Here is a 558524-nt window from a genome sequence, read left to right on the forward strand (position 1 = left end):
ATAATACTTTACATGTAACTACCTTTTGGGCTTTGCTTGAAATGTAATGCTTAAAGTAAATGGAAATAAAACAAGGAAACAATTTTTTAAACAAATGTTTGTGTTAGTGCAAACAAACAAACAACAAAAGGTAAGAAACAAAACCATGGAGTGGCAATAGAGGGCAGAGAGGCAACAGGGCAACAGAAGGTAGTGGGGTAACAGAGGATTGTGGGGCTAGAGATGATAGTAGTGCTGGAGATGACAGTGGGGCTGGAAATGACAGTGGGGTTGCAAGGTTAACTTTGGGAGGATAATGAGGGTAATCTCGGAGAGGTTATTGAGGGTAAACCTGGGTAGGATAAGAATGGTAAACATGGAGAGGATTAAAAGGGTGAAGTTGGGGAGGATACCGATGAAAAACTTGGAGCATAGGGGCCTGGGAAGAGAAATTTGCAGAGTGGCAACAGTGAGGAAAGGAGTGCTAGCTTGTGGCAAAGGAGCAGGAGAGGAAATATGTAGCATTGGGGCAGGAGGGTTGGTGGTGACATATTGTGCAACAAGGCCATTGAGACAGGTCAGGTTAATGTCAATATGTAGGAAAGTGTGAAGGAGATTGCTTAGGGTTGTGCTGATGTCATGGGTGGTGTTTTCTAGGAACTGATTTGATCAGAACATTTTATGGAAGAAATCTTGTATGTTGAAAGGATGGCCATTGCCCCCTGCTCCATTTGTTTCTCTTCCACATCACCTCTCCACTGGGTCCTGCTCTTCTTCCACTGTATTGCATTTTCAGCTAACATAGTGGATGAAAAAAAAACTACGTTTGACTCAATAACATTCACATTTTTGCACAAATTTAGCAGATTTAGTAGATAACATTTTTTTTTTAAATTAAATTCTGTGTGTATATGTGGGGTCATCTTTTATAAAAATTGTTTAAAATTATTGTATCATATAAATTTAACAACCAGCATCTATGTCTTCAGTGGAATTTTACCTAGGCATCCGTTGAAATCTCTAAGTGATCTTCGCTGAAAATACTCAGTTATCTTGAAGACCATGGCTAGATTGCTAGATTCTACAATAGCCTGGCTAGGTTGCAGTATTAGTTCCAATGATTTAGGAATTGTATTTACATTCAAACTGTCAAGTGCTAAACTCTGATTTGTATATTTTTGTTGAAAAAGCAACTATTGTTGTTGGGTGTGTTTACATTTATATAAACAAAACATTAGTCATTGGTATTGTTTATGCAATTATTGTGGTGTGATTAGGTAGGGGGGGCTATCTCCGATGACAATCATGCCCACCCCTTGCACCAACTGATCATCTATGCAGGAAAATGCTGTGGTCCCCAGGGAACTACTGAGGTCCAGCAGAGCTGGGGGACCACCTCCTGTCCCCCTAGCATGCCTGCGGTGGTCACAAATTTTGTCTTTGCGTCGACACATAAAGCCCTGTCACCTGTTTCAAAGATGAAAATGTTGCAATGTATACTATCCAAAATATTTTCAAAAGACTTGTGCAGACATACATATAGATAGAAATATATTGGACCTAAAGGTCACATACTAATAACTTAAAGCTATCCAGCACTAAAACATATTTTGAAGACTTAAAAATAGAAGGCAAAGTTGGAATGATAATGTAAAAATTGTCAAATTTATTAAAGATGTTGGTCTGCCATACCTTGGACAAAGATTTTAAGGTTTGTCATATTTACAAACAACTTTACTAGGTATGCACAATTTAATAATTTTGAACTAAAAAAAAAAGTTTTTTTCACTTCAGTCATTGTTCTTTTAATTTGAGCTGTGACATTGACCTGCATAGTGATATATTCCCATATCCTATTTTTTACTGGGGCAGAGAGCTGTTTGTTCATAGTGCGCAGACTCTCCTCCACTAGCTGTGCCAGCACTTCCACCACTCTTATATTGTGTCACATATGCTAAGGCAGAACCTAGGATACTATCAATCAGAGTTGGCACCGGGTGTAACAAGGCGCAAAGTTTAACAAACCCCTCGGTCTTCACCAAGAAGGGCAGTATGGACTTTGCTGCCGAAGGTTCAAAGATCACGGCCCCCAGAACGGAGCTCTCATGTGATAAAGAAATTATCAGCAGGGGCCACAAATGTAGTCAGCAATCCAGGTCTGGTACACAAACAGACAAAGCAGTACAGGGGAAGTCGAATGTCATAGTTAGCAATCCGGGTCTGGTACACCAACAGGCAATTGGTAAAGTGGGAACACCAAAAGCAGAAGTCAGGACACAAGCCGGGATCATGCACAGTAAAACAGCCCGATAACACAGGAATAGGATAAGAGCACTGTGAGTCTGAAGCTGAGGAAGAAATCCTGTTTCTCTGACACTGATTCAGTGGCATAGCCAGTTTAAGTAGAAGCACATTCAAATTCTCCGGCCAGAGGTCACATGATCGTGATGTCACCCGGAAGCTGCTTGATCAGAGAACAGCTGATGCAAGCAGGGAAGAAGGCGTCGAGACAGAGGTCGGAGCAGGAAGCAAGTAGATGAATCCTTACAGTACTCCCACTCCTAGGGGTGAACACTGGACATTCTAAAAGGTTTATCCAGATTTTTTCATGAAAGCATGTTAGGTGACCGGGAGCATGTGCATCACAAACTTTCAAGAGCGTTCATTGGGTCCATAACCTTTCCAATCAATGAAAAAACAGGAGACCACCTCTTGAAATACAGGTGTCAGGAATTTAATTCAGTTCATAGTCCTGATGACTTTGTACAGAAATAGGCAACAGAGGGTTACTCGGGGTGGAAAATGTATTAATTTAAGTGGTTTTAAGAGAGTGATGTGAAAACATTAGGTAACTTCAAAGAGGGAGGCAATTGTAACCTATATGCTACGGGGTTGATAACTTCTAGAATTTTAAAAGGACCAATAAAGTGGGGTGAAAATTTCCTGGAAGGAACATGAAGATGAAGGCTGCGGGTGCATAACCAAACCTTGTCTCCGGGAGATAAGAGAGGAGCTGAACGTCTGTTCATGTCAAAGAATCTTTTATCCTGAGAGAAAGTGTGAATGAGCTTTCTCATGATTTAGGACCATTGTGAAGAAAAGTCTTGAAACAAAAAAAACAGAATCAAGATGCATGGGCCCACCTGAGGAATTTAGTTTGAAGATGGGATGAAAGATTTTCTAAGAGAAAATTTCTTATTAGAAGAAATGGTTTTTGTCAGAATACATTTAGGGTTCAGGATGAATTTTTCCTTACATGGGGATTCCAAATCGGATGGGTCAAACGATTGAGACAGGACGCCAGTCTTCTTGTTCTTAGAACCAGGTCGGAAGGTGATAATAGCAAATGAATTGAGAGAAGAATATTGGACACCTATCCCGGTGAAGATTCAGACATAAAGCGGATTGTAAGTAAAGAAGATTCTTATGGTCAGTGTAGATCGTTTCAGGAAACTGCGCTCCTTCCAGTTTGTGTTTCCATTCTTCCAAAGCTAGTTTAATAGCTAAAAGTTCTTTATCACTGATGCCATAATTTTTCTATGCAGATGTAAGTTTCCAGGAAAACAATCTGCATGGATTAAGTTTTCCTAAAGCCGTTATTTGGTAAAGAACAGCTCCAAACCCATAGGAGGATGCATCCACCTCCAAATAGAAAGGATAAGTGGTGATGGGCTGTTGCAACACCGAAGCAGAAGAGAAGGCAATCATAAGCTGCAAAAAGCCCCCCCACTGGTTTGGGTGGCCAGTGTTGGACACTGGCCACCAAAATTTAAGGCAGTAATGGGAATAGCTAAAGATGAAAACCTTCTGATGAATTGCCGATAGTAATTGACAAAGCTCAAAAACCGCTTGGATGGCTTTACATCCAGTGGGCTGAGGCCAGTTGGTAATGGTCCTGAGTTTCTCGGGATCCATTTGAAGTCTTGAACCTGAGACAATATAGCTGAGAAAAGGAAGATAACATTTTTAGAAGATACACTTCTCTAACTTGCAATACAGTTGTTGGTGTCGCAAATAAGTGAGAACTTGAGCTACATGTTCCCGGTGTGTGCAATGTTCCCGGGAGAAAATGAGGATGTCATCCAAGTATACTAGTAAGTACTGGTAGAGAACATCTCAAAAATTTTCATTGATGAAATTTTGAAAGACAGCAGGTGCATTGCATAACCCAAGGGGCATCAACAAATGGTCAAAGTGACATCTTGGGAATTGAAGGCGGTCTCCCTTGCATCAACCTCCTTAATACGATTCAGGTTGTAAGCCCCTTGAAGGTTAAATTTCGAAAAGACTGATTCTCCTTTTATCCGATCAAATAACTCGGAGATTAAAGATATGGGATACCTATTTTGTACGGTAATTGCATTGAGATCCCAATAGTCAATGCATGGGTGGAGGTTGCTGTCTTTCTTCTTGATGAAGATGAATCTCACTCCGTCAGGTGAAGAAGATTTCCATACGAGGTCTTAGCCTGCGTCTTAGCTATATAATGCAGCTATATAGAGTGTAGGATTCTTAATAGAGGAAAAAAAAGCATTAGTGAAAAACCAACATATGTCCTTGTACTTACCAATAGAACAGAATGGAGGGCAGACTGCAGACAAAAGGCAAAGAGACAAAGAGATATCTCACAAATCATACTAAGATATTACAGTAATTGAGAAAATCTAAACTCTGCTGACATCCTAAATCACAAAATGCCAGTGCTGAATGATTGCCTCTCCAGCTGTTATATAGGGTATTCAGGTGCGTTCTCCTGTGATTGCCTGTGTATTAATGACTAGGCATTTTTACGTCCCTAATTGCCTGGAAACGGATGATTACAGAGATTGAATGACAGAATTGAATCGATAGAAAGTCAGCTATTATATGATATGAAGGAATCCACGACTGACGTAACTAACCCACACGTGGCCTGAGAACCAGACAATCAGTAATGAGAACGTTGAAAAGTTTCAATCACTTGCAAACATGAGTGTAGCAATGTTCTCCCGTGCTGAGCTGTGGGTGCTCATTGCTACAAAAACTAATGTGTCATATTTCTTCAAACAGAACACCTATGCCTATGCCTGCACCAGCAAAATCTACAGGTGTGGGAGGAGGCCCTGGAAGACGACAGAGAGAAGGCTTAGGAGGATGACAGGGAGGAGGCCCAGGAGGAGGTGGTCCTTTCCCAACTGCCCTACAAAGCCCTTCCCCCATTCCTGGAGGAAGGCTCTAGAGCTGAATCCTGGGAGGAATCCTTGGTGATAGCAGAGGAGACCCAGGAGGAAGGTCCATGGAGGAAATCCTTGTGGAGGAGGCAGGGCCATCCCAGGCACATGCAGAAGAATTTAAGTATCTTAATATTATAAAGTAATCTAATATGAATTATTTTGTTTTGCAGCATAAATGTGTATTCCTCAGAAAGGCCTTTCTTTCCTAAATGTGACTTTCCCTAGGCCTAGGCAAAGGTTGCCATTCCACAAGTGTCAGACAACATAGGCCTAATAAGTATTTGTTTCCAAGCTCCTCCTCTGGCTTCTACTGTGTTCAGCATAACATGAACCTGTGCAGAGAGTTTCACTCTGTGTACCACTTCTACTCTACTGAGCTTGGAAAATGTGTGAAAAAAGTACACTCATAGAGCTAAGATATGGTTTAAAATATCCAAAAAATTGCTGATTGCAAAGTGATTTTTTTAAAATGTTTTTTTAATTTCAGCTGATGAAGGGTTTCTGTCCCCCATGCCGAAGAAGTCCCCTATTAGTATGAGAAACAAGATATATAGCAGCACAACTATTCTCCCATTATGTCCATGCAGTATATGGTAGCACAGCCATTCTCCCACAATAATTATGTATGTTATTTTCATATTAGGCAGTATCATACGAACAGCATACACACTGCATCATACAAAGGTTCATGAGCAGGGTTAGTATGAAATTATGATAATAACTATGATATTAAAGCATGAGTGTTTAGAAGGAATTGTACTTGTGACCATTCCACTGTCAATCGGCAATACAAATACACTGCTATGTGGCCAATTTTTACGTCATGTAATTGACTTAGTATCAAATTCATCAAGGAACATTTCTTTAGATTCGCTCCTTGTTGAATGCGGTGGTGCGTATACCTGATTTTCTTTTTTTTTTTTAAAAAAAGCACCTTACATTCGCTTTATGTTTCTTAATGAATGAGGCCACCTGTGTTTTACGGTATTTTCACAATTATGAATTGCTGCTTACTATGTTTGTTTCAAGATATTTAATAACATAACTTTAGAAAATATAGTTTGGCTGTGATCTTAACTTTTTGGAAGCTTCAATACATGTTTTTCCCATTGAAAATACACAAGTAAAACACAATTAATGCTCATATCACAAATAATACCAAATCAATGTAAAATTGATGCCTAGTAAGCACAGTTTCCCCACCTATATCTAATAATTAAATTCCCAAAAAATCATAGAGGTCAGAAGTTATATAGTAACAACAATAATGTAATAATGCATAGGTATATATATATATATATATATATATATATATATACACACACACACAAGTTAACCCGTGCATGATACTTATGCATTCTAGTCAAATCAAGCTACTTAAGGTGTTAAAAAGGTTCTTGTCATGCATTTGGGCCTAGCCCAGGCCTCCTCAGGAGAAGAACGTTACTTCCCGACGCAAACGCCCTTTTTTAACGTGGTTTTTTCGCCCTTCGCCTCTCTTGTTCATTTGCGTATTTTTTTGATCTCCCCATTTAAATAAGAATAAAAATATAAAAATAAGATAATGAATTTGTTTGCTATTGTTTGATAGTGAGGGCTATTTAAGTTGGATTGCGGTTTATATTTCGCGGACTTATTAGTACAGCGCTGAGTAGTAATTTTTGCTGACTTGTTAGGAATGTGTCAGTAGTAGTTTTTTGCTGACTTGTCAGTAGAACGTGAGTAGTAATTTTTGGCGACTTGTTAGGAAGGCGTGAGTACTAATAGTAGGTGTTTGCCAAGTTGTTAGGAAGGCGGGTAGCACAGTAATATACTACACATGTGTGTTCATGAGGTAGAATTACCTCACAAAAAACATTTTGAGCCCTCAACTCGTAAATTTAGCCTTTACTACCCCTCCCACGGGGGGAAGGGGGATGATGGAAGTTAACTGACTTCACTATTCAAATTTTTTGGTCAATAATGTCAGTATACCAAATTTCAGCCCTTTCTGAGTTTTTTTTTCCACACACACACTAAGAATTTAGTAGGTCAGTGTATAACACCGCCCAGCAGGTGGCACTGCAGCTTTTTTTTTTTTTACACACAGACTAACACACGCTGCTAGGCTTTTATATTATAGATATATATATATATATATATATATATATATATATATATATATATATATATATATCAATTTGTGTTTCATATGCCTGCTATAATAAATAGTATTAATATATAAATGCACAAAACAACTTTCAAAACTTATTAAAACCATCACAATAAAAAGCATCACAATGCATGTAACAAGTATCTTTAATTGTTCATTTGAGACTATATAAGTCTGAATACAAGTGAGTTCTGTGTCCTTGGCACAGAGGAGATCTGGTTCAAACTTCCTTTCACTTGCAAACTCCTGTGCTTTTCATTGGTGTTAAGTTGCATAACGTTATTTGAAGCTAACTGAGAGGTCCAGGTGGCCTAAAATGACAATACCTCCTTTATGTAGTCTTATTGTGGCTGGTTTTCCATTTGTTAATCTGTCAATTTTCTAATACTACTCAGAAAAATAAAGAAAGGAATTTCTATAAAAAAAAACACTGTGTTACTAACACACTCTACAAATAATACAACCCTACCAGGTCTCCAGTTTTTTATTTGACAATTGTGATCTACAAACAGACTTTTCTGAAGAATGTGCAGTGGAGTGGGAGTTTGAAGCACCAGTACGATTAACACCCAGGTGCTGGAGAGACTGCCTTGCCGGCCGGCTTAACATCTTTGTCTAATAGACACTGTTTTGTGCTTTATGTTTCTTTTTCCTCATGTTCTCATGGGAGGAATAAAGAATACACGATAGAAGAAGAAAACACACGCTTCTTTTAGTAAAACAAACATTTATTCACTGTTATATGTATTTCACCAGGGCAATATTGCACTATAATTATATTGTACTGAGTGGACACTGTTTTTGCCAGACCTGGGCTTGTTGCCCCATCAGTTTAGCTTATATCTCTTAATGTGTCTCCACAGGTATTTTCTTGCAAACACAGCAGGCAACACAGTGCGCGAAGCCTTCGGTATCCATCTCTTTATCTGGAAGTTTACATTCGACCAGAACGCCATGCCCTGTCCTCAGTGCATCAGAGTTATGTGCAAAGTTGCCCCTATTGTGAAGATGTGCCAATTGCATTGCCTTTCTTTCGAGTGCTTAGGGAATTTCATGAACCAGATCAATTCAATCCTATTGCGGTGAACATGCTCCATATGCTGTGCTATTTTTGAGAGAGGCTTCTCACCGTACAGGGAGTACTGCTTTTTTTTGTATGCCCTGGAGCCATAGATGTTTCTGCATAGTGCTTGGAAAGATACCACGTCGTCTCTCTGACCCTCTGTTTTAAAACATTACTACCAGAAGGTCCAGAATGGTGGTACAATGAACTCTTCTCTGGGTACCTGCACTTTGCTCCACTGACAGGCAATGCGGCCTTACTGCTGGTGTCTGAATTACTCTCAGGGCAATTCAGACAATTCAGGGGCATACTCAACTCCACTGCTCTCCGGGCTATGGTTGGAGTCTCCGGTGCACTCTATAGAAGCGTTACTAAAACACATTGTACAGGCGGCACCACTTGGCATTACCCATTACACCAGAAATGCTACTGTCGCCCTTGAAAGTGATTTAATTTAGGCGTCCTGGCGTGTTCATTCATTGGATTGGATAAAGTTCTACTTTTTCAACAGTCGGATTTAGCGCTCTGTCGGTGTTGAGAAGTTCGGGTAATCCATGGGGGGATAAGTGGTGTCGGGTTTGTGGCAGTCGCTGCAATGACTACCACGGGTCCTGACTCAAGTTGCTTTTTAAATAGGAGCATGAAACTTGTGTGTCGTTCAGATCGTATTTACATTGAAAAGGATCTCAAGACGTGTTTTAATGTGAATCTGGGTGTAAGTTCACTCTGCCTAAACAGTACTTACTTTACATAGACAGATAGAACAGAGAGCAGTATAAGCAGAAGCTTATTTGAACTATAAGGTCACATCAGAACGCATAAAAAAAATTATATTTTAAAGTAAATGAACAACTATTAACATTACAATCATTATTATAAATATGAATTTTTACATGCAACACATAAATCAAGACGCTTTAAAAAAAAACCTCACATGCAACACCCTTTTTTATTCACGTAAAATAGATGTAACTGAATGACCCTTAGCAACTTGACAAGTATTGAAAAATACAAAAAAGTTTAGAATATAGTCGTTTTTTGGAGGGGTTCTGCTGCTTTCACACTCAAACATCCAGTTTTTGCCCCACGCAAGATTACTTTCACTAGAAAAACTTAAAATTTTAAAATAAGTAAATCTAATTGTTTTATGGGTTCTGCTGTTCAAAGTCATACATCAAAAGGACACGGGTTTTCTCCACTAAATATACTAGTTAGTTCAGAATGATGTCTAACTCAATCTATGTATTAGAACTATATATGCATTAATAACAACCAGTAGCCACTACTCCGTTAAAAATTTGTGACAGATTTAAATTAAAACCAATTGCAAACTGTTCCAGCTAACAGATCCCTACAGTATTACTTTTAGAATAATCACAACTATTTTATTGTTTTCTCTGTCCATCTCTTACCCTGTCTAACACTGTATTCTGTAGATTAACTTATATTTTCAGAGCAGAGCACTGCAGCTAACATCCTCCCTACACGCTGTCTGTTCTAAAATGGCACATGAGAGAATGAGGGAGGGCTATAAATAGAAGATATCGATCCTAAACTCTTGTAAGATTTGTATTGATATTTTCCCAGAAATTATGTTTTGCCCAGTTTTGAGAATGAAATTGGCGCGCAATACCGAGTCATGTTTCACTCGGAACACCAAATCTCAGATCTGTCGGATTAGATAGAATCCCAACCGCTCATCTCTATTTTTAAATTCCACTTTCACATGTGAACATCCATTAAAGTATGAGGGCACATTAAAAGCTGCAAGCACAACAAGTTGATAGAGGAAAACTTATCTGTAGAATTGCATTGTGCCTGTTGCAGCCTTACACCCAACTATCAAATGCTGGTGGAAAATTTGCCCATCCAAAATCACATTAATTTGTCATATTTGTTTCTTATAACTTGTGAAACTTTTATTTACCTTACACTAAAATGCCTGTTGCTCTGTTGTGAAAGGTTTCTCTTTATTTAATTTAATGTAGTTTTAACTTATTACCAAGATAAAAGGGAATGCGCTGCCTTTTTTAAGGTTAAATGGTCATATACAGCTATGTATCAGGTTTCCCACTCTCACTTTTCTGCAGCAGATTTTCATGTTAGAGGGATCCTTCTCTAGCTAAACTAATTAACTAACTAACTAAATAAGTAACTAACTAGCTAACTGTGGAGGTAATACATTTTAACAGAACTGCAGTGTAAAGTTATAATAACACTGAACAATGTTCACAGTTTATATCTGAATATTTACATAACACCCAATATGCAGTATATTAAATATGATGTATTTTTAGTACCGGCGAAATGCCAACCTTGTAGATATATTGTAAGTTTGGATTGCTGTGTTTACATCATGTGGCTTCAATGAATAAATTATAATCAGAATTTCTACAGCACTCTTCCTTTTGAAGCAGCTCAATGAATTTCTAAATAAACCATACTTCAGTTTTTCATAATTAGAAATCAAATGGAAAGAAGAAGTATTTGAGCACTAAAAGGACTCTTTCATATTAACCCTAAAAAGTCATGTATATATACTAGAGATGGGCGGGCTCGGTTCCCCAAGATCCGAATCCATCCGAATTTCGCCTGAGTACCGAGCCGAGCACGCTCGATACTCTCCCGCCCATTCGGAATCTAAATTGAGGCAAAACGTCATCGTGACGTATTCGTATTTCTGAGCTCGGTTCTCGTGAGATTTGAAAAGCATAAATACCCGCCTCCACAGCAATCCATCGATATTTGACAGAGGGAGAGAGCAGGGTTATGTCACAGGCTATATCAGCGCAGGGACAGAGCAATAATTGGATACATTATTGTTTCTATTCTATACAATTCTAATATTAATACCAATTGTTACAGCAGTAAGAGGAGGATAGAGGAGGGGTTTTTTTTTCATTTCTGACACTCCAAGTGCTTTTGGGGTGTACCTCATTCCCCATTCTTTTGCAGTAATTTTTCCACCAGTGGTATGTCTAATCGTGAGCATTCTGATAATGTACCCATAAAGAAGGGTCCTTTCAGCAGTTCTGCTGATGTGTGCCTGAACAGCCCGACTGTAACCGGTGATACACCAAGTGAGGATGACACTTTGGATTTAGATTTAGAAAAGGATGAGGGGGAGATTTCGGTAGCCGATGAGGGCTCTGATGAGGATGCGATTGATTGTGTAAGTCCTGCACCAGTGCCAGCAGGGTGGCACCAGTGTTAGCAGTTCTGGCACGTGAGGTTCTGGCACCAATTTGCACTTTCCAAACACAAGCAGGGATGACGCAGGTGGCAGACCACAACAGTTTGACATCTGGTCTGTTTTGAAGGAAAAAAATGTGTGACCTTGCCCATAACTGCAACCAATCCTACTCTTAATTTATATTATGGATAAGCGCTCAAATTTAGTAATCACAAACACTCTGGCATGAGCAGCTTATAGAAAGACTCCCCCAAGTCTTCAATAATGCATCTAAATATCAAATACTACAGCTCTCTAATGCCAAGGTATGACGTAAAACACACATCACAACTGGAACTACTGTCTGTATAGGAAAAAAAGACCAGCGGTATCTTATTAAGCTATATCAGCATGGTGAATAAACATGGCCACAGATTCCTTGTTTTCTAAGCTTCTCACGGCCACTAATAATTACAAATAAATTGGCTAAGCAATGTTACATAGATAAAAGTACCGTTACAGGTTCAGTCTTGTGGGTGGCGCTGTTATCCAAATAGATGTATTCCTCCAGTAATTGCAGGCTTGTGCACATGTATTGGATGCCAGATGATCAGACCTTCCCTCCCGGGATTCAGATGTAACGCCCGGGACTCAAAACCAACACCATGCAGCATTTAAGGGCTTAAAGACTGTGTCTCCCGTGGCTCTGCATATGTCCAATTCTCAGCTAGATGTTGATAGCTCCACTCATCAAGAGGAGGCAATTGAGAACATTTTCATATTCACTGAAGTGTAAGTACCGATGTATTGTTGTATGGTACAATAAAGTTGTTGATATTTATCCATTATTCTGGTCTTCTTTCGGTGTTGACACGTGGGCTGGAGCGGACCGCCGATGAGTGGCGCTATCAACATCTAGCTGAGAGTTGGACATATGCAGCGCCACGGGAGACACAGTCTTTAAGCCCCAATATTAAATAATGAGTATTCCCATTAAATATTTAAACCTATTTCCCCCAAAATAATTGATATTCACCCTAGTCACCCTAGCATTAATTAAATAATGCCATCACGCCAGCTAAAATTAATACTCATTACAACAACCCACTATTAAATGAAAAGTCCCATTAGTAAAATAAATTGCCAACCACAAATAAATTAATATTTTCCACTTGCTATTAAATGATTTTCACATACCCTCACCAGTAAATTAATGGTCAGCCTCCACCCCAATTACAGTAACCCCCCTCCACCCACACGCACACTTACCTTCTACCACCTGGCTCTGTAGATTTCAGATCTCTTTATTTCCTTGCTGTCAGCAAATAATTCTAGCAGACTGATCTCTAAACAAACTGCAGTAAAATCACAGCTATTGAAATATAAATAGCCTATTTCCCCTTGTCCAACCATCTCCAAACCATTTTCTTTTCTTCTCTTTTGCAGCCTGCATCCTATGCACATGCTAAAGTGGCAGACAAGAACAGGCGGGAGGGCTATATATTTTTTGACACTTCTCTAGATCGAATTAGCACCTACGGGTGTATTGAGAGCCCGAGCGGCTTCAAGATTTATACCAGCAGCGCTTATCTTACATTGATATTTTGAGTCCATGAGATTCTATCAGACATCAATATATCCAATTTGCGAGAAGCCCCTGCTTACACGATCGGGATTCTTGTTACTTCTCTAGATTGAACTAGCACCTACGGGTGTATTGAGAGCCCGGCCGGCTTCAAGATTTATTCCAGCAGCACTTATCTCTCATTGATATTTAAGTTTAGGAGATCTTACCAAACATAAATCATATCCAAATTGTCAGAAGCTCCGTGATACATTATCACTCAAAAGCTCATGTGTAGAGTTTTTATTAGATATTTGTGCCAAATTATATTATCTCAAGGGGATGTCCTTTGGTCATAATTATTTATTATACCCCTATGAGATGAGCACTCATTATCTATTGTATCTATAGATATGTGTCTTGTATATTAATATGATCAGCTGGTCATCTATATAATATGTTTTTTATCCATTGTTGCATTGCCCAATAAATTGTTTTTATTTGTATTTGAGCCCATGTTATCATTAGAGGCAACACCTATCCGCACTCAGCGCTGTTAATTGTTTTTGGTATATATACAAGATATCGATCTGTGCGATCTGACAAATTATTGGAAATTAAGTTTTGCCTTGTTTTCAGATCCGATTTTGTTGCGCGAAACCAAATCCTGTTCCGATGCGAATCGGATCCCCAACATAAAATCTTGTCGGATTTCTCAGAATCCAAATAACTTATCTCTAACTGAAACCCTGTTTAGAATGAGGCCCTAAAGTTGTGTTTAGAAGATCCGAAAATGCCGCGCAAAACCAAATCCTGTTCTGGTGCGCATCGGATCCCCAACATCAAATCTTAATGGATTTCTCAGAATCTGAGCCTCTTGTCTTAAACTGAAACCCTGTTTAGAAAGAGGTCCCGAAGGTTGTGTTTAGAAGAGGTCAGTCTTAAAAATAAACTAGTGCCAAGTTTCTTTAGAAATACTAAGTTAGAATCTGGATTGACATCTAAATCTATATGTATACCTTCCATACCAGCCAAACCTGAAGGTTTTTTTAGTTGTAACATGGATAGGTGCATTACTATAAGTGAACTGAAATTTGTTCATTGTCAACTAATCAGAGCTGTAAGTTTTGTCATGTGCGTGATTAAATGAGCCCGTGGCTCGCAATATGTAGGGAAAGCCACAAGGTCACTTGATATCAGGTTCTTAGAAAACAGAATAAATAATTTCAAACTAGAAAAAAAACATAGCTTATCAAGACTTATCAATAACTGTCAGAATGTAATATGAAAATTACTGGGACTGAAAAGATTAAACTAACTAAAAGAGGAGGTGACAGATATGGACCCCCTCTCCCACCAAAGAGAAGACTTTTGGATCTTTCGCTAAAAACACTCTTTCCTCTAGGCCTCAATGAATCGATTGAGCTTAATGGAATTTGATGTATGTCAATTACTTTAGACACATTATTATGCTTTTAAGAGAGATATGTGTGTCATATTTTTCTTATAATTTATTTGGTTCAGATATCCTTAGGCTTAATCCTTATTATGTAATTTGATGATATTTGTGAAGATTATTTCCCCCTATTTTTCCTTGGGCAAAATATGCTAGTGTTATACTTACAGTTTATTGTTTAGAAATATTAGTATAATTTAGTATCAATTACTATGGTCTCTGACATTCCCTAAGATGCATTGTGGCTCACAGAATAATACCATTCTTGCAGTTTATAGAAATGGGAGTTTGAATACTGCATTGGGTTGTAGCAAATAAAATTTTCGATTTGATGACTAGATTGTTTATTATTGGTTATACTGTATATTAATTTCAAATATTGACTGGTTAAATTGTGTGAAGTTGTTGATGCTAACTGTGGCTAAGGACACTGTCAGCAATGTGATCTGCTATACTTATCTTTGATATTTTACCCACTGGAATACTGGTAAACAGGATGCTGCACCATCTACTGGAGCTTTAATTTTCTCCCAGGCTGATAGACAGATTGTTGATTTGCACCTTGATTGTTTGGGAAACAACGAGGTTTAACATTAATAGGGATCTTTCATATTGGTTTCCATCTGCATGATTTAATACCCTTAATATTGGAATACTGCTATATCTTTTATTATTTCTTTTGGTACAATATTATGGGTAGTTACAAGTCCACTGATATACTTTTATTTATTTTTATTATTTATAATTTTGTGATTGTTGTATTGTAATATATGTTTGCATTATTTAAAACATATTTTTTAATATATTAATGTGTACATAAATTGGGGTGATCCGAGTGTGAGTGATTGAGCGCTCTATTTTATGGTGTTTTTTCTTAAGTAAGTGGATTTGGCAATTTAATCCTTACTGGGGCTGTCTCCCTCTTCCTAGCTCACATAACCATAACAATATTTCCAGCACTGCAGCTATTGAGGTGTATTGTCCTAGTATTTTTATTTTTTGTTAAGTGAAAAAATCTTTAGCACCTAAAAGAACGATTCTTTAAGTAGGACAGATGCATCTTTTTTTCATACATTTTTTATACATTCAAAGCATATTAAAGCTATATTAAAGATGCACTGATTAGATGTCATTTACAAAAAATTAAAACATGATTATAGCATAGTCAGGAGTTAGGAAAATAAAATATAAATGTGGTCATAATTATTCACAAAAATATGAGGTGCTTTTTACCCTGTGACAGACCTTTTGGCAAGTAAGCCAGGCGTTAAGTATCATGATGTCTCCTCTAACAGTCTTAGCTCTTTATGCTGTCACATAGCTGGTACCCAGTTACAGGATCAACAGATAACATCAGCAGGTCAGTTAAGGATTTATGGCACCATCCAAATGCTGTGTCTACAGAGAACCATGTGGTCATCCCAGTGCTTTATAATATTTCTGGTAGGGAAGGTACATCAAAACACATTTTTTATAATCCATATTTACATATTAATGATCAGTGCAACGAGCTACATCCAAGGTGTCAACTATAACTACCAGATATGAAATCTAATGAAATAACATATCTTCCTAAGGAATTTATATCTCATAATAATGTATTATTATATTTCTAAGATTTTCCAGAGAAAGCTTTTCTCATTTATAAGAATGTCTGAATATAAATAAAGCCATATAAAAGGGTCATGAAAAACAATTAGCATACAGCACGGGGGCTTAGTGGTTAGCACTTCTGCCTTACAGCACTGGGGTCATGAGTTCAATTCCCAACCATGGCCTTATCTGTGTGGAGTTTGTATGTTCTCCCCATGTTTGCATGGGATTCCTCCGGGTGCTTCGGTTTCCTCCCACACTCCAAAAACATACTAGTAGGTTAATTGGCTGCTATCAAAATTGACCTTAGTCTCTCTCTGTCTGTCTGTCTGTCTGTGTCTGTGTGTATGTTAGGGAATTTAGATTGTAAGCTCCAATGGGGCAGGGACTGATGTGAATGAGTTCTCTGTACAGCGCTGTGGAATCAGTGGTGCTATATAAATAAATGGTGATGATGATGATGATACCCCCAGATCGTAATTGAAAACAATATCTTAGGCTGGGCGCACACTACAGAATTTTGCCACCAATGTGTTATCTACAACAATTTTAGTAACGACTGGGAAAAAAAGTCCTTATCATCAAACCGATTCATACGTACAAACTATACATGATCAGCTGAAAATGTAATGACTTTGTAAACTCTATGGAGATCCTGATCATGAATGAATACACACTTCAGGATTGGAAGGCTGTCATTCCATAGCTGAACGAGATTTATTGTTCTGCTGAGCAATCAAAACAAACAGTGGTTGGTGCTTTGTAATGACTAACGTTCATCGTACACACTAATGCGATATCCAACTGAACCCGATAAATGGCTGAAAACACTGTAGTGCAGTGGTTCCCAAACTTTTGCAGTCCGTGGCACCCTTAGAGTCTCCACATTTTTTCAAGGCACCCCTCCAAAATAATTACTGAGCAGTCCTGTTTTAGAAGTAGTTGGGTCAAAAAATTGTAATAAGTATTTAGGTCACGACAGAAATACTTATTTAGTTGTATGCAAAAATGCCCCCTCTGCATCCAGGCACTCTGCCCCCTCTGCATCCAGACACTCTGCCCCCTCTGCATCCAGGCACACTGCCATCCTCTGCAACCAGGCACACTGCCCCTTTCCTCTGCAACCAGGCCCACTGCCCCTTTCCTCTGCAACCAGGCACACTGCCCCTTTCCTCTGCAACCAGGCACACTGCCCCTTTCCTCTGCAACCAGGCACACTGCCCCTTTCCTCTGCAACCAGGCACACTGCCCCCCTCCTCTGCAACCAGGCAAACTGCCCCCTCCTTTGCAACCAGGCACACTGCCCCCCTCCCCTGCAACCAGGCACACTGCCCCCCTCCCCTGCAACCATGCACACTGCCCCCCTCCTCTGCAACCAGGCACACTGCCCCCCTCCTCTGCAACCAGGCAAACTGCCCCCTCCTTTGCAACCAGGCACACTGCCCCCCTCCCCTTCAACCAGGCACACTGCCCCCCTCCCCTGCAACCATGCACACTGCCCCCCTCCTCTGCAACCAGGCACACTGCCCCCCTCCTCTGCCCTCGGGTCCTCCCTCCTCTGCCCTCGGGTCCCCCCCTTCCTCTGCCATTGGGTCCCCCCTTCCTCTGCCATCGGGTCCCCCTTTCCTCTGCCATCGGGTCCCCCCTTCCTCTGCCCCGCGCCAGCCCTAGAAAAAAAGCAAGAAAACAGAAACTTACCAATCCGCCGGGCGCCGGGACGCAGCAGCCTCCTCACTCCCGCAGCTGTCACTGAATATCGACGTCAGTAACAAGCTGCTGCAGGAGAGAGGAGTCTGCTGGGTCCCGGCGCCCGGCGGATTGGTAAGTTTCTGTTTTCTTGCTTTTTTCTAGGGCTGGCCCGCGGCACCCCAGTGACTGCCCCCCTCCTCTGCAACCAGGCAAACTGCCCCCTCCTTTGCAACCAGGCACACTGCCCCCCTCCCCTGCAACCAGGCACACTGCCCCCCTCCCCTGCAACCATGCACACTGCCCCCCTCCTCTGCAACCAGGCACACTGCCCCCCTCCTCTGCCCTCGGGTCCCCCCTCCTCTGCCCTCGGGTCCCCCCCTTCCTCTGCCATCGGGTCCCCCCTTCCTCTGCCATCGGGTCCCCCTTTCCTCTGCCATCGGGTCCCCCCTTCCTCTGCCCCGCGCCAGCCCTAGAAAAAAAGCAAGAAAACAGAAACTTACCAATCCGCCGGGCGCGGGGACGCAGCAGCCTCCTCACTCCCGCAGCTGTCACTGAATATCGACGTCAGTAACAAGCTGCTGCAGGAGAGAGGAGTCTGCTGGGTCCCGGCGCCCGGCGGATTGGTAAGTTTCTGTTTTCTTGCTTTTTTCTAGGGCTGGCCCGCGGCACCCCAGTGACAGCGCCGCGGCACCCCTGGGAGCCGCGGCGCACAGTTTGGGAACCGCCGCTGTAGTGTATACCCAGCCTTAGTGGTGGCAGAACTGAGTAGTTAATAATGAGTGTAATAATTCATAATACTATGTCAAGGATCGACTATATTCTAGTGTTTAATCCCATTTTTTCAAGTGTTGTTGAGCCACAGCTCCATGATATTGTAATTTCGTACCACACCCCAATTTCCAACCAAGTTAATTTCGACATTTCTTATGTCTCACATAGACTATGAAGGTTCCCCTCATATCTCAGTCAGTCGGAACAGTTTACTGAATATTTATATAGTAAATGGGCAGAATATACATAAAAAAAATTAGAACACTGGGAAGATTCAATTCTCTTTTGGGAGACCTCAAAGGTAGTCATGCAAGGACATATTATTGCTTATTTGGCTAATAAAAGAAAAGTACCCAAAATCATATATAATTCTTTAAATCAGTCTATGAAACAAGCATTTGATAGCTATACTTCATGTCCCACTACATTCAATTTAGATATATATGATTCAGCTTAACAATTGTTAGAAAAGGTTTTGCTATCTAATGCTCAAACTAGTGTTGAATACACGCTCAGCGGACCCAAAATTACATCATAAACTTAATGGAGAGGCTAATTTACCTAAACTTAATAGTGCCCAGTGGGAAAAGTTCAACTCAGATATCACAGAACAAGAGATGGAATAAAAAATCTGGCCTGTTATAAATCCCCTAATCCTGATGGCTACAATCGGGATTATTATAAATTGTTACGTCACAGTCTGGTTCCTGCCCTGACTCTCTCTATCATAAAATATTTAAGTATCATTTAACTTATTCAAGCTTAAATGAGGCTCATACCATCTTTATTCTGAAGACAAGCAAGATCCAAGTCTTTGGGGTATATTTACTAAACAGCGGATTTGAAAAAGTGGAGATGTTGCCTATAGCAACCAATCAGATTCTAGCTGTCATTTATTTAGTGCATTCTACAAAATGAAAGCTATAATCTGATTGGTTGCTATAGGCAACATCTCCACTTCTTCAAACCCGCAGTTTAGCAAATCTAGCCCTTTGTCTCTTTGAATAGGCCCATTACCTTGTTAAAACTAGATTTTAAAATCCTGGCTAGGATGCTAGCAAAGAGATTACAATATATTTACCGGATTTGCTCATCAGTCATCAGATGGGTTTCACCCACAATACATATTCAGTAAAAAGGGGTAGAGACTGCAATAGGGGCCATTGTGGCTGGGGCTGCTAAAGTAAAGAAAAATTCAGATATTATCTTAAGCCTCGATGCCGAAAAGGCCTTTGACACGGTCTCTTGGCAATAATTTCTTTTAGTTTTGGAAAAAAGGGCTTTGTGACAAGAATTTTTACAGGTTATTAGATTTCTTAATACTAATTCAAAAACTTTTCACTTTATTAATGTGCAACTTAGCTCTCCTATAACAATGACACGGGCACTAGACAAGGTTGCCACTTTTGTTTAATTTGGCACTCAACCCTCTACTTCGCATTATATAAATCCATGTATCTGGCTTTCTGATTAACCAATTAGATGGGATGTCATTGGGTTTAGAGAATAGTCCAATAGGCAGGTCTAATTCTCTGACCTGGGCTAATATGTCTATTACATAGCTCGGCATTCAATTGCCAAAGAATATTCATGAGCTGTATAGTCTTAATATGAGAAGGGTGGTTAAAGCAGCTGTGGAAAGAATTGGCCAGCTGGAAACATTTAATGCTTTCTTACCTGGGTCGAGCCAATTTAATGAAAATGATAGGGCTTCCTAAAATATTGTATCCATTTCAAATGTTGCCTATAAGAATTTCACCATCAGATGAAAAGAGAATTTAGAAATTGTATATAGAAATTTATGCGGCCTAGAAAAAGCCTCATTAAACTTCAACAAAGTTTGTCAAATAGTGGCATTAATATTCTCAATTTAAAATTATATAGTTATGCAGGAACTTTAATGTTCATTAAAGAATGGTTGCAAGCTGGCAATATTACCCTTTACACTGCATATCTGTGTGTATCAAGCAAAATGAAAACATGAGGTATTAGTTCATATTTTGATTTGGTTTTTTTCTTTATATTTATTAAAGTCTTATAAAGCTTTTAAGTTTTCTAGTATTTATGATATTGTAAATGTTTGTTTGATTGTTTTGTTGCTTTCCCCCCCCCAACCTTTTGTTTTGTTTAATATTGTATTTGTAATTTTGTATCTTTGCCTCTGCAAATAAAAGAATTATTAAAAAAAAAAGAGTGTAAGATAAAATTTTGGAGGAGTTTAATAATTTTACACTGACCAGGTGGCTGTTTAATTAATCCTTTTACACCCGTTGTGAGAGTAAAATGGCTTACGGTGTAGATAGGATGATTGAAAACATAAAATGTAATTGTTCTTGGTAAATATTTTTACTTGCTTGCATAAAACTGGGTCTGCACTGCATCAGTACATTTGTTTACTTAAGATGATGAATTTTCTGTAAACTATCTGACCAGAGAAGGTTCCAGGAAACCGGTTGGCATCCCAAGGGCCTAGGGGACATAAATGCTTGTGGCCAGTGTTATGATGAATTTTAAACCATTTGTGATTTTTTTATTATTTATTTTACTTACTTACTTATTATTATACAATTTATTAAAACAATTGATAAACTTATCTAATAATATAAAAAATCTAATTCTGCATAACAAAAAGAGATATTCTTATGTATTTCAGAGAAATTATTGTCCTTAGGGAGCAATGTCCATAGATGTAGTATGTATAGACTCTCATATTCCCAATATGTGTGGGGTAAATTAGGGATGAGCGGACTCGGATTCTCGCAATCCGAGCCCACCCGAACAGTGCGGATCCGAGGCCGATCCGAGCACTGTTCGGAAACTTCCGGGCGGCAAACGGAGCCTAACCGAAGCTATGACATCCAAGTCTCGCGTCGGATCTCGCGAGACTTGGATGTCATAAATACTCACCTTGCGGGCGCCATCTTCATTCTGGCTGTGATCACTCGTGAGGGAGGTTGTAGTTAGGGAGCTCCTGATTAGTTTAGTTGTTCTTTGTGCTTTGTTCAGTGCTCTGTCCTGCTGAGTCAAGTGGTGCTTTGTCCAGTGCTCTGTTCTGCTGAGTCCAGTGGTGCTTTTGTCCTGTGCTCTGTCCTGCTGAATCCAGTGGTGCTGCCTGTGTCATGTGCTCTGTTCTGCTAAGGGCATAGTTATTTAAAATTTATTCAAAAGTTATAAAAAATTTAAAAAATAATTATAAAAAACTTATACAAAAAAAATGTCAAAAAAATATAAAAAAAAAATAAAAAAAATTATACAAAAATAATTGAAAAAAAACATAAAAAATTAGTTTAAAAATACTAGATACTGCTATTTAAAAGTCAAACTACGTTCACTGTTGCTGCTGTACCAAAAAATAATAGGTACTGCTATTTAAAAGTCAATCTACGTTCTCTGTTGCTGCTGTACCAAAAAATAATAGGTACTGCTATATAACTCCAGTCCAGTGGTACTCTCTTGTGCCGCAGATAATTTGTAAAGGCTTTGCCGAGTGTGTGTGGTTTCGGGGTACGCTCTCTTGTGCTGCATATAATGGAGTACCAAAATTTGGAGGATAAAGTAGGGAAAGATCAAGAACCACTTCCTCCTAATGCTGAAGCTGCTGCCACTAGTCATGACATAGACGATGAAATACCATCAACGTCGTCTGCCAAGGCCGATGCCCAATCTCCTAGTAGAGGGCATGTAAAATCCAAAAACCCAAAGTTGACTAAAATTACCAAAAAAAGAAAATTAAAAACATCTGAGGAGAAACGAAAACTTGTCAATATGCCATTTACGACACGGAGTGGCAAGGAACGGCTTAGGCCCTGGCCCGTGTTCAGGACTAGTGGTTCAGCTTCACCCAAGGATCTAAGCCCCCCTCCTCCCCCCCTCTCCAAATAATTTAAGAGAGTTATGCTGTCAGCAACAACAACAAAACAGCAAACAACTCTGCCTTCTAAACAGATGACATCACAAATCCCCAAGGCGAGTCCAAGGGTGTTGGTGGTTGCGAAGCCTGACCTTCCCATCACTGTACGGGAAGAGGTGACTCCATCCACCATTTGCAGCACACCCTCTGCATATGCTGGAAGGATCACCCACAGTGTAGATCCAGATTTGGATAATCAAGGTGTCAATGTTGTACACCGGGAGGAGGCTATTGATGTAGCTGGCGCTGTGGAGGAACTTGATGATGAGGATGCTGATGTGGTTATTTTAAATGAGGCACCAGGAGGGGAAACAGTTGATGTCCATGGGATGAAAAAGCCCATCGTCATGCCTGGTCAGAAGACCAAAAATTGCACCTCTTCGGTCTGGAGTTATTTTTATCCCAATCCGGACAACAAATGTATGGCCATATGTAGCTTATGTAAAGCTCAAATAAGCAGGGGTAAGGATCTTGGCCACCTAGGGACATCCTCCCTTATACGTCACCTGAATAACCTTCATAATTCAGTGGTTAGTTCAGGAACTGGGGCTAGGACCATCATCAGTCCAGGGACACCTAAATCCCTTGGTCCTGTTGGATACACACCACCAACACCCTCCTCGTCAACTTCCTCCACGATCTCCATCAGATTTAGTCCTGCAGGCCCTGTCACCAGCCAGACTAAGTCCACTTCAATACGGGATTCATTCGAGGAATCCTGCAGCGGTACTCCTACTACTGCCACTGCTGCTGTTGCTGCTGGTAGTCGGTCATCTTCCCAGAGGGGAAGTCGTAAGACCGCTACGTCTTTCACCAAACAGTTGACCGTCCAACAGTCGTTTGCCCTGAGCACAAAGTACGACAGTAGTCACCCTATAGCAAAGTGTATAACTGCAGCTGTAACAGCTATGTTGGTGTTAGACATGCGTCCGGTGTCCGCCATCAGTGGAGTGGGATTTAGACGGTTGATGGAGGTATTGTGTCCCCGGTACCAAATCCCGTCGAGATTCCACTTCACTAGGCAGGCGATACCAAAGATGTACAGAGAAGTACGAACAAGTGTCCTCAGTGCTCTGAAAAATGCGGTTGTTCCCACTGTACACTTAACCATGGACATGTTGACAAGTGGTTCAGGGCAAACGAAGGACTATATGACTGTGACAGCCCACTGGGTAGATGCATCGCCTTCCGCAGCAACAGCAGCAGCTGCATCAGTAGCAGCATCTCCACAACGGCTGCTCGTGGCAAGGCAGGCAACGTTATGTATCACAGGTTTTAATAAGAGGCACAACGCTGACAACCTCTTAGAGAAAGTGAGGGAAATAATCTCGCAGTGGCTTACCCCACTTAGACTCTCCTGGGGATTTGTGGTGTCAGACAACGCCAGTAACATTGTGCGGGCATTACATATGGGCAATTTCCAGCACGTCCCATGTTTTACCCACACCGTTAATTTGGTGGTGCAGCATTACCTCACGAGTGACAGGTGTGTGCAGGAGATGCTTGCGGTGGCTCGCAAAATTGCTGGACACTTTCTGCCTTCTGCCAGTGCCTACCGCAGACTCGAGCAACATCAGAAAAGCCTGAACCTGCCCTGCCATCACCTCAAACAAGAGGTTGTGACGCGCTGGAACTCCACCCTCTATATGCTGCAGAGGATGGAGGAGCAGCAAAAGGCCATTCAAGCCTACACAGCCACCTACAACATAAGAAAAGAAGTGGGGATGCACCTGAGTCAAGCGCAGTGGAGACTGATTTCCATGTTGTGCAAGGTTCTCCAGCCGTTTGAACTTGCCACACGAGAAGTCAGTTCCGACACTGCCAGCTTGAGTCAGGTCATTCCCCTGATCAGGCTGTTGCAGAAGCAGCTGGAGAAAGTGAGGGAGGAGCTGTTAAAGCATTGCGATCCAACTAAGCATGTAGCTCTTGTGGATGAAGCCCTTCGTATGCTTTGCCAGGATCCGAGGGTGGTCACTCTTTTAAAGTTAGAGGAATACACTCTGGCCACCGTGCTTGATCCTCGGTTTAAAGCGTATGTTGTGTCTCTGTTTCCGGCGGACACAAGTCTACAGCGGTGCAAAGACCTGCTGGTCAGGAGATTGTCCTCTAAAGAGGACCGTGACATACCAACAACTCCACCTTCATTTTCTTCCACACCTTTGGCTGCTAGGAAAAAGCTCAGTTTTCCTAAAAGACCCGCTGGCGGGGATGCTGAGAACATCTGGTCCGGACTGAAGGACCTGCCAACCATTGCAGTCATGTCTACTGTTGCTGAATTGGATGCTGTCACAATTGAAAAAATGGTAGAGGATTATTTTGCTGACACCATCCAAATAGACATGTCAGACAGTCCATATTGTTACTGGCAGGAAAAAAAGGCAGTTTGGAAGCCCCTGTACAAACTGGCTCTATTTTACCTGAGTTGTCCCCCCTCCAGTGTGTACTCGGAAAGAGTTTTTAGTGCAGCGGGGAACCTGGTCAGTGAGCGGCGAAGGAGGTTGCTTCCTCAGAACGTTGAAAAAATGATGTTCATAAAAATGAATTATCAATTCCTCAATCAAGTACAGCACTGCCCTCCAGATAGTACAGAGGGACCTTTGGTTGTGGAGTCCAGCGGGGACGAATTGATAATGTGTGTGGATGAGGAAGTACACACTGAAGGGGGAGAGGAATCAGAGGATGAGGATGAGGACGACATCTTGCCTCAGTACAGCCTGGATAGTTTGTACAGGGAGAGATGAATAGCTTTTTTGGTATGGGGGCCCAAACAAACCAATCATTTCAGCCACAGTTTTTTGGTAGGCCCTGTCGCTGAAATGATTGGTTTGTTAAAGTGTGCATGTCCTATTTCAACAACATAAGAGTGGGTGGGAGGGCCCAAGTACAATTCCATTTTGCACCTTTTTTTTTGGCATTATGTGACCGTTCAACAGTCGTTTGCCATGAGCACAAAGTACGACAGTAGTCATCGTATGGTAGAGGGGATAACTGCGGCCTTAACAGCTATGTTGGTGTTAGACGTGCATCCGGTGTCCACCATCTGTGCAGTGGAATTCAGACCATTTGAAGGCGGAGATATTGTGGCCCCAGTACCAAATTGGGTACCGGGGCCACTCCACTACGCAGTCCAGATAGATGCGTATCAGATATAAAAAAACGTTGACTGTTGCTGCCAAATCCAAAATTAATTAAAATGAGCTGTCATCGTCAAAAACAAGAGGTATTGACGCGCTCGAACTACACCCTGTATATGCTGCAGCGGATGTAGGAGCAGCCATATGTGCAGTGGAATTGAGATCATTTTGAGGAGGTATTGTGGCCCCGGTACCAAATTGGGTACAAGGGCCACTCCACTACGCAGTCCAGATAGATGCGTATCAGATATTAAAAAACGTTGACTGTTGCTGCCAAATACAAAATTAATTAAAATGACCTGTCATCGTCAAAAACAAGAGGTATTGACGCGCTCGAACTACACCCTGTATATGCTGCAGTGGATGTAGGAGCAGACATATGTGCAGTGGAATTGAGTACATTTGGAGGAGGTATTGTGGCCCCGGTACCAAATTGGGTACCGGGCCCACTCTACTACGTAGTCCAGAAAGCTACCTCGGTGCAACCTTTTGGACTAAAAACAATATTGTGAGGTGTGAGGTGTTCAGAATAGACTGGAAATTAGTGGAAATTATTGTTATTGAATGTTATTGAGGTTAATAATAGCGTAGGAGTGAAAAGAAACCAAAAAACTGGATTTTAGCACTTTTTATGCTTTTTTAAAAATAAATCAGAACCCAAAACCCTAAATCAGAACCAAAACCTTTCGTCAGGTGTTTTGGCAAAACAAATCAGAACCCAAAACCTCAAGCTAATCAGAACCCAAAACCCAAAACACTAAAAGTGGCCGGTGCACACCCCTAGGGTAAATTGTTTCTCTAATCTAACACAGAACAGTCTTAGTAGAGACTTGATACAATATTGTCAGTTCACAAATGTAGTCGGCTCCTGAATAAGAGCCTCAGGTGGTCCTTTATAGTAGATATAAAATGGCAATGTCTCCATTTAAAGAGGCTTGCAATCTTTGTCCACATTGTATGGCCTTACTTGCTGTACCTTGAAAAGTACGATCCATATTTGAAAATCCTGCCGTGAATTGGAACTTATCAAGTCACAATGTCTCCGTACAAATGCTCCCACGGATAGCATTGCAAATTGATAGTCCCACTGTTATGCTGATATTTTATGATGCGTTTCTCCACCTGTGACTGGGCGGTTTCATTAGAGGCAAGTAATGTTCCATAGAAGCACCTTTAAATACCTTAACTTGAATATCTAAACCAATTGGGTATTAGCAATCACATTACGTTATTACAACAGGATGACACTTGTGAACTGCCAATATTGTATCAACTCTCTACTAAGACTGTGAACGATTTAACCCCATACATATTGGGAATATTAGAGTCTATACAAACTACATCTAAGGACATTGCTCCCTAAGGACAATAATTTCTCTGAAATACATAAGAATATCTTTCTGTTATGCAGAAATTTATTTTTTTATATATATAATTAAATAATTTTATCAATTGTCTTAATAAATTATATAATAACTTTATTATCAAGGCTCTTATATTTTGTTTTTCAATTGTGATTTTTCTTATTTTTTGTGTGATGTAAAACTGTGCATAAAACATTGTGTATTGAGTTAAGGCACCCTTGAATATGCTTGCTCTATGAAATAAACAAATTAACTTGAATTCATCTGATTTGAGTTTGCAAGTTCCTAGCAAATATTTTAATAGTTTGGACTTGTCTCAAGTTACAGCTTTCTCGCAAACACACTCTCCTAGAAAACTGTGAGATAAAGGCATTTATTCGATGTCAAAGTAAATAAGGTGTATGTCACCTGGAGACAAAACATTTTAAAAAAGCAAACACTAAATTGTTGAAAATTGTTGAAAATTAAAATAGCCCTGAAACCACATTTTAAAGAGACATAAACTGGTTGTTTAACTAGATATTATATTGTGAAATAGAAAAAATAACATATAATTATGGAGGAGAACAATATTGTTTCAGCCTTTATTTCAATTACTGAGCACAGCATGGGTATTTTGTCTATCTGCAGCAATAAAATAATGAGGAGTTCTCTCCAGTACCTGCCTGCAGCACAGAACCCCTTTTCTTGAATAGTGTTAATCTGGTATATCATCTAGAAGCAATTACGGCACCTTGCACAGTTGTTACTCTATGGCTATTTACTTCTGATGTTAAAAGATAAGTGTTAAGAAAGGATAAGAAAATGATGGTAATTGATATTTATGACAACAGTGGTGTTGTTAAAATATCTGGCTATTAAAGCAAGTTAACCTCCACTTAATTAAAATTCTTAGAAAACATACCTGTGAGTGAAAAGCATGACGTTCTTATAAAAATTATTAACAATTCTACACCATAGTTGCCATCCTTTAACGATTGACCTCCGGGAGTCTTGGTGAAGAAGGGGCTCCGCGAATCGTGTAATTATGGCCCTTGCAAATGCGACATTTTAGCACAGGGGCGGGCCAATATGATGCGGTTCCCAGAGAATTGCATCATGGAGGCTTCAAATCAATTGTTAGCTCTCTCGGGAGTCCAGGAGACCTACCCGGAATTCGGGAGTCTCTCGGGCATTCCGGGAGAGTTGGCAAGTATGTTCTACACACTTTCTGGGTATTGTTTATTTCTCAACAGCAATGGTCACATTTATTGGATGACTGGACAAGGAAGGTATCTGTCAATAAATCCTGCTCTCTGGTACAAATACTGTCAAGTCCTTCTAATGTCTAGCGACAAGCCTACATTTTAAGATTTTGATCTGCAACTTCTTATGTTCTGTATGCGTTCTTCATATATATATATATATATATATATATATATATATATATATATATGTATGTATGTATATATAAATTATATAAGCTAATGTTTAGTAAAAAGGAAGTTTCAAAAAACAAAATCATTTTATAATGATCGTCTTCAGTGGTTGGAATATGTTTTGGGTTTGTTCAGCCCAGTAATTGCAGTAAGCGAGTCATTTTATTTGTTCCATGGTTGCCACATGGAGCTGGTGATTGGTCTGAGACTCAGAGAAACTCAGATGACCAGATAGTTCTCTGAGTCTAACCAAAGTTATTGAAGCATAGCCTCAGGGCCTGATTAAGTGCTCTGGCTGCCCTAAGCTAATAAGCCTGTAGAAAATACACATACACACACACACACACACACACACATTCTTTCCCCCTTCAAAACACACACACATTCTGTCCCTCTGCATAACACACACACCTGTGTTCTTCTCTTCCATCGGCAGTCAACTCCTCTCACTGCAACTCCTCACTGACACAGTCGGGACATGGTGATGACATCAAGCCCGACAGCAAGTGAGGATGGAGGAGGGAGGAGAAGGGAGAGGGTGATGAGAGGGGAGGAGGGAGCGCCAGTGTGGAGGAGGGGAAGGGCAGCTCCGTGTGCACATAATCAATAGTAAAAATAAAAAAAAATTAAATGCTGCTGGCGTTGCATCCCCCCAGGTCCCAGCTCCCCAGGTGGCAGCCTGACCACCCTATTGGTTGATCAGGCACTGCATAGCCTGTTGAAGAAACTCATTAATAGTTAAAGATGCAATAAAAACTATTGTCTCATAGTCATATAGTCTGGCATGAACATTTGGACCTCATTTATGAAGTGCACTAGATGTGCAGCACAGAACACATTGGTTTTGCAAGCCTGCATGGTCCACCCAGCGCACATCAAGGTTAGATGTCTCTGGCAACTTCAAAGTATAACTAAGTGTGCTGATAGGTTGGAAAAGCTAATTTACACTGTGCAAAAGAAGAATCATCACTTTAAAAGCCCAAACTCTTACCACTTTAGAACCTTATTTATTTCATTAAAACAAACTTAAATGTTTCCCAAAAAAAATTATGCTTGATTTAGGCAAAAATAAATGATGAGCGTAAGAGAACATTGGAACCTCTTTATTACATGTGCCACTTTTGTGTGTTAAAAGCTTTGTTTTACATTGGTGAATTGCACATGGAATTGTGCTTCTCCAATGAAGTGCAATATGGAGATATAAAGGGTGTGGGTACAAAATCCAGATGGAAGAAATACCAACATGGACCTTGCGTATAGGAAAATACTGACAAGGTTAAAAAAATGCCGACATTAAATGAGCAATGCCCTCGGGTCAATCACAGCCTGTGCTTACTGGGACCAGTAGTCACCAAGTCAAAATAGTGTCTTATAATATCTATACAGCTACCGGACCCACCGGCAGAAATCGGTGTTAAAAAACCATGAAAATAGTAATGAAAGTTAAAACTACACCCCTACCCCCCTGTTGCTCTCAAAACATATCAACCCTAGTGCTGCTGGGGTCCCCCCCATTTTACTAGAACAAGTATCAGCTATTCAGCACGGGGGTGGATTCCCGAGGGTGGAGGAGTCCGCAAAAGAGATGCTGAAAGCACTAGGGCTCTCCCCATGGGCGGTAGGTGGTGGGTGTGGGGTAATAAAAGTGTTAAATGTTATGGTTATGGTACACTATTTTGAGTTTGTGCACTACAGGTCCCAGTATTGAACACATTAAGGGGTAACTGTATCAAGCTCCGATTTTGAAAATCCAGCAATTTTTCTCGGGAGAGTTGAAACTTGCTGATGTATGAACCTGAGATTTCATATAAAATTGCTAGAGATGTGTTTCTATCAAAATCGCTATTTCCAAAATCGATAGAGAACAAAGTCTCAACTGTTTTCCACTGTAGCCATACAAGTTTCAAGTGTATGAAGCTGCGCTTAAGCAAACTCTCCTGAGTTTGCTTTAAAAATCGCCAGATACATCACGCTGCATCCTAGCAGCATGATTAGTAAACACATCGCTGTTACACTGTCTTGTCTATAGAGCTGAAGGTCCGGCAGCTGTCAAAGTTTAAAAATAGCTAAATGTTCTAAAAAAATGCGTGGGGTCCCCCGGCCCGAGCACTATTTACCCTATTGCTGCCAGCCTACTGCTGGCTATGTGAAAATCGGGTGGAAATATGGTGGGGTTCCCCAGATTTTCACATAACCAGCCCTAGGCAAACTAGCCTGGGGTGGGTGGCACTATAGCACCGGGACACGCGGCAGGGGTCTCCCTGCCATAATGACAACCAGACTGTTCAGCGCTGGACTGGATTCTCTAGGGAGTGGGGTCCGCAGAAAAAAATGAGCACCCCCCCCCTCTAGGGACACCCAGCCCAATGCTGAAAGCACTAGGGCTCTTCCTACACCACTGAGCGGTGGGTGTAGGGTAATAACTGTGAATTAGTAGTTAAAAAAGCAAACATACACCCTTTTGTTTCATGGAGCTACAAATCCCAGCCAGCCCGGGCACCATCAACAGTGTGAGCATGCTGATGCTTGTATAACTACAAGCACCAGCATACCCTTGGCAGCCAGGGCATGCTGGCACTTGGAGAACCACAGGTGCCAACATGCCCTGACACACATGGCTGGCTGAAACCTGTAGTTCCACAAGACGTTTACAAAACTACAACACCCTCTTTAAAACTACATACATGTAATAAAAATAATAAAACCCTAATAAATACAGTAAACACCCTCATTCATACCATATATTTATTAAAAATAAGAAAAATACTCACCAATCAGATTTCTTCTTCTATCAGCATATTTTAACCCAAAAATGCTTGTAAGCCATGTGCCAATTTGTAATTACAAAGTCCCTGCTTGACAACCATGTCCATAAATAAATTTGCAATTCCAAAGTCACGGCTTGTAAAAATCTTCAGTTCTTCTTGGCCAGGAGGGCCCCCTTGTTGCTTGCAATTTTCTTATCTGATAACAGAGCGGCAAGCTCTATTTATAGTCTAAGGAATTTTCCCACGCTGACTTTTGACAGCTGCAGGACCTCTGGCTTTATAGGCAGACAGTGTAACAGTGATGTGTGTCTCGCGGCTAGGAAACAGAGGAGAGTTAGTTAAACACCAGAGTGTTTGGCATCGCAGCAAATCCCCAGAGATGACCAGCGATTTTTAAGATCAGAGTAAAAATCGCAGTTTAATACATCTGGCGACTTGGGGTCTAAAATCGCGGGTTATCATGCGCAATTTGCAGCGATTTTAAACGCTGAAAAAAAATCGGACCTTGATAGATTAACTCCTAGGTCTTGATGTACATGTTAAGGAAAAAGTCACGTTCATGTATCATCTGTACCTTCTCATGCACCACCTTCTAAGTGTAGGATTGTCACCTCCAAAACAGCCACATCAATGGAGGAAAGGAACACTGAGGCTGAGGAACAAATTGGACATTCACAGAATCATTGGGTGTCCAAGAGTGCCTTTCTGTAAGATTATGACATTGTAATATAGAGCAGCCTCCTTCCATAATGTATTAACCTTTTGGAACTGTGAGGATGAGTAATAAATGATGATTTAGACACAGAAACTGAGGATGCTACTTTGGAATTTACTAATGTGAAACAAAATGAGGGGGATAATCGTGAATCTGACAATAATGAATGTGTTGTACTTGATCAAAATAATGCAGATGGTGTTGATTGTATCCAAGTAAATCAGCCACCAGTGGTACCACCTCATGCACATGACAAGCACATTGCAATGTTTGAGGAAAATACAAACAAAAGCCACCTCTTGCATGTGGAAATATTTTTATCCTAACCCAGACAACATTTGTTAGGGCATTTATAACCTTTGTGATGACACAAAAAGTAAAGGTAGGTGTTACGAGCCGGAATATAAGACTCCGTCAGCCTTGCAAGAAACTAGGACCTACATTTATTGGTTCATTTACCATTCTAAGACAAGTTAACGCAGTGGGCTTCAAACTGAAGCCTCCTGAATCTCTAGAAATCCCCAGTATCTTCCACTGCTCTTTGTTGAAACCTGCCCGGTCTCCCAGACAATTCAAACCTCGACGGCCCTCTAGACCTCAGCCAGTTTCGGTGGATGGACATCAAGAATTCGTAGTCGAGAAGATCCTTGATTCAAAAAAGGTCCAGGGTCAGTTCCACTACTTGGTTCATTGGAAAGGATACGGCCCGGAGGAAAGGTCCTGGGTACCACGAAGAAATCTTCACTCAGATGAGTTACTTGCTGATTTCTTTAAAAAGTTTCACGGAAAACCTGGGTGTCGGGGTTCCTTGACCCCTCCTCAAGGGGGGGTACTGTTACGAGCCGCGGTGGCTCTGGGCACAGCCGCGACTCATTTCCAGTTCTGGGTCAGCGTCCCGGCCGTCGTCATGATGACCGGGACGTCATTTCCTCCTGGTCCCGGCCGTTGCCTAGGCAACGGTCGGGACGCTCTTTTCCTCAAGCGCCGCGTCCCGGCATCTAGGACAGCCGGGCGATTGCGCACATTATACATAGTTATAGTCCAGCTGGGCTAAATAGTACCTGCTGTGCAGGACAGGTTTTCATTGCTGTTCATCTGTTTATAAGGCAGGAAGGGACTAGCCCTCCCTGCCGGTTATAGTTCCTGCTCCAGTGCTGTAGCCTGCTCCCTCTCTGTACCTGCTTATCCTTGATCCTGTTTACCGTTGCCGACCCTTGCTTGAATATTTGACTATGCTTGTCTGCCTGTGCCCCTTGATTTATTGCCTGCACTCTGACACTGCCGTTTCGCCTGTGACCTCTGACCTCGGCTTGTCTACTGGACACTCTGTTTGCTGCCGGCCCTCGACCCTTGCTTGGACTTCACTCTGCTGGTTACTCCTATACTCTATCGCTGGGTTCTCCCCAGTCAGTGCACAACTCACGACCCTCTGTTGTCTGCGACCAAGTCTGTCCCCACCACTAGGGGCTCCAGCTAACACCAGACTTCAGAGCAGACTCCGGGTTTTGATGTACTGGCTGGAGGGGTTCCTAACAGTAGGGACGTTGACCATCTAGGAACCTCCTCGCTTTTATGTCATTTGCAGAGAGTTCATTCAAGTAGTTTATCAAAAGCAGGAATATCATGCAAAGTAACAAGCAGTCCAGCATCAGCTACCAGCAGAATTGATAGAAACATCATGCAATCTGCATTGTTAACACCTTAATCATCAACCTCCTCATTATTAATACATAGTCCAACATCTAATTTGCAAATGCTAACTGACTCCATTAATGCAATCTTTGATTCTCATACAGAATCTTTGTACCTGCACCACAATTTCTTCCTATTACCTAATATTTTTTTAACAAATCAATTGTATTCATTTAAAGGATAATGTTGAACAGTCACTGAATTGCAAGGTAACAGTTTGTCCTCTCCCTAACAATTGTTGCTAGGAATTGTCTGTGAAGCAATCATTTGCAAGATGAACCAAGTATAACAACTAGCATCCCGTTGTACAACATATCACTTAAGCCATAACATGTTAGTATTGGATGTTAGTGAAATTTCCTCAATCAATGCATCACATTTTAGCAAATTTGTTAAAGTCATGTGTCTACCAAATTCCATCTCCATTCCATTTCTCCCAAACAGCAATTTCTTAGCTATACTGGAAGGTTAAACAAAAAGCAATTCAGTCCCTAGAAAATGCCATGGTACCAACTATCCATTTAACTACGGACAAGTGGATAAGTGGTAATGGTCAAATAAAAGGCTTCATGAAAGCTACAGCCCACTGGGCAGGTGTGTCGCATTCAGCAGCAGCACCTGTAGAATCCACTTTCAACATAGTAGTGCTAACACACAATGCCAGGTCATTCACAGGCAAGCTACTCTCTTATTGCTGGTTTCAATAAGAAACATACTGGTGTCAATCAGTTGGAAAAACTTTGGATTGTCATAGAAAAATGGGCCACTCCCCCCCCTCCCCACCGCTAAGACACTCCTCAGGATTCCTCATTGCTGATAACAGAGTGATCAATCAACTTGGTGGTTTGGCGCTAGCTATCTAAAAATTATTCAATATTGGTGAAAATATTGACAGTTGTGAGGTGGTCATTAAAAAATAGACTGTAAATGAGTGCAAATGAATGTTAATAATATAAATACTAATGTAGGAACAAAAATCACACTATTTTACCTGTTTTTCCCCATTTTTAATAAAATCCAAATCCAAAACACAAAGATGGTTTTAGAACCAAAACCAGAACTCAGGAGTCTGCTGTACACATCTTTAACAAAAATAGGTCACTGCTAGAGAGAATAGAAACTACAGCTGTTTGGTTTACAAGTCAATAGATGATATTGGAACAATAGTTCCATTTTCAGTGTAGCTTTTATAAAACATTTTTTTAAATTTTATTAATAATTGAATCTTTTTTATTACTAGTTCAAACAACAACAGAAAACTTAATCTACATTTATTTTTATATAAAGAATAACTTCTAATGTACCTTTATTGATTTTTTGACAACATAATTTATTTCAACTGACTCTGCGTTTTAAAAAACATTCAAATTCATAGAATCTCAAAATTAAGCAGATGCATAGGCTGTATGTGGCTTCAACAACTCGTTCACGATATTTATGAAATTAACATTTGTCCTTGAGACTGTAGTCCCCAAATTACTTGTCAAAATACAGGACACCAACAACTGCCCACTGAATAAACCCAAAATATTTAAATACCTACTACCAGCTAGCTTCGCTACAATTTTGCCAAGCTGAGACATCGGACCAACACTGCCCTGATAGTCTTCAACTAACTGTTCAAATTCATTATTAACAAACAATCCTGTATTCTATCAATGGAGTTAAAACCTCAGATTCACTTAAAGCATTGCGCTCCGGAATGGAAGCAAAAAAATTCCTATTCCAGGATTTTAATTTTGTTCACCTGATGTTTTGAGGCCCGAGACAAGGAAAGTTCTATTGCCATTTTGAATGTCCTCACATCCACGCCTACTAGCGCATGAACAAGGACCTAATCTTGACAATTGAGAACACTTTTTTTAAACTTTGTCTGCATTCATTCTCAAATCATGTCTTCCTATTTTCACAAAAGGAACTTTGAGCCCTTTTAAACTGGCTGTATTGTAACAGTGGGACATGTTTTCTGGCATACAGAACAAAACCTCCAGAACCTTTTTATGGCTAGGTAGACAGGGGCGCACACAGGGGGGGGGTTCTGGTTCTCCAGAAACCCCTCCCCTCCGCGAACTAACGGTCACTAAACATTGCCCTGTACTGTACAGCAGCCGCGGCGCTGTCACAGAAGCGTCCACGGCGGTGCTGTATTGTAGTACAATACAGCACTGCCGTGTACGCTTCTTTGACAGCGCCGCGGCTGCTGTACAGTACAGCTTTCTCTCTCTCTTTTTATTATAAAAACTTGTTCCCTAGTTCTATCTCCCCCTATGTGTCTGCAACCCATCTGAGTGTGCACAGTTTTTAACACTAAGGGGGGTATTCAATTGTTCCTCCGGGCGCCGCCGGAACGAGCGCGTTAAAACTATTACCGTTTATACGGTAATTACTCGCTGAATTTCATCTTGCAGCTCCCTGAGCTGCGAGATGAAATTCAGCGAGTAAACTACCGTATTAACGGTTTTTACGCGCAAGTTTACCATATAAACGGTAATAGTTTTAACGCGCTCGTTCTGGCGGCGCCCGGAGGAACAATTGAATACCCCCCTAAGGGCACATTAATCTGTGAAACTACTATTTGTTCTACCTTTCTCCCTTTACAATAGCAAGTTGAAACAACTTATCATTTTTTATAACATACAATGGCATACAGCCTGCCAAGATGACAGGATTTGCAATATCACCTACATTATAAGCCAATTTAAAGACATGTTGTAAAGTCACATCATTTAACTGGTCATGTGAAAAGTTCTGCAAATGTAATAGTTCTGGAAACTCAGATCAGTCTATACCAGTGGTTCCCAAACTTTTGCAGTTCGCGGCACCCTTAGAGACTCCATAATTTTTTCAAGGCACCCCTCCAAAATAATTACTGAGCAGTCCTGTTTTAGAAGTAGTTGTGTAAAAAATTTGTAATAAGTATTTAGGGCAGAACAGAAATACTTATTTAGTTGTATGAAAAAATTACCCCTCTGCATTCAGACACTCTGCCCCCTCTGCATTCAGACACTCTGCCCCCTCTGCATCCAGACACTCTGCCCCCAGACACTCTGCCCCCTCTGCCCCAGACACTCTGCCCCCTCTGCATCCAGACACTCTGCCCCCTCTGCATCCAGACACTCTGCCCCCTCTGCATCCAGTCCCTCTGCCCTCTCTCACGCTGCCCCCTCTGCCCTCTCTCATGCTGTCCCCTCTGCCCTCTCTCACGCTGTCCCCTCTGCCCTCTCACGCTGCCCCCTCTCATGCTGTCCCCCTCCTCTGCCCTCTCTCACGCTGTCCCACTCCTCTGCCCTCTGTCACGCTGTCCCCCTTCCTCTGCCCTCTATCATGCTGTCCCCCTCCTATGTCACACTGTCCCCCTTCCTCTGCCCTCTGTCACGCTGTCCCCCCTCCTCTGCCCTCTGTCATGCTGTCCCCTCCCTGCCCTCTCTCATGCTGTCCCCCTCCTCTGTTAAGCTGTCCCCCTCCTCTGCCCTCTCTCATGCTGTCCCCCTCCTCTGTCACGCTGTCCCCCTCCACTGCCCCTCTCACGCTGTCCCCCTCCTCTCTCACGCTGTCCCCCTCCACTGCCCCTCTCATGCTGTCTCCCTCCTCTCTCACACTGTCCCCCTCCGCCATCTGTCATGCTCCCTCTCTCTGCCTCCTCTGTCAAGCACCATCCATAGAAAAAACAAACACAATAACTTACCAATCCGTGCGGCGCCAGGACCCAGCATCCTCCTCTCTCACGCAGCTTGTCTCTGAATGTCGATATTCAGTGACAAGCTGCGTGAGAGAGGTGGGTGCTGGGTTCTGGCACCGGAAGGATTGGTAAGTTTTTGTGTTGTTTGTTTTTTCTATGGCTGGCCCGCGGCACCCCTGTGACAGCGCCGTGGCACCCCTGGGAGCCGTGGCACACACTTTGGGAACCGCAGGTCTATACTCTCTCCTGAAGGCAAAGTAGTTTTCTCTACACAGTCACCAGCTATTGTGACAATTGGGTGATCCGGTCTGGGCAACCCATGACACCTCTGCAATGACTTCACCTTTCTCCCCATCCTTTTAGATGGCAGAGCTTTATTCTCCTGGACTGCACTCAGGTCCAGGTTTTGTAGCAGAGCATGACACTTCTTCTTTCCCTTATCCTCAATCTTGTCCATCATAGCTGGACCTTCGGACGTGAATCAATTGCTAAGGTATTCAGCTAGACTCGCTTATGGAACATCTGTTTAAACAGTGGAAAGTTTCAGGCGGGTTTGAAAAGTGAAGATGTTGTCTATAGCAAAAATCAGATTCTAGTAATTATTTATTTAGTGCATTCTACAAAATGATAGCTAGAATCTGATTGGTTGCTACAGGCAACATATCCACTTTCCAAACCCGCCGGAAACTCACAGCTTGATAAATTTACCCCCCAGAGTCAATAACTGCCAGGACACTTATTCTGTTCACCCATACATTCACTTGAATTAAAGAGGAACCACTCATTGCAGAACCTCTGGATAAATAACTTGGATGAACAGGCCTAGCAAGTGAACAGTCCATAGGTTTTTGGAGTCTAGTGTACTCGGTTCTAAAGTGGAATTTCCCTGCACTTGAAACATGGCTGGTCGGACACCCTTTCAACTGGACCACGATTGGCAGCAGTGTGATCTTTGAAGACTTGGGGTTCATACATTAGGACGCTCTTAACCTCAGTGTTTACTAAGCTCTTTATCTCACTGTCCAGCTGTTTTTTTCAGTTTTTCTAACTCCACATTAGTTTTCAATGAGTCTTTTAGAGAGGATGATAAGTCCACAGCTTTCACCTCTTTATCTGCTTCAGCTCAGTCCCGTTCCTTGGTATATCTACAAGAAAGAGTCTTTTTCTCATTGAGATCATCGTTCAACCTTTTCATGCTTTACAGCCAGATAAAGCCTCTCTAACTCCACAAGTTTCTGTTTAAAAACATTCAAAACAGCAATTTCTTGGTCTTTCTGTGCTGCAATCTATTGCTGAACTATTACAAGTTTTTGTTTCAAAACAACAAATTCTTGGTCTTTCTCGGCTGCAATCTTTTTTTTTTTTATCTCTTTAATAACTTTCATTTATTTTCCTCTTTTCTCATATGACTACTGCAATTCATATAATTCATCTTTCAAGGATTCAAAAACAACAATTTCTTTCTCTCTCTCTGCTGCAATTTCTTTGCCGTCTCTTTAAGAGCTTCCTTTTTTTTTCCTTTTTCCTGATATGACTTTTGCAATTCCTGGAATTAATTTTTCAAGGATTCAGAAATAACTTCATAAATTTTATATTTTCAAAACACTGTTGCCTTAAGTTCAACATTTCTTCTTCAAGGCAGAGGTTTTCTTAAAAAAAACTTTTCCTTCATGCAATCAAGCTCTTCCCTGGCCACATACTCTGCTTCAGGTAAGAACAGGTTTTTACACAGAGCAAGTTTTTCAACTTTATCGCCCATCTGGAACCTCTGATGCAGGTTTTCCAAATCTTCCTGCTAGGACTGAGCTTCAGAAACATCCGTGTGCAAACTTTATTTTTGCCACACTTTATTCTTCTTAACATCTTAGCTGAAGTAAAGACAATTTGTACTGGGAACAATTTACTCTTTGTTTTATTGAAACCTTTAAACAACAAGCATGATTTTTACATAAATTCAGCACAAAATAGTGAAATTTCTTTGCACAGGTTTTCTTTTATTTGTGGGACCACACCCAACTCACAGCTCAATGAAACAGCAGGTGTGGCACTACAATAAACAGCAGTTTTTAAAAATTTTGCTTTCTTTGCAAAACAAGCAGTTGTTTTTAGTATCGCAAACAGGCATAAAGAAAACTTTTTGGATCACATCTATCATACAACTTAGTGAATCACCAGGTGTGGCACTACAAAAGCCAGCAGTTTTTTAAAACTTTTGCTTTCCATGCAAAACAAACAGCTGCTCAACAGTTTGCTTTCTCTGCAACACAGCAATGTTTTCCTGCTGCAACCGACAGCTTTATAACAGTTTGTTACTTGATAGTGGTGAGTGAAACATTTTCAATACCATTATTTGTTGACTGGGTGGACAGCAGGATCTGGCTGTCCTTTGTAATCCCACAATGACACCACAATGATACTGACATCCGGCAGCTACAGGCACAAAAAACTTCTTGCAGGAATAAACAGTGTTTTTATTGTTCACATGACCAATAGGACAGCTCACTTTTATCAGGATGACACCAGGTGACCCTAACTCTGGCTGGCCATAGTCTTTCTGTCTAGTCACAAGTGAACTAGCTGGTATAATTTGCCCTTGACAATAGAGCAAAACAGGTTTAAATACAATATACCCTTCATTTGAGTCTAATTTTTTCATTAGGCACTGCTCTCAACCTGTGAATGTTCCACATGGGAGTCTTACACTACAGCAATTTAACCCTAAGAGACACAAAAAAATGGCACTGTGGGAATTGACTGCTTTATACATTAATCAATATCAGAGATTGGTTCTTTTTAAAAACAACATATATTTGTTATGATTACTAGTGAATGCAGGAAGAGGCAACAGAAGTAGAAGAACCAAGTGTTTTTATTTAGGCAAAATATGTGAAGAAGGATTGAGTTCATGGAATATGCAGATTTCAGGTAGTAGAATAAACAGGTACACTCCAATATGAACAAATATGAACAGGTGTGATGAATGGCAGGAATAGTCCACAGAAGGAACAGATTCCAAGCAATGAAAAATACAGTTTAAATGTAGGAACAAATGTATTCAATATGAACAGGTGTGATGAATAGCAGGAATAGTTCACAGAAGCAACAGGTTCCAAGCAATGACAAATACTGTTTAAATGCAGGAACAAGTGTATTGAATATGAACAGGTGTGATGAATAGCAGGAATAGTCCACAGAAGCAACAGGTTCCAAGCAATGACAAATACAATTTAAATGCAAGCACAAGTATATTGAGTCACCCAATTGCCAGGAGGCATGGGGCTTCAGCCTAAGGAGGCAGGATTCCAGATTGCCAGAGGCACGAGGCAGTCCAGGGAAGCAGACAGACTAGCTGAGTTCAGTGACCAGGCAGAGGTTAGGGCAACGAGAGTTCAAGCAGAATCCAATAGCCAGGCAGAGGTCAGGTTTACAAGCAAACAAGAATAGTCCAGTAATCAGACAGCGGTCAGGGAAAAAGGCAAACAAGCAGGGTCCAGTAATCAGGCAGAGGGTCACAACAGGAGATCAGACAGCAGCAAAGCAAAACTGGAACAAGTATAATCAAGAGACAAGCAGCAGCCAGGTATTAACGATGAACTGCACAAAACACAGATTTAGGCAGGTACATGAAGCTGTGAGACAGGTGCTGGTACTAATCAGGTAAGGAGATTAATTCCTACAGGCAAGGTATAAAGTTCAGATGCAGATTCCAGATGTTGCTCACAAGTTGCACTCAGACTTTTTTCTTCTGTTTTTTCTTTTTACAGGATCTCCTTGGAGAGACATTTGGGCTCTTCCCCAATGGAGTACAGAGAAGACCCAATTCTTCAAGAGCAACAGAAGAATTGGCAACTTCGTCCACTAAGTCTCTAGAATCATCAATAAATTCAATCTCAGAGTCCCAGCCTAGGGTCGGGATAGAACCTTTTATTTTATCGCAAGAGAGTGATATGCCCATAGAGCCAGCCACCAAGGTTGATGTTTCTTGTGACTGAAGTGGAATAGCGAGGGTTTTTTCCTTCTTGTTCTTTTTGCTATTTTTCTCTCCAGGTGACAGAGACTGCTTAATGGAAGATACATTCATCGAGGACTTTTGGACAAGTGCAGGAACTGGCACACATACTGGAATGGGCGGGCACAGAGAAACCGTGATCAGATGACTTGACTGTAGATGGAAAATATTTCTGGCAGACTGTATTAACAAAGTACATGGTGTTGTGGGTAATGGGATCGTCAGAATCAAGAAAGGAGAAGGCCCAAGTCTGTGGATCCCCTCTGAAACTCCTACAGGCAAGGTATAAAACTCAGGGGCAAAACAGCACCACCTCTGGTGGAATTGAGGTACTGCAGCCACATACAAAATACAGAGTCCTAACAATATTTAATATACAAAAACCATAAATACATACATAAAAATTACTGTACAGTTTAAAATTACATATCAAGTAATGTGGCTTTCATATTTATAACTCCCCCACTTGAATTCACATAACGCATGGAACCTATAAACCTAGAGTCCAATAAAATCTCTCCAGGGATTCTCCATTGAATAAATTAGAGAACAAAATATCCTCAATTAGTTTCACACAAATGGAGCCAGTTTAGGAGAATGGAGCTAGGTTTAAAGAAATCATCCACAGATAGAGGAGATTATACCTGTGTATATGCTCACCACAGCGGAACACTGTGTATCCACATCCTGGTTCCCGAGAACAGCAAAAATAGTCTCATCCTATCGGTAAGTGTCAGAAATATACCCTTTGGAGGGAATAGAAGTGGAGTTCAAGGCTGTATGGGATAACGCCTATACAGCCTCTATGTGGATATTCAAACTCCCACAGTTTCAGCCGCACAGAGTGTAACTCATAAAAACATCTATTCGGGAACTGATGGTGTGGAAATAAAGTTCCTGCTTAAAGGTTCCTATCATTGTAGGGAAGCAAAAGAGACCACCGACTTAAGAGGTATAGTAATCAGTAATCACTTACGCGTTTCGTTCTGCAACGTCAACCCTACCTTTTTAACCCTACCTGCAGCCTGTGCTTGCACACTCCTAAAGACCACACTGTCCTCGACCTGTGAATGTTCCACGTCGGATTCTCACACTGCAAGGATTTAATCCTCCCTGCAGCCTGTACTTGCAGACTCCCCAATATATATATATATATATATATATATATATATATATATATATATATATATATATATATTTATTTTTCTTTATAGTCTAATAGTATATAGTAATAATTAACAATCCCTGATCCAAACTGACATCCCATTTGTTCCTAAAGTTTTTCTTTTGCCCCTCGGATTTCAGGCTGCGACCCTTTATTGGAAAAAACTAACGTAAACTCACGTAATCTCAGCCGCCACCTGTCAAACGACCCAGACTGAAGGCAAACTGCTTCTCTGACCCTGCCAACTATCATAAATTGAGCATGGAAGGTCCACCGCATGGAATTTATTACAAGTATTATTAATAACTACTCTAAATTCTTCAATAAAGTATGGGACCAAGGTTGTCCTGTTTTCAATACTGTTCTTCTTCCCCTGACATAGTCAATGCCTTTGTTCCCTACAAACACCTAACCCGCCTCCCCTCTTCTCATGTCTATGAGGCCCTAGCCACGCCACCTACTTTACTCCCTCACTTTTCCCTCTTTTTTCTTCTCTTTCTCTCCTGCCATTATCTCTTCTCCTCTCCTCCTTTGCTTCTTCTCTCCTGTCCTCTCTCTTCTTTCACCTTATTCACAAAACCTATAAACCTGATGGTCTATTCAATTGGATTTACTCTGCGTACCCTTCAGACAGAAATGTATGAAATTGTTGGTCTCATTATACTCAGTTGTTTTCTTGATCTTGTATGACTTTAGCTTTTGTGTAACTGAATTTCAATAAACAAATTTAAACATAAATATTAATAATAGTCTAACACTGATTACAGTTTGTTCTCTTGATAAGTGATCTAACAAGACAACACTTGATATGCCATATAATGTAAATAGTTTCTTGACCTAACTTTGCATCTCTGGCTCCCGGAGTACACCAACTACATCATAAAATTCTCAAAACAGAAGCACATTTACCTTAATGTTGACTTTTATGTGTAAGCATATTATAAATTATATTATGCAAAATGCATCATTTAATCCTGTTGCATCTTACAACATATGCACTGTGAACCAATGTGCTTATAGGAACTAATGTAATATTCATCTAACAATCTGTTTTAAAACGCTAAATACTGGGTTTTTCTGGTTACCATTGCATTGATGATAGAGCACAAAATCAAGCTCTCTGAATTGAGCAAGAGTCACACAAAATATGCATTGTGGGCAATTGCTCTTGTACAGTAATTATTCATATAGTAGATCCCTTGCAGCCTACTAGTTTTATGCGAGAGGTTATACAACACAAGGAGACTGTGATGATACCGGGCTTAGTGTATTGCTCTGTGCTGCATAGCTGACTTATCCAGTACCTATCAAAGGTTCAAAAATCACCCAGGCAAATATTCAAAATAAAATAAACAGGTTTATTTAACCCAACAGTAGTACAATGCTGTCCATCCAAGCTTCTCCTGGGAAGCAGACACTCTCCCCTTTAAGCCTACCAGAAGGCAGTGGTCCTTAGTCACTGTCATTCCGCTTTTGGCAGACACACAGCTCCCCAAGCCCTGGAGAATTAAATGAAGACAAAGGCAGTACTCCAGGGACCAATTGCCCCTTCCTTGTCTCCTGGCAGAGACCTAGAACTCAACACCAGTCTGACTACAGCTATTACTTGGTAGTGAATGTCACACTTTGCTTCAGCTACTTCTCATTCTGGTCACTTTTCTTCCCTGCTTCACTTGGTTCTTACTCCCTGCATTCACTTGCTGGTCTAAACTGAGCATGCGCACACCTGGTCTTTTTGAAACTTCCTCCATTCTCTTAATTGGCTAATTGCTTGTCAGCTCTGTCTATTTAAAGCACCTGCTTCTCTACTAATGTGCCGTATATGCAGGTCTCGTTATCTGTTAGGACACTTTATCTGTTAGGACTCCTTATCTGTTAGGACGCTGTTCTCTCTGGCTCCTATCTGCACATCGGTATTCTGTGTTATCTGTTCCACGTTCAAGACCTGTGGTATTATAGCAAGAACCTCGTTCCTCATCATTGGTCCCATTCTCAAGCTATTCGCATTCCAGGGATCTCAGTGCATCAGATTTCTGCAGTTCATCACCTCTTAGCTGGTATCCTGTGTTACCTGTTCTACGATCAAGACCTGTGGTATTATTGCAAAAACCTCATTCTTTATCATTGGTCCAGTTCTCAAGCTATTCACTTCCAGGGATCTCAGTGCATCAGTTTTCTGCAGTTCACCACTTCTCAGTTGGTATCCTGTGTTACCTGTTCCACGATCAAGACCTGCATCATTGTTGCAGGAAGCGCGTGCTTCATAATCAGATTTGTTCTCAGCTATTCGCTTTCTAAAGACATCAGTGCTTCGGTTCACTGCCTTTAACCTGAACCTCTGCATGTATCGTCATGTAGTCCTGCTCCACTAAACGGTTCCATCTCACCCTGCTCTAACCCCCCTTAGAGGACCTCGGCCTGCGGCTAGAGAGCAGCTAAGTCCATATTCCCTTGTAGGGATCCCAGGTGAATACCTCTCTACCATTAGACTCCGCACTTCTCTGGAGGTAAGTCTATCTAGAGCGGGACTTAGAGGTCAACTCCAAACTCAGGCTCCGTGACAGTGAATGCCAATTTTCTGTTCTCTGAAGCTTGTTTTTAAAGGCAGGCTTCTCAGGAGTTTCAGGATCTGCCTGATTGCTTCTTTTCTGTGTTTTCCATTTCACAGATAGCTGATGATTTGCTCTTGATACAATTAGGGAGAGATATTGTTCAATGTAGGGTGTGACTGGATCAATTATAAGTAACTGATGGTATAAATTTATTTAAAGGAAATAGAGCAGGGTGCTTATTTATATAATTGCAAATGTGCTTATTTTTGATATTATGTGTATTTTGGAAAATAAATATCTTCATTTCTGAGACCAGGAGAGAAAATTATATTTTTGTTTTTAATGTTGCTAGAGGAAATCTCCAATTAGGCAAATGTGGGGAGGGAGTCTGATAGCAGCAAATGCTAGCTAAGTCTTTTGAGTTGAAGTGTCAAATGCCTGCTCTGGCAGAAGGCCCAGCAAAGGGTCATACTTCAAAGGGGGCTGGCTTAACCCATAAAATTTGTGTCGAAATCTGTATAAAAAGCACTGATTTGTATTGAAAATTGTTCTTCTATTTCCATCTGACCTGATCACTGGTACCTTCAACCAGTGTGACTGCAAATAAACATCACTTGCTTCAAAGACCTGCTTGAAACCATCTTTCATGCTAAAAATCCTGTAACCTACAGATTAGACCCAAAATCGAATCCATTCCCGGCTGTTTCTGAGGTTAGGACCCAGCATCCAGTATCGCCTCTCTGCCTGCTACCCAGCAGCTCTGGCCAGTGTGATAGGCTAGGGGGGATCCATTTACAGCAACGCTGATCCATAGGAAGAGGTCAGGAGTACCAGCCCAGGTATACCAGTAACGGGGTACACTCGCAGCTTCAGTTATCCAGAAGAAACCCGGTTCTGGATGCCGGTAAAGGAGTCCAGTGATGGCAGCATTTGTAAGCCCCTCCTACGGTGGTGAGAGGACACATTTGGACTAACGAAAGGGAACGGTGGCAAAGTAAGCCCAGCCAGTTCCCAGCAACAACAGACAGGGTGGCATAACATATAGTTAAAAAATTATTATTATTTTTTAAACTACCCTTTTTCTGCTCGCAGGTATCAGCGGGAGCAGGGGGGGCTTGGGCTGTGTGCAGATTCGGAACGGAGACTATCAGAGCAGCGGTCACATGATAGAGTGCGCGGGCTGGCTGATGGAAATCTTCTTGGGATGCGCAGTGGAGAAAAAGGTAAGAAGATGTGATGAGGAGGGGGCATGTGTGACTAAAGGTGCTGGCAGAGAGGGGCACGTGTGATTAAAGCTGCTCGGCAGAGGGAGCATGTATTAGTAGTGCATTTTTATGTAGGAGATTGGTTTTTTCACCTGCTAAACATGCCCACAATGATGCACAACCATGCCCTCAATGGTATGGTCACCCCCCTTTTACATGATAATCACCTTTAGGGGGCCCCATAAAGTTGGTGTACATGGGCCCAAAATTCCTCTTGACGGCCCTGGTTCTAAGGCTACACAGCAGAGTCTGTTTAAACAGGAGAGATCAAAATCCAGACACATGACATTTAAATACAAAATGGAGTAGTCTGTAATTAAACATAGAGCTCTATCTGTGGACTGTTTTGGGCAAAAATGCGTCCAGCTGTGCATGAGGCTTTAGGTGTCAAATAGCTGCAATTGTTTGGGGAGTACTTGCCTTTAAAATCTGTGTGCAGCCAAAATGCATAACAATGATCAAATTAAAATTTAGATTGAATTTATATTTTTCTTTATTGATGGGCTGACCAGAATCGGAAGACTCTGGGGTGAGTTGGTCATCTTAACCAGTATTGTACATTTTGAATATACATTTACATAGCATAAAGCTTGAAATACAGAATAGCATGAATAATGTGTTTGGTGAGTACAAATGATCAATGTCTTTACATATATATAGTAGGTTATGTACCCAGCGTTGCCAAGATTTAAGGTTTCAAGTTATCAATTAGTTGGATGTAACTGTCATCACTTTAAAAATAATTAGCAGCTTAGCATCTCTTCCAACACACCCATGAGGTGGCTGCCCAATGTCGATTTTTGTTTTTATATTAAATGTTATCCAGTGGAAGGCCCAGAACAGGCTCCCCGGGTCAAAATTCTGCTCAGCATACACCAACAGGATGTTTGACCGGAATCCGAATCCTCCTAAAACCTGGCCAGGATCCAACAGGACACCTTGCGCTGGTTTCATTCTAATCGGTGCAGGGCTGTCTGAATGCATAACCAGACAGACAAATATCCAAATCTATCCAGTGTAAGGCCCCAAACAGGCTCTTTTGGTCAAAGTTCTGGCCAGTGTACACCAACGGGAGGTCCTATCGAGACCTCAACCCATTTAGTGTGTCTTGTGGGATCCAATGTTACCAGTCTTTGACGTTTTTGCCCAAATCCATTCAGTGGAAGGCTCAGAACAGGCTCCCTGTGTCAAAGCTCTGCCCAGTGTACATCAATGGGAGGTCCGACCAGGACCCTAACTACCTTAAAACCTGGCCAGGATCCAACTGGACGAATTCGCGTTGGTTTCATCACAATTTGTGCAGACGTGTCGAAGATATTTACCTACAAACAAACAAACTTATTATTTTGTATATATAGATTGTGACACAGGCACACTTCAGGTGATGCACAACACAAACACCTTCTTGCTTTTACTTTGTTTTTTATTGTCAGGATGGCAAAGTAACTCATAACATAAAGTTGCACACACTTTTCTTTTGACCCTAACGCTAAAGTAACAGAGACTAGCTTCCTAGATGCCGGCCACTGTTTGACATCGGTCACGCAGCACAAGTGCCCAATACAGGTTTAAATACTTGACACTTCTCCCACGTGCTAGCTTTATGGACAAGAGACTCTCCCACCTTGCCTTTAAAAGGAAGTTCTCTACAGGTGTTCTGTAATTACTCTTCACTGTAGACAAACCCTGACAGGATTGCTGTGGAAAAGACACTTTCAAACCATCGTCAAAGCATGTGAATTAAATCACACTTTATACTGTGTCATACATGTCTTACACCTGTATTCCTTAACCTAGGTGCACTGCTATACATGTGTGTAGCAATGTCTGCAGCCATATATATGTATTAGAGATGTTCACTGACCCCCGTGAAGTGATTTTGGTTTTGGTTTTGCATCTGGACTTTTTTTTAGAAAAATTGCAAAAATATGCTAAAATCACATAATTTTGTTCTTTTTTTGATCCTACATTATTATTAACCTCACTAACACTAATTTAAAGTCATTTGCAGTCAAGCAGTCAATTTTAACCACCTCACAGGTCACAATATTATTTTCATACACTTTTAAACAAAGATTGCAGCAGTTCTTGCCAGTGTCATGCCTGGGCATAAGACCAAAAATCCACCTCTTATGTGTGCAATTATTTTTACACAAATACTGATAACAGTTGTCCAGCCATTTGTAGCGCTCGAAAAGCCACATTCAGTAGAGGTAGAGACCTTAACCATCTAGGATCTTCATCCATGTTACAGCATTTGAAGCAAGTTCATGGAAAGCTGTTGGAAAAATCAGAAACTTATATTAAAAAAAACAACAACAAGCAGTCCAGGATCATCTACCTCCCTTATCTCATCTAGATCCCAGCACCTGCAATCTACACCCCCAACACCTTCATCATCAATATCCTCACAAGTAATGGGAGTTAGTCCTGCATCCAAGTTGATAAGGCTAGATGACTCCTCCACTAATCATGATTCCTGTGAAGAATTATTGAGCATTAGTAACGCTGCTGCTGCTGGGGTTGGATCTTCAAGCCAGAAGAATACTACTAGTAGTTTACAACAATTGACTGTTAAGCAATCCTTTGCAAGAGGAAGAAAGTAAGAAAGCTGTCACCCAGTCACAAAGCGGATCACAGACGCCATGGGGACTATGCTAGTATTAGATTTGCATCCAATATCCACTATTAATGCAGCTGGTGTTAGACAATTACTTGAGGTCTTGGGTCCCCATTACCAAATTCCATCACAACACCATTTTACTAGAAAAGCTATTCCTCACCTCTGCCAGAAGGTTCGTAAAAATGTAATAATTGGGCTACAAAATGCCATTCTACCCAATGTACACCTAACCACAGACAAGCGGAATTGGGCAAACTAAAGATTATATGACTGTGACAGCCCACTGGGTTGGTGATTCGCCTTCACCAGCAGGAACAGCAGCAGCATGTACCCAAGTACGTCACATTTTTCTGAGGCAGGTTACTCTGTGTATTATTTGCTTCACTAAGACGCATATTATTGTTATTATATCTATTATTATTAGTGTCAATAGTGCTATTGAGGATAAGATCACCTCTAAAAAAGAGATGGGTTTTCAAAGAGCATCTAAAGATTTGAAGGCTGTGGGAAAGTCTGATTGAGCGTGGTAGGGAATTCCATAAGTGGGGAGCAGCACTGGAGAAGTCTTGAAGGCGGGAGTGAGAGGTGGTTATCAGACATGAGACAAGGTGCAGGTCAGAGGTAATACCGCTGACAAACTGTTTTAAAAACTAAGGGATGTCATTGCAACATGTCTTATCCTGCTTGGACTCTCCTGAGGGTATGTGATTTCTGAAAATGCTACCAATATTGTTAGAGCATTAAAGTGGTGGGAATTCTATCACATTTCCTGACACAATCAACTTGGTGGTAAAGAATTTTTAAAACATTACAATGACATGCAGGAGATCATCATCGTCATTACTGAGACTGGAGAGTGACAACAGCAATGTTACCCCTCCTGTTTCTTTATGAGCTATGGCACAGTAAAATGTCACTGGAGACTTTTAAGAACACTGACAGCCCTATTATTACAATTTCTGTTTCAGAACTGAACCCTGCTACCTCTCCTGTTTCTGAGTGAGCTATGGTACAGTAAAATGTAACTGCAGGTATAGACCAAGCCAGCCATCCCTATAATTTATATTTCAGCACTGACTCTTTTTTTGAATTTTTTGAATTTGCCTGCAAATTCAGAAGACAAGCCTGCTAGCCCTCCTACGTGTATTTCAGCACTGACTCTTAGCAATGGAGCACTTCTCTTTGTCTGTTACCTATATAGCACAGTAGAATTTGCCTGCAAATTCAGAAGACAAGCCTGCTAGCCCTCCTACGTGTATTTCAGCACTGACTCTTAGCAATGGAGCACTCCTCTTTGTCTGTTACCTATATAGCACAGTAGAATTTGCCTGCAAATTCAGAAGACAAGCCTGCTAGCCCTCCTATTTGAATTTCAGCAATGACTCTTAGCAATGGAGCACTCCTCTTTGTCTGTTACCTATATAACACAGTAGAATTTGCCTGCAAATTCAGAAGACAAGCCTGCTAGCCCTCCTATTTGTATTTCAGCAATGACTCTTAGCAATGGAGCTCTTCTCTTTGGGTGTATATAACACTGTACACTTTTTGGTGCAAATTCAGAAGAAAAGCCTGCAAGCACTAGTATTTGTATTTCAGCAATGACAATTGGCAGCACAGCTCTCTTTTTGTGTTACCTATATAACACAGTAGAATTTGACTGCAGAATTACACCAACCCTGACAGCACTAGGATTTGTATTTTTTTGAAATGAGAATTACCAGCGCAGCTCTCCTTTTTGTGTGTTACCTATATAACACAGTAGAATTTAACTGCAGAATTACACCAACCTTGACAGCAGTAGGATTTGTATTTTTATGAAATGAGAATTACCAGCACAGCTCTCCTTTTTGTGTGTTACCTGTATAACACTGTAGAATTGGACTACAGAATAACATCAAGCCTCTAAGCACTATTATTTGTATTTTTTCTGCAATGAGAATTAGCAATGGAGCAATGGAGCTCTCCTGAATGTCACTGATTACTTTGTTAAACACTGCTATCACCCTCCTCTTTCAATTCTATAACTTTGCCTGGCCAACTGCTCTACACTCTGTACTACCCCTTCTGTGTCTCTCTCAAATGGCACTAGATTGCAGTGAAGGGCGGTATTTATAGATTCCAAAACGTGCGAGATCCGACGACGTAACCATGACGTTTTGACTCGGCTTGGTACTCGGATCCCTTAAGTTCGGGTGTGTTCCTGAGCATCTCTAATATGTATATATGAGATATATGTATATAGTCAGGTCCATAAATATTGGGACATCGACACAATTCTCATATTTTGGGCTCTATACACCACCACAATGGATTTGTAATGAAACTAACAAGATGTGCTTTAATTGCAGACTTTCAGCTTTAATTTGAGGGAATTTACATCCAAATCAGGTGAATGGTGTAGGAATTACAATGGTTTCTATATGTGCCTCCCACTTTTTAAGGGACCAAAAGTAATGGGACAAACTAAACAATCCTACATCAAACTTTCACTTTTTAATACTTTGTTGCAAATCCTTTGCAGTCAATTACAGCCTGAAGTCTGGAACGCATAGACATCACCAGACGCTGGGTTTCATCCCTGGTGATGCTCTGCAAGGCCTTTACTGCAAATGTCTTCAGTTCCTGCTTGTTCTTGGGGCATTTTCCCTTCAGTTTTGTCTTCATCAAGTGAAATGCATGCTCAATCGGATTCAGGTCAGGTGATTGACTTGGCTATTGAATAACATTCCATTTGTGAGCCTTAAAAAACTCTTGTTGCTTTTCAAATATGCTTCGGGTCATTGTCCATCTGCACTATGAAGCGCCGTCCAATGAGTTCTAAAACATTTGACTGAATATGAGCAGATAATATTGCCCAAAACACTTCAGAATTCATCCTGCTGCTTTTGTCAGCAGTCACATCATCAACAAATACAAGGGAACCAGTTCCATTGGCAGCCATACATGCCCACGCCATGACACTAACACCACCATGCTTCACTGATGAGATGGTATGCTTTGGATCATGAGCAGTTCCTTTGCTTCTCCATACTCTTCGCTTCCCATCACTCTGGTACAAGTTGATCTTTGTCTCATCTGTCCATAGGATGTTATTCCAGAACTGTAATGGCTTTTTTAGATGTTGTTTAACAAACTCTAATCTGACCTTCCTGTTTTTGTGGCTCAAAAATGGTATACATTTTGTGGTGAACCCTCTATATTCACTCTTGTGAAGTCTTCTCTTGATTGTTAACTTTGACATATATACACCTACCTCCTGGAGAGTGTTCTTGATTTGGCCAACTGTTGTGAAGGGGCTTTTCTTCACCAGGGATAAAATTCTTCTGTCATCCACCACAGTTGTTTTCCGTGGTCTTCCGGGTCTTTTGGTGTTGCTGAGCTCTCTGGTGCGTTCTTTCTTTTTAAGAATATTCCAAACAGTTGATTTGGCCACACCTAATGTTTTTGCTATCTCTCTGATGGGTTTGTTTTGATTTTTCAGCCTAATGATGGCTTGCTTCATTGATAGTTACAGCTCTTTGGATCGCATATTGAGAGTCGACAGCAACAGATTCCAAATGCAAATGTCACACATAGAATCAACTCCAGACATTTTACCTGCTTAATTGATGATGAAATAATGAGGGAACAGCTCACACATGTCCATGAAATAGCTTTGCAGTCGATTGTCCCATTACTTTTGGTCGATTAAAAAGTGGGATCCACATATAGAAACCGTTGTAATTCCTACACCGCTCACCTGATTTGGATGTAAATACCCTCAAATTAAACCTGAAAGTCTGCAGTTAAAGCACATCTTGTTAGTTTCATTTCAAATCTATTGTGGTGGTGTATAGAGCCCAAAATATGAGAATTGTGTTGATGTCCCAATATTTATGGACCTGACTGTATATATATATATATATATATATATATATATATATATATATATACAAGATAACCCGTGCATGATACTCATGCGTTCTAGTCAAATCAAGCTACTTAAGGTGTTAAAAAGGTTCTTGTCATGCATTTGGGCCTAGCCCAGGCCTCCTCAGGGGAAGAGCGTTACTTCCCGACGCAAGCGCCCTTTTTTAACGTGGTTTTGTCCACATGTCACCACCTCATCATTTTTCTCCATCACCTCATCCTTCATCTTCATCGCCACATCCTTCATCAAGCTACTTAAGGTGTTAAAAACTCCCCACTGTCACCCCCGGCAACCACCAACCACTCTCAACTGTCACTTCTCCTTCAAGAAATATATAGATCAGTGTATAACTCTGCCCAGCAGGTGGTGCTGCAGCTTGGGGTTTTTTTTCCCACACACGCCACTAGGCATTTATATAGTATATATATATATATTTATATATATATATATATATATATATATATATATATAGATAGATAGATATATATACACACACAGCTTATTTAATTAAAAACTACATTAGCATGTCTGTCAAGTCTATTTTAAATTATAAATTGAAATCTACCTTTCACTAACTAGCATGAGAGGCAGCAAATTTGTGGACTGCACCAATATTGAGCCTACCAATTTGCTAGGAACTAATAATATCTATAATTATTTGGTAGGCTCTAATTTCATGACTAATTTTGGCCCATAAAGTTGCTGCCCTTTCAAAGGATGGGTGTAAAATAAATAATACCACATATGTTTAATGCTGCTGTGTGAATACTGTAGATAATAGATAGTTTGATATACACTGTACTTGAAACATTTGACAGCCATTAATCAATTATAGCAGCTGTATTAAAGGATGCATTTCCCATTATTACTTACCAAGGTGTAACATTTGCAGCATTAGCTTGTAGCCCCGCCTCCCATGACAATGGCGAGGTAATGGGGGGGAGGGGGGTTTCTAACATGAATGGCAAGGTGAGCACTGATGACTTGGGCATTCACGTCACTGGATAGGCAACCTCTGGTGGACGTAAAACCCTTAATTTTTTGGAGGGTGGAAATACAGTCTAATTTACCCATACCCACCAGCCAGCCAGGACATCAAGGATAGCAAGTGTTTGCTGATTAAGCCACCAGGGAGTCACTTTACAAAGGAATTAGGCAACTCTACCAGAACCAACTAGCTTTTTTTCGGACGCATCTCTAGAAGAGTAGAAAAAATAGGAGAATAAGTTTGGGTTTACTTATTAAAGTAGAAGTATAAGGAACAAAACATGGTCATTCTGGCATTGAATTTTGTTTGATTGATTAAGTGGAACTATCCTAAATTAATTTATTTTTTTCTTCTTTCTGAGAATTTGTAGGAAGAAGGTAACTTGCAAGCGATGGTAAACTTAAAGGTAATCTTAACCTTGAAGACTGTCATACTTGGAGAATTGCTGACAGACTGATAATGATGACATTATCTAAGGGTGCATTCCCAGATCTCATTTTGGTTTAAAATCTATTGATCTGTGATGAGGGCTGGCAAGTTTTAGCCCAGGGGTCAGACTCAACTCCACAGTGCATTAGAAACATTTTAAAGGAAAAGAATTCAGGTGGCCCTGTGAGCCAGCCCAAGGTAGCCCACTATGGGACTGGCAAAGGGGGCAGATGACCCCTGCCACCCAGCTCAGTCTGCCCCTGTCTATAATCACACACTGGATTCCTCTAACTGTCAACGAGTTTAAGTTTAAGGAATTTGAATGTTTTCTTGTTTGCTTTTTTGTTTTGCAAAATGAAATCAATGGCATACAGAGGTGAATGTGCCAGAATTAAGGAAATGGGCTACTAAGGATGACATAATTGAGACTAAATGCATTATAGTGGAACATTACAATGACAGGGTACAAAAAAGACTTCATATGACAAAGACAAAAACATAGTGGGCCTGATTCATTAAGGCACAGATAACTAACTAAATGTGTTTTTTTAACAAATATGGGTGTATGTTTGCTCTGCTCTACTTGAGAACACTGCAGGATACAGAGAACACATATAAGGAATATAAACCCACAAAAAACGCACAGAATTTTTTTTTCCAATTAATGACCTTTTAATAATATTGTCATTAATGACAAAACATTAAAGAAAATGTAAAAAGTAGTTGTTGTTTTTTTTGGGGGGGGAAAGGGGGTCCATGAAAAACATTTATTAGGACGTAATTAATGTCTAATGTGCATAAAATACACCTGTACCTTAATGAAGCTCAGAGCTTGAATCGGCTGCTGCGTGCGATCGAGCTTGACACGCCATTACCGTACATTTACTACAAGCATTCATCCCTTCCCAATGCCGTTCCCTCCCTGAAATCATAGGCTTTCGTAACTGTTTTTTGCGCTCAAAGGTGAATTGAACGCTACATTCTATAGCGTATGGTCTGGTTCTGGGCATGTTCAGAGTAATTGTGCGCACTATATGCAAAAGCAAGACAGTAACGCTCTTAAATGAATCAGGACCAATGTGTTTTCCAGGAGCATTGAAAATTCTTGCCTAGTGAGGGGCAAAACAGACTACAGCACTTGCGACATGTTGACATTTCTATAATTTATGGCTGTGGGTGAATAAGGTTGAATCTCTAAGGATTTGCTGCAAAGACAAGCTGCAATATTTTATGAGGTTATTTTCCTGAACAAATAGATCACGAAACCGAAACCTCATGAATGTTTTAAAGATCTGATAGAAATCTATGAGAACCAAAATAAATAGATGCAATAAGAATGAAGCAGGAGCAGACAGTATCTGCTGTGTCTCTACTTCCTCTTTAATCCCTTAATCCTCTTGCTTTCCAGCTTTAATCCACATGCTTTTTCATGCCCTCACTCCAAGTTATAATGAGTACAATACCATAACACAAAATACTTATGATTATTCAAAGGACATTTCATTAGAGGCAGAGCAGACACGTAGTACTTTAGCTCCATTTAAAGAAAATACATTTGTCTGCTCTATATAATTTTTGTACAGGTCAACAGGTCAATAATAACTTTAAAATGTATTTGTCGTTTCTGCATGAAATAATATTGATGCATTTTAAATGTACCATTGTTACACCTGAGGGCCCATAAGACACCCTGCACACAATACATCCCATACGTAAAAAGTAATTTTTCTACTCAACAGGCTTCCACTTGGACTACGGAAAACCTTTGATACTGGCTTAGGTGATGACAATGCCATGCTGGGCTTAGTTGGTTAACAGTGGTGGAAACTCTTGAGCATAACAAATACTTAAGAAAAATACTTATGTTAAAAACTTTTTAACATGAACAGCAGTGATAGCAACACAAATGCAAAACAGCCATAGACAAGTAGAGGAGAATAACACCAACAGGTATGTCATTTTCTTCAGGCAAACATTACTGCTCTATGCACTCTAATAAAGTGTGGCTCATGTTAAGTTGTGCATTCACTATTTGATTTCTGGGCCTACTTGTCTATCCAGACAGCCAAAATATATGCCTGATCTGCTTTAGAGCGAAAAAAAATCTCACCATGCTACATGCATACCTCCCAACATTTGAGTAGGTTGCTTCAAAAATGGGGGCATGAGTATTGCACGATGTGGACATGACCACACCCCAGGGGGGTGCCCAGCACCGCAGGACAAAGCTGTCCTGATCAGGATGGTGGGACAGAGCCCTTAAATTGGAACTGTCTCACCTAAATCGGGACTGTTGGGAGGTATGTACACAGGAGATGTTTATGTTTTTCCGACATGTCCAACTGAGACTTGTCAGAGGTTTGCCTAGCGTTTTGAAAGCAGTAACAATATTTTCAGCTGAATCTGTTCCTTCTCTTCTTCTCTTTATTGTGCATCATTAGAGGGAAGATGTTAGAATATGGGCCAGAAAAGAAGTGAGTAAAGATACGCAAAAAGGCAAACAATTAAATAGTAACTAGTAAATAGTAATAGTAAATAGTAATAGTACCTAGTAACTGAACCTAATGAAACCATAATATATAGTTTGATATGATGCATTAACACACACACACATTATATATATATATATATATATATATATATATATATGCGTACGTACGTACGTACGTACGTACGTACGTACGTACACACACACACACACACATATACAGTGATCAGCCACTACATTAAAACCATCTGCCTAATATTGTGTAGGTCCCCCTTGTGCAGCCGAAACAGCTCTGGCCTGTTGAAGCATGGACTCCACTAAACCTCAGAGGACAACCTAAGGTGTTTGACATCAAGATGTTAGCTGCATATCCTCATTGTGCTGTAAGCTGCAAGATGGGGCCTCCATGGCTCAGACTTATTTTTTGAGCACATCCCACAGATGCTCCATCATATTTAATTTCTAGGGGATTTGAAGTCAACACCTTGAACTCTCTGTCAATTTCCTCAAACCATTCCTGAGCAATGTTAGCAGTGTGGCAGGGTGCATTATCCCCCTGAAAGAGGACACTGCCATCAGGGAATACTGTTGCTATGAGGGGTGTACTTGGTCTGCAACACTGTTTCGGTAGGTGGTAACTGTCAAAGCAACATCCACATGAATACCAGGCCCCAAGGTTTCCCAGCAGAACATTGCCCAGAGCATCAAACTGCCTCCTCCAGCTTGCCTTATTTCTGTAGTGCATCCTGATGCCATCTCTTCCCCAGTCAAACGACACACATGATGAAAAAGAAAATGCGATTTATCAGACCAGGCCTCCTTCTTTCATTTCTCCATGGTCCAGTTCTGGAGCTCATGTGACCATTGTAGGTGCATTTGGTGGTGAACAGAGGTTAGCATGGGCACTCTGATCAGTCTGCAGCTATGCAGACCCATAAGCAACAAGCTGCAATTCACTGTGTGTTCTGACACCTTTTCTATCACAGCTAGCATTAACTTTTTCAGCAATTTGTGTTACAATAGTTCTTCTGTGGGATTGGAAGAATTTGGTTAGCCTTCGTTCCACCATTTGCATCAATAAGCCTTGGGCGCCCATGACCTTGCCACTGGTTTACCGGTTGTCCTTCCTTGGACCCCGTTTGGTATGTACTAAGCACTACATACCGGGATCACTCCCCAAGACCTGCTGTTTTGGAGATGCTCTGACCCAGTCATCTAGCCATCACAATTTGGCCCTTATCAAAGTCACTCAGATCCTTACACTTGCCCATTTTTCCTGTATCCAACACATCAACTTCAAAAACTGACTGTTCACCTGTGCCTGATATAAACCACCCCTTGACAGGTGCCATTGTAATGAGATAATCAATGTTATTAACTTCACTTGTCAGTGGTTTTAATGTTGTGATTGATTGGTGTCTCGCCCAAGGAAATAAAGGGACCAATTGTTGCAATCCTTTGTCGGTGACACTGTTCTGGAGACTTTGATGCCACCAGAGGAAGCTGAGGACTGTTCACTAATTCTAAGACTCATTTCGCTACAAGACATTTCTAGGGATCAGCATAATGATGCTACCCTAGAAAATGCATTTAAAACTGTTAAAACTGCCCGGCCAGCAGAAGTTGTACCTTATTTCTTTGTTAAAGGGGATTTGTTGTATAGAATGGGGGTTGTTCAGGAGAAAAATATTGAACAACTGTTAATTCCGCAGGTATAAATACCTTTACTTTTGAAAACCGTGCACACACATCTTTATGGGGTCATTTAGGAAAGGATAAGACTTGAGAAAGAATACTACTGCAGTTTTACTGGCCGGGAATACATATGGCAGTAAAAAAGTATTGCTTATCCTGACCAGTATGTCAGAAAACCTTCTCAAAACCTGATTACAGTGCCCCATTTATTCCTATTCTGGTCATTCAAGTCCCCTTTGAATGGATAGGAATTGATCTGGTGGTCCTGTTGAAGAAATCGCCTCACGAGCACCAGTATGTTTTGGTGATTCTGGACTTTGACATGCACTTTCTGGAAGTCATTCCCCTACATATTATTAAGTCAAGTACTATAGCCAAGCAGTTGTAACTTCTTTATATGAGGTTAAGGATTTCGAAAGAAATCATAATTGACCTGGGCACCCCTTTCATGTCAAAATTGATGAAGGAGTTAAGGCAGTTACTTGGAAGCCCACTGCACCTTGGTCTATCACCCGCTAATGGATGGGCTGGTGGAGCACTATAACCGTACTTTAAAACAAATTATTAGAAGGTTGATGGCACAAGAAAAGAAAGGGTATAGTCTATTTGAGCTCTTGTATGGCCAACAACAACCATGGGGCATTTTGGACATTCTCAAAGTGGATCAGGTTGTTGCACAATTGTATAGAAGGATGAAACAAATAGGATCTCTGGTGAAAAAACACTTAGAGGATGTGCAGGAGCATCACAAAAGGCAATATGACACACGAGCAGTAGTTCGTTCTTTTGACCCTGGCGACAAAGTTTTAGTTCTTGTCCCCACCCAGGAAAGCAAGATCTGTGCACAAGGACAGGGACCTTATGAGATCATAGAGGTGGTAGGCAGGGTGAACTATAGAGTCTGCCAGTTGGGTAGAAGCTGAAAAGAATAAATTTACCATGTAAGTTTACTAAATCCCTTGCATGAAGGCATGCTAGCTGCTAAAACAGAAGATTGTGAGGTACATATTGAGACCTTCTCAACATCGCCTTGAAGGCAACAGGTGGGAGGTGGCAGAAATGGTGGCTTAAAACAAAGATGTTCTTTCTCCTATCCCTGGGTGTATCCTCTGACAGAGCATTATACAATCAGACCCACCAGGTGTTAGTTAAGCAATGGTCCTAACCCTAGATGAGCTTCAGTGAAGTGGGAAGTTGAAAATATGGTTCAACTGGGCCTTGTGGAAGAATTAAACAGCAAATGGAATAATTTGATTCTGTTGGTTCCGAAGCCCAATGAATATGCTTTTGCAATTACTTTAGACAGTTAAATTAGGTCTCCCAGTTTCACACTTATCCCATACCATGAATAGATGAACTGGTAGAGAACTTAGCCAGAAGTGTGTATCTATCTACTTTAGACCTCAAAAAGAGTTATTGGCAACTACTCATAACAGCCTCTGCAAAGACTAAAACTACATTTTCTATGCCTTAGGGATTATTCCAGTATAAAGTATTGCCTGTTGGGCTGCATGGAGCACTAACCACATTCCAGAGGGCTATGGACAAGCTCTTGAAACCACATAGAGCTTATGCCATTGCATATCTAGATGATATAGTCAGCTATACCCGGGATTGGGAGTCACATCTTCCCAAAGTGGAGGCTGTGATGGAATCTTTGAGGGCACATGACCTTACGGTCAATCCCATAAAATGTGCATTGGCCATGCCAGAGACAAAATACCTGGGATATATAGATGGACAGGTAATGGACAAACCTCAGGCAATCAAGGTAGAAGCTGTAAAAAACTGGACCAAGCCAGAGATGAGAACCCAGTTGAGGACATTTTTCATCTTGGTAGGATATTACCTCCCACTCATAGAGAACTTTGCCACTCAGGCTATCCTACTGACAGAGCATCGCAAGAAAGCCTGTCCAGACAAGCTAAACTTGTCTGAGTCAGCAGAAAATGCCTGAGAGTTAACCTAAGGATGGTGCGGTATACAGCGCTAGTGCCACAAACACCTGATTTCACTAAGAAATTTTATCTGCAGACCGATGCCTCAGGAATAGGTCTGCATGCGGTACTGTTACAAGAGGTGAATGGAGAGAAGAAATCAAATGGGCAGTGCAAGCCCTGCGCTACTACCTCTTGGGTAGGGAGTGCACCCTAGTGATCGAATGTTCTCCATTGAAATGGATGCAGATAAGTAAAGAAGTCAATGCCAGAGTGACCTGGTGGTTCTTGGCATTGCAGTCCTTCCATTTCAGCATAGAGCATAGGATGCTTTCTCCCATAAACATGTGCTCCCCACAGTATTTACTACACTTAGGTTGACAAAGCTAAGGGGAGGGGTATGTGGCAAAAAGGGCAGTTTTAAAGGAGAAGCTAAGCGTTTCCCTGGAAATCTGCAGGCTCATGTTGCAAACAGGGTTAACATTTTCACACTTTTTCACACAGAGAGCACAGGAACACAGGTGGAGGACCTTGGTGTGATTAATTAAGGGGTCAGCTAGCTAGTGCTTGGGAAGAAGAATAAATAGTTGCTTTGTGCTGTGGGTGATGTGACTGATATGATTTGTTCAACTGATGTTGAGCATGTCGGCCAGTGGCTAGAGGGCTGGAATGTGTTAGATTAGCAATTGGAGGTGTTGCAACTTTATATCATTTATTGGTGTCATCCTGAAGAAAGTATGCTGTTTCTATTGTAAAAGAACAATAAAAGTCCTGTTTTCAGCAAGAAGTTGTCTGTGACTGATGTCTGTGTGTGCCTCACCTAAGGGAACTAGAGATGCTCACTGACCCCCGTGAAGTGGTTTCGGTTTTGGTTTTGGTTTTGGATGTGGATTAGCTTCGTGTTTTGGTTTTGGCTCTGGATCTGTATTTATTAGACAAATTACTAAAATATGCTAAAATCACATAATGTTGTTCTTTTATTGATCCTACATTATTATTATTAACCTCACTAACACTAATTTAAAGTCATTTGCAGTCAATTTTGACCACCTCGCAAATCACAATATTCTTTTCATACACTTTCAAGCAAAGATTGCAGCAGTTCTTGCCAGTGATAAGAAAAAGGCCATTGTCATGCCTGGGAATAAGACCAAAAATCCACCTCTTATGTGTGGAATTATTTTTACACAAATCCTGACAACAGTTCTCTAACCATTTGTAGCATTTTTAAAGCCACACTCAGTAGAGGTAGGGATCTTAACCATCTAGGATCCTCATCCATGTTACGGCATTTGAAGCGAGTTCATGGAAAGCTGTTGGGAAAATCAGAAACTTATGTTAAAAAAATAACAAGCAGTCCAGCATCATCTACCTCCCTTCTCTCATCTACATCACAGTACCTGCAATCTACACCCCAACACCTTCATCATCAATATCCTCACAAGTGATGATAGTTAGTCCTGCATCCAAGTTGCTAAGACTAGATGACTCCTCCATTAACCATGATTCCTCTGAAGAATTATTGAGCGTTAGTAACGCTGCTGCTGCTGGGGTTGGATCTTCAACCCAGAAGAATACTACTAGTAGTTTACAACAATTGACTGTTAAGCAGTCCTTTGCTAGAGGAAGAAAGTAAGAAAGCTGTCACCCAGTCGCAAAGCGGATCACAGACGCCATGGGGACTATGCTAGTATTTAGATCTGCGTCCAATGTTCACTATTAATGCAGCTGGTTTTAGATAGTTATTTGAGGTCTTCTGTCCCTATTATCAAATTCCATCACGACACCATTTTACTAGAAAAGCTATTCCTCACCTCTTCCAGAAGGCTCGTAAAAATGTAATTATTGGGCGACAGAATGCTGTTCTACCCACTGTACACTTAACCACAGATATGGGGACAAGTGGAACTGGGCAAACTAAAGATTATATGACTGTGACAACCCACTGGGTTGGTGATTCACCTTCACCAGCAGGAACAGCAGCAGAATGTAACCAAGTACACTACATTTTTCAGGAGTAGGCTACTCTGTGTATCAGCAGCTTCACTAAGAGGCATACAGCTGACAATCTGTTACAAAAAGTAAAGGATGTCATTGCAACATGGGTCATCCTGCTTGGAATCTCCTGATGATATGTGATTTCTGATAACAACACCAATATTGTTAGAGCATTACAGCAGGGGGGGAAATTCCATCACATTTCCTGTTTTGCTCACATAATCAACTTGGTGTTACAGAACTTTTAAAAAATGACAATAACATGCAGGAGATAGCGTCCCGAAAATTTTAGGGTCATTTTCGGGATTCTGCAGCAGCGTGTAGGAGAATGCAGCAGCTGCAAGAAGACTAGAATTTGAGGGGAATGTACTTTTGTCCAGCAAAGTAGTCCTCTGTGAAGAGAGTGCACACACGGTTAGCTTGAGTCACGTGATTGCCTTAATTATACTTTTTGAGAATCAGCTAGAGAAATTGAAGGATGAAATAAAACTAAACAAATACACTAACTATATTGTAATTGTAGATCTAGGACTTAATTTGCTTCACCAGGAGCAAGAGCTATCAACATCTTGCAATGACGTCTCCTTCTTCAGTTTCTCTACAACTGCTTCTCGGAAAAAACTTAGCTTTTTTCCAAGACACCCAGTGGTGATGCAGGTGAGTCAGCACAACATTTTGATATTTGCTCTGCTCTAAAAGAATTGCCCAAAAATCGTGACAGCTCTGCCATAAAATGAATCACAAATTCCATGAGGAAGGCTATTATCGGCAATTACATCAAAGTAAACAGACTTCTGTGATGGTGGATTCTTTTTTTTTAAAACAAGGAATATGGCTTACTCCTTCCCCCAGGACCAGCCACCTTCTTTCTAGTGGTTGCGGACCTGTCCCTCCCTCCCCTCTCTGTGTGGACTATCCCGTAAGAGCTAAATATCCCATGGGACGTGCACCATGTGACAGGTGCCTTCCCATGTGAGCAGAGCAGAAAGCGGATGACAAGTAAGTGTGAAGGGGGGGCGCTGATGACAGTACTGTGTGTGTGAAGGGGGGCACTGATGATAGTACTGTGCGTGTAAAGGGGGGCGCTGATGACAGTGCTGTGTGTGTGTGAAGGGGGGAAATAATGGCAGTACTGTGTATGTGAAGAGGGGGGGCGGATGTCAGTGCTGTGTATGTGAAAATGGGGGCTGATTTCAGTGCTGTGTGTGAAGATGGGGGAGCTGATGTCATTGCTGTGTGTGTGTGGGATGACGAGGAGACTGATGTCAGTGTTGCATGTGTGATGACGAGGGGGCTGATGTCAGTGCTGTGTGTGTGTGTGTGTAAAGACCAGGGGGCGTGTGGCAATGTAATGTGTGTGTATGTGTCACACGCTGTTCCCATAGATAGGTGCCGGCACTGTGACTTGCCTCTGGGAACTGTGATTGAACCTATTCCTGTTTCTAAGATACTACCTTTGCACACATGTTCCTGATTGCTTTGCTTGGACCTCCTTTCGATTCTCATTGGTTCTGGAGTATTACTTAAACTACCCATGGTCCTTGGCTCATTGCCTGTTCTTCGTGTTACTCAGTCTGTCTTGGTCCTGGCTGCTACTACTGAACCTCTCGTTGTTGTTACCTGTTTGCTGGACTCCTGCAATCTACTATCATCATACCGGTACCTGTAGTTCCACGCTGGTCTGCTGAACTCCTCGGTTGCTATCAAGCTTCATGTTGAACGTTCTCTGTGAGTTGATTACTGCACCTGTGGTTAAGCCTGCACACCTGCTGTTGTATTTTCAATGTTGAGTTCCATTGAGACTTTCCATGTGTTTAAATCTACCCGCTGAATTACTACGGCCTGTAGCTAGTTCTATGGTTCAAGTTCCTGCTTCTGCCCGGCTGATCAAACAGTGCTGTTTTCTTCATTCATATGTTTATTGAAAGACATCAGTTATCTGCAGTCCTATACTCGGATAGGATACTCCTTGTTCTTGCTACTTCTAGGTAATGAACTGTTTGAAGTTTCTTCTGTTCAACTATATCTTTGGGACTGTTATTAGTAGAACATCAGCTCAACGAATATTGCCGTTCTATTCTGAGAATTATCGTGATACCTGTAACCCACCTGCTATGTAGAATCATCTTTATCTTCGGATCAACAGTTCTACATTCTCATTCTCTCAGAACTGTTATTGATCAGTGATTTACATCAATCTGCCGTGTGTTAATTTATTGGATCCACGTATTCTCCATTTGTCATCCTATGTTTGAACTATTGTTTTCTCATCCCATGCAGTTGTCAAGAGTTACCAATTATGAAGTGGCATAACGTCATTTGCATCCTGTCTGTGTCCTAATTGCAGTGTATTTAATATCTGCCGTTATATATATATATATATTCTTACATTTCCATTGTACCATCAATCAATATACTGCTTTACAGCATTGCTACCATCTCCAGTGTTTTATTACTACTATTGCTGAAGCCTGTGAATCCTGAACTCGTTACTCTGTATCTCTTCATCCACCGTGTCATTGTGTGTTGCCTCCACTATCCTCTGTCAGTCCTTGCCTGGGAGACCGCGACCTGCGGAATAGGAGCAGCGGAGTCCATATCCCCTTGCGGAGATGCCTGGTGAATACCTCCTATCCGTTAGACTCCGCACTCCTGGGCAAGTCCTACTGACAGAGGCAAGGGATCTATAAAACCACTCGGAGTCGTGATAGTATGTGTGTGATGGCAAGGAGTTGTGTAATGTGTGTGTGTGATGACAAGAAGGCTTGTGGCAATGTAATGTCTGTGAGGGCAATGGGGTTTGTGGCAATATAATGTCTGTGAGGGCAAGGGGGTTTGTGGTAATGTAATGCGGGTGTGATGGCAAGGGGGCTTGTGGCAATGTAATGTGTGTGTAAGGTAGGTGGCGGCTGAAACAGTATTCCTCACTTGTGGTGACGGCAGCTGATAAGGGTGGAGGGGTGGTGGTTCAAGATTATTTGAAAGAGGCCTATAGACAGGTCACAAATACTGAGTTCTATATCAACCTTAACTCAAATCCCGCCCTGCAATTTTAGAGGGAGCTCAAACTAATACTAGATAGAGCATTGGATCAAGGAGTTTTGAGGATGAGTTTAGATTTCTCTTTCCACTACATCCCGTAACAGCAATTTACTATTACTTGCCCAAACCACATAAAAATCCAACTACACCCCCAGGAAGACGAATAATATCGGAAATAGGGTCTCTCACTTCAGCACTTTCTTTTTATGTGTATTCTTTTCTCCGACCTCGGGTAGTGAAGTTAAAATCATATATTCGTGACTCTGTACATTTATTAAATTTATTAAAGGACTTGGAATGGAGGGAAGGTTATGCTTTTCTTACTTTGGATGTTGAAGCCCTTTATAGCAATATACCCCATGATAAGGGCACTAAAGTGATAGAACAATTGTTGTTAGGAGATGCCTCTGTGACTGAGGACTTGGGTAGATTTATTGTTAAATCGATTCAATTTATTTTGTCACATAACAGTTTTTTATTTGACTCTCAGTACTGTCTACAGACCATGGGTATGGCCATGGGGACAAGGTTTGCGCCAAGCTATGCCAACCTATACATGGGGGCCTTTGATGATGCCCATGTGTTGGGGATGGGTTCGGCACGGACCTCGTCCTCCTTGGCCATTATAGTGACGATTTATTTATTATATGGAGTGGAGGGGAGTCACAAGCTTTGTCCTTTGTCTCTGCACTTAACAAAAACAAATTAAATTTCAAGTTTGTAAGTAAATACCATACATCAACTATGGATTTTTTTGGACTTGCAGATTACAGCCAAAAATGGGAGATTACACTTTTAAAAAGAAGGTGGATGTGGCCAAATATCTCCATTATAGAAGTTCGCATTATATAAAGTGGAAACAAAATATCTCTAAAGGACAACTAATGCATCTCAAAAGGAATTGCACCTAGCAAGCAGTGTTTAATACGCAAGCACTAGATATGTTGAGTGACTTTAGAGATAAGGGATATTCAGACCAGATTCTTGAGAAGGCTTTGGAAGAGGTTGAGAAAATGGATGGAAATGGAGATATATTATTAAAGGGGAAAGGTTCTACAGTTCAAGACTGTCATGAGAACGAACAGGGTGATATGACAACTTTTATTGCTTTCATCTCAAAGTATAATAATAAATCTGGAGAATTTAGAAGAATTATTGAAAAAAACTATCCTATTCTCCAACAAGATCATTTCCTTAGAAGGCTTTTACCTAATGACCCTAAAATCATCTTTAGAAGAAACATTAATTTGAAGAACATACTTGCCCCTAGTCTCGTTCAGGGCCATCCTAAAGAAACATCAGGGTCTGCAACAACTTTGTGTTGGTTACCTAAGCGATCAGAAGGTTGCTATAGATGTGGATTGAATAGATGTACCACCTGTTCATATATAGACAATAAAAGGGTGGAATTCATCCACATGGATAAAAAATATAGAGTCAGGGGACTCATTAACTGTAACACATCTTATGTTATATACATCCTTAGGTGTAGCTGCAATTTCATCCATGTAGGCAGAACCTCAAGGGCTATGAAATTGAGATTCATGGAACAAAGAAGAAATATTCTGAATAGGAAAGATAATCATAGTGTTCCACGTCATTTTAGTCTGGTCCATAATGGTAGAGTTGAAAATTTAACTATTTGTGGTATTTAACACATTCCTCAAACTGTTAGAGGGGACAACCGATTTAAAATATTGTGTACTCAGGAGATATTCTGGATACACCAATTGAATGCCCTAAGTCCAGCTGGACTAAATTAAGCTTTAGAGTTAAATGATATTGTGTCTTGATGATTTTGATGTTCTGTAACTCTGCTCGTATTCCATGCGAGAGAGAGATAAATATGTGTATGTGTCCATATGTGCATGTACATTGTTCATATGGTGATTCTTGGAACCACTTGGGTTATTTTGATATTGATATTATTATTATATATTTATTATTATTATTTAGGGATTGAATTTAGATCTCTCATTGCCAGTGCGAGAAAATTAGATATGAAAAGTGTTCTTTTCATTTTCTGTGACGGTTTTTATATTAAAGGCTGAAAATAGAGACAGCGGTGACACTTAAGATGTTTTTACTGTTGTTTTTATTTTTTATTTATTTTTTATTTTTATATTTATTTTTATTGTTATTTTATTCATTTATTGTTTATTTATATTATTTGACTGAATTATGATAGTTGTATATCCAACTAAATATTATGATGTAGGTTTCAATATTATTTATTATTGTGAAGTCATATATGAACATATAAGATTAAATGATGAAAGAGATCACGGTTTCTAACCAACTGATGGCAAATTAATCAGACTGAATGTATATAAGAGAAACCCTCATTGAAACAACTTACTTCCTCTGATGAAATCACCTACAGGTGATAAAACGCATCAGGACTTTTGACCAGTAGACTCACTCTCTTTTTTCAAGCCATCGGTTGAATACAGTGCCTACTCCGTGAATCACTGGCTCCGTTATAACGTATGTTTAACAATAATGACTCATGAAGCGGGCATTCAGCAAGCAGTTTCATTTGGAAATGTGACCCCTGTCTTTGTGATACTTCACCTATTTATCCCCTCTATGGAGTCCACTCAATACTCCCGGATTGCGGTTCCTGTATTCATTGCAGACTAGGATCGCTACCACCGCTGGGTAAAGACTCATCTGTCCACGTTCTATCTTGGAAGTAGTAGTTTCTACGAGGTCTGCCTATTTTTCCCGGATTGCGGTCTCAATATACTGTGTGGATCAGGTCCGTCACTACTGCCAGGTAAAGATTCATTCATCCACAGTAACTATTTGCAACACAGTTTGCTTAAACACTGGGATCTATTCATCATCATTTTTGTGGACAGTAATTTATATGCTAACTCAAAGGGGAACTACCATCCTGTGTGGGGTCATTCACATTGTTTATTTAAGTGAGGATTCATTGTCACAGCATTACGAAAATTTATTTCTTTATTCCTTGATTGGTGATTGGACATATCGCTGTGCACTATTTATTAGGAGGATCGTCAGAGCTTGCTTATTTACCTACGACTACAAATTGCTTTGACTTTATTGCCATGCTCTTTTAGACAGACCTCTTATTTCCACAATTATACTATCAGTGTTTGTCATCATTCATCTGTGTACTTTTACCTTAAGCTTGATTCGGAGTGTGTCGTTTGTTATACATTTGATTCAGATTTTTATTTGATGTTTTTTAACAATAAATTTATTGCGTATTATACACAACCTTACAGTTCTATTATTGGGGGTTTGTGTTTTCAATTTCCAGCGCTGCTTTTAATTTTTGTTTTATATTTCTATTGAGATCCTACAGGTCTATACAGCTGCAGGTACTGATTCATTTATCCCCTTTTTGAAATCATATATCCCAGTGCGCCAGGATTTTTTTGGCTTATATAATTTTATGTATTAAGCTCAACTGATTTATCAAAGAGCAAAAATTTTTTTACTGGAGACAATGGATGTTATTGCTGGTGTAAGAGCTTGTTTTCACTTTCTATATATTAATGGGGCAATAAACCCCATTTGGGGATCCTCAGATGGTCTTATCAGGACAGTAGCATTAAAAAGGCTTTAATCTTAAAATAAAGCATTATTTTTAATGTATTACTATTTAAATTATTTATTTATAAAATGGAAATGAAATTGTTAATTATATGGGTGCAATGTAGCTCATCAAAGCAGCAGACAAACTGTAAACAGCAGTTCAATTGGAAACAGTGGTACAGCACTGCTGAGCAATAGTGGTGTCCATATAACAAACAAGCACGGAAAAGAAAATTTAAACTTAATTAATTTAAATAAGTTTAATTTGAGTTAAAAAAAAATATTTTATATAAGTTTATAAATTATCAATATTTGAATTATTATGCACCTGAAATACATTTTTCAGCAGTGGAACATTACATTTCCTGGCTACAGAGCAATTTGTGTGGAGGATCTTGGCAATGTAATTCTCATACAACCCACGCTCTGCTCTTCTGAGCATCTGAGTGGTCCCGTTCTTGCACAATGAAGCCCTTTCTTGCCTTTACTGCTCCTGCTGTTTGATTTTAATATATAACAGACAGCAGTGGAACTAATGCAATTGCAGGGTATGCAGGGGCTACAGTCCTCCCTCAACGCCGGACCCTGTAGCCACTACCTATGATTTAGTAATATATTTCTAATAAAAGTAATATATACTAATGCTGTTCATGTACTTACCTAGATCAGAGAGCAGTTTGGGATAGAGTGAGTGTGCAGACTTATAACTTCCTATAGGTCCACATTGTCACTCTGCCCTAGACCTGCTTTTGACAAATGTGCACACAGCCTAGGAGTGGGGCTTAAAAATCAATGGCACTTGTTGGCAGCCCTCTTCCTTTCTCAGACTGTGCTCTTTCTCTGTTACGCTTTCTTCTTTTTAGTATCTCTTTTTCTGTCATACCTATCCTTAGGGCTTATTACTCAATCACCCTAATCATTTTCTCCCCTATCTGTGCTCTCTGATAATGTTAACTTTATTTTTTCTTTTCAAGAAATATCTCTTTATAATTTCCTCTGGAATAAAAATATTTTCACTCTGTCCCCTTCTTGTCTCTGCCCTTCACTCCCTTGCAATATTTTACTGTCATGTGTCTCCTCTTTTTTGCCTCCATTGCTGTGTTCTCTCACTTCACTTGGCCTTCTATCTCACATACACTTCTGCTTAGTCCCTTCTCTTTTATATTCATTACTGTAATGTTCACTGTAGATGACCGTTGCAGTTAATGATGGTCCCCCACGGCTGGTGGCAATACTGGGTCCTAAAGTAGGGGCGATATACTAAAATATATAAGGTCTAAAGGTCACTAAAGTTAAATGTCCATAATAAAGTTAGTGCTATCTGTTCAGTGCTGAAAGTGGGAGTAAAACCCTCCAGTAAATTGTATGGTATAAGAATCAGAGTAGTGTCAAGGGTAAATGTCTGGAAGCATATTGTGATTAAGTCATGAGCCAAGGGTCTGGTATGCCAGGTAGTCAAAATTGCAGGAAGAACTACTTTACTGGTCTCAGTGTTGACAATTACTGAGAACAATGTCACTTGGCTCAGCACCTATAGTGGTAGATTCAATTCCTTGTGTTGTTCTGTAGAACAACGTGGGCCGTACATTATTAACGTTACTATGGTAATAGCTATGCATTATAACCATTACTACGGTAATAGCTGTATACTATTACGGTTACTAAAGTAATTTCAACGCTGATTTTTGCTCGCAGCTCTGTGTATAATAATGTGCGCCATGTGCCGCAAGATGTGTGTTCTTTGAATTTAAATCTACCCCATAGAGTTAATTGTTGCAGAGATGGTAAGTACAAGGGAGAACCAATACTCGTAGTCAGAACTGATCCATGTGTCTGGCACGCTGCATGATGTCAGGAACCAGTTAGTAATGCTTGAAGAGTTACATAGGTGCACCTAGGAGTTACTTATGCAATCGCCCTTAACTTATTTTTCAAAAGCAGGCAATTATGATAATACTAAAGGACAGGATACATTCCAGTGAGCTGATGGACCCAATTCCATCAGTGCCACTTTCCTTTATCGCCTAATACTGTGAGAAATTCTATACCTATGCACAGAAAGGAGTTTATGGACTTCTGCACATAACAATTGTGTGTTTTAGAAAAAAAAAAGAATGTAGAGATGAACCAGTACACATTAACCAGTAAAGGTCATTTAGGTCACATGTGGTTGTTCATGTACTCTAGTAAATTAATCATTTCTTTCATGTTTTGTAATGCCCTACTTGTAGGAAGGACAGAGAAAAACACAGTTCTTAATACTGTACAATTCTGATTCATTGTATAAAAGCAAGATGCAAAGGCCAGAGCATATTCTAGGAAGGATACAGCTGTTAAACATATGAGCAGATGGGTCTGTGCTTTATTGACATTTAATTAACATTAGTATGGGTCATCTGGATTATGAGTGATGGTCATTTTTTAAAAAGCCTGTCAACCTGGCAGGACACCACAATTATGGTGACATACGAGTTAAATAATAATTATGTTGTGACCAGTAAGCACAGCTAAATGTTGTCAAGGAAAGATTTTCACAAAAATGTATTAAATGAAATAACTCACTTGAAATTATTATATGAAATGTTGCATGACTTCTTAGATTGTACAACAGAATTGTGTTTTCTGTTTTCAAACAAATCCTTAAATTTACTCCTCACTTGATGGAGCCATTTCTACTTCTGTATGAAGAACCTCCATGGTTCATTTTATGAACTACATCTATTTCAAACATAATGGCTTTGGCCATGGCATTGTTATGTTGTATTCCTCAAACTACATGTGAGTGAGTTTTCGAAAGAATTTCACATGGAATTTCTAGTCCCAGTGCACATGCATGATCGGCTAGCTGGGTCAAGCATGTGCTGATGGACCCAAGTATCCCTCATCTGCCAAAGCAAGAATTGTATGGTAAATTCATAGAATGAATAGAAAACTAGTCCTATAGCTGCATATTCATGAAAAAGGCCTCTAAATCTTCTATTCTTGAGATCTTACACAAATTTTGTTTTTAAAACACAATCAGATTTTAAAAAAACATTTAAATTAGGAATGAAGGATTGCTTCACACATTATAGTATTGTGTTTGTGATTAAAATACACAGGTATCAAACAACTTAAATTTGACTACTTCAGGTTAAAATTGTCACCATTCCCAATCATATTATGGATCAATTTACACATTTACATCTGATTATATGTAATATAATGTGAACTACACACATTAAGGCAGATCGGGATTCTACCTTCTCCAAACCTTTCACCTCGACTTCTTCCCCCACTATTGTGAACCCTCACAGTGATTTTGTTACAGTTTGCTTAAAAATAGATTCCTCACTTCCTGTCACTCCTGTCAGACTTGATGTGTCACCAGACACCTGCCAACATAGTAGATTTATCCACCAACACCAAGCTGCCAGTGCAGGAACCGTAAGAGGATGAAGTTCCTCTCCTGCATTGATAATTCATTACTAAACGGTGGGTGGAGCTATTGTTTTTTTGATTGGGTCTGACAGAGGAACCAGGACATAACGAGTAGCACTACCCCTGGCAGGAAAATAAAATAATTCTGCAAACCTTATAAAACTAAGCTGGGGTATAAAACTGTCAGTGCATATTAGGGTATATTACTGTAAGTGAAGTCCAGCCAGGAATCCAGGAGGGCAGCAAAGCAGTTTCATAAAACAAATTGGATTGAAAATGTTGATTTTCTTGACACTCAATAGGAAGGTACCTCCTACCCCAGGGCTTCGCCCACATCTAGCCCTGGTGAGCATGAGACCAAGGCAGCAGAAGCATCCCCTGTTGTTTTGCTCCTGCTGTCCCCACCTCGAGTCACATGGAGACAGATGCAGACATCACATATAATATCAGCCCTGGAGGCAAACAATTAAAAAATTAATTGATAAATTAGTAGCAGATGTTTTGTCAATTTCTACATTGTTTGCAAACTGTTATTTGTAAATATATATATTTTTAAAGTTTTTCAATCAATCATTCATATGTAATAAATTAAAGAAATGTATATATTGTTCATAGCAAAGATGGCCAATGCATTTGGTTGACTCTAAAAAATATATGCTACATGGTAAAATCTTTGTTGAGTATCAGCAATTCTAAATATGTTTTTGGGAAGTAACATGTCAAAATTATTTACAAACACATCTCAGCAAAGTTTTAACACAGCATGTATATTATGCCCATGTACACATAATTTATCCAAAATAATAAAAAGAATTACCATGGTATAGGTAATCAGTTGATAGATGTTTTAGTTACAAATATAACATGGAAAAATATGTAATAGTTGTGTACCACAATATTTATTTTTAGTTTGCACTTGAATAACATAATTTCACAAGTTGGGGTTATCTTCCTTTGGTGAAAGCTCCAGACCATGATCTTCTGGTTCCTGCAACACAATCCCCACTTCTTCAATAGGTAACCCATTCTTAATGGCAATGTTATGGAAAATGGCATACAACACAAAAATTGTGCACATAATATTCAATGTATACATGAGAGTTGCCCCAGACCAATCAAGGCAACGAATATGGGCTTTGAGAAGGTCAACTGTTTATTCAGTAATGACCTGATTGATGCATGTGCCGAAATGTATGCAACTTGCTGCTCTGTGACTGGATGTAAAATAGGAGTAAGGGGCCATGGTCGGAAAGGTTAGGTGCTGTCTACAACAAATAGAACAAGTACATTTTAGAAAGCATCACCTATGTGTGGTTCTATTTTATTTTGTTACAGACACTTTAAAGTCTCTGAAATGTGTAGCTTTAGAACATATTAAAATGATCTACATTATTCTGTAAAATTAACATGATTAGAATAATCATGGCATCCCAAGATGCCACCAAATGTCTTATTCACTCTCTGATCATCTCCCGCTTGGACTACTGTAACCTCCTCCTCACTGGCCTCCTCCAATCTCATCTTGCTCCCCTTCGATCTGTTCTTAACGCAGCCGCTAGGCTCATCTTCCTTTCTCGCCGCTCCTCGTCGGTCTCCCCCCCTCCCCCCTCTACCAATCCCTTCACTGGTTCCCCTTCCCCTTCAGAATCCTCTTCAAGCTCCTCACTCTTACATACAAGGCCCTCGCCAACTCCCCTGCACCTTACATCTCCTCCCTCCTCTCTATTCATGCTCCTTCCCGCCCTCTCCGATCTGTCAATGACCGTCGCCTCTCTTCTCCCCTGATCACCTCCTCCCATGCGCGTATCCAAGACTTCGCCCGCGCTGCCCCCCTCCACTGGAACAAGCTCCCTCCCTCCATCAGAACTTCCCCTAATCTGTCCAGTTTCAAACGGGCTTTAAAAACCCACCTTTTTCGTAAAGCCTTCCAGTCTCCCACCTAATTACCTTCCTTTTCTTCTGCCTCTTCCCCTTCATTCCCCTTCCCCTATCCTCCATTCCTCCCTCTCTCCCCCGTGTCTTTCTGTCTGTCTACCTTACCCCTTAGATTGTACGCTCCTTTGAGCAGGGTCACCCCTCCTCCTGTCTCACCACTGTTAACTCTGCTCTCCAGCAACCTGGTCGTCCTCCTCGAGGACCCTCTCCCCCCCCCGGGCGTCTCCCTATTATCCGTGCCCTCCCTCTTGGGCGCCGTCGTACGAAGACCTTCCCCTCTCCCCTCCCCCGCCCTTGCTGTGCTTTGAGCTCACTGAGTTACTGTGCTTATTGTTTACTGTACTGTGCTGTCTCTCCTTGTATTGTAATTTCGTTTATCCCTGTACGGCCCTACGGTCACCTAGTGGCGCCTTATAAATAAAAATTAATAATAATAATAATAATAATGTTAGCTGCATTGTGAAAATTAGCTTAAAACACATGGATCATTGTGGAAAGTATAGCCACACGTGTTCATCTTGCCTGTCTGATAATCTACACCAGAGGTGCCCAAATGCAGTCCTCAAAAGCTATCAATAATTCATGTTTTCAGCATTTCTTTAATCATGCACAGGTAAGGTAATCTATTTTCTTAGTTCAGTAATTATCCCATCTGTTTCACCAGACAGAAATCTTGAAACCATGACCTGTTGGTAGCTTTTGAGGACTGGGTTTGAGCAGCTCTGATCTATACAATATTGCTGATTGCCTCATTATGAAGAAGTCATGTGCACTCCCTTCAATTTTGGCAACAATGTGAATGAAGAGAAAATACTTATACCCTGGACATTGACTGAAAGAAAATATTTCTTGTTCACAAAACATGGATTGATTTCTTCCTGATTAGCATCCATGGCCCTTATGAAATGCTGAATTGGAGCAATGCTGTAAAATTAGTTCCTTATCATCCAATGGCAATTTTATAAACATAGCTACTGTAGTCTGGAATGAGCCAACAATATAGTACGCTGTGGTATTGCTATGAGGATGCCACTTATAGGCTTATAGGATCACTCTGCACAATCCTAGAGTTTCCAGGATGAGGAGAGAGCCTCTCTGTCAGGACTCCTAATGAAGCTTATATGTGACCTGTACGCATCCTCAATATGCCTTCTTTGTTGTTTCTGTTGCTGGCAGTGGAGGCAACAGCGTGGGAGTAAAATATACTATCCCATTGGACCAAGAATATTCTATATGGCGGAAAAGGGGTACAATGTAGATTAAAAAGTTACCAATAAGTAAGGCAGAATATAATTTAAGAACAGACATATTTAATATTGTTTAATGTTAGGTAAAAATTCTAAACATATTTACATAGGTATGTCATCCAAAAATTACATATGTTCCATTTACAATAGAAATAAAGTTGCATGGTAATTAGAAGCAGATAAAATTACTTGTAGCCATCCTGTTAAGTTTTATTTCCAAAGCACAAAAGGTCTGCGGGAGAAAGCATACTAAAAAAATACGTCAATAATGTGTAAGTTGTATAACGTGCCATCTCTGCCATTCATAAGCTAAGCATTTCCACAAATACAGTCCTGAAAATATTTTTTCTTCAAAAAACATTTCTAAAACATGTTCCCTATGCTGAATTACACAAACCGGTACGGACATGCTATTATAAACGAACTGGCTCCCTTTAGAGCCCAGAAATACCCTGAGCCTCCCTAGTTTATCATCCAAACACATCATCAGGGCCGGATTAATCCTAGGGCTAACTGGGCTACAGCCCAGGGGTCTCGGGCATCCAGGGGGCCCTTGAAAGTGCTCAACAACATTATTGATCGGTCGGGGGCGGGGGCGCCCCCGGCGCGATTAATGCTGCTGAGCACTTTCACTGCAGTCCTTCCCCAGCCCGCTGTAGTCTCCTTACTGAGGAGATCTCGTGAGTCTCACTCTCACGAGATCTCCTCAGTAAAGAGCGTACAGTGCGCCGGGGAAGGACTGCAATGCCAGCCGAAGGCGGTAAGTGCCTTGGGGGCGGCTCGGCTCACCGGGGTGGGGCCCTCACAGGGGAATGGAGGCCTCCTTAGCCCATGGGTCTCCATTCCCTTAATCCGGCCCTGCACATCATTGACACATTTCCCTGTTATCTGAAAGCCATATTGATGCATAACACCATCAGGAAAGCACCAACAAAAATTCAGCCTTTTACAAACAACTCATGATTAAAATCGAAAAAATAACAGTTAAAAGGGAATTCCATTTCCCAATGCACATTTTGGTTGCCCGTAGAAAAGTAACCCGAAGGGTATATGAATATTGCAAAATTTTGGGCAACTAATTTCACAAAAAAATATCTGGTTGCAGAGTACACTTTAATAGTTCAAACTTTAAATACTATCGTGAAAAAATATTTATGGATTTTATTGCTAAATTGTTATTCTTATTATTATTTCTATGTACCATAAATATTTCTTTGCTCATTTTTAAGCTCTGCATGTAGCATATAAAACTTAGCTCTTTCGATTGAATTATGAAACATAAGATAAACCATAGGATACTAGGTCCAGAAATCATTCTTGAAATATTATATGCAACAATATCAACTGAAAATTGTCTCCGAAAGATAACTTTAATATTATTCCAGTAAGATATAGATATGTAATTAAAGCTGTATATTAATGATGATACATGATGAAAGGAATAGCTAAGACATGTATGTAATTAAGCATTTTAAAGGAATTACAAAAATGAGGAACGGAACACTGAGGATGATTTTAATGCAGTGATGTTGTGTTTCCCTTTGAGAACATTTACATATTTGGATTGGTTCTATCTTATCCTCTCACACAGGAGAGAGTGAACCGGCTGCCACATCCCCCAGGAGGCACATAAAGTGCCATATTTCACGTTTGCAATGAAGGTTTCCCCTCTGGGTTGCACCTTGTGTGTCCTAATTTCCCTAATTAATTCAACTGATAAACCTGAAATAGCGGTGTAAGACCTTAGGGATATCCTATTTCATGTGATACAGACAACTAGAGCCACTGACAAACAGAACAGTCTCTTTCAACTGCAATTTTTCCAACCTGTTCTCATTTTGCTGCTATTTATTTACTGTCACATGCACATGGTATGGTTGCAGTGCCCTTTATTTTATGGTTGCATCAAGGAAACTTCTTCCCTCACAAATACTTTCATTAACGCCACATACTTCAATTCTTTTCACAGGCAGTTCAGAGTCTCTGACTCTCCCCATGTATTAGGCATTTTGGGAAGATGATGAGAGACACAGCACAGTAAACTCTTTTCTCCTTTCGGTCTGTGCAGTTTTTTTTTTTTTCGTTTTTTTCCCCTTGCCTCTCACTTTGTTCCTTGCAGTGGTGAGCTGTCAGATACCATTGTTGTTTTCCTAGATTCCGAAGATGTTCCAATTTGCAGCTATAATGCCTGTGCCAATGTGTCTGAAAAATAACTTTAAAATTGATAATGTCACGGACACAGCATTCAGAATGCAGATGAGCTCTGAGACATATAGCTTGGTGAATCACTTTGTGTCAAGATCTTTCTGACCCAGAATGCTTAGTTCTGGCAAGTCAGGTCAATGTGGGGCCAGTCCACTGGCATGTAAGTCATATATTCACACTGTACAAATGTAAGAACCTGCTTAACTTCTTAGAAAATAAACTATAGAATTGGGTAATTCTAGGACAAGGTAGGTTTTAAAAAAATAACATGACAGGTTTCTGGGAAGAAAATCAAACATTTTGAATTAATCTGTAATTATGAGAGTACAACCAGGATTGGAACTAGACAAAATGGGAATGGGGAGTTGCTTTGGGTGCACAGTGGCTTGAAGGACACAGATCCAGCCCTATTCATCCAGGGGCTGATTTAGAATTTTGTTAAAAATTTTGCAAGGAATGCAAACTTTTTTTTTATATGCACAGAAATAATTGCACTCTTGCTGCACACCAGGTGCGGACTGGGAGAGGGAAGCCCGGGGGACACACAGGCGGCCGCATCGCATGAAACGGGATGCGGCCGCGTCATTTCATGGGATGCGGTCGCCTGCGCGCTGACGCGGCCGCATCTGATGTCATCATGTGCTATATTGCACCCAGGGGGCGGCCGGCCGGCCTACCCCCCGGCCCTAATAGCGGTCTGACCGAGCTGCCCGGGGGGGCCGCTGCCCCCCTGCCCCCCGGGCCAGCCCACCCCTGCTGCACACGCATATCAGCTCTATCTTTACACTGCATCTGCTGGTAGAGGGGGGAATGAGAATTGCAAAAAGCAGAATCTGATATTATGTATAATTACATGTATGCCTTTTTTGTGTGTAAAACATGCAATTCTGTAGTGCACCAAAAAATATGTATGCATACGCCTGCATCCAGATTTTAGCATATTTCAAAATGATTTCACACTTAAGTAAGATCGAGGCGGCCTTGGCTTCTTTATGGTCGGCAGGATTAAAATCTAATCCAGAGAAAGGTGTGTTGGCAATGAAAGAAGCCAAACAGATTGGCTATGTCATTAGAAAGAGTTTTAGTCAAACAACAGTTAGATAAAGTGGAAGCAACCAGGAATTAACAGAGGCAGGAAAAAGAAATCACAGCTACAATCCTTCTTAGGCTAAGTGGGCAATTATAGAAAGTTCATCAGTAATTTTGCAATTAGAGCAGCTGTGCTCACTGATTTTTTTAAAAAGCATTGTCCAAGCAAGTTAGTGTGGTCTAGAGAGCAGAAATATCCTACTGTGGAAAAGGAGTGCATTGCAAGCAAGTTGACTATGAAAGCATTCCGATACTATCGGTTGGGAACAGAATTTTCACCGGTAAAAGGCCATGCATCATTGTGACTGATGCAAAATAACAGAGAAGTGAACGCCAAAGTTACTTGTTGGGTTTTAGCATTGCAGCCTTTGAAACACAGATATCCTGTCTAGGACATTTGTACTCATCGCAAGGTTCATGACACAAAGGTTGGTGATGTTAGGGGGAGGGATATGTGGCAAAGAGAGGGGCAGGCTGAAGTTTTTCACGTGGTATTGTAAGGGTTTGACTGACAATCTGCAGTATAAAGTGAAAGATAGGATTACGGGCCTGATTCATTAAGGATCTTATATAAAGAGGTATCTTATTTCAGTCTCCTGGACAAAACCATGTTACAATGCAAGGGGTGCAAATTAGTATTCTGTTTTGCACATAAGTTTAAGGCTGACTGTTTTCTCATGTAGCACACAAATATCAACTTTAAATTTCACTATACAAATAGGCTATCAAGTATTTGTGTGCTACATGATACTCCTAGTTTGAACATATACAGGTCAAAGACAGGGTCTAATGAGGAAATTGGGGAGGGGTTGATTGTATTTAAACTTCATCATCATTCATTAGAGCAAAGCAAAAAAATAGGAGTAATTTTGCACCTTGGCAAAACCATGTTGCATTGGAGGGGGAGATACATTTAAAATGTGGGTACAGATAGTGGGAACATTATAGTTGGTAGGGGGCATCTAGTTTAATTTTCAGTGTAAAAATAAAGCTATCAAGTATTTGTATGTTACATGAAAAATCAGCTAGTATTTTCCTTACATGCAAAATAATAAGCTAATTTGTACCCTTGCATTGTAATATGGTATGTCCAGGATCAAATTTACTACTTTTTTGCTTTCCTCTCCTTAATGACTCAGGCCCAATATCTCTAGTTGAGACATTCTAGAGTTAAACATTGTAACCAAGGCAATATATCCATGTTTATTAAGAAGAACTTTGTTGCCTGGTCCAGCACAAAACAAGAAATAAAAATTGTAAGTTTGCAAAATAATATTTCAAGCAACAGGGTGATTATTTTCCATGCAGTGCTGCCTACATTATCTTCACTGTACGAGATAAAACACATAACTGTTATTATTAGACACTTGACTAAGTGTTCCACTGCTAATGCTTTCCACAGGGACATAAGGTAAGAGGTGGCCAACATTTTGCTGGTTACTTGCACACTCCTGCTGTGCTAGGCAACAATAAAATGTAAGACTTAGGAGCTTTGGAGCATGACTATGATACTGAACAAGGGAAAATCAGATAGATACCCACAAGAGAATATAATGAAACATGAGTGATCAATTTCACCAGCAGTGCATACTTTGGGGACTACTGAAGCAGGAAGGTCATTTACACAATAGTTAAATATAAGAAGAGAAAGAACAAAGAAGTGTTGTTATGAGACACATTTTCCTATGGAACATTAAAATAAATTAAAAAATGAATCATACCATTCCCATTAGATAAGTGTAAAGATAACAAAATATGACATTTAAATGTAATACAATTTTAACTTCACACAGTGTGATTAGTGAATATAGGAATTAGGGGATTGGCTAGTCATTCGATTGCTGATTTGTTCTCTGCAGTGAAGAAAGTCAGAGCAGTGACTAATTAATTAAAACCTTGTTAGTACTAGACTTGATTTCTCATTAGAAAATCTGCTGACTGGGTGTCTGAGATTTTAGTGCACTAGTAAGCAATGAGGACAAATATTCAGATTTTCTGCAGTAAGAGGTACTATTGGGGATAGGTTGATATGATGCATTGGTTGTCAGTGGTACAAAGACAACCAACAGAGACAGGTTAACATGTTTACAACCACATCCTTATGCAACACATTATATATCATCGGTTTTCATGCAAAATGCAATACTTCGATTTTTCATGAAGGGGATATCAGCATAATTTTGCAAGGAGAGATCAGCGAATCACCAGATTTCTGACTAACAAAAAATAAGTAAGTGCAGAGCAAATGCGCTAGGTTAAGATATAGTGTGGTTCCAGGGCAAGTGCAAGTACACAGGACATGCAACAGACGATGAACCACAGCTATTACCACTTGGAGGTGGAACGGATCTGCAGAGACCAGCGGTGCATGCAGGATAGGTAGCGGGTGTTGATCACAGCAATTACCACTAACGAGTGGAACAGGTAAACAGAGATCAGTGGTACACAGGATATGCAGCAGACAATGAAACACAGCTATTACCACTTGGAGGTGGAACGTATCAGCGGAGGTCAGTGGTGCATGCAGGGTAGGTAGCGGGCGTTGATCACAGCAATTACCACTAACGAGTGGAACAGGTAAACAGAGATCAGTGGTACACAGGATATGCAGCAGACAATGAAACACAGCTATTACCACTTGGAGGTGGAACGGATCAGCGGAGGTCAGCGGTGCATGCAGGGTAGGTAGCGGGCGTTGGTCACAATGAGGAGAAGGGAGCTGCTTCCAGGCCAGGTGAACACTCAAAGAACCAGCACTGAAAGGTGAGGGGAGGAGCCTTATAAAGGAGTACTGACCAATGGCCAGATAGGCCAGGTAACACAGGTGAGGCAGTTGCACAGGCGCAGAATGTTGCTGACAGGACAGCATGCACAAAGAGGAGAATCAGGATGAGGGCAGGCGTTCCGATCCTCGAGTGGAGATACCAGGAGACCGGTGTGTGACAGTTAGGCTGCATCAAAACTGTATTGTGTCACATTTGCACAGGTTATGTTCTTTTTGGCGTTTTCTTTTATAAAAGTGTGCTATCTTAATGTGCTTTAATGGTGCAAAAGATGTCCACTGAAAGAAATGACAGTCCGTTTGCACATCCAGAGAGGCACTCTGCTACACTAGGAATGCCTTCCTAAATGTGCATCCCTTTAATTTATTAGAACAATTTGTCCCTCTAAACAAAATCTCATTTTGCATTTGGCAATAGAATCAGACACATTCCTGTGACAAGCATTCAGTAAGAAACGACCCCATCTGTTCTGCTCATCCCATCAGAAGCCTATCATTTGCTCCCTCTCAGTTGCCAAAATTGTGTAACCCTTAAAATTGGTACAATACAAAAAGAGACACATGACATCACATAAAGAAAAAGAAAAACATAATTTTCACATTGAGCATTAATATTTATTAAAGGAAATTAGCCACTTTTTGTGTTGCTTTCATTGTAGTGAGCACTACTAATGTTTTTTTTTCTTTTTTGTGAAAGCTCTAGTATTTTGTATGCAGATTGATAATTTCTGTATATGTTCTAATTACCTAAACAGGTCTATCAAGATGGTATTGCTGCTGGTTTCTCCTGTCAACTATTCAGCACAAGAGTTTTCTTGTGCATAGCTCTAGAGACAAACTCATAAAAATATTTCCTTGAGCTTTAACTGCATCTTTCAAATGTGGACATTTCTCTGTGCTAAAATTATAGCTGTATAACTGACAAATGTGGTCACAAAGTGTAAGATGCAGGCAATCTGTTAGAATCTGTTAGAAGTGTTAGAATCATATTTTTAATATTTATTAATATGTTTAATGTGATTATTACTTTACTATATGTGTTTCGAAGGGTTTTAAAGATATAGAAGACATGAAACTTGAAACTGACAGTTGACATGAATGTGTGTTGGTGCAGATTAAGAAGCTGTGCTATTTAATACAAATATCTTATTTAACACAACGTAATTGACCTCCTTCTTGGGCCCCATCGTTTGTGGATCCTCCCTCCCCCTTCCCCGCCCTCTCTAGCTGTGCATTGAGCTTATTGAGTTACTGTGCTTACCGTTTACTGTACTGTGCTGTCTCCCATTGTATTGTAATTTGTTTGTCCCTGTACGGCGCTACGGACACCTTGTGGTACCTTATAAATAAAAATTAATAATAATAACACACCTGGACAATGTCCTGAGTTATCCGCTGCCATGAACCCAGAACAACAATGAAAGGCTGAAGCTTGAGAAAAATGACTGTTAACAGCAACTCATAGAAGTTCTAGTAACCAATTTGACACATAAGTCATGGATGTTTAATGTGAAGATTCTGCTAATAAGGGAAAATGTGGCAATATGCATAAAATGCAAGACCTATTATGCTTACTTACGATTGGATTGAGACAGATCAAAAAGCCCAAAGTACCATATCTATTAGCATAGATGAGCATCAAATTGTGCACATATGCAAATGTGAAACTGCAAAATAAGTATTGGAGGAGCCGCAGAGAATGTACGAAAGCAAATTTCAGCAACAATTTTATTTGATCAGATAAATGTGAAATTAAGAGGATTTAACACTAGCATATGTAGAACTACATAAAAAGTACATTAGAAATGGTATTGGATAATAAACATAAAATACTTCCATGTAGTGGTGTTGCTACTCAGCAGTCTCACAGAGATCTATGAAATGCTTGTGACTGCACTTGATTCTTGACCAGATGTTCTCATTAGAACAAGTTCACATTAGAATATGTCAAAAACAAGCGAAAAACAAAGAGCTCTAGCAATGACAATGTGCCAAGAGCAGAATCAACATTAAAGCTTGGGGAAGATCTATAGTCAGCAATGTGAAGATATGTGAATGTTGCATATGCAAGAAACCTGGCCCCCGAAAGGTTGCCAAGTTTGGAAAGCTAGAATGAATCAGCTGAAGAAGCAAAGAAATCATCATAAAGCCAATGCTGTAAAAACGGATAACAGCACTTCAGGTACTAAAGCTGCTTTAACACCGGTGTTGGTGCGTCATCAAAGCATGCACTGCATGGTATATTAACTCTGGAGCCACAAGCCATATGAGTAACAATAAAAACTACTTTTCTCACCTTAACCAAAATATGATGGAGTTACTATTATTAATGAACAGTACATGACCTCAGAAAGAAAAGTGGAAGTAATAAGTAAACTAGCTAAAGAACAGCTTGGTAATAATATCAAGAATGACAAGTTGACCAATCCAAATGCAAAGCTGCTTAAAAGGGAAAATGATAACGGAATATTTTTAAAATGTGCAGTAGCAGAGTTAAGCAACTTCTCTACTTAAAACATTTTGATACACAGACACACTTTGTCCAATGAGCATTGAGAAACATTAAGTATTTTCTAACGTTCATCAGTGATCAGTCGACAGTCTGTGTTGTTTGCTGTTGTTAGCTCACTGGGTGGACTTTATAGGTCTCATTTAGACTAGGTACACTCTTCAGAAATTTTCTCCTGATGTGTTATCTATAACAAAGTCCCAATCAGCATGCCGATTCATGTATACACACTATGCACCATGGCCTTATCTGTGTGGAGTTTGTATGTTCTCCCCGTGTTTGCGTGGGTTTCCTCCGGGTGCTCCGGTTTCCTCCCACACTCCAAAAACATAGTGGTAGGTTAATTGGCTGCTATCAAAATTGACTCTAGTCTCTCTCTGCCTGTGTGTGTGTGTGTGTGTGTGTGTGTGTGTGTGTGTGTGTGTGTGTGTGTGTGTATATTAGGGACTTTAGACTGTAAGCTCCAATGTGGCAGGGACAGATGTGAATAAGTTCTCTGTACAGCACTGCGGAATCAGTGGTGCTATATAAATAAATGGTGATGATGATGATGAAGATATGCACGGTTTACAAGATTTGCCTTCAAATCTGTGCTCTTCATCTGTCATCGGCTAAAAAGATCATGACTCTGTAAACTCTGTGGAGATCCTGATTGTGAGTGCACACACACTACATGATTGGAACAACATTGTTTCATTACTGAACGGGACTTTCAAGTCACTTTGAAAATCTCGATCAATAATTTTATGTACTTTCATCATTTCAGTGTACACACTAATGCAATATCGGGCTGAATGGTCGTTTATCGTCTGATTGACCCAATAATCGTCTGAAAACACTGTAGTGTGTACCTAGCCTTAGAGTTAGAAGTAAATACAAGTATAGAGTGCAAATTTGCAAACCATGTTGCAATGCAAGGGTTTGCATGTAGCACACAAATACTGGACAGCTTTAATTTTAGACTGCGATTTTGAGATAATATGTCATTCATCACCCACCCAATTATATATTTGTCTGCACATCCTAAATTTTCCCACCACACATCTCTGCAGTACAACATGGTTTTGTCAATTTGCAAAATTGTACCTTCTACCTGCATTTACTTCTAACTCTAAATCAGGCCCTATGTGTGGAGCTATGTGGAGTCATGTGGCGTCATGTAGCCTTGGATTTCGTTGAGCTGGATGTCCAGAATGATGTTGTATAAAACTTATACCAAAGTTGAGACTTCCTCAATAGGTTAGTTCTGATCCCTTACAGTGTTTTTTTAATCTCTAATTTAAGAACCCATTGAATAAGTCAAAAACATGTTTGGAAGGAAGAAAAAAAACTTTCACAGCAGACTACCACTGCAAGAGTTGGAACACCATATTAAACCTATTTAATTATCTTGTTTTCATGAAGTCTTAGTACCTTAAATTTCTACTTAGCAATTTGTTAAATCGATTTCTTTGTTTGTTTTTAATTATATCATTGTACCATTAATTATCAATTTCATATATATTCATTATTTTCCCTCACTACATTACATTTTTCCACTATGCACTATTCCACTTTACATTCATGCAATCTTATTTACTAATATTTATTTACCACCATCAGCTCCTTTAAACTATTTTGAAATTTATTAGACTTGCAGATTGTCATTGAAAAAGTATATCCCACCATGCTCAATTATATTCAAGAGCATAACAAGCAAGCGCTGGGCCCCTACCAAAGTTTGGAGCCCTGTAACATGCTTTGATCCTTCCCTGTAGGACCCTGCTCTTCTCTTCTAATCATACGCAGGGGCCAGTGCATGTCTCTGCCCCTTAATCAATAAATAATAATTGCCCCAATAATTTAAATGTCAAAGGTGAATCCTCTTATGTTCTAAATGGCAAAATAGCTCAAACTGCATGTTTGAGCCATCAAGCCATTCAGAGGCAGGTATTAGATAACCTGTCTTTTGGATGGCGGTTTTGACAAAACCACTGTTGGTTTAGCTGTTTTCAATCTGCCACACATCGCCAACCATTTTACATTGCAGTCCCAGACTGCCCTATAGTAAATACAGCGGTTTGGGGCACTAAACCACTAGAAATTCAAATATACAAAGAAATGGTCAAAGGCAGTTTGGTATCTGTCTGCATCAGATCCCCTCTCCACTAGGAGTAAAACAGAAAACTATTCAGCCGTTATATAATCTAGAATATAAATAGAAATTGAGAAAGACAATTTGGTATCTGTCTGCATCATAATCATCAACATCCTCCTCAGCGCCAGCTACATCAATATCCTCCTCCCGGTGTACAACATTCACACCTTCATTAGCCAAATCTGGATCTACACTGTGGGTGATCCTTCCAACATATGCAGAGGGTGTGCTGCAAATGCTGGATGGAGTCACCTCTTCCCGTACAGTGATGGGAAGGTCAGGCTTCACAACCACCAACACCCTTGGACTCGCCTTGTGGATTTGTGATGTCATCTGTTTAGAAGGCAGAGTTCTTTGCTGTTTTGTTGTTGTTGCTGACAGCTTATCTCTCTTAATTTTTTTGTAGGGGGGGGAGGAGGGGGGCTTAGATCCTTGGGTGAAGCTGGACCACTAGTCATGAACACCGGCCAGGGCCTAAGCCGTTCCTTGCCACTACGTGTCGTAAATGGCATATTGCCAACTTTACGTTTCTCCTCAGATGATTTTAAGTTTCTCTTTTCTGCGATTTTTTTGAGAACTTGGGCTTTTTGGATTTTACATGCCCTGTACTAGGAGATTGGGCATCGGGCATGCCAGACGACGTTGATGGCATTTCATCGTCTATGTCATGACTAGTGGCAGCAGCTTCAGCATTAGGAGGAAGTGGGTCTTGATCTTTTCCTACTTTATCCTCCAAATTTTGGTTTTCCATTATATGTAGCACAAGAGAGCGTACCCCTAAGCCACACACACTCGGCAAAGCCTTTAAAATTTATATGCGGCACAGGAGAGTAGCACTGGACTTATACTGCTGAATCAGTGAACCTTGTAAAAGCAGTACCACTGGACTTATACTGCTGAATCAGTGAACTTTGTAATAGCAGTACCACTGGACTTATATACACTGCTAAATCAGTGAACTTTGTAATAGCAGTACCACTGGACTTATACACTGCTGAATCAGTGAACTTTGTAATAGCAGTACCACTGGACTTATACTGCTGAATCAGTGAACTTTGTAATAGCAGTACCACTGGACTTATACACTGCTGAATCAGTGAACTTTGTAATAGCAGTACCACTGGACTTATACTGCTGAATCAGGGAACTTTGTAATATCAGTACCACTGGACTTATACTGCTGAATCAGTAAACTTTGTAATAGCAGTACCACTGGACTTATACACTGCTGAATCAGTGAACTTTGTAATAGCAGTACCACTGGACTTATACTGCTGAATCAGGGAACTTTGTAATATCAGTACCACTGGACTTATACTGCTGAATCAGTAAACTTTGTAATAGCAGTACCAATGGACTTATACTGCTGAATCAGTGAACTTGGTAATATAATATTGCAGTACCAATGGGCTTATACTGCTGGATTGGTTTTGCAAATTTTGTTGTAATTAATTTTTTTTTAAATTATTTTTTTGTATTTTTTTTATAACTTTTTTTTATTTTTTAAAACACTTGGGAATAATGGGGAAATAACTATGCCCTTAGAAGCACAGAGCACAGAACACAGCACCACTGGACTGAACAGGACACAGCACAGGACCCAGCAGCACCACTGAACTCAAAATTGACAGAGCACAGCACACAGCACCACTGGACTGATACTGCAGAACACAGCACAGCACAGCACAGAACTAAACAGCACAGCACGAGATCTACCAGGACAGAGGACACCCTAACACACCCTCCCTCTACCCTGATCAATGCCCGAGTGAAGATGGCGGCGACTAGCGGGGAATTTATAGGATCCGAGTATCGCGAGATCCGACAGCGAGATTATGACTCAGAGCCTCGGTTTCAAGTTTTCATTTGGCGCCAATACCCGGATCTGTCTCGGATCCGACTCGGATCAGAAAGGTTCGGGTGGGCTCGGATTCACAAAATCCGAGTGCGCTCATCTCTACTAGGAACTCACCAAGTTACAACCAAACAAGCATGCAATGGGATGCAAATGGGTTTTTAAGATAAAGTGCCCCTCTGAAGACAAAGAGGCAAAGGATATGGCTCCCAACAGGTGGGTATGTGTCTCTGTGCTGACACGCTGCATTTCAATGGACATTTCTTTACTGTATTTGGCCTATATTAGACCGCCCCTTTTCTCCCCCTGGCTGCCTCACTAGATATAAGGAGGTGCACGTGTAGATGTGAATATGCATGTGGCTTGTTTTCTGGGCATGTCCAATACAAATTTGGTGATATAATGCCATGCAAACAGACACACGTCCAACAGACCATTTGGCCAAAACTGACAGATTCAAGTCAAGGAGATATTTGTAATAATATGGTGAAGATCAAGATGAAACTTTTGCTCCGGTTGCAAATCACATCAAAGACCCCAATGACATAGCAAGTGTGTGGAAAATGAAAGTAAGAAACGATAACATCAAAACTTCCTCATTGGCAAGTTGTAAATGTCAAATCATGAAAAGGGGGTGTGATACAAATGTTCAACAGTTACATGATCAACATTTATATGGCTGACACCATAATGTAGACAAGGCTGGAAAGTCAATAATAATGACAGTATTATTTGGTTGACAATCCCAATATAGATTGTATTATTAGGTCAGCAATTCAAATTTTTAAATGTATACAGTATTATTAGGTTGACAATTCAAATGTAGACAGTATTATTAGGTCAACAAAAATATTCCCAACTATAACCCTAACTTTATCTGTAAGCCTAACTCTATTGCAAGCCCTATCGCTAACCCTAACCATATAATACTGTCTATATGTAAATTGTCAACCTAATAATATTGTTTACATTTGAATTCTCGACCTAATGATAATGTCGACATTTCCATTATCGACCTAATGTTGTCAAATTCTGATGGTCGACCAAATGAATGTCTAGAAGTCGACTGCATACCTGAAAAGGAATGCTTCCAACATTTCACACTAAAATAGATTCCATAATTTAGAGATGCTGAATGACACCTAGCAGTTAAAATAATGTAAAATTCAGTCCATAACACTTGCAAATGATAGTGAAATATGATTTCTTAAAATTCAAGATTGAAGTGAACATTTGGTTTAAAATCATAAACTATGTGATAGTGAGAGGGGCCAATTAACCACTTTTGAAATGGAAGTCCCCCAGAGGAGTTTCTGTTTTTCTCTCCATATTAGGAATAAAGAGGTGGACAACTGCAGATTTTTAGAACTTTACAAGTGAACCTAATGAAGAAGATGAAAGTTGGGTGGGAGAAAGTAAAGAATTCAAAAGTACCTATTTCTTTTGATTCCTTGCTATATGCTGATAACAGGAGGATGTGCAGCTATATAGTATACCTGGCATAGGACAGAATTGATCCTAATATGATCAGAAAGAATACAGAATGGCAAGACTTGAATACAGTACCTCACATCTTATTTTGCCAAGAGGTTGAGATCATGAATCCACACCAAAGGAGCCATCTAAATAAAGACAAGCTAAAGAATTCTCGGACTTTAGGTTCAAGTGTTGAGGGATAAGTTAGGATACTATAGGACAAGTAGATACTTGCTTAACAGTGTGGAGGATTTTTTCTGTTGTCAGTCAAAAGGGCAAAAGGTGTTTTTCAACTTTGCTTGGTGACACATGTGAGAAAGAGAAAACCCCTTTTCTTCTCCTTAATAGTTTATTAGTTTGGACTGTAAATATTGCATTGCCATAATTAATTCCAAACTAAATGAACCCTACTGACCATCTGTTCTAACACATTTATACATTTGTATAGAATCATTGGTACCACAGATATGGGGATTCATATCTGTCAGTTTAACTATAATATCAGACAACCACCTGGGGGGCTTGTTAAAGGATTGTTAAAGGACAAACATCCCATCTCCCTTTCAGTGGTCTGAGAGGGGTTGGTGGACTGAGAGCTCTCACATGACAATTAATTGTTTAAATTAGTTGTGTATTCTTTGTTCAGACACTCAGGGTTGATTCCAAATTACACATTAATTGATTGGCTACCACTTCCTGCATAGTGCCCCCCCCCCCCATCCCCACCCACACACAGCAAGACAAATCACCACATAGCCTATTGTGCTTCTGGATTGCTTTTGCCACAAGAAGACACACAGGACACTGGAGCTCCTCATCAGCCATTACAAGTAGGGCCAAGTAAGACTCCTTGGGCCTGTAAGCTCATTGTCATTGTATAATCTTTGTAGTAACTTTGTGGTGTAAGTAAACCATACAGCCGTATGGAATGGGACAGTCTATATGGGGCCATGATGGACATATATGGATCTCACAGTATACGAGGATACTCTGGGAACTTATGTCGCTAATACTGGGACTTGGGACACATGTTGTGTGACATATTGCAGCCCATATAATGAGTTGGACGCATCTCAAGATGCATTCAGCTCTGCATATGTAGCATATGTGCATAGTTTATGGCAGCCATACTTGCATCCACAAACATATACACAGAACCAGCTTGGAAGAATAATACTTTGTAACCATTTGTATTCATAGGCTTCATATAATACAGCAGATATAACCATCTTTCACATGTACACATGAAAGTAACAAAATTTCTTTTTGTAAATACACACACAAAATCCTATAATATATGTAAAATCATTCAAGAAGGCACCCAGAAGTTTCAGCGGTGAAATCAGCCAATCAGAATCGATTAGCTAGTGCTGGCGATCATCATCATCATGCATTTGCACCAGCCCCCAGGCTGGTGCAAATAATACTACAGTAAAAGGTATATATTTGCTTGTGTTCAGGTCTGCATCAGCTTGTAATTCCACAAACACACCCTTACTGTACTCCCCCGTCACACCTCTTCAGACACAAGTAGACGTAAATGTGGAAGCATTTTACTCTGTATATGCATAGATACTTGCAAGATTTTATGGACATGCACAGAGTGAAGTCATGCAATTTATGATACGCAAATGGCCATATGTTCAAATCTGCATCAGGTCCATAGTCTGTAGGGGTTTGAGATTGATACATTGTAATGTGCAGTTTGGTAGTATATAATATGTGCATGAGAATATGGCAACTGAGATGCAAGATGCTGCACAGGGGGTTAAAGCTGTTATGGGAACATTGCTGCTGATACTTATATAGACTTGGGATATATAAAGATTTGTGAGAGCATATGGTATATGTGGTACTTAATACTTGTGAGTAATACTGTGCTGAGAAATACCTGGTAATAATATTAAGATTTTGAGATTATGTTGCAGTTAGTATTCCTGAGTAATAATGTGCTGACATTTACAGTACATGATGGTAATATTAAGAGTATGTTGTGTATGTTGTAGTTAGTACCTGTGAGTCATACTTAGATATACTGCTGAGATATACATGTAAAATGCATAGTAGGCAATATGGTGACTGAATTGTTTCTTATGGCATTTGATAGTGGATTTGAGTATTTACAGTATACTTGGAGTATGAACTTGTATTGTGATGAGCTGAGTTAATGCTGTTAACATGGGAATATATTCTTAAAATTTACAATAAAACGATATATTAACCTCTATGTAAAAAGCATACAGGAAATGTTTTCAAATTATATTTTTATATATAAAAAACACCTATATCAATGGCATTGTACTTTAATGAATTATAAAACTCATACTATGGTCTAATGAATTGAAAACACAAACTATAGAACTACAAGATATACCAAGGTAATATATTAAAATAACACATAAAACAATAGAACAGGTAAACAATAATAAGAGGGAAGTTATGGGAAGACAAGATTACGCTGTACTTTATGAAAGTACAAATTTGATAACCAAAATGCAAGCAAAGTGGCGGGGGGCATGGCATGACTTCAGACCTGTGAAAATGTTACATGTGTTCTACAAACAATGCCGTTTAAACCCTATTACATTGGCCGTAAAACAAAAAAAAGATTTCAGAAGATGTTGAGCCTACCTTCACCATCATCAAAGGGTGACCAAGTCTGCCAAAGAAGCCAGCCTAGTCTACATAAAAGAGACCCAGCAGGTGAGCAACGTCTGGTTTTCCTGGTGGGTTCCAGGTAAAATTGCTGAGGTGTCTCTACATACAGAGCCCAGGAGAGGACTAGCAAATTTTAGCCAGTGTGGCAAGACGATTCAGCAGCCTATTAATAACAATTTAAAGGAAAATATGCAGGTGGCCCAGTGACCCAGCTGAAGATAGCCCCCTATGGGACCAGTCCAGGGGGCAGATGCTTCCCTGCTCCCCAGCCATGCCTTCCCCTGACAGAACCGCACACCAATTCACTGCAACTGCTCCCTGAACTGAGAGTCTTACAGCCTTCCTGCCTGTCAGCAGTTCTGGAGCTCCATCAGGCATCTGGGCCTGTAATTATAAACAAATCTACTCTGATCTATCCCAAAATATAAAGAAAGAGAAGGGGCCACAATTTACCCGTAAACATTATTTGAAGCAAAAATCAGAACTCCTGACCAGGATTCGGAAGTTTAGTTTGGCTGCCAGACTTTACCACTTATGATTACCTTCTAGCTAGTTATATCTAATTAAAGCAACAGAATCCAGTTTCACCAAGCAGTCAAGGTGCTGTTACAAATTCAGGTGGCAAATTAGACCTACCCACCAGTATCAAGAGTTTTCTCAAACCATGGTCTAAATTAAATACACCCTGGTTGCTTGCAGGGAGGTGCAATCAATCGGTGGCAGTCATTAATTAGGCTTTCATTATGCCGATGTAAGTTTAAGTGACGTAGAAATTGTGAATACTAGAAGAGCGACAACCAGTAAATACGGGTACGGGTCCACCCATTGCTGTTTTAAAACTGGCAATCTCACTTTTGCCATTGTAAGTGATGTCATTTGTGGACGCAGACATTTTAGAAAGTAGTATTTTACTACTGGTGACATGGGGGAATGTTGGCGGTCACTTATATAGTAAGTCTGTATTTACTGGTTGTCGCTCTTCTAGTATTCACAATTTTTGCGTTATTGAAACTAATGTCGACATTGTGAAAGCCAGAAGAACCTAACCCAATCAGTGGCTTAATTTAGCTACACCACCTTGACAGCTGGAACAGTCTAGCTGATAGGGTTTTAATACTTATTTAGCACGAGGACTGGGACTACACACACTGTTTGCGTGTTGGCCCAATCTACTGCCTAAATTAACAAAAGCACCCTGCTACTGGGACAGTGAATTATTCTCAAATAGACACATTCTGTGGAAATCTCTTGGGAGGAAGGAGGCCTTATCCATTTCCCTATTAATGGACTGGGACATACATTTGTGTTACTAGAGATGCTTGAACTGGCTGCCTATTCTTTCTCTAACTGGTTTGTCGAATCGGTAAAAACAAAATAAAAAAAAAACAAAACACACAGCAAACAGTGACCTGCAAATGGTGAATGTAAGCTGTAAATTTCAAACCACAAATACGATTTAGGATCAACACAAATTTGCAGTGCAGACAGGAAGTTGTCATGTTCTCTATTTTAAATACAAGAAATGAACTTTAACATCTGTAAAATAAGAACTTATACTGAAGATTACATCCATTATAGAGATCTGTGACACTATGCTGTCCATAAACACAGGAAAATGACAGCACTATTAGAATTAAACCCAGAATATAGCAACAGAAAAATGTTACCTGTAGTTATCCAGAAAACACTGAGTAACAGATACTGACCACATAACATCCAACCATAGCATCCAACATTCAGAACAAAAGAGGAGATGGGATATCACATTCCTTTTCTTTCTACATTCATTACTTATGGAAGCAATGGTGCCAATGTAAGGAGCAGTGAAGAAGAGGCAGCTGGCACTTAGTGCGTGGAGTGCCTCATGCAACATATGGGACTATAGAGCAGGAAGCTCTTTAAACGATATAAATAACTAATAAGAGTACCAAAAGGTTGTTTTCCAAATAAACAATAATCATGTTTTGGCTTCACAACAAGAGCTATTCATACTATTTGTATTATATTTTTAGATATTATATGATATATTTCCATATTTTAGAATTTTTTACATTCACTTTTATGTGATAAAGGGAAAACAGAATAGCAAGAACATAGGTATAAACACAGTTCTGAGCTGACTTCAGTTTTATAACCATTGCTTGCAACAATATGCTTTTTAGTGCAGAGGGTTACATTTACAAAGAGTACTGGATGTGTACGGCAAAGCCCTTTGGTTTTGTAAGAATTCTCTGGATCCATTCTCTTGGAAGATCTTGGAAGATGCCTCTGCAAAGTAGGGGCCTGAGTCATTAAGGAACGTACTGTATCTGCTGGCTTTGTGTGTATTGTTCGCAAAATACACACTGCACATGCTCAGAACAGGACGATACGCAACAGAACACAGTCACGTCCAAGTCAGCTTCGAGCACAATAGACACTTACTACAGCCTATGATTTAGGGTAGGAAACAGGGTGGGGAATGGGCGGATTCACAAAGGCAAAATATAGTAAGGGCGTTCCCGTGCAGTCACGGTCCAAGACAAACTCAGATGCACACAGGAGTACGCTGGTTTTCTGCTGTATCTTTTGCACCAGCTAGAGGTCTAGTCTAATTTCTGAATACTAGTTATGACGGCTGAGTACGCATGATAAAACATGTGTTTGTAATCAGGAGCAAATGTAAAAATTTATTTTATGTACAGTAGACATTAAGGACAACCTAAAACACGTTTTTCCAAGGGGAAAATAAATAATAGAAAATCATTTTTAAAAAATTCCATTTAAAACCATAAATGATAATATTAACGATAGGTAACATTAATTGCTTAATATTTTTTTTTCTGTGTGTTCTTTTGAGGTTTTATATTCCACATAGGTATTGTATATATCCTGCAGTGTCTGGTCTAGGAGAGCAGAGTAAACTTACACCTGTAGTCACCACCACCACGCGTATCTTTAGATCCGTCCATGTTGACTTCGGGAGTATGCAGAGCCAATTTACATGCAGTCTAAAACAAACGCATAGGTCCTGAGTCATTAAGGAGAGCAAAGCATAAAAAAGGAGTAACCTTGACCCTGGGCAAAACCATTTTGCATTGGAAGGGGAGGTATATTTAAAATATGATGGCAGATTTATAGTTGGTGTAGGTCATGTCCTAGATCAACTTTAAATTTCAGTTTAAAAATAAAGCTATCCTGTATTTGTGTGCTAGATGAAAAACAGCCAGTAATTAACTTATGTGCAAAATAATAAACTAATTTGCCCTCTTTCCATTGTAACATGGTTTCTCCCGGAGACAATTTACTCCTTTTTTAATTACTTTCCTTAGTGACTCAGGCCCATAATGCGCTCAGTATACTTGCCTTAATGACTCAGGCCCTTGGTGTGCAGTGAGGCAGAAAAAGTGGACGAACAGCAGTGCAAAAGTATAAATGTCACATCAAAGTTCAGCCTCCAACCACTTTTGAAGCACCCCTGTTGAAAATAAAACATTTCTGTTTTTATCCTAAAAATTATTGATTTAACCTCATAAATAGCTTAGATTATCATGAGAATGAGAGCACATTCTCATGTATTTTACATATGTTTTTATTAAATTGCTTGGAATGCTCCTAGAAATGTATTTCTTAGGTAATGTGTACCATGATTGCATCAGATGGATCCCAGTAAAAGTATAGGTGGAGACCTGAAGACTGCCAGCTATTGGCTAGAGAAAAAATCAAGCCCTTTCTCAGTGACGAAGGCTGTGTGCCCCTTCACATAGCAAAGAAAGCCCATAAAAGATTTACAGTCTCCAGGCCTTTATCTTTTCAATAATCTTGCACTGCAAAATTAAATCTTTTTTTGCACTGATCAGCAAAATTAGGCACTGAATATACCTACTATGTATTTAGCAATTAGTTACCTAATTTTGTCCAACTCCTCCCATTCACCTGTGCAAACCTCTGCTCCTCCTCAAATGTCCCTATCTTGCTCCATTATCTTATGCACTAGGGAGGAATTGCAGTTGCACAAATTGAGGCACACAGGCTGGGCTGGTGCTGTTAAATAAACAAATATAATATCTGAATATAAGGAAATGAAACGTCAGTTGTCATTACTATATCTGTGAACTAATTATGTAAAGAGGCCCTTATAATAAAAAAACTGTCTCAAATTAATGACAATAGAACAATACAGAACAATCTGCTCATAATTTCATGTAGAAATTAGTTGACAAAGCAAATGGATTGTGCTTAAACCTGCCTAAAGTTATGGTGGCAATCTAATTTAGCCTGTCACTATTCAGTGCAGGTATATTCTGTATTAAACTTGTGGATTCAATGTCAAATAATAACATAAACATTCAATACAATGGCCACACATTGAAATGTAGAACTTATGTCAGTCACATTTTTGTCTACACTGCCATTTATAGACATACAATACACTGTACTGTGTTACTTATACATGTATAACATGTAGCATCTTAAGTGTCTGTTGTAACAAAACAGATCTGAGGGTATTTTCAGCCCTTGCCATTTTTCTCCAAGAATCCTTACTCACTGGTATAATGGTGAGGTCCTTGCTTTGGCACCGCCAAGGATCCCATTGTACAGAATATAAAGGTCTATAGGCTGTAGATTTCCTAAGACATCCTCCTGGCTTTCTGAATTATCCAGACAGCAATGCCTGGAAATTACAAACTTTGATGGTCCGCTTATTGATAGTTGTTTTTAGTCATTATCTACCTAGAGGGTCTTGTATGTTTTCCATAGAAATTAAATATCTTATAATATTAAAAAAATTCTTTGATACAGAAAAAAAATATTTAAAACTGACCATCAACACAACTGGATGGTTAGAAAATTCCATACACAAAATCATCAGAGGAAATGATTACTCATGATACAGAGAACAGAAAACCATAAGGAGTTCTTTTTAAATTAATGATGGTTCATACATAAAGGCATTGATAACTGATTGGATGCCCTTGGCTGCACTATTCCAAATTCTTAATTAATTAGGGCCTGTGGAAAGGAAGATCAAATTTCTTCATTTCTGATTACCTTTCCATTCAGTCGCCAACAGTCAAACAATGCAAAATGTAAATCAAACAGACTCCTGCCAAAACAAACTCATTAGCTTTCCACTTCTGTTGTCTTTCCATTCCAATTTTTATATTTCCCTAACAAGCCTTTAAGGACATAAGGTTAGAGCACAACATGATTAAGAAGAAATGCAGGTTTGCCTGGAGATTAAAATTGCTTTGGGCAAAGGCATACCTTTTTTTTATGTAAAAAAACATTATTTTGTAACATTCTATTATGCATGTAAAGATGGTTATACCCCTGACTGATCATAAGATACATACAATTACACATGATGTATCTTGACCTAATGGTAAATGATATTAATATCACTTCTTAAAAAGGATCTGATTTAAGGGGGGTATTACTCCTTTTTGGTAGGTTCTGTCTGAACTCTTAGTCAAGTTACCATTAGGTAGATTGTGGATCCCACTGTGTGTCTAAAGAATTTCTTTGGCTATCCAGGTTAATGGAGTCTAATGAGTACTCTTCATTTACCAGGATCCTCTGCAAGAAAGCTTGGACTTCACAACAAGTTGCAGATGTGTCAGGACACCCAGGGTAGTTCCAATAGACAACTGCTGACTTAACTTTCCACAGATGGACTTGAAGTCAGGTACCAGAAAAGGGCCTGGGCAGTTCTTACAGAAAAATACTAGTCAATGTTGGGGCAACTGATGTTGCAGCATAGCTAAAAGTAGCCAGCTCATTACCAGTAAAGCAGTCAGAAAAATAGTAAAAAGAAGAATACTTGCTCAGGCAAGTGAAAGTAAAGATATTAAGAAGGGAAGACAGTGATATGAGTACATGCGTATGTGCTCAGACATGCAAGTCTTTTAAGAAGCAAAGCAAGATGCAAGTGAGTAGTTAAAAATAGAAATGCTCAGGCTCAGTTCCTCGAGAACCGAGCACACACGAACTTCGACGATCCGAGTACCAAGCCAGCCAGCTCGGTAGTTTTGCACGCCCTCGGAATTGAAAATGAGGCAAAACGTCATCATTACGTCGTCGGATCACGTGAGTTTTGGATTCTATAAGTATTGTCCTCCACAGCGATCCAGCACCACTTCACAGAGGGACATAGAAGGGGTAGCACGGTTCTTGGCAGCCTCTAGTGCAGAGGAGGGGAAGCAGTGTTCTTCAAAGTCTCCAGTGACAGTCTTGGTCTAAATCTGCAGTCACATTGTACTGTGTTATCAAAATGGATTCACAGCAGTACACAGAAGACCAGGAGCACCAAGCAGCTACTGGCACCAGTAATTATGATAGTAATCCCTCTACATCATCTACTAAAGCCTATGTTAAACTGCATAGTGTTTTTAAGTCAGGGAAACAAAAATGTAAAAAAACACCTTTTACCCTGGTAAATAAAAAAGTTATCTGCATAAAAAAATAAAAAATTGCCAACATGCCATTCTACACACGTGTCAAGGAAAGAATGAGGCCTTCGCCTTTCTCTATGAGTGCTATTTCTGCAACTGTCACTGTAAGGTCAGTCATGACCAAGCAAGACCTTATCATTCTAACTCAAAAAGTGGTGCCCAATTACTTTTATGTGTAAAAGCCGAGCTGGAAGAAAACAGTAAGGCATTAGAAGAAAATGTAAGTTCAGAAATGACACAAATCCCTGAGGAGAGTCTATCCACGAGTGCTATGTCTAAGCTTGACCATTCTGATAGTGAACCCATAAAGAAGGCCCCTTTCAACATTTTTGCAGATGTGTGCATGAACAGCCCAAGTGTAGCCGGTGATACACAAATTGAGGTTGCCACTTTGGAATTGCAACAGGATGAGGGGGATATTTGTATAGCTTACGAGGGCGCTAATGAGGATGCTGACAAGGATGATGTTGTTTGTGTAAGTCCTGCACCAGTGGACGCAGTATATATGTGATAAGAAGAAGGCCATTGTCATGTCTGGGCATAAGACGAAAAAATCCACCTCTTATGTGTGGAATTATTTTTACCCAAATCCTGACAACAGTTGTCTAGCCATTTGTAGCGTTTGTAAAGTCACAGTCAGTAGAGGTAGGGACCGTAACCATCTAGGAAGCTCATCCATGTTACGCCATTTGAAGCAAGTTCATGGCAAGCTGTTGGGAAAATCGCAAATTTATGCTAAAAAAATAACAAGAGATGGAGATATCCACAGAGGAGAAGGAGATTAAAGATGTAGCACAAGCAGACATGGTTTAATAATGTAGAGTTCATTGACAGCACTGTTAGGCTTAAGGCAGCTAAGCTATTGGTAGCTTGTTTTGTGGGGGCCCAAACAAACCAAGCACTTCAGCCACAAAAGTGGCACTGCTTGTCTCTGGAGTGCTTGCTTTGTTAAACTGTACATATCCTTTTCAATATCTTACATAAGGACGGGTTGGAGGGCCCAAGGACAATTCCATCTTGCACAACTTTTCTTTACTGCCACTGCTGTATGACAATGTTTCCTAGATGTGCTATCAACTGCCATGTGTTTGTGTCATTGCTCTGTTGCTTAGCATCCAGCAAGGTCGCTGCAGTCTTCGTTTGAAAGTGTATGAAAATAATATTGTGACCTGTGAGGTGGTCAAAATTTACTGCAAATGACTTGAAATTAGCGTTATTGAGGTTAATAATAATGTAGGGGAAAAATGCAAAATTATGTGATTTTAGAAAAAAAAAATAGGGATTTTAGAAAAAAAAAGGGATCCAAAACCAAAACATGCAAGGGCGATTTAGCAAAAACCAAAACATGAAGTTAATCCAGATCCAAAATCAGAACACGGGGGTCAGTGAACATCTCTAGTTAATAAGGATCTCCTCCACCAGCCATGGTGTATCCACCATAGGTGCATGGTTTGTAGTTCACATAGCCCCATGAGTCAAGTGGTCCAACATTGTACTTTTGACTGTTATAGTTCTATCCTGCACCCAGTGTTGTACTGGTATGGGGAGATGGGATCTGAAATCCTGATCTGCTCAGCCATGCCATTTGTGTCTATCCTAGTGGCTGGCCCTGTACAAATGTCCTGTGGCTGACATCAGGGATCAGCTGCCTGCCCTGACTGAGCTTCCTGTCAACCTAGGTCATGATGCCTAATCTCACAGACAAGAAACACTGCCATTCAGGGCCGAGGTCTGATTTTCTCCACACTCATAGTCTGACTACTTTCCCCCAGTTACTCCTTTCCCCTTTCCCAGTAATAATAACCATACTTTCCTCTCTTATTCTCCATTCCCTTACCTCTGCCCTTCTTGCATCTCTGTGTAAGACAGAGTTCTATCCTTTCCTCAGTGAATATAATTGCCAGATCCCTATGTGCACAGAGATCATCCAGGAACCAGGCAGATAATTTGACTTCCACAGCAATAGTCTGCAGAGCAGTCTAGCAGGTACATTTGGTGTTAGGTATTAATGTAATGTGGCAGTCGGGGGGATGACATAATGTAATTGGGGTTATTAATGTAATGTAATGGGGCTATTAAGGTTATATAATGGAGCTAATAATATAATATAGGGGTTGGTAGGGGCTATTAATATACTCTGGGGGCTATTAATGGAATTTGGAAGTTGGTAAGGGCAATTATTGCAATGTGTGATCATTAATGTAATGCAGTGGGTGTAAATATGTAATGTTTGAGCTGGTGGAGGCGGTTCATTTAATGTGAGAGATATTCATGTAAAATAGTAACACAGTGGTTTCCAAACAGTGCGCTGCGGCTTCCTGGGGTGGCGTGGCGATCTCCCAGGGGTGCCGCAACCAGGGCCTTTGGTAGCTGGTTAAGCAAAGCAGGGGATTACTTGGTAATTATTTTGGCTGAAGGGTGCCTTGAAAGAATTATGGAGACCCGAAAAGTGCCTCAAACCTTTGTCAATCATCATTTGAAAACCACAGTAGTAGCAGTTTAATTCATTTAATATGTTGGGGCTATTAATATAATGTAGTGTTGATGGGGCTATTCATATATTTCAAATACTAATAATGAAATGTAGGGATCTCTTTATTAAATAGGGGACTAATAATTTAATGATGGGGCTGGTAGGGCTAGGGTGGCTATAGAGTTTACTCGTTGCTCGGTTTTCCAGGAGGTAAATAATAACTATCATTTTTCCAAACAGGGCCCCATCATTCCAGGATCTAACCAAGCAGCAAAAACATTTAAGACACCAGCATCAGTGTTAGGATTTGGATATGATTTACATCTGATTGCTTTCATCCTTTTCCCAGTTTGGTTCGTTCATATGCATGTTGCCATGGTGTGCTGATTCATCTTAGTTGCTTTATTGACATCTGAGAGCGATAAGAGGATTAGTCACTATTGGAGGTGTGCCTCCTCCCTAATCCTTCTAGTGGTCTTTCTGAGGTAGGTCCTCACCTGTCCAGCTTCACATTACCAGTGATATCTGGTAATTATTGTGACTTCTGGCTCCTGATCTCTGTCTCTGCATTACAATTAAAATCTCCAAAATCCTCAAGAATGTATCAATTTTAGCTTGAAAGTTTGGAAACAACCTCGAATGCACATTGGCACAAAAATGGACAGACAGGCACGAACTTGATCTAAATGGCTAGACCACCAATTAATCAATTTAAAATTTCAAGAATTATGTCACATTTACAAATTTTAGAACTGGTTTGTTGTACTAGTTTGAGAATCAAATGTGGCCGGTGTGAGCATCTTTATGCACATGTTCAGATAAACCCTGGGAGTGTGCATTATAACTGTATGGATCTAGTGTAACTTAGATCAGACATAGCTACTATTTAAATTGAATATATTGATAGTGACACCATATAATATTTACAGATTAGACAGGGAATCTTCAGGCTGATCAGGATCCATATATCCTGCTAAAATTCCAGATCTGTTAATAAGGGCACACACAAAAAAAATTTAGTCCTGTCATTCACCAAGGGGTTAAAAACAGTATGTTGACAAAATGATTAAGTAATTAGCCACATAAAGTTCCTGGCATCTGCAGAATCATTAAATCATAATACAGCCATCGTTCTGAATCTGCAAGGCTTGATCCAGCTGTGATCACTGCTAGTGACCATCTTGCTTCTCAGTGCCAAGGCTTAACATTTCGTCCAGAACTGAATATGACTTGTGACACTTTTTGTAAGCTACAATAAGGAAAACATTGGATCTATGTGCAAAAATAGCACAGACAAGAGAAATCAAGAGATGAACACATAATATAAAGAATGGAAAATTGAAATTGTATTGACATTGAGAGGAAAGAGAACTGCTTGTCACATAAGGGAATACAGGAAAAGGTTTGAATAGGAAATACTGAAGGTGCTGGTGCTATGACTATAGGGTTTTAATGTGTTCTATATGTGTTCAGACAGACAGAACACACAGCAAAACTACAATGACCAGAATACTAACAAAGTAGAATATAGAACAGAGATTAACATATGGGCTAAATAAAATAATGAAACTAAAACAGAGAAAAAATAAGTCTGTGCTCAGCTAATCCCATATTATACACGGTACCAGCTGCATGACAATATAAATGTCCTATATGAATACACAACAAAGACAGTTGTCAGAGCTTGCCCTACCATTGAAAATCTATACAAATGCATGAGGTATTAGTTCGTATTTTGATAAAAACATGTAACATTGCATCCCAGTGTCAAGGATCTTCATTTTCTTCAAATCCTACACTGACATCTATGCTTCAAACACCATTAAATTGTACTTTAAAAAAATGCACTCACCTATAAGGTAGGGGTGTGCACCGGCCACCTTTCGTGTTTTGGGTTCTGATTAGCTTCAGGTTTTGGGTTCTAATTGGTTTTGCCAAAACACCCCACTCAAGGTTTTGGTTCTGATTTAGGGTTTTGGGTTCTGATTTTTTTTTTTTTTTTAAAAAAGCATAAAAAGTGCTAAAATCCATATTTTTGGTTTTTTTTCACTCCTACATTATTATTAACCTCAATAACATTCATTTCCACTCATTTCCAGTCTATTCTGAACACCTCACACCTCACAATATTGTTTTTAGGCCAAAAGGTTTTGTTTTTTTGCAAATTTTAGTGAACTTTGGCTTTTTGGATTTCACATGCCCTCTACTAGGAGATTGGGCATCGACCTTGGCAGACGACGTTGATGGCATTTCATCGTCTATGTCATGACTTGTGGCAGCAGCTTCAGCATAAGGAGGAAGTGGTTCTTGATCTTTCCCTACTTTATCCTCCAAATTTTTGTACTCCATTATATCAAGCACAAGAGAGCGTACCCCTAAACCACACAAACCCGGCAAAGGCTTTAAAAATTATATACGGCACAGGACAGTACCACTGGACTGGAGTTATACAGTAGTACAAATTCCTTTATACTGCAGGAACAGTGAACGTAGTTAAATATTGCAGTACTAATTTTTCTGGACTGCAGGAATAGTGAACGTAATTATATATTGCAGTAGTATTTTTTTTATACTGCAGGAACAGTGAACATAGTTAGATATTGCAGTAGAAATTCCTTTTTACTGCAGGAACAGTCAACGTAGTTAGATATTGTAGTACTAATTTTTTTATACTTTTTTTTATAATTTTTTTATAATTTTTTTATAATTTTTCGTATAATTTTTTTATACCAATGGACTTAGCAGGACAGAGCACAGGACACAGCACCACTGGACTCAGCAGGACAGAGCACTGGACAAAGCACCACTGGACTCAGCAGGACAGAGCACAGGACACAGCACCACTGGACTGAGCAGGACACAGCACAGGACACAGCACCACTGAACTCAGCAGGACAGAGCACAGAACACAGCACCACTGGACTGAGCAGGACACACCACAGCACAGCACAGCACGAGAAAGAGCAGGACAGAGGACCACCTAACACACCCTCCCTCTTCCCTGATCAATGCCCGAGTGAAGATAGCGGCGGCAAACGGGGAATTTATAGAATCCGAGTATCGCGAGATCCGACAGCGGGATTTGGACTCATAGCCTCGTTTTCAGTTTTTCTCAGCGCCGGAAATACCCGAACAGTGCTCGGATCGCCCTCGGATCCGCACTGTTCGGGTGGGCTCGGATTGCGATAATCCGAGTCCACTCAACCCTGCTATAAGGTATACAGATTTGCAGTGGTAAGGACAAGCGCTGACAACAACTGTCTTTTTGCTTTGTTGAGTTAATAATGAGTGCAAATGTGTGCAACTGAGAATTCTGCATTTTTATATACAAGTAGAAATAGCAGCTTATTTGCTGGTTATAGCAGTGTGCTGAGGGATTTTTTTTTGTGTTTGGACAAGAAACAAAAAAAACATGAGAGACAACGCAAACCACTCAACTGCCAATTGGCCGGGTGACTGATCACTTATATACGTAGGGGGAATATTATAGAATGATTGCAAAGTGAACACCTAGAATATTCACTTGTCTCACCTTCTAGAATGTTCTGGTAGATTCCCATATGCAAGTGTTATGACAAAGTTCACTATTAATTGAGGGTATCTTTTATCTCAAGAACTAGAGCCAATTTGAAAAAACTACTTTCATTTTTGAATTCAGCAACCACAAAATGCCATCTCGGGATCCAAACACCACCGACCTTCCAGGCATCAGACCACGGAGACTTATCCATTCAGGACATCCCAAACCAACCATACTAGGTCAAAAGCTACACTTGAGCTTATCCAAAAGGACGAATTGAGAATGACATTTTAATCTCAAACTGGACATTAGTATGTAGATACAAGTTAACTGTATGTAGATATACTTGCCAACTGGCATACATATCAAAGTCACCTTGTTCAATTCATAAGGCAGCATTACGGCCCACATCTACCTTACTTGTAGTATAAACAACCACTTGGGTAAAACAAGGTAATTGGATGCTCCATTCTTGGCCTATATTGAATGCTTTGCCCATCGAGAAGAGCATAGTACTAGTCTTTGAATTTTTTTAGTATGGTGCAGGCTACCTTTGTCTACTTACTTTTATAAATGTCTAACTCTACTCAGTCATACCACTGTCCATCCAATGACCTCTGCCTGCTTCTGTTGTATCAGTGTATATGATGGATGCCCTATTATGTTCCAAATTTATTGTGTTCGTAGTCTTTCAAGTTTTTTAGGATGAGTGCAGGCCACCTCCAACTAGCATCATCTACATTTAATTATATAGTGGCAGCAAATTACGTAGCGCTTTACAATTTGGTATCCACTTGTCTAAATAGCTACTGATGTCTCTGTCTATCTAATGACATCTGATTGTTACTGCCTCTTCACCATCCATGCTGTCTAATGTTTTTAGTGTGTGCGTAGTCTTTTTATCTTACACTATTTATTTTTTTTAAGTTATCTAATAGGCTTGCTTCAGTTGGTGGCATGGCAGATGACATTTTTTGCAACCACTGCAATGTTCTGCATGTGGTCGATGAATGTGAAAAATGCCCAGAAAAATCCCACTTAATGTTGATGCCACTGAATGACAACTTGACAAGTATTGGAAAGTACAAAAAACTTTAGAATATAGTAATTTTTTGGAGAGGTTCTGCTGCTGCCCCTTACACACATACACCAAGTTTTTCCCCCACTTAATACAGATGTCACTGCCCCACACAAGATTACTTTCGCTAGAATAATGTAAAATTTTAAAAGAAAAAATCTAATTATTTTTTGGGTTCTGCTAATAGTCAAAAGTACACTGTTTTTATCCATTAAATATACTAATTAGTTCCAAATGATATCTAACTCTGTCTATACACTAGTACTATATATATTCATTAATAATATACAATATATATGCATTAATAACAACCAGTAGCCACTACTCCATCTAAACTCTCTGACAGATTGAAATTAAAATCAATTGATCAGCAAACTATTCTAGTTGACTGATCCCTACAGAACTACTTTACAGTAATCAGGGCTGCCAAGAGGAATTCAGGGCCCGAGTACAGCAAATTAATGGGGCCCCCCCTCATAGTCGAGTAAGCACCAAAAAGTTTTTGCGCTGCCTTGCGGGGGAGCAAAAAATGTTAGGGTTGTCGTCATACATTAAGGGGCGTGGCAATGTGCCGTTGGGGCGTGGCTAGCCTAACGGCGGTGCAAAAATTTTCGGGGGTGTGGTCTTACTTTTGGGGGCATGGCAATGCGCCGTTGTGGCGTGGCTAGCACATCAAAATCACCAGGTCCTGAATTCACCAGAGTGTCACATATGTCCCAGCACTCCTGACTTTTAAGACATCTAGCACCACAGTGTGTACACAAAGAGTTCAGTCTTTGCCTGCACCTTACATTGGGCACAACACTCACTAAAAAGTGACATTGTCCCTACTAGAATCACAACATTTCACACACTCTGCTGCTCTCTCCTACCTGTTCTTCTCACTTTCACCACCTGTGACTGCTTCTTTCTTTAGTTGCGGCTTGTCCAGATCCTGGAATGTTGGAGGACCTATTTGGAAAAAAAAATGGCTACATTTAGAAAATTACAGCCAGCCCCGGCGTTAAATCAATAGCACCCACAATTAATAATTAAGCCTTACTCCAGCCCCAACATTAAAATAATAGTATTCGCATTTAATAAATAAACCTATTCCCTTCCTGCAAACAGCAATACCTATTTCCTGCAATCATTATTACTGCCATTAAATAACTCATAGTCACATTTAATAAATAGACCTCATTCTCCCTAAACTCACCCCCATATTCAATAGATCCCAAACCACCACATCTTAAATTAATAGTCCCCACTATTAAATTGCCCCACCATCACCCTACAAACAAAATAGCGCCCATTAATTAGTGCTTCTCTCCCCTTTTTTAAAAAAAATTAGTGTTTCTCTCCCCTTTTTTTTAATTAGTGCTTCTCTCCCCTTTTTTTTTTTAGTTTTCTCTCCCCTTTTTTTTTTTAGTGTCTCTCTCCCCCCTTTTTTTTTTAGTGTTTCTCTCCCCTTTTTTTTTACTCTCTGCCTCTCTCCCCTGTTTTTATTACTTGCTCTTCTTTGAAGCACTGTCCCTTTCTGTTTCCCTCCCCTTGCCTCTCCGCTTCTTTACTTACCTTCTTTCTTTTCTTTTCTTCTCTTCTTTCTTCTGTCTTCTCTGCTTTCTTCTGGTCTTGTCTGGTGCTCCTCACTGACTGCCGGGCATGACTTGATGACGTCACGCCCGGCAGTCAGTGTGAATGAAGAACAGAGGAAGGAGGGACGCAGCGCCGATCACGTGAGTATGAATCATTATTTTTTTTTCTCTCCAGCTCCCCCACCAATGACAGACCCCCCCTCCCCCCCCCCCACGGAAAAATATAATAAAAAAAATTCACCAAATAGAAAAAATAAATAAATTACAAATTAGGACGCGAGGACCCGGCCCGGGCCCCCTGGCAAGACCGGGCCCGGGTAAAATGTACCCGCTCCCCCCCCCTCTCGGCGGCCCTGACAGTAATCACAACTTTACTATTATTTTCTCTGTCCCTCTTTCACCCTGTCTAAAGCTGTATACTGTAGTTTAACTTTAAACGCTATTTTCAGAACAGAGCACTGCAGCTAACATCCTCCCTACATGCTGTCTGTTCTAAAATGGCACATAAGAAAACGAGTGAGGGCTATATATAGAAGACATAAACTCTTGCAAGCTATTTATTTATTTATTTGTATCAATATTTTTCTGGAAATTAAGTTTTCTCTCGTTTTGAGATCTGAAATTGGAGCGCGAAACCGAGTTATGACTCAGTTTCATTCAGATTCCAATATCTCAGATCTGTCAAATTTTCAGGAAACAGAGAATACACTTCAATAAAACTGCTAGGTCATTGTCAGAATTTTACACAAGATAAGATGTGATAAGCAAATGGAAAACAATGCCTATTGGCAACAGTGGGTACAAAAAACTGATACGTAAAAACCAGATCACCTGAGACCCAGAGAGGCAGATGTGTCGACCAATGCTGTTCAAAGCATTGAAACCAGGAATTACAAGAGAACACTCCTTTTGCAAGTGAAACCAATCAGGATCAGGATAGTGCATACTTGCCAACTCTCCCGAAATATCCGGGAGACTTCCGCATTTTGCGAGAGTCTCCCGGGCTCCCGGGCGAGTGTGGCAATCCCCCGCATCTGGATAATTCTGCCCACTTCCTAGTGAAGTGGGCAGAATTAAGTCCCAAATGCCGCGATTCCCGGTGAAATGACGCCATTTGGAACCCCGCCCCCCGTTACGCCCACCTCCTCTGCAGGCTCCCGGATTTCACCAACAGAAAGTTGGTAAGTATGGGATAGTGTCTAAGAGAGCATTAAAGTCATTTTCATATTTTCCATGGTGAACCATAAGCGGAACATTGTTGCTACCCAGGAGCCTGCAAATCATTCCCATGTAGAAAGATTCTGAAATACAGAAAATTAGAAAAGTACATAAACTACTAAAAGAGCGCAAAAAACAGAATAATAAACATAACAGAAGCACTATTTCAAAAGAGGGAGGGGTTTTATATTTGAACATAACCTTCTATTATTACGTTTTATGTCTAGCTTTATCATTCTAGGGCTTTTGCATCCTGCTTACTATAGTTTGGTGTTTGAGCCTCTATGGCTCCCTTAGTTTGATGTAGTATAAATATAGACACATTTTCTTGATCACTAGTTGATATATTATGGATGTCTGACAAAGAAATACTCATGTAATACAGGTAGAATAAAAATTGTTTTGTGCAGAAACAAACTATAGTCTATTGGTGTTCACAAAACAATACACCTACATAAACTAATAACTATTAAAGTCTTCAGATGTCCCTATATTTATATAGCACTTGGAAATCCAGGTTGGGCTATACTGTTTCTCAAGTAAAGCAATTCGATCTAGCTATGCTTGTGCTGTTTAATTTGATCTTAAACTGGACTGTAACCCTTTATTCTGAAATTGCGCATGTAAAAACTCTTTAAAAACTTTACACTTTTAAGAATAAAGTAAGCAATGGCTGTCTGCCTAAACTTCACACTGAGCGATTAACACAGATGATACAAGATCGCAATTCTTTAATGCCCTTCTCAGCCTCTCAGAATGGAAAGTAGGATAGTTCACAATGAGTCACAGGTGATGGTAATTGCATTAGGCAATTGGATGCACCTGAGAGGCTTAGGCACAGCAAGAGGGATGTGCAGAAAATTGGATCTTTCAGCTACAAATACTGTTCTATAAAAATGCAAAGGATAAGAATACCTTCAAGCATTTTACAAGTAAATAAAAAGCTGCCCTATATTTAACCTAGTGTGGGCAAAATTGTTTAGCAAGAAATAACAGCATCTGCATCATCAGGTTTTCTAGTCATCAGGAAGTACAGTGAAATATTCACCAAACTAGGTTACTGAGAATGTACACCATCATCCAATTTATATAAAGTTTATTTTCACTTTTGAAATATTATATAGCATATAGAATATGACATAGCATATGACAAACATGTTTGATATAGGAACTTTATTTCATGTAGAGGTGTATTTAATCCCACATCTGCACTGTCTGCACTGGTTTAATAGAGGCCTCAAATTATTACTCTGCACTGTTAGGCACTGTGATGTTATCCACTATATAATACTCAAACTCTCATCCTGGTTTTTTTACCTCTCCTCCCATCACATCAAATCATAAAACTGACATTGTCCTCACTATCATAATCTTAGTAGTGGACAGGTCACCAATTCCCTAAAGATGACCATCTGAAATAATCTATACTACTGTGAATATGATCTGTTTGGCTGCATGTTGTTCTAAGCCCTGCCCACTTAAATATTCGGGTGGAATAGAGGAAAGGGAAAAAAACTAAATTATCCTCTGTCGTGAATCGGGGTCTTAGTCCTGTTTACACCATTCGGCGGTACCATATCACCGTACATCTCCCTCCTGGTCGAATGCAGCATTCTATCATGGGACAAGCGTTACTTCTGTCTGCAGTACTGGAGGCTGCCATTTTGGGTGAGACATTTGCTACACATCCTGCTGAGTCTGAACATCTGCTCTCATCCACCAATTGGCTTCCTTTGCAGACTATAAGAGTCTCCTCATACACTGAGAAAATTGCCAGTACAACACTTTCCTAGTTCCAGACTCCCACAGTTGCTGTTGGTTGCTGCTTCAATCCTATCCGCTGTATACAGATCTCAACCATCATCCTTTGTGGGAATTCAGCTTCACTCTGTTTGCTTTTCTATGGATTTCTACCATTAACTTTCTGATTGAGTTCAGCTTCATTATATGGATTTTTATCTTTAACCCTCTGAGTGAGTTCAGATTCATCCTGTGGCTGTTATGAATTGCAACCATTAACCCTTTGTGTGAAGTCAGCTTCATCTTGTTGCTGTTATATGAACTGCAAACCATTAACCCTTCATGTGAATTCAGCTTCATTCTGCCTGCTGAAATAAATACTTTGGCTATTTATTCCTTGTGTGGATTCACCTTCATTCTATCAGCTTGTGTACAGATTCCAGCTGTTATCTTCTGTGTGGATCCTCCTCTCATCAATCTATTTCTGTCTCTTCTACTGGCTATCTGGGGTAGTAGGTTGTTGTTCTGAGTCATCCACCTACTGGAGCCATTTCTGTCTCTCGGGGTATCAACTTCCAGTTCCAGGCCTAAACCAGGTTCTGAGTTCTGAGTTGTCCAGGGCCAGTTCCAGGCTTAGTCTGTTCAGGAGGTTGCCACCCCTGTATATCCTCTGCCTGAGTTCTGAGTCTTTTCAGTCCCAGTTGTGGTACTATATTTGCCTGAGTCTTTGAGTTCTTGGAGGTACTGAGTCTCTGGTCGTGGGCTCAGGTCCCCCCTGTTTCTTCATCCAGGTTCCAGTCCATCAGCTCCAGATTCCAGGCATTTATTTCAGTATGAAGCCCAGTCCAGCATTCCTCCTCCAACTTCCACTATACGGGATTAGAGCAAGCTCTATGAGCAAGACATTCATCCGGCCTCCCAGATTCCACAAACCCTATTGCCGTGACATCCTCTAGCCATACATATCAAAAGCTTTAGGGAGTATTAATGTGTAGAAATATTCAGTCTAATAAATGGATGTTAAAATATTATCACAAGTGGAAACTTGAACCAGAGATTTCTGCAATGTCAATGCGCTGAACAGAAAAATACCTGGCAGCCATCTTCAGTTCTCAGTATATACCAGTGGTAGTCTTAAACCTGATGACTGTAACCCCGACAACAGATAACATGACAGAAATACACCGGAGGTGTATTCCCCGACAGACATAGCCGGATTAAGGGGGGGGGCACGTGCCCCGGGCCCCCCTCTCTCCGAGGGCCCCCCGCGCGAGTAACTTCTACTGATTTTTTTTTTCTTTATTTTTTTTACTCTTTTCTTTTTAATGGCGGCAGCGGCGGCGGGAGGGGGGGTTAGGGCCTCCCTTCGTTGGTGGGGGTAGCCGGGTAGTAAAAAAAAAAAAAAGATACACTACTCACCTAACCGCGGCGCTGGCGTCCCTCCTCCTCCCTCCTCTCTGCACTGTTGATACTGAATGACAGGCGTGACATCATCAAGTCACGCCTGTCCTTCAGTGAGGAGCAGCGCGGAGAGGACCAGGAAAGAAAAAAGAAGACAGAAGAGAGGAGAAGAAAGAAGCTAACAGAAAGGTAAGTAAAAAAAAAAGGGAATAACGCAGAAAGGCACTATGGAGGAAATAGGAAAGAAGAGAGGCACAGTATGGAGGTAATAGGAAAGAAGAGAGGCACAGTATGGAGGAAATAGGAAAGAAGAGAGGCACAGTATGGAGGAAATAGGAAAGAAGAGAGTCACAGTATGGAGGTAAAAGGAAAGAAGAGAGGCACAGTATGGAGGAAATAGGAAAGAAGAGAGGCACAGTATGGAGGTAAAAGGAAAGAAGAGAGGCACAGTATGGAGAAAATAGGAAAAAAGAGAGTCACAGTATGGATGTAAAAGGAAAGAGGAGAGTCACAGTATGGAGATAAAAGGGGGAGAGGAGAGGCACAGTATGGAGGTAAAAGGAAAGAAAAGAGGCACAGTATGGAGGAAAAAAGAAAGAAGAGAGGCACAGTATGGAGGAAATAGGAAAGAAGAGAGTCACAGTATGAAGGTAAAAGGAAAGAAGAGAGGCACAGTATGGAGGAAATAGGAAAGAAGAGAGGCACAGTATGGAGGAAAAAAGAAAGAAGAGAGGCACAGTATGGAGGAAAAAGGGGGAGAAGAGAGGCACAGTATGGAGGTAAAAGGGGGAGAAGAGAGGCACAGTATGGAGGTAAAAGGAAAGAAGAGAGGCACAGTATGGAGGAAAAAGGGGGAGAATAGGCACAGTATGGAGGAAAAAGGGGGAGAAGAAAGGCACACTATGGAGGAAAAAGGGGGAGAGGAGAGGCACACTATGGGGGGGAAAAAGGTGGAGAAGAGAGGCACAGTAAGGAAAAAGGGGGAGAGGCACAGCATGAGAAAAAAGGGGGGAGAAACGCACAGTATAAGAAAAAAGGGTGAGAGACACAGCATGAGGAAAAAGGGGGGGGAGACACAATAGTGGGGACAATTAATTTAAGATAGGGTGGTTTGGGGAGAATGAGGTCCCTTTATTAAATGTGCCTATGAATTATTTAATGGCAGTGACGGTTGTGGGAAATAGGTATATTTCTGAAATGTAAATACTATTAATTTATTGCTGGGGCTGTTTGTAGGGAGGGAAATAGGTTTATTTATTAAATGTAAATAGTATTATTTTAATCCTGGGGCTGGAGGAAGGCCTAATTATCAATCATGGGTGGTACTGATTTAACGCCGGGGGTGGCTGTAATTTTCTAAATGTACCCATTTTTTCTCCAAATAGGGCCCCTAACATTCCAGGATCCAGACAAGCCGCAACTAAAGAAACCTGCAGCACAGGTGGTGAAAGTGAGAAGAACAGGTAGGAGAGAGCAGCAAAGTCTGTGAAATGTTGTGATTCTAGTAGGACAATCCCAATTTTTGGTGACCGTGGTGTACACAACAATGCAGTTTTTTTGTCTGTAGGAGGGTGGCCTGGCCATGCCCAGTGATGCATTATCAATAGTATTTTAATTTGCGATATAACTGCTAGTTTTAATGTGCATTATAAATTTTATTTTTAAAGTGCGGTATCATTGCTAGTTTTAGCGTGCGGTATCATTGCTAGTTTTAGTGTACATTATCAATGGTATTTTTAATGTGTGATATCATTGCTAGTTTTAATGTGTGGTGTCAATACCCATTTTAATGTGGTGTTTTGATGATTGTTTTAATGTACAGTATTTTAGTTTGTGGAAGCAATGATTTTTCTTATGCAGACAACCTAAGCGAGCCCTCTGGGAGAGCTGTAAGTGTCATACTGTGGGCTGTACGTGATGTAATGCAGGATGTGTCACTATGCCCTTAATTTTAGATCTTAGGGGCCCCCCTGTCTTAAGTGCCCCGGGCCCCCCGAAGCCTTAATCCAGCTCTGCCGACAGAGTTGCTAATACTGACAGGTTGGAGGACAGACCCTAAACAGTGGCGACGAACGAAGAATCCGGCAGCCAGTGATTACGTCAACTTTAAGGTGCACAGTTTGTTTCCTGCTGTTCACCCGGTAATTTAAGGACGCACCTTCTCTACAATGTACTAGGCCTTTTTAAGAACATTGTAGAGGAGGTGGGTCCATAAATTACCAGGATAAAAGCAGGAAACAAAGTGTGCACCTCAAAGGTGACGTCCTCGCTGGCTGCTGGCTTCTTCATTTGTCACCACTATTTGAGGTCTTTCTTCTAACCTGTCAGTATTACCAGTGTGTCGAGGAATACACCTTGTCACTCACCGGACCGTGAGTGCCTCTACGCTGGTGCGTGGCTCCCTAGCCTTCCTGCCGGCACCTATCTTGAACCATGGTTGTCCGCCATCCTGATGGACTGCGCATGCGCAGCACCCAAGAACTCTTGTGACTGTTGCTTTTAATCTAATTGGTTGATCAGGCAACTCTCCCTATTTAAGGCACCTGTGCTCATTACCTCATTGCCTGATCTTGAGTCTCATTCCCTGTGAGTCTCTGAAGGTGTCTCCTGTGTTCTACTAGTTTCTTCAGTTTCCTGCTGATTCCTGTTCTACTCATCACTGGTCTCCATACCCGCTACTGTCTCCTGTGTACTACTAGTGTCTTCAGTTCCTGTAGATTCCCTGTGCTACTCATCGCTGGTTTCCATACCTGCTACAGTCTCCTGTTTCCTGCCTGTGTCCTCAGCTGGACTCTGATTACCGGTTCTACTCACCTGTGGTTCCTACACTCGTCTCTGCCGTTCAGCGTCTCTGCAGTCCCTGCATCTTCCTGTGGACAGACTGTTCTACTGAATAGCGGTATGCCTATCTGTTATTGACTTTCTACGTTTATTCTGCATATCCGCTAGGACAAGTTTCCACTCTCAGCAGCGGTGTCCATACCCGCTATAGACTGTTATTGTTACGCTGCATATCTGTTTGGAACAAACAGTACTACTCAGTCGTTATATGCATAATTGTGATTGACTATCCGTTATTGCCCTGCATATCTGTGTTGAGCAAGTCTCTACCAAGCAGCGCCACACATACCGTTATAGACTTTGCTGGATACGCTGCATATCTGTTGGGATCAAGTTCCTCTGTGCTCTCAGTGTCTGCATCATATTATCCTTTGTATGCCTCCACTCATCGACACCTGTACACATCCTAACCTATTAAGCAGTGGTACAACTTGCTGTACGCAGACCACTGACTTCCCCGCTACCTACCTGCACCTGGACAAGTCTTCTCACCATAAGCAGTGGTACAACTTGCTGTACGCAGACCACTGACTTCCCCGCTACCTACCTGCACCTGGACAAGTCTTCTCACCATAAGCAGTGGTACAACTTGCTGTACGCAGACCACTGACTTCCCTGCTACCTCCCTGCATCTGCTCACGTCCATCCTGATCTCCGTGTTCAAATCTGCCTTTCCACAATATCAGCTAGTCGCTGACTCATTGACCAAGATAGCTGCAAGTCACTGACTTTCCTATTCTTTATTGGCATTCTCTCTCCATCTTCTGTGATATATGTTCCGCTAGTCACCCTGCTACCAGAGGACGGTTGTGTTAACTTCACCACTCTGGTAAGCCCAGTCATCTGGTGAATTCCTGGGCAAGACTCCTAGTGCCCGTGACACACCTCCAGTGTATTCCTGCCATGTTATCTGTTGTCGGGGTTACGGTCATTGTTAATATGTACCCAACCAATATACCACACAGTAAAGACATGTTCTCACAGTTCTCCAGCCTCTTCTTCTTGATTTGAACTCAGACACATCTACAGTGTTGGTTTTGGGGCCACTCATGCTCCACCATTTGCACAATATTACCTACAATATTGAGTTAATAGCCAGTATAAATTACAAACTATAGCCAAACTTCTGCTGAATTCTATTGCGTTTCATTCTGCTCTACTCCATGATGGAAACATTAGGGATCAATTTTCATTACAAAGGTCAAACTGGAAAAAATAAATTGTATTTTAAGTTGTCATTTTTGATGAAAATAGTAATTTATAATGTAAAAAAAAACAGCAAATTTAAAAAATTTACATTAGAAATGCCTTTTTTACCCTTGAAATATGTTTTACTCTCTTTATTTGAGCTAATAAAAGATTTGTGAAACAATTTGCTGAAAAACAGAACTGGCCCAAAATCCAAAATTGTTTTGTGAACAGAACTGTGGAAACCTCTCCCCCACCCAAACAACTACTTTATGCTTGCCAACTCTCCCGGAATGTCCGGGAGACTCCCGCATTTTGTGAGAGTCTCCCGGACTCCCGGGTGAGTGTGGCAATCTCTCGAATTCTGCCCACTTCACTAGGAAGTGCCCCACTTCCTAGTGAAGTGGGCAGAATTAGGTTCCAAACGCCGCGATTCCCGATGAATCGCAGCATTTGGCCCCGCCCCCGCTGTCAAATGACGCTTTTGTGTTATGACGTCACACGATTTTGGCCACCCCGCCCCCCTCACGCCCCCACCTCTACTGGCAGGCTCCCGGAAGAGAGCTGCTGAAGGTTGGCAAGTATGAACTACTTAGCACAGCAGTGTACTTTTATATTTATTGCTCATATGCATATGTTTAACAGTCATTGCTACACTTTTTAAAACAGGTTTTCTGTGGTAATGACAACATTGTAGCAAGATTTCAGTTGCTATTGGCTGTATTCTTGTTTGCTTAAAAAAGCTGATAGAAAACAAATTTGATAATGGCATCTTTATGCAATTTGCTTACAGTGTCTGCATCACCTGTTCCATTTTCTTTTCATGCCCACACACAGAAAGGTCTCTGAAAGGCACATCATATAAAAAAACTGAACCAGTGCACAGTGAGGTATTTGAATAGCTGTAATGTAATGTAACTTTTTCTTTTCGGTTTGAGGACATAGTGAAAAAAAGACTGTCTGAAAAAGACAATGTTAAATAAAAGAAGCACAAGTTATAATAAAATGCTTCACATTCACAGTTCATAGTAGGGTGTGATCACTTTGGGCCTAATTTAGAGTTGGACATAGGTCCAACTTTGGCCCACAACAATGCACTTTGTCATAGGGACATGCATAGCCCCTGGAGATATACCCATGTGAAACTCGGCCACATATTCACATATGTTGATTTTAGCAGTGGTCGAAGTAGAAATTTAAAAGTGGCGGTGTGCTAAATTTAAGTGAATAGTTGTAATAGTTGTACAAGGCAGGCAGTAGGAGAAGTGGCAGTATGGAATACCTCTGTATATCAGCCCACTTCATTCACTGATTGTTAGGAGGTCTATCTGTTGCGACTCCTGAAGGCATGATGTAAAAAGAAGTGTTAATGCTGGTGACACCATCAGTCCATCATGTTGATATTGATGATTAAAAAAAGAATTAAATAAATTAATGATATTCCTCCACCCCATAATGAGCATCAATGTTATAACCTGGGCTGGTTACCGCTAAAGTAGGGGAAAATCGAGAGTGGGGTCCTCCTGCAAAGTAGCAGTCTATGCCAGGCATGGATGGTCATACTATTACAGCAAGATGAGTAGTGAGAGTTTCCTTGTCATAATGGGAGCCAGCAAAGGATGGAATTCCCTAGGAAAAATGGTCGTGCAAGAAACATGTGGGAGTATGACTTCAAATCAGTAACGATACAGCAGACATTATCCAGTTAATGAGGATGACTGCCGTATCTTCACACTGGCAAGGTATGTTCAGAGTGTATCTTTTGATAAATGTTTACACTGTATTTTGATTTGCAAATATCCTTATGCCCATAGATTTATGCCTATATTTGGACCTCAAATTGGGCCTCAAAGTTCAGTTTAACTCTAAAGCAGGGCCTCTATGTCCAATTAAGCAAAAATGATAAAACCACAAGCCAAGACTAAAAGGTCAAGATAGCCCAACAGGCAGGGGCGGATTGGGAACATAAAGTGGCCCTGGAAAAAAATTTGGAAGTGGCCTCATGTGGGTGGGACCATATAAAGTGTAGACAGGGCAAACACAAAAAGAGGCCGGATTAGTACAAATTTCATTATGCCATCAGAGGGCTGAATATTGCTCGACTGCCCATTATATACCACCATTACACCAACATTCCCACTCATGGGACAGAGCCCTAAATCAGGACTGTCCCGCTGAAATTGGGACACAGATGGGAGGTATGTTTATTGGTTCACCCATATAATGGCTGCCTCCTCTGTGTACAACTGATGGGTACACTAATACATAAGAAGTAGTACAAAATGAGCAACTAAATTTAGCAGTAGCAACCTAGTAACAGAAATTGTCACCACAATATACATATTCATGTTTATTTAATAACATGGTGCAGAGAAACTGCTGATATAGAAAAATACAATTGGCAGACTGTTCTGCTCTCTCCTACCTGTTCTTGTTGCTTTCCCTACCTGTGGTTGCTGGTGTCTCTTGATCAGTTGCCGCTTGTCTGGTTCCTGGAATGCTGGGGGCCCTATTTGGGAAAACAAATGGGTACATGAAATTTAGAAAACTCCATCGAACTCCGGTGTTATATCAAAAGCAGCCATATTTCATAAATAGGCTTCCCTTAAGCCCCAGCTTTAGAATACTAGTATAAACATTTAATAAATAATCCTACTTCCCTCCCTCCAAACAGCCCCAGCAATAAATTAATAGCATTTACATTTAGTAATTATAACCATTTCCCACAACCATGCCAGCATTAAATAATTCATATTCATATTTAATAAATAGGCCTCTTCCCAAACTCAGCCCCACATTCAATTAATATCCCAAAACCACCCCAGCATTAAATTACAGGTCCCATCACCTCACCTTAAATCAATACGCCCCACTATAAAATTAAATAGCACCACCATAACCCCACAAATAAATTAAAAGTACCCATCATTAAATAATTAGCTCCAACCTGCAGTCTACCATTACATTAATAGCCCATCTCCCACCCAAATTATAGTAGAGAACGTCAACATCCCCAGCAATAAATTAATAGCATTTATGTTTAATAAATATACTTATTTCTTGCAATTATCACTGCCATTAAATAATTCATATTCACGTATAATAAATAGACATAATTCTTCGCAAACTGACCCCCACATTCAATTAATAGCCCCCAAATCACCCCATCTTAAATTAATAGGCCCCGCTATTAAATTAAATTGCCCCACAAACAAAATTGCACACATTAATAAGCCACCACGTACCTCACACCCATATATTATTTCCACAAGCCTCCTTTGCAAACACAAACACTACATTGCAACAAGCCCCCTTTGCCAGCACAAACACTACATTGCTACAAGCCCCCTTCGCCAACACATACCACTGCCACAAGCCCCCTTTGCCAACACACCATTGCCACAAACCCCCTTTGCCAACACACACCATTGTCACAAGCCTCCATTGCCAACACACACCATTGCCATCAGCCTGCCCCCCCTGTTGCCCTCACACACACACACACACACACACACACACACACACAACATTGCCATCAGCCCCCCGCTGTGCTTACACACACTGCCATTAGCCCCCCCACTGCCTTCACACTGCACATTGCCATCAGCCACCCCCCCGCTGCCTTTACACACACACATTGCCATCAGCCCCCCTGCTGCCTTCACACACACACATTGCCATCAGCCCCCCACTGCTGCCTTCACACACACGTATTGCCATCAGCCCCCCCTGCTGCCTTCACACACACACATTGCCATCAGCCCCCCTGCTGCCTTCACACACACACATTGCCATCAGCCCCCCTTGCTGCCTTCACACACACACACACATTGCCATCAGCCCCCCCTGCTGCCTTCACACACACACATTGCTATCATCCCCCTTTTGCCTACACACACACACATTGCCATCAGCCCCCCTTGCTGCCTTCACACACACACACATGCCATCAGCCCCCCGCCTGCTGCCTTCACACACACACATTGCCATCAGCCCCCCCCTGCTGCCTTCACACACACATTGCCATCAGCCCCCCCTGCTGCCTTCACACACACATTGCCATCCGCCCCCCCTGCTGCCTTCACACACACACACACATTGCCATCAGCCCCCCTGCTGCTCTCACACACACACATTGCTATCAGCCCCCCTTGCTGCCTTCACACACACGCATTGCCATCCACCCCCACTGCTGCCTTCACACACACGTATTGCCATCAGCCCTCCCTGCTGCCCTCACACACACACGCATTGCCATCAGCCCCGCCCCCACTGCGCTCACACACTTCCATCAGCCCCCCTCGGCCTGCTGCGCTCACACACCTCCATCAGCCCCCCCATCGCTGCACTCACACATATCCATCAGCCTTCCCGCCGCTGGGCTCATACACTTCCATCAGCCCCCTCTCCGCTGTGTTCACACACTTCCATCAGTCCCCCGCCGCTGTGCTCACATTTACCTTCCAGCCAAGCTTCTTTGCTCACATAGGACGACACCTGTTGCATGGTGTGCATCCCATGTGATATCTAAATCTTGTGAGATAGGCCGAACACAGAGGGGAGGGACAGCAGATCCGCAGCCACTTCATTGCCTTGTTTAAAAAAAAGTTAAAAAAATAATGCAACAAAAAACAACAGAGTGTCAGGCGGCCACATTAGGTCACTGGCCTACCGGGAAAATTCCTGGTAAGGTCTATGACCAATCCGCGCTTGCCAACAGGTAACCGCATCACAAGAAACTATAAAATCCTACTGAGGCTTCCAAGCTATATATTGCGTTCAATCAATGTGTACAGTTTGAAGCCATGTAAAGGTTAAACTGAATGACTCCTTTAGATATTCTGCAATTTATTATAAAACATTTGCTGAAATTTTGCTCCCCATTGTCACAATCTGCCTCCAGCTGCTCTGCAACATCTTTCATGGGGATGCTTCTTCGCTACTACAGCTCCTGTCTGTTAAAAACTATGTTTTACATTGCCATTATGTGAATCTGGCCTGCAGTAGCTCTCTACCACCAGAGGTGCTGCTGTCCTACCATTGTACATTTCACATCTCTAGCAAGAGTTAACCCCTTTCCCTAATCAACACCCACACCTATTCCACTACTTTATAAGACTGCCTCTCCCATTAATCTGTTGCAGTTCATTGTTGTCTTTCTTGCTGTTACTGATTCTTCAGAGTATTCTGTATCCTGTTCCAGTCTGACCTCCTAGTATTGACCCCTACTTGTTCCTCGGCCTCGCTGATTTTCTTCTGACCCAGACCCAGGCTCTGTACTTGACTATGCTCCAGCTCATTACCTGGTACCATCGTGGCTCTCCTGGCTTTTGACACTTTGCCTTATTTGACCCCCCTCTATTCTGACACCCACGGATCAATCCAGTTCCTCGTGCCTCCTGGCAAGACCTCGAGTCCTGTCTACCATGGGTCATCCAGTACCTTATGCCTCCTGGCAAGACCTCAAGTCCTGCCAACTGTGGTTCATCCAGCACCTTGTGCCTCGTGCCTCCTGAGTATTTCAGGTATACTGACACAGTGGTACATCGTGTATCTTCAGTCTTCTCTGCTTCTCCAGCCTCTGAGCTAGGTCTGGTATCCGGCTATTCTCCACACCATACGGTCTAGCAAACAGATTACTGGAAAGGAAACAGATTACTGGGAGGCAGGGAAGGAAGAGAGGGTGTATGAGGTGAAGGCCAGGAGCAGAGACTCTTCACTCTACTCCTCTTGCCAACATCTCGATTTCCTATAGGCCTGGACGCGGGGCTACAGATATTCGGGAGAGGGAAAAATCATGCCAGAATAACCCTACTGTGGTTAATGGACCTACCAAGAAAGAGACGCAACCGGAATGTTGCCCACTGGGGAAAATGGCCACCTCCTCTTGATAGCCATCTGCACACTGCCAATTGGAACCTAGAGATAGGGGTGACAACCATACCCACAGAGCTATCTCCCTAGCTTTAATGTGCCTCCCACTCCAGCATTGTTTTACAACTTAATAACAGCAAACAAGCAGCACTTGATTCTATCAACAGTCTAAGTGATTGGCCGTTGCACAACTCTAATGCTAAACTTCTACTGGGTGAAGTGCACTCCTCTGACGTACTCCACAGTTCCAAGGCACACAACTCACAGAATGCAAACATTACCGGATATCAAAAGCCTTCCTTTAATGGGGGCCTGATTTCTGGAACCTAAAATTGAATATACTAAAGCAAATAGACAGGTTGCATACAAAACAACAACATACAATACAGTATATTACTTGCCAGCGAACACTTCGCAAATTTTCATAGGTCTACTACACCTTTAAATACAGAATATGCACACAAAAAAAGACTGCATATACATACAATGGGGACAGACCGGGCGTGGTCTCCCTACAGTGAATTACTACCTAGTCATTGTCATAGTGCCTATCACGCGCTGGGTGTTCAGGCAGCGCACCTGACACCCGGCAAAACTCACCTCTCATCGGCGCTCCGCTCCCCGCTGGGCGCCGCCATCTTGGATTCGGGTCTGCGTATGCGCAGACCCGGCGATGACTCCAATTCTCATGCTCCCTGCTGATTGGTATTTCTCACTGGCGGCAAGTTTAAAAGGCACCTCCTCTCTATCTTCAGTGCCTGTTCTTTGTGTTACCTCCTGGTGATTGAAGTGGCTTCCTGTTACTTTCCAGTTATCTACCTCCTTTCTGGACTGCAGAGCTGACGCTCATCTTCGGACATCTTCACTACGTTTGTCTTCAGAGCTGACGCTCATCCTCCTGAACTTTTACCACATAGTGGTCTGCAGAGCTGACGCTCACTCTACGGAACTCTCCGCCACATAGTGGCCTGCAGAGCTGACGCTCATCTTCGGACATCTTTACTACATTTGTCTTCAGAGCTGACGCTCATTCTCCTGAACTTTTACCACATAGTGGTCTGCAGAGCTGACGCTCATCTTTGGACATCTCCCCTACAGTTGTCTTCAGAGCTGACGCTCATTCTCCTGAACTTTACACCACACAGTGGGTTACAGAGTTACACCGATCTGCATTATCTTCATTACCATTACTTAGTGTATCGATCATCCTTCCTACGGTACTACTGCCTGTAGTCTTCCCAGGGACTTCCGTACAGTACTCTAGTAGGGACCGCGACCTGCGAGGTGACGCCGCTAAGCCCATACCGCTTTGCGGCGGTTCCTGGTGAACACCGTCTCCTCGTTAGACTCCGCGCCCTGTTGGAGTAGTGCCAAACTGTTCGAATCTCCTGGTTTCGCTACATCTACCGAGTCTCCTCGTAAGAACCGTGACAGTGCCACTTCCAACCCACAGGCCTCACACCTGAACTTGCCCACAGGCCTATAGCCTGGTGCTGTGCCCTTCTAGCCTTAGTACCTGCCCTCTCTGGTGTCTCAGGCCTCTCTATCATCCTGATATCTCTCTGGTGCTTCAGGCCTCTATCAGCCTGCTCACTCTGGTGCCTCGGGCCCTATGCCTGACTGAGGGCATCCATTGCATGCAAGGGTCTTGTGCTCATCCTAATGCTGCCAAGGGACCTTACTCCCTTAATGTTGGTACTAAGGGCCATGTCCCCTGCTAAAGTAAGGGACATGTGCCCTACCAAACTAAGGGCCTTGTGCCTTACTAAACTAAGTTGTGTGTGGGGGGGGGTGCATCACTTTAGGCTCTGGACCTTAATTATCAACGCATGCCCTACTTTTGCCTACCTTGTGCCCACTATTTGTCTATGGATCTAGTGCTGTGGCAGAGTAGCTCTTTAACCCTGACAAGGGCTCTCTACCTCTGGCGTCTTCTTTCTCTTGCACGTGGCATCTTCTTTATTCTTCTCTTGAGCGTGATGTCTCTCCTCTTCTTTCTGGCATCTCCTCTCTTTTTCCAGCGCTGACTTCCCCCAACATCTGATTGGCTCATCGATCCAGCTAACAGAGGACCAGCCACGGCACATGTGAGGGAGTTTCCGGGCTCTGGACTCCTAAGTGAGTCCCTCACAAATCAATAGAGCAAACATAGTAATTTTCCATAAGCCAGGAAGAGACCCATATTCTGTTATAGTTATAGATCTAAAATCTTTGCAAAGACTATTGCTACCCAATTAAACTCCATCTTACCATCACTAATCCACCAGCATAAAGTTGGTTTTGTTACGTATCTATAACAAAATTTCACATCTGAAGGCTAAAAACTTTTATTTCATCATAAAATACCAACTCTTAACAGTATAATCATTTATATACGTTTTTTTTTAAAAAAATGTTATTTATATATATATATATATATATATATATATATATATATATATATAAAACAAAATGTAAATAAATTTACATAACAAAGATGAATTTATTGCGGGTTGGACATACAATGCAATTTATTTATTTTATTATTCAATTTTACTTGCATACAGTTGTTCTGTGATAGCCACTGACACACATATGTGTACTTTTTATTTCAAAGACTAAGCCGTGTCGATCATCACTATCAGCCAGCATTTAAACCCGGCCTGGGTGCAAAAGATGCAATTGAAAATATGCATTCTTACGATAAACACAAGACTTAAATCAGCCGCATCTGCATCAGATCACCCTTACATTACATAGGTTACGTTACTCCGCCCCATCACCCCCAAAATTCCGCCTCTCAAGTCGTAAGTGTCAGTTACATGTGTTCATTGGTGTAATGTCCATTTATGGGCATGCACAGAGCTATTTCATGCAAGATATGCTAAGCAAATGGACGGACATACAAAACATAATTAAGACCCACAGTGTCTAATTATGTTGACAAACTCTCCATTCCGGTTGCGTCTCTTTCTTGGTATACGGCTACAAAGCAGGAGTGTCATATTCATGTCTCTAGAACAAGAGTAAATCAGCTTGTCCAAGCCTCAAATGGTGGCTTCAATGGACTAAAGCTGTGATCAAGTCAAGTCCCAATGAGCCACACAATGAATTTATTACATCAAAGAAATATTATATTCAAGTCATATTTGCGTTGCAATTGATCTCAAGTGGCAACCGAGCTTGAATAGTGGTTAGAATTGGTGCCACACAGTGCTGAGGTCCTGAATTTCACCAGGGCCCTATCTGTTTGAATATGTATGTTCTCTCCTTGTTTTCATGGGTATCCACCAGTTGCTCCAGTATCCTCACACAGTCTCAAAAAACAGATAGGTTAACTGGCTTCTGACAAAATTAACCCTAATCTTTGTGTATGAGTGTGGTAAGGAATTTAGATTGTAAGCTCCAATGGTAGGGATTGATGTGAATGACTACATAACCTCTGTATGGCGTCCCACCTATTATATCAGTTATCAATAATAGCTTGACCTCATGTAATAAACATATTATCTCATGGATGGTCCTTATTCATTCAATTAAGGAATATTTTATCCAGTTTGCTTTATCTCTTCCTATTATTATTATTATTATTGTTAATTTTTATTTATAGGGCGCCACAAAGTATCCTTAGCGCCGTACAAGGACAAACAATGGCATTACATTACAAGGACAAACCTATGCGCATTACCCCTTCAAGCCTTCAAACTTCTCTAACAATACTTGTCTTGAATCATTTGGGTCTAGAAGTACCCAAGAATCAGACTAAATCTTCAGCAAAGAACCTCATTCAGTGGGAAGATTAGTCATACCAGATCAGATTTCAAGAAATACAATTTAGCATTGCAGCTTGTCCTGTCCAATGGCATTCTTGCCCAGTCTGACTTTATCCTCGCTTCTCTGGTGCCTCAGATATCATTGGTCTCATTTAGCTAAAAACTACCTTGTATTGTCATTTATGCTAATAAACTCTGTACTTTTTCCCCAGAAATTAAGATTTGGGGTAACCCTAACTCTTCCTGGGAAACAACCACCTTTTGGTTCCTGACTAACTGGTGAAAAATGCTTCCTAAATGACATAGCTCTATTGCAGTGCTTCACTGCTTTAATTGACACTCAAATCTGATTTCCTACCCACACTTAGAGATTTTAGCAATATCTCTTATCATCATACTCTCTTATCTACTTATCATCAGAACAAGGCATTCACCCTTAACTTGTCCTCCCCCCTCTCTCTATTTTCCTCCTGAACATTTTTACTTGTACCTAAAAATTAATTTACCTTCCCCTTCCTTACCTAGTATAGTTTGAAAAAGAGGTTCCACGATTTCACTTCACATTTTATGGTTATACAGGAAGATGGATTGTTACCCACGTAAAATGTGTTGTTAATGCCGTCTTGCAGTTTGTCTGTTTGAATACCCTTGAATAAAGAAAATTTTAAAAAAAGATGTATTTGTTCATCTAACCTATTTAACAATATGTCGAGTTTCATCCTTTGAATGTTATAGTAACTAATCTATGTCTTTTATAAATACTTTACTATTAGTTCATATCTTGTCAGCTGGCAGATTGTTTCGTCTATAGATGAACAAATCATTGTTCTGCGTTTATCATTCAAGGAATACTCATGTTCAGTTTATTAAAAGAAATTCATAATACAGTTTTCTTAGAATATTATGTCCCAGACATATGAATATTGCATCAATTGTACATGTTATAGTATTTTGCTGAAAAATCTAGGGCCTGATTCATTAAGGATCTTAAATGAAGAGGTATCTTATTTCAGTCTCCTGGACAAAACTATGTTACAATGCAAGGGCTGCAAACTAGTTTTCTGTTTTGCACATAAGTTAAATACTGACTGTTTTTTCATGTAGCACACAAATACTTGATAACTTATTTGTACACTGAAATTTAAAGTTTATATTTGTGTGCTACATGAAAAAACAGTTAAAAAATATTAAAAAATATATGTTACAGTGTAATGTCTATGGAGGTTGTTATCAGTATGTGGATCACAAAAACCTTTGGAGGGCAACATACAGACCCCTAATGTACTGACGTGTATTAATAAATTGCTAGATGCTAATTACTGATGTTTTTTGTTACATGTGTAGTGGTGTGGTACAGTGCTATACAAATATATCATAAATATCACACATTTTACTGGCGGAAGAACTATTTTATGTTGAATGTATGAAATTCATTTAATTAACATTTATCAGTTGGATTTTTTTTTTTTAATTGCAAAGTAAAAAAAGATCTGTTGTAACATACATTGCTGCAAGTAGGGCAAGTTATTGCACTTATCATACCCAAGTCAGTGGCTTTGGATATACAATGGTCAGCATCTATTGGGGGTCATTTCTGTCTGCAGTTAAAGGCAGAAGCCTTCCCATTATATTTTAGGTTCCTGCATGTTGCATCTTTAACAGACAACTGCATATACTGACATGGTAAAATTATGTTGATTATGGGAGGAGAATTTTTTTTCTCATAATGGACTATACATGGATGGATCAGGGAATTCCAACTACAATTAATGATTCCAGATTTCCTTTCTGCGGGAACGAGGTATTCTAATGACCTTCAAGCAGTAGAACCTGTGCTCTGTTGGTGACCCTCCCTATTTCTTTGAACTACTTAGCAATGTAAAATGACCAGATTTGTAGGTCAACTCCAAGGTGACAGTTATCAGACCTTGGATATTACTTTCAGTTAGAGATGGGCGGGCTCGGTTCCCCGAGAACCGAACCCGCCCGAACTTGAGGTATCCGAGACCGAGCCGAGTAGGCTCGGTACTCTGGCGCCTATTCTGAATCGAGGCAAAACATCATCGTGACGTCGTTGTATCTCGGAGCTCGGTTCTCGCGATGTTTGAAATGCATAAATATCCGCCTCCACAGCAATCCAGCGTCATTTGACAGAGGGAGAAAGAAGGGTTAGGTCGCAGGTAGCATTAGAGCAGGGAGAGAGCACATCTTACAGCACTTCTTATAGCACTTCTTATAGCACTTCTTATAGCACTTCTTACATCACTTCTTAAAGCAGGAAAAGAGGAGGATAGAGGAGGCATTTTTGAAAACATTACCAACTGTTTGGGGTGTCATATTCCCTCCTCCAGAAATGATTTTCTGCCTGCAGAAATAGTAATATACCATATAATATATATATTTCTGCATTTGCACTACAAGTGCTTGGGGTGTGACATATTCCCCACTTCTAAAAAAGCCATTTTCTGTTGTTGAAAATACTATATACCAGCAGTATATATTTCTGAATTTGCACTACAAGTGTTTGGGGTGTCAGATATTACCCTCTTAGAAAAAAAACAATTTTTCTGGTGCTGAAATTATTATCTAGCAGCACTATATTTTTCAGAATTTGTACTACAAGTGTTTGGAGGTGTCAGATATTCCCCTCTGTGAAAAAACATTTTTTCTGGTGCTGAAAGTATTGTCTAGCAGCACTATATATTTCTGAATTTGCACTACAAGTGCTTTGGGTCTCATTAAAATGGATTCACAGCAGTCCACATATGAGCAGGATCAGCAAGCAGCTGCTGGCACCAGTCCTGACGGTAGTCTTCCCTGTACGTCATCTGGTTAAGCCTATGTAAAGGTACATAGTCTTTTTAAGTCAGGGAAAAAAACACCCACCAAATTTTTTTTTACCGGGTTGAAGAGAAAAAGAGCTGTAACTGATGAAAAGTTAACTGCAGAGAAAAAAAAATTGCCAACATGCCATTCTACACACGCAGTGGCAAAGAAAGAATGAGGCCTTCGCCTTTCTCTATTAGTGCCAGATTGAAAAATGTTACTGAGTCTTCTTCTTGTACGGTCACTCGTGACCGAGCAAGACCAAGTAATTTGGAGTCCAAAAGTGGTGCACTACTACTGTTACGTGTGAAAGCCGAGCTGCAAGAAAACAGTAAGGCATTAGAGGAAAATATATGCACAGAACCAGAAATGACACCAATCCCTGTGGAGAGTCCATCCACCAGTGGTATGTGTAAATGTGAGCATTCTGATAGTGTACCCATAAAGAAGGGCCTTTTAAGCATTTCTGCTGATGTGTGCCTGAACAGCCCGAGTGTAGCCGGTGATACACCAATTGAGGATGCCACTATGGAATTGGAAGAGAATGAGGGGGAGATTTGTGTAGCCGACAAGGGCGCTAATGAGGATGTTGCTGAGGATGAGGTTGTTTCTGTAAGTCCTGCACCAGTGGCAGCAGTTCTGGCACGTGACAAGAAAAAGGCAATTGTCATGCCTGGGCATAAAAAAAAAAATCCACTTCTTATGTGTGGATTTATTTCTACCCAAATCCTGACAACAGTTGTGTAGCCGTTTGTAGTGTATGTCAAGCCACAGTCAGTCGAGGGAGGGACCTTAACCATCTTGGAACCTCATCCATGTTATGCCATTTGACGACAGTTCATGGCAAGGTTTTGGGAAAAGCTGAAAGTTATAGCAAAAAAATAACAAGTACTCCATCATCAGCTAGGACCCTTTTGTCACCTACATCCCGACATCTGCAATCTACACCCACAACACCGTCCTCATCAATATCCTCAGTAGCGCTCGGAGTTAGCCCTGCATCCCACTTAGTAAGACTGGATGACCCCTGCACTATAATTGATTCCTCTGAAGAATGTTTAAGCATTAGTCCCACTGCTACTGCTGTTGCTGCTGCTGGGGGTGAATCTCCATCCCATAAGAAGGCCAAGAAAAAGAGCAGTACTACATTACAACAATTAACTGTGAAACTATTTTTTGCTAGAGGAAGCAAATATGACAGCAGTCACCCAGTCGCCAAGCGGATCACAGATGCTATGGCTACTATGCTAGTGTTAGATCTTCGCCCAAAATCCACAATAAACGCAGTTGGCTTTTCACAGTTAATTGATGTGTTGTGTTCCCGTTACAAAATTCCATCGCTACACTATTTTTCCCTTAAAGCTGTTCCGCAACTTTACCAAAAGGTTTGTAAAAATGTAGTAATTGCCCTCAAAAATGCCATTATGCCCACTGTACACTTAACCACAGACATTTGGACAAGTGGAAGTGGGCAAACCAAAGACTATATGACTGTGACAGCCCACTGGGTTGGTCATTCGCCTTCCCCAGCAGGAACAGCAGCAGCATGTACACCACTATGTAACATTTATCACAGGCAGACTACTCTTTGTGTCACCGGCTTCACTAACAGGTATACAGCTCATAATTTGTTACGAAAACTAAGGGATATCATTGATACATGGCTTATACCACTTGGACTCTCCCCAGGATAAGTTATTTCTGATAACGTCAACAATATTGTGCGAGCATTACAGCTGGGTGAATTCCATCACATTCCCTGTTTTGCTCACACAATAAACTTGGTGGTGCAGAGCCTACTAATAAATAACCGTGAGGTGCAGGAGATGCTTTCGGTGGCCCGTAAAAGTTCGGGACATGTCCGGCATTCTGCCACAGCGTGTAGGAGATTGCAGAAGCTCCAAGAACAATTTAATTTGCCCTGCTACCAACTTAAGCAAGAGGTGTTAACAAGGTGGAATTCCACCCTGTAAATGCTTCAGAGAATGGAGGAACAGCGCAAAGCCATCCAAGCGTATTGCACAAGCCATGACATTGGGAAAGGAGGGGGGATGTATTTCACTCTTGCACAGTGGGGAATCCTTTCTGTGTTGTGCAAGGTGCTGAAATCATTTGAAGTTGTGATGTGTGAAGTGAGTTCAGACTCTGCTAGCTTGAGCCAAGTCATTCCCTTAATTCGACTTTTGGAAAAGCAGCTTGACAAACTGAAGGAGGAAATGAAAGAAAGCAATTCCACAGAGTATGTTAGCCTTGTAAATCAAGTACTTAATTCGCTTTGCAATGATCCAAGAGTAATTAAAATCTTGAACTCGGATCACTACGCTTTGGCGACTGTGCTTGATCCATGGTTTAAGACCTACATTGAGTCTTTACTTGTAAATGAGCGAGATGTGAACTTTTGCAAAAAACTATTGCTCAGCAAGTTGGCCGCTGAACTAGTCCTTGGCTTGATGACATCTCCTCCTTCAGTTTTTCAGGCAGCTGCTGCTCGGAAAAAATAAACTTTGCAAAGCAGGGATGACGCAGGGGGCAGACCACAACAGTTTGACATCTGGGCTGGTTTGGAAGATTTTAGCAAAAAATGTGTGACCTTGCCCATAACTCCATTCAATCCGACTACTAACATGCAAAGGATGGTGGAGGATTATTTTCAAGAGGTAATTGATATGGAAATATCAGACAATCCCTTTCCTTACTGGGAAGAAAAGCAAGCCATTTGGAAATCCATGTACAAACTTGCATTACAATAACTAAGCTGCCCACCCTCCAGTGTGTACTCTGAAAGAGTATTCAGCACAGCCGGGAACCTTGTCAGTGATCAATATAGGAGGTTCCCTCCGAAAAATGTGGAAAAGATGATGTTCATCAAAATGAACTACATCTTCCATGAGAAAGGCCTTTAGCATCAAAGACATCCAAGCACTGACAGTTCTCTAATGGCGGATTCCAGCGGAGATGAATTAATAGTCTGTGATGATGATGTACACACTGATGAGGGTGAGGATGATGCTGAAGATGAAGACGACAACATCTTTTTAAAACTTTCACTCTAAGTGTAGGGTGTAATCTACCCCCAAACAGGAAAGGGACTTGGCGCATTTCTTTTTCACGTACAGTCTTTAAAGGCTGCTGTTTTGTCAATTTCACTATAAGTGTAGGGTGTCCTACACAGACAGACACCACACTGCCTTTGTCCATTTCTATTTTTATTGTACAGTCTATGCAGGCTGTTTTTTTTTCTGTTTAACTATAAATGTAGGGTGTAATATACACCCAAAGACGATGGCTACATTGCCAATAGTCAAAGATGGAGAGGAAGACAACCAGGCTTGTCTGTATAATTTGCAGGCAAGTGTTAGTATTAAGGACGGCCTACCAGGGATTAAACTGTTTTTTTCTTAATTTGCACTAAGAAGGTTTGGGTGTACACTAGAGCCAAACAGAAAATATGCTTTGGGCATTTCTATTGACTCACTTATCCAACAAACAAGTGGAGCACTAAATTAGGTTATTTTGGACCAAAAAAAATGGTATTTTTAAAACAAATTGCAAAACAAAACCAAAACGAAAACCAAAACACGCAATGGCAGTTTTGGCAAAACCAAATCACGAAGGTAATCCAGATCCAAAACCAAAATTAAAACACGGGGGTCAGTGACCATCTCTACTTTCAATAGAAAGGGTTTTTTCTCCATCTAACAGCATGTTATAGGGGAAGTGCATAAATATAGACCTATGTTTAACAAGAACAGACCTGATATCGACTTTCATACATCAGTTATATAAGACATGATTGTGGGGGAAACACAAATTAGTTATAGGTGCTAGTAAATTACATTTTATACTTTTGCAGTTATGTGTATTTCAGTTTCAGACTGTGCAAAAACAGTTGATCACAGTAACAATAACATTAGCAGTCCCTACACCCAACTATCCACCATGCCTCTCTATGCGTCGTTCAGCTTCGGTTGTCCCTACCATACCAACCAAGCTTCTTTTAAATCCTAAACATCTCCTTTACGACTGACATGTCCTGCATCTAAGACTCATAATTACCTCTAATCTCCACCCATCTATCCTCTGACTGGCTCCATCTCCATACCAGCCTCATTTCTACCGCTGCCCGTGACTTGTCTGTCTTCTAGCCTTGGGGTAATCCTTCTGACACAAATTTCACACAATATGACAAAAGAATATAAAAGAAGTAGAATTAGATAAGCTACAATTCATATGCAAAGTCTGTAAATTACTGAGCAGAAAACTTCAATTGAAAATTTTGTATTTTTCATTATATAGTTAGTGATTTATAGTTTAACTAAATATGCACAGATTTTGTTCCACTCATCTGCAACAGATTGCCATGTAAGCAGAGAGGCGTTTTTCCAAACAGGTAGTTATTACTTTGCAGAAAGGCAAATGGGAGAATTGGTTGATTCATAAGCAGGTGCAGGTCCAGTGATGTTGCAGCAATTTAGGGGTAAATTTACTAACCAGCTATTTTTTGTTGATTTTCAAACCACCATACATTGCTGGCAGTTTTCACCTCCAAACAGCAGGATTTGCTATCCACTGGTTTGGAAATTTTGTGAAAAAAATCCCACCCATGCTAGTAAAAGGTGGGGGGGTTGGTAAGTGAATTGGCTAAACGAAGCATGAAGAGGCAGTCAAGTTTGAATGGGGTGGGGTAGGCAAACATGAAGAGGGGAGGTTTAAGAAAGTGTTTGAAAGATTGAGGTTGGGGTAGGGTCTGGTCAGGCAGAACAAGAAGTTCCAATGCTGGGATGCGCAGGTTAAGTGTGAGGTTTTGATACTAGGGTAGGAGAGGCGTTAATTGTCAGCTGCATGGAGTGGACAAGTTAGTATTTATTGATAACTTGTAGTGCCACAAGCAGGGGAGCAATACTCAACTCAGCAGCCTACTTTAAAGTAAAAAAATGCAGGTGGCCCATTGACCCAGCCAATGGTAGCCCATTATGGGACCGGCCCAGGGGGCAGCTGCCCCCCAGGCCAGCCTGCCCCTGGCCACAAGTTTGCACTATAAATGGTGCTCACGTCATGAAATAATAAAGGTTGCCCCGTCATAAATAAATTATTATTGTCCCTGTTAGCAATAAAATAATATTGCCACTATAACAATTATAAAATAATATTTTCCCCTTAATATCATATTAATAAAGTATTGCCATTTTAATATAATCATACATTAATTTAACTCCAATTATAAATTCAGTAAAAAATATTTGACCCTATAAGATCATTATTAATTATTGATGCCCCTTTAATTATTGAATGATGATTGCCAAACCAAGCAGTTTTGAGTGATTTGGCCTTTACTAAATCACTCTTTACTAACTTCCCCCTCAGTCTCAGTATGTCTTCACCTGTGTGAGGTCACATCAGGACAGTATCCTAAAGGTGTGGGAGGATTTGCAACTGTTTGTAATGGAGTGAGGAGGTAATATTTTACTTAATATTAATAATAATAGTAAATAATAATAATATAACATTTTATGTTGTTTTTTTCTAATTTAACAATTATGAAAAATTGTGTTTTAACATAAATCTCCCCTACTCTTGAATAGCAGAATGACAAGAGTCACACCCCAAGATTTCTTCTGCCCTTCAGCTACAGTCTACTGAAGGTTTTGTATTCCAGACATCATTTTCTTCATAACTTTGAAAGGTCAGAGAGTGCTCTAGTTGCAAGATGAAATCACCAAATGTGATGACTTTGTCATTCATCCAACTTGCATCTGTAGATACATTTCAGTACATTTTTGTGTGTATGTGTTGTCAGTTGGATATTGGAAGGAAAGAATTTAAGAACATTTGAGGATATATTTACTAAACTGAGGGTTTGAAAAAGTGGAGATGTTGGCTATAGCAACCAATCAGATTCTAACTGTCATTTTCTAGAATGTACTAAACAAATAATAACTAGAATCTGATTGGTTGCTATAGGCAACATCTCCACTTTTTCAAACCCGCAGTTTAGTAAATATACCCCTTGGGGTTGTCGTGTCATTGATGCATGAAATTTGATGCATTTAACGTTCATTTTTACATTGCTGAATATGGTCAGTTCCAAACTTAGCTCCAAGCTGTAGAATTGAGCTGGTTTAAAAGCTTCTAAATGATACAATCAAAGATTCGCCAGCCAATGTTTTCCTGAAACAGCATCAGCCTTCGCATGGGCTGATTTATCTTGTACACACTGATTCAAACCATTGTTCCTGTGTATCTTCTCTAGATTGCATTCCTCGTGGATATTTGTCGAAACAATCTGTTCTTTTTTGTAAGGACAAAAATAAAATGCTGGAGTTAAATTCCCATTTCAGATTTTACAACAAACACAAATTGGTTTCATGTTGGGTTTTTTAGATAACTGTACTCAAGAGAAACATACATTGAGCCGTGCAACTAACTTTTAGAAGTAATATTGCCGGGAAGTGTAACATTTTAGAGCTGGTGGATCAAACATAGGGGCTCATATATAGACGCTGGCAGGTACACAGTGCAAACTCGTTCTGGTGAAATAAAATAATAAAATAACAAAATGGATTGTGCTGTGTTCCTGCAATCCACAGACTTTATCTATAAAAAGAGTTGCTATGAATTGGCTGGTTCCCAGGAGTGTTTCTACTGCAGTCACAGAACATATTGTAATAAAGACTTCCCATTTGTTCCTTTGAGTCTCCTTTCATCTAAGGGCATTCCTCGCGTCTTCAAATTTTATGACATTATAGAATTTCCCCTTAACACAATGGCAGCATCAGCTTGACCCATGTTAAAAAAAAAAGTGTATTTCAGCCATACCATACCATTTAAAGTTATACAGAAGTGCCAAGGCTGCTTTTATATTGGGGGCTGATAATGCATCTCCCTTACAGTGGCCAACAACAGCTACAATTGTCAATCTGATACCTTATGTATCAAGTGTTCTCCACAAATTTTAGATTGTAAGCATCCTTTACCATATGTTTCATGTCACTATTTGTAATTTATTTGTATTCAGAACCCTTCGTTGTACAGTACAGCACTGTGGAATCTGTACACGCTTTAGAAATAAAGGATACTAATAATGTATAAGTGGTTTTCCACATGGGTGTCATCAATTTGCTTTGCTGTGATTTGTTGTAGTGCTGGGGTAGAGGATACTGTCTGTATGTGTGGGTCGTACCACCGATGCCAGTAAGTGGCCGGCTTGCAGACAGGGAAGTTATGTCTAGCCAGATCTAGTAGGTGGTGGGGATTTTTGTGTTACTGTTTCTGGATGACTGCTGCACCATTGCTGGAGCTGTTTACTATCCTGACAACTGCTAATAAACAGTTAAATGGTTCAGCATACCTGCGTCCGATTCCTGTGAATGCTGAACCTCACAATATATATATATATATATATATATATATATATATATATACATATATGCGAATAGATAAACAAGTAGGGCGCCCCAATGTGTGATATCAAATATAAATAGGGAAGATGTAATAAACTGCGTACCGTAAGGATGAAGTCAAAGGTCATGTGGTATAGTAGAGGTTCCTCTTCAGAGGTTACTACCTCCCACTCTCCAACAAATGGCAACAATGCAGAAAATAGAAAAAACACATATAGTGTAATATAGTTATATGATATAACACCAATTGTGATAAGTCCTCCACCAGGATCAATGGTTGAAGCCCAAAACCAAGTAGGTTAACATTAAGGGTGCACCTCCAGATAAAAGCAAAAATATCTGCGTACCAGAAAATCAGGTTAAGCAAACACTAAGGAGTGTACTCAGAACCAGCAGTTCCTCAGTCAAAATTCATCCAAGGCAGTATTGTATGAAATGGACAAAGACAGGAATGCAGTGTAAAAGCATGAAATGACGATTTAATAAAAAGAGTAGTAAAAACTATTAAAGTAATTTTATCGTTTTCAAATAAGCATTGCCCAATCAATTGTATGTGTTTCCAAAGCACAAAGTGATTTATTTTAGCAGATGTAAATAGTCAACAATTCAATACATTATTATATTATGATACAGTACAGTACAGCCAATACCAAAAGATAAATACATACCGATGCTATCGCATGCGCTCGCTGCGCTAACCACGGGACCCGGTGGACAGTATATCTGTTAGAATACTGTGATCAGTGAAGACTGAGAGCCATGGGGAGTGCAGCGATGATTATATACAGTACAGTGTTACACAGTGAACAATAGAGATGACGTAGATTGCTTCTATAGGTCCAGACAAAGGGTGGCTCCAGGGTAAACAGGTCATAGACTGATTCAATCTAAGGAATCCAAAGGTGGGGGTCGTCTCTCCAGGGGGTCTGCTCCTTTCATAGCCAGCATCATACAAAGGTTTATTCCCTAATATCAATAACTAAAGTATGCAATGTGCGATCTCTTCGCCGACTGCACCGGACAGCTGCTGATGAATAGGGGATCAATATGATATCAGGCATGACACCTTTCCTATAACCTAAACCTTTAATAACACTAAAATGTACATATAATCATATTATATAAACTAATAATAAACCAAATACTATCTGCTCATAAATTACAGTGTAACGGAACCAATATGAATATGAATTACATAAATAACTAAATGTTGTCATGCGAGTGTGTGCGTGCGTATTTTACCGAGCGATCGCAATATGCCACGTGTAGCGTGGCATACTGAGTGCAATCGACCAATAAGACAATATCAACCAATATACTTTTGTTCATCCAATTATATGACTTAGACAGTTCCACCCTTTGATAGTACAATAAACTATCACCTTAAAGATGTTATATGCAGGATCTCAGTACCACGTTTCATTGTTATGTAATACAAGTCCCCCTTGGTGTATGACCACGCTGTTTGTAGATCTAAACAAGTTATCATAAGAGAGAGTCTTAATCCTCTAAACGACTTCTTCTTTTACTATAGACCGTACACTTCTGGAGCTTGGAGATAACCTTTTGTATGCCCTTCAAGGGTGCAATAAAACACTTAATACATTATTTGGAAAGGTACAAGGTACAATAGAACATGTATCAGCTATACAGAATACTCTACTACAGTTCTTCAAGTTTAACAGTTTCATCTGTCCAACGCATGTCTTTAAGCTCAGAATACATTTAAACACTTCATGTTCATCAATAGCATCATCTCTGTCTATCAATAATGTTATATACAATCTCCTTTAGCTTGCGTTAATATACACACTTCTAATAATGTCATCAGTTCTTTTCATCAACACTTGTGGGCGGGCTATTGTCTGTTCGTTCTTCCCAGTCTCCCAATACTCAGATTTAACAGTGATCAGTTTGCAAAGCATTGGGAGACTTCAGACTAAGGGCCCTAGGTGTCGTACTTTTTCTCCTAGTGACCTCCCTAGTGACCTCCCTATAGTTCGGGTACCTCAAGAATATTTAGTGGAAAGAGAACTAATCCTACTTGATATAATCACTGAGGCACGTGTGAGCATGCCCAGCACTTTGTTTGGTCTAAAACCTTACCCTCCCAAGAATGATAATCTCTCTCAAGGATGCCTGCTCAAGTCCGAATATTACTGGACTGGCATCGCTGGGTGTACCTCTTTTTTAACCATGGGGTCGCCGTACTTACAGATGTAATGCTACTCAGACAATAGCCCCTCGCACTTTCTCCAAGCTCCAGGGTTTCCAAATTTTCCTTTACCTCTGAATTTAATAATATGCTGGACCGATTATGCTACTAACTTCTCCTTCATCCCCAATTCCTCAACATCATTACCTGAACCAGTCTCTGTCACCTGCTAATAATTAAATGAATTGGCCGTCCCGAGAAGAGAATGAAATGAAAGAACACAAAACCGGAAAAACTACAACTTCATGCTGGACAACTGTCTTAGCCTTTGGCTCAGGTGCTATTAACTGCATTCAAGGCCTTCCAGAACAGACTCATGAGTGCCCTTGGACCCTTTTCTGAATGTTGGCCCCTCTGCAGTGGGTGGAATGGGCACCAGTGTGTCTCTGCTACCCTTGAAGCCGTGATGCTGGTAGCCTACACCTGGTACCAGTCTATCAAATAACCTGAGCCTAAGAAATTACTGCTCCACAACTTACTCTCCCGATCCAACATCCTGACAGTTAGTGTGACTTTTCAGGGAACAGTGTTTTGGACGTTCTCGGTTGCTGTCTCACTATTTACCTTCTCTGAAGGTGTAACCTAGCCTCCCAGTTACAATCTCATCTCACGAGGGGTCAAGAACATTTCAAAATCATCAGGTTAAGAGGCTACCCAGGAGTGATCTTTTGGTGGCGGGTAAGGACTAATGGCCGAAGCTATCAGTCACTTCCATCAAGTTCCAACTCTTATTCTATTCAATTCGTTCTACCTAGTACCACTACTTTATGTTCACACTGGTTTATTACTAATTGAAAGTATGTGATTTGTTACCACTACTCATACATTATACCTCTATTATCAACAACATGAATACCCCTATCATCTATTATAACTCTAGGACTATCACATTGAATAACAAAAGCTTTGAGTATGATACAGTAATACATTAGACACATTTCAATACACCTTTACCCAGACATATTTCATTAGTACACCACTGTATACTTGAGGATCCTGCATGGTGGTAATTGGATGACGTGGATTTGTTTTACCTGGAGGAAAACCCATCTGCAGGAGGGATATTGGATGGCTCTATTGGTATCATTTTCCTGACATTCTCTTAATCAAGATAGGACGTTGCCGTCCTTCTTGCTTGAGACTAAGTGTCTGGTGCACCCCAATATACTCTTACCAGCTTGCACATACCTTCTGTACCCAGCTGAGCCAGACCATTTTCTGCCTCCTCAGGGTCTGGGAGATACACTCTGGAAGCTACTGGTTTACCTTGTCCATCTCTCCAGGGTCCGCCAGACTCCTCACCACAACTCTTCACCTTCCAGACAGTTTATCCCTCAGGTAACACAAATCTTCCTATATTAACCAATATGTGTATGCGTGCATGTGTGTGTGTGTGTGTGTGTGTGTGTGTGTGTGTGTGTGTGTGTGTTCACATTTTAAAACTAAAACAATACAACAAAAAACAAAACAAAACATAGATTTGTTAGCTGTCACATAAAACCCTGCTGTCTATTTGACAGCTGTGTTCGCCCTGGTGTAACAGCTATGTCTGGTCGTGTGTGTAAGTGTGGACTTTACTAGCAGCTACTTCAGTTGGTAACTGTGTCACTGTATAAAGTCCTCTATGTAGTGTCCTACTCATGTGCTGATTTTGCTATAAAACGATTTTTCAGTTAACTCAACATCGCCCCCTAGACTAGAAAAATGCTGAAGACCAATGTATATCAATCGATTTTCCCTCTGCCAACTCGCATTTCATTCTCAGTACCTCACATTCAGTTACTTGACTAAGTGGGAAAGGCAAAGGGGTCTATTTCTATAACACTTTCTTCAAATATAGCAGTATCCAGTACATGTCTGTCTAACAGTGAAAAATATAAAACACGAAAATTCTACATTCTCTAGGATTTCACATTATGCCGTATCTTGTGGTAAAAGTCCTACTCCAATGTTCTACACAGAGATGCATATCTGTATGCCTAACCTCCAGCAATCTCCTATCCACCCTTTATGCATCCATATAAAGGCATATTTTTGTACAGGAGGCACGAACCACAAAAACAAAAAAAAACAAAAAAACAGATATGCAATCTATAAAACATGAATTGTATTTCCACGACAGAACCTTTCTGCTTAAAATCAGCAGTTTCTATACGCATGAAAACAAAACCCCTGACTGTTTCTGTGACTCATGTCAATCTAGTGTGTGTATCCCTGAACTTGTCTTATGTAAAAAAATAAAAATAAAAATATGTCTTAGCCCCGTTGATGAGACTGTGTCTGTTTTTTTTTATCTCTACCAGAGCAGAGAAAGAGAGAGAGAGAGAGAGAGATAGAGAGACTAGCATGGATGTAAAGAATGAGGAATAAGAAAGCAATGAATAATAAGAATACCAAGATTTGAATACAAAGGTTTGAAAACAAACATACATGCAGAAAGGGAGATCTTTATAGCAAAGAATGACAGATGGATTGGACTCTATGGGAAAATGGCTGTATTCCTTTAACTATGATCCCTCCCCCTACTTGACTAGGGGGTCTTAACCGTGCAATCCAGTGTCGTCCGTCATTTGTTCATTAAGAACTCGGTATAACATCAACTATGTACCTTTTCAACGGACTTTCCTAACTTATGATAGAGAAATGAAAAATGTACTCTTAGTGACTCATATTTTCTCTGAAATACATAAAACGATATTTTGGAGCAAAGTATGTACATACTTCATTTTTGGATAATGATTCTCAGCCAAACAAATTATCATGAGTCACTGCAGCCTAAAACAAAGAGTGTTCCAATTGTCTATTGTTAATTTGTCTTTCAAGAGTGTTTTTTTTCTATTTCTCTATGCCACCCCTCTGATCACTAAGTCTATACTCCTCTTGTGTCCCCTTTATCTGTGAGAAGAAAAACAAGATAGTTATCTTAAAACAGCACACAAAACAAACATTTCCATTCTTTACCATCGGCCAAACAAACAAAATCAATAAAGATTACCTTTTAAACTCCGTTTCTTTCTTCTAAAAGTACACATTAATACTTACCACAGATTATTATTTGCCTTGCCTGGTCCTAATTTCCTAGCCTTGGCTCTAATATTTTCTTTACAATCTTTCCTCAAATGTCCCTTCTTAAGACAGTTAAAACACTTCAAAGATTTCTGTTTCTTTTGTCCCTTATAGTGGTTTTTATAATTTTGAGGTTGTGGATGTAGTTTTTCTAACGCCTGGATACTCAACATCATTAACCTATCACTCTGTGCTTTTTCCTTTTTACATATATTTTTATCATGTTCTATAGCATGCTCTCTAATATCATTTACCGTGAGACCTCTCCAATTAGGAAAAGAGGTTTGTATCCAGGTCCTTAGATCCTCCCGGAGGTCGTTCATTAGTACTGCAACAGCTACCTCCCTATGATGTGGATCTTCCCTTATATCTGATATCCCTGTGTACTTAATCAAGGCCGCTATAGCCCTAGAAAAATAATCAGTTGTTATCTCATTACCTTTTTGTTTGATGGTTACTATTTTGTCCCATTCCATTGTCACTGGAAAATATATGGCTAACTTGTGATTATACGTCCAATATTATCCTGATTGTCATCCTCAGTTAAGGGTTTATCCTTCTCCAACCTACAATCCTTAATGAACTTCTGTATATCAGTATCGAGAGGAAGACAAGCTCTAAACAACACTCGCCAATCTTTATTAGTAGGCTCATGTGCATTACCTAAATGTCTAATAAATTTCTGACACTTGGCCAAATCTTTTCTAGGATCAGGGAAATCAGACATAATTGTAAATAGTTCCGCCTTAGTCCATGGAAAATACATTGCTACCTGTTTCACGGGAACTACACCATCTCTGTCCGCTTTCCCATTGGGAACTGCTGTTGTGTGGACAGGATATAAGCCTACCAAATCACTATGTTCTGAACTAATTGCTGGAATCGCTTTTGCAGTACAATGAATGTCTCCCCCTTTGATAACCTTTACATTATTCTCACCAATTTCAGCTACTGCCCCTGCTGGTGGAACCATTCCCTTTCCTTGTCTGTGTATGTTACTGGCATGGGCAATGGCTGAAATGACTGTGGGTACATCTTCTTCCTTTAAAACATTACTTAAGACATCATACAACTTACTAGTTACAGTTTTTAAATTTTTGGTATTGGCTGTACTATCCGCCCCGACCGAATTTGTTGGGTGGCGTGTTTGCGCTCAGTTCGCCACGCTTTGCAACGCACACTTCCGGAATGCTTGTTTCCCGTACGCTTACTTCCGCTGAGCACACGCTTCCTTGTCACGTGTACCCTTCTTGTTGCCACAATTTTAAACAGTCATCATGTTCAATTCTCGTTTTTGTTGATTTGATCAACCTTACTTTATCTCTAACATTATTTAACACCTATGAGTCAAGACTACCTATGTTTGGGAAAGGTTTCACACACTCCCGGGTCATCTTGACCCATTTGTCGCAGTATGCCGTCGCTTACGCACCGTATTTATTATACATAACATACTTCGCCGAACCAACCGGCCATTCATTAGGCAGCACAACATGAACTATCTCTAGCGTTTGCTTCGTATCCATTGTAAAAAAAACAACCTATTTCTCAACGCTACGCAAAACAGAACCTACTAGAGATTTTTATCCGTGGACGGTTTCAACAGGTACGTCCCCTTAAAAATATCAATGCCTTTCCTAGTTTGAGTACTTTACCACTGTTAGCAACCGATATCAATCAAGAATATCAATGGTTGCAGCGTATTTCCTCCCACATCTCCCAAGTCGCAATCACAGCTGTACTAAATCAACCATGCGGTCCGATCGCACTGCCTACGGATACTATCAGTAAGCTTTGCGATTAATATTTGGGAATGCCGCGAAAACCTGTTATTTTCGCTTCGAGTATGCCATGCATACTCTGTGGTGTCTCTTTATCACCTGCTCTTATTAGAACAGAACACCACTCACACAAAGGTTTCTTTATATCCTGCTCAGCCCTAGAACAGAACCTTTGTTGTCAGGTCACCTTTTTTACCATGCCCCGTCAGACACACCTGAACCAAAGCGCTATCAATTTTAAATAGTTCCACACTGCCCTCCCAATATTCAATCACGGCCTTACCATGTGGTTGAATTGCACCACTCAAACTAGTTATCAGTAAACATCGTGATTAGTATTAGGCACACGTGTAAAAACCTATAGTTGCCTATAGTTACCAGTATACTTTTGCCTTTATGTATAAATAACATTCACATACACACACATAACCTTTGTTTTCTGTACAGAAAATAAATTTCCCAAACAATGGCACTATCCTTTCAGAGATTTTACCAAGTGATTACACTATGCATAGATAACAGACTATGATTATGACTGTTTACACACGTGGCAACAATACCGGAAGTACACATACTCTATGCAGGAAGTACACAGACCTTATGCAATGCTATACCCTTTAAAACGCAAAACGACAACAAAAAGAAACATTTTTCTTTCTTGTCCCTAGATTCAAATTAGCGTTCCTTCAGTCTATGCAACAACGGACATTCGGTTTTGCAACACAAAGTAAACCACAGGTCTTAAACACATTGCGTTCTTTCCTGTTATGCGACGCGTCCGCCAATCCACCCTTTGTTGAGGAACCGAATACCGTAAGCGTTGCATACCTGCCGGTAACGTAACTCACCTTCGAGCCCCCAAATTATTAAAGTAATTTTATCATTTTCAAATAAGCATTGCCCAATCAATTGTATGTGTTTCCAAAGCACAAAGTGATTTATTCTAGCAGATGTAAATAGTCAACAATTCAATACATTATTATATTATGATACAGTACAGTACAGCCAATACCAAAAGATAAATACATACCGATGCTATCGCATGCGCTCGCTGCGCTAACCACGGGACCCGGTGGACAGTATATCTGTTAGAATACTGTGATCAGTGAAGACTGAGAGCCATGGGGAGTGCAGTGATGATTATACACAGTACAGTGTTACACAGTGAACAATAGAGATGACGTAGATTGCTTCTATAGGTCCAGACAAAGGGTGGCTCCAGGGTAAACAGGTCATAGACTGATTCAATCTAAGGAATCCAAAGGTGGGGGTCGTCTCTCCAGGGGGTCTGCTCCTTTCATAGCCAGCATCATTCAAAGGTTTATTCCCTGATATCAATAACTAAAGTATGCAATGTGCGATCTCTTCGCTGACTGCACCGGACAGCTGCTGATGAATAGGGGATCAATATGATATCAGGCATGACACCTTTCCTATAACCTAAACCTTTAATAACACTAAAATGTACATATAATCATATTATATAAACTAATAATAAACCAAATACTATCTGCTCATAAATTACAGTGTAACGGAACCAATATGAATATGAATTACATAAATAACTAAATGTTGTCATGCGAGTGCGTGCGTGCATATTTTACTGAGCGATCACAATATGCCACGTGTAGCGTGGCATACTGAGTGCAATCGACCAATAAGACAATATCAACCAATATACTTTCGTTCATCCAATTATACGACTTCGACAAAACTCACATGAAGTACAAATAATGATGCCAATAAGATCCAAAGCTCAACGTGTTTCGTCCCAACACCGTGGGACTTCCTTAGGAGCAAACGTGTAGTGAAAAAACACGTTTGCTCCTGAGGAAGTCCCAAGGTGTTGGGACGAAACGCGCTGAGCTTTGGATCTTATTGGCATCATTATTTGTACTTCATGTGAGTTTTTACTACTCTTTTTATTAAATCGTCATTTCATGCTTTTACACTGCATTCCTGTCTTTGTCCATTTCATACAATACCTCCTTGGATGAATTTTGACTGAGGAACTGCTGGTTCTGAGTACACTCCTTAGTGTTTGCTTAACCTGATTTTCTGGTACGCAGATATTTTTGCTTTTATCTGGAGGTGCACCCTTAATGTTAACCTACTTGGTTTTGGGCTTCAACCATTGATCCTGGTGGAGGACTTATCACAATTGGTGTTATATCATATAACTATATTACACTATATGTGTTTTTTTCTATTTTCTGCATTGTTGCCATTTGTTGGAGAGTGGGAGGTAGTAACCTCTGAAGAGGAACCTCTACTATACCACATGACCTTTGACTTCATCCTTATGGTACGCAGTTTATTACATCTTCCCTATTTATATTTGATATCACACATTGGGGCACCCTACTTGTTTATCTATTCGCAGCTACTACATCTATCCGGACCAACCATCTGGATACAAGTCATCTGAGGCTGCCGCTCTTAACTGGGCTATGTGTCATTTTCGGGACTGATTAGTTGGTACATCATTTATACCAGTAATTTATTTACTGGTGGTTACGGTGTGGTTGTTAGTGCCATTGTTCATCTATTTGTGTTTTTATATATATATATATATATATATATATATATATATATATATATATATTTAGATGTGTGTGTATATATATATATATATATATATATATATATATATGTGTGCGTTCTAGATGAGTGCATTGTATACTGTCTCACCTTTCTCTCAGTTTCCAAATAGTTATGTTTAGTCAGAAAGTTATGTAGGGGTCTTTCAATGTAAAATGCAATATTTATGTTAAAGTCCAACTCAGGAATCAAGTCGCTGACTTGGATCAATAAACAAGCAGCAGTGTATGCTGCAGAACACTTCCCCCTCCTTTATATGTTTATACATATCACATTTTGTAAAGAGCAAAGCATTTCTGTCATAGAATTCTCTTTGATCTAATTATATACCATCCAATTTGAGAGTTATCGCCATGGCCAGTCAGCACAGATAAAACTGTAGAAGCAATATAAATCAGTTTGGATTACCCATTTATAATTTTTACAGGTATTGATAAGGTGTTAAATTAGGTGCTCCCATTCTTTGAGCTTAGCTCCATTTTAATTATGTTCTATGAATTTGGAAAAAAGATAAGTTTTGAATATCTGTTAATTTTATAAACATACATATGGCATATTTATTTTATTTATTTATTTTTTATTTCAACAAATGCAGTGATACTTCAAGCAAATATATCAAAGTATGTATTAGCTGGTTGTAACGCATTTGATGAATTAACCAAAATAAGTTGTATTGACAGCAAAAACTGGAGGACCATTCACACCTTCTTAAATATGCCCTTATGTTTTATTTGCTGTTTTTCCATGTAGCTACATTAATAAACAAAGCAATTATACACTGTTGTATACCATTGGGGATGAGAAATATCATTGTACCTGCTAAAACATTAACTAAACTATTACATATCCTTTATGTCTTTTAAATCTTAAAGAGATCTTGGAATACTATTCACTGTGTTGCACTATAAAGGTGGAATAGGTTCAGGTTTATTTACAATACAGGGGCCTAGTGGTTAGCACTTCTGCCTCACAGCACTGGGGTCAAGAGTTCGATTCCCAAACATGGCCTTATCTGTGCGGAATTTGTATGTTCTCCCTGTGTTTGCGTGGGTTTCCTCCGGGTGCTCCGGTTTCCTCCCACACTCCAAAAACATACAGTTAGGTTATTTGGCTGCTATCAAAATGGACCCTAGTCTCTTCCTCGCTGTCTGTCTGCCTGTGTGTGTGTCTATATTAGGGAATTTAGACTGTAAGCTCCAATGAGGCAGGGACTGATGTGAACGAGTTCTCTGTACAGTGCTGCAGAATTGGTGGCGCTATATAAATAAATGGTGATGATGATGATGATGATGATTAATACGAGTCAGTAAGGTGTTCCTTAACTACATAAAGGTCTCTCTGCTGACTTGAAAAATCCATGTAGATTACAGAAGTGGATATTTATTCAGTACACTACTGCAAGGAATGCTAGTGTGATGACATCACTAAACAGTATTTACAGAGATATTATTTTACAGGTATTTATTGTAGTACAATATAGTATAGGCTGATACCTGCTAATAAAAAAAATCCACTTGCACCGAATCCTATTGTAAACAGAGTTTTTTTGTCTGGGTGGATATCACTTTGACACAAAAAAATTGTGTTGCTGCTTCAGTATCTTACATAAGACACAGAGACACAGTACTCAATAGTAATAGAACTTGGAGCACAGCAACAATTTCATCAGCAGTAAAACTTATTGGAGGCAGTTACAATACCAAGATCTGCCAACAATTTAATGTAGCTGTTTCTGTTAAAATTCTGCCAAAACACTATTGTACTATATAGAGATCCAAAACTACAAACAAGACTACAAAAAAACGAAATATATGGATCTACCTGCACAGACACTTGCATGTAGAATGCAGAATATATTTTGGGTAAAAATACAATAGATTGCTTATTCCAGTCTCCAGATTTCTTTTTATATTACATTGTATATTTATGTGATATGTGTTGTAATGTATATTGTGTTTTCCTAGCATGTATTAAATGGAATTGTACTCAGAATGTAAATGTACATAATAATATTATGTACAGAAAGAGAACCACGGACAGTGATAGCATTCTCTCCAGCACAAATGGCAATTAAGGAGTTAAGCAGTAGGCAGTGCTGTGGGCCTTTGAATATAGTGCAGCTGAGTGGAGCTGCAGCAAGGAGAGATCTGGATAGAGATGTTAACTAAAGGAGATCAGAGAGCCTTACAGCACTGCAAGAGCACATCACTGGCTACTATTTCAGAGACTGAGGGAGACCTCTAACATATCCACCTATGGATGTTGTCAGATGAGGTGAATCCCCTTTTCAGCAATGCAGAGTGTTAACAATGTCCAGGACAGCTATTCCCTGAAACCCAAACCTGGTGATTTCTAGGAGAGGTTTCTGCAGACTTGCTGCTTTCATATCCTCCTGTGAGCTTAGACTTACTCTGAAACACAAACTGCTGAAGCTGCTGTATATTCCTCGTCTTACCCCAGAACAAGATATGAATAAGCGAGAGCCGTGCATTGGAAAGCCCTTGACATATACCTCTAGTATAATGCAGCAATTCACAGGCTAAAGGTCGGGGATGCCTCTGGAGCTGGGAGCAAGAAACTGCTAGTTGGGAAGCAGCCTGTGTGGAGTTGGGCAAGAAACCCTTGCAGGTAAGGGTAGATAATGTTACTTTACATGCTGTGCTAATTAAAGCTGTTTAATGATTCATCAACATATTGTGGAAATCAATAAGCTGAAAGATGGTTATCAATGTCAAGTTTAAGCTAAAATACATTACAGGGAACTCTGGTAATTAAGCTTACTGGGTAAACTTTGTCACCCATATAATTAAATGTATAGCGGAATATCAGCATTGTTCTTTTATAGAATAGATTCTCGTAGTATGTGTTATTTTGATTCTCTAGTGTATAGATGGTGAAAATGATCCTCTGTAGTTTTCATTCACTGCTATAAGACTGTTATATTAATATATAGATCTAAAGAATGCTAGGATTTACAATCGCTTGAGTTCGGTACCTGTCAGTGGATGTGATGCTGTAACATGGTTTACAACTTAAAGTAGATATATGAGTATCAGACTGTTTGTTATAAGTATTGATATGACGGGAGAAATTAAACTGGATATTGTATTGTCCATGTAGGGATATGCTGAAAGGGTCATTAGATGTATACACAAAATTATTAACGGAAGTATATGAGATGAACTATTTTTAATGGCTTTAGATTGGGGCAGACACGTTTCAGGCTAGTTAGCTTCATGGCAACTGAACAGTGTCACAGATTGAGGCAGATGGCTGAACGACAGGTGAGCAAGGCAAGTGCTGCGACCAGTTAAATCCTTACAACCAAGAGTTTGTCTTCTACACTTCAGCATGCATCAGTGTGCAGATTGCTACTTAAAGCACCATTGCTTTTCAGAAACCTGTACTCCCTGCTTCTAGCTGATTCTTGCAAGAAAATGTCGGTTTTAACAAGGAGAGTTTTTTATGTATTCATGCAGCCTGAAAATTTCATTTCAAGTGACAAATCTTTTGCATTCACGGAACGGTAGTGATCTAAGATCCATGATTAACTGAGCATGTAGGAATTATCTGACTTTAAGGATGATTTTAAATACAAAAATAATAACCTAATGCAGTATATTTATAGTCTAGTTGGTTTTTTTTGTTTTTTTTGCATTTAATAAATGAAATAAAATGGCATCTCAAAGCCTTTCATGTAATGATCTACTCTAGTTTACCTAGGAATCACAGTATAATTCAGAATGTAGAACTCTATTGTAATTCTAACTGTGCAATTCTATGCACAGTTAGAATTCAGAAGAAACAACTGCCAGAATGAACTGCTGCTTTAGCGTCTGCCGTGTAACTGATAATATAGCTAAATACGAATATGTAGATTATGAATCCTTGATACACCCTAGTCCACAAGTATTGGATTCTTCACCGCCCTGATTAGTCACCACTTGTATAGTAACTGTTTCCGAAGAACTCCCTGTATGCTGTATGCTTTTTCCAATGATAATTAGTGTCGGTGACAACCTCCACCCTGTAACAAAACTTCACCACGGACTCACTACTCTGTCAGATAGGGTGTCACATCTTTGCTTAACCACAACCAGCAAGAGTTGAGTAGCTGAATTGATGGCTTATCTGACAACGAAAGGGTTACAGTGCCAAATTCCACAAATTTGAGCTGCTGCGGTGGTCAGACACTAAGTGGATTATTGGCATAATATGACATGGATTACGGGTTATATACCATAATATGACAGGGTTTAGCTAGTGGTGCATGCTCATCAATAATGTCTGTCACTTTGAGATTTTTACTCCCTCATTATGTATGGAAGTAAGTCTATCCTGGCAGAGTTAATCTTTATCTGCTGTTGTATAAGATGATCCGTGACATAAAGTACTGCTGTGTGTCTATGCACATCAATAAATTAAAATATATTTTCAGTTGTCTTTTTTTTAATGCAAACAATGTAGCCCATTGTCTGGAAGCACAAACTATAGTTTAATATTTTTCTTTTGTCAGGGAAATGGTTAAAAGAACGGTACAGATTGTTATTTCTCTATTTCTACTTCTGCAGCTTTTTCAAGGTTTGTCATTAATCACTGCACTGATTGGATAGGACCATTATCATCACAGATCAAACCCAAATCATTAAAATACTCTGGTTACTGACAGCTGTCACACTGTCATATTAATAGAGCTTTTCTCTTCATTCATTACCTTTCAGCATTACTTAATCTCATGATACTAAAACAGAACAAGCTAGACAATACAGCAGCTATTACTAGACCTCTATACTGTCTATAGGTGAACCACTTCTGGAAACTGTAATGTAGATTTTGCAGGTTAAGCTAACTTTTGCAGAATCCAGTTTCCAGTCATCCTTACTGCATTAATTATTGAGGGTACTGACCAATGGATCTGACACACATAGAATTTCCTTTATTTATTCCACTGGTTTTATTAGACTCTGGATGTCTGCATTTCTAAGTCAAACAAATTTCACTCTATGTTGTTAAACCCATTTTGGCCAATGTGCCAGCTCAGCTAAATTTTACACAGCGTCTAATGCATGAATACCATTTGCTGTTAGTAGTAGCTGTGATTAAACAGCATGTTGTGTTTGTTTACAGTTGGCTTTGATTGTAAGGTATTGTGGTGCTCAACTGACCTTTTTTGTGCTGAAATTCTCTGAATGTGATCTTCTTCAAGATCTTTCATGATTTTTTTTTTTTTTTTTTTTTTACTTTTACCACTTTAGATGAGATCTGCAGATTACTGATTTTTCTCCTTTCTTCAATTTGAAAGGCCTACACATTTCTATGTTCTGCAACTTTCCTTACATTTAATAATCTTGTGAAAGCTGAATTTGTAAACCGTTGCTTCTTGTAAGCCTGCTTTTGTTAACGCTAACTGGCAATGTCAATTTAACCATGGTCAGAGAGCCTTCTTGTTATCCATCCTCGAATACTATTTGTCCATTATTTACACCAATCAGATCACCAGAATTCTCACAGTAGCTCAGCATTTCAGAAAACGAATGTGCTCATCTGTGGTCCACTCATGTAAGTGAGTAGGGGCATGGAGATAAGCAGGAAGCCACAGAATAAGTTTGTGAAAGAAGACAGGTCCCTGAACATCAAGGGCATATCAAATTAATATAGGATGAAGGTGGTGACAATTACAGTTCATAATTTCTATGTGTATGTACTGTTGTGTACATGCTTGATGGCTGCACTGTAGAGCAGTATAGTGCAAGGTTCCCTTGACCATTCCATGTTGTTGAATTGTCCGTCACCTTTGGAGGATTGTAAGCTTTAGATTTGTCATTGCAATTTACCAAAAATGGCATGAAGCACCTATGATTTGCCTTTCATGTTCCAAGCCACTGTAGCAAAATGATAAGTGCTCCATGTGACATAATGGGCTTATTCTGCTACCCTGTCTTGCTACTGCCACAAGAATACTTCACTGGCACCTGGAATCGCTTCCTTATGGGTGTTTTGTGTAGCTGTTGTCGCATCTCTTTGCTGGCGACTGTGACACAGGGTGCTAGGTTCAACACAAGACCACCAGGGGATGGATTAGATTGGTGGCTCTTATCTGTACATCACAGGATTTTAGCAGATATAGGTGTCTTCCTAGAATAGCAGGGTACAATGCTAACATCTACAATTGGGATTTAAACACAATTTACATTAATCTGTGATCCCTAAATAATTTAATGGTTCATCATTGAAACAGTTTCCACAGTAAGACTCCCCGATGTGCACTCCATCAAAGTAATGCAGTTGTCAAGGTGATGCCTTCTCCCTTCGTGGACTAATACCAAATACTTCATTGACATGCAATACCCTATGTTACAGCATTACACAAGCATGCTGTGGGCATCCTGCCTCAGCAATGTCAGTGTCTTAATACACTTTCTGCATTTACAATAAAAAATAAAAGTTGAGATATGCCAAAAATATAAATAAATGTATGGATTATTTCTTCTCATTTTCATGTGGGGGAAAATGGTTTCCGCTGCACTACACCTAAATACTAAATTTACACAGTTGATTTTTTTAAACTGTTAGGAGAGTATTTAACTTCAATAGAAATTAATTTGTATCTAGATGTGATATCATTTATGAACTCTTAGGGGTATATTTACTAAACTGCGGGTTTGAAAAAGTGGAGATGTTGCTTATAGCAACCAATCAGATTCTAGCTGTCATTTTGTAGAATGCACTAATTAAATGAAAGATAGTATCTGATTGCTATAGGCAACATCTCCACATTTTCTAACCTGGAGTTTAGTAAATATACCACTTTAGTGTTAAAAAACTCTAGGGGGCAAAAGTATCAAATATCAATTTTTGCAAATCGACGATATCTGGAGACTTTGCATGGTAATTTCTTTAAAGGCAAATTTGCTTTTAAAACCATTGCCACTTTAAATTTACTATGCAAAGTTGCCGGATATCGGGGACTTGCAAAAATTGGTATTTGATACATTTGCCCCCAGGAGTAATTTCAATAGACAAGTACAAGTTCATCCCTTTTTATAAGTTCATGACTATAAAGTGATGGAGAACTGCCCTACACAGCTTCCTAAAACCTTGCCATTTACTTTTTATTATAGTTTTTTATCGCGTTTCTTCTGATGTCATACTTTATCAAAGCTATTGCTTTCATAAAATCTGACACTAAATTTCTCCTAACCGGGAACTGGAGATTAGAACTGGAGTGACTCTGGATTTAATACAACCATCTTTGTCAGAAAGAGACTTCTGAACCTGGGTGTAAAGGTGGCCATTGATGTACACTGAATGTAGTAAATAACACTCAATTGGAACTGAACACCGAAACAGTAGACTTGTTTCCTCTGAAAATACAGTTCACTTGTTTAGAGCTGGGAGCTGTAAAAAGATATGGGAATAAGTTTGTTTCTAGCTCTATTTAATCAGGTACTGGTCAGCGCTCTGCAGAGTGATCAGACTATAATAAAGATATGTCAACAGGACTACTTGGTTTATAAATGGCTTGAGGGTTTATTTATCAAGCTGCGAGTTTCAGTCGGGATTAAAAAGTGGAGATGTTGCCTATAGCAACCATTCAGATTCTAGTTATTTATTTAGTGTATTCTACAAAATGATAGCTAGAATCTGACTGGTTTCTATAGGCAACATCTCCACTTTTCAAACACGCCTGAAATACGCAGCTTGATAAATTTACCCCTTAGACTCTGTGGGAAGGGGGGGGGGGGTTAAATTTATCAAGCTGCTGGTTTGAAAAAGTGGAGATGTTGCCTATAGCAACCAGCCAGATTATGCTAGCTGTCATTTTGTACAATGTACTAAATTATAAATAGATTGGTTGCTATAGGCAACATCTCCACTTTTTCAATCCACCAGGTTGATAAATTTAACCCTGGGAGTGTCCTGTGAGATATATTTAAAATCTAGCAATTTTTTGCTTCCTATATGAACTGTTAACGTAAAACTCTTTGATTGGATTTCATCCCCCATAATTAAAAAAGCTCCATGTATACATGGTTATGAATATTGATATAATATAATAAGTTTTTAAATATTATGCTGTTTTCAATTTTATCTGTGATTTTTTTTAAAAGTGTTAATATCTATTAACAAGCCAATTCTATGTGATATTAATTGTGCCCTATTTCACTGTATTCATTACCATTTGTGTGCTGAACTAATAGTTGCAACTGCAGCAAATAAATTCACCAGGAATTAGTGGCATATCTGTGGCATTATTTGAGTCTTATAAGTGAGTCACTAATTCCATGTGAGCTGGTAAGTCATAAATTTTGGTTTGGCCTGTGATTGAGTATAGATGCTAGGTACATCTTAATATCTGAAAGAAGCAGAAGCAAGAATGTTCAGTAATAAGCACCCTCCATGCAGGTTCACTGACTTTGTATATGTACCATGTAGTGGAAGGATCAGTACTCACCTACTGTCAGTTTCCATGTTCACCTTCTTCTTGCTCCAATCCATGTGGAGTAAAAGAGAACATTTTAAGATGGTTATACCTTTTTCCTTCATATGTTTCACATATTTTAGTATAACATAATTTCATCTATTTGCACATTTCCATTATATCAGTGGTCAACTGAGAACATTTATTCAATGAATTGATCTCTTCCTGAACATGTTGGTACAGTCCTACTATAGCGCATGAGATCCATAAATGTCTTCCTTTGTCACTGACCATCCATTCTTATTTTCCTCTGAGCATATAATTCAAAAAATCTGAATTCAGGTCTGTCTGTCTACCTGTTTATAACTGGACACTATGGGGGTATTCAATTGTTAGCGTTAACGGAAAAAAACGAGCGCTCAAAAAATCTTAGCGTTAATACGGTAATTACTCGCGGAATTTCAGCTCGCCGCTCCGCGAGCTGAAATTCCGCGAGTAAACTACCGTATTAACGCTTTTCTCGCACAATATTACCGTATAAACGGTAATATTTTTTGAGCGCTCGTTTTTTTCCGTTAACGCTAACAATTGAATACCCCCCTATATGTTTTTATTTGTTTCCAGCTGAAACTGATACATTTGAGATGTTTGTATTTCTAACACACGATATGCATTTCAGTCCTGACACCTTTTTGGATTTTTTTTTCTATGCACATAAATACTGACAATGCGCTGAATGGCAGTTATAAGGCCCAACATATTCATCCCCATACCTAGAGAATTATAAAAGTGTATATAAACATTATCATTAATAAGAATATAAATAATCATGTGTGGTCAAGTTAATCTAAATTACTTCTTTTTCTACTTACACACAATGGCCGAAGTGGGCTGGTGTACAGCAGTGGCGGATCCAGGGGGGGGGCGATCGCCCCGATTGCCCCTCTCTAGCAGACACTTGCTGCCGACGGCTGCACAGTATGTGCAGGTCCGTCCAGCCGTGACAGGCAGGGACAGTGTGCTGCCCGGCTGCTCTGACTGTGTTTAAAACACAATCAGAGCAGCCGGGCAGCACACTGTCCCTGCCTGTCACGGCTGGACGGACCTGCACATAGTGTGCAGCCATTGGCAGCCTAAGATGTTAGAAAGGGGCGGGGCCTAAATAGCCCCCCCTAAATCGCCCCGGGTACAGCATTTTTCTAGATCCGCCCCTGGTGTACAGTGGTATGCCATACGCTCACTTGTCCTTCTGCATTCATTGTAAAGCCATCAAATTCTATTCACTGACATTTTCCGGATCAGCACTTCTAAATTTCCACTTCTCACATGTGTATGCAGTGGTCGATCTTCAAATGAACTGTTGGAGATATGAGTTGGTTGGAAAACTCTACTCCAGTGAATTCACACTATTTTAGCCATTTGTAGCTAACACTTCCACAATCCTTACTCTATATTGTGATTTCATTATCTGGCCGACTGGAAGACTGTTAGTCAAAATATTTTGGGCATGCCTATAGTATTTCTATCACTATGGGATCAGTGAACAGAGAAGTCTTAATTCAAAAAAGCTCTTGTTAGAGAGCTTGAAAATACATGTCCTAGTGTTCAGTGGAAAAGAAAGTATCACAAGTGCTATTGTCCAGAGTGTGCTTCTGAATGTTCTTCTTTATATCCATGGCAGTTTTGTAGTTGGCCAAAATATTCTTTAAACTCAGACCCGTTCTCTTTGGTCCGAAAATAAAACTAGTAACTTCTGACTCATTAAAGCTCCAGCTGCGACACTTCAGGAAACATCTGCTTTGGTTCAGGTTATTGTATTGTCTGCTGTATATTTGCAGTATTCTCTAGCAATTTCATTTCAAACACATTTTAACAGATGTAACGCTTAAAGAGCATATTTGTCAAGCGCCGAAGTAAGCAAGGTACATTTTTATATCCACTTCACCAAATATCCATCTTGGCCTTTATATAGAGCTGCAAAAAGTTATTTTCTAAAAACGAAGACAACATAAAACTTGGCAAGTTTAAAAAGAAACGCCAAAATGTAATGGGAAATCAGGTGAAATCTAAATTCTACATGGTTGATTAAAAATAATGAAGCTCTAATAAAGAAGAAACAATAAACATTATAAAAATGTATCACATTTTATTTATATCACCCAATAGATAAAATAAATGTTATTAAAAATAAGTACTTAACAAGATGTTACTACAAGCATTTATGTGTGCGCATCAATATAAACACTAAGGGCCTCAGATGAAATTTACACTTACAGAGTAAGTGTAAGTAAGTGAGTCTAGCAAAGTAAGGGAGTGTTAACACTCTTAGGTGCTATGCCAAGGAGGAAGAGGGCTCTGTTCCTTCCCTGTTTGTTCAACTATGTCGTATAACTGTGCATTTCCTAACACTTTGTGATAAAAACACTTAGGCATACATTTATTAAACCTTGAATAAAGAAAAAAAATGGAGGTGTAGCCCATAGCAACCAATCAGACTCTAGCTAACAATCATCCAGTATATTCTAGAAAATTATTGTCAAAATCTGACTAGTTGCTATGGGCAACACCTCCACTTTTCCTTTCTAGAGGCAAAGAAGAAAGTATAGAAAAGTCTAAACACATATACACTACAACACATCCAACCCCTTAGAGCAGTAGTCGAAGTCAGTTAATATATTGTGGTATGCTAAACCGCCACTTCAGAGCTGCTCAGTTACATTCGTAGAAGTCTGTAATGTCAATTACATCTCAAAAAACTTGACTGTGCATGGGAGTGATATTGCCACAAATACCTTATTATAAGCAACCATTGCTTTTTATTGCTAAGAGTTTATATTTATTTACCTAGATTGCAATATCAATATGAGACCATAGATGTTGTAAGAGGTTTCACCAACACATAAAGGAATAATGTTAATATTTTACCCTCTAAGAAAACTATTTTATATGTTCATTTACTTATAAAGGTAATAAGAATGAAGGGTGTAAATTCAGGGCATCTCAATGTCCATGTGATACATTGTTTCTAATGGCGTAAACAATTCTTCCATTACCTATAAACCTACATAAAACTATGCACCACACACATGTTCACAAGACAATATATCATTAGCAAAGTCATTAGAATACAAATATTCCTGTTCTACATGAGCAGCAATGAGCAAGTGTATCCTTGGAAAAATATCTCTCTGCAGACAATTTGTGTCAGGAACAGATCTATCACACATCGAGGAAAAAATCAATTCAGGAAATAAATGAAAATCTGCACACTGGAAATAGAAGGACAGAATGCATACAGATAATTTAAGCTGTCCAGACACAGAATATATTCAGCAATGAAAAAGTACAGCTGGGAGGCTGCATACAGCATATGGTAGAGTAAGTTTGCAAAGACCAATCTTAAAGTTCAATAATACACGGTATGTGTAGGTAGGAGCTATAGAATAGTGCTCGACTACATAAGAATATAATCAGTATTTTAGATATCAATAGCTATATGCCCAGCATGAATATCGTTGCACTTCTGCACATAAAAGGATGCAACTGATTTTGTACAAGCCAAATGTGCCTTTCATTTTGAACATCAGATTTCTTTATAATTGTCCCTGTGTTTACCTAGGAGCAGAAAAGTAAATCTAACAAAAACATTAGAGGGTTGGATAGCCCTAAATACCCCAGTGTTAGGCTAGGTACACATTGAGCTTTTTCATCCAATCATCGCGCAAAACATCCGACATGCGTTCGGTCGGAAGTTGGGTTATTGTGTATACTACACGATGGTCGAAAGTCTCTCCAAAGTGCAGATTGTCGTTTCATTTGGTTGGTCGTACTGTTTAATAATTTTGCTCCAATCCCCTTACAATGAAATGTGTATAAATTTCTGATCCACGACCAAATGTTGATAGTTCCTCGAGCTGCGACTCCTTTGGGGGCATGTGTATGAAAATCGCTGATGCCTGTACGTCTCCCACGTAGTGCTGTGTTTCCATATCAGTTGATTGGTAATTAGGTGCTTCTAATGGTAAAGCAATAGTAGCCGTCTACTGCATTAATGTGTATAGCAGGTCTGCTTGTTTAATTATACACCTTTGTCAGTACAGTCTACAAGAAAAGCATAGCTTTATTTTTTATATATGTGTATTGCATATATTTGCCTCTATAATTATGCCCCTTTACTGTCCATAATAGTCAAAGAATTTGCTGCTGTGCGGTTGTGAATGAACGTGCACAGTAGACAAGTATGTGTTAGAGAATGAGTGAAGAAGACGTGATTCCTTCTCCTTTTAAGAGTTATTGGGTGGTTCTTAATGAACATGCTCGGCCCATTATTTACATTTCTTGTCGATATCGCTAAAGGGACCACATATGTCATTTTGGTGTGTATGAAAACCAAATCTTTTAACACAACAATATCGCTGTTAAAAGTCGCTGCCCAGCTGTTCGGTCTTTCATTAATCGCTTAAAACGTGTCTAGTGTGTGCGCATGATTCACCCGAGTGATCGGACCTTCAGTTGTTAATAAAATTGCTGTAGATAACAGGTTGGAAAATTCTTTGGAGTGTACTAAGCCTTACGTCCAAATGTTTCCCTAATGTCTCTTATTAAATAATTTTATTTTGAAGCAAGAAGAGTAATTCATCTGAACACCTGAGGGGTTTACATTACACTTTCTAGGGAACATGGGATGACAACTTATACTGTGGCCAAGTGAGTATCTCTATAGCACTCTAGTAGCTGCCTCAGAAAATAGAATGTGTAACAATTGCTTCTTGTGTTGTTTGAAGACACGAAAAAAATCTGTTTGTAAGGATTAAAAAAAAGTCAACTAAATCTTCTGCTTCATTTGTCAGGATCTCAGCTCTGATTCGCCCCTTCCAATTCCTATCTGCCGTTTACAATCTCTGTGGGAGCAGCAGACAGCCCAATACATTGAGTGGCAGCTATGAAGGGTGCTTAAAAGTGAAAATTGTGTTCATTTGTGTGTCTGCTTATAAAGCAGGTATAGCTTAGATTAAAAAATAATAGCAACTAGGTTCAAGCCCTTGGTACTGCACAAATTACGCAGGTTTTGCTAAGAGCACATCTAGAGAGAGTGCTGTGTCCTGCTTTACTTTTTCTGTCTGTCTAATGATTACAGCAGTGATGGCAGTGATATGACTGGTGGTCATAGAAGTGCCTGTTTTGGAATTTTCCTGTGGATTTATCACAAATATTAAATGACTTATAGTTTGTACTTCTCAATTGTCATCAGCTTCATTACCACCTGCAAGGACAACAATGGTAGATGTAAAATGTACACGTTTATTTGTATTTTTGGAACTGCCAGGTGGTTTGTCAAATTAGATGTTTCTCCCAAAGGGGATTATGAAGCCTTTCCATATGTTGCATCTGGGCTGAAATTGTGAGCTTTGTTTCATGGTGACCTTGAGTGATCCATTCCGTACATGCTAAACACTTAAACACTGCAATTTTATCCATGTAACTGTGAAACAAAAAATCCGCAATGACGACAATTTTTGTCTTGCAATGGCAACTTGCCTTACATAATCTATGGCTTTTATTTCTTGACTTAGGAACTCGTGGAACAAGCAGCTTTGGCACTGTTTGGTATTTTGTTATTGATTTCACATAACCGGTGATAAATTACAATTTACTTCAATATATTTATTTTTTTTGAGCAATAAGATGGTAGAAGTTGTGCTTCACAGATGCGGTGTTGGGGCAGGAATTTCCTTTTACGTATGCATCAAGTTGTTTGACTGTTTCCTCTTCACTATCATTGTTTGAAAGTTAAATGTAATTTAATTTTTTTAGAAAAGGATCAATCTTTTGGAATGGCAAGTATTTTTATGTCCATATCATGGAATGCTTTGACAAGATCTTAAAAGACCTGTACATAAACATAATGTCTTCAAACATCAGTGAACTAAAGTGTTGATATTAGGAGAAATGGTCTAAAATTTTCAAATACAATATAAAAAACTTGCTGAATACAATTACTTCAAGTTATTGCTGCTAAATGTGGTTCTACGTGTTATAGAATCATGGGGTGTAATAACTTTTCACACATGGTTTTTTCATGAAGAATCAGTTTTTCTTGGCTAAATGGTGGCATAATAAATGTTATTACAAGAGATGAGATATAGCTTATCTAATTTTTAGGCCTTGGTGAGGACTAGATTATTGTTGATTTGAAAGAGAAGTGTTCTTTGTTTTTTACATGAACCTGCAAAGACATATTGATTTCCATTGCCTTCCATTAAATTTTTTTCCTATTCAAAAAAAGTTGGATGCAATTTTTTTTTTTTTTTTTTTTATTTGCTTCACTGCCACTTGCACTAGCATTGCTTTTTTTTTCTTTTACAATGTAATTGTGATGCAATGTGTGGTTTTCTGAGCACATTTGCCCTACCGGGGTTAGGCTTGTTGCTTTAACTTTCCATCTTCATCCCTCTTCATTGCAGTACTATTGTTTCATGTTGCTAATCTTCAACCTGCTGGAAATAGTTATTGGCACTTAATTGTATTTTCATGTGTGGTTTTTCATCACTGCTAGGATCTGACATATTGTCCTCAAGGTCCACAAAGGTGTGATTAAATAAAGAATGCTCGGTGTTCTCTATTTGATCAAGAGGATGATGGAGATTATCATTTGAACTGCCAGCATGGGTTAGGTATTCCATGATTTAAAGTGGTTGACTCATAGCCATAAAACTGGTTCAGCTGTAATTTTGTTTTCTTAAAGCTAATTACAATTCTCTATAAGGAAACATACAATTTATCTTGATGTGATTTTTGTATATATGTTAAATATGTATTGTATAATATCAGTTTTCAAAGATGAATGTGGCACAGAATAAATACAAATAAGGAGTTAACATGAACATTGCCTCAAGAGTGTCTGTAGCCACTAATGGAGGGGAAAAATATTATTGAAAACCACTTTACAGTGCTCAGTATTTTTTAAGAAGAAAGTGAATTGAAACTTATAAATATTGGTACATTTAATAATCATAACATAATATGGCTAAAAATCATATATAAAATTAATTCAATACACAGTATATGAGGTTGAAGAATTGCAATCCCAAGCTATGTATAATATCCCATTACAATTACTTAACCTATTTCAGGGATACGTTTCATTGCGTTAAAATACAGTACCGCTATATTCTTTTTAATACGCTGTTTAGAATGACAGATGATTGTTTCTGAATACTGGGTATACTGGGATGCATCCTCTTAGAGGATTATAATTAAAACTTTTTTGGGCTTATTTTCTGTTAGTGAATACATTTTGTACATGATTTTTAAGTTCTGATTTATTATTAATAAATGCACTGATTTCTAAGCATCTTCCGGAATGCTTTTATCACTAAAATCATTTGAGCACTGGAGAGTGGTTTGTTCCATAAATTCTGTTTTTAAAGATTTCCCCTCAGTTTTCACTTGAGTAAAAAGTTGTATTCTCTAATTATCTAATTATCTTCACTCTATGTATATAATTGCTAATTTTTAAATTTTGTTTCACTCTGTACTAGTTATCTTCAGATTCAAGCAGTTTTATTTAAAATATATCCCAGTTGTAGAAGGATTATGGCTCTTATACTTTCACTTCCTGATATATCTGTTTTCATGTGACAATAAAAAATAATTACTTAATGTAGGTGTCACAGCACTCACATGAGCTTGCTTGATGCCTGTGTCACAAAGGGTTAATCATGACAAACCCAACTGGTCTGACTAAAAATGATGATGTTTTTAATTTTTTATTTATATAGTGCTGCCATATTATGCAGCGCTTTACAGAGATTATTTGTCATTCACATCAGTTCCTGCCCCATTGGAGCTTACAGTCTAAATTCCCTAACACTAGAGATGCTCACTGACCCCCGTGAAGTGGTTTTGGTTTTGGATCTGGATTAGCTTTGTGTTTTGGCAAAACCACCCTGGTGCGTTTTGGTTTTCGATCTGTTTTTTTTTTTTTTTTTTTTACAAAAATATGCTAAAAACACATAATTTTGCACTTTTGATCCTACATTATTATTAACCTCAATAACACTAATTTCAAGTCATTTGCAGTCAATTTTGACCACCTCACAGGTCACAATATTATTTTCAAACACTTTCAAACAAAGACTGCAGCAGTTCTTGCCAGTGATAAGGAAAAGGCCATTGTCATGCCTGGGTATAAGACCAAAATCCACCTCTTATGTGTGCAATTATTTTTACACAAATCCTGACAACAGTTGTCTAGCCATTTGTAGCGTTTGTAAAGCCACACATGGTTAAGGACCTTAACCATCTAGGATCCTTATTCATGTTACGGCATTTGTAGCGAGTTCATGGAAATCTGTTGGGAAAATCAGAAACGTATATTAAAAAAATAACAAGCAGTCCAGTATCGGCTAGCTCCCTTCTCTCATCTAGATCACAGCACCTGCAATCTACATCATCATCATCATCATCATCATCCATCATCATCCATCATCATCATCATCCATCATCCATCATCATCCATCATCCATCATCCATCATCCATCATCCATCATCCATCATCCATCATCCATCATCCATCATCCATCATCCATCATCGCCTCACAAGTGATCGGAGTTATTCCTGCTTCCAAGTTGCTAAGGTTAGATGACTCCTCCATTAACCATGATTCCTTTGAAGAATTATTGAGCGTTAGTCCCGCTGCTGCTGCTGGGGGTGGATCTTCAACCCAGAAGAAGACTATTCTTAGTTTACAACAATTGACTGTTAAACAATCCTTTGCTAGAGGAAGAAAGTAAGAAAGCTGTCACCCAGTCGCAAAGCGGATCACAGACGCCATGGGGACTATGCTAGTATTAGATCTGCGTCCAATATCCACTATTAATGCAGCTGGTGTTAGACAATTACTTAAAGTCTTGTGTTCCCGTTACCAAATTCCATCACCACACCATTTTTTACTAGAAAAGCTATTCCTCCCCTCTACCAGAAGGTTCATAAAAATGTTATTATTGTATCATCTGCTTCACTAAGAGGCATAATACTGTTATTATATATATATATTATTATTTGTGTCAATAGTGTTATCGAGGATAAGGTCACCTCTATAAAAAAAAAGAGATGAGTTTGCAAAGAGCATTTAAAGATTTGAAGGCTGTGGGAAAGTCTGATTGAGCGTGGTAGGGAATTCCATAAGTGCGGAGCAGCACGGGAGAAGTCTTGAAGGTGGGAGTAAGAGGTGGTTATCGGACACAAGACAAGGAGTAGGTAATACTGCTGACAACCTGTTTGAAAAACTAAGGGATGTCATTGCAGCATGGCTTATCCTGCTTTGACTCTCCTGAGGATATGTGATTTCTGATAATGCCACCAATATTGTTAGAGCATTACAGCGGGGGAAATTCCATCACATCACATTTCCTTTTTTGCTCACACAATCAACTTGGTGGTTCAGAACTTTTTAAAAAATTACAATGACATGCAGTATGTGTCCCGAAAAATGTAGGGTCATTTTCGGGATTGTGCAACAGCATGTAGGAGAATGCAACAGCTGCAAGAAGATTAGAAATTGAGGGGGAATGTACTTTAGTCCAGCAATGTAGTCACCTGTGAAGAGAGTGCAGACACGGTTAGCTTGAGTCAAGTGATTGCCTTAATTATACTTTTTAAGAAGCCGCTAGAGAAATTGTAGGAGGAAATTAAACTAAGCAAATCCACTAGATTGTATTGTAGATTAAGTACTTAATTCGCTTTGCCAGGATCAAAGAGCTATCAACGTCTTTTAATGACGTCTCCTCCTTCAGTTTCTCTGGCAAATGCTTCTAGGAAAAATCTTGGCTTTCCCCAGACACCAGTGGTGATGCAGATGAGTCAGCAAAAAATTTGACATTTGGTCTGCTCTACAAGAATTGCCCAAAAATCATAACAGCTCTGTCATAAAATGAACTACAAATTCCATGAGGAAGGCCATTATTGTCAATTACATCAAAGTACACAGACTTCTGTGATGGTGGTTTCCAGCGGGGATGAATTAGTATTGTTTGAGGAACATGTACACAATGATGAGTGTGAATATGATGACAGCTAGATTTCAGCACCTGCAAACTACACTAAGAGAAGGGAGCTACCTGATGCTGGTATGCTTGGTAAGATTTTGGGTAGAATGGTATCTTGGTAATATTATGTTTTTCTACAGTAAACTTTCACCTTTTTTTATAGAGGTTTTTTTTTTCTTTAAAAAGGTACAAGCTTTTTATTTACATTTTTGTTTCCCTGACTTAAAACCACTATGCACTTGAACATAGGCTTTAGCACATGAGGTAGAGGGATTAGTATCAACATGACTGAAACAACAACAATGTCACCACTCCTGTTTCTGTATGAGCTGTAGCACAGTAGAATATCACTGGAGACTTTTAAGAACACTGACAGCCCCATTATTACAATTTCTGTTTCAACACTGAACCCTGAGCTTTGGTGCAGTGAAATGTAACTGCAGATTTAGACCAATACAGCCAGCCCTATCATTTCTATTTCAACAATGACTCTTAGCAATGGAACACTTCTCTTTGTCTGTTACCTATATAACACAGTAGAATATGACTGCAGAATTACACCACACCCTGACAGCACTAGTATTTGTATTTTTCTGCAATGAGAATTAGCAATGGAGCTCTCCTGAATGTCACTGTAGACTTTCTTGAACACTGCTCCCCCCTCCTCTTTCAATTCTATCTACTTGGCTGACCAACTGCTCTACACAGTGTGCTACCCCTTCTGTGTCTCTCTTTCAAATGGCGCTAGATCGCCGTGGAGGGCGGTATTTACAGATTTCAAAACTCGCGAGAACCGAAATCCAATGATGTAATGATGACATTTTGCCTGGTTTTCGATTCCGAAAAAGCGCGAAAGTACCGAGCCGACTCTGCTCGGTACTCTGATCCCCTAAGTTCGGGTGTGTTTGGTTCTCGAGGAACTGAGCCTAAGCATCTCTACCTAACACACAAGCACACACATTACGGTCCACTTTAATCAGCAGCCAATTAACCTATAATGTATGTCTGTGTGAGGAAACCGGAGCACCTGGAGGAAACCCATGCAAACACTGGAAGAACAAAGAAACTCCACACAGTCGGGACTCTGATCGGGAATCAAACTTGAACACTGCTATCACTGGCAAGAACCCTAGCTGACAAGATTGTTAATGAAGTGTGTATGTAATGTATGTTTGTATGTGTATATATATCTCTATCTCAGATGTGCACACCTACACTGTCCCAGCGAAGTAGTCAGTTCACCCTTACTATTCTGGGATAGTATCGCCACGGAAGCTATTTTGTTAAATTGTGTAGATAAGTGTTTTGAGTTTTTTTAGTGGTGAGATAATGTGTGTGCGTAGGCAGCGTGACAGCATGATATGAATCATCATGAACCCGCCGCCCACTGTGCAATGACGAGATTGTGTCATTGCTCAGTAGGGAGAGAGACCATGACAACATGGAACATGTCAATAAATCCCTAGAAATGTAGGAGTCTGCTGGACGAACCTGGAGTGTAGGCAGGTATAATTTCAGAGTAAGACTATCTTTCATAGTTGCTTAACGTGAGTGAAACAATGAAATAAAAAATAGAGCAGGGTCTGTAACATGACCGTTCCACATTAATATCCTGAAGGACTGTTAGAATGATGAACTTCTGTGCACTACTATATTTTTTCCTGTTCTTGTACATATAATTCTAAGCATGTGTAGAGAATCTGCTCCAACTACTCCCTGGAAATCGAAAGGAAACTGAATAGAACATTACAAATATAAGCACACACTATATAATTCTTTCTTGAGTGAAAGGTTTGTTAATTGATGCACTTTCCCATCATAGAACTATTCTTAAGGGATCACAAGTGACAGAAATGCACTATAAAATGCTGAAATGGTTTTCTTTTAATTTAATTGAAAGTAATGGTGCAGTGGCTAGGAAATGGGGAGCATCTACAGAAACAGAGCCCCCCCCCCCTCACACACACACACACACACACACACACACACACACACACACACACACACACACACACACACACACACACACACACACACACACACACTAAATCAGAGTTCATGCATATCATATAATCACACAAGAGTATTGTTATTGAAAGCTTCATGTACACGGTTTATGGTGCAATTTGTCACCAGTTTGAATTTTGCCATGGTAAATAAGGGTTATATTAGTTTACGCAAATGTTTAAATGAGTGTACTTTCTATAGCACAATGTGCCATTGCAAAGTGTACATACATCATGATACTGACACAAGTTTGGTGCAGTTAATAAAATTCTATATCGGAAATGCATGTTATTGTGAAATAGTATATACTGTGCAAATCAAACTAAACTGCATATGCAGCCAAATGTCCAGCATGTAGAATTATATTCACATGTCCAAATCGGTCTCAATGAGCTTTCAATGTGGCCTCCTCAGACCATTGTAGCAGTATTTCCCAAACCCAGTCCTCAGGTATCCCTAACAGTGCTTGTTTACCATTTCTATCTGCTGGAGCACAGGTGTATTCATTACTGACTGACACATTATGAAAGATCCACAGGTGGTATAGTTATTTCACTTGTGACCTGGAAGACCTGCACTGTTAGGGGTCCCTGAGAACTGGGTTTGGGAAACACTGCATTATAGCGTCAGGCACAGCGACAGGCTGGGCTGGGAGGCAGGGGGGTACCTGCCTTCTGGGCCGGTCCCATAGTGGGCTACCTTGGGCGGGCTCACTTGGTCATCTGTATTTTTTTCCCTTTAAAATCTTCCTAAAAAGCTGCTGAGTCGAGTCTTGCCTAAAATTTGCTGCCTCACAGCTCTGGGGCCTTAGGTTCCATGACAACATACACTTACAACTATGTTTATTATAACCATTTGTTTTGTTTGCAAAAATGTATTCGGTATTAAGCATCTTAATAAAACTCCAAAAGTCTCTCAAATACAGGAGAAAGAATCCCCCCCCATCTTGCATACATGGAAAAAAATGGCTTAAACAATCGCACAAAAGTTTAATATATGCACAAAGAAGAAAGCACATATTGGTGTCAGTGGAGCAGACAGCCAATCACAAGCTGTTTGATAATACTGGCGACCATCATCATCCTAATCATTCACTGTCTGCACCTGCCCTTGACCATGTGAGAGGCTGAGGACAGAGGCTGATGTTCATAATTAAACATTCTTTCTATAGCTCAAATGCCACCACATAGTTCCATAATGTCACCCTAGTGCTTCATAATGCCATCATTATAGCCCTCCCACCTTATAATGCCTCTATATAGCTCTGTGCCAATTCTATGGCCAGAGTACTTACCACCTGCTCATATTGCTGCTACTCTTCCCTGCAGTCAGGCACCGTGCTGAAAGAAGAACCTTTTCACTATTTGTATGATTGGTTTCACAACAATCTGATTTTACAACGTTAATGCCATATAAGCAGTCACAGAGCTAAAGTTACTTCCTAATTTAGACCAGCATGTATTTTATTTTTATTGTTTTTTATCGCAGCTATCAGTTCACTAAGTGCTGCTGTCCACTACATTAGCTTGTTTTTAACCAGAAGCGTATGAAGGCTTTACTGTGTCCTGATTTTCCTTAACAGGCTGTATATTTAGTGCTAAATATCCCTAAATTTAAATGAGCTATTTACCCGAAATGTAGGTTTCTAGCTTTTCTTACTTTGAGCGAAAATAGAAACATGGAGGGTCTTTATGTCCTCATTAACCTTGTCAGTCTTTATAACATTACTAATGCCAGTGGCGGACATATGGAATTAAGGTTCCAGGTGCGTAAGTATATTTTGGGCCTCCTCCAGCCTGGATATATCACTCTTATCCTTTACCTAACAATTTTCACTGCTAAAAATAGAGCAATGATTGTTTATGGTAAGATTTTTGAAAATCCATAAGTGCGTGGGTATTGATAATAGAGATGTTCAATGACCCCCGTGTTCTGGTTTTGGTTCTGGATTTACTACGTGTTTTGGTTGTTTGCAAAACCGTCCTTGCGTGTTTTTTGTTTTGGTTTTGGATCCTGATTTTTTTTTATTTTTTTTTCTCCTAAAAGCCCTGGTTTTTTTTGGGTGGGGGGTTTCTAAAATCAAATTTTTGCTTTTTTTTTTTTTTTCCCCCTACATTATTATTAACCTCAATGACACTAATTTTGCAGTCAATTTTGACCACCTGAATGAAATCCGCTCCAAGGTCCGGACAAACCTTAATTAAATATGTTTAATTATAATACATAATCTGAGGGGGTGCTCTCATAACTAGGATTATCTAGGAAATATCAAATACAGATGATAATAGATATCAACTGAACAAGGTAGTATGTGAGGCACTCCTGTCCGAAAGGGTATATCAATATAAAATCAACTTTATTGATGGTTACTTAAAAATGCGACATAGACAAATAACTAAATCCCACCTGTATCAGTGAATTTAAAATATACAAGTGGATAGAATTGAAATAAAGTGTAAAGAGAATTAAAAAATGACCCAAAAAGGGGAGCCGGTCAATGTTATCAAATGGAAAACTCGTATTGTACCGTAGTTGTTAGTGGTAATTCTGGTCTGGTCCTCTGATTATATAATTATGGTATAACAATTCATAGGACCATTAAGAACTAATATAAGGTGTCTCTCCAGAAAGAGCCTTTAGGCATAGGCAATTCACTCTATGGCTAACATAGAATAATATAAATCTCACACAGATTGAGATATGGGCGTTTATATGTAAAACGCTTCCATATAGTATTTATATATCACTCATCATGTGTAGAAAAAAGGGGGCAATACCAGATATATTATAAAGAATATATACATAATATTGGTAGCAAGCAGTTCCGTGTTTGATTAATGCACCATCAGAGGGGCATTACATGTAATGGAGTGCCTATAAGTGTAGATGGTTACTTCACATATATACCCAGTCTAGATGTAAATGACCGGACAATTTAATTTTATGTCCTATATTGATACACATGCCACAGTATAATACACCTTTATTGTGAAGATAAAATCGATCTAGTCTATTATACCATTGTTGCTAGATTGCATTATGGGGTCATTATCTGCCAGAATACTATCGATATATTGGCTCTCAAATGTATCCCGTCATGCATTAGTATTACAAAGTGTGTGACCAATATTGGAAAATTCCAAATGGTTCTTACTAGATTGCATTGCAGGGTGATTCTTAACCTGAGTGCTATCGATATATCCTCAGATATGTCCCTTCATATAATAGTATTGTCAAATGTATGGCTGGGTTATAATTCCCAATAAACTCTCTGGTATTGGGAGAGATTCTTCCCTACAAACTAGCAACAACAAAAGTTTATAGTATAAAGGGTATAACATACAGTGCACTTTCTGGGCATGTGTAAATGTACAGGGATATATGTGAGCTGCCTGTTAAAGGTCCCACTCGTGGTGTGTACCTCTTAATGAGACAGCCTGCGCTACCGGTTATAAATATCGGTGATGCCCGATAAAACTGGTATTACCCTTGATATGAAACCTGAAGAAGGTCTTGTATAGAGGTATTGCCTACTATTTAACATTGAGGTATTAATCTGGATTTACGAGACACAATCGCGGGAGTCCCACTGATCGGCTCCCTATTTCCTAAAGTGCAGATTATAAACACTTTGTGCAATACTAATGAAACAGCAGCAAAGTGGAAGGTAATACATATACACGTCTATTTAGACATCCATGCTGACTTCTGCAAGCATTGTTGTTCTTTGTTAATAAAACTGTTTTTTTTATACCATTTAATAAAATTTAAAATAATCCTCCCCCATTCTTTGGATGTTGATAGTGGAAAGTAGGATCAGGTGGAGCTACAGCAGAGGTGTCACTAATTCTGGTCAATTATTTTACAGTAGACAAGACCAGATGTCAAAATGTTGTGCGGAGTCATCAGCGGTAGCCGAAGAAAAAGTGGTGCCAGATGGAATTGTCCTTGGGCCCTCCCACCCACCATTATGTTGGATCTTAAAAAGATCATGCACACTTTAACAAACCAAGCACTTCAGCGACAAAGAGTGCCACTTTTGAGGCTGATGTGCTTGGTTTATTTGGGCCCCCACAAAACAAGCTAAAAATGGGCTTAAGGCACCTAATGTAACAGTGCTGTTAATGAACTCTACTGTGGCAAGGTGGTGTTGTCATTAACCTCACCCTCATCAGTTTGTACATCATCCTCACACATTATTAATTCATCACCACTGGAATCCACCATTACAGAAGTCTCAGTATTTTGATGTAATTGGCGGGAAAGGCCTTCCTCGTGGAACTTGAAGTTCATTTTTATGAACATCATCTCTTCCACATTTTGAGGAAGCAGCCTCCTACGCCGATTGCTGACAAGGTTCCCGGCTGTGCTGAAAACTCTTTCCGAATACACATTGGAGGGTGGGCAGTTTAGGCAGTGCAAAGAAAGTTGGTATATGGGTCTCTGAATTCCCTTTTTTTCCTCCCAGTATGTAAAGGGACTGTCTGATGTGTCTATTTCTATGCTGTTGTGAAAATAATCTTCCACCATCCTTTGGATGTTCATAGTAGGATCCGGTGGAGCTACGCAGAGGTGTCATGTTTTTTGGTCAATTCTTTTAGACCAGACCAGGTGTCAAAATGTTGTGCTGAGTCATCTGCATCATCCCTGGGTCTCTTGGGAAAGCTTAGCATTTTCCTACCAGTAGTTGAGTGAGAAACTGAAGGAGGAGATGCTGTCATGTCATGTAACACTTGAGCTGTCATCTTGCTCACCAGGAGCTCCTTGCATCTCTTCAGATCTGGGTCAGTTGGAAACAAAGAGAAGACAAAGCCCTTAAACCCGAGGATCAAGCACAGTCGCCAAAATGTAGTGATCCGATTTCAAGATTTTGATAACTTTTGGATCCTGGCGAAGCGAATAAAGTACTTGATCTATGAGTCCCAATATACTTAGCGTAATTGCTTTGTTTAGTTTTCTCCCTCAGTTTCTTAAGCTGCTTTTCCAAAAGTATGATTAAGGGAATCACTTGACTCAACCTAGCAGTGTCTGAACTCACTTCACAGGTGATTACTTCGAATGGTTTCAGCACCTTGCACAACACGGAAAGTATTCTCCACTGCACTTATGGAAAATACACCCCCACTTTCCAATGTCATGGCTTGTGGAGAAAACGTGGATAGCTTTTCGCTGTTCCTCCATCCGCAGAAGCATATACAGGGTGGAATTCCACCTTGACACCACCTTTTACTTCAGTTGGTGGCAGGGCAAATTAAATTGCTCTTGTAGCTGTTGCAATCTCCTACATGCTGTTGCCGAATGCTGGAAATGTCCAGATATTTTATGGGCCACAGACCGCATCTCCTGCACGTCCCTGTCATTTTATAAAAAGCTTTGCACCACCAAGTTTATTATGTGAGCAAACAGGGGAATGTGATGGAATTCACCCAACTGTAATGCTCTTACAATATTGGTGGTGTTATCAGAAATGACATATCCTGAGGAGAGTCCATAAGCCATTTTGCAATGACATCCCTTAGTTTTTGTAACAGATTGTCAGCTGAATGCCTCTTAGTGAAGCCGGTGATACACAGAGTAGCCTGCCTCTGAAAAATGTGACGTACTTTGGTACATGCTGCTGCTGTTCCTGCTGGTGAAGGCGAATCACCAACCCAGTAGGCTGTCAGTCATATTATCTTTAGTTTGCCCAGTTCAGCCCCATATCTGTGGTTAAGTGTACAGTGTGTAGAATGGCATTTAGTAGCCCAATAATTAAATTTTTATAAACCTTCTGGTAGAGGTGAGGAATAGCTTTTTAAGTAAAATGGTGAAGTGATGGAATTTGCTAACAGGGACACAAGAACTCAAATAATTGTCTAAAACCAGCTGTATTAATAGTGAATATTGAATGCAGATCTAATACTAGCATAGTCACCATGGCATCTGTAATCCGCTTTGTGACTGGGTGACAGCTTTCATACTTGCTTCCTCTTGCAAAGGATTGTTTAACAGTCAGTTGTTGTAAACTACTAGTAGTCTTCTTGGTCTGCTTCTGGGATGAAGAGTCACCCCCAGCAGCAGCAGTGGGATTAACATTCAAGAATTCTTCTGAGAAATCCAGGATAGTGGAGGAGTCATCTAGCATTAGAAACTTGGATGCAGGACTAACTACGATGGCTACTGAGGATATTGATGAGGATGTAGATATTGTTGTGGGTGTAGATTGCAGGTGTAGGGGTGTACAGATGAGAGAAGGGACCTAGCTGATGGTGGACTGCTTGAAGTTATTTTTTTAGCATAAGTTTCTGATTTTCCCAACAGCTTGCCATGAACTCTCTTCAAATGGCGTAACATTGTTGAGGTTCCTAAATGGTTAAGGTCCCTACCTCTACTGACTCTGGCTTTACAAACGCTACAAATGGCTATACAACTGTTGTCAGAATTTGGGTAAAAAAAAACTCCACACATAAGAGGTGGATTTTTTGGTCTTCTGCCCCGACATGATCTTGTGCAAGAACTGCTTCTACTGGTGCAGGACTTACACAAACAACAACATCCTCATCAAAATCCTCATTAGCGCACTCGTCAGCTACACAAATATCCCCCTCATTCTGTTGCAAATCCAAAGTGACATCCTCAATTTGTGTATCACCAGCTACACTTGGGCTGTTCATGCACACATCTGCAGAAATGCTGAAAGGGGACTTCTTTATGGGTACATTATCAGACAGGTCAGGATTACACATAGCACTTGTGGATAGACTCTCCTCAGGGATTTGTCATTTCTGAATCTGAACATACATTTTCATCTAATGCCTTACTGTTTTCTTCCAGCTCGGCTTTTATAAGTAAAAGTATTTGGGGTCTAAATAACAAGGTCTTGCTTGGTCATGACCTTACAAGATGATGCCTCAGTGACCGTTGCAGAACAAGCACTCGTAGAGAAAGTCTAAGGCCTCATTTGTTCCTTGCCACTGCGTGTGTAGAATGGAATGTTGGCAATTTTATTTTTTTCTGCAGATAACTTTACCTGGATTACAGGTCTTTTTTTTTTCTTGACCAAGGTAAAAGGTGTTTTTTTTACATTTTTGTTTCCCTGACTTAAAAACATTACAAAGGCTTTAGCAGATGACGTCAGAGGGATTACTATCATCATGACTGGTACCAGCAGCTGCTTGGTGCTCCTGGTCTTCTGTGTACTGCTGTGAATTCATTTTGATAACACAGTACAATGTGACTGCAGATTAGGAACAACACTACCAGCCCTATTATTTCTATTTTAGCAATGACAATTAGCAATTGTGCAATGGAGCTCTCCTGAATGTCACTGGAGACTTTGAAGAACACTGCTACCTCTCCTCTTTCTTTTCTACCTATGACGCTGCCCAACTGCACTAGAGACTACCAAGAACTGTGCTACTTCTTCTGTGTCTCTCTGAAATGGCGCTGGATCGCCGTGGAGGGCGGTACTTGCAAAATCCACAACTCACGGGATCCGAGATCTGACGACGCAAGGATGACATTTTGCCTCGTTTTCAGTTCCGAGGGCGCGCGAAAGCCGGCGCGGTACTCGGATCTGCTAAGTTCGGGTGTGGTCTCGGGGAACCGAGCCTGAGCATCTCTAACGGACATCAAGGTTACTATAATGTTCAATCATATTTATTTAACTGGTATCAAAACATGTGGTGAACACAGCAAATAGGACATGATAGGCTGAACTCTAGTGTGTACTTACTTAACTGTAGCCCATGTGCTTCTGGCTAGGTCAAAACAGAGGGACAATAAATCTTTACGGTTAGGGTGATCTCACGTCTTTCTCACTTTCTCAAACATAGTGCCTCCATCTGAGTTGTGTTCTTTCTTCGTAGTTACAGACTCCCACCCAACTCTCTAGAAAGGACTTGTGAAAATCTATTTGCACATATACAACAGGAAAAGGGGATAAGTCACTTGTTTATAAATGACAGTGTAATTTTGAGGCCTATAACCTGATAGTTAGTGGGTAATGCATTGATGAGCAACAGGCAGTTCTAAGACCGTTCGCAGCCCTTCAAGCCTTCACCTGAGGCCCTCCAAGTCTTTGAAGTGTATCAGGTTGACTATCACTAGGGTAGCATATAACAAGTATTATCTCTGATACAGATGTAGTGGATGACAGCAATGTAACCATAAAATAGAAAGTATACAATATCGATGATATATGATAGCAAAAAAAAAGCAGTAGCAGTTATGAGTTAGCAGGCTCACAATCGCAATACAATTGTCTAGACTTGTATAATGAAGCTGTGTATCAATACCATGTAAAAAGTTACACTTACTGACTGGTTGTAGACTTAAGAGGGCATTATTCTTAATCAGACCTATGGGTGTACAATCCTGAAATGCATATGGCACAATACAGGTGACAAAGATAAAATGGAAAAGCTAACACCTACTGAGTTTGAACCATGGGTATAAACTCTCTGACATTGCAAAAGATGAGGTAGCAACATGGATTGTTGGAAATCTTTGCAACAATTATGATAAAGAAGATAATAACAATGAAAAATAACAACACGTTTCTATTTTAATGAGAACAAATAAGTATATAACTCACTCTGAAGAACATAATTATAATGGAAGTTGTAGCCCAATTAATGATTAGTATAAGAATGAACACAAAGATGTGGATAGTATTCCTAGCAGGTGTAGTATTTGGTAAAAGAATACTGACCCTTGAATAATGATAAAAAGCGTAATGGATAAGGGGAGGTTTAGTCCTGGCAGCGAGGGACAGTTCAAGGCTAAGACCAAGGGGTATATTTACTAAACTGCGGGTTTCAAGAAGTGGAGATGTTGCCTATAGCAACCAATCAGATTCTTGATTTCATTTATTTAGTACATTCTACAAAATGACAGCTAGAATCTGATTGGTTGCTATAGGCAATATCTCACTTTTTTCAAACCCGCAGTTTAGTAAATATACCCCCAAGGCTCAAATAGGCCGCAGTACTGGCAATTGGCCCCCTGTATGTCACGCATGCCAAGGGCGCTGACCTGTTCTGGAAACTTGGAGGTCTCTTTAAACATGGACAAAAGGCTTTGTTGATTTTCCAGTGACTTTCCTCTATAGATGGTAGTGTTGTAATAGTAATATTGGCAATGGCAGCAACAGAAGCCTGGAACAATGGAAATTAAACGGAATACTTTGCAATAACTTAAACAATTCCAGACTCTCCCTGGACTTCCGTACTGTTCATCTGGTCTAGACTTGGAATCTTCATAGATCTTCAGGTTGTTTGTGGACTCCCTTGGTTCCTATGGCAGCTTGTACAGGATTCCTGGCAGCTTGCTTTCCGGCAATGACAAAATCTTTTCTGCAATAGAGAGTTCCCTTTGTTAGTCTGACAGCTTTCTCTAGAAGCTGCAGTTTATACTGATGGATTGGTGAGACTAGCATGTCTTTCTATCAACCATGCGACTTTCTCTGTGACACTTGCGGATCTCTTTAAGGGATTGGTAGTTGTTCTTATCACCTATAGTACTATATACTATATATACTTCTATATACTGTTGTTACCTTCTCTGCTTTTGTCTGGCTCTGCAGCTCTTATACCCACTGTGCTCACTCTCACAGTGACTTTTCCTCTCACTTTCAAGTTCAGTGGATGTGGCTGCACTGCTTTCACTGTCTCATCAGCTCCTCAGGGTGACAGTCCCAGAAATAGTCATGCCTATGTCCTTTATGACAGCACTCCCACACTTCTTCCTCTATTTTCTCCTTGGTGCCAAGTTCTTCTCATTTGGCGGGCTCTGATGTCTTTTCCTCTATTCTTACTCCTCTGCATTATGGGAGGAGTAGTTTATAGCTCATTCCTTGTCACTCAATTTCTGGACAGGTAAGCGTTGTGTCTGGGGATTGTATACATCTACTATAGGGAAAAGTAAAACAGTTGACAATGTCATATTGTGTAAAATACAATATTCCTGCAACCATAAACTTTATTTTTCTGATATTTTTTATAAATTAAACTACTGTTTCGAAGTGGGCATGTGATCTTTGTAATCTGTATAATGTACTGCTGCGATACACAGAAAAGCTTTTGGGAATGAAACACATTAGATCAGGCCTGTCCAACCTGCGGCCCTCCAGGTGTTGTGAAACTTCAAGCCCCAGCATGCTTTGCCAGTAGACAACCTGTTGATAAAGAAGATGATAATAGTTTCACTACAGCACTGTTCTGAGAACTGGCAGCGTACTGACATTGTTTTATGCGCTGTTTTCAATATGCAATACCTACTTTTATTTATTCTATTTTATGTTTTTATATAAACCTTAAAGACTTGCTGATGGGTCAGTGTTGTTCATGTCCTTTTTAAATGTTTCTGCATAGCAGTAAAGTTGATGATTGTTTATGCACATTTAATTTAGCAGTTCTAATGAATAAACATGGCACTGTTTTGGTGTAGTCATCATCATATAAACCTCTCTCTTGCTATAACCTGTAGTGCCTAAGTGACAGTTTGACAGTACCTTACCTAAAGACAGCAGGTAATAGAATCTTAATGTGTTTAACCTGCTTCTAAGGCCACCACTGAGACACTTCAGAAACCCATTTCAAGGAACATTACATTTTTTTTAGACACTGAAACATCCATAGCCAGTATGTCCGCTAAGCTTTGTTGTATATTGTACAATGAAAGGCTTTTGACATTTTTTTTTTATATACCATAATAATACCATTATGCTTGAAAATAACTGTCCTCTCTAATAATTGATAGGCTGCTGAAAGACTGCATTCATTTTCATGGGGCCTGTGTTTTAACTTGATTATTAACAATTCAAAGAAGACTCTGTGGGAAACACTAATAGGATAAGTACTCAGCAAGCTGCTTCCTGATTTTTCAGCTTCACTCTCTTCTAGACATAATAGGGGTACTAATGTATTCCAAAATATTCTTAGAAAAAAAAGATGTGCTTGTTAAATATATTTCCACTTCTAATTTTTTTTTTTACTTCTGCAGTTTAATGAGCTTTGTACAGTAATGACTCTGTACGATGTTTGTCATCAGTTTTTTTTTTTTTTGTCCCAATTATATTGATTGGGCTTTCAGTTCCACAGCACATGCGTGAAAGGGCTATCTGTGTCACGCATGCACACATTTCCTCAGGCTGGTCTAGTGAATCAGTAAGTTAACTCTTACTGCTCTGTGCCAGTATCACCGAGTGTTACTCATTATTGCTATTAATACATTTTTATGGCCACAATAAGCGTTGATGAGAAAACAACCGTATTGCTGCATAATAAAAAATAGACCCCATAATTCTCATTGCATGTGATGTTTACACCTACCAGTATACAATATTTTTCTTTTCTTTTTTTTGAAAGCTTGATGCAACTTTTTTGTTTTCCTTTTATAAAGAATGGATGGTTACATAGTGTTTTTTTTAATTTATTTTATTTTGATATGATGCAAGCTGTTCCACTCTCAGGCTAATGTAACTCTGTACCCACGTATTGTTGCCTTGGGAACTTGGTGCTTATTCACTATTTGCACATAACAATCAGTATAAATTCCTATATAGTGGGAAGGTTGGGGGAGATCCTGTCCAGTTCTGTTCTGTGTGCAGAGCAGCGTTAAACGGGTGCCATGCGCGCTGGTGTCCATGGCAATGAATGGTTTTGGAGGGGAAGAGGAGGACGGAACAGGGCAGTCTAGCTCTGCAAAAGCATTAGGCACGCATCTGATGGTTTGGTCGCACCCACATAAGGCATGGTCCTGCACCCATCCCACTGTCAGAGGGACAAACGTTGGGAGGTATTCTTATGGTGTGGTTTCATGATCTTTATGGACCTCCCCTTTATCTCCTACCAGAAGTGTTTTTCTGACATGTCTGTTAAATACAATCACACCAATCTTGCCTTAAATTAATGTGAGTAATAATCTGTTTTGGATTCAATATATAGTCCTTATTACTTGTCTTTTACATACTGGTCAACAATCCGTCCACGACCTAAATCTGCCCAAACTACACTGCAGACAGACCACATCAATCTGACAAAGCCACACCCATTTCACCCAATAGGCAAGGCCCCTTTTCAGTGCCAAAACTCTGTTGGTAGATGTGCTTTTCTGCTGATGAGTGGCTGAAAATCTGTTAAAAAATGCTGGTGTAAAGGTGGTGTGTGAGTAAAAATGTATTTGTGTAATCAACCTTAATGTGTAGCCATGAGAATTGTTGAGAAGAGTACCATAGAGGACTTCACCTTAGTCCTTATGTATTGTACATGTATTTGCTTCTTATAGCTTAAAATTGTTTTTAAATGTTACATTTCCATTATTATTGACTGGTTCATGTTTTGTGTCTCTACTGTCTGCTGTGTCGCCGGTAGCTGCACAGAAATGCTTGTCGACAATGACTGCTTTATTATTGGTGCAGCCTATCAATAGCCACCAGCACTTTCCCCACCAGTACATGCAATTGTCATTCTTTACCATGTGTTCTTCACACTTCTTAGATTATAAGCTCATTGCTGCAGGGGCGTCTTTACCTTCTGTCTTATGTCACTGTGTGTAATGTGCTTGTCATGATTCCCTCAATGTATAACATTGAGTGATATGCCATTGCTTTATAAATAAAATATTTTTATGATGATAATATAATAACTAATAATAATAACTGTTATTACTATTGGCTTTTTAAATATATGGGCGTTTGCTTTTCATTTGTTGCTTAAATAATTTCAGCTTAATCTAGAGAGATAAAGAAGCTGCAAAGTCTATGGAAATGTAGTTTTTATATAATCACAGGATATATACTGCATGTGGAAAGACAGTCTTTCCTTTTTAAAAGACATGCTGTTCTTTTCCTGATGATGAGTTAACTGTAAACCCAATTTACAGCCACAAAAGAACAAGAAATCCTTGTGCCTACGTGAACTTATGATTTGACAAATTGAGTAATGTGTGTATACAGCAGTAGAAAACCTGAGAACTGTATTGGTGTTCAGTTTACATTTCCATTAAAGCTCCTGGAGAGAGCACCTGGCGTTCTGAAGAGCCAGCCCACCCACCACTGCACTACTAATGTTGTACAGTTACTTAGTTAATCTAGACATGATAATGCAGAGTTCTAGCTAGATATGAAGCATAATAAAATGTAATAGATTGAAATGCATAGGGAATGACCATGAAAAAAAAATGGACAAAAATTCTGTGTATGATTTATAATCTCTGGATGTCATTTATGGAACACAAAGTGGCCGAGGTGCAGTGCTAAACCTATTTTGGTCCTGCTGTGAGTTTTTGTTTGTGCAAATGTGCCTAAATGTCTGCTAAACCATTTTGGTGCGGATGTGGGAATTTGTGGAGGAGCACCAGTTGCACAGGTCAGGTGGAGGATGGTCAGGTGGAGGAGTTGGGTGAATAAGGTCATTTCCTTGTTACGTATGTTGTACAATAGTTCGTACAGATTTTCAGTGAAAAGACAAGATTTGCTTTTGCAGAGTGTGATTGCTGAAATGAGATAAAGTGGGGGAAGAGAGCACATGTTTAGGGGCTTTCCTTGCTGAGCGGAGGGACAGAAGGGTATTTCATTGTGCAAAAAGTCTTGAATTTTGCACTAACTCAGTTACTTTTCAGGTCTTGTCCTATACTTCTAAAGTGCCCTCATATTGTACTTTGGCAGAGAAGCATAACTCAAGTTACACAAGAATATGTTTTATGACTCCTCATTCTGTATTTATAAATGTATGCGGTACAGTACAGGCTAGAAAATGTTGAATAATTAAGCCTATATTGACTTGATGTTGCCATAATGATCGCTCTCAAAATAGGCGATGTAGTATTATGTTTCTGGAACGTGGCCCCTTCTTGTTAGTATCTGATGAAAGGGCCACACCCCCAAAGCTTCAGTTTACCATCCAAATAAAGCTTTTTAAAGTGTATTTTAATAATGCATTTAAATGTATTTTAATATTTTAATAAAATGCTCAGTATTTTCCTACATTGACAGATGAAGGAATAAATTCCCTGGAACAATCACCATTGTAACCTTTCCTGCTAATTATACCTAGAGATATCATTTCTTGTAAGAAATTATATCCAAAACTACTTTTTAATTATTTAAGTGAATGTGCCATCACCACCATATATATTAAGGAATTCCAAAGTGAGTGATGGTCACCCACTGATGTTACGTTTGTACTAAAAAAGTGCATTTACATGCATTTGATACACAGTTCACATGTGGTACACATGCTGTTGATATACACGGGACGGTTTTGCATGTGTCACAAATGTGTCCAGAAGCAAGCAGTAAAATGTTTCTTTCTATTATTTTCAATGAGGTTTCCAGTGTTTAGGAAATGCATTAAAAAAAAGGGGCTATTAAAATGAAGATGCACTGCTAGTAAAAATTGGCCAGTGTACTGCCACCTCCCCCCCTCAAATGTCTCAATCTGTTCCAACGCTAGACAGCCTATACTGAATCTTACTACAGCAGGGTGAAATACGCATGGGGTCCTCCTGCTAGAGTGGAACCAAGCCCCAGACATGAAAACCTGGAAGAGTCCTCACTTTTAATTGGGAAAACCATAGTGGAGGGTTCTCCTTGTCATAGCTGAACCATATTCAGGCCGGTCCGACAAAGGCCTTGGAGAGGCTGTAGAAGCAACATATTAGCCTTAAATGGCTTAAAACCAATGCCCTATGTAAAAGAATATTAGGTAATATGGCATAGTTTGTTACATTATGTCATCTATAATGTCCATGCCAACATTTGCAATTATGAATCATGAGCTAAATTAGAGGATTGATAACAACATTTAATGGAAAACAATATTCAGGAACTAACCTACAAAGTTAGTTACTTACAAGGATTGACCGAACGGTCTGCAAGAAAAATAGATTATGAATTTTCTTCTATACCTTGGATTAGATTGTAAGGAAAAGATGTTTATCAGTGAAGCAGAATGCAAGACAATTAATGCATCATTCAGACATTACTACATTGGAAATGACAAAATGTCGATCATAAAAGTAAGGGAAAAATTATCATTACAGAAAGAATATAGATTTTACTCCTGCAATAGATATTCTATCAGAGATACTAAAAGGACTTTTAAGTGTATTTAGTAATAGGCTTGATCAATACAGTAAGATTATCGATTCAGCACTATAATCTATTGTTGCCTATTGTAGATCTTTAGCACATTTTCTCAAATTGATCTAAATGCTGTCTTCTGTCTTAAATATGTGTATGCCAGAAGTGTTCCAATTAACTTTTTTTGATAAGGCATAAAACATCCATGGCACATTTTTATAGGAGTACTTTACAAAACAGGAATTACTGATTTGCTCATTTATAATTCATTACAGTCAGTAAGGGCAAAACACTTGTGCACAAGCACAAATTTATATTTCATCCAATCCATTATTCTTTTAAACCTAAAGTTGGATGTTGAATAATAACTCAAACTAAAATTGAAAATTCAGTTTTAGTTGGAGTTCCACAAATGAAATGTTAATCCAAAATATTTCTATAAAGAAGTGGGCCCACTTGACCCAAACACCTCACCACTTGTGTAAAGAGTGCAACCACATCCCTGCGATGATGTCGTTGTGAAGGGGTGTGTTCTTGTACATGCACAGTTCATTGCAGGGGCCTGAGTCATGCATGGCAGATGTAGGTATGGTCACATTCTCCTCATGACAATGTGCAAGTGTATTCCCCCCTTTCTTGCCCTTCCCTCTTCCACTCCACACTGCTATCAGTAAATGGTATGTAGGACTCATGAGGGAGCCTTGATATGGCTGGAAATACTACATCTGACAGATATCTTCATGGAAAGGCTACACATGGAAAAGTTATATTTGACACATGAGGATAGGAAGGCATATAGGCCACATGAGGATTGGAACACATGGAGCACATGAAGATTGGAAGCCTACATATAATACTTAAGTTGAGATGGGTACATAGGACACCTGAGGATGGGGGAAAGAAACATGGCAGGCATAGAAAAACAAAGTAGGAAAGGCATGAAAGTGGTAACAAAGGAAGAAAACAAAGAAGAGCTAGAGATGGGTAACAAAGATTATTAAAAAGAGAAAATGCCTACAAACAGATTAGCGCACTTATATAAACAATAGTGAACTGGAATCTAGCATCTGTGAGTGGTCCATTGATGTTGCATTTTAGCATATACAGTCATGGCCAAAAGTTTTGACAATAAATATTACACAAATATTATTCTTCACAAGGTCTGCTGCCTCAGTTTTTATGATGGCAATTTGCATATACTCCAGAATGTCATGAAGAGTGATCAGATGAATTGCAATTAGTTTCAAAGTCCCTCTTTGCCATGACAATGAATTTTATCCCAAAATCAACATTTTCACTGGATTTTAGCCCTGACACAAAAGGACCAGCTGACATCAGGTTAGTGATTCTCTCGTTAACACAGGTGACAGTACTGTGCTAAGAGGACAAGGCTGGAGATCACTCTGTCATGCTGATTGACTTAGAATAACAGACTGAAAGCTTTAAAAGGAGGGTGGTGCTTGAAATCATTATTCTTCCTCTGTTAACCATGGTTATCTGCAAGAAAACGTGTGCAGTCATCATTGCTTTGCACAAAAAGGGCTTCACAGGCAAGGATATTGCTGCTAGTAAGATTGCACCTAAATCAACCATGTATCGGATCATCAAGAACTTCAAGGAGAGAGGTTCAATAGTTGTGAAGAAGGCTCCAGGGCACCCAAGAATGTCCAGCAAGCGCCAGGACCATCTCCTAAAGTTGATTCAGCTGTGGGATTGAAGCACCAACAGTGCAGGCAGGTATGAGTGCATCTGCACGCAGGGCCGCCGAGAGGGGGGGCGGGTACTAATAACCCGGGCCTGAACCTGCCGTGGGGCCCGGCCTGGGTCCCTCACTGCCGACCTTTTTTTCTTCTTGAAACCTAAACTGTTGCGCATATATATATATATATATATATATATATATATATATATATATATATATATATATAATTATAATGTTTTATTTACCTTTTATTTTATTTATTTTATTTATCCAGCCCTCCCATCAGCAAATGGGGCTCCGTCCACTTTGTTAGTGGGGGGGGGCTGCGTATTTAAAAAACAAAAACTGACGTGATCGCGATTGTTTTTTTTTTTTTTTTCTTGCACACATTATTGCCCTTCATTGCAAGAAAACTTCCTGTGCACCAAAAGTCATTCCAATTATTCATTAAGAGCCCTTTCATATATACAAAAATTACTTTTGTTTGTTTTAAAATATGCATATTATAAATGATACACATGTTATAACGGGTGAATATTGCCACATTATGCCTAATGCGCATCTGACAATGCAATGCAAAACATGGGTTGAAGGCCCCATAGCACTCAGCTCTGTAGCATTACTATGCACTTCATTTTGTGGAAAGAGGAAAAAGGTAACACAAGTGTTCCATTCCCCTAAGCAGAATTTTATTTTATAGAATGCTGGCTTGTGTGCACTTTATTCTGGGACATCAAGGGAGCGATCCCCATGGCAGCACAGGTGCAAAAACAAAGCTGCTACAGCCCAAGATTCTATCTACGAATGGGCAAAGAACCCGCTTACTGGCGAAAACATATTTAGACAGGGCTTGTTATCACATTGCCATGTACATCAAAGGGGATACATCCTAAGACTTCCCTATCTGAGGATTATGTTAACAGAACAAGATCTGTGCCGTAAAGTTTTAATAATATGTATTAAATTAATAACATATTATATATAAAAGTATGATGCTGGGAACACAGCTCACCCATGCGCACAACTATGGAGACTAAGTAGGGCATACTTACCTACTTTTGACACCAGCTGTCCGGGAGGGGGCCTGTCGAGGGGGCGTGGCCATGTGCGATGCACCATTAGGCCCCGCCCCTGTCAATCTTAGGAGATTCTGGCCAATCGTAGCAGGGGGCGGGGCCACTATGCCACAGTTAGCCCCGCCCCTACCATTTACAACAACAGGGAGATGATGGTTCCGGGATTTTTGCCTACTCTCTCGGGAGTCCGGGAGAACTCCCAAAAATTCGGGAGTCTCCCGGACATTCCGGGAGAGTAGGCAACTATGGTATAGGGGATGGGGGGATCAGATGTAACACTTGTCTGGTTCTGCAATATTTTTTGCATAAAATGTTACTTTTTTTTTCCTCACCACAATAGGAGGTATTAAAAAAAATATTAACACTGAGATGATGAAATCAATCATACATATATTTGTAAATCTGCTTTAATTGTCGCTCATCCTCTGACTGTGTCCATGGCTATATCCTAAAAGTATTTCTTAAATTAAAATCAGAAAGCAAATAGTTTAATTTTGCCCATAGCATAACTCAACTTCTGAAGCTTTTACAAAGGGGGAATTCACTCATTACATTTTAATTGAATTGTAATATTTCTGTTAACCTATCTTAACTTTCCAGCTATACTATAGTTTATGAAATGCTAAATTCTCCCTGCTCTACTACCTTGAGACAGCCTGATCTTTCTTTGCTGTTCATGACATGCAAATTAGTTAGTTTGGTATGCCGGGGAAGTAAGTACCCTTAGCACATCTACTTTCCTATATTTGATTTACAGTCTTAATCACAACAGCCTTCCGCATTCCCAAATCAGTGTCTCCATATATTTTTGTCACAGTGGTATCCTTCTACAGGCAGCTGTTCCTGATTTGTCACATCACTCTTTGTATCTGTTCTGCAAATTAAACTATGCATCTCTAATTGAATTATTTATATGCTTAGTTTTTTTTGCAACTGGTTGGATATGTATACATACATCACACAGACATTTGTGTATACTGAGAGGAAAAATATGTCACTATAATTTTCATGTAGCTGACAGACATTGCTGGTTTTATTTAAAGATTCATTTATTCTAAATGTTCATTCTGCAGAATCAAGGTCTCATTTTACCATACTGTACAGATAATCCTTTAAATAAAATAAAAAATGCAGAGATAATTTGCCCTTTTAATGTGGTCTCTCAGCTATTTGAAAATAAATGTTATATGTATGTATGTATATATATATATATATGTGTGTGTATATGTATATATGTATATGTGTGTGTGTATATATATATATATATATATATATATATATATATATATATATATATATATATATATATATATATATATATATATATATATATATATGTGTAGACAACAAGATATAAACACTGGCGCTCAATGCAGTATTGTATAAATGAAGTGATAAAATTAAACCCACATATACACCTCTTCCATGTGAGGAGGCAGCCTTCCTTCAAAACTCTGGCTGGTAAGGCCGAAAATAGATGTGGTAGGTGCAACAGAAGGAGGGCGCAATAGTGATGTTAACAGATTATACTGAACAAGGTGGGTACAGAATAGGTTGGCATAAGGATGTGATACAAATCTCTGGGTTGGTATCCAACAATAATGTAGTTGAACCAGTTCACAAATCCAAATGCTAGACAGAATGTTCAAGCATGACAGTCACTGATGTAAAGATAGTCAATTTCTAATGCCACAGTATGAGGTGTGCTAGCTAACCATATGGAGCTCGTTGAACAGAAGTAATACTGTTTGCGATTCAACAGATAGACAGGAATAAGTGGAATTGCGTGTAATGATACAGTTCACCAGATAACAAATCAAATAGGTGGGAGCGTACCAGAAAGTAAGTAAGAAAGAAGTTTGTTAAAACTTCTTTCATGTACTCTGCAACTGTAATAGGCCCCGTTGATTTTATTTTCATAGTAAGGTGTTTGAGCAATGGGTTGCAGTCTAGTGGTTGTTCAATTTTGCTACTTTGGTATCTGGCAACATGACTTGCAGCAAATGCCGAACACATAGAAATCACACCTCTTCCACCTTTTTGTAACGTTATCAGTCCGCTTATACGTCTTGCCTGTTCCTGACACACCAGACGGAGCTGAGATTTCCTGTCGGAGACCCTGATACAGATAAGCTGGTTTTATTTTACTTTCTGGTATGCTCCCACCTATTTGATTTGTTATCTGGTGAACTGTATCATTACACGCAATTCCACTTATTCCTGTCTATCTGTTGAATCGCAAACAGTATTACTTCTGTTCAACGAGCTCCATATGGTTAGCTAGCACACCTCATACTGTGGCATTAGAAATTGACTATCTTTACATCAGTGACTGTCATGCTTGAACATTCTGTCTAGCATTTGGATTTGTGAACTGGTTCAACTACATTATTGTTGGATACCAACCCAGAGATTTGTATCACATCCTTATGCCAACCTATTCTGTACCCACCTTGTTCAGTATAATCTGTTAACATCACTATTGCGCCCTCCTTCTGTTGCACCTACCATATATATATATATATATATATATATATATATATATATATATATATATATATATATATATATATATATTTATTGCATTTCTGGTTTTATATTTTTGTATTGCTCTTTAGTGGAAATAAATGATACTGCAGCATTCTTTAATCATCACCATTTATTTATATAGCTTTTTCCAAGCTAACAGCCAGATGCCAGGATGTGTCTGAAGGGGAATTAAACAGAACACCTGCAGAGTGCTCCTTTATAAAGGCAAGTTGGGAGTGCCACCCGCCAATCAACCTAGGACTGTGGGAGGAGTGTAAAGTATAAAAGACTGCTTTCATTAGCCACACGTCTTCACATTTATATTTACTGCACATGTTATTCGTATATTACTCATTTTATTGGATATCTCATTGGCGCCATTTCCACCCTATTATTGTATTTTGCATTCTGTCGTTGGGTTTTATCTGGATGAGATCCTTGGTGTGGAGGGCTGCAATTTGAGTTTTCCTCTGTACTTCCTATATTTATTTTTTTGTTGTCTTTTCATTGTTCATTGCGACCAATGCCTGATAGTGGCCAATGTCTAGACAGACAAACTGTGTTTAGTCAGTGTTGGGTTGACAGGTGTCGTCTTGATGGAAAGTGTACTGTTTATTTGTGAAGTGAACGATAAAAGCACAGTTTATTCAGCGATTTTTCTCGGGAGATTTGAAACTCGTTGATGTATGAACCTGAGATTTCATGTAATCTCACCAGAGATCTTTCTGTCAAAATCGCCATTTCCAAAATCGATAGAGATCAAAGTCCTGACTGTTTGCCACTCTAGCTATACAAGTCTCAAATGTATGAAGCTGCGATTAAGCAAACTCCCGAGTTTGCTGTAAAAATCGCTGGATGCAACACGCAGTTTCCTAGCTGCGTGATTAGTAAACACATCACTGTTACACTGCCTATAGAGCTGGAGGTCCCCGCGACTGTCAAAAGTTTAAAAATGGTTAAATGTTCAAAAAAAAAAAGCGTGAGGTCCCTCCGCCCGAGCACTATTAACCCTAGTGCTGCCAGCCTACTGCTGGTTTCGGGAAAGTCGGGGGACTTCACGTAAATTTTCCCCCAATTTTCACGAAACCAGCAGTAGGCTGGCAGCACTAGGGTTAATAGTGCTCGGGTGGGGGGACCTCACGCTAGGCAAACCAGTCTGGGGTGGGTAACACTATAGCATAGGGACACTCGGCAGGGGTTTCCCCTGCCATAATGACAACTCCCTAGGGAGTAAGCACCACTGAAATAAAACGAGTGCCCCCCCCCCTCTAGGAATACCCAGCCCAGGGCTGAAAGCACTAGGACTCTTGCAACACCCCTGAATGGTGGGTGTAGAGTAATATTGGCGCTAATAAAGCAAAAAACAAACTGAGGCCATTTTGTTTTGAGGAACAATATGTAAATCACTATGTGTCAGCATATACTATATATATATATATATATATATATATATATATATATATATATATATATATATATATATATATATATATATATATATATATATATATATATATATATATATATATATATATATATATATATTGATAAATAATATTTTTGAGCGCCGGAAAACAAATTTCTTTTGTTTGCAGGTGCAATGAAATACTTGGTGCTGCAAGGTATAAGTAAAAATACACAAGTGTGTATGTATGTATGTATGTAAGTATGTGTGTGTGTATAACTGTAAAACTGCCTGAAAGGGTTTATATCTGGTACGCTTAATCAGTATTAGTGGTGATCACACCCGGGATCCTAGTGTATTGGCACAAGTGTTTTTTTTTTATGTCCTGTTTCTAATAAATTACAAATGCTTTTAACTACTTTTTAAAGTAACCTATTTTTATTGTATCTTTGTAAACATTGGCGTTGGCTGTTTCTGTTGACCAAATATAGACCTGGTGGTTAATAGGTAGTGTTAAAAAATGAAAACCAAATAGAGCAATATACAAAGTGTCTAGCAATGGCTGAGTGTGCAAAAATAGTGTCCAATGTGGTAATGAATTTAAAACAATAGGTCTGGGTGGAAATGTATTATTATTCATGACTTATTATGTGCCTCTAGTTGTGAATGTTAAAATGTGGGAGCGAAGGTGCCAATAGGAAAAAGTGTGTCAATATATATTAAGTTAAGTATGTGGAATCAATAATGTCCACCTATTTTTAAGTCATATGCTCCTGATGTATTGTGTGTTATGCGTTGTCCAGTATGCTAGGGGAGGTGCCACCAGTAGTTGAAGTTCCAAGTGTGCTGTATGGAATCCTGCTTTACAGTGCCAGATTGTGTGTTTATATAATGATTATTATTATTTATTATTATTATTATTATTATTTGTATTTATTAATTTTTAAAGGTAATACATGAATTAATAGCCTGTAGATAGTACATAGTACATCAGATTGCTGTTCTCTCCCACATCCATCAATGTTCTCCTCCCTTGTGTTCTTTCTGGATATCTCTCTTTTGAAGCGAACACAGTATAGCACAGTTTGATCCACAATTTGTCATTCTACAACTCAATAATCAATTTAAATTCAATTAATTGATCACCCACATTTATAAATATGTGGCTAAGAAAGAGGGTTAGCATGTAGCCATCATAACTGTTAATTTGTTATGCAATGTGCCTAATATCTAGTAACTATTTATTTTGACAATTTTGTACATTCCCTTTTACTAACCAATGTAGACATTACCGCAGTCTTTCAAAAATGATTCTACTTCACATCTAAATAGATATTCACCTTAATATCCTGAGTTACTGCTATATAAGGACCATGACTGGGCCACTCTTAAAATGTAATTTAAATTATGCAGTCTGTGTGTCATAAGCTTATGAATTCAGCTTTACAGGCTCCCTAAATATAAGCAAGTAAGCTTCAAATGTGTGAAATAGGCTCTTATTTTTTCCTCTGCATCCTCTAAAACACAAGCTCCCATGGGAATTCTTGCAAGTATATATTCCTAGCTGTGCTGAAGTCTACTTCTGTAGGATTATGTAACACTATTTTATGAGATTTACAACAGACGGATAGCTCAGATAATGGAGGACACTGGACTTTAATATACATTTGCAGTGGAAGCCATTTGGGCAGGCTCATTTTCAATGTCAGGATCAAGGTCTATGAGGCTCTTATGAGTTAAAGTAATCTTTGTGATTTTAAATAGCAAAGGATGTTCTGTTGTTTTTACAAATAAGTCAACATTTTTAGGATTTTCACGGCAATAAAAATGTAGGTGTTACACACTTTGCATATTACGGTTTGTTTGTTTGCTTTTAAACTTATGCTTATTTGTAAAGAAAATCCAGCATAATTAAATGACTTAAATGAAAAAAAATAAATAAGTGGGGTTAAATTTATCAAGCTGCAGCTTTGAAAAAGTGGAGATGTTGCCTATAGCAACCACTCAGATTCTAGCTGTCATTTTGTAGAATATACTATATATTTCATAAATAAATGATAACTAGAATCTGATTGGTTGCTATAGGCAATGTTTCCACTTTTTCAAACCCCCAGTTTGATTAATTTACCCCTTGCTATTCATAAAAGACATGCACCTTTCTTACTTTTTTATCATTTATAAAAAAAATTACCCTTATTAATGATAATGCCTTTAAGGTAATTGGAAATAAAATATTTTAAAATAGAAAATGCTATCATTATTTTAAAGGCCACCTGTTACCATGTGTTGACCTTTTCTGATTAAGTAGCAAATTGCTATGAAAATTCACATAGGTTTGAGCCTCATATCAACTTAAATCCAGTCTATTTTGCTTCAAACTTTTGATATTAAAGGAATAGAGATCCTTTGTATCCGCTGGACAGGTAATAGCTAGGGGGTATAAGATGGTGAATAAAATATTCACTTACTCTTTGTATTCAGAGTCTCTGCATTGCACAGTCTTCATTCTCTTTCTCTTCAAAGCTTGATGCTACTATTTTTCTCTCACACACTCAGAGGCTCCTATAATCCAACTACCAATCAACAAGAACCCGCTGTTGGACACTTTTTAGGCCTATAGAGAACAATAATACAGAAAGTGGTAGTAGTAATTTGTACATCTGTCCAAGTTCGGGGTGCTAGTTAGACTATGTAACATTGGTGAACCAAGTACCTGTCCTTTACGAGGGGTTCCTGGGACCTTCCAAAATGGGCTACAGCTTATGTTGTTCAATATCACCAGCTTTGTAAGTATGCTGTGATTTTGTCTTCACCTGTTACTTGCAGAGCTCACTTTCAGACTCTCTTTATGCTATAGCTGTTTCAACCAAAAGAACAAAATGGCCACTCTACATGCGCTTTTATATTCTCTCCCATTAGCTCTTGGTGCTCAGAGCTGATGGTACATGCAGTTTTTCACTCCGCAGCCAATCTCAGGAATGTCTTGTCAAGTCCCAAAGGGCAGCCCACAGTTCTGCCTGTATAAAAAAAAATGTTCATAAGCAAATTAAGGATTCAATATGTGTCACCATGAGTGATCCTTTCCCATGACATTTTACCAAATGACATATGCCAAAATTCCAGCATTCCACTATTTAATACTATAGATGGTAAATTCCTTGGATCAGACATTGAGGCAAAACGTCATTGTCGCATTTTTTTATTTTACGGGTTTGCATTCCATAAGTTTCTCCCTCACCAGCATATCCGGCACTATTTCTCACACAGACACAAGAGTGGCAGTAGTATCATTCTTGTCGCTCTCCAGTGCCATGGTCAGATGTCATTGTCCTGCAACACAACACATAAATCAATGGCTCACGGTGTGTATTCTGCTCAGTTGTGTAAGTAATTTTCATTTGCCTATGCTAAAGGGAATAGTGGGTTTAAGTCACGGAAACTGAAAACCAAGAAAAACAAGCTTTTGCACTGGTAAAGAAAAAAAACACCTAATAATGGGAAAGTTTACTGTAGAAAAATATAAAATTGCCAACATGTCATTCTACACAAAATAACAACAAGCAGTTCAGCATCGGCTAGCTCCCTTCTTTCAGCTAGATCCCACCACATGAAATCTACACTGTTATCACCCTCATGAGAGTGTACATCATGCTCACACAATATTAATTCATTCCCGCTGGAATCCACCATTACAGAAGTCTCTGTACTTTGATGTAATTGCCGTTAAATGCTTCCTCGTGGAAGTTGTAGTTAATTTTGATGAGCATTGCCTTTTTCACATTTTTAGGAAGTAGACTCCTATGCCAATCGCTGACAAGGTTCCCAGCTGTGCTGAAAACTATTTCTGAGTACACACTGGAGGGGTTAGCAGCTTAGTATTACAAAATGAGTTTGTACATGGGTCTCCAAATTGCCTTTTTTTCCTCCCAGTATGTAAAGGAACTGTCTGATGTGTCTATTTGTACGCTGTCATTAAAATAATCCTCCACCACTATTTGGATGTTGATAGTAGTATCAGGTAGAGTTATGGCAGAGGTGTCACAAATGTTGGGCTATTCTTTTAGACCAAAGCAGATGTTAAAATGTTGTGCTCACTCCTTTGCATTACCACTGGATCTCTCTGGAAAGATTATTTTTTTCCTAGCAGCAGTTGCCTGAGAAACTGAAAAAGGAGACCTCATCGTCATGTCATGAACCACTTCAGCTGTCAACTTGCTCACCAGGAGCTCATTGCATCTCTTGAGATCTGGGTCACCAAAATTAGGCATGACTTGAGAAAGACCCGGGACTGTGGGTTGAAACGCGTCGGCTGGTGACCCGGTGATCGAGTGTACAGGTGACAGTGCTGTTTAAATTGGAACTGAGCTGCAGCAGTGTTTATTTGCATACATGCGTTTCATGTTTTACACTTGGTACGGGGCCACACCATTGACTCTAACTATTTAGATTGTTTTTATGGATAATAAATGTGTTTTGAGATAATGCACCATTGTGGTTGCTTTGCCTTTTTTTTCTTTTTATGTCTACGTGTTGGAGTGGAGTGAGAGAGACTACATACTGCATAACTGTTAAGGGAACAGAGAATAACCCTACAGGCGTATATTGATCTCCTTTAATGTAAGCATATACCCTAAGGGGGAGAGAATTGAAGAAAGAATCACGGGTGCTTATTGAAAGTTTTTTTATTGACATCACCTACCTTTGAGGATCAACATATACCCCATAGTGGTGGTGGACTTTATTTGGTGTTGTGCGTTACTATGCCATGTTTTCTCTTTGTTTCTTTCTTTAATATGTACCTCGTATGACGAGAGGATTGAGGAGACACATTCCTCTGTTGTAGAGGTTCTCTGTGAGTCAAAGACGGGAGCGCCAGTGTACGTACCATTCTGTGTATTACTGTGTATTGATTGTGGAGTTTTTGGTGGAAACTCTGGGGTGTGTACACGGCTGCATACTTGAGTGAAGCGCCCTATAAGATCTGTTTCAATTATACCTAGGGAGTGTGATAGAACTCACTCAGCTGCAATGCTCTCACAATATTGGTGGCATTATCAGAAATCCTATATCTTGAGTAGCGTCCAAGCAGGATAAGCCATGCTGCAATGACATCCCTTAGTTTTTCTAACAGGTTGCCAGCGGTATGCCTCTTAGTGAAGCCGGTGATGCACTGAGTAACCGAGTAAATGTATCAAGCTGAGAGTTTTCCGGCAGGTTTGAAAAGTGGAGATGTTGCCTATAGCAACAAATCAGATTATAGCCATCATTTTGTAGGATGTACTGAATAAATGATAGCTAGAATCTGATTGGTTTTTCAAACCCACCGGAAAACTCTCAGCTTGATACATTTACCCCCTGGTTTTGTTTGTAAGATGCTGCTGCTGTTCCTACTGCTGAAGGTGATTCACCAACCCAGTGGGCTGTTAGTCATCTAATCTTTAGTTTGCCCAGTTCCCCTTGAACCCATATCTGTTGATAAGTGTACTGTGAATAGAATGGCATTTTCTAGCCCAATAAAAAAGTTTTTTTCTAACCTCCTAGTACAGGTGAGGAATTGCTTGTCTAGTAAAATGGTGTTGAGATGGAATTTCGTAATGGGGAGACACAGGACCTGAATTAACTATCTAAAACCTGCTGCATTAATGGTGGATATAGGACGCATATCTAATACTAGCCTAGTCGCCATGGTGCCTGTGATCCACTGGGTGACAGCTGTCATAGTTTCTTCCTCTTGCAAAGGATTGTTTAGTAGTGAATTGTTGCTTTAAACTACTAATAGTCTTCTTCTTGGTCTGCTTCTGTGATGAAGATCCACCCCCAGCAGCAGGAGCAGCAGCAGCGGGCCTAACACTCAAGGATTCTTCTGAGGAATCCTGAATATTGGAGGAGTCATCTAGCCTTATCAACTTGGATGTAAGTTTAACTCAATTCACTAGTGAGGCTATTGATGATGAAGGGGTTGGCGGTATAAATTGGAGATGCTGGGATCTAGCTGAGAGAAGGGAGCAAGCTGATGCTGGACTGCTTGTTATTTTTTTAGCATAAGTTTCTAATTTTCCCAAAAGCTTGCCATGAACTCGCTTCAAATGGCGTAACATGGATGAGGTTCCCAAAGGGTTAAGGTCCCTACCGCTACTTACTATGGCTTTGCAAATGGCTAGACAACTGTTATCAGGATGTGGGTAAAAATAATTCCACACATAAGAGGTAGATTTTTTGATCTTATTCCCAGGCATGACAATGACCTTCTTCTTATCACTGCCAAGAACTGCTTCCACTTTTAGCTTAGCGGCCTTAAGCCCATTGGTAGCTTGTTTTGTGGGGGTCCAAACAAACAAACCAAGCACTTCAGTCACAAAAGTGGCAGTTTTTGTTGCTGAAGTGCTTGGTTTGTTAAACTGTACATGTCCTTTTTAAGATCCAACAAGGGTGGGTAGACTCAAGGACAATTCCATCTTGCACTGTTTTACATTTTGGCTTTGGTCTATTGACTTGTTTAAAAGTTGCCACTTCAGGTGTCAACAATATGATTAGGTCTGAAACCTTCCTTCTGCTTCACAGGAGGTTTCTGTCCTCCCTGAGCTCGCCTTAGGACAGTATGATTAGGTAGACTATTCAAATGTGGAAAATATTATTATAGGGCTAGGTCTAGATATGGTTAAGGACTGGTATAGGGATTGGTCTAGGGACTGGGATAGGGACAGGTCTAGAGATAAGGACACGGTTAGAATTAGGGATAATACTGTCTACATTTGAATTGTCAACCTAATAAATGCTGACTACATTTCAATTGTTGTCCTAATAATACTGTCGATGTCAATATATTTTCGACTTTATAACCTTTTCTAGTCTGCTACCCATCAATCCTATTATGTCAGCCTAATATATGGATGGGTGAGAAGGCTGAAGGACAATTCCATATTGCCAATACTGGAGAGAGAAAAAGAAGGCGACTAAAATAATTCCATCTTGCGCCACTTTTCTTTTCTGCCACTGCTGTGTGGCAATATTTCCTAGATATGTCAGTCCTTGTCGTTAAGTGCTTGGTATATTAAACTGTGCATGTTCTTTTTAATATTCAACATAAGGGTGAGCGGGATGGCCGATGGACAATTTCATTTAGTAACCAGCCAGCTTGCTGCAGTCTTTGGCCTAAACTGGATGAAAATAATATTGTTACCTGTCAGGTGGTCAAAATTGACTGGAAACGACTGGAAATTAATGATATTGAGGTTAAAAATAATGAAGAAACAAAAATGAGCCAAATTATGTGATTTTAGCATTTTCTTTACAGATGTTTGCAAAAGGATACAGATCCAACACCAAATCCAAAATACGTGAGAGTGGTTTTGCCAAAACCAAAACACGGAGGCCTGTGAACATCCCTATTTAATACTTTGAATTGAGTGCACACTAATAGACATTTTCTCTCCCAAAATTACCACTCGCCACACTATTCACCCTGAAGACTATTTGGCAAAAAGCATGGTTAGCATGCTACTTGCTTAATTAGACAGTGCTTTGTCTCTCTAGAGCAGAAATACATCTCAATCTAAAACATGCCTACAGATGACTATTTGTGAACCAAGTACTCATGTTATATTGAAGTCATGAGAATAAGATAATGCACCATTTTCTATTGATTTACATTTTATGTGACTGATAATAGGTAAGAATTTTCAAAATACATTCTACTTGTCTGTTGAAGGCTACACACAAAACTCTGAGCTATAGGGGGTGTGTCTTTATGGGCATCACGGTGGCGTAGTGGTTGGCACTTTTGCCTTTCAGCACTGGGGTCATGAGTTCAATTCCCGACCATGGCCTTATCTGTAAGGAGTTTGTATGTTCTCCCCGTGTTTGCGTGGGTTTCCTCCGGGTGCTCCGGTTTCCTCCCACACTACAAAAAAAAACCATACTGCTAACAAATTGACCCTAGTCTGTGTCTGTCTGTGTGTTAGGGAATTTAGACTGTAAGCCCCAATGGGGCAGGGACTGATGTAAGTGGGTTCTCTGTACAGCGCTGCGGAATTAGTGGCGCTATATAAATAAATGATGATGATGATCATTCTAATCATCATCATTTATTTATATAGCACCACCAATTCTGCAGCACTGTACAAAATACTACTGCTCTAATGCTCAGTGTTTCTTTTATAATTAACATTTCATATATATGAAATCAAGGGACTTTTAAATATGCGTGGTAAATTAGCTTGCTCAGTTTGTTCTTGATTTCTGATGTAAATAGCTTTGGAATGGTTAAAAAAACATTCAATATTTCTCAATACTGTATATTCAATTTTAAATTAATATTATGGGTTGGAAAAAAAAAAAATTCGATTTTATAAACTCAAACAAAATCTAATAACTGTTATGTATTTTAATTAGATTCATTTGTAATCTAGAAAAATATCCTTAGGGCATGGTACAAGATAATCATATTTGGGCATTTTGAAACCTGATTATGAACGTAAAGTGTGAAAGCTTGCGGAACAGCCTTTCAAAAAATGTGTAGTATTCTAAAATGGGACTAAACTTTACATGTGCACTTAACAAAGTGAAAGCTATAATGAATTGCTTGTACTGATGAGATCTCGCATGCATATACTGGGATGTTGTTTATGGCAATTACAGCTGCCGAACTTACCTGCCAATTGTGATAAATAAGACACTGAGGAAAGTGTGTTTGCATTGTTTACAGAACTAAAACATATATATGGTGAAAAATGGTAAATAAATGGTGTGTTTTGTCTTGGAGCAGATCTTTATTTCTGTATTCATCTTTGTCTGTGCTAGTGTACTAAATGGGGACACGCTTTACAAATGTTCTTAATTGTATTTTATTAGACTGATTTGAACATCTTTCTTCCCACAACACCATTAACACCTGGCTTCTAGTAACCCTGAACTGGCTACGGATTTTCCTTAATAGCCAGGGCATTCCACAATACCATATTCTATTGTTTGTCATGAATGCAAGATACTTCTATGTATTACTGTAATCCAAGAATACTTAATTTACAGAATGACTCCTTGCACAGTTTGCATTGTATGAGTTTAATCATTTAATGTGCTCCAGTTTCCTCCCACAGTCCAAAAAACATACTAGTAGGTTAATTGACTTCTATCAAATTGACCCTAGTCTGTGTGTATATGTGTGTGTTAGGGATTTTAGACTGTAAGCTCCAATGGGGCAGGTGCTGATGTGAGTGACACATCTTCTCTGTATGCTCTGCATGCTGCAGAATTGGTGGCTCTATATAAATAAATGATGATGATGATGATGATGGAGGAAAACATCTAATAGAAATTTGCACACCTCCTTAAAAATTCCTACTTGGTTTGCTGATTCCAGGTCTAGGTAAAAAGAGAGATACTAGTCTTTCAAAATCTTAATGCAGCTACATGTATGAATATACATTTTATGATGTGGCAAGTATGGGTTAAAGCCCCTCTGAGCTACATAGGAAAGTCCATAATTTTCATCAGCTTTTTTTTATTGCTTTTTATTAGAGATGGTCACTGACCCCCGTGTTTTGGTTTTGTATTCGGTTTTGTTGGAAATTCAATGTTTTCGGGCCTAAAATAACCAAATTTAGTGATCCACCTGTTTCTTGGATAAGTAATGTAATTGTAAAGCTAATAAACTATCAAAAAAACAGTTTAATTCCTGGTAGGTAGGTCTTCATTAATTCTACACACAAAACAGATTGTCCTCCTCTCCATCTATGCATATTGGCAATGCAGCCATAGTCTTTGGATGTATGTTACACCCTACACTTATAGTTAAATATGTAAAGAAATGGACAAAGGCAATTTGGTTTCTGTCTCTATAGGCCCCCCTCCACTTGTCGAAAATACCAAAAAATTCAGCCGTTATAGACTGTACAATATTAATTGAAATGGAGAAAGCCATTTTGTGGTCACTGTGTGTATGACACCCTACCCTTAAATTGCCCAAACAGCAGCCTTTCAAAACGGTACGTGATATGGAAATGCCACAAGTCCCTTTCCTCTTTGGGGGTAGATTGCACCCTAGACTTAAATAGAAAGTTTTAAAAAGATGTTATCGTCATCATCTGGATTTTTATCCTCGCCCTCATCAGTGTGTGCGTCATCATCACAGACTATCAATTCATCGCCGCTTGAATCCGCCATTAGAGAACAGTCAGTGCTTGGATGTATTGGATGGTGAAGGTCTTCCTCGTGGAAGATGTAGTTCATTTTTACAAACATCATTTTCTCCACATTTTTGGGAAGTAACCTTCTACGGCGATCACTGACTAAGTTCCCTGCTGTGCTGAACACTCGTTCAGAGTACACACTGGAGGGTGGGCAGCTTAGGTATTGCAAAGCAAGTTTGTACATGGATTTCCAAATGGCCTGCTTTTCCTCCCAGTAAGGAAAGGGAATGTCTGACATTTCCATATCAATTACCTCTTGAAAATAATACTCCACCATCCTTTGCATGTTTATACTCGTATTGGATGGAGTTATGGGCAAGGTCACACATTTTTTTGAAAAATCCTTCAAACCAGCCCAGATGTTAAATTGTTCTGGTCTGTCCCCTGCGTCTTCCCTGCTTCTTTTTGTGAAATTTAATTTTTTACGAGCAGCAGCAGCTTGAGAAAGTGAAGGAGGACACGTCGTCAAGCCGAGGCCCAGTTCAGCGGCCAACTTGCTGAACAATAGCTCCTTGCAAAAGTTCACATCTCGCTCATTTACAAGTAAAGACTCAATGTAGGTCTTAAACCTTGGATCAAGCACAGTGGCCAAAACGTACTGATCCAAGTTCAAGATCTTAATAACTTGAGGATCATTGTGAAGCGAATGAAGTACTTGATCGACAATGCCAACATACTTTCCTGAATTGCTTGCTTTCAGCTCCTCCTTCATTTTCTCAAGCTGCTTTTTCTAATAGTCTAATTAAAGGAATGACTTGGCTCAAACTAGCAGAGTCTGCACTCAGCTCACACGTCACAACTTCAAATGGTTTCAGCACCTTGCACAGCACTGAAAGGATTTCCTACTGTGCAAGAGTGAAATACATCCCCTCTCCTTTCCCAATGTCATGGCTTGTGCAATATGCTTGGATTACTTTGCGCTGTTCCTCCATCCTCTGAAGCATGTACAGGGTGGAATTCCACCTAGTTACCACCTCTTGCTTAAGTTGGTGGCAGGGCAAGTTAAACTGCTCTTGGAGCTGCTGTAATCTCCTACATGCTGTGGCTGAATGCCTGAAATGGCCTGAAATTTTACGGGCCACCGAAAGCATCTCCTGCACCTCACGGTTATTTCGTAGGAAGCTCTGCACCACCAAGTTGATGGTGTAAGCAAAACAGGGAATGTGCTGGAAATCACCCAGCTGTAATGCTCGCACTATATTGTTGGCGTTATCAGAAATGACATATCCTGGGGAGAGTCCAAGTGGTATAAGCCATGTATCAATCACATCTCTCAGTTTGCGTAACAAACTGTCAGCTGTTTGCCTGTTAGTGAAGCCGGTGATACAAAGAGTGGCCTGCCTGTGACAAATGCTACATAGTGGTGTACATGCTGCTGCTGATCCTGCTGGTTAAGGTGAATGACCAACCCATATCACAGTCATATAGTCTTTGGTTTGCCCACTTCCACTTGTTCACATATCTGTGGTTAAGTGGACAGTGGAATGGCATTTTTCAGCACAATCTCTACATTTTTACACACCTTTTGGTATAGTTGTGGAATTGCTTTACGGGAGAAATGGTGTCGCGATAGAATTCTGTAACACGGACACAAAACCTCAATTAACTGTGAAAAACCAGCTGCGTTTATTGTGGAGATTGGACACAGATTTAACACTAACATTGCAGCCATGGCGTATGTGATTCGCTTGTCGACTGGGTGACTGCTGTCATATTTGCTTCCCCTAGCAAATGAGTGTTTCACAGTTAATTGTTGAAATGTAGGACTGCTCTTTTTCTTGGCCTTCCTCTGGGCTGATGATTCACCCCCAGCAGCAGCAGTGGGACTAACGCTTTCTTCAGAGGTATCAATAATGGTGCAGGAGTCATCCAGCCTTAATAATTAGGATGCAGGGCTAACTCCAGGCGCTACTGAGGATATTGATGAGGATGGTGTGGTGGGTGTAGTTTGTAGCCATTGGGATGTCGGTGACCGGAGGGTCCTAGATGATGATGGAGTGCTTGTAATTTTTTTGGAAGAATTTTCAGCTTTTTCCAACACTTTGCCATGAACTCTCCTTAAATGGCGTAACATAGACGAGGTTCCAAGATGGTTAAGGTCCCTCCCTCGACTGACTGTGGCTTGACATACACTACAAATGGCTATACAATTGTTGTCTGGATTTGGGTAGAAATAATTCCACACATAAGAAGTGGATCTTTTCGTTTTATGGCCAGGCATGACAATGGCCTTTTTCTTGTCACGTGCCAGAACTGCTGCCACTGGTGCAGGACTTACACAAACAACCTCATCCTCATCAACATCCTCATTAGCGCCCTCATCGCCTACACAAATCTCCCCCTCATCCTCTTCTAATTCTAAAGTGGCATCCTCAATTTGTGTATCACCGGCTACACTCTGGCTGTTAAGGCACACATCAGCAGAACTGCTGAAAGGGCCCTTCTTTATGGGTATACTAACAGAATGCTCACGATTAGACATACCACTGTTGGATGGACTCTCCACAGGGATTGGTGTCATTTGTGAATCAGAGCAAACATTATCCTCTAATGCCTTACTGTTATCTTGCAGCTCGGCTTTGACGCGTAACAGTAGTTGTGCACCAATTGTAGGCTTGGTAACTTTTTTGGATCTGCCACTAATAGAGAAAGGTGAAGGCCTCATTCTCTCTTTGCCACTGCGTGTGTAGAATGGCATGTTGGCAATTTTTTTTTTTATCGGCACTTAACTTTTCCTCAGTTACACTTTTTTTTCGCCTTAACACAGTAAAAAAAATTTGGGTGTGTGTTTTTTGGACTGATTTCAAAAGACTGTGTAGTTTGACATCGCCTTGCCCAGATGACGTACTGGGAACACTACCATCAGGACTGGTGACAGAACCTGGTTGCTCATATGTGGACTGCTTTGAATCCATTCTGAGCCCAAAGCACTTGTAGTGCTACAAATTATTTGGTAGATACTGCTGAGAAATATGACTTTGGACAGCCAGAAATATTTAGGCAAAATAAGGGGGGACACCCAAAAAGCACTTTGAGTGCCAAATATTGAAAAAAAAAAAAGACTCCTCTATCGTCCTCTCTTCTCTATCAATTGTTCTTAGCACAATTGGAATCAGAATATTGTATTGTCTGTCCCTGCTCTAATCAGCCTGTGACTACACCCTGCTCTCTCCCTCTGTCAAATGGTGATGGATTGCTGTGGAGGCGTGTATTTATAATCTTCAAGTATCGCGAGAACCGATCCCCGAGATCCGATGACGTCACAATGACGTTCGGCCTCGATTTGGATTCAGAGCAGGCGGGAGAGTACCGAGCCTACTCGGCTCGGTACTCGGATAGCCAAAGTTCGGGTGGGTTCGGTTCTTGGGGAACCGAGCCCGCCCATCTCTACTTTTTATATAACTGTCAATGTCTCCATCTTCTCCTTCATGATTAAGACACAATTAAGCCCTTGCATCTTTCTAAACCTTACATTTTACTTAACCTTTTAGTTATAGAACCAACTAACTTCCACACCCAGGCGCAGAGACTGGTCTGGGCCTGTGTCCCAGGGGATCTCCCCCCTTGATTCTACCTCACCCCCTTACCATATTTCTTCCCCTCTACCCTCTCTCTTTTATCCTGTTATTTATAAATACAAAATATCGTAGAGTTCTGCTCACCACAAATTGTAAACTCGTGCTTACCGCTTCTGTATATTAAAAAAAACAATTTTTTAAATAATTTATATTGTATAGTCACTTATAGTATAGTATTTTTCCAGCCTCCAAATGTCAATTGCTTTCCTCCCAACGTTTATGATTTATTATATTCTGCAACTGGCCTCATGAATCCAATAAACATTCTTAAGGACAACATTGCCGTACACTCATTAAATTAGGTGTAGACAGGAATTCATTATTATTGGAGTTATCTATTCAACCTTATATTTGCAAACATTGCCATCAGCCTCACAAGTGTCAAAATACACAGTTCCAGTTGGCGTTCACTCAGATTTATTCACTGTTTTAATGATTTCAGTTTAATTTATGCACAATGTAGAATGAATATGGGACCTTGAAATGAAATGTTTATTTCTAAACATTCAGCACGGGAAAAAGATTACGCTATACTACGTCTTTTTTTATTTTTGTGATTTATGAAGCAGTTATTCCAAACAGTTACTCTGAAACACAGGACAAGTATTTGACTTTTTCTTAGGCAGTAGAGCAGAAATTAATTCTGAAGCCAGAACATTCCCATACTGACACTGTATGCAAGGAATGTTCTGTAGAGGTGTCGCCTAACTAAAACCAGATTACCTTAGATAGTACAGTAGTAACTGATGTCATTTGTGGCTCTCTGGACTGTGCTGACTGCATATTGACATTTGTTCGGGAGCTGATTGACATAATGACTTTTAAACCAATTCATGCATGAAATGCTTCTTGAATAGATGCATAAGATGTGCAGCATGCTGTAAATGGAAACAGAACTGTAGCCAGAGCAAATTGTTTTATTTTAAATAACTCACGTGTTTTAGAAAATTTGAAACATGGTAACAGGAATAAGAATCCTGGTTTCTACAGTCTGCCTACGTAATCATTCTGGGTTTTTATGATCAGTAGTCAAGAGCATCTCTATAGAATTAACAAGTAACATTTTAATGTAATTGTAGCTAAATGTTGGGTATTGCAACCTATATTTAACTTTATTGTAAGGATTTAGCTGATGTTTTCTGATCTGTAGGATAAGAGTGTCAGGCGCTAACTCAGGATTTCTAGACGGGGTTCCCAAATACTTGATTTTGGAACAAAACATAAAAAAATTGCCACATGAAGCCAACAACTGACACTTTTTTGAGTAGTGAAAACTGGTTTACATTAAATAACAAATACAGCTGGATCACAAATTGTTGCTTATTCACATCATGTAAAATGTTATTTAATAACAAGATTGAGATATTTGACATTAAAAAATGTTTTCTGCGACTTTCTAGTGATTAGCCATTTAAAATACATGTATGTGGCAGGCTCTTTTTTAAGATATTGCAAAGAGAATACATAGCACAGGCTACTTTGCTAGAGACACAACTCCATTAACATAACTTTCAACTAACACATTGCTGTGTTGGATCTTGTGTAACGTATACAGACAGTAAATACATTACACATCTAGGATATAAGTAAATAATACTATAATACACTTTCTGCTACTTCAAGAGACACCTATCTTACCTCTCTTGCTGCCAATTGTCAGAGTGAAAAGAAACTCACCAATAGCAAAGAGACTCTTGGCTAATTGCTATGTTAGTTTTAGTCTCACTGTTCTTGTTACAAGAGGGGAAGTGTTTTTCTAAAATCTTATTTAAGAAAGGTCTAGTATACCAGTACGGCAACCATGTTTCTGAAGACTGAAATTATATGATTCCTAGACACAGAGTTGTGCCTTAATCGAAGTACTAGTTGTTACTGGATCACTATTAAATAACTTTTGGTAAAAATTTATTTAAAGCAAATAGCGCAGGGCACTTATTTATGTAATTGCACGTGCACTTATTATTTTTATATTGTGTATATTGTGAGATAGTAAATCGTTATCTCTGAGACCAGGGTAGACAAGTTGATTTTTCTGTTTACCCTTGCTAAATGAAATACCTTATTTCTGATGTATACCTGATACAATAAATCTTTGTTTTGAAAACCTTTTGCAAATCTTAGTGTGAGGAAATGCATTCATGTCTAAGGTATATGTTTGATTTCTGATAAGCATTCGTAAGTCTGTTGTGTAGTGTAGAGGATGTGTTCTCATTAAGGCTAATTAAGTCTATTCAATGTGAGTGACCAACACTTGAATGCACAACAGTGGGGCCTGTTACCTGAGTGCAGGTCCTGTTAGACAGGCAGGAACTCTAAACAGTGGAGACAGAACATCTGAAGGGCATGTGGAAGTTAAATTGTGTTGGATGCAAAACTAGATTACATCCTGAGATCTGATGGAAATCATGTTGATATGGAAGTTCAATTATTAGATGCAAAATTACATTACATCCTGAGATCTGAGGGAATATTCTAGACGGGTTGGAGCCAGGGGCTGGCTTACTTCTGCTAGGAGTTATGTCAGAACTGTATAAAAGGTGAGCTGTGTGAGCATGTAATGTATCATTCTGATGTTCCATCTGACCTGACCACTGATACCTTTAATCAGTGGAACTGTCCTTGTCAGGACACTTGAGCAATAAACATTACTGTGCTTCAAAGACCTGTTTGACAACTTCTTCAATATTGCTGTAATCTTGTGACCTGCTGATTAGACCCTAAATCTAATCCGTCCTCCTGCTGTCTGAGGTTTGGACCCAAGCTTTTCCAGTACCACCGCTCTGCCTGCTACCTGCAACTCTGGTCAGTGTGATAGGCCAGGGAGGATCCATCCACAGCAACCCGGATCCACAGTAAAAGGTCTGGAGTTACCAGTCCAAATGTACCAGCACAGGAGTACACTAGCAGTGACAGTTACCCAGAAGGAACGCAGTGATGGCAGCATTATGAGCCCCTCCTACTGCGGCAAGAGGGCGCATTTGGAATAATGAAAGGGAATGGCAAAGTAAGCCCAGCCAGTTCCCAGCAACAATAGACAGGGTGGCATAGGCAGTCCATCCTGTCACACTAGTGTTTAGGGGCAGATCACATGATTCAAGCGTGGGGGGGTTTCCAGGCAATGGAACCCCCCTCCCCCCGCAAGTACCCACCTGTTTTCTTCAAATCTTTCAATTTGTTCAAAGGTTACTGTATGATAAAGCTCAAAATTTGTACCTGGGAACTTGGGTCTGTAGTTACACTTCTGGGATCTTGCATGCTTTGCTCCACCATTGTCCTTTACTATACTACTTTGGGGAATTATTAATTCTAACAACATTTTTATATTAGTTTACACTCAAATGGGTCTAAATGGAATGATTGAGCTTTTATTTTGGGCCTAATTTAGAGCTAGGAGTTAAAACATCTAAGAGTTGTGAACTCAAGAAAAATATGTTTAGGGAGGCGAGTAAACATTTTTTTGTGAGGGGTGTGTCCTAGTTTAACAGTAAGTTGCAGTGTAAAAAAAATGTCTGTGCTACATGCAAAAGTAGGCAGTATTTCCCTGCATGGATAAAATTGCATTTGCATCGCTACATGGGTTGTCCAGGTGCAAATTTGCCCCCTTTAGCTGGATTTGCTCCTAACACAATATGATGCCCTGTATGTCCTCATCCTTATAAAGATATCTTGAAGTGTATTAAGCCACCTAGAAGCCTTTGTCTAGTTTTATTTTACTGTCTATTTGAAATGACAAATTTGCATTGATCTATAGGAGCTAACAAAAAATTACTTATAGACCATAATTATGGTATTATGCCAAAGCAGACCCGTTCTAGTCCCTATTGCTCAGGGGATTTTAAGTATTGTTGGAGCAGGTCTTTATTAGAGTCCTTCCATAAAATACAAGACAATGTCTTTCTACTCCTGCCATTGTAATAATCAAAGGAACAAATCATGCTCAGGTTCTTCTGTTACAGTGCAGCCCAAAAGAATATGTGATGTCCTTTGTTAGAGCTTGGTCTTTTGACGGCTTGAACAGGGGAACTGACACTAAATATAGCTGCTAATTGCTGCAGCACAGGCTTTTTTTCTAAATCTAAAATATTTAACAGATTCATTAAGTCTTGGGCCTTGAATATACCATTTTATTCACATTCTGAATAGGTGGGGAACATTTTCAGTTGCCTGTTATTTGTCGGTCAGATATACCATAATGCATTATGTATGAACAGATGTTCATTCAAAATTCATAGCAAAGTTTTGGTGGTAAATAATCTATTACATAATGTCTAAGCGATTTTTCGGTGTGTTCACCTTGTTGCTTATTCTATATGGGGCTCATTAGTAGTATAAGTGTACCATTCCTGAATGTAGTCATTCTTTTTATATTTAACTTGTATGTGTACAACCACAAAGTAGCTCAGGTGTGAGTCCACAGACGTCTCAAGTGATGTCCGAGTTCATTTATCATTTGTCTAGATGACCTTTGAGAGCAATAGTTTACAATATTGTTTTACTGATATTTGCCCAAGAAACCACAATAGCAAAGTATAACCTTCTCCGGTGAATGTATCACTAAAATGTATTAAAATGTAGGTATATGTACATATTGGGGACCATATCTAATGTCACAGAGCCAATAGACTAAATTTTTGGGATCAATAGAGTACTTGATTGTAATAATGTATACTGTTCATACAGAGTCGTAACTAGGGCTGTGCGACAGGGGCGACCGCCCAGGGCGCAACGCTGAAGGGGGTGCAATTTAGGAATATTTTAGGTTAAAATTGAGGACTAGGGGGGCGGCATTTGTCTTTCTCGGCCAGGGCGCTAGAATTCTAAGTTACGACTCTGTGTTCATAGGTAGTGACACCAACTCAATGCCTTGTATGAGCATTATTTTAGAGACCTTATTATAAGTAAGGAAGCACAAGTTTGAGGCTTGGCAGTTTTCGGTTTGGCATGAATGCATAGGATTCAGGAAATCGAATTCTAACCCTGCTGTCTTTGCAATTTACGGTTATTGCTTCCAGAGGCTACATTTATACATGTATAATATAGATCTTCCCTAATTCATTTTAATATGCAAAGTAGGGTTCGGAATAAGTGTAATATTCTGGCAAAAATTAAAATATATTTGGTATGCAGATGAATCTAAAGTATGGGTTTACTAAAATATGGGCTTGGATATGGATTCATTGCAAAGTGAATATTTATCCCTGTAAAATCATAACATTTTACAGATTAGTCAACGATGCTAAAACAAGATAAATTCAGGTTAGTCATAATTGGCGTTTAAACAACCTGAGTGCATTAATGGATACCCCCAGACATTATTTATTATTAATAATAATATAATATTATTGTTCTGTGATTATTATTAGTTCATATTTTAAACACCTTTTTGTAGCCCAATATTTTTACCTTTTTTTTTTTCCAGGCTTTACTGTTCCTCAAAGTTTGTACCCCATTCATTTATTTAAACTTAGCTTTTTAGGTGTTAACGTACTTAAAGTTTGGGGACATCAGGACTGTCTTTTTACGTGGGTCACTTGAAGTACACCTATAAATGCCCTTGTGTGCTGAACTGCAATTAGAAGGTGCAAACTGTGTCCCATTGCAAGTATACGGATAAGATTCGATTTCTATCACATCTGACCAGTTGAAGAATTGAGTTACCTGTGTGCCGGGGATGGTGGTCGTTGGGAGGATATCAAGAGGGTATCTCCCTAAATAAATCTTCTTGCCTGCCGATTCATTTATGTAATCTTGTTGCGTAAAGTTAAATCATATAACTCCACTCCAGTAAAATGCCGATTTATTAAGGAACACTTTGATCTGCCCTACTCCTCTAATCAGACTGTACAAACTTCCTCACCTCTATGCATTAACCTATAAAAATGGGTCATATGTTCAGACTTGGGTGTATTACATCACAAAACGTAGGTGAGACTTTCTGGTTGTGCAGAAACACTAAGTACATGAGCAAGACACGATGAGACAGGTAGCTCTTTCAGTGAGAGCACCTTACAGATTGGTGTGATGATAGCAATTTGAAACTCCACATTTAAATAAAATACCAAGTGGTACAAGACCAAGATACATGGAATACAGATTGCTAAGCAAACGTAAGTGGAAAAATATTTCATGTAATATGAAAGATAATTATTTCTTCAGTAAAAACAGAAGTAGTTATCAAGTCATTCACAACGTAGCATGACTCCCTTCTGTTGTACAGGCTGCAGTTAGTCATATGCTGTGTCATAGTCTACAGACCTCACCAATCATAGCAAAAAATTTGAATGAATGAATGCAGCTCTTCCTTAAAGTTAGCTTATATTATAGTAACAACGAATTACTAAAATTTAAGTTTAAGTTTTTGAGTAGGGCATCCATGAGCCAGTATTTATTTAGAATAGTTCCATATGTTCCTTATTGTTAAACACCTGATAATAAATATCATTTTACCATACTGTACAGATAATCCTTTAAATAAAATAAAAAATGCAGAGATAATTTGCCCTCGTAATGTGGTCTCTCAGCTATTTTAAAATAAATGTTTTGTATGTGTGTGTGTGTGTATATATGTGTGTATATGTGTATGTGTATGTATGTATGTATAAGTTAACCCGTGCATGATACTCATGCATTCTAGTCAAATCGAGCTACTTAAGGTGTTAAAAAGGTTCTTGTCATGCATTTGGGCCATAGCCCAGGCCTCAACCACCAACCACTCTCCACTGTCACCCCCGGCAACCACCAACCACTCCCAACTTTCACTTCTCCTTCAAGAAATATATATATATATATATATTTTTTTTTTTATTTTTTTTTAAATCTTTATAAACACTTTTAACAATTAAATTAAATTAACAAATTAAAAACATCTTAGTATACCAAATTTCAGCCCTTTCTGAATTGTTTTTTCCACACACACTAAGAATTTAGTAGGTCAGTGTATAACTCCGCCCAGCAGGTGGCGCTGCAGCTTGGTTTTATTTTTTCCACACACAGACAGACTAACACACGCCACTAGACATTTATAATATATATATATATATATATATATATATATATATATATATATATATATATATATATATATTTATATATATCACTGTCTCCTTCTTACCCATCCTTTCATCTTACAGCAATGTCATTTCAATTGCCAAGCAAACATTCTTCAAATCTCTAATATCCACCCAATCTTCTAACCCACGTCGCCTCTTTGCCACCTTCAACTCACTTCTCTGCCTGCCTGCACCTCCTCCACCTTCCTCCCTCACTGCCCATGATTTTTCCACCTATTTCAAAGACAAAATTGTCACCATATGACAAGATATTTCCTCATGCCAAATTCCATTCACTTCAATCCCTCTACCCAACTTTACGTATACTCTCCAATCCACCCTTAATTCATTCTTTCCAGTGACTGAAGACGAAGTCTCTGCACTCATCTTATAATCTCATAGAATATAGAGTGACTATGCTCTTATTTGGCAAAAAACAATAATGCCTTCTTGTTTTTGCTGTGGCGCAACCTGGGGAGAGAAAAGAAAAAGAGAAAAGAAGAGAGTGAGAGAGAGGGGGGGGGAGGTTGGGGTGGTGTGTTGAGAACACAGTAGAGGTGGTACCACCAATATACTTATGGGGCTTTAAATGTTATAGCTCTTTTGTTGGTGTTTTTTTATAGCCTTTTTGCCCTGTTTATAGCCCCAAATGCAATGTATATTGGGGTGGATTGGTACCAGTATCTGTATGGGGTGTGGCTAGTGTATCTGTAGGGGTGTTAAAAGCTAGAGCTGTTAATAGAGGCAGTTAGTGTTGTGATTGCCTCTAAATGGTCCCTGACGAAGTCTAAGGACGAAACGCGATGGATCACAACTACACCCCGCATAAAACTCTCTGCACACTCTCCTCTGCGCCTGGAAAGCATCACTCGCAAACTCTCCAGGATCGGAAGCTGAAACAAAAGAAGCAGAATCGACACAACCCGCAGTGGAATACAGAGTGCGCTCCAGCAACACCGGAAGTCCGGCGGAAGCGCCTCAGGTGAACTAGCAGCACCCGCTCGGCACCAGTCAAGCCACCGCTCGGTACACGCTACAAATCCGGTCTTACTGCAGCGCCAAACGGAGAATCAGAGAGACCGCTTGACGACCACCTAACTGCTCTTATAAGAGCTACCGAAGCAAAAAGTTTAATACCTGCATATTCTCGCTACACACCCATATTACATTACTCAGTATAATCACCTCGCACACAAAACCTTCCCAACACTTTAAAAAGCACACCTCAGCACATATTAACTACCATTTAGAGGCAATCACAACACTAACTGCCTCTATTAACAGCTCTAGCCAACTAAGAGCTTTTAACACCCCTACATATACACTAGCCGCACCCCATACAGATACTGGTACCAATCCACCCCAATATACATTGCATTTAGGGCTATAAATAGGGCAAAAGGCTATAAAAAAAAACACCAGCAAAAGAGCTATAACATTTAAAGCCCCATAAGTATATTGGTGGTACCACCTCTACTGTGTTCTCAACACACCACCCCAACCTCCCCCCCCCCCCCCCCCTCTCTCTCTCTTCTTTTCTCTTTTTCTTTTCTCTCCCCAGGTTGCGCCACGGCAAAAACAAGAAGGCAAACAACAAATTCGGAAACCGGAACATCCGAAGAATCCATAACGGCAGCACCGATCCCAAAGACACTCCCGTCAAGCGCAGACGCCCAAGGTAAGCTCACCGAAAAGAGACCCTACCACCTGATCCCAAAAAACAATAATGGTTGCATTCCTTGTACATAAAACAAGTAGAAAGTTTATTCATGTGAACTATTATAAAAAAAAACTAAATTTATGACCACAATATACAACATGTTAAAACCAATAGGAGAGAGAGCCTGTAAAAACAAATGTTGTAATAAAAAAGATACAATAGTCTCTAAGGAGAGGTCCTCCTTGTGCGCAGAATGCAGCAATGTCCACACATAAAAACTTTAATTTGATAGTATTAGGAACAGTGTAAATGATTCACAGGTGTTGGTAACTATGTATATCGTTACTCACGAATATTGTAGTGTTCATTAGAAGAACTAACTTCCGATAAATCCTCAGTACTAATAAATATTAAATGCATCCCGCGCAGATGTATTATGCAATTCCAATCATGTGATCTCCTATATGAGTGAAAATACAGCTGGTAGTTCTTTAGCAAGTGGCAGATAGATTAAGCCTTAGAGGTCCCACAAGGCTCTCTTTTTGGCTCTTTACTTTTTTCATTGTACACATCTTCTCTTGGTGCACTAATTCGCTCATTTGGCCTCCAATACCACCTCTACGCTGTTGACACCCAAATCTCTCCTTTTATGCGATCTCATGTTACCAACTGTTTTTCTGCTATCTCCACATGGATGTCCCAATGCTGCTTAAAGCTCAACATGTCCAAAACAGAACTTAATATCTTCCCTCCTGCCAGAGTCACCACCTGCCCTCAAATCTCCCTCACTGTCAATGACACCACAATTTCCTCAGTCTCCTAAGCTCGCTGCCTTGGTGTCACTCTTGACTCCACCCTCTGCTTTTTTTACTCACATACAGACTCTTTCCCAGTCCTGTCTACTCCACCTTAAAAACATTGCCTTTCTCAACATGCTACCAAAACTCTTATCCATTCTCTCATCTCCCATCTGGCATCCCTGACACCCATATATCCACAAATCGCTACACTGGCTCCCTGTGTACTCCAGAATCAAATTCAAATTACTCACCCTTACCTACAAAGCCCTCAACAACAACACCCCTGCATACATCTCAAATCTCATATCAAAATACTCTCCCTCCCACCCTCTTAAATCTACCCCTGACCTGCGCCTTGTCTCATCTCTGATAACTACCTCTAACTCCCGCCTACCAGACTTCTCCCATGCTGCTCCCCACTTATGGAATTCCCTACCACGTTCAATCAGACTTTCCCAAAGCCTTCTATTCTTTAGATGCTCTTTGAAAACCCATCTCTTTTTTTTAAAGGTTACCTTATCCTCGATAACATTACTCACACTAATGCACCCTCACAACTATCCCAATCTCCACTCTGAGCCACACTCGCTCCTCTTGTTTTGGCTGTGCCCTCTTCCCTTTAGAATGTAAATTCTCTAATGAGCAGGGTCCTCTATAGCCTTTGTTTTAATGTCTCCATTCATTTTGTTTGCCTTGTCAGTCCTTGTTTTACATATGTCCTGTTTTATGAATGCCCTTGTCTTCCCTACTGTACGGTGCTGCGGAGCACTGTGGCGCATAACAAATCTACGATATTAATAATACTGCATCAGTTAAGATCCATGCAGGAGGAGAAAGGGAGCTGTGTGTATTTAATTTATTATTGCAACATTTTAATAATGTGTTAGAGTGTAAATAAATATATATTTTGCCATATAGAGAGAGTCTGGCACTCAAATTATCGAAACATCTGATTGCACTCTAACACCAAATTACATCACCTCGGACCCACCAACTACAAAGAGACTTTGTTTTAAAATAGCTTCTAGCTATCAAGGGGTCCTCTGTGCGGGGACCCCTTGATAGCTAGAGAAGTAGGTGCACTGCGCTGTTTTACTTTGTTTGGGAGTGATAAGGAAGTGGTCTGCAGTGGATTTTATGACTGTATGGCTTTTTTATTTTCAATTTATGGGAGTTCTAAGTTATAATAGATCTACTTGCTCATGGGCCCCAAAGCCTCCATCCCACATTATAGAACATTAACGGCCAAGGATTTGCAAGGTGGACATCAGAGGACATCAATGGTACAGCAAAGCTCTTGTTGTGTTCATTTGAAACACACAGCAATGTTACTGACACTCTTTCCTCTTGAACTTCATTCACTTGAATGGGAAGTATTTGGAGAGGGTACATCAATGACACTGCTGCCTGTTTTGAAACCAGTAAATGGCAGTAGGAGAGTGTAATGTATCCCTTGATCATTCAAGCTTTCGGTGGACCCATGAAAGGACAAGGATGCTGAACCCTAGGAAATTAAAACTGTGTTCTAAGATTCTCAAAACAACATTGTACATTCTGGCTGGAAGAATTATTTCATTTGTTTAAATGCTGTTACGTTAAGTGCCATAATCTGAGCAGAATTAATTGAATTTACTGTTTGAACTTTAAAGTATGTGCAATGCTGTGTTTTTAATTTTGATCACCGTTGAACGTTTGAATAAAAAAAAGTCATAATCTACATTTGTACTATTAGATCTATGTTTGTGAAGATTTTACATTTTGGGTAAATATCTTAATTAGCTGTAATAATTAAAGACTTTTGGAATGAAGCATGTAAGTGGACATTCTAAGTATGGGTAATGGTATTCTGTCTAAGATAAGCCACATACAATTCCATTTGCATTAGCCACATGACAAATTGTGATTGACGGCTTCTCAGTTGTGCTACTTAGTAAGTGCAGAGTAATTTGAAGATCCTTTTTGATTTATTGTAAGTTAGTCATTGAAGTTGCAGTTTGTTCCTGTAACAAAAAAAAAAGAATACATATTTAACTCCTAGATCTTAGCTACAAAATATATTTTTATATTAAAGATGAGTATTTTTCTAGAGTATTTTATAATACACACTTACCCAACACACAGCAGGTTGGGAGCATGTTTCATGTACTCAGTGCCAGGTTGTGCAGCCGTCATTATTGCTACGTAACTTACAAGTCAGTTCCATCAGCATTATCCTCCACAAGCATGTATACAATGCAATACAAACAGGAGACCTACTGAATAGTTGCAGAAAAAAAAAATCTGCTATAAATATATATTGTACTTGAATCTCTTCACAGGGGTCATGCAATATCTCAGGGCTGTACCAAGGTTTGAAGCAAATCTATTTAGGGTGGATATTGGGAATACTTTTAATTTGTGCATATTGCACTGAAATTTAAGGTGTAGATCAGTCCAGAAGCGTAACAGTGCATCGCTTGGCACTTATCCAAAAATGTTGCTATTGAGCCCAACGATTTATTATTATTACCATTTATTTATATAGCGACCCTAATTCCGCAGAACTCACTCACATCAGCCCCTGCCCCATTGGGGCTTACAGTCTAAATTCCCTAACACACACAGGCTAGCGGCCAAATAACCTACCAGTATGTTTTTGGAGTGTGGGAGGAAACTAGAGCACCTGGAGAAAACCCACTCAAACACGGGGATAACATACAAACTCCTCACAGATAAGGCCATGGTCGGGAATTGAACTCATGACCCCAGTGCTGTAAGGCAGAAGTGCTAACCACTTGGTCACCGTGCTGCCCCAAACAATGTAATGTTCCGACTCTGGACTGTTCTTGACCTTCAATTTAATACTGTTCTCATCTTTGCTCTGTTAAAAGGCCAGAGCAGGGCCTTTTCTGAGCTTGTGTGTATCCGGCACATGTGTAGTAAAGTTCCAAGTGCGTGCTGAGTAGAAAGCTCCACTCTGCTCTTTTGCCTTTGATAAACTAGCGGGCAGTTTCAATTAGTCACGAGGTGCCGCCGGATATCACCTTAATGTCCAGCTGCACATATTATCAGCTAATACAGTACAGAAATCTCTGCTTACTTTCAGCAGAGACTTTAGTAAAAACTCTGATGCGAACTGTCTCCGTGGACTGTTCCGGAGACACATTGCGTCACCTTGCGCCAAATTGAATCCACCCCTTAGGCTTCTAAGGTAGCAAGGCTTGTATACCCAGTAGAAAACATTGTGGTAGGAAGACTTAATGATGTCCAATCGCAGGTTTGTATTAATTAGCAGTAAAGCTATTTTGGTGGCACATTTAAATCAATCTTTAATCCATATTCACGCTTAGATTTTCCCTCACAGTGTGAATGCATCCACTCAGCTTTGGTGCTACAATGTCTTTCCCCTGCTTTTCCTCTGTTCTATTTTTTGTATAAGTTGTTTACAGAATATATAAAGGTGTGCACATAAAAAAGAAACATCTGTGTAAATGACGGGCACCAAACATATTGAAAGCAAAGTATTCCACACAGGTGGTGTTCAAACATTATTTAAGCAAATAAAATCCCAGTATTGTCAGGGTTTGGTATAAAAATACAAGATTTCCGTTGTTGCTTAGAATTTATAGCTAGATTAGCTATAGGGGGTGATTGTTGGGGTACGTTTGTTAGGGGTTCAGTGACCAAGACAACTCACTGGCTCCCCATCCCCTACAGAATCCTTTTCAAACTCCTGACCACCACGTACAAAGCTCTTTCCCAGTCCACTGCCCCGTATATCTCTAACCTCCTCTCCATTCACACTCCTGCCCGCTCCCTGCGCTCGGACAATGACCGTCGCCTCTCCTGTACCCTGGTCACCTCTTCCCACTCCAGAATCCAGGACTCCTCCCGTGCAGCCCCCCTTCACTGGAATGACCTCCCTTGCTCCATCCGTCTCTCTCCCAATCTAAGCTTCTTCAAACGAGCACTTAAAACTCACCTCTTCCTTAAAGCCTACCATCCTTCCACCTAACCCATTATCCCCTCTCTCCTCCTGGTCCCTTCTCCCTCCCATATACTTCAACTGACTCCCTTTGTGCCCGAGTCTTGTTCACCCTCCCTTAGGATGTAAGCTCATTTGAGCAGGGCCCTCTTCCCTCCTGTATCCATACCTGTTCTTCTGCTCAGTACTTACTGCATTATCCTGCCTGGAGCCTCTGATGTTTGTTATTTATTGTTCATTGTTCAGTAATCTCTTACCCTGTATAGTCTACTGTTTGTACAATGTACGGCGCTGCAGAACCCTTGTGGCGCCAAACAAATAAAGGATAATAATAATAAATTGTTAATATTTTACCGGCAATGGTGCCAAAAGTGATGTTAGCATGGAACTAGCCATGTTAATGTGCTTGTGATGTCTGTGTATTAATTGAAGGTGCAAGGAAATAATTGGCAAATAACCGCAGATTGAATCATAGCAAATTTTAACCTGTGGCAAAAGCAGCTGGTTCAATTTTTTTTTTTTTTAAAAGTTCAACGAGAATTCCACAGAGCAGTGTATCCTAGTCAGGTTGTAGTACATAAACCAGTCTTCTTTCCTTGAACATTTGCAAGTTGAAAGGTGCAAAGAGCACAGGCTATGGAGTGCCGAACAGTGGAATGTGATGAATCATCCTTCACCATGTTTTCGAATAAAGGAAAATTGAACGTCCATTGCCAACCTAAGGAACTCCATAGACCTGAGTGACTTTTTCCCCACAAAAGTAAAGTGTTCTGTGGTATCCTTACTATTGTGGGGTGCCTTTTCCTGGCATGATTTGGGTGCAGACATTCCATTAGTAGGCAGTGTCAATGCTTATTGACATTGAGTGGTTGTCCAAGATGTCTCCATCCATGCAGGAAGTGTGGCCACCCAATGGTTTGATGAGCATAACACTTATGTTATCCATATAGTCTTCACAGTCATCAGATCTGAACTCAATTGAGCATTGATTGTATATTCTGGGATGACCATTTAAATATATTTTCCCACCAGCATCAAACACACGTCTACTTTCTTGTTGAAGAATGGTGCTGCATCCCTCCTGTATAGTGCCTTATTAATGGACTTTTTATTGGTGGATCCATTTTTTTTGTCCATTAACAAAATGGACCTAATGCCGTGGGTATCTGCTACAAAGTGCAGTATACAGTATGCACAAGTGCATACAGTAAACTTACATGTTTACCTTTTTTAAAAACTCATTTCAGCAGTTTGGTTCTAATTGAGGTTTGAGTAAATTGTAATGTTTTACAGTGGTCAGAATAGGATTTTGGAGGGGAATTTGCAAATGTAAAAGGTATGGTAAAATTGTACTTGCCAAAAACACAACATCTTCTTGAACACGATTCTACCCATTTTATCAAAATGCATAACAAATTGTGTTAATGCATATTGCATGAATTATACAGTACAAGAATGGTATTTATAAATTGTCATAATATAAAATCAGTATCCCCAGTGCTTATATAATTAATGAAAAAGCAGAGTTGATTAAAAATTGATTACATTTACATATGTAATATAAACTCTGTTCTGGAATATTCATTGTATTATAATTTTACATGTCACAATAAGATACTATAGAAAATTGTGAGGAGGGTGCATACAATGTATAATTTATAATACTATCTCACTTCTATTTTAAAAAAACAAGAAACATAGGGCCTGATTCATTAAGGATCTTAAATGAAGAGGATTCTTATTTCAGTCTCCTGGACAAAACCATGTTACATTGCAAGGGGTGCAAATGAGTGTTCTGTTTTGCACATAAGTTAAATACTGACTGTTTTTTCATGTAGCACACACATATCAACTTTAAATTTCAGTGTACAAATAAGCTATCAAGTATTTGTGTGCTACATGAAAAAACAGTCAGTATTTAACTTATGTGCAAAACAGAACACTCATTTGCACCCCTTGCAATGTAACATGGTTTTGTCCAGGAAACTGAAATAAGAATCCTCTTCATTTAAGATCCTTAATGAATCAGCCCCATAGTTCTTAATAATTAATAGGATCTTCCTACCTCAAACAAGATAATTTACCAGCAAAAGCATTCCAAAAAACAGTTATTCAGTTTTAAAAAATAAAAAATAAATAAAAAATAAAATTTAAATCAGTATAACTGTACGGTTCCAATGTCTTCCAGTGATTCCCATTACCAGACAAGAACCAGATTGTAACGTCTGGATATTCTAAAGACTGGAGAATTGTCTTCTGTCCTTGATATTCTATTACCAGAAAATTAGCATATATATATTATATTATACACTCGCACACAGTAGTGAAAATGGGCTGGTATATGGTGGTATGTCATGTCGCCACATTTCTTACTGCCTTCACTTTAAAGTGTATTGCATTTATGGTTTTATATTTTTGTATTGCTATTTATTGGAAATAAATGGTACTGCAGCATCTTTCATCATCATTGCCATTTATTTATATAGCGCCACTGATTCCGCAGTGCTCTACAGAGAACTCATTCATGTCAGTCCCTGCCCCATTGGAGCGAACAGTCTAGATTCCCTAACATACACACAAACAGACAGACAGAGAGAGACTAGGGTCAATTTGATATCAGCCAATTAACCTATCAGTATGTTTTTGTAGTGTGGGAGGAAACCGGAGCACCCGGAGGAAACCCACGCAAACACAGGGAGAACATACAAACTCCACACAGATAAGGCCATGCATCTTTTCTTTTTTAAATGTAAATCTGGTGTGTTTAGCTGACACTAAAAATATGCATTGTTAGCATGATGTTACAGTTTTAGTTTCATGAACAATTAGTCATATCAAACCACTATGATTTGTGGAGGTGTGTTGAAAACCAAATCTTGGTAGTGAAGCGTATGTGATATATTTAGTGTCTTGTGAAAGCCGTAAGTACTATCACACATAGAATAACAGTCTGGCATATAAGATGAGAATACTAGGTCTAGGTAAAAAGAATAGACATGGTTGGAGAACTAGGAACAAGGTAGTTATAAATAAATAAATATGCTCAGACTCGGTTTTCTGAAAACAGAACCCACCCGAACTTAGGGGATCCGAGTAGGCTCACGAGCCGTCTCATTATTTTTGCACTTCCTCAGATCTGAATCAAGGCAAAATGTAATTGTCGCGTTTTCGGATCTTTCAGTTTTTGGATTCCATAAGTACCTCCCTCCCCAGGAGATCCAGCACCATTGCTCACCCAGGAACAGGGGTAGCAGTGTTCTTGTCACTTTCCAGTCTCCAGTGCCATTGCTCAGTCCATTGCTCATACAGAAACAGGAGGGGTAGCAGTGTTCTTGTCACTTGACAAAAATGGACTGGAAATATTTGGAAAGTAATGTTGTTGAGGTTAATAATAATGTAGGGATAAAAATGAGCCAAATTATGTGAGTTTAGTAAACAAAATTAAGGATCCAAAACCAAAACACGCGAGGGAGGTTTTACCAAAACTAAAATACAAAATTAATCCAGATCCAAAAACACGGGGGTTAGTGAACATCTCTAGTTATAAACAAGGCAGATTCTAGGGATTTGAGCTGTTAGAGAAAAACATAAAAGTAAAAAGTGTGACCCTTTAACACCACCTCCTTCCGTGGAATGCAACCCAAAAAGATTTTACAAAAGGTTATCCATCAGAAAATGAGCTACAATTAAAAGAACAAAATAATTGAAAAATAGGTACAATTTAGTATGCTAACAAACATAGACACAGGGCCATCTTTCCGACTGGACACGATGGGCAGGTACCTGGGGGGCCAGCGCAAAGGGGCCCTAGGTAGGACGAAAATAAAAAATCCTGTTTAAAATAATTTAAAAAAAAACAAAACTTTTTTTGGTCACCAGGTGGTCAGGTCATGTGGCGATCTGGCTCCCTCCCTGGTCCCCTCTACCGTGCTGCACTGGCAGTGAATGTTGGGCATTATGATTTCATCATACCGACTATTACTGCGTGCACTGCTTTGCTCGGGGGCCCACAATGTTGTTAAGATGGCTCTGCATAGACATAGTCATTGTCACGGGCACTAGGAGTCTTTGCCCAGGATATCACCAGATGATGGACTTACCAGAGTAATATAGCTGGTACTATGGTTCTCTGGTAGCAGGGTGACAACGGAACAGGAGAAACAGCAGATGGTGAGAGAATGCTTGAGGAAAGTCTATGACTAGCAGCAACTGGTAATGAGTAGATGAATGTACACGAGGAACCAGATGGACAAGGAAACGTGAGGAGAGTCAGTGGTCTGCGTATAGTAAGTTGTACCGCTGTCTATAGTGAAGGAATGGAATCCAGGTGAGGGTAGGTAACGGGGAAGTCAGTGGTCTGTGTGTAGCAAGTTGTACCACTGCTATGTGAGGAGGGGCACGAGGAGATGAATGTAAAGCAGAGTATACACGGGGCACACAGAACTTGATCCCACGATGATATCCACAATACAACAATAACTGATCAGCGCTGCTTGAAGTATACAAGGTCACAATAGCAATCCAGGCAATAGAAAACAAAGTCAATGGTAACAATAGCTTCAGTGGATAGGAGGCTCCGGAGAAGAACACAACTCAGTCCAGATGGATATGCAATACAAAAGCAAAGTCAATGGAAAGTATGCATACCGCAGTTCAGGAGAGCAGGCTGTCAGAGCGACGTGCAGGGATACCTGAAGGCTGAAGGCCGGCAGGAGGAGAGACCACTGGAGGGTGGAAGCGGTAATCAGGTTGGTGCAGTGCACGGCAGGTAATCCAGAATCAAAGAAGCAATACTCAGGAAGCAGTAGTAAGTGAAACTGGAAACATGATGAACACGGGAGAGTTGAGGCGGTCTGGTATCCAGTAGTAGTGGTAACCGAGGCAGCGGGGAGCTGACACGATAAACACAGGAGAGTTGAGACAATCAGGAACTCTGTAGTAGTAACGGAGGCAGCGGATAGGAATCAGCTGAGTGCAGGCACGATGAACACAGGAGAGTTGAGACAATCAGGAACTCTGAAGTAGTAACGGAGGCAGCGGATAGGAATCAGCTGAGTGCAGGCACGATGAACACAGGAGAGTTGAAGTGAGCAGGAACTCTGTAGTAGTAACGGAGGCAGCGGATAGGAATCAGCTGAGTGCAGGCACGATGAACACAGGAGAGTTGAAGTGAGCAGGAACTCTGTAGTAGTAACGGAGGCAGCGGATAGGAATCAGCTGAGTGCAGGCACGATGAACACAGGAGAGTTAAAGTGAGCAGGAACTCTGTAGTAGTAACGGAGGCAGTGGATAGGAATCAGCTGAGTGCAGGCACGATGAACACAGGAGAGTTGAAGTGAGCAGGAACTCTGTAGTAGTAACGGAGGCAGCGGATAGGAATCAGCTGAGTGCAGGAACGATGAACACAGGAGAGTTGAAGTGGTCTGGCAACCACAATAGCAGTAAACAGGAATCAGCAGAAGCTGAATACACGAGGAACACAGGAACACCTTCAGAGGCTCATGGGGAATGAGACTCCAAGATCAGGCAACCAGGTAATGATCACAGGTGGTTTAAATAGGGAGGGTTGCCTGATCATCCAATCAATTAAAAGCAACAGGTATTGAAGGCTTGATAAGGGCTGCACATGCGCAGACCCTCAGGATGGCGGACGGCCACGGTTCCTGAACACACGGGAAATGGCACTCACAGTCCGGTGAGTGACAGTCATCTATGGGGACAGCAGCACTATCAATTTATTAGGCTGTGAAAAGCTTTGTAGCAAAGTAACACAATCTCAGGGAGGTGTTTCTAGTCCTTTACAATGGGATCCAGCTGAACCTCCTCCGGCTTTGCTGGTTTCCTCACCCGTAGAACTGCTAAGTGCATAGCACTTACTCCATTCACTGGCAGTGTTAGTCTACCAGTAAATAGCAAATAGACGTCGTGGAGGAGTAATGTCTTCCCCGGGGTTCCCAGAGCAGCCCCGACAAAGTACAGCAACTATGTATAGCTGCGGTTTGCAGCGATGCTTATTGATTGTCACTGCATTCTGTTATCAAATAGACCCCATTATCCATAATTTTACATATAAATAAAATTATATGAACTTTTAGTTGAAAATTCTGTAAGACGCATATAACAAAATTAAATGAACCATTGTGTAGTTTTGGCCAAAACACTTAGGTGAACCCACCAAAAAAAAACACCTTACATTTGGTGGAACCCTACACTGCTCACTGTTGGGTGAGAGTCCCAACACAGCTATGCTCACCGCCTGTTGGGTGAGAGTCCCAACACAGCTAAGCACACCGCCTGTTGGGTGAGAGTCCCAAGAAGCAGCTGCACTGGGGTCTGAGGTAGCTTTTGGTGTCCCTGTATTTCAATGGGGATTTTGTTTTGACTTTCTCTAGATCAATATATTTGTTATTGATATAAAGTTGAACTTGTTGGACCTGTTGCTTTTTTAACTTCACTAAATATGTAATTATGTTATCTATTAATATTAACTAGAGACAAGCTGTTCAAATTCAGGATAATTCAACAAATGCTATTTTTGATATCCAAATCAAGCCACGGATTGCCTCGAAAATAATTTTATCGGATATGATCGCATGGCAAAACATAATTTTCACGTCATTGGATCTCATGAGATTTGGTTCCTGCCAGCCTAGGAATCAGACTTTCTGGCAGTCTTGCTCAAGTTTTTGTGCATAATGCTATATCAATAGCACAACAACAGAACTCTCAGAAACGCATGCACAAGTCACATGGTATTACTGGACCAATCCATGAGTAGTAAACTGAGCCCCTTTGAAAGAGACAAATGTTGTTTCTGGTGGGCAGAGATTTGGATGACGTGTGATCAGCAGGTGTATAACTTTGCTCTGATACCTGAAAATGCTGTTAACATAATGTTCAGGCTAAATGATACTCTCAGCCATAATGGCATCTTTTAGACGGCTGGCAACGCCTGACGTTTCTGTTCCTGAGCAATATTCTTTATCTGTGATGATAATTTAGCTCTTTCCAGCAATTCAAACTGGAAAGCACAGAAAATGCTACATTAACATATATTTTTAGCCACAAAGCAGAAATTCAATTCAGGAATAAATATATTGTGTGTTTTGTACAGGTCTAGGCAAGACTAATCTTGGAAATACCAGTCTTCCCCTGAAACTAATCACAGTTATCGCCCTGCACAGTAGTTTTTGTTAATTAAATATTGACCTCTGTGTTGGTTGTCACTTGTCAGGTAGGTTTTCTATCAGACTAAACCGGTACTGGAAATAGGTGGATTTCCTGGTTATGTCTCACTTTTTTGTAATTTTGATCTATATACATTGTATAAAAATACATAGCAAAATGTTGCTGCAGTGTTTCAAAATCTAAAAAGAAAAGTTTATTCTGAATTAACTTACAGTAGCTATATCACCATGGTTACAAGGAAATGACTTAGGGAGTAAGCCACTGGGTTTAAACAACAGATGTGCGTAGGATCCAAGAAGGCTTTGCATTCAGCCTGAACCACCAAGGGCTGACAAATTCTGTCTAGATGAGCAGGGTATCCTTAGTTAATTTTGCATCAGTTGCTGTTTTCTACAAAGTTATTACAAAGTCCTTTTGTGGAGTATAAATGAATGTGCACCCCTTGGGAGAGTAAACAACACAACTAAAAATGTGCCCTCTTTACACCTTTATCTTGTTTCAATAATCTCGTTCTGCAAAATGAAATATTGTTCCTGCACTGCTTCGCAAAACTAGGTGCAGTGTTCTGCCTGCTCTGCACTTTGCAAGAAAACACCCTCAGTCAGTGCAAACTTCTGCTCCACCCCAAACAAACACCACCATCTTGGTTTGTGATGTGGTGGAAATCTAGGCACTGTTGCACAGATTGAGGCACATGGCAGGACCAGGTGATTTAGCACTGTGCAATGGGCATTTGCTGCTTATTTAATTGCTTCCCAATGACCTCACTATCCTGTTACACAGGGGTGCCAAGGAGGTCCATGGGAAGTTCAAGGGTCCAGGCAACTCTGGGGTCCCTAGCTTCAGAGGAAGCCAAGTAGCTGCTGCTAGACTGACCATAGGTGTCCTGTCAGTTGACAAAAAATAGTCAGACTGAGTGACTGTGCACATTACCTAGAGATTCAAAATGCCAGAGACAGGTAAGTAATATTGCTACCTGGGGACCCTGGAATTAGAGGGGGTAGTTGTGGGATCTGGATAGGAAGCCCGAGAAGTTGCTGCAGCTGGACCTCTCGGCAGCCCTGGCTATTATACACAATGAGTTATTTACACACAGTTGCCAACATATCTGAAACATTTGCAGGGCCACCCTTTTTTACTGCAAATTAAAAGCTGTGTATGGGGATAAGTGAGCAGCCTTCACTGTTAAATAGTGGGTGTGATATTAAATGATTTTTTTTTATTGTTCTAATACAAATAAGTAGTAAAATTACCCATACATGTACTGCACAATAACATAACTTATTCTATTTAATGTAGCCTAGTATTATAGCATGTATATAAAGCAGACTTTATTTTGATCTTAACAGTGTCCAACATATTATACTATAACGCTTTTTAGTATATTGTATTAATAGGTGCTCAACAGGTTATACTCTGTTACTAGTATGTTGTGCCCCTTATGACCTTATATAACACAGTTCTGAATCAGATGACCATTCGCTTATATTCTATAAACTAAAAGAGTGGTGGGTTGAACTTGGGGGTCAAAGCTCTTGACTGGATATATTCCATCCCTGTATATGGGGACTACTGGTGGGATTGTAAGAACCTGGAAATAAACCATTGAAAATGGAAGTAGGGGAGGACCTCCTGAATTCAGGAGGGGTGGGGGGCTTAGGCTTGGAGCAGTTTGCATTGTGTGGCGGTAGAGGGCATGTTAATCCGGTGGACCGCTGACTGGATTCTGGTTGCAGCAGACTAGAGACTGAAGTAAAGCAATTGTTATTTTCAGGACACATATTTTCAGAACCAGTCATTTCCATGAGTGTATGGAGTTAAAAGCAGGATAGGAATCGGCCTTTTCAAAGGGATACTGAAGGTCTGATGTCTTGGATGGCAAACACAAAAATTATTTTACCTTTTAGTGATTCTTATTCATATGACATTATTACGACTTTCAATCTCTGCAACAATGCAAAGTGACCCAGCTAGCATGCTAAATAGCTTGGCCGGCATGCTTACTACTGCCTATGCTGTCCCCATGCTTTACATCGTAGCTCTAAGCCACGAAGAAGCATTCGTGTGAAGTATTCAACTGGTGGGGAGATGTTGCTCGGTATGCAATTACCAAGGCACAAGGGCAAACAAGGGGGAGGGAAGGGAAGGATTTTTGTGGTACAGGCTTTTAATAACCTGGGCTAAATAAACGATAACCTATCAAACAGGTAACTGTTTCTTTTTCCGTTTTAAATCTGTGTTTCATTGTGATGAATCTCAAGTTCATTTAGTTAATTGCTTAGAATATTTGAGTAAATTTAAACAATTATACATACAGTGGAACACAATTCACTATTATAAATCTGCTTTACATGTAAATACATTGTAATTAAAATCCGTTTTATTTTCAAGATGTTTGGCTATTATATTGCTTTTGTTTTGTTTTTTTGGTTTTGTTTGTCCTTTACAAAATATATGTTTGTTATAGTTAATAGTTTGATACATTTTAGAACTGATGAATTTTTGATCATGTTGGGAGGTCAAACAAATTTACTCACAAAGGGCCTGAATCATTAAGTAACGCATGTGTCTGTTTTGTGCGCATTGTTCACAAAAATCACACTGTGCATGCTCAGAACCGGATGAAACGCAAAAGAAAGCAGCCAAGTCCAAGTCGGCTTTGAACACAAAGACACTTACTGCAGCCTATGATGTTTGGGAGTGAACGGGGTGGGGAATAGGAAGATGCACGTAGGCAGTGTTCAGTAAGGGCGTGCCCATGCAGCCTCGTCCAAGTCATACTCAGGCGCACACAGAAGTATGTTGGTTTTCTGCCGTATCTCTTGCTCCAACTGGGGAGGGAGGGGCTAGTTTAAGTTTCCACTACTAGCGCTGACAGCTGAGTCTGTATGCAAAAACGTGTGTGCAGTGCAATCAGGCGCAACTGTAAAATTGTATTTCATGCACAGTAGACATTAAGGACAGCCTAATACATGTTTCCAAGGGAGAAAAATATATTTTAAAAAGCTTTTTTTTTTTTCTACATACTTAATTTAGAATCATAAATGATATTATTATTGACAGATAACATTAATTGATTAATATTTTTTTCTGTGTGTTCTTTTGAGATTTTCTATTCCACGTAGGTATTGTACGTATCCTGCAGTGTCCTGTCTAGTAGAGCAGGGTAAACCCAGATCCGAAGTCATTACTACGTGTATCTTTAGATCCGTTCCTTGTTGTCTTCGAGATTATGGAGAGCTGATTTATGAGTGGTGTAAAAGAAACGCCTGAAGCACTCAGTATGCCTTAATGACTCAGGCCCCAAATGTTACAGTGCATTCATGCATGGGGAGTATAAGCAGTATTGTTAAGCAATATTTATTGAAATGTCATTATATAAAAATAAATTAAGAAACAACAACACATTTAAAACACTGTGATCATAAAAGCCACTTTTTTTTCCCCATTTGAACTAGAAGATTTAGCGATGAATATAATTACTGGTCCAATCAGAGATCCTCTAAAGTGCCCATTCTAATAGCTCTGAATTTTTACTTATATGATCCGACTGAAAATATATTTCATTAGAACTGAAATGAAGAGGGTGATGCATCTGCCAAACTTGTTAGTGTATTTTGAAGCTGAGTGCTTTGATTCTTTTACTGCTTTGATGGATATATTACTTTGCCTGACATTTATTTAATAGTCTGAATTTCCCAGTATATTTTTCATTTTAGTAAATCACAATAATTGTGTGGATTTAATTTGAAATAACATCGAGGGATGAATAGTGCCAAAGAGCTAATTGGTTTCATTCATTGTTTTGAATGTTAATAACTTTTAATAATGTACAAAATAACTTTTTAGGTAATAAAACATTAAAATGAACAAAATAAGCAAATGTGGGCATCCTGGTGGTGTTAATTTTAATACTAGGTCTTCTCATCTCACTCAGAAAAAAACTAATGGTAGGGATGGGGAATTGGGGATTTTTGTCACTGATAATGTTACAATTGATGAAAATGTACATCATTTAAACATATAGAAAAATAAAGAATTATAGAAAAATAAAGATGTTTTATTGTTATTGGGGTTTCATCTGGGCATAAGAGTTGAACATTCAAAATAAATAACTTACTTTTTAATATTTTAAAGCCAGTTCTCCACAATATGAGAAACCTCCTACCATTCACCAAAAACACATTGATGGTCATTTACAGTTGACTGGCACAATGCAAAGTCGAACACCATTTTTTTTAGTGTTGAATCATAAAAATAGTGGATAGTGCCACCTTAAAATTGATATTTGAAATTTGGGTCTTTTCCCTGTCCACATTTATAGGGGATCAATTGAAATAAGCCAATAATTACAATCGGATGCACAATTGTGAATATCTTATCTATAAAACACTCTTGCCCATGAACCATGAGACAAAAAAGCTCACAGAAGATGCCATCTTGCTGCTCACATCCATGGATGATGCTGTAAAAACAGGTGCAAAGACATGTTATGTCACAAATGGTTTCTGATCCCCATTAAGTCTTTGACATGCAGGGCTGATAAATAATTATATTGCAAACATTTTCAGATATATAAATAAGGCACTAATAATGTAAGTTTAAAGTGATATATGTTTGTCAAGTAGTGTCTGTTTTGCTAGAAAAGCAGTGTACTGGATTTATTCTGCCTCGTAAACTACTTTAGGGTATTTTTATATAGTTTCCGTTATGATGTAGCCACTGTATGTGTTGCTTTTTGAAAGCTGATAGACCGGATTTGCAAATCAAGAACTCAAATAATTCATTTCCAGCTGGGAAATGTATTTAATTGCTTTAAGGGCTGATGCTTAACTCTGATTCATCACAGTTTCTCATTGTTTGAGTGTGTTCTATATTAGAGATTGTTTAGCAGCAGGGGAAAAAGTTGAAAGGTACCATTGTTATGTTTACAACTGCAAATAGCATATCCGATGGAGCTAAAAGATATCATTTAATTCAACATGGAGCCTGGACATTCTGTTCTGAGGTTTTATTAGGAGTTGAAAAGTGCCGTTCAACTAAGCTGTACTGAGATTTTCTTTGCAAACATTTGCTAGCTGGGAGCAATAAGGGAAACAAATGATCAATTTAAGACAATGAGGGAGCATATTAATGAAGGATGTATGCAAATGTGCTGTAATAGACCTAACATACATTAAGTTCATAGTAAAGAGGAATGATCTCCAGATGGCAGAATGATAGTAATTCAAGTCTCTTCTTTATAAAGTATGTCACATTTTTTTTTTTAAAAAAAAGTCAGTTTACTCCTTTGATTTTGCCCTTGATATAGTTGTATTAAAGCAACAGTCTCACTATGTATAATAAAACAAGGGCATTATGACAGATGATGTGCACAATGTTATTGGCATATTTTAATTCTGAACAAATTAAAATAATTTTAAATAACAATTTTCTTTTTTAGCTTTTTATACATGCAAAACATCTTTTAAATCTATCTATTTGTTAATATAAGTTTAACTAAGAATAACAAAAATGATAAAAATAGTAAAATAATAGTGATTACTACTTTATAAAGTACCATTTTTCAAAATGATGTTAAAGGTCCTTGTGGTAAATGCCACAGAATTTGCACAATCTTTTTAACCTGTGGAAATGCAATATGGGGCATCTAATACAATTTTATCAGCTGCCTTGTCTTGGGCCAACTCTCTTTGACCACCATATTATATTTCTCCACATTTGTACACAGCACCCATAGGCATACCTCCCAAATGCCAAGATTTGATGGGGCTGTCTCGGTGTTCCCCCAGAGATGACACTTTTGTACTGACAGCCGGAAAGTTGGGAGTATTATCCAAGTGGGTGCCATGCGCACCAAGGGAAATGCATAGCTCTTTTAGGAGATTGAGAATGTGTGTGACCTAACATTTTGGAAACATTGGAAAAACCCTGACTTACGTGACTATGCCCACTTTTTGTACATGCCACCACTTTGTGATGGCAGCATGCATAAATTGTTCCAAATTGCTTCGGGACAATTTTGGGAGAAGTAACCATTGAGACTGTGGCTGACAAATACAATAATGTGATGATAGCAAATAAAATTACATGATCGATAATGAGACATGTAAAATGTCTGGGATATATTAAACATGTACTATACTCAGTAAATGCAAACCCCAGTCTTCAGCAGTCAAATCCCTGTACCTTTTGCAGAATATCAATCTGTCCCTGTTGTTTTTCCTGGAGAAAAGTGGCTTCTTTGCTGGCCTTCTTGACACCAGGCCATTCTCCAAAGGTCTGCACCTCACTGTGCATGCAGATGCACTCACACCTTCCTGCTGCCATTCCTGAGCAAGCTCTGCACTGTTGGTGCCTCAATCCTACAGCTGAATCAACGTTAGGAGATGTCCTGGTGCTTGCTGGACGTTCTTGTGTGCCCTGAAGCCTTCTTTCACAACTATTGAACCTCTCTTCTTGAAGTTCTTGATGATCCGATAAATGGTTGGTTTAGGTGCAATTTTACTAGCAGCAATATCTTTGCCTGTGAAGCCCTTTTTGTGCAAAGCAATGATGACTGCTCATGTTTCCTTGCATGTTTTTGTAACCATGATTAACAGAGGAAGAACAATGATTTCAAGCATCATCGTCCTTTTTAAAGCTTCCAGTCTGTTATTCTAACTCAATCAGCATGGCAGAGTGATTTTTAGCCTTGTCCTCGTCAACACTCTCACCTGTGTTAACGAGAGAATCACTGACCTGATGTCAGCTAGTCCTTATGTGGCAGGGCTGAAATGCAGTGGAAATGTTATTTTTGGTATACATTTCATAGTCATAGCAAATAGAGACTTTGAAATCAATTGCAATTCATCTGATCATTCTTCATGACATTCTGGAGTATATGCAAAATGCCATCATAAAATCTGAGGCAGCAAAGTTTGTGAAAAATATTTGTGTCATTTTCAAAACTTTTGGCCATGACTGTATTAGGAGGGTTTGCATATGGAATGCATATGGATGCGAGTCCCTCTGCAGAGTAATAGGCGATCACATAATTGCAATATCCAATTGAATAAATAGTGTCCCTAGCAACCAGCCGGAATGGAAGAAACTATGCGAGCAAAGCGCACTACAGGAAGCAACGCCACAGATGCCTAGCATTATTATAGGAACAATGAAACCAGTCAGCCAAGTCTAACAGTAAGATTAGACTCATGAACCCCTTACTGAATAGTTACATAGATTCTTGTCCCCCCAAAATTCTGACATTTTCAATTTGTGTTTAGTATTTTAAAATGTTTTGCAGCTCATATTGTATACTTTTTTTTTTTTTAGGCTACTGGAAATAATGCAACTTATTCTTACAAGGTATATATACTTTCCATGTCCTGAACACTTGCTCTGCCACACTAACTGTGCCAACCAGCTTTAAGGAATGTACGCTGAACATTTCTTGCCAGGTTTCACAAGACAACTAGGGAAAACTTCTCTCAATCTTTAATCTGCCTAGGGATATTTATATTTCGAACTGTGAAAATTGCTGCCCTAAGGAACAAAGTGATATTACTAAAGCAAGACAGTCATGATAGCTGTACTGATTTATGGAAGAATGTGTAAGAAATGTTTGGTAGATATGTTAAGATATTTGCCCTACATTAGGTGATGGTAGGAATGTGAAGACCATATATGTCTATATAAAGATGTGTGGAATTTTGAGTGTTTACAAAGTACATCAGAATAGGTAACTTAACACTTAAATTATTGCTTAGCGCTTAGCTATATCATTATCAGTAGAGATGCTCGCAAAATTCTGGTTCAAAATTCGCAATGTATTTGTCAGAAGACTCCAGTTTGAAATTTGCATGTCATATTCACCGTTTGCAGATCACGTTACAGCTTCACCATGAACATCTCAGATTCTGGTTTTCTGTTTATTTAAACTTTTAAACACTATATAAAATAATAAAAAGGTGCTATAAAAATGTTCAATTAGTAAACACTACTGTGTTCGAAGTTCACTGTCCACTTTCGCTTAAAAACTATTAAAACATATAAATTTAAGTTTGAATGTATCCAAGGCTGTTTGCACATGTGCAGATTGGTTTGATCATGATAAATTTGGTTTGACTTTCTCAAAGTTAGCTCTCTTATAAAAAAAAACAAAAAACACAAACATAAAATTCAAGAAATTCCAGCAAATTTAAATTTTTTGTATAAACTATAAGAACTGGTTTGAGAACCGATATTCCGACAGTTTGATCATCTCTAGTTCGCAGCCACTGGAATGCACACATGTTGGTGGTATGCATATTTTGTTATAGATTTAAAATGTAAAAGAGACATGAATATTATAAAAACTCCTGCAAGAAATACACACACATATATTTAGGGAGAGCGAGAGAGAGAGAGTAGTGATGTTCCATGATGGAATGCATCACTGTCAGTGAAGCCAAAAGAAAACAAAATAAAATCACCTAACACAAGCAATATGCTTTGTTATACATTGAAGATTTTTATTAGAAGGAGTAATGTACCCACTAACTGTTAAATTATTAAAATATTAGAAGTCACCTCTGCTTTTTGCCTTGTACAGATTATGGGGTATATTTACTAAACTGTGGGTTTGAAAAAGTGGAGATACTGCCTATAGCAACCAATCAGATTCTAGTTATCAATTACTTAGTACGTTCTACAAAATGACAGCTAGAATATGATTGGTTGCCATGGGCAACATCTCCACTCTTTCAAACCCGCAGTTCAGTAAATATACCCCTGACTTCTAATGTCCTTCTATTTTACAGTCAGCTGTACATTATATAGTGCTTTGGTAATCGTGGAGAAAGTAGTTCGGTAACAGCATGTTCTCTTCCATGTTTGTGCATAAGGATAGCTCTGTGGGCAATGTTTGCCATTATCAATTTAAAGGAAAAGTAGAGAATGTTGAACTATATATTTACGTTTATTAGAATAAATGCTCCTTACTGCAATATTTACAAAAAATATGTATTCTTTTTTTCTGGCTTGATTTCCTTATGTACTTTTTAGGGATATTATCAATCGGACTTGTTTATTTACATTGCCCTTGGATATTTGACCACTTGTTTGGTCCCAGTTTAACAGAAATAAATAAATATGTCTGATCTCTCTCCATTTATTATTGAATTTGCATTGCATGCAGTGAGACTTATAGAGGGCATGTACTAGCTAGTATTTAAACTATTTTATAGGTGAAAACCCCCTTTAATAATGTACATTATATTTTATTTGATATATTTTGTATTGTATATATTCAATCAGTATACACTTCTTCTAGGCTTTCATATATGCTGATACAAATTTAGACAGTGGGTCAAAAAACCAATGGATTATGAAATTTGGTTAAAAAATGGAATTTGCATAATAATTCATGGTGTGTAATTATTCAGATTGTGTGTCATTGCTCTGTTCCCATGGCTTCCAGTGGTTCAGGAATTGTTAGTCTGACCCTTTTGATCAGCTCAATTAAGAATTATTATTTTTCCTGTCTGAATTACCAATGTATAGTTTAAAATAAATATATATAGTTTTCCATGTTTTTATTAGCTTATATGAACATGGCAATTGATTACAGTTAAAGTCTCAGTTATTCCTGTGCGTTAACAAAACTGCAGTGGCATTTCCTCTTTACATGTTTGTAGGGGAGGGCTGGCATATTTTAGCCCGGGGGCAAGACTAGACTTTGGAACATTTTAAAGGAAATAAATGCAGGTGACCCAGTAACACAGGCCAAAGTAGCCCCCTATGGGACCAACTTAGGGGGCAGATGACCCCCCTGTCCCCCCCCCCCCCCCAGTCCAGCCTGCCCAGCATATTTGAAAATTTCATGGTGGAGGTTGAGAGGGGGGGGGGGAGAGGGGGGGTTGAATGCTATATGTGCTTCAGAATAAGTTTTAGAAATGTTTTACCACTGCTTCTTGTCAGAAAAAATAAGTGGGACTTAATAAGGTGACCCCATTTATGAAGAATTATAATTAGAAACCCAATAGAAAAACGTAGTGGGATACAGGCGCGGGCTGAGAGAGGGAAGCGCGGGGGTCACACAGGCGGCCGCATCGCAAGAAACGGGAAGCCGCCGCGTCATTGATGACGCGGCCGCATCCCCTGTCATGTGATGCGGCCGCCTGTGCGCTGAAAATAGCCTATATTGCATCCGGGGGGGGGGGGGGGCGGCCGGCCTACCCCCCGGCCCTAATAGCGGTCTGCCCCCCTGCCCCTGGTGGGACACCACTTGGTTACCAGCCGCAGTCCACATATGCTATTGATGGTAAACCAAGTGTAGGAGGTGTATTAAATGTTAGCTTTTCAAGTTGGTTTACTAGAAATTATCTGCGACCTATGCGCAGATATATGAATTGTGTTACACTAAAACAGAGGAAGTCATTTGTTATTTCCTTCAAGGAAAATCTTCTCACCAAACATGATAACTATTTAATAAATGATCCTTGTTTTAGTTGGAATGTGGCAGAAATTACATTTGACCAAATGGAAGAATAGTGTTATTCTACTTGGTATATGACAAAAATAAAGTTTATGCTATTATAGACCGAATTAACAAAATAAACATTTTGGTATTATAAAATCCGTAGCAATGACTGTCAATAACACATTTTAGAAATCCTTTTAACAGTTGCCACACCATGTTAACCCATTGGGCACTGAGCCTATTTTAACCCCAGTGCTGAGCTTTTTTATTTGCTCTCTTTGGGCTGTTCACGTTCCAATATCAATCTTAATAATTTTTCTGCATAATACCTATACAAATAATACATTATTTGTTTCAAAAGACTTTATATTTTATAAAAATACCATTGATTTCTTTATAACACCTGGAAAGTAAAAGGAAATCTACCAAGAGGAGTCAAAAATGTGTTTTTCTATTATAATTGCAGCAAAGTATGTGTGTCTTTCCACCAAGAAGCACTTTGTGCTGATGCAGAGTGAGGGGTATTCAGGGGCAGGCTGGGCTGGGGGGTAGGGGGCATTCTGCCTCCCGGGCCTCTTCCATAATGAGCTACCTTGAGCTGGGCCACTAGGCCAACTGCATTTTATTTCCCTTTAAAATAGGCAGCTGAGTCGAATCTTGCTCCCCTGGCTGAAATTTGCCAGCCCTCCCCTGGTAGTATTGCAGTTTGTGTAGCGTATTGTGTGTGAAATCGCTGGGCGCATGCCCAGGAAGAGGATGCACTCATATGTGCCTATGCAGACTTGCATGAGTCTGCCACTTATGTCAGCCTGCACTTCTCCAGGTGAAGGCTGATATAAGTGGCAGCAAAACAAGGATTGCGCAAATGTTTTCTTAATAAAATATGTGCTTGAAAATGGCAAATTTTGATTACTTTTGTTAGTTTGCACATACATGGCCTTATTTAGAGTCTGATATCACTCCATTTTTGTAGTGTAAATATTTCCATTTCCATACTGTGCATGCATACCTAATGTGCCATAGTTTGATATAAGCTTACTTTAGACTTGAGGAAGCACAACTGTTGGAGTTGTGACCTAATGACACCTGCATGCATCCCCATACATGTCACTTAGGAAGCATACCTTTTGCGGCCACTGCTTCCGATTGGCTGATAGTATTTCAGTCATTAATACTGCAGCTATATTATGTCAAGTTGCAGTCGTCTATATGGATTTTTTATAAGTCATTTATATTTGGACTATTGCAAAAAAGACGATTCCCATTTGATTTATAAAACAGTAAATGATGGATTTGGGGGTGTTTATATTTCATTATATTTTACATGGAAAATATAATTTCCATGTAATTACAAAGTAAGCCCCCACCAGACCTCATATTACATTAATACTCCTAACTACATTAATATCCTCCATATATTACATTAATACTCCACCAGTACACTTTGTTGCCCTGAGGAGATTAAATGCTGTTGGAGGCAGGCTCTTTTGTCTGCCTTAATGCACTCACAGCAAGGTCTAGGTGCCTTCAATTTTTCCCCAGCAACCTCCTCCCTTCTGCTATCTATTAAGAAAGCAACATCTTTAGTTTCCGAGCAGCCCATGCCAACCTTGGTCAGGTTCCCCTTGTGCACCTTCCAGAGGTGTTTGTAACAGGTGAAGGACAGGCCAATAGTCTGAGCCCTTCGAACAATGGAACTGCAAAACTGCAGTTGAGCATCATCAAATCCACCCTGGTTCTTTCAACCATGGGCGGACATTTAAGCAGCCTATTCTATAGCATGCTGTAGCCATTGGAGCCTGAACATCATAGCTTGCTTGTGAGACTTGGGCACTGGATACATCCTGGAAAGAAGGCAAAGGTATCTATGGAATCGCTGAATTGTTATTGCCTGTACCTGTACGCTACTGCTAAAATCCGGTTTGCAGTAGTAATATTAGAAGAGAGAGAGTCATCTGATTAAGTGTCCAAAAAGGCAGACGTACCTTAAGTCAGCTAGTGCAGCCATAGTTGTGTCTGTCGGACACTGAGTCATAGGTAAGGTCTGTAGACACCTACTAATCCCCTTCTGTCAGACACAATGATTGCAACTTGACATCCATTGATTTATCATTATTCGTAAGAGCTGTGGGGATCTCTTCACATTGTCCCAGACTCGCAAGAAAATCACACTACTCTCATTGTCCTTCAAACAGGGACTACCAGCCAGGTCTGGAAAGCCAACACTGCTTGTCGGAACCTACGACTGCTCATAGCACAATAGCATTGTTGAACTGCACTAGCACTGTGGAAGCTCTGGGCGCCAGCAGAAAGTGCTATAACTAGTAACCCAATACTAATAGGGCACTTTCTAATCATAAAAAAATATTTTAAATATATCAACTAATGCAAAAAAAAATTACTTAAAACTACTACCTAAAAAATTACAATATGCCTTGTAAATAAGATCCAGTGAAGGAACAATCAATGTATTCATGATTATATACTCTTTGACACTCAGTAATACTTGCATCCTATTCATGTGAAAGTGTTAATTAGAATTCAGATATAACTAATGGTTTGTTGACTTGAATTACCCATGACCTACATGCAAAAGATGGAAAATGTGTTACACCAAACACACAGGAAATAAAGTTAGTTAATGACAAGTAGTTGTTCATTCCTTACTTCCCCTAAGGAAGCTTCATCAGCTTGCCATCTTGGTTTACAATCCACTTAAAATAACTTTTTCCTGACCTAGCTCTCTTAGGATTTATATAACTTAAAACAAGCATTTCTAAATATGCAATTAATATTTTGCAGTATTCTCTGTGAAACTAAATGAAGAAGCCTCTGACACAAATTATGAATAAAGTTCCTTACAACAATACCAATATCTGGGTGTTAGGTCTGCCTTCCTGCTTATTGAATGCTTTTGTCAAACAGAAATAGGTGGATCTGTGATCTGACTTTTTCTATTTTCCATTGTTCAGATTTTCTTGTTCTTTTCAGAGAATCAGTATGAAATGTTTAAAACTTAAAGGGGAATCTGTGCTCATGTTTTAGCCCATTGCAACCAAAAGGAAGTTGTATATTTATTTGCTTTCATGTTCTAATCTGTGCTCGAACATTACAGTTATGTCTTGTTCATCTTATTAAAAGGGAAGGAAACAGAAACTTTTAAAAGTATATGTTTTCCTGCTTTGCAAGAGTAACCATGATGCCCAAGTATTGACTATATTAAACACTCTGCCACATTTGGCTGAACAAAAGTGTTCCCAGTCATACCCCAACCACACAACACACCAGAAAGAACTGACTGTGATCATGCCAGCTCCATTCATAAATTACAAATACAGTGCATAATGGCAGAAACCACAGAATGGTCAAGCAAAGACATCACTAGAAAAACGTTAATTGAGATTTTCTTTATAAATATAGATTTGCAGACTCCGGGCCTGATTCATTAAGGAACTTAAATTAAGAAGTTTCTTATTCAAGTCTCCTGGACAAAACCATGTTACAATGCAAGGGGTGAAAATTAGTTTTCTGTTTTGCACATAAGTTAAATACTGCCTGTTTTTTCATGTAGCACACAAATACTTGATAGCTTATTTGTACACTGAAATTTAAAGTTGATATTTGTGTACTACATGAAAAAACAGTCAGTATTTAACTTGTGTGTAAAACAGAAAACTAATTTTCACCCCTTGCATTGTAACATGGTTTTGTCCAGAAGACTTAAATAAGAAACTTCTTAATTTAAGATCCTTAATGAATCAGGGCCACCCATGTGTTTTGTTTTGCTTATTTGAAATAAAAACAAAGCAAGGCTGGAGTGACTTTTAAATAAGGAATAAAGACTAGTGCATGTTTAAGCATGGATACCAATTAAACATTGTCAATAACGCTGTAGACATTAAGTTAACATCAGCTGGAGTTGTTGAACTGTTAATGTACATATTAATAATTCATGGCTCATAGACAACAGCATTCAGAATTAGAACATATATATATATGATGTAACTTACCAAAAGTGTCCAGCAGCTATCTGAAGACAAGTGTGCAGAGTAACACAGGCGCGTTCACTAATAACAACACTATGAAAATTGTCTAAGGCAGGCAGTTATCGCAATCTTTTAACCAATCTTTGATTATTTGGCATGACATCTAGCTACACCATTACTAGGTGATACAGGCTCCAGAATGCCTACTACTCACCTTACACTAGCTTTCTGTTATTTTCCCAATTAAAGAATAAATGCCCTGAGTATTTTGTGCAAATCAAACAATTTTAGCTGAAGAATGCATTGTATTTCAGATGATTAGCTCTCTTGAAATGTAGACTCGCTCAATTTGTTCCAGCACAGAATGTTGTTCTATTTTCAGAACTACAGTTCACACTTCCCTCTATATAACACACTGTCAGTTTAAAGGCTGTTAGGAAGACATGTTGTTCTTGCTGGCCTGTATTTTGCCAGATTCCCAGGTGAGTATGTAATGCTAGAGGCTTGGCTAGAAAATGTCTTGCACATTACATCTTTGATTCCGCACATTAACATTTTTTTTTCAAAGCAATATTGGTACTTTTTTGATCAAACAGTGGTTGACTTTAGACGTCGTTGCTGGGTCATATTAATGTAATTATCTCATTGCAGGCTGTATTTTTATTTGGGCTATATTGATGTCCCTGGATAATTTGTGTGGATGCGGCACATAAATTTTTAAGTGTTTGCATGACCTTATAGGGAAGCTATCTGTCCCTCTGTCCTTGTATACATTAAATGACACACACAATAATTGACACCAAACCAAGCAGTGGAGAGAATGAGAATGTGATCACAGACATTTATTTGTTTCCATCAGTACCTTAAGGGGAGGGGTGTTCCAAATAATCAAGAGCCACCAAAGGTCATGGGTAAACTGTGCCCCTAATAAACCAAAGGAAAACTATCTACCTGGCCTTGAGTCCCTGGGACAATTAAAACTAGGGTGTATTAACGCAACCGAGGAACAGAAACCCCCTTTTGGACCCCTGCTCAGCATGGTTCAGAATTTGATTCCCCTTCAAAATAACTGTACCCACCATTTGACAGACAAGCATTAAGCACCATCCCATTAACTGCACAAAGGCTATGACAAGATAGATTAAATAACATTACCCAAAACATCTCCATTATTTTTAATATTTCCAACAATTTATCATAGACATGTTTGTCTCATTCTTTTCCATGTCACTTTTTTTAAAGAAAAGTTAAGAGTTCACAAGACATGGTACAAATACAATAAAACACAGCTCAGCCCATGATCTGACCCTGTCCTTGTGCTTGGGCAGGCCAGATGGGTTATCTCTACATCTTCTGCTGGAAAGAGGTGAAGGAGAGTGCGCCCTTTAGCTTTATAAATGCCTTTGACCCCAGACGAACACTGCTCACCTACCTCTCTCTCCCTTCCATCCTTAACCCACTTATGTTGGACCTCTGCCTAATTGCATTTGAAGTAACAGGGGTGATCTCATTGTTCTTCAAACCCAACAAGAACATCCCTATGTGCAGAACAGCAATAGGTACTTGAGCCTGGCTCCCTGCTGCAGTCATGACCTGCCCGCTGACTTGTATCGGGTGTTTTCTTAGCCACTAGTGTGTTTATAGACCTTTAATAATAAGTTATCTGGGTATACTACTATGCTAGCTAGTATCACTGATTTAAAGTGCTTATGGTTTGATTTGTCACCAATTCTGAGCTGCAATATGATGTTTGTTTGGGAGCTAGTCTTTATGTAAACTTATATATGGTCTATGTATAGCTAATATGAGGTAGTTCTAAGATGTGGTTCTGCTACCTTGAAAGATGTGGCAGTCTAATTTTACTATTATCAGCTACAACTACTGTACTTAATCAGAACATTAGACTCACTAATGCATATTACAAGTCGAGCTGCACTGCCTGAGTGAGCACCTTTAGCTCACAAAAGACAATTAACATATTCTGAAGGTATAGCAATATGTATGAAAGCTTTCTAACTCATTTCAACCAATTAGCACATGACTACATGATGATGGGAGCAAACAGCATTTGAAATGACTTCTGTGCTGGCTAAGAGGGTTCTATTAAGATTCTCTTTTAATGATTGATGTTCCTGTAAAGGGGAAGTATCACAACATGTGTAATTCCTTCCATTAGCCTCTTATCATACATTTTCATTACAAGCACATTCCTGTGATAACTAATTATAATACATGTATATTCTATCTATCGTACATATATGATGGTCAATGCAAAGACAAACATTTTAGCTTGTTTGAAAATAAATTCATATTTGTATCATATTGTAATATTTTTGGGTAATGTCTTACATGACCCTTTCTAAGCCATTTTGATTTGTGCCTCGTACATCTATTTCAAGTGTTGATACTTCACATCCAACTCTTTTCAGTTCAGCATCAATTCAAATATATCTGCTCACTACCAAATCAAAGCATTTGCATCATCTCAATATTGATAACCTTGTTTAATATGAAACAAGAAATATAACAAGTTCAAGCTTCCTTAAAAGAAGACATAAAAGCAGTATTATTCACATCACAATAAGGCACAAGCATTATCAGATGTAAATGTATTGAGCAAATGCTTTGTAGTTTTACATTCTATTTTGTAGGTGAAATGTATTGCTAAAGTTAACACACAGTAACACAGACAAAGTAAATGTTAACATGCTTGGATGTTAGCATTTCCAAAAGTATAACAAAAAATATAAATATATAAATATACACGTATTTTTAAGCAATTTGTATAGGTTTTATTAATTTACTGCATATGCTCAAAACTAGCTCCAATCAGGCGTGGGCTGGCATATATCAGCCCGGGGGGGGGCGCACAGGCGGCCTCATCACATGACACACGATGCGACCGCGTCCAATGACGCGGCCGCATCACGTGTCATGTGATGCGGCTGCCTGTGCGCTGACGCGCCACATCCCATGTCGTGAGATGCAGCCGCGGGTCAAAGTCAGGTAATTTTCTGGCCGGCCCTAACAGCGCTGAAACTGAGCGGCCCGGGGGACCGATGCCCCCCTTCCCCCCGGGCCAGCCCGCCCCTTGCTCCAATTATGCAATGCTCTTCAGTAAATGAATATTCCTCTATTTTACCTCTGACTATGGGGCAGCATGGTGGCTTAGTGGTTAGCAGTTCTACCTTACAGCACTGGGGTCAGGAGTTGGACTCCCAACCATGGCCTTATCCGTGTTTGTATGTTCTCCCCGTGTTTGCATGGGTTTCTACTGGGTGCTTCGGTTTCCCCCCATACTCCAAAAACATACTAGTAGGCTACTTGGTGGCAAATTGACCATAGTCTCTCTTGGTTTGTGTGTGTGTATGTTAGGGGATTTAGATTGTAAGCTCCAATGGGGCAGGGACTGAAGTGAGTGAGTTATGTGTACAGCGATGCAAAATTAGTGGCGCTATATAAATAAATTGATGATGGTGACTATAAATGTTTGAACCAGTCATGGCTCGATTCTCAAACTGGTTGGACTGCCCCAGTGATACGGGTAAGAGTTAACTTACTGCTTTGCAAAAGCCACATTTGAGCTTACAATTCAATTTCTAAAAATTTTTTAAATATTAAAGCTTATATTATATATATATTGTTGAGTTTTCTTTTACGTATATTTATTTTTTTAGATAAATCTTTATATTTATAATGACATGGATTCCAAAGTGTAGACAGTAGAAACAGAAGTATAAGCCATAGATATAAGAAATTTAAAACTTCTTATGAGAACCTTTTAATTATGTAAATATCAAACTAACAAATTCTTGTATCAAGACAGAAAAGAAGAAACATAAGAAGGTGGCAGGTCCTAAAGATTTCTGTTGTTGGGGTATTTTTTTTACTCCGTTTTGGACATGTTGAGCTTTTGGTAGCATTGGGATATCCATGTGGATGTCCAAGCAAAGAGACAGTTGGTCACGTAAGATAGTACAGACTGGATGGAATCAAGGAAGGGGATATTTGGGGGCCAAATGAGTAAATTTGCTTACCTAGGGAAGAGGAGAGAACAGTGTGATATACTTACATTTGGTTTCATCCAACAAAAACCTTGCACTTGAACCTGTTTTCTTCATTGGCAGTAAATAATAAAGGAGTTCCTAAACTCTTTAAAGAGAAGTAGATAGAATGACTTTACCAAAGTGAATAAAAAGCATACATCTTCTAAAGTAAAGTACATGCAGAAGGCAATCTTACATTTCATGAACACTTTCCATAATTAAGTATGAAAATGCTTATTAATGCCCGCACTACAAGACTAAGCTCCTGAAAATCATTCTGCTTCAGTTGTTCTCTTCTGCAAATGCATAGCACTTCAGAAATGCCACCAGGACGGCAATGAATCCAAAATTAACTCCATTAAATTTATTTCAATGAAAGGAGAAAAATACAAATATGTACATTACCACCAGTTTAGTGACCTTGTATCTTAAACCAACTGTCTTTAATGAAGTATGTGATACTGGAGGAGCATATGGAACAATATGTAAATAAATATTAAATTCTAATATACTTAGCGATAAGGGCTGCAGAGATGCAGCGTGGGCGGAGCTGTTGGAGCCGGAGCTTTTGGCACCGGCAGCAGAGGGTGGACGCTGGCAGGGGCAGATTTATGACTGTAGGCCACCTGTTTTTTTAAAAACTTCTAATAGACCTAATGGATGGCACAGAAATGATAATATTTGTGTAATTCTCCAAACTTTTGGCCAAGACTGTATAGGTCCGTAAACAACCCTTGTGGTCTAGGAGTGTTAAAGCAATAAGTATATCGTCAAATGTTTAAGCTCAAGAATATTCTGGCTCAAAACCCTGCAAGAGCGCACTGTTTGCGGCTCCGGGTGTTTCATTGTGTGGCTGCTACTGTACTTATAATACATGACACAACTTTTTCCATTTTCTTTTGTCATTCTCTTCTCCCACGCCATTTCCCTCCACTATCCTTTCCATTGGCTATACTGCATGTGATGTAGTGAAGCTCCAATGTTGATTGGCAGACATGACGCCAATTAGTAACATAGTTTTACTTCACAATGTAATTGCCCAGGAGAAATGAATGATTACCTGCAGGTGAGGTGTCCGTTGCGCAGCTCACCTGTAGGACACAGGGCCGCCCCCCTCTGTTAAAAAAAATTTAAATAAAGCTCCTTTACCTCTGCCTTTTTAAGATCATCCAGATTTCTCTGGTATATTTGGAGCATATTGTTGCACTGCCCTTAGAACTTACAAAAATACAATGTATATCTCATCTGTTTCTTTCCACATATTGCCTAATGACACCATTAACAGACTTTACGGCATCTCACAAAGCGCTGAGGTGTCTTGAAGCATCGGTAAAACCTCCTGCAGCTAAGTAGTAACAGTGTACTTTGTGGTGTAAAGTGAAAAAAAAATTTCTGAAAACAATTGAAGGGGAAAAATGTGTAAAACATTTTGCTGTTAATTAATATTAACAATATGAACTGTATTTGAAGCACTCTGATGATTAAGTCTGTGTTTAAAATTTTTTGACAATGCCATTAGGCTGTGAAGAAAATTATTCCTGTAATATATTAATATATATTGCATGTAAGCAGCAACCTGCCTAAAATTGTAAAACATAATGACTAAACAGTACATGAAAGCGGGTTTAATGCATTTCTCAGCCAAACCCCCTGGGCAGTTCCTTCACAATTTTCTAATAAAGCAGTTTGATGCAGGATGCAAATGTGCATCCTAAGGGCCTTTGTTCATCAAAGTAAAAAAGTTTGATATTTGAATTTCTGTCCTGCAAGCTTCAAGAGTCTTTATTATTCTTTATCACCAGCAATATGATATTGTAACATAGTGCTTTTCTTTGGGGAGAACTTCATCTTGACATGCAGAATAAAAGGGAAAAGCTTCATCTAGCAAGGCCGCTTACATGGTAAGGAAGAATTATATGTCACAAGGGAAGCTATTATACAAATGGATGCTCATGCTATGTTATTCATTGGACATGACTCATGAAAATAGCTAAACAAAACTTGGCTTTAAGAATGGGCTTTGTACAGTTAAGAAAATATGTGGCTTGCCAGGTGAACTAAAAATCCCAGTATGCCTATGCTGGCAATACAAGCTGTTAAAATATTAATGTGATTTTATTATTACATAATATAGCACTAGCGTAGGTTTTATCACCTGTACCTCTATATCAGAGCTGCAGGCTTTAACTTGTACTGTATGTAAATGAGACGGATTGGCCGCTCTCAGAGATAGAGTTGTTGTGGGAGTGCTCCCTTTTCCTATTCTGCTCTGAGATCTGCTCATGTGATTATAATATGGAAGTGGAAAACTTATTGTGCTTCAATAGCAGCGTGTGGGGGGGCTTGAATAAAATCTGGGAATTGGTATAAATCTGTTTCTATGCTTCTGTCTGGTTCAAAAAAATATTGCATCCAAACACATTGGGCCTGATTCATTAAGGAAATAAAGCTGTCACGGGCACTAGGAGTTCTGCCCAGGATTCACCAGTTGACAATGCTTACCAGAGGGGCGGGGTTTACACAGCGGACCTCTGGGCAGTAGGGTGAATAGTAAGAACGTATAGAACAGCAGATGGAGAGAGAATGCCAATGGAATAGATGAGAGTCAGTGACTTGCAGCTATACTGGTAGGAGAGTCAGCGACTTGCAGCTGTACTGGTAGGAGAGTAGAGTGGACGTGAACAGGTGAAGGAAGGTAACGGGAGAGTCAGTGGTCTGCGGATAGCAAGTTGTACCACTGCTGTGATGAGAAGACTTGTCCAGGTGCAGGTAGGTAGCGGGAGAGTCAGTGGTCTGTGTATAGCAAGTTGTACCACTGCTGTGATGAGAAGACTTGTCCAGGTGCAGGTAGGTAGCGGGAGAGTCAGTGGTCTGCGTATAGCAAGTTGTACCACTGCTGTGAAGGGAAGACTTGTCCAGGTGCAGGTAGGTAGCGGGAGAGTCAGTGGTCTGCGTATAGCAAGTTGTACCACTGTTGTGATGAGAAGACTTGTCCAGGTGCAGGTAGGTAGCGGGAGAGTCAGTGGTCTGCGTATAGCAAGTTGTACCACTGCTGTGAAAGGAAGACTTGTCCAGGTGCAGGTAGGTAGCGGGAGAGTCAGTGGTCTGCATATAGCAAGTTGTACCACTGCTGTGATGAGGTGAGGACTTGTCCAGGTGCGGATAAGTGGAGGAGTGATAAGAGTCTATAACTGTATAAATACAATGGGAGATCAGAGGAGCTAGTCCCAAACAGATATGCAGCGTCACAGCTAATAGTCTATAGCGGGTATGTATACCGCTGCTGAGTAGAGAGGCTTGTCCAAAGCGGATATGCAGGATAACAACTGATATTCAATAACAAGTATGCATATCGCTGCTGAGTAGAGAAGCTTGTTCAAACAGATATGCAGCGTAACGGCTAATAGTCTATAGCGGGTATGGATACCGCTGCTGAGTAGAGAAGCTTGTCCAAAGCGGATATGCAGGATAACAGCTGATGGTCAATAACAAGTATGCATACCGCTGCTGAGTAGAGAAGCTTGTCCAACGAGGATATGCAGGCACAGCAGGAGAGCTGAGAGACTGTAGCGGGTATGGGAACCGCCCATGAGCAGAGCAGGTAATCCAGCAGGAAACTGAAGATACGAGCAGGACACAGGAGACACCTTCAGAGACTCACAGGGAATGAGACTCAAGATCAGGCCACGATACCATGGCCACAGGTGCCTTAAATAGGAAGAGGTGATTGATCCACCAATTACGTTAAAAGCAAAGTCATAAGAGTTCATGGATGCTGCGCATGCGCAGTCCATCAAGATGGCGGACGGCCGCGGCTCAGGACAGGCGCCAGCAGGAAGGATAGAGAACCACGCACCAGCGCAAAAGGCACTCACGGTCCGGTGAGTGACAAAAGCAAATAAATGAGTAACTTTGCACCTTGGCAAAACCAGGGTGCATTGGAGCAGGAGGTAAATTTATGGTGTGATGGCAGATTTATAGTTGGGGTAGAGCATGTCCTAGATAAACTTTAAATTTCAGTGTACAAATAAGCTATCAACTATTTATGTGCTAGATGAAAAAAGATGGTATTTAAATTATGTGCAAAATAAAAATCTAATTAGCACCCCTTCATCACCACCATCATCATCACTTATTTACGCCACCAATTCCACAGTGCTGTGCAGAGAACTCACTCACATCAGTCCCTGCCCCATTGGAGCTTACAGTCTAAATTCTCTTACATACATACACACACAGAAAGACACAGACAGACACACAGACTAGGGTCAATTTAATAGCCAGCAAGTAACCTGCTAGTATGTTTTTGGAGTGTGGGAGGAAACCGGAGCACCCGGAGGAAACCCACGCAAACACAGGAGAACATAAAAACTCCACACAGATAAGGCCATGGTCAGGAATCAAGCTCATGGCCCCAGTGCTGTGAGGCAGAAGTGCTAACCACTTGGCCATTGTGTTGCCCCTTGCATTGTAACATGGTTTTGTCCAGGAGAAAACATACTTCTTCTATTGCCTTACTTTACATAATGAATCAGGCCCAATGTGTTTTATTTTGTTGACGTATTCACCAATACACAAGACCTCACAGCTGAAATTGATGCCCCCCCTTCATCCCCGTTATTTCCTCTGGCCTTTTGCAAGTGGCTTGTATTAGTATTTTCAAGTCCTTCCCCACATCATTGGTGGCCAAGAAGAACATACTGGATGAAAGGCCTGGGGCTCAATAAATATTACCTTTCCCTTTGCTAGGATGCTAGCACCCAAGTCACATTGCAAGTAGGGAGGCTCTGTTGGCTCCTGGAAATCCCTACACACAATGTTCAAGAAAAACAGGCAAGGGACACAGCATAGAGAAGACTGCGAGAATTCCAGGCAATACCAGCAAAACCCCAAAGCCTAATTATATTTAATATAATGGTCATTTGACTGTAGCAGGAGAGACACTTACCTACATCAGCCCACAGCAACACAGAAGGGAAGAAACCCTACAGTAATTAAGCTTCCCAGTGAATATTACTGTTTAGTTAATATATATATATATATATATATATATATATATGTGTGTGTGTGTAACGACTGAAAGTGATTGCAACAACACCACACTACAATGTCTTTAAAACTGCCTGTATTGTGGTTTGTTAATGGATGTATACGGTAGTTAAAAGAAAAAAAAAGTAGGCAAGTATAACCTAGACCTGTATACTGTATGTACAGCATTCTGTAACTTTTGCAGCAGTAAAACATGAAACACTGTACTTAATGCTTGCATTAATAAGACACCCATAAAGCAATATAACATCACAAAATATGATATCTGTGTAACTTTTGTAGGGTAAAATGTTGTAAAACATTTAGTATAGTCGAAATGGGCTAATTGAACCACTTTAGAGAACGAGGTCACCATGAAAAAAAAAGTCAGTTCTGGGAAAAATGTTAGATCAGACAATGTAAATAGGGTTTGAGTGTCCCTCCCCCCATTTTTGCCATTGTAACACTTTTTTTAAAGAACACCATAATGCTATATAGCTGTATACCTGTTTATTGAACTGCCTACAGAGACTTAATGTTATGACCAATGTACTAGTGTAGCTCCAGCAAAGGGTTACTCTGGCGTAATGGAGTTTCGGGCAGTGGGGTTATTTCTATTAAGGAGAAGGGGATTATATGACCTTGTGTCACCTTGTCAACAACACTGACAGGGAATTACACAATCAAAGCAGACATTACACATTTTGGAGAAAATGAAAAACAGTTTTGATTAATTGGATTGTCTTCAACAAATTGTTTTGGAATTGCAATAATCTATGGTCTGAAATAGAGACAGAAACCAGACTGTGTGAGCTATCTTCCCCTTATTACATTATATTCAGATGTCCAATCTAATATCTCATAAATGAAAACTTCTCATCCCTCAGTCATAACATCACCATCTACACTGTAATGATTTTATTTGTACACCTTTTCTTATGTGCTCTGAAATTTGCACAGTTATAAAAGTATGCTGTTAGACCAGGGGTCAGGGAACTATTTTACATTTTATCCCTAAATATATGTAGATACGCCAAAGTTACCCCCTAGATTTGAAAGGAAGGAAATTATATATTGTTAGTTATTGGAATTCAAAATTGTATTGAATATATTCAAAATTTCTTTGAAAGCTTCAACTTAAAAACTTCAGGTTTTGGAGAAATTATGTTGCTTCATTTTTAATACAAGAACATCAATATTGGGGCATTTTGATGTCAGAGCAATTTGGATACAGTCCTCAACGTCCAATCAATTTTTCTTTGTTTTTATGTTCGTTACAGTGGAAAATCCTTGTTCGCAAAGGTACGTTGTTGCAAAAGGCAGCAACTTTTTCACTGCCTCCTCGTGCAATTTTGAATGTCTTTGCAGCTGTTGTCATCCAAAAATATGACAGATCTGCTTTGTTTTCAAATGCAACACGTGATTCATTATTGCATCGAAGCTCAAAAAGTGCCTCTGCCAACCCTTGAGACTCTTCTGGTACAACAACAATTTCACATTTAAAGGGGTCTACAATCAAACTGACAACATGTGAATCAGCAGCATTACCCCCAGGAATTTCATTTTTACCCCATTTGGGGTAATTTACCCCTGTTCCCTGACCACTGTGTTAGACACACAACGTATGAACTGTAGTAAATAAGAATGTCCCATATGTACATTTTTTCTGTGGGTCATTCCCATTAATATGCAAATATTGTGCCATTTTGTAGACAGCTGAGAGGAGATCTCCAGACTTTCCAGAATTATCTGATTGAAAATCGTTTTCCATATGGTAATATTATGTTTTCCCCCAAAACAGATCCTACTTTTTTTTATTTCAATATACACTATTTAATTTTTAGTGTTTACAAATAAAGGATGTAAAAATATGTGATATTAAAATTAAAAGCTAATTAGTAGTTGTGTGTTAGATCAAAATTATGAACTAATAAAAGATTGCGGGGAGAAGAAGTGTCAAAAATTCCTATTATTATGGAACTGGGATTTTGTTGACATTATATTATCTATGATGGAGGGTAATTTACAGTTTCTAAAGTGTTTAGTATGTGACCTAGGAAAGGTCAGGGAAGATGTGGTTGCGATTAGAGATCTGTAGAAGTAAGAATCTAATACTAGAGAAAGTGTGTGGGCAAAATTTATATGCCTAAACTAGAATTCATTATTAGATTGAAAGTGGGTTTCTTAAAACAGAATAATATCACTTTTAGTTTTGAATAATTCTTTCCAAGCGGGGAATTGAGAATCTTTTACATTTTCATAACTAATTTTTTTACCATGAGTCAAAGTGAAGTGTGCTAAGGTATGTAAGGAAAATAATTCAGCTCCAGTATAATATGGAAAAAATAATACAATGATGAAAGAGGGATATGGGAGCAACTTACTTTGGACATACTCTGTGGTGAGTGTGGGAGTATTAGAAGTAGAAGCACAGTGGGCATTGGTTTTGGATGGCAGGACATAAATCCTGTAGAGAAAATGAAACAAGTCTGTGAAAGCACTATGTATCCTGTGACGTGGGGTTGGGGAGGGCTAATAACCCTGGGCTTAATTTAAACATGAAGCACTGGGCGTCTACATAAGTCTGAGCTAAAAATGAAGCTACCAAATATTGGAGACACAAGTAAATGCGTCCATGATGAACAGAAAATATATAGATCGGAGCAGAACATACTGTATATATCTCAGATGAAGCAACATAATGGTATAAAGATTGTGACCCATTAGACAGTATAATCACAGGAACCACCCAACCCAGTAAAGTCAAGATGAATGTTAGAGAAATTAGTGTGTGGTGCCATACATAGTTAAACATATTGGATATATTACATTGTTATATTGTAAAAATATTTAATAATTGAAAGATCATCAACATGAGGAAGAATGTCAAAAGGTTCTAGCGCCACCAATAACTGGTTTGCCAAGGATAGAATTCTGGAAGATAGCAATTTGTATAATTCAGAGGTCAAGTTATAATCAAAGAAGAGTATTTTGCTTTGTGGAGCCAGCTCTTACATTTCCTGGAGGGAATAGTGCAGTTCACTCACTTTTGGTGGGGGATACTCAATGAGACTGTAAAGTGATTGTTTCTATTGGAGGTATAAAAATGCTCAATGTTTTAGGATGGTTTGTCTTAGAACATCCTGAACTCCATTTCTAAGAGCTGTGAGGCTGATTGGAAAGTACCATGCTTAGCTGATCTTGTTATTTCTCAGAATAGTTGTAATTGTTTTAAGCTCCCTTTGTCTATGCAAAGTAATTCTTCCCAGAATAGCTTGAGCTCTTGGCCTTTAATTGAGCCAAGGGTAGTTTCACGAGCAGCGGAAATAATTCTTTTTATTTGAAGAATACTATTTTTACCAGAACATCCATCTGACGCTGAAATGAAATGTTTATTTGACCATAGAAGTTCTATTCAATGATAAATAGATGGCTTTGGTACAAATAGGGTTTTTCCTGCCTGAAAGTCATATATTACTAGTTTAGTTTGCTTTTGAGTTTATTTAAAGTCATTCAGTTCTGCTTTGGTAACCTGGGGCCTGATTCATTAAGGATATTAAATGAAGAGAATTCTTATTTCAGTCTCCTGGACAAAACCATGTTGCATTGCAAGGGGTGCAAATGAGTATTCTGTTTTGCACATAAGTTAAATATTGCTTGTTTTTTCATATAGCACACACATATCAACTTTAAATTTCAGTGTACCAATAAGCTATCAAGTATGTGTGTGCTACATGAAAAAACAGGCAGTATTTAACTTATGTGCAAAACAGAACACTCATTTGCACCCCTTGCATTGTAACATGGTTTTGTCCAGGAGGCTGAAATAAGAATTCTCTTCATTTAAGATCCTTAATGAATCAGGCCCCTGGTCTCCATCTCTGCCTACATCTGAATGGGTGTCTGTTTAGGAGAGGCTGTGAGTTGCACAGTCTAGGCCTGTGAGTCAGCAGACTGGTTTCTTTTAAAGTATTTTTGCAGCTCTTTATTGTGCATTTTGAGCTTTGGTGGCATTTCAAGCATTGCACAGAACCAAGTTTGCTTTTTTCTTTCTCTTTTCTCTATTAAAGCCCTCAAAAATACATCTTCTAAAGCATTGGTGGTTTGATATTGGGTATCAGCAGACAAAGATACTATCACTGCTAAACTTAGATTAGTTACTCCAGTGGTTGGCAGTCATGACTGCTCTTCTGTTGTGGAATGTGTGTTTAAACGTTAGAGATAGAGTTCTAGGCATATTCTGGTCTGCACTAGGAGCATATACACAAGGCTCATGTCAGGCTTATACCAGGCATACACATACCCACATACACATTCACACAACCACTACGCTGATCTGCCTCAGCTGCACTTACTGTACTTGGCCTACATTAGACTGTCCCTTTCCTCCCCCGGTCTGTCCAGTCGTAAGGAGGAACAAGTGTCAGATGTGCACAACTCTACATACACATATACATGCACTCTCTTTGTGGGCATGCATAGTCAGAATTTCCTAATTTACGCTACGCAAATGTGCATACATTCAACTCAGCATCAGGTCTTATGTGTATAACTAATAAGGATTGGGCAGGAGCACCCATCAACTACGTCCTTTCATATCAGCTGGGGGTCTGTGCAACAGAATAAGGGAACAGAGGAGAGAAAACCTCAGCTGCACTCCATTCACAGCCTCTGAGCTGCAGTTCAGGCACTATGATGATGCACAGTGCCATCTGGCCAGGCTCCAGGCCACTATGATTGCTTTTATTCCTTTTCTTTTTGCCATTACTGCTACATAGACACTGGGATAGTTCTCTACCTGGAGTCAACAACAGGGTGCGTGGCACCAATCTTTAGAGACCACTATGTTAGACATGGACAGGCAGGGGATTGGCAGAGAGACTACGTTACTATAATGTTAACCACCAGTACAACAGCATCCGCCCTGGGTACCTCAAACGACAGGCCTCTATCACCAGTTGGAATTCTCAATAAAAGTATAGGCCAGACAGCAGTAAATGTATAACTTTAATGAGGATCAGCACAGAGCGCTCATCACCTGCATCCTCGCACGTGGGCTGTCAGAAAGTTTCTAACTATCATCATGCTGTATATATTGTCTAGAGGAATGCTTTTAAAAAAATTAAAGGGATATGTTTAATTAAAGGGAGGATAATTACCTAAGAATAGAATTTAAGTACTGTCTCTGATATAATAATGATTTATTAATTTACAACAACCTGCCTTTTTGATGTTATAATCTATTGTTGTAATTAAATATGTAAATGGTAAAATAAATTGAGATAATTTAATTAGCAAGTTGATCACTGCTATTGATATTTTTTAGATATTCATTTTATTTGCTTACCCATCCATTTTTTGCTGAAAGTTTTTTTCATGTATTTTAGTATATATATTTATCAGTCATTTGGAGTAGGGCCTTATGTGCTGTTAATAAAACTTTTTTCTATTAGTGGTTGCGATTCTTCCCGCAAAACTTGATTTTCCAAATTCTCAGAGCCGACAGAGGTCTGGCTCTGCCGTATACAATGGGAAGCATTTTGAATAAATAATCTGACCTTAAAGAAGCAGTATTTAGGAGAAAATAGTTAAAAAAAGTTAATGAAGGCAATAGATTGGGCTGGAAGGCAATTTTTTCCTGTTTTCACCATGCACATTTTCAGGTGTATTTGTAAACCCATAGCATTCAGTGCTTTACCAGTTTTACCAGAGCAGTTACAAGGACCTAGAAGTGGGTATCTACCTTGAAATGTGCCTTGTAGGCAAATTGGTGCATTTGCCCAAATTAAAAGTAGAGTGGGTATGTATTTTTCTGATTCATAAATGAGTCTTGGGGGTAAATGTATTAACTTGCAAGTTGCCGCTATTCTGCAAGTTTGCAGTGAAAATTTAAAGCTGCAATGGCTTTAAAGGTAAAATAATCACTTTAAAGCCATTGCCGCTTTAAATTCTCACTGCAAACTGCCCAAATAGCGGAGAGTTGCAATAATCGCGAGTTAATACATTTACCCCTTAATGTGTGTGGTTTTTATAGCAATGTTGTATGCTCTTTTCCTTGCTGGATGCTTTGTTCGAGGATTTATATGTGGACTAATAGAGGTATTATCTCATCAACATAAGTAGCTGCAATTTTACTTTCTTTTTTTCTTCCTTTTCTTTTAATATATTTTTAATTCTAGGAGTACATTTTCAAAATCCATAAATTCCTGGAAGGTTAAATTGCATGGGAATTGTTGGCAGAAGTGTTTAATGTCTGAGAGATGCTATGAGCTTCAGTGCTTTTTAATAGATTGCTGGATGTTGATCATACTGACAGTGAGGATTAAGTAAGCCATTCTTGGGTGTGACATTCTGCTCTCTGGTGTGCAGTTCTTAAGATGATTTGTTTTCAATTCAGCTATAGTGCTGTAAGAGACTTTTTAAAACAGAAGGTATTCACACACTCACAGCTAGTTTATAACAACAAGCATCATCCCATAGAACCAAATAATGCAGGATTCAGTTTCCTCCTTGGAAGTATGCACCGCTGGTTAAGAAAATGTAAACAACTGTCTCAAAAATTTTACTTCGTACTCTGAAACTCCATGTATATCCAGGCTAATACCCAACAGGTTGGATGTATGGCTGGCCAAAAGAAGCAAGTATGGATTTAAACCTGCATGAAGGCTCAGAGCACATTGTTTATAGTGGAAGGGTCTTATGCATTTACAGCCAGTCTCAGTATACCATTGTGGGTGCAAAGTTCAGCTATAGAGACGGTAAAGAACAAAATATGGATGACCAAAGTATGCTCCCAGCCCAGTGCAGAAAACATATTCGGGTCCTACAAATCCAAACCATACAAAATCAGTTTTTAAAAATAAAACTGTATCTAAAAAATATCTAAACAGCATCCACTGCAAAGCCATGATTTTTGCACGGACCTAAGGCTAATCCTGGTTCAAAATATGCCCAAACCATTTTTCTGATATAACAATAGCTCAAGAAGTGAAAAGTTAATTAATTAAAGTTGAGCCAAGATGTGTGACTGTCCTATAAAATGTAATTGAAAATCAAGGGGAATCTGCAGAATTACTGCTGAGCATGCAATTATCAATGTTAATGGCTCAGTGAAAATCAATTATAGATAAATACAATGTATATTCATAAAACAGTACTGAAGTATAACCGTCTCTTGCTCATTATATTAGAGAACCTTATTATTCTGTCTTTTTTTAAGATAAATCCTTTTTCTATTGAACTTGAAAAGACCAGGCGCATATTTATTTGTAGACTCTTGAGTTATTTGCCTTACATTGATAAATGCTTTCTTTTAGTTCCATTTTAGTTCTTGTGATCATTATACAATTCATTAATCAGGTCCATGACGATATAGAATGTGAATCTCTGAGGTTACTTCTAATATCTGTAAATAATATAGCGTATGCTTTCTTAATGAACACTGAAGTGATCACATTGGACTTTCCGTTTTATACAGATGTTCTTGACAGGAGTTTTTACATAAATTATCTTCACTTGTGTATAATAGAGATAACATTATGGATGTCCAAAATACAGAAGAATAAAGCACGTTAGGTACAGTGTATGAGAAAGAGTGGGATGAACACACTTGCTGTGTAGAGGTTTCCAAACTGTTCTGAAATATATTTGCTTAATATTGCAATTGGAAGCAACATTTAGTAAGTTTCTCTGACAGAATTTGACTTTAAGTGTTCCTGATCTTACTCGAACCACATCACACGGCAGGATGAATTGTCCACCATTGATCTAGATTTATTTATAGGCAAAGCAGGACTGACACTTCGTAAAAAACAGCCAAGAAACTGGTTCTAGTCTTGCCCCAATTATGTTCACCTCTAGAGTTAATGTTCTATTCTTATGTGACAAAATCAAGAAATCTTTGCTTCTGAGAAAATGTAAGTGTAAATCTATACAGATCTATACATCATCTTGCTCTGCTAGCTGGAACAGACCAAAACTGGAATATGGAGACTATTTTTAGTAAAACATATAAATTACGGAATTTCCTTTGATGCCTAGACTGTCAGTAGATATGTTGTATAGGTAAAATATAACTAAAGAATATCAAACCGGATCCAAGAAAAGGGTTCTTTACTGTAAGAGGGGTCAGACTGTGGAATTTTCTCCCATTGTAAGTGGTGATGTTTAATTCTTTTAATTGGATTTAAAAGGGGGTTAGGTGCTATCTAGCTATATCTAGTGATAGTCCTCCCACTCACACCCCTCCACTGCTATTTAAAGTTTGTTAGCTTCAGCTGTATTTCGGAAACCAGCAGAGCCCTGGGAAAAACGACTGCATAGAGCACCCAGGGCTCCAGTAAGGTGGAGGGGTGCCTTAGTAAAATCTTTGACCAAAATTGTATTGCAGATTTAAAGTTAACAATGATTTAACACATAAATATCAAAAACTTGCAAACAAACACATCAAAATGAATACTAACATACTAACAGTAAAAACTATAAATCATGCTTAATGTAAACCTGCTCCTTGTTGCAACAACAAAAAAAACCGTCAACCCTATTTCTATAAAAAAAAAAAAAAAAAAGGCATGGTTGTGCGTATCACTTTTTTTTTTTTTTTTTTAGTCGCCTAATGTCCAGATTTAACCTTACTTTTTATAGCAATATAACAGAAATAGGAATAATGAATGTTTTTTATTTCTAAAATAAATTAAGCAAATTCCAGGGGCAGAGCAATAGCCCTATTTATTAACAAGCACCGAAAAAAATGCATTTAAGTGATGAAATATTTTTTTCATACTGAGATGGTGTTTGGCAAAAAAATTTTTTATCACAGTGAGAAAAACCTTTTCGCTGCATGATAATTGGGTAAGTATTCTTGCTGTCGGAAATTAAGCTATGTTGGGAATGTGATAGCCAATGAAAATAGGGTTATTGCTGTCATTAACTCCATTAGTATATAGGATGAAGCAAATAGAAGTTCTATTGCCAACTAAAATCCCCATTTTTGGCAAATTGGCCTTCTGCCACTTGATAAATAGAAATACTTAGTTGGGCATGAAAATGTCAGATGACGTTTAATATAAAGCAATAAGGTTATGCACCTAGGTGTTTTTAAGCTACTTAAACATTAAATTACAGTAGATATAGTTTACGAAATCTGAGATGGAAAAGCAATTAGGACTACCATAAGACAGTAAGCTGAATATCACCACTAAATATACTTGAATTATGTAAACTTATTTGAAATTCATTTAAACTTGAACAGTTTGAGGGCCACAAGTTTGTTTGCACTACAGTTGTAATTTTTGGGTTTCACTGACGCAGCTAGCAGGTGAAACAAAAGTCGTTAACCTATAAACTATAAAATGTTGTCTGTTCAAGCTTAAATTGCTACATTTTATAATAACTTTTTCCCATAATTTGAACAGTAAAAATTACTGTTTGTTTGAGTTTGCCGTTTCCCTGAAAACCCAATAAAAACATTAGACAATGTAGCTTTTACACTCCAACATCATCAAACCTGTTCCCCTTGTTCAAGTTTCGCTATAAAGTTTGACACATATTGTCAAACAGCTGCTGAAAAGGCTAGTAAAATATCAGGAGGCATAAAAAGGGGGTTAAATGAATGTCATGCAACCTTAATTCTACCATTGTGTGAGTCACTACTAAGACAAGGGACTAGATTTACTAAAGGGCGGTTTTTCTGGCAGTTTTAAAGCTGTCGTACTTAATAATGTCCAAACTGCCAGTTTCAAGACTGAAAACCACAGTTTAACAAACCACGACTTTACAGATCACCAATCAAGATACAAACAGCAAGATTTACTAAGCTGCTGTTTGATAAACTAGCAGAAAACCACCAGAAAAACAGACAGACAAAAGAGGTGGTTGTGAGAGGCAAGATTGCTCAAACTGCGCGCTGCTTGAGCTATATCGCCATTCAGAAAATAAGGAGGCACAATTGACATATAAATTAAGTGGGTAATCATTATTTTTTGATTAAGGGGCAAAATGTATATATAATTAACTTATGGTGCAAATAATTTTTTATCCGTTATATTAAGGATACAATATCACTGAGTTATATTATGGGGAAATATAAATATATAACTTTGTTATTGCAATACTATTTGCTAATGGGAGCTCTAACTATTTATGATGCACACATGTGACACTACATAGTACTCCCATAATATAATACAATTCTATTGACCCCTAAATATAAGGAAAAATAAAATTTGCCTCAATAAGTCAATTATAAACTAATTTTGCCCCTTAATCAATTGATAATGATTGCCCCATAATTTATAATTTATAATTATGCCTCCTCCTATGTTTTGAATGGCAAGATAGCTCAAACAGAATGTTTGAGCTATCTTGCCAGAGCAGGGCAACTTTCTTCATCATCATCCAACATTTATTTATATAGCGCCAGCAAATTCCGTAGCGCTTTACAAAATAAGGAGGGGTTACCTTATACGAAAAAACAATCTTGTTATATTAAGAGGTAAACTTAATAGTATGTATAAATATATCCAATGTAAATAATAGAGATGGGCGGGTCCGGTTCCCCGAGAACCGAACCCACCCGAACTTTGGGTATCCGAGTACCGAGCTGAGCAGCTCGGTACTCTCCCGCCCGTTCCGAATCCAAATCGAGGCCGAACGTCATCGTGACGTCGTCGGGGCTCGGTTCTCGCGATACTTTAACATTATAAATACACGCCTCCACAGCAATCCATCGCCATTTGACAGAGGGAGAGAGCAGGGTGTAGTCACAGGCTGATTAGAGCAGGGACAGAGAATACAATATTCTTCTTGCAATTGCTCTAACAAAAATCGCTAGAGAAGAGAGGAGGATAGAGGTTTATTATTTTTTGTTAATATTTGGCACTCCCCAGTGCTTTTGGGGTGTCCCCCATAATTGTGCATAAATATTTCTGGCTGCCAAAAGTCATATCTGTCAGCAGTATCTACCAACTAATTGTTAGCACTCCTCAGTGCTTTTGGGGTGTCCCCCATAATTGTGCATAAATATTTCTGGCTGTCAAAAGTCATATCTGTCAGCAGCATCTTACAAAATAATTTTTACCACTACAAGTGCTTTGCGCTCAGAATGGATTCAAAGCAGTCCACATATGATCAGAATGAGCAACCAGGTTCTGTCACCAGTCCTGATGTTAGTGTTCCCAGTATGTCATCTGGCCAAGGCGATGTCAAACAACAGAGTGTTTCCAAATCAGTGCAAAAAACAAAAACCCCCAAAAAATTGACTGTGTTGAAGCGAAAGAGAAGTGTTACAGAGGAAAAGTTAAGTGGCGATAAAAAAAAAAATTGCCAACATGCCATTCTACACACACAGTGGCAAAGAGAGAATGAGGCCTTCACCTTTGGCTATTAGTGGCAGATCCAAAAATGTTATCGATCCTACAAGTGGTGCACAACTACTGTTACGCGTCAAAGCCGAGCTGCAAGATAACAGTAAGGCATTAGAGGATAATGTTTGCTCTGAATCAGAAATGACACCGATCCCTGTGGAGAGTCCATCCAACAGTGGTATGTCTAATCGTGAGCATTCTGTTAGTGTACCCATAAAGAAGGGCCCTTTCAGCAGTTCTGCTGATGTGTACCTGAACAGCCCGAGTGTAGCCGCTGATACACAAATTGAGGATGCCACTTTGGTATTAGAAGAGGATGAGGGGGAGATTTATGGAGGTGACGAGGGCGCTAATGAGGATGTTGATGATTATGATGCAGACAGATACCAAATTGCCTTTCTCAATTTCTATTTATATTCTAGATTATACAACGGCTGAATAGTTTTCTATTTTATTCCTAGTGGAGAGGGGATCTGATGCAGACAGATAGCAAACTGCCTTTGTCCATTTCTTTGTATATTCAAATTTCTAGTTCTACAATCTATGCAGGCTGCTTTTTTTATATTCAACTACAAGAGGAGGGGGCTTAGATAGCCACCAAAGTAACGTGATCCATTTAATTCTACTTTCTAGCTCCACAGTCTGTGCAGGCTGCTTTTTTAATATTCAACTACAAGTGTAGGGTCTAATATACACCCAAAGATGATGGCTACATTGCCAATAATCAAAGATGGAGGAGGTAGACAACCAGGTTTGACTGTATAATTTGCAGACAAGTGTTCGCATTAAGGACGGCCTACCAGGGATTCAACTGTTTTTTTTCATAATTTATTAGCTTTAGAATTACCTCACTTATCTAAGAAACTGGTGAAGCACTAAATTAGGTTATTTTAGACCCAAAAAATGGTTTTGGTTTTGTTTTGCTATTTTTGAAAAAAATACAAAAACACGCAAGGGCGGTTTTGCAAAACCAAAACCAAAACACGAAGGTAATCCAGATCCAAAACCGAATACAAAACCAAAACACGGGGGTCAGGGACCATCTCTAGTAAATATAAACATTTGTATTTTAAATATCTAGCACTGTGCAGATGACGTGATACAATCACTTTGACTGCAAGAAAGATGTTTTCACCATCAACGTATGTTATCCCTTTTTTCAGGGAATTTCCTCTGGGTGTCTTGTTTTCTTCCACATTTCAAAGATACTGTAGAAGCTCTCACAAGTTATAATAATAATGTTGTCATTTCATGTTGAAAGGAGCCTGCATCAATTGCACAGTGAGGCATGGATCAGTTGTGTTCAAGTGTTCAAAATATAGGAGCAAAATCAAGGTTACATTTATGAGACAGCAGAGCCTGTGAGTAATGTTGTTTTCTGGTAAAAAGCAGAGAACATAGATTGCAATTAAATAAGGAGAATAGTTCCCCTCCCTGTGGAAATTTTAATTAAATACATCACAACAGTCCTAATTTAAATAAGACATTCCCAAAGTCCCAAGAGCAAAGATTTTGTCCCAACTAATAGAAATGTTGGTAGATATGCCCCTCTCACAGGATTGAGCAGTTGCCTGCGCACCAGAGGCAGGCAATGGAAGGGTGAACAAACGAGAGGAGGGAGGGGGGGGGGGTCCAAACTAGAACTAAATGCAGTAATTGTTAAAGACAAACGTAATCATACCATACTAAAAAGATAATATATTTTATTTTTTACCAACTTAAAGTTAGTGAAGAATGAGATCCATGAAGCACCATGGAAAAATATAAAGATCTTCCAAGGTTGCCCATGAAGCACTTGATTTGACATAATATTTTTAACAGTAATGATGCATTACATTTCTTTTATCAAGGACTGATTTTTGTATTTGTGTCTTATGCAGCTAAATATTAAGAATGTGTTTTTTTGTTTGTTTGGTGTGTTGGTTTTATTTTATTTTTTTAAGCTGAAATGTTCCAAACGCCAAAGAGTGTAAAAGCTAATGAGCTTGTTTTCCATTTGACTTGTAGGTGCAGCATTTTTATCTTGGACCAAAGTGAATGACAGTTTATTTAACAAAGGGTTCCTCTGAGTGTTTTGTACCCAGGGACCTTTTCTCTTTGCTGAAAAAGAAGCCGTGTCATTTCCATTAAAGCGATGCTTCCAAGAATCCGTGCTCAGGAACTGAAAGAAGAGAGAATGAGAGAGAGCTGTGTCAGCTGATCAGCTTTCAGCCACCATCCAACTCTCAATTTTCTTAAAATGATCTGTCTATCAATGGCATTCCCCTTCGGAACCTTTATTGGCGAGGATTAGCCTGAGAAGAAATGGAATGTAACAGTCACTTCAAAAGAAATCTGTTTTTATTTTTACAGCACATAGCTTTTTAGTGCACAGAAATGTTTTTTCCTCCAGCTAATTTTCAAATTGCAATATATTTTCATACACAGCATACTTCTATTAAATATTCTGTTGATGCCAAGGATGTATAATGCTGCAAATAGTATGTTGCAGACATGGAAATACAATATTATGGTATGATTAATTAAATTACAAAGAAGACTTTAAAAATAAACCCAGATAATGTACAAGATATGGCCAAGATAATTGCAAAATTCCAGAGATATTTTCGACGGAAGCCTGTACGCTTTTTCTCGTTTATAATATTATATTTAACTGCTGGAAGCGTTGTATTTTTGCACGCAAGTTTTGAAGGTGAACATATTGTGTCAAACAGTGACAGGACCTTGGTTGTTGGCATCAGCGGTGGAGGAGATTCCCAGGATGCCGGGGTGGCCCAGTTGAGTAGAGTATTTAAAGAAGCTCCAGAGTCACCCAGCACACCAAGGAGATATGGACCATGGTTTAAAGCATCTGGCAAAGAGTCACCAGAGCGAAGTAAGCAAGGAGAATTTGGAGGCACGTGGAACAGAGCTCTGAAAGGGAGAAACATGAGAGAACAAGAAGAAGGAAGAGGTAAGCTTAGAGAAGGTAAACTATAGTAACATTCATGATTTTACTGTTTGTAATAACTGTCATTTGCCTTTATCTCTATGAATGTGAATAATGGTAATACGGGTATTAAGTCCATTGAACACTTGTTGAGGTTGGAGCTACCCACAATGCAGCTCCACTGATGGAAAAGAGTCAAATTACTGCAACCCCTACCCGTGTTTTACAATTAACGATTTATTACCTGAACAGTTATTCCTCTTTCTACCAATCCCCCTTTAGAACACCACCCTCACTTACCACCAGGTGTTTTCTCAGATCAAAGGTGCATTTAACTGTATTCATAACATTATCTTCTTTATAACACTGCCCTTGCTGTAACATCAGTGTTATGACATGTGTGTTAAATTAGTGTTATAAGAGGCATAAATATATTTTGATAAATTTAAGTATTTATTTTTTTTGCTTTCAGTTACATTTAATACAACAATATTCTGTGTAAAAGTAGTAACACTGGCATTTATTTCTTTATACTCCGCATTAAATATTTCTAATTCCTCTTTGGGTGTCTGCGATAAGAAGAAAAGGCTTTTTCTCTTCTAGGTATTTTCCTAGTGTAACAATAAACCCAGCTCCTGATTGCTCAGAGTGTCTACACTATCGGGAGCTGTTCTACTATCTGTCAGCACTGTCTATGCCTGGTAGCAATATGGTAAAGATGGGGGGGGGGGTCATCACACATAGGAGACCACTAGGAAAGAGATATATTGGAGGAGGGAGTTAGTTTCTAAATATCAAGAGGTTGCCCAAACTTAGACAATTCGTTTAAATGTACAGGATACTATTGGAAACACCACTGGCATCTGTGGCCAAAATATACCTGTTAAAGATTAAAGTAGCTGACGTGTAGGTTATTTACAGACTTCATGAGTAGTGTAAAGATGCATACCTCTGTGACACTCTTGCTACTGAGTTCCTGCTGGACACAGAAATAGGAACATGTCTGTGATGTGCATAGATTTGCCTGGAATTTTCTTGCATCTGAGAAGGAATTGTGAGCACTGATGTATGCACAAGAAATGTTCTCTAGGTTCAAAGGAGTTTCCAATTCAAGATCTTTTCGTACAGCAGAAAATACCCCTAAAAACGAACCTTCTTTGCCCTATCATTTAATATCAATAATCTTATTGTTCAAAATGGAATCTTGTTTTTGCACTGCTCCACTATACTAGATGCCCCATGCGACTACTCCCTACTTAACGCATCCTCACTCCTCCCCTTGATCTGTGCAAATGTTTTCTCTAAAGCATGCACCACTACTACCGTACTCCCCTAATCCATGCAATTGGCAGAAATCTAGGTGCAATTTCACAAATAAAGGTGAACAGCGGGACTGACGCTGATTTTGCATTTGATTCTTCCTTTTCTTGCCACGTAAGTGGCTTCCAGTATATAGTGTGAACTACAGTTGTGATAGTAAAATGGCATTTTAATGCATAACAAAACCCCAAAGATGTCATAGTGTCATTATGTAAGCATTAAGCATGCAATGGTAAACTCATTTATTCCCCTTTTAACTTCTTAATATAAATTTTTCAGTATTATTCTTAACATTTATTTTTTTTACAATGAATTCCTAGCCTCTAAACATAGGTTATGGAGTTGTTTTGTGAATATTCCATTTTGTGATTAAAAATATATATATTGAGAAAAATAACAGCCAGGATTGTCTTCCCTATAAAATAGATAGCAGCTTAAATCTTTCCGGTTGGAGGCATGGTGGCAGTGATGAAGTGGGCTGGTGGGAACATCCAGGATAACATATTGCTACAGAACACTGCTCCAATGACAGCTGAATAATGAATTGCGCTGGCATTTAGGGAAATAGTGTTTGTATTACACCAAAGTATGAGTATAAAATGAAATCGGAAACAGCAGTGACCATGTACAGTCTCTGTATATGAATAAAACGATCTTCTGTTTTATATATAAAATAATGTACATTAGCCTACGGATACTAGACATTTCCTGAGTGCTTGTATACAGGAAACTTCTAACATCTGTAATAATTTGCAGTAAATGATGCTTTATTCCCTATAATACTTAAATTTTGCTTAAACAAATAAACAAACTGACATACCACATATATATACAGAGCAAGATAAAGACAAACACAGCGCCACAATGATACATACATATATTGCCATAGTCACACCACTAAATACAATTTTCCAATTTTAGAATATTTTGAAATGTTCACATCTACTTGGCTTATTTTCCTTATTATGCCATGACAGCCCATAGCTTCCCATTAAGTGATCCACTTGGGGCAGTTCCATTTTTCCTGAGCTCCTCACTTATCTGCAAGGTATGAGAGCAGTTTGCACGCTGCCCAGATCAATGAGCGGGATTAATGACAGAGATCCGTCTCCAGGCCTCATTGGGTCTGTAGCAACATGATCTGATTTGGGGGGTCTTGTGAGGCAGCTGTTGTAAGCAAATATTATTTACAGATTCACTGACATGTATTGTGTGCTATTATATATGGTCTGTCCAAAAAATATTCCCATGGAAGCTCACACCACACCACCAGTGGGCGTGACCAGCATGCATGGGGGCGTAGCTATAATTTTAGACATCAACTCTTCCTATCCCAATAATATACATGGGCAATGCTCTGTGCACTACTGTTAGGTACACGTAGCTCTCCCTTTTCAAGCAGAACTGTGTGAAGCGGGAGCAGGGTCCAGCCACCTCAATTATACAGTGCCCAAGGCTTAGAGGGGGTTTTCCAAGCACTAGGAAACCTCTTTGGTTTGCCTATGGGTAAAAAAGAACCAGGGCAATACACACATACATTTTTATCTTGCAGGTGGTGCCTACTTATGGGCACACTTAAATAGTGCATACATTTTCACTGAATTTCCGCTTGTCTGAGCTAGTATTGCAACCCATCTGTGAATGCATTTAACTACAAATTCAACTTTCCCAAAGCATTGTTCTTTAACTGCTCAGTTGGACTTTATCTTTTTATTTATTTAAGGAAGAAATACGACAAAGAGTTATTGTCATATTTACCAGTTTAATTATTTTTCTTATATTGTGTTTCAATATGCACAAATGCACGAAAATACTTTTTACTCATCTTGGTGTTTATACAGTGCACCTGAAATCCAGCCAGTTTGCTCTCTTAAAAATGTACACTCCCTGCTTACAACAAGGTCATTTTTTTGCCCCGTAAATACAGCATGCAAAAGTATTTAGTATTTGCCTTGCTTGCAATGCAATGTTAGCATCTGCACCTCTTACAAGACAATATGGTTTGTTCTGCTGGAAATTTTGCACCCGGGTAAAATTTGTATGCAACTGTAAATCGGCTACATAATGTTAGTGTACAGTTTGGTTTTCGGCTCAATAGCTAGGGGCAAAAACTTAAATCGTAATGCCTGACTCAAACCTCCCAATATTCGGACAAATTCTGTGTGAATTTACAAAGCCTTTATCCTTGCTCATTTAAATACAGCTATTAGGCTATGCCTGCCCATCGCGTACTATAAATGTTTTTCCATTGCTTTCTTGTTTTTTTGCCTCATGAACCAATGGCACAAAGATGTCATTATTAACTAGGTGATTGCTTTTGTGGCTGACACAATCTAAGAAAGTATATTACAGTTTCCAACATTTGAATATACTTTGCAGAGAAGACCAATCCAAGCACAGCGTACTAGGACCTAGACCCTTCAACATAATCTGACCATTTAAAATAGCATATCCTCTAGCAGTCACACTTTTTGGAATTTGAGAGGGGATGGGCTTGTTCGTTTGGGGGAATCTGCAAATATGGCCATGACTTAGGCTTAACAGGGCAGGGGTTTTTGTGGATAAGGGCATAGTAGATTTTGTTCCTGAATTGGCCCTGGGATGTTGAGATGTATAGTCTTATACCTTTATTCCATAAACTCTAACTGGTGGGAGGGGTACATGCTAAACTTATTTTATTTTCTGCAAAATCAGTACTGGTTCTGGAACCATGGGTTTATTTTCTTTTTTGTTACTTAAGAATCTGAATATCAAGAAACTCAACGTAATATGCAAGTTTTGAGCCCAAATTTAAACAAATCATAGTGAACAGAATATCTGATACCACTCTGAGATTGTACTTGACAAAAGTGTATTTTCCATAAGCATGCAGTTTCATTTCTAATGAGCAATGAATAAAAGATTCTAAATTATTATGCAAAACATTTGCTTCATTACATGTTTTGGCTGCCAAATTGCTCACATTTTCCTGGGGAAATTTGACCTTAAATGTGCCCAGTCCTATCCCCACTTTAACACACAGCAGAATGAATTAATTATACCTTTAGTGTTGAGAGTGGTGTCACCGGTGTTATGTGGATGTGAAGCCATAAACGCTTTTAACTTAAACAAGTTACTGTTTATTGAACTTTGTAACAACTCTTAGCTATATGCAGGTCCTCACATTTGGGAGCTTGTAAAACAGCAGTTGTATTAGCAGACAGGTATACAGTGTTATGCAGTCTTGTATATGGTGGTACCCTTATACACCTGTTTATATATGCAGACAGAAAGTTGGTGTAATACTCTGCACCTCCGTGCAGTATTCACTGTGGGCAGACAGGCTCTCCTGTTATATCTAGGAAGCCTCCGGTCAATTTACTTTTTAGGCTTTTGAGGGAGGGCTTTATAATAGATATGGAGCGCAGCTATTACAGACTGCATCCACTCCGTACACTGACTAATGGAAGTGTTGGCACAAAGCCAAACGTCCAGTTTCTGTCACTGGCCGCGCATGCACCGAAGCGCATATCGGATGCTAGTTGTCCTGCCACACTTCCTCCTACCCTAGACCACTGGGGATCGTGCTGACAAGTAAGAAAGGAAAGGAAAGGGGAAGGGGCGTAACGCTTTTCTTTCAACAGAATGAATGGAGCATGCCCCCCCCCCCCAGATTTATTACAAAATTTTAATTTAAAAATAAAGTAAGGAATGGCGAGGCAAAAGCGGAACTCGAAGTTTGTATCGCTGGAACTTCGCACCCCTGCAAGATGGCCTGTTCAACCATGAAACTAAATTTTGCTTCAACATCGCTCATCTCTAGGGACCTGTAATGATTGACATATTTGATTTATTTATTTTTTATTTCACTATAGTAACCATTACAGTTTTATAAATGCCAGATATTTTTTATGTCAATTTCATAGTTGGCAAAGTTGTTGAACTTCCACTACTAGAAACAGGTGTAGAAATAGGAAGTGATTATGAATATGGCATATGTAAGAACACAAGTCTAATCACAGAAGAAAGGCTGGTCCTTGTCTATCAGACTGATTGTGACACATGTTTTTGTATGCTGAATGCTTCAGCTACACTTTTATTCTGTGGTAATTCAGCTCCTCTTCAGATCCTTAATTAAGCTTTTTTAGAAAAATATAGAGAAAGAGAGTAAGAGGGAGAATATGAGCTGCGGCATCAACAATTATAATTTCTGGATAATTTTAATCAAGAATAGAATCCAGCAGCAGAAAATCCTACTTTATTTTCCAGCCTATAAATCACATTACTTATGTTAGTTTAAATACTGTGTAGCCTTTGACACTCTTCACATATTTTAAGGATTTGCAGTAGTCGGAAATCCAACATCTACAATAAACCCCTGACAGAGACAACATTACATAGCGCGTAATGAGTATGAGTAATATGCCAGGGCTTAAAATGTGCAAGAATCTAAATGTACAGTTTAGAATACATAGGATTCTAAAATAAAGGCAAAAATATTATGTTCCTAATGTGGGGAATAATTGATACAAAAAAATCATCTTAAGATCTGTGCAGGTTTACAGTATCAGTGGCATATGTTCATGGTTCAAGCCAGGCACATGTCACAGACAGATATGTCCAACTTCCATCCATGTTCTTATCCATTTGCTTTATGTGTAACAAACACATTTACTACTAGGCATCAATAAAAGTTTAAAAAAAAACAACTCTCTAATACAGCCAAAACTCCCCGTCATTTTTACAAAAAAAGTCTTACTTAAAAATGTACACAAACCATGATATATACCCAAATGATGAAGGATGCACCAATCAGTTTCAACGGTGCATTTGCAAAATCACAAGAGTTTTGCTAGTACCAAAGACCATCATCCTTATCATTCTCTATTTGCTCCTGCCCCTGGCCACCAATAACATGGCCTTCTCAGACATATAAGCGTATTTTTCCTGGTCTGTATACGTTCCTATCAGAATCATGCATATCTACAATTTATGGGCATGTGCAGAGTGATTTCACCCAAGATACGCACACTGGCCAAGACTCTATTAGAAAATCATTTCATGCATTTTAAACAATTAAAAGTGATGTCTACTTTTAGGTCCCTAAGATGTAAATACACAAGAAAGTATAACGGGTTAAGGTATATACTGTATGATGTTTGTTTCTATTTTAATACATAGCAAAGTGGAATGTTGCTGATGCTCTCAACTCAAAGTGTATATAATGTAACTCTAAAGCTGGCCACACATGCAATGATGTATGAGCCAGATATAAAGTGCAGCTTCCGTGGCTATGATATAAGATAATGATCTTATCAACAGCAATAGGATCATTATTGGGCTTAACAATAAATGCATTTGGAAGATAACTGTTATCAGCCTGCTAAGTGCAGTCAGAAGATAACTGGAAAACCAGGCTCCACTGAAGACAGAAGTAATCCAGGACCCTAATCTCATAGACTAATGGATCTCCTCCAATTTCAGCACCAATGTGTGTGGCTAAATTATATGATGATCCTGACGCTTGCGCATTAGATGTGCTTATTCATGCATTTTAAATTCCCTTGTAATGCCAAGGAGGGGTGTGGGATGGGTGGACTACTTTCAAAGGAGTTTAACACATGGAACATAATACGTGTCTTAATTATTTTAAAGTGCTTTTATTTTTTCATTATGAACTTCATTAAAAAAAGGTAATGCACAAAATTATAATGCTGCTACAATCTATAGACCTCAACATATTGTCACACAAATATTTCAGTACATACTAGTATGAACTACATTATTTGTCAATGCCTGCCTTGAATCTCGAATAACGCATTCACTAACACATTAATGGTGCTCAGATGTGAATGAGCCTTTTGGATATTCATTGGGGTTATGTTGTTGTATTGCTGTATGTAAACTATATTTAAATCGGTAACATTTTGAAACATTTAGTAGGTTTCCAGATTAAGGAAATGTTTCATTCTGTGAAGCCAGACATTTTTTGAACCATGATTTTAATGGAATGGAGAATACCGCAATTGATCATTGTGCGGGTATATCTTAGATCAGGGCCGTCTTTCCCATTGGGCACAATGGGCAGGTGCCCAGGGTCCCTGCAGCACAGGGGTGCCCGTCGGAGGTGGCACAAAAAAAAAAAACAGAAAAAAAAAAAAAAGAAGAAAATACTTACCTTGCGGCAGCTGGCGATCCGGCTTCCTCCATGGTCTCCTCCTCCATGCGGCACTCGCAGTGCATGTTGGGCATGACGTCATCACGCCCGCCCGACATCCATTGCGGAGCGCAATGGAGGAGGAGACCAGGGAGGGAGCCGGATCGCCAGCTGACCGCAAGGTAAGGTTTTTTTTTTTGTGCTGCCTCAGACGGGCCCCCCTGGGCTGCAGGGCCCATATATGTAATCATTTTTTATATATATATATATATATATATATATATATATATATATATATATATATATATATATATATATATATATATATATATATATATATATATATATATATGGGCCCCGATGCACTGCTTTGCCCGGGGGCCCAAAATGTTGTTAAGAGGGCCCTGTCTTATGACAATTCGTTTACTGAAAGGAATATATGGGATGATGGAAGTGTTATTGGGTGCACTTGTAATGTTCACAGACATATAGTACCTTGCATATTTGGTAAACGTTAGTAAATGTAGTAAAGTAAGATATAACTCCCATTTTGTTACTCAACAAAAATATTAATATTTGTTAATAAAAGTAATATCCTTACACTGCTAAACATAAATGTACCACATAATTGGTTTGGACATGAGCTGTGTTGTCAGCAACTTATTTCCAACTTTCCACCCTTTATTTCCTAGAAAATTACATTTTTTGGTACTTGTTCATATTGTATAAAAAAAAAGGTGGTTTTTAGTAATTTTACATGAAATCTTTAGTACAGTAAAAAAATATTGTTTTTGAAATGTTGCTTGTGGATTAAATAACTTGTTTATGCCATAGCCCTGATGGATGTTCCATAAATGTCCTTTAGTTTGTGCCGTGCTTTGATCAATAATAATATTAATGCTGAGTATTATGGTTTACAATGATTTGACTGTTTAAGTAGGTAAATGGACACCTGCACACAATACAGTATTGGCCTCAGTCTGTTTAATCCCTTCATTCTTTTCATGAAAAACAAAGCCCTCTTACGTGTTTGGCTTTGTAATTTGAATGTGAAAAGCTGTATTCTCACACGAGTTAGAAGCAGAAGATGGCATTTTTGTCCTATTATTCCTAGAGGCCCCTTGTTTGGAAAAATCTGAATGCTTACTATTACTATTTGTTTAAAGCTTGATTATTAACATTGTGTTCCATATTTTACAGTTAAATGTGTCAGAGGATATTTGGCAAAAAAGGTCCTTTTTTTTTTGCAATAACTTTATTGGGAAAAATTATTCAAAATATACATATGTGTAAATAAAGGGCAATCAAACAAATTGTCATACAATATAAGAAGAGTTGAGTAGAAATAATTCTCATGAAATCCGGTAAAAAACGAGTTCTAAATTCCAACCTTAAATCAGCCAATTTTACAAAGTATAACATACATGAGATTAGGTGTCTTAATTAGCTAAACATTGAATACTTAAAAAGAATAAAGCAAACAAAATTAAACCTATAAAGGAAGGTGAGGATAGGACAGGAGGGGTAGGAAGGGTACGGTCTTTTCGAATGGTATTCCAGTCTACTATGATAACTAGATAGGGGGCAAATGGATGAGAGAGAAAAGAATGATAACTCCCATCAAGAAAATCCACAAAAGTGGACTATTTGGATAAGGCAGAATATTTTACGGTGTCTTGGAATTCCAGCCAGTAGAACCATGTGGCACAATAATCATTAAACCTATCGGAAGAGCAGAGAATCAGATTGTCCATATACCTATAATATTCAATGCTGATGACCCATTCTTTCAGAGTTGGAGGAGAGAAGGATATCCAATGCACAGGAATCACTGCCTTTGCGGCACTTTTTTTAGATTTTTTAATAAGGTTTCTTTTATACAATGAAATAGGAAGCTTTGTTTGATTCAATAACCAAAAACCTGGGTCTTCTGGTACTTCGGATTTCCAAATTTCTTTTGAAGTAGCAATGACGCCATCCCAAAATGGCCTTAAAGGTGGACATTTCCACCAAATGTTTAATGGTGTCCCAATAGTCAGATTACCTTTTTGACACAAACAGCTAGGTTTGCAGCAGTTAATACATTTACTGACAAACAGTAACAAATAAGCTAAAAATTGTGTCTAGCTGTCAAAAACCATTGGAAAGTACCACACTAAATGTAGCAAGCTCCAGATCAGTGTTTTTAGGACTATACATAGTTAAGTATCGCCTTATTACTAGAGATGAGCAAAGTAATGGCGAATAATCATACAAGTTCCATCAATATAATCTTTAAGTTCTCCTTTTGCTTTACCATTCTGCGTTACCATTCTTCAGAATGCCACTGATTTGCACATTTACATTTAGTTGAATTATTAGTATAAATTAGAGTGGGTCGATGGCGGTCTATTTATTCTGTTCTGCAATGTGATTGAGGGAGACTGGCCAAATTTCGCAGCCAAAATGTGTAAAATTTCATACCAAATGTTGACTAAAGTTTTAGGTTAGCAGGTTCTGAATCATATGCAGATGTATCTGCTATCACAGGTACAAAGTCCCAATATCGGAGCAGAAGATTAACACAAATTAGTGGACTTGGTACAGCAGAATGTCACAGTGTACTTATCTGCAGTATAGCAAAGTCCAGAGAATCCAAAGTATTTTGAGACCAACCCAGAGTCCTTCTGAACAGTCGGCCACAATAGTACTTGAAAGAATTGGCATTAAATTTTGTACTGCTTCCACTCCATTCGAATTGAGTGCAGCTGCACAACTAATGGACAGGATGCAGGCCAGAATGGATGTGGAGAAGCTGAACACCAGATGTACCACCAGACATCAGCAAACAAAACAGGTTTTATGAATGGTAAATGTACTACAATCACAGCTTTCTCGGGACACCACCACCTCAATCAGGACTGGATTATCGGGCAAGTAACAGAACATGAACGGACAGACAGAGCCAGGAATCGGAACCAGAACCATGATTAGATATAGCCAGGGATCAGAACCAGAATCCTATTCAGACATAGCCACAGATTAGAACCAGAAAGCAGACACAGCATAATATGGAACAGGAACCAGGGTACTACTGCTGGAATCAAAATACTATCACTGGCAAAGATGGAGTGTCAAGACAGGCCTTAAATCCAACCCGGATAATGCAGGTAACACACCTGCAATGCAGCTCAGCCTAATTGAAAGCAGAGAGCTCTCATACACAGAAAATAAAGATTAACCTGACATCTAGCAGCAGAATCCCAAGACATGCAGATAGCACATCTGCATTGCAGCTCAAACTAGTTGAAAACAAGCAGCTCTCGCATACAGGGAAACAGAAACTGATAATAGAAGCAGAATCCTAAAGTTGACCAATAGCAGAGTTGTTTCTAACTCATCAGTCTAAACCGCTTGCAAAAAAATGTAAGACAGAAAATATACAACAGATATCATATGTTTATCTTTTTTGTAAGCATCCTAAACTCCACCAGCCCATGAATAAAGATATATTGGTATCCTTATGCTTAGGGGAATTATAAATGGTATAAATTTTTATTTTTTTTTTTATTTTTTTTTATATGGATTAGATGAGCCTGCATAAGTGCATTTAATTTACTTTTTAATTAGCAGCCTCCCAAATGTAAATTTGGGACAAATTAAACTAAGTTACAAGCCAACCAAAACTCCATCCCTAGAATGTTTTAAACGGTGTTTGGTGGCCATTTTTGCCTAATTTTCTGATGCAGAGAGTAAATAGGAAGAAAAATTGTGGGCAGGTTTTAACGACACCATTTACATTACCAAGTGGTCAGTGCTTGATGGCACTATTCATGCTGGTCCCCGATCACCATGCAATTATGTGAGCACTTTTGTGGAGCATTGCCCACTCTATAGGAATTCCAGGACATCCCCTAATTGAAGTGCTTCCCTGATATTCCAGGAGAGGAGGCAACTATGCCCTTGGCAGATTCCTGGGCACCCACCCTGTGAATTCACTGTTAATTGAGATATTAATATAAATGTGTGTATTTCACTTAGAACTAAATACCATTATCCTGATAGAAGCAGAGCATCATAAATATCTAAATGAGTTAAGCTATAAAGGTAAAACACCCCTGGATATAAAGGGGTTAAAAAGAGCCTCTCCAGGACTGTTGTTTTTAGATTACTGATGCCAGCCCCTGCCTTGTACATGCATGGGCACAACAATTTTTAACTTCAAAGCTGCTTAATATGACATTATGCTCCTCTGAAATAAGGCCAACTAAAGAGAACATTCCTTAATGCCCTTAAAATATTCATGTGCAAATTGTGTTTACAAAGCCGCACACATTTAGTAAGACTTAAACATGCATTGAAAACATTAATAATGCCTGATGCCTGGAGAGATTGAGGTATTTGGAAGCCTACTCTTCACTCAATAGTGAATTACCATAGCTAATATAATCACCTACAAAATGATGCTAATGACATCAATTAGGGTGTGATTATGAGATGTCCAGATTTTTTGATCCTAGGGAGAATAGTAGCACAAGCTGCTTTATACATGTAGCTAGAAAAGCTGAATGTGAATATGAGATGTGAAGTGGTAAATAAGGGGTATTATTAATCAAAGGCTGCCAGAGTTTATCATCTCTTTAATAATTGCCATTTTGCCATTGTTTTTAAGCTTTGATGCACTTTTAATCACTTTTTAGAAATTTTTAATACATATAATTTGATGGCAGAAAATAACCCACATGTGCATCTAGTCTGTCCTCTTTGTGTTGGTCTTTTTTGGGGAAATGAGGGGATTGCTTTTTTCTTAATATTTTCTATATGTATTTGAACATTTACATTTAGTTGAATTATTAGTCTTAACAAAAGGAATATGTTTTCCTGTTTTTTTTAGATTTCTTTTACTGCTGAGAAATTATTACATGGATCTATGACCCTTTTTGTTAAAATTATCTTCTTTATATTACCTTTGTCTTCCACCGTCCAGTTTCAAATCGTTCTACAAATCCTTTTATATTTATTTTTAAATACTATCTTCTTGACCTTTATTAGTACTTTTGATATATTTTAATGTGTCTGTCATATCCCCTGTGTTCCTTCTCTTCCGTAAGCTATACGCATTTAGCTCTTGGTGTATTTTTTGATAAGTTTTGTTGCACCTTTTATGAATGTGTTTTGTTATATTTAATGTTTTATAGATTGGACATCAAGAAATATACACAGTAGTCAAGCTGAGGTCTTACTAGTGCCAATATAACCTTCTAGTACTTTTTTCTTTATCACCAGGTATCCTAGTGGCTTTTCCCACTGCTTTACTATAATGTTTGATTACCTTCATATTATCAGAAAAATTATACTGTGGATAGCCACGCAGCAAAACCCTAAATGCCAATCCTATTAAAAGGCATCACTCTATGTCCCCCCCAAATACAGAAGAGGAAGGCTGTGACCTTGTAGCTTCAATTTACAGAAGAGAATTTGCTACTTTCTTAGATAGCGAGTTGTATTATTCCCTCTTTGGCTGGTGGGACCTCTGAGACAGCAGCCCCTTGTTCTCTTGTTATACTCTACAAAGTTACTAATGAAGCTCCATTGGTGGAGGCTTAGATGTAAAAGAATTTGTTTTTTTTATAAAATAACTAATTAAAACATAAAATATCAATATGATGCCCCCTCATATTATGGTAGAAATAAAACTAGTGCTAGGAGCTCTACCCTACTGCTAATGTTGTTTGGGAAAGTAATAATATGAAAATCTGCCAGCCTTTTGGGGAGGTCTTTCTTGCCCTTTCTGGAGTAATGTGGAGCCTAGAGTATGAGGACCCTAACCCCCCTCTCCTCCAACACCACACACACACACACACACACACACACACACACACACACACACACACACACACACACACACTTGTCGAGACATATTAAACAGGATCACCACCAGCTAGTGTAGGGGGCCCTACCTATTCCCATATAGAAGAGTAGGGAGAATAGATTACAGCATGAGCCAGTGCTAGACAAAAATAAAATTTAAAAAGACCAAAAATGTGGACTTAGCCCTTTAAAATATTATTTCACTCAAATCGGATAGCAAGAGTAACATAATTGGATACTGGTATTTACAATTGTCATTGTTGCCAAGTTATGAGCTTTTGAATAAGTTATGTGTTGATAGGAATTTCAGAAAACTGACTCTGACATTTATAATTATGAACATCTGTCATTGTTTACTGTGAAATTTAAGCACACACATTTGTTTTTCAAGTGCTGACTTCAATTGTGTTCATTTCATTGTTTTTTTCAGTACAGTAATACGATCACTACTGCTAATAGTTAATCTGACTTATTCTATCTTCTACTGCACATTTTTGTGAGTCAGCATTTGTTTTCTTCAAAATATAAGCAAAAAAGTAATATTCGATTATATGTCAAATTCCTCTCCACAATTTCAATGTTTTATTCAAGGTAAATAAAAGCAGTTTTCTCATGAAATTTATTTTTAGTACTGACAGTTTTCCTTTTTTGTAAGTGCATAATTTTGAATGTGTTTACTTTTTCTTGTTTGTCATTCATTATTTTAATGTTAACACAATAGTGTCAGAGATGTAAAAAGCTAGGCATAAAAAAACCTACCTACTTAACAATAAAAGCTCTAACTTTTTTATCAATATGATGACACCACATGATGGTTAATAAATACAGTACACTCATTGTATTATCTCATCTAGAATCTGAATCTCTTTCCACTGAGAGCCTATGGAACAGAAGTGTCCCAGTCCTTGCAACCCTGATACAGGTTGTTATGGGAACCAGTAGCAATGCTATATAACATGTGTCTTGACATGCCAATCTATCAAAGAGGTTTAGGAAAAGCTAAATTAATTAAAGATAGAGGGGTGGGGGATTTACTAACAAAGTTCAAAAGTGCAAATGTGTAGTAATCCTTAGCTACCAATTAGCAGTGAGATGTTATCAGTTCTGCAGAAGTGAGACTACTGAAAACAGACTACTAAAACCAAATGCCTGGTCACTATGGGTTACTGCACATTTGATTTTTGCATCATATTAATAAATCATTCCCATGTGCATTTAAAAGAATACATCTTTTATGTTACTTTTATTTTTGCTGTAACCAATTTCTCAGCAATTCAACAAAAATAGTCAACATCAATAAACAGAGAATATGAAAATCCCTTTAGATTTATATTTGTATCTGCTTCCAAACGGCTGTCAGTAAGGACATACATCAAGTGCAAACACAGGCAATTAATAAGTTGTGCATGCCTCTAAATTGACCTGATGAGTAGCAGGGCTGCATTATTGATACAGCACCTGAGGGATTATGTAATACTATGCCTTGTGAGATGTGCCAGGGATCAAAACACAAATCATACTTCACTCAAGAGGATATAAGTAAAATCAATAGTAAAAGAAAACAAAGATATAAAGAAGTAACGGTACAAATAGAATGAGGTAAACCTACACATCTACAGCTACATCTAGAGGAATAAAATTAGAGATGAGTACAATCAATAGCGGACATAAATAAAATATCACAAACTAACATCACACACACAGTAAAATGCTTAACCCACCCATATTTGGCACGAATACATTTATTAAAATCAACATTATCATCGTTTATTTGTAAAACTGCAAAGTATTAGACAATCGGAGTTGCAAGTCTTACAAAGACATCCTGAAATAAAATGGGAACAGGTACTTATATAAGTTTGGTTTGAATCAACCTACTTTTAGTAGAGTGGAGAATAGACAGAAACAAACAAAACTTGTCAATAGACATTTGTCACCTCCAAACCTTTGTTTTTCGAAAATTAAACCTCAGACTTTGAAAGACCCCAGAATTATTATGGCATTTACCACATAACTTGTCACCTATAGCAGGTTTCTTGAGGAGAACAGGCAGATCTTATGTCCAAATGGCTAACAGAAACTGCCATGATATAGTACTAAAGACGATCAGGATCAACTCTATAATAAAAAATAACTTGCTCATGCAAAGAATGTTGTATTCGGGACAGACAGCCATTGCAATGATAAACAGGGGGTCTCATCATTAGTGAAGCAATTAGTATATAAAATGATCTGCAAAACAGAATGTAATGAATTATTTGATGTTCTGGTCAAATGTTCATATATTCAGAGAGACAAAAATTTTATTTTTGAAATAAAGTCATCGTAACTATGTTGAAATAAATCTGATTTTAGCAGTGTATTAAAAAACAGCCTATTTTAACTAGAGATGTTTACTGACCACTGTGTTATGGTTTTGGTTTTGGATCTGGATTAACTTCGTGTTTTGGTTTTGGCAAAACTGCCCTTGCATGTTTTGGTTTTGGATCCCTATTTTTTTTGTTAAAATCATATAATTTATTTTTTTTCCCCTGCATTATTATTAACCTCAATAACACCAACTTCAAGTCATGTGCAGTCAATTTGGACCATCTCACAGGTCACAATATTATTTTCATACACTTTCAGACAAAAACTGCAGTGACCTGGCTGGTTGCTAAGCGACAGAGCAATGACACAAACACACGGCAGTTCCTAACACATCTAGGAAACATTGCCACACAGCAGTGTCAGTAAAGAAAAGTGGTGTAAGATGGAATTGTCCTTGGATCATGAAATCAGTAATGGTTCATTTGATCGCTCCACCCTTTCCTTTGATAACTGTGGTAATTCTACCGCTTATACATGCCGACGAGCGCTGACCCCCCTCGGGATCGGTGCTTTGATCTGACCCAGACCAATCCAGGGTGCCAAACAATGCACTAAAAAGAGCCATTGTAATTTACCGCAAAAAGCAAGTTCATCACTGAGTTCGAATCACCCCCATTTCACAAAAAATTATAATATAGTTAGGTACCTTTGACATAAAGTGCAGATTAAAAAACACTTTTGTGCAATACTGATGAAACTGCAGCAAAGTGGTAATACATATATCCGTCGATTTAGACATCCATGCTTACATTACTTCTTCAAGCAACTTTGTTCTTTGTTAATAAAACAGTTGTCTTTATACCGGTCAAAAAAATTAAAAATAATCCTCCACCATTCTTTGGATGTTGATAGTTGATAGTAGGATCAGGTGGATTTACAGCAGATATGTCACTAATTCTGGTCAATTCTTTTACAGTAGACAAGATCAGATGTCAAAATGTTGTACTGAGTCATCTGCATCATCAATGGGTGTGTAAGATTTTTGCAAAGCACATAACAGTATATATCACATGTAGGTAACATTGGCACACAGCTGTAGCTGAAAGTTAAAGTGGTGCAAGATGGAATTGTCCTTGGGCTCTCTCACCCAACCTTATGGTGGATCTTAAAAAGGACATGCACACTTTAACAAACCAAGCACTTCAGCGACAAGGAGTGCAAATTCTAAGGCTGATGTGCTTCATTTGTTTGGGCCCACACAAAACAAGCTAACAATGGGCTTAAGGCACGTAAGGTAACAGTGCTGTTAATGAACTCTACTGTGGAAAAATGTTGTTGTCATCATCCTCAGCCTCAACCTCACCCTCATCAGTTAGTACATCATCCTCACACATTATTAATTCATCAAGGAATCCACCATTACAAAATTCTCAGAATTTTGATGTAATTGGCGGGAAAGGCCTTCCTCGTAGAAGTTCATTTTTATGAACATCATCTTTTACACATTTTGAGGAAGTAGCCTTTCACGCTCAATGGCTGTGCTGAAAACTCTTTCCAATTACACACTGGAGGGTGGGCAGCTTAGGCAGTGCAAAGCGAGTTGGTACCTGGGTCTGCAAATTCCCTTTTTTTCCTCCCAGTATGTAAAGCGAGTGTCTGATGTGTCTATTTCTATGCTGTCAGTAAAATAATCCTCCACCATCCTTTGGAAATTGATAGTAGGATCAGGTGGAGTTACAGCATAGATGTCATGTTTTTTGGTCAATTCTTTTAGACCAGACCAGATGTCAAAATGTTGTGCTGAGTAATCTGCATCATCCCTGGGTGTCTTGAGAAAGCTAAGTTTTTTTCCTAGCAGCAGTTAAGTAAGAAACTGAAAGAGGAGACGCCGTCCTGTCACGTAACTCTTGAGTTGTTAACTTGCTCACCAGGAGCTCCTTGCATCTCTTCAGATCTGGGTCAGTTGGAAACAAAGAGAAGACAAAGCCCTTAAACCAAGGATCAAGCACAGTCGCCAAAATGTAGTGATCCAATTTCGAGACTTTGATAACTCTTGGATCCTGGTGAAGAGAATAAAGTACTTGATCTAGAAGTCTGACATACTTAGCGTAATTGGTTTGTTTAATCTCCTTCTTCAGTTTCTCAAACTGCTTTTCCAAAAGTCTAATTAAGGGAATCACTTGGTTCAAGCTAGCAGTGTCTGACCTCACAGGTGACTACTTGAATGGTTTCAGCACCTTGCACAGCACGGTAAGTATTCTCCACTGCGCTTGAGTAAAATACATCCCCCTTCCTTTCCCAATGTCAATGCTTGTGGAGTAAGCGTGGATGGCTTTTGGCTGTTCCGCCATCCGCAGAAGCATATACAGGGTGAAATTCCACCTTGTCACCACCTCTTGCTTCAGTTGGTGGCAGGGCAAATTAAATTGCTCTTGTAGCTGTTGAAATCTCCTGCATGCTGTTGCCGAATGCCGTAAATGTCCAGATGTTTATATGTTTTACGGGCCACAGACAGCATCTCCTGCATGTCCCTGTCATTTTTTACAATGTTCGGCACCATTAAGTCTATTGTGTGAGCAAAACGGGGAATGTGATGGAATTCACCCAGCTGTAATGCTCTCATAATATTGGTGGCGTTATCAGAAATGGCATATCCTGAGGAGAGTCCAAGCGGCATAAGCCATGTAGTAATGACATCCCTTAGTTTTTGTATCAGATTGTGAGCTCTATGCCTCTTAGTGAAGCCGGTGATACAGAGTAGCCTGCCTCTGACAAATGTGACGTACTTGGGTACATGCTGCTGCTGTTCCTGCTGGTGAAGGCGAATATCCAACCCAGTGAGCTGTCACAGTCATATAATCTTTAGTTTGCCCAGTTCCGCTTGTCCATATATCTGTGGTTATGTGTACAGTGTGAAGACTGGCATTTTGTAGCCCAATAATTACATTTTTACGAACCTTCAGGTAGAGGTAAGTTTTAGCTTTTCTAGTAAAATGGTGTCATAATGGAATTTGGTAACGGGGACACAAGACCTCAAGTATTTGTCTAAAATCATCTGCATTAATAGTGGATATTGGACTTAGATCTAATACTAGCATAGTTGCAATGGCGTCTGTGATCCACTTTGTGACTGGGTGACAGCTTTCATACTTGCTTTCTTGCTTCCTGTTTAACAGTCAATTGTTGTAAACTACTAGTATTCTTCTTCTTGGTCTGCTCCTGGGATGAAGATTCACCCCCAGCAGCAGCAGCAGTGGGACTAACGCTCAAAAATTCTTCTGAGGAATCCAGAATAGTGGAGGAGTCATCTAGCCTTAGTAACTTGGATGGAGGACTAATTTCCGATCGCTACTGAGGATATTGATGAGGACGGTGTTGTGGGTGTAGATTGCAGGTGTCGGGATCTAGCTGAGAGAAGGCACCTAGCTGATGATGGGCTGCTTGTTGTTATTTTTTTAGCATAAGTTTTCATTTTTCCCAACAGCTTGCCATGAACTAGCTTCAAATGGCGTAACATGGATGAGGTTCCTAGATAGTAAAGATCCCTACCTCTACTGACTGTGGCTTTACAAACACTACAAATTGCTAGACAACTGTTGACAGGATTAATATAATTCCACACATAAGACCTGGATTATTTGGTATTATGCCCAGGCATGACAATGGCCTTCTTCTTATTACGTGCAAGAACTGCTTACCCTGGGGCAGGACTTACACAAACAACATCATCCTCATCAACATCCTCATTAGCGTTCTTGTCAGCTACACAAATATCCCCCTCATCCTGTTGCAATTCCAAAGTGACATCCTCAATTTGTGTATCACCGTCTACACTTGGGCTGTTCATGCACACATCTGCAGAAATGCTGAAAGGGGCCTTCTTTGTGGGTACACTATCGGATAGGTCAGGATTACAAACAGCATTCGTGGATAGACTCTCCTCAGGGATTTGTGTTATTTCTGAATCTGAACATACATTTTTTTTCTTATGCCTTACTGTTTTCTTTCAGCTCGGCTTTTACACGTAAATGTATTTGGACACCACTTTTGGAGTCCGAATGACAAGGTCTTGCTTGGTCATGACTGACCTTACAAGAAGATGCATCAGTGACATTTGCAGAACTAGCACTCATAGAGAAAGGCGAAGGCTTTATTCTTTCCTTGCCACTGCGTGTGTAGAATGGCATGTTGGCAATTTTATTTTTTTCTGCAGATAACTTTGCCTGGATTACAAGTCTTTTTATCTTGACCAAGGTAAAAGGTGTTTTTTACATTTTTGTTTCCCTGGCTTAAAAACACTATGCACTTTACATAAGCATTAGCAGATGACGTAGAAGGATTACTATCATCATGACTGGTGCCAGGAGCTGTTTGGTGCTCCTGGTCTTCTGTGTACTGCTGTGAATCCATTTTTATAACACAGTACAATGTGACTGCAGATTAAGAACAACACTGCCAACCCTATTATTTCTATTTCAGCAATGACAATTAGCAATGGAGCTCTACTCTTTGTGTTTTACCTATATAACACAGTACAATGTGACTGTAGATTTAGAAGACCAAGCCTGCCAGCCCTATTTCTTTTTCAGCAATGAAGCTCTCCTGAATGTCACTGGAGACTTTGAAGAACACTGCTACCCCTCTTCTTTCTTTTCTACCTATGACGCTGCCCAACTGCACTAGAGACTGCCAAGAACTGTGCTACTCCTTCTGTGTTCCTCTGTGAAATGCCGCTGGATCCCCGTGGAGAGCAGTACTTAATGCATCCAAAACTTGCAAGATCCAGTGACATAACATTGAAGTTTTGCCTCATTTTCAATTCCGAGGGAATTGAAAAAGCCAGCTTGGTACTCGGATCTGCTAAATTTGGGTGTGTTCGGTTCTCAGGGAACTAAGCCTAAGTATCTCTAATTTTAACAAAAAACACTGTACCAGATAATTCAACCAATTTGACTTTAATCTAAAAGTTAAAGAACATCATTACCAGCCACATATAGTTCTCCAAGAAGACCGTCCCAATTGCCCCTTCCTATTCAATGGTCATCTCCTCTTTCATCTTACTCTTTGTTTTGAGGTTTTACTACTGCATTGGTGTGGGGGATAGTTAGTCTAAGAGTATCTAAAATAATATAATGTATCCTTTAAATTGATGAATGAGACAAAAGGTGAAAGGTTACTATTTAAAGTACAATATCTAATACTAGAAAAGTATGGTAGTATGTTGTGTAAAGTAATTACAGGGAATGATTAGATGCTTCTTGCACTACGAACGTCCAGTTTTTATAACTTATTGCTCCTGGGTTTTTTCTTTTCCCTTCTGTGTTAGTGCAATTTATTTTCCAGTTCAATAAACATGCTGTTTTAAATAGTCCATTGTCCTATTGGGGCAAAACGCATCAACAGGAGCATACAGCAACTGTGAGGCTGTGCTGGTAAGACTAGGGAAAGTTTTGTGTGTACAGATCTCCAGGAAAAAGGAACAGCGTCAGAGCAGTAAGAGAGAGTATGATGGATCGATCCATAATTAGCATAGACAGGGATTACAGATTATTTGCTAGTTCATAATCTTGGAAATCACTGAAAAATGTATTATACACAGTTCACAGTTCTGTTTTGCTTTCAGTGCGCATTGACTTTTTATCTGCTTTTAAGTATTTTGTTTTTTTCAGTGTGGTGAAATTTACAACATCTTGCCAATACATGTTTTAAGGCTATCCAAAAATCTACAGCAAGCTCTCTCATTTCTAAGCAAAATATATATGATTTTCAGGCTTAGGAAGAAAAAAGCATACCTGTGATTGGTAGAAGGATCTTCCTAATGTGGTGAGGGGTTGACACGGTGTCATCACTTTCTGACAACTAGAACATGGTCTTGCGTCAGTAGGCAGTTCCGTGGGGAGTCTGCATGCAAATTAAGTAGCAGAAAATCAGAGCATGAAAGAGAAATATATTCCTCAACGTGATATTAATTATATACACAAAATATACCATGGGTTGGGAAAGCACATTTAACTGCAATCAATTGAGCCAATATTGCAATAAATAATTTTTGGGTATTATACACCATTTAAGATATGCTCTGATCCTTGCATCTGTACCTTGTGAAAGAATTTTAATTCCTCAAAATAACTGTCGGTTATGTGGCAGTATCTTCTGCTTGCCTGTGCACCTGCTTCTATGATTACTTTACTTTTGGTATGTGCTCAATACAATCTGTCCTCTGCACTTGCAATTTTTTTACTTTAATGAAGATCAATAAAGACCGTCTACTTATGGGAGTTTTCATACAATTCTCTTTTGCCTGCAAGTTTATTATGCTACTGGTTCTCGATGTAACATTGTGTCTCAACAGATAGAGCCTTTTTGTACTAGAATTAGACCTCTGCGATGCACCCATAGGAGCTGCACCTAAATAATAAATCATTCTAATATAGGGGATATAACATGTAACATAGCTAAACCATACTTGCCAACTCTCCCGAAATGTCCGGGAGACTCCCGCATTTTGCGAGAGTCTCCCAGACTCCCGGGCAAGTGTGGCAATCTCCCTGATCGGCAAAATTCGGTTTAAATGCCGCGATTCACCCGAAGATAATTTGCGTCATCACGTCAAGGGGGCGGGGCCAAAATGATGCGATCTCGGCGCCCCGCCCCCTGTACACCCACGTCCCAGCCGGCATCTCCCGGAAGCCAGAAAACAAATGTTGGCAAGTATGAGCTAAACATGGAGGGTTTTACAGTTTAGCAGTAGGACGAACATGGATAGTATGGACCAAAATATTTGTTAAAACTCTACAAGTGAAGAATGGGTGCATTTTGTTTGTATTTTGCCAATTAAGGCTTACACAAACACTTTAACATATTTCCTTGCAGTATTAATGACTAGAGGAAAACGCGTGACAGTCTTTTTACAGCAAGCTCAGGTCGGCTGAAGATGATAATGATATAAGCAAAATATAGTCATAACTCCCTAATAGGGAAAGACAAAATCTATTAACAATCAAAGCAAAATTTATTTTACTGATGATGCACATTTATTTATTTTTTTATTTTTTTTTTTAACAGAGAAGAGCTACACAATTCTGTGGCTTATGTACATAAATCGGTGAAAGAATTACCCAAAAGCTAGCTGGAATAGCAAAAGAAGCCAGATGCTAGAATTTTCAACATTTGCCATGAAAATACTTCCTTGCCCATGTTCTAGTGTATTATGGGAACATGTGGTCAGAGATGTCGGTGGAATTGAAACCCCCCGAAAATGTGGAAATTATTTAAAAAAGGATAATCCATAAATGTATCCCCCCCATGCAAGGTTCATAACAACATAAAATTAATTATGTACCATGACAGGTGTAACATTACACTGATTTGGAGCAAATATATCTTCATCATGCAATATAAACTACATTGCTTAAGATGCAAAACTGTAAAAATATTTTTGTCTTAACTGTTTTATTTTTTTTAGCAAAACCCACTTAAAATATGTTTACTTGAATACTTAGGGGTTTTTCAATTGACCATGAGATTTTTATTTTCCCGCTGCGTTAAAAACCCGCGTGTGATTTTTTTAATTTTTTTTTTAACTGCTATAGCAACCGTTTTTAGTTAACGCAGCGTGAAAACTCGTGCAATTCAATTGAAAAAGAGGGAATGCTGTCCCTGTTAATCATTGTGTTTGCGAGTTTTTAGGGGAGTGAAGGGGAGTTTTTACGCGGTCCTGTATAACACAAAAAAAAGGATTGGCATACATTAGATTGCATTACCCAACCATTCTAGTTGATAATATCTACATTACAATACTTTCTTTAGCATATTTTTTTATGTAACTATTTTTTACTATAGAATCATCTATACCATGTCAAAACACATTAGTACATATATATTTGTACCAAAAACATATATAAATATATTTAAATAATGATTTTTTTAAAAAAAAATTATTGTTTTTTTTCATTATTTTTTTCCACAAGATAATCAACTTTTACATGTTAGGCATTACTGATAAACATAGTTTATCTTTCTTTTTTCATTATTACATGATTTCAAATAGTTTTCATAGGTTTTTTATTTTTATCACACCCCAAAGAGGTGTGAGATAAAACAGCATATTGGCCTGTTTAACGCGCCGCATTAAAAAACAATTGAATAACTTCTCGCACACCCTATACTTTCAATAGACCTTCTACTGGAGCGCAAGAGGACCGTTTCATGGAAAAAACGGAGCATTAAAAATGGAATTGAATTGCAAGTAAAAATAACCCGCTCGAAAATGATAAAATACACCCCTTAGGGCCTGAGTCATAATGAAAAGTAAGGCAATGAAAGAGTTCTTTTGGAGTTCTCCGGGACAAACCATGTTATAGTTGATTATTTTGCACACAAGTTAAATACTGGCTGTTTTTTAACTAGCACACATACTTGATAGCTTTATTTTTACACTAAAATTTAAAGTTGATCTAGGACATGCCCTACCCCAACTCTAAATCTGTCCTCACATTTTAAATTTTCCTCCCCCTCCAATGCAACATGGTTTAGCCCAGGTGCAAAGTTACTCCTTTTTTATGCTTTGCTCTCCTTAATGACTCGGGCCCTTAGTATGTTATTTACGACACTCAATACTCTAGAGGAGCAGAGCAAACTCCTCTTTGGTGACATCACTTGGTTTGAAGCACCTTGCTATCCGGTTTCCAAATATGTAAACTACAGATTCAGCTTACCTGCAGCACTTTACTTGCATTTACTCCACGGGGTAAATGTATCAAGCTGCGAGTTTCCGGCGGGTTTAAACAGTGGACATAGCAACCAATCAGATTCTAGCTATCATTTTGTAGAATGTACTAGATAAATGACAGCTAGAATTTGATTGGTTGCTATAGACAACATCTCTACTTTTTAAACCCAACGGAAACTCGTAGTTTAAAACACTTACATCCATATAAGTGAAAAATGTATTTGATTATATTATTTCACATTATTTTCTCGATTTTATAAAATCTTTATACTAACACCTGTGTTTTGTTAACGTCAAGTAATAGCAATGTACCTGCACCTATATTTTATATTGAAAACTAGTTGCTAAAAGCCCATCAAACTGACGGGAAAAGATAAGATCACGTTGCACCCTTTTCAGTAACAATTAAATTCCATGCATCATTTATCCCACAAATGTGGAATCAACGACCGGCTCAAAAAATCTATAGAACTTAACACAAATCCTATTTCACAAATATTTCTTTATATACCGCATTTTTGTGTAAATCTTCTCAGAGTCTTTTGACAATTCCTCCTGTTCCATGCCACCAATCAGTTTGAATTTCATGTCGGCAGATTCTGGACATTGCCACATAAGGTTTACTGTGACAAATAATTTATTTGTATTTTTTTTTTTTTTATATAAAATACCATTTGAAAACACTTGCAGCACACAAGTTGGTGTGTTTTGCGTGTGTGTTGATAAATGTGAGGAGCAGAGTTAGCCTTTTAAATAGTAATATATATATATATATATATATATATATATATATATATATATATATATATATATATATATATATATATACACATACATACACTTTCTATATCTTCTACATCTATCTATCCAAACACTACAATCTCTGGGGCTGAAACATTACATTTGCTGATGCCCTGCACGGTACAAGTACTGCACAGCAATCCCACAATGAAATTAAAGTCATTTTTGTCCCAATTTCTTCAAGATGATTTCACACCTCAATCCTAAAGAAATAATTGATGGGACTGTGGACAGAAACTTTTAGGATGCTCAAAATGTGAATAAATCAATTTCTTGGTGCCTATGACCAAAGATGGGGCAAAGAGGGCTTAATGGTGTCCAGGATACCCCTCCAGACCAGACTTATTAATTGAAATATGAAATTAAACTGTTGCCTTGTCTAGCACTGCACAGGCAGTTGTACTGGGTCCATTGTGTAGAGCAGATAGTCTATCTATTATTTGCTATAAATATATACTGGATTTAGTATTGATAGACTATGCACATATATAGAATTTGAATATATTGGCGAAAGATAAATTTGGAATCTCCTCTGACAAAATTCTGCACTTGCCCCAGTGAAGATTCTGGCAGGCGCAGTCTCTTTTTTAGATACATCATATGTGTGACATAAAGGTGAGTTACAATATTTACGGAAAAAAAGAAATTAAAAATCTGTTAATTAAAATGTCGAAGAAACTATATATGAAAAATTCCTTATTTATATAATGAAAATCACAGGATGGCTGTCAGATCACTTGGGGTCCATGGACCATGGCAGTATCTAATTACAATGCAATGCCTATCTATTCATTTCAGCAACTGCAATACAATGTGTAATTTCCAGAACTCTGAAATGTGTTCTGTAAATGTCAGTTTCCTGAGGTGCTAAAGTTCTGTCAGTGGATTTATATTAAAGCATTTCTAAACCAGTGCAGAAATGTAATTTATGTTCCAGCACCATTTGAAAGCAGTGGCAAATAACCTAATAGATTTTGAGGGCCTCACATGTGGCCCCTGACCCCTTAAAAGGACTGCATAATATATTGATGCTACATTAACATATGTTTGCTTCATCTCAGTGTGATAATTGTATGTGAACCATACTAAAAACAGATGATATTTGATAATGACATCCTTTAAAAAGAATGATGACTATGATGCAATCTGAACAGATTCCCAACATTGCTGGCCCCCATTATGGCAGATATATACCGGCAGAAATCTTATATCTATTAATCTTCAACAATTTTCCACCTCTCTCCAACACCTTCTCTCCCCTATCTGTACATTCTCCTCCCCTGAGATGGCAGTACCTAATTTTCACCAAACCTTAGCAACAGCCCTTGGACAAGTGGCTCCAGCGACTCTTCAGACCTCAATGTCAACCATGGCATACTACAGCAACGTGAAATCTTCAAAAACGTTCTCGTAAAACAGAACGTCACTGGCGTAAATCTCGTACCTCTAATGACTTCTTCACATATACTTCTAACTACTGCTCCTATCAAAATGCTCTGGACACTGCAAAACAAACATATTTCAATCTCTCATCTATGCTCAGGCTTCTAACCCCAGACGCCTTTTTAACACATTTAAATCTCTTTTCAATCCTCCCACCCCAAACCCTCCGTCTACTATCTTGCTTCCTACTTCAAGGACAAGATTAGACTAGAAATGGTATCCTCTTTCTCGACAAGCAATCAACTCAATTTCTTCCCACCACCCTCTGACACCCTCTCTTAATTTGACCCCACAAATGAAGAGGAAATTTCTACTCTCTTCTTATCTTCCTACTCTACCTCCTGTCCTCTTGATCCTATTTCCTCGCAAATTTGTAGATCTGTCTCCTGTGCTTATTTCACCTCTAACTAAAATCTGTAATCTCTCGCTCTCTACTGGCATCTTTCCATCACTATCGATTACCATCTCATCTCTTATCTCCCGTGCCCCTCCAAGCTTCTAGAGAGACTTGCCTTCGCTCGCCTCACACGCTTCCTTTCCGAAAACAACCTGTTGGATCCTCTTCAGTCTGGCTTTCATTCTCAACACTCCACAGAGACTGCATTGACTAAGGTTGTCAATTGTCTGATCACTGCTAAAACTAAATGCCATTACTCTCTCCTAATTCTCCTGGATCTCTCTGCTGCATTTGACACCATTGACCACTCTCTTCTCATACAAAAACTGCTATCCATAGGGTCTTCAAGACACTGTCCTATCCTGGTTCTCATCCTACCTTTCTAATCACTCTTTCATTGTTAATTTCTCTGGGCCACCTCTGCTCCACAACCTTTATCAGTTGGAGTACCGCAAGGCTCAGTATTAGGTCCTCTGCTGTTCTCTATCTATACCGCTTCTCTTGGAAATCTAATCCGCTCCTTTGGATTTCAGTATCATCTCTGTCACGGGCACTAGGAGGCTTTACCCAGTATCACCCGCTGATGGTCTTATCAGAGCAATAGAGTTGGTATATGATACTCTGATGGCAGGGTGATAATGGAACTGGAAACAGCAGATGGTTAGAGAATGCTCAGAAAGTCTATGACTAGCAGCACTGGTAAACAATAGGTAACTGAACACGAGGATCTGGATGGACAAGGGCACGTGAGGGTAGTCAGTGGTCTGCGCACGGCAAGTTGTACCACTGCTATAGTGAGAAGAATGTCCAGGAGTAATAAGGAGGTGGAAGTCAGCGGTCTGCGTATAGCAAGTTGTACCGCTGTCTGTAGTGAAGGAATGGAATCCAGGTGAAGGTAACGGGGAAGTCAGTGGTCTGCGAGTAGCAAGTTGTACCACTGCTTATGTGAGAGGATATATGCAACTGGTGACACAGGGAAACAGGAATCAGTGGTCTGCCTCTAGCAAGTTGTACCACTGCTTATATATGTGAGAAAGGACACGAGGAGATAAATGCTATGCAGAGTCTACACGGGTACACTGAACTTGATCCCACGTTGAACTGCACACAATGATAATAACGAATGAACAGCACTGCACAGATAAACAAAGTCACTCAAATAGTCCAGCAAAGGTAACACAGTCAATAATAGCAATAGTCTCAGAGGATGGAAACTCCGGAGGAGAACAACTCAGTCCAGATGGATATGCAATACACCAGCACAGTCAATGAGAAGTATGCATACCGTGGTTCAGATGAGCAGGCTGTTAGAGATAGCTGCAGGGATACCTGAGCGGCCGGGAACAGACGAGATGCGAAGTCCTTGCGAAGCGGCAGGTAGGTGCAGCGCACTGTAGGTAGGCCAGCAAGGATGACAAATACTCAGGAAGCAGTAGTATATTGAATAGAACAGCAGGAGACCACGGGAGAGTTGAAGCTATGTAGCAAAGCTGGAAGCCGAGGAGCGTAGACTCGATGCAACAGGCAAGTTGACACAAATGGACACACTGTAGAAGCAGTAGGCAGCGGGTCAGCTGACGGCAGGTAGAATGCAGACTGGAGCGCTGAGACGAGCAGACTCTGTAGACACGCTGAATTAGCGAACAGGAATCAGCTGGAACAGTAGCGATGTAACTCAGGAGAGTTTGCAGTAATCTGTAACTGTAGATACACGGAGGCAGCGGATAGGAATCAGCTGCTGGAGTCACGATGAAACACAGGAGAGTTTGCAGTAATCTGTAGCTGTAGATACACGGAGGCAGCGGATAGGAATCAGCTGCTGGAGTCACGAAGAAACACAGAAGGGTTTGCAGTAATCTGTAGTTGTAGATACACGGAGGCAGCGGATAGGAATCAGCTGCTGGAGTCACTAGGAACACGAGGAATAAAAGTGGTCTGGAAACCACAAACGGAAAACAGGAATCAGCATTAGCTGAACACACGAGCAGGCACTGGAACACCTTCAGAGACTCATGAGGAATGAGACTCCAAGATCAGGCAACGTGGTATTGACCACAGGTGCTTAATATAGGGAGTGTTGCCTGATCAGCCAATTAAGTTAAAGGAACAGAACTGAAGGTTAAAAGGGACTGCACATGCGCAGTACCTCATAATAATGGACGGACACGGTTCCTAGCTACCTTAGAAGTAGCACTCACAGTCCGGTGAGTGACAATCTCTATGTGGATGATACCCAAATTTATATATCCTCTCCTGATCTCTTGACATCTGTGTTGTCCCGTGTAATTGACTGTCTTTCTGCCATTTCATCTTGATGTCCTCTCACCAACTCAAGCTCAATCTTTCTAAAACAAAGATAATTTTATTCCCACCCACCAGAAAGAGCATACCTGACATTTCTATCTCTGTTGATAACATGACATTAAACCCCACCTCTCAAACTCGCTGCCCAGGCGTGATCTTTGACTCAGAACTATCCTTTGTTTCTCACATCGACTCTATATCTAAATCATGTTATGTACATCTAAAAAACATTTGCAGAATACGCACATATCTCACACAAGACACTGCAAAAACCTTAATTCATGCACTTATCTCCCGCATTGACTATTGCAATTCTCTCCTTACTGGTCTTCCCCAAAACAGACTCAAACCCCTACAATCTATTTTGCATGAAGCGGCAAGATTGATTTTCCATGCAAATCATTATTCCTCTGCTGAATCACTCTGTATGTCTCACTGGTTGCCTGTTTTCTACCGAAGCCAATATAAAATACTTTTATTAACCTACAAAGCCATCAACAAAGCTGCACTAACATAGATCTCCTTTCTTGTCTCAAAATATCTCCTAACTCAGCAACTTCGTTCTGCACTAGATCTGCATCTCTGATCCACCCTCATTACATCCTCCCATTCCCGGTTACAGGACTTTTTTCGGGCTGCACCCACTCTATGGAATTCACACCCTCCCACAATAGGACTCTCCTCTGGTCTACAAACTTTCAAGCATTCTCTGAAAACCCACCTCATCAGACAAGCTTATAATATTCCTCAACCACCCTCTTAACCTCACAAGATTACCATATTACCACCCGTTACACAATTTCACACAAGACATCTACCCCCTGACCAACATTGTTGTGTGACGGGATCTTTTAGCTTGCAAATCACTTTTACCTTTGCAGTCTGGCTGGATCAAAATGCAAAATGTAAACTTATACCGCTTTCATACTGCCGCCCCGGCAATATCCCGGGTTTTTCAAGCCGGGTTTTTGCCCGGGCTCGGAGCGTCCCAGGTCAGAAACACCATACTGCACCTCGGACCCGGGAATTTCCCGGGTTGACCCCATTCACACTGCACAAGTCTGTGCCCTGGCAATTTGTGGGAGTCATCACCAGAGCAGTTTTCATTGGCTGAAAAATGGTGATGTCATTGAAAGGTGACTGTTTTTTTTTTTCTTCCATGGGCTCCCACCGATGACATCATCCTCCAGAGACAGGCAGACAGCCAATCAGCTTGTTTTCTGTGCAACCCGGGTTGAAAAACCCGGGTTGCACCATTCATAGTGCAGGCAACCCGGGTCCAACCCGGGAATTACCCCTCGATAAATCCCGGGTTGAAGACCCGGGTTTTTAGACCCGGGATTTTTGACTTGTACCATTCATACGGCACCAAGACCCGGGTCGTTTGAGCTCGCCCCGGCAAAAACCCGGGATTTTGGTGCAGTATGAATGGGGTATAAACCTCATGTATCAAACTTCCATTGTCCCCTAGATTGTAAACTTGCGAGCAGGGCCTTCTCACCTCTTTGTCTGTTTTACCCAGTTTGTTTCTTACTGTATTTGTCCCCAATTGTAAAGCGCTATGGAATATGTTGGTGCTATATAAATAAATAATGATAATGTTGATGATGGCTATCAATTGTCTGAGTCCATGCATTGTGCTCAATTGAGAGGAATGCGTGGGTTTTTTTTTTTAGATCTTCGTTTCATGTAGTAAGTTATTTTATAATGTCAAAAAATGAGTGAAGTTGTTGAATAAGTACAAATAATGGGAGATAGAAGCAATGTTAGTCGTCTAAATAAATATTGGAGTCCTGTATTCAACTACAATTACATGCATCTGCCACTCCCATTATCTTTAAAATGTGTTTAACCCTTAAACCTCCCATGATCACCGTAAAAAAGCTGTCCTGTATGCTGCATTAAAAATGGAATAAACACTTTCTTTAGAAAAAAGAAAACCCAGTAAACTAGACAGCAAGCAGTTCCATGACAAAACCATATGTTTCAGAAAAAGTTTGACACAGAGATTGTTGATAGGAACACACAAATGTCCATGGCTTGTTTTTGGGTCCTACGTTTTATGCAAATTATTTAAACAGAGCTACTAGTTGCAGAATTGTTTTGCTATATATTTTGCTTTTGTCTGTGAATAATGCACAGCATTTTGTCACATTTTGTCAACCACAATCCATTTACAATAGATGTTCTGTTTAAACTCACTAAGTCCATATCTCATAGAGAAGCAAACAAATATTAAAAAGTTCTTGGCGTGTGTTTTCGAAAAGAACTCCTTTTGCTCAAGAAAAAGAGCTGAGACACCACTCTATGCTGAATAGTATAAGTAGAAAAAAATTGATGTCACAGAAAAGAGTCTTTGGAACTAGTCAGCAAAGTTTGGATTACAAAAATGCATCGGATGATTCTTTATGATGTGTTAAGCACAGAACCTACATTGACTTACGATATTTTTGTATCTTCTTTTCATATTCAAATGCCATTTTAGATGAACACGTATGTAACATTTGCATTCAATGGACATAAAAAGTTTTATTTAGTTTTTTTATACTCTTCAGTCTCTTTATGAAACAGCAATTTTTAACATGTAACAAGATCAAACAACTAAGAACAATATATATATGTGGAATTGATGGCTTTGCACATTTGTTCTGCTTCCTTGCAATAAAAACTGTATCTTAGCTTAGTGTCATTGAAATGTCTCCTACCGACAATTCACAGGTGTAGAACTTTTCCTGAATATTGTATTTTTGATGTTTGAATTGCTTGCATGATATCCTATGAATGGCTATTTTCTAAAGGTTATTACTGTATTACCATTAATATATATATATATATATATATATATATATATATATATATATATATATATATATATATATATATATATATATATATATAATATATTTACCAGTTTTTGCAGTTTTAGAAATGTTTATAGTTCCTGTTTTGTAATGCACCCACAGATGAAAAATAGTTTTCTTTCATCTCAAAGAGTGCCATTATGTTTCTGTTTCACAGTGTGACTTTTATACCTTTCATTGTCAACCCATTTTTGCTGCCATTGAAATTCATTGGAGAGGGTTGGGTGTTTGTGGTGGGATCCGGCGAGTCAGTGCATTTTGGTTTTCCTGGATAACACCATTTATCCAAAAGAAATATGGTCCATCTGTTCCCATTTGTCATTAATAGTACAGGGACACCACAGGTTACAGAGGGTGCTGAGCAACGAAAGATAATCAGCATAGATTCTAACTATGTGTAAATTCTGAGACTTTGCTAAACATAACAACCAGTGAATGTCCCAGGAGAGAGGTCCCAACCAAAGTATAATTGTTGGATAAAAGTATGTACAATACTTTAGTAAAATTGATTTTTAGAGTGGAAAACCAAGTAAAGACAGCAATTAACAATTTTATATAGGTGGATGGTACAACTTCTACATTTGCACACTAAGATGGTGAAGGAAAAAAGTTAAATGTTTCATAACTCATGAATTATATGCTGAATGATCTTGATGTAAATGTAGCATTATTATTATTTAATTTATGACAGCAAAAGACCAAGAGTAACTATACAAATTTTCTATATAGAGCATATTTTTATTCAAAGCACAAATTTGTTCTCCATGACCCTGCACTTGTTTACAATGGTCATGTTCACCTACTAAGATAAGAATTTGAGAATAAAATGACCTACAGAGTAACCATGAGTGAAAATGTTACAACTCTTTTGAAACGTGTTTCTGTGGCTGAATTTGGCCTTTTGTGTTACGCACAGGATTCCCTGCAGAATAAATTGACATAGTCATTGTCTATTATAAATTAATATTCCACAGAATATGGAATTTACAAATACAATGAATATTGATTCTGTCATATGGACTGTTCTACCACAAAATTTGATTTGCCTGAAATTCAGTTACAACTTTGGCTCACCTCAGTTACAAAATTATAGTTAACAACCAGTTTTATTAGCATTGGGCGTGGATGCTAAGACAATTTAATGTGTTTTTTAGCTGGTGAAGGTTAATCAAACCCAGCAGAGTGGAAGCAGCAGAACTGATTCTTAAGCTTAGCTGGTACAATCTATTAGATTGATTTGAATTGACATGTGAAGATTTGTTACCAGATGGTTAGTGAGAATAATCTGTCAATCACTTATAAAACATGCCGCATGTCTGTTCTTAGGCATATGTGAAATGTCCACAGCAATTAACCTCCAATAATATAGTTTCTAATTCCTAGAATCCATGGAGATGCAGATTGACTTGATAAGGTTATCTTCTTATCAATATAGCCCCCACTTATTCTCTACATAGAGAATACATCCTGTCTGCAGATTACAATTACCTAATACTCTAAAGCTGTGAAATATAAAGTTTCAATTAAACCCTGCATTCAGTTTCTAACATTTTCCACTGTAGTTTTACTTCTATCTACTTATGTTGCTCACTCTTCTATTGATGCACCTCTCCTTAGACCTCCGCCTCAAATACAAGCTAAATGAAATGTGTTTTTTGCCAGCTGACCTCTCCTCCGGGCCTGGCAACTATGATATTGTACATCATTTTACTTTTCCTTTCTTAAAAATTCTTCAAAAATGTCATGCAGAAATGAAAGGCTGCTTTGTCTGGATCATTTTCAAATATAAGAGGGATCACAGGAAATCCAAAATAAGTTGAACTTGATGGACTGGTGTCTTTTTTTTTTTTTTTTTTCTACTTCAACTATTATGCTACTATGAGTGTGCAAGTAATAGTGTAAATAAAAGTAATAAGAATAATCAGGATGATAATTAGGTTGCAGATAGGAATAGATAAGCACAAATAACAAATTAAAATAAAAATAAATATAAAAACAAGAAATAGAAAATATTAAGAAATATTATTAACAATAATAAGAAATAATAATAAAATAAAAGTAACAAATAATAAATAAGAAAGGAAGGCAAAGACAAATGAAAATAAATATAAGTAAAAATAAAAGTATATTTAACAAATAAAAAATAGAGACTGATTAAGACTAAAATAAAGGAAATGCATAGGATATAAACTAAACATGAAAAGAATGGATGGGAGGGTAAAAGTATATATAGATTGAATAGAGAGAGAGAAATATTTAGCAGTTGGTAAATATATGAAGAATAAAGTGTAGATGGGGAAAGAATGATAATGGGGGATAAAGGGGAAGAAGCAGAGTGAAATGGGGAGGGAAAACTTATAGTAGAAGGGCAATATGACTGAAATATATGATACAGTAGAGAGAAGAGTTGTGTTATTTAGTTCTATTTTGTTATGGATATCTATTAAATTGCATTGTAGATACGTGGCTCTAATTGAACCAAGAAAATATTAATCAATGTCCTATATGTATATATGATACTAATTAAAATGATAAAGTGATACATTTTTTAAATTAAAAATAATTAGATAAGGGAGGGGTGATAATGAGAAATCAAAAAGTGTTTGTCTATAGATGTGCAGGAAGTACAGATGGAAGCGTGGAGATAAGAGGGGACATAATGTAGTGAGTGTATCTTATAGATATAGGGATAGTGGGCTATGTGAAAATAAAAGTGCTATAAGCCATGGAGTATATGTAAAATTGTAATAAATTGTGTATTATATGACTAAGATAACATCAATTAGGTGTAGAATATGGTTAGTTGAGTGAATATAAAGATAAATGTATGGATAACAAGGTGATAGAAATAAAATAAAAAAAAATGATACTAATTATTAATAATATAATATTAGTGCAAATATAAGTATATGAATAACATTTAAAAGTAAATCAATCTGTGTCCTGAGTAATCAGTGGTGCCCTTTATCTAATGTTTTCTCATAATATATGTTCTTGCAATAAAAGCCACTGGCCCCTGACATATCACTGGTCCCCCGAGGTATGTTTGCTGAAATATGTAGAAGGCAACAGAGCAAGAAGAGGTGCTATAATAATATAGCTGAATACTAATGCAATTATTCATACATTAATTGCAAGTTGTGTATTTTCATTTGCCTGCTGTATTTTAGCATGGCATATTTTAAAATTAAGATTTATCATAAATACAAATCATCGAATAACCATTCATTTCTCTACATTAATTCAGAAAATTATGCATTAAAGCAATCGGGTAGAACTATTTGACAATTTGTATTAGCATTGCTTTATTATTGGTGGCAGATAAAGTGGATGCCTTACAATAGTTACTCACACTTTCCCCACAAGCATCTAAAGTTGTTATTTTGAGACATTATGTAACAAAGTTTTCCAAAATATCTTGTAAGTTCATTTGGGCACGCCCAACTATACCATCATTTTCATATCTTTGTATTGGATTTGTTTGAGTCCTGACCCACTCATTGTACGGCGCTGCATAACATGTTTTATAAATTAAAGATTAAAAATAATATGCATTGATTTCCATCTAAACATGTGTCAAGGTCATATTTAGAACAGTGCAGCACAATTAAAGTAGTGTGTGTGTGTGTGTGTGTGTGTGTGTGTGTGTGTGTGTATGTGCATTTAAATATTTATTAGTTTTCCTAAATACTTTTGGACACAAATGCAGTGGCCTGATCTGAACACTACAATCTTATACAGTATTTCTAATGGGATGGCCATTTATTAAGACTATATATTCTCTGTAGGAAGCGTCCTGAAACTTAGCTGTATTTTTCCTTTGCCAGTGTAGTTGATGAGTCATGTGGTGTAGCGGTAATGAGAAATAAGCAACATTTTACTCACTACATTCTGCTTTGGGAGCAGAATATTTCTCAAGGGGAATTCCAATTTGTTTCACACAGAATTCCCACTATAATTTTTATTTCAACTGCATATCTCCATTTTTGGCTCTGTTCCATGTCATGATGTATCACATGGGGTTGCATTAAGTCCTAGAAATTCTGTTTGTGTTGATGTGCCGAAGTTAGGTTCAAAGGTCTTGACCCGGGGCAAGTTCCCTTCAAATTCAACAAAGGCAAAGCAAAACAGCTTGCTCCCATGCACCCATTGGCTTGCAGCACTGAATAGCTTTAGGCAGCTTTTAGTTAACATATCACAGTACACAGACTGGCTTTGCTCATACTGTCCCTAAGCCTGAGAATGCAGCATGGCAATCACTCGCCACCATCTCCTTCATGTGTAAGTTTGTAAACTAAAACATAGTAGAAAAGGAGCATAATAAGATTGCCACTTGGCTCACCTGCAATGCCTCAATCTGACAGTGCAGACCCATTACAGAAACCTGACTCATCTCCTACATACTACATCCACTGCAGCTCTCTCCTATGGGTAACTCTCCCTCAGCCACATTCCCAGAGTCAGAAACAGACAAGGTGGTAGAGTAGGCATACTACTCTCTCCAAGCTGCACCTTCCTAGTCATACCTTCTGAACCCTCCCTCTCATACCCTTCCTTTGAAGTCCACACTATCCGTCTATTTTGTCCTCTCCACCTTCGTGTTGCTGTCATTTATCGCCCCTCAGGTCCAGTTTCCCAATTCCTTGACAACTTTGCGGCCTGGGTCACTTATTTCCTATCATTTGACCTGCCTACACTCCTACCAGGTGAATTCAACATTCCCATTGATAATCCCACTGTCTCTTCTGCCACTAAACTTATTTCACTTACTTCCTCCTTTGGCCTCTCCCAATGGACCCACTGTGATGGGCACTCCCTTGACCTTGTCTTCTCCCGCTACTGCTCCATCCCTAGTTTCTCCAATTTAGCCTTCCCATTCTCCAACCACAACCTCCTTTCCTTCAGCCTCACCTTACCTCATGCCCTTCCCCCTGCACCAAAATACACACGTGCACAATGGAACTTAAGTACTCTTAACCCAATCCACTTCTCATTTTCACTAAAACAACTATTTTCTCCAATGACTTCATTGTCCTTTCCTAATCATGCTGCCTCTTTCTATAACAAAACACTCACTTCAGCCCTAAACAATGCAGTTCCAGTTACTACATATAGGCTCTGACAATCCAAACCACAGCCATGGCACAACAAACAGACCCACTATTTGCAAAAGTGCTCCCACACCGCAGAGCGCCACTGAAGAAAATCTCATTCCTATCCCGATTTTCCTACGCTATAAATTCATCATTTCATCTTACAGCACTGCCCTTTCAATTGCCAAACAAACATTCTTCAAATCTCTAATATCCACCCAGTCTACTAACCCATGTCGCCCCTTTGCCATCTTCAACTCATTTCTCTCTCACCTGCACCTCCTCCTCCTTCCTCCCTCACTGTTGATTATTTTGCCACCTATATAAAGACAAAATTGACACCATTCAACAACATATTTCCTCATGCCTCATTTCCTCATATTTCCTCATGCCAAATTCCACTCACTCTACACACCTTTACCTACACTCCCCAATCCACCCTTAATTCATTCTCTCCAGTAACTGAAGACAAAGTCTTTGCACTCATCTTATCATCTCACCCTACAACCTGTTCCCTCCCAACTACTCTGCTCTGTCTCATCCACTGCATGCCCACCTCTAAAACACCTCTTCAACCTGTCTCTCTCCAATGGCACATTTCCATTCTCTTTTAAACATGCGCTCATCTCACATATTGTAAAGAAACCATCTTTCAATCCAGCCTCTCTCTCCAACTAATGCCTTATTTCTCTCCTTCCCTTTGCATCCAAACTACTTGAGTGATTAGTGTACAAAACCCTGTCTCACTTTTTCTCGTCTCATTCCATTCTCAACTCTCTGCAATCAGGCTTCCGTCCCAAACATTCCACTGAAACTGCTCTCACAAAACTGACCAATGATCTACTTACTGCAAAATCTAATGGTAATTTCTCCATACTCCTAGACCTATCTGCTGCTTTTGATATTGTTGATCACCCTCTTCTCCTACACACCCTTCATTCCATTAGCCTTCATGATACAGTCCTTTCCTGGTTCACTTCCTACCTATCGAACCGCTCCTTTAGTGTTTCTACGTCTGACACCTCCACTCACACTGTCTGTTGGGGTCCCACAAGGCTCTGTTCTTGGCCTTTCACTTTTTTTCATTGTACACCTCTTTTCTTGGGGCACTTATTTGCTTTTTCGGCTTCCAATAGCACTTGTATGCTGATGACACCATAATCTATATCTCTTTTCCTGACCTCTCTCCTTCTATACTATCACGTGTAACCAACTGTCTTTCTGCTATCTCCACATGGATGTCCCAATGCTACCTAAAGCTCAACATGTCTAAAACAGAACTTATTATCTTCCCTCCTGCCAGAGTCACCACCTGCCCTCAAATCTCCCTCACTATCAATAACACCACAATTTCCTCAGTCTCCTAAGCCCGCTGACTTGGTCTCACACTTAAATCTGCCCTTTGCTGTATATCTCAGTTCCAGACACTCTCCCAGTCCTGTTGACTCCACCTTAAAAACTTTGCCATAATACGTCCTTTTCTTACTCAACATGCTACCAAAACTCTTATCCATTCTCTCATCATCCCTCGTCTTGACTATTGCAACCTTCTGCTATCTCGCATTCCTGACACCTATATATCCACACTTCAATCCATCCTAAATGCTGCTGCAAGACTGATTTCCCTCTCTCACCGCTCCACATCTGCTGCACCACTTTGCAAATCCCTACACTGGCTCCCTGTGTCCTCCAGAATCAAATTCAAATTAATCACCCTTACCTACAAAGCCCTCAACAACAACACCCCTGCATACATCTCAAATCTCATATCAAAATACTCTCCCTCCCGCCCTCTTAGATTTACCTCTGGCTTGCGCCTTGTCTCATCTCTGATAATCAAATCTTCCGCCTACAAGACTTCTCCCGTGCTGCTCACTTATGGAATTCCCTACCACACTAAATCAGACTTTCCCACAGCCTTCTATTCTTTAGATGCTCTTTGAAAACCCATCTCTTTTTTAGATGTGACCTTATCCTCGATAACACTATTCACAGTAATGCACTCTCACAACTATCCCAATCTCTACTCTGACTCACACTCGCTACTCTTATTTCCGTGTCCTCTTCCTCTTCGCTTTTGAATGTAAGCTCTCTAATGAGCAGGGTCCTCCATACCCTTTGTTTTCATGTCTCCACTCTTTTTGTCTGCCTTTTCTGTTCTGGTTTTATGTATGTCCTCTTTTATGTATGTCCTTGTCTTCCCTACTGTACAGCGCTGCAGAGCACTGTGGCGCCTTACAAATCTACGATAATAATAATCTGAGGATCACCATGGATGGTAATAATTTATGCCTCCATTTAAGTTATTTGTCCTGCTTGCCTTTTTTTTCTGCCTGAGCCTGTTTGTTGAGGATGTCAGTGTGAAGATACTAATATATTGCAGATTTTAAGATTGCAATTTGCCACATGTTGGTTTGTATTATGGTGTCATGAGCTTCATTGTATTAAAATGTGGTTTTGTATGTTGTACAATTTCTTCATTAAAAATTGTCTACCAGCAACTCCTCATTGTGCCAGCTTCTGTTACTTCCCCATAGCAATTGTTTCTAACTATTACGGTCTTTGTGCTTTTATCATGCCATCTGGCTTGACATCTTTTCCTTTTTGCCCTTTTTGCCCTGTTCTTGTCATTTTAGTTATTTAATAATAGATGCTGTTTTGTATATTTCCAATTAAAATCTCTGCTAATCTTAGATGGGCCCACAAAATATAAACTATAACTAAGCATCCATATTTAAAATGGAAGTGATTTAAGAACTTGCCTGTTAACCTCTGTTACCAGATTTAAAATCCAATAGGAAGGTAGAGGACTGTTAGACTTCACTGTTAGACCCATCCCACCTTTGCATAAGTGTTCGTCTTCACCCAAAAAAAGTAGTATTGCAAGAGGAGGTGCCTTCTTTATTTGTGTGTATATATATATATATATATACACAAGTTAACCTGTGCATGATACTCATGCATTCTAGTCAAATCAAGATACTTAAGGTCTTAAAAAGGTTCTTGTCATGCATTTGGGCCTAGCCCAGGCCTCCTCAGGGGAAGATCGTTACTTCCTGACGCAAGCGCCCTTTTTAATGTGTGTTCATGAGGTAAAATTACCTCACGAAAATGAGTTTGGCCCCTCAACTTGTAAATTTAGCCTTTACTACCCCTCCCACAGGGGGAAGGGGGGATGATGGAAGTTAACTGACTTGACTATTCTAATTTTTTTGTCAAATAATGTCAGTATACCAAATTTCAGGTCAATTGGATGAGCCCTTTCTGAGAAAATAGTTTTTTACACACACACTAACGCACGCCTCTACACATGTGTGTTCATGAGGTAAAATTACCTCACGAAAATGAGTTTGAGCCCTACCAAATTTCAGCCCTTTTTTGAATTTTTTTCCCCACACACACTAGGAATTTAGTAGGTCAGTGTATAACTCTGCCCAGCAGGTGGTGCTGCAACTTGGTTTTTTTTTTCCCACACACACACAGACAGACAGATGCCACTAAGCATTTATATATTAGATAGATATAGATATATATATATAGATATATATATAATACTGCATATTGAAAGTTGCATCTCCAATATTAGATGATGCACTATGAGGATGGTCATTTTTTGGAAACAAGAGAATTGTAAGAGACAAAATAATTTAATGGACTACCTATCCATTTCAAAACTGTGATTGCCTTTGGAATTTTGGACAGATGAATATTATGCAATTTTAGTCCAACCTTTTAAGACACTAGATAGTTCAAACTGTTAGTATTTGAGGACTGCTAGAAATCCCGTTACAAAGCATAAATTGTGTAAGGGGAAACGTTTTAAAAAAAAATGTGTATTTCTTGTCATGAGATAGCTGGTGAAACTTTGGTATAAATGAGATCTGATAAATAATGCAAGTTGCCATAATTTCATAGATAGTATTTCACATAGTAGGTATGTGAAAATCACAGTTAAAATTTAAATGTACTAAATAAAAATAAAATAAGTTTTGTAAGGTGTTATGTTTAAACTCTGAACAAGATAAACATTACATTTGCAATTTTACCTGTGAATATTTTTTTCCCGGCAAATTTGAAGTTTGAAAGGCAACATATAATGATTGCTGCTCTCTGTCACATTGTCCTTGGATAACAAAAGAGTAATAATACATAAATAAATATTATACAAGGCGTCATAGTTGCTAAGGAAATAAATAGTGAGGTTTTGTTGGAAAATATTTCTCAGAGCAGCAGCTGTATTGAATGTATTTGTATCAGGTTCACACCTGTTTATATATATATATATATATATATATATATATATATATATATATATATATATATATATATATATATATATATATATATATATATATATATTATATTATATATACACACACATATTAGAGATGTGTGCTGGACCCTCTGTATTTTGGTTTTGGACAAAAATCCTCATGGGTTTTGGATCTGGATTTAATTAAATATTGTGAAAAATAGGTACAATTATGTGATTTTAAGCTGTTTTTGTGCCTACATTACTATTTATAGCATTAGATTAATTTATAGTCTATTTCTAATGATTTCTTCACAACTGTAAACATCTTCACCAATTTTGGACAAAGGCTGTAGTGAGATGGCTGGCTAAAATTAGCGGCAGTGCAGTGGCACAAATACATGTCAGTTTAATAAAAGATACAATCCCTATGAATCATAGAGGCATAGCAGAATGCATAAATTGTGGAGTTCCACGTTGTTACTCCCTCTTGCTTCAGTTGGTGGCATGGCAGGTTATTATTTTGGATGCTGCCTCAATGATCTACATATGGTCATTGAATGCCGAAAATGCCCAGGCATTTTTTGGTCCACAGACCGCATCTACTGCAGTGACCTCTCATTTTTTTTAAAAATTCGACACCGTCAAGTTTATTGTGTGTATAAAGCATTGTACGTGTTGAAATTCACCCATTCGTAATGTACACACTCCATTATTGGCAACAAGGAATCCTGAGGAGAGTCTTAGCGGGGTGAGGCATTTTGCTGTGACATTTCTAATTTTTTCCAACCAGTTGGAAGCCAGCGATGCAAAGAGTAGTTTGCCTGTAATTGACTTGGCATTGTGTGCAGGCACTACTATGCTGAAAGGATGAGGAGGAGGGTGATGAACAACCAAGTTTTGTGTGCAAAGCATGCTACAATCCCTATGTAATATAGTGACAGAGTACTGGCTGATAGAATGGTCGTTTTAGACATGTAGATAGATAAAGATGGGTTGTACCCAGTAGATTTTTTTTTTCATTTTTGTACTAAACCCGCATGTCAAAAAAAGATTTATGTAGATATAAAAAACCTCATTAAACAGAATACCAAATACCTACAAAATGCCAAATGACAAAATTCTACAGTGTTTAAAACATATTAATAGCTATTGATAAAGTGATAAAGCGAGAGGGTTTGTAAGTGTTAAGAGGATATCATCTGCATAAAAAGAAAGTTTATATTACAGTGCCTCCATCAAGGGAGCAAAATAGAGAGGAGAAAATGGCCAGCCTAGCCTTCTGCCATTCTCAATAGGAAAAGGAACCGAGGTGGCACCATTAACAAGAGGGGCAGCAGAAGGGTTGGTATAATGCAGCTCCACATCAGAATTGACCATAGAAAGCCTATTTCTTTTGAGTGTACCTCTCAACGTAAGGAATCCCTATAAAAGGCCTTATCAGCATCTAGATACATCACCATAGCGGGAGGTAGAATGTTTGTCAGCTGTAGAAATCAAGTCTATCACCCTACGTATTATCAGCAGCCTGACCCATTTGATCGAAATGTACCAATGTGGGGATCAGAGGTGTTCTGGGTCAGAGGTCAGAGGAGAGATATGTAAGTGAGCCCTGATGGCCTTAATTTAAAACCAGTACTAAATTGCTCTTCATTTGTGGGATCAAATGAAGAGAGGGTGGCAGAAGATGCTACGAAGGAATTGAGGGAATTGTCGAGGGAGATACCATTTCAAGTCGGATCTTATCAGTCTTGTCCCTGAAATAGAAAGCAAGATCCTGGGCACTGATGGTAGTCAAAGGGTTTGTGGAGGGAGGGTTTAAAAGAGATTTAAATGTGTTTTAAAGGTGTTTGGGGTTAGAAGCCTGAGCAGAGATGAGGGACTTAAAGTATGTTTGTTTTGCAGTGTCCAGAGCAATTTGATAGGAGTGGTAGATGGCAGCATGAAATCATTAGAGGTACAAGATTTACTCCAGTGATGTTCTGCTTTCCGAGAGTTGATATTACAAAGCGAGTATCTACTTAGCTTGGTCATACTGGTCAGTGGGTATGAGGTTGTCTCCAAGCAGCCAGGAATAGCCAGTGAATGAAACACAATGCTTTGGTGTTACCACCCATTAACAAACTCTAAGCCACCCACTAGAGCCTAATCTCAGGATTTTGATTTGGTAAACCGACTGACCCAGTTTCATTCAGTCACAGAGGAGCTGAAGACACTGAATTAACCTGCTCAGTCTCACTGCTCCACATTTGAGACAAGAATGAATGGGGATACAGAAGTGTTCCAGACTAGAGATTCTGTTTCTTCGTGGGCTGTAGGCAGTCCACAATGAAGGGACAGCCATACAGCATCTGTGTTCTTTCCAGAAGGATTTTTGACTGTAGCATGCAAGGATGTCTCTTGGGAATCATGGATTTCCGTAGGGGATTCAGTTTTGATTGAAAAATTGGATGCTGGACTACGTATTAATAATGAGCAGAATGATGATGAAGGTGTTGATGGTGAAGATTGCATGAGGTGTCTATTCATTCTTGTTTTATCTTGTACAAGTACAACACATTCATTTTCAGATATGCAATTAATCCCCTCATTCTATTCCACATTTGCAAGTTCCAAAGTAGCATTCTCAATTTCTGTGTCTAAATCAGTATCGTTACTACTCATCCTCACATTTTCAATTTGTGGAGTAATTTTGAAAGGAGACTGCTCTTTATTTACATTGTCAAAACCTGAAATGTCAGACTCGCATATAGCACTCATGAATACCCTTAGACTCTCCTCAGGATTCTGTGAGTGCCCAAGTTGTTGTTCAGCCTCAGTGTTCTTTTCATGCACTGTTGTGGCTGTTTTGAAGGTGACAGACCTACACTCTAAGCGAGAAGGTGATGCGTGGCAAGTTAATGAAGATGCATGACCATGTTGGACACTTTCTTTTTTTTTTTAACAAATAAATTTTTTATTGATTTTTAAAGCTTTTCAAAGGGGTACAGAAGAAAAAAAAGGGAAGGGTACATGAAGGGGATGGAACACAAAGCTCCCGAAAGCATACAGTATCAAAACCAAAAATATCTGACTATTTGTCATATACAATAGGCTTAATTAATATATTACATACCAACACATAAAAGATCATTCAACAACGTCATTAGAGGATGAGGGTAGGGAACGTGATGGAGCTCTCTCCCCATCGGGAACATAGTTGTGCCAAGCTCTCCACTTAATCAGTGGGGACGATGTTTACGTAGAGTATGGGACACCTAAGGTTTCCATTTCAAAATTGAAGTTGATTTTAGAGATCATTTTGGCCAGGGGTGGGGGGAGAGGTTGTTTCCATGCCTGAGCGATAGCTGCTCTGGTTGCTATCAATACCTGGCCGGTCACATATCTATCCCAACGAGGGAGAGTAGGGGAATAGTATTGCAATAAAGCCAATTCTGGCGTGGGGAGGACCGAGTGACCAAGGACTGAGCTTATCAATTGAAAGACCTTGTTCCATAGGGGCCTTATTACAGGGCATGACCAGAATATATGAAAAATATCACCACGTTCAGAACAGTTGCGCCAACATAGTGGGGATATGAAAGGCCAGATTTTATGTAGTTTGTCTGGGGTGGCGTACATTCTGTTCAATAATTTTACCAGCATCTCTGTATGGTTGAGACACTTAGACATTTTAAAAGAGTTAGTAAAAATATGTTCCCAATCTTCTTCTGACAATTCTAACTGGAGGTCTGATTACCATTGTATCTGAGATTTAGATGTAGTACGAAGACCCAGTAAGGTATTATACTAGAGGATAATGCTGGATCTACTACTACCTTTGGTTAACGGGGAGTAATACCTGGCCAGGGGAGGTCCTATTGTCAGATTTTTCAACGGTGGTGAAGTTAATAGATGCTTGATTTGGAGGTATTTGTAAAAATCACCTTTGGACAATGAATACAGGGCGCTGAGATGTGAGTTGGAGAAGAGTTTGCCCGAGTTAAACAAGTGTCCTAGAGTCTGAATACCCCTACTGATCCATCCAGAAAGATTCAAGTCTGCTATTTGTCTGGCGACCACCTGTAGAGACACACCCGTCGTGGGACGCAGCAGCCCCTCAGTACCCCGGCATAACCGTTCCCACACAGTCAAAGTATCCCTAGTAAGGGCCGGCAAGGTCTCCGCAGGAGGCCTCCACTGATCAGGTACCTATAAAAGATCCATCAAAGGGAACTCTGGGTTACATGCTAATTCCAAGTCTACCCAAGGTTTCACCCCCCTTGGAAGGTACCAGTCTCGAACCTGGGACAAGATACAAGCCTCGTGATATTTTGTCAAGTGAGGGAAGGCTAGTCCCCCTTGTCGTTTCCCTCTGTCATACGCTGCATAGCAATACTGGGGGGTTTGGACTTCCAGACATATGTTTTCAACAGGGAGGTCAATTTGGCTAGCAATCCCGGGGGAATGGACACTTTCTTTTGCAATTGACATTCTAGTACGTGCACCAGCAGTAGCAGGACCTCTACTAGGAAAAAGTGGACATGGTCTAAGCTTTTTCTTGCCACTGTGGGTGGTGTATGGAATGTTAGCTATTTTTACTTTTTGGACAAATCATCACATTCATCAGAAACTTTTCCCTTAATCCTTACATCAAGAACTGATGTTTTCTCTGGGATTGACAAACTTTGCTTTCAGCTTGAAACACTTTGAATTTTAAATTGGCAGGTGTTGAACTCACTGTGGTCTTTTGCTTCTGCTGTAGCCCATCCACATCAAGGTTTGACATGCTGTGCATTCAGATATGCTCTTTTGGATATCACTTTTATATTGCCTATGTTAATCTGCCACTTCCCTCCCCAGTTTTGTGTCTCAAGTCATAGGGAGTCATAAGTGTCTTTTGTGTTCAGACATGAATTGCATTCAAAGGAATAATGTCCATTTTTTGGCATGCACAGAGCATTTTCATGCAAGATACACTATGCAAATGGTCGTACATCCGGACATGAATCAAGCCCTGAGTGCTCGGTCTGTATTGTGGACCACAAACAAAATCTCACAAGAGGTTCTCTTGCAAGAAACACTTGGCCAACCTGGATAGTTTTTCCTATTCTTTTTTTCATTATTTTTATTAGTATATGGAAGATCACATAGCACTTTTCTTGGGGGGGGGGAGGGTTTTTTTTTATTTCTGGGGGTGTTCTACTAATCGTGTGGAAAGCGTGAGATTATGACTACAGGGCTATGTATACAATTTTGGAGTCTAAGCCTAGCCTAGGCTAATGCAAACTGTGTCTCTGCAGTTTTGTGAAACTTCACAACTTTAAAGAACAGGAGGAGTGTTCGAAGGAAAGGGTAGACCCATTAATGTGTCTGTGTGCACCAATGTTACCAATGTGCATAATAAACTCTGAAATATAATAACAAGCAGACATGAATTTAATTTTGTTGATAGTCCTACCCTAAATTGTAATTTTCTTTTTTTTTTTTGCTTTCCTTACTGTGATTGATGGGGTAACTGTATGGAAGATCCAGAGTCAGAGATGGTAACAGAAGCCTCCTGAGATAGGGGGGCACACTTCAGCTTTCTGAACTGCTTTAACACCTGTTTTTAGTGACATTAGATTTAATAAAGCCAGTACAACCACCAGAACAAATCCCAAAGGGTCACAGACTTAATATATCTCTTGCACGCTGTATGCAATATGCAATAAGAGTTTCCAGGAGTGTCAGTACATAGCATAAACAGGAAGCAATGTCATCATTCAAAGTTCTGTCTAAAATTACGTAGACTCAACATTTCAATCCTATTGTTCTTGAAAGTCATTCATCAAAAGTTATTGACCTAGTAGCATGAATAGTTCTACAAATGGAACAGTGAGCAACACACTCATAACAATAAGTAATAAAACCCTTATTGGGAAAAGGGTTTTAGTAATATATCCCTATCATCTGTCAACTTCAACCTGGTTTAGCATTAAAAGCTAAGAAATGCCATGTATATATCAAGGAATGCACTTTAAGCATTACGGAAAAGTGCTATTTTGACAGCATTGCTTTTAAAATATACATTAATAATTGGCTTTGCTAATGCTCGTTATAAGCTTAAACCCACACGTCTGCTATGAGATGAGTCATTCAGCAGGATAGGAATAAGTTTAATATATGTAATTTACTGTTTGCTATATATTTTATGAGGCTTGGATGTCTTCAATTTATATACTCATAGATTTGGTAAAACCTTTATGCCCAAGAAGCAGACAAAAGGTAGGGATACCATTAGGAATAGGGTATCAATAAGACACCTGTAACAGACAAAACTTCCAGGATTCTCTATATTTTTAGCCATTCTTACTATTTTTTTATTTTCCATCATTAAAATTTCCCATTGTACAACAGTGTATTACCATTGTCACATGCCTGTATAAAAAAAAGAAATATCAGAATTATTAAGAGCTAGTGGCATTTTACCTCAGTTAGTTGCCTGTACTGATGAAAATGGGATGTAATTTGACAGGTCACATAAAATTACATTGGGGTTCATTTCCAGTAAAATACGCGATTGCATACATCTGTATGCAGATTTTGTTGCATCTTACATCTAAAGAGGCGGAACGGAGGAGGGACAAGCAGAGTAAATGCAGGGTATGTTCACATAATTGTGATTGAAGTAGGCACTTGGATGCAGACGCATGTACACTACTCACTAGGCGTATCTCTTTCGAATGCTGGAGGGCTGGCGCAACAAGAAGTAATGATGATCATGACGATGATCGGCAGCCCTAGCTAACCGATTCTGATGGGCTGATTGCTTCTTGACACCAGACCCCTCCCACTGATAGTAACTTAATTTATTAGTGTGGCTGCTATATTAATTGGGGTTGTTTGCGTCTCTTGACATTAATTGATATAACCATTTTCTGGCATTAATTGATACATCCACATTTTATATATATATATATATACCGAGCATTCCCATTTTATAAGTTGTTGCGTCAAAATAACGTAATAAGTATTTAGGTCAGGGCAGAAATACTTAGTAAGTTGTTTGCAAAAATAATACACATCAATCCAAGGGAAAATAATATTTTTATATATTTATTTCAATTATATTTCTGTCAAAGAATAATTTACAGCTAATATTAAGAGGAATAAAATCAAACAAAATAAAACATGTACAAAAATCACACTCTGTGCCCCCTTCATCCACACACTCTGTTCCCTTCTTCATCCTCACACTCTGTGCCCTCCTTCATCCGCACACTCTGTGCCCCCTTCATCCACACACTCTGTTCCCTTCTTCATTCTCACACTCTGTGCCCTCCTTCATCCGCACACTCTGTGCCCTCCTTCATCCGCACACTCTGTGCCCTCCTTCATCCGCACACTCTGTGCCCTCCTTCATCCGCACACTCTGTGCCCTCCTTCATCCGCACACTCTGTGCCCTCCTTCATCCACACACTCTGTGCCCTCCTTCATCCACACACTCTGTGCCCTCCTTCATCCACACACTCTGTGCCCTCCTTCATCCGCACACTCTGTGCCCTCCTTCATCCGCACACTCTGTGCCCTCCTTCATCCGCACACTCTGTGCCCTCCTTCATCCGCACACTCTGTGCCCTCCTTCATCCGCACACTCTGTGCCCTCTTCATCCGCACACTCTGTGCCCTCCTTCATCCACACACTCTGTGCCCTCCTTCATCCACACACTCGGTGCCCTCCTTCATCCACACACTCGGTGCCCTCCTTCATCCACACACTCGGTGCCCTCCTTCATCCTCACACTCGGTGCCCTCCTTCATCCTCACACTCGGTGCCCTCCTTCATCCTCACACTCTGTGCCCCCACCTTCATTCTTCTGCCCCTCCATTGCTGTTTCCTATCACCATTTCCCCTCTGCTTTCTTCACTTATCATACTTGACCTTCTTTCTTCTATTTCTTCTGTCTTCTTTTCTGTCTTCTTACCAATCTGGCGGCGCCTGGGACCCAGCATCCTCCTCTCTCCTGCCGCTTCTCACTGAATATGTTGGAAGTGATGACGTCATGCCTGACATTCAGTGAGAACCGAGGAGGGAGGAGGATGCCGGGTCCCGGGCTCCGCCGGATTGGCAAGTTTTGGGGTTTTTTTTGTTCCTGGCCCGCAGCTTCCCTGGGAGCTTTGGGATCCGCTGGTATATGATGTTTCAGTACATGGTTATATTGTGTGCAAATAGGGTAATTCGACTTTCACATTTACTACGAATACTGTTAAGCAAGCCACATCTCTATGCCATCGCTTTACTATCCCTATGATTGTGCTTCAGTGATATGTAAGTATACACACTTGTTACTCCTGAATTATTTTTACACATATGCTAGTGTTATACAGCCAGACGCATTGTGGCTTATCATATGCACAGAATTGCCCTTTTTCATGTGTGTCATTTTCTGCTTATTGCAAATGCGCCCAACTTTTCATGAGCCCCGAAATGTGCATTTTCCTTTGATCCTTTTCACCTGCTTATGCACCACATTCATACATTTCTTTGATTTTGTTTTCCCATCATCAATGATGGGATTGTCATACCTATGTGAGCCATACCTGTCTGTGACTAATGCTTTGGGTGCAGCTGTGCATGCTACTGCCTACCTGTATTCTTTTGGCCTGCTTCATTATTAAAACCGCATTATAAATGTTTTTAATTCTTCTTTCATGCAAATAAACCTTTCCAAACAAAGGTACTTTTTGGTAATTCTATTTTCATGAGTTAGCTCCCCACAGACTTGTGCTGACACAGAATGGCTACTTAAAGACAGATCTGTTTCATCCTTGTTTGATCTCATCAGTGCAGGGTAGGTTTTGTGTCACCATGTGAAGAGCCATAAAAGCATCTTTACCAGAGCAGTAAGAACATTTAGAAAGATTTCTAGGCTGCAAAACCTTCGGAACAGCATGCAAATAAGCCTCACAGAAAGTATAAAGAACTTCTGGGTAATCTTATTTACATGACAACCCTTTGAGTCAATGCCACAACTTTTCAACTGGCTACCATGCACTTTTACTTTTAGAGAGGCTTCTTTGCATTTGAATGATTTGTGTGATGTACGTGTCACTTTGAAGCTTTTAATTAATTTGCCTTTTCATGTTCACATCTATGCACCAAAATATTCATTTGTGCCAAGAGGTACATACAATTTCTTACTGAAAATATAAGTTTACACATCTACCAAGCTCTTAAAAAATTTCAACTAAAAAATATGGATACTGAAGAAATTTTTGTTGGGCTCATCATACAAAATAGACCTGACTGGTTATATATATGCACTGACCTACTAATTTAATATTCCATATTTTTTCACATAGATGTAATTTTCACTTGTAAGTGTTTGCTTTTTGTGACTTTGGAACACTGTTTTCTTACTGTACAACAGAGTTGCGAAACCTGTGGGTGAGGAAATCAAACAATTTTATTGGGAATTTACTCATTTAGGGTCTCTGAACAGGGGAACATTGAGGTCCGAGGACAATGGCGCACAGACACTTATGGTCTCAATCAAAAACCAGTTGGTCGTCAATCAACACTGGTCTATAATATAGATGGAGCACTTAGCGCTTGATTCATGTTCAGATGTGCGTCCATTTGTATAGCATATCTTGCGTGAAATAGCTCTGCGCATGCTCAGAAACAAACCTTATGCCAAAGAATGCAATTCATGTCTGTACACTAATGACATTTACGACTGCCTACTGCTTGAGAGGCAGAATTGGGGAGAGAAGAAGCGGATTAATGTAGGCCATGTACAATAAGGGTGTCCTGATGCAGATGCAGTCAATTCAAGTCCTGGGATTCTCGTAAGTGCGCCTGTTTTCAGCCATGTCAGTTGTACCCACTACAGGGCTGGAGTGAATGCTGACTGATAGTGACAACATAATCGTAGCTAGCACAGAACATCTGTATGCTAAACAAGATGGACTATAAAATTGCATTGTATGTACAGTATGCATTGAAAGCATCATTATGTATGATAAAAAAAAATATTTTACATTTAATATTTATGTAAATGATTCATTGCACCCCACCCTTTTCCGCCCCACCACCACACCCCCCCCCCCTCCGGGAAAGATGCACCAGAGTGTGCTATTCCTGTAGCGACCAGTTGGTAGAAATATTGTTGCGGTACGGTGTGCTTAGAGGTAAATGGCCCAATCAGAATGCTATGTGACAGCAGCTCAATTGTGCAGTTTACTTCATTTGTACCTTATACAGGATAGGGGTAAGATAAAGAGGGTCTGTTAAATATCATGCTTATGTATGCTTTGAAATGGCAAAGCTTAATAAACTGGTACTACAATAATTACAGTTACTGAGCTGAGCTTTATATATCTCAGAAGATATTTTTCAAATGACATTTTAGCACGTCTCTCTTTTACAAATTCTTCTGATCTCTAGCAAAAAATCAAGAGCGGAACTATAAAATTTCTCTGTCAGGAGAAAAGTACTTGACTTAATGTTTCCAATGTTTATTGTATTTATGGAGGCTTGTCTTAACTTTTATAAAAGAAATTCCCATGATTGGTATTGTATATAAAGCGCTGCATAGTACATTGGCGCTATAGAAATGAAAAATAATAATAATACACCTATTTCATATCTATCGCTCCATATATCTGTAAATAAAGGTTAATAATAATAAACATTATAATAATCTATCTCCCTGCCTAATATCTATCTGTCTCCTATTTATCAGTAGTTAATATTACAGCCTCGAAGTGACCAAGACACTATTTGTGTGGAGTGTATATGTCTCCCTGTGTTTGCATAGGCTTCTTCTGGTTCCTCTAGTTTCCTCCTACAGTACAAAAAAGCCCATATTGGTGAGTTAATTGGCTTGTGCAGATATTAACCACATATTTGCCTACTCTCCCGGATTTTCCGGGAGGCTCTCGAATTTCAGGGAGTCCTCCCGGCCTCCTGGAAGAGTAAGCAAACCTCCCGCAGTCGCTGAAATTCCCAGCATTGAATGGCGGGGCCGCTCCCCCACTATTCAATGTCGTGAATTTCGGCATTTTATAGTGGGGGCGGGTCTATGGTGACGCGACATCGTCATCTCCCCCAGGACATTATTTTGTTTGACAGTTGGCATCTGTGATTAACCCTAGTGTATGTGTGTGTTAGAGAATTTAAACTAAAGGGATCAAACAAATTGTTACACAACAAGTGTTTGCTCTGCAGGATTTCATGTTTGTTTGGCGTGTTTAGGTGAGACATTATGTAAAGCACCACATATTATGTTATGGATAATATATACATAATTACTATTCCAGGTATGCTTTTCATTCACATCTCAGCGCTTAGATACAACAGCAGTGGTGCCTAGGAAATGTCTCCTCTGCTTATTTTGGTCATTTAAGTCAACTGCATCTCTCATATTTGGCTTTCTATTTGTTTAGGTAATACTGTATGTAGTACTGGTGGAAGGGGAAAGGTACTGGATGCCCTAGATACCCTTCCCCCTCAGGCACCTCTCTTCACCATTTCTTACCTTGTGTGGAGCAAGCAGTAGAAGATGGCAGTCTCCATGTTGTCTGTGATGCTACTTGCTGCTACTCTCCGTGGCAGTGAAAGCCTGAGAGTGTGGTGCTGCATTGTGGCATCACAGCCAGGGGCGCACGCAAGTGGGGTTTCTGGTTCTCCAGACAAACTGGAGCTAACCACTGCAGCAGTGTACTGTACAGCAGCTCGCTCTCGCTCTTTATTTTTTTTTTGGGGGGGGGGGAACCCCCTTAAAAATCCTGCGTTTGCCCCTGCCAGCACAGCGCCACACTCCCACTGTCCCTGTCACTGACATGCAAAAGCAGTAGCCGGCAAGATCACAGCACGAGATTGGAAGCGTGCTGAATGTGCAATATTAATTATTTATCTCACTAACCAACTGGGAAGGATGTGTATTTACTTTAAACCTCCTGGGTGGTCAGCACTCAGTGAGGGGGTGCCAAGAAAAATGAAAACACAAAATGAGTGATAATATGACAGGTGAGGTGCCCCCATATATGTTGGCACTGTAGACAACTGCCTAAGTGCACCCAATGGTAGCACCGACCCTGACTGTATGTCATACTTACACTGCAGTGCCTTGCATGTCTACACAGCTTTACTTGGTGGTGCATGTGAGTATGCAATAATCCACACTTCGTTTTGCAGTTTTTCTATTTTATAAAATAAAAATAAGTTGCTTTGTGCTTCATTTCGCTGTGACATTTTCAGCATATGATATATTTATCATGTATAAATAATAAAAGAGCACAGCACAGTAAGTCAGAGAGAAATGTAGTAACCCTGAAAGATAATATTATTTCTGGCAGTGGCTAAATAGCTTTGACACTTTTCATTGCAGATTCCTGAAATTGCATAAAATTGGCAATAATTCTCCATTCAGAAGCTAATTGATGCATGTAATAAACCAAAAAGGGTGTTGTCTTTGTTATATGGAAACTGTTGATCCTGCACAAATCATTTACATAGAAGTAATTGTAGCACAAGAGGTGTTTGCTCGGCAGGATTAGACAATTGTTTCGGCAGGTTGATCTTCTATAATTTTTGCTTTTAGTAAAATGCCACTATTTCAAGTTAGTCGACATTGAAGGACCCTTAGATACTTCTAAAGATATAGTGCTGCAGAACCTTCTTTCATTATTTACAGCAGATTTATTTGTACGGTATTAGTTGATCTACGAGATACAGTAATTGTGCTGCTTAAAAAGAAAATTAGAAACAAGATTTTAAAATCTATTTATCAAAATAAGGTAATGTCCAAGATTTACCATCTCCTCATATCATGGCAAGAGAACATCTTCTCTTGCCACTATTTACCATTTAAATTCTGATACCCAGCTCCACTGCCAGCAGTAAATGGAGTCTTTGGTCTGTCCACACACGCGTGTATTGGCTTGCTGGGTCGCATAACTGGAAGTCCGGACTTGAGCTTTCAGTTCCAGATTCGTTAAACAAATAAAAAATAAATAAAATGTATAAAAATATTAATAAAAAGTAATATTGTAGCATTCCGAATCTAAAGAAGGCTTTATTTAAATAAATTAAGCCTTTTCTTATGCATGCCTCCCTGCTATCATCATCCTGCAAATGGTTGCACTTACCGATCTTTCAGCTCCTTTAGGTCTAGGCTGATCACTAACATTGGAAATAAAGTAAAATAAACATAATGACATAAAACTAATTTCTCAATGGCAGCAGACCTAGCTACTAACATCACTCATCTCAGTTGCCAAAGGAGACAAAGTCCAAGGTCCACTTCTAAGCAGTTTTCACACAAATGTTGTGCAAACAAGAGTGATTAACAATTGAAAGTATAAAAAAATATATTTATTTAAAAGAGTAAAAAATAATAAATATTAAGATAGTTACATGTTTTAGTACATGAAAAAAAAACCTCACTCAGCAACTATGGGAAAAATTCTCAGAGAACTGTTACAGAATAGCGCAGATTGCTGCAGGATGCAGAAATTATGTGATGATCCAGGGAAGCCACGACCACAACATTAAGTAACTTCTGTTTGGCATCACAGAAAATTAGTGGATTGGACGCTTTGGTGATTATGAAAATATTTTCTTTTTCCATTCAGTGGTGTCTGTGCCACTTTAGTGCAATTGATAGCACCTAGGACATTTGATATTTCCTCTAGAGAACAAAATATTATTTTAAGCCACAGTCACTGCAGAAAATTACTAAATTGAAGCTTGATATTTTTTAGTGCTACCGTAACCTGAAACTTACGCCGCAGAAAGATTGGCTGTTAAAAATCAGCATACACATCTGCCACCATCTGCTTAAATGTACTCATTGCAAGATGGCGGTAACAAGACAAAACAATTCAAAAAATGGTTTATTCCTAGAATAAATATAATAAATTTATGTTGTTAAATGCTAAAAACTTTTTAAAATAATTTAGCCTTTTTAAACAGCAATAAAGAATAAAGACTTATCACAATTGGAGTTGTGATAATATATTTATATTTATCAAAAGGTGACTAGCCCTATACGTGGGGGGGGGGGGGTTTCTAGTGCCTGGAAACCCCCTCCAAGGCTGGGGCACTGTATAATTGAGATGGCTGGATCCTGTCCCCGCTTCACATGGCTCTGTTTGAAAAGGGAGAGTTGCGTGCACCTAACAGTAGTGCCTGCAGCATTGCCCATGTATATTATGGGGATAGGAAGAGTTGGAGAGCAGCCAAGCACTGGCTAAAATTATAGCCACTCCCCCATGCATGCTGATCATGCCCACTGGTGGTGTGGTGTGGAAAACCTCCCTCTGCAAATCCTGCGTTTGCCCCTGCTCATTACTAGGGATGTGCACCGGCGACTTTTGGTGTCTCGTGTTTTGGATTCGGATTTTCGTGATGTTTTGGGTTCGGATTTGTTTCGCAAAACACCTGCCGAAAGGTTTTGGTTCGGATTTAAGGTTTTGGATTCGGATTTTTTTTGAAAAAAGCATAAAAAGTTCAAAAATCAAGTTTTTGGGCTTATTTTCACTCCTACGCTATTATTAACCTCAATAACATTCCTTAACAACCATTTCCACTAATTTACAATGTATTCTGAACACCTCACAATATAGTTATTAGTCCAAAACGTTGCAACGAGGTATCTTTCTGGACTGCGTAGTGGAGTGGTCCCCACAATATAATAAGAAAACCATCAACTGGTCTTAATCGCACCAAAAAATGTACCTGGACTGCGTAGAGGAGTGGTCACCACAATATAATTTAAAAACCCTGAACTTGTATGAATCGCACCAATAAATGTATCTGGACTGCGTAGAGGAGTGGGTCACCACAATATATGATAGTAGATGCTGCTACTGATGCAGCTGTTGCTGTTGCTGCGGAAGGAGATGCATCTACCCAGTGGGCTGTCACAGTCATATAGTCCTTCGTTTGCCCAGAACCACTTGTCCACATGTCCGTGGTTAAGTGGACAGTGGGTACAACCGCAGTTTTCAGAGCACTGAGGACACTTGATCGTACTTCTCTGTACATTTTTGGTATCGCCTGTCTAGTGAAGTGAAATCTCGACGAGATTTGGTACCGGGGACACAATACCTCCATCAACCCTCTAAATCCCACTCCACTGATGGCGGACACCGGGCGCACGTCTAACACCAACATTGCAGTTACAGCCGCAGTTATACGCTTTGCAATAGGGTGACTACTATCGTATTTTGTGGTCATGGCAAACGACTGTTGGACGGTCAATTGTTTTGTGAAAGACTTAGCGGTCTTACGACTTCCCCTCTGGGAAGATGACCGACCAACAGCAGCAGTGGCAGTAGTAGGCGTACCGCTGCAGGATTCCTCGGATGAATCCTGTATTGGAGAGGACTCAGTCTGGCTGCTGACTTGGGCTGCAGGACTGAATCTGATGGAGATCGTGGAGGAAGTTGACGAGGAGGGTGTTGCTGGTGTGTATCCAACTGGACCACGGGATTTAGGTGTCCCTGTACCGATGACGGTCCTAGCCCCAGTTCCTGAACTAACCACTGAACTATGAAGGTTATTCAGGTGACGTATAAGGGAGGATGTCCCTAGGTGGGCAAGATCCTTACCCCTGCTTATTTGAGCTTTACATAAGCTACATATGGCCATACATTGGTTGTCCATCCCATGGACATCAGCTGTTTCCCCCCTGGTGCCTCATTTACAATAACCACATCACCATCCTCATCATCAAGTTCCTCCACAGCACCAGCTACATCATCAATAGCCTCCTCCCGAGCCACCTCTTCCCGTACAGTGATGGGAAGGTCAGGCTTGACAACCACCAACACCCTTGGACTCGCCTTGGGGATTTGTGATAATTTCTCTTTAGAAGGCAGAGTTGTTTGCTGTTTTGTTGCTGACAGCATAACTCTCTTCAATTTTTTGTAGGGGGGGGAGGAGGAGGAGGGCTAAGATCCTTGGGTGAAGATGGACCACTAGTCATGATCACGGGCCAGGGCCTAAGCCGTTCCTTGCCACTACGTGTCGTAAATGGCATATTGCCAACTTTACGTTTCTCCTCAGATGATTTTAAGTTTCTCTTTTTGCTTTTTTTTGAGAACTTGGGCTTTTTGGATTTTACATGCCCTGTACTAGGAGATTGGGCATCGGGCTTGGAAGACGACGTTGATGGCATTTCATCGTCTATGTCATGACTAGTGGCAGCAGCTTCAGCATTAGGAGGAAGTGGGTCTTGATCTTTCCCTACTTTATCCTCCAAATTTTTGCTCTCCATTATATGTAGCACAAGATACTGCAGAATGTGTGAACTTGGTAATATCGCAGTACCAATGGGCTTATACTGCAGGATTGGTTTGGCAAATTTTGTTGTAATTAAAAAAAAATTAAATTAGTTTTTTGAATATTTTTTTTATTAACTTTTTTTAAATTTTTTAAACACTTGGGAATATTGGGGAAATAACTATGCCCTTAAAAGCACAGAGCACAGCACACAGCACCACTGGACTGATACTGCAGAACACAGCACAGCACAACACAGAACTAAACAGCACAGCACGAGATCTACCAGAACAGAGGACCACCTAACACACCCTCCCTCTACTCTGATCAATGCCCGAGTGAAGATGGCGGCGACTAGCAGGGAATTTATAGGATCCGAGTATCGCGAGATCCGACAACGGGATTATGACTCGGAGCCTCGCTTTCAAGTTTTCATTTGGCGCCAATACCCGGATCTGTCTCGGATCCGACTCGGATCGGCAACGTTCGGGTGGGCTCGGATTCAGGAAATCCGAGTGCACTCATCTCTACTGATTACCAACCAAAATATTTTTCACTGCAGCAGGTGAGCATCACCCAGCTGCAACAGTGATAAAATAAAGGTAAGCCATTATCATAAGAGAGAGAGCCCAAAATAGTGAAAGAACATACCATTGAACGGAATGATTATTTATCAGATTTATTATTATTAAACCTATTAAAATATAAAATAAATTATAGCAGTTACATTGCACATGCTCTGCATAAATTCTGTGATTTTTCTTCATTAAAGCTGGTGACTTGTAAAACATTTTACCATCTACGGAGGCGCTGCCTGTTTTTAGAGAATTTGTGCTAACGCCACATATTTTAGCAATTGAATTAAGCTTTTCTCATACTTTTGTATAGAGGAAATGCTGGCTATGCATGTGATGCATTTTGCATGTGAATGAACGAAAAGTGTGAAAGATATGTACATTGAATTTTGCAAGGAGATAAAATAAATGCATGGATAAATTATTTGCAACCACTAATTGAATTTCCTTTATTATTTATTTTGTAGATTTAACTTCTTTAAAAAAAAAAAAAAGTCCATGGAAGTTGACTTGGCATTTAATAATATGTATAATGTAGAGGCAGTCTTCAGTAACATTGGGCACAATAGAAAAATAAGAAAAAATATCAGACTCAATAAGACTGGCTAGACAGTCATTATAGGTGTTATTTTAAAAATATACTGTAAATCGAATGGTAAACTCCTCTATCAAGATTGTAAAGTAGGGTCTTTTATACATAGTAATTTGTATGATTAAAACAAGAAAAGACAGTTTGCAAAATAAAATGTATGTGAAGTTATCAATCCATATTACTTTTAAACCATGTAATGGCAACAACAGGGTTAATTATGGCCCTGTAGAAATACATCTAGTTTCTAAAAGCACACTTACTTTTAACTACAAAGCACAAAATCATTAGGAGGAAAACTTGGGAACTTAGTCACCATAATTCCAACTAACATTGATTTGTTTGCCATTAGAAGATACCACAAGAATCTATTACATAACTTCTGAATTGTAATTAAACCAAGCTTGCAGGCTCAGCTGCTTTTCTCCTGTAAAAGACAATGTACAGCATGAGATATATATATATAGATATATATATATATATATATATATATATAATCTTAGACCTCATGCTGTATATAAGCTTTCATTTTGAAGATGTGGATTCTGCAGCTGCAGTGTTCTATGTTTGTACAGTTTCATACAAGAAAACCAATTACACTTGTTTGATTAAAAGAAAAACGGACATGCACATAGTTTAACACACCAAGCACTGCAGCAACAGGGACTGACACTTTTGTGGTTGAAATGTTTGTTTTGTTTGGGTCCCCACAAAGCAAATCTTTTGGTTGGTGGTTGTTGAACAGAAGAATAGATATAAATAGATATTTAGATATTAGAATATTTAAAGGCCACACTCACTATATGTTCCGTCCTCACATTAATTTCCCTTTGGCCTGAAAATAATCAGACAGACAGCATAACCACTCCTACTTTAATGTTGTTTATTCAAGTAGTTAAGAACGTGATAATGCAAGTGGTAAAGCTGTAATACAGAAATAATGGAATACATTTACAGCATGAACATATGCAATGTAATGCAAACATGAAAAACATAGCAAAAGTGCATAACTAGGGAGTAATCTTACCATCAATGCTGTGCTAAGGGGACAGATATACTACACCTCTTACTTCTTAGCATGTAATATCTAAAATGGAGACCTCCTTTAATTACCCATGATGCACTGAAAACTAAAATACAGAGGCACTGAGAGTTCAATTATAAGTTAATACCAGACTGGCCACTAGGTTGAGTTTACACAGAATACATGCATATGTAAATATAAAAGTGATGAAGGCATAACGCTCCCTGCCTGGTATCAACTGGTCTAAGAAACAACTTAGTCTCTCTGTGCTTGCAGATCTTGACCTCGACCTTACGGACCTTCCCATCTTTGATTCGGAATGTTTTTGTGACAAGACTTAGAGGCCACTCATTGCGCTGTGATTGGCAATCTCTCACGAGCACAACATTGCAAGGTTTTAAATTAGGTTTAGCAACATGCCACTTGTTCCTTGGTTGCAAGGTAGTGATGTATTGTCTCTTCCACCTGTCCCAGACAGTGTTTGCAAAACTTTGTACTTGCCTCCATTGACGTTTGTATAAGTCTTTGGTGTTGAACTCTCCAGAAGGATCATGGATAGTCCCAATTTTTTGGGTAAGAAGAGTGTCAGGAGTAAGCAGAAATGGATCTTATGGGTCATTAGAAACTGAAGTTAGAGGTCTAGCATTGACAATAGCTGAGACTTCAGCCATGAAATTTGTTAAACACTCCTTGTAGGAAGATGGAATCAATGATTCTACGAATTATGCCGATCATTATTTCCCAGGTCCCTCCCATGTGAGAAGAATGAGGTGAGTTTAAGGTCCATGCACAACCCTGTTCACTAAGGTATCTCTGCACAACTTTAGTGTCGATGTTCAAGCAAATTTGAAGTTCTTTGGTTGCTCCAATGCAGTTAGTGCCTCTGTCAGAACAGATGTGTTTTATAGGACCATGTATGGCAATGAAATGTCTTAGAGCATTAATGAAGCTTGAAGTGTCCATTGATTCTATGACTTGAATATGAACGGCTCTGACTTTAGAAAAGGGAGGTTCTGTACGAAGTCTGACTGTTGAAAAACAGGCCATCTTCTGAGTTTGAGAAGTACCAAGAAGTCTGTGACAAGTGATACATTTGAAGATTCTTACTTACACGTCTTTTTGTTCCAATGATCCAGAACCCAGCTGATCGTAGACCCCCTTCCGTAAATAATCGTCCCTGACGTTTGACTTCATTGTGATAGTGTTGCACAATTAAAGAAGCAACGTGGTGACTTCCAGGAATGATTAAAGGATTCTTCTGATTGGGTTTTAAGCTTTTTAAAGACGGCCTCCTGCTCTCAGCTAATTGTCCTTATCGAGGAATGGGTCTAGCTTTTTTTAGGACGTTGTCTTTTAAGAATAGGTTTTCCACTAGTAATGCAGTCAATCTCTACAGTATAGACTTGACGTTGCACAACACGGATAATGAGGTTCTTGGATTATTGTGTCTCATTTACAATGTAAGTGTTTTGATAGTGATACCAACCCTTACATTCATTTGCATTTACAAGTGTGGCGTTTTTAAATGACCGAGTTATGTGGGTTGATTTCCAAGTTGAGGATCTTTGAAATCTATGAGACTCCAATTGACAATCTGACAGTATGGATTGTAGTCACTTGTGTACGGATTTCGACATCTGAGTTTCTGTCTACTAGCTCAAATGTGTCGCTTTCTGAAATGTCCCAATGTGCTTTGTACAAGAATTCAGGTCCTGTGAGCCATGAAGTGTCTTTAAGGAGACTGGCTGTGACAGCTCTTGTAGTGTGGTCTGCAGCAATGAGAACAGTAGATACATAGTGCCACAGTTTTGGATTGGTGGATCTCTTAATCTGTAGCACTCGACTGCTAACATGGAACCTAGCACATAAAGCGAACAGGAGTTTGTTAACAAGGTGCACTAGATATCCCTTTGAATATCAATTGTATATATCACAGAACGTCCATTTAAAACTTTACCTTTTATTGATAATAAATCTTAAAAAATTAGCTGCAAAATATTAAAATAGTATTGTGCTAGTGAAAAACAAATCATGTGAATTGAAATAACTGGATGCACTCAATCCATTCTCTTGGATTGTGCAGAGTTAAAGATATATAGCAGGTTCTTTGCTTTTAATTTCTAGTTAGTATACGATAGTTATGTACAGAATCAATATTGGGCTACCTGCCGCTTATAACACCAGAAGCAAAATGGATCACTGACAAATAAAAAGCAAAGATAAGTACACTTAGTATAATGAGGCTGGCTTCTCCCTAATAGTATAAATGGAGTTAAGGTGTCTGTATAATTGATTTATCATACAGAGTCTATAAAAGGTGGCTTGCTATCTGCCTCCTAATTACTTACTTTGGGTTTAATGGAGCTGGTTGTTCACGAAAACAGCCCTATCTATATAGACTGATCCAGCTCTGATGAGCTATATTGTTAGTCCGTAGTCCATTGCTAAAGTCTTTGGGGAGTGACTTGCTGCCTGCCTCCTAAGTGCTCCTTACAATCTCAGGGTTTATTGGAGATGTCCTGTGTAAATATCCCCCTCCATATTAAAGAGAACCAGATGCACCCAGCAAGTCGCCGGCGCGCGTTTCGCTAGGTGGTGCTTATTCAAGGCAAGCTGACAGAATGATCTGACAGTTTTTAAATACTGTCTATCCGAGGTTTACAGAGTGACCTCAGGTAAGTAAACCAATCCAGAGTGCAATGTCCTATTAAGATTGAGAGTGCTATCTGCCAATCGGTAGTGAGTTTAATTGAGGCCCCGCCTCTTTCATCTTCTTATTGGTTGAATCACTTTGTATGTATCTATAAGGATTTGATTTGAATCCTTGTGATGGGCAGTGTCATACACCAATTGTGTCTTGCAATTGCATTGCTACCGCCCCTTGTTATACCCTATTGGTGGCCTACTCGTGTAAGCAAACTATCACTAGTATATTGTGTATTAATGCTACTGGTGCTAATTTATTATCAATAGCTTACTGGTGAGTAAATAAATTAAAGGCTTAATAAATTAGTGATTCCTAATTTTTTATTTTGTATATTATAGATTTATTTTTCTTAAAAATGCAAATAGTGAAAGTGAAATAAAAGTTATCAATTTAATAGGGTCTATAAAAGACTAAAGTGAAAATAAATGGAATGAAATAAATAAAGGTGAAAATTAAATTAGAACAGCTATGCTGTAACATCCTTGTTGTGTAAATTGTAAGGTATGAAGGTGAAGGGATATGTGTAAAATTTATTACCAGTTGTACATTTTCTTGGAAGTAAAAGATTCTGTATAGGATAGATATGACATCCAATTATCAGACCGAATGGTATAGTTTGGCACAAGGGGGATATGACAAAACCATGTTTTATTAGCAAGGATTTCTTACTGGAAATAGATGTATGCTGATGCTCCTATCAATCTAACAGATTTCTCCTCATACATATTCTTTTTCAATATGTATTTCAATTGGTGTTGGATTTATACTAATACCAATGACCGAAAGATATAGCATAATAATATTAAAGAGAACCAGATGCACCCAGGAGACTTATTGCACAACATCGCCAGGTTTTAAGTTAGGTTTAGCAACATGCCACTTGTTCCTTGGTTGCAAGGTAGTGATGTATTGTCTCTTCCACATGTCCCAGAAGGTGTCTGCAAAACTTTGCACTTGCCTCGATTGACGTTTATATAAGTCTTTGGTGTTAAACTCTCCAGAAGGAGCATGGATAGTCCCAGTTTTCTGGGTAAGAAGAGTGTCAAGAGTAAGCAGAAATGGATCTTATGGGTCATTAGAAACTGAAGTTAGAGGTCTAGCATTGACAATAGCTGAGACTTCAGCCAAGAAGGTTGTTAAACACTCCTTGTAGGAAGATGGAATCAATGATTCCATGAATTATGCCAATCATTATTACCCAGGTCCCTCCCATGTGAGAAGAATGAGGTGGTTTTAAGATCCATGCACAACCCTGTTCACTAAGGTATCTCTGCACAACTTTAGTGTCGATGTTCAAGCAAATTTGATGTTCTTTGGCTGCTCCAACAAAGTTAGTGACTCTATCGGAACGGATGTGTTTTACAGGACCATAGATGGCAATAAAACGTCTAAGAGCATTAATGAAGCTTGAAGTGTCCATTGGTTTTATGACTTGAATATGAACGGTTCTGATAGTCATACAAGTGAATACAACTGCCCAACGCTTAATGCTTGTGTTTGCCCCTCTAGTATGTTGGGTGATGACAGTCCAGAGACCAAATACATAAAGACCAACGTTGGAAAAGGGAGGTTCTGTACTAAGCCTGACTGCTGGAAGATTGGCCATCTTCTAATTTTTTATTTCGTGTATTGTAGATTTATTTTACTTAATATACCTCCCGATGCAAATAATGAAAGTGAAATAAAAGCTTTTTGTTTAAGCTCCCGGTACAGATGAGTTTTTGGGGTTTAGGGGATATGGATTTGAGAAGGAATTTGGTTGCTTGGATATATCACATCAAATTATCAGATAAAACCTGATGCATTGATGGCAGAAATTGAACGCACATCCAATGCTAACATACCTGTTAAGGCTTTAGTGATCCACTGTGCAACAGGATGCTGGCTGTCATATTTGGTTCCTATTACAAACCCTTGCAGGACAGACAGTTGAAACTATGCTTACTCTTCTTGCTGCCCTTCTGTATGAAAGTAACACCCCCAGCAGTTTGTTAGGATACCTCTTGGGAATCATGGACTGCATTAGGAGAGTCAGTTTGAATTTGAAAGTAGGATGCTGAACTTTGAGGAGGGTGATGATGAAGGTGTTGATGTTGAAGATTGCATGAGGTGTCCATTTGGCAGCAAGCTAATGCTAGACTGCTTGTTATTATACACAATTCTGAATGTTTTGTTTTGGCCAAAAATATTCATATGTTTTGGTTTTGAATGTGGCTTTAATTAAAAATTTTGAAAAATAGTAAGATTATGTGATTTTGGGTTGTTTTGCGTTTCTACGTGCTGAAAATGCCCAGAAATTATATGAGCCACAGACAGCATCTCCTGCACCGACCACTCCCTCTTTAAGAAATTCTGAACAGCCAAGTTTTGTGTGCAAAGCATTATACAATCCCTAAGAAACGCAGTGGCAGAACACTGGCGGATAGGATGTTCATTTTAGACAAGTATATAGACGAAGTTGGGCTGCACCCAGGAGAAAAATGGTGAAAGATCATACACAATATAATTTTAAAATTTGACAGCATGCATCATGGAAAGTGAACAGGCAGTATGAATCAAAGATCAGTAGACTGACAGCAGCAGCATCAGTAGACATTTCAACAAGTAGATAGACTAAGGTGGGATGCGCCCAGAAGAAAAATGGTGAAAGACCATGAACACCAATTTAACGTTGGGCTGCATATATCATGGATTGGAAAGTGGACAGGCAGTAAGAATAACTAGTCATTAGAAAGACAGCAGCAGTATCAGTAGACATTTAACAGATGATGATAGTCCAAGACCATAATGTAAAATAGTGCACAATGGAATTATCTTTGCCCCCACCCACCCAGCCATATTTTAAAAAGGAAATGCACGGACAACATCTATGGTCTCCACTCATGTATCCTTTGAGTGTTGTTCTCCCCTGTTTCCCCCTACCCATCTTTCAGGTTTAAACCTGGCATTCCCAAGAATTTTTCATTGAGGAAAATGACAGTATCCAATGGTTCATTTACATGTTTCTGAAGAGTCTGCATGGTTTTAATGTTCTATTTTACTTTTTAAGTGATATAAATGTATCGCCAGAGAAACTGCGCCTACTTGTATTCAAAGATAACTGTCTGGATGAACTGGAAGTAAGAATGGCACATTACATGGCTTGTTAAAGTGCATTTGATAAGACCTGTCAGTGTTTTAATCCACAATTCAGAGCTGTGTCAAAAGGTGGTTTCAGAAATTGAATAGATTTACAGACTGACATATTGAACTATCTTAATAAAAGCCAGTTTGTCAAAAGCAAGACCAAATTTACACAGATTCATTGAATGGCTTTAATTTAAAGTAAATTTATTGTATTTTCTATTTATGTACATTGAAACTCTTTAATGCTGATTAGATTTAGTGTTTTTCTAGAGTGTTACTTTTGATTTGCATGTATGTTTGAATTGTTCACGGAGGCATCAAAATTTTGCAAAGTATAAGATTTGGTTTGCCTGCCTTACAAATGTTAAACTATTTGTTTTTTTTTTGTTTCGATCTTCCTTAACCTCAGCTACCCTACTGCACATTCCCTTTTTTCCTCCATTAGGCCCACTGCGGAGGCTTCAATATTCCCCTCCCCCCGATTTCTTGTTTTACTCCTACACATCTACTTCCCCTCCACCACCACTCCCCCCCCCCCCCTTCCTCCTCCCGCTCCCGGAGCCCTTGGCTCAGCACTGGCCCCAGCAATGCCTTTAGCATCTCTCTGCTCATTTATTTGGTAGGTGACATATGCCTCACCTAGGTATTTGATTGTTATCGTCAAACTCCATAATCTCAATTACACGCTGGTCAATTCCTATGCTTATAACACAAAGCAACCCACATTCTTCAGAAAATTAGGTTCCCTATTTTCCCAAATTAGATAAGGTGAATTAATTGTGGATAGAGATTTTAATGCTGTCATCAAGCCCTCTCTAGATAGATCTGTCCCCAACCTCCCCAGGTCCAATCTGATGGTAAGGATAACCATCTCATGCCCATGGGCATGAGATGTTAACACAGATTCTTCCTTACTTCAACACAATCATCATCATCCTTCTCATTATTTGGTTCAAGTACAACCCATTCATTTAGATCCACAATTATCCCCCTCACCCTCTTGCACTTTTGCAAGTGTCAAAATAGCATCCTCAATTTCTTTGTCTAAATCCTCATCATTACCACTACTCATCCACACAATTCCAAATAGTCTAGAAATCTTAGAAGGAGGCTGCTCTATAATTACAGTGTCAGAGCCTGAAACATCAGACTCGCATATAGCACTCATGGATACCCTTAGACTCTCCTCAGGATACTATGCTCTTTAGCCTCTGTGTTTTCTTCATGCACTATTGTTACTGTTTTGAAGGTGACAGATTTACACTCTGAGCGAGAAGGTGGTGCACAGGAAGTTAAGGAAGATGCATTATTTTGTTGGGCACTCTTTTGCGATGAGCATTCTAGTATGAGCAAAACCTGCAGTAACAGGACCCCTACTAGCAAAAATTGGTCACTTTGGTTATTAAAAGAAATAAAAAAACTTTTGGGGGTTACTGCTTACACTCAAACAATGGCCTGTTATTTGCCTGCTTAATAAAAATGTTACAGAGGCCCTTTAGATCACAATAACTGCCATTCGTGACAGTGCCAGAGAGGCTACCTCCTTTACCAAAGTGTGGGGGAACCCCTGCCGACTTCTGGCACCTTTTTTGGGATTGTCCTGTAGTTAAGGACCTTTGGACCGAGGTGGTGAATGAGATCAGGGATACAGGCATCAGGATATCCTTATTATTTCCGATGACTTGTGTTCTTGGTATTGGAGTGGGTTTACTACTTGGCACGAATGCAACCAGATATGTTACCAACCTTCTGGTATTGGCTAAGGTCACTATTGCCTGAAAGCAACTTCATAAAAAATCAGAACTACAAAATAACAATAGAGTTAAATTAAATTGATGTATAAGCCTCTACTTTGTTTGGTTTTCAGTAAGCAATGTCTGACATTACTTTCTTTCACAACCCCTAAGCTTAAAGGATCCTGGTATTACACTATGAGGCGCCCTGCCTGTGTTTTGTTCTAGTAACATATCTATATATATATCTCATACTTGCCAACTCTCCCGGAATGTCCGGGAGACTCCCGGGAGAGCAGGCAAATATCCCGCATATGGCAACATGCTCCTCAAAATGACGTGATTCGCGGTGAATCGCATAATTTTGGCCCCACTCCCCGCGAAAAAGCACTGCATTTTGTCGCGGGGGCGGAGCCAAAATTACGTGCCTTACCGTGCCCTGCCCCTCCCGCCCTCCAACCACGCCCCCTGCCTGGGATCTCCCAGAATTAGCTTGCCAAAGGTTGGCAATTATGAATATATATATATATATATATTCAAATCAAAACTTGCGATATCCGTGATTTTCCCAGAAATTACATTTTGCCTCCTTTTCCAATCCACTTTTATCGTGAGAAAACTCGTGTCTGTTGATTTCCCCTAATGCGAATCACTCATCTCTAAAAATATATATTGTGAAATACACGTCGAACAAATTATGCTGGCAGAGGTATGCTCAGGCCCATCTTTTCCATTGGGCAAGATGGGCAGCTGCCCGGTGGCCCCACGGGCAACAGGGGCCCCATAGGCACGGCTCTTAATGAGAATAAATAATCCTGCAAAAGAAAAAAACCTGCAAAAACCTACAAGGGTCACTGAGCAAGTACATCTATCTATCTCTATATCTATATCTGTATCTGTATACATCTATATATCTATATCTATATCTAGGGGCCCCGGTGCACTGCTTTGCCCGGGGGCCCATAATGTTAAAATGGCCCTGAGTATGCTCAACCACTTTGCAGTAGTTTATTTAGGAGTATCAGCATCGTAGAAACAGCATCTCTTGTAGTTCCAGCAAATTCACAAAACAAACCAAATATATACAATTCCTTGTGACCCTGTGGCCGGCTATATGCACAGTCCCCTCACTAATCTCCAGCCACTAGCTGGCATTGGTTTCCCCGCCCACAACGCAAAGTAGATATATATGCTTCCTCCCAAGCACTAACTAGCTGAATCCTTAGATAATTACACCCATGCGGTCCCCCTGTACACTATGTGTAGAGAAGTGTGGAGTTTTAACTCCATCTGCAGCATGAGCCTGTAGACTGCCAGATGAATTATCAGTCTCTCTAAGGAAAATATGTATAGTAATCTACCTAGCAAGGTTATTGGCTGCTGTTTAGGTAACCTATGTAACCACTTCCATCAGTGGCAGATCTGTCCAAACCTTGAGCATTAATAAAAATTGTATTCAGTCTCAGGCATATTGTTTTCTATGTCACTTACTACATCTAAGCTATTAATGACTTATGAATACCAATGCACCCATTCTGTGGTTGCATGATAGAAAAATTACTTTCTAGAGACTCGTAGAGCCAAGAATGATAAATAACTTCAGCAAATCCACTCTACCTTGCCTCAAATTTACTGCCTATTTTAAACCTTGCAAATACTGACATTGTCAAGTTTATAACCTTGTGATATGTATATTTTTTTCCATTCATAAATGCCACATAAAAAAATAACTGAAAGACAACTGCTTTAATGAAAAGCAAGAGAGTGGACTATGCTGCTTAAACATTTTAATTTATTTAAAGTGTACCTTTCATTGACGTTTTGTCACCTGAACCAATAGTCATGTAAATGTAACGTATCATTTCACTGGGAACCAATAATAACAGTGAGACATCAGGCATTATTGGACCAATGTAACGGGTTGTCCAATCAAGTAAAGACATTATTCTACATACTCTCAGGCCTGGAAAGGAGATAAAGGTTTTTAGAACAGATATGTCTGTTTCACAGGGTTTGAGGGATGCTGCATCTCAATAATTCTAAAAGCCCATGGTGGTGTCCTAGCTAGGCCAGTGTGTATAATGCCAGTCCCCAATTGTTGTTCATTAAATGAAGTTAAAATGTAAGATTTTAATTTCATACTTGCTACGAGTTAACTAACTATGTTTAAAATGTTTACATTATTCACACTGAATGCCTGCTAAACTGCAATACTGCTACATAATTCTATAGGTGCTATTCAGTTTACAGTTTTGAGTGAGAAATGGATTTGTGTGCACAAATGCTAAAACTGTTTATCTTTCACCTATTCAGTTTTTCGACTTTTTGCCTTAGCCTGTAAGAACAACAGGCCTTTCAAGCACAAAGCCTGCACCCAAGTCTAGGTTGTACACCAGAAAGCCTATTCAATTGCTTGTGCGCTGTACTTTCTTGTGCCCTTTGGCACATAAACTTCTCTAAAATTTGCTTGTCATCTGAGATTGACAAGAAGATTCTGAAATGGTGAGATTCAAGGTGAAATGTTATTAATTTATGATAATAAATTAACCATTGTGCAATTTAATGTTTCTTTACCTATATTCTATTTAAAATTACTATTATGAAGAAAATGTAAATACCGGTATATCTGCATAATAAAAAGATATATATACCATACAGAAGTTGAAATTTAGAAGTGACTGTAAGGAAATTTATAAGCGGTGGTATGAAAAATATAACTGAATGGAATTTTATAGTTTTACATTAAAGGCAGTAGGATAAGTGGCAGTAAAGTATACCACCATATACCAGCCCAAATTGACCACTGTATATATGTATGTCTATATATAATATATATTGGTCTCCCACACACTGTATTCATTTATTGTGTAGACTTGTCGAACCTCCAGTAATGTCACTTCTGGTCTAGACTCGCGTAGTGTTCCACAGAGAGACTGCCTTCAGCATCCATTTATGGACCAGCTAAGCGATATTGCCTTCATTTTATTCTAACGGTTTTTAACCCTTTTTATAATAAACGTTTTTTAGACTACTCCACATGTGTGGCCACTTGTTGTGGCTTTTTATTGTTTTTCTCAGGTCTATTATCCTTTTCCACATAGGATTTGAGTTTAAGTGATATCACTAACGCAGACTGAAGAGTGGTAAGCAAGGATTTTACAAAGATGAGCCCTGTTTAACTTACCAATTGTACGCAGTTTATATTTGAGATTTTTATATCATACAATACCTGACCATATTACACTATAGTGGAAACGAATTGATCATTACTACGATAATAGTGCACACTATTACCATTAGTACAGTAATTTCAAAGCTGATTGTTGCTCGCAGCCCTGTGAGCCATGTATAAAAATCCGCTTCTCACAAACAACGCAGTCAATTAAATTCCAGCTGAGTGTTTTACAGTATGTATGTGTGTGTATGTGTATATATATATATATATATATATATATATATATATATATATATATATATATATATATATATATATAATATGTATAATCCAAAAATGATGCAAACTGTGACATGTTCGATCTCGTGAGTTTTGGATCGATATCATCAGCCTCCTCCTCATCATTATTATGTAGTCCAGCATCCAATACCAACTAACTTCCCTAATGTAATCTATGATTCCCAGGAGACTTCCTTGCATGCTACAGACATGGCCAACAATCATTCTGTGAAGACAGACAGCTGCTGTATAGATGTCCCTTCAGTATGGACTGGATACAGTCCACAGTGAAATAGATACTGCAGTCTAGAACACTTAGCCCCATTCATTCTGGTCTCAAATGTGGATCAGTGAGACCAAGCAGGTTAAGATTTATTTGAGTGGCGTTCAGTGTCTTCAGCTTCTCTGTAACTGAATGAAACTGGGTCAGCCAGTTCACCAGATCCTGGGCTCTTATAGGTGACTAAAATTTTATTATAGGGTGGTAATACCAAAGCATTGTGTTCCATCACTGGCTGTTCTTGGCTGCTTGGGGTCAACTCTTTATGCACTGACCAGTTTGACCAAGCAAAGAAGATTGTGGCCTTGTGACTGTTGATGAAACAGGGGTAAATTATTCACTACTCTGCTCTTATGATGAAGAACAGGGGCTGGTTCGGAAGGGGGCATATACAGACCAAGTATGACCCATAGTGGGCTACCTTCGACTGGGTCACTGGGCTACATGAATTTAGTTTCCCCTAATAAGCTGCTGAGCTGAGTCTCGCTCCCTAGGCTAAAACTTGCCAGCCAGCCCCTGACAGCTTACAAACAATTTAGCTCTGCTCTGGTAGTGTCTCTAGATGCTGAAAAAGCCTTTGATAGTGAATAGTTAGTGAATTCTAGTCCATTATGAGAGGTACACTCAAATAAATGGTCTTTCAACGTAGATTCTTATGCGTAGTTGCTGCATTGTACCATAACCCTTCTGCTGCCATCCCTGCTAACACTACCTCCTCGGTTCCTTTCCCTATTGAGAATGGCACCAAATAAAATTGTCTATAATCTCCTCTTCTAATTGCTCTTTTCATGGAGCCACTGGTGTATCTGATTCGCAATAACCATAATATCAACAGGTATACATTCTAGCCCTGTAGAATATAAGCTTTCCTTGTACGCTAATGATATCCTATTAACACTTACAAACCATCTCACCTTGATAGCTGTTAGTGTGTTAAGAATACCGTGAGTTTTGTAATTTATAGGCATTCTGTTTACTGAGGTTTTATGTTTTTGGAAAGTGGCAGTGTGAGATACAGCAGTGGGGCTGGAGTAAGATGGTCACTATGTGGGGTGGGGTGCATTGTGGCAACGACAATACCTGGAGAGTGGGATATATGCCCCATGTGTGCTGACACTTGACAGAGAGTGCAGGTGAGGTAAAGGAGTAATGGAGCTTAACATCTGCTCAAGTTTATGTGCTGGAGGAGTTTGGAGCAAAATGTACTTATAACCACTAAGATCTGCTCTGGAGGAATTTAGCATTTGATTTTATGTACATTGCAACTGTTATATGTGCAGTAGAAAAAGATGTTGAAAATAAAACACATGCTTATTTTTGCTGTGAGGTCGTCTGGCGCCCAACATTTTATTTGACTTTGTACTGCATACCCCTAGGGACCACTCCATGTCAGGAAATGCCACACCCACACCATAGCTAGGGCAGGAGAGGAGGGCAACATTGAGTACCCAAGCAAGTGACCACAATTGAACACATGACCAGCTGGGATTTCACACTGGCACAGACATGATTGATTATCAGAGAACTAGTTTTACTTTCAGTACAAATTATACTGAGTTCTTCTGCTATTGTTTTGCTCACTCTTTTGGGCAGTAAAAAATTATCTGGTTGAAGACATTTACCTATTTAATTACATGACCTTTTTTTTTTGAGGTCCCACTTGCTTGTTTTTTTGCACCTAAATCATATGGCCCTTATATAATTAAGAAAGGTAAAAATGTACAGACAGCAGAGTGCTGAAAGGTTAATTGGATAGCAGATTTAATGAAAGGCTGCAAGAAAAAAATCTATTTTGCTTCAATATAATTTATTTTTCACTACAAGCCTGTTAAAATTTTTAAAAGAACCTCAACCAGTTATGGGCATAACAAAAATAAAACAATTCCTTTTATAGCAAAGCTTTTAGTGGTTTTTGAGGATCAGGATATACAGTCTAGCAGACTTATTTTTTTGCTTTGCTATAAAAATCGCAGATATTAGAGATATTTTATTCTGACCTATTGACATAATTTTTCAATGATTTTCTTCAAGGAAACCACAGGACTGACAGACAAGCCACAGACAGAGAGAAAGTAATAGTACTATCTCCAGTATTTCTAACCACTATCATATCTTCAATAAAATAGTTTTTTAAAGATTATTTTATATCCTGTAATATTAAGCCATTTAGCCACCTTTCCAAAATTGCTTGCCTGTGTCAGAATGATTGTTAAATATGGTTTTGATCAGGTTAATATCAATGAAACAATTTTGTAGTCCATGTACAAATCTGGATATACATGTTATTGCCATTTATAGTAAATAAAACTTAACCTAAATAGGTCAAACCCACATAGGTAGCATCATTTTTTTAATCATTCTTTGATTTTATGGGTAATGATGATTCTTAATCTGGGGTATATAACCTTTTTTGGTCCAAGGGCCTCATTTTGATATAGCATTCATTTGCAGGGGCCACATTCAGGCCCGGCGCTCCCATTAGGCAGCCTTAGGCAGTTGCCTAGGGCGCCCGGACCTGCAGGGCGCCGCTAGATTTTCTAATCTAGTCAGCGGTTCTAAGAAGAGGACGGCGGCGGAGGGGCGCCTTCTGCTGTTTTGTAATGGCTGCCGCCGTTCTCTTCTTTATCCGATCCAATAAACCCTCACATACCTCTCCCGGAGTTAAACATCTGAATTATGACATTATACCAGGTACCAGGAAGTGCAGAGGGATCTGGGTAATGTAGTTTTCTGGTTTCCTCTCCTCCTCTTACCCCAGCATAACACTAGAAGTAAAACTGTAAGTTATATTCGATGTAATAAAAGACTGCACTATGGCGGCAGACATGTTTGTGAAGACCAGCACGTGTGTATAGTAAGCATTAGCACATTACTACAATAAATAAAGTCTCCCAAACTCTAGTCTGTGTTATCACTGGTTCATTGTGCAGCCATGTATAGCAAGGAGAAGTCGATTCATCTGGAAGAGAGCTGGTTATATGATGGAAATGAGGAGAATGCAACAGTCACTGTGCTGGTTTTACCAGGGTCACTGCACTCTGCTGCCAGAGATTACAGGGAGAGAAAACACGGAGCAAAAGAGCCCTGGGACGGGGTAAACCAGATACACTCATGTATCCAATATATGCCAGTGGCTTGCTGCCTCTGCCACTGGATGTAAGGGTAATATGTATTTTATTAATCATTACACAGGTCACTTGTTCTATTGGAAGCCTTCTGTCTTACATATCCAGCGCTTTCCAATTTTTAGCTACTGAATTATTTAATAATTGGTACTTTATAATAAAAAATAAAAATTAAATAACAAGTAATTGTATTGATACATGTGGCGAGAGCAGTGTGCCAGGCATATTGACTATAAAGATTAATTAAGCCTTCCTGGCATCTCTTCACTCTCAGTAAGGTTGTAAATGCCTTGTACTGTGTGACGGTATAGGGAATTAATGTGATGGTTAGGGGGGACAGTGGTGTTAAGCAGGGGGTGCACTGGTGTGATACAGAGAGGGGACAGTGGTGTGAAGTGGGTGTTTGGTGTGTTTGCGGGGGGGTGGGGGGTATTTTGAAATTTTGCCTAGGGCGCCGAGAACCCTAGCACCAGCCCTGGCCACCATAAAATTTGACTTGATTAAATATGTAAAATATATAGACTTATCTACTAGAAAGAGGAACCTCAGTTATTCCATGCCTCTAAGAAGTCCCCAATGTGCGCCACCAGATTGTGTGAAACCGTCTCACATAACGGGTGTGGTCACATCACATAAGGAGTGAGCCATGCCCCTCCGCCATAACACTTTTTGGCCTCCCTCACTTCTGCAATAACATATTTTCCCCCAAACCTTTGTTGTAACAAATTTTCCCTCTCCCCACCGTCACAACACATCCACCCCCCCTCCCTTGTAGAAGCACAATCTGCCAACTGCAATGTGTATCAGCAAATTAACACATCCCAACCTATAGTAACACATTCTTCTGCAACTGACTTGCCTGTCCACCCAGGCTCCCAGACAGTAGAGGCATATTTATGAGGGGTTGAAAAGCCCAAATTTTCTCTTTGACCAATTAACCAAAGGGGATACCATTGCGATCTTTGTTGCCTTTGAATAGGAAGTCTATTATCATGGTAGTACTGATAACAGTGCAAAACCTGTTCTGCGATCATCATCTCAGGATTTTTGTTCACCTGTCTGCAAACCAAGACAGACATATATTGTTGAGACGTCTCCTTAGAAATGAAGAAAGCATGCACCTTGAATTTTTCATTGCCAACCTTTTAGATGCATTTATCTAACAGCTCTGTGTTTTGTGATACGTATCAAGACACTTCGTAAGTGAACTCAATACAATATAGAAAATTAGCACAAACTAATTCTCCTCTAGACTGTGCAGAAAACTTAACATTTAGTCCATGTCTATATAATGAAAATTAAATCTGATATTTATAGCAAATACACCTGACAGCACAGATAAAGACAATCTCTCTACATTTTGCTTTATCTTATGGAAAAATGCCATGTATTATGCTTAATAATGCAAGGGAGGAATTTAAAGGTGGGGACGAGGTGACAAGTTGGAAGACTGAAAGGAGATGAGAGACTTGAAGAATTGTTTGATGAGGGAGATGGTGGAGCTGTAGGGGGAGAGGATGAACTTGAAGTGGAGGAAGTTAGTGCGGGAGTAAGATTTCACCCAGTGGTGGTCAGTGGTGGGAGAACATTTTTGTAGGAACCTGGTCTGTTTGGAGAACCAAGGTTGGGGTTTGAACTTCCAGATGCTTACAGAAGCAGTGGGGACAGAAAGGTTAAGGGCAAAGGTGAAGGTGTGGTTGTATTGGAAGGTCACCTGGTTAGGGCAGTCTAGGGTGGCTATTGGGAAAGGACTATTTCAAATGAGAGAGACAATTTCAGTGTCAAGGGTATGGAGACTATGATTTGTGAGGGAGGATTTGGGCGAGGGGAGAAGGTAAAGGAGAGGAGGTGGTTTTTCAGAGACTGGGAAGGTAGAGTTGGAAAAGTCTGAGGTTGTAAAAGACTAGGTAAAGGGAGTGACTGAGACAATGGGGAAGGAGTTCCACAGTGGGAGGCCAAAGGAGGAAAAGAGGGAGAAAAGTTTGATGGCAGCATAATCAGAGAGGTCATCAGGCTGTAAAGTTATCAAGGAATTTTGAGGCAGTGCCGGGGGGAGGGCTTATAGATGACTGAAACACAGAGATGGATGGGGTAAAAGAGATGAATAGAGTGAACCTTAAGGGGGAGAAAGAAAGTGAAGGTTTAGGGAAAGTGACATGAAAGTTGCTGCTTGGGGAGAGGAGGATGGTCATGCTGCCACTTGGATGGTCTCCAGGTCTGGTGGCATTGGTAAAAGAGAGGCCCCCCCATAGCAGAAAGAGACACGGAAGTGTTGTCATTAGAGTATAGTCATGTTTCAATGATGACAAAGAGGTTGAAAAACTTGGAGATGAGTAGTTTGAGGATGGAATCCAACGTATTGCAGACAGATCTGCCATTCCAAAGAGCACAGCAAAAAGGGAGAAATGTAAGTGGAGAGATGTGGATGCGGTTGGCAGGGTTAGAGGTACACAAGGGGGAGCTAGATCTGTGATTGGGTGAGTTCAGAGAGAGAGGGTGCTATAGGAAAAGGGAGGGGTCCAGGGTTGGGGAGGATGCCCTGTGAGAAATTTTTTTTTGGTATGACAGGCAGAGACCTTAAACAACAAATTTTAGAACATGTAGGAACACTTAGAAATGCTCAATCTGCTAAAGAAAATGAAAACATCTTAACTCAGCTGCAAGACATTTTCTTCGGGATCACAATGGAAATCCTTGTGGTTTTGTTGCCTTTGGAAAAGAAAAAGTGAAATAGAGGATAAGAGGCGGCAACCTGACCAAAGAGTTCTTACAAATGAAAAGTAGATGGATTTTTCTACTTAACTCCATAGTACTCCATGACCTTAATGAAAACATCGGCTATGCTAGTTTTATTAAATAACATCTCATATTACATCAAAAAGTCTATCCAATCTTCTTTCCTTTTTTTCTGTGGATTATCTTTAATCATGACTATATATACCCTGCATTTACATAATACTGCATAGTAATAATGCAATTGTACCAATAAAATGATTAATATAATAATAATTAAATAATAGGCTATCATATCAAATTATGTTAAATAATTTTACTATGGCACATAAACTAGTCATAATTTGAACATCTACAATAGCAGTACTATATCTTAGTCAGTGTCAGACTGGGTTGGGGGACAGGGGGGCACCTACCCAATGGGCCGGTCCCATAGTGGGCTCCCTTGGGCTGGGTCATTGGGCCACCTGCATTTTTTTCTTTCCTTCAAGTTTTGCCCCCCAGGCTAACATTTGCCAGCCCTCCCTTGTTGTTAATACACTGGATGTTGAGCACAATTAGTTTTTGATCACCTCATTAGTATTATTCAATAATACGATGATAAAGATGAGATTTTGGCTCTTAACACCAAGTAAAATTAAAAAATTCTAAACATCACTTTTATAAATTATAGAGCACTAATTATGTATATAAATAAACATTTACTCATGATACATATATTCTACAAATCACAACAAGCACATTAACATTTTCTTTAACAATGTGTATGTGGAACTATGTATTATTTATTTTTCACCAATATATATGTTTCACTTTACTATAGGAATAATACAACTTTTATTCCCACTACTAACACAGGGTTAACAAGGACAAGTGTATAATGTACTGCTCATTGTAGGTTGACTAATAAGTTATGTGAATTAATACATATTCCAGAAATTCTCAGGGTATTAAACATGGTAATGATCTATAGAGATATACATTGTTTCTCAAATAAACAAAGATATTTCACCCTTGAACTCAAATATAAGTATGCAAAGGAATACTTACAGTAACCTATAGAATTGAAGATCCATGCAGATAATGACAATAATATTACCTTAAAAACACCCTACAACAACAACAAAAGAAATCCTGTAGACACACAATATGCTTGTGAAACTGTCAATCAAAACAAAAGGTAATCATTAATTGGTAGAACTATAAATGACTACCTACCAGAAAGCCCCCAGGTGAAACCTACATCTGTTAGAACGTCAGTGGTGACGTCACAGACTCGAAAGCGGGTGCCAAGTAGCCGATGTAAGGTTCACACCGCTCATACAAAGTAACGTCGCCTATAATATACAAGAGCATTTACCTAACATACTCGTGACACTACCCGAGTGTCACTCACCGGACTGTTAGTGCCTCTAGGTTGGGACATAGGTCTCTCTCGCTTCTGCCGGTGCCTCTCCTGAGCCGCGGCCATCCGCCATCTTGACTAAGATTGCGCATGTGCAGAAACCCTGAACTGTTAATACCTCGCCTCTAGTCTCATTGGTTAATTAATCACCTCTCAGTACTTAAGGCACCTGTTGTTGCCCTATTACCTTTGCCTGTTCTTGGTTCTCATTCCTTGAGACTCTGAGGTGTTTCCTGTTTCTGCTCGTGTTATCCGTTTACTCCTGGACAAGTCTCCTCTCCACATTGGTAGTAGAACTTACCCGCTGCAGACTACTCTCGCTACCTCCGTTACCTGCCTGCTTCTGGACAAGTCTCCTCTCCACATCGGTAGTAGAACTTACCCACTGCAGACTACTCTCGCTACCTCCATTACCTGCCTGCTTCTGGACAAGTCTCCTCTCCACATTGGTAGTAGAACTTACCCGCTGCAGACAACTCTTGCTACCTCCGTTACCTGCCTGCTTCTGGACAAGTCTCCTCTCCACATCGGTAGTAGAACTTACCCGCTGCAGACTACTCTCGCTACCTCCGTTACCTGACTGCTTCTGGACAAGTCTCCTCTATATATCAGTGGTACAACTTGCCTATTGCAGACCACTCACGTTACTCCGTTCCACGCCTGCACCTGGACAAGTCTTCCCTTCACATCAGTGGTACAACTTGCCTATTGCAGACCACTCACGTTGCTCCGTTACATGCCTGCACCTGGACAAGTCTTCCCTTCACATCAGTGGTACAACTTGCCTATTGCAGACCACTCACGTTGCTCCGTTACATGCCTGCACCTGGACAAGTCTTCCCTTCACATCAGTGGTACAACTTGCCTATTGCAGACCACTCACGTTGCTCCGTTACATGCCTGCACCTGGACAAGTCTTCCCTTCACATCAGTGGTACAACTTGCCAATTGCAGACCACTCACGCTATTCTGTTACACACCTGCACTGGACAAGTCTTCTCTACATATCCATGGTGAAACTTACCAGCTGTAGACCATTCATGTTTCCTTGTGATATAGCTACTACTCTGTATGGTACCTATTAGCTGGACTAAAGTCTACAAGTGCCTCTGTATTGTAGCTGCAAGTCGCTGACTTTTCTACTATATTGTTGATTGGTCTTTGCCTAACGTTATCCAGTTATCAAGTACTGGCCTGCTATATGCTACCTGCCTGCTAAGGCACTTGGGGCTAGATTTACTAAGCTGCGGGTTTGAAAAAGTGGGGATGTTGCCTATAGCAACCAATCAGATTCTAGCTGTCATTTTGTAGAATGTACTAAATAAATGAAAGCTAGAATCTGATTGGTTGCTATAGGCAACATCCCCACTTTTTCAAACCCACAGCTTAGTAAATCTAGCCCTTGGACTCTTTTCTCATTTTATCCTGTTTACTAAACTGCTGTACCATCACAGTTCCACGGTGCCAAGACACAGCATTTATACTATTGACATTCCTTTCCTCTATTCTACTGTATGGTTCCACTGATTCACCACACTACCCAGAGGTCCGCACTTCTGGTAAGTGTAGCTACACCTGGTGAATTCTGGGTAAAACTCCTAGTGCCCGTGACACCGAGATATTAATATCGCTAATCAAATAAGAACAGCAATCTGTGTCTCACTATGATATAAATACAATAATAGCAATTAGAATGATTCATTTTGCCCCTCTAGCGTGAATCCGCAAAAACGCTCATTTTAAAATCAAATTGGACAACAAAGCTATTATCATAGCATTTGTAAGAGATAATTCAGTTTTGTAAGGTTTATCACACTTTTCTTAATAGTAGATATACAGACATAGACTTGTATCATTATGTAAATGAAATCAATTATAAAGTTTTGTGTTTCTCACTTTTCTCACTTCTCAGAGACAAAAACAATAGGAACATAGGTAAAGATTTATGTGAATATGGAAATGAAAGCAATTATAAAAGTCTGTGTTTTTTCATTTTTCTTCTCTAAGGCAAAAAAAAAAACTTTAATAAAGTAACAATTGATACTTTCTTTCCCTTTGTTACATATACCATCAATAAAATAGGTGTGAAAGGTGGCAGTCATTGAATGTTCCACAAGCTGAGAATAATAATTGAAATCTCTAATGAACTAATGTGGACATGATGTGTTAGCAAGATATATGAATTAACTGCCAAAGATACAAGGTATACATAATAAGTAGTATTTTCTAAATAATAATACTAATAAACTGAGAAGATACATAGAAAACTCTATAAGGGGAGATATAAACCAAATAAATTATTTATAATTTTATAATTACCATCTCTTACTAATGGGAAGTGTTTGCATAACTTTTTTTCCTATTAGGAATCCCAGTATCAGAAACAATAATTCCAAATATAAATAATGTTGATATTATATTGTAAATAAATACCTCAATGTGCTTTGTTAATGAGAAAGAAAAACCTCTTAAAAATAAGAAAATTGAATGAAAGCAAAAGTCTTAGGGGGGTATTCAATTATTAGCATTAACGCTAACAAACGAGCGCTCAAAAAATCTTACCGTTAATACGGAAATTCTGCGAGTAAACTACCGTATTAACGGTTTTCGCGCACAATATTACCGTATAAACGGTAATGTTTTTTGAGCGCCTGTTTTTCAGCGTTAACGCTGACAATTGAATACGCCCCTAAAAATGTTGTAATATATGTAAATTTATTGAGAAATAGCACCATTATTACATTATTATTATGATTATTATTATTATCTTACATACCTATTAAGATATATATATATATATATATATATATATATATATATATATATATATATATATATGAATTTGAATTGTCTGTACTACGAAAGGAAAGTATATTACAACTTAAAAATGATAAAAAAAATAAAACAATAAAAATAGAACTTAGTTTGTCAAACAACATATCTCGACCCCACCTAAGGGTCTGAACCGATTTTAATTGAGCACTTAATCATTGTTTCCTTTCCACTTATCTCATCTCTGTTTTAAATATTTTGCAGTCATAGGCCTAACAAATGTACACGTGTATATATAACTTTTAATACTAGTTCATCAATAAACTTGTGTTTTTAATATATAGTGGACTGGATTGCCTTCTTCTACCCAATTCTAGTCTTGTAGTATGAGAAGTTAAGTTGGAAGAGCAGCCCCTCTAATTGAAATCAAGTAGCAATTTGATGCCTTACAAGTTAATTGAGGAGAGTACTTACCTAGTGCATACCTATTTGACTTTCTTTTTAATGGTTAGAGGTTCACGAGGGGAATCTGGGATGGGATGAAGTTGGGGGAGAGAGGATGGGAATAAGACAAGAGATGGGCCCAGAGTTGGGAAAGATGTCACTGGCAGAGAGTTTCAAGCAGGCCCATCATGAATATCCAGAGCAATAAATGAAATACATTGATGCAACATCAGATCTTTAATGATGTTACATTTGTGAGTTCAGGGGAGGATTATGAGTGCCCTTGATACCCCCTTTACACCAGACTTTGGATTAAATTTATCAAAGGGTAAAAAGCACTATGCCAGTGAATACACCAATCCTACACATTAAGGGGTTGCTATTGGTGATAACACTGCTTTCACTGGTAGTAACCCCTGCTGGTAAGATTTGTCGCCTTTAATGAGCGAGATCTTCCTATATACATTCTTTGCATATGGAAGCCTATTTAACATGGATTGCGGAGTTAAAAGTTCCGCTTTTTTTGCATTTCAGATTGACAACAACAGAAATAAACTAATGGGTATATGCTTTATTATTTTAACTAGCAGGATCACCCAACGTTGCGCAGATCTAATTTGTGATATGCAGCAGTTTTTATATATTAGCAAATTATTTGGTAAATAGACCAAAAATGCTATTTAGAAAATAAGATTTGTTGCTTTGTCGTGTTGTCGTTATGTCATGTTGTGGTGAGATTTCCTTCCAGCAGTCAAACAATTGTTTACAACCCAAAAATGATGTTTTCAATATTTGTCGATCTGTCGTTTTGTCGCTATGTGGTCTAATAGGTTACTTTTTTTTATACTAAATAACTATGTAAGATTTGGCAGGTTGGATCTTTGATGTAACATTCATACTTGCTCAATGTGCCTAAACCCTGTGCTGGTTGGCGGAGGAGTCTGCCAAGACCTTGAGGTAGGTGCTGCACCTTGAACTGCACTGACCAGACCACACTGGTGTGTAGCCAAACCATATTGTGCGGTAACTGAGTTTTAGTCACTGCAGGAGGAGGCAATTGGGGATTATGTGTATGACATTATCACAGGGCAGCACCAGCTATTTACTTTTTTATCTTTCCAGTAATTCTGGATACCGAGGTTCTGAATAAAACATCTCATACCTGTATTATTTAGTAGATTGCCTGTTTATATAATTATAATGTCTGCTGCTTATGTTTACAGTTAACATTGACGATTAGCCTTTAGTGAATCAGCTGGTCAGTGTCGGATATATAAAGCACAGAATCGGATAACCTTCTATGGTTCCTGCGAGCTGCTTGCGTGGACCATGATTGTGTCAATCAATTATATCAGAATCACAGTACTTATTACACAACACAGCTTTCTGCCTGTGATGTCACCTTGTTGCTTTCTAGGTTAATTATTTAGAAATTATAGAACTGCTCTACGAAGTATGTTACCAGGATATGTGATGCATAGATTGAACAGGCTTTGTGCCCTTGATCTATTGAAGTGTTAGAGTTGTCTGTTCCCCTTTTATCACTGTCATTAAAAATGTAAGGCTTTCTATGTAAGTATGTGTTTAATAGGTGTGCAGTTTGTTTTTCCCTTGTAGTAAAAAAAAAAAAAAGAGTGAGTCATACTTGTCTTTGAGATTTGTCTTCATGAATTTATGCATCACATTGATGACTATTGTTAAAGCTTGGTTACATTTGCTCATACTTGCCTACTTTTCAAACTTCTCCTCTTGGAGATCCCCGAAGAGAAGTTATAGGGATAGGGAGTAGGAGGGGGCACGGTGTTGCCATTGTGTCACTGTAGCTCCACGCCATGCTAGGAAATGCCAAAATTCATGGCATTTCATAGCAGGTGGCAGGGCTTAATGACGCAAAATTGTGTTATTAATCCCTGCCTCCATCACGTCCGGGAGGTTGCCTATTCTTCCGGGAGTCCAGGAGGACTCCCCGAAATTTGGGATCCTCCCAGAAATTCCGGGAGAGTAAGCAACTATGCAGTTGCTCAAAGCGACCATCTTTAAAGTAAGTTTGTTTTAGAGAACTGATGGTCAGTTTATATTTCTTGGATGACTGTGCCATGTGATTCACTGTACACCTCATGTGGTGCTAAATACATGCAAAATGTACATAATAGTAGATTTTTATTCTTGAAAGCTGTGTTTGGCAACATAATGTGACGCCATGCAGCTAGCAAATTTACTATTCTGTATAAGAAACACAGGAGAGATAGGATGCAGCTCTTGCCCACAGGTGCTTAATTGCAGATGGCTAAAGAATGGGAAAGGAAGTGTGGTGTGAATATTAATTCTGTGCTTAAGTCTGAAACAGAGTATGCACTTCACCTGGGACATGATCCGTAGCATCTCAAAGTCTCGTTCCTACTACAATATCTGACAAATGCAGTCTGCATCTTTGGCACAGTTTATGACCCACAAAGGAAGACGAGCAATGTTCACATTAAACCTCTAATATGCTAAAAAAAAAAAAAAAAAGCTTTTATTTATAATTTATTGTAACTTCTGTCAACAAGATTAATCAAGGTTGTATTTTTGGCACTGTCCTTGGCATTGTGATTGAAGCACCCTAAACTTAAGTAATTAAACATCTCAGGGTAAGTGTATCAAGCTGCAATTTTGAATTTTTAACGATTTTCTCTGGCGAGTTTAAACTTGCCGCTGTATCTAAGCACGAGTTGATAGTAAATTGCCAGTAAAGTAATTTTACTACAATCGCCATGCTACAAATCGCCATCCCAACGTTTAGCCACTTTGCTTACGAAGCTTCGATTTTGCAAACTCGCCCAACATTGCTGTGAAAATTGCCAGAAAACTTAAAAGAAGCACATCAGTTTTCCACTGTTTGTCAATGTTAACATAACAGTAGACACTAGCTGGTAATGAAATAATATGCCACTACAATATAGTAAAATAAAATACAAATTTCCCTTACATATAATCATTAATGAAGTTTGACCCACTAACTAATTTTTTAATAAAAAAAATTTGTCCCCCATAAGATGATTAATAATAATTTTTGCCCCTCTAAACAAGAAAACCGAATTACCCTCGTAATTAAAACTTGTATCTCCTGTTATGTTAACATTGGCCATCTCTAACAGCGTGCTTTTTTTTTTTTCTGTTAAATTTCGGGCGAGTTTTCATTTCTGTAGAATCAACTGCAAGTTTGACTAAACCGTCAGATATAGGAATTTTAAAATCGATACACATCACCGGAAGTTGGATTTTGAAATGTCAAAATCGCAGGTTAATACAAATGGTCGACTTTGCACATAAAATCGCCAGTGATCTTGAGCAATTTGCAGCGATTTGGAATCGCTGAAAAAAATCGCAGCCTGATACATTTACCCCCACATGTTTATGCCCCATTTCAGTTCATTAATTCTAAAGTGTAACTGTATAGTTAAAAATAATGTAATTTGTGTGCATTCTAAATAAACCATTATCTATAATATGGCCAGATGTGATGTTGTATACCCACTTTGCAAGATAATACCCAGTTTTAAGGGGATGTGCATGGATTTACAAGACAAAATAGCACCATCAGTTTATACCAGCCAATGGGTGAACCTGGGCAGATGAGGACAGTTGACCCATAGAGTATCTTCCCTATACTTTTAATGCACCTTCCAGTTGTACTTCTGCAATAAAATCCATTTCTAGGCACACTTCGACCAAGGAAATAAAAAACTTCAAGCACAGAAAAATGACACTTCTATTAAAGACAGTTCCAGTGTTCCCACACTGTCATAATTACTTTTAAGATAAGAATGACCTAAATCAATGTTTTTGGAGAAAAACGAAAACATTTGAATGAACACAGAGGACTGTCCTAAAGTGGAAGTAAAGTAGACTTTTTGTAGACTTGATGTTTTTCTGTTACCACACTGCACAATTTCTGGATCATCTTCCAATCCACTAAAATTCCTTATAGTGCTATTGTGAACACTTAGCTGGGGCTCACTAGTAGGCCCTGTATGGTGACATTATTGGTCAGTTCCAGTTTAACACAACCCAAGTTAATGAGGAGTTGCTAACAAACATTAAACAACATTTAACAAGCTAGAACCATACACTGTAAATCAAAAATATAATGTAAACATTTAAAAATTACTGTGGTATAATATACTGGGCTCATCTTGAGGAAGCACTTTACCTAGTTCTACATTAACCAGTATAGGTCCCGCTTACTAGTAGAATGGTTTGTCTTGTTTGCTGTAGCAAATAACATCTTTTGCATAAAAATTCTCAAGTTGTTCCAGTGAAACGCATGTTCAAATAAGACCAGTGGTTTATTAAGTGACTATAAGAAACTTACTAAATTAAGGGATTAACTAGTTTGTACTTCGCTAAAAATAGTGATCAGTTAGGGAGCCCAGTTGTCTAATTTCATATTGGACACCTGATTTCTTTAGAGAGAAGGCTTCTAGACATTTTATTTTCTTATGATTCCAGTGTGAGGCTGGTCTTTCTTTGTTTAACTCCGTCTTATATAGATGTTATCTTAAAGATGGCTCCCTGACTGTGACTGACCGTGACCATATAAGGTAATAATGTAAATGGACATATTTGATTCACTTAGCACAGCATGCCAGCAATAGTTGCATCATTCAAGTAGATACAATACTATACAATGAAGATATATATTTCTGTTTAACCCTAACAATCCACATTTGATTTTAATTTGGACTAAATAGCATTATGATAAAGTTCTGTTGTTTTTACTGCTGTAGCTACACCAGTAAAAAGAACAGGTAAAGTTCCTGCAGATATTGGGGAATGTGATCAGATCCAGCAATCAGTTCAATTGGCATCTTCCATCAGCCACTGATGCATTCGGATAAATGAATTATTCCACTCTAGATTTATTTGTCTCAGTTCTCTTATTCATGGAAGTATCTGAAGTCAATTCAACAATTAAAAAAGCTAAAGCAATTAGGACAGGTAAGCATAACAGAGCCCATAGATTCTTAATAGGCTTAGGTCCGAACAAGGCACTGTGAAGGTTCATCTTCTGTGTTCTAGTCTTCTCTATGATACAACCTAGAAGCAGGAAGATATATAGTTTCACCATCAATACAAACGTAAAATGCTCTTGCACTACAGTCACTACTTCCCCTTTTTTGCATTCTGTGTGGGTGCCAAATGGCAATACCCAGACTTTTGCACTTGGTACCTCATAATCCTTGTGCGTGATTATGAGTGTGGTATCTTGGATGATAGCCACCTAATCATATTTTTTTAATACACAGTAGTCATGGAAAAATAGGTGTACAAAGTTTCCTCCTAATTCATATTGTTGCAATCTATCAGCCCATGCAAATTTGCCTCTGATACTACTTGCAGGAAGAAAATACATGGCTTTTCCATGTTTACACTCTAAAACGCCAGTAGGTACTCTTAGTTGTTCTGCTTGACCTGCCCATTGCTCATATATTTATTTTTAGATAATATCACACTGTCACTCTGGTGCTTGTAGAAAGTTGTCGACTTGCTGATATTGCCACAGCTGCATCTAGTGGCGCAGAGTCTAATGCGCCTTTGGTCTTCGCCAGGGACCCCCGCAAGAAGGTTTGGGTTTCTCTGCTAAGGACGCGCAGGTCATAGTTCTCCAGAGCAACTATCGGTGAAGAAGTAGGGTGAAGGAGTGGTCAGGCAATCCGGGTCTGGGTAATGCGGCACCAATACAAAATCCAAGTAGAGTGATTAAGGCAAGCCAGGTCAGAATCACGAGGAGTATCAGTGCCAGGGAAGATCCAAAGGAGTAGCCAAAAGGAAGCCGAATTCAGGAGCCAGGAGTCAATATAAGTGTCAGGATACACAAGGAACGCTGGAGCACAGGGGAAGACTTAATACTCTGGCACACTAATAGTGCCAGTGCGTTCTTTAAATAAAGGGGAAACAGTGGGATAAGTTATTGGCGGCGATGATGTCAGCAGCTTCTGCTGGGCTTAGAATTGGATCCCATTGCTAAGGAACGGGAACGAGTGTGCGCATTGGAGCCAGATGCCTGGCCAGAAGTAGTGCTTCTGGTTGCCAAGCATTCTGATGCAGAGGAGACAGGTGACTGTCCTCAGGACGGCAGAATGGGATGGAGCCTGACATACACTTTCTCTGATGAACACTGGAAAACTATGTTGATCTGCTTTAAGTTGGAGTTTGACACATAATTTGATTGCAAAGGGGGGACTAGGTGCAGGGGGCTGTAGCAAACTCTGGAAGGGAGTCCAATCACCAATCACACGTTCATTTTCACTGTACAGAGCATCGCTACAGGTTCTATCCCAAGTAATTAATGTATGTGTGGGCATTCTCTTTCTAAATTGTTCTGTTAACAAGTCATTCTTTCTATTGACCCTGCTGCTTGAAGGTAATAGGGAATGTGGTACACCTAGTATACGTTTGTCTTTGGCCCACTGTCTGATTATGGCACCAATGAAATGTAATCTTCTGTCTGTTTGAATTTCAGAAGATGTGCCATAATCTGTGCAAATGTCCTCCAACATCTTTAGATTGGCATTTTGATTGGCATGGGCAGCTGGTAACACCAACAGTTCTCTGGAGGAATTATCTACTGCTGTACAGCAATATTGTGCTTTGTCTTTTCCTGTAGGTAGAGGTCCTATGAAGTCAGTCTGCCATACTTGATATGCTTGTTGTCCTCTGGCAATAGATCACAAACATCCAGTCAAAGCATTTCTGTAAATTAGCTGTTGACAAGTTTCACATTTTTGGACACTGTCTCTAGCTATGATCTGGGTCAATGGAATTCTTTTGGCTTCTGCTTCTCGATGCCCCGATTGAGCATAGGCTCACTCTCCAATATTGTATAATTCAGTCTCATCCATTGGGGATAGATCAACAGCTTTCACTTGCACCAGGGTGTTTGCAATGTCATTGTGCTCATGGCCTGTATGAGCATTAACATGGCCAATGCTGACTGATCGTTTGTCACATTGACTCCATATATAAGTCCATAAATCAGACCCTCCCCATATTGGCTTGCCGTTGACTCTCCAGTCATCTTGTTTCTTGCTAAGAATCCATGTAGTTAGTCCCTTGAACACTGCCCAACTATCTGTGTAGATGACAATGGATCCAGTTGTTTTTTCAAGGCACATGTTGATTGCTTTCAGTTCTGAATACTGATTCAATCCACCTTGTCCACGCTCATGTAGTATCATTTGTTGTATAGGTTGTTATACTGCAGCTGTCTAACTTCAACCATTCTGTGTCAATGTCGCTGAGCCATCAGTAAACCATACCAAATGCCTCTGTTCCTCAATCAAAGTGGAATTGGGCTCAGCTACTGTTACAAGTCCACCTGAAATCTGTAAAGGGGTAACTCCTGCTCTGCAGCTTCTAATGTAAACATGCCAGCCAGTTGTGTGCTGATTGTAAAGGGTTCTTGTGAAGATAATACATCTCTTTCTGACAGATACCACTTCCATTCCTGTAGATTGGGTTTCTGCGCAACTGCTGTTCTGGATTCAAGTTCTTCTTGTCTAACCCATCCAGCCATTGTCAGTGTCTGCTCGCTTGTGGTCGAATACCACATGCTGTAGGGCTCTGTATACAGCCAGTAGCTGCTTTTATAGAGATGAGTTTCTTCTTTGGGCTGTAAAGAACTGTCTAGCTCAAAATCAAATAGGTGTCCTTCTATCTCCTGGAGTTGGTGACTCCTGCGAGAGACCCCATGACATTCCATATTCTCAGCGGTTCATACAAACTCAGTATTTTTATGACTCACGTTTTAAATTGGTCTTAAAATAAGTTCAAAATCGGTGGCAAATGCTTTCCAGTAGCCCATTGTTCCAAGAACCTGTTGTGCTTGGATATTTCAACTGCCGAATTGTTTCCAACACTGGTTTTTGTATAGTATTCTGTGGTCCTGACAATATCATGCTCAGAAATTTAACAGTGTGTATTTGGCCTTGTACTTTATCAGGATTAATCATCCGGTCTCAAATCAACATAAAGTCAGTAACTGTCTTTAAATCCTGTGTCACCTGCTCCTTTGATTCACCTGACAACATAATGTCATCAATGTATTGAGTCTATTGACACACTTGTCAAGTGACCTGTGGTGTAACACTGGCAAGATCACATGTAGCCTTGTGGAAAAACAGTGAGAGTATGATTTCTTCCATCTCAAGAAAAAGCAAATTGGTCCTGAAACTCTGGATCAATAGGAATTGAAAAGAAATACTGCATGCCACTCTCCTGCAGTTTCAGTAATCATCATCATCATCATTATTTATATAGCACCACTGGTTCCACAGCGCTGTACAGAGCACTCCTTCAGTCCCTGCCCCATTGGAGCTTACAGTCTAAATTTCCTAATACACACACACACACACACACACACAGACTAGGGTCAATTTTGATAGCAGCCAATTAACCTACCAGTATGTTTTTGGAGTGTGGGAGGAAACCCACGCAAACACAGGGAGAACATACAAACTCCACACAGATAAGGCCATGGACGGGAATTTAACTCATGACCCCAGCGCTGTGAGGTAGAAGTGCTAACCATTAAGCCACCGTGCTGCCCATAATCTTCTCTACTATTGTGGTAATATCAGGTACTGCAGCCACAAATGGAGGTGCTACCTTGTTGAGACCCCTGTCATCAATTGTGAGTCTATATAAACCAATCGGTTTCTTCTTGGTATACAATGGAGATTTAATTGGGCTGACCATTTCACAGAAAACATCTGCTTTTAGCAATGCATGCATGGTATGTCCAATTTCTTTTAAACCTCCTTGTATGCTGTACTGTTTGAGGTGTAAAAAGTTGTACTGGAGCAGGAATGTGCACTGGGGACCATTTTGCATTCCCTTTAAATACTGGTTTCACTGCAGACACCATGAAGGATCTTACAGAACAGTCAAAAACATAAGTACCTGAGGGCATGTCTATGGACTGCCCTCTCGAAATATCTATTCCAATTATGTTATCTGGTAATTCAGATACCAACAGTTCAACAGGGAAAATTGGTCCTTTCCCTATTTGGAATCTGCATTGCACACGACCACCCACGTCTGTGTATCTCCTAAGCCGCCTACAGTTACATATGTGTGTTGTGAAGTAGGGAGATGTGAAACATGAAATAGTGCTCCTGTGTCCAGCAAAGCTGTACATCTTATAGGGCTCACATCTGAATGGTAGTATATTGACACTGTTACATAGGACTGTCAGTCCCTAGATCTCATACAGATCCTAAAATGTACTTGTGGCTACTGGGACACAAATTCCTTTCATAAAGTGTGTGGTACCCTCCTCTCCTACCCCATGTGCCTCAAGTGTATTTTCTGCATATGGGATAAAAATGGGTGGTGCTGTGGGTGTCACTGGGGGAGAAAGATGTGCTTCCTCCTTCACGTCACTCTTTGCAACGTGCTTAGGGACAGTGCCCTTGTGTTTTCTTGAAAACCGAACCCGCCCAAACTTCGGGGTTCCAAGTCTGTACTCTCGCACCTACTCGGATTCCAGAACGAGGCAAAACGTCATCATGACGTCGTTGGATTTCGGATCTCGCGGGTTTTGAAATCTATAAATGCCACCCTTCACCGCGATCTAGCGCCATTTGAGAGAGGGACAGAGAAAGGATAGGGCAGAGTATAGAGCAGTTTGGCAGGCAAAGTGATAGAAGAGAAAGAGGAGGGTGGTAGCAGTGTTAGAGAAAGCTTCATTGCTTAATTTCTCATTGCTGAAATCCTAATATACCAGTCATTGCACTCTTTTTTTCTGAATTTATACTACAAAGTGTAGGGTCAGCTTTCCATGAACTCGCTTCAAATGCTGTAACATGGATGAGGATCCTAGATGGTTAAGGTCCCTACCTCTACTGAGTGTGGCTTTAAAAACGCTACAAATGGCTAGAAACTTTTGTCAGGATTTGTGTAAAAATAAATCAACATTTAAGAGGTGGATTTTGGTCTTATGCCCAGGCATGACGATGGCCTTTTCCTTATCACTGGCAAGAACTGCTGCAATCTTTGTTTGAAAGTGTATGAAAATAATATTGTGACCTGTGAGGTGGTCATAATTGAATGGAAATGAATGGAAATTAGTGTTAGTGAGGTTAATAATAATGTAGGTACAAAATAATACCTAAATGATGTGATTTTAGACCCAAAATGTAATTTTGCAAACAATAGCAACCCAAAACCAAAACACGCAAGGGCGGTTTTGGCAAAACCAAAACCCGAAGGTAAAACCAGATCCAAAACCAAAACATGGGGTCAGTGTGCATCTCTAGTTTAAACAAATCTGCAGTGGGTATATTATCTATTTGTCTTTAGGTACTCCTGCATTTAACAACTCAGGAAACATTTGTTTTCTAGTTACTTTGTATCTAGTAGCTGTGGTGGGGGGCTTATACTGTTTCTGTAGTCCCCCCATCCCTTCTGTAACAGGTCATTGCCAGACTCTGCTAACTGACTCAAGATTCTACATTGTACATTCATCATATACAGTTATTTCAACCGTTTGTTTAATAGACAGCATTTCAAATGGATTTCAAATGAACAGGATCTGCTTGCAGCAATTGTGTTATCATACGAGGGGTTAATTTTGCCATATCAGGTCTTGTCCATACCACATTTACAAAGAAACCAATATCAGCAGTCGTTGAACCATGTCTCTCTATTCCAGTCAAACATGGTAATTCATGCAACCTCTGAATCTCTGCTCCTATTTGAGACCAAGGTGTTTTAGGTAAGAGGTCAGACTGGTGATCATATTCTTATGCAATTGAATCTCCCACTAAATGTAACAGTGAAAATGCATTTTCAGTCTCTCTTGCTCTCTGTGGGCCTGAGTCTTTGAGGAAAGCAAAGAATTCAAATGCTTATAGGCTGATATCTCTTACTTCACTTAACCTCTTATCAACCTTTAACCACTTAAATTAAATAACACAAGACATAAGTGTGGCAAATCAAAGAACTTTTATTTAAATGGTGGTGGAGAAAGTAGAAGTGCATAACTTCCGCCAGGCAACCAGGAAGTTCCCGCATCAACCAAGGGACAATCACAAAAAATGGGGACTCTAACCCCGGGCGCACATATCTACCTTCAGGACACCTGTCCTGGGCACTACTGAACCGCAATCCTTCTGGGTTAAAGGGACATACCCACAAGTCTACCCATCGGGGCAGTACCTAGACTGAGGTTATAAACATGCTCTGAGAGGTGGAATCAAGTGCGCCCATTACTGTACTGTGCGCCCGACCACTGGGCATCGTTTCCAACTGCTTTTTCTGGCCATTCTCCATCTATTATTTCCACTGGCACTGCCCTAAATGCCAGGTATAGTATATTGATCCCGGAACAATTTGCCTCTGACTGCAGGCATCAATGTAACAACAAGGGAGGGTGGGTGATCAATACCAGAAACTCCAGAGACTGATTCTATCTCCACCCATCCTATTTAAAGACTATCTCCCCTCTCCTGTGACATCAGATTTGTGTAACCCTCCAGTTAATCTTTTGACCCTGATGACTAACTATAGCCTAGTGACACAGCCTCAAACTTTTATTATCCTTCATGCTTATTTCAGCCCTCAGTGCTTAAAAAAAGGAGTAACTTTCCACTTGGGCTAAAACTATGTTGCATTGGAGGGGAAGATACATTTAAAATGTGGGGACAGATTTATAGTAGGGCATGTTCTAGATCAACTTTAAATTTCAATGTAAAAATAAAGCTATCAAGTATTTTGTGTGCTACATGAAAAAAGTCAGTATTTAACTTATGTGCAAAAAAATAAACTAATTTGCACCCCATGCATTGTAACATGGCTTTTCCCAGAGAACATTTACTCCTTTTTTTTTTTTTTTTTTACTTATTTTTCTATTTTTTATTTAATCTAGCTTCTCTTTTTGCTCTGAACACCATTTTTTAAACCTTTTAATCATTTTTACCAAGTATCAGTTTACAATCAAAATAAACCAATAGCATCCAGCCATTGGTCCAAACCTTTACTGTTCTCTAAGGGAGCATAGGGGACATAGTGATCCTTTTTTCTGGACATTACTTGTAAAGTTGCTCATTGTTTCAATATACCTAAAAGACACACCTCTTAGATGGTAAGCTCATTTGGACAGGGTCATCTTAACATTTTTTTTCATGTTATTGTATGTAATATGTTTTATCATAATCCCTTCATTGCACAGAGTTGTGTAATATATGATGGCACTTTATAGATGTTGATGATGGTAATAATAATGATACTTGTGTGTTTTATAATGCACCTAATGGATGTTTTCTACTGATTGGTCTAGGCAGGTTGTATGAAGTATTTCTCTATAACACATAACATAGCAGCACACAATAGAAAAACAAGAATAAATAGACCGGCACCCGTGCAGAATCTAAACAGTGTACATCACATGTATTACAAAATAAGTAGTGTGGGTATTTGAAAAGTAGTGAACTGGTACTGGATAGGACTTGGCTCAGTTTGCGCATCCATTAACTAGCTGTGTCTATGAGAAACAGAGGAGCCATCTATACAGCCACAATCATGCACTACTTGTATGCATGTATTTTTAGTCAATGTTTCCCAAACCCAGTCCTCAGGGACCTCTAACAGTGCAGGTTTTTCAGGTCACACGTGAAATAATTATACCACCTGTGGATCTTTCAAAATGTGTCAGTCAGTAATGAACACCTGTGCTCCAGAAAAGAGATATGGAAAACAGGGGGGTCCCTGTGGACTAGATTTGGGAAACACTGTTTTAGATGATCTTTTACACTTTGTTTATAATAGTCTTATAATTTTACAATATTTTTGAAAATAAGATATACTGTAAGATATGTCACGTTCAAACATGACACTGCTATAACCATATTCCCTGTAAAACAACCAAAATATCTTTTTTTTTTTTTTTTTTGGTCCAAAATATATCTTTTTTGCACATGCTAATTTAGTTTAAGAATATAAAACAAATTACATGAATAAAGCACATTATAAAGAAAATAAAATACCAGAATAAAAACCATATATGTGGGCAGACAAGTTTACACTGAGTATATAGTAATTATTTCACAATAGTACTGATAGAAAATTCAATCAAACAGTTTCATGAATAACCTGAAACAATGCAAGCATTTGAGCAGTATTATATAAAACAATTTCCAACCCAAGCTAAGATCAATATTCAGTCAAAGGTTTTCAGCAGTGTAATGCATGACTTCCTTTCCCAGGCTGTATCTAACATGTTGTATTTTTGTTGTTTTGCAGCAAAGTATATTGGATGCTACTTGGATGACACACGACAGAGAGCACTCCATGGAGTGTCCTTTTTTGACTACAAAAAGATGACAGTGTTCCGTTGCCAGGACAACTGTGCTGAACGGTAGGATGGCAATTGCTGAATGAATGGAGCTTTATTAGTATGTGCACATCAACAAATTATTTTTTTCTACCAAAACCTGATCCTTATTTTATGATTTAATCCCCTGTTTTAAAATGAAAGATGTATTCAAAATCTATGCTTAACAGTATTTTCCATAAGACATAATCAAACACTGTAGTGCAAACTGTATATATTAAAACCCTAAAAGGCACTGTAATAAAATTATAAAAAAAATAAAAGGTACATACTGACAAGGTGATAACAGACAGCTACAGTATTTGACAGTTTACCAAATATGTATTTTGGGTATATTTATTTATTATTGTTAGTACATGTGAGCATTTTGAGCAGAGATGCTTGGGCTGAACTTAGGGCATCCGAGTAGGCTCGTGAGCGGGCTCGGTACTTTCGCATGCCCTCGGATCTGAATCGAGGCAAAACATCATTGTTGCATTGTCGGATCTCACAGAGTTTGAATTCCATAAGTACCTCCCTCCCCAGGAGACCCAGCGCCATTGCTCATACAGAAGCAGGAGGGGTAGCAGTGTTTTTGTCCCTTGACAAGAACACAAGAACAGAAGGTTAATAATAATAATGTAGGAACAAAAAAGAGCGAAATTATGTGATTTAAGTAAAAAAAAATAGGGATTTTAGAAAAAAATAAGGATCCAAAACCAAAACCAGAACACGCAAGAGCGGTTTTACCAAAACCAGAACACAAAGCTAATCCATATCCAAAACCAAGACCAAAAACCAGGGGTCAGGGTCAGTGAACATCTCTAATTTTGAGTCCACTCTGGAAAAAACTCTAGAAACTCATATGGATAACTCAGCTGTTTCAAAATCTTTTAGAGACTTTCTTGGGGCAAATCGTTGTTATAGACACAGCAATTGGCCTTTTGAATTCTCATGAAGTTTTCACGAATTTAATGAACTATTCTCTGCAATTAAAATCCTAGTATCTCAATTAATTCCCTCCAGTACATGCCTAGCTTTAATGCTTCAGTACAAATATTTCAGTATCTGCTTGACTGTGCTTCACTTAGGAAACTATTGCAATTATATAACAGTAAAACTGCTTGATTTATTGTATGTGTGATCTATTTAATATTTTTGATTATGTTAATAGAAGATTATAGCAGTATGTTATGCATTTTCTTATTTAAATGCCCTTGCATTATAGGCATAATAAACACTGTTGTGCAGAAGGAGATTGCTCATTAGCTATGTTTTATCAATGACCAGCAATACCTATTGCACTTGCTAGGCCTGATTAATTAGGGCACGTATTCTGAATGCAACAGGCGCTCAGAATATGACGTCCGTATTTTGGCTTTGCATGCACCCAATTATAAGTTAACAAGATCCGTGGTCTGTTGAATTCGGGCACAGGGCTGCTGTAGTTTCTGTAAGCACCTGCAGATTGAGGGGATCCCACGATTTCACCAAAACCGGTACTAGGCCAACCAGTCGGGGTGGGCACACGATTGCATGGGAACACTTGGCAGGGATCCCCTTGCCATAATGACAAACCAATCCCAGCTTGCTCAGCTCAGGGGCTGGATTCACTAGAATATTATAAACACACAGTAAATAAATGTCACCACATAATCTGTCCTTAACCCACTAGCTTAAGGAATTACAGTCACCTGACTGTTCTGATTTGCAGATACTACATATGCAGCTGAGAGAGATTCATGTATCTGGTATAGAACGGCAACTCAACACCAGACCTTGCACCTTCCAGGAATCAAATCACAGAATGAACATCATCTCCCACCCTGGAGTGGCTCCTTATATCTAGGGTCAAATTTTCACAGTGTTTTCCCCTCCCTGGGCAAACCCCTGGCTCTCTCTCCCTTTAAACATTGGTTGGTGCTGGATCAGAGGGTTGGAGGGGGGAGTGGAGATGAGCTGTGCTTCCACAGAAGCCCACTGCTGGGTTGAAGACAAAATGGACTAGACCTATGAAAAACAATGGATACTAATTGGCCTCCCCACCTCCAAAGATAGGGTAGCCCTTACACTACTTTGTGATGTCACAGAATCCCCAGCTGTTCCTTGCTTCCCGGAGAGAAAGGAGGGGGAGAATGAATGTAGCTACAGCCCCCTCATCTGTATCCTGGAATCTCATCCTTACCCATACCATTTCTATTGGTAATTACTTCAACCTTATTGCATCAGTGTTTGAACTGAATTAAGAAAATGCATTTTTATTTCTAATGCATAAATCAGAGTTATACCGGAGTTAAACGAGCGTAAACATGAGAAGAACATTCTGTCTCTTACCACAGCTACACAAGGACAACGTCAGTTTTCACTTGAAACTCCATATTCTACTCCTGATGTTTCCATCTCAACCTGGCTACAAGCTTCACAACACAAGAAGACTGTTTTGGAGTCTGCTCTTATTTTCTACTCGGCTCATGAAAGTTGTTTTATCTGTCAGTTTATTTTCCCTGCAAAATCCCCTATGTTTAATTAGCCTGCTGTACTACTTGCTCAGCCACTCCCTACCCATGTTGCAGCTATTGCAGTCCCCTATCTCATCATTGTACTTTCAATTCTACTCAAGGCTTTGTCATCAGAAGTAGGAAGAAATTAAACTGATTTTGAACCCCTCTTCTCTGTCATGACTCTGCAAGAAATCAGCTACTCCATCACCTGTTCTTTATTACTCTCCATTCAACACTTCCACCCACATAATTACTTCATGCTGTCCAGACATCCACAAATAAACTGCAACTGCATTTATGTAATGCACTGTTACATAAATGTAGTATGTGTTCTTTGTGATTACTTATAAGTAGATTTCAGCGTTTCGGATTCCGGCAGATCCCAATTTTGAGTTTTGGACTCTAACCGAGTCATTACTCAGTTTCTCACACAATATTCAGATCTGAAATCGAGGCAAAACATATTTTTTTCGTTAATACGTTGGATCTTGCAAGTTTTGGATCAATGTTCTATATGTATATATGTATGTGGGTGTCTGTATGTTTGTATGCATGTATGTGTGTGTGTGTGTGTATATATATATATATATATATATATATATATATATATATATATATATATATATATATATATATATATATATATATATATAATGTCACCCTTCTGTTCTCAGCTGCCATTTTATAAGTAATAGCACGTGGGTAGGATGTTTGCTGCAATTCTGTGCTCAGAAAATCGCTTGAAGAGGGTTAAACGGTGAAAGAAGCAATTTATTTATGTTGCAATAGCTGTGATTTTGCTGCTCAAATCTAAAGAGTTTAATTAGAGATCAGTCTGCTGGAATTGTGTACTGATCATTTGGGTGTGAGAGAGTGAAGAGTAGAAAAGAAGTGGCTACTGGTTGTAATAGTATATTATAGTATATATATATGTGACTGGATCACTTATAAATAACCTATAGTATAAATTTAAAGGAAATAGCGCTGGGTGCTTATTTATATAATTGCACATGCATTATTTTTATATTGTGTATATTTTGGTAAGGGAAATCTTTAATTTCTGAGACAAAGGGGAGAATTTTTTTTTTTTTCTGTTTTAACCTTTCTAGAGGAAATGCATTATATCTTATGTATATATTTGATACAGTAAGCCTTTGTTTTGAAAGCCTTTGGTATATCTTGGTGTAAGGAAATGTCTTGTTTGGTGTTTATAACTTTTCCTGAGGAATTCTTTTCTTTGGAGCAAATGTGTATTTTGCAACTGTTGGGAGAAAAGTTCTAATACTCTAGATGCTAATCTCATGCTAATTAGACCTTTTGATGCGTGAGGGTCATAGGAATATGTAATTAGACTTGCTGTGCACCCTGATGCAAAAAAATAGCCTGTGTCCAAATCAGTATAAAAAGCATTGTCTTGTACACTGAAATATATCATTCTGATGTTCCATCTGACCTGACCACTGATACCTTTAATCAGTGGAACTGTCCTTGTCAGGACATTTGAGCGAATTAAACATCACTTTCCTTCAAAGACCAGCTTGAACAACTTCTTTAATATTCCTGTAATCCTGTGACCTACAGTTTAGACCCTAATCCATCCTCCATCTGTTTCTGAGGTTTGGACCCAGCTTTTCCGGTACAATCACTCTGCCTGCTACCCTGCAGCTCTGGTCAGTGTGATAGGCCAGGGGGGATCCATCCATAGCAACTGTGATCCATAGTAAGAGATCAGTGGTATCAGTCAAAGTGTACCAGCACAGGAGTACACTAGCAGCGACAGTTACCCAGAAGGAGTGTGGTTCTGGGTGCCATAAAGGAGTCCAGTGGTGGCATCAGGCTCCTCCTACTGCAGCAGGAGGGGCATATTCACAATAACAAAAGGGGACGGTGACAAAGTAAGCCCAGCCGGTTCCCAGCAACAACAGACAGGGTGTAATAGGGGTCCACCCTGTCATAGATTTCTGGTGGCAAGCGTTGGGATAAGCGCAGATGGCTTTTAGTGAACCAATCAGGAAAGCCGAGTTATTCAGGAGTGGAATAACTGCAGCCAGGAGAATGCACAGGATGTCTAATTACACCAACGTGTCCAGGGCGGACCTTGAGACTGTGCAGTGCCAAGGGCATTGACATCAGCCATTTGCCAAACAGGGTGGAGATGAGAGGCATAGAGGGAATGGCACAGAAAACATGGTACCCTAGATGCCCAGATAGCAGAAATCCCTGCTCAACAGCCTGTCCACTGTAAGATGCAGGATCACAGCAAGGTTTTAAGATATCACAGATAAGCGTAAATATTGTTAGCTTTGCAATGCATGTAAATCCATGTTTGTGTAAACACATTGCATCCTGGTTCTAAAAATAGCCTGTGTCCAAATCAGTTTAAAAAGCATTGTCTTGAAATGTATCATTCTGATGTACCATCTGACCTGACCACTCATTATTATTATTATTATCATCATTTATTTGTTGGGCGCCACAGGGTTTTCGCAGTGCCTTGCTTAGTACGAACATTAGACCATACAGGGTAAAACATTGCAGAACAATAAACACTAAGTACCAATGTTTCAGAAACTCTGGGCAGACATATGGAGTGAGGGCGGATCAGAAGAGTCGGAATGGAGACAGGAGGGGAGAGGGGCCCTGCTCATGCGAACTTACATCCTAAGGGAGGGTGGACAAAACAGGTACGAAGGGAGGCAGTGATGCAAGGGAGAAAAAGGGACCAGGGGAGAGAGGGGAGAGCAACCACAGTGGATGAGGGGTTAAGTGATACCTTTAATCGGAACTTCTCAGGACATTTGAGCGAAATTAAACATCACTTTGCTTCAAAGACCTGCTTGAACAACTTCTTCAATATTGCTGTAATCCTGTGAGCTACAGATTAGTCCCTAAATCTAATCCGTCCTCCGGCTGATTCTGAGGTTTGGACCCAAGCTTTTCCGGTACAACCACTCTGCCTGCTAACCTGCAGCTCTGGTCAGTGTGATAGGCCAGGGGGGATCCATGCACAGCAACCCAGATCCATAGTAAGAGGTCACCAGCCCAAGTCTACCAGCAGGGGAGTACACTAGCAGCGACAGTTACCCAGAAGGAGCGTGGTTCTTCTGGGGGCATATTCAGAGTAACGAAAGAGGGCGATGGCAAAGTAAGCCCAGCCGGTTCCCAGCAACAACAGAAAGGGTGGCATAGGCGGTCCATCCTGTCACAATATAGTATAGATATCTGAACTACTTAGGGGAGAAAATTCAGAGTGCTGTATGACTATGAGCAGCACACCTCAAAAAAACAAATGTTCTTTAAAAATCCTAAGTATTTCAATCTGAAAGCAATTGTGTGAAGTCAGTACCAATGACATCTTTAGTACTAAGAGAGCAGCACCCCCCCCCCCCCTTCCCCACCCAAAAATAAATATATATTTTTTATGCTTTTAAAATCCCAAGTGTTTAAATCTGAATGCATTTGGGTAAGGGACAGTATCAGTGACTTTTTTTTTAATCACGTAATTTTAATTGAGAGTTTTTAACACAAACAAAAATAGACAAAAACAAACAAAAATAAAACCATGCACAAACAAACTTATCAGCTCAAAAGGTATCCAATCTTCAATTAATAAAGCATAATGTTGTTGAAATGCAACATATATAGTATAACAAGTCACATACAACAAGGTGCATAGGGCTAGGGCAACCAGGGGTCCAGAGAAAAAGGCACAGACTAATTACAGGTCAGGAAAGTGACAAACTTCCTGGTCATCAGAGCGTATTCTGTAACGCGAGTTATACCAACAGAACCAAATCTGGTGATACTTATTTTTAGCATTTCTGCTTGTGTACATGTAGCGTTCATGGCCCATTGTATAATTCACAAGAACTCTCCATTTCTGAAAATCAAGAGTCATCAGCAAGCTATAATAATTTTTGCCAGCGTCACATGAATAAATATATACTTATATAGTATGTTGGTCAAGGTGTTTTCCAATGAGGTGCCAAACAGACATACATTAGGGTCAAAGGGAGGGACACACGGCACAGCGTCACGCACGCATTTTCACACCTCTGTCCAAAATTGCTGCTCTGCCGGACATTCCCACAAGTACCAAACCACATTTCGAGCACTCAGTATCACATCTGCTACCAATTTTGAAAAGAGAACCAGAGAGTGGTATACCCTATGGAGTAAGTATAAGTGTATTTGTTGGAGTTGACTGCATGAAGTGGCATCTCTAAAACTCTTAAGCATCTGAGCCGAGTCCTTATCAGAAAGCAGTCCTATATCAACCCCCCCCCCCCCTTGAATTTAAGTGAGAGCAGTCCATCAGGGGCAGCCTGGAAGTTAAGTTCAGAGTAAAGTGTAGCAATGACTCTTCTCCTGCCCATGGTAAACAACAATTTTCTATTTGGGGAGACGAAGTGCTGCAGTGGGGAGTCACCAAATTGGAAATAAATAACATGCCTCAACTGCAAGTAGTGAAAGAAAGCCTAATTGGGAAGACTGAATTATTGTAGCAGCTGCTCAAATTATTTAAAGAGACCATTACAATAGAGATGACCCAAGCATATGCCAAATATTATCTGTAGACAATTTCTGCAGTTCATGGAGTTTACAATTATACCAGAGGGGTGTATCAAGATCATAACCCTACTCACCCAAAATATTTTAAGCCAGTGTCCAGACCTCGATAGCCTGCCTAGTAATAGGGGATACTTTCCTACCTTTCCTGCCTGACAGAAGAATCTGAAGTAGACTATTTGTAGACTCTGCTCACCAAGGAGCCCCATCAGAGCACTATTCCAAGAAGCCCTCATCCCATTCAATTAAGTGGGACGCCACCAAATTATAGAGTTAGAGATTAGGAAGGGCCAAACCACCAGACGCTTTGGATTTGCAAAGGATGCTTATTTTAATTCTGGGCCTTTTGTCCCCCCAAAAAAAAGGATGAGATCTATCTATTGGTAATTTGAAATAGTTTGGAGGAGGTACAGAAATGTGTTGCATAGCATAAAGGTTTAACATTTAGGTTGCACGATCACTTTGAATAGATTAACCTACTCTGACTTGGTAAGAGGAAGTCTCCCCCAGGAGTGGGACTTGGCGTTAAAATAATCTGCGATGGGATCAATATTTAGCAAAATGAATTCCGTATACGGTAGATCCACATTTACAGATTCTTAAGCAGCTTCAACTGCAGGGAATGACACACAATCAGGATGATACCATGAACAGGGAAATTACTGGACTTATCACAGTTAATTTTGAGACCTGCTTATTGACCAAAGGTGTCCACCGCATCTGGAAGATTAATCAGCGAATGTTCTACATCTGATAAAAACAACAGAATGTCATCCGTGTAAAAGGTAATCTTATCCATCACCCCTCCACCCCCCAACATGGAGATCGTCAATACTAGGATGTTAATGAATTAGGCATGCTAGTGGCTCTATAGCCAGCACGAATAGTGCAGAAGACAATGGACACCCCTGGTGAGTGCCCCTAACCAGATGGAGCCATAGCATAGCCATTAATGCATACGCTCGCAGCTGGGGCAGAATATAATAATTACATTTAAGTCCAAAGTGACCTAGCACTTCCCACATATAGATCCACTCAACAGAGTAATAGACACACCACCACTGTCCCTGGCTCAGTCCCATGGAGCATCTGGAGATTCATAAACAATCTGCCTTTAGGATAGTTGTTGTAGATTTGTGTGGAATGAACCCCATCTGGTCTGGGTACACTAGCAGACTAATTATAGCATTGAGTTTTGAATAGGATTTTGACATCCGAATCTGGAAGCAGGGGGTCTTTCACAGGCTTAGGCAATACAACAATCAAAGCTTCAGACATGGATGAGGGCAAAGTGCCCAAGTCGAACAGTAGGTTAAAGTTATCCAGTAGTTGTGGAATGAAGAAATCTCTACATTTTTATATCATTTGATGGGAATACCATCCACACCTGGAGCTTTATTGTTTGAAATGAGGCAATTGCCAAATCCAATTCTTCTATTACAAGGGGGTATTTAAAAAGTTTGCCAACTCCCGAGAGATAAAAGGCAGCCAGATATATTATCATCTAGGTAGGCATTAAGAAAGGTTTCCATAAACAAAACTCTGGACCCATACAATGTCTCATAATATTGTAGGAAAGTCTGGGCAATATGCTTGCCATCAAAGCGTTTGAAATTATGCTTGTGCAAAATTGCTGGAATGGTTCCACCGATCAGGTCTAACTCCCCCTAACCCCTCCATATCCACCACAGTCTCTTGTGAATGCCTAGAAAACAGGAGATAACATTTGGATATGCCATATAAATTATCTGACCAGTCATGCTTTGTGTGCAGCCATTTAAGTCTGGTCTCCCTGGAGTGGGAAGTAATGGATGGACACTCTAGGTCCCTACAGACCTATTCTAGTTCAATTTCTTCAAGTCTATTACATTTCTTAATTTCAGCCACATGTTTAATAACTGAACCTCTAAGGAAAGCTTTAAAGGCATCCCACAAAAGAGCCTGGTCATGTATCTGGGCATTGCCTTTTTTAAATACATCAGAATTATAGGGAGGCGGAATATAGAGTGCAAGGACTATGATGGGGAAGATTCAAGAACCGCCCAGAGAAACACGACTCTCCCGTAAGGGTCAAAGGTTCTATGTGCTCAAGAGCAAAGCGTAAATGTTTTATAATTAGGACAGAGATGTAACAAGCATTTGGGGAATGCACAGAGTAATATGCCCTTTCCACCCACGGCCATTTAAGAGTCAACACCCTCGACCATTAAGAGAAGTGATATCAGGGTTATATTTCCTAATTTGGGACAGTACCCATGAATGCTTCACTTTATCATTAAGGCCCCTAACATTCCATGTGAGCAGAAAGAGGACACCCACAACAGGAATACTTACAGCCAAGGTGCATCAGTATGACAAGGAATGCAACAGGTGAACCTGGAGAGGAAGGGACTTCTGGTCAAAAGAAGGACCCCTATAACCTGCCCTGTGCACAATGCATGGAGAAAAATACAGCAAGCTAAATATGCAAGAATGACATTAAAAGAAGTGCACAAAAATACATGACATCCAAATCAAGGAAAAATATGGATACCACAAACTAAAGCTCATGTCATTGGCATCTTTAGTAAGCGGCCAAAAAAACAGTGTACACTTTGACTCTGAGCAGCATACCTCAAAATATAAATAATATATATTTCTTACTTTTAAAACCTCAAGTGTTTCAATCTGAATGCAATTGTGTGATGGGCAGTATCAGTGACATCTTTAGTAAGTGGCCAAAAAACAGAAGCATCCCAGTACCAGTACTGGCAGTAGTAGTCCTTTACAACCTCGGTAAGAACAACTTGGGCCCTCACAGAATCCTGAGGAGAGTCTAAGGGTATCCATGAGTGCTATATGCGAGTCCGACATTTCAGATTCTGACCCTGGAATTATAGAGCAACCTCCTTCTCAAATTTCTCAACCATTTGGAAATGTGAGGATGATGATAAGCACATTGTCATTCTAGGGCATAAGACCAAAAAAAAAACCTCTTATATTTGAAAATATTTTAGTAAAACCCAGAAAACATTTGTCAATGCATCTGTAGCCTTTCCAATGCCAAAATATGTAGTGGTAGGGATGTTGATCATCTAGGCTCCTTTCCCTCTTACGTAATTTGCAGCGAGTTCATTCAAGTAGTTTATGAACAGGTGGAAAATTGTGTATAGTGAAAAGCAGCCCAGCATCAGCAAGCAGCCGAATGGATAGACACCTCATGCAATCTTCACTATCAACACCTTCATAATAAACCACCTCATTATTAGTACCTCATCCAGCATCAACTTCAAATTCAAACTGACTCCCCTAATGCAATTTATGAATCCCTAGAAGCATCCTATGGCTGTTGCTGCTGCTCGGGCTGATACTTCAATATAGAAGGGGAGAAGAATAGTATGCAACATTTATCTGTGAAGCAAGCATTTGCAAGAGGAACCAAGTATGACAGCCAACATCTTGTTGCAAAGTTGATCACTAAAGCCATGACAGTTATGTTAGCATTGGATATGCGTCCCATTTCCGCCATCAATGCATCAGGTTTTAGCGGATTAGATGAGGTCATGTGTCCACAATACCAAATTACATCTTTATTACATTTTTACCAAGCAGCAATTCCTCAACTGTACCAGGAGGTTAAAGAAAAAGTATTTCAGAAAATTACATTGTACTGATTATACTTAACTACAGATAAGTGGACAAGCAGTACTGGTCAATCAAATGACTACATAACCCTGACAGCTCACTGGCTATGTGTTTCGCCATCATCATCAGCAGTGCCAGTAGCTTCATCGTCATCCTTCACATCTTTACAGCATATTTGTGCTATCACGCAATGTCTGAACATTCACAGGCCAGCTACGTGTCTCACTGGTTTCACTAAGAGACATACCAGTGTCAGTTTGTTGGAAAACTCAGAAATGTCATAGCAAATGGCTCATCCTGCTAATACTTTCCTAAGGATTCAAAATGGCTGATAACAGAAAATTGAGTCACACTGATGATGAGTCAACACAGCACACCAATGTGAAAGTTTATTATGACATCTGGTCAGGCTTAAAATAAATCCCCAAATACAGTCATGGCCAAAAGTTTTGAGAGGGACACAAATATTGTTTTTCACAAAGTCTGCTGCCTCAGTTTTTATGATGGCTATTTGCATATACTCCAGAATGTCATGAAGAGTGATCAGATGAATTGCAATTAATTTCAAAGTATTTCATAGCCATGCCAATTAAGTTTATCCCAAAAAAATTTCCACTGCATTTCAGCCCTGCCACAAATGGACCAGCTGGCATCAGGTCAGTGATTTTCTTGTTAACACAGGTAAGAATGTTGACGAGGACAAGGCTGGAGATCACGGAGTTAGAATAACAGACTGGAAGCTTTAAAAGGAGGGTGGTGCTTGAAATCATTGTTCTTCCTCTGTTAGCGCTGGTTATCTGCAAGGAAACATGTGCAGTCATCATTGCTTTGCACAAAAAAGGGCTTCACAGGCAAGCATATTGCTGCTAGTAAGATTGCACCTAAATCAACCATTTATCAGATCATCAAGAACTTCAAGAAGAGTGGTTCAATAGTTGTGAAGAAAGTTTCAGGGAGCCCAAGAACATCCAGCAAGCGCCAGGACCGTCTCCTAACTTTGAATCAGCTGCGGGATCGGGGCACCACCAGTGCAGAGTTTGCTCAGGAATGGCAGCAGGCAGGTGTGAGTGCATCTGCACGAACAGTGAGGCAAAGACCTTTGGAGGATGGCCTGGTGTCAAGAAGGGCATCAAAGAAGTCACTTCTCTCCAGGAAAAACATCAGGGGCAGACTGATATTCGGCAAAAGGTACAGGGATTGGTCTGCTGAAGACTGGGGTAAAGTAATTTTCTCTGATGAATCCTGTTTCAGATTGTTTGGGGCATCTGGAAATCACTTGTCCGGAGAAGGAGAGGTGAGCGCTACCATCACTACCTGTCTCATGCCAACAGTAAAGCATCCTGAGACCATTCATGTGTGGGGTTGCTTCTCAGCCCAGGGAGTGGGCTCACTCACAATTTTGCCTAAGAACACAGTTATGAATAAAGAATACTACCAAATCATCCTCCAAGAGCAACTTCTCCCAACTATCCAAGAACAGTTTGGTGACGAACAATGCCTTTTCCGGCATGATGGAATACCTTGCCATAAGGCAAAAGCGATAACTAAGTAGCTCAGAGATCAAAACAAATTTTGGGTCCATGGCCAGGATACTCCCCAGACCTTAATCCCATTGAGAACTTGTGGTCAATCCTCAAGAGGCGGGTGGACAAACAAGAACCCACAGCATTGATTAGGCAAGAATGGGTGGCCTTTAGTCAGTATGTGAACCAGAAGTTGATTGACAGCATGCATGGGCGAGTTGCAAAGGTTTTCAAAAAGAAGGGTCAACACTGCAAATTTTGACTCTTTGCATAAACTTAATGTAATTGTCAATAAAAGCCTTTGAAACTTATGAAATGCTTGTAATTTTACTTCAGTATACAGAGAAGGGCTGGCAAATTTTAGCCCGGGGAGCAAGAATAGAAATTGAAGGCGGCCCAGTGACCCAGCCTAACGTAGCCCACTATGGTACCGGCCCAGGCGCACATGCTCCCCTGCCCAACAGCCTAACCTTCCCCTGTCAGTATACCATAGCAACATCTGACAAAAACATCTAAAAACACTGAAGCAGCAAACTTTGTGAAAACCAATACTTGTGTCATTCACAAACTTTTGGCCATGACTGTATATTAACACCTTTAACAATAATACACAATTTTTCAATTCTTTGAAAAGTCCTTGTTTTTCAGGCCCAAAATTACAGAAATCCTTGCTTTATAGTGCCAGTGTAGAATTCATCTTGGAGGTACTCATATTCTTTTAATGGAGATATGTATAAAAAAGAGAAGGATAATGCAATAGTGTATTACCTTCAATGCCACATTTATTCAGCAACCAAGGAAACCATACATAAAATGACACCGTTATTGATATGGTTTTCCAATGACAGGTAATGGCTGCCTACCAGATTTAGCCGATGGTGTAGGCTAATAGTAAAGTTCTTTTACACAGGGGGCCCACACGCTGTGATGAGAACTCTAAGGGGTAAATGTATCAAGCTAAGAGTTTTCCGGCGGGTTTGAAAAGTGGAGATGTTGCCTATAGCAACCAATCAGATTCTAGCTGTCATTTTGTAGAATGTACTAAATAAATGATAGCTAGAATCTGATTGGTTTTTCAAACACGCCGTAAAACTCTCAGCTTGATAACTTTACCCCTAAGGGTCCAAGCAGTTAGTTCCAGGATGGAGATAGAATGGCTAGTTGTTGTTATCTAGACTGGTAGCTCCCAGAGATGTTTATCTTATTTATGTTGCAATTGTATATTTAAGGTTTGAGGGTGACATTGCTGATACTCATCTTAGGCAGCCACATAGGAGCGCTCTAAGCTGTACATCAATCTTGAATACCTTTAACAATAATGTTGAAATTAGCATCTAAGATAAAAAGGCAATATGGAGCTCCTTGTACAAACTGGCTATAGTGTACTTAAGCTGCCTACCCTTCAGTGTGTATTTGGATAGAGTGTTTAGCACAGCTGGGAACATTGTGTGTGATTGTCGGAGGAGACTACTTCCCCAAAAAGTAGAAATTCTGGTGTTAACCAAATTTAGCTACAGTTTGTATGAGGAATGTGATTCTTGCTGCCAATTGCAAACAGAATCTGTAATACTAGATTCCAATTGGGTTGAACTAATATTGTTTGATGATTATCTTGACATGAGTGATGCGGATAATGATGAGGGTGATGGCATTCCCTGTTGCTGAAATACTTGGTTTGGTAAACTACACATGTCCTTTTTAACATATGGGTAAGTGGGTGAGCCCAAGGTCAATTCCATCTTGCACTATTTTACATGATGGCCGTGGTCTATCATCTTGTGTAAAATGTTATGCGGTCAACAACTAGACATTCATAAAGTCGACAACCTTACATTGAAAATTCAGGTGTCAACGTTTTTTTTTTAGATCAACAGTATTATATGGTTAGGTATGGGTTAGGGATAGAGAAAGGATTAGGAATATTATTGTCAACCTAGTAATAGTGTTGACTTCATTATTGTCGACTTTCCAAGCGTGTCCACCAAATGTCGATCATGTATGTCGAACATATGTATCACAACCAGGTGGGAGGAGGGCCCATCTTGCACTATTCTACATTATGGTCTTGGGTTATCATCTTGTGTAAAATGTCTACTGATGCCACCGCTGTCCATCTAATGAGCTCTCATTACTGTCTCTTCACTTTTCATGATGCATGTTAAATACTGTTAAAAATGTTGTGTACGTAATCTCTGACCATTGTTCTTCTGGGTGCAGCCCACTTTCGTCTATATATTGTCTAAATGTCTACTGATGCCGCGGTCAATCTAATGACCTATGATTACTGCCACTTTGCTTTCCATGATGTAACGATAAAAATATTGTGTGTGTGTGGTCTTTCACTCACCTTGTTACATAGGGATTGTATCATGCTTTGTTGGCTGTTCAGAATTTTTAAAAAAATGAGTGGTTGGTGCAGGAGATGCTGTCTGTGGCTCATAACATTTCTGGGCATTTTCAACATGTAGAAATGCAAAAAACAACCCAAAGTCACATAATTTTACTATTTTTCAAAACTTTTAATTTAAATCCACATTAAAACATATGAAGATTTTTGGCCAAAACCAAAACACGAAGTTGGTTTTGGAACCAAAATGAAAATAAATGGGTGTCTGCACACATGTCTGTTATAATTATTGTGCAGGGAATTGGTACAGGTGAATCAGTCTTAGAACAAATACATAAACTGTAGATAAGCTGGACACAGGTGTCAGGGACTTGAAATATGACCCTCATTGCAAAATACAAAAATAGGACAATATACATGACCAGTGAGAGTTTCCATTTACATAATTCAGGCTGTGTTAAGATGATGGATGTTCACTGTTGAACATTCTGTGTAAATCCTATTGACAAAAACCTGCCTTCACTTCTTCATTTTAACATTCATTCATATTTATATTCTCATGAAGATGCACAGAGAACTTATGAAAGAGCAAATAAAATGTACAGATAAGGTAATCTAATAACTTCCCAACCATCTCATACCGAATTATCCCCTCTGTGTCACTCCTCAGAGCCATCTTAACAACATTATGGGCCCCCGGGCAAAGCAGTGCACCGGGGCCCCTAGATATAGATATAGATATATAGATGTATACAGATATAGATATAGATATATAGAGATAGATAGATGTACTTGCTCGGTGAACATTGAAGGGTTTTTTTGCAGGTTTTTTTTCTTTTGCAGGATTATTTATTCTCATTAAGAGCCATGCCTATGGGGCCCCCTTGCCCGTGGAGCCCCCGGGCAGCTGCCCATCATGCCCAATGGAAAAGATGGCCCTGTCATTCCTTTGTGTCTGCCCCCCCGCCCTCTCGATTGTAAACTCGCATTAGCAGACCTTTCCTTTTGTTTTCCTGTCTGCGCAATCCTATACACATGCCAGAACAGGGTGAAAAAAAGAATAAACCAGCGATCTAGCACAGGAAAGTCATTGTGCTCTCTTAGGTTTTAGCGCTAGTGACAGCAAATTGGAAACAGCCAATCAGTGGGTGAAAGGGTGAGCCAATGTGGGATGCCCCCATCAATTTGAAATTCTGGAGCTGCAGCAAACCAATCAGGTTTCACCGTGAGAAACCAATCGGGGTTCGCTGCATCCCCCACTCTGCGTCCAATATGACAGCTATTGTATAGCTGCGCCGTGCGGTGCAGTTTCAATTCGATGGCAGAGCGAGATCTGCGTGGCACTCCAGAGGAGAGATGGCGAGATCAACAAAGATGATGTCGGAAAGCAGAAAGATGCTGACGGAGACAATAAGAAAAGAAAGAAAAAGGCAACCTAACCGCACTTGGTATACCAAAAACCATAAATCCTAAAATAGGTTCATAAATATGTAACCCATTTCCCAGGGTACATAAATACAGAGGATTCCCTGAGTGGTGCTTCCCTTACATCTAATATATAGTCAATTGCCTCTGAAGAGATGAAATAAGATGGAGTTAGACAACGCAGGGTTGGAGAGCTGTGGGACCAAGCCAAAAGACTGCTGAAGACGTCATCCAGAAGAAGCGATCACGGTTCCCCCCCTGCTGCCAATCAAAGCTATCAAGTAAGGCCCTTGGGGCATCCCTCTTCCAGGCCCATGCCTGCACACAATCTTTCTTACACTTTGGCACAAGGCCCTGGACATCTTTTGGGCACTTGACTCATGCAGCAGTGGTGGGCACAAGGTCCTGGATAATTAGGACATTGTCGACTGCCCTGTCCCTCCTCTCACCTCCATTCTCCCAAGTGCTAACTGCCGTGTCCTTCTTCTCACCTCCATTCTCCTCACTGGCTGTCGGTGTGATGTCAACATCAGGTCCTGACAGTGTGAGTGAGCCCAACAGAGAAGAGTAGCTGCCTGAAGAAAAGACCTGGCAAGTAAGGGTGGGCAGTGGGGACACTATGATGGAGGGGGGCAATGTGATGAAGGTGGAAACATTGAGATGAAGGGGGAGCAGTGTGTTGCATGAGGGTCAGTGTAATACAAGGGGACCAGTGTGATACAGAAGGGATATTGTGATGAAGGGGAAGCAGTGTGATACAGGGAAGACATTGTGATGAAGGGGGGACAGTGTGATGCAGGTGGGGTCAGTTTGATGCAGGACTACTGGAGATGGTAGGGCTTATTATTTTTATTTTTACAGAAGTTAAGTGTGTGAGGGTCTGGGAAGTAGGTATTTGGTGTAGGTTCAGGGGGGAGGCAGTAGTTTAAAACTTTGCAGAAGTCAGACCCCAATTAAAGGTAGGCTTTTAGCATCTGTATTCCCTGTCATTTGCATTTTGTGATTTGTGTTTGTCAACTGTGAGGTTTGAGTTATGGCAGTACACAACACCTAGTGCTAAGAGTTTACAGTTGTACAGAATCTGGTTATATAGTTTGGTTGCTAGGACCAGGGCGCTGTTTTGTGTTATTGTAGCTAGCGTTAGTGTGGGAGTACATTTCACTCCAGTAGACAGCATTGTGGGTGGGCTGTCTTGTGTCACCCCTTTTTCTAGATGGCGATCGTGGGAGTGCAGACAACAATCAAGAGGAGTTTGGCGATTACCACGTGAGTATCATCTCTCCATTTCTCTTTCTCTTGACAGGGGCCACCAACTGTACATCAGTGTGTAGGATATTCCAGCATGGTACTTCCTTGTCCCAAATATCCTCCACAGTCCCGCATCCAGGCCAAATAAAATTTAGGTGTCAGTGATAGGAGTGGAGTGCTTCTCGCCGTCACCTCGTCCTTGCCCTTCCTTCCATTCTGTATCTACACCCTTCAATAATTTGGTGTGATTTCTTCCTAAACTGAAAAAGTGTAGAGTTGTGCTGAGGAGTACATATGAATGGTAAGTGGTCCAGTCGTGACAAGGATAAGAACTTTTAGTACGTCTATCCATTCCTCGCAGGCGCTATATTTTGGCGTAGTTGGCAGGATAATGATGGCCCACCAAGAGATCATTACAAGTGACCCAGAATTGTCATTACACAGGGAGAGGTGAAAGTGTTCCTGAAACAAGCCTTGGAGTGAGCAGGAAAACTTAAGAAAGGTGGATGTGCCTGGCAGGCACATTTAAAAGAACTGTGGGCCATGGTGCTGGAAGTGTGCAAGTGTGAGCGATCAGGACACTTCGCACATGACTGCCCAGAAGACGAGGAAGTCTTACGAGAGTGTGTAGTCGAAGAAATCTTCGTATAGTAGCCTCTAGTTGAGCTGGAATCTGGAAGGAATGATTGGCAGAGCCTGCTGGATATTGGAACTCAGCTGATCATCCCGTCTAAACAAGATTCCTGACAAGAATACCCACAGTTGAAGGAAGCAGAGACTGAGGTAGGGGAGACGTCAGATACAGCAGACAACTAGTCAATGCCTGTGGAGGAGATGGTCCCTGAAGAGGAAGGTAAACCTGTGAAAGGATCTAACCCCAGCCATTAGACTTTTTGGCGCTGCGGCAAACCAATCAGGGTTCGCGCGGGGGCATGCCTAGATCTTGTGAAGCAATAGGTTGCCTGTTCTCTCCTCCAAAACCTTCATTGTTCTGCACTGCACCTGTTCACCACTGCAGTTAACAGGCAATACCTCCATACTGTCCCAAACGCGATGGCAGGACAGAGCCCTCAAATTGGGACTGTCCCATGTAAATGGTTGGGAGGTATGCATTCTGGCCCTGTCTCCTCTCCTCTCTTGCTCCTTGCCATTGACCTGCTTAACTCTAGTAATATAAGATTCTTGATGACCCCTTCCCTTCTCTGTACTGTGCATGCTGTTTGTTCGCTGTGTTACTTGATGTTGTTTGTTTTCCCCCATTGCGCTGTGGACCCTTGATAATTATAGATAATCTGCACAATCAAGTGATAGTGAGATGTTTGTGCTCCCTCACATGCAATTGAATATGAGTGGGGAGAGCTTATGTACTACTTTATGGTGAATTTACTTCACTGTAGCATGCACCAACCATTGAGGTTGCTCACTCTTAAATATTTTTCCTGACAACTCCATAAACATTACTGATAGGTATCCATTTTCTACATTGTTATGCTGTATAGGAATTTGGCCAAAACTGGGGAAAAAATTAACACATGAAAATGGAGCCCAGAAATTAAAAACATGAGATGGATTTTGCAAAATTATATAATCTCAAAATTTTGGTTTCATACTTGTAATGTAACACGGTGTCTGATTTCATTGACCCCTTTCTCTTTTGCATAACAAATTACTTTGCCTTTACTGACTATCATTAAATTTAGTGGTAGTTGGCAAGTTGTGATTTTGAATTTTAGTGCTTAAAGTTTACAATTCTGCTTAGGCAAAAGTTGTACAAGATCTGTGTTATACTAAAGCAAAGTATGAAGTTTGATCAAAAAAGAATGTTCTTTATAAGTCTGGCTGCCTGTACGTTCTTAGAAATTAGGCCTTATTAACCATTTTAAAATGTTCACATTTTAATGCATAGCAGTTATTAAAAGTTATTTTTGAAAGTACTACACATGCAGGTATACAGAACTATTATATTTGCACAAGTGCACCTTTTTATCCATCTAGCACATTTTGGTTATGAAGCTGCCCTGGAAAATCAATGTACACCTACTGTTTATGGAATTACGGGTCCGATTGAAAATACTATTGGTGAAAATGTCACTTAAAATCCTATCCTACCTTAGCAGTTGTACTACTATAGTTTATTAATATAAACTGTTTTATTTTTCTCCTAAAATGCTGGTTGGTTTAGAATAATGTATGTCTTAAACGTATGTCTTAAACTAATCATCAGAGTGTGGGGATATTGGGGCTGTTTTATCATATTTGTATATTTAAATGTTTTATTACATTGTCACTATGAAGCTAGAAATGTGATTCCTTTAAAAGTGTTCCTGGAAACTGCAGAAGTCATCCCATTGAAAGTTTAATATACATCCCGATTAGCAGGGGCGGGCTGGCCTGGGGGGCAGGGGGGGCTGGGTCAGACGGCTATTAGGGCCGGGGGTAGGCCGCCTGTGTGCCCCCCGGCCATCCGTCTCCCAGCCCGCACCTGCCGATTAGCATCATCTCCTCAGAACCTGAAAATAATTGATTGGGAAATTTACCGAAGTGCAGTTTATTATGTGGTTTGCAAAACAGCACACATAGGATGTGCTTTTTAGATCCAAACTGCATCTAAAACTAGTTAAAACAAAAACCACATTCATTGTTTGGTCGGTTTGTAAACTCCTAAATTCAGTGCAGCCTACTCGGGAATGGTCCATTCGTTCCATGTGTTTTCTTTTTCTCTCATATTGATTACAATCCTCCCATTTGATTACATTAGACCATGAAAGAAAAAATATTTTTATTTATTAGGAGCCAAAATTACTTAAGAAGGCAAAATTAAACCATGTTCTAATGGGGGCAATATTAATTTATTATTTTCAAACAGGGTGATACTATTTTATTTCTAATGCAAGCAATAAGAGTTTATTTATGATAGTGCTCTATAATAATAATACTTATTATTTCATGATGGGTCACCATTTATAGTGCACACTTGTGGTACTACAAGTGCAGAAATGCACTTTCACCCATGGATATGCTCACGCATGTAGTTTTTCAAGTGCCAGCACGCAATAACACTGATGGGATATCAGTACATGCTGGCTCTTTTAGTTTCACAATAAGTTTTATTATATTATGACAGTTTTATCCTGGTATCAAATGGCCAAGATAACCAGAGGGGCCTAGTGCTAGTAAGCATTGGGCTGATACCCTCTAGCTGCAGTGGTCCCGATCATTCCCCCTTAGAAGATGCTGGGTAGGCTTGGCTGTTAGCGAATGTAAAGGAGGGGGTATTTTTTCCTTTATTTAATTATTTGTGTTTCATTCATGACAGGAGAGTACAGCATGCAGTTTGAACTATTTTGTCTGTCACAACTAAGTCTATTTTTTGGACATATCAGTGGGGATTTGATAAATGTGGTTCGAGACCTTGCAGTTTTGATACAAATGATTTGGTGTTTCATTTTCCCTTTAGTAAATCACATGGTCTACAAACTGCACATCAAATCACTTGAAATCCTATAGTTTGGTAAAATTGCAGTTTAGTAAAATTACCTTTTGCAGAGATAAAAACACCCTGCTTTCCCTTGCTAAATGTGACTTGTCTATCCCTTGAGTCTTGTTTAATTAAACTTGTCCTGCAAAATGCAGAAGATGCAAAAGTTTTCAACCCACACATGTTGCCGTCTTGGCCAACAAATTCAAGTGCTTCCAAATAAAAATGAGCGCATTTGTACAAATGTATGCTTCCGATACAGAAGAAAGGCAGTCATGCTGCACTTTAGTAAATTGCCTTTGCAGATATCAGAAACACATGGATTTAAAGGGCAGTATATAGCAAGTGAAACTGTAGATCATTCATTAAATATAATTATTATCTTTTTACTTACAAAGTGCTGACATATTTTGCAGCGCAGGACATTGAGGGGATCATGAATGACACAAGCAAATTGCATACAATGACATGAAATAGAAGGTAGAGATGGTCTGCCCAAAAGACCTTACCAACCGTATAGTAGATCCAACTATATAGCTGTATGTGTGTGTATATATATATATATATATATATATATATATATATATATATATATATATATATATATATATATATATATATATATATATATATATATATTAATATATATATATATATATATATATATATATATATATATATATATATATATATATATATATTAATCTGTATATATATATATTAGGGATGAGCGGGCTCGGATATCTGAAATCCGAGCCCACCCGAACCTTGCCGTTCCGACCCGGATCCGAGACGGATCCGGGTATTCCCGCCAATTGCAAAACTGAAAGCGAGGCTCCGAGTCATAATCCCGTTGTCGGATCTCGCGATACTCGGATTGTATAAATTCCCCGCTGGTCGCCGCCATCTTCACTCAGGCATTGATCAGGGTAGAGGGAGGTTGTGTTAGGTGGTCCTCTGCCCCGCTATATTCTGTGCTGTGCTGTGCTCAGTCCAGTGGTGCTGTGTCCTGTGCTCTGTCCTTCTGAGTTCAGTGGTGCTGCTGGTTCCTGTGCTGTGTCCTGTTCAGTCCAGTGGTGCTGTGTCCTGTGCTCTGTCCTTCTAAGGGCATTGTTATTTCCCCATTATTCCCAAGTTATAAAAATTTTTAAAAAAAAGTTATAAAAGAAAAAAATAAATTATAAAAAAAATAAATTAAAAAAAAATATCCAAAAACAATCCTGCAGTATAAGTCCATTGGTACAGCAATATTACAAAGTTCACTGATTCTGCAGTATAAGTCCAGTGGTACTCTCCTGTGCCACATATAATTTTTAAAGGCTTTGCCGAGTGTGTGTGGCTTAGGGGTACACTCTCTTGTGCTACATATAAAAGTGGCCGGTGTACATCCCTAATATATAAATATATACCCCCGGCAACCACCAACCACTCCCAACTGTCACTTCTCCTTCAAGAAATATATATATATTATTTTTAAATCTTTATAAAAACTTTTAACAATTAACAAATTAAAAACATCTTAGTATACCGAATTTCAGCCCTTTCTGAATTTTTTTTCCCACACACACTAAGAATTTAGTAGGTTAGTGTATAATTTCGCCCAGCAGGTGGCGCTGCAGCTTGGTTTTATTTTTTCCACACACAGACAGACTAACACACGCCACTAGACATTTATATTATAGATATTACAATATATATGTATATAATATGTGCGTGTTTGTGTAAGTTTTTTTGCGGATATGAAGCTTTATCTTTCACATTGTCTCTGTGCAGGGGATACATGTATGCTGGCCTTGAGTTTGGAGCAGAATGCTACTGTGGTCACAGAATTAAAGCCTTAAACGTCAGCGAGTCGGAATGTAACATGGAGTGCAAGGGAGAGAAAAGCAACATGTGTGGTGGAGTCAATCGCTTGTCCATTTACAGACTGGAGCTCACCCAGGAGTCTGCAAGGAGGTGTGAGTACTAATCTCCTAAACCGATTGCATCATTTTTATTGGCTTACCCAATTTAGAAGTGGAAAGAATTGTAGCTACATAGAAAATATGAATATGTGTTTTATCTTATGTTACTGTTTGTGCAATCAGTGCATATGTTATCAATTTGTTATGCTTATTTCAGCTATGGAATGTCAAGATGATTTTCAGCCCTTATGTTTTTACAGAATTACAACTCCCCAAATTGTAAATTAGTTAAGAGAATTGTCTGCTTCTGACTTGGTTAATATTCCTAAATTTATAGCACTGATCTATAACTGTCTATATGGGTTTAGTGAAGAGCAAAATGGTCTTAGATGTAATTTGAGACCTACAATAGTTTGATAACTATGTAATGCAATAAAGCTTTGTGTACAAATCTAATCACATTTGACTATGCACTGGCAAGCTCCGACTGACCATTAAAATGACCAGTTCATCTTATGCAGTCCCTCATAGCACGCTTGATGCAAGGCAGACATTGCAAAAGAAGTCTGACTACATTGTAGACTATAGTTTGTTTATCATCATCATTTATTTATATAGCACCACTAATTCCGCAGCGCTGTACAGAGAACTCATTCACATCAGTCCCTGCCCCATTGGAGCTTACAGTCTAAATTCCCTAATATAGACACACAGACAGACAGAGAGGGAGAGACTAGGGTCAATTTTGATAGCAGCCAATTAACCTACTAGTATGTTTTTGGAGTGTGGGAGGAAACCGGAGCACCCGGAGGAAACCCACGCAAACACAGGGAGAACATACAAACTCCTCACAGATAAGACCATGGTCGGGAATTGAACTCATGACCCCAGTGCTGTGAGGCAGAAGTGCTAACCACTTAGCTGCCGTGGTATAGAATGTGTATGCTACATAAAATATATTATTTATAGTCAACAAGCCCAGTAAGTGGAACTATGCACATTAGTCTGACACTGATTACAGACTTAGCAAACACATTACTAGATGTCTTCTGTAAATGAACGTGTGTTCTTTATAAAACTTTCCCTATACTACTTTTCAATTGCGTTATGGGAATTATCCTCCGTTTCTTAGGTAAAGGAGATTCTTTCTAAACAGAGTCACACATCACATTGTGCCTTAAATCCCTGTTATTACTGTGTGCTGTGTACCTTCATAAGTAGAGAATAGTTCAGGTGAAGTGAACAGCACATTAGTCATCTTAACCAATCAGCTTTTCTGATATACAAAAGCACAGAATTTTAATCTGACGTCAGTGAATAATGATAAGAGTCAGAGTCAGGAGTTTTGTGTTTATTTCTGAAACATTACCAGCTTTTAACTCAATGATGTTGCTTCACAAGTAGTTTAAAATATATAACTATATATAGAGAAATTGTTCTGTTCCATTAGTTCACTTGAGAGGAATCATATCCACTCATGAGAAAAGTACGAGAGGTACTTTATCAAGTGTAAAATGAAATTCAGTGAAACTGAGTATATTTCACTTCATCATTGGTCATTAATCCTATCTACTTGGTAAGAAAGAACATTACAGGGCAGGGCAGAGCCACAATTCACCTCTAGGTTTTTGTGTGGAGTCTTTGCACAGGGTATATAATGAGATCTATCAACATAATTTATTAGTATATCCTGGAGGGTGCATCCTGTTTAGAATACAAACATCCGCATCTCTAATCCTTTCTTACAGTTTTGTTCCATATATTCTATGTAAATGTATTTTAGAATAAATGCAATTATTTAATTTATACAGTGATCATTTGTTTTTTTAGCCATTCAATTTTCTTTTAGTTTTCTGTAAATAGCCAGATGTATAGAGGGGAACAGGGGTCTTTGAATTTAGATCTTATTACAGTTGGCTGGAGCATATATATAAGCTTTTGCAATGATAAACCAAGATGTTGTATTCAGAATACAAATGTAAATATTTCAAATTCAGTGACCCTATTACGTTAGACTAGATTGCTGTAAAATTAGTAATGAAATGAGGTTTTACATGACTTAAATCGAGAGCTTTACGCCGTACCAAGTAATGTATAATTTGAGTATAATTAGTTTACTAAGCTAGAGTCATGTGGTTACTGTCACCTAAATATTGGAAAAGGGCCATTTCATATATTTTGCATGAATCCAGATACAATTGAGGGCTTGGGGGCATCGCATTTAATTTTTGCCTCGGGCTCTACATTTCCTAGTTACTGTTCTGCCTGTAGGATAATGGAACTGGAAATTGGACTAGGGGTTTCCTACTTGCAAAGCAGGAAATCCACATGAAAGTATGTTTACATGATCTATAAGTCCTTCTGTAACACCTGCGGGGAACGGACAGATGCACACAAAGTTCCTACCTTGTGCCCAACTGGTCCACATACTGTTTGTACGGACCCCTCAGCGTGACTTTCCACACCACTTCAGTCTAGGGAAGAAAACAGACAGATTACTAAATTGTTTAAGTCTGAAGGGTCTGAGAAGTCCTTCCGTAGGTACTAGAAATTTATTAAAATATGCAAAAACTAATTTAGATCGGCTAAATTAGAAAATGAAAAACAAGTTGCAATAGAAAGTAATACGAACCCCAAAAAGTTTTTTAAGTATATAAATTGCAAAATTATTAAAAAAAAGATAATATAGGACCCCTAAGAAGTGAGTTGGTTGAATTGATAAATGATAGTAAGGAAAATGCAGAGGTATTTAACACTTGAGGGACAAATGGTAGGACTAATACATAAAAACTGAAATGAAACCGTACCATTAATTAATACTTGACTGACAAAGGAAGGCGTCCAAAGGCGACTGATGAATATTAAGATAAATAAAGCTCCAGGTCCAGATGTCCTACACCCAAGGGTTCTTTTGGAGCTAAACTCAGAAATAGCTTCAATCTCATCAGGTTCAGTACCAAGGGATTGGCGAATAGCAGATGTGTTGCCATCAGGGCCGGATTAAGGGAAGGGAGGCCCCCGGGCTAAGGGTTCTGTGAGCCCCCCCATGAGCTCCCAACCATGAGGCCCACCTCTGTGAGCTTACCTCCTTCCGTTGTTCCACTCCCTGTAGCACTTAAGTGGCGCATAGTAATCTCCTTACTGAGGAGATCTCGTGAGAGTGAGACTATGATTCATAGTCTCCCTCTCACAAGATCTCCTCAGTAAGGAGATTACTGCGTGCCGCGTAAGTCCTACAGTGACAGCAGGCAGCTAACAGCATAACATTTGCTGTTAGCTGCCTGCCATTCTCCTTGAACAGGTGACAGATGAATGCCGGCAGGCCCTCCAGCTGCCCGAGGCCCCTGGGCTGTAGCCCCTTTAGCCCTATTGTTAATCCGGCTCTAGTTGCCATTGTTTAAAAAGGGGACAACCAGGGAATTATAGACCTGTAAGCCTGACATCAACATTGGGGAAACTACTGGAAGATATATTAAGGGATATTATTCAGGATTGATTAGAGGGAATCAGCATGTATTTATGAGGGATAGGTCATGTCAAACTAATCTAATTAATTTATACGGGGAAGCTAGTGGGAACTTGGACCAGGGAAGCACAGTAGATGTGGTGTACTTTTGCAAAGGCCTGTGATACAGTGCCCTATAAAAGTATGGTTTACAAATAAGAAAACTGGGTCTAGGAAACAACATTTTACTTCAATCGAAAATTGGCTAGAGTATAGGGAACAGAGAGTTGTGATAAATGGAACATTTTCTAATTGGTTAAAAGGTTTAAGTGGAGTACCTCAAGGTTCCGTCCTGGGGCCACTCCTTTTTATTATATTTATTAATGACCTTGGTGATGGCTTAAAGCAGTGTTGGCTAACCTGTGTAACTCCAGGTGTTGTGAAACTACAAGTCCCAGCATGGTTTGCCAATATATAGCAGCTTATTGCTGGAACGGTATGCTAGGACTACCACCTGGAGTGTCACAGGTTAGCCAACACTAGCTTAGAGTGTAAAGTTTCCATTTTTGCACATGACAGTAAATTCTGTAAGGTAATCAGAGCAAGATTAGCTTCTCTACAGAGGGACTTAAATAAACTGGAGTATTGGGTGGCCAAATGGAATTATAACATTGATAAATGTAAGGTTATGCATTTAGGGATCAAAAACAAGCATGACATCTATAAATTAAATGGGATTAATTTAGGGGAATCTATAATGGAAAAGGATTTGGGAGTGCTTGTAGACAGTAGACTTAGCAATGATGCTTAATGTCAAGCAGCAGCTGCAAGGGCAAATAAAGTATTGGCATGCATGAAAATAGGCATAGATACAAGGGAAGATAGTGTAATTTTGCCACTGTATAAATCGCTAATAAGACCTCATCTTGAATATGGAGTACAGTTCTGGACACCACTCGATAAAAAAAGATATTTTGAAACTAGAAAGAGATCCGAGAAGGGTGACAAAATTGATAAAGGGTATGGAGTCATTAAGTTATGAGGAAAGGCTAGCCAGATTAGGCATGTTTACTTTAGAAAAGAGGCACCTAAGAGGAGGTATGATTACTATGTACAAATACATTAAGGGTCAATACAGAGAACTGTCATGGAAACCTTTTACCCCAAGGACCATACACAGGACACGCGGTCACCCCCTAAAGTTAGATGAGAGGAAGTTTCACAACCAGCAAAGAAAGGGGTTCTTTATAGTAAGGACAGCCAAGATATGGATTTCACTGCCAGGGAAGGTTCTGGTGCAGATTCAATAGATATGTTTAAGAAAGGGTTAAAATTTTTGGGGGAAAAGTATATCCATGGATATGACCGTTAATTAAAATGAAAGATAGTAGTGGATACAGGGAGAAAATGGGACTGCAATATTGAGTCTGGAGGGATTTTTCCTGATTGAAACAGATTGGCAGTTGCTTAATTTCAAATATAAGTGAGGGATCGCAAGAGATCCAAAATAGGTTGAAGTTGATGGACTGGAGTCTTTTTTTCAACCTCATCAACTATGTCATTATGTTACTTATATAATTATAGGGCAGGGTTGCAGGAGGGAAGTTGACGGCCAGGAGCGGAGACACTTCACTCTACCCCTATTGCCGACACCTCAATTTGATCTGGGCCTGGACACAGGACTACACAGATTATTGGGACAGGGAAGTATCCCGCCTCAATATCCTACTCATCGATCTACTGGTGATGGTCCCTACCAAAGAGAAAAAGGAAAGGGAAATTGATACTCTCCTGGTAATCGCCACCTCCTCTTGATGGTCGTCTGCACTTCTGGGATTGGCGCCTAGAAACAGGGGTGGTGACACAAGACAGCCCACCACAATGCTGTCTATCAGGCTAATATGTACTTCCCACACTGATGCTAGCTACAATAAAACCGCTCCCTGGTCCTAACAACCAAGCTACATGAGCAGATGATGTGCAGCTATAAACTCCTAGCACTAGATGTTGTGTACTACTCTAACTCAAATCCCACAGCTCACAGGCACAAATCACAAAATGCAGCCAGGGAATATGAATAATAAAAGCTTACCTTTAATGGAAGTTTGACTTCTGATTCCTAGAAGGGGAAATACTTACACAAAACACACCATACAGTACAATGCAGTATCACAAAGTATGGTAAATGATACACCACTTCCTAAATGTGCTGCAGTGGGGACAGACCGGGCACGGTCTCAAATAGCAGGGTACTTCTTGATACCGGCCTATTGGCAATCTAACCTCACATACCTAGTCCCTGAATTATGTGCTCACAGGCTACTTCTTTACTTTTACTTGTGCCTCGGGCCTAAACCTGACCTTAACTTGGTCTACAGGTTAATCCTGTTCTTACATGCAGCCACAGGCTAAGCCTGAATGTAACTGGTGTCACAGGCTAATCCTGAATTAACTTGCTGGTACAGGCTAAATCTGACTGTACACAATTGTGCAAAAAAAAAGAATATACAAGTGCCCCTAATTATTTTGGGCCTTACGCCCACTGTTGCTGGACGGGCCTAGTGCCTGATTTATGCCACGGGTGTTATGCCAAAAAAAATACTGCAAGAAAGGACAGAGTGACAGATAGACATGGACCTGAAAGATGGCTGCCCAGAAGGCATTACTTTAATCCCACAGCTTTTGTCAGCAGCAGGGGGCAACCGTGATAGCTCTTTTGCCTTCCTTCTGTTGCTTCTTCCAGACAAAGTGTTCAATCTGTTTGCTTGATTCCGCAGCTTCCTGGCTCTGTGTTGATTCTTGCTGTCTTCTTTCCGCTCTCTACTACTCCGCCAGCTTCTTTCTTGTCTCCGAAGGATTCTCTGTTGATCTTGTCACCTTCTTTCTTCTTTCCGACATTTTCTAACTTGACTGCGTCATCTTCTGTCATGATCACGTCGTCTTTTCGTCGATCTTGCCAGCTTGACTCTTGGTGCTAAACTGAAAATGTGCCACGTGAGATGGCTAAATAGCCAATGCACTGGCACAGCACGGTAACGTGGCGACCCCTGATTGGCTTGTCGTGGCGCCAAAGAATCAAATGGCCGGCGGTGAGCCCTGATTGGCTCAGCATGCTGGCCACTGATTTGCTGGCAGAGATTTCTGCTGGTGGGATGACAACAATGAATTTGTTCTGCTGTGTCAATAGATCTCTATACTGCACTTATTTCTGGGAGTCATAGTGCTCATCCACACAGGTGTTTTTCAACGTTTTACTATTTGCATTTAGGAGGTTTTGTATTGTTAGATTTTCTGTCATTGTCAATGAAACATTATGCAGACATCTGGGGTGAAGCTGAGATTGCAAAACAAATTGAAATCAGTAATGAAAACACCAAATCAACACTTTTACATGTATAATTAAAAACCTCATACAAGGAGTTTTAAAATTTGTGCATTTATTTTTAGAGATGAATTTCACTTTAATCATTCTGCACTAAGAATCCCTTATCTATCTTCAACTGTTCGGTAGTTATTGTTACTGTAATGTCTTCATGGAGTTGTTTCCCCTGGTTTTCATCTGACCATTTTCACTCTATTAGAACCCCTAGCTCGTGGTCTAGTGATGCCCCATGCAACAGTGTGGAGTTGTTACAGTGATCAGACATCTGCCAGAAACTAACAATCTGTTTGAGGTACTTAAGTGATTCTTAGCACAGAATGATAGATTAATTTATGACACAACTTTTGTCAAACTATATGGAGCAGATTCTCTTCCCTGCACACTATTACCTTTATATGGTAATATTAACACAAATTTTTGCTCGCAGCTCTGTGAGCAAAAAATAAAAATCAGCGTTTAAATTACTGTAGTAACGGTAATGATGCATGTCCCATGGAACAAGCAAAGATTTATGTGTGGGAAACATGGAAGAGCTGGGAATAGGCTAGTATGGGGGAACAGAGATATAGTTATTATTATTTTATTTAGATATATAGAGTTGGTTGACGGTGCTACGGGGTCGACTTAAGCTCATAGTGGGTTATTTATATTTATATGGTAGCTTGCATTTCAGCATGGCTGACATTGAAACATGGGCCACAGCGCTAGTGAGCAGAGGAGAATGGCATTAAGTGCCCCTTGCAGGGCGCTTAGGGAGCAACAGTGGCCTGAGCAACAGTAGAAGCCCAAGGCCTCAAGGATTAGACTTGAGTGGGGAGTGTAGTGTGTAAAATAAAGTTAGAATGATCGGCCATATCAGGAGGAACAGTGGTGGTGGTGGTGCAGTGTCCGTGATTAGAGTTGTGACTATAGCAGCTCATAGTCCCACAAGGGAATGCACATCAGGCCTACAGAGCAAATAATGAGAAAGCTAAGAAGAGACCCAGGGACAGGAGTCGGCGTACATGCAGAGCCTGGCCCAGAGATCAGGTGCAGTTGGTGAGGCTAGCAGGTCTGCACAGTTCAAAGCATTTTATATGATAAAAAATGGTGGGATAATGGGTATGTGTAAAACAGATTGAGAGACGGGTCTAGCCTTATTATTATTAGTTTTATGAAAGCATACTCCTGCATTTGCAGAGGCCACAGTTTCCTAGTGGAGGGCCCGTTTGAGTGGCCACATTTGGAGGGGCTGTGGATCTTTTCACCAAGCGTGGTCCCTAAAAACCTACCCTGAGGCTCAGTGGTGCCCGTTGGTTAGTGACAGTGTTCTCAAGTCCTTTGAGCAGTTGAGATCGGAGTTTACACATTATACTTTATTTACAATTATTGTATTATAGAGATTTGACTGGTAATACAATTGTGTATTTCATTTATTTGTCTCTACAGCATTTTATATACCAGACAGGGTTAAATATTATATGGTTATAAGTAGGGATGAGCGCACTCGGATTTATGAAATCCGAGCCCACCCGAACGTTGCGGATCCGAGTCGGATCCGAGACAGATCCGGGTATTGGCGCCAAATTCAAATGTGAAACTGAGGCTCTGACTCATAATCCCGTTGTCGGATCTCGCGATACTCGGATCCTATAAATTCCCCGCTAGTCGCCGCCATCTTCACTCGGGCATTGATCAGGGTAGAGGGAGGGTGTGTTAGGTGGTCCTCTGTCCTGGTAGATCTCGTGCTGTGCTGTTTAGTTCTGTGCTGTGCTGTGCTGTGCTGTGCTGTGCTGTGCTGTGCTGTGCTGTGCTGTGTTCTGCAGTATCAGTCCAGTGGTGCTGTGTGCTGTGCTCTGTCCTTCTGAGGTCAGTGGTGCTGCTGGGTCCTGTGCTGTGTCCTGTTCAGTCCAGTGGTGCTGTGTCCTGTGCTCTGTGCTTCTAAGGGCATAGTTATTTCCCCAATATTCCCCTGTGTTTAAAAAAATAAAAAAAAGTTTTTTTAAAAAATACCAAAAACTACTTAAATTTATTTTAATTACCACAAAATTTGCACAACCAATCCTGCAGTATAAGCCCATTGGTACTGCAATATTACCAAGTTCACACATTCAGCAGTAAAAGTCCAGTGGTACTGCAATATTACAAAGTTTACACATTCTGCAGTATCAGTTAAATGGTGCTGTGTCCTGTGCTCTGTCCTGCTGAGTTCCGTAGTGCTGCTGGGTCCTGTGCCGTGTCCTGTTCAGTCCAGTGGTGCTGTGTCCTGTGCTCTGTGCTTCTAAGGGCATAGTTATTTCCCCATTATTCCCAAGTTTTTAAAAAATAAAAAAAAAGTAAAAAAAAATAAAACATTTAAAAAAAAAAAAATATATATAATAATTATAACCAAATTTGCAAAACCAATCCAGCAGTATAAGTCCATTGGTACTGCAATATTACAAAGTTCACACATTCTGCAGTATCAGTCCAGTGGTGCTGTGTCCTGTGCTCTGTCCTGCTGAGGTCCGTAGTGCTGCTGGGTCCTGTGCCGTGTCCTGTTCAGTCCAGTGGTGCTGTGTCCTGTGCTCTGTGCTTCTAAGGGCATAGTTATTTCCCCATTATTCCCAAGTTTTTAAAAAATAAAAAAAAGTAAAAAAAAATAAAAAAGTAAAAAAAAAATCAATAAATATAATAATTATAACCAAATTTGCAAAACCAATCCAGCAGTATAAGTCCATTGGTACTGCAATATTACAAAGTTCACACATTCTGCAGTATCAGTCCAGTGGTGCTGTGTCCTGTGCTCTGTCCTGCTGAGTTCCGTAGTGCTGCTGGGTCCTGTGCCGTGTCCTGTTCAGTCCAGTGGTGCTGTGTCCTGTGCTCTGTGCTTCTAAGGGCATAGTTATTTCCCCACTATTCCCAAGTTTTTTAAAAATAAAAAAAAAGTAAAAAAAAATAAAACATTTAAAAAAAAAAAATATATAATAATTATAACCAAATTTGCAAAACCAATCCAGCAGTATAAGTCCATTGGTACTGCAATATTACCAAGTTCACACATTCTGCAGTATCTTGTGCTACATATAATGGAGACCAAAAATTTGGAGGATAAAGTAGGGAAAGATCAAGACCCACTTCCTCCTAATGCTGAAGCTGCTGCCACTAGTCATGACATAGACGATGAAATGCCATCAACGTCGTCTTCCAAGCCCGATGCCCAATCTCGTAGTACCGGGCATGTAAAATCCAAAAAGCCCAAGTTAAGAAAAAGTAGCAAAAAGAGAAACTTAAAATCATCTGAGGAGAAACGTAAAGTTGCCAATATGCCATTTACGACACGGAGTGGCAAGGAACGGCTTAGGCCCTGGCCCGTGTTCATGACTAGTGGTTCAGCTTCACCCACGGATCTTAGCCCTCCTCCTCCTCCCCCCCCTACAAAAAATTGAAGAGAGTTATGCTGTCAGCAACAAAACAGCAAACAACTCTGCCTTCTAAAGAGAAATTATCACAAATCCACAAGGCGAGTCCAAGGATGTTGGTGGTTGTCAAGCCTGACCTTCCCATCACTGTACGGGAAGAGGTGGCTCGGGAGGAGGCTATTGATGATGTAGCTGGCGCTGTGGAGGAACTTGATGATGAGGATGGTGATGTGGTTATTGTAAATGAGGCACCAGGGGGGGAAACAGCTGATGTCCATGGGATGAAAAAGCCCATCGTCATGCCTGGTCAGAAGACCAAAAAATGCACCTCTTCGGTCTGGAGTTATTTTTATCCAAATCCAGACAACCAATGTATGGCCATATGTAGCTTATGTAAAGCTCAAATAAGCAGGGGTAAGGATCTTGCCCACCTAGGAACATCCTCCCTTATACGTCACCTGAATAACCTTCATAGTTCAGTGGTTAGTTCAGGAACTGGGGCTAGGACCCTCATCGGTACAGGGACACCTAAATCCCGTGGTCCAGTTGGATACACACCAGCAACACCCTCCTCGTCAACTTCCTCCACAATCTCCATCAGATTCAGTCCTGCAGCCCAAGTCAGCAGCCAGACTGAGTCCTCCTCAATACGGGATTCATCCGAGGAATCCTGCAGCGGTACGCCTACTACTGCCACTGCTGCTAGTGCTGCTGTTAGTCGGTCATCTTCCCAGAGGGGAAGTCGTAAGACCGCTAAGTCTTTCACAAAACAATTGACCGTCCAACAGTCGTTTGCCATGACCACAAAATACGATAGTAGTCACCCTATTGCAAAGCGTATAACTGCGGCTGTAACTGCAATGTTGGTGTTAGACGTGCGCCCGGTGTCCGCCATCAGTGGAGTGGGATTTAGAGGGTTGATGGAGGTATTGTGTCCCCGGTACCAAATCCCCTCGAGATTCCACTTCACTAGGCAGGCGATACCAAAAATGTACAGAGAAGTACGATCAAGTGTCCTCAGTGCTCTTAAAAATGCGGTTGTACCCACTGTCCACTTAACCACGGACATGTGGACAAGTGGTTCTGGGCAAACGAAGGACTATATGACTGTGACAGCCCACTGGGTAGATGCATCCCCTTCCGCAGCAACAGCAACAGCTGCATCAGTAGCAGCATCTACAAAATGGCTGCTCATGCAAAGGCAGGCAACATTGTGTATTACAGGCTTTAATAAGAGGCACAACGCTGACAACATATTAGAGAAAATGAGGGAAATTATCTCCCAGTGGCTTACCCCACTTAGACTCTCATGGGGATTTGTGGTGTCAGACAATGCCAGTAACATTGTGCGGGCATTAAATATGGGCAATTTCCAGCACGTCCCATGTTTTGCCCACACCATTAATTTGGTGGTGCAGCATTACCTCAAGAGTGACAGGGGTGTGCAGGAGATGCTTGCGGTGGCGCGCAAAATTGCTGGACACTTTCGGCATTCAGCCAGTGCCTACCGCAGACTAGAGGCACATCAAAAAAGCATGAACCTGCCCTGCCATCACCTCAAACAAGAGGTTGTGACGCGCTGGAACTCCACCCTCTATATGCTGCAGAGGATGGAGGAGCAGCAAAAGGCCATTCAGGCCTACACAGCCACCTACGACATAGGCAAAGGAGTGGGGATGCACCTCAGTCAAGCGCAGTGTAGACTGATTTCCGTGTTGTGCAAGGTTCTGCAGCCATTTGAACTTGCCACACGAGAAGTCAGTTCCGACACTGCCAGCTTGAGTCAGGTCATTCCCCTGATCAGGCTGTTGCAGAAGCAGCTGGAGAAAGTGAGGGAGGAGCTGGTAAGCCATTGCGATTACACCAAGCATGTAGCTCTTGTGGATGTAGCCCTTCGTACGCTTTGCCAGGATCCGAGGGTGGTCACTCTTTTAAAGTCAGAGGAATACATTCTGGCCACCGTGCTCGATCCTCGGTTTAAAGCATATGTTGTGTCTCTGTTTCCGGCGGACACAAGTCTACAGCGGTGCAAAGACCTGCTGGTCAGGAGATTGTCCTCTGAAGAGGACCGTGACATGCCAACAGCTCCACCCTCATTTTCTTCCACATCTATGGCTGCGAGGAAAAAGCTCAGTTTTCCCAAAAGAGGCACTGGCGGTGATGCTGATAACATCTGGTCCGGACTGAAGGACCTGCCAACCATTGCAGACATGTCTACTCTCGCTGCATTGGATGCTGTCACAATAGAAAAAATTGTGGATGATTACTTTGCTGACACCATCCAAGTAGACATGTCAGACAGTCCATATTGTTACTGGCAGGAAAAAAAGGCAGTTTGGAAGCCCCTGTACAAACTGGCTCTATTTTACCTGAGTTGTCCCCCCTCCAGTGTGTACTCGGAAAGAGTTTTTAGTGCAGCGGGGAACCTGGTCAGTGAGCGGCGAAGGAGGTTGCTTCCTCACAACGTTGAAAAAATGATGTTTATAAAAATGAATAATCAATTCCTCAATGAAGTACAGCACTGCCCTCCAGATACTACAGAGGGACCTGTGGTTGTGGAGTCCAGCGGGGACGAATTGATAATGTGTGATGAGGAGGAAGTACACACTGTAGGGGGAGAGGAATCAGAGGTTGAGGATGAGGACGACATCTTGCCTCAGTAGAGCCTGTTTAGTCTGTACAGGGAGAGATGAATAGCTTTTTTGGTGTGGGGGCCCAAACAAACCAATCATTTCAGCCAAAGTTGTTTGGTAGGCCCTGTCGCTGAAAATGATTGGTTTGTTAAAGTGTGCATGTCCTATTTCAACAACATAAGGGTGGGTGTGAGGGCCCAAGGACAATTCCACCTTGGAACTTTTTTTTTGGCATTATATGACCAATCAACAGTCGTTTGCCATGTTCAGAAAGTAAAACCAAATTTTAAAAAATTCAAGAAATTAAACCAAAAGTAAAATGCCGTGTCATAATTTAAAACAAGAGTTTTTGACGTGCTCTAAAACTACTGTATTGTTGTTTATATTTTATAAACACTACACTTGAAAGCTTGAGTCTTTCAATAAAAAAGTAACTGTCCATTGCACGAATATTTGCAACAGGGACAATTTTAGGGTTAAGAAAGCCAACTGATAACACTTCGACGCTGTCTGTCTTTATAAACACTACACTTGGAAGTTGGAGGAGGTATTGTGGCCCCGGCACCAAATTTACTACCGGGGCCACTCCACTGTGCAGTCCATATTTAGGTGTATCAGATATTAAACAACGGTGACAGTTGATGCCCAATTTTTTAATTATATTGTGGCCTCGGTACCAAATTGTGTACCGGGGCCACCACACTACGCAGTCCAGATACTTGTTTGGTGGAATTCAGACCAGTTGAGGGTTTTATTATTATATTGTGGGGACCACTCTATCTATACCACACTACAACTCTATACCACTCTATTTCATACTTTAATTCTATTTAATACTTTAATTCTATTTCATACTTTAATTCTATTTAATACTTTAATTCTATTTCATACTTTAATTCTATTTAATACTTTAATTCTATTACTAATTACCATAAAGAGGAACAAAATAAACCAATTTTACCAAAAGTATAATATGACTTAGACTTACAAACACTACACTTGAAAGATGGTGCCTTTAAATGAAAAAGTCAGTCTTCATTGCACGACTATGTGCAACAGGGACAGTTTTTTGGTTTACAAAGTCAACCAATAACACTTGGACCCTGTCTGTCTTTAACATACTTGATGGGATCTCAATGACGAATTGTCTGTACCATGTTTGGAGGAGGTATTGCGGCCCCGGTATCAAATTGGGTACCGGGGCCACCCCACTACGCAGTCCAGATACTTGTTTGGTGGAATTCTGACACGTGGAGGGTTTTTTAATTATATTGTGGCCTCGGTACCAAATTGTGTACCGGGGCCACCAAACTACGCAGTCAAGATAGATAGATGCGTATCATAGATAAAGTACATTCAGTGGTGTGGGGCAAATTGAAAAATATTCAAAATGCACTGACATTATCAAAAACAAGAGGTTGTCACACGCTAAAACTCCAACATGTATATGATGGAGAGGATGGAGGAGCAGCCGTATGTGTAGTGTAATGCAGACCTGTTGAAGGTTTTTTATATATTTTATTGTGGTGCCCAGTGCCCACTCCTCTACGCAGTCCAGATACATTTATTGGTGCGAATCATAAAAGTTCAGGGTTTTTAATATATTGTGGTGACCCACTCCTCTACGCAGTCCAGGTACATTTATTGGTGCGATTCATAAAAGTTCAGGGTTTTTAATATATATTGTGGTGACCCACTCCTCTACGCAGTCCAGGTACATTTATTGGTGCGATTCATAAAAGTTCAGGGTTTTTAATATATATTGTGGTGACCCACTCCTCTACGCAGTCCAGGTACATTTATTGGTGCGATTCATAAAAGTTCAGGGTTTTTAATATATATTGTGGTGACCCACTCCTCTACGCAGTCCAGGTACATTTATTGGTGCGAATCAAACAAGTTGATGGTTTTTCTTATTATATATATTGTGGTGACCCACTCCTCTACGCAGTCCAGGTACATTTATTGGTGCGAATCATAAAAGTTCAGGGTTTTTAATATATATTGTGGTGACCCACTCCTCTACGCAGTCCAGAAAGATACCTTGTTGCAACGTTTTGGACTAATAACTATATTGTGAGGTGTTCAGAATACACTGTAAATTAGTGGAAATGCTTGTTATTGAATGTTATTGAGGTTAATAATAGCCTAGGAGTGAAAATAAGCCCAAAAACTTGATTTTTAAACTTTTTATGTTTTTTTCAAAAAAAATCCGAATCCAAAACCTTAAATCCGAACCGAGACCTTTCGTCAAGTGTTTTGCGAGACAAATCCGAACCCCAAAAATAACGAAAATCCGGATCCAAAACACAAAACACGAGACCTCAAAAGTCGCCGGTGCACATCCCTAGTTATAAGCCTGATTGGATGCTTTAGATTTAAATGTCACACTATCCATTACCTCTGATGAATCTGTAACAGCTGGGGAAACTTGTCAACTGTTGATTTGATCTGAAACTTTGTGAGTGCACTTAAATAATATATCTGTAGTGCTTACACATTATTATTATTATTAATAATAATAATAATAATAATTATAATAATATTACCATTTATTTATATAGCGCCACTAATTCCGCAGCGCTGTACAGAGAACTCACATCAGTCCCTGCCCTTTGGGGCTTACGGTGTAAATTCCCTAACACACACTCAGACACACTCAGACACACTCAGACACACTCAGACACACTCAGACACACTCAGACACACTCAGACACACTCAGACACAGCCAGACTAGGGTCAATTTGTTAGCAGTCAATTAACCTACCAGTATGATTGTGGAGTGTAGGAGGAAATCGGAGCACCCGGAGGAAACCCACGCAAACACGGGGAGAACATACAAACTCCTTACAGATAAGGCCTGGTTCGGGAATTGAACTCATGACACCAGTGCTGTACGGCAGGAGTGCCAACCACTAAGCCACCGTGCTGCCCCCACACTGTGCAAACCAAAATTTCTGAGTTACAATTTTATTCTTATGGATATATGGTTTTTCCAATTTGGGTTTGAACTGATGAACTTTCTCCTAAATTACAGAAGCTAATGCACCTAAAACAGGTGAGCCTTCTTAACTAGGATCTATTCTGTGCCGTGTGTTATTACCAACTTTACAAATACATTTAGAATAAAAGTCCGTGTACTGTGTATACTTCCAGGCACTGCATACTCTGTGGAGACATTCACTTCCCTATTCGAGATTTAACTTGGATCTTCAATAGCTGCTGATTGCATGTAGAAGCAGACATCAGGTGCAATCATCACACTAAAGTCAGTGAATTAATTCACAGACATTGTGCATATCACAGGGAGTCCTTTCCTTTCATAAGAGCTGGAAGTAATAGAAGCTAATCTCCACAAAACTTTTTCTAACTTGTTTTAAAGCTCTGGAAACTCTTGTTTTGGATGGTAAGCTACTGCCCATAACACATACAATCCAAGGCTGACTTTAGTGCCGACGAAACGCGACGGTTGCATGGAAAATCTTGCTGCATGCTTGTAACTGCAGACCCACTTCAGCTATAGACCTGATTTTGTACTTCTATTGATATTACCATGATTTCATTTATTTGAATCTACCAGTCTTAATATCACATGACATATCGGAGTGCACCAGACAGAGCTTGATTAATTAATACACCATTAATACTTGTTAAACTGGAGTGCACAAGACGGAGACGGAAACCTTTCTCCCAGCTGTTTGAACCATATGGGGGATCTCTTCCTCCCTAGCAGCCTGGATGCCCACATTGTGTACAAGTATGGATATACCCTCAAGTGGTGTAGCGTGTATACCTGCTTTTTTTTATGCTCCTTACAGAGGAACTTTATTTGAATGCTCATCCATTATAAACGCCAGGTGCCACGAGAGAGGTGAGACTCTAGGAACCACCCTTTTCTTTTTCATTGACCTAAGTACTTTTATCGCTGGTAATTTGGGTAACTATAAGACTTTTAAAGAACTCTGAGATTAGTATACAGAGTGTCATGGCCACACACTCAGTTTCTATCTACCTTTAATTATTTGCACACTTATTATAGAGTCTTACAACTTATGATTGGTCGTTTGTTACTAGACATGCATAGTATTATTAATGTGGAATGTGATGTCTTTAATGTTTACTATTGACGTGATATATGCTAATATTATCCTTATATGATATGTGTATTTTTATTTTTTTATCTTTGAAATCTATTATAAATAAATTTACATTGTATTTTAGAAGAAGCCATCCATTACTCTTTTTTTTTCTTCTATTTATCAAATGTTTGGTCTTCATTGCGCACCTAATCTTTGATACTGTGAATTAGATATCTGGTTTACTTTTTATGACTAGTGATATTTATAAAGTGTCAGTTATCAGTATGTATATTTAAATGAAGGTGTGCACATCTTACATATACACTATATGGACAAAAGTATTTGGACGCTTGACAATTACACCAACAGGGACTTTAATGACATTGTATTCAAATACATATACTTTAATATGGAGTTGGTCCCCCTTTTGCAGCAATAACAGCTTCCACTTTGTAGAGTATTTTTGAGGTCAGGCACTGATGTTGGACGAGAAGCCCTGGCTCGCAATCTCCGTTTGAGTTCATCCCAAAGGTGTTCGATGGGTTTGAGTTCAGGGCTCTATTCTTCCACAAGTTTTTCCACATTGAACTCATCAAACTATGTCTTTGTAGTCCTTGCTTTGTACACTGGGGCACAGTCATCTTGGAATATAAAAGGGCCTTCCCCAAACTGTTTCCACAAAGCTGGAAGCATAGCATTGTCCAAAATGACTTGGTATGCTGAAGCATTAAGATTGCCCCTCACTGGAGGTAATGGACCTAGCCCAAACCTTGAAAAACAGCTTCATACCATTATCCCTCCTCCACCAAGCTTTACAGTTGGCATAATGCAGTCAGGCAGGTAACATTTTCCCGGCAACCACCAAACCGGGACTCGCCCATCTGACTGCCAAACAGAGAAGCTTGAGTCATCACTCCACAGAACACGTTTCCACTACTCCACAGTCCAGTGTCAGCGTGCTTTACATCACTCCATCCGATGCTTGACATTGGTCTTGGTGATGTGAGGCTTGCATGCTGCTGCTTGGCCATGGAAACCCATTCCGTTAAGCTCAAGGGAATAGGCACAAGGGAGGCAACTGTGTGTTTAAGATATCAGCAGATTAATTTCTATATTTCTCATAGTGTCTATCTTACCAGAACTAGCCTGTTCAAGATGGGCAGGCATTGTGACTCTACATTGTGACTCGATATGCCCAAAGTGTAACTCCTTCTTGGCTACATTCTAGGATATGTTTTGGTCATGCTCCCTGGTATACAAGTTTTGGGTCTCAGTTTGGAAATGTATACAGAATATTGTTCCTGTGACTCCTCCATTATGTCTTTTTGGGGTTATGCTAGAAGAAGCTTTAATTAGATATCTCTTTAAATCTATTTTTAATTTGACATCCCTTGCTAAAGTTATTATAGCACAGAGATGGCTAACTGTTGAGCCACCCATGGTACAACAGTGGGTGGGTTTGGTTAAGTATACAATGAGTCATGAGAGATTTATGTATGCAAGTCAGTAAAACGCATCACACAATTTAATGTCATTGGCATAATTATAATTTTTCTAAAAAATCTATGAATTCTGTGGATAAATAAATTATTTATGTGGTTCTCTTAGTCTTATTTACACCTGAATAGAACACTTGGTCCTCAGCCCTAAGCAGCATGCATTGCACATTCGTAATTTTGCATAATTGCTGATTGGTTTTAACTGATTTATTGGTGAGTAATGAGTATTCTTATAGATTTTATTTTTTTTGCAGAACCTGGCTGTGTTTAAGTAGTTAAGGGTTAAATCGCTTTCTTGTGTTTTGGAGAGGGTTGGTTTTTTTTGTTTTTTTGTGTAAATTTTAAAAATTTTAAATAAAAATATCTGATTTACAAAAATAAAAAATAGAGCCTTGGAGCCTCAAGCTGTCATTTCCAGAGGGAGATTCGTGGAATGATGGGATCAGTGAAGAAATATGGTCTGTGTCGTTCATCTCATAGAGTGTGCATATTGTCTGCTCTGACTTTCATACTGAGTGTTATCACTTGCTGGAAGGAAAAGATTTATGTAATTACATGTTTCCCCATGGAGTATTCCTGTTTTGAAGCTTTCATTTCCTTCTTAGAGTGGGTGCGAAGGGAGGAAATGGGGATAAAGTTTGCTATCCACTATCTTAATTCCCTTTTTTTCATGGGCCCAGGGGATTTGCTGATATGCGCAGTACTGCTGAGACAGAATACCAAATACGTCCATATAGTTGTTGGGCATAGAAATTTATTCAATTTGCATGGAATACAAACTGCCTCCGGGTAAGTAGCTTTAAGTGTGTTGGTACACAGTGTACATACAGCATGTAAGGTGACTTTGCAAGGTTCATCCCTATGGGTAGCATAGTTAAGAAGACAGTAGGGGTGTGGATCTCTTAAGGTAAATGAGGAAATGAGGGAGAATTTTAGAATTGTGGGTGAATTTCAGTACAAGTACAAGCAGAAGTGGTAGACAATGGGGAACTGCACTTTTTGATAGGCACAGCGGGAGGAGTGGGGTTTGGGGAATACTTTCAAGATAAATGATGTAATGACAAATGACCAGTGAAGTTGGGCAAGGCAGCATTGACAAATAATAAGGCACTGCTGGAGCTGTTAGTAGTTTTCAGTGGAGCTATAGGGAAAGGTGTTTTCATGTAGGAGAGAATGTTCTCGCTCTGACCATATTAATTTGGTCATGGCTAATTAATAACTTATCATCTTCATTGGGCCATATAATGAACCTGTTGCAGCACTTAGTTCTGCACAAGGGTGCAGGGTGTGGGTCCAATATGAGGTCCTTGGTGAGGGGCCTACTCCTCCCCGATGCCCCTGTTCTGCTTCCAAAAGAACAGAGCCTCTTCTGTTCTGTGTGCATGCGGAGTAAATGCATACCCTGGCCTAAGCATGTTCAGAAGCGACTCCAGTTTTGCTATGGGGCATGGAGTCGGGTTGAGAATGTGGTATCGTGAGGCAGGTGGACACAGCTACTGGTGCCTGGGATTTCTTTGACATGTGACTTGTGAGAGACAACAGTAGGTCACTGGCAGGCAGACATAACAATATATGATGGATCAAACCATGAAGGATTATAGAAAAGACAAGGTGATGTGTGGATCAGTATCTCTTGAAAACCTGAAATCAATCTAATCTTATCCAAGGTCTCAATTTGCGTTATAAATATAAAAAAAAGAAGAAAGTGAGGTAATTTAGTTGGAACTTGGAAGTGAGAGAGTCTAAAGACAATAAGATAATGTGCTGGAGGTACAGGAAACCACTTTGGGGATATGGTGGAGTGTACATATTCACAGACTACTTGTCAGACCAAACAGGAAGCACTTGGGATTGACAATAGGTGAGGCGGTAGTCAGGTGACTCGGGATAAGGGGTATGACCTGGCATGATGTGCTGCCACTTTATAGTAGGCAATTACTTGGGAATGCTGCCTATGAGGGAGTTTTATAAGCAAGATAAAGAAGGACCTGTTAAGATTATAGGTGCCCAACAGCATAATGCTTCAATCACATGGTTGCAAAGAAATGCTGGCAGTGAGCTAGATGCCATAAAAGTATGGATCAGGCCAATATAAACATTAATAGGCTGAAAAAAAATGTGGGTTTGTGGCCATAATGATGGCATGGTGGTGAGGCACAATCAGTTGTAAAATTGGCATGAATACCTTTTTAATGGTGTCAGGATGCATCTAACAAATATTGGACAAGCCATATTGTGTTCAAAAAACAGGAGATAGAGTGCAGAAAGAAGATGTGTGTGTGTGTGTGTGTGTGTGTGTGTGTGTAATGGGCTGCACAGATTTGAGGGGTCATGCATGGGCCTATCTAGGTAATACAGTTCTTCTGAATGGAAAAGGTACTATCAAGGGCATGGGTCCAAGGAGATGTTGATTAAGAAGATGGTTCATTAAGGGCATGTTCACAAAGCAATGATATTGATGTGGCTTAATACTAAAGCAAAAAAAATGAGTGGCTGTGGGACAGTTCATGGTGGCAGTTAAGAATGGACCTCCAGATATTTTGAGCTATTAGTGGTGAGAAAATAGTTAAGTAAGATTAAGTTATAAAGGGGTTATGTAAGTTAGAGTTAAGGTTTTACAGTTATGTAAAATTATATTTATTGTAATGAACATGTAAGGCTAACTGCTTTCTCCTTTAATGTAATACAAAAATACAATTGTATATTTGCATACATGCAAGTGTTGGTGTCAGCTCCTGATTAGTTACAGACAGTGGTGGACTCCGTGTACGAACTGCTGACTGGGGGAATGCAATGGTAGGGGCCCAGGAAACATTGTGTGGGCACCACTGCTAAGGCCAGTCATCAGAGGGGCGATGGGTGAAAAAATACATCTTATTCGTTTAAGTTAGTTAAAGTTATTTTTTTTGTATAAGTTATATATAATCTATAATATTAGCGTAATAATATATATAAAAATACTGGCGGTCCAGGGAGATCAGCAAAATGTCTGGTAGGGGAAAATGGTGCCAGGTAAGGTACAGCAGTAAGGGGATGTCTGGCAGAAGGAAAGGGATCCAGTTCCCTTCCAGACATCCATTTTTTGTATTAATGGCAATCATTACAACCCACTCAGCAAAATATTGCAGTGGTTCCCAAAGTGTGCGCAACGGCTCCCAGGGGTGCCGCGGTGCTGTCACAGGGGTGCCGTGGCCAGGAAAAAAACAAAACAAAAAATAACTTACCAATCCGGCAACGCCCGGGACCCCACATCCTCCTCCCTCCTTGTTTCTCACTGAATGTCAGGCGTGACATCATCACGTTCAACATATTCAGTGAGGAGCGGGAGGTGAGAGGAGGATGCTGTCTCCCCGACCAGATTGGTAAGAAGACAGAAGAGAAGACAGAAGACATAGAAGAAAGAAGGCAAAGTATGGTAAGTAAAGAAACAGAGGGGAAATGGTGATAGGAAACCGCAAGGAAGGTGCAAAAAAATGTAGGGGGCACAGAGTGTGTGGATGAAGGGGCACAGAGTGTGTGGATGAAGGGGCACACAGTGTGATCGTGAAGGGGCACATTGTGATTTTTGTCATGTTGTTGTTTTATTTTGTTTGATCTTATTTTTCTTGATATTAGCTGTAAATTATTCTTTGACAGAAATATAATTGAAAAAATATATAAAAATATTATTTTCCCTTGGATTTATGTGTATTATTTTTGCAAACAACTTACTGAGTATTTCTGTCCTGACATAAATACTTATTATGTTATTTTTACCCATATGCTTATAAAATGGGACAGCTCAGTAATTAATTTGGAGGGGCGCCTTGAAAAAATTGTGGAGACTCTAAGGGTGCCGCAAACTGAAAAACTTTGGGAACCACTGGTTTAGGTATATATAGGGAGCTGTTCAATTTCCCATTTTTGCATGTGATAATGGTTCACACAAGAAAATACACTGAATTTTTAGCTTCAACCAATTTAATTCTTCCTTTTTTTCTTCTCCCATGAGCGAAAAAAAGCATTATTTGCTCCCATATTATTTTCTTATGCAAAGTATATGGCTGGTGTAAAAATACCTATTTAGTTCTTTCTCATGCGATCAATACATTTTTAGCACATGAATCTGATTTCCACACTTAGGTTGATGAAAAGATTCAGGGACACTTTGATTTAAATAATATGTCAACAGTCATCCCTGCCAACAGTGATCTGTATTACCTGGTGAGATGGAACCCACCTGGCTGTTATCATGGTCATGCTAAATGATGAAAGCAGTGTGTTGCTGAGACTCCCCTTCAGCACCAGTCAATGACAAGTGTTTTCAAATGCTTTCTTCTAAGGCTTCTATAGCTGGCTTCTAAGGCTGTTTGGCTGGCTTCTCTGAGGACTGAATTGAACATCTATTGGCAGGTAGCGCTAATGTGCAGATCGTCACTTTGAATCCTTCCCATTAGTTTATAAAAGATTAAGTACGAAGATTTTATTTTATATTTAATAAAGTAGAAACAGAATTTAGAGAGTGATTTATTCAGTTAAACTTTATTATGTGGATGGCTTAGGGACCACTGGGGTGGCAAAGTAGCTGCATTAATCCAACCCCCACAGCCCAGGGAGAACAGGAAGAGCCCCCGCTCTTTTTACCCCTTTCTATGCATAGAAACACCAGCCCTGTGTTGAGCAACCGGAGTCTGGTTTTCACTATAGCAGAGGAATACAATGGGATACAAGCACATTTAAGCAGCTGAAAAGGAACACTTCCAAATATATGTCATCAACACTCCTTGAAGTTTATTAAAATATCTTGTTTTTGCATTTGTACTCAGAATGCCGGGTATTATCCACATCCTGATCTGCCTGTGTCTCCTTATATCAGTGATGGGCAACAGGTGGTCTTAGATGTTTATGTTTCTACAGATAGGTGTCTTTTAAATGTATCATTTTAACTTATTACTGAGATTAAGGGTAATACACAAACCTTGAAGGTTAGTGGACCGCATCATGTGGCCCCCAAAGTGTAGCAGGCTGCCCATCCAAGCCTTATTTTCTCAACAAAAACATGACAAATTTTCATCTGCATTTTGCTAAATAAATGGTATACTTATATGTAGGGACAGGAGCCCAAAATTAGGCACATAATGTTTCTTAACCTCATAATTTATACCTGTGGTTTATTTTGCTTCTGCACTATGGTTCACCCCCCCACTCACAAAAAAAGCTCAGTTTTTCTCAAGTTCTAGGTGGCAGCTGTTTTCCAGAGTGTTCGAATATTGTTGCAACAATGGGAAAAGTTTTTTGCATAAGGATCTAGGGAAATAAGGAAGAAAGAATGGCGCATTTCTCCTCTTTCCTTTATATTTAATTCCTCTTGGCTGCTTTACGTGGCTGTCCACCTGTGGGTGTGCCCAAAGGAGGAATCGTGGTGATGCTAGGGTGCCCATGCACGGTAATGAGATTAATTTTTACCAAGCAGTGTGTACCCCACTCTCTCCCCTTCAGTTTGCCCCAAAGTCCTCCACTAGCACAGGTCTGCTCCATTTTTAAGCAGACCTGTTATATGTAATAACTAAATATTATACAGGGTGTGGCATAAAGATCTCCCACATTTTAAAAGGGTATAAATGATGAACAAAACTATTTAGGAAAACATTGGATTTATTTCTGAAGAGAACATAAAAACTGTTTTCTTTTAATGGGTTTTAAAAATCATATCTGAGAAATGGCGGCCTCCGTTGGCAATACATTGCTGAAGACATTCCCGGAAGAGGTTACAGTAACTGTTGCACCACTTTCCTCAAAAAAATGTTGGGCCGATCACACCAAAGTCGGCAGCTGCACACCAAACAGTTACGCAAGGAGAGGGGATTGGTTGTTCTTGAAGTTCATAAGGGTTATGTTCAGCCCAATAGCGAAAATTCTGTTGTTTACAGCTCCACTGATATGGAAGTGGATAGCCTCATCGCTAGTCAGAAGAACGTCTGCAGCAGGAACCTGTTCAAGAATTTCTCACATAGGACTCTGTGCTTGGAATAATCTCCCTCACTTAATTATTGAACCAACATCATTTTGTAAGGATGAAATTTTAAATCATCAAGTTGGAGTTTGAGGAGAATTTTACATGCTATCACCAGTGCCATGGCATGTTTATGAGCGGCTTGGATGGTTTCACTGCTTCCATATTTTCTGGCATTGTAACGGTCCAAGGTCTGCCAGGTGATTTTCTTTTCAGTGTGGATCCAGCTGCCCAAATATTAGAAATCCATAGCAAAATCGTTTTCTGATCTGGTGCAGATGCATTTTGACCTAGCGCAAAGCGTGTATGGAACGCTCTCTGCGTCATTATCAACGGTTGTTCTCATAATACGCTTGAACAGCAAAGCCCCGATGTTCACCGGTCCAATTAATAATGGGTAATAAAAAGGGCAGAGCCTAATCTACCAAGTTAAATCTACCCCACCTCTTTTACCCCCACTACAGCTCGCACAGTACCCCTTAAAAATATGGGAGATCTTTATGCCCCACCCTGCACCTATAGACATTAGTAGCAACAATGCCGCAGCCTAAAAAGACCAAGGAAAGAGCATGGTACTCATTTTTTTAATACACGTTTGCTGCTACCTAAATTAAATCAGTCACCAATACGAGTCATTTGTCTTTACTAAATATTTTTCCGCAAACAAGGGACCAACAGATTTTCTTTAGTATCACTTTATTTGCAATGTAAGATATGTTTTCTAATTTATATTTTGGGGAAATCAACTTAATTGGTCAGATGTAAGATATTGTTTTATTCTATGTGGTTTTGTGCTTTAGAAAAAGTATCCAGCAACTGAAGAGTTACAAAATGCAGTATTAGCAGACTTCTAACACACCCATAATGAACACAGCATTCATTGCTCCCATGTCAGTATTAAAAGAGAGGAAAAAAAGATGATGCAGTATTCTGTCCAGCATGAAATGTAGTTATGGAGAAATGACATTTATTAACACAATTTCCAGTTATCTTCATGGTCGTGGGATTACTGTGAAATTGGTGCAACTCTTCTACAAGACCTGTCAGTTATATGACTTATGAGCCGTCTTTGTGTGAATGATGTGTTATTCAAGTACACGAGGACGTCCATAGCAAAATGTAATATCCACTTCTAGTCCTCAGTCAGATATCATCATATCTCTGCTGCTTCATACTTGGTAGATATGGTGACTTTCTGCTGATAACTCCGCTACCTTGACTTGTGCAGATAAAATTGCTGAGCAGATTAACAGATCTATATAACATGCTGGCTAATCATCTTCACGGAACAATTGTTCATCAAAACTTGCTGTCATCACAAGTTATATATTTTTTTTTTCTGAGTGCGGCAGAGTAGCAACTATTTATTTGAAAGATCATTCTTTCTCTTTTGGACCATGTCAGCATAATTTGACACAAGAAAATATCTGGAAGAAAGGAAATTGTGCCTTGATGTATTATTATTTGACTTTATTTGGAAACTACAATGATCAGGATAAAAGGAGAAGGTATTAGATTCACAATACTTTGTATTGTGCTGTCTTTTTACAGTAGTGCTGTGTTATCAGTAGATGTGACTGCTTGTTCAGTAAATAAAGTCTATTTTCCAAATTTAATCAAATGCATAAAAGTGTCGTAAAATGTTAGGGTGTAAAAATATAATACATGTGACCTTATATGAAAAGCTATATAATGTTCACAAATATATAAATTCATCTATGCCTTACAAGCAGGCGCGGGCTGGGAGAGGGATGGCCGGGGGGCACACAGACGGCCACATCGCATAAAACGGGATGCGGCCGCGTCATTGATGACGCGGCTGCATCCCCTGTCATGTGATGCGGCCTACCCCCGGCCCTAATAGCGGTCTGACCGAGCAGCCCGGTGGGCCCCTGCCCCCCGGGCCAGCCCGCCCCTGCTTACAAGGCCACCTTTTGGGCATGGGGGCTGACACCTGAGCCAACTCACTGGGCCATGTGAGCCATGTAAATCAACGGAGCTCGGAGCTTAAAGGCTCTTGTGGTCCCAATGGAATTTTTGTAATATTGCGGAACCGTTATAGTTAAAAAAAAAAAAAAAAAAAAAAGAAAGCATCACTACTACTGCGATGTTTGGAGGGAAAGCCATGGCTCTGCTTTCCAGAAGAGACTGACTGGGGATGGTAGCAAGAGGAGGTAGGGTGTAGGGGAAATGTAGGGAAAGAGAATCGGGGGGAGTCTAGAGAATCAGGGAGTGGGTAGAGGAGAGAGAATCTAGACAAGGGGAGGAGAGAACTAATGATTGGGTTAGGAGGAACCAAAGGGGGGAAGCAAGGGCAAATGTAGGTTTTTTAAAGGGAAGTTTACAAATGCTTGATTGCGGAAAAGGTGTGACCATCCAATAGAGAGGGCGTAACCATCCAATGGAAGAGGTGTGTCTACCACTTAACAAGTGTTAGTCTGTCTCCAGCTGCCTACATGACTTTTGGAATGTTACAACATCATGCAAGTCTGGTGATGTCTAACAAGAATAGGTAACCTCTTATAGGTGAATATCAATGGTTCCAAAGTAAGAAAAAAAAAAAAAAAGGGGTTTGTGACCACTTTCTCTGTGCTATATAAGTAGATCCTTTTCTACTATTCTGTTTTTTTTCCTGAAAAATCACAACTCAAAACACTTAAATTTCTATTATTAGAATAGACTCAATCATGTTATTAGTTCACTGCTTTTTGCCCGGAAGTGGAAGTAATAGGAGTCTCTTATGGATTGAGCAAGCTGCGCGTCACATGGGTGTCACAGTTTTCTGATTCAATGTGTGTTAGTCATGTGTACTGTATACATAGGCAAAGTTTCAAGCAGTAGAAAGGGTACTCATTTTGAGATACAATTGTCAAATTAATTTATCAATTTTATTCAGTCACTGTTTAATCCCATACATAGTAAAATTGTTCTCAATTGTTCCCTTAAGCAACTGTGAATCGAGTTCCTTTTTTTACATAACAGAGAGTCACATTAGTCAGGTAGGGCTGGTGGTTGTTCAGACCAAGCTTTAGTTTGTCAAGAGAGTAGAAGCTTTTGGTGGACAAGTTTAGTTTCTTTTTTTTGTGTATGCACTCAATGTTCTTTTTTCTGTCCTTGTGCCCTAATCTGAAACTACCTATGTATTTTCACCTGGCAAAGATTTGTTTGTATTCAGGCAGTAGTAAATATGTAGAACTCAAGTCACTTATATGCTCTTGGCTGATGGTACATGGTAGATCCTTTCATTTTTCCTGGTTTTAGTTCTTGCAGTATCTAGGCCTAAAGTTTTCAATGGTCAATATACAACGCTTTCTAAAGTAGATTGTCCATGGGCGCATACTTACATTACCCCTTAACAGCAGTGATAACAGCATCGCGGATGTAATTGACGTCATGAAGTCGCGGCGGATTCTTCATTCCTTGTGATTGGTTGCAGTCGCTTTCCACAGCAGTCGTCATCGATCCTCGTCGGAAAGGAGCCCATTGGAGTCATCATGTCAGGATAAGTTTTGTCGGATTAGTAGGTGTCCTTATACCGTACCCCACACTCTCTATTATTCTCTTATCTACCCCTTATCTATCCCAATTGCCTCATCTTGCTTCATTCTCTCTGCTGTACCTGCTTATGTAGTGTGCTCTGTACCGATGAGCCATTCAGAGGCTTCGAGCTCTATTTATCAAGCTGGAAATAGCGTGCTATCTCTAGCAGAAGCTTCCCTATGCAAAGCATGGGGAAGCCTATTTAAAAAGTATTGCGTAGGTACAGCCTCAATCTTCTTTTCGATAGTGCCATTCTAGTATGGTGATAGCAGGATGTATTGAATGAAAAAATGCTTTGTTTACATTTTTTTTTCTTTTTTTAGAATAATTTATAATAATATATTTTTAACATTTTATTTATGTTATACAAGTGAGGGCTTTCAGTTACACTGCACATGCATCATTATAATCATCAGCTATTTATACAGCGATACTAATTCCGCTACACTGTACTGAGAACTCACTCACATGAATCAACAAGTCAGGTTGCACATGCATAGGTCCACCAAGACTACTTTTGCTGCTGCCAGCCAGTATTGCCAGGTAGTTGAGTGCCTCAGCAATATTTTGTTTGATAAATCATGGAGATAAGAGATTTTCTATCACAGTAATAAGTGTCTTCTCTCATGGCGGCTCTCACTATCTGACTCTATGCCAAATAAATTGCTAAAACTGTTTATTTCTCTTCGGAACTCAAGCCATATCGACTCAAGCTCTCCACTGATTGGCTGCTGCTGTCGGTGCAGTGGGAGGCTTACTCCAGTCACATGATTGGCAGCCAGGCTCTCAGACAGACACATGCATTCAGCCAGCTATTATCAATCAATTAACAGCTGTTCTGAATTTTTATACACATTTGCCCTGTGCAGCTCTCAGTTTATACAAACACCTTCCCACAAATTTTATATTTAATACAGCTTTGATTTATTTTTTTCACCATCAGTAGCTTATTAATAAAGACCAGGGTCACCATATAGGGTGCTACAATAGTACTATGTGTACTTGCGCTCAGCAAACAAGCTGAATTCTGATCTTTCTATTTTTCTAATTTAACCACTCCCATAGATGGTCACATTTGACAGGTCCAATAACACTGGTAAACAAAGATTTTGTTACAAGGTACCTCGGTTTTTAAAGTTAAGCCTTCTTTAAGAAAATACATTACAATATATTACCCATTTAGGCAGCTATTTTAGAGGTTTTTTCTTTAGTAAATTTCCATTATTTATTATACTGTTCTGGGAAGATTACAATAAGTTAAGAAGGGTACAGAATAATAAACATTTGAGTCACATTCTGCCGGATGATGTACTTTGGAAATGATGAGTCATAGGAGTGATTAAGCAAGTAAACCTTTCATGTATCAAGCAGTGGAAAAGTGGACTAGTGGGGAAGTTGGCCATAGCAAACAATCAGCTTTGAGGAAGCATATATTAAGTATATTCTATAAAATGAACGATAGATGTTAATTGGTTGCTTTGGGCATCGTATACACTTAATTCACCATTCCTAGCCAGTTGGTGGTCAGAGTTCACCCTGTAAACATTTAATGCTCTATGTTTCTCTGTCATAAATTGATATTTATAGTGTTTAGAATACCAAGTGGCACAATGCCTAGAAATTGTGTCGGTGATCTAAACTGTGTTTGCTACATTTGTGGTGAGGTAACATTTAAATTTAAGAAATGTTATTTTACTCCACTCATTGAGAAGTGTTATGAGCTTTACTTTGGGTGCAAAGTTGGAGATCAATGTAAAAACTGTGCCTCTCATTTTTGTTGTATCACTTGTGCCAGACTCCTCACAGGTTGGTCAAAGACTTCTTGGCACATGAATTGTGCGGTTCCAATGATTTGGCTAGAACCAAAAGATCACTGTACAGATTCTTACTTTTGTCTTACGATTAATTTATGCATCAGTTCTAAGCCAATGCACACTTTGCCATACCCTAATTTACCATCTGGTATAATGCCTGTTTATGTGCCAAAGCCTCCAGAAAATGTCATACTTAGTGATGATGAAATAGAAAGAGAGCCTGTAGAGCATGTTGAGGATCATGTAAGGCTTGACCCAACCTTTGAAGCTTCCTGTTCGTCTTTGGAACTACATTTACTTACCCAAGAAGATCTCAATGACCTTGTCTGAGATTTGAGCCTATCTAAACGGCAAGCAGAACTTCTAGGTTCCAGATTGAAAGGCTGGAATCTCATCCACAAAGAAACAAAAGCAAGTGTTTTAAGATACAGGCATAGTGAATTTAAGGATTTAGTTTCCCTTAAAGATGGACTTGTTTTTTTGCAATGATGTTAATTCTATTATGGAAGCAAACCATGAGTAGAAAAGAGAAGATTGGCGTATATTTATTGATTCTTCTAAAGTTAGCTTGAAAGCTGTGCTTCTCAACAATGGTAATAAGTTTCCATCAGTACCACTAGCTCATGCCCCTGATATGAAAGAAACATATGAGAGTATGAAACTCCTGCTGGATAAAATCAAGTATGAAGAATACAAATGGGATATCTGTGGTGACTTAAAAGTCATTGCTCTTTTGATTAGACTACAACTTAGTTTCACGAAGTACTGTTGTTGTTTTTTATGAGTGGAACAGCAGAGACCGGAGAAATCATTACGCTCAGAAGCCATAGCCAAAGCAAACATCACTATCCCTAGGAGAGAAGAATGTTGTCAGTATACCACTTATTGATCCAGAAAAAGCAGATCTACCTCCACTCCATATAAAGCTTATTTTTATGAAGAAATTTATTAAAGCAATGGATTAAAGTGGACTTTTGCATACTATAGTCAAAAATTCCAGAGGATCAGTGATGCAAAGTTCGAAGAGGGGATCTTTGTAGGACTTAAATAAGAGAACTTATTCAAGATGAGAGCTTCAATGGTCAGTTGAATCACGCCAAAAAAAGCTGCATGGGAATCTTTCAGGAGTATTTGATGGATATTCTTAGGGAAACATAAAGAAGACAAATATGAAGAAATAGTGGACAATCTTTTAAAATCTTACAGGACCATGGGGTGTAACATGACTTTGAAAATCCATTTCTTGGATTCAAACCTGGATTTCATACCAGCAAATCTTGGAACAGTCAGCAATGAACATGGCAAGTGGAGTCCAAGTATGGTTGCTGACTATTGTTGGACTCTTAAAGTGGATGCTCCTGAGGCAAAATACAGCAGAAAATTCTACACTTCGACATTTTAAGTGGATAATAGTTTACTATGTATGTATTGTTAATAAACATAATATTGTAAACTTTAATTGGGTGCCACTCAAAGTCCTTACCTGATAGAGACAATCTAAAACAATGTTTGAATTCAGCACAGAAAATACTATCAGATTTACATATATCCACTCTTGTGACAAAAAGTAATAAAAATGTTGTTAACCACTGTAATTGAACCAAATATGAACAATGCAAGTACATGATGTACACCTGCTAACATTCCCAATTAGAAGCCTACTAATTTAGGACATACCCATGAACCATATCCAATTTTCATGATGATGTAATTCTTTTACAGTGAGTCGCATCTATTTAGCCACCGATGGATTTTAGTATTGTCATGCAATAATCATTTATGTGGACAGATTTGATACTGTACCCTAACATTCGGTGCTGTCATTGTATGATAGTATTTTTTACCTGACCCAAAGATCACAAAGTTGGGTCGTCAGCAGTCTCTAAACTGCAGGTATAGTGGCATTTTTAACTAGTCCCTGGAGGTATTTCCACTCAAAATGTACCTATTTTTCCATAGCAACTAACTGTACAGTGCCACTGCTTGTTTTGTATGCTGGGTTTATCTCTTCTTTTCTGTTTTTATTTTGTATATATCTGTAACAGATTCTGGATACTATATTACTAATCTTGATTAGCGCTGGCTTACCTGAGGTGCGGAGTCTAACGATCTCCCCGGTGTTCACCAAGAACCGCCGCAAGGCGGGGTGGGCTTCGCTGCCAGGAGTCGCAGGTCGCGGTCCCCAGGTTCGCCTCAAGATGTAGTACAGCGGAGTGAAGCGGTGGTAGCGGAGTCAACAAGCCGGTTCGGTACACAGGAATGGAGTCAGGCAGAATCAGAAGGCAACTCGGAGTCAACAAGCCAGGTTCGGTACACGGTTCACAAGAATAGGAGAATGGTCAGCAAGCCGGGTCGGTACACAGGGAATAGAGAGCCAGGGAAGTCAAACAGGCAGAGATCAGCACACAGGAGACACAGGAAACAGGAAAACACTGCAATCCACGAAGAGCAGGAGCCAGGAACAGGTAAGTGTTGCTCTGACACTCAGCGAGTGTCAGAGTGAGGTTTTTATACAGAAGGGGATTCAAAATCCCCGCCTCTAGGTTGTGGTCATGTGACCGCCTCCGGGTGCGGTCACATGGTCCTGAATGCGGAAGTGCGGCTGGACGGAGCGGCGGGGATAAGGTAAGTCCGTAACAGTACCCCCTGCCATAAAGGTGGACTCCGAACACCTAATAGGGTTTCAAAGGAAATTTTTTATGGAAGGATTTAAGTAGACGGGGAGCATGTAGGTCAATGGCTCTTACCCATGAGCGCTCCTCAGGGCCGTAACCCTTCCAATCCACCAAGAACTGTATGGCACCTTGAACTTTACGAGAATCTAGGATAGTTTTAATCTCATATTCCACTTGATCCCGATCCACAGCAGGAGGAGGAGTTCTGGATGAGGTGGAGAATCTGTTGGTTACCATCGGTTTTAACAAGGAGACATGGAAGACATTGGGTATGCGTAAGGAGGGAGGCAGACTCAATCTAAAGGCTACGGGATTAATAATCTCAGATATAGCAAATGGGCCAATAAACTTGGGAGCAAATTTTTTACTGGGAACCTTTAAACGAATGTTCTGGGTGGATAGCCATACCCTGTCACCAACTGCAAAACTTGGAGTCATTCTTCTCCTTTTATCGTAGAATTTTTTGGAACGAGTAGTTGCTTGTTTCAAGTTTGTCTTGGTTTGTTCCCAAATATCAGAGAAGTTACGAACCAGAGAGTCCACTGCTGGAACTTCAGAAGATGAGACTTGAGAGAAGGTGGGTAGTCTAGGATGGCAGCCATACAGAACAAAAAAGGGGGAGTTAGAGATGGCCTCATGAAAATGGTTGTTATGGGCGAACTCGGCCCAAGGGAGAAGGTCCACCCAGTTGTCTTGGTTACTAGAGATAAATATTCTGAGAAACGTCTCTAATTCTTGGTTGGTTCTCTCAGTAGCCCCATTGGACTGGGGATGATATGCGGAAGAGAAGTCAAGCTTGATCCCGGATTTATTGCAAAAAGACCGCCAAAATTTTGATATGAATTGTGATCCCCTATCGGAGACAATATGTTGAGGACAGCCATGGAGGCGAAATATTTCTTTAATAAAAATATCAGCTAAGGAGGAGGAAGAAGGAAGGCCTTTGAGAGCAATAAAGTGGGCTGTTTTAGAGAAGCGATCCGTGACCACAAGCACTACAGTACAGGATTTGGAAGGGGGAAGGTCCGTGATAAAATCCATGGAGATTTGTGACCAAGGGTAATCAGGAATGGGTAATGGGAGCAAGCATCCATAAGGCTTCTTCCTAGAGGTCTTGTGTTGAGCACATTTGGAACAAGCAGCAACAAATCTCTTCACATCCTCCAGCAAGGAAGGCCACCAGTAGCTTCGGGACAATAAGTCCCAGGTCTTGCGAATGCCGGCATGCCCAGAGAAGAGTGAGTGATGAGCCCAGTGAAGGAGCCGGGTGCGTAGATGTGGCAAGATGAATGTTTTGCCTGGAGGACAACCCTTTTTCAGGTGTGTAGCTGCCAATACTTGACATGGATTTACAATGAATTTCTTATCTTCCGAGGATTCCATGTCAGCTGGATCAAAAGAGCGAGATAAGGCGTCTGCCTTCGTGTTCTTAGATCCTGAGTGAAAAGTGATGTTGAAATCAAAGCGTGAGAAGAATAAGGACCACCTTGCTTGACGAGGATTTAGACATCGGGCAGTGCGTAAGTAAAGCAAATTCTTATGGTCAGTATATATGGTGATAGGGAATTGCGCTCCTTCTAGTAAATGTCTCCATTCGGAGAGAGCCAATTTGATGGCCAGGAGCTCTTTGTCGCCAATCCCATAATTCCTCTCAGCAGGTAAAAAGCGACGGGAAAAGAATCCGCAGGGATGAAGTTTTCCAGAAGGACCTCGCTGTGATAGTACGGCTCCTGTGCCAACAGAAGAGGCATCTACCTCCAGGACAAAGGGACGAGAACAATCTGGCTGTTGAAGAATGGGTGCGGATGAAAAGAGAGACTTTAATAATATAAAGGCTTGGATAGCCTCAGAGGACCAAATACCAGCATCAGCAGATTTGCGGGTCAATGCTGTGATGGGAGCCACGAGAGAGGAGTACCCCTTGATAAATTGACGATAATAGTTGGAGAATCCTAGGAAGCGTTGAGTGGCTTTAAGGCCTGAAGGTTGGGGCCAGTCAAGTATGGCTTTCAATTTTGTGGGATCCATCTGTAGACCGGTGCCCGAAATAATATATCCCAGGAAGGGAATTTGTCTCTGCTCGAAGGTGCATTTCTCCAATTTGCAAAATAACTGATTTCTTCGGATACGAGAGAGGACCTCCAATACATGAGTACGATGAGATGCTAGATCTTGAGAAAAGATGAGAATGTCGTCCAAGTAGATGACTACAGATTGGTACAAGAGGTCTTGAAACAGCTCATTCATAAAGCTCTGAAATATGGCTGGGGCATTGCATAGCCCGAAAGGCATGACCAGATATTCAAAGTGGCCGTCTCGGGTGTTAAACGCCGTCTTCCATTCATCCCCCTCCTTAATGCGTATAAGGTTATACGCTCCTCTGAGGTCAAGTTTAGAAAAGATGGTGGCACCCTTGATCCGGTCAAATAGTTCAGAAATCAGTGGCAGTGGATACCGATTTTTAACGGTAATGGCATTCAGGCCTCTGTAATCAATGCAAGGGCGGAGGCCCCCATCTTTCTTTTTTACGAAGAAGAAGCCAGCCCCAGCTGGGGAGGCAGACTTGCGGATGAAGCCCCTGTTTAGATTTTCTTGGATGTACTCCTCCATAGCCTTAGATTCCGGGAGGGAAAGGGGGTAAACACGGCCCCTGGGAATGGGTTTACCAGGTATCAGATCAATGCCACAGTCCCAGATTCTGTGAGGGGGAAGTCTAGTGGCCTCTTGTTGACAGAAAACATCAGAGAAGGTTTGGTATGGCTCAGGCAGGAGAGTCACAGGAAATTCTTGGGTACGTCTGGGACTATTCAGGGGAACCACTCTCTGTAGGCAGCGAGAGAAGCAGGACTGTCCCCAGGACAATATGTGACCAGATTTCCAGTCCAAGGTGGGAGAGTGGGCACGAAACCAAGGAAGTCCTAGGATGACTGGGTTGGTAGATCTTTGTATTACTAGAAAAGAAATCTTCTCCCGATGAAGTGCTCCTATCTGAAGTAGAAGAGGAATAGTGCGTACCAGATATGGACCCCTCAGGGATTCTTCCCCCATCAATGGCCATCAGAGAGATGGGTTGTTCCAAGGCTTATGTGGGAATAGCGAATTGTTTAACTACTGTGGCAGAAATGAAATTTCCTGCGGCTCCGGAATCTAGAAGAGCCGACTGCGGGAAGGTCTTTTGTCCTAACTGAAGGGAAATGGGAATAGACAGGCAATCATTACTATTGGGAACTGACTGACACTGAGAAAAGAGGCCCAACGACACAGCTCCAGAACTCGTTAGGCCCTGTCGTTTCCCGAGCGTTTGGGACAAGAACTCAGAAGATGGCCACTCTCTCCACAATATAAACACAGCTTGTTCCGAAATCTCCTCTCCCTCTCTTCGGCTGATAAGCGGGTCCTGCCAAGTTGCATGGGCTCTTCAGGGGGAAGAACAGGGGTTTGGAAGTTGGGGGCCAAGCGAATCATGCTACGCCGCGACTGTTCCTTCTCAGAATTACGTTCCTTGAAACGCAAATCAACTTTGACACAGAGGGAGATAATGTCGTCCAAAGACGTAGGGAGTTCCTGGGATACCAACTCGTCTTTGATTCGGTCTGAAAGGCCCTGCCAGAATGTAGCTACTAGAGCCTCATCGTTCCAGCGAAGTTCAGAGGCCATGGTTCTGAAGAGGACCGCATACTGCCCCACAGACTGGTTTCCCTGGCGGAGACGTAGTAAGCTGGAAGCGGCATTGGACACCCTTCCTGGCTCATCAAATATTTTCTTGAAGGTGGACAAGAAGAGGTTGAAGTTATGTAGAATGGGGTCGTCCCTCTCCCACAAGGGGGAAGCCCATGCTAAAGCTTGACCGGACAATAACGAAATCACATAGGCCACTTTCGTTTTTCCGGAGGGGAAGTTCCCAGGTAGAAGCTCGAATTGTATGGAGCATTGATTTAAAAATCCTCTGCAATTTTTAGGTTCTCCATCGAACTTAGGTGGGTTAGGTAACCGTAGCTGCGAGGAAGAAGCTGCTGCTGCGGCCTGAGGTACAGGGGCCACTGCCGGCCCAGGTGATCCACCAGCCACTAGGGTGTTCTGGACAACATCCAAGCGAGTGGATAGACTATTGAGGAATTTTAAAAGTTGCTCTTGGTTAGCTTCTTGTTTATCCATCCTTCCTACTAAATGCTCCAACAGATCTTTAGCTGTGGTATCCATGGTCAGAGCAAACTGTAACAGATTCTGGATACTATATTACTAATCTTGATTAGCGCTGGCTTACCTGAGGTGCGGAGTCTAACGATCTCCCCGGTGTTCACCAAGAACCGCCGCAAGGCGGGGTGGGCTTCGCTGCCAGGAGTCGCAGGTCGCGGTCCCCAGGTTCGCCTCAAGATGTAGTACAGCGGAGTGAAGCGGTGGTAGCGGAGTCAACAAGCCGGTTCGGTACACAGGAATGGAGTCAGGCAGAATCAGAAGGCAACTCGGAGTCAACAAGCCAGGTTCGGTACACGGTTCACAAGAATAGGAGAATGGTCAGCAAGCCGGGTCGGTACACAGGGAATAGAGAGCCAGGGAAGTCAAACAGGCAGAGATCAGCACACAGGAGACACAGGAAACAGGAAAACACTGCAATCCACGAAGAGCAGGAGCCAGGAACAGGTAAGTGTTGCTCTGACACTCAGCGAGTGTCAGAGTGAGGTTTTTATACAGAAGGGGATTCAAAATCCCCGCCTCTAGGTTGTGGTCATGTGACCGCCTCCGGGTGCGGTCACATGGTCCTGAATGCGGAAGTGCGGCTGGACGGAGCGGCGGGGATAAGGTAAGTCCGTAACAATATCCAAATTATTTTTTTTTTTACAGCTCTAACAATAGGGAGCGGTACTTATCAACGTCAAAATACTTTATTTTTAGGCATGCCAAAGTATATCTACACATTTTTTGTATAGTGAACATTTTACCAAGAATATGACCACTGAAAAGTATAAGTAACATTGATTTAAAATGACATTACTCTAAATTTCCATCTCTGGATAATTAGACTTTTTTCACATAATGAATGGAATGGGAGTTACCTTATTATTTGTCTTTTCTGCAAAATTAACATGATGCTAATGACACTATTGATCCAAAGAACTTTATCTTTCTTTGATGAATAAAAATGATTATTTATGTATCTTACCTGACTTTTCTCATGCTCTGTTAATCTGCAGTCTGATTATATATTCTAGTTATGCAGTTAGCCTTACGATTAAGCCTTAAGACATGCAAAACTCATTAGCACATGGTTACATTTTGAAAAGGAATTTAGGCAAATTAACATATGTAGATTATTAAGGCATTTGCAGAGCGGATAAATAAAATGTGACTTGGATTAGATGTTAGATTCATTGTGCATAGGTTAAATGCATGCATAGTTAATTTGCATACATACTGTATCAGTTTTAGTTAGTGAATGTAGTATCTGGGGCTCAATACTCAACTTTATTATGTTTGAATATACTGGATCAGTGGATTAAAATAATTCAAATAATTCAATTTGTCAATCATTGTTGTTTACCTCACAGAAGACAATGGATTCACATAAGTTGCTCTACTTTGATGTATTACAAAATGTCCCTGCTAGAACTGTGAAATAAGCAGGCCTGTTGCTTAGGATTGCAGAATTGCTAATTTATCGCCAGTGCAAGTATGTAGCCACTAGCAGTCAGAAGGGCTAGTATGTGCTCTGGTGCTGATGGATGCAATGGAGCCCAAGTTAGAGGACCGGAACGGGGAGGAGAATGGGCTTATGCATGAGGTCAATTTACAGTAGGGCATGCCTAGATCGAGCGTAGCAGCAACGTCTGATTCAAGCTTTGGGCATCTCCACGGTACGTGTTTTTTCAGTTGGATCACTTGCACCAGCTGGAGGTCTGGTTAAAGCGCCAATTACTAATGATGACGGCTGTGTATGTATGCTAGAAAATGTGTTTGCAGGAGCAACTGTAAAATTGCATTTTATGTACAGTAGACATTTTATTAAGGTTTTCTTTTTAAAGTTTGTTTTGCGACTCCTTTAAAAATCAGGCCCTCAATGTCCACTCCAGAATAGAACACAAGGGGCCGATTCATCAAGGAATGTAAAATCGGATGGAACTTACATGCACATATGCCCATATTCAAGTACAAGCTCTGGCTATACGGTACTTGCCGTATGGAGACAGACAGAACACACTGCAGGATATGCATAATGCATATGTGCAAATAAATTTCTATCGGAACTCATAGAAAAAAACAATAGATACATTAACACCTGTTAATACTATAATCATGAATAAAAATACATTTTTATTTTTTTTTACTTTTGTTTTTACATGAAATACATTTATCAGGATGTTATTAATCTCTACTGTACATAAAATGCTTTTTTACAGTTGTTCATACTTGGAAACACATGTTTTGGCATCCATATGCAACCGTTATGTCACAATCACTAGAATATTGATCGCAAATACCTAGCAACAGTTGACGCTACTGAGCACAGAGGCGAGGAATCTAACACGTCCCTGGTATTCACCAAGGACCCCCACAAGGAGGTATGGACTTAGCCGCAGAGGCATGCAGGTCACAGCCTGCATGCCTGCATCTACCTCACCAGTGTCAGTCACTGGTGAGGTAGATGGCAAGGAGAGTAGTCAGACAAGCTGGTTTATAAATGACATCACAAAGAAAACCAAATCAGAAATCCAAGGGGATAGTCAGAGAAGCCGGGTCAGGACCAAGGTAGCAGAGGATTCAAATGAAATACCAGGAGAACAGTCAGGAATGCCGGGGTCAAACCAAAGGTACAGATGGACACAATAGAATATTAAAGAGAATGGTCAGAACAAGCAGGATCAATACCAGGAGTCCAACAGGACAGAGAACAAAATACTGGAACAACCCAGTACTCTGGCAGTGATAGACTGCCAGAGTCAGCTTTATATTGACGGTTACATTAGGCGGTTAGAGATGTCACTGACCGCTGAGAAGGTGCATTCCATTGCCTGGCAATGGGCAATCTTGCACACAGAGAGCCGCTAGCCGGGATTGGGCATCTGTCCATGCGCAGTAGCAGGGGATGGCACCTGACACGTTATCAATATCAATCTCCACTGTAGCTGGTGCTACTGATTACGGAAAAAATCACGTACATCAGAGATGCCCAGAGCTTAAATCAAATGAGTGTGCTTGTCCTTGGCACCCCCTCACCGTACATTGCCCTCGTGCATACACCCCTTCACTGCACCGTTCCGCCCTTCAAATTGCAGGCAGTTGAAGTGTAATTTACGTTCACAGATGAATTGCCTGCACTTGCGTTCACTAGCATAAAGTTTGTTTCTGAGCATGCACAGAGCAATTTCACACAACATACGACAAACAACAGGACTTGCATTCCTTTAAGAATCAGACCTAAAAGGTATAGTGAACTACATTTTCTGATGACATGTTTATAAACTATATAAATGCAAACAGTAGGTACTTTTCCTGGCCACATCCCAGATGTTATGGAATCACTAAAGCTGGGTACACACTACAGAACTTTCCACCAACTTTTAATGCCGATCGATTTTACATGCGATCGATGGTCCGATCGCTCGGTCCATGGACTGCATACACACTAGTCTTGTTTAGGATGATAAAGGGAAGAGCGGACGTCCCTTTAGCGACTTTTTACAGCCATGTTGTCGTGAGCAATGATTGTAATTTCGTACTCACCGTTGTGGATCGGTCGGAAGTTTATACACACTACACAACGGAAACGAGATTGGAACGAAAATATTTAATGTGACACAATCGTCCATTTGAGCAGACTTTCGACCATTGTGTCACAACACACACTGACCCAACTTTTGAACGAGCGGTCGTATGTTGGCTGGTTGAGCCGATTATTGGATGAAAACTGTGTAGTGTGTACCCAGCTTTACTCTGTGCGCTCATCTTGCTTTTCCTTATTCTCTTAAGTTTATCTTCCCTATTCAATTGCTTTAGCGGGAGATAATGCCACAGGTGTGGGGTGACTTAAAAAGCTGCTTGAAAAATATCTGCACCAATAAGAAGAGTAAGCTCAACAAGTCTATATCATCCAGGAAAGAGTCAAGAGGATTTGTGAAACAGTCCTTGCGAGTCAAAATCCTAAAATAAACCATAATTTTCTATGTCAAAAACAAGTGTCAAAAGCACTGAAGTGTTTATGTACTTTCCAAACCATGGTTCACAGAATGTATCGTTAAATGATCTCTCAATGGATTAGTTACAGTTTCAAATAGACTTTCATATAGTTCATGATTTTATCATGTGCTACAAATTAGCAACAGATCAAAACTGCAGTTGCTATAATAGTTATATATTTTTTTTTTATTTTTTTAGGATTACTGTGAAAATTCCCTGACTATAATTTTATGGATAACTTCAATTTTCATGCTAATTTATGTAAATTATAGTGAACATGCCATAGTTGTGTAATAAATGTCATGCTCCTTAAAACATTGTTGCACCTTAGTAAAAGGACATGCGTTGCCGATATTAATGCCATGTCAAAATAGTAAAACAAATCTAAAACTCAAAGTATGCATATGGGAACACTGGGGGTCATTTGAGATGCTGAAAAAAAACGGTGACACACAACAAATGGGAAGATTATGAGGTTATCAATTTAATTTTGTGTAGTTTGTGTTACCTTAAAGAGAGCTGCACACTTTGCTCAAGGTAATGGACAATCCTGGTCGGACATGGCTGGGATATTCCATATGGAATGCAGGGCTATCTATGACAATGCTCCTGAATAAGATCTCGGGGGATATTACAATGAGCTGAAAGATAGAGGTTGCACATTTCTTTCTTGTTTTGTTTTGAAGGCATTTCGTTTTTATTTGGACTCCGCAGAGCTTTTGTTACAGTGAAAATTTGTCACAGTACAGATTTTGTAAAATACTGAACAAATTGAAAAGGCAGAATGCTAATGTGCATCCATTTATGTGTACAGCAGTAAAGTAGGCACAACTGAACTTAAAAAATATACTACAAAACTTATTTTAAACTGCAATATGCTAAAGTCAAGTTGTCAACTGCAGTCATACTTTAGTGAATGACTGCCTCAGCCATCCAATCAGCTGCAATTAACAATTTGACCTGGTCATTTGCAGACTTTGCTGTGCTGTTACACTTGGGGAATACTGGCAGCAGATAATGTCTTTGGGGTATATTTACTAAACTGCGGGGAAAAAGTAGAGATGTCTATAGCAACCAATCAAATTCTAGCTATCATTTTTTAGAATGTAATAAATAAATGATCTGATTGGTTGTTATAGGCAACACCTCCACTTTTTCAAAACCCCTTGGTGTTGTGGTTAGGTTAGTTTGGATTCACAGGATTCCTTCTCCTGCTGCCATAATTTGTGAATGTCGATCTCCTGTGAAAAATATTGTAGCTTTATAATTTTGGAACATGACCCTTTAGTAAACAGGAAAAGAGCATAGCAAGTATAATATTGTTACAATCTGTGCTTTGTGATGCATGTAATTAACTCCCAATATGAATTATTTTGGCTATCATTTTTTTTGTTTGCTGTTGATTGTAGATGGCAGTGCAATCTTTCGTGGATGTTTCCGTCGGCCAGACAATATATCTCTTGCTCTCCCGGTCAGCAGCGTTATGTTGAATATGTCTGTGGACAAATGTGTGGATCGCTGCACAGAAAAGGTTAGTATAAATTTGCTTAACTTTGTACATATGTCGAAACTGTGAGTTCTTATTGTGTCCTTTTCTGAAAAAAATATAACTATAAATAATTCAAAGGTTATTAGATAATCAAGGGCTGCTTTACGTACATTGTACTTCCCATAGATTGTAAGCTTGCGAGCAAGTCCTCTTACCTCTGTCTGCCTGCTAATATCCATCCTTGTTTTATTATGCTATATAAATAAATGTTAATAATAAGGGGCAAAATTTGCAATGAGCCATGGCATTCAATATTCAATTAGATCTGTACCTATCTAGTACAAGCTAGACAATGAAATTAAGTGTCTGATTCGTTTATTATGGTTCTAAATATAATGTTTACAAGTGAACACTTATGTGTGTTCTATGATGAAATACAGTTATTATAACCTGCAGATGACCCTGATTCATTTGCACCGTTTCTCAATCTTTCCATGTACAGCTACAGCTTTACAGAGTATTGCCTATAGCACACCCCATGCAGAGATGAATAAATCTTGGTTTGGTGTACAAACTTATTTGCAATATTAAACAGTCTTTTTTACCTAGTCATATACCTATCTTTCTTATTCAAATAAAAAAAATGCTTTCTGAAAGTAGAACTATGTAATATATGGCAATTTTGATCAATATGTTTAAACTATTTTTGGAGCATGTTTTTAAAAATAACATTTTAAATGACACATTTTAAAAATTTACCCTGACCACAAACTACTTGTTTAGTAATGAGTTAAACTGTTAAGTTTAGTAACTACATTATATACTGTAGCAATTAACACCTCCATAAAATGAATTAATTATTGAGTCCCACTACAACATTAATACCAGTGGTGGGTGTAATACCAATTACTGCACAGTGTGTCATTCCCTATAAGTTGTGCATTCAAGTGTGGAAAAGTGAAAACAGAAGTCCTCATAAAAAATACATTGTTAATTTAGTTAGACTGAACAGTTGAGTCTCAGCACAGCCAAGAAAAATGGATTCTTCCTAAGTGCCTGTTATTAACTATTGTGTTTCCACAAAGGACTAAACACCTGGTTCATATCGTGAACTCATTTTTTTTATTGTCTGTTAGATTTCTTGCACTCTTAAGACACGAAGTGGTGAGCCTCATAGTTGTTGATATTATCACTCCAGCCCATTAATTTGCAGAAGTGGACTGTTCACTTGGAGTTTATTGACTGTTGATATACTGGGTATAGATGATAATGGAGATGCATCATTATGGATTTCTCATCAGATAAACTTGATGGAACACTGCAGTCAAAGAACACACAGAAACTCAATGCAGCTCTTCACCAATCTTCATTTGTCCATTATAGCCGCCAGGCTTATTTCAATAATGTGCAAAATGTTACTGAGAAATATTACCAGTCTGGAACTAAATTAATGGTTGAATTGACCTAAGAGTAGTGTAACTAGAATTGTTTCTTAATTAAATTACGTTAACCAGGCCTCTGCTGGATGCACGGTAAAAATAGAAGCAGAAAATCACTGATGAAGTTAGCTGTACAATAAAAAATTGATTGCCCTCAGCTAGTTAACAAATGTGCACTCTCATGAAAATTCAAGGATTTTTTAGACCTGCCAGGAGATTGCTAATTTCAGTCTGACATGTAAAAAGGTTATTTTAGAAGAAACCATATGGATGTAGCAAACAGTAAATGTAACATATATTTATATACAAGTTAACCCGTGCATGATACTCATGCATTCTAGTCAAGTCAAGCTTCTTAAGGTCTTAAAAAGGTTCTTGTCATGCATTTGGACCTAGCCCAGGCCTCCTCAGGGAAAGAGCGTTACTTCCCGACGCAAGCGGCCTTTTTAATGTGTGTTCATGAGGTAAAATTACCTCACGAAAATGGGTTTGACCCCTCAACTTGTAAATTTAGCCTTTACTACCCCTCCCACGGGGGAAAGGGGGGATGATGGAAGTTAACTGACTTGACTATTCTAATTTTTTTGTCAAATAATGTCAGTATACCAGGGGTGGGCAAACCTGTCCTCAAGGGCCATATCCAGTTCATGTTTTTAGGATTTCTGTCTGTAGAAACAGGTGGGATAATTACTGACCCAGCCAAATAGATTAACTCAGCTGTACATGATTAAAGAAATCCTAAAAACATGAACTGGATATGGCCCTTGAGGACAGTTTTGCCCACCCCTGCAGTATACCAAATTTCAGGTCAATTGGATGAGCCCTTTCTGAGAAAATAGTTTTTTCCACACACACACACACACACACAAACGCACACCTCTACAAATGTGTGTTCATGAGGTAAAATTACCTCACGAAAATGAGTTTGACCCCTACCAAATTTCAGCCCTTTTTGAATTTTTTTCCCACACACACTAAGAATTTAGTAGGTAAGTGTATAACTCCGCCCAGCAGGTGGCGCTGCAACTTGGTTTTTTTTTCCACACACACACACAGACGCCACTAAGCATTTATATAGTAGATGGTTTGTTCAGATATCTGCTTATGGTGTAGGTGGTAAGTTCCCTTTCACATTAAAGTGTACTTGCGACCTACACAGTAAACAGCCATTTTCTGGACTAAACCATATTTGTCAAAATGCAATCTATAAGTTATATGAAGAACATGTGACTTCTTGATATAAAAAATAAGCCATATATTAACCATATCATTTACATAGTGCAGCACATGGGTGTAACCACCAGGGAGTAGTTGCTACAGTTCTGGCATAAGAGGCAGTTCATTAGAGCACTGTAGCTACCAGACCCTTGTAGCTGTCACTCTTGCTGCTTTGGGCAGTTCCCCACTGTCATCTCCTTGCCCTTAGTAGTTTGATGCTGGTTAACAGGGAGCTTAATGAGCACCAAAAATGAAGCCCCGGAATGCAGCACAAACAATGCAGCATTCTAGGGCTGTAAACTTAAATTCTGTTCAGAAGGGCAAGGGGACTCTGATATTCCCTTCCTCTCTCCCTCAGCAGCAAGTGCAGAGTGTCTTACAGTGGAGAAAGGCCACTACCATGATTAGGCAAGCAGGGGGGGGGGGGGGGTGAGGAAAAGGAGGGTACTCTTCATTTCATCCATTTACAAAGTCAGACAAGCTTTGAAATGTTTAAAATCTTCAATTTTATTACCTCATTTAAATACATTCTTCCATAAAACAATTTATACACCATATGTTAAAGGAAATCTAGTGCCTATTTAATGTCTGTCTCCTGCCATGTTCCCCCATTCAACATGCACAAGATTTGCTGATTTGGTATCCGTACCCAACCTATACCGAAAATAGAGGCACAGCCTTATACATAGAGTTGCAGGTATACAAATGCAGACTCATGATATCACATTGCCATTTGGGGGTCAGATGAGCTACATGTAGTAGAAATGAGTGACATTTTCAGAAAAATATTATCCACATTCTGCATTTGGGGATAATATTTTAAACTTTCGCCTCTGGAAATTGTGCCTAAGTGTTCCCAGCCCTACCCCAACGTACGCATAGCAGAATTAATTGATGGTCATCATCCCTAGGGGAGGGCTGGCAAGCTTTAGCCCAGGGGACAAGACTCGACTTAGTAGCCTATTTTAAATGAAAAAAATATGTAGGTGACCCAGCCGAAGGTAGCCCACTTTGGGACCAGCCTGGGGGCACATGCCCCCCTGCCCCCCAGGCCAGCCTGCTCCTGATCATCCCAGTTCTAGTCATAGATGATAAATTCAGAAGAATATGAATGTACAAATACAGTGCAAAATGTATATAAATGCTATATACATAACTATGTTTGCTGGTAGCACTAAACCTGACAAACTGACAATTATTATGATGACCCATAATGGCTACATTGTAGGGTTAAGAAATCAGAACCAGTGGGCAGGGGACAGACACATTTACATACAGTATATATTTGTTTTATTTCCTTTATTCAGATTTTAGTGTTCTATCATGATCACAGACATCTTAGTGAAATTCTGTGTAGTTTTCCAAATTGAAAAGATAAAAAAGGAATATTCTATTTTAGAACCACTATAAATCTGACATTTATGAGGTGCATATAATCCTGCACCTTGTTCCTTTCATCTTCTAAGCGTTAAATATTGCAGGTCATAACAGGTCTCTAACACATTTGACATGTTTGATTCTTACTCTTTGTGGGAATTAAAATGAGATTACATTTACTACATATGTTAATAATAATCAATTATGAATTTCTGCGTTATTATTAGATTTTTTTAGGGATTTCATGAAAATGTACAACTGTTATAAATTTGGTACTGTCTTGTAATTTTGGAAATGCAGATATGGCAACAAAGAAAAATTGCAATGGAATTAGCAACTGTAATTTGCATTATTATAGCAATCAAAATACTGATTTGAACATTATATTTTATTGTGACATGTGCTGTTATATAGGTTATTTCAGGCATCTGTGGGGTGTCCACAATTTGTCTTGAGAACGTGGCTGGTAAATAAAAATCTGTGATCCAAGTCTGTTTGATAAGCTATGAGCTGTCTCGGCTCATGGTGTTGAACTGTCTGTACCTCATAAGTGTGCACTTTCACAAATAAATTAGGTTGCAGATGGATCCATCTGTGTCTAGTAAATGTTCTGCAGAAAATAAAAGTTAAAATTTCAGCATCAAGGAGGATTTTGTTGAAGTCTATTTGTCTCTTTTAAACGGTTAATGAGGAGAAATAAGCATTTCCTACAACATGTTAATTCTGGCTTACTAAAATACCTTTCCAGGTTAGTAAATAATATCATCTAATCACTTTTCTTCTCTTCATAATGGGGTCTGTGTGAAGTAACAAAGTTTGTTAAAACCTTAATTATCTGCTATATGGTGCTAACTGCAAAATTTGGGGTTTATATCGGAACCACTGTATTATTTTACTACTTTAATTCAGTTATTAATACTTTTGGAATTTGGGTGGACCTGTTTTATGCAAACTGCAGTCCTCAATAAGGTTTTTACAAAATTTGTTATTTATTTATATAAAGCAGCAGTGCAGCAATTTGCTTTACTTCATCTAGTGCATGTTAGACAATGAAAACAGTTATCTAATTGTTTGCTATAAGATTTGCCTTTTGCATCATGTTATTATATATCCCCCAATGTGAACTTTTGAATATGTTAATAGCCAGTGGCCAGAGTGGAAATTTAAAAGTGTGGTATGAAAAATGTTATGGGAATGTAAATGAATGGAATTTGATCGTTTTATAATGAAGGCTGTAGAAGTAGCGGTATGATATACCGTCGTATACACTCCAACTTCCACCACAGTTTATAGTGTGAAATCGTGAAAACATCTCTTGTAGTAAATATCTCTACAGTTATCTATCAAATGATTAGCTGTCTATTTTAACATTCTGGGGTATATTTACTAAACTGCGGGTTTGAAAAAGTGAAGATGTTTCCTATAGAAACCAATCAGAGTCTATCTGTCATTCTGTAGAATGTACTAAATAAATGATAACTAGAGTCTGAATGGTTGCTATCGGCAACATCTCCACTTTTTCAAACTTGCAGTTTAGTAAATATACCCCTCTGTGTACAATTGTTCACAATATTCCAAAACCTGTTATGCTTAGAGCCAATGCAGCTGTTATATTCCTAAATATATAGCAGAATCGAAAATATTTCTCATTTACGTAAAAAAAACTAACTTTATCATGTAATTAAATGTCATTCTGTTTGAACAGGAAATGCGAGAGAGTGAATCACATGAGTGGTAAGATATGACATACTGTGTTCCTCTTCTATTACACTAAGTCAGTGTTCTCACTAACTTCCCACAGGAATATCCATTGGCAGTGCTTGCAGGAACAGTCTGTCACTGTGCTTTCCCCACAACTTATTTCACACTTCACGAGCGGGAGGATGAGCAGCTGTGTGCTCAGAAATGTACTGGAGAGGAATTCGAGAGCTGTGGCACACCAGATTACTACATAGTTTATCAAACACAAGTACAAGGTAGGGCTGCAGACTCACTCCATTAAGTCATTTCTAATATAATGGGTCACTATAGTGACTGGAGCAATAATGTATTGTACTTGACAGCTACATTGACTGTGCAATATTGCTGTGAAACATCCAACAAAATAAGTCTGTGTGGCCTGCAGTAATTTTATTGTATCTAAGCCATGTTTGTGGCATTAATTTCACTGTGTTTGAGACTTGTATGTGCAATGTAAAGTGTCCAAATCAAAATATGAAACAATATTCAATCACTTGCACAAGAAGCACAATATCCTTATATTTACTTATATTAATCATGGATCCTACACCTGTGGAGAACAAATAAGTATCACTAGGTTGTATATGAAAACATAAGTAACAGACACACAACTCAATAACTCAAGAATCCTTTGAGCCTGTGACAAGAAAATATAGTTCGCTCCAAGTTGACTACTAAATGGTGAGATATATATATACATCAATAACACATTTGGGGATGACACAGGGCTGTATATATATCCACTGCATACAGCTCTACCCCTAACCAGAGTATGTACCTTCAACCTGATGCTGCTATGCAGGACAACCACATAAACTAATGTTGCAGCACCAAACTTGGTTTGCTTGAAGCTCACAATAGGACAGCTTCCAACTGTCCTGATTTCGGACTGACAGTGCCGATGTGAGGAGGCTGTCCAACCGCTCAATGGTCAGCACCGTTGTCCCAAGATGTGGTAGTAGGAAGACATGTACCAGCTCTGGTGTGTACAGCAATTCAAGGGTATTTTGCTGGGGTTGATGGCATCCAAGCGCTTCCCAGAAGTGCTGGATATGGGGGCGTGTCTTTGCCCTTTGTGCTCTGGTCACACCCTAACGTGGCGTGGCCGTGCCCCCTTTTCAGATGTGGTGTTGGGAGGTATGCTATAGGACAGTGTTGGCTAACCTGTGACACTCAAGCTGTTTTGAAACTACATGTCCCAGCATACTTTGCCAATATATAGCAGCCTTTTGCTGGAAGGGTATGCTGGGACTTGTAGTTTCACAACACCTGTAGTGTCACAGGTTACCCAACACTGCTGTAGGAAGTGCATTTTCAGCTATGTAACCAATGTCTGTGCAGTAGTTTGTAGCAGTATTTATTTTTACACTGGATTACTAGAGATTGGTCGCTTTTATGGTCACTGGATTACCGGGAATTTTGGGCACTTTGTTTAACACTGAGGGACTGGGTTTTATATTTTACTGTAGTCATCTGGCAATGGGCTCCAAATTGTGCACTACCTGCTAGGAAATGGGCTCTGCACAGGGCATCATATAAGTATAGTGTGTGAGTGTATGTGTGTGGGGGGATATCTATTATAATGTGGGTTCAATATATGATAACAATATTGGGATTAATTATTGTGTTAATGGTAATCTTGATCATGGTGAATGGGGGTCACACATATGGGTGCAAATTATGCCAACTTTGCTTTGGGTGCCAAAACTATTTGTCCCATCAATGCCCTTGATACATATAAACCTCTCAAAGGGGATCATTTTTGTATATTAGCTTTAACTAGTGTATTGTAATGAAAATAATTATCTAGCTCTTGAACAAGATGAGTAGACAAAAAGGGGACTTTGATGGATTTATAGAAACAAATATTTGTAATATATTCTACATTCATTACCTCATATCCTGTAGCAACCAGTATTGTTGCCCTGTGTGTACCTTTGCAAATAGCCTTGGGCAGAGATACGGCTTCCATTTGACCTTCCCATCCTTGATTATAAAAGAGCCAGTCATAATGTTCTCTCCATACACAGTAAAAGTGTCTTCCCAACAAAATCATTATTTTGCAAATAAACCAAAAACTGTTTCATTTTAGAAATGACGTCAATATATTTGTAAATATTACTTGGTGTCCTCTGATATAAAAGTAAAATGCACAGTATGGGTCTGACTCAATTAGCTGTGAGATTCCATATTAACCACTCGGCTATGTTACCGCGTGATGTTATAGGTAATGATCTTATCTTTCCTTGTACTCCGTGTGAGCAAAACTGAGTAAGGTAATGAATAAGAGGGGTTGGGGACGATGAGTAACAGCGGTGGGGGTTGATGAAGGGTGAATGATGAAATAGCATGGCTGGGTATATGATGAAAGGGGTGAATGAATAATAGTAGTGTGGGGTACTGAAGGGGTAGTAATGAATAACAGGGGTGGGAGTGAGGAAGTAAGATAATGTATAAAGTGATGAATAACAAGTCTGGGGGAAGGTAAAGAGGAATGGTTGGAGAATGATAAGTTATTGGAATGGTGGGGAAATGAATATATGGGGCAGGGTCATGGGGCTATGGGAAATATAAATATATATATATATATATATATATATATATATATATATATATAAAATCTCTAATATATAAATGCTTAGTGGCGTCTGTCTGTCTGTGTGTGGAAAAAAAAAACAAGTTGCAGCGCCACCACCTGCTGGGCGGAGTTATACACTGACCTACTAAATTCTTAGTGTGTGTGTGGGAAAAAAAAATTCAAAAAAGGCTGAAATTTAGTAGGGCTCAAACTCATTTTCGTGAGGTAATTTTACCTCATGAACACACATGTGTAGAGGCGTGCGTTAGTGTGTGTGTGTGTGGAAAAAACTATTTTCTCAGAAAGGGCTCATCCAATTGACCTGAAATTTGGTATACTGACATTATTTGACAAAAAAATTTGAATAGTCAAGTCGGTTAACTTCCATCATCCCCCCTTCCCCCCATGGGAGGGGTAGTAAAGGCTAAATTTACGAATTGAGGGGTCAAACTCATTTTCGTGAGGTAATTTTACCTCATGAACACACATTAAAAAGGCCGCTTGCGTCGGGAAGTAACGCTCTTCCCCTGAGGAGGCCTGGGCTAGGCCCAAATGCATGGCAAGAACCTTTTTAAGACCTTAAGTAGCTTGATTTTACTAGAATGCATGAGTATCATGCACGGGTTAACTTGTGTGTGTTTATATATATATATATATATATATATATATATATATATATATATATATATATACACCAAACAACTGCAACACAGTTGGAAAAATGAAAAGAAATCATGATTCCATTATACACCACATAACTGGAACACTGAAAACACTGTCCTGAAATAGGTTTGTTTGGGTGGGTGAGAGGGTGCCAAAAATATTTGTAGCCCTGAGCTCCATTTGGTCTAGAAATGGCCCTGCAAACAGGTTGACTAGTTTTAAAAACAAGTGGTTTGATTTCGCACAATTATAAAAAAAAATATATTAGTTTCATATTCTCATGAAATGTATTCACACAAGAAAAGCTTGGGTGATGTTCCATTTCCACTGCAGTAGTTGGATGCTGGCCACTTACACAGAGAGGGGTCATTGAAGCCTTCATCATCATCATCATCATTTATTTATTAGTCTTATTAAGTGATAGGCTGTCTGTCCATATGTGTTTTTTATCAAACCATATGTACTACAGAAAACACAATCTGAACACAAAATAAGACATGCCCTCTTTTTTGCCTACAGGTTTTGTATTGGGATTTGGCGCAGGCAGTTTATCAATCAGTAGGCATCAATGCCCTATTTCTGTGTCTGCAGTCAACTTCCAGCTATAATAGAGAGATGAACACTTATCAGGCAAATTGGAAACTGCACTAGTATTTATATATAGACAATATATTGTTTTATTTGATACAGTGTATACCAACAAAATACATTTGTTTATTAGATTTTAAGTAAAACATTTAAACCTGTTTCTTTTGCATCCTGTATTTACATGTTTTTAATGTTTTGGCATAAAATTCACTCATATACAATGCAAAGTCATTTAGAGTATCGAATGACTATCATGAAAATTGTGTTCTATAATTTTTTATCAAATGTTGCTTTATGTAATCGTAATCAAGAGTTGCCATGGGAAAGATTAATCCCAAATGAAAAGCGAATCAAAATATGGAGATCTTGCTATTGCCTTAAGTTAAATACTCAGACTGTAATTGAATATCAAATTGAAGGACGCTCACATTAGTATGGAACAATAGATCTGACATTAGAAGAATTTAAAGACTGCAGCTCCACAAAATGATGCACAGTGGATATCATTTACGATGTATCGGAGCAGAGCAAAAATGTTAGCACACAAGCATGTAGTACACAAGCTTGTGCAGTAACCCCATGCTTGTGTGTATTCCTACATTACGGATAACTGTATCCTTCATCAATAATACCCTGAAATGGTTTGCACCCCTTGTTGTACTGAAGAGTAATCATATGCACGCGTTCATGAACTGGATGCAAAAATAGATATTTTTACAGAATTATTTCATGTTTGATGGAATCCTTACATGGTAGTTTTGTTTATACATGTGAATATATTGTTTTATTATTGTTATTACTCTATTACGTCTTGGAGCACTGAGTTCTGACTGGTTCCATTGCATCAATGCATTCAAATTATCTGTATGGAAACCGCCAAGGCTGTAACGGTAAAATACAGTATTTGAGAGCACAAAATATTTAAGGAGTATGGAAGAAAGTGAAATAGTAGTTCCACAATAGAATAGTCAAACCCACATTTTACATTTAGACTTTATGCATTCTATACTTTCAATCTTTCCCTAATGCATTGCTCTAATCTTATACTACCATTTGACACGTTTTATACTATAACATTTTCTCGGACACAGTATTTTAAATTATCCTAGTGCTGCACAGTGCAACATAATAAACTTGGGCTGTCAATAGTAAATTGTGCTGTATGGTCTTTCCTTACTCTTTCCCAGATTTTATACAAATTTGTTCTTGGCCTATCGAAAAAAGTTAAATTTGGGTCTGATCGTATAAATAAACCACCCAAATTTGCTTTTCTTTCTAAAACTTAAAATGAAAAATTGAATTAGTAAAGCTCAGTGAGGGCCATATTAGCCATCAATTGGGAGCTGGGGGGGGGGGGGGGGGTGTGGACACACACTTCAAAGTATTCAATATTGCTAAATTATTCATTAAGTATACAAACTGCTTTTTTTATCCATTGGCAATTGGTAAAATAATTTAAGACATAAAATTGTATTTATGTGTGCACCTGTGATACTTCATTTCAGGACATTCACGGGTGCCTTTGTTTGGTGGCATTTTTCCAAACTGATAGTGGGGCATCAATTAATCTTCCCATTCAAATGGTTTAATGTATTTCCTCTAATTCCATCAAAAACAAAATAATTTGTCTTGGGTTTAATTAGCCTTTACAATTTCAGAGGAGGCCATGTAGAGCCCAAAACACCAGTTGGATTTGTCTGTTCTAAGTGAATGGAATGGACAACATTAGAATATGATCTTCAGTATAAGGCAGCAAACACTCTACTAACAGAATGGCAAAACAAGAGACAAATAGAGGTCTATAGTGTAAAATGAAAGACCACTGCTTTGGTTAAAATTAATAAGTTAAGAAAGATGTCCTGCAGAATAACATGGAAATTAGATAGCAACATCATAACAAAAGTAACATTAAATAAAGATGGGACTACCAATATTTCAGTTCAAGCAGCGCCCAATCTAGTCAATAATTGAAAATATTTACATGAATAATACAGTATTTTCTTTCTCCAAGAGATAAGCAATCTATGTCTCTCCAGCTGTTGTGAAGCCATGCTGGGAGTTGCAGTTCGACAACAGCCAGAGACAAAGATTACCTAAGCCGGCTTTAGCCTATCTTTCTAACAGTATGTCTTCAATATTCATAAAATCTCACATTTGGAGAATTCCCATCATAAAAGATGCTGTGAAATCAGCTGCTCACACCCCATAGTTATAATTCCTGACATTTACATAAGTTAATATTTCTTTAATACACTGTATTATGAATTCTATGTTTTCCTTAGAAATGGAAGCTCTACTTTTAAAGAGCTTTTGTTTCCCAGGGCCACATTGTTATTGCAAACTCTACCTGGCCTAAAATATCTTAGATCTTTGCTCATATTTGTAATGATGACTTTATTTTGTGAAACACTTTGATGACGTAACAGTTGAACTTCCTCTTTTGGATGGAAAGGTGCTAAAAGTTAATGAAAATGTGTTATAATGTTACTTTTATTATTTTTTCCAGATAATCGGTGTATGGACAGAAGGTTTTTACCAAATCGTGCTAAACAGCTTATAGCCTTGGCAAGCTTTCCTGGTGCCGGGAATACTTGGGCCAGACACCTAATTGAACTAGCTACAGGCTTCTATACTGGTAGCTATTATTTTGATGGATCCTTATATAATAAAGGTGGGTTGAAACATAAAGTGTAAGTATCCAAACAGATTGTGCAATGCAAATGAGAACTTTCTGCCTTTCCATCTGTGCTATTGAGCACAAGCGCTCAGAAAAGGTCAGCATCTGTGAGTCTTAACGCTCCCCAGACAACAACAACAAAAAAAACAAAACAATTTTACGGTGGACTGCTCACTCTGAACTCCAGTTGTAATGTGTGGGCGAGCCGAGTAAGTAATCATCAAAGTTTTAAGTATCAAAATCAACTGTCTACCAAGAGACACCTTTTATTGCAGATTAATTTGGAAATTTTCTTTTTCTTTTCTTACATTTGATACATTTGAGTTTGACGTTTTACACATATCACAGTTTAGTATTATTTGGTATTATAAATGAAAAACACTAGTAGGTTAATTGACTGCTATCAAAATTGACCCTAGTCTCTCTCTGTCTGTCCTTGTCTGTATGTATGTTAGGGAATTTAGACTGTAAGCTCCAATGGGGCAGGGACTGATATGAATGAGTTCTCTGCAGGGCTGCCAAGAGGAATTCAGGGCCCCGTTACAACAAATTCATGGGCCCCCCATTATAGTCGAGTATGCTAAAAAAAAACAACTCGGAGTTGTGGTCATGCATTTGGGGGCGTGGCAAATGCGCCATTGGGTCGTGGCTAGCGCATTGTGAGGATACCACCCTTAGCTGGGATGGAAGTTACCCTCTGTGGGATTCAACTCACTCGGGTAGACCAGTATATATCCAAAATAAGACTTTATTATGACAGCACAACACCACAAGACGTTCACAAGTTACAGGGTAAATGGTAGCACGTCTCCTCCAGCAGCCTCCTGCAGTCAGCACTCCAAAGTCATAATCTCTGTCCCTTTCAGGGTCTTATCCTCCCGCAATATTACCACTACCGTTTAGCAAAACAGTTTTGGTGTCTCCTAGCCTGGGTTACTAGCTCACACCAACCCTATCCTGGTAGGGTTCCCTCCAGCGGCACCACAGTGCCTGGCCCAGAGTCCTTTTCACTGATGTCTTCTAAACCAGGATCCTCCAAACTAGCATCGCTCTCCTGGCATTCTCCTCCCCTATATTATTTTCTCTGTTCCCAGGAAGTAGGGTCAAAACTCCCCTTTACAGAAGGGGCCTCCCAGTCAACAATTTAGCTGCTAGACACACTGTCCCTGTTACCTTGATTAGACAATAGAATGGCTTGACTCAATTAGCTGTTTTGGCTGGATACACTACACATGGGGTTACAATAGTACATCAAGGAATAACACTGCACGCTTACATGGAACAATAAGACTTTTGACACATTATATCAGCAGGGTTACACAATATAAGTCTGTGATACCTTTTGATACAATTACATTTATATTGACCCATATTGATACATTTCCCCAATGCTATTTCAACCAATATATTACTGTGGAAGCACATTACATATGAGTAGAAGTTCTAACCTCATTACCTCTCAGGTTATCTGTTGACCTAGCTAATTAGCATGGGCTGCCAGCTAGTTAACTCAGACATTGTTCTGATTACAAACCTCATCTCAGCTGCACCCCATACAATACACATTTGAGATAAATGGTAATTACATTAGCTAACACAAGCAAAATGACTGCTGTTGTTCTGATATTTTCACACAGTATGGCAATATTGTTTCTATTTATACTACATACAATATCACAGGTAATAGTATGGGCAAAATGTATCCAATAACATGAAATAATAATACACATAATACACCAATGCTCTGGTGTATATACTTAGACTGGGCCAAGGATTAAAAAGTACAATAAACCGTGAGAAATGGGTGATGATTACATAGTTCTCAGTCCAGTAGCACCCCGTTTCCTCACACGCATCAAAATCAATAGGATCTCAATTCGCCGTAGCGTCACATATGTCCAAGCACTCCTGACTTTCAGGACATCTAGCACCACAGTGTAGTATAGAAACAATGCAGTGTGTACACACAGAGTTCAGTCTTGGCCTGCACCTTACATTGGGCACAACACTCACCAAAAATTGCCATTGTCCCTACTAGAATCACAACATTTCACATACTGTCCTGCTCTCTCCTACCTGTTGTTCTCACTTTCACCACCTGTGGCTGCATGTTTCTGTAGTTGCGGCTTGTCTGGATCCTGGAATGCTGGGGGCCCTATTTGGAAAAAAATGGCTACATTTAGATAATTCCAACCCTGGCATTAAATCAATACCACCCACGATTAATAATTAGGCCTTCTTCCAGCTCCAATATTACAAAAATGTGCCCCTTCATCATCGCCATGCCTTATGATCAAACTGCGCCCTCCATGCTGCTTTTGCCCCCTTCACCTGGCTCCCCTTCATAACACTATACTATGCTGCTCCCCCCCTTTCTCAATCCCACTGTGCCATGCCTCCCCCCTTTTTAATCCCACTGTGCCATGCTGCCTCCATTTTTTAACCCCACTGTGCCATGCTGCCGCTGTTTTTTAACCCCACTGTGCCATGCTGCCCCCTGTTTTTTAACCTCACTGTGCCATGCTGCCCCGTTTTTTAACCCCACTGTGCCATGCCTCCCCCCTTTTTAACCCCATTGTGCCATGCTGACCCCTGTTTTTTAACCCCACTGTGCCATGCCTCCCTCCTTTTTAACCCCATTGTGCCATGCTGACCCCTGTTTTTTAACCCCATTGTGCCATGCTGACCCCTGTTTTTTAACCCCACTGTGCCATGTTGGCCCCTGTTTTTAACCCCTCTGTGCCATGCTGCCCCCTCGTTTTTTAACCCCTCTGTGCCATGCAGCCCCCTTGTTTTTTAACCCCTCTGTGCCATGCCCCCTCATTCTTTAACCCCTCTGTGCCATGCCCCCCATTTTTTAACCCCTCTATGCCATGCTGCCCCGTTTTTTAACTCCTCTGTCATGCTGCCCCCCCTGTTTTTTAACCCCACTGTGCCATGCTGATCCCTGTTTTTTAACTGCTTTTTGTCATGCTGCCCCCCCCCCCAGTTTTCCTCCCTTCACTTACCTTTTCTTCTCTCTTCCCTCTTGGTCTTCTCTGCTGCTCTGTGCTCCATTGCTCCAGACTGAATGCTGGGAGTGACATGATGACGTCACACCCGGCATTCAGACAGTCTGAATGGAGCACAGAGCAGCAGAGAGGAGGGACGCCGGCGCCGCAATCACGTGAGTATGTTTTTTGTTTTTTAACTACCCTGCTCCCCCCACCAACAACCGAGCCCCCCCATCCCCGCTGCAAAAAAAAAAGAAAAAGAAAAAATGTTGTTTGGAAAAAAAAAATGAAAAAAAAAACATTGTCGGCGCAAGGGCCCAGGCTGGGCCCCCTGACATTCCCGGGCTCGGGTAATTAGTACCCCCCCCTCTCAGAGGCCCTGGTTCTCTGTACAGTGCTGCGAAATCAGTGGCGCTATATAAATAAATGGTGATGATGATGAATATTATATTATTATTAAATAATAATTTTAAAATAATAGAGCTGATAGTGTTAATAGGTTCCATGATTGTGAGTCATATGTTGAAATTTATTATTTATTATTGTGTTTATAGTTTTTACTTGTCTTTTTTTAATCTGTCTTTATTCCTTATTTATTTGCTGAAAAGGCAGAAGGATACTGGATAATGCTAAAATAATCCTACTTAGGAGGTTTTCTAATATGGTACTAATGGATCATGGAAGGAACTAATGGATAGACACAGCAAATATAATGGTGGACAATTAGTATAGATGATAGAGAATACATATTGCAGCATGCTGTACATGTGATTATATTGCAAAACATGTATTGCACCATTGGGTAGTGTATTATGCACAATATTATATTTTATTAACCAATTTAATTCTTACATTGCTACATGTCAGCATTTTGTAATTGTAGGAAGAAGGTGCATGACAAATCCCACATACCCTGTCTATGGTACTGTTACCACTTTTGCAAATGTGTGTACATGGTATGGCTGTGTTTTTTGGACATAATGTAGCAATTTTATTTATTTTTGTTTGTTGTTTATTTCCACTGTAATGTATTATCTGCCATAATTGTCATAAAATCACCAGTTTAATAAAGAACAATCCAGTCAATTTTAAATTTCCAGAATTCCTCTCTCCCCATCTAAAAAAATAATGGAAATTCAATGTCTCATAGTTTTGTATATAATCGCCACACTATGTTGTGTGTCAAGTGCAGCCTATTGGAAGGCGCCCAGCCGGTAGTTAGTGGGGGAATTCACATGTGGTTGTTTGAGTATTTTACCAACCCTGATGATATCTGGCATTGGGGCTATTCTTGCAAGTCAAATTGCATTTCTTTAATTATTTTCATTTTTTTGTGCCCTGTCCATGGTTCTGATCAATGCATTTTTACAGGTAAAGATTTGTAGATCAAGGCTTTTCTTGTAGGGCTAAAGTACCTTATTGTGTTACGATTTTATTTTACTTTCATCCATTATGTCCTCAGTTTTGAAGTTGGTGTGGATAGTATAACCTGTAGCTAATTAAATCATAATAATGTTCACAGTAACAAAGTATTTTAGGAAAATGAACTCTTGTGGGAGGCAGTAATCTCTCCACGTATGTGATTGTGTAAATGGAGGAAAGGATTGCTTGTGTCAGCACCACGGATGGTACTATGATGTGAGGAGGGTAATGGATAAAAGCAGAAAAGCACAGCCTGAGAAACAGATAGTGGAAGGATCAGGGTCCCCAACAGCACAGGGTAGTGACTGAGGAAATTAAGAACAGCAGATTGATAAATCTATTGGAGGTTATATATCAGTCCCAGAAACATATAGATATGATATTTGGAGGTCCAGCACAATCCTGTTCCTAATGAACTGAAATAATTATTACCCATAGTAGACTCGCTCATTTTAAAATTAGAATATTTCACTTTTTAATGTTGTATTTTATTGATATATAATAAAAGTTATATTTTATTTAAGTTTATGTTTCTGTCTACTGTCCCAATGATTACACATTGAATTTATTGAGGACCATTTAGTGGTAATACATGCAACTCATTTTTTCCTCACAGTTGTTTTCTCTCATACTTCATCTTAAATAGTTGCTTGGATGTTCTCCAAACTAGAATAAATGCACCCCCCAAGAATTTAATTGCCTTTAAGTATGGGTCCTCATGACAAGCATAAAACCAATGATGTACTAAAATTAATAAAGAACACACACTCACATTAGTCCCTGCCCCATTGGAGCTTACAGTCTAAATTCCCTAACATACACACACAGATAGAGAGAGAGAGAGAGAGAGAGAGAGAGAATAGGGCCAATTTGATAGTAGACAATTAACTTACCAGCATGTTTTTGGAGTGTGAGAGGAAACCGGAGCACCCGGAGGAAACCCACGCAAACACGGGGAGAGCATACAAACTCCACACAGATAAGGCCACGGTCGGGAATCAAACTTATGACCCCAATGCTGTGAGGCAGAAGTGCTAACCACTAAGCCACCGTGCTGCCCAGAAAAGTATACAAGAAACCAACAATGTACAAGAAAAAAAAGTATGTATGGAAGACCAGCACTAAATCCAAACAGCATATACATGTAGAAAATATATAGGACAAGAATATATTTCAAAAGATAATACAATCTGGTTAAAATTGCAACAGAGATTCAGTCACTGCACCATCCATGATAGAAAAATCCAGTATTCAGATTTTTCAATCTCTGCCACACTGGTGAAGCTCTGTTCAAATTCACAAGATGTGGTGGGCACTGGGCACAATGAAATATCAAAATAGATAAATATCCAAAAGTTCAGTTGTATTTATTAAATGCAATGAAATCCAGGATATAAGTAATTGCATTCACATTTTCTGTTGATACAACATCTGAGATCACTATGGCTGTTCCTCCCCACTGCTTCATGTAAGATTTGGTCGACCATTAACAGAAGCAGCACTCTGCTATGTATTTTAAAGAAGAAAGTATACCTCAGTATCGCATATTCAGTGGGTTTTTTTTATCTGAAAAAAGGTACCGATACTAACCTAAAGCTACAAGTTCATACAATATTTATAGTAGCTTCTTTACTTTACACAAGTTTTCAGATGCACCCTCAGCTTCTTGTCATTGCTGCTTGCAGAATGATGTCCCCGCAGCAGTCATCATTTTATGAGGAGGCCTAATGTTCACTTAGATCAATTCACGTCCACACAGTCACATGTGCTCGTACAACTCTGAATTTCCTGTTATGAGAATTATTATTATTATTGTTATTATCATTGATTTGTAAGGCGCCTCAGTGCTCCACAGCACCATATAGTAGGGAAAGCAGTACAAACATAAAACAGGGACAAAATAAATATAGACATGACAACATAGGGTGTGGAGGACCCAGCTCATTAGAGAGCTTACTTTCTAAGTGGAAGAGTGCACAGCTGAAAGAAGAGTAGCAAATGTGTTTCAGAGTGGACATTGGGACAGTTGTGAGAGTACATTAGTGTGAATAGTGTTATTGGGAATAAGGTCACCTTTAAAAAAGAGATGAGGTTTCAAAGAGTGTCTAAAGATTTGAAGGCTGTGGAAAAGTCTGATTGAGCGTGGTAAGGAATTCCATAAGTGGGGAGCAGCAGGGAAGAAGTCTTCTAAGCGGGAGTGAGAGGTGGTTACCAGAGACAAGACAAGGCGCAGGTCAGAGGTAGATCTAAGAGGGCGGGAGGGAGAGCATTTTGATATGAGATTACAGATGTATACAGGGGTAGTGTTGATGAGGACTTTGTAGGTGAGGGTGAGCCAGTGTAGGGATTTGCAAAGTGGGGCAGCAGATGTGTAACAGTGAGAGTGAAAGATCAGTCTTGCAGCAGCGTTTAGGATGGATTAAAGTGTGGATATACGGGTGTCAGGAATATCATATAGCAGGAGGTTGCAATAGTCAAGACAGGAGATGATGAGAAAATGAATAAGAGTTTTGGTAGCATGTTGAATAAGAAAAGGGCGTCTTCTGGCAAAGTTTTTAAGGTGGAGTCAACAGGACTGGAAGAGAGTCTGGATGTGAGGAATAAAGCAGAGGGCAGAGTCAAGTGTGACACCAAGGCAGCAGGCTTGGGAGACTGAGGAAATGATACTAAAAAAAATGTGCTGATACTGCGTACCGTTGGGTACCGTCACAAAACATGCTCTGCCTCTTCTGCTAAAGCACCCCAGATATATAACTTATCATTTCTCATTTTTCTATCTTTTTAGATTTACTATTAAGCTAAGCTGACATATGCCAAAAGTGGTTTCATTCTGATATTTGGTACATGAGTAAAATTAACTCTTTACCAACTCTGGCAGCAATGCATTTGGCCCAAACGGTGCCAAGTATCGCTTTAACATCTGTACTTCATACAGAAGGGCAAGGTAGGTCAGGCAAAACTGAACTACTGTGAACCCACTTAACAATCAACAGAAGAATAGGCAGAACTTGTTCTACTCAAAGATATTTACCTGCAATCTCCCATGGAATCTCAAGCCTTGATTACATCTATTCATTTAAAGCCCTGTCCTTATTCTTCATCTTCCACAATGAGTTTATGATTTGAAATATTCCCTTGTACTTTACAAATGTCAAGCAGATTTCAATGTGTATTCTGGCGTTTTTATTTTTTTTGCTTATTTGACTAGGCAACAATGTATCCAGGCAACTATTACATTAGCCACCATGCTACTCTTCTGCCTGGCATAGAAAGAAAAACAAATTACATATCCATAATTGATGTAATACAGCTACTTACATCTTATGTTTCCGCTGGCTAGAATCATTTGCTCCAAGATTGTTTGTTTATTTGCACATTGTGCTCCTCTCCCCATCTCAGTAAGGACTTTGGGTCATTGATATTGAATTGGTATCTGTCAGCGCAGACAATTTCATTTAAAGCTTAAATGGATATGTAGAAAATAAGCTTGGAAAGCAAATACAGTAAATGTAATTCCTTTGTCCCTTTGGTAAGAACAATGTAGACTATAAGACACATCAAACAAAACATAGACAAATGCTGTCTGGCTGGGTAGAAAAAAAATCTTTCAATCTACAAAACATCTTTACAATACTAATTGCACAATTGCACTTTATCCAATAATAAGATAATAGAATAATATACCGCAACAAGACTACTGTGGTGAAGTTGAAATAATGTATATCTTGGGCTTCCTATATATAGCTGTGATAAAATGACTGCTCGTTATTTAAAGGGAACTTTAAAGGGAAATTGTCAAAGTGTAATCTTTAATAAAGTGAATAGTGTGTTTTTTGCAGTATGTTAGCAAATATAATGATTTCATTCAGTCTATTGCTTTGATATGATGACCCTTTCCTTTAGTGTGCTATGGTTGGATAGACCCAGGGGCAGATTTATAGAAACAAGAGTAGCAGTGATGGTTGTGAATGATGTGAGTCAGCTAGGTAAACTGTGACCGGTGGCATTGACAGCAACCAATCAATCTGCACCACTGCTTGCTGTCTGAGCACCAATGCAAGTATTTTTCAAACATTTGTTTGCAATAAGCTGTGTCTACTGCAGTGTTTTCAAGTGCAGCGGATAGTTAGTAGTTTTCTGTTGCTTCTAGATTTCTGTAAAGAAAGGAACAAAAATAAATGATGATGATGATGAATCTTCTGTGCAGCGAGTAGACCTGTAGATAAACGTTAATTTGATCCTGGTAAAGATAGGCTCACTTTAACTTGTGCAATTAAACAAATTCAGGCTTCGTTAGCAATGTATCTGAAGTCTCATACAGGAGCTCATTTACAAGAGCAGAATGGCAGCTCTGCAGTGTAAATGCATGGATCTGCTGTGTGCCATGACATCATCTTCATCAGCTATTTATATAGCACTACCAATTCTGTAGTGCTGTACAGAGAACTCACTCCCATTGGCCCCATTGGAGCTTGCAGTCTAAATTCCCTAACATACATACACAGACAGATAGAGAGACTAGGGTCAATTTGATAGCAGCCAATTAACCTATCAGTATGTTTTTGGAGTGTGGGGGGAAACCGGAGCACCCGGAGGAAACCCAGGCAAACACAGGGAGAACATACAAACTCCACACAGATAAGGCCATGGTCGGGAATCAAACTCATGACCCCAGTGCTGTGAGGCAGAAGTGCTATTCACTAAGCCACTGTGCTGCCCATGAATGACCAAGTTCACCTAAACTTCTGGATATATAGATTTGCACAGCAAGAAATTTGCATTGGTGGAGGGGAGATGTTGGGTAGAGTGGAAGCATTCCTAGTGAAGTACAGAATAGTTGATGAGCACCGACCATATTTAATTTTCCTGACAATTGATATAATAACATGAGGGGTGGAGAGGACACATTTTCAGGTGCGTTACTTCCCACCTCCACAAAAATACTTGAATTCTGCACCAGCCAATGGATAAATAAATGCATAATTTAAAATTACATAGAATGGCCCCCACATCATCAACCAGACGTTATGTTTTATTGCAAATATTAAGATTTGCTTATAATATGTAGAATTATTATTTTTTTTTCGTAGTTGGTCAATATTTAAAAATTACAAAATCTTCAGGGGCACAAATTCCCTGGGGCAAAACTTTAAAACTTGGCATTGTCACTGGAAATTATTGACAGTTGGCAACTATCAGTTGCCAATTATATAATGACACAATATAGTAACATGACAAAACAAAATGAACAAATAGGAATAGAGATAGCGAAGAGCTCTGAGCTGTGAATGGGCATTCCACAAAGATGATTTATAATAATATATCACTGTGAAATGCTTAATAGACCAGAGGGGACATTTACTAAAGTGTACTTTTATGAAACTGCCAGTTTTCAAGGTTTTTTGGCAGTTTTCAAACCGCCAGATTTATTAAAGGAAAAATCACTGGAAAATCATCATTTTACAAAGACCCATATTATAAATTACCATCTCAATTTTTTACATGGCAAAGGGCTGGATAAAACACCAGAAAAAAAGAAATAGATGTTAGAAGCAATATAGCTCAAGCCGTTTGGCCATTCAGAACACAAGAGGAGGCAAAATACACTTATTGAATATGAGGGCAATCATTATTTATTAAGGGGGCAAACACAATTATTAATTATATTATGGGGCAAAATAATTGCATGATTTTATTAAGTGGGAAATATTTTTTTAACATTATATTAAGTATACAATATTATTATTCTAATTATATTATGGTGGCAATACTATTTGATTGCTAACAGTCATTAACTTATTTATGACAGGGACAACATTTATTATTTCATTATGTGAGCACCAATTATAGTGCACTCTTGTGGCACTACAAGTGCTTGCATGCATTTGCGTCCATGTGCATGCTGGCACTTGTAGTGCCACAAGTACGCACTATAAATGTTGGACACATTCTGAAATAATAAAGGTTGCCTGTGTCATAAAGGACAGTTCTGAATCAAGGATGACGCATAGGCAATGAGCCTGAGGGGAAGGGTTTGTTGTCTTGCTAATACAAATAGAAGGTAGCTTCTGTTGAATGGTGGTAAAATTATTAGCTCAGTTTTTGAAAGATTATATCTGAAGCAGTGAAAGGACATACGAGATGAAATTGCAGAAAAACATTCAGTAAAGTGCGCCTACACAGGTGAAAGTTCCTAAAGGATATATAAATTTGGATATCGTCCATGTAGAGGTGAAACTGAAGTAAAGGAGCTTATTTGCTTTCCAAGAGGCATACTATATATAGAGTAAAGCAGAGGGCCATGGGTGGGCTTTGTGTCAGTATAAAAATGATAGAGGAAGCAGTGGGGAAGAGGATCCAGAGAAAGGATTACTGATGGAGTGGTTTGATAAGTAGGAAGAGAGCCAGAAAAAGAAAAAGTTCTTGGGCATTGATGGCGGCAGTGGGCATGGTGTGGGATGGTTGAGAAGGGATTTAAATGTATTAAATAGGCATTTGGGGTTAGAAGCTTGAGCATAGATAACAGATTGGAAATATATGTGTTTGGCAGTGTTCTGAACAATAGAATGGGAGAGAGAGCAATATATTTGAGGAAGTAATGAAAGGTTTAAGAGTTTTGCTAATGTTCTACATTAGAGGATAATTTTTGAAATTATTTCCTTAGCTAGCCATAGCATAATCAGAGAAGAAAGAGTAGCAGGAGTTACTTGATCAAGGGCTGTTTCTAGAGTGCGATTAAGATGTGAGCTTGCCAGATCAAAACAAGAGAATGTAGAAATTGGGGAATGACGTTATTTCAGAGAGGTAGAAAGTTGATGAAAATTAATAGAACAGAGATTTCTTCAGGTATGAGGAGGCTTGGTTGAGTAAGAGTGCAAAGAGACTTTTTTTTAACTTTTTATTCTTTTAAATTTCACTTCACATTCCTTACATACACAATTTCAGCAAGCCTGATCTAATCCTATAATTATTATCCTTTACCTATAAAGCATACTTGCCAACTCTCCCGGAATGTCTGGGAGGCTCCCGCATTTTGCGAGAGTCTCCCGGGTGAGTGTGGCAATCTCCCGAATTCTGCCCACTTCACGTTTGGCCCCGCCCCCCGCTGTCAAATGACGTCACAGGGGGCAGGGCCAAAATGCTGCAAATTTTGGCACCCCGCCCACCTCCACTGGCAGGATCCCGGAAGAGAGCTGAAGAAAGTTGGTAAGTATGTTATAAAGTTGTCAACATATAATGAAAGATCATGATACAAATTATATACAAAGACATGAAATAGAAGACAGCAATGACCCTGCCTAAATCAACTCCCAATCTAAGAGATGTGGAGAACACTTGGTACACACGGTAGGGGAATAATTAGTATTTAAAATGCCTATCTTTTCAATGTTGTCCGTTACTAATCCGAGTCACTTGAGTAGAGTGCATCTTATACATATGGCCCCTTCTACTTAGAGAGGCAGATAAAATAAGTGCAGTACAGGGAGGGTATGATGCTCAATGTGTTTAGCAAACCAATATGTGTACTCTATCGTTGTATGGATTCCAAGAAGAGAAATCAGCATTGCATTATCCAATCTGAAAACATGCGTCTTGATGTGCGGTTTCTACTTTGATAAAATGTACAGGTTGAAAATATGCCTACTATAAGTGTAACTGTCTTAAATTGCTATGCTCTTTCATGTTTGTTGTATAGGCTTTAAAGGAGAAAGAGACCACTGGCGAAATGGGCGCACAGTTTGCATTAAGACTCATGAAAGTGGGAGGAAAGAGATTGAGGCTTTTGACTCTGCCGTTCTACTCATCCGGAATCCATATAAAGCCCTAATGGCAGAATTTAATAGGAAATATGGTGGGCATATTGGATTTGCATCACAGGCTCATTGGAAGGGAAAAGGTAAATGCTTATGTTTTTGCTAATAGACCTAGTGAATGTATTGTACGTTTTGTATCTAATAAACTTGAATAAATCAAAGATTTATTTCATATTCATACCTCTAAGAACAGCTCTGATTTTATTCCACCATTCTGTACAATGTATGCCTGCTACCTAGGGCACTGTCAGCTTACATTTATGAAGTTTTAGTGCTTATGTACAATCACTTCCATAACCATTTCAGAGTGATGCAAAATACAGATATAAATCACCCCCACTTCCCCTTTATCGCTTTCATGTCCGCTATCTGCAAATGTGTTTTAGGTGTATTACTTACATTAACAATAATGCCCAAAGATATACTTATTTAGTCCTTAAGAGGAAATAAAATATGGGCATTAATCATTCCATACCAATATAGGATATAGTATAGCATACACTATACCTGTAATATAACACAAAATTCAAGTATAAGTGACTAGTAAAGAGAATCTTTGCACCATAAGCAAACATATGAGTACAGTAATTATCAAAGTAAAGGAAACACTTGAGTGATAATTTAAGAAGCACAAAACCACCATAAATGCACCTTTTGTACGGCTAAATATTGCACTTTGGCAGAGAAGCACATTTCTAGGTCCACTTTGAGCAATGTAATACACAACACACTGTAATGTAAATAAATACATTACACACACACACACACACACACACACACACACACACACACACACACACCAACAATTTGTACATTTAATGAAGCCAGCTTTAATGTGCCATCATTCTGCTGATTAATTTAAGCCATCAATGAGGCTATAATGGAGAGAAAAACGTATTTTGTTGAAAGGGGTTGTATTAAAGGGGTAGGATGTTTTTAACTGATGTGATGCTTATAGTTTTGCACACTTGCCCCTCCAGAGGTCTTTTCTCCTCTCCACACACCAAGATGCAGTACTACTGCTACTAGTGTATGGAGCCCCATCCCAAGGGAGACATGCACGTTGAACTGTGCTGGGCAGACCTTTGTGATGAACTGGTGTAAAACCAAGGCACGTGTGCTTTATAAATGACTTCCAGTGTATATTGAATGTAGGTGCTTCCACATGTGTGCGGTTTCTCAGTTTTCTTAAGCACCTCATAATGCTTGGGGTATGTGTAATACTCCTGACAAGGGTCAATATTTTGGCTACCATGGTTAGAGAAAGAGATCTTAAACTTTGAGAGGAGTAGTTGTAGGGACTTGCTTGATAGAAGTTGAAGTGACATCTGCTGATGTTTCACTGAGAACAGTGGCTAAGCCATGACAGTCTATGAGAAGGTTATAATAAACCAGGAACAACTGTGGACAGCATTGTATACTCATTGACCTTGATGCATTGATGAAGGCAAAAGAGAACAGAACTCTCAATGATTGAAAAAAACCCAACAATTTAGGGTGTGGCAGGCTGTGTCATGAATAACAGTCTGTGCAGAACTTCACAGAAGTGGATACCATGGTTGGGCTGTAGAGCATAAACACGGTATTGCACCTATATTAAATGTTGTGAGGAAAGGGGTGGAGAGAACTAAACTGTGGTCTGCAGAACATTGCAAAACAGTAATTCGATCAAATAATCATTCACTATGTTTTCAGGAAACTGATATGGCACTTGTCTTTAGAATCCTGCTTTTTAAACCCTTAATGAAAGATTGCTAGATCTGTTTTAGCATATTGTGCATTTAATTAGAATGGCTCTACTTGTCATTTCAGAAGACAAGGTAAATTGCTAATAGAGGTGTATGAAATTGCCAGAAATTCTGTTTGTTGCAGTTTCGCAGAATTTCGGCTCAAGACCTACCAATTTTGTGTTTAGAATTCAACCAAGTGGGATTCTGTGATTCATATTGCCCAGTTTTCATTCCAGGACTTCAAGTCAATCATTCTAAAATAAGTTAAGGCAGCAGATATGTCACTGGCAACTGGATAAGTACTTGTATTAATAGAGCCCAATCACTCCGGTGCTGACAAATTGTAGTGAAATGAGGACACAGTCTTCAGAGTATAACAGGGGAAGAACAGTGCCTCTTCACTTCAGTGTGTCCGCTTGGGGGCAAATGAGCTCATTCAATTCTGTAAAAGTGCTAATATTTAAATTGGCAACCTAGTTCCCACAAAGGGCTGAATCTGGTGCTCATGGGAGGAGGAGAGGTCCTCATTAGAGGCTAATCAATATTGGATGGAAATCTCTAAGAATGGTTTGATAATTTCACCAGCGACTAGTACCCACTGCAGCTAATTCATGGCCTATTGTAGAACTCTACATAGAAAAGTCACAAACACACAGAAAGAACAGCGCTGTAGGAAAAGTCATAAATATATATAAAAATCTTTAGAGAAAGGTGGGCTAACAATTACTCTCCCAAATCAAGAAATAAAAATAAAAAGATTGGGTTTTAAAATAAAAACATGTTTAATATACATATCACCATACATAAAAAAATATATAAATAAAAAAGAAAGACCTATTAATATATTAATGTATGATATAGGTTCTGTCACCAAGGCTCCTTTATATTTGCCCCTGCTCCAATTGGAAAAACAAAACCAGGTATAAATAACCTATGCACTTGAAAATTTAACAAAAGCTTTTAGAAAGTCCTGGAGTCCCAGGATGAAATGCGTCAGTGCAAGTTCCTAATATTATCCCTGCACGATAGGGAACTAATGAGGTGGAATCAACCTTTCATACTGACTTGTTTCCGGACAGTCCAAAGTGAAGCAAGCACTCAACATTGCTGCCGGTGTAAGTGATTGATTATTATACAAGCAGTAGGATTTTGTTGAATTTTTAAGTGCATAATGTATGAATAACGGTTAATTATCAGTAAGATAAACTCTTTTTACTGTTTATGGAAGTGAAGACTATTACCATTTATTAAGGTCCTCCATTTTTTTATTCTCGAACCAAAAGCATCATGGACGCTAATCTAGGTACACTTGCCCATATTAGGTGTGCATTGGGACCAGTGCTGATTTTGCACTGTATATTGTGTGTTTTTCCATAAAGGACCTTATCAATGTGTACAGAAGTGGGACAATGCTGACATGCCAGGGCACTGATGGTCACATTAGCCTAGAACAATCCTGGAATACTGTAAGCTCCTTAAATAAGGCTATGTGACATTGGTTAATGCTTGGTGATCAACGTTTTATGGTTTCATGTACTACTATTGGGCTAATTCTCCAGTGGGTGTACTTTTTAGGCAAATTGAGACAGGTTTTTAATTATTTCATAAATCCCTGAAATTCAAATTTCAGAAATTATTTTATTGATTCGCTTATCTCCATTTGCTAATGAATGCAAGCCATTCCTCTCCTTTATCACATGGTAAAGTCTTGTTATCCTGATGTGAGTATACTTCTCCATATGGCATGGCTATCCTAGTCATCAAGACACATTTTTTTTAATAACCATTGACAAAATATCCCATGAAATTTCTCATGGAAAATGGTATTGCATCCCTCTAATAATCCTATTAAGGCACATTATTTTATTGTTTCCTCTATTTTGGTGCTTTTGCTCTCAGAACATTCCTGTCTTCTAAGATATAGCCAATCCACAAGGCAATATTGCATTATTCACATGTTGTCAACTATACATAATCAATGTTGCAATGGAGAAAGTTATTTCCTACCTTTAATTCCAACCCTATTATAGCTCTAAATTAGAGATGACATTAACTGCACAATTAATTCCCGAAGTCAAAATTAATTGTAAATTCTCTTGTATTTTATACCGTCCATTACAATCCATTCTTCATTCATCATTCACCACAGAACTTCACACATGCCCCATAATAATTTATTAGGCATAATTGCTGTTCCCCTAAGAAGTGCAATGCTAATTATATACTCTAAAACAGATTGGCTTTTATTATAACCAGATGTAATGTATTGCTAAAATGGCAACTTACCTCTGATCTTCCTTATGTCTGCAAAATACTGTATTACTGTTAATATTAACGTCCTTGATACACCTAATAAAATAATCTTAATACAATCTGTTTATCAGAGAGGTAGTGAATTATAAATACAGCCAGTGTAGGGATGTTTTTTTCAAATGTACTTTATTTATATAAGTCAATCATGTTATTGTGATAAAGTTGTTATTGCATTGAAAGTGACAATGTCCTTTTCCATTAAACAGTTGAGCCCCAGGTGCTAAGACACAAACATAATAAAGAAAGCACTCACTTGTGTATCTAAGAAAGTCATTTCAACATCATTTAATATTTAATAATGTATCTTCAACATAATTGCCATGAATATATCCTAGACACAAACCTCCCTTACAGATGGTATATGCAGACTCAGTGTATGTGACCCATGGAAAATTCATAATACATGTATGTTTCATTGTTTTATATGTGATCCAAAACTCTGTTTCATTTAACTTATTACCAGTCTGTAAGAAGTGTAATAAATGATGAATGGTAGTGTGATTAAAATATCATGGCTAGAGTATCAATACAGGAATGGTCAGTGGACTCACATTAAGGTAACATTTTAAGAGTGTAAGGTGGAAAAAAAAAGAAGAAGAGAGAATACATTTGGTGTACGTAAAGTGCTGCAGGCATAATATTTCATGTGATATGTTTCTTTGGGGGAGATTCGATTAGCCGTGAAGTGTCTCCGGAATGTCCGCGAGACACTTCATGGTGGAGATTTGACTGAAATCTTCGCTCATTTTTCCTTGCATGACAATGAGCGGAGATGTCTACTGTAATTACCAGCAATGTGCTTGGCGCAATGTCCACGCGCCACCTCAACGGCAATTGAATCTCTCCCTTTGACTCTACACTTAGTACTTATGTCATTGTTTAAGATAAATTTGTGTAAATTGTACAGATTATAATACTTGTATATTCCTTTTTTTTTGCTTCATTTTAGATTGTTTTTCATTTATGTTGTCATTTCTCTTTCTCTCTCCTTAAGTCATATTTTTTTCCCAGATTTTTCTTTTTGTAGACACCCTCAAGTCATGGACTGGCAAATTTTAGCCCGGAGGGCAAGCCTCGATTCAGCAGCCTATTAGGGACATTTAAAAAAAAAATGCAGGTGGCCCAGGGACTCAGCCCAAGTTAGCCAATATTGGACTGGCCCGAGGGGTAGATACCCCCCAGCCCTGCCTGCCCCTGACCTTGATACATCTGGTGCTGAATTTCTTTAAGACCCTGCAAAAGTCATTAATATTATTGTCACTAGCTGTCTACTGCAGTTCTTGTCTTTAATGCAAGGTTGGCCTTATGCTGTATCAGTAGACAGAGAGGAAGCAAGGCCACTGTTATCAGTAGGGGACGTGGCTAATACACATGGGGAGAGACAAGTTGACATGATACTTCACGTGTGTTGGTAAAATAATATTTAACTCATCACAAGATAGTAAACATAAAGAAATACACAAAATTTTAACTGTATTAATCAATATTGAACTTTGTGCACAATTTTAGAGGGCATTAGCATTATGTTTGGCCCTTGGTCAGCTGTTACCTGCAAACACCAGGAGCATTTCCCTCTACTTCTTGTGGAACCTCTTTCTGCTATAAAAATTTGTGGGAAACACAGACCCTGACACACTGGCTGTACAGTGTTCTATTGTGGTGGGCGAGTAGATGAACAAAGAGCCTGGTGCAGGGGTGGCTTTGCCATAGGCCTAGTTGTCCCAGCAGCGAATCTCAAGGCTGTCTGAAGCAGCATCACTAGTATCTTCCCTGATACTCGGCATGGTTTTAATCAGCGTAGTGGAGGGTGAACAGACATGGTCATGCATGCAGAGGTCAAACTGTTTGAGTAAACATGTTACCAAAGGAGTAAGCAAATCAGAGTCAGCAAGCCAATGGTTAGATGCAGTGGGAGCAGCCAGGCCAAAGGGAGATCCAGGAGCAGAACCAGAGGAAGCCGGGTCGGTACACAGGAGGTCAGTCAGAGAGCAGGGAAATAGGCAGGAACCGTTGAGCGTAAGAAGACCTAGATACTCTAGCCTCCCTTAAATAGACAGAGGACTCCTCCGATTGAAGGATAGTGTATTCAGCAGTCAGAACAGCTGACTGCCAACAGAAGCGGAGAGAAATGTCCTCATTACTAAGCAACGAGGACGTGATAGTCTGCACATGTGCCCAGGTTCCATGCCGGCAGGAATGAGAAGTATCGTTGCCTAGCAACGGGACGAGCGGCTTGAGGGAGGCGACTGTCCCTGGCTACCAGGGAGAGAGCAGGGACAGTGCCTGACAGGTAGTGAGGGGGTTAATGAATACAGATAATTTGGAGATTAATTAATAATGGAGAGGAGTGAATTAATGATGTTGAATGTGGTTGTTATGATATGCTGAAGGAGCTAATGATTTTGAGGAAGGGTTAAATAATGATGAGGGGGATGATATTGTGCGGTGGTCACAAAAATGCTCTTTATATTACATGGTGGTCACTACGATGCTCTCTGTATTTTATTGCAGTGGTTAGGTTGCACTCTGTATTCTATGGCAGAATGCATTCTGTATTGTATGTTGGTCATAAGAATGTTGTTTGTATTACATGGCGGTCCTTAGGATTCTATCTGTTTGTATTGTGGTCACTAGGTTGCTTGCTGTATTTTAGTGCAGTCATCATCATCATCACCATTTAGTCAGTAGAATGCTTTCTTTATTATATATGGCGGTTAGAAAAATGCTCTCCGTATTATATGGTGGTCAGAAGAATGCTCTCTTTATTGAATGGCAGTCATAAGAATGCTGTTTGTATTACATGGTAGTCCTTAGGATGTTCTCTGGGTTGTATTGTGGTCATTAGGTTGCTCTCTGTATTATATGGCAGTCACTAGGCTGCTCTCTGTATTATGACGGTTACAAGGTTGCTCTCTGTATTGTATGGCGATCATTAGGATGCTCCCTGTATTGTATGACTGTCATTTGGATGCTGTCTGTATTGTATGACTATTAGTAGGATGCTATCTGTAGTGTGTGACGGTCACTAACCTAAGAGTGCATCCTGTATGAGAGAACATTTCTTTCTGGTCACTAGGATGCCGTCTGCATTTATGTTGGGCACATGATGCTCTCTGTATTGTCTACACTGATGTGATTAGGGATAACGAGTTACAAACTCTTCCTACTTTTGTGTTGACCCCATCTACTGTTCATTTGGTCCCGCTTACATGAGCTCACTTTTAGAATTTTTTCCAGGGCCCTTTAAGCTCCCAATCTGCCCTTGGCCTGGTGGATAGGCATTTGCATATCTTCAGCAGCAGGTACTTTTGAACCTATGTTTGCCACATGGATGAAACCTTTTATGTCATGTTTTCCTACTGTTGGTGTGTCTACACCATCTTGCAGATGCTGTTGCTGCTGTGTTGATGCACCATATTGCCATGGTGGTCCTGTAAATGTAAATTAACTCCTATTAATTATGACTCTACCAATGATCAAGTTTTGGCAGTAGTTTGTTTTTCAGGAAATCAATTTTCAAATTAATTATTCCTATTTCAAAAGGAAAGGTCATTTCAAAAGACATTTTGAGACTTTAATAAAAGTAGTTTATAATGTAACGGTGTTAAATGTGTTGTCATATTTTATTTTTTGTATAATTTATGTTTCAAAAACATGCATTACAGAAGGTGTTGCTCTGTCTCATTATATATGTATTCTAGAACATCATCAATTCTAGGTATAGATGCAGATGGTGGGTGCTGTTAATTACGGCTATTTGTAACTTAATGTTGTGAAATGAACTCCATTTAAGAGATGTCAAATATTGAAGCTGATTGCACAGCTGTTGTCTTTTATGTCTAGTGTAATAAGTATATTTTGGCAGTCGATTTGTAACTAGCTAGTGATGGCCCTAAACCTAAATTCTCACTTTAAAACCACCTTTTTATGTCAATTTTCTAAGGAAACTTTATTTGTTTAAAAAGGTACCAAAAATAACTGAGACAGTCCATGTATTTTTACAATCTCAATTGATTGCAGATCAATTTGGCACATCTGATCTAGACTTTATTTTTGCAGAATTTCTTAGCTCTATCCCGATCATGCCACTTCGGCTGAATACCTAATAACAGTTTCCAATTTGGCCACACACATGGATATCCAAATTAGACAGTTCAAGTTGTTTGACGCTTTGGTACAATAAATGATAGACATCCATCAAATCCCAAACATTCTATTTGCACTGTTTAGCTTGAGTTTGACCCAGAATGTGTGGCTTACACTGGCTTTCTTGATTCGTGTTGATAATGATGGTTTGAAATAGAGAGTTGGAATTCACTTCACTCATTTCTCATATATTGGGATGATTCTAACCCGAAAAAAGAAGGATGCAATGTTTGCTGTGCACAAGATGTATATTGAAGAATTATTTTTTTTTGCATTTTGCACCTTTTTTTTTACCATACTTCAAATCATCTCCTGAAAGTAGAATTACCTATATTTCTGGGTAATAGATAAATCAGAAGAGGTGTTCTGTGCAAAAATGTAAATGTCACATCAAAGTCCAACCTCCTACCACTTTAGGGGGTTAATGTATAAATGTCTGGATTCTTCAACTCCGGCGTGTTCAGCGTCTTCGGCGATTAAATTTAAAGCGGCTCTGCATTGTAAAGGGAAGTTTCCCTTTACAATGCAGCGCCGCTTTAAATTTAATCGCCGAAGACGCTGAACACGCCGGAGTTGAAGAATCCGGACATTAATACATTTACCCCTAGGACACAGTTTTCAACACATAAAACTTATTTTTTTTTTCTTACATAATATTCAGTTTACCTTTAAGTGGAAATGGCTGTGTGTCTTTGGGCAAAGCAAGTAACGCTAAATATATGTACTTTCCACCCTTTTATCGCATTTTAATTATCTTGCTCTACAAAACCAAATCTAATTTTTGCACCGCTATGGAACAGCAGGCACACTCTGTAAACTATAAGGAATGATCTCTGCCCAACTTATCCCATTAGCTGGTGCAAACTTTTGCACCTCTGCAAACACTACCATATTGACCTGCAGGCTCATGCACATTGGTGAAAAGCTAGGCACACCAGCATAAGATAATTCCCCTGACAACAACAATGTAAATACTGGCACTTTTTCATAAATTACCTGCTAAGTGTTCAAGCCAACAGTTTTGTGTTTGTAAGTGGTAAGAATTTCTGAATAAATCCATATTGATTCAATGATGTAATAAATAAAATACAAAAAAATGTAAAATGGGAGGTGAATCCTTTTTATAGCCATTATAGATGCATTCCTATTCTGTTCTGTTTCTCTGGGGCTTCTGGTATTCTAGTCTCAATTGCTCATTATAGTATTCTAGTCTCAGTTGCTCAACAACACTTGATTTTAAATCAATAAAAAAGAAGATTACTAGAAGTATGAGTAGACCATTGATGCCCCTGGTGAAATGGTTAAACATTGACAACTATGTTAATATTCTGTTTGCATGCTCAAAAACAATAACACTTCAGTGTTGATCATATCAACGTTGAGAGATTGATTACCTGAATAACTTATTTCTACCAAAATCTGGAAACGATGGGTCTTTGTGTTATTAGTTTATCATCACTTGACAATTCTGAAAAGATTGGCTATAGGGAAGGTTTCCAGATCGAACAATAAACGTTTGCTGAATGACGTGAAACTAGGCTTGTATCAGAAATTATTTTCTCAGTATAAAGTTTTTCATTTTCTCTTCCAAAATAATGGAAAGTAGAATGTCACTGGAGATGCATCCTCCATAACCACTGGCTATGTGTGTAGGTTTATTCATCTGTTATGTGTGTATGTTTACTCATCTATTATTATTATTATTATTATTATTATTATTATTATTATTATCATATCTATTTTTATCTCATAACCGTTTAACTCCTTATTGTATGTAATAATGTGTGGCCACTTGACTTGCATTTCAAAATGTATTTGCTAGAAGAGTAATTTTAAAATATGCAAATATTTATTTTTAATTAATCACTAGAAGGTCTGATGTTTGTCAGACTATATACAATTTCCCACAGTCACTCTGTTCTAACCAATTTCCTTTTACTTGGTCTTCTGCATACTATACATAGTTTATTACTATTTCTATTTCACTATTTCACACTACTGGTATTACGTATTTTCTCCATGTCTCCAAGTCTTTGATTAAGTGGTGCAGTGCTCAGTCTTAGTAATGTAGGCCCTGTAATTGTGTACAGATAAGGCTATTGATTATCCTCAAATGTATATATCTTTTAATTAGAGATAGGCGGGTTGGGTTTCAAGGAAACCGAGCCCGCCCGAATTTCCGGAATCCGATTACCGAGCCGAGTCGGCTTGGTACTCTCGCGCCTATACGGATTCCAAAACGAGGCAAAACGTCATTGTGACGTTGTGGAATCTCGGATCTCGCGAATTTTAGAATGAATAAATACCCGCCTCCACGGTGATCCAGCGCCATTTGAGAGAGGGGAAGGGGTAGGTGGCAGTAATTGAGCAGGAAGAGAGGAGTATAGAGGAGGCATTTTTCCTAATTTACACTACAAAGTGTTTGGCGTGTCATATTCCCCCCTTGGAAAAAAACTAGTTGCTGACTTTTGAAATAGTAAAATATCCTCAAAGTATATCTCTGAATTTCCACTATAAAGTGTTTGTTTGGGGTGTCATATTTCCCATTTGGAAAAAAACTATAATCTTGAATGCTGAAATTCTAATATGCCAGCACTCTATATTTCTGAATTTGCACTGCAAAGTGTTTGGGGTGCCATTAAAATGGATACACAGCAGTACACATATGAGCAGGAGCAGCAAGCAGCTGCTGCCACCAGTCCTGATGGTAGTGCTCCCTGTAGGTCATCTGGTAAAGCCTATGTAAAAGGACATAGTCTTTTGATGTCAGGTAAAAAATCACACAAATAAACACCTTTTACCGTGTTGAAGAGAAAAAGAGCTGTAATAGAGGAAAAGTTAACTGCTGAAAAAAAAAAAACGCCAACATGCCATTCTACACACGCAGTGGCAAAGAAAGAATGAGGCCTTCGCCTTTCTCTATTAGTGCGAGATCTAAAAATGTTACTGAGGCTTCTTCTTGTCAAGCAAGACCAAGTAATTCGGAGTCTAAAAGTGGTGCACAACTACTGTTACGTTTGAAAGCCGAGCTGCAAAAAAACAGTAAGGCATTAAAAGAAAATGTATGTTCAGAATCAGAAATGACACCAATCCCTGAGGAGAGTCCATCCACGAGTGGTATGTGTAATCGTGACCATTCTGATAGTGTACCCATAAAGAAGGGCACTTTCAGCATTCCTGCTGATGTGTGCCCTAACAGCCCGAGTGTAGCTGGTGATACACCGATTGAGGATGCCACTTTGGAATTGGAAGAGGATGAGGGGGATATTTGTGTAACCGACGAGGGCGCTGAGGATGTTGATGAGAATGAGGTTGTTTGTGTAAGTCCTTCACCAGTGGAAGCAATTCTCGCACGTGACAAGAAGAAGGCCATTGTCATGCCTGGACATAAGACCAAAAAGCCACTTCTTATGTGTGGAATTATTTCTACTCAAATCCTGACAACAGTTGTGTAGCCATTTGTAGTGTATGTAAAGCCACAGTCAGTCGAGGGAGGGACCTTAACCATCTTGGAACCTCATCCATGTTACGCCATCTGACGAGAGTTCATGGCAAGGTGTTGGGAAAAGCTGAAAGTTATGGGAAACAATAACAAGCACTCCATCATCAGCTAGTATCTTTCTCTCACCTACATCCCGGCGCCTGCAATCTACACCCACAACACCATCCTCATCAATATCCTCAGTAGTGATCGGAGTTAGCCCTGCATCCAACTTGGTAAGGCTCGATGACCCCTGCACTATAATTGATTCCTCTGAAGAATGTTTGAGCGTTGGTCCCCCTGCTGCTGCTGTTGGGGGTGAATCTTCCTCCCATAAGCAGCCCAAGAAGAAGAGCACTAGTACTTTACAACAATTGACTGTGAGACAATCTTTTGCTAGAGGAAGCAAATATGACAGCAGTCACCCAGTCGCAAAGCGGATCACAGACGCCATGGCAACTATGCTAGTTTTAGATCTGCGTCCAATATCCACTATAAACGCAGCTGGTTTTTCACAGTTAATTGATGTTTTGTGTCCCCGTTACAAAATTCCATTGCAACACCATTTTTCACGACAAGCTATCCTGCAACTGTACCAAAATGTTCGTAAAAATGTACTATTTGGGCTTAAAAATGCCATTCTAACAACTGTACACTTAACTACAGATATGTGGACAAGTGGAAGTGGGCAAACCAAAGACTATATGACTGTGACAGCCCACTGGGTTGGTCATTCACCTTCACCAGCAGGAACAGCAGCAGCATGTACACCACTACGTAACATTTGTCACAGACAGGCTACTCTTTGTATCACCGGCTTCACTAACCGGCATACAGCTGATAATTTGTTACAAAAACTAAGAGATGTGATTGATACATGACTTATACCACTTGGACTCTCCCCAGGATATGTTATTTCTGATAATGCCAACAATATAGTGCGAGCATTACAGCTGGGTGTATTCCATCACATTCCCTGTTTTGCTCACAACATCAACTTGGTGGTGCAGAGCTTTCTAAGAAATAATCGTGAGGTGCAGGAGATGCTTTCGGTGGCCCGTAAAATTTCGGGGCATTTCAGGCATTCTGCCACAGCATGTAGGAGATTGGGCAGGGGGGCATCGGCCCCCCAGGCTGGTACAATAATGGGCTACCTTGGGCTGGGTCTAGGCTGTTTAGCATGGGGCTGGATTCCCTTGGGGGATCAGATCTGCAAAAAAATCTGGGCTCCCCCCAGGAATAAAGAGCATCATGTTTAAAATGACTAGGGCTCTTTCCACACTCTGCTGCTGTAGGTGTGGGGTAATTAGTTACAAAATAAAATTAAGTGGCATGTTGTCAGTGGTGCTTTACAGGTCCTAGCATACCAAAGCCACCATTAATACTTTTATTCATCGGCCTTATGGGAAGTTGCCTATAATACACATAAAGCGTTTCCTACGCTTTTATCGTCTGATATGCTTTAATTACATCTTAGTAAAATGTAGGCATTTTGCGTACTATTCCAAGTCACATATATTTAATATACGTGCATCTCAGAGCACTAAGAAATCTATGTGATGCAGTTTATGCTTACTCAACAGGAAAGGTCCTGTAGATCCCTAATGTACATAGACTATAATTGGACTCCCGTCAGATCTTCTGCACATAACTCTGATGCCTTTACATGGCAAAGAATGTACAGTGAGGTGCAGCATTTTAAAACTAGTTTGGGTTCATTTGTCCTGATTACATCAAATATACTACAACAGTCCGCTTACTATACAACATACACCATGAGATAGAACACAACATCACAACTGTAATGTAGCTGCAAAATTGGAAAATGTACCTTATGGCCCCACAAGGCTGAGATATATAGAACCTAATATTACAGAGTTATAGCTCTGTCAATAGCTATGAGACTGTGCTGTGAAGAAAGACTGCTTTCATTGCGATTGGCATTCAGGTGTAGTCTATTAATCTTTTTTCATTATTACTGCAGTACAGAAAATGAATAAAATGAGGGAGGGAGGAAAATAAAGTCGATCTTTTTAAATATAGTTTTCAGAATTCCCTTTCTAATAGTATAACATCAGGGAGTCTCTATGTTACAATTAAATATGCTGTATTGTAAAGATGTGTTATAGATGCATCAGGCAGATAGATATCAATGGAGGGCATGTATTTGAGATGATCACCTCTAACAGCTCTGCAATTAATTATACTATTGAATGTCAGGGACAAATGCAGGATTTGTAAATGGGGGTTTCCACACCACACTGCCAGTGGGCGTGACCAGCATGCATGGGGGCGTAGCTATAATTTTACACAGTGCTTGGCTGCTCTCCATCTCTTCCTATCCCCATAATATACATACATGGGCAATGCTGCTGTTGGGTGCACGCAGCTCGCCCTTTTCAAGAAGAGCAGTGTGAAGCGGGAGCAGGGTCCAGCCACCTCAATTATACAGTACCCCAGGCTTGGAGGGGGGTTTCCAGGCACTATGAAACCCCCCTCGGTTTGCCTATGAATGTGCAGGTTTAATACAGGCCACCTCATTCTACAAAACATATTGTGCTCCATCTGTACATGTAGTGCCTTTATGGGGTCCTGGAAACCCCATGTAATATCTTAAAAGGTTTCAGCAGGACTGTTTCAATTAATTTGGAGACAGGAACCTGACATTTTAGTGTGTACATACCGTACAGAAGATTCCCATCTTCACATCCCCCACTAACAGAAAAAAATGTACATCTGCTCCAAAACAAACTATTTTTTTAACTGCAGACTATCAGTATCATCCTGTACCAGTTCTCCATAATATCACTACTCAATGCGTCTTCATTCTGCAGTAGTGTTTCTGTCTCTGAATGTACAGCTGTTTTGTGATGCTAATCACTGCTCGGACAGAGAACACATTGTAGATTTAAAAGATATGTTGATTTACATACTCTCTGTATTTCCATTTGCATCTTAATGAATTCCATTTTGTTCACACATTGATTCCAGACTATGAGAAAGCCATAGTCATATTATTGAGCCAAACTCTACCATGAACTCAACGGGTAAGCAAACAAGAAATTATACATGTCAATCAATTGATTATACTGATGTCTTTCAAGCATGTTAATTTATTTTTACTAAGTTGTATAATCTTCATATAGATGTGACTTCCCTACAAAGTTTTAGAATTTCTAGGTATATTCAAAGTTTTGCACATATACTGTAGAATATCACTTAAACAATTTATATCCCATTTATCGGATGTTTGGAAACCTTTGAGTGAGTAGGTGCCAATTCTTGTGAAACTATTTTTTACTCTGGATTAAGTAATAACTTGTATACAATACACAATGTGCTAAAATACATGAACAGGACAAACCACAGCCTACAGAATGTAATACAAAGATTTAGCTTTGATATTAAGCCCACATAGCACTAAAAAGTATACATTAAGTTTTATCTTAAGTAGCCAACTGTGCTCTACTCGTTTAAGGAGGCTTTATTAATACTGAGAAAGATTTATATACTTCAGAATAAAAGTTCAGTTGTGTAACCAATGCTACTGTGACTCTCTGGATGGAACATTGGGCATTTTAGAGAGTGTGATGGCAAATGGGTTAATATGTGTGTCTAGGTTATATCATATAGAAGTTCATATTTAAGAAGCTACCCAGTTTCATGCTATCTGGTAGAGTAGAGCTGGATAGATCTATTGACCCTTTCTTGCTCGAATATGCTCACTTTAGCTGCCTATATATTGTTAAATAACCATCATGATCTGTTGTTATCTTGATCCTCATTTGTCTTCGTTGAAAGCTATATAAAATCAGTATTTTGTTCCTTGGCACTAATTTTATGATTGGCTTGGAGTGGTTCCAAAGCAAAGTTTTATGTGGTATGATTACACAAGGTGAATAGTCATGTATCTGTTAAATGAAACAGATACTGTGGTTAATGATTCTTTGGAGACTTCAATGGATTTAGACTATTAATTAGGCATTGGTCCTTTAAGTATCATAAGTGCACATTCCAAAGGCTGCCTCGCCTCCTAATGGTCTGTGTAGATGTCAGAGCTTCCCCAGATCATTTCTAATTATTTATATCTCAATCTTATTCTTATCGCTTGATTTTTATTGTGGAGAACGATTAGCTGGAAACCTTGGGTATAATTAACTCTTACCCTGTTGAACAAGTAGATAACTGACTTTATTGCAGTGTACAAGGTCATAACCTAGACACTCTGAGATGATATTAAATTAATCCATCATACAGTACTGTACCATTACATTTCCAAAATCACCCACACATCAGAAGCGGCTATATGAAGCTGTTGAGTTATGAACGACTATGATTTAAAATATCTAATTTGTCTGAAACCCCTATCAAAAGTGTTTTAAAATTCTAACCTCATTACTACATTCCTTGTAGCAAAGTCATTGCTAATTTATTTCCGGAATGGAGATCAGACAAGGACTATACAAATTTCAAATCATATAAGCACTGTAAGGCCAGTGTCCAGTGTTTAATTCGAAGGGGGTGATTTAAAGGTGAGTTATACAGGGTTGACAATACTGGTTTACAAAATACTCCAAAGAAGAATAAAAATCATATTTTACAGGAAATTAAGAATATTTCCATTTCATATATGAAATTCACCCTTGTTGATACTAATAATTAAAGTCATTGATGACTCATTTTGCAATATCTGATTCACTTACTCACAAACTAAGAATTTAGTTTACACTTGCACTGTTAAGGGGTGTTTGACATAATGGGGGTCATTTAGAGTTGGACACAAGTCCGTTTTTTTATGTAATACATATTTTTGTACAGCCCATGGGCACCAAAATGCATACACATATGTCCAAATCAAGACTTTTGCGTATACCTGATTTGTCTGCTTACGCCTGGAAAGGTAGAATGGAGGAGGAAGGGCTGTGCAAGCATAGGCTGAGTTCAGTGAGGGTGTGATAATGTAATCGCTATACAATTAGAGGTGGACACATACAGAGATTCACCTGGAGGCGTATCTCATGTAGATGTTCTGTCCCTAGAGCAAAGATCAATATGAATCTTTGCAGTGTTAAAAAAAATAATAATAATAATATGCAACCTCCCCCCCCCCCCCCCCCAAAAAAAATAAAAAATTGAATCAAACAGCAGATCCGATGACCTGGGCTGGTTCCCACCAATGCAGGGGGAAGAAACAGCAAAAGCAGCAGCCTTTATCCTTAAATACCAATGCTAACTGTAAAGTTTTGTTCTTGACTTACATCATACATAAAGTAAAGTTTGCTTTTGTTCCCAAAGACAGTATCTGTGGTATAGGACGCATTGCTAACCTTGGCAGACAATCGTTTGTAGCTGGTTGTCACATTATTATTATTACCATTTATTTATATAGTGCCACTAATTCCGCAGCGCTGTACTGTAAGTTTTCACCACTGTAAGGTTCTTTGTCTGGCAGATTGCAAATTATATTTCATATACTGTATATACAAAAATTTGAGGGCACAGACCTTCTGAATACCTGAAGAGGGAGAACAACTACAATATGGGATAAACATTTGTTGAGGATCACGAATAAGGCTTGTAAATTGTCAGGTTGCCTACTGATATAGATAAGAGAGATACATTTTTAAAGGTATTTAGCATACTAAATAACTGCTGTAGTTCAGACTTTATGAATGATGATGATAATTAGCCATAAATCAAGGTTTCAAATTTAAACAGAATGGGCCCAATCAGTTGCTCTTTCCATCTATGGCTGGGTACATACTACTGGTTTTTCACCCCATCATTGTGCCAATCACACGATAAATGATCTTTAGGTCCGATGTCACATTAGTATGTACGCTCCCACGATCATGTCTTATTGTACCAAAGCACATCGTATCGTTGTATAGTACAGATAAGCCTGTTCTCTAATTTTAATTGTGAGCAGTTTTATGTCGATTTCTCAAATTATCTACTTAAATGCTAAACAAGGATGGACCATTTAGCCTCTTATTTATTCAAGTTCTCACAATATTCGATGTGTATTAGTTAGGGCCGGACAGGTTAGGATTTATTTTATTTATTGCAATGAGTAAAAGTGAAAATTACTGCTTTTTAGTAAAGGATGTGTCATATACATTAATTCAAATGGTTTAAAGTAATGGAGAAACAGGACTATATCAAACATTTTTCTAAAGACACAGATCATTTTTTTTAAAGAAAACCCGCTAAAAACATATATTATCAAATAATAAATTCTCTCTCCTCTCCTTCTTTATCACTTTCCCTCTCTCTGTTTCTTGAGCTGTCTCAAGATTATTTTTACATCTATTATTCAGAATCCAGTATGGGATGGCCTTCATCAGATGTTATTTGAAAATCACCAGTTATGCTGCAATATTTATCTACTGGGGCCACTTAACAATGTCCCTCAAGATGGGTCTATATCACATGTCATGTGGGAAACAAGCAATTAAGTTACTGCAGTATTTAATGGAAATGCATGAACTTGCCTTGAACCCCTTGTTATCGATAGCTCAGCACATTTAAAAAATATAATACAATATAGCATCTACTAGATCAATGCAGAATCTAAACAATGTGATTTTCATAGATAACTGCAGGTTCCAGGACACACTTTAGGAGTTTAAAGAAAAATATGTGAGTGTTTTCAAAAATGATGTTACCAATTCAAGGCTGTGTCTCAGAGAAATATAGTTGCAAGTTGCAATGTATCAACAATGAAAATGGTTTGTGATGCTAAAGCGCAGGCACCATATGTGCCCTTGAGGGAAATTGATTCTTTTAACAAGCTGCTAAAGAAAGCAAAGAGATTATGTATATGAGAGCTATGGAAAGGAGGGGACACCCACAATATTGATTGATGAATACCTGAATGGAATAGAACAGGCAGAGATTAATAGCAGTTGAAAGCCAAAAAGATTTGTACAAAATACCTTCTCCCTTCAGCACCATTGCCAGATAGGATACAAATGTGCTCCTGTTTTATATTGCATTGAAATGAAAGGTCTTTAAGTTTTTACATTTCTTAACCATTCAAATGCCCAAAACCTTGCTATGTTGAAAACAATATTGTGCACTAGACCAGTGAAGGGAAACAGGTGGCCCTAGGGCCATATGAAGCTCTCTGAGCCTTCAACTGTGGCCCAGAGCTCCTTACTGCTTTATTGTTTGTGATACCTTGTAACACTGGCTTATCTTACATCAGAATGCCCCATTTAATGTTATTACAGATGTGTCTTTTTCTCTGATTATTTGTATCTGGGAATGCACAGTGACCTTCAGTATAGCCATATAAAAATGTACACTTACTATACCAAATTCAGCAACTCTTAAACCTACGTCAATTGCAATTGGAAGAGCAAGAAATATACTTGAATTTTAAATTATGTGTGAGAATCCCTATAGATCCTTCATCGGACTGGGCCATGTTATGCATATTAGTGAATGTCGGTTTGTAAATCCAATGAATATATTGTTCTCTTAACCATTGGTAAAAATATAGAATATAATAAACAGACGAACAACATCTGATAACTTGGGGCCTGATTTATTAAGGATCTTAACTTAAGAAACTTCTTATTTCAGTCTCCTGGACAAAACCATGTTACAATGCAAGGGGTGCAAATTAGTATTCTGTTTTGCACATAAGTTAAAGACTGACTGTTTTTTCATGTAGCACACAAATAACAACTTTCAATTTCAGTGTACAAATAAGCTATCAAATATTTGTTTGCTACATGAAAAAACAGTCAGTATTTAACTTATGTGCAAAACAGAATACTAATTTGCACCCCTTGTATTGTAACATGGTTTTGTCCAGGAGACTAAAATAAGAAGTTTCTTAAGTTAAGATCCTTAATGAATCAGGCCCTTGGTCCCTTTCTAATAAATAGAGTAAAATCAGTTTTTTAAACATTGACGTTATAATGGATAAATCTTGTATACCAGAATATTGTTGAGCTTGGGGTTAAACATTTTCCAGAAAGAAGAAGCAGCTTCACGCTGTCCCACCTAATGGCCCTAATAAATGAGCAGACTTCAAACTTCCATTTGGCTAAATCTCTGAATTGACTTATTATCTGCTGAGAACAGAAACATTAATCAGGCATTTCACAAATTACAGACGCTGACTCACATTGTCTACTGCTAATGTCCTCTAAGTTTTTCAAATACAAAAGGCTATACTTCTAGTATTGAGTTATGTAGTGCTGGAAGTGTCTGAACCCAATGCAGTAGTCTCATTTTTTTTCTTTATGAAATAGTTTAATTGCTGCAGAGGAATAAAAGTTTTGTGTGAGATTTCCAAGACATTTGAAAACACTAAACCATTTTCTTTTAGCATGCCTTGTGTGCCATTAGTAATCTTGGTAATTAATGTAGTCATCACAGCAACCGCTTAACATTAAGCAAATTGGGTGAGGGCATGACTTGCCAGGCATATGAGTTGTCATTTCTCTCTGAATCTCCTACCCACTCTCACATGCTATTCCCTTTTGTACTATGAGTTCCACCGAAGTGTAAAGTTGTAAAAGAACTTGAGTGGTTTGTCCAGGCTCTTGATGGAAATGACTGCTATGAGTCCCATTTTTTACAGAACAGTCCCATTTTCCAGTGGAGATTTTAGCACAGTGGAGTTGATGCAGAGATGGATGCATCCCAGTTGGTGTAATGAAATCACTCTGTGCACGCTCACAAAATGGGCACATGCCTATACGCCTTTGGCACTTACGTCAGTCTGCACATGTTTGTCACGAGCCACGGTGGCTTCAGGCACCACCGCGACTCGCTCCTTCTGGTGCCCCCGCATCCCTGCCGTCGTCATGATGACCGGGACGTCACTTACGCTTTGTCCCGGCCGTTGCAATGGTCGGGACGCTCTCTGGCTGGAAGCACCGCGTCCCGTCATCTAGGGTAGCCAGGCGCGCGTGCAAAGTAAATTAAGTTTATTGCCCAGCTGGACTGTTTCACTCCCCCTACTGCTAGGACAGTTTTCTATTGGGCCACATCAGTATATAAGGCAGGAAGGGGCAAGCCCTCCCTGCCAGTTATAGTCCCTGCTCCTACATAATTTCCCTGCTGTGCTGCGGTTGCTGTATTTAAATATTTCTTTCCTTCTGTTGCCAACCCCTTGCCTGGATTCTGACTTTGATTGATTGCCTGTGACCTCGACCCCTGCTTGTATCTGACGCTGCTGATTTTCTTGTATCCCTGAACCTTTTGCCTGGACTTGGACCCTGCTGTTTGCCTGTGACCTTCTTTGACCTCGGTCTGAACCTGACGCTGTTGTTCGCCAGCCTCCAAATAGCCCTATCTGGGATCTTCACTCATCCTCGGTGTAAACACCTGCGCTATGTTCTCAGGTATCAGCTCCTACTACTAGAGTACAAGACCTGGGGGCCATCAGAGCACCTGTGAGCGCATCTAGCCCTACAGGAAAAGCGGTTCCTATAGGCGAAGACCTCTGAAGCAGTTCTAGGAGTTGAGGCCTGGGACGTGAGCCATAACAATGTTAGGGTGGAACAGATGAGGGAACGGGCATTCTAGCTTAGGTCAAGTACTGTACATGAGTTTATCTAAGTTCGGCCCATGTACCTGTTAAAGAGCAGGTGCAAATGCATGCTGAGGATGATAACTTGGCTTAAACCAGGCACATATGTTGCAGATGGGAAGGAGAAGTCATCTCAAGATGTTTACAGCTCTGCATTGGGGTGGGAATGCTCTTCTTTTTTTTTAAAGACATTTAAGATAATTTTACCAAGAACTCTGCATCAGTTCCAATCTCTGGATTCCAAATACCCCGTTTCACCTTATTTGGTGCCACACATTTATATATGGATGTGTATATGTGTATATATATATATATATATATATATATATATATATATATATATATATATATATATATATATATATATATATATATATATATATATATACATACATATACATATATACACACACACACACACTCCTGTGGGACTCCTGCTTTTCTTATTTCCAACTTATATAAGCTTTACCTTGAAACAGAAGTGATTATTAGCCTGTCCTCCCAAATCCTAAACCCGCCCTTCACCCTATATAATGAGTGCTGATCTTTCCAGCACTAGCAAAGTCTTCAGGGAGCCCAATTCACAGAGGCCCTGTGGCTGTGCTAGATGTTATGTTGATCAGGCAGAGTGAAACTGTCAGCATGCGTAGCTATATTCCCATCTTTGGGACACTCTTCCTACTTGTCTCTAGGGACTCTGTGTTCTTTGATTACCAACCAGTCCTATTTCAGTCAGGTGAAAGCAGCTGGGGGGGGGCAGAAAATTGCATCTGAATAGAGCACAATGTGTTATAGTCCATCTATTCTCAGCACTTTTTATTTTAGCTCCTTTTTCCTTAATACGGTAAGGTGTATTTACTAACATTGCTCAATGGTATAAATGTTTTCTATGGCTCAATGCGCAATCAGCAATTGGCTTTTATCTGCCTAGTGCAATTTAATCAATGAAAGCTAATGTCTGATATCTTTAGTTTTAGTGTACATGTGCACCTTTGAGCAACGTTCGTCAATAACCCTTAGTAAGTGTTGAACACTGAATTACAACCCCTCTGATCATGCTACACACACTATCCCTAAAAGTGAGCACATAAGAAAGTACAATATTAGGACCCAGTAAATCATCTTAATTGAGACACACCAGCATGAGAATGATGACAGCTGTCTTTGTTACTGCTTCATACAACTTCACAAGCAGTTTCTTGAAATAGGTTGTCCAAGGTCAATTTATTTTCTGAAGCTATATTATCATAATCTGCCAGCACAAATTGCTTTGCATTACGTACAGCTGACAAATGTTTGCCAACCAATAATTTTTCTTCTATTCTAAATAAGTTGGATGATGATGATGGTGTTGATGCATCAGCAATATTTATCACTTTACTACTGACTGGTGTTGCTTATTTTCAAACTGCTACGAATATGCATTGGGACCCACTCCTCTCCACAGAAATCTTTAGTAAAAAGCGGAAAATTTGTGAGTTCTGAAATCAGAGCTTATTTGTAATTGTTATCCCCGCTGCTATGGCCTGACATTGTTCTCAAAGTGTACAAAAGTGTGACTAAATAAAAAAAGATCTGTATTACAATTATGATAGATGGTAGAGGTTAATAAGTGTTATTGTCATCTGCAATGCCCACATAGATTGTCCAGTCAATAATTTCATGATATCCACAAAACCATCATCATCATCACCATTTATTTATATAGTGTTACTACTAACTAACACACACACACATACAGACAGACAGACTAGGGTCACATTTTTAGCAGCCAATTAACCTAGCAGTATGTTTTTGGAGTGTGGGAGGAAACCGGAGCACCCGTTGGAAACCAACGCAAACACGGGAAGAACATACAAACTCCTCACAGATAAAGGCGACTTTTGTGGAGCATTTTTTTTATCTTCATGCAAGATACCATTTTCGATAAAGAAACTAACAGTCAGTACAATAAACTAGATAATGTGGGTTCCCAATGCAATATATTCCATTAGGGCTTTAATAGTAAGTGGTGTACACGAAAAGTTTTTTTCACTAGTTAGTAAGTTATAAAAATACACAAAAAGTAAAGATGCCAAAGTATTATTTGGATATTTATACGATTATGTTGCTAATGTAGCTAATGGCAGTGAAGGGACAATGTAGTTTTGTGATAGTCCGCTTGTTGCAAAAAATCCACTAGTTAAGATGGCAAGCATTGTATGTCTTGAGTATTAGAACACCTATATGGGTAATAACAAATATACAAACAATGGGCTTTTAATTTATTATAGTACTGGATTAAATTAAAGTACAGGTGTACAGATATAGACAATGTAAAAATAAAAATCTATCGGAGTCCAATACATTGTGAGTTACTGTAGAGCTCTCTTAGGATTTACACTAAAAAGGCAAATCAAGCAATGGTGTGCCAAGTATACAAAGAATAGAAGTGAAGATGAAATTAAGAATAGTGAGAGTTCAGGCCACTGAAAAAAGTAGCTCCTATTTAAATGCTAAACACATGTGACATTTCTTGATCCTTGCTGATTGGCTTTTTGATTTTCATACACTATGCGTGGACTGATTCTCCAGGGAACATACATTATTTGGAGATTTTGGTACAATTCCTGTCCAATTAAAGAATGGCTAAAATTCGGCAACATTTACGGATTGGCTCAATAGATTCTTCCATCTGTAACTGTTATTCTGTCAGAAATAGTTTGTATGGAACAGGCACATTATCTTTCATGAGAATCCAGCTGATGAGTCACAGCTGTGTCATACAAGGTTTGTGAAACAATATGCCAAATTTGATTAACAATTTAAATAGTATCAAAATGTCTAAATCATTTTGAAAAACTGTTTGAGATTGGTGGAATTGCTGCTTGCTTACCTAAAATTCCAAACAAAGAGCATAGGTCTATTAGTTCACTAAACAAGCAGGTAACAAGCTAGAAGAATATTGCACTGCATCTCAGCATAAACAATATAATCTTCTTACCAGTTACTTCTATATTGTGATTTTGATTAAGGTATTTTTAGCAGCACTTTATTTGTTGCTTCTGAAATGGTAAAATGCATGCACATATTTAGTTTCACGCCTCTAGAGAAACAGTAGTCATGATATAGCCACTTCATAGCTTATATATCCATGTCTAAATATGTATATGGATATTATATATTACATATATATGAATTTGGAAGTCTGTGTCAATAATAAACAATACTTATTAAATTCCATACTTGTATATTCAAATGCGAATAAATAATACTACTTATATAATAATACTTCATAATAATACAATCCAAATGCTAATTTAAATCCATAATCAAAAGGGACAATTGTGAAACTATTTTCTCCCACTGCAGGTGGATTACCCCATACCACTAAGACTGGAGCTTTTTTTCCCTGCTTCCATAATAGGCCCTTCCATAGTGTATTACTACTTTTTTTTTTTTTCATTTTAATTAGCAAATACGAAGATATACATATATAAGATAACAGTATGTTAAAATCTGCAGTTCTTATTTTCTCATTCGGAACAGATGATATCAGCCTATTACATTGGCTAAATAAGGCCACTTAAGAGATCCACCTTGTAGAAATGAATGAGCAGAGTTCAAAACTTTCTCCAGCACACAGATCCAACTTTACTTTTTTTATAACATTATTTACATTCTCCCTATCGATCTCTACTATAAACTTCATTTTTAAACAATCCTTCCTTTCTTAGATATTTATTTTATTAAGTTAAGATCATCTCACTTATATATTGACTTGTGGCACCTTTCAAATGATTATATATATTTTGAACTATAATCTTTAAATCCAGCCATCATCAATTAACCTTCCATTCTTTCTTTTTTCTTTTTATATATTTTACTTATATTCTTCCATCCATATGTACAGGGGCGGATTGGCCATAGGCCTTACCGGGAACTTTCCCGGTAGGCCGATGGCCTAATGAGGCCGTCCATAGGCTGCTTACTTTTTGTTTTCTCTTTTTTTTTGTCCATTAATTTTTTTTTCTTTAACTCACCCACCACCACGCCAGCCTTTGGACGCGTAGTATAGTTGGTGGCTGGCCCCTTTCCCGGGACCAGCCACCTTCCCCCTAGTTGCTGTGATCCCTCCCTCTTACTATATGTAGCTGCAGAAGTCACATGGGATGCACACCACGTGCCGTCCCATGTGTGCCGAGAAGTGTGGCTAGAAGATAAGTGTGTTTGTGTAAATGTAATGTAATATTTGTATATAAGTGGGCCTCTAAATGTAATATAATGTTTGTTTAGGTGGGCCTCTAGATGTAATGTGTTTGTAGGGGTTGATTTGCCTTTTTAGTGTAAATCCTAAGAGAGCTCTACAGTAACTCACAATGTATTGGACTCCGATAGATTTTTATTTTTACATTGTCTATATCTGTACACCTGTACTTTAATTTAATCCAGTACTATAATAAATTAAAAGCCCATTGTTTGTATATTTGTTATTACCCATATAGGTGTTCTAATACTCAAGACATACAATGCTTGCCATCTTAACTAGTGGATTTTTTGCAACAAGCTGACTATCACAAAACTACATTGTCCCTTCACTGCCATTAGCTACATTAGCAACATAATCGTATAAATGTAATGTGTGTGTTTGTGATGGCAAGGGGGGCATATTGCTATGTAATGTGTGTGTGATGGCAAGGGGGCATATGGCTAATTTAATGCTGGGGTGGTTTGGGGCTATTAATTGAATGTGGGGATAAGTTTGGAAAGGAGGGTTATTTATTAAATGTGAATATGAATTATTTAATTCTGGGATGGTTGTAAGAAATGGTTATATTTATTCAGCGTAAATGCTATTAATTTATTGTTGGGACTTGAAGGGAGGGAAATAGATTTATTAATTAAATGTGAATACTATTATTTTAATGTTGGGGCTGGAGGGAGGCCTAATTATTAATCGTGGGTGCTATTTATTTAATGCCAGGAATGGTTAGAGATTTCTAAATTTCATGTAACCATTTTCCATTTTTTTCCCAAATAGGGCCTCCAACATTCCAGGATCCAGACAAGCAGCAACTGATCTAAAGAAACCAGCAGCACCGGTGGTGAAAGTGACAAGAACAGGTAGGAGAGACCAGGACAGTCTGTCAACTGTCCTGAATGTGTTGGGGCAGTCCCGAATTTGAGTGACTGTCTTGTTTAGTCAGGATTTGATCCAACAACAAGGACAGTTGGAAGGTATCATGCTTCACACTGTACTGTTCGTGAAAGCAGAGCTGCATGCAACTAACAGTAGTGCACAGAGCTTTGCTTGTGTATTTGTCTAAAATGTATATAATATGATAACCCCCCTGTTTTAAGTGCCCAAGGCCCCCCCCCAAGAGCCTTATTCTAGCTCTGGTCATACTTTAGTGTTTTTGCATGGATTCCATTCCTGCCTTTTGCTTTTTACCTTGCACTGGTCCCATTCTCAGATCACTATGTTGAACATATGGCCAGCCCCCATTGCACTGATAATATCATTAATCCTGCCTCCTTTGCACTTAGTATATCACCAGCAAACCCTTGGAATAGCTCTCCTCTTCACTTATGCCATTTTCTGCCAACCCTCCCTGCACTGTTATTAATTGAAACCACCACAAATCACTGCGCATATTTAGGGCTCATACACAATTGTTACAAAAGAAGTGTTTTCTTGCAGATGCTTGAAGCATTTCACCTTTGTGGTGATCGCAGTGGATAGCCATTTATTATAAGGATTATTTTTAATGCATTTTTTGAAACACACAGTACACATATTTATTTATTATATAGAGAGAGATTTTACTAGTAGTTTGCAGCTCATGATGTCAGGGGAAGATGTAACAGCCCGTGAGGTGCTCATATGCTGCTTTTGCAGACTAATCATATATGATTGTGCCAGCATGTTTCATAATAGATAAACTTATTAAACAAAGTAAGATATGTTTCTATAAAAGGAATATTGGAAGGATGTGTTAGTAGGCAATAAACAAGTTTGAGCATAAACCAGTCGCAGATAATGCAAAAGGATTCATGTATTTGTATAACACAGGACTGGCAGCCTTTTCCCTGCATTGCCTTAGTAATGCCCCAATGTTTATGAAGTCATCACATCTAGGTTTTCCTAAATGTAACTACAACCATATTCCAGTAGTTCTAAATCCTGCCTACTTTTGTGTTGGCCCCACCTACAGTTGATTTGGTCCCGTCCACAAGAGGCCACTTCAAGAATTTTTTCCAGGGCTACTTTAAAATTCCAATCCGCCCCTGCATATGTAATATATACATAATAATTAAAGAGGTATATAGAGGACATCATTGAGGTTTGTGAAGGGTCAAAGGCTGAGTTTCATGAATATCTATGTCTTAATAGCAATGCATATAATTTAAGATTTGCCTCTAATTTTCAGGAACATAAGAGTGAATTTTTGTATTTGATGTTAAGACACAACAAAGGGGATTGTGTGTATAAAGATTGAAACTTCATTTCTCATATCTGTGGATAGTAGCAGTTATTTACATAGTAAAAGCTATCATTTTAATGCCTGGAATAGAAACATCACCTTTTCACAGCTAACGGTAACTAGATGTAACTGCTCTGACATCCAACGTTTTGAGGAACAGCCAGATGTGTATTTTACTAGATTCAAAAAAAGAGATTATACTTTGGGTTTGGTATATGAGAATCAGGAAAGAGCAAGAAAACTGGTTCTCATTTATTAAAGTAAGGATGTTGAGGGAGATCAAAGGTATGTTATCCCTTTCATAACCTCTTGTAATATAATGGAAAAGCAAATTAGGAAAGTTCCAACAAAACATTTGGAGGTCTTGAAAGTAGTCTGACTATTAAGATAGTACCTGAAAAACTAGAATTAGTCTTTAGTCTTGAGAGCAGAACACTTAAAGGTTCAATAGCACCTAGCATACTAAGGAGCACATCCAATTAGCTTACACAGATAAGAAGCCTATTCCGTACAAACATTGTAAAGTCTGCAACATTGTCATAAAGATCGATTAACAGGGTTTTTTAATGCGAAGAAGTCAAAATGTAGAGAGATCAAAAGTCTTATGAATTATCATGAAATGTGGAAAGTCTGACCATAGGCGAACTTTCCTGGGCTCCCTTCCCCTAACCACAACCAAACAACCCCGCCATTAAATTAATTGTATTCACAACTGGAAATCCACCCTGAGTTTAAGCCTACCTGTGGCTGAAATCATTTTTCAAACAGTCTCTTCTTAAAGCAAACTCTTTGGAGGTACCCAAAACAACACATACAATGCACTAATAAATATTTAATGATATTAGTATACTAATGCAAGTTGTTCAATCAGTTTATAATAAGCAACAGGGGTTCAAAGGTGAGTGGTTAAATAAAAATTAAAACAGGACCTACAAAAAAGATCAAATAAAATAGCTTCTAAACTAGTAAGAACAACAGAAGTTTCGGATGCATACATTTATAATTGTATGTTGAAGCCATTCACCACATTCAAGGTGCTCCTGTTAATAGGATGGCACTTACTCTAAACTGATCAAAGTACCCAGATTGACTTATATACATATATGTATGTTTAAATTGAGAGCAGAACATACCCCATATCCTCCAGCCGGCATTGGAAGGATCAGCACATAATATGATCGCTGCAGACCTCCCATAGATACCAAAGCATATAGCCACTGGACCAAAGGCTATGAACTTTGGTCAAAGACACAAATTGTAAAGCATAGCCTGAGAATTATACTCTTGCACACTTGAAGTGACATGGCATTATGTTCTTGTGTGGATCTACCATTTTATACAAAATATTTCAAGATGATTTCTGTTACATAGGAGACCTAAAGACTGTCATTTAGACTAAGGCTTCTGTACGGTTCCATGCTTGCCAAGATTGTACTGCAAGTGACATGCTTAAAACACTTGCAAAGCTGTAAAATCCCCTGTAATTCATGTTCAAAAACCTTTTCTTTATATCGGGTATATTATTTAGCTTAGTAAACTATAGGCTTTGGTTTACAGGTATGTTATAGTCTAAAATACATTTTCCAGAAAGATTCCAAAACCAACATATACCTCATACCAAGGGGTATATTTAATAAACTGTGGGTTTGAAAAAGTGGAGATGTTGCTTGTAGCAACCAATCAGGTTCTAATTGTCATTTTGTAGAATGTGCTAAATAAATGATAGCTAGAATCTGATTGGTTGCTATAGGCAACATCTCCATTTTTTTCAAACCCGCAGTTTAGCAAATATATCCACAAGTATCTTCTTTTACAGGAGCTGTGATAAGTGTTGTTAAATGATTTAAAGAGGAGGATAATGCTGGTGACAGAGTGGACACATACAGGCAAACTGTTTAAATGTAATTTAGTATATTGATAGCATGGTGTGACAAATTATGGAAACACAAGCATTTTAGATAATAAAGTCTGTACCTGTATATAAATTCCAATAATGTGTTTAATTTAGTTAAATAACATCTGTTGACTAAAATATCTAATTTTCAACAATTACTAATATGCTTCTTTCGTTTTCAGAATGGCCTGAATTTGTAAACAACTATGCACCATGGTGGGCTACACATACCCTAGACTGGCTAAAGTATGGAAAACATGTATTGGTTGTACATTTTGAAGACCTTAAGCAAGACCTATTCTTTCAGCTGAAGAGAATGATAAATCTGCTTGGTCTCCCTGTTTTAGCGGACAGACTTCTGTGTGTTGAAGGCCAGAAGGATGGAAACTTCAAGCGTTCTGGTCTCAGGAAGTTGGAGTATGACCCATACACTGCAGACATGAGAAAAATGATCAGCAATTACATTAGGACAGTAGACACAGCTCTGAAGCTCCGAAATCTCAGTGGTGTCCCAGAAGACTACTATCCAAGATGATGACGCTGGTCAACTGAGATTGTCTCTGGGACCTTCGTTCCCAGCTGATAGCTACTTCCACCCAGTGGGTGGCTTTGAAGACTTTTTTTTTTTGCTGCTACTAACTGTTAATGTATTCTGTGCATGAAACAATGACCAACCAACAGCGCTTCAAAGATCTGGGAAGATATGATAACTGAAGGTCACCGATTTGTCTACATACGGCTAATTTAATCTCAATGCAGATTTCCCTGCATGGTTTTTACAAATGTTCTCATTCATACAGTAGAAAATTCCAAGGGGTAAAAATAAAAACTCGGAAATGATTTTGCCTGTCAACTGGCACCTTCTGCTATCATTAGGAACAGCTTGAGTGTTACACATTTTCATAGGGAAAAATAATCACTCAGATGTCATGATTTGTTAGTGCCTATGAATCAGAGTCCGTGCACAAGAGATTTTTAAGCATACAGGAGTAGGGGTGCATCAGTCAGCAGCTTGGTCTTGCTGAATGACCAATGTGTACCCAAGCCTGAACGTCATCCTTAACAAGCTCTTTAAAGGATTTCATCTGGGACTAAACTCAGCACTGGTTTACATGGCAACAGAGATCAAATATTTTGCAAACATAACAGAATATAAAACTGGTCAGGCTTTAGGTTAACAAGGCTATGTACACTAGATTCAGATACATTTAATTTACTACTTTTTCTCTCTGCTTGTGATGCTGTCATTGCATATGAAAAATTCAAGTTCATGTGTACAGTTAAAATATATCTTAAAACATTAATACAGATTACATTTATTTATTTTATCTACATTAACATGAAAATAAGGTGGGTAACCAGTCCCTTGAAGTACCAAAGGAAAGGAATGAAGAACAAATGTATATTTTTTTGTTCTATGGGTCAATAATATGCCTATATGGCAATGCATAGAAATATTTTCTAATGCTTTCCCCATATTTGTACATTTGTAAGCAAGGGTGGAGAGGAAATGTCCTCTAGAAAGTCAAGTTTATAGAGTATCACTATATATGTAAAATACATATGTCATTCTTCAAGATGCAGGAAGTTCATTAAAAATAAGCACTGAATAAATACAAAGGGTTAGTTGAGGTGGATTGGTGGTGGTCCAGTGATATATATATATATATATATATATATATATATATATATATATATATATATATACACACAAACAGATATTTCACTATAAGGTCTTGTACTGTGATTGACCTGAAAAGGGAAGGTACAGCTGAAGTGAAAATTAATACCTATCGGGTTGCATACTGCAAAAGAATTGTAACATGTAGAAATGGATAAATAAATTTGTCAGAATTTCAAAAATCTGCCAAAACATTTTGTATATTAGTCTGTATTCGCCAAAAATTCAACTAATGAATGACTTTCAATGGAGAGTCCCCATTTACAAAGCAGCAGTAACCAGTTATAATCTATCACTGAAACACTATTGCTGTACTATTATTTCCCATAGGGGCTGGACTTGCAACAATAATTAGAACACCCTATTCCCAATAGATCTCACTACAGAGGGGCAGTGATTGGCTCCTATGATGCCATTTCTGCCACATATGCTAATCACAGTGCTCAGATACCCTACAGCTGGCCTGGGGTGTAAGTGGTTCAAATTTGGCTCTTCCCATTTTGCTAGATTGTGATAACACTTTAACATGATTATTCTTCTTTAAAGATTTCAAACAAAGAGACAACTTTAAAAATCTAACATTTTTCTGTTAACCAATAAAGCACTTTAAATCCAACTTGCATTTATTATTTATATGATCTTCCTTTTTCTTAAGTATTTTTTACTTTTTTCTTATGTATTGGGCTGCAAAAGTTTGCAGAATTTGGCACTAAGTGTTCCCAGACCTACACCAACTGCACCACACAGTACTTGACCTTTGTGATCTCAGCTGTATTCAATTTTCAAAATGAACATTTACAAATACAATGCACAATGGCATTCTGTGGAATAGCGAAGCAGAAGCGGAACTTGAAAATATGTATTACCGGAACTTCCCACCTCTACGAAACGGTCTGTACTGCTGTCAATCTCTGTCTGCATGATATTTTGCCTTTGTTTTGCTCAATGCTAATTAGCACTGATCAACTGGTGTCGGTTAATGAAACATGCAAATTGCGCAATTCCCCACCAGTCCCTTTTCAGTGTGTGTTATCTTAAGCCATTTTGAATTATTGATTACCCTTTAAATAAGTAAGTATGCATTACAAATGTTCATGTTCACAACAGTAAAACAGCCCCTTTGATAAGATAAAGGGCTGTATAGAGCATATTAAATAGTAGAACAAAATTAACACAAAAACATTTGTTACCTATTGATTAACACTGCCATAGAGCTGCCTAAGCTTTTCAGTGCACCCAATTGTATGTTACAGCCAAGACCCAATTGTATGATGCAGCCCTAAATGAGCAGTTCTAGACATGCCAGCTTTCTGTTGCTTTAGACATTTTACATGTAATTCAACATTGCTTGATGCTTTTAACAAGTCAGACCTTAGCTAACTTTGGTGACTGCTAATTTAAATCAATCAATCAATATACTGTGGAGAGCATTTAGTTACAGACCAAAATCTGGAAGCCAGTAACAAGGACATCTAAATGAAATAAGAAACATAGGGACTGATTCAATTAGCTGCGAGGTCCCATAGTAACCTCACGGCTATGTTATCACATGATGTTGTAGGTAATAATCTTCACTTATTTTTGTTCCCAACTCAAGAGGTGCAAACAAAAATGAGCAAAGTTTTCAGTAACATTACATAACTGCCAACAATGTGCCCAGAAACATAGTGACGAGATTACAAAGTAATATTGTGGCTACTTGAAAAGGCCCCATATTGTACAAAGTACTTAAGATGAAGAGCATTATAAAAAATAAAATATATATCATATGAAAACAATTACGTATACATAATAAATGCATATGATCTTAGAACCAGAAAGCTTGGGACTTGGTGTTTTCTGGATAAGAGTTTTAATTTGGAGCACTATGTCTACAACATGCTACATAGCACTTTAAAATTACCGCTGCATTTACGATCATGACTCCTGGCCTTCTTACTAGGGCCATCTTAACAACATTATGGGCCCCCGGGCAAAGCAGTGCACCGGGGCCCCTAGATATAGCTATAGATATAGATATATAGATGTATACAGATACAGATATAGATATAGATATAGATAGATAGAGATAGAAATAGATAGATGTACTTGCTCAGTGACCCTTGAAGGTTTTTTTTGCAGTTTTTTTTCTTTTGCAGGATTATTTATTCTCATTAAGAGCCATGCCTATGGGGCCCCCTTGCCTGTGGGGCCCCCGGGCAGCTGCCCATCGTGCCCAATGGAAAAGATGGCCCTGCTTCTCAAATTATTTAGCAGTGCTCCTCACAGTTACCATAGGTGGTGGCACTTAGTGATTATGTCTGTGTGTGACATTATTGAGTAAGAAGCTAATATTTCCTTTGTTGTCTTTCCGTTTTTCATGTGAGTAAGCAGACATTGGGAATCTCTTCACTTCATCACATCACATTTGTATACTAGTAATTGTTTTTTTCTACACCGGGATCTGTGAACATTTGCCTTATCAAATGCACCTGATAGGTGGAAAGGTTGTCTTAATAAAATTATAGGCCGATTCCTCATTACGATCATCTTGTTAAAGTGCAGGTCATCTTGGTAGAAAGGAAGATTGTCTACGGCTTCTTGTTGGTCTGAGAATGCTCCCATAATGTATATGAACCCCATTGAAGGGTTATATTTACTAAACTGCGGATTTGAAAAAATGGAGATGTTGCCTATAGCAACCAATTAGATTCTAGCAGTCATTTTGTAGAATGCACTAAATAAATGAAAGCTAGAATTTGATTGGTTGCTATAGGCAACATCTTCACTTTTCCAAATCCACAGTTTAGTAAATCTAGCCCTAAATATCATCTTTGCATGTGGGAGTAGTACAAGGATCATGAGTTTGACTATCCTGCAGTAAGCTAGGAGCAACCTGATCTACCCAACTCTATCAAGAGAAAATAAGTAGCTGTCATCTTGAGGTGCTAGTCCTAGTGCCTCCCAAAATACTAGTGCATTACCATAAAAATAGATGCATTACCTCACAAATCAGTAATTCCACAGAAATGGTGCATTTATACGGCTTAATAAACTACCCTTATTATCTTTACAAACTGTTCCTTCTCTTGCCTACATGTTTATATTACAACCCAAATGAATGCAAAGCACTGAAAATTAAAATACGGCACGTTCAAATCAGTATAAAACTCTCCAAATTAGTATACAGCTGCCAATTTAATTTTAATTGTAACACTCTATTAATTTAAATCCTCCAAAATCCATTTAAAAAAGCTAATCCTCATTATCACAAATAAATATTAAGCCCAATAATTGAATATAAAATAGATATAAAGTAACCAAAAACCTTTTAATTGAAGTTACTCCCAAAGGGATCCTCATCCCTTCTGCTGTCATCTAAAATGAAAGTCTCAGAATATTAGCAGTCAGTGTCAGAGGCTCCTCAAGAGATACATTATGGGGCCACTCATTATTCCTTAAAGCTAAAATGTCTTTTGGTTCAATAGATTCTGCCCTTACCACAGTGAATATAAAGCTCATCATTCTAAAGCAACCTCTGCATTCCAATCAGGGGCTGGGGGGCATCTGCCCATCGGGCCGGTCCTATAGTGGGCTCCCTTGGCCGGGACACTGGGCTACCTGCATTAGTTTTACTTTAAAATGTAAATAATAGGCTACTGAGCCAGCCAGCCCTGGTCCCAAATCATTATAACGCAACAAGATTCACAATATACTATAATAAGCCATTTACCCCCTGGCATTACACTCAGTACTAACACTCATATTTTACTTCTGTACTCACAAAACTGAAGCTATTGTGATACACTACAGCCTGATTAATTAATCTTCAACTATACTTCATTAACACATACCTACCACTATACTGCACAACATTACCCCTCCAACTTGTTATGATACACAACAATCCCTTCTACTATCAATCACATGAATTATGTTGTTAGACAGAAATTCTTTTAATGTAATCTTAGCCTTGTTCCCTTCTCCCTCACCCATCCATATTTATTTTATAAGTTACCCATAATTACATTACTCAGGATGATTTTTTTTTAATCATGTCCAAGGCCTGGCAAGGGATTGTCATCTCATTTCAGAGAGTGAAGTTTCCAGCACTGAGCAATTATATGAGCAGAGTGTGATGACTTCAGTATGTGGTGGGCTTTGGGGAGAACAGACCTGAATAAGTATACTGCCAGTAGCATTATCATCATGGAAAGCACTTTACAGTCTGGTAATGTAAATGAGATAGGGGACACTGGACTCCACATAGACATTTTGGATAAGGAGAAACTGGGAGTGCAGGATTTATATATTAAATAGAAATTAGATGGGGCCATTTTCACTCACTGTACATGATCCTGAATGTTCTTTTAATGTACAATTTTTTTTAGTATGTTGTGTTTTTTTTTTACCTATATACGTTTTTATGAGTCGCAATATTAGTATAGGTGAGAGAGAGGATGTAGAAAGAGACGAGGTGAGTCACAGGTCAAACGTAGATTGAAGAGGGCGATGAGAATGTTGTTGAGATGAGATTTGGGATAGTGGCGGAACTTCCATTGGTGCAGCAGATGCAGTGCACTGGGGCCCATTGAGATAATGGGGTCCACTGCATGACAGAAGCAGAGGGTCGAGGGCCCCAGTTCACTCCTCCTTTCCTCCCTGCACCGGGGCCTACAGCTCACTAGTTCCGATCTGGTTTGGAATATTATGATGTATGAAAGGTGGAATACAGGGCTTTGTAGGTAAGGATGAGTATTTTTAACAGGATTCTGGAGATCATGGAAAGCCAGTGTAGGGATATGCAAAGTGGTACTGATCTCACCCTCTCACCTTTCCATATATGCTGTATGTATACATTGTATATATTGGCGTTTTACTATCTTATTATTACTATGCAGCACTATACTTCCACAAATAATGAGAGAGAGAGAACTCAATCCTGTACAGATATTTGTCTAAAGGAATTCTTATTTGGCTGATTTCAACTACTAGCTTGTTTGAGTTAAATAATTTGAATTAAATTTACAGAATGACCCAATGGTGAATTTGGAAGGAATCAGTTTGTGCCTTTGTTTAATGATGAATCACTCATCTTCAACAGTCATTATTTTACTGCACTCTAAACACGTTCGGAATTTTTGATCAATAATAGTTTGTGTGTAAAAGGTTTCTAAACTAATGTAGAGGATAACTTTAGTAGGGGCAACTGCATAGCCTTGATTGATTAGCCTAAAATGTCATAAAGTTAATTACTTGCATATAAAGTAACACATAAGTGAGGCTGCAAACAAGCACATTCTTTTTTTTAAGTTTTTATTATGGTTCCTCTAGTTTATATTGTTTCCATTTGGTTTTAAAACAGATTTACTTCCTAAGTCAGGGGTATTTTTGCTGCAGTATCATGACATACTGAAAAAGGCTGATATCAACTTTGCCTACAGCGTGTAAAAATAGAATATAGCTACTACATAAAATATATATGCGTATAGTGCAGGGTTTCCCAAAGCCAGTCCTCAGGGCTCCCTAACTGTGCAGGTTTTCCATATCTCCTTGCTGGAGCACAGGTGTATTCATTACTGACTGACACATTGTAACAGATCCACAGGTGGTCCTAATAATGTCACATGTGATCCAGAAAACCTGCACTGTTAGGGAGCCCTGAGGACTGGCTTTGGGAAACCCTGGTATAGTGCATAGTCGTCCACTTTTGCCTTCTACCCTCCAGGATCTTTGGTCAGATGGCAAGTGTGGGAGGGAAATATTGATGCCACAGTAGCCCCGCCGCCTGACACATTTTGTGGCATTGTGCAACAGGCATTAACGGATAAATTGTGTCATTAAGCCCAGTCTCTGCTAGGATCTGGGAGAGTGCCATCTCTTCCGGTAGTCCGTAAGGACTCCATGAATTTCGGGAGCCTCCTGGACATTCCGGGAGAGTGGAAAAGTAAGTTATAATGGAACGTACTTTGCACCTTCCAGTTGCTGAAAGACACATTTCTAGGCCCACTCAATGTAGTAAAAAGCTGCATATATACAAGTAACACATGTAATCAAGAGAGTCCCCTCATGCTCATGATTCATTTAAGAAGATTAAGCTAAATTAGTCATATTATTGAAGCAGGAGGAGGTTGGACTTTGATGTGATGTTTGTCAGTGTTTCTGCCATTCACGTTTCTTTAGGGCATCCATAAAACCAGCTATGCACCTTGAATGCACATAGCCGACAAGTAGGCGCACTTGCACATGTGAGGACGCATTGTTGTACGGCAGATTTTGTTAGATAGACTTTCACTACAATGTTTAGGGACATGCCACTTTAAGCCAAATTCAGAATTCTGATTTTGTTTCTGTCTAATTATGAAAAGCCTGTGACATAGCAATACAAAGCGCTTACTATCAAGCTTGAACGGAGAGCATTGATTGGTTCTAAAACTGAGCTGCTGCTGTAAATGGTGAGAAAAACCCCACAAGCAATTGAAGTTCTCAGCATTACTAACTTATTTTTTCAAATAGAGCTGGAATCATTGATGAACATAACTGGAATTTATTGTCAAAAACACAATAGCAAACTTTAGGAAATCATTAGTCCTACTGGTGTCTAACTTCCTCTTTGTTTTAAATAGTCATTGCTCTAATTCATTTAAATGCTTTATAAGTATGCATATTTTATTTACTAATTAACACTTTTTAGTTATTTACATAGCACGTATATATTATACAGCATTTTACTGAGAATGTTTAATTGTTCACATCAGTCCCTGTCTTAGTGGAGCTTACAATCTAAACCACACAGTCACATGGGTTAATTTTGGCAAAACCCAATTAACCTACCTGTATGTCTAGACTAGTATGGAACGAAAATCACAAAGAGAACATACAAACTCCACAGGGTCCTAGTTGGAATCAAACCCATGACCGCATCTCTGTGATGTAGCAACGCTAACCACAGTGCTAAATTAAGTTTTACCTGTGTTCATGTCTTTTAGTAGTCTATTCCTACATTTTCATGACATTTTAAATCAACATAATAAGTACATTGTTTTTTCAAAATGTTCTTCCAAATTTTGGATCCCTGTGGTTTAAGCAGAACTGAAAGAGAACTGTGAGAGATTGAAAATATTTAAATTTTTATTTTTCATTTTACTTTCTATGTGGATGAGGTCCTTGGTGTGCAGGGTTGCAAGTGTTTGTTTTTGCACCTATAAAATTTCCAGGTTGTTTTTCGTAGAAGTTACAGCTGGGAATTTAGGCTGTACATTGAATGCATATACCAAGGCACCATAGCCTGTTTCCATTGCTGAGTCATGAAATACAATTTGTTTCAGCTGCATTCCTCTTTCAGGTCAGTGCATTGATGTAGACTTGAATACTTATGAATTGAATAGAAAGGTATACATCTCAAAATTGTAATTTCACGGGTTATTTAGCTACCAAGCTGACATGACAACTATTTTACAAAGTATTATGAAAAGCCACCTAATTGAAATGTTCTTTGAATATGGTTATTTTGTGACATTGGAGCTTACAGCATACTTTGACCATGTAATATAGTGTACAAATAGCACTTACTGTTTATATGATACAGCTGTCTTCATTTCATGTTTTCCTTTTAGATGGGAAGTATAGAATGAGCCCCAAAATAGTGAATTAAATGAAAATAATAAACAAATGAATATTGACCATTTGCCAGCTCACAATATGATAAAGGAGTTAATTTTTTCTGCCATTTGTTTACTTTGTGGGAGAAGGAAAGTTAAATATAGGGTGGCGATATGTTAATATTTTACATTGAGCGAGAATTAGAGAGCATGGTAAGATATGGAACTATGCAATAAATGGAGTCTGTTCTCTTGGTAGAAGATTAGCATAGCATTATCGTGATAACCTTAAAATAATAACTATACATATAACCAGGAGCCGAACTTAAGATATTGTATTGGGTGTGACAGCTATTGGGCCTGATAGTGAGCGTTAGACCTAGCGATGTTTCTCCATCTGCTGCGCCAGCCCCCAATCTGCTCCTCTGTGCATGCTTCTATTTTAGAAAGCCTAAAGGGGCTTTACTGAGAGAAGCAGCATCTGGTAGCCCCTCCAAAATGTTGCTATTGGGCCTGGTGATTGTGGGTTACCTGCCTGGGTATAGATAAATTTGTAATTGTCTTAATTACAGACCAGGGGCAAACGCAGGATTTGTAGAGGGGGGTTTCCACACCACGCCGCCAGTGGGCGTGACCAGCATGCATGGGGGCGCGGCTATAATTTTAGACAGTGCTTGGCTGCTCTCCAACTCTTCTTATCCCCATAATATATATAGGCAATACTGCTGCACTACTGTTAGGTGCCTGCAGCTCTCCCTTTTCAAGCAAAGCTGTGTGAAGCGAGAGCAGGGTCCAGTCACCTCAATTATACAGTGCCCCAGGCTTGGAGGTGGGTTTCCAGGCACTAGGAACCCCCCCCCCCCCATCCATTTGCCTATACAGACTATTGCTGTCAAGGCATATCATTGTAAAACCATTCAATTTTGACACAATTTAAAATCAAACGCGTAATAAAAAGTATGTTGTTTCGGCATTGTCCTCTCTAAATGTAGTGAGATGGGATCTGCCATCAAACAACATGGCTGCTTCTTAAAAACTTGTTTTAGCAGATTAGCTACTGGAATTTACAGGACATTGCAATTGTGTGATTAAAAGGTATTCTCCAAATGTACCATATTGTTGTGGAGCAATTAAAGTAAAGTAAGCAAATATTTGTTTATTTTATTACCAGTGGAAGAAACAACTCAATGTTAAAAAGTATCTATGATGCTAAACTAAACAAAATACTACTAGGCACAGCTAAAAATAGAACAGCAGACAAAGCAATTGGCTTCCACATTGACAGCTATCAGTTCAGAATTACCTATGAGACTTAAAACGTCAGTAGTAGCTTCTGGCAGCAATGCTTGACCAGCTGATTGACACATGTGCCTATGGGCATAGCAGGATTATGACTTAGGCCATATATTAGGGATACATACTCTTTTTTTTTTTTATACTACATATGTCACTGGACATGTTCAATAAAAAAAATATTGGCCTCGTTTATAGTTAGTAGTAAATCCAGCCAGAAGGGCAGTTTGGCAAAACCATGTTGCTCTATAGAGCAGACAGAAATAAAGTTGTGAAGGACCATCCCAACTCAACTCTAAATTGTATTCTAAAGATAAAGCTGTCCAGTTTTTGTGTGCAATATGCAAAGGCTGCCAGTATTTGTCCTGTATGCAAACAAAATGTAGTTAAATAACAAAACGGGTTGTCTCTAGCTGGATTTGCTGTAAATGAGGACATCTACAAAGAACACTGAAATGTGCAAGTATAATGGCAGACAGGCATAAAGAATACCCAAAATTAAATATTATAAAGTACCAACTATAGAAAGGGGGGGATGAGAGATGAGGAGGATTCAGAGAGCTAAGTATAAGAAGAAACAAATGTGAGAGAAAGACATCTTTTTGGAGCTGGTTTTTATAGTAGCTTTGAAAATAAATATTTTCAGTATGATATCTATTTTTGCCAAAAACATCCTCAGAAATAATTTAGGTTTCAAGAATTCATGTGAGCTGCATGGAGTAATTAAAAAAATATACATACCCACCTAAAGCCAAATCACTTTGATTGTTCTTTGGCTCTGTAATTCCCTACCTACAAATGTAGAACAAGAAACTCAATTCAGTCTTTCCATAATTCCATCTTACTAAACCCATTCTATTTCTGTGCATTGCCTAACCCCAATGCCTCTGCCCCACTCATTTTAAACGCTCAGTGTATTTATTGTACAAGATCCTGCATTGAATTAAGTAGAAGTAAAATGTGTTCTAAACACAGACCCGTCACCAAAAAAGAACACTATTGGGAACACTGACATTAATGCAATTTATTTCATCCAGGGAAATCAATATAAATTAGGCTATATTACAAATCATACATTTGGGAATTTATTCAAAATACCACATATTTAATGCCTATATAATTATTTTTAAAAGTATTTGCAATGGAATCACACAATTGTACAGATTCAGCATACTTGAAAGCAGAATTATTTATGGTTTTAACATAATGACCAATTTTGTGATCGAAATGTATAATGTATTCATTAGTCATCCAATGGATTATATCATGCATATAGTATACATTGACAATTAAAACCATATAAGTCTAGTCTTTAGTGCAACATAATTGTGGTCAATATATAACATGTTCCAAAAGTAACTCAGTGCTTAATAGTTATAGTTTTCAGAAATTGTCTGGATTCATTTGGCTGGTAAATATCTATTATTTTCTGAGTACACTAAATAGGAGTTAAAAATAAATAAATAGACAAATAACACAAGTCAACAACAGTAGACATATTCACTGGGTTTATGGAAGAAAAACATTTTAATGTGGTTAAAGAATTATTTGCAACACTGAATTGATACCCTCCAATGGTTAATCCCCCTATTTCCCAAACATGATCTTGTGAGAAATTGTAAAGATCTTCAGAGCACTTTTCAGAGCTTGAATTATGATATTGATTCATTTCTACTTGATCAGTCCTTGGCTACAGCCAGTGCAATCAGCAGAAACCCGAAAACTCTCTAGACATAGAAGCTAAAGCCATAAATTGCAAACAGTCTATTTTATATAGTGATTTCTTGTAGGCTTTTAAGGCTTGATAGAATAAGTATACACAACTGGAATATGTATTCAACGAAAAGGAAATTCAAACAAGATTATAAAAAATGTAAATGGTCTATTTTTCTAAGGTCTAATAAATATTGCTATTACACAGAAAAGGAATGTGCAACAATTAAGTGGTTTAATGATGATTGTAATATTTTTTTATATTTTTCAGTTCTGTACTTAGAAGAAAGCGCTACAATGAAATGTTTATGGAAGCAAATATTTATTGATGTAATTTTTTTAAGGAAATGCTTGTTCAATATTTATTTTGGTGTTTTTCTAAACAATGCTGTTTTTATTTTCTTTTCAAAAATTGAAATAAAGTTTAATTCCAAACACATTAATATATGTTGTATTGTTTCTCCTAATCCTTTGTTAAATAAATGCTATTTAAAATTAATTCTGACACATTATTAAATTATTTCATCATCATACACTGCTTCCCAACCAAATAAAGACAATTCTCCACTAATTGTAGAACATATTGTATACTGAGATTGGGTTTTCACTTAAAAAAAAATCTTAATATATGGTCACATTAAAACAGAGGTTGGTCTGAAATGTTATACTATTATTTTTACATTTATTTACATATAGTGCCAACATGTTATGCAGTGCTTCCCCAGCAGTGGAGCTTATAATCTAAATGATCTCTCACATAAAAACACATACACACTATTGTTAATTTGTCCAGCCAATTAACCTAACAGTATATTTTTTGGGGGAAACTGGATTACCCAGAGGATACCTATGAGAAGATTGGGAGAACATATCTGTGTGAACATAAATCTACACATATAGTGCTCTGGTTGAAATCGGTCTCATACTATGAGGCAGCAATGTTAAACACTATTCTGCTATGACACCCCCAATTTGGAAGAACTTCTATAAACTAAATCCTTATATTTGGTGAACAATGATGTCATCAAACTCACCAACCTTTCACCTTCCTGTCGACATATAATATCCTTCAATTTTATGTGTGGTTTCATAAACACATACACACACACACACATAAACACATACATACACACACACACACACACACACACACACACACACACACACACACACACATATATGTATAAAAATGCTGTAAATATGTTAGAAGTAGTAAGTAAAGAAGACCAGCAGTGGCAGCATTTTCTGTTTTGGGAAAACTTGGAATAAGCATATGTGTAAGGCGAGAGTTGCTTCTCCATTCTATTCTCCAATCCACACCTTCAATCCATATCCTATTCAGAGTTAATTGTGATACCTACAGGGTGGCTGTAAGAATAGTTTTTTCTGTGTTGCATCTAAAAGACAGAGGCTGCTGAGAATAGCTTTGGAGGACACTCTAGGAGCTGTCTATGAACAAAGCTGCATGTGTTGTTATAAATGTTCCTCTAACAGGGTGCATTGAATGTTTTTTTTTTTCCCTTATATTTTTCTTGGCTTAAACCAAAGGGTTAATGTATTATTCTAATTTCCTTTTGTAACGGTATTGAATGATATTTCCATGTCCAAGGTTCTGTTTAAAGCTTTTCAGGACTTTTGATTCAACAATCAGTCAGACACAGAACTTAACAGTTTATCAACTGGTTTATCATTAGAAACTATACTTCAAAAATAGAGTTGCCTGAATTATTCAAACCACATTCTAAATTCAGTCAAATTTGGCCAGGGAAAGGCCTTGAACAAGATTTTTTGGACAGTTCAATTTGAGTTTGACTGCTGCAGCTGCAATAAAAAAAAAATGTCCCCTGCATGAGCTTAAATGGTTAAATGCTGTAGTGATTTTAATGTTTTTAATTCAAGCAGTGATCATTACTGTCTTCGAATTCAATGATCTAGTTTGTCGCTGACAAGGAAAACCATTAAATACTGTACAAACAAAGCTATATAAGATAAAATAGGTTTGAACAGGCCCTAAAATGGATGAACTTCAGCTCAAATTTTATAATCTATCCGAAGTTCGAGAATACATATAGAATTTTCAAACTTTAGAGCCGATTTAATAAAATGTTTTGGGAACTGCTTTGAAGCAAATTAATGCATCTCTATTCAAGAATTCAAGACATAAGATCACTCTTATGTCTTGTATTCTTTCATAGAGAGTTAGCAAATATTGCTACATAAATTCTCAGTACTAGGCCTGACCATGTCCTTCACTTTCTGTTCGCAGGCCAGATTTCATTTTGCATGCCCAGCTAAGACCTGATAGAGTGGCTGCAAATGGATAGCCCAGACATATAAGCAGGGCCGGATTAACCCGAGGTCTAACTGGGCTATAGCCCAGGGGCCTCGGGCATCCAGGGGGCCCTTCAAAGTCCTCAGCAGCATTATTGATCGGTCCGGGGGCAGGGGCGCCCCCAGCCCAATCAATGCTGCTGAGCACTGTCAGTGCAGACATCCATCCCCGATGCCGCTCAGTAGTCTGCTTACTGAGGAGATCTCGCAAGAGTTTGTGATTTTTTGCGAGATTTCCTCAGTAAGCAGCTTACAGCGCGCCGCGGAAGGAGGACTGCACTGACAGGTAAGTGCTTGGGGAGACCTCACGGGGGGCGGCGGGCGGCTCACATGGGGGGCCTCATGGGGGACTGGAGGCCTCCTTAGCCCAGGGGCCTCCATTCCCTTAATCCGGCCCTGCATATAAGTGCAAACCTTTCCAAGAAAAAGTATAATGAGTGCTGCAAGAGATTTACTTTTAACCATTGTCCCCTCATACATCCGATCACTTACATATTCTACTAGTCATAGTGCATAAACCGTGAGTGAATATATCTCTCTTGGTTAGCCAAAATATCAATATCACGCAAGTAATATACTATATTCTATGTAATAAGTGTTTTCTGCAACTGAATATGTGGTATGAGTGCACTTTGGAAACAAATAATATACAACTTCATAGTTTCTTCCATTTCTCCAAGACTCCAACAAAAGTCATGTTGAAACTTTTCTACATTTTTGTAGTCTGTACAAGTTACTAAAATCATGTTATCTTCTTCCACAATATATGGGTAAATAGTGCATGGTATCTGTTAAGCTGGGTACACACTGAAGAATTATTCCGACCGATGTGCTATCTCAAACGATTATACCTACGACTGAAGGTCCGATCAGTCTGGTGGTTCATACATACACACTGACACGATTTACCTTCAGATCTGTGCTCCTCATCTGGTACTTTGTCTGGTCCTCTAGTCCGGAGAATGACAGCACAATATTCATTCACTACTGTCACATTGTCACACTGATTAAAACCACCTTGTTATAGCTATCCACATGTCCTAACGAATTTCTTTAGCTTCTGTGACTCTGAAACGAAATATTCTGTCTCGGAACGAACAAATGAATTATTCCTTCTACAGCACTCTCTACATTTATTCACTCTGACATTCATTGCTAACATCGGCTGAAAAAGAGCCCGACTGTAAACTCCATGGGGATCGTGAGCATGAGTGCACACACACTACATGATTGATGGGAAAAAAATTGAACTGTACGACCAACCAAATGAGGCGATAATCGTCTATTTGGGCAGACTTTCGACCATCGTGTCACTACACACACTGACACGACTTTCGAACGAGCGGTCGTATGTCGGCTGGTTGAGCCGATTATTGGACAAAAACCCTGTAGTGTGTACCCAGCTTTAGTCCTTCATTGAACCAATTAAAAGATGTTTAAAAAAAGCAACACCCTTCTCATCAATTAGTTAAATATAAATAAGGATAGTGTTCAAACAGCCTTGAATCAGTGTGTGGGCCTGAGCCATTAAAGAGAGCAAAGTAAATAAAAGGAGTAACTCTGCACCTTGGAAAAACCAGGTTGCATTGGAGGGGGAGGTAAATTTAAAATGCGGGGACAGATCTATAGTTAGGTTAGGGCATGTCCTAGATCAACTTTAAATTTCAGTGTAAAAATAAAGCAATCAAGTATTTATGTGCTACATGAAAAAGCAGCCAGTATTTAACTTATATGCAAAATAATAAACTAATTTGCACCCCTTGTATTGTGACATGGTTTGTCCAGCATCAAATCTACTCCTTTTTCTTGAATTGCTCTCATTAATGGCTCAGGCCATATATGTATAGATATGTGTGTATCATTATAATATTACCTGAAATTATCAGCTAAAAGATGATCACTGCAATAAATAATATATTGTGTTACATATATAAGCTTAATATGACTTTTGAGGTACATATATAAGTTTAAGCTCTCTTTATAGTCATAAATGACTAAATGTATTTACTTTAAAACTTGTAAGAATGTAATTGCTCCTATCGCATACATTCACATTACTTTGCATAGAAAATCACTCAATCAAAAGCAACTATATTGGACACCAAGTGAATTAGATGTCACTCGCTTGAGGGGAAGGGGAGTAACAATAAGAGATGGTCACAAACCCCATAACTAGTGAAAATATTATATTGTGCTCACCAAAACCAGTAAGTTAATATTCTATTTGATTTATTAATAAGTGTAAAATTAATATTCAGTTTCCCCAATTTGTAGTAGTGTAAATACATTTGAGCAGCAACTTACAGTCTGCGGTCATAGATTCAGGGAAAAGTTGTACTATGAACATATTATTTAAGGAGAATAATAGTATAGGAAGAAATCCCTTCTTAATTATAAACAGTTGAAACCACTGAATAACTATTGTGCTTTCATTATTGAATTCAATTGTAAACAAAGACCAATAAAGAACATTCTGCATAATCATTAAAATGTTTTTAATACTGAACCCTTCTATCCCTGGAAAACCTAGCATTAGATTTAAAAATTCAAAAACACTAAAAGACTATTGGTCCCTGGCTACTTACTAACTGAGACAAAGGGTTGTGTCATGCAGATGGCACTTGGAGATGGCTGCACTTTAGATAAGCTCTGTACATAACCTCCCACATAATCATCTTGCCACAAACATAAAACATCTAAACATTTGTGAAATTATTGGTTCAGATCTGAATACCATCTCAGTTCAGCTGCTGGACCCAGTGAGTTTCACTTTCAGCAATAAAAGCAATGTCAACTGTCATTGCTGTTGCCATCTCTATTGCTCCTTTGGTGATCTCCGCTGCTTCCTAAGTGACAGCAGCTTCCACGGAACATGGGGAACAACTGTCCTAGCTCTAATTCCAGCAGTGAGCACGATACTAAAGAAAACACCAGGCTATGCACAGTTACTTCAAACTGACAGATAACCACAAAAGCCCCTGTGCAGCACAAAAACAAAAGCCTCCTCTAGAACCAGCATAGTGAAGCATGGTTGGCAGCAGGTTATTGTTTTAAGATTTCCATAGTGACTGGTTCATATTTGGTGTCATCTGTTATTTCTCATTCCAACTGTATTACACCATCAGTAGCTGCATAGAAATGGCAGTAACCAATGACTGCGTTATTATTGGAGGCTGATAATACTGCTGACTTGCAATAATTTGTTTATGTCATTATCTGTTCAATGTACATCGCTGCATAATATGTCAGCGCTTTATAAATGAAATGATAATAACATATTCTAAATGGCTATGATAGGTTATCTACTAAAAGCCACCATTTACCTTATCTGTAAATTTACTGATTATACAAATAGGACATTTCAGCTTCTATAAATGGTTTTGGTTTGCTAAGTATAATTGTTATTTATTTACTATAATGTACTTTTCTTCTTAAATGCGCAGTAAACACATTTCGGGCATTCCAATAGTGAGTCCCGTAAGCGAGAATGGGAGCAAGTAATAAAGTGGATGAGAGACATGTCAAATCGTAGAGAGAGATGGAGATATGCAAAAGGATCTGGCACAGCGATAAATGTTTTAGATAATGAAATTACAAACTCTCTTTCCCCATGAATTTAAGGAAAACTAAAAAGCCCCTTTAATTTAATTAGGTTAATCTAACTATTTATGTCACTTTAGATTGCTACGTTCAACCATTTTAAATTGATCCTTTGCTTACAATTATAATTGTTTATCATTTTATTATAAATAGAAACACTTTTATTTATATATTATTGTGGCGCTATCTATATACTGATTTTATTTTAATAATTGTTTATATATAACTATTAGCAGTTGTCACCTCTGTTCAGGGCCAGTGTGTGCATTCTGAGTGTCCTAGCCCTTTCCCTGCCCTCACGTGCAAACCTCTATCACCGGCATTGCCCTCCCTCACTTCTTACTTAGTTTGGGACGTTTGAGTCTGGGAAGACTTGAGACTGTATTGGATAGTGCTGCGTGTGCGCACAAGTGGTTCTCTCATTCAGACGAACAGAGACTGCTGCTCGCTGCCGGCTTTTACTTGCGATGTAAGTAGAATGAGCTGCACCCGTAATGGGGCTTTCCTGTGTCAAAATAGGGATCCCTATGGAAGCCGCCTATCCGAGGTGAAACGCGTTGGATTTAAACCAAACAAACCCTATTTTGACATAGGAAATCCCCATTACAGGTGCAGCTCATACTATTTACATCGCAAGTGAAAGCTGACATTGTTTTTGACCTGCATCTACAATTTGGAGATATATTATTAAATCTCATGTACATACATTTTATTGCATGCAAATTGTATGTTTATTTATGTGTTCTGGCCGGAACAATAATGATTGCTATATTTTGTTAATAAAAACAAACAGTTTACAACATAAAGTGATCAGTAATAATACTACTGAATAATTAAGGTGTGCCAAGAGGCACAACCACAAATATTTTATATTGAGGATAGGGGTACTATCCATCCCCCACAGACAGCACCCATATTATTCAACATCAATACTCTAGTACATAGGACAGCACTGGGTATTATTCTCTCTTGGTTATCTAAGCACTCATTCAGTATTTTGGGTGCCCACTATATCCTGCCACCCTAGGCAACCACCTAGGTTTGCCTAGTTGGTTGCCTAGTCCCTTCCTCTGTTCTTCCTTTGGTGATCTTTGTGGCCTTGTTGTTTTGAAGGAGTTTCCGCCACAACTTCTACGGACATGGGACACAAGTGTCCTGGCTATGTGTACAGATGGAGCATGATACCAAACAAATATATAATGCACGAAAGTTCCATCCCTACCAGAACAAGAAGGAGATTAAGTTAATGTAATGTAAATCGTGAAGGCTGGTCATGGTTCCCAGCAGTTGACTATCCTTAGATTTCTACAATGACTAATTCATATTTTATAGCTCCATCTTCCACTCTCTCTCCCCATTCCATCTATACCACGCCACCAACAGCTGCACAGAAATGCCAGTCTCCAATAACTGCTTTAATATTGGTGTCTGATAATATTTCTGCCTCATAGCAGCCCCACACACTTTTCCCACAACCAGCTACAATTGTTATTTTGCTACCTACTGCTTCAATTGTTCCCCACCAACCCCTTAGATGGTAGGCTCATTTGGGCATGGCCATTTTTACCTTCAGTTTTATATCATTGTACATAATTTGTTTATAATATGGACCCCTCAATGTAAACGCTAAATAACATGTTGGCGCTTTATAAATACAATATAATAACTAATGTATTTTTATAGCTGTATTCATTTATAATGTAAGACACTGTGTATATGTTGTTCCCAATGATCACTATGTACATTATAATATATGCAGTGCAAATCATGTGCCCAGATATCTACATTGTGCATTTTATTTACGTGCTGTCCCTAATGATTACAATTTTACATTTACATACATATAGTGACATCTATGCTGTTACACAGTTCCTTATGAAGTCCGCTTTCCCATTTCTTTTATGTGGCTAATTACCTATTGTGTGCTACATATCTTTTATTTTATTACTACACTATGGGGCCTATTTATCAAACAACACTCCCCTGTTAAATCCCCAAAAACTGACGCTTTCGGAAATTAACCGCAAAAATGTAATTTATCATTATTACATATTTATGATATCTGCTGCTTTGCATCTGTGTTCGTTTTACTGAGCAGTTCCCAGAACAGTGTATGTGGACCGATTAGTAATGTTATTTAACAATATCCGAATAGAATTTTATTTTTTTTTCCATGCAAATTTTGGCCAGCTGAAGCTGGCCTACATTATCAAAATTGAAAAGTTTGGAGGGATCATGTAATCCCTCCCTGTCACATTGTAATTGTTCCTTGTTCAGTGCTCTCTGTGCACATGCCCGATACTTTTGGTCAGCGCATGCACACTAGGATTTGCAGGAAGATTCAATCATCGCAATTTTCTTCGGACAGAAGGGGCAGTGAAGGGCCTGTGAAAAGTAAGCGTTACACTTCACAGGTACAGCCATTTTTAGGAACGGCTGTTCCTTTGTAGATTTGTTTATAAATATGAAGAATCTTTCAATTCTCGTCTATGCGATGAGGATTGAAAAGTATCTTTCATAGTATGCAGTCTTACTTAATTAGTCCCCTATAGGTGCCATCTATTCCATTTTTGCATACAGATTTATCACCTGAGAAGAAATAGATGATTTTACAAGGCTGCTACCCTGTTGAAAGAATTATCCTCTTCTGTAATTCAAGGGCTGCGTTTATCCTTATTAACATATGTATTAATTGTAGATAACTGCCAATTTTGTGGGAGTATATTAGTGTAGCGCCTATTTGTCCCATCATCTTATTCACATACACATTAACAGTTTCTACTCGTGGACAAAATGTACATCCTTCCTTCTTCAACATTCATTTCTTTGTAGAGATGTGGAAATAGAATTATATTACTTCAGCTTTTTGTTCAAGTTTTCTATGAAACTGGTGAGCCATGAAAATAATCTGCAAAATGTGCAATAAGTGTTTCACAACGCAGCATGGGAATGAGAAATGAAAATACAATATCATGTTTAGAATTCCAGTTTGATCAGATAAAGTTGTAGCTAAATAAATATACCTATATATCCTACTTGCTATTTGTTTAGGATAGGTGACATATACAGTATGTGAAATAAGTAAGGCTGAAAATAAACAGAAGTCTGACAATCTTTTAAAAATCCAGGTCCAGAGGAAGGGAAATAAATGTATTGTGACAGTTAACAATTCAGTCTCACAGAAGGGAAAAATCAATCACCTCCATAATGTTATGTTATATATGAGATATTTTGTATGTTAGCATATAACATATATAACAAATATTACATGCTATTATATAATTAAGCTACAGATTCCATTTCTGGTAAGAGACACATTCACTTCATTATTAAACTCTGGATGGGTCTTGATCCAAAAAAAAACCCAAGAACCTTTGCTTGATGACAAATATCTGTGTGTATCTACATACATATATATATCTCCAGTATGGAAATGAAATTGGCACTACCCCCAAAAGCATACAAGGAAAGATGGCACTTGATTTGGGCAGTAGATATAATGGATGTCAACATTCCGATTCTGTATTTATCATAATGTCGAACATACAAATACTTACTGTATGTAACTGTAACTAGGAAACACAGGTCCACTTTATTTATATTGATTGGAAATGCTCAACAAAATGCTAAGCTGACTTAACTGCATCTAATGAAGAGAGAGTCCCATATATACGAAAGCACTTAAACGCATACATGTGGAAGTAAGTTAAGTTAACTTTACCTGCAAGAGTTAAAATGCCACATCCAGGCTGCCCAATGAGGAACGAAAGGGAGTGCCTGGAGATCTGTCTATATAAGTCCTAGCATGTCACATGCCTTTTCTCATTTACTGCTCGAAATTGCCTTGGAGGACCTGCTGTGAAAAGAGTCCTATTCAGCTTATCTGAATTTGCTTTTGATTTCCTTTTGGGCTTTTCTTGTCTTTTTCTGCTTTCTTTATGGTTCTATCCTTTTAATTTTCTCCCCAGTTCTCCGTTTCCAGCTATAACCCTTGCCCCCTTGTCTCCCACTTTTATTTCTCTCTATTCCCCCTTATTGTTTTTACCTTTCTCCCCCTTATTTTCTCCTGTCATATTGTTAGTTCCCCCACTTTAGTATCATGTCTCGGCCGAAGCGTGCTGTATCTCGCCCCATTAGCCTGTGTGACCCCCCCCTCCTCTTCCAGCGGTCATCTTGCTGCTGAGTCCAGTAAAATGGCCTGCGGCGAGAGCGCCAAGGTTACCCGCTGTACAGATAGCCGTCCCCCAACTCTTGGCTCGAAACTACCTTATCCTGCTCGGAGGAGCAAGAGGGGCAACACTTTGACGCACAGTCCGGCGGATCTGACTAAACCGCCAGTGCGCACGCGCCGAACGCACTCACCAGAGAGGGCGACACAGAAGCCTGGCTCTGGTGCACCTTGCAGGTGCAATATAAGGGGCACTAGGGTATTGAGGAGATGTGTGTCGCCTCCATTGTCAAGCACTGTCATGAGGCCCCTCACTATTTCTTTCACCCCCCCAAATATCAGACCAAGGGACAGGCAATTGCAGGTCCCTCCAGCAGGGGGAGCAGAGCAACAGCACCACACAAGGCACTGGTCAGCCATGCATTTAACTTATTCTGTGCCAGTGAGTGAATGTACATCATGAAACTGTGTGCCCGGCTCCCCACCAACTTTATTTTCCCCCAAGTCAGACTGGGGTGCACAGATATATAGACACCCCCCTGCGGCCCGGCGTTCCCTTTATCAGCAGGGGTTACCGGACAGAGATATTACCACAGGGGATGTAAATAGCTTTGGGCAACGTTGAAATTATATAAGGCCAACTCTCCCCTGTTCCCCACCACCAGCTAAGCCAGTCCCTTTAATGAGCCTGCCATTTGACACTTGCCGGTCACAGCATGTAAGCTCCCAATATGCCCCAGCTTTTGAGAGTTTGGGCAGTTGTAGGAACGTCGATGTTCAGGATTTCTCTCCGCTGCTATTCCCAAACTCGCCAATTAGGTGAGATAGAACACGACCCCAGGCCCATTCACTCATACACCCCTTCTCTCAGTCCCACCCTATAACACCACAAGGTCCGAACCAACATAGCCACCCCAATAGCAGGGTCATAGACTATCATCACGCTAGTTCTGCAAGGAATGACGCACAACAGGTAGCGTGTGAAGTGGCAATTCTGTGTCTAATTACCTACCAAGTCAAATATTTCAATTTGGGGACCACAGAGGCCTATACCCTCATTCATGATGTGGTTACACACGAGGCCAACGCAGCTCTCCTTCAAGGAATATTGGTCTGACACTTAACCATGATACATATGGGCAGTATGACGGGTCACTTAGGCCACAATCTGCCGACCACTATACTTTCCAGCGGAATGAGTACAGAATGTCAGACCCAGTGATCCCAGCTACCGCCCAATCTATTCAATCCCCAGCCACCCCCTGTAGGGTAAATGGAATAAGTGTAGTGGATACTAACATTCTTTCGGTTGCAGATTCCCAGAGCCAGAATACCATCGTGGCAGACAGGAGTTCCTCCAGATCATCCGAGGAAAGCAACCAGGCATCCGGCAACACGATCATTCCTGCACCCATTCCTCCACCAACAGGTGCTACAAATGAGGCAGAAGTCGCCTCCACCTCCGGTGAGAACCTTTTGGATACTACACATAATACTGGTAACACTAGCCCTCCCTTAGTTAGCACCAGCGATGATTTCTCTAACACTGAGCCGGACATGAGCAAGTTTTAGAGGCTATTACAGTATTCATTAGGTAAACCACTTTTAAAATCAGGACCGGTGTTAGGTCCTCAGGTAGGTGGGCGCACATACGACTCTGGACAGTGCGATCATAGGTCTCTTACATTTGGCGTCAGGCCTAGTGTCAGGGATAGGATCAAAAAAGGGATATTCGTCAATATGTTCATAATCACAGATATGAGCAAAAAGGGTCTGGCTGAAGCTAAGAATAAGAATGGTAAAGGAGAAGATGCGTACAAGTCCTTGCAAACTGGTTAAATGCGTTTTTGCCGCCATATACATTGAATATAGAGCAGATGAAAAAAAGACGTATAGCGGTATTTACACATGATTAATAAAATGTATCAAATGGATGACCCCTTAGTTTGGCGCTTTGTTGACAACATCTTTAGAAGGAAAATGAATGGACGGACTAGCATTCCTTTAGGTAGCAAGGACATTGACACATGGTTGGATCTGATGCATCAAAGCAAACAGGCGTCAAATATCTCGGGCAATAAGCGGTTTCATTCAGCAACCCTCCCTCCCAAAAAGAAATGCTTTTCATTCAATGCGGGATCCTGTTCCTGTGAAACCACGTGCAAATATTTCCATGTGTGCTCAAATTGCAGAGGATCACATCCCGCCACAGAATGTATTAAGCCCATATCACCGCAAGCCGGGGAAGAGGAGCTCAGGCGGCAACTTCGCATTAAAGCCACATCGCCAATTAGCCTGTTAGCCTTAGAAACATGACTTAGTCTATACCTCGATAAAGAGAAGGCCTCCTTTTTAAGACAAGGTTTCAGTATTGGTTTTAGACTCCCAATCCAAGGTACCGTATGTCCACCCATTCCCCGGAGTTTAAAATCTGCGCAGATTTTTGCTGTAGCACTGTCCGATAAATTAGCAAAAGAGGTTAGCTTGGCCCATATGCTGGGCCCATTTCCAAACCCTATACCTGATCTAATTGTGTCCCCAGTTGGGTTAGTGCCAAAGAAAACCTCTGGGAAATTTAGGCTCATCCAACACTTGTCTTACCCTTTTGGCAACTCAGTAAACAAGGCCATAGACCCAGCCCACAGTACAGTTAATTATCAATCATTCGAATCAACTTTGACGTTAGTGCAGGAATTTGGCCATGGTTCATTGCTAACCAAACTAGATATAGAATCAGCATTTAGATTATTAAACCTGCACCCTGAATCATATAGATTTATGGGGTTTAGACATGTAGATGAATTTTATATTGATCGCTGCCTACCCATGGAGTGCTCATGCGCTTACCTCAAGAGCCTCAGCTCTTTTCTGCACTGGGGCATGTATGCATGATTGGGTCACCATGGAATAGCTCATTATCTGGATGATTTCCTCATAATCAGTCCCTCCCGTTCCCCTCAGTGTGGTAACATGTTGCATGCAGACCAAGCCTTTTTCGCGGTACTGGGAGTACCCATAGCTCACGACAAAACCGAAGGCCCAGTCTCCAGCCTGTCCTTCTCGGGAATAGAAATTGAAACAGCAGCAGGTTGCTGTCATCTCGCACAGGACAAAATTCAGAGAATGATCCAAGCCATTGGTGACATTCAAAGCTCACAATGAAGCCATCTAAAAAAAGTAAAATCCCTTTTAGGCCTTAATTCAAAGCGCTATAGCGGAAAAGACCAGACCTCATTCCCTGATCCATTTGTCAGCACAGATTAGAGAAAATCTGAAAGTATGGTTTAGATTTGTTTAGATTTGTTTGCTTTAACGACACCCATATCTGTCCCACACCCGGTCTCCAACAAGCAACTTGACCTGTATACGGACGCATCGGGTTCCCTGGGTTTTGGCGTTTACCTGAATGGAGATTGGTGTGCAGCCCGCTGGCCGCCAGCTTGGCATCAGTGTGGCATCGCCTCCAACCTTTTAGTTTTGGAACGATTATTGTAACGATAAAAGTCTGGGTCCCTATTCTTCATCCCCACATGTCATTAGTCTCTTCCGCCATCTCATTCTCCGTTGTCTGACATCTCATTTACATAACAACATGTTCCATGGGTAAAGAACAGTGTTGCTGACTCCCTAATGCGTTTCCAATGGCATAGTTTTAGGGTATTAGCACGGCATGTTAATCTTATGGGAACAATGTGTCCCCCTTATGTTTGGCAGATTATCAAGTAGTCATAACAGGACTAGCGGAGCGAGCCCTGGACCCTTCCACCACGAGATGTGCATACCAGGCGGCGTGTGTCAGTGGTCCAATTTCCTGTACTCGAGGGAGACCCAGGAGTCAGGTAAGATGGATTCCATTATGGCATTTATGTGGGAACGATATAGTACAGGTGCGTCCAAGGTAGCCATAGTGGTTACTTTATCGGATATATCATTGATGTCCCGCCTTTGTAACGTTCCGGATGTGACAAAACGTTTTATAGTGGTAAAAGCCCTAAAAGTTTGGGCACGAGAGAGACCAGTTCCCGGAAGACCTGAGGCGACCAGTTGATCAACTATTATGACAACTTATGCTGTCCCTTCAATCTGTAACAAAGAACCCTTATGAATGCTTGTTAACCCAGACAGCCTTTGCGCTGGCATTTTTGGCGCATTTAGAATTTCAGAGCTAGTAGCGCAGTCCAAGCTTCACCCCCTCTCTGGCCTATTGACACAACACGTAGTCATTCAAGGGTACACATTAAACAATTGAGTGGCTCCGTAATCGAACACCCCTTGCTAGCTACAGGACAAACATAGCTGTTTCACAGGAATGGGGTTCAGCTCACAGACAAGGGTTTAGTTATATTCATTCAGACAATCTCTAGTCACTTAGGAGCTTGCTATGTAGGTTAGGCAGTGGCGGGTTGTTAGTCCCCTAAGAACGGCCAGCGTGGTAGGAAGTCACTGTGAGCAGCAGCTGATCCTTACAGCGTTATCGCTGATTGACCGCAGGTGCTATCCCCTTCGAAGAAAGTGATTTATGGTCCTTTTTGTTGAGGATCCCTTGGCCCGCTTCTGAGGGCGGATATAGTGTAGTCGGGAGTTGATGTAGTCACTCTGACGTCAGATTTAGCCTGGCCAGACAGTTAAGGATTTGTTACGTTAAGTGGAGTAGGCCGTTAGTCATCCATACTTGGTTACAAATATCTGTTGCCTCACATTTCACTTTCACCGCCACTTATTTATTTAATTAATAAACTGTGACCTTCTTTAGCCACTTTCATAAGTCTGTGTCGTTATTCTTTAGATCATCATCATCATCACCACCACCATTTACTTATATAGCATCACTAATTCTGGTGGCATTGACAGCAACCGATCAATCTGCACCGCTGCCTGCTGTCTGAGCACTAATGCAAGTATTTTTCAAACATTTGTAGACTGTGTCTACTGCAATGTTTTCAACTGTAGCAGATAGTCAGTAGTTTTCTGGGGCTTCTAGATTTCTGTAAAGAAAGGAACAAAATCTTCCGTGCAGCGAGTAGACCTGTAGATAAACGTTAATTTGATCCTGGTAAAGATAGGCTCACTTTAACTTGTGCAATTAAAAAAATTCGGACTTTGTCAGCAATGTATCTAAAGTCTCACACAGGAGCTCATTTACAAGAGCAGAATGGCAGCTCTGCAGTGTAAATGCATGGATCTGCTGTGTGCCATGACATCATCTTCCTCAGCTATTTATATAGCACCACTAATTCCACAGCGCTGTACAGAGAAGTCATTCACATCAGTCCCTGTCCCATTTAACCTTACAGTCTAAATTTCCTGACAGACAGAGAGAGAGAGAGAGAGACTAGGGTAAATTTGTTAGCAGCCAATTAACCTACTAGTATGTTTTTTGGAGTGTGGGAGGAAACCGGAGCACCCGGAGGAAACCCACGCAAACACGGGGAGAACATACAAACTGCACACAGATAAGGCCATGGTCGGGCCAACTGTGCTGCCCGATAAGTTAAATAAGTGGTATATGTCGTAGGAGGTTATGGTTAAGACAGTGAAACACATCCAGGTTATGCAGTTTATGAATAACTGGTAAGACTGCAATAACCTGAGTGCTAACTATTATTGTACAACAACTGGAGAATACATGGTAGATATTTATATGCTGCACAAATGACAAATATCTCAGCAGGAGGTCTCATCTTTATTTGCCAGACCACCACAGGCTATAAACGTTAATTTGAGTTAAAACCGCAAGAGAATTGTCGGAAGACAGGCTTGTCTAATTAATTAATTGTTCTTAAGTTACTGTACGTTGCTGCATTCGTTATAGCAGAATAAAACGGCAAAGGCTTAACCCAATTCTAAGTAGGTGCTTTCTATTTTACATATAATTACAAACTAATGCTGCTATCTAATAAGTCCATAAGACTAATATATACATAGTCTGTCATTATGTGGGATATATATTACAAAAGCTTTTGATGCTGTTCCACTTAACAGAAAGGGAATGACAGACTATTTATTTTCATTTTATCCTGCAACAATAGAGGTAACAGGAGAATAGTAATGATATAAAATAGGAATTGAGCTGTAGAAAGGTAAAGCTATTGGTGCCTCAGGTTTTATTTTTACAAGCCACATAGTCTAAACGATTGCCAGCAATCCTCCCTGAGATAACTAAAAACTAGCAGTGCTGTAGCTCGATACCCAACAGTTCAACACAAATGTGCATCAATTTCGAACAGTACGTTCTCCATGGTTACAAATGCCTAAACTATGATTATACTGTACTGAGTGGGAAATATCTCTTGGAGCAAAACTTCAGTTTCTTCAAATTCGAATGTTCTAATACATTTAGTCTATACTGCAATGTTCCTTGGGGTAGTTAATTAAGTATGCAACAGCCTTTATCAGCAATCAAAGTATGTTGCCTACAAATCAATGCTGTTTTTATAATTGTAAACTAGATTGTATATTTTTTTATCAACTTTTATTTAAACATTTTTCTGACGTGCTGTTTAAATCCATCTAAATATTTAAGGTCATTGCCATACTCCACTGCACTACAGTAATTATTTTAAAATTGGCTGTTATTAAAATACATATTGATGTCCTAATGTAGGGGCCATCCAGCTCTGACTGTACTCTGAGAATCTCTGCACACTTCTTTCTTATTAATCAGCTTGACGGGGTGAAAACCTATACTTCCCATGTGCTGCTCAGCCATCCCTCCACTCCTGGGGGAATATTTACAAAACTATGGGTTAGAAAAAGTGGAGATGTTGCCTATAGCAACCAATCAGATTCCAGTTATCATTTATTTAGTACATTCTACACATTGACAGCTAGAATCTGGTTGGTTGCTATAGGCAACTTCTCCACTTTTTCAAACCTGCAGTTTAGTAAATATACCCCCTGCACTCTGCTTTAACAGTTTTATGTCTGCAATACGTACACTGAATGCAAATTGATAGGTCTAATCCATATTGGTCATATAAATACTGTGTTTTTCTATCCTTCCAAATGTCTTATGGCAAAAAGTGGTTAAGCGGATCTTTTTTACATTGACCTTTGAAAGGTCAGCAGGATTTATATCAATCTTTTCCATTCACCACTCTCCTCTTTTCTTCCTCTATCTGCTGAGAAAATCTCTAGTCATTTTTATTAAACCCATCTTGGCCATAAGGGATCTGGAATACACTACAGAGCAATGTGCTGCAGGTCCCTCAGCTCTGGTTGGATTAACCTCTTTGTTATTAGAGATACCACAGACTTTAAACTACTTCAAAAGCTCAGATTTTTATTATTCTTTTGCTGAGACATTTTAACCTTCAGTAAAACTGTAGGTTACATAAGGTGTGGGAAGAATTCCTATAAATAAACCACAGCAGTCTTTTAAGTTTCTACCTACTGTGCTGCAGAGAGAAAGAGCCTGCAAGGAAATAGGACAGTGGCAGCTGTCAAATTATATGGTTATGAGTAAAAAAAGACATTAGTTTATGGTCTAAGAAATCCTTAATCGTTTTATTATTAATGACGTACTAATGTTTTTAGAATATGTTACACATGTTTTACTAGTAGAATCAAACATGTAATTTTGTGCCAAAGCTGAGTGCTTGAACTAATTAATGAATGATATACATTACCTCCTTTTTAGTGTATTTTGATAGCAAATAGAGGGGTCTTTTCACTAGAAACTCTCCCTGTTGGTACCTGAAGCCAGGAGCCAGAATATACCACAGTGTGCCAGTTATCACAGCTCAAAGCCAGATATTACAACTCATCTTTGGAGCATCTTGTGGGGTTCTATTGAAAAAAACTTGACTGAGTGAGTCCTGCAGCTCAATGTTAAACATCACTATATGTCTTCTGTATTACAGGGGGCGTCATTATCTTAGGATGGGGTCCTCCAGAAACAGAAACCCCTTTAATGAAAAAGAGATAAACATGGTTGTAAGGAGATCAAATCATTTTATCACCCTACATTTTAGATTTCTACCCTGCAGGGGTTTTAATTTTTTTTTTTTTTAAACTCTTTATTTTTGACAACAGCATGGGTTTCAAAACAGTACTTTGCAGAAAAAAAAGTGAATCATATATAATACGATACAATACAATATCTAAGGTGATTAGTATATTGATATTAAAACTAATTAAAATTGAGATATATCGTAGTCTTGTTTTTTCCCTTTTCTATAACTTTTCTGTTTTCCTTCCTTCTAGAGGAAGGGAAGAAGGGAAGAGAAAGAGGGAAGTGGGATGAAGGAAAAAGAAAAAAAAGGCTCAGTGAGTTCCCGAGAGGGGGTGCGGCCAGCACATCGGTCCCCCAGGGATCAACAAGTCTTGAGGGAAGAGATAATGAGTGAATTAGGGATGATTGGTGTCCATCCCCATGGGGTCCTTTGGGTGCATTAGTATTAGGAGTAAACCTGATAACAAAATGTAAGGGCACATGAGACAGGTAAATATAAGTAATGCATATTACTGAGTAGCAGGCATTGGAGACTGGTGGAAAGAGTACCAGGGGTCCCATATCTTGTGAAAATGTAGGATTTTGTCATGGAGAAGACTTGTGATATATTCCATTGAGGCTATATACCATACCCGAGAGGTTATGCTTTGGAGGCCCGGAGGGCGTGGGGACTTCCAACCTTTAGCTATTTGTAGGCATGTTTCAACACATATGTTTTGTACATTTGTCGAATGCCTTTTTCGGCATCTAGGGCCAGGACAACTGTTGGGATTTTGTTCTGATTGACATTAGCGATTATATCTATGGTGCGTCTAGAATTGTCCAAGGCCTGCCTAGAGGGGATAAAACCTACTTGGTCAGGAAACACCAGGGTTGACATGTAGGTATTTAACTGGTTTGCCAGTACTTTAGCGAAAAGCTTTGTGTGATGTTATTGCATTAGATATGCTTAATGTTTGTAGACACTCCCTTATATGTTTAAGCTTGAATCTTTAGTGATGGTCCCTAAGACCATGGGGAATGCTGGGAAGTGGGTGTGGCCAGTGTGCAATGTACCCAGGGTCTGCAAATGGCTGAATAAAGAGCTCAGCAGTGCCCACCCATGCTTCAGTGTCCTGATGAACTGATTTACAAGTATATTAACAAAACATGGTGTCAGAAGAAGTTTTAACTGGACTGCTAGAGCTCAGAGTGTGAAAGGATCCTGCAGAAGTCTGTAAAGCTGTGACACGCAGTGTCTGAATATCTGTCTTGTGCTCTGGTCACATCAAACAGTGAGTAACTATGGATAGGCTGTCTCCTCCAGCAGGCATGCTCATGTCTGGCAACTTGTCTGAAAACTGGAAAAGATTTAAACAAAGGTTTAATATATATCTTGCTGCATGTGGAGCTGATGCAATGGAGGATAAAACAAAGTCATCCATCTTCCTCCATGTGATAGGAGAGGATGTGCTGGACATTTATAACAGTTTTCAGTTTGCTGAAGGGCAGAATATGGTGCTATCTTCTATAATGCAAAAGTTTGAAGATTACTTTGTGCCAAGGAAAAATGTGACATATGAAAGATATAAGTTTTTCACCTGTGATCAGAAGTCTGGAGAAGGATTTGATCAGTATGTTACAGAACTGCAATCACTCAGCAAAACCTGTGAGTTTGGTGATTTAAAGGACTCACTGATTAGAGATCGTATTGTCTGTGGAATACCTGATAATGGACTCAGAGAAAGATTGCTGAGAGAGCAAGACCTAGAACTTGACAAGGCAATGACTATGTGCAGATCTACAGAAATGACCAGACTGCAAGCCAAACAGTTACACAAGGAATCTGATACTACTGTACATGTGGTGAAGAAAACAGAGCCAAGCAAACCACCATTCTCTAAAATGAAGCAGTCTAAAATGCAATCTAATAGGAAAATCTGCAGTAGATGTGGAAATACTCACAATCCTAAAATGTGCCCTGCTTATGGTAAAACCTGCATGAAATGTGGTGGACTTAATCACTTTGCCAAATGCTGTAGAACCAATAGTGAAACAAACAAAGTGCATGCCGTTGAACAAGCTACGTCTGAAGATTTTTTTGTGAATTGTATTGAACTTTGCAGTACAGACAAGAAAGAATGGATTGTTCCTTTAACAGTGAACGAGATTGTCATTCCCTTTAAGCTTGATACTGGTGCGCAGGTGAATTTGATATCGTTTCAAGACTATAAGACTTTTAGAGTAAAACCTAAAATTCATCCAGCCAATGTGAAAGTTACAGGCTACACTGGGGAGGAAATTCCTGTGAAAGGTACATGCCTAGTGACCCTGAGCTACAAAGGACAAAAGTTCAAAACATCGCTACTGATTGTGGATAAAGATGTACAACCGATTCTAGGATTAAGTTCATGTGAGAAGCTTAACTTGATAAAGAAAGTTTTCATGGTGACATCACAAGTAGAAGATGAATGCAAATCAGTGTTTACAGAATACAGAGACATGTTTGAAGGTTTAGGTTGTCTGCCTGGCGAGCATAAGATAAATCTAGACACGCAAGTTCCTCCAGTGATACACCCTTGTAGAAAAGTGCCATTTGCGCTGAGAGAAAAACTAAAACAGGAGTTAAACCGCATGGAAGCTTTGGGTGTGATACAGAAAGTTGATGAGCCTACTGAATGGGTGAGCTCCTTAGTAATTGTTGAAAAGAAAAATGGACAACTCAGAATATGTCTGGATCCAAGAGATTTAAATAAGGCTATTAAAAGAGAACATTTCAAACTACCAACCAGAGATGAAATCATGTCACAGTTTGCGGGAGCAAAATGGTTCAGTAAATTGGATGCATCTTCAGGATTCTGGCAAATGAAGCTAGATGAAGCCAGCTCAATGCTGTGTACATTTAATACCCCAGAAGGTCGATACAGATTCCTTCGACTACCATATGGGATATTGTCTGCTCCAGAAGTATATCACAAAAGGATACACATGATTTTTGAACACATTCCAGGTGTTGAAACAATGATGGATGACATTATTGTCTGGGGATCTACAAAAGAAGAACATGATTCTAGACTGAGACAAGTAATGGAACTTATCAAGAAGGTGAATCTAAAGCTGAACAAGGACAAATGTGAATTTGGTGTGAAAACACTTACCTTTATGGGTGACGTGGTCTCGGAGGAAGGTGTGAAGCCTGACCCGAGGAAAATATCAGCCATAATAAACATGGAACGTCCTAACAACAAAGACGACGTGAGAAGATTCCTAGGAATGATTACTTACTTAGGAAAGTTTATTTCTCAACTCTCCGAACAAACAGCACCTCTAAGATGGTTGTTGGACAAAAATAATGAGTGGATGTGGTCACATGAACAAGAAGAAAGTTGGCAAAACTTGAAATGGACCATCACAGAGCAACCGGTACTAAGATTCTTTGATCCTACAAAAAGTATAAGAATTTCAGCAGATGCCTCGCAATTTGGCCTAGGCTCAGTGTTGTTACAAGAACATGAGGATACATGGCAACCGGTAATCTATGCATCAAGAGCATTGACAAGTGCTGAAACAAGATATGCTCAGATAGAAAAAGAACTTCTAGCAATCACATATGCATGTGAGCGATTTCATCAATTTGTGTATGGTCAAGCGTTTACAGTGGAAACTGACCACAAGCCATTGGTAGCTATTATGGCTAAATCGTTACATGACTGTCCCATGAGAATTCAAAGAATGCTTATAAGACTACAGAAATATGATGTCCAATTGCTGTACTGTCCTGGTAAATACATGTACATTGCTGACACACTTTCCCGTGCTGTGAACAAAAGTGAAGGTTCTGAAAGTCTGATGGATAAAGAGATAGACGCATATGTTAATTTGATTGTAGCTTCTCTACCTGTGTCTCTTGCAAGACAAGAACAGATAAGAAAAGAAACAGAGACAGACATCACAATGAAAGTGTTACAAGACATCATTCTGAAAGGATGGCCAGCAGAAAAAAATGCGTGCCCACTGTCTATTCATGATTATTGGATGTACCGCACTGACCTTACGGTTGTCAATGGTATTATTTACAAAGGCAATAGAATTATTATACCTGCACGACTAAGAAAAATTATGCTGTGCAAGATACATGAAGGCCACTTAGGAGAAGAGAAATGTAAACGGAGGGCGCGTGAAGTGATGTATTGGCCAAGAATGAACCAGGACATAGCACAGACAACAGCTACATGTGAACTGTGTCTTACGTACAGACCAAAGCAACAAGTCGAGCCGCTGAGTCCTCATGCAGTGCCAGAGAGACCATACCAGAAGGTAGGCGCAGATTTGTTTGATTGTATTGGAAAAACACACATTGTCGTGACTGATTATTATTCTAATTACCCTGAGGTGCAGACTCTACCTACAACTACTAGTAAAGCCGTAATCAGTTGCATGAAGTCAATCTTTGCAAGGCATGGTGTTCCTATGGAAGTGTTCACTGACAATGGACCTCAGTTTTCCAGCGCTGAATTTAGACAGTTTGCTGAAGAGTGGGAATTTGTCCATGCAACATCGAGTCCCCACTATCCACAGTCAAATGGGTTGGTGGAAAGTTCAGTAAAAACTGTAAAGAGTCTAATGAAAAAAGCACAAGACGGCAAAGAAGATTTCTACAAAAGTCTTTTAATCTACCGCAGTACACCTTTACAGAATGGACTCTCTCCTGCACAAATGCTGATGGGAAGGAGGATTAGAGCAAATCTTCCGATAAGTGACAAACTGCTTAATACGCATAACTCAGCATTGGTGAGACTGAGTAAGGTACGTCAACAGGAGAAACAGAAACTGTACCATGATAGGCGAGCAAAAAGCTTATCTGATCTAAGATCAGGTGACCAAGTCCGTCTCCGAGATCATGAGAAAGGCATTTGGATGCAGAAAGGTATTGTGCAAGCACAAGTAGCACCAAGATCTTATATTGTACGTACAGATCGTGGAACAGAAGTAAGAAGAAATCGGGTCGATTTAAGATCTCAACCCAACCATAGTGATGGCAACACGACTGAAGAATACCCTTCATCTGACATGTATGATGGACTTGATAATGGTGAACAAACCATGATGGAAGAAAGGTCCAACATGGTTGACGATACACAGACTTTGTGTGAAAGACCCATAAGAGAAATACGCAGACCTGAGAGACTCATTGAAACGTGTTAGATGATGTTCTTAATGTTATATTGTTAAATTGTTATACTGAAGGATACAGGGCTTATCTTTAAAGAAAAGAAGATGTGATGTTATTGCATTAGATATGCTTAATGTTTGTAGACACTCCCTTATATGTTTAAGCTTGAATCTTTAGTGATGGTCCCTAAGACCATGGGGAATGCTGGGAAGTGGGTGTGGCCAGTGTGCAATGTACCCAGGGTCTGCAAATGGCTGAATAAAGAGCTCAGCAGTGCCCACCCATGCTTCAGTGTCCTGATGAACTGATTTACAAGTATATTAACAAAACACTTTGTATCTGCATTAATTAATGAGAAAGGGCGATAACTAGAACAACAAGTCGGATCTTTGTTTGGTTTAGGGACGACCACTACAGTAGAGCGGGTAGAATCTTAGTGGAATTTACCTCCCTGTAATAGATTATTAAATAAGTGGGTCAAGTGAGGTACAAGCTCTTTAGAGAATGTTTTATAGTATAACATTAAAAAGCCATCAAGGCCAGGGGCTTTAGAATTTTTTTGGTGACTTCAAGGCTAATGTGACTTCCTCGTCAGTAATCTCCTGGTTCAGGGTTGAGATCTGGTGGGGGGACAAAGTAGGTAGTGAACATTTGTCTAAATATGATTTAATAGTCTGAGGAGAAGCTTCTGGGGTGTTTTGATCTTTGTGGAGATTATATAAATTTTCATAATAGTTATGAAAGGTGTCATTAATGACCCTGGGATCATAGGATATATTCCCTTTCTTATTTCTAATTGAGGCGATTGTTTGGGAAGCCCTTTTAGTTCTTATTCTATTGGCCAAAAGTGTGTCGGCCTTGTCTCCCTTCGCATAGAAGGATTGGTTAAGCCACCGAAGTTGACGTTCGGTACTCTCCGCAAGAATCGATTGGATTTCCCCTCTGGTCTTCTGTATCTGCTGTATAAGTGAATGGGAGTTAGATTGCTTATGTTGTGACTCGAAGTTTTGGAGTTGGGAAGATAATTTGTCAAGTGTCTCGTTACGATCTTTTTTTTTTTCTATGGGAAGAGATTTGGATCATTTCCCCCCGAATTACTGCTTTATGGGCTTCCCAAACTGTAGGAGTCGGGACTTAAGGGATTGAGTTAATATCAAAATATCTTGTTATAGCTTCAGCTATTTGCTCTTTGAAATACGGGAGTTTGAGAAGGGTCTCGTTAAGCTTCCAAGATGTTCTTCCCCGGGGGTTCTGAAAGAGATCAACCGAGAGGGAAAGTATGGAGTGGTCAGACCAAGTGTTAGAGATTATATCAGCCTTCTTTATGCATTGAAAAAGATTAGTGCACCCCATAAACATGTCTATTCGGGAATAGGATTGATGGGGAAATGAATAAAATGTATAGTCCCTGGATGTGGTATAGAGCGCTCGCCAGATGTCAAAGAGACCGGCCTCAGTCGTTTGCTTTTGTAAGTTTTTTGTGTGCGATGATGGTGAAGAAGAATGTTGACCTGTCCATTGAGGGGGACATAAAAGTCACCCCCTAGAAGGATCAGCCCCTTACGTGTTTGGTGTAAATGTGTAAAAAAAGTCACCTGACCTGTGTTAGGAGCATAGATGTTAGCGAAGGTTATGTCAAGGTGCTCAATCTTTCCCGTTAAGATAAGAAACTGTCCCTCGGGATCGACCTTGATCTCTGACATGACAAAGGGGACAGAGTTACGGAGTAAAATGGCCACCCGATTTTTCCTTTGTAGGATAAGAGGAGTAGTAAGCTGTGGAGTATCTTCTCGAGGACAGGGAGGGATGGCCCCCAGCCTTGAAGTGGGTCTCCTGCAAGAAAATTATTTAGCCTTTTAGTTTGTGTATAGTATGAAACAGCATAGAACGTTTTTGTGGGGTGTTCAACCCTTTGACATTGAGAGAAAGAGTTGTAAATGACATAGTTAGCGTGTGAGGAGCCAAACTAAATTAAGGAGAGTAAGACCCAGCAAGTAGGGGGGAGGGGGGGGGAACACCAGAGAGGGAAGGGGAAGAGAAAATAGAGGAGGAAAGAGCACAAGTAGGAAGGAAAGAAATAGAATTAGAGAGAAATTATGAGATATGAGATGGAAAAGAGTAAGGGCGTAGGCTCAAGCCTCACGGGCAGAGGGAAAGCCTACAGGAAAAGTGCCTAAAGACCAAAATAAGCTGAAGTTAGGCGAGATACACCTAAACAATGATATATATTAAGGCACAAGGTGTGAGAGTGCACTTAAATTTTGTAAGTCTAAAAAATAGGAACAAAAATGTATAATTCCCAGTGTAGGTGGGTGCGCGCAGCTAGGGGGGGTAAGAGGAGAGTCCCCCATCTGTCTTGCAGAAAACCTTAGTATAATTGAATATTGGTGAGATAAACAGCCAGAAACAGCTGCATCTAAGATGCAGTGGAAAAAAATTAAAAATGAACAAACATAAATAACCATTTGTAAACCATGCAGGGGAGAGATAACAGGAGAAATAAGACAAAATAAAACATAACATTGTGTAGACTATGATTGAAACTAATCATTCACATCCTCTCTAGAGAGGAAATCAAAGAACCAGATCAAGGAGATTGTTGTCCTGAATAGTTTTGTGGGTCCCCTCCCTTGGTTCGGTCAAAGCGAGAAAGGTTAAACTTATGGATCAAGTCTTTCCCTTCACTGGGTGTGTGGATCGATTCTTGATGGCCTTCCACTTCAATTATCAGGCGAAAAGAAAATCCCCAGCGATACAGTTACCCGTTTTCTCTGAGGGTACGTGTCACATCCATAAGGTCACGATGTTTAGCAATCGTTGATGGGGCAAGATCTTGGAACACTTGTATGCGACAGCCATCAAAGAGTGTGTAGGAAGAGTTCCTGACCGCGCTAGATATAAGGTCCTTGGTCTTAAAGGATCTGTATTGGATGGTTAGATAGTGTGGGGTCCAATGTGGAGAAGAATTTGCACACGTATTTTTCGAGGTCTTTTGATTCAACAGATTCAGGGATGTTACATAGTCGGAGGTTGTTACAGCCTTCTCTGTTCTCCATGTCTTCCATTTTGTCTCTCAAGAAATCGTTTTCTTTTAATAGGAAGTCCAAGTCCTGTGATGCATTGTTTTAGAATTTGAGTGAGGACTCCATCTTATTTTCTAGGACCGAGGTTCATTTAGATTCTTTTAAGAAGAAGAAAAAAAGTTCCTCATATGATCAGCGACCAGCCTTGCTCTTTTCATTGAGGGGGATCCCAAATGCAATACAATATACTCGCAGTTGAGGCAAAATCTGGGCACCTAGTGTGATGCCAGGCTGCAGCAAGCTGTTAAGCTTTTGATTATCACATAGAATGACCACTGTTAAGCTGTTAATTAAGGGTCCTCTCTCTGTATTCTTGCAGCTTTCAGTGCTCCCTGGGATCAAGAGCTGCTAGAGGTGTTGTTGTTTTTGCCCCTCCAATGTGATGACCACAAGTCAGCTGGGTAAAACACACAAGGGTTCCCACACCCCCATGGTCACTGGTCAGCTCCGCCCCCAGACCGGAAGTGCACCACTGAAAGTCACTTAGATACTGTGCACACAGGCCGCCAGACCAGAAATAGGCCCCTTCAAGCCACAACCGGGAAGCTGCAGGTATGTGGGCGCAACAGTGCATGGGTCGCTGGTCAGGATCCTATGAGGACTGTGTCGGGAGGGCTCACAATTTTGCTGGAGCCTTTGTTGAATCTGCCTTGACCGCAGCGGCGGAGGTCTGGAGGTGAGGGTCCCTCGATAATACGGACTTAGAGACGGCCACTCGGAATAGGAGCAAGTGGTTCGGGAGGCGGCGGGCAGGCCGCAGTAGGGTGCTTCCCGCCAACCACGTGAGAGAAGCTCACAAAAACGCCTGACTCGGCTCGGCTCTTCACCTGACCTTTAGACGAGTGAGGGGAGTCTTTGAGGACAAGATGTTTCTTGACAAGAGTTGATAATATCTGTTTCAAAAGATATAGACAGTCAGAGCTCTCAAAGGACACATCTATCCAACATGGCCCCCAAACCACGCCCCCTGTTCAATACTTTTTTAAAGTTTTTTTTAATTTGCAACAGCAGAAAAGCAAAACTTGACACAAACAAGGTCCGAACATAATATACAGAATATGCAGAAAATATTAAAATAAACTGGATACATAGTAGTGTGCAAAAGGCCTGAGCCAAGGAAGTTCTACTACTGTACAACTGTCGACAATCCAATATATCCAACAGTGAAACAGTCCATAAAATTAAATAAAATTAAAAAAAAAGAGATAATAAAATTGCAATTGAGTGATCAGGTCAAGGACGTTGTCTCAAAAGCAAAATATTATGTGGACATTTCCATCAGACGTGCATAAAGGATCCTTTGTGCCCATAGATATGCCAACAAATATCAGATGTTTGAGGATAAATGGTCTGTAATTTAGTGGGAGCCATAAGCTACCGAGTGTATACTTTATAGGCATTCTCTCGGATAGCTGTGTTGATGGATGATTTTGCAACACCATGGCGAATGACTTACCATCCTTTTCAGTCAAGTGTTATGCCAAGGCCCTGCTCTCAAGCCTGTTCAAATGGCTCTACAGTTTGGGGGGAGGTGAAAGAATAGTTACACATTTAGGATATACAACCCCTGCACCCAGGGTTATAAATGCAGTGGTGCTCAAATGGGGTTGGGGATAGGAGCTTAGAGGATTGCATGTGGACCTGCATGAAATTTGCATATAGTAAAAGTGTGTATGTGAGATTATACATTTCATAGACACCAGCAAAAGAGCGTGGAGCCTATTCTCCCATGATAGTAAGGAATCACAGAGTTTTCTCCTTTTTGCAACTTCTGTCTATTTTTATTAATTTCCTCTAAGGCAGACAGGTTTACCACATCATCTGTTCCTTACCCCACTAGCTTAAGGAGCTACAGTCACCTGGCTGTCCAGACTTGACGACCCATGGATCTCTCTGAGCTGCATATGTAGACTCTGGTAGAGAACGACAACTCAAAACCAGATCTTGCACCTTCCATGAATGAAATCTCAGAATGATTACCACCTTCCCCCCTGGAGTGGCTCCTTATATCTCAGGTCAAATTTCCACAGTGTTTTCCACTCCCTCGCAAACCCCTGGGTCTCTCTCTCTCTAAACATTGGTAGGTCCTGGAGATGAGCTGTGCTACCACAGAAGCCCCCTGCTGGGACGCAGACACAATGTCTGGACTAGTCCTATGAAGAACAATGGATACTAATTGGCTATCCCAACCTCCAAAGATAGGGTAGCAGTCAGCCCCTCCTAAAACAAACCCTTTACACTACTTTGTGATGTCACAGGGTCCCCAGCTGTTCCATGCGTCTTGTAGAGGAAGGAGTGAGGAGAATGAAGGAAGCTTCAGCCCCCTCACCTGTATTCTGGACACCACCTGATCTTTACTCATAAACCACCCGGCTTCACTTTAAGGACAATGAATAACAACCTCACTGCCACATCCTCAATATACAATACACAATATACATATTTACAATGAGCTACAATGTCCCCTGATCCACATGTAATTAGACATTGCAGTGGTATTCTGTTGAGCTGGGGAACAAAAGCAAGGGCTATAAAAAGTACATGCTATAATCCACATTATGTAAGAAACCAGAAACCGGATGTTTACAGTGTTATCACACTCATTTCGTCACATATATAGTCTAATTATACTACTGTGACTAGTTATTTTATATCATTGTTGTATTGAAATGGAAAGAGCACACAATAGAATTGAATATTGCACAAGTTTATATACTGTATATATGTGGACGTACAGACCATTCACTGTGTGACTGCATGTCATTGTACTTTGTCGGGAGCACCATTTGATGATGAAGGACCGGAGACAGCTTATGATCTAAGAAAAGACAGCACACTGAATGTGCTACCTACATTCTTTAAACTGGGGGATTTACAGACTGTTAAAGTTAACAACTTTCCCAATGCCTAACAAAAAGACAGTTGTCAGCGCTTATCCTTTACACTGCATATCAGTGTGTGTCTAGCAAAATGAAAACATGAGGTATTAGCTCATATTTTGATCAAAACATTTAAGCCTGCATCCCAGCGTCAAGGGCACCTCATTATATGCAGGTCCAACACTGACCTATTTTCTTTAAACACCATTAAAATGCAGTTAAAATCAGATCCACTCACCTCCCAGGTATAGGGGTTTACATCTAGCAAGGGCTGGCTTGTGAGCCACACCAAATGTACCTTAAATAGGCTTGATGGACAGCTGCTATGACAAAAAGGCAATATTTTGAAACAAAACCAGAGAAAAATAAGCCCACGCTCGGTATATCCCATATTGTATGTGGTACCAGCTGCGTGGCAATATAAATGCCCATATATGTATACAAAACAAAAAGACAGTTGTCAGCGCTTATCCTTTACACTGCATATCAGTGTGTGTCTAGCAAAATGAAAACATGAGGTATATATATATATACATAATTTTGTAGTTCTACTTGTTTATGAAGTTGTTCTAATGTCTCTTTTGAAGACACGTAGGCCCTAAACTACGATAAAGCTAAACTAAGAACATGTAACAGTAGTTCATCTGTGTATTCCTGTGAACACACAAATCTGTGAATTAGCAGCTCCACCATTTTGTGAGTGACAGCAATCTCACTTCATGATAGTGCTGAATCTGCAGCTAACCACAGGGTGTGATGGCAAACCATGTCTGTATTGCGCAAGTAACACGTCCATTAAGGTTTCTGCCTTAATCGTCATAATATCATTGCTTTTTGGAGCTTGAGTCGAAGAGTTTCATTAATTTTCTTACATTTTAGATGGTGTGTAAGGAATCTTAATCGGACATGTTAAACCGCAAGTTTTTTGTCTATGGAATATATATATATATATATACATATATATATATATATAACAGAAAGAAAGTTGTCAGCGCTTATCCTTTAAACTACATATCTGTGTGTGTCTAGCAAAATGAAAACATGAGGTATTAGTTCATATTTTGATCAAAAGACTTAAGCCTGCATCCCACGTCAAGGGTACCTCATTATATGCAGGTCCTACACTGACCTATATGCTTTAAACACTATTAAAATGCAGTTAAAATCAGATGCACTCACCTCCCAGGTATAGGGGTTTACATCTAGCAAAGGCTGGCTTGTGAGCCACACCCAAATGTGCCTTAAATAGGCTTGATGGACAGCTGCTATGACAAAAAGGCAATCTTTTGAAACAAAACCAGAGAAAAATAAGCCCGCGCTGGGTATATCCCACATTATATATGGTACCAGCTGCTTGGCAACAAGCCCGCGCTCGGTATATCCCATATTGTGTGTGGTACCAGCTGCGTGGCAATATAAATGCCCATATATGTATACAAAACAGAAAGAAAGTTGTCAGCGCTTATCCTTTAAACTGCATATCTGTGTGTGTCTAGCAAAATGAAAGCATGAGGTATTAGTTCATATTTTGATCAAAAGACTTAAGCCTGCATCCCACGTCAAGGGTACCTCATATGCAGGTCCTACACTGACCTATATGCTTTAAACACTATTAAAATGCAGTTAAAATCAGATGCACTCACCTCCCAGGTATAGGGGTTTACATCTAGCAAAGGCTGGCTTGTGAGTCACACCCAAATGTGCCTTAAATAGGCTTGATGGACAGCTGCTATGACAAAAAGGCAATATTTTGAAACAAAACCAGAGAAAAATAAGCCCGCGCTCGGTATATCCCACATTATATATGGTACCAGCTGCTTGGCAACAAGCCCGCGCTCAGTATATCCCATATTGTGTGTGGTACCAGCTGCGTGGCAATATAAATGCCCATATATGTATACAAAACAGAAAGAAAGTTGTCAGCGCTTATCCTTTAAACTGCATATCTGTGTGTGTCTAGCAAAATGAAAACATGAGGTATTAGTTCATATTTTGATCAAAAGACTTAAGCCTGCATCCCACGTCAAGGGTACCTCATTATATGCAGGTCCTACACTGACCTATATGCTTTAAACACTATTAAAATTAGAGATGGTCACTGACCCCCGTGTTTTGGTTTTGGATTCGGTTTTGGATCTGGATTACCGTCGTGTTTTGGTTTTGGTTTTGGTTTTGCAAAACCGCCATTGCGTGTTTTGGTTTTGGTTTTGGTTTTGTTTGGTTTTGTTTTGCTATTTTTTGGGAAAATCCATGTTTTTGGGCCTAAATTAACCCAATTTAGTGCTCCAACTGTTTTAGAGACAAGTAATCTAATTGTTGAGGTAATAAATTATCCAAAAAAACAGTTTAATTCTTCGTTGGTAGGCCTATTCTACACACAAAACAGATTGTCTTCCTCTCCATCTATGCATATTGGCAATGCAGCCATCGTCTTTGAATGTATATTACACCCTACACTTATAGTTAAATATGTAAAGAAATGGAAAAAGCCAGTTTGGTTTCTGTCTCTCAAGGCCCCCCTCCACTTGTATAAAATACCAAAAAATTCAGCCATTATAGACTGTACAATATTAATTGACATGGAGAAAGCCAGTTTGGTTTCTGTCTCTCAAGGCCCCCCTCCACTTGTATAAAATACCAAAAAATTCAGCCATTATATACTGTACAATATTAATTGACATGGAGAAAGCCAGTTTGGTTTCTGTCTCTCTAGGCCCCCCTCCACTTGTATAAAATACTAAAAAATTCAGCCATTATAGACTGTACAATATTAATTGATATGGAGAAAGACAGTTTGGGGTCACTCTGTCTCTCTAGGCCCCCCTCCACTTGTATAAAATACCAAAAAATGCAGCCATTATAGACTGTACAATATTAATTGACATGGAAAAAGCCAGTTTGGTTTCTGTCTCTCTAGGCCCCCCTCCACTTGTATAAAATACCCAAAAATTCAGCCATTATAGACTGTACAATATTATGAAAAATGGACAAAGCCAGTTTAGGGTCACTCTGTCTATGACACCCTACCCTTAAGGATAAATTGCCCTAACAGCAGCCTTTCAAGATGGTATGTGATATGGAAATGCCACAAGTCCCTTTCCTCTTTGGGGGTAGATTGCACCCTACACTTACATAGAAAGTTTTAAAAAGATGTTATCGGCATCATCTTCAGCTTAATCCTCACCCTTATCAGTGTGTACGTCATCATCACAGACTATCAATTCATCGCCGCTTGAATCCGCCATTAGAGAACAGTCAGTGCTTGAATGTCTTGGATGGTGAAGGCCTTCCTCGTGGAAGATGTAGTTCATTTTTATAAACATCATTTTCTCCACATTTTTGGGAAGTAACCTTCTACGGCGATCACTGACTAAGTTCCCTGCTGTGCTGAACACTCGTTCAGAGTACACACTGGAGGGTGGGCAGCTTAGGTATTGCAAAGCAAGTTTGTACATGGGTTTCCAAATGGCCTGCTTTTCTTCCCAGTAAGGAAAGGGACTGTCTGACATTTCCATATCAACTACCTCTTGAAAGTAATCCTCCACCATCCTTTGCATGTTTATACTCATATTGGATGGAGTTATGGGCAAAGTGACACATTTTTTTGAAAAATCCTTCAAACCAGCCCAGATGTTAAATTGTTTTGGTCTGCCCCCTGTGTCTTCCCTGCTTCTTTTTTGAAAATTTAATTTTTTACGAGCAACAGCTTGAGAAAGTGAAGGAGGACACGTCGTCAAGCCGAGGCCCAGTTCAGCGGCCAACTTGCTGAGCAATAGCTCCTTGCAAAAGTTCACATCTCGCTCATTTACAAGTAAAGACTCAATGTAGGTTTTAAACCTTGGATCAAGCACAGTGGCCAAAACGTACTGATCCGAGTTCAAGATCTTAATAACTCGAGGATCATTGTGAAGCGAATTAAGTACTTGATCGACAAGGCCAACATACTTTGCTGAATTGCTTGCTTTCAGCTCCTCCTTCATTTTCTCAAGCTGCTTTTCCAATAGTCTAATTAAAGGAATGACTTGGCTCAAACTAGCAGAGTCAGCACTGACCTCACATGTCACAACTTCAAATGGTTTCAGCACCTTGCACAGCACTGAAAGGATTCCCCACTGTGCAAGAGTGAAATACATCCCCCCTCCTTTCCCAATGTCATGACTTGTGCAATATGCTTGGATGGCTTTGCGCTGTTCCTCCATCCTCTGAAGCATGTACAGGGTGGAATTCCACCGAGTTACCACCTCTTGCTTAAGTTGGTGGCAGGGCAAGTTAAACTGCTCTTGGAGCTGCTGTAATCTCCTACATGCTGTGGCTGAATGCCTGAAATGGCCTGAAATTTTACGGGCCACCGAAAGCATCTCCTGCACCTCACGGTTATTTCGTAGGAAGCTCTGCACCACCAAGTTGATGGTGTGAGCAAAACAGGGAATATGTTGGAAATCACCCAGCTGTAATGCTCGCACTATATTGTTGGCGTTATCTGAAATGACATACCCTGGGGAGAGTCCGAGTGGTATAAGCCATGCATCAATCACATCTCTCAGTTTGCGTAACAAATTGTCAGCCGTATGCCTGTTAGTGAAGCCGGTGATACAAAGAGTGGCCTGCCTGTGACAAATGTTACGTAGTGGTGTACATGCTGCTGCTGTTCCTGCTGGTGAAGGTGAATGACCAACCCAGTGGGCTGTCACAGTCATATAGTCTTTGGTTTGGCCACTTCCACTTGTCCACATATCTGTGGTTAAGTGAACAGTGGGCAGAATGGCATTTTTCAGCGCAATCTCTACATTTTTACACACTTTTTGGTATAGTTGTGGAATAGCTTTACGGGAGAAATGGTGTCGCGATGGAATTCTGTAACGCGGACACAAAACCTCAATTAACTGTGAAAAACCAGCTGCGTTTATTGTGGAGATTGGACGCAGATCTAACACTAACATTGCAGCCATGGCGTCTGTGATTCGCTTGGCGACTGGGTGACTGCTGTCATATTTGCTTCCCCTCGCAAATGATTGTTTCACAGTTAATTGCTGAAATGTAGGACTGCTCATTTTATTCACCTGCCTCTGGGATGACGATTCACCCCCAGCAGCAGCAACAGCAGCAGCAGGACTAACGCTTTCTTCAGAGGAATCAATAATAGTGCCGGAGTCATCCAGCCTTAAGTGGGATGCCGGGCTAACTCCGAGCGCTACTGAGGATATTGATGAGGATGGTGTGGTGGGTGTATTTTGTAGCCGTCGGTATGTCGGTGAGCGGAGGGTCTTAGCTGATGAGGGAGTGCTTGTATTCTTTTGGGAAGAACTTTCAGCTTTTCCCAACACTTTGCCATGAACTCTCGTTAAATGGCGTAACATAGACGAGGTTCCAAGATGGTTAAGGTCCCTCCCTCGACTGACTGTGGCTTGACATACACTACAAATGGCTATACAATTGTTGTCTGGATTTGGGTAGAAATAATTCCACACATAAGAAGTGGATTTTTTTGTTTTATGCCCAGGCATGACAATGGCCTTTTTCTTGTCACGTGCCAGAACTGCTGCCACTGGTGCAGGACTTACACAAACAACCTCATCCTCATCAACATCCTCATTAGCGCCCTCGTCGCCTACACAAATCTCCCCCTCATCCTCTTCTAATTCCAAAGTGGCATCCTCAATTTGGGTATCACCGGCTACACTCGGGCTATTAAGGCACACATCAGCAGAATGCTCACGATTAGACATCCCACTGTTGGATGGACTCTCCACAGGGATTGTTGTCATTTGTGAATCAGAGCAAATATTCTCCTGTAATGCCTCACTGTTATCTTGCAGCTCGGCTTTGACGCGTAACAGTAGTTGTGCACCAATTGTAGGCTGGGTAACTTTTGGGATCTGCCACTAATAGCCAAAGGTGAAGGCCTCATTCTCTCTTTGCCACTGCGTGTGTAGAATGGCATGCTTGCAATTTTTTTTTTATCGTCACTTAACTTTTGCTCAGTTACACTTCTTTTTCGCTTCAATACAGTAAATTTTTTTTTGGTTTTTGTTTTTTGCACTAATTTGAAAACACTCTGTTGTTTGACATCGCCTTGGCCAGATGACGTACTGGGAACACTAACATCAGGACTGGTGACAGAACCTGGTTGCTCATTTAGATCATATGTGGACTGCTTTGAATCCATTCTGAGCGCAAACCACTAGGGAGTGCTAAAAATTATTTAGTAGATTCTGCTGACAGATATGACTTTTGACAGCCAGAAATATTAATGCACAATTAGGGAGGACACCCCAAAAGCACTGAGGAGTGCTAAAAATTATTTAGTAGATACTGCTGACAGATATGACTTTTGACAGCCAGAAATATTAATGCACAATTAGGGAGGACACCCCAAAAACACTGAGGAGTGCTAAAAATTATTTAGTAGATACTGCTGACAGATATGACTTTTGACAGCCAGAAATATTAATGCACAATTAGGGAGGACACCCCAAAAACACTGAGGAGTGCTAAAAATTATTTAGTAGATACTGCTGACAGATATGACTTTTGACAGCCAGAAATATTAATGCAAAATTAGGGAGGACACCCCAAAAACACTGAGGAGTGCTAAAAATTATTTAGTAGATACTGCTGACAGATATGACTTTTGACAGCCAGAAATATTAATGCACAATTAGGGAGGACACCCCAAAAACACTGAGGAGTGCTAAAAATTATTTAGTAGATACTGCTGACAGATATGACTTTTGACAGCCAGAAATATTAATGCACAATTAGGGAGGACACCCCAAAAACACTGAGGAGTGCTAAAAATTATTTAGTAGATACTGCTGACAGATATGACTTTTGACAGCCAGAAATATTAATGCACAATTAGGGAGGACACCCCAAAAACACTGAGGAGTGCTAAAAATTATTTAGTAGATACTGCTGACAGATATGACTTTTGACAGCCAGAAATATTAATGCACAATTAGGGAGGACACCCCAAAAACACTGAGGAGTGCTAAAAATTATTTAGTAGATACTGCTGACAGATATGACTTTTGACAGCCAGAAATATTAATGCACAATTAGGGAGGACACCCCAAAAACACTGAGGAGTGCTAAAAATTATTTAGTAGATACTGCTGACAGATATGACTTTTGACAGCCAGAAATATTAATGCACAATTAGGGAGGACACCCCAAAAACACTGAGGAGTGCTAAAAATTATTTAGTAGATACTGCTGACAGATATGACTTTTGACAGCCAGAAATATTAATGCACAATTAGGGAGGACACCCCAAAAACACTGAGGAGTGCTAAAAATTATTTAGTAGATACTGCTGACAGATATGACTTTTGACAGCCAGAAATATTAATGCACAATTAGGGAGGACACCCCAAAAACACTGAGGAGTGCTAAAAATTATTTAGTAGATACTGCTGACAGATATGACTTTTGACAGCCAGAAATATTAATGCACAATTAGGGAGGACACCCCAAAAACACTGAGGAGTGCTAAAAATTATTTAGTAGATACTGCTGACAGATATGACTTTTGACAGCCAGAAATATTAATGCACAATTAGGGAGGACACCCCAAAAACACTGAGGAGTGCTTAAAATTATTTAGTAGATACTGCTGACAGATATGACTTTTGACAGCCAGAAATATTAATGCACAATTAGGGAGGACACCCCAAAAACACTGAGGAGTGCTAAAAATTATTTAGTAGATACTGCTGACAAATATGACTTTTGACAGCCAGAAATATTAATGCACAATTAGGGAGGACACCCCAAAAACACTGAGGAGTGCTAAAAATTATTTAGTAGATACTGCTGACAGATATGACTTTTGACAGCCAGAAATATTAATGCACAATTAGGGAGGACACCCCAAAAACACTGAGGAGTGCTAAAAATTATTTAGTAGATACTGCTGACAGATATGACTTTTGACAGCCAGAAATATTAATGCACAATTAGGGAGGACACCCCAAAAACACTGAGGAGTGCTAAAAATTATTTCGTAGATACTGCTGACAGATATGACTTTTGACAGCCAGAAATATTAATGCACAATTAGGGAGGACACCCCAAAAACACTGAGGAGTGCTAAAAATTATTTAGTAGATACTGCTGACAGATATGACTTTTGACAGCCAGAAATATTAATGCACAATTAGGGAGGACACCCCAAAAACACTGAGGAGTGCTAAAAATTATTTAGTAGATACTGCTGACAGATATGACTTTTGACAGCCAGAAATATTAATGCACAATTAGGGAGGACACCCCAAAAACACTGAGGAGTGCTAAAAATTATTTAGTAGATACTGCTGACAGATATGACTTTTGACAGCCAGAAATATTAATGCACAATTAGGGAGGACACCCCAAAAACACTGAGGAGTGCTAAAAATTATTTAGTAGATACTGCTGACAGATATGACTTTTGACAGCCAGAAATATTAATGCACAATTAGGGAGGACACCCCAAAAACACTGAGGAGTGCTAAAAATTATTTAGTAGATACTGCTGACAGATATGACTTTTGACAGCCAGAAATATTAATGCACAATTAGGGAGGACACCCCAAAAACACTGAGGAGTGCTAAAAATTATTTAGTAGATACTGCTGACAGATATGACTTTTGACAGCCAGAAATATTAATGCACAATTAGGGAGGACACCCCAAAAACACTGAGGAGTGCTAAAAATTATTTAGTAGATACTGCTGATAGATATGACTTTTGACAGCCAGAAATATTAATGCACAATTAGGGAGGACACCCCAAAAACACTGAGGAGTGCTAAAAATTATTTAGTAGATACTGCTGACAGATATGACTTTTGACAGCCAGAAATATTAATGCACAATTAGGGAGGACACCCCAAAAACACTGAGGAGTGCTAAAAATTATTTAGTAGATACTGCTGACAGATATGACTTTTGACAGCCAGAAATATTAATGCACAATTAGGGAGGACACCCCAAAAACACTGAGGAGTGCTAAAAATTATTTAGTAGATACTGCTGACAGATATGACTTTTGACAGCCAGAAATATTAATGCACAATTAGGGAGGACACCCCAAAAACACTGAGGAGTGCTAAAAATTATTTAGTAGATACTGCTGACAGATATGACTTTTGACAGCCAGAAATATTAATGCACAATTAGGGAGGACACCCCAAAAACACTGAGGAGTGCTAAAAATTATTTAGTAGATACTGCTGACAGATATGACTTTTGACAGCCAGAAATATTAATGCACAATTAGGGAGGACACCCCAAAAACACTGAGGAGTGCTAAAAATTATTTAGTAGATACTGCTGACAGATATGACTTTTGACAGCCAGAAATATTAATGCACAATTAGGGAGGACACCCCAAAAACACTGAGGAGTGCTAAAAATTATTTAGTAGATACTGCTGACAGATATGACTTTTGACAGCCAGAAATATTAATGCACAATTATGGGGGACACCCCAAAAGCGCTGGGGAGTGCCAAATATGAAGAAAAAATAATAAACCTCTATCCTCCTCTCTGCACTAGCGATTTTGGTTAGAGCAATTGCAAGAACAATATTGTATTCTCTGTCCCTGCTCTAATTAGCCTATGACTACACCCTGCTCTCTCCCTCTGTCAAATGGCGATGGATTGCTGTGGAGGCGTGTATTTATAAAGTTGAAGTATCGCGAGAACCGAGTCCCGAGATCCGACAACGTCACAATGACGTTCGGCCTCGATTTGGATTCGGAATGGGCGGGAGAGTAGCGAGCTGCTCAGCTCGGTACTCGGATACCCAAAGTTCGGGTGGGTTCAGTTCTCGGAGAACCGGACCCGCCCATCTCTAATTAAAATGCAGTTAAAATCAGTTGCACTCACCTCCCAGGTATAGGGGTTTAAATCTAGCAAAGGCTGGCTTGTGAGCCACACCCAAATATGCCTAAATAGGCTTGATGGACAGCTGCTATGACAAAAAGGCAATATTTTGAAACAAAACCAGAGAAAAATATACCCGCGCTCGGTATATCCCACATTATATATGGTACCAGCTGCTTGGCAACAAGCCCGCGCTCGGTATATCCCATATTGTGTGTGGTACCAGCTGCGTGGCAATATAAATGCCCATATATGTATACAAAACAGAAAGAAAGTTGTCAGCGCTTATCCTTTAAACTGCATATCTGTGTGTGTCTAGCAAAATGAAAACATGAGGTATTAGTTCATATTTTGATCAAAAGACTTAAGCCTGCATCCCACGTCAAGGGTACCTCATTATATGCAGGTCCTACACTGACCTATATGCTTTAAACATAATAATATTAGATATGGGCGGCCTAAACCGAACCCACCCGAACATTGGGGTACTCTCGCGCCTGTTAGGATTCCAAAAACGAGGGAAAACGTCGTTGGATTTCACGAGTTTTGGAATCAATAAATTCCCACCTCCACGGCATTCAAGCGCCATTTGAGAGAGGGACAGAGAAGGGTTAGGTCACAGTAGAGCAGGCAAAGTGATAGAGTAGAAATAGGAGGATGGGTATTTTTCTGAATTTGCACTACAAAGTGTTTGGGATCTCATATACCCACTTTTAAGAAAGCTGTATTTTTCTGAGTGCTGAAATCCCAGTATAGCACTGTATTTTTCTGAATTTGCACTAATAAGTGTAGGGTCTAATATACACCCTTATAGAAGAGCTCCTTTGGTCTTTTTTTATTAATCTACAAGTCTCTGCAGGATTTTTTTTCTTAATTTGTACTACTAAGTGTAGGGTCACACTGAGTTTGCTGGGAATTTCAATGGCTCTTTTTAGTGCATTCCCTGGCACCCGGGATTGGTGTGTGTCTGATAAAAGCATGCATCCCGGGAGGGGGGGGGGGGGGCTCGTTGCCATGTATTAGCTGTAGAATTGCCTCACTTATCCAAGAAACAGGTGGAGCGATCAAATGAACCATAACTGGTTTCATGATCCAAGGACAATTCCATCTTGCACCACTTTTCTATACTGCCACTGCTATGTGGCAATGTGTCCTAGGTGTGCTATGAACTGTCGTGTGTTTGAGTCATTGCTCTGTCGCTTACCATCCAGCCAGGTCGCTGCAGTATTTGGCAGAAAGTGTGTGAAAAGCATATTGTGACCTGTGAGATGGTAAAAATTGAATGGCAATCACTGGAATTTAGTGATAGTGAGGTTAATAATAATGTAGGTACAAAATAATACATAAATTATGTGATTTTACCCCAAAAAATGAAATTTTATAAAAAAAAAATAGCTAACCAAAACACATTAGGGCGGTTTTGGCAAAACCAAAACTCGAAGCTAATCCAGATCCAAAACCAAAACACGGGGGTCAGTGAGCATCTCTAATATATATATATATATATATACACAGGTATTAAATCCTTCATGTAGGATAAACCATTAATACAAGCCCTCCTTGCAAAAATCTCAAGTTACTTTGCGTTTTCATAGTTTCACTGATCACAACACAAAACTGGTCAGTTGTGATGTAGTTTCTTATATTTATACAGATATATAGACATTGCCTCCAGAATTGCAGCCTTTGGAGAGTGACATTGCATGAAACATCCAAATACAGGGAATTGTGTCATCGCTTCTTTTTACATAGCGCCAATCATATTATGCAGCTCTATACAGAGAATATTTGTCATTCACATCAGTCCTTGTCCCATTGGAGCTTACAGTTTATATTCCCTAACACACACACACACACACGTTCATTGTTGCCAGACCTATCAGTATGTTTTTGGACTGTAGAAGGAAACAGGGGCGCTTAGAGGTAACCCGTGCAAACAGGATGTCTTCGTAGCATCCAATATTTCTAGATCAATAAAACTGTAGCAATTTTAAACCGGCATTAATAAAACAATATATTCGTGCAGCATGGCATACACCGGAGAGAATATCCTCAGTAATGTTCTCTGTACGATAGTATAACTGTACGAATCAATACTGTTATAGCCTCGGATCAATATGTACACTTATCTTTATCATCTGTAGTGTGACCTATAGTTTGGTTGGTTATCTGTTTGCAGCCTACAGATATTGGTAGCAATGTCAAAAACACAGCTTTACGCACGTCCCAGTGTCTGTGTGACAAAAATATTTACAACCAATTTACATATGATGAGAAAAAATACGTTTTTTGAATTCGGCGCAGGATTTGTAGCTCAATGACTTTACAAGGTGTTACATTATATTATTTTGGTAAGATGGTCAAGAATCATTTATTTAAAGGAAATTATTATTGTGGTTTTTTTAATCTACAGGTTGAATTTTGTCTCATTATTTTCTATTTAAGGTTAGTTATTACATTCCTATACATTGTACTTTTCTAATTTTATTATTATTGCAGCAAGTGTTTTTTGTTTGATTTTTTTCTGAGGTCAAGCATTTTGGACCCCCCCTTCTGGAAATCCTGTGTTTGCCTTGGTACCCTACTCTGCCCCCCCCCCATTGCGGATCTGCATTATCTCTCAGAATCTATGTTTAAGGAGATCCTTTCTCTGTCGCTAATCCGGGGGTGTCATAATGACTGTCGCAGTAATGGACGCACTCTGAGATTACTAGATTTACTAAAGGGTGGTTTGCTCAAACCACCGATTTTTGCCTATTTTTCTGGTGGTTTTGAAACCGCCGGAATTACTAAAGCCCAAACTGCCGTTAAAATGACCAGAATTGACATTTTTCAAAACCACCACTTTACAACTTGCCATCCCGATTTCAACAATGATGAACATACAAACAGCCGGATTTACTAAGCTGGACTTTTCAAAAAACCGCCGCAAAACCGCCATCCAAACTGCCAAAATGAAAGAGGTGGTTGTGAGAGGTGAGATTGTTCAGACTGCTGCTGTTTGAGCTATTGTGCCATTCAGAACATAAGAGGATGCACCATTGACATTTAAATTATTTGGGCAATAATTATTTTTTTTATTAAGGGGCAAAATTAATTTAATATTAAATTATGAGGGAATTTTTTGGTTTCATATTTTTTTAAGCGGACACTATTATAGCATTATATTATGTGGGAAATGTGAATATATATTATTAGCTGATTGATAATGGTGGATATTATTTATGTTGCACAATTTGTCATTACATATTGCCCGAATAATATAATAATTAAATAAATTTATCCCTTTAATATAATGACATTTTTTCCCCCTCATAAGTTAATATTAAAATAATTTTGCCCCTTAATCAATACATAATGATTGCCCAAATAATTTAAATGTCAATGGTGCTTCCTATTATGTTCTCAATGGCAAAATAGTTCAATCAGCACGTTTGAGCAAGCAAGCCATTCTGAAGCAGGTATTAAAACTGTCTTGTCATGTCTGTTGGATGGCGGTTTTGATTCTTAGTAAATATACAGTAAAATATAGAGAAACTGGCAGAGGCTGAAATATGGTAAATAGATGCTCGTCCAGCAAATACGCCACAGAAGATGGCTCCTGCCAGACTCACTTCGTTGGGGATACAGAGATGAGTCTGGTTGGGGACACGGAAAGAGTTATGGTTGGGGTAACTTATAAGGTTATATTTTGTTGGTGCCTCTTATGTACACAAATAAATTGCTCAGAGATGACAGTTTATCTTTAATTGTTGCTAATCCAGATTTAATGGGTCATGTAGATTTGGACACACAGTGCGGTTTGCTGTGAATAATACGCTTTTTACTCCTGCGCGTGTGCACTGGTTACGGTTGTGGCAATATGAAGACTGAACCGCATCTTGCCCTTAAGACCCCTCGAGGCTCATTATGATTGAAAAGGCAGAAGTGGAAAGGAGGCCATCTGTAAGCGTAAGCAAAATACGTTATGGGTGTGTTGGAGCAAAATACGACTTTTTACAGTATAATGGCCACACAATTTATTTAACTTTTTTTTTTTTTTAACAATTCTTTAGTTATATTTAAAAAGAATAATGGCAATTTTGACAGACAAATAATCTGGCAAAAGAACATCCCCTATGGCTGAACTTGAATTTCTATAATCGAGGTATTAAAACTGAACCTAGCTATTTGTGAGTTAGGCAGGGAGTAAAATATATTAAGATCATGAGGACCACAACCCTTCCAGTGGACCAGATACTGCAGATCTCTCCTGGATCTGCAGGAGTCAGTGATTGATTGAGTAATATATTCCTTCTGGCCCTTCTACCTCTACTGCAGGAGGAAGAACCATCTTTCATTGGGCAAATGGATCCTTCGCCACCAGTTTCAGAAGAGAGACATGAATCGCGAATCAAACTGATGTAGAAATGACATGAATGGGATTTCTGTTTTTATATTTTAGGCTTATACCCTCCACCACCTCTGGTTATACTTTCAACACTTATTAGTAACATGAGGTCAGAGCCTATTATGACATCAGATCAGGTGACATAGTTTCCATGGAGACCATTATGATGAAATGATCATGAGACTGTATATAAAGGACCAGAAACTGCTGCAGTCAGTCAATCAGGATGTCAGTTGGGAGGGTGACGCCGAGGATCACTGATACCAGTGAAGAGAATGAAAATCAGGGTTGCTCAAGTAACTTGTTCTTTTAACAGTTACTGCGTGGGATCCCGTGCTCTCTTCGAATGTTGCAGGATTGTGTGAGCCCTATAGGCAAGACCCAATCACATTCCAGTTCTAATATATGGATGTTATTCTGTAGAGGTAAGTGAGAAGCATTAATTGTATCTGTATAGGCTCCCTTCCCTCTTCTGTAAAGATGATTTAAATTGTAAGCCCTAGTGGGCAGGATTCATCTCATTAGATAGTAAGCTCCATTGAGTAGGGCTCCCTCCCCTATTCTGTGTAAATGAATCAAATTGTAAGCCCTAGTGAGCAGGATTCATCTCATTAGATTGTAAGCTCCATTGAGCAGGGCTCCCAACCCTGTTCTGTGTAAATGAATCAAATTGAAAGCCCTAGTGGGCAGGATTCATCCATAGCCGGATTAAGGGGGGGGCACAGGGGGCACATGCCCCGGGCCCTCCTCTCTCCGAGGGCCCCCCGCCGCTGCGCGCATAACTTCTACTGATTTTTTTTTTACAAAATTGAACTCTTTATTTTTTTTGGCGGCGGTGGCGGCGCCGGCGGGAGGGGGGGGGGGGGGGTTCGGGGCTCCCTTCGTTGGTGGGGGGAGCCAGGTAGTAGGAAAAAAAAAAAGATACACTACTCACCTCACCGCGGCGCTGGCATCCCTCCTCCTCCCTCCTCTCTGCACTGTTGATACTGAATGACAGGCATGACGTCATCAAGTCACGCCTGTCATTCAGTGAGGAGCAGCGCGGAGAGGACCAGGAAAGAAAAAAGAAGACAGAAGAGAGGAGAAGAATGAAGCTAACAGAAAGATAAGTAAAAAAAAAAGGGAATAATGCAGAAAGGCACTATGGAGGAAATAGGAAAGAAGAGAGGCACAGTATGGAGGTAAAAGGAAAGAAGAGAGGCACAGTATGGAGGAAATAGGAAAGAAGAGAGGCACAGTATGGAGGTAAAAGGAAAGAAGAGAGGCACAGTATGGAGGAAAAAGGGGGAGAAGAGAGGCACAGTATGGAGGTAAAAGGGGGAGAAGAGAGGCACAGTATGGAGGTAAAAGGAAAGAAGAGAGGCACAGTATGGAGGAAAAAGGGGGAGAAGAGAGGCACAGTATGGAGGTAAAAGGGGGAGAAGAGAGGCATAGTATGGAGGTAAAAGGAAAGAAGAGAGGCACAGTATGGAGGAAAAAGGAAAGAAGAGAGGCACAGTATGGAGGTAAAAGGAAAGAAGAGAGGCACAGTATGGAGGTAAAAGGAAAGGAGAAGCACAGTATGGAGGAAAAAGGGGGAGAAGAGAGGCACAGTATGGAGGTAAAAGGGGGAGAAGAGAGGCACAGTATGGAGGTAAAAGAGGAAGAAGAGAGGCACAGTATGGAGGTAAAAGGGGGAGAAGAGAGGCACAGTATGGAGGTAAAAGGAAAGAAGAGAGGCACAGTATGGAGGAAAAAGGAAAGAAGAGAGGCACAGTATGGAGGAAATAGAAAAGAAGAGAGACACAGTATGGAGGTAAAAGGAAAGAAGAGACAGTATGGAGGTAAAAGGAAAGAAGAGAGGCACAGTATGGAGGTAAAAGGGGGAGAAGAGAGGCACAGTATGGAGGTAAAAGGAAAGAAGAGAGGCACAGTATGGAGGTAAAAGGAAAGGAGAAGCACAGTATGGAGGAAAAAGGGGGAGAAGAGAGGCACAGTATGGAGGTAAAAGTGGGAGAAGAGAGGCACAGTATGGAGGTAAAAGAGGGAGAAGAGAGGCACAGCATGGAGGTAAAAGGAAAGAAGAGACACAGTATGGAGGTAAAAGGGGGAGAAGAGAGGCACAGTATGGAGGTAAAAGGAAAGAAGAGACACAGTATGGAGGTAAAAGGAAAGAAGAGAGGCACAGTATGGATGTAAAAGGAAAGAAGAGAGGCACAGTATGGAGGTAAAAGGAAAGAAGAGAGGCACAGTATGGCTGTAAAAGGAAAGAAGAGAGGCACAGTATGGAGGAAAAAGGAAAAAAGAGAGGCACAGTACGGAGGAAAAAGGAAAGAAGAGAGACACAGTATGGAGGTAAAAGGGGGAGAAGAGAAGCACAGTATGGAGGTAAAAGGGGGAGAAGAGAGGCACAGTATGGAGGTAAAAGGAAAGAATAGAGGCACAGTATGGAGGTAAAAGGAAAGGAGAAGCACAGTATGGAGGAAATAGGGGGAGAAGAGAGGCACAGTATGGAGGTGAAAGGGGGAGAAGAGAGGCACAGTATGGAGGTAAAAGAAAAGAAGAGAGGCACAGTATGGACGTAAAAGGAAAGAAGAGAGGCACAGTATGGAGGTAAAAGGAAAGAAGAGAGGCACAATATGGAGGAAAAAGGAAAGGAGAAGCACAGTATGGAGGAAAAAGGGGGAGAAGAGAGGCACAGTATGGAGGTAAAAGGCGGAGACGAGAAGCACAGTATGGAGGTAAAAGGGGGAGAAGAGAGGCACAGTATGGAGGTAAAAGGAAAGAAGAGAGGCACAGTATGGAGGTAAAAGGAAAGGAGAAGCACAGTATGGAGGAAAAAGGGGGAGAAGAGAGGCACAGTATGGAGGTAAAAGGGGGAGAAGAGAGGCACAGTATGGAGGTAAAAGGGGGAGAAGAGAGGCACAGTATGGAGGTAAAAGGGGGAGAAGAGAGGCACAGTATGGAGGTAAAAGGAAAGAAGAGAGGCACAGTATGGAGGAAATAGGAAAGAAGAGAGGCACAGTATGGAGGAAATAGGAAAGAAGAGAGGCACAGTATGGAGGTAAAAGGAAAGAAGAGAGGCACAGGATGGAGGAAAAAGGAAAGAAGAGAGGCACAGTATGGAGGTAAAAGGAAAGAAGAGAGGCACAGTATGGAGGTAAAAGGAAAGTAGAGAGGCACAGTATGGAGGAAAAAGGAAAGAAGAGAGGCACAGTATGGAGGAAAAAGGAAAGAAGAGAAACACAGTATGGAGGTAAAAGGGGGAGAAGAGTAACACAGTATGGAGGTAAAAGGGGGAGAAGAGAGGCACAGTATGGAGGTAAAAGGAAAGGAGAAGCACAGTATGGAGGAAAAAGGGGGAGAAGAGAGGCACAGTATGGAGGTAAAAGGGGGAGAAGAGAGGCACAGTATGGAGGTAAAAGAGGGAGAAGAGAGGCACAGTATGGAGTTAAAAGGAAAGAAGAGAGGCACAGTATGGAGGTAAAAGGAAAGAAGAGAGGCACAGTATGGAGGTAAAAGGGGGAGAAGAGAGGCACAGTATGGAGATAAAAGGGGGAGAAGAGAGGCACACTATGGAGGAAAAAGGGTGAGAGGAGAGGCACACTATGGGGGAAACGGTGGAGAAGAGAGGCACAGTAAGGAAAAAGGGGGAGAGGCACAGCATGAGAAAAAAGGGTGGAAAGAAGAGAGGCACAGTATGGAGGAAAAAGGAAAGAAGAGAGGCACAGTATGGAGGTAAAAGGAAAGAAGAGAGGCACATGATGGAGGAAATAGGAAAGAAGAGAGGCACAGTATGGAGGAAATAGGAAAGAAGAGAGGCACAGTATGGAGGTAAAAGGAAAGAAGAGAGGCACATGATGGAGGAAATAGGAAAGAAGAGAGGCACAGTATGGAGGAAATAGGAAAGAAGAGAGACACAGTATGGAGGTAAATAGAAAGAAGAGAGGCACAGTATGGAGGTAAAAGAGGAAGAAGAGAGGCACAGTATGGAGGTAAAAGGGGGAGAAGAGAGGCACAGTATGGAGGTAAAAGGAAAGAAGAGAGGCACAGTATGGAGGAAAAAGGAAAGAAGAGAGGCACAGTATGGAGGTAAAAGGAAAGAAGAGAGGCACAGTATGGAGGTAAAAGGAAAGAAGAGAGGCACAGTATGGAGGAAAAAGGAAAGAAGAGAGGCACAGTATGGAGGAAATAGGAAAGAGAGAGACACAGTATGGAGGTAAAAGGGGGAGAAGAGAGGCACAGTATGGAGGTAAAAGGAAAGAAGAGAGGCACAGTATAGAGGTAAAAGGAAAGGAGAAGCACAGTATGGAGGAAAAAGGGGGAGAAGAGAGGCACAGTATGGAGGTAAAAGGGGGAGAAGAGATGCAAAGTATGGAGGTAAAAGAGGAAGAAGAGAGGCACAGTATGGAGGTAAAAGAGGAAGAAGAGAGGCACAGTATGGAGGTAAAAGGAAAGAAGAGAGGCACAGTATGGAGGAAATAGGAAAGAAGAGAGGCACAGTATGGAGGAAATAGGAAAGAAGAGAGGCACAGTATGGAGGTAAAAGGAAAGAAGAGAGGCACAGGATGGAGGAAATAGGAAAGAAGAGAGGCACAGTATGGAGGTAAAAGGAAAGAAGAGAGGCACAGTATGGAGGTAAAAGGAAAGAAGAGAGACACAGTATGGAGGTAAAAGGAAAGAAGAGAGACACAGTATGGAGGTAAAAGGAAAGAAGAGAGACACAGTATGGAGGTAAAAGGAAAGAAGAGAGGCACAGTATGGAGGTAAAAGGAAAGAAGAGAGGCACAGTATGGAGGAAAAAGGGGGAGAAGAGAGGCACAGTATGGAGGTAAAAGGAAAGAAGAGAGGCACAGTATGGCGGAAAAAGGAAAGAAGAGAGGCACAGTATGGAGGTAAAAGGAAAGAAGAGAGGCACAGTATGGAGGAAAAAGGAAAGAAGAGAGGCACAGTATGGAGGAAAAAGGAAAGAAGAGAGGCACAGTATGAAGGTAAAAGGGGGAGAAGAGAAGCACAGTATGGAGGTAAAAGGAAAGAAGAGAGGCACAGTATGGAGGTAAAAGGAAAGAAGAGAGACACAGTATGGAGGAAAAAGGAAAGAAGAGAGGCACAGTATGGAGGAAATAGGAAAGAAGAGAGACACAGTATGGAGGTAAAAGGGGTAGAAGAGAGGCACAGTATGGAGGTAAAAGGAAAGAAGAGAGGCACAGTATGGAGGTAAAAGGAAAGGAGAAGCACAGTATGGAGGAAAAAGGGGGAGAAGAGAGGCACAGTATGGAGGTAAAAGGGGGAGAAGAGATGCACAGTATGGAGGTAAAAGAGGAAGAAGAGAGGCACAGTATGGAGGTAAAAGGGGGAGAAGAGAGACACAGTATGGAGGTAAAAGGAAAGAAGAGACACAGTATGGAGGTAAAAGGAAAGAAGAGAGGCACAGTATGGAGGTAAAAGGAAAGAAGAGAGGCACAGTATGGAGGAAAAAGGGGGAGAAGAGAGGCACAGTATGGAGGTAAAATGGGGAGAAGAGAGGCACAGTATGGAGGTAAAAGGAAAGAAGAGAAGCACAGTATGGAGGAAAAAGGGGGAGAAGAGAGGCACAGTATGGAGGTAAAAGAAAAGAAGAGAGGCACAGTATGGCGGAATAAGGAAAGAAGAGAGGCACAGTATGGAGGTAAAAGGAAAGAAGAGAGGCACAGTATGGAGGAAAAAGGAAAGAAGAGAGGCACAGTATGGAGGAAAAAGGAAAGAAGAGAGGCACAGTATGGAGGTAAAAGGGGGAGAAGAGAAGCACAGTATGGAGGTAAAAGGAAAGAAGAGAGGCACAGTATGGAGGAAAAAGGGGGAGAAGAGAGGCACAGTATGGAGGTAAAAGGAAAGAAGAGAGGCACAGTATGGAGGAAAAAGGAAAGGAGAAGCACAGTATGGAGTAAAAGGGGGAGAAGAGAGGCACAGTATGGAGGTAAAAGAGGAAGAAGAGAGGCACAGTATGGAGGTAAAAGGGGGAGAAGAGAGGCACAGTATGGAGGTAAAAGGAAAGAAGAGAGGCACAGTATGGAGGAAATAGGAAAGAAGAGAGGCACAGTATGGAGGAAATAGGAAAGAAGAGAGGCACAGTATGGAGGTAAAAGAAAAGAAGAGAGGCACATGATGGAGGAAATAGGAAAGAAGAGAGGCACAGTATGGAGGAAATAGAAAAGAAGAGAGACATAGTATGGAGGTAAAAGGAAAGAAGAGAGACACAGTATGGAGGTAAAAGGAAAGAAGAGACACAGTATGGAGGTAAAAGGAAAGAAGAGAGGCACAGTATGGAGGTAAAAGGAAAGAAGAGAGGCACAGTATGGAGGTAAAAGGAAAGAAGAGAGACACAGTATGGAGGTAAAAGGAAAGAAGAGAGACACAGTATGGAGGTAAAAGGAAAGAAGAGAGACACAGTATGGAGGTAAAAGGAAAGAAGAGACACAGTATGGAGGTAAAAGGAAAGAAGAGAGGCACAGTATGAAGGTAAAAGGAAAGAAGAGAGGCACAGTATGGAGGAAAAAGGGGGAGAAGAGAGGCACAGTATGGAGGTAAAAGGGGGAGAAGAGAGGCACAGTATGGAGGTAAAAGGAAAGAAGAGATGCACAGTATGGAGGAAAAAGGGGGAGAAGAGAGGCACAGTATGGAGGTAAAAGGGGGAGAAGAGAGGCACAGTATGGAGGTAAAAGGAAAGAAGAGAGGCACAGTATGGCGGAAAAAGGAAAGAAGAGAGGCACAGTATGGAGGTAAAAGGAAAGAAGAGAGGCACAGTATGGAGGTAAAAGGGGGAGAAGAGAAGCACAGTATGGAGGTAAAAGGAAAGAAGAGAGGCACAGTATGGAGGTAAAAGGAAAGAAGAGAGGCACAGTATGGAGGAAAAAGGAAAGAAGAGAGGCACAGTATGGAGGTAAAAGAAAAGAAGAGAGGCACAGTATGGAGGTAAAAGGAAAGAAGAGAGGCACAGTATGGAGGAAAAAGGAAAGGAGAAGCACAGTATGGAGGTAAAAGGGGGAGAAGAGAGGCACAGTATGGAGGTAAAAGAGGAAGAAGAGAGGCACAGTATGGAGGTAAAAGGGGGAGAAGAGAGGCACAGTATGGAGGTAAAAGGAAAGAAGAGAGGCACAGTATGGAGGAAATAGGAAAGAAGAGAGGCACAGTATGGAGGAAATAGGAAAGAAGAGAGGCACAGTATGGAGGTAAAAGAAAAGAAGAGAGGCACAGTATGGAGGAAAAAGGGGGAGAAGAGAGGCACAGTATGGAGGTAAAAGGGGGAGAAGAGAGGCACAGTATGGAGGTAAAAGGAAAGAAGAGAGGCACAGTATGGAGGAAAAAGGGGGAGAAGAGAGGCACAGTATGGAGGGAAAAGAGGAAGAAGAGAGGCACAGTATGGAGGTAAAAGGGGGAGAAGAGAGGCACAGTATGGAGGTAAAAGGGGGAGAAGAGAGGCACAGTATGGAGGTAAAAGGAAAGAAGAGAGGCACAGTATGGAGGAAATAGGAAAGAAGAGAGGCACAGTATGGAGGAAATAGGAAAGAAGAGAGGCACAGTATGGAGGTAAAAGAAAAGAAGAGAGGCACATGATGGAGGAAATAGGAAAGAAGAGAGGCACAGTATGGAGGAAATAGAAAAGAAGAGAGACATAGTATGGAGGTAAAAGGAAAGAAGAGAGACACAGTATGGAGGTAAAAGGAAAGAAGAGACACAGTATGGAGGTAAAAGGAAAGAAGAGAGGCACAGTATGGAGGTAAAAGGAAAGAAGAGAGGCACAGTATGGAGGAAAAAGGGGGAGAAGAGAGGCACAGTATGGAGGTAAAAGGGGGAGAAGAGAGGCACAGTATGGAGGTAAAAGGAAAGAAGAGAGGCACAGTATGGAGGAAAAAGGGGGAGAAGAGAGGCACAGTATGGAGGTAAAAGGGGGAGAAGAGAGGCACAGTATGGAGGTAAAAAGGGGGAGAAGAGAAGCACAGTATGGAGGTAAAAGGGGGAGAAGACAGGCACAGTATGGAGGTAAAAGGAAAGAAGAGAGGCACAGTATGGAGGAAAAAGGAAAGAAGAGAGGCACAGTATGGAGGTAAAAGGAAAGAAGAGAGGCACAGTATGGAGGTAAAAGGAAAGGAAAAGCACAGTATGGAGGAAAAAACGGGAGAAGAGAGGCACAGTATGGAGGTGAAAGGGGGAGAAGAGAGGCACAGTATGGAGGTAAAAGAAAAGAAGAGAGGCACAGTATGGAGGTAAAAGGAAAGAAGAGAGGCACAGTATGGAGGTAAAAGGAAAGAAGAGAGGCACAGTATGGAGGAAAAAGGAAAGGAGAAGCACAGTATGGAGGTAAAAGGGGGAGAAGAGAGGCACAGTATGGAGGGAAAAGAGGAAGAAGAGAGGCACAGTATGGAGGTAAAAGGGGGAGAAGAGAGGCACAGTATGGAGGTAAAAGGAAAGAAGAGAGGCACAGTATGGAGGAAATAGGAAAGAAGAGAGGCACAGTATGGAGGAAATAGGAAAGAAGAGAGGCACAGTATGGAGGTAAAAGAAAAGAAGAGAGGCACATGATGGAGGAAATAGGAAAGAAGAGAGGCACAGTATGGAGGAAATAGAAAAGAAGAGAGACATAGTATGGAGGTAAAAGGAAAGAAGAGAGACACAGTATGGAGGTAAAAGGAAAGAAGAGACACAGTATGGAGGTAAAAGGAAAGAAGAGAGGCACAGTATGGAGGTAAAAGGAAAGAAGAGAGGCACAGTATGGAGGAAAAAGGGGGAGAAGAGAGGCACAGTATGGAGGTAAAAGGGGGAGAAGAGAGGCACAGTATGGAGGTAAAAGGAAAGAAGAGAGGCACAGTATGGAGGAAAAAGGGGGAGAAGAGAGGCACAGTATGGAGGTAAAAGGGGGAGAAGAGAGGCACAGTATGGAGGTAAAAGGAAAGAAGAGAGGCACAGTATGGCGGAAAAAGGAAAGAAGAGAGGCACAGTATGGAGGTAAAAGGAAAGAAGAGAGGCACAGTATGGAGGAAAAAGGAAAGAAGAGAGGCACAGTATGGAGGTAAAAGGAAAGAAGAGAGGCACAGTATGGAGGAAAAAGGAAAGAAGAGAGACACAGTATGGAGGTAAAAGGGGGAGAAGAGAAGCACAGTATGGAGGTAAAAGGGGGAGAAGAGAGGCACAGTATGGAGGTAAAAGGAAAGAAGAGAGGCACAGTATGGAGGTAAAAGGAAAGGAGAAGCACAGTATGGAGAAAAAAGGGGGAGAAGAGAGGCACAGTATGGAGGTAAAAGGGGGAGAAGAGAGGCACAATATGGAGGTAAAAGAGGGAGAAGAGAGGCACAGTATGGAGGTAAAAGGGGGAGAAGAGAGGCACAGTATGGAGGTAAAAGGAAAGAAGAGAGGCACAGTATGGAGGTAAAAGGAAAGAAGAGAGGCACAGTATGGAGGAAAAAGGGGGAGAAGAGAGGCACAGTATGGAGGTAAAAGGCTAGAAGAGAGGCACATGATGGAGGAAATAGGGAAAGAAGAGATGCACAGTATGGAGGAAATAGGAAAAGAAGAGAGGCACATGATGGAGGAAATAGTAAAGAAGAGAGGCACAGTATGGAGGAAAAAGGGGGAGAAGAGAGGCACAGTATGGAGGTAAAAGGAAAGAAGAGAGGCACAGTATGGAGGTAAAAGGAAAGAAGAGAGGCACAGTATGGCTGTAAAAGGAAAGAAGAGAGGCACAGTATGGAGGAAAAAGGAAAGAAGAGAGGCACAGTATGGAGGTAAAAGGAAAGAAGAGAGGCACATGATGGAGGAAATTGTAAAGAAGAGAGGCACAGTATGGAGGAAAAAGGGGGAGAAGAGAGGCACAGTATGGAGGTAAAAGGAAAGAAGAGAGGCACAGTATGGAGGTAAAAGGAAAGAAGAGAGGCACAGTATGGAGGTAAAAGGAAAGAAGAGAGGCACAGTATGGCTGTAAAAGGAAAGAAGAGAGGCACAGTATGGAGGAAAAGGAAAGAAGAGAGGCACAGTTATGGAGGAAAAAGGAAAGAAGAGAGACACAGTATGGAGGTAAAAGAGGAGAAGAGAAGCACAGTATGGAGGTAAAAGGGGGAGAAGAGAGGCACAGTATGGAGGTAAAAGGAAAGAAGAGAGGCACAGTATGGAGGTAAAAGGAAAGGAGAAGCACAGTATGGAGGAAAAAGGGGGAGAAGAGAGGCACAGTATAGAGGTAAAAGGGGGAGTAGAGAGGCACAGTATGGAGTAAAAGGAAAGAAGAGAGGCACAGTATGGAGGTAAAAGGAAAGGAGAAGCACAGTATGGAGGAAAAAGGGGGAGAAGAGAGGCACAGTATGGATGTAAAAGGAAAGAAGAGAGGCACAGTATGGAGGTAAAAGGAAAGAAGAGAGGCACAGTATGGCTGTAAAAGGAAAGAAGAGAGGCACAGTATGGAGGAAAAAGGAAAGAAGAGAGGCACAGTATGGAGGAAAAAGGAAAGAAGAGAGACACAGTATGGAGGTAAAAGGGGGAGAAGAGAAGCACAGTATGGAGGTAAAAGGGGGAGAAGAGAGGCACAGTATGGAGGTAAAAGGAAAGAAGAGAGGCACAGGTATGGAGGTAAAAGGAAAGGAGAAGCACAGTATGGAGGAAAAAGGGGGAGAAGAGAGGCACAGTATGGAGGTGAAAGGGGGAGAAGAGAGGCACAGTATGGAGGTAAAAGAAAAGAAGAGAGGCGCAGTATGGAGGTAAAAGGAAAGAAGAGAGGCACAGTATGGAGGTAAAAGGAAAGAAGAGAGGCAGAGTATGGAGGAAAAAGGAAAGGAGAAGCACAGTATGGAGGTAAAAGGGGGAGAAGAGAGGCACAGTATGGAGGTAAAAGAGGAAGAAGAGAGGCACAGTATGGAGGTAAAAGGGGGAGAAGAGAGGCACAGTATGGAGGTAAAAGGAAAGAAGAGAGGCACAGTATGGAGGAAATAGGAAAGAAGAGAGGCACAGTATGGAGGAAATAGGAAAGAAGAGAGGCACAGTATGGAGGTGAAAGGGGGAGAAGAGAGGCACAGTATGGAGGTAAAAGAAAAGAAGAGAGGCACAGTATGGAGGTAAAAGGAAAGAAGAGAGGCACAGTATGGAGGTAAAAGGAAAGAAGAGAGGCACAGTATGGAGGAAAAAGGAAAGGAGAAGCACAGTATGGAGGTAAAAGGGGGAGAAGAGAGGCACAGTATGGAGGGAAAAGAGGAAGAAGAGAGGCACAGTATGGAGGTAAAAGGGGGAGAAGAGAGGCACAGTATGGAGGTAAAAGGAAAGAAGAGAGGCACAGTATGGAGGAAATAGGAAAGAAGAGGGCACAGTATGGAGGAAATAGGAAAGAAGAGAGGCACAGTATGGAGGTAAAAGAAAAGAAGAGAGGCACATGATGGAGGAAATAGGGAAAGAGAGAGGCACAGTATGGAGGAAATAGAAAAGAAGAGAGACATAGTATGGAGGTAAAAGGAAAGAGAGAGACACAGTATGGAGGTAAAAGGAAAGAAGAGACACAGTATGGAGGTAAAAGGAAAGAAGAGAGGCACAGTATGGAGGTAAAAGGAAAGAAGAGAGGCACAGTATGGAGGAAAAAGGGGGAGAAGAGAGGCACAGTATGGAGGTAAAAGGGGGAGAAGAGAGGCACAGTATGGAGGTAAAAGGAAAGAAGAGAGGCACAGTATGGAGGAAAAAGGGGGAGAAGAGAGGCACAGTATGGAGTAAAAGGGGGAGAAGAGAGGCACAGTATGGAGGTAAAAAGGGGGAGAAGAGAAGCACAGTATGGAGGTAAAAGGGGGAGAAGACAGGCACAGTATGGAGGTAAAAGGAAAGAAGAGAGGCACAGTATGGAGGAAAAAGGAAAGAAGAGAGGCACAGTATGGAGGTAAAAGGAAAGAAGAGAGGCACAGTATGGAGGTAAAAGGAAAGGAAAAGCACAGTATGGAGGAAAAAACGGGAGAAGAGAGGCACAGTATGGAGGTGAAAGGGGGAGAAGAGAGGCACAGTATGGAGGTAAAAGAAAAGAAGAGAGGCACAGTATGGAGGTAAAAGGAAAGAAGAGAGGCACAGTATGGAGGTAAAAGGAAAGAAGAGAGGCACAGTATGGAGGAAAAAGGAAAGGAGAAGCACAGTATGGAGGTAAAAGGGGAGAAGAGAGGCACAGTATGGAGGGAAAAGAGGAAGAAGAGAGGCACAGTATGGAGGTAAAAGGGGGAGAAGAGAGGCACAGTATGGAGGTAAAAGGAAAGAAGAGAGGCACAGTATGGAGGAAATAGGAAAGAAGAGAGGCACAGTATGGAGGAAATAGGAAAGAAGAGAGGCACAGTATGGAGGTAAAAGAAAGAAAGAGAGGCACATGATGGAGGAAATAGGAAAGAAGAGAGGCACAGTATGGAGGAAATAGAAAAGAAGAGAGACATAGTATGGAGGTAAAAGGAAAGAAGAGAGACACAGTATGGAGGTAAAAGGAAAGAAGAGACACAGTATGGAGGTAAAGGAAAGAAGAGAGGCACAGTATTGGAGGTAAAAGGAAAGAAGAGAGGCACAGTATGGAGGAAAAAGGGGGAGAAGAGAGGCACAGTATGGAGGTAAAAGGGGGAGAAGAGAGGCACAGTATGGAGGTAAAAGGAAAGAAGAGAGGCACAGTATGGAGGAAAAAGGGGGAGAAGAGAGGCACAGTATGGAGGTAAAAGGGGGAGAAGAGAGGCACAGTATGGAGGTAAAAGGAAAGAAGAGAGGCACAGTATGGCGGAAAAAGGAAAGAAGAGAGGCACAGTATGGAGGTAAAAGGAAAGAAGAGAGGCACAGTATGGAGGAAAAAGGAAAGAAGAGAGGCACAGTATGGAGGTAAAAGGAAAGAAGAGAGGCACAGTATGGAGGAAAAAGGAAAGAAGAGAGACACAGTATGGAGGTAAAAGGGGGAGAAGAGAAGCACAGTATGGAGGTAAAAGGGGGAGAAGAGAGGCACAGTATGGAGGTAAAAGGAAAGAAGAGAGGCACAGTATGGAGGTAAAAGGAAAGAAGAGAGGCACAGTATGGAGGAAAAAGGGGGAGAAGAGAGGCACAGTATGGAGGTAAAAGGGGGAGAAGAGAGGCACAGTATGGAAGTAAAACGGGGAGAAGAGAGGCACACTATGGAGGAAAAGGGGTGAGAGGAGAGGCACACTATGGGGGAAAAGGGGGAGAAGAGAGGCACAGTAAGGAAAAAGGGGGAGAGGCACAGCATGAGAAAAAAGGGTAGAAAGAAGAGAGGCACAGTATGGAGGAAAAAGGAAAGAAGAGAGGCACAGTATGGAGGTAAAAGGCTAGAAGAGAGGCACATGATGGAGGAAATAGGAAAGAAGAGAGGCACAGTATGGAGGAAATAGGAAAGAAGAGAGGCACAGTATGGAGGTAAAAGGAAAGAAGAGAGGCACATGATGGAGGAAATAGTAAAGAAGAGAGGCACAGTATGGAGGAAAAAGGGGGAGAAGAGAGGCACAGTATGGAGGTAAAAGGAAAGAAGAGAGGCACAGTATGGAGGTAAAAGGAAAGAAGAGAGGCACAGTATGGCTGTAAAAGGAAAGAAGAGAGGCACAGTATGGAGGAAAAAGGAAAGAAGAGAGGCACAGTATGGAGGTAAAAGGAAAGAAGAGAGGCACATGATGGAGGAAATAGTAAAGAAGAGAGGCACAGTATGGAGGAAAAAGGGGGAGAAGAGAGGCACAGTATGGAGGTAAAAGGAAAGAAGAGAGGCACAGTATGGAGGTAAAAGGAAAGAAGAGAGGCACAGTATGGCTGTAAAAGGAAAGAAGAGAGGCACAGTATGGAGGAAAAAGGAAAGAAGAGAGGCACAGTATGGAGGAAAAAGGAAAGAAGAGAGACACAGTATGGAGGTAAAAGGGGGAGAAGAGAAGCACAGTATGGAGGTAAAAGGGGGAGAAGAGAGGCACAGTATGGAGGTAAAAGGAAATAAGAGAGGCACAGTATGGAGGTAAAAGGAAAGGAGAAGCACAGTATGGAGGAAAAAGGGGGAGAAGAGAGGCACAGTATAGAGGTAAAAAGGGGAGAAGAGAAGCACAGTATGGAGGTAAAAGGGGGAGAAGAGAGGCACAGTATGGAGGTAAAAGCAAAGAAGAGAGGCACAGTATGGAGGTAAAAGGAAAGGAGAAGCACAGTATGGAGGAAAAAGGGGGAGAAGAGAGGCACAGTATGGAGGTAAAAGGGGGAGAAGAGAGGCACAGTATGGAGGTAAAAGGAAAGAAGAGAGGCACAGTATGGAGGTAAAAGGAAAGAAGAGAGGCACAGTATGGAGGAAAAATGAAAGAAGAGAGGCACAGTATGGAGGTAAAAGAAAAGAAGAGAGGCAGAGTATGGAGGTAAAAGGAAAGAAGAGAGGCACAGTATGGAGGAAAAAGGGGGAGAAGAGAGGCACAGTATGTAGGTAAAAGGGGGAGAAGAGAAGCACAGTATGGAGGTAAAAGGGGGAGAAGAGAGGCACAGTATGGAGGTAAAAGGGGGAGAAGAGAGGCACAGTATGGAGGTAAAAGGAAAGAAGAGAGGCACAGTATGGAGGAAAAAGGGGGAGAAGAGAGGCACAGTATGGAGGTAAAAGGGGGAGAAGAGAGGCACAGTATGGAGGTAAAAGGGGGAGAAGAGAGGCACACTATGGAGGAAAAAGGGTGAGAGGAGAGGCACACTATGTGGGAAAAGGGGGAGAAGAGAGGCACAGTAAGGAAAAAGGGGGAGAGGCACAGCATGAGAAAAAAGGGTGGAAAGAAGAGAGGCACAGTATGGAGGAAAAAGGAAAGAAGAGAGGCACAGTATGGAGGTAAAAGGGGGAGAAGAGAGGCACAGTATGGAGGTAAAAGGAAAGAAGAGAGGCACAGTATGGAGGAAAAAGGGGGAGAAGAGAGGCACAGTATGTAGGTAAAAGGGGAGAAGAGATGCACAGTATGGAGGTAAAAGGAAAGAAGAGAGGCACAGTATGGAGGAAAAAGGGGGAGAAGAGAGGCACAGTATGTAGGTAAAAGCGGGAGAAGAGATGCACAGTATGGAGGTAAAAGGGGGAGAAGAGAGGCACAGTATGGAAAAAGTGAGAGAGGCACAGCATGAGAAAAAAGGGTGGAGAAAGGCACAGTATAAGAAAAAATGGTGAGAGACACAGCATGAGGAAAAAGGGGGGGAGACACAATAGTGGGAACAATTAATTTAAGATAGGGTGGTTTGGGGAGAATGAGGTCCCTTTATTAAATGTGCCTATGAATTATTTAATGGCAGTGACTGTTGTGGGAAATAGGTATATTTCTGAAATGTAAATACTATTAATTTATTTCTGGGGCTGTTTGTAGGGAGGGAAATAGGTTTATTTATTAAATGTGAATACTATTATTTTGGCTGGAGGAAGGCCTAATTATTAATCATGGGAGGTATTGATTTAATGCCGGGGGTGGCTGTAATTTTCTAAATGTACCCATTTTTTTTTCCAAATAGGGCCCCTAACATTCTAGGATCCAGACAAGCCGCAACTAAAGAAACCTGCAGCACAGGTGGTGAAAGTGAGAAGAACACGTAGGAGAGAGCAGCAAAGTCTGTGAAATATTGTGATTCTAGTGGGACAATCCCAATTTTTGGTGACCATTCAATGGTGTACACAACAATGCAGTTTTTTTGTCTGTAGGAGGGTGGCCTGGCCATGCCCAGTGATGCATTATCAATGGTATTTTAATTTGCGGTATAATTGCTAGTTTTAATGTGTATTATAAATTTTATTTTTAAAGTGCGTTATCATGCTAGTTTTAGCGTGCGGTATCATTGCTAGTTTTAGTGTACATTATCAATGGTATTTTTAATGTGTGATATCATTGCTAGTTTTAATGTGTGGTGTCAATACCCATTTTAATGTGGTGTTTTGATGATTGTTTTAATGTACAGTATTTTAGTTTGTGGAAGCAATGATTTTTCTTATGCAGACAACCTAAGCGAGCCCTCTGGGAGAGCTGTAAGTGTCATACTGTGGGCTGTAGGTGATGTAATGCAGGATGTGTCACTATGCCCTTAATTTTATATCTTAGGGGCCCCCCTGTCTTAAGTGCCCCGGGCCCCCCAAAGCCTTAATCCAGCTCTGGATTCATCTCATTAGATTGTAAGCCCCATTGAGCAGGGCTCCCTCCCCTGTTCTGTGTAAATGAATCAAATTGTAAGCCCTAGTGGGCAGGATTCATCTCATTAGATTGTAAGCTCCATTGAGCAGGACTCCCTCCCCTGTTCTGTGTAAATGAATCAAATTGTAAGCCCTAGTGGGTTGGATTCATCTTATTAGATTGTAAGCTCCATTGAGCAGGGCTCCCTCCCCTGTTCTGTGTAAATGAATCACATTGTAAGCCCTAGTGGGCAGGATTCATCTCATTAGATTGTAAGCTCCTAGGAGCAGGGCTCTATCCCCTGTTCTGTGTGGATGAATCAAAAAGTAATCCCTAGTGGGCAAGATTCATCTCATTAGATTGTAAGCTCCTAGGAGCAGGGCACCCTCCGTTTTATTTCTCTACAGAGCTATATATGATCCAGGATGAATATTGATTGCCATACGTGGAGTCAGGAAGAAATTATTTTTCCCTCTTTGAGAAAAATGAAATGTCTCTGAGGGGTTTTTCGCCTTCCTCTGGATCTATAAGAAGAGTAACTGAAGCCAGATTACCGAAAGCTGAAACAGGACCGGAACAATGGACATTATTACCAGAAATACTGGTGAATTTCACCTGTATGGATTAGCAAACATTTCAACTTTACACGTTATCTCTGCAGCCCCTTAATGCCCAGAGGGAAGGGCAGTCCTCACAGCCATGGTTCCCCAGAGGTTTCCTCCACAGGGGGTTTTTTCCTCTCCTGAGCGCTGAAGGATGACTCTTCGTGAGTCCAGGGGTATCCGTTAACATGGTTCTCTTATAGAACAAGTTTGTAAAAGACAGGACAATGTTCAAACATGCGTTCCAAATTTTATGCAGAATAACAAATGAATGTCTTAATTTGAAATAAAACATCAGCAATATTTCAATTGCATTTCTGAATATTGTTAAATAAAAAAAAATTGAAAATAAACTTTGTGTGATTCTTGTTTAAATTAAGCTGCACACACTCAAACACAAGTATCAAATTAGGTATAACTAGGTAACTGGTTGGTTATCAATGGAGTTCTGGGAGAATGGGGAGGTGATGATTGTGAGAGGACGGATAGGGCTCCGGCCATACTTCCAGTCTCATCAGAGCCTGATTTTGGGAAGAGTGACTGGGAGAACAAATAGCTTCCTGCTGGTCTGCATGGTCACCCCCCATAAGCCAAGACTAAGGGGTGCCCATAAGAAGCACACACACAGGGACCCTGGAGTCCTATTGGAGGCCCTGAGTACCACGGATACAGACTGCCAGCTGATATACAGAGGAGGCTCATTTATAACCAATCAGTGGTTCAGCAGGACATGAGACGTCCCCATCCCGCACTACTCTTTGATGCTATCTCATGTTAGGAATTCTGGGAAAGTGGTTTATTCTGCAAAAATACCAGATGGAAATAAGAATGGAAAGAAGGGTCACATGACTACTGGGTAATCATTATGAATACAGGTACAGTTGAGGATTATTTTATTTGGAAACCATTAACCATATAAAAAAGAAAATCAGAAAGGAAGATAATTGCTGCTATTTGGTGATAATGTCATGCACACAGACATGATCAGAAAGTGTCTCCTTCAGTTACTGTGAGGAGCTCTGCTTCACAACTGTCAGGAGGAGAGGAATGCCAGGGGTAGTAACTTGAAAGACTGGGGTCTATTTATAATTTAGTATATTTAAGGCAAAGTGCTTCAAAATTCAGAAATAATCCCTTCTTCAGATAGCATAGTCCTGTGTATTTTGGATAATAGATCCCATAGCAGTAGTGTAAAATAAGGTAATGGTGATAGGTGATTTCTCAGCCTCTTGGTCACACTATGGGTAATCCCACTCCTACAGACATTGGCTAATTAATAACAGTAATATATATTTACATAAAACTGTGTGTATAACATACATAAAAAAATACATACATAAATATGTAATGGTTGTAATGGGACTTTTCCAGAAAAAAACAACAGCTTAGTGTATTGTTAAATAAAATGAAATTCTTAATGTGTGGACTGCTTTAGTATTCTTTAATGCACAAGTTGTTAGATACCTGGGTACAGTGTGGGTCTAAGTAAACGCCACTAACCTGAGCGCATACACTACGATTTTTCTAGATTTGCTTTTTAGGAGCTGCAAAACTTGTTTCTGATACTTTTAAAAATGGCTTTGTATAGCTTATAATGAAAAATATAAGTGGATACATTTTCATATGAATGTAACTCTTGTACATCTTAAGTGCAAAACCAAGCAAGACAATTGTCTGAAAAGCGCATTTTCTCTGATAAGTGCAGACTGTAGTTAAACGCAAAGAGAGAGTTCACCACAAGAAAGCAGGATATCAAGGTATATTTTTACAATTTGTTTTTCGTTGTTGTAAGTATCAAATAAAAGTTTTTTTATTTTTTTTAATACTACTTTTTAGTAGTATGTAGTGTCTGACCACTGTATTAATACACTACAGTACTATACTCATATAGCCTTAATTAGTGCTAGTTAAATAGTTTTCAATCCTTTCATATTAGTATCAGTATCCACATATAGTTGAAATAAACCTCAATTAGTGAGTGTTCCGTAATTGGTGATGCCAACCGGTATACATCATCTGGAACCACCTAGAGGGTGAATGCCGCTGTCCCAGATGTAAACGAGATACTCATTTGGAAGCCCAGATTCTGGATCTAAACGTACAACTGGCAAAACTGATGTTCAGTGACTACATGGAGAGGAGTTTGCTGCTAGCTGAGCAGACAGACGCTGGTTAGGACCAGTAAAGAAAGGGGTTTAAACATGGGAGAATAGGATCCTGAGCAAGTACTGGTTAGGGCCAGTATAGAAGGGGGTGGAGACATGGGAGAGCAGGATACTGGGTATGCACTGGCTAGGGCCAGTATAGAAGGGGGTGGAGACATGGGAGAGCAGGATCCTGGGTATGCACTGGATAGGGCCAGTATAGAAGGGGGTGGAGACATGGGAGAGCAGGATCCTGGGTATGCACTGGATACCGCCAGTATGGAAGGTGGTGGAGACATGGGAGAGCAGGATCCTGGGAAGGCACTGGATAGGGCCAGTATAGAAGGGTGTGTGGACATGGGAGAGCAGGATCCTGGGTATGCACTGGATAGGGCCAGTATAGAAGGGGGTGGAGACATGGGAGAATAGGATCCTGGGAAAGCACTGAATAGGGCCAGTATAGAAGGGTGTGGAGACATGGGAGAGCAGGATCCTTATTAGGCCCTGGATAGGGCCAGTATAAAAAGGGGTGGAGACATGGGAGAGCAGAATCCTGGGTATACGGGTATGCACGGACTAGGGCCAGCATAGAAGGGGGGGGGTGTTATTTATAGACTGTGAAAAGAGAGAGGATGCGACTATCATCATTTCCAAATCCTGTACCTGATTTATGTAGGTGCAAAATTTACATCTCGTATCATATCCTACAAACATACATAATGTATGTATGTAACTAGCTGGACTTGCATCTACATACTGTTCCTTTATTGCACTTGCTCGTTAATGCACCTGAGATGCCTATCCAAGTGCAATGGCCAAAATGTGCAGGATACGTGCAACTCTAAGGGTGGACTCTTGTGCAACTCTGAGGGTAGACTCTTGTGCAACTCTGAGGGTGGACTCCGGGCTGTGCGTCAATTTCATTTCACACCCATCTGTACTCCACATAATCCAAATAATTGCACTAAGTTAGGCTCTGGTTGTACATCTGCAAAAGCCCAAAATACTTCCCAATTAAAGTATAAGCCGAGATCCTACTATACTGTGTATTATCTGTATTGCACGCAAGCACTTTAACAGACATGGGGGTAAATGTATTAAGCTCCGGGTTCTTCAACACCCGTGAGTTCGGCGTCTTCAGCGCTTAAATTTAAAGCGGCGCTGTCTTGTAAAGGGAAACTTCCCTTTACAAGGCAGCGCTGCTTTAAATTTAAGCGCTGAAGACGCCGAACTCGCGGGTGTTAAAGAACCCGGGGCTTAATACATTTACCCCATGATGTTATATAATATATAAAGACATATAGATATATATATATATATATATATATATATATATATATATATATATTTATAAGGGCACAGTCGTGCCCTTATATTAAGGTTACATGTAAAAAACGTCATTTTGCCATAGGGAATCTGTGAGAGGGGGGGCATGGTGTTTGAGGGTCTACATTTTAAAAAATATCAAAGCTATTAAACTGAAATTTGGCAGGCGAATGGAGAACTGTCCACAGGTGCCGCTGTGAAATTTCAGAAAAAAAGAATAAAAAATGAAAATTTAAGAACCATTTAAAGTTCAAAATCTCGCCGTTTCCTGTTTTGCAAAAGTCAAAGTTTTTCTGTTTTTTTTGGGAGAGAGTAACTCGGTGTACAGGGCGTTTAAAGACACGCGGTAAGTTTTGTTAGAAAGCTATTAGGGCTGAGGAGTGTCTTTTAGAGTTAACAAGTTTGAGAAAGTTACAGTTTTTTAACAATTTGGTAAAATATGCTCCATTTTAAAGATAGGGGATTTCAGAAAAGTTCATAACGTTGCACATGTCAGATAGAGTCTTGTGCTGGGTGTAGTATATGTGGCTTCACTTGGGAGCACAAATATGGCTGTGTGTTCCCCCGCATACCGATTTTGATTTGTAAACTACAGACAAATTAGAGATATTTACTGGCTGTAGGTGGGCTGGTTAGTGTTTTGGGACTGAGGGGAGGCACACTGTATGATTTTTAGCTCTGGCACCGCTTTTATTTTAAAATTTATCCCACAGTGCGATGCCAGAGGAATGGATGGGGAATGCACTCAGCACTCCTTTCCGGCAGCCGGAATGGATGGAGAATGCACTCGTCACTCCATTCCGGCAACCGGAATAGATTGGGAATGCACACAGCTCACCAATCCGGCAACCGGAATGGATAGGGAATGCACACAGCACTCCATTCTGGCAGCCGGAATGGATGGGTAATGCACTCAGCACACCATTCCGGGAGTGGAATGCACTCAGCCATCCATTCTGGCAGCCGGAATGGATAGGGAATGCACTCAGCACACCAATCCGGCAACCGGAATGGATAGGGAATGCACACAGCACTCCATTCTGGCAGCTGGAATGGATGGGGAATGCACTCAGCACACTATTCCGGGAGTGGAATGCACTCAGCCATCCATTCTTTATGAATGGATGGGGAATGCATTCAGCACACCAATTCGGCAACAGGAATGGATAGGGAATGCACTCAGCACTCCATTCTGGCAGCCGGAATGAATGGGGAATGCACTCAGCACACCATTCCGGCAGTCGGAATGGATGGGGAATGCACTCAGCACTCCATTCCGGCACCCGGAATGGATGGGGAATGCACTCTGCCATCCATTCCGGCACCCTCTCATATCTCTTCCTGCCGTGACCCCTGGCTTGTTGATTTCTGCTCTCTTCTACTACTCCTGATCCCTGCCTGTTTGACTCTGACTTCTGCCAAATACATTCTGGTTGCTCACTACCTGTTACCGTGAGCTGTCCACTCCATAAGACAAGTGCTATACTAATCTACATTAATACTTGGCTGAGCTCTGCTATTTACAGTCTGTTTGCTCACTACTTGCTGCCGTGTGCTGTCCACTTCATCAGACAAGTGCCAGACTACTCCATGTTAAACGCTTGCTTGTCTGGCTCACAGTTCTGCTTAATTTCCTGCTTGCCCATTACTTCCTAATGTGTTCTCCAGCGAGCAGGTGCTAGATCTACAACTACCCAAGCCTAAGTCCTGGGGGCAACCGAGTACTGTGGAACGTAACAAGTTCCTCGGAAAGGGGGCTGCTTAAAGTGAACATCTCACAAAGCGGTTCTAGCAGTTGAGGATATCACGCTACTCTGCCCTTAACACATTTATTGAGCAGTGCTGAAAAGACAATTCTCACAAATGAATGGTTTAAATATATTTATCTTTATGTCAAACACATTATTTGTTTATTAGGAAACTCACAAACAATTTAATACAATATCTCATTGCACATTCAGGAAGATATCATTGTCTAATAGTGCTGAACAAAACCCTGGGGAATCTGCCTAACAAATTAAATTCATTACTTATGTCAACTAACTATAAAATGATCTGGAAAGCTAACTGCATTTTAAAAGCAATGAGCCAAAACAATTTGGTCATTTTCTTAATTTGTTGGATTTTGGATGGTACTGGGCTACTTGGTACTATGACAGGGGGACCCAATGCTGTGGGTTTTTCTGCTATAATGTCACCAGGTCTGGCTGACAACACCTAGTAGTGGTATTGGAATTTTCCCCACATTTCTAATCATTTTTCATCCCCTTAATTTTGCTGACACCAGCCTAGGCTTGCAACACTAGAGCTGGTTTTAGTTTTTAGAGTGGATGCCACTAGTTGTATTTTTTATTTCTTTTTTATTTAACAGGAGGGTAAGGTCTGAGCTTGCACCAGAGGAGAAGCAGCAACAACAGATACACCCCTGCTTCCTACTCTGCATGTGTGGAGTGTTATCAACCTTACTAAACTCAGGCTGTGCTAGCCTGCCCCTTCCATCACCCAGTTCTCCAAGGGGACGCAATGGGGAGATATATCTGAATCTGTATACAGATTGCACAGTACAAAAAGTGCATTTTGTACTTCTATATCAGACTTATGTCCGACTCTATATAATGCACTTTATGGTGGATATTCAATTGGCTGCATTAGTCTCGAAAGTAGAAATCTTGCATGAAGCTGGGTTAAAATTATCGTATGTACAGTAATAGTGCGCAGGCCACGTTACTTTCGAGAGTAACGCCAATTGAATTCCCCCCTTGAGTCTCTAAAGCAATTATTTTATTTGAGCCATTAATAAAATATATATATATATATATATATATATATATATATATATATATGTATATATATCTATTTCCCAAATACTGCCTGAATGTTGCAAATTCTACCTTAAAATGAATCACAGGAGTTTAATCTATTTGTAATAGAAAATTATTTCACTGACATATTTGCTTTGGCAAAATTACCAGACATCCTCTCTTTGCCAGATCTGCAGGGGTCCTAACCAGCATCCTAAATGGGAAGTTCACTGGAATAGGAAATTCAGATGGGCATCTACACCTTTTCATGTTAATTTAGACAGGCTTAGTAAAAGAGGAGAGTGGAGTGTAGTGTACGACCATTTCACCCATCCAGCGAACAACAGTGGAAGTAAGTTATTGAACAGAGAGTAAATGTAATTATATCTCATCAATCTCAATTTAAAACTCATTTTTAATTTTGGAGTTGGTTATCCTTTAAAATCCTCCATTTAGAGCAATATACATACACATCTTCCCTCAAGCTAGCTAGAACAATTGCAAACAAATATAAATTGAATAGTTTGGAGAAGAGTAATCTCAGGTTTGTCCCTTCTACAGCTCTTAAACTAACTACAAGTATAGAGGCTTTCCCACCAGTGACATCACATTGCATTTTACCACCTTACTGGCTCAAGATCATTTTTGGTTATCATGTACCAATGTTAGAGGTTGGGTGGAAACTGAAAGAGAAAATTTAGGTCCGTACTTCTTACAGGAGTTAATATGGTCTCCAAGTGTATGAATGTGTTATGCAGTGTGTCATTTAGATAATTTGGCTATATTTTCTACTTTACTGGCTTTGATGTCAGTTAAAGCTGATAAGAGTTTACTGTGTTCACTTCCCCATTAATTGATTGCCATTACAAACTGTCAGCAACCACATGCAGAATGTTTCTTTTATAAACAAACTACAACTCAGCATCCGCCTCCCTTTGAAGATCCTGATAGGTATGTAATATTCTGTCATTTGATATAAATAAATATCTTCACTTTACAGGCTGGTGAAGTGGTGCACATGATTAGCAATGACATTAAAATACTTCCTAAATGTATGACCTACATTGATGTATGTCTCCTTTAAATTACACAGCACCTGATTGCTTTCCATTCAGTCAATCTATGACTGTGATTGTAAACCTCTACACTTGAAATCTTGACAATGTTGCCAAGCAATCATTATTTCCCCTAGTTCCCAGTAAGATGCTGTGATGCAGAATGACTATTGGATCATGAACCTGTGTTTGCATTTTTCTGCCAATTGATAAGAGAAAATCAAGCAGAAATAATGATTCTATTATTAGAGGTCTAACAGCAGGACAAAAATACAATTTAGTGTAACACACTAAAGCACGGTTAAAATAACATTTAAAGTCAAGGATGTATATGTAGTACATTTTAAAAGTATGTGATTTCATCCACTTAAATGAGCTGTGACTTAATATCCCCTGTCTTGAATAGCAATAGCTTGCATTTAAGACTTAAAACTATTGAGGAACAATTTACGCAGCTAGCACTTCATATTGCAGTAGATGATAGAATAGAAGCTAGTGCACTTGAATTTGCAAGATAAATTAGAATGACATCTGGTAACAATGTCTTAAAGCAATTACTTCCAGCAACATGACTACAGCTGGGAATCTTATCTGAATCCTGCTGCTGCTCTTTCCAAGGGCTGGGATGTGGATACACAAGACACAACATATCTTGCTGGTGGAGTGTACACCCTCCATCATCTCAACTTGTATCCATGTGAAAGCAGTTGGAGCCTCCTTCAAATGTGTTTTTCTTTGTAGATGTTTAGCATCATACAGTAGCAGAGACAACATCTCTAGCGGTGATGAATGAGTTTGGTGAGTTGATCTTCAATTCATTAGTGGTGGAGGTAGTAGTACCCCTTTTTTGGGGGAATTAAGCATTTTTTGGTGCAGAGACAGCTGAAGTCAGGATACTCCACAGAGCAGCTAGAGGAACAATTTGCCCACCTCTTCGAGATCTTCACTTATAAACATATTGGATTTCTTAGGCTTTGAAACAGACAGGTCACATCAAAGACAGATGAGCACATCTTTATTCATGTAAGAAAGGGAATAAGAGTAAGAGAGTAACTAGAAAGAAGGTTGTTCAGCAGATGTGAAATTGAAGCCAGAGAATGACAGCCTAGGCCAGGGGTCAGCAACCTTTTTCTATTAGTGTGCCAGCTAAAATCTTGTCAAGCCCAGTGTTCCAGCTGTTGGCGCCATTCTGAGAACAGGAATTTGGTGTTAAATAGGCTTCCCCGTGCACTGGTAAATGCTAACGCCTACAGGAGTTTTGGTTTTGCAAAAAAAAAATCCTCAAAGGTTTTGGTTTTGGATCTGTATTTAATTAAAAATTGTGAAAAATAAGTAAAATCATGTGATTTTGAGCTGTTTATTGCTCCTACATTTCTATTTATAGCATTACAATTAATTTACAGTCTATCTCTGCATGCTGAATGCTGAAAATGACATTGCTGAGTTTTTCCAACAGTACAATAGTAAGAATAAGAGGTCATTAGACGGACAGCAGCATCCATAGACATTTAGACAAGTAGATAGGTGAAAGCTGAACCCAGAATAAAATGTTGAAAGACCATGCACACTAAATTTTGAATGCTAGAGGACAATCATTGACAGTAAGGAGAAGATTTCATTAGATGAACAGCGGCATCAGTAGATTTTTAGACAAGTAGATAGACGAATGTGGGCTGCACCCAAAATAAGAATGTTGAAAAACTGCACATACAATCCACTTTGAATGTTAGAGGGCATCCATCGTTGACAGTCAATCTACAGTAAGCAGCGTTCATTAGATAGACAGCATGGCATTAATATAGAATTGGTGCAGATTTGGTTGCCAAAAACATCTGCCTTGAAAATGGAATTGAAAATCTACTTTCTGAGAAATTAAGAGAACAGAATTTGACACTGGCAAAGAATAAATGTATAGATGGAGACATGATGGCTGGCGATTTACGCTATGTGATGGAGTTAAAAAACCGTTTAGACTGGTTAAGTATTTTTGGAATTGAATTGAAAAAGGAAATGCAACGATGGCATGAGGATCTTTTCTGATATGGAAATTACTGTAATAAACTCTCATTATGTGTGTGTGGACACTCAGTTGTGTCAGCAATTTAGTTAGAAAAATTCATCCAAGCAAGAACTAAATAAAAATTGTTAAAGAACAGATCATATTTCAGAAATGTAGATTGCACTAGCTTATTTACAGAAATGCAACGCATCCATTGAATATAACCCTAAACCACATTCTACTTATATCTTACAAAAGGGCACTACTATTTTTAAGAAAAACTAAAGTAAGAGATGTGTTATGTGTGACTTGAGCTGACAGGCTGTTTGCATCTATGAAGATTTGTGTCAGTTGGAAATAAAGACATTACATAGGCCTTTTTTTGTCCAAATATTCGTAGTTAAGTAGACAGTCGATACAATGGTATTTTCTAGGGACTGAATTACTTTTTGTTTAACTTCCTGGTACAGCTGAGGAATTGCTGTTTAGGAGAAAAGGAATCGAGATGGAGTTTTGTAGCATGGACACATGACCTCAACTACGGTCAACAGTATCCTCCTTTGCTGAGCACTTGGACCTCATATTGGGTGCTATTTGGTTTCGACAGAGCATCCCTGTGACAATAATTTGCCTGCTTACCCGTCCCTTTAAAATGTAGCCCAACAGAGGTTGTGTCCATTTTATCCCACAGTGCAGTGTTATTTAGTTACTGTTTGGAGGGGTTGATTGTTTTTTGTTAATATGATCTAGGTTCATACACGATCTCTAGTCATTTTCCATGATTTAAAGAAAATAAAAAACAAATATGAACATGTCCACATTTTACACTGGTATTAGTAACCATAAATGGGAAAACTTGACATCTAAATCATTGCCATTGCTGCAGCTAATACTACCATGATTTAAGGGTAACACCCCCTTTCCTCGGCTAGGGTGTGTGTACTAGTCTTTGTGTGTCCTGTCTGCAAAGAGATTCTTTACTTTGTATTCAGTATCGCACAGTGTCTCGACCTTGGTCTAAGTACTATAGGCTCTTCATAGGGCAGTAGCTTGGCATTAACAACACCAGAGAGTGACAAAGGAACAAGTCCTTTACATTGAACCACAGGCACACACAAAACGATCACATCTAACTTATGAACAATACTGACTAGTATTTAATCTACAATATACACAGACCTCTGTAGTTAACAATAACTAAGAGGTAACTCTTTACCTTCTATCATGGCCTTACAATTACTATCTAACAGAGATAACTATCACAAGCAATTCTATCACAGTTGCTTTATCTTTGCAAACATGTAGCATAGAAATACATTTGGAAGTCACGCAGATATAATTTAGAGTTATAAAATTTCAGACATGAGTTAGTTGAAATACGGTTCTCTCCTTCTCTTCCTCAGTACAAAGCAATGTCCTGGTGTGAGAGCGGTACTCCCGAAGAACGTCTCGAAGGATCCCCTGTAATGAGGAAAGGTTCTTTACCTGATCCCGAGGGTCGCTATGGGCGGAACCCGTCAAGTGCAGGAGGCTTCTGCTGCAATCACGGTCCCTCCTGCGTGCGAGAGGAACAGAGGCACGAAAACAATGGGGGAAGTGGAAGGGAGTGTCCGGAATGCCGCCCAGGACTAGAGGGTTACTCAGCCCCGCTTGGCGACTCTCCGTTTTATTCTGGCCAAGCCACGCGGCTCCAAGAGTTCGGGGTAGAGAACGTTCTCGCCCGAACTCCCTACTCCCCTCTGGAGAGGGCCACAAGTGTGGGGACAAGACTCACTCCGCCGGCGGTGCGCCGCGAGGTATCACAGTCCCCACCCAGAACCGTCATTCTCCTGCCGGCGTGCGGGCGGACTCCGTCTTACCCCACGAGGCATCGTCCGCCCTGGAACCGTCAGGCAACCCTGCCGGAACTCAGGCCAGACACCCCAATGGAACCGTGGACGGCCGTGACCAACCCCGGAACTCACCAGGGCAGGGCTGTACTGCCCCAGTGGAACCGCGGAACGCCCGAACCGCCTTCGGAACTCAGAAGGGCTGTGCTACACTACTTCCAAGGCACCGAGGGAGACCTTGATCTCTCCCAGCCCGCGAAGAAGTCGTGCCACACCGCCGCCCAAGGATCTGCCCCACCAGGGTCTACACGGAAGGGGGAAGGGAAAGGGGATAGACAATACTTACCGGCTCGGGAGACCCTCCTCGGTCCTTCTCCCTGGGGTGGGACGTAGCTTGCCTACTTGCCCTTTCCAGGCCGTACGCACGGCTCGGGAACGAGTTGAGTCCACCCGGCGATCAGTCCCAACACACCACTTCCCTGCAGGGAGACACAACACGCCCCAACCACCCACTACACCGTACAATACCCCCCAATACAATACTCAATTGACAGTACAATACTCAGGACACTATTAACACGGAAAAGTGTAATATTAAAGCAGAGTGTGTGTGTTCCTGGACTACTCTGCCCCAAGGGTGATACGGTTAGGAAAAAGGGAGAGAGAGAACAAAGACAGACTTCCACGGCAGGGCCTAAAGCCTAGGGATGACCTGAGGGCCTCGCGCCCTAGGGAATCTACTCAGGGCCTGGTGCCCTATTGGGTCTAACGGGAGCTACCAAATGGAAAGGCAGACTTAATGGACGCCGGCAGAAGGCCCTGGGCCCGGGTAAAGAGTGTCCGATAGCCTGCGGGCGTGGGCCCGGGAGGGGTGGTCCCCACTGGGGTCTTACCTGGTCTAGGTCCTCCGCTCGCGACGTCAGCGTAACTCCTCTTCGGTCCTACTGCTGCTACTACCGTGGGTGCTGCTGCTGCTACCGTGGGTGCTGCTGCTGCTACCGTGGGTGCTGCTGCTGCCGTGGGTGCTGCTGCTGCTGAGGGTGCTGCTGCTGCTACCGTGGGTGCTGCTGCTGCCGAGGGTGCTGCTGCTGCTACCGTGGGTGCTGCTGCTGAGGGTGCTGCTGCTGTGTCCGGACGTCCTTCCTCCAGCTTCACTTCCCGCCGAACAGAACGCTTCCCACGTGGCCGCCGACAATATCCCCGGGCCAGGCGCTTCCCTATGACCTCATCACGGCCGGGAGCCGTGATTGGTCCGTGGCCGGGCGCCGCGATTGGCCCGCGGCCCGTGTGTGGAGCCGGCGTCTCCACACTGGTACC

The 558524-nt window shown here is 39.6% G+C and overlaps 1 protein-coding gene across 3 annotated transcripts; it reads left to right on the top strand.

Annotated features, from left to right (window-relative positions):
* Nucleotides 1-147426: 147426 nt before the first annotated feature.
* Nucleotides 147427-475960, top strand: WSCD2 (WSC domain containing 2). 3 transcript variants are annotated; one of them, XM_075178503.1, is made up of 9 exons: nt 147427-147929; nt 258857-259817; nt 354784-354898; nt 377342-377526; nt 419494-419615; nt 425409-425583; nt 431683-431847; nt 443965-444165; nt 473846-475960. In XM_075178503.1, exons 2-9 carry the CDS (start codon nt 259421-259423, stop codon nt 474196-474198), a joined length of 1713 nt encoding a protein of 570 aa, XP_075034604.1. In that variant the 5' UTR covers nt 147427-147929; nt 258857-259420; the 3' UTR covers nt 474199-475960. The 3 variants fall into 3 exon arrangements, with proteins under 3 accessions (XP_075034604.1, XP_075034605.1, XP_075034606.1); XM_075178504.1 differs by having other exon boundaries at nt 147428-147929; nt 258857-259802; XM_075178505.1 differs by lacking the exon at nt 258857-259817 and having other exon boundaries at nt 147430-147929.
* Nucleotides 475961-558524: the final 82564 nt, after the last annotated feature.

Source organism: Mixophyes fleayi, chromosome 1 (genome assembly GCF_038048845.1).
Source record: "Mixophyes fleayi isolate aMixFle1 chromosome 1, aMixFle1.hap1, whole genome shotgun sequence".
NCBI lineage: Eukaryota > Metazoa > Chordata > Amphibia > Anura > Limnodynastidae > Mixophyes > Mixophyes fleayi.

Excerpts from the sequence above, each read along its gene's own strand:
- WSCD2 (XM_075178503.1), top strand. The coding sequence starts at position 259,421 with ATGGCCAAGATAATTGCAAAATTCCAGAGATATTTTCGACGGAAGCCT. Across the intron at positions 259,818-354,783 it reads AAGAGGTAAGCTTAGAGAAG|CAAAGTATATTGGATGCTAC; the intron begins GTAAACTATAGT and ends GTTGTTTTGCAG. Across the intron at positions 444,166-473,845 it reads GGCTCATTGGAAGGGAAAAG|AATGGCCTGAATTTGTAAAC; the intron begins GTAAATGCTTAT and ends TTTCGTTTTCAG.